The sequence below is a fragment of the Paroedura picta genome, chromosome 1 (genome assembly GCF_049243985.1).
Source record: "Paroedura picta isolate Pp20150507F chromosome 1, Ppicta_v3.0, whole genome shotgun sequence".
Classification (NCBI taxonomy): domain Eukaryota; kingdom Metazoa; phylum Chordata; class Lepidosauria; order Squamata; family Gekkonidae; genus Paroedura; species Paroedura picta.
Genome location: NC_135369.1, coordinates 36,227,639 through 36,792,743, shown reverse-complemented (window position 1 = coordinate 36,792,743; position 565,105 = coordinate 36,227,639). Strand labels below are relative to the sequence as shown.

The 565,105-nt window shown below is 43.4% G+C and overlaps 7 protein-coding genes and 2 long non-coding RNA genes across 50 annotated transcripts; 4 read left to right on the top strand and 5 right to left on the bottom strand.

The window, feature by feature from the left end:
- The first annotated feature begins 32,951 nt into the window (after nucleotides 1-32,951).
- Nucleotides 32,952-56,411, top strand: CFAP36 (cilia and flagella associated protein 36). Of its 2 annotated transcripts, none has more exons than XM_077333729.1 (10): nucleotides 32,952-33,219; nucleotides 35,862-35,926; nucleotides 36,355-36,456; nucleotides 39,787-39,901; nucleotides 41,135-41,222; nucleotides 41,757-41,808; nucleotides 45,269-45,377; nucleotides 46,310-46,473; nucleotides 49,715-49,867; nucleotides 56,009-56,411. In XM_077333729.1, exons 1-10 carry the CDS (start codon nucleotides 33,099-33,101, stop codon nucleotides 56,096-56,098), a joined length of 1,059 nt encoding a protein of 352 aa, XP_077189844.1. In that variant the 5' UTR covers nucleotides 32,952-33,098; the 3' UTR covers nucleotides 56,099-56,411. The 2 variants fall into 2 exon arrangements, with proteins under 2 accessions (XP_077189844.1, XP_077189853.1); XM_077333738.1 differs by having other exon boundaries at nucleotides 32,959-33,219; nucleotides 46,343-46,473.
- A 4,587-nt stretch (nucleotides 56,412-60,998) lies between these two features.
- Nucleotides 60,999-91,581, bottom strand: PPP4R3B (protein phosphatase 4 regulatory subunit 3B). Of its 4 annotated transcripts, none has more exons than XM_077333698.1 (16): nucleotides 91,165-91,581; nucleotides 89,052-89,107; nucleotides 87,649-87,747; nucleotides 86,354-86,977; nucleotides 80,410-80,487; nucleotides 78,746-78,862; nucleotides 76,188-76,304; nucleotides 74,114-74,263; nucleotides 72,269-72,371; nucleotides 71,103-71,138; nucleotides 68,888-69,046; nucleotides 68,247-68,416; nucleotides 66,359-66,498; nucleotides 66,062-66,246; nucleotides 65,158-65,360; nucleotides 60,999-63,433 (listed from the first exon to the last, which is right to left on the bottom strand). In XM_077333698.1, exons 1-16 carry the CDS (start codon nucleotides 91,304-91,306, stop codon nucleotides 63,338-63,340), a joined length of 2,475 nt encoding a protein of 824 aa, XP_077189813.1. In that variant the 5' UTR covers nucleotides 91,307-91,581; the 3' UTR covers nucleotides 60,999-63,337. The 4 variants fall into 4 exon arrangements, with proteins under 4 accessions (XP_077189813.1, XP_077189803.1, XP_077189830.1 ...); XM_077333688.1 differs by having other exon boundaries at nucleotides 71,103-71,144; nucleotides 91,165-91,578; XM_077333715.1 differs by having other exon boundaries at nucleotides 74,132-74,263; nucleotides 91,165-91,578.
- A 5,651-nt stretch (nucleotides 91,582-97,232) lies between these two features.
- Nucleotides 97,233-139,407, bottom strand: PNPT1 (polyribonucleotide nucleotidyltransferase 1). Of its 2 annotated transcripts, none has more exons than XM_077333481.1 (28): nucleotides 139,199-139,407; nucleotides 136,354-136,414; nucleotides 135,782-135,856; nucleotides 133,683-133,788; nucleotides 132,188-132,237; nucleotides 131,404-131,467; nucleotides 130,936-130,983; nucleotides 127,630-127,743; nucleotides 126,847-127,033; nucleotides 124,059-124,110; nucleotides 122,651-122,708; nucleotides 121,789-121,885; nucleotides 120,343-120,445; nucleotides 115,995-116,065; nucleotides 114,849-114,885; nucleotides 113,820-113,886; nucleotides 113,648-113,737; nucleotides 113,488-113,541; nucleotides 111,903-112,012; nucleotides 110,970-111,041; nucleotides 110,821-110,884; nucleotides 109,338-109,421; nucleotides 104,832-104,915; nucleotides 104,313-104,419; nucleotides 103,535-103,590; nucleotides 101,707-101,785; nucleotides 99,742-99,789; nucleotides 97,233-99,153 (listed from the first exon to the last, which is right to left on the bottom strand). In XM_077333481.1, exons 1-28 carry the CDS (start codon nucleotides 139,390-139,392, stop codon nucleotides 98,998-99,000), a joined length of 2,388 nt encoding a protein of 795 aa, XP_077189596.1. In that variant the 5' UTR covers nucleotides 139,393-139,407; the 3' UTR covers nucleotides 97,233-98,997. The 2 variants fall into 2 exon arrangements, with proteins under 2 accessions (XP_077189596.1, XP_077189606.1); XM_077333491.1 differs by having other exon boundaries at nucleotides 135,782-135,852; nucleotides 139,199-139,283.
- Nucleotides 139,408-139,466: 59 nt separating this feature from the next.
- LOC143835654 (uncharacterized) lies at nucleotides 139,467-216,461 on the top strand. 4 transcript variants are annotated; one of them, XR_013230302.1, is made up of 4 exons: nucleotides 139,467-139,616; nucleotides 168,202-168,360; nucleotides 170,009-170,135; nucleotides 212,007-216,461. It is a non-coding gene; the product is annotated as an uncharacterized LOC143835654 (long non-coding RNA). The 4 variants fall into 4 exon arrangements; XR_013230301.1 differs by having other exon boundaries at nucleotides 168,202-168,486; XR_013230300.1 differs by having other exon boundaries at nucleotides 168,202-168,492.
- Nucleotides 170,125-245,759, bottom strand: EFEMP1 (EGF-like fibulin extracellular matrix protein 1). 2 transcript variants are annotated; one of them, XM_077333505.1, is made up of 12 exons: nucleotides 245,621-245,759; nucleotides 234,374-234,462; nucleotides 233,370-233,460; nucleotides 222,385-222,433; nucleotides 221,368-221,622; nucleotides 191,840-191,962; nucleotides 188,223-188,342; nucleotides 179,125-179,244; nucleotides 177,542-177,661; nucleotides 174,961-175,084; nucleotides 174,653-174,848; nucleotides 170,125-172,975 (listed from the first exon to the last, which is right to left on the bottom strand). In XM_077333505.1, exons 3-12 carry the CDS (start codon nucleotides 233,454-233,456, stop codon nucleotides 172,817-172,819), a joined length of 1,353 nt encoding a protein of 450 aa, XP_077189620.1. In that variant the 5' UTR covers nucleotides 233,457-233,460; nucleotides 234,374-234,462; nucleotides 245,621-245,759; the 3' UTR covers nucleotides 170,125-172,816. The 2 variants fall into 2 exon arrangements, with proteins under 2 accessions (XP_077189620.1, XP_077189630.1); XM_077333515.1 differs by lacking the exon at nucleotides 245,621-245,759 and adding an exon at nucleotides 245,440-245,459.
- On the top strand, nucleotides 245,256-296,018 carry LOC143835599 (uncharacterized). 10 transcript variants are annotated; one of them, XR_013230275.1, is made up of 6 exons: nucleotides 245,794-245,927; nucleotides 264,117-264,196; nucleotides 266,823-266,939; nucleotides 271,565-271,789; nucleotides 274,972-275,005; nucleotides 294,881-296,018. XR_013230275.1 is itself a non-coding variant. In XM_077333529.1 (4 exons), exons 1-4 carry the CDS (start codon nucleotides 245,290-245,292, stop codon nucleotides 295,148-295,150), a joined length of 1,059 nt encoding a protein of 352 aa, XP_077189644.1. In that variant the 5' UTR covers nucleotides 245,261-245,289; the 3' UTR covers nucleotides 295,151-296,018. The 10 variants fall into 10 exon arrangements, 5 of the variants coding, with proteins under 5 accessions (XP_077189652.1, XP_077189644.1, XP_077189660.1 ...); XR_013230274.1 differs by lacking the exon at nucleotides 294,881-296,018 and adding an exon at nucleotides 277,666-278,186; XR_013230271.1 differs by lacking the exon at nucleotides 294,881-296,018 and adding an exon at nucleotides 277,666-278,186 and having other exon boundaries at nucleotides 271,565-273,987.
- On the bottom strand, nucleotides 261,478-342,591 carry LOC143835620 (uncharacterized). 15 transcript variants are annotated; one of them, XM_077333603.1, is made up of 9 exons: nucleotides 310,324-310,549; nucleotides 310,006-310,072; nucleotides 289,908-290,084; nucleotides 289,299-289,416; nucleotides 272,361-272,497; nucleotides 270,778-270,855; nucleotides 265,119-265,224; nucleotides 263,044-263,114; nucleotides 261,478-262,269 (listed from the first exon to the last, which is right to left on the bottom strand). In XM_077333603.1, the coding sequence occupies exons 4-8, from the start codon at nucleotides 289,325-289,327 to the stop codon at nucleotides 263,066-263,068; spliced, it is 399 nt and encodes a 132-aa protein (XP_077189718.1). In that variant the 5' UTR covers nucleotides 289,328-289,416; nucleotides 289,908-290,084; nucleotides 310,006-310,072; nucleotides 310,324-310,549; the 3' UTR covers nucleotides 261,478-262,269; nucleotides 263,044-263,065. The 15 variants fall into 15 exon arrangements, 4 of the variants coding, with proteins under 4 accessions (XP_077189718.1, XP_077189703.1, XP_077189725.1 ...); XM_077333588.1 differs by lacking the exon at nucleotides 263,044-263,114; XR_013230291.1 differs by lacking the exon at nucleotides 310,324-310,549 and adding exons at nucleotides 337,485-337,697; nucleotides 342,398-342,591 and having other exon boundaries at nucleotides 261,489-265,224; nucleotides 270,795-270,855.
- A 51,261-nt stretch (nucleotides 342,592-393,852) lies between these two features.
- CCDC85A (coiled-coil domain containing 85A) lies at nucleotides 393,853-563,380 on the top strand. 10 transcript variants are annotated; one of them, XM_077333386.1, is made up of 5 exons: nucleotides 393,853-394,113; nucleotides 403,841-404,771; nucleotides 521,960-522,036; nucleotides 547,721-547,843; nucleotides 558,896-563,380. In XM_077333386.1, the coding sequence occupies exons 1-5, from the start codon at nucleotides 393,853-393,855 to the stop codon at nucleotides 558,983-558,985; spliced, it is 1,482 nt and encodes a 493-aa protein (XP_077189501.1). In that variant the 3' UTR covers nucleotides 558,986-563,380. The 10 variants fall into 10 exon arrangements, 9 of the variants coding, with proteins under 9 accessions (XP_077189501.1, XP_077189509.1, XP_077189540.1 ...); XR_013230228.1 differs by lacking the exon at nucleotides 521,960-522,036 and having other exon boundaries at nucleotides 558,896-558,914; XM_077333394.1 differs by lacking the exon at nucleotides 547,721-547,843.
- LOC143835581 (uncharacterized) lies at nucleotides 426,530-430,622 on the bottom strand. Its single transcript, XR_013230234.1, has 3 exons — nucleotides 430,556-430,622; nucleotides 429,304-429,361; nucleotides 426,530-426,848 (listed from the first exon to the last, which is right to left on the bottom strand). It is a non-coding gene; the product is annotated as an uncharacterized LOC143835581 (long non-coding RNA).
- Nucleotides 563,381-565,105: the final 1,725 nt, after the last annotated feature.

The following is a 565,105-nucleotide window of genomic DNA, read 5'->3' as shown; positions in this document are numbered from 1 at the left end:
CTGGTCGAGGCCAGGCGTGCTTCCCTAGGGCCGGGAACGACCAACAGATTTTCTCCCGCAGAACGTAAGGCTCTGCGGGGGGCATAGGGCGATATAGTTATTTATTTATAATTATTATATTTATATGCCACCTCTCCTGGTATATACCTGCTTGTGGTGGTTTACTTCATTAAAATCAGTAATACATTACATTTTTAAGAATTTAAAAACAAGTTTTAATGTTTTAAAAATGCCTTCATAAGTACTTCCGTTTTTCACCTTCACGTCGCATGTAGAACCCACAACAGCTGTCAGGAAGTGCAGCATTCGGGAATTGTTGTAGACACCCTCAAAGGCAGGAGACTGTGGAGGTCCTTTGCCTGTGCTCTGACCCCTGGTGCCGCTTCCTCCAGGGGGGCCTCCCGCTCCGCTGCCGGGGGCGGCCACCGTCGCGGCTCTGCCCACTCCTCCTGCTGCTGCTGCTGCTCCTCCCGCGGCGCCGGGGCTGAGGCTGCCGTTGGGGCTGGCGGGGGCCGGGTTGGGCTTCCGCGAAGCAGCCGCAGCCACGGCCGGGGGAGGCGGCGTGGGCGCGGCGGGCGGCGTGGGGCCCGAGGCGGGCGAGCCGGGCTGAGGCGAGGGCGGCGGCAGCGGCTGTTTCAACATGGCGGTGGAAGCGAGGACGACAGGCCGTCTTTGCCCCCATGCTTCAGAGCAACCCTCGTATGATGACATCCGGCAGCCATCCCCAGGCCATTGTCTCGTCATCAACTCCCCAGTACCCTCCGGCAGAGCAGCCCACGCCCCAGACGCTCTACGCCACAGTGCATCAGTCGTATCCCCACCATGCCACGCAGCTGCATCCGCATCAGCCTCAGCCAGCGACCACGCCCACGGGCAACCAACAGCAAGCGCAACATGCTGCCCCCAGCCCTGTGCAGCACCAGGCTGGGCAGCCGCCCCACCTGGCCAGCGCCCAGCAGCAGCAGAACCTTTACCACACGGCCACCCTGACTGCTACGCCCCCCTCCATAACGCCAGGGCCGAGTGCTCAGTCTCCACAAAGCAGCTTCCCCCAGCCGGCTGTGTACGCCATCCATGCCCACCAGCAGCTACAGCATGGCTATACCAACATGGCCCATGTAACCCAGGCCCACGTCCAGACTGGAATTGCAGCTGCCCCGCCCCCTCATCCTGGAGCTCCCCAGGTCATGCTGCTGCACCCCTCACAGACCCATGGTGGGCCTCCCCAGGGAGGGGTGCCCCAGAGCGGTGTACCCACTCTCTCAGCCTCCACGCCCTCCCCATACACTTATATAGGGCACCACCAAGTTCAGTCTCATCCTTCCCAGCAGCTTCCATTCCACCCCCCTGGGAACTGATGTCCACACTTCTCCTTGTGACCTGAGATCCCCAGCCAGCCTTGGCTCAGTTGCTGGCCCCACGCCTGGGCCCAGCCCACATGCCCATGGCAGAGGCCCCTGGAGGGGTGCAGTCTGGCCCGGTCCAGACCCTCCCCCCTCGCCAAGCACCTTCCTTTCTGTTGGTTCAGTGAAGCCCATACGGGGCGCTGTCAGCCAGCGGGATGGAGCAGGGCCCCTTCCCCGTGCCCGGAGAAGGGCAGGGTTTCTTTTCTGTTATTTATGACTCCATTCAGGCTCTTAGAGCAAACGCCACTTTCCCACATTAACTCGACAAGGACATGACCAGACGGACAAACCTTGACTTTTTATTAAGTAAAAACAAGTTTTAAAAAATTGAACCACGTCATTAAAAAAAAAATTAGTTTCTGTATCCCCCCATCTCCAGGGCTGGGTTAATCTTGGGGAGGGCACATTGGATGGTATTGCTAATCGTTTACTGGCCCCAACCAAAAGCCTGCCTGAAGACCTCCATTTTGCAGGCCCTTCAGAACTGAGAAACCTAAAAACCTATGTACCTGTTTCAATTTTCCAAAACCTGAAGGCTACTTGAGATGCTTATTATGTTGTGAATATTGTCAATTAATGGTGGCTGTGTGCTGATCAGGACAATTACTGTTAATTGATTATTTTACTCTCAGAGGATTACTAGAAGAAGATTACTAGTTGGCTGGCAAATCTCTAGGTCAAAAGAAGGTGAAATTCTCTGTCTATCTCCAAAGAACTATTAAGCAATAGTATGACCAAGAAACTTGATTTGGACAGTGTGTCTGTTTCCCCAGATTCTTGGTACATGCATACGTTTTTTTTTAATAGTCCTTCATAAAAGATCTTTGAAGAAATATTTTTTATTTATTTAGATATTTCTACCCCATTTTCTCTCCATCCGGGGCCAAAAGTAGCTGACAAAATTGTTCTCCTTTCCTCCATTTTATCTCCACAACAACCCTATGTTCAGCTAAGAAAGGGTATCTAATACAAGGTCACTCCCAAAATTTCCATGGTAGACTTGAGTGTCCCAGATTCTAGCCCAGCACTCTAAACATTACCCTACACTGAACACATTATTGTTGTTGTTGTTGTCGTGTTTGTTGGGTGTTTTGCATTTTTTGACGAAGTGTAACTGCAGAAGCATATAATTTTATAGAACCTTGCATAAGACTTAGTATGAATTACACCTAATTTAAATAAGGAGTTAGCTATCAAACAGGATGGAGTAGAATTGTTTTATTTTTATATATAATTTAAAGGAGTATTTGATAATGTCACTTTTGAACTGTTGTCTCTGGTCCTCAGCCCTAATGTCAAAAATCAAAGGCAGGGATCCAAATGACTAGTTCCTTGACCCGAAGGGGTCTTTAAACTTGTTTTATTGACGCCCTGGCCCTGTCACCGTCACAAGACAAACAGCTTTTGAAACTTAAGAAAGCTTCATACAATAGTTAGTGACATGGGATTTAAATTAGCAGTTGAAAGAAAAAAGTTAAAAACCAGTTGCGCTATGCCAGTGCCTTGTTCAAACCTAAGCAGGTGTTGGAACACTGGCTAATATTATTTACCGTAAATAACTAAAACTTAAAACAATTTTCCCCCTTCAAGGATCGCTGCCTTGTTGTGGCAAGGGGGCTTGCGTAGTTCAGTGAAGCTATGAGCTATACCGTGCAGGGTCACCCAAGACAGACAGGTCATGGCTGAGAGCTCTGACAAAAGGTGATCCACTGGAGAAGGAAATGGCAAAACACTCCAGTATCTTTGCCATGAAAACTCTATGGACAGTTCCAATAGGCATAACGATATGACGCCGGAAGATGAGCCCCTCAGGTCGGAAGGTGTCCAATATGCTACTGGGGATGAGCAGACGGCTAGTACGAGTAGCGCCAGAATGAATGAAGCGACTGGGCCAAAGCCAAAAGGACGCTCAGTTGTGGAAGTAACTGGTGGCAAAAAGACAGTCCGATGCTGTAAAGATTTTTATTCCATAGGAACCTGGAACATCAGATCCATGAATCAAGGTAAGCTGGACGTGGTCAAACAAGAAATGACAAGACTGAACATCGACATTTTAGGAATCAGTGAACTAAAATGGACAGGAATGGGTGAATTTAATTCAGATGACCATCAGGTATACTACTGTGGACAAGAATCTCGCAGAAGAAATGGAGTAGCCTTCATAATCAATAAGAGAGTAGGAAAAGCAGTCTTGGGATACAATCCCCAAAATGACAGAATGATCTCAGTTCGAATCCAAGACAAACCATTCAACATCACAGTGATCCAGGTCTATGCCCCAACCACTGCTGCTGAAGAGGATGAAGTTGATCAGTTCTATGAAGCCCTACAACACCTTCTAGAAGCAACGCCAAAAAATGATGTGCTTATCATCATGGGGGATTGGAATACTAAAGTAGGAAGCCAAAAGATAACCGGGATAACAGGCAAGTTTGGCCTTGGAGTACAAAATGAAGCAGGGCACAGGCTGGTAGAATTTTGTCAAGAGAATACAATGGTCATAGCAAACACTCTTTTCCAACACCCCAAGAGACGACTCTACACATGGACATCACCAGACAGTCAACACAGAAATCAGATTGACTATGTGCTCTGCAGCCAAAGATGGAAAAGTTCTATCCAGTCAATAAAAACAAGACCAGGAGCTAATTGTGGTTCAGATCATGAGCTTCTTGTTGCAAAATTTAGGCTTAAATTGAAGAAAGTAGGGAAAAGCACTAGGCCACTCAGGTATGAACTAAATCATATCCCCGACGAATACACAGTAGAGGTGACAAATAGATTTAAGGAATTAGATCTGATAGACAGAGTGCCTGAAGAACTATGGATGGAGGTTCACAACATTGTACAAGAGGTAGCAACTAAAACCATCCCAAAGAAAAAGAAATGCAAGAAATCAAAATGGCTGTCTGAGGAAGCTTTACAAATAGCTAAGGAGAGAAGGGAAGTGAAAGGCAAGGGAGAAAGAGAAAGATACACCCAATTGAATGCAGAATTCCAGAGAAAAGTTAGAAGAGATAAGAATGCCTTCTTAAATGAACAGTGCAAACAAATAGAAGAAAACAATAGAATGGGGAGGGCCAGAGATCTTTTCAAGAAAATTGGAGATATGAAGAGAACGTTTCATGCAAAGTTGGGTATGATAAAGGACCAAAATGGTAGGGACCTCACAGAAGCAGAAGAGATTAAACAAAGGTGGCAAAATTATACAGAACAACTATACAAGAGCGATCTTAACATCCCTGATGACCACAGTGGGGTAGTTACTGACCTGGAGCCAGACATCCTGGAATGTGAAGTCAAATGGGCCTTAGGAAGTCTGAGCAACAATAAAGCTAGTGGTGGTGACAGCATTCCAGTTGAACTATTCAAAATCTTAAAGGACGATGCAGTAAAAGTGCTACACTCAATATGCCAGCAAATTTGGAAAACTCAACAATGGCCACAGGATTGGAAAAGGTCAGTTTACATTCCAATCCCAAAGAAGGGCAATGCCAAAGAATGTTCAAACTACCGCACCATTGCACTAATTTCTCATGCTAGCAAAGTTATGCTCAAAATCCTACAAGCTAGGCTCCAGCAATATGTGGACCGAGAACTTCCAGAAGTACAGGCAAGATTTCGAAGAGGCAGAGGAACTAGAGATCAAATTGCCAACATACGCTGGATCATGGAGAAAGCTAGGGAGTACCAGAAGAACGTCTACTTCTGCTTCATTGACTATGCTAAAGCCTTTGATTGTGTGGAGCACAACAAATTGTGGCAAGTTCTTAAAGAGATGGGAATACCAGAGCATCTTATTTGTCTCTTGAGAAATTTATATGCAGGTCAAGAAGCAACAGTGAGAACTGAACATGGAATCACTGACTGGTTCAAAATTGAGAAAGGAGTTCGGCAAGGCTGTATACTGTCGCCTTGCCTATTTAACTTGTATGCAGAGCACATCATGAGAAATGCGGGATTAGAGGAGTCACAAATTGGGATCAAGATTGCAGGGAGAAATATCAACAACCTCAGATATGCAGATGATACCACTCTAATGGCAGAAAGTGAAGAGGAACTAAAGAGCCTGTTGATGCGGGTGAAGGAGGAGAGTGCAAAAGTTGGCTTGAAACTCAACATCAAGAAAACAAAGATCATGGCATCCGGCCCTCTCAATTCCTGGCAAATAGATGGGGAAGAAATGGAGATAGTGACAGATTTTATTTTCCTGGGCTCTAAGATCACTGCAGATGGAGACTGCAGCAAAGAAATTAAAAGACGCTTGCTCCTGGGGAGGAAAGCTATGGCAAATCTAGACAGCATCCTAAAAAGCAGAGACATCACCCTGCCAACAAAAGTGCGTTTAGTCAAGGCTATGGTCTTCCCAGTTGCAATGCATGGCTGCGAAAGTTGGACCATAAGGAAGGCCGAGCGTCAAAGAATTGAGGCTTTTGAACTCTGGTGCTGGAGAAGACTCTTGCGAGTCCCTTGGACTGCAAGGCGAACAAACCGGTCAGTCCTAGAGGAGATCAAGCCTGACTGCTCTTTAGAAGGCCAGATCCTGAAGATGAAACTCAAATACTTTGGCCACCTCATGAGAAGGAAGGACTCCCTGGAGAAGAGCCTAATGCTGGGAGCGATCGAGGGCAAAAGAAGAAGGGGACGACAGAGAATGAGGTGGCTGGATGGAGTCACTGAAGCAGTAGGTGCAAACTTAAATGGACTCCAGGGAATGGTAGAGGACAGGAAGGCCTGGAGGATCATTGTCCATGGGGTCGCGATGGGTCAGAAACGACTTTGCACATAACAACAACAACAAAACAATTTTGGGCCATTGTTTTATAATTGACATAATTAAATAATTATGTAATTATATAGTGCATAGGAAGAAAAATACTTTATATAATTTTATAATCCTATACATTCTAAGAAAATTGTTTTCTATAATTACATGAAAATAATAGCTTAACATATAGGTGAAGAATTTAGATCCAAATAGATATTGATGCATGAACCAGAACCCACTTTGATCCATCCAGTCCACTGAGCTTAAGGTGCCATAAAATTCCTGTTAATTCCAATACAGATTCACTGGACATACTCTACAAAATGAACTATAGCAGGGCCAATGAGCTCTGTTGGATAAAAACAGAAACACATAATGAAGTTCTGCTTCACCAATAAAACCATTGGAACACAGGAAGACAATCAGAAGATGGGAAATATGAAACTCTCCAAAAATAATCTAATCTTCAGTATATTCTATATATTGGGTTGATTTGTAGATTACATATTTAAATTTTTAACAAAATTTATTTTCCATTTTAAAAAAATACTAAAATTACTGAAGACCAACATCTTGACTGTATGAGGCAATGTGTCAAAGAGTAAATGGAATGGCCATTCAAGTCATACTGTCAGTAATATGCCATTTTCACATGCCCCAGGTTCAATGCTGTTGGGAAGAATTCTCACCCCCCCTCCCACCCCCCCAGTTTGCCAACAACACCAAGGTATATTTTTGCACTTCCTAGGGCTTCCGGGATTTCCCCTGAACATACTTTTTTCCAAAGTTTTGGGAAAGAACACAGCAAATCCTGAATAACTGCTCTGTTAGCAAGAATTTTTGGGTGTTTCCAGTCCAGCCCACCCCAGTCATTTCCTCTCTTCGCTGCTGGGAGCTTGTTTGTTTTTGTTTTAATCAATATATATTTATAACAATATGTATGACAGGTTTTCTGAATTTGCAGCTTACTTAAAGCTGTGAATTCAGAGAACCTATTACACATTGTTAGAACATTATACTCATATTAAATTGCTGATTTTTAAAAAATCTGACAAAGCCCTGGTGGTGTGGGAAAGGGGGAGTGGCTACTGCCATGAGATTGGGAGAGGGGAACTATGGGAAACCTGCTACATATAAGCCCTCTTGCACTTCGCTGCATTGACAATGGCAGAAGGAAGGGAGGAAATGCACATGCTTGTCCCTGTATGGGGAACACCATAATGAGACCATGTCCTTTTGCACCAGTGCAGGGACCTGATCATAACCATGTTGGCATAGCAGCAGAAGCATTTTCTCCTTTACAACAGAAAGGGGGTTTAAGGACTTCCCTCAGCTATAGGAGCCAGTATCTACTCTACTGTAGAGTATCTAACTAGGATCAAGAAGATATAACTTTGAATCCCAACTCTGTCTTAGAAATTTGCTGTCTGACTCTGGGCTAGTCATATATATATTTATTCTAACCTACCTCACAGGACTATTTTGAGGATAAAATGGAGGAGATAACAGCATAAGCCATTTTAGGTGCCCACCGGAGAGAAAGATGGGGTATACTGCTTGCCAAAAGGGCATTTCCTCTTACTGTTGCTTCATCTGGTACTGCAACAACTCTTTTGACAGAAGGCAGAACTTCCTATTCAGTATTTAAACTGCTGCTAAATATCATGAGCGCAAGGAGCCATGGGGTTGACAAGGAGCGCAAGTGATAGAGTCCTAATATATAATTCATTTCAACCTCCTATCAGACTGTAAAGCAGACAGTGTAACACCTCTTCAAAAAAGGAACCAAGAAAGTGCAGACCAGTGATATCCCAAGTGAAAAGTCTGACTAAAAGTGTAGTCCTTCAGTGGATTTAGAAGGGTGTAACAGTGTTTAGGATTTATTATATGGCTGTAATTCTTAAACATATAGATTAACAAACCTTGATGAATAAAAATCAGCAATCTGGAAAGTCATGCCCCTCACTAATCTTTTAGATATTGATATCTGACAATATCAACAACTCTGCAGACAGGGATAAGATACAAGCACATTGCACTTGGAATTTATCTTTTGACAAAGTGCATTATGAAAATCTTCAAAGAAAAGAAACAGACATGAAAGGATAAGTTATCTTCTGGAATTATAAGGAAGGGAAACCTTTGGTGAGGATGGGCTACAATGTGAGTCAGCCAGGCCCTGGAGGGATAAAAAGAATAGCAGAAGGAGACAGTTAAGGGCAACTGGAGTGATCTGTCACCTGTCTCATCCCTTCCCCCAGACTGTAATTGGTGGTACTCCTGGAATTATATATGTGTTTCCCTAAAGTAATAAGTAATCTTTATGAGTCGATCCTCTTACCCTCAAGTTTAAAGTGTTGCAAACGTGCTTTAAAGTCTACATAGGTATTTGATTTCTCCTGTCCTTCCCTTCAACACATGCACAAAAATTATTTGTTACAATGGTTTTCTGCCTTTCTTTCATCACCGAAGCTTAGAACACCATCCACAGGGTTCCCTGGAGATCTCTATCCAGATACTGACCAGACCTAGACTGATTGAGCTTTCCAGAGTTGTGCCTTATGTACATTCACGTCGTACTTCATTGAACCAGGCACACTCTTTCTACTTTTTTGTAATATATTTTGTAATATAATAGTCCTCCCTTTCATATTAAATTTCATATTAAATAGTCCTCCCTTTCATATTTAAAAAAAATGCCCATAGGCTTTATTTTGCATATTATTTCTTTATATATTCAAGATTTTCCATATGAAACTGCAGAGGAAGAAACATAATTCTACACTGGGACACAAATATTGCTTTGAAATTATGCAGGTAGGCCTTTCTTTTGGGTTTTCCTGCCATGATCAACACTTTAAAGTTAACCTTGGCAGACAGAAAACCTCATGAAGTCACAGTGGAAAAAAGACAGCCGATCTCACCAGAAGCACACAGAAAGAGACTGTTTTTCTCTCTCCTGATATTTGTACAGTCAAATCGCCAGTGTCCAGCATACATTAAAGGGGGGGGGGTCATCAAATTTGTGAAGGGTTGTTCTGAGGGACAGAATAAAGAAATGTAACGATATTTTCCTCTATGTCTTATTAAATTGGTAGAATTTTTAAAAGACCAACAGCACAGCTCCATGAGTACAGATTTCCCCCCCCCCTCTCTCTGCAGGTCCAGGAGCAAAGGAAACTAAAAGACAAACAATTTCTCTTTCCCACACCGAGCAAGCAGATTGGGCACAAGAAAAGTGGTTGTGTTGGCCCGCTCCCAGAAGTATAATGGGAGGGAGAAGTCAGTACTTGCAAATGCCTTGACTGGATCCCTCTAATACTGAAAGTAAGCATGAAAAGGTAGGGGACAGCTATGGGTTCATTCTGACCATCAGTCATATTTTGTGTACTATTAAATCTGTGGGTTCAGTAAAGACACGGCCACTTCAGCTCCAAGCAACCAACGCTTTACTAAGCACAAGAACACTGAACAACAACAAGCAAAACTGGGGAACTTGTATACATGCTTGTGGCTCCCCCCAAGACACTTGTTTGGTCCTTAGTGGCAGCCTCTGATAGGGCCATTACAAACTTCAATAGATGATTAGGAATGGGGACTCGACAGACTCCATTTATGAGTTCAGGATCCTAGCCTTTTGTTTCAAGCTCCCTGCCTCTACATCAGTGGTCCCCAACCTCCAGTCCGGGGACCGGGACCGGTCCATGGATAAATCGGTAGTGGCTCCTCCTCATCCTCCTCCCCGGCTGCTGCCTCGGGGGCTGCCCTACCACTCTGCCGCCGGCTCAGCTTTGGTGCTCTCCGGTGGCCACCATGGCTGGGGCTTCCCCACGGCATGGCACTGCACAGCTGCTGCTGGCAGCGCCCTCCAGCGAGCGGCAGGAATACAGGGATGCCGGTGGGAAAGCAAGTGGAGCAGGGGCTCAGGCGGCAGCGGTGACATCCCTCGGCAAAAGACTACCCCCACCCCCCGGGCCTCAGTAAAATTGTCAAGCGTTGACCAGTCCCCGGTGATAAAAAGGTTGGAGACCACTGCTCTACATATACAACATGTACCCAGCCACAAGGCTGTGGTACAATCTACATACATCTCAGCATTTATCAGAAGATGTTCTTCCTTAATATTGCACTCTTTTCTTTGTTGTTTCTTCCTTTTTCACCTTTTTGTGGTGGATCAGAAAGTTAGGAAATGATCAGGAAATGAATGGGTCATCCCTGTTGCTGCATTAGTAATTGCAACTGATTTGCAGCATAGATGGTAGCAAGGCTAACAGAGTATCATGGAGACTTCATTGGAAAGATACTCTTAAGGAGATTCCACATATGTTTAAGCATAGGAAGTCCAACGTCAGTTTTTAAGCATGCTGATGGAGTTCCCTGAGGGAGTTTTGAATACTTGTTGGTACTTATTTGGTTGCGTCCTAAGCTCCTCCGGAAAATTAGTGTTGAAAAGTAATAGAGTGTTTTGAAAGTATGCAGTTGTTAGTTGGACAGGGTAAAAGCCGGAAGAAGCATTAAACAAATAAGGGTACCACAAAATACAGTGGGATGCATTACAGACACTTGAGAACAGTATTTTAGAAAGGAAAGGTGGAACTCCCGTACCTTTATTAACCCTTACCAGGCAAAAAAGCTTCTAGAACACTCCAAAACAGCTCATAACAAGCATTAAAGAAACAAAAGTAACATAAAAAGTGGGATGCATTACAGACAATTGAGATCAATATTTTAGAAAGGAAGGGTAACGACTCAATGAACAACAGTTACAGGGATGTGCAACCCTGTTTGTTGCAACCCTGTTAATTATGAGAGACTGAGTTTTCATTTGGGATTTTACATTCTGTTGCAAGCAGAGAACTTGTACAGGAAGGAATATCCTTTTCACATCTTGCTGGTTCTTGCTTTTCTTTGTGTCCTCCAGGCTCTCTTTCTTCCCTTTGTGACCCCTGAATCTTCTCCCTCACCTGCACAAGATAATTTTTTTAAAAACCACTTTTTTTTCCAGCTGTAAGATTTTTCTGCAAACAATTTCCAGCTATTAGATTTGTCTGTTTACAGAAACATTTCCCCTATCACTGGGTGATTCTATAATATGGATTTTTGATTTGCACGGTAATACCAAACAGAATTAGTTAAATGTTTGTACTGTTTGTTCAGAGATAAAATATTAGTGGGGCTTATTCCCTGATTGGCATGTATAGGATTGTTGATATAACATCTTTCCAAAAGCTTCATATTATCCTCTTCACTCAAATTCAATATCATCCAGCCTTTATTTGGCATCTTAGATCCTTCCTGAAATTGTAAGCCACTGTGAGCCAACCTCAGCTGAGAGCGGTCAGTAACAAATCAAAATATAAACAGACAGAAGGAGTAGAAATTCAATGGTTAGAGTATAACCAATTACTGTCTAGATTCAAAGCAGAGTTTCAGCAACCGTTAAATCTAGAGGCTCCAATACCAGAATGTGAAAACTTGGTAATCCAAGACAAGCCTCACTTGCAGGGTCAAATATATAAACTGCTATTAAGGTATGAGACAGAAACGGAAGGGGTTAAGCCATGTATGATTAAATGGATACCATATATTGAGACAAATGTGACAATGGAACAATGGGAATTAGTATGGTCTAGAATACCTAAGTATACTAATAGTCAAATACTTAAAGAAAATTGGTATAAAATGTTTTACAGGTGGTATGTGACACCAAAAGCGATCGCCAAAATTGCTAAAAACTGTGATAACAAATGCTGGAAATGTGATGATAAACTAGGTTCTTTCTTTCATATGTGGTAGAGATGTGAAAAAGTTTACAAGTTTTGGGCCAAAATACACACCATTATGCAGAAAATGTGGGGTCTTAGATTTCCTATGAAAGCTGAATCTATGTTACTAAGTATACCTCCGCAGTGCCTCCCAACTCACACACAAAGTTTATTCTTCTACGCGACGACGGCAGCAAGATTAGAATTGTCCAAGAAATGGAAAACGCAAGAACTATCTTCGATAGAAGACTGGTTGAACAAATTAGCTGACTTTGCCAAGATGGCTAAACTGACACAGATAGTCAATGGAAGAACAGAAAAGGTCTTTCAAGAACAATGGGGCCCTTATCTGAATTACTTAAAAAAATAATCTAAAAGGGGATTGAAACGGGGAATTAAGTGTATCAAATAAAGAGCATAACCTATTCTTTTCTGTATTAATAATGTAGATTATTTGTACTGTACCATCTTTATAAAATAAATATTTCGCTATAAAAATATATAAACAGACAAAAAAACAAATAAATATCATCAATAGAGCAAGCCTTTAGGGTATGCTTTCAGAAAAACTATTAAGATCTTAGCGGTGGAGAGAGAAAAATAGAAACTGCTAATGATTTAAACCTGTACATGTTTATTTGGAAACTAAAAATATTAAAGACCTTACAGTTGTTTCTAGGATCACGTTTGTGTGAATGTGGGCTAAATAAATATATCCCAAATTCAAAACTTTCTATTTTAGTCAGCTATTTAAGCTCATTCACTCTCACACTTCTTCAATTAAGTCTGATTGCATGCTCATGTTTACATACTAGAACTTGCCAGATATAGAGATAATCAAGCTACATTATCTATATGCTTATCTATCTAGTCGTCTGTTTTATAGCGATGCTGTTCCTTGTCATGAACGCAAAGGACAACACATTTAGGTATTGATATGAACACAAGTAGCAGATCACTGAGGACTTGTGGGACAAAGACAATCTAATTCTCCTTCTGCAAATCTCTTGCCCTAGAATGTGTGGGGGCAGCAGCTGGGTAATCATCAATAATTTTGTGCTAAAAGTGCATCTTTACAATTTTAACTTCATTGAACAATTATGCTTGTCTGGTTAGCCATAGCTTGGGAGCATGTAAGGCAACACAGAGTTGGCAGGGGTCCCCGGGTACCCTTCTCTCTATTTCCCACCCTCCATACTTCCATCAATGCCTATCTCACAGACCCCTTTCCTAGCCAGCTGTTTGCTCCACCTGCTCTTTCTCATCAGTACCCAAAGAGATTTTATTTTTCCTCCTGTCTCTTCTGCAAGCCAGTGTGGAGTAGTGGTTAAGAGCACCAAACTCTTATCTGGAGGCCTGGATTTGATCATGGCATCTGGGACTCTCAATTCCTGGCAAATAAATGGGGAAGAAATGGAGATAGTGACAGATTTTATTTTCCTGGGCTCCAAGATCACTGCAGATGGAGACTGCAGCAAAGAAATTAAAAAACGCTTGCTCCTGGGGAGGAAAGCTATGGCAAATCTAGACACCATCCTAAAAAGCAGAGACATCACCCTGCCAACAAAAGTGCGTTTAGTCAAGGCTATGGTATTCCCAGTTGCAATGTATGGCTGCGAAAGTTGGACCATAACGAAGGCCGAGCGTCAAAGAATTGAGGCTTTTGAACTCTGGTGCTGGAGAAGACTCTTGTGAGTCTCTTGGACTACAAGGTGAACAAACCGGTCAGTCCTAGAGATCAGCCCTGACTGCTCCTTAGAAGGCCAGATCCTGAAGATGAAACTTAAATACTTTGGCCACCTCATGAGAAGGAAGGACTCCCTGGAGAAGAGCCTAATGCTGGGAGCGATTGAGGGCAAAAGAAGAAGGGGACGACAGAGAATAAGGTGGCTGGATGGAGTAACTGAAGCAGTAGGTGCAAACTTAAATGGACTCAGGGGAATGGTAGAGAACAGGAAGGCCTGGAGGATAATTGTCCATGGGGTCGCAATGGGTTTCTTTTTGTTGTTGTTTTCACCATTATATGTGTATATGCTGATCTGCACATATTGCTGTTCTATGTTTGTTTGTTTTTTAAACTCTCAATTAGATTTTTTTTTATATTACGTGACCTGCCCCCTCCTTGGAGGTAAAGATTCCCAGGCAGTAGGTGGCAAGCCCAGCCAGGCAGCCCTGGTACCCAAGAGCACAGAGGACAGGCCCATAGGCCAGGTAGTCATAAACTTGGCCATGGCTGGCTGATTGTATCCACAGCCCTGAGGGAGAGGGCACACCCCTCAGTTTATGGCAGAGCGGGGAAGCTGCAAGACTAGAGAGGTAGGAAGGGCAAGTTTCCCAGAATGGATCTAGCTGCTAGGGTGGGCTTTAAACGTGGTGGTGCACAGGAACTGGGAGGAGCAGCCAGAAGAAGGAGGAGGAGTTGGTTCTTATATGCCGCTTTTCTCTACCCGAAGGAGTCTCAAAGCATCTTACAATCCCTCCCCTTTCCTCTCCCCACAACAGACACCCTGTGAGGTGGGTGAGGCTGAGAGAGCCCTGGTATTCCTGTTCGGTCAGAGCAGTTTTCTCAGTGCTATGGCAAGCCCATGGTCACCCAGCTGGCTGCATGTGGGGAAGTGCGGAATCAAACCCAACTCACCAGATTAGAAGTCTGCACTCCTAACCACTACACCAAGGGGAATGAACAAGCCAGTACTTGGAAGAGAAATGAAGTTCAACTTTCCCCATGGACTGCTGAGGCTACTTTGGCCTGGTGAGAAACAATAAATATTTGTTGCTGCATTTGCATCTAGAACATCTTTGTGCCAGCTACAGAAGACCATCCTTCCCCAAGTTTGCCCCAAGGTCCCATGCTGCAACCCACCAGCTGCCACTCTCTGACCACAGATTTTAAATATATATTTATTTTTGCAAACCTGGTTTTCCTGGGTATATATAAAAATCCTCCCCCACCCATATGTAGGCATTGTGTGCATTAGATCAGTGGTCCGCAACCTTTTTCAGGCTGCGGACCGGCAGTGGCAGGGAGGGCGATCGTCCGGCCGCGCATGCGTGGCACTCCCACGCATGCATGTCTGGGTCGTGCATGTCCGTTTGCGCCATGCAGGGCCGCAAACACGCATGCGCAGCATTCCTACATGGCGCAAATGCTGCCACGCATGGCGCAAATGCGCATGCCCGGCCCGGCCCTGCATGCCCATGCCCGGCCCGACACCGGGCTGTGGCCCTGTGGTTGGGGACCACCGCATTAGATGGATTATCCATACTCTGGAGCCATGCTTGGAATTAGGTATTAGGTATATAATATAAAACAGAGCCTCTTATGGCGCAGAGTGGTAAGGCAGCAGACATGCAGTCTGAAGCTCTGCCCATGAGGCTGGGAGTTCAATCCCAGCAGCTGGCTCAAGGTTGACTCAGCCTTCCATCCTTCTGAGGTCGGTAAAATGAGTACCCAGCTTGCTGGGGGGGTAAACGGTAATGATTGGGAAGGCAAACCACCCCGTATTGAGTCTGCCATGAAAACGCTAGAGGGCGTCACCCCAAGGGTGCTTGCACAGGGGATACCTTTACCTTTACCTTATATGATACAAAACTGCTTTGTACCAAGACAGAGGAACTAAGCCTCTGGCCTGTATAATTCAACATTGCCTACTCCAGCCTTTTTCAAATTTTGTACCATTGAGAAACTGCTGGAACATTCTTCAGGCTTCAAGAATCCCCAGAAGTCATGCAATTTTGGGAGGGGAGGGCAGGTCAACATGAGCATATATGGTCATATCAACTGATAAATGTTTAGTAATTTAAAAAATTTAAATAATTAACTCTTACCCATTTGGGAAACCCTGGTTGAGAAAGCCTGGCCTATTGTGATGGAAGCAGTTCTGTGGGGCCTCAGATAAAAAGCATTTTTTTCCGCTACCTGCAAATGTGAAGAGTTACTCTTCCAATGAGCAACAGCCTCCTCCCAGTGCAAATTTCAATCTAAACAGTTATGTTGGGAGCGAACTATTGAGCTGTTTCTCCCAGCCCTTGTCTGTTTAGGGAAATAGAATGCAACTCTTGCACAGTCATGAAAAAGGAAATGAATCACTTCAGCACATAGTGTTTGTATGCAAAAATCAGGCTGGTATTTTGATCCATTGTTCATATATAAAAGAACAGCTGTTTATCTGTGAGATAAACCACTGAAATCTTACAATTACCTACCCTTCCTCTCCCCACAACAGATACCCTATGAGGCAGGTGAGGCTGAGAGAGCTCTGAGAGAACTGTGACTGTCCCATGGTCACTTGGCATCATGTGGAGGAGTGGGGAATCAAAGTCCAGCAGTATCTTAGATACCAACAAGATTTTTCATAATCAAAATTCCCTTTTGAAAACCTTGAGCCTTTAGTTCCCCAGTCAGAAGGTTGGAGGGATGTTGCAAAGAAGGGAGCCAGGAAGCAAAAGTACAACACAGTGTGTAGTCAGGTTAATTATCCTATATACATTCACAAATTCAGAACAATGGGACCCCCACCCCAAAAGCTAAATAAGGATTTAGGATTATAATCTCACTAATATTAATTTTCTGCCTACAAGCATTACTCTGATGTTCTAATCCATCTGATTATACTATGCTTTGTATTTCAAAGAGCTTGGGGATCTCCATTCCTACTTGTATCTGCTGAAGGGAACAATGCCTCTCAAATTTTGTTGGTTTTTAAGGAGCTTTGGACTCAAATCTTGCTCTTCTGCTGCACTGTAGACCAAAATAGCTGCTCATCTGAAAAAACTCAAGAGTTCTATGTTAATGTGTAAATCAAATTATAAGCAATTCAGATTGGGGTCATATGGTGAAAAAGAGGACAAGCCTTCAGTTCATGCACAGTTTTGCTATTTGCATTTGCCCCCTCCTTTCACACTTTAACAGAAAAAGACAGATCCTGTAAAAATATGTTTTTTTTCTTTTTAAACTGCTAGCAATGGTGCTTCAATTAGCAAAACTCTATGGGACTTCTTTCTTCTGTGTTTAGCCTTGATGCAAACTGGATCCACATGTGCCTGTAACTGACTTTGAAAGGCAAATGATCTCTTTCTATTGTCTCTTTCCATTCTCATTCACTAACTGCAGTGCAGATGGTAGACAGCTGCAACATTTTTGTACCAATGGAATTGATTTGAAAGACCTCTCCCCCATATACTGTTTCTCTCCATTTTCAAACTCTGAAAAATACCAGTTGTGCATGTTTTTGTATCTGAAAGCTTCTGTAGTGCCCTCTGGGGGCAGGGAACATCCATGGAACAGATTTCCTCAGGAGGTGGTGGATTCTCCATCTTTAGAAACTTTAAAACAGAGGCTGCATAGCCATCTGACAGAGAGGCTGATTCTATGAAGGTTCAAGGAGGTGGCTGGTTACAGTGGATGAGCGATAGGGTTGTGAGTGTTCTGCATTTTGCAGGGGGTTGGACTAGATGATCCAGGAGATCCCTTCCAACTCTATTATTCTATGATTCTATGTATTTCTGTACATTTTCTATTGCACTCCTCATAATGAGATTTTAAAAAATGTATTTAGAATTTAGAAATTTTCCCTTTTTCATGCACAAAGGAATGCCTCTTCCTATATAGTGCCCTCTATTAGTACACACATTTGGGGTGAATTAGCAGTGTGAGAAGCAGTGTGAGAAGGGTGACCAGGATCTTTGCCTGTTTTTATACAGGAGTGAGGTTCCTTAGAGGAAACCCTGAAATAAGCCAAAATTGGTTCCAAAAATGATTTTATATTTTATTAAGAAACACAGAGAAAAACAGACACACACTAAGTTCTATGGGTGTATATGTGGGAATTTAGCTCTAGAAGATCTTCCCCATTATGTCTTGGCTCACCCCCTGTATTCAGAACCTAGGGATAAATTGCTTGCCAAGATAATACCTAATTCACATTTTACTTCCAAATCTGACAAATTTACCTATCTGTTATCAGATACCAATTCCTATGTTTCACATAGGTTGGCACTAAAGTATTTTCAAAAGAGCCATCATCTTGATATATCAATTCTATATATCTTATTGTGATATATTGTTTTATTCTCACAATTTTATTGTATGAACTAGAAATAAAGCCCGCTGTGAAGGGAAATATAGTGGGCGCTAGTGCGTTGGGAGGAAGAATGTCGCGAAGTTAGAAGAGGGGAGGAGGAGTGGAAGGGAGAAAGGAGGGGAAGAGGATTTTGCAGGGATGGATAGAAGGGAGAAGAACAGGAAGGGATCAAGGAATTAAGAGAGGAAGTAAGTGAGAGGGAGAGACAGAGAGAGAAGAAGGAGATGGAGAAAGGGAGGAAGGAAAGAAGGAAGGAAGGGAAGAAGGCAGGCAGGGAGGGAGGTAGATAGAATGGGATGGGAGAGGGGCATATGTGAAGGGGCGGGTTGGCAGGGGGGAAGTGGGAGGGAGATGGCAGTGTTTGTGTGTGCGCGCGTTTGTGTGGGTAAAAAGTGTTTGTGTGTGCGTGCATTTGTGTGGGTCCGGAAGGGAGGGTTAAGGGAGAGGTGAGGTAGGTTGGGCAGGGGGAAGAGCAGTGTGTGTGTGTGTTGGGTGGAGTTCTGCCGGGCCCTGGGGAATCCGGGGCCCGGCAGAAGCCTAAGAAGGTTGGTGGCTTGTTCTGGGGCCAGGCGCACCCTCGCGGCTGCGAGGGAGCGGCAGGGCCCGGCAGAAGCCTGGAAATGGCGGCGTAGGGCGGGCAAGGCTTCTGCCGGGCCCAGGCGGTCCTTCGCAGCCGCAAAGGAGCGCCTGGGCCCGGCTGAATCTGGAAAATGGCGGCGGAGGGAGGGCGAGGCTTCTGCCGGGCCCAGGCGCTCCTTCGTGGCCACAAAGGAGCGGCTGGACCCAGCCGAAGCCGGGAAAAGGGCGGCGGAGGGCAGGTGAGGCTTCTGCCGGGTCCAGCCACTCCTTCGCTGCAGCGATGGAGCGCCTGGGCACGGCAGAAGCCAGAAAATGGCGGCGGTGTGCGGGCGAGGCTTCTGCCGGGCCCAGGCGCTCCTTCGCGGCAGCAATGGAGTGGCTGGGCCCGGCAGAAGGCTCGTGAGGAAGGGTCCCGGGGCGGGAAAGGAGCAGGGACGCCACGTCTTCAACGTGGCGTCCCTGCTCCTTTCCCTAGTGGGAGGAGGGTGGCTGGAGGACTCACCGGGTAGGCAGCGTCTTCTGTCTGTGCGGTGACTCCCCAGCCAGGGCAAGCAAGGCTTAGGCAGGCGGCCAATGGGGAGCCGCGCTTTGGGCGGCTCCCCATTTGCCGCTTGGCTTTGGATGGTCACTTGGGGGGCCCAATCAGGAGCCGCTTTGAGCCCTGAGTTTTTATCCCGGACAGGGCCCGCCCTAACTCCTCCCCACTTGCCCTTACTCTTTTATTCCTCCTGCTCCTCTGGAGTGGGGGGGGGGTTTAAAGATGGGTGGATAAATACAGTTATATTTTTGTATTTCCTCAGCAAGCATTTTTTTTAGGAAGGGGGGTAGGAAAGGGATCTTATTATTGTACTGCCATGCTGTGACATTTTAAAGTCTTTTAATGGGAGTTTTAATGGGGTTTTTAAGACACTGTAACCCGCCACGAGCCATTTGGGAGTGGCGGGAAATAAATCTAAATAATAATAATAATAATAATAATAATAATAATAATTTATTATTTTAATTGTGCTTTGTAATTTAATGATGCTTTGGCCATATACAATAAATATCTATCTAGAATTGCTATGGGGAAAAGTTTAGCTAAACAGGGAAACAGAAAATATACTTCATCTGTCTTGGGTCCAAGAAAGCAAAGAAATTGAGTTGATGACATCAAGTGTGGAAAGTGACACTGGGTACGGAGAGATCAATACACACACACTGAGCAGAGCCCAAGTTCTGACAGATAAAGAGTTTGAAATTCCTGGGCTAGCCTACAGACTGGCTTGCAGGGTAGTACTGTGCGATGCAGGTAAATGGAGATTGGCCAGGAGGCCTAGGTGTACCTGATGTAAGCTATCTGGAGTATGATTCACAGTCAGGCAAAGTATATCTCAAAGATGGACAATACCTAGGCTTGTGGGAAGCTATTGGGATTAGCTCTCACCTTTGTCCACTCAGTGGCTCAGATGGGTAAAGTGATAAGGGTCCTTGGAGCAAGGGTAATGCTGCTGCACTGAACAATAGACAGTTTGGGGTAAGGAGACAGGACATGAAGAAGAGTTGGTTCTTATATGCCACTTTTCTCTCCCTGAAGGAGTCTCAAAGCAGCTTACATTCACCTTCCTTTTCCTCTCCCCACAACAGACACCCTGTGAGGTAGATGAGGCTGAGAGATCCGATATTACTGCTCGGTCAGAACAGCTTTATCGGTGCTGTGTTGAGCCCAAGGTCACCCAGCTGATTGCATGTCGGGGAATGCAGAATCAAATTTGGCTAACCAGATTAGAAGTCTGCACTCCTAACCTCTACACCAAGCTGGCTCTGAAGTGAACAAAAGAAAGTTCTGGGAGAGCCACTTCCTTCCCTGGACAGTCGGATGGTTTTGGCTGGGAGATGCAGTGGTCCTATTGTGCTCCCATAACTGCCCATTTAGCTTAAGTCTGTTGGAAAAGCCTAAATGAAATGGAGGAGAAGGGAATTTTTCTATCTTGTTCTAGCAACTCCAGACAAGATGGTGATTCTAGTCCAAGAAATAAAACCAATTACTTTCCATATTAAGCAATGGTCAGTTTGATCTCTATGTGTACCACATTGCAGTGCCAGATATGTGCCAGGCATGTGGAGTTGCCTCCTTGAAGACTGCCTTCTATTACCCTCTTGCCAGGGTAACACTATGACGTGGAAATGTAGACGCATATCGAGGGCCCCAGAGGGGCCAAGTAGCTTGGACATGTGAACAATTTGAAGTGGAGAAGTGACTGACAATAAAAGCACCCCCTTCTTCTCTTTCCTGTGCCAATCACCCCCTAAGAAAGATATTTCTCTATATAGAAATCAACTACTGTTTACATGCATATGTAACAAGTAACTTCGATCTTCCTCCCAGATAAGTTTATGTAGACTTGTTGGCTTTGATGTTTGTTTAATTTAGTGGGAGAATTGAGCATGTAATGCTATTGTAGAGATCCATGGGACTTTTTAAAAACATGATTAATTTTGACAGGATCATGTATTTCTTTTTCCCGCCTGAGAATGAAGAGATCACTGTTCACCAACAGCTGACCAAAACAGCCTTAGTGTCGCCTACATTACAGCTATAAAGTGTTCTTGGAAACATGCTCTTGGAAATGTGAGGTATTAGAAACCTCTTTTCTTTTCAACATGCTTTTATGGGGAAAAGACATTTGTAGCCAGACTGTGAGGAGAATTTTAAAAGGAATGCTGGAAATGAGTGAATTACCTTATTATTTAAAATTTGCTGAAGCATTCAACTGCTGCAGTTTCAATAAATGTTTTTGAAGCTGCAAGAACTGCAACTGTCTTGCAAACATGTATTGCCACAGGTCAGGACAAAAGAAGCATACAGTGTTTTTATAACTCTATCATCTACAGAAATAATATAAACTAGCTTCTAACTTTCCATCCTACCATCAATGTTTTGTCACATTCTATTGTGAACAAGTAACAGAACCCAGGGCACAGCTGGGCAGATAGACAGCTTCTTGGTTCTCAATGGTTCCCTTCAAGTTCTATGGGATAAAAATCTACGACACAGTTGAGATAGAACAACACCTGCTTCTCATTCCGAGCACTGGGAACTCTAGGGAAGCAAGCATTTTGGCCACCACCCGTTCATGTCCCTGAATGCACCCCTTTACTTTCTCTCATATAGGTGAACCATTGCCAGAAAATAGCAGCAGTGCACAGAGACACATTGTCTGTCCTCATCTCTGCAATATACAGGCCCCTTTTTCCACGTGCACTGCACTCATCATAATGATGAACACTTCAGTAGCTATATAAATAGGCAGAAGCCTGTTTCTGAGCTCTCATAGACAAAGAAGCAAAGCTGGCTTTTGCACAAAGCATTTCCTTTTAAAGGCAATCATTATTATTTAACAGCCAATAGCAATAGAGAGAAATGGTAACATACAATCTTTCAGTGCAATAACAGAAAATTTAAAGAATCACTAGGAGAAAATGTAGGATTTGCTTTTCATGTGCCTAAGGGTAGAACTTAATGTTACAAGACAAACCTGAGGTTCTTAATAGTACTGGTTTTAGCCCTGTAATGCTGGGGGTGGGGAGGTATTTGCTGGGGAGAATCAATAGAGGTACTTAGCCCTTCTCTTCTGAAAGCAACTCTCTTCCCTGGCCATTTTTCTCCATTTCTTTCCAGCTCCAAAAAATAAAAATAAATAAAACAAATGGTTTTATATCCTCTTTTTGCCCACTGATTGTTTCCCTGCAGATGTGCCTGTTTCCCTGTTACCATTTAAACATACAGAACTATTTAAACTAAATACCATTTAAACTAAACATACAGAAATACATTTTGCCAGCATAGTATATAATTGTTCTTTACTGTTCTTTCTGCGACTTTCTTCCTAAATGAGATTAAAATGAAATTGTATTGGATCCTTGGGATATGTTTTGAAATTGTTTAGCAAGTCATAGTTAAAGCATTATTGGTTAATTGGCTATTCATTAACTTTCTTATGAGAATGTCTGCAACTTTCTGGCTGGAAGACTGGACTGCTATACCACAGGGACATGCATTTCATTCCCTTCTCAGCCACTGTGCTCATTGTACTGTTGCCTCTTAGCCTTACCTATTCACAGTATCGCTGTAAGAATAAAATAAAATAAATCTTATTTCTACACCTTACAGGGAAGGCAAGATGGAAATATGATGAATAACTGGCAGATTTATGGTCTGTGACAGTGGCACTGCACCCCAGTGGTGCCAGTCTTGTCTTTCAGAAGGTGCTGAGAAATAACTGCTCAGTTCTGTGGCATTTGAGCTATTTTGTCCCACAGGCTGCATAATATGATTAATAAAGTTACTGGGAGATGTTATTCTGAAATTTCAAGTGTAGCCCTACTAGGGTTGTCAGGTTGCTTCTGGCAACTGGCGGGAGATGGGGATACTTACTGGAAGCATCAGGGAGGGCCATCCAACATGTGGTCTATGTCATTGACCATGTAATCTGCAAGTGTAATATCTTCCAAGATGTCAGGACAATTTGCTGGTATTTGGACAAAATCTCTATAGTAAAGTTGGCTTCTGTCATAGAGTTTTTGCCCAAATACTAGAGTGTCACCCAATGACCCAGACGTGATGGCATAATTTCTAGAGAGCAAGTTTGGTATAGTGGTTAGGAGTGCGGACTTCTAATCTGGCATGCTGGGTTCGATTCTGCACTCCCTCATGTGCAGCCAGCTGGGTGACCTTGAGCTCGCCATGGCACTGATAAAACTGTTCTGACTGAGCAGTGATATCAGCGCTCTCTCAACCTCACCCACCTCACAGGGTGTCTGCTGTGGGGAGAGGAATGGGAAGGCGACTGTAAGCCGTAAGACGTAATCAACAGCGACCAAGGGCCCCTGCTCCCCCCCCACCCCCCCTCAGAATTCAATAAATAAACCACCCCCCTCAGAATCCCAGCAATAAGCCCTGGACCTGTTTGTAGTACTATATTGTTATACCGTTATATTGTGCTGTTATTTTGGTTACAATTATTAGTTATCAGTTATACATGTTACAGACTGTTTTATGTATTGTTCTCTGTTATGATGTAAACCGCCCTGAGCCTCCGGGGAGGGCGGTATATAAGTATGATAAATAAATAAATAAATAAATAAGCCGCTTTGAGCCTCCTTCGGGTAGAGAAAAACAGCATATAAGAACCAACCTTCTTCTAGGTCATGTCGGCGGTGACTTAGACAGGTTTCCTCTGCCAGCCATCTGACTGGTAGCAGGGTGGTGGGGTCTGGCAGTGGGAGACCCCAGTGGGAGACTCCACTGGGTGGGGAGTCTGGCAGCCCTATGTTCCTCCTATATGTTCTTACCTAACTGCATATCTCCTTTTCATCTGGCTAACGGCCTACTATAAATTAAGTTTTTTTTCTTGTACAATCAGACACATATTGTAAGTTTCATGGAGAGAACTTGCTTCCCCGACACATGTAGGTATAGGTTTGGAAACCTTCAAGTAGTGACATAATTGATCTCAATATTACAGAGATAATTTCCTTGGAGCAAATGGCAGCTTTGGAGGGTGGGTTCTATGGCATCAGATCCCTTCTGAATTCCCTACCCAGTCTCTACCCACCCCACCCCCAATCTCCACAATTTCCCAACTCAGAGTTGAGCCCAGTTTGGACTGAGTATGTTATGTGGAGAGAGAGGATAAGCCTTCACCCTGTGCTATTTTCAGTACTTGAAATAGCTCCAGGAAGACATTATAGCCCCATTGGGAGAACCACATCTATGTGTTGTCACGAATGGGCAAAAGTCCTGCTGTTTTCTGTTGGTAATTTGTCTCTTGTATGTCTGTTTGATATTTAGGCAGAGCATATGCCAACCAGTCAGGGTCCATGGATGGCTGAAGAAGCCAAATGAGTGGAGAAAATGAGAGAGAAACAGCTGTTACACTGTCAGCTCAGCTCAGCTAGGGTTGGAGCCTATGGAAAGCAAGACTGGTGGGATCCTGTTTCAGAGTCTGTCTTGCGTATAAGCAGGCTAAACAGTGGTTGTTTGGAGAGAGGGTTCATACTTTTAGAGGGGCAGGTTGAAAATCCTTTATTGGGAACTAAATAGGCCTCAGAATCTATTTTGTGGGAAAGCAGGCTAGCCTAGTGAATGCTTCAGGAAGAGACTACAGTAAACTATTTTTGGAGAGAAAAATGACTTAAAATTTGTGGCTCTTAACAGTTCTTGTTCAACCAGGAGTTGACAACTGAAATTTTATATCTTAATAATCCAGCAAAAGATGTATGCTGGCTATAAATAGTTTTAATCCTATTTCCTGAACATCCTTATTTCTCCTATCCCTGGTAGTGAATAAAAGTATTTAAAAATCCTTTCCCCATCATTTCTTATATGAAATAACTGCATGAAATAACTGATTCCGTTTGTCAGTAAAAGAACTGGGTAGAGACCACTCTAGTTGAACTACACAGTGTGCTATCTCATCTTAAATGGCATTTAAAACTCAGACTTTCATGTGTTATCATGTAATTCTGACCTCCTTTTAAGGAGCTCAGAACAATATAAATGGTTCTCCCTCCTTTATTTTATCCTTACAAAAACCTCTATGAGGTAGATTAAGCTGTGAATGTGACTGGCCCGAGGCCACTCAGTGAGCTTCATGGCAAAGTTAGGATTTGAACCTAGATCTCTCAAATCCTAGACCAACATACTAATGACTAAATCACACTACCTTTTCAGGTTGTAATACTGGTTACCTGATAATTTTACTGATCAACCCAGCAAAATGCTATCATGATAGCAGTCCTTCCAAAGAAAGATATTTCATTTTATAAAATGTGAAGCATAAATATAAGATGGGAGATACCCAGCTTCATAGTACTATACATGAAAGGGACTTAGGAATTCTTGTGGACATGTGGAATATGAGCCAACAGTATGATATGGCATCTAAGAAGACTAATGCAATATTACGCTGCATTGCTAGAAGTTTAGAATCTAGAGCTAGGGGAGTTATACTACCACTCTATTCCACATAAGTTAGACTTCATATGGAATACTGTGTACAGTTCTGAGCACCACAGATCTAGAAGGATATGGACAAGTTGGAACATGTTCAGAGAATCCATGCCATATGAGAGTTTGAGAGAGTTGGGTATGTATAGCTTGGAGAAGAGGAGGGTAAGGGGTGATATGATAGCTGTATTTAAGTACTTAAAAGGTACTTAAAAGGTAGATGTTGAAGAGGGGGCCAACTAGAGACGACTAGGAGCAATGGATTCAAATTACAGGAAAGCAGATGATACCACTCTAATGGCAGAAAGTGAAGAGGAACTAAAGAGCCTGTTGATGCGGGTGAAAGTTGGCTTGAAACTCAACATCAAGAAAACAAAGATCATGGCATCCGGCCCTCTCAATTCCTGGCAAATAGATGGGGAAGAAATGGAGATAGTGACAGATTTTATTTTCCTGGGCTCCAAGATCACTGCAGATGGGGACTGCAGCAAAGAAATTAAAAGACGCTTGCTCCTGGGGAGGAAAGCTATGGCAAATCTAGACACCATCCTAAAAAGCAGAGACATCACCTTACCAACAAAAATGCGTTTAGTCAAGGCTATGGTATTCCCAGTTGCAATGTATGGCTGCGAAAGTTGGACCATAAGGAAGGCCGAGCGTCAAAGAATTGAGGCTTTTGAACTCTGGTGCTGGAGAAGACTCTTGCGAGTCCCTTGGACTGCAAGGCGAACAAACCGGTCAGTCCTAGAGGAGATCAGTCCTGCCTGCTCCTTAGAAGGCCAGATCCTGAAGATGAAACTCAAATACTTTGGCCACCTCATGAGAAGGAAGGACTCCCTGGAGAAGAGCCTAATGCTGGGAGCGATTGAGGGCAAAAGAAGAAGGGGACGACAGAGAATGAGGTGGCTGGATGGAATCACTGAAGCAGTAGGTGCAAGCTTAAATGGACTCCGGGGAATGGTAGAGGACAGGAAGGCCTGGAGGATCATTGTCCATGGGGTCGCGATGGGTCGGACACGACTTCGCACATAACAACAAGGTTCCACTTAAATACTAGAAAGCATTTTCTGATGGTGAGGGTTGTTCATAGATGAAATATACTGCCTCAAAGGTGAAATCTCCTTTGTTGGAAGTTTTTAGGAGGAGATTGGATGAGCACCTGTCAGGAGTGTGTGACTGGTTGGTGAGACTGGACTGTATGACCCTTTGTAGTCTCTTCCAGTTCTGTGTGATTCTGATTTAAGTAAATGCAAGAGCAAACAAAGGCAGAAATTGATCCTCCCCCACCCAAAAAAAACCTGCAGAATTCCAGAAAAAGATTTGCTCTACTTGCAGCACTGAGCTTAGAGTTTCCGAAATACTCTGTGGGAGCTACAGATAAAACACGTAATCCATTCTAATCACTGTGCAAATGTTAGCATTTAGCTATTTTTATTTGGCCTCTTTTTTGCCTGTTGCATTAAGAGCCATTTAAAATTGATAAATACCACATTTTAATTCCTTTATAGCAAGAATTGCAGCCTCAGACCTTGTGGAACCTGACATTTCTTAATTTTATGATTTATTTCAATTTTAGATTCTTTAGTGTCAGAAATATTAGCTACAACTGAGAATCTCCCTTACAACATATTTTGCAGGTTGTTTCTCTTGAAGATTCACATGTGCTTCATTAATAAAACTGCTTTGATGTAAATGCCTCTGCCATTGCAGTTGTCCAGTTTATATGTGGACTTTGTCCCACAAGGTGAAAATGTTTTTATACCTTGTTATTCTGTGGCTTTCTATTTTTGTTGCAAAGCTACTACAATTTCTTTAAAAGGATCCAAGCTGAAATGAAAACTTTGCCTGGCATTTATGAAATGTTTAAAAATATTCATCATGAGGGAAACACGTAGGGTGGTAATTACTAGGATCACAAGGGTTTTTTAAAAATATTTTTCTTTTACAGTTGTTGATTTATTTTTAGACTCCTCTGTTCACATGCTATTTTTTTCTGTTCAACATTATAAAACTTACCAAGACTTCTATAACAGAGGACAAATTAGTTCATTTCTTTGTCTGAGCATAATTAGACTGGCTGTCTCCTGCATGTAATTTGATTCTGAATTAGACCTGGCAACTTCTAAATGGCTCTGCAATAAATGGAACTGACTTCTTTTTACTTCTCTTGGTCAAGTACAGTAGATTTACATTTCAAAGTTGTATTTAATGGACTTCTTGTCAAAAATTATTGGTACATTATTATCTCGTGAGAGGTAAAGAAATGCATGTGTGTGCAGCCTCCTGTCTCAGGCTCACACTACACATTACCTGATATTGTTAATCTGCTGCATGTCTAGACTTCCCTCCCATCTAATTAGTAAAATCTGTGACTTGCCTCCTCCACATTATTGACCATTGCAGGGGATGGGACAAGATGGTTTACAATATAGTAGTATCACATAACATTAAGGTTGCTAATTGCAGGTTGGAAAATTCCTGGAGATTTAGAGGTGTATCCTGGGGAAGGCAGGGTTTGGGGAGTGACTTCAGCAGGCTATAGTATCATAAAGTCCACCCTCCAAAGCAACCTGGGGAGAGTGGCAACCTTGTGTGAAATGCTATCCTCATTAGACATTAAAGATCAAGTATGAAAAATTACTTACACAAGCAAACCTGCACTGAAAGAAGCATCTCATCTGAGCATAAGTAAAGTTTTGAATAGTGGTGTAATAGTATCAGCAAAGATTGAGCTAGAGTTATTTTATTGTTACATTTATATCCCGCTGTTAATAAAGGTCAGAGTGGCATACATGGTCTTCATTTGCTACACTTTATCTGCCATGTAAAACGGGTTAGGCTGAGAGAGAATAACTAGCCCAAGGTAAATCAGTGAGTTTCATGGAGAGGAGTCACGGGGGGGGGGGGTCCCTTCCCCCTTGGGCCAAAATGACAGGAAAGGCCAGGTGGGGGGAGGGAAGCCTCTCTTCTCCCCCATGGCCTTTCCTGTCATTTTAAAATGGTGCTGTGGCCGAGAGCAGGCATTGGGGGTCCGTTGTATATTTTCTGGAAACGTGTCCTATTGTTCCCATGTTTGGGCAACAGTGATGATAATAATCTTGTTTTTGTATTTGTATATTTATCATGTAGAGCACTTGGTATAGCCTCCGTTTGGCCATTCACCATTCCTGATCGATGAAGTGGCAACCATCCTCAGAGACAGTGTTGCTGTATACCTGTGTATTCATGTGTGTGTATATATTATATATATTATTATAGTCCTAAAAAGTGCAGGTGAAACACCTATCCTGTCTCTTGATTGATACACTAAGTACAGAACATTTCCTTTGTTCTCCTTAACTCCTTCTGAAGTTTCTGTTCATCCAAATAGTATTCTTGTATCCCCTACATGTTTCCATCTTGCTGGAATAATCATAGCTTGAATATGCAATGGCTTTTGTTTGAGGAGAGCCCACCCTTCACTTGCTCCTTTCTCTTCCAGCAATCTTGTCCATGGGATAATTATCATATCCCAGATGTTCATGTCAGACTATTGAAGGACAGACTTTAATAGTCTAACATGCACATCTGGTATGAATTTCCTTGGTCCCCAATTTCAAAAGGAATTATAGGAAGACGTGGTCACTTCCACCTAGGGTTCCCACCTCCTTCATCTTATCCATCAACTCATGCCTGCTAGTCAGTATTGAGTATGGCCAAGCTTCTAGGTTCTTCCTCCATTTGACAAATTAAATGCCCAGACACATCAGGGTATTTGAAGTCATCCATAATTACAAGGGCCTGTTGCCTGGAAATTCTATCAGACTGCTCAAGATGGGAAGAATCCACATCCTCACCCTGGTCAGGCAGTCTGTACCAGACACCAACCATTATACTCTGTTTTTCCCTCCCTTATCCTCACCCAGATACTTTCCACTGGACTGTCACTCTCCTCCTAATTTCTTGACAGGCAAGCCCTTTCCTCCCTCTCCATCTCTTTGATCTTTTGGGGTTTTTTTTTAACAGCTCATATCCATTCATTACTGCATGCCAGTCAAGGGTATCATTCCACCAAGTCTCTGTATTGCCTACTAAGTCATATCTTTCTGTCTGCATGAGAAGCTCAAGCTCTTTCTTCTTATTGCCCATGCTTTGGGTGTTGGTAGTCCATCATGTGCTAGTAGGCCTTCTTCTAGAAAACTTATCCTGTAGTCTCAGAATCCAAATCCTACCTGCCAACATCACCAATGCAGCCACTGTTCACTTCCATTATCTTCAGCTCTCTACTCATTCCTCTTCCTCTGACAGGCAGGATTGAAGAGAATATCAATTGTGCCCCCATTTGTTTCAGCTGCCTCCCAAGAACTTCATATTCAGCCTTAATATGTTCAATTGTGTTCACAGCCATCTCATTCATTCCCTTATGGATCATCATAAATGGGTAACAATTCATAGTTTTAATCACTTTCGGCATCTGGTTCGTAAAATGTAATCTTTTCCCTGGACTTGTCCCTTCATTCCTATGGAGGTTTGCAAAGCTCCTGTCAGTGAAATCTTCTTCCTTGATTTAATGCAGGGTTTTCTCTCGTCCAAGAGCCTCTTGTGGCGCAGAGTGGTAAGTCTGAAAGCTTTGCCCATGAGGCTGGGAGTTCAATCCCAGCAGCCGGCTCAAGGTTGACTTAGCCTTCCATCCTTCCGAGGTCGGTAAAATGAGTACCCAGCTTGCTGGGGGGTAAACGGTAATGACTGGGGAAGGCACTGGCAAACCACCCCGTATTGAGTCTGCCATGAAAACGCTAGAGGGCGTCACCCCAAGGGTCAGACATGACTCAGTGCTTGCACAGGGGATACCTTTACCTTTACCTTTTCTCTCATCCAGAACCCAAATCTCTTCCAAAAGCCCTATCAATTTACACTAATGGCAAGTGTAAATCTATCCTGTCTTCAGATGGGAACATAATTCATTCATGTTCCATGGAGTGTTCTGAAATGTTTTCTGTAAACCGCCCAGAGCCGTAGGGAATGGTGGTATAAAAATCTAAATAAATAAATAATTAATAAATAAGAATTATGAGTATTTAAACAAGCCATTAGAACCTCTTGTGGCGCAGAGTGGTAAGGCAGCAGACATGCAGTCTGAAGCTCTGCCCATGAGGCTGGGAGTTCAATCCCAGCAGCTGGTTCACGGTTGAGTCAGCCTTCCATCCGTCGGTAAAATGAGTACCCAGCTTGCTGGGGGGTAAACGGTAATGACTGGGGAAGGCACTGGCAAACCACCCCATATTGAGTCTGCCATGAAAACGCTAGAGGGCATCACCCCAAGGGTCAGACATGACTCGGTGCTTGTATAGGGGATACCTTTACCTTTAAACAAGCCATTAACAAGTATTAACAACATTCATCTGCGGTACAGAGGTTGCTAGACCAAGATTTGAATTCCCCACTCTGTTATGGAAGTTTGCTGGGTGACCTTGGGTCAGTTATACTTTCTCAATCTAACATATCTCATTGGATTTTTGTGAGAATAGACTGGAGAATGAAGCCAGCCAATTTAGGTCCCCAATATATATATATAAGACACTGCTGGCCAAAGTACTGATCACTAAAAAAATACACTTCCAAAGATGCTGAAGTCTCGTTTCACACTTTGCCAAGGGTCTTTGTGAAAGGACTTGCTTAGAGGTGGCACAGCCAGAGGTGCCTCGTTTTTGCTTCAGTCAGGTTTATAATGCAAATATAAAATCCTATATTAGCCACAAAGTACATTGATATTCAAAGTACCTCTTCTGTTTCCCCTTTCACATTGAGAAAATCATCAATTAATATAAATAGCACCAGAGAGTTTTTAAGATCCTGTGCAAAAAAACCCCAAAACTGAAATTTAAACCAATTGTGTTTAACAACATCTCCTGGCAATTTATTTTAAAGCCCACCTGGAGGTTGGCTGATCTGGAAATATTCCTTGAGATTTGGAAGTGGGGCCTAAAAGTGTCTATTGTCTCTGCAGCCACCTAAACAGCCACATGACCTATTTCAAGTCAAGAAAAGATTGCAGAGAAGAGGTAAGGTTGCCAGATGGGTCAGTATTTGGATGGGATACTGCCAATGGCAAACCATCTTTGAGCTCTTGCCTTGAAAACTCTACAGTGTGGCCATTAGTCAGCTTGACAGTCCCCCTTCCCCCCCCCAAAAAAGATAATAGCTCTAGGTAAAAAAAGGTGGAGAAGCTGAAAGAGAAACTACAGGTAATGCTATGGAGCAAGAGGGTTAGCCAACAAGGGGATGAAGGTTAATTTAGGCACAAGCAGCCAGACAGACAGGGGACTGGAAGAGTAGGTAATTGGAGTTAAAAGTGTGATGGGATTGAGAGTAGGTGGAAACATAGGAGAGGAAGATGGCAAGGTGGAACCAGTAGGAAATGGAATAAGATTTCTCCCTTGCAAGTCCTTTGTTACCAGCATTTAACAAACACGTTTTTATATTGTTTTTTTAAACCTCAATAGCACAATCTACAATACATTTCAGTAATATTCCTGAGGCCAGAGCAAGAAATGAAAGCAGCCAAGCATCCTGAAAGTTGTTTCACAGAATATGTCCTTCCATTTTATCTATATTTGTATTGTACTTTAAGTTGTAGGAAGCTGCTTTGGAAGGCATTTCTTTTTTGTGCTGAAAACCAAATCTAACACACACACAAATCTTTATCTCAAGTTATTTAGGATTACTCTTCCAGTGAGACAAATCTCGTTTTTATCTTGAGGATTTTTGTTTTGTGTATGTGGGTTTTGTAAATCTCTGATAACTGTATGAATATTGCCAGATCGTTATTCCCGAGTTCATCCTTTTACAATCGATAAACCTTGTTAATGTGGATAGTTCCATTGAGGCCATTAACGCAAACAGCATCCTTAAAGAAACAAAAACCCACTGGAGAAAAGGGGAAACTAATGGAGAGGAGAAGAATGCTATATAAATAACAGCTTCCCTTTTTTGTCCTCTGAGAGAGGAAGAAGCCGAAAAAGCCAATAGCAACACCTCTGGAGACTCGCCGTCAAACTAAGCTGGAAGGCCGCAGCATCAGTTGTTTTGGATGGCCGTCAGCCGACCACCTTTCCTCTCAGCAGCTGCAACAACGCCACATAACGGTGGCTACGGACGCCTTTTTCAGATGGCATCTTTTCAACCTTTCCTCGCTGCTCTACAGGAGCGCACGAGCGCGCGCTCTCCTTTCCTTGGAAAGAAAAGCAGGGCGGGAAGACGCGCGTGACCGGATTACGCGAAGAGTAAAGCGGCAGCCACGGATCGGTGCACGCGGTTATATGCTTGCGCGCGCACAGTTGAACGCCACGGTGTGGATTCCCCCCCCCCCTCTGTGACGACGGTGACTATGGTAACGGAGGTGAATCCCCCTCCCCTCCGCAACCGTCACCGGATTTTTTTTTCACAACGCGCCCCCTCCCTCTCGCGCTACGAACGACGCTCCGAGCGTGTCTGGGGAGGGAAAGAAGGAAGGGGAGGAGAGATGAGATGGCGGCCGAGGGGGAGGCGGAGGCAGAAGTGGAGTGGGTGGTAGACAGCATCGCCGGCTTCCTCCGCAGTCCCGCCTGGTCCATCCCCATCGTGGAGTTCGTGGAACAGAAGTGCGAGGGTGAGATGAAGGGCCGGGGGGGGGGAGGGGAGAGGAGGGAATCGTCCTGTACTGAGCTCGTGGCTCCTTCCCTCGTCGCATCTCTAGCGAAATCCTGGGCTCATCCCCCCAACCCCGGGTTGCTCCTTAAACACTGACTTTGTTAAATCGCCCCCCCCCCCTTACCCCGTGAATTGCTTTTGAGTGTAAACAAGTACAAGTTAAAGGATAGGAGAAGCTGCATAAATAAAATTATTGTTGGGCACCACGTATTAGTCCCTTAATATCCATGGATTGGAATATAGGCAAAGATATCATTTTCTTTAACACGCTGGAAGTTTGCTTTGCTGAATTTAATGAGCTTTATTTCCAAGTGAGTGTAAATATGATTGCGGCAATAAAATAAATAGTGCCTTCTGGACCTCAGAGGTGTTTAATTTTGCTTGATTGTGATGCTGCAGCTGCTGAGTAGTGATTTTCAAAGACAGGAAAGAGGTTCTAAGCTAGCTGTGATTGTAGCTGTTGGGGTACTGTGTTGAGCAAAACAATTCTCTGCATAATTTGGCACATCCCTGTGACACAGCACTTTTGGCAAACCATTTGTGGTGGTGCTTTTCCCAGCGTTGGAGAAATTACATTCTGTTGTTCATATAAAAGCTCATATAAATGTACTGAAATACATTTGAATCAGAGTCCAGTAGCACCTTTAAGACCAACAAAAATTTATTCAAGGCGTGAGCTTTCGAGTGCAAGCACCCTTCGTCAGACTATGATCTTCTTACATGACAGGGATTATATAGCAAAAATCAGTTCTGTTACATCTGTGTCACAACCAGATACAGCCAGATACAGATAAGCTTGCACTCGAAAGCTCACGCCTTGAATAAATTTTTGTTGGTCTCAAAAGTGCTACTGGACTCTGATTTTATTGTGCTACTTCAGACCAACACGGCTACTTATTTGAAATACATTTGCACATTGAAGATTCATATAAAACATGTCCATACTGATCCTATACTAGCTTAAAACGTGACAGATGTGCAGCCATTTTCCAAGTATAATTAGTATAAAAGTTTGAAGCTTTACCTAGCTTGTTGCACTATGAATCTGTTTCTGTTTTAGAAATATTAAAAACGTTCAGTAGCTGGAGAAAATAATATATATTCACTTGCTCTAGTTCTTGTATTGTAAACTGCTCTGTGCTGTATATTTATTTGTTTGTTTTAGATTTTTATACTGCCCTTCCATATGGCTCAGAGTGGTTTACATATAACATCATGCGGTAATTACACAGAACATTGCAACAAATATAACAATCATAACATGTCAACCAGAACAATATTTAAACAGGAACAGGAATATTGACACAGGTTTGAGTTGATCAGATTCTTTGGTCATGAGAGGGGGTATTTGGGTGGCAGTGGATGTTTTTGGGCTGGTTGGCCTCAAGCAAATGCCTGGTGGAGGAGGTCCTGTGGCTGGAAGGTCCGAACGAGGAAGCACACCTATCCAACCTGGATGGAGTGCAGCTGTCAGTGGCCCACTCCGCCAGGAACCTGGGGGTGATTCTTGATGCTTCTCTTTCAATGGAGGCTCGGATCATATTGGTAGCATGTCTGGCATTTTACCATCTTCACCAAGCCAAACTACTAGCGGCCTACTTGGCCCCGGAACGCCTAGCCACAGTGATCCATGTGACGGTCAGCTTTAGATTAGACTTCTGCAACTTGCTCTACGCTGGCCTGCCCTTATCCTCGATCCAGAAACTACCACTGGTCCAAAACAGAGCTTCCAGGGTCCTCACAGCAACACCTCAGAGGTCCCACATCTAGCCCATCCTCCAGCATCTGTGCTGGCTTCCAGTTGAATTCTGGATCAGGCTTAAGGTTTTGGTTATCACCTTTAAGGCCCCACACAGTCTGGGCCCAGTATACCTGAGACATTGCCTTTCTGCCTATACCCCTTAAAGAGCCTTGCGCTCCACCACCTCCAGCCTTCTGGTGGTCCCTGCCCCCAAGGAAGCCTGCTTGACCTCAGCCAGGGCCAGAGTTTTTTCCATCCTGGCCCCACCTGGTGGGATGAGCTCCCAGAGGAGATCAAAGCCCTGAGGGAACTCAGTCAGTTTCACAGGGCCTGCAAAAGGGAGCTCCTCCGCCAGGCATTTGGTTGAGGTTGACCTGAACCACCTCTTCCCATTGGCCCCCAATCCCCCCTCTGACGACAGTCACTACAGATCCGCCCAACCCACTGGGCCTTCAGTACAGATTGATTAATGATCTCCCCAGTATTCTACCATTTTACAGTGCTGTTTATTATCACTATATTGTTACTGTTATCGCCACATTATTACAAACTGAGTTACCTGTATCGTTCCTTTTTCATGTAAACCACCCTGATCTTTCAGGGAGGGCTGTATATAAATACAATAAATAAATAAATATTTGCAACTTAGGAAATGGCTGTTTTGTAGGCCATGCAGTTTTGTAGGTCATTACATTTTGCAATTAGATAAACTTCATATTAAGAATATAATTTCCAGATCTGTATAGATCCAGAGCATTTTAAAAATGACAGTGCAATTCTAGAAATACTTTCCTTGAAGTAAGCCTCCTATTCTCTGAAGATTTTTGAACTGTATATATTAAAGAAAGCTTGTTTTACAGTTTTTGATGATGAAGAAGAAAGCAAGTTGTCTTACACTGAGATTCATCAGGAGTATAAAGCTTTGGTGAGTAAAATGCACTCTCCCCAAATATTTCATAGAAAACTAGTAGGAAAGCCCATTTAAAAAATGGGCTGGAGGGCCTGGCAGCCCCTCCCAGCAGGTAGGAGGCCAGGGAGAGTAGCAAGGCCACTATGGAGGTCACTTGGTTGGCCTTCCCCCCCCACGGTGGCTTTTTTTTACCGTAGTAATATAAAGCACTACAAAAAGGTTGATGTGATAGCACTATGCTACAGATTTTCCAAGCCCTGCAAGCAACAATGGAGGGTGCTCAGCGACATATGGTGCAATCATGTATTTTGTACCATTGGACATTTACTGGAACAGGGAAGAAAGAGATATGATCTTGTCTTCAGCAACCACTAGGTTTTTTTACTTGTACTTGCATCAAAAATAGTTATTATTTGAATGTGCTGTACTATTTATTACTGTAGGTTGAAAAGTTGTTAGACAGTTACCTTAAGGAAGTTGGAATTAATGAAGAGAAATTTCAAGAAGCATGTATGTCTCCTCTTGCCAAGACTCGGACCTCACAGGTAAATGTTTTAACATAGTTAATTTCTTTCCTAGAAATATATTTATGTTGTTTATACGCTACTTTTCTCCCCAGTGAGAACCTAAAGCAGCTTACATTGTTCTCCTCTCTTCCATTTTAACCTCCCAACTTCACTGTGAAACAAAGTTTGAGTCCAGTGGCACCTTTAAGATCAGTAAAAAAATTTTCAAGGTAGAAGTTCTTGTGTGCATACATTTTTCTTCAGATACATTGAAATGTACATTCAGATACATAGCGGCAGAGGGTGATCCGCAGATTAGCATACAACATAATGCAGATGTTTAACAAATTCAAGGACTAAACAGAAATAACAAGCTTAGTTTATATGGTTACCATTTGTTTGGGTTTAATTCCTGGGGCTGGGAATGACCAAAAAGTTGATACCCACAGAGCGTAAAGCTCTGTGGGGGGCATAGGGCTATAGGCGGTCCCTCAGGTATATGGGTCACAGACTGCATAGGGCCTTGAAGTTGTACCCTAAGACCCTGCCATTATGCTCCATCTGTCTCAAGTGTGGAGATGATCTTTGTTCTGCTGGTTCAGACAACACAGCTACCCAACTGAATTTAACATCACTGTGAGGTAAGTGTTACTGGCCCAAGCCCACATAACAAGTATCTGTGGTAGATATTTGAACCTGGGTCACCCAGTTCCTGTTCTGCCTTTCTTAATACTATACTGTCTTTATAGATGAGATTCAGTTCATAATTCTATTTTTAGAATTATGGTATACAATAGAAGTTTGTGGTTTACAATAGAAGTTTGTAGATCACAGTTGATTGTGATGATGGTACAATTACAGAGAACACAGTTTTATATTTATAATATTTAAGATAATTTAGGGAATATATCAATTTCTACAAATTTTGTAAATGTATCTACAAAATACCTTCTTTATAAAAATGCAAAATGATCTATTTATATTTAGAATAATTTTATACACTTAAATTTCCCCAGTTCAGGGCCATTGACTATTACAAACTGATTTGGATACTTAAATTTTAAATATCAGATCTGAGCTCTTTGATCAGAGACTCCAGTAGAAGCTCTGCACAATTACATGATACTGTTGATCGATAACATGGTTAATCGGGGTTGTTCTGGGTGGAGCTTCTAGAGCAGATTTACAATTTGGGAGTAGACATTAAAAGAAGAAGAAAAAGAGTTGGTTCTTTTCTCTCCCTGAAGGAGTCTCAAAGCGGCTTACATTCGCCTTCCCTTTCCTCTCCCCACAACAGACACCCTGTGAGGTAGGTGAGGCTGAGAGAGCCCTGATATCACTGCTCGGTCAGAACAGCTTTATCGGTGCTGTGGCGAGCCCAAGGTCACCCAGCTGGTTGTGTGGGGGGGAGCGCGGAATCAAACCCGGCTCGCCAAATTAGAAGTCCACATTCCTAACCACCACACCAAGCTGGTTTCTTAGATCCATGCCTATGAATGGAGGATTAGGTCTTCTCTATGGTACGTAACCCCTTTTAGCAACTTCAGCTGGCTGCATAAGCTGTGGCTTCTCTTTGAGAAGCTTTGATATCCAAGCTAGAGTGCATTCCAATAATCAAGAAATTTGACAACTTCAGTTAATATAAAATGTGGCAACAAGATTATTGAATGTCATACAGATGACATAGGCTGCCAGTATTAAATTACACTGACTGCCAGTTTGTTCTGGGACAAGGTTCAAAGTGCTGGTTTGTACCTTCTGAAGCACTAAGCCTGATTCTAGGGTCCCTTCATATCATCCCATTTGCCAGTGATGTGTCATCTGAAGTACTGTTTAGCTTGGAAATTTGATTGCAGGAAATATGGTTCATAATTATTATGGAGAAAATGTTCAGTGTTGAAACAGAATCATTAAATGGTACATCTGAGAAATATATTCATTTTAATTGCTGCAGTTCTCCCCAGTAAAGACAGTTGAGTTTATCCCATCTTGACACATCTTTTTAAACTTCGTTCAGAGTATTTGCATAACTATTTTAAAATAATGTACAATTATTAACATACCCAAGTATTTGACCTTATCAATTTTAAAACCATTTTACCCATCAGTTTTATTTGGTCTTATGTGCTCATATTTTTACTTAAAATCTGTTTCTTTCTTTCTTTATTTTGAACCCACTATTGAACCACATTATTTCAACTTTGTCATTAATGTCTCTATTCCTCTCAAAGGGTCTTCTAATATCAATCAAAATCAAGTAATCTGCAAAGGCTTTCAATTTATAATTTTCTTTTCTAAATTTTACACTTCCAAATATCTTGTTTAATACTTTCTGTTCAAAATGTCTAAGGCCAGAACAAACAAAAGAGGTGACAAAGGACAATCTTGACTAATCCTTTTTGAATCTCACATGGTTTAGTTAAATCTCCATTTGATATTATTCTTGCTGTTTGTAAAGTGTAAATTAATTTCACCCAGGTTAGGAAGTTCTCTCCAAAGTTCATGTTTTCCAGAATCTTAAATAAGAAGAATCAATTGAGGTTGTCAAACACCTTTTCTGCATTCAAAAGGATCATTGCTGCTTGCTTCTCATTATGTTTTTTCCAAGTATTCCAATATATCAAGAAGTGTTTTGCCATTATCCTTTAACGTTTACGTTAATCCCCCCCCACACACACTTCTTCTAACACTTTGGCGAATAAAGAAGTTTATAATTTAGCATTCAACATTCGATAATTGGTAACTCAGCTTTTTTCTGCACTTTGATTTGGTTTTTTCTTTTGTTAGTGCAATGGGTGGGGGGAGGGGCCTCTGGGCTTTGGTTGGTGGTTAGTGGCTTGTTCACTTGTCTTGACTGAAAGACTGGTGGAAGAGCTCCCTTTTGCAGGCCCTGTGGAATTATTTTAGCTCTTGCAGGGCCTTGATGTCATCTGAGAGATTATTCCACCAGGTGGGGACCAAGAATGAGAAAGCCCTAGCTCTGGTCGATGACAGACGAGCTTCTTTGGGGCCAGAGATCACCAGTTTGTTGGTATTGTTGGAGTGTAGTGCTCTTTGGGGGGCATAGGTAGAGAGGTGTTCTATATTAGAGTTCTGCATAAACTCACTCCTTCATATTTTGTGACTGATGCTGTCTCCAGGCTCACGAAGGTTGTCCAGTTTTGCTTTAGATGATTTTGGGGGGGAGACCTCTGAACAAAAAGGGGCAAAATATCTATCCATTTTACCAGAAGCAGGTTTCAGGAGATGCTCAGGTGGGGAGCTGTTTGCACTGCCTCGGTTGGAAGACAGCTGTGCAGGAGGCAGAGCCATTGTTGAATTGTTTGGATGACTTAGTTGAATGTTGTTGTTGTTGTTGTTTACATACAGGCCATTTTACAGCCAGTATTGGCAGCAGAAGACTTCAGATTGTTTAAAGAAATGATGGTCCAGAAAAATATTGAAATGCAGTTGCAGGCCATAAGAATAATTCAAGAAAGAAATGGTAAGACATTGATAGTAAGAACTTTTCTTACCTCTTCGTTTACTGTGGCCAGACCTGGGTGCAATATTGAAAAGAAAAATACTGGCAAGGGGCCTATAGAGGTAACAGTGAGACATGGAAAGAGGAGGTTGTGATGGATTGGCTCTAGTTCTTCCCTTCTGGCATCCCCGTAAATCCCTGTCTACAGGAAGGGTAGTCATATACTAAGCACCATCAACCAGTGAAAGGCTATGGAATCTCTGGTGGGGGTGGGGGAAATTGAGTGGATGGAAAAGATGTCATTGCTTAATACAGGGCTTGGGGAAATAAAAGAAAAGAACTCAACATCTATGGTATACATATATAGAGTTCAGGGGCTGATAAAGAGGCAGGGATAGAGTGGGAATCCTGTGTTACCTTAGGGAAATAGTGGGTTAATTACTTTTTATTTTATTTATTCATTTGATTTATATATTGCCCCTCACTGTGACATTTCGGAGTGGGACTTGTATGGTACTGAGGGAAATATCCCAAGAGACAAGCTGAACCCTTTTTCAACGAGCTGAGGTACTTGAGCTTAAGAATGGGTTCTTCCCCCCACCCCAGTTTTTTCCCATTAACTGACAGAAACATGCTGTCAGTTCATTGAAGCTGTAGGTGTAAGGGTTTTAAAGCAGACTTCTGCTGTCCCTTGCTGTAATAACCAGTAACTTGTTACATTCATCAAACCACTAAGCATTGAGCCCTTCTAATGAAGAGACAATATACTTCATGTGTGTGTTGTGAAAGGAAGGCATTAGTGTGAATCACGCCAGGAGCAGGGGAGGGGGAAATTACCTCAGATTCCTATTTTACCTAGAAGGGCTTCTTCTGTAATAGGACAGAATACAGTTATTTATTAACATTGCCTTACTGGCAACCCATGCCATAATTAAAATCAGCTGAGTCAGTGTGCTGGAAGATGGGGTATGAAGCTGAGAAAGCACCAGGCCATCACAGAGGCAAAACACAGGGGTGCAAGGAGGTAGAAACAAAGGTTAACTCTCTCTGTTCGTACGTTGGGGATTTGGGTACCCGATACTCCTCTTACATTACATTAATTTGATTAGGGCCTGTAGCAAACACTGGAAATGAAGATGCTTCCAAAAGTGCTTAGAAATGTTGACCCAGGTTTGACAGGCATATTTTAAAATGGAGAACAGTCTCCACCTCATCTTTCGAAACTGTATGCCATCTGTTCCTTAATTTTAACAGGTGTGCTACCTGACTGCTTGACAGATGGGTCTGATGCATACACTGAAATTGAAGAAGAAGAAATGAAAATACTGAGGGAGGTTCTTAGGTAAGAAGACAGTTTCTGCCTATGGATTTTGCTCTAGATTCCTCCCATTATTATACTTACTGACATGATGGCAAGGACTTGGCAAAGCCCATAATTAACATTAGCAGGATTTCCCAGACTCCTGCTCACTGACATATGCCGGGGCATTATGAAACAGGCAGTGAATGTCACAAATATGGAATTGAATTCAGCCTTACATTTGAAATGGGCACTGTGGGTCTGTCATTTCACAGAGCAGTTGGTTTAACTCTGTGTGTGGAGGAGAGATTATTGAGCAATTCTCCTGAAGCAGGCAGTAGCCCACAGTTCAGGATCAGATGGCTGCTTATCTTCGTTCCTGGGAAGTTGGCAAGTTCAGCAAATAATTAACATTCTATTTTACTTAAAGGGGAACTGCTGACTATTTGACTGCTTCATCTAGGAATAGAAATTCAGAGTTTCCTTAGACATAATTGGAGGGTTTTTTGTGTAAACAGGTTGTTTAAGAAATGTGTCACATATGTGAACATTGCATTTTGCTTTGTTTTTCAACAGGAAATCAAAGGAAGAGTATGATCTAGAGCAAGAAAGAAAAAAAACTAAAGAGGTATGTTGAGATTCAGTTGAACATATCTATATTTATTTATTTCTCTTATACCTCACCTTTCCATCATTCTCCTCCGTGTTATCCTCACAACAACTTTGTGAGGTAGGTTAGGCATGGCAGTGTGTGACTGGCCCGAGGTTATCCAGTGATCTCTCCAGGCTTTGTGGGAATTTGATCCTGGGCTTCCCAGATTCTAGTCCAATATTCTGGCCATTGCACTACGTTGACACCATGCCACATCTACCGTGTTGTTGCTATTTTTAATAAGAATTATATTTTTTGAAAAAGAAATAAAGTATAGATTATAAATAAAAGTTGCATTATAGTATTGATTGTTACATTCTCTCTTTACTTCCATTCTTATCATTCTGATATAAATTTTACTTAAGATAGTATGCCTTTCCTCATACATCATATATCCAAATAAAAATATTTAACAGCAATTCTTCAGATTCGGCTATGATCTATACTTGATATTCTGTCATTCCCCATACATCATATATCCAAATAAAGAATATTTAACAGCATTAAATTTCACATGTTTAATTTTTTTAAAGATACATTTTTGTAGATATATTAACCCAAATATTACATATGACGTTAATAAAAATAAAAAATGCCATAGAAAAGAAACCATCAACCTTATACTAAGGAATCAGTTTCTACTTTTTTAACCCCTATTTGCTATATAGCGTTTTTAAAAAGCACAATAAAATAGTACATGTTACATTTATACTATTATTGCATTTATCTTTACTAAAAAGTGACTACTTTTTGCCTTTAATTTCCCTCCCATAATATAATTTTCATATAATATAATTTTTCCCCCTTGCATAAAATTTCACATACCTAGATTTTCTTATTTTTTAAAAGACAGTTTCATAAGGGAGAGAAAACATTAACAATACTCATTAAGTTGCCAGAGTTTAAGTCCCTATATAGACTTATTTTTCAAAAATAATACCTTAGGAATATTTTTCTCATCTTGAAAACCATCACCTATATTTATTATATCATCACTAAAAATAATTTTCTGATTTAATTTCTGTGAAAATTTAAATTGTTAAAATTCTTCCATTATTGCTTTCCCCTTTTCCAAGAATATTTTGACCTCATGAGTATAATATCCAAAATTGTTATATTCCAAATATTTTACTCCTAAATATTTCCCAATATTATTTCCTTTCCCCCCCACCAATTTTTCCTGTAAGTGTATGTTAATTTAATTTGTATATTTATAACATGAACCTTTAGGGGGCAGGTTTAAGGCAGTGGATGGGGGGTGGGAAGAAGAAATGTTCAGTTATGTGAATGATGATCAGTGTATCATTATGTGGATACAACCCGGTATATGTACATTCATGCAGACACTTGACCTGCCCTCTGTGTGGAGTGAATGGCATACACTAGCTTTTTTGAGACACTTGACAGAATTGGGAGGGGAGGGAGACTTAAAGAGCAAAGCTTTATGTTCTTCGCAAGTAGAATCATAATGTTGAAAAGGACTTCAAGGGTCATCTAGTCTATCTCCCTACACAATGCAGGAACTCACAACTACCTGCCCACTCACAGTGACCCCAATTTCATGGCGAAATGATCCCTCCACCAAAAATCTCCAGAATACAGCTTGGCCTGGAGGAAATTCACCTACCATTCCACAGTGGTGATCAGCAATTCTCTGTGTATGCAGAGGGCCACAGGAGACAAAAATTGGCACATCCCTTCTTGCCCACCCACTCACAATCTGCCAAAGTTCATAAAATCAACATTTCAGTCAGATGACTTACCTAGCCTCTGCTCAAAAACTTGCAAAGAGGGAGAACCCACCATCTCCCGAGGAAGACTGTTCCACTGAGGAACTGCTCTAACTGTCAGGAACTTCTTCCAGATGTTTAGCTAAAAATTCTTTTGAATTAATTTCAACTCTTTGATTCTGGTCTGACTCTCTGGGGCAACAGAAAACAACTCTGCTCCATCTTCTATATCAGTGGTCCCCAACCTTTTTATCACCGGGGACCACTCAACGCCTTTTACTGAGGCCCAGTGAGGGGGGGGGTAGTTTACTCCTCTACTCTCAACCACTGCCCTAACGCTCTCTGATCGCTATGGTAATGTTTAAACATCCCTTCAAAATAAGATACAGACACAACAATGAACATAAGGAACATTTTATTTTCATGGAAATTTTAACTCATGACAATGACAAATCAATGGGAACCCTGAGCTTGTTTCTCTGCAACGAGATAGTCCCATCTGGGAGTGATGGGAGACAATGACACCTGAAGTAAAGGGCCGGGGGGGGGGGAATGAAGTAAAGGGCGGGGGGGGGAAGGCGTCCTTTGCGGCCCACCTCCAATTAGTCGACGGACCACATGTGGTCCGCGGCCTACAGGTTGGGGACTGCTATTCTATATGATAGCCTTTCAAGTATTTGAAGATATAAACTAACAGCAAACTAGAGGAGAGAACTGATCTTAGTAAAATAGAAAACTATTCATCTTGAATGAATAATTTTCATTATATATTTCATACACTGTTAGCTACCTGTGGTCACCATCTGCAGATAACTAAATTCACGGATTGGGTCAACATGAAGTCTAAAGAGATTGTTTTACACACTGGGGGCACTCCCCGGGTTTGCAGAAAAATCTGAAAATTACAAACAATAAGAATGGGGTTGGAGTTTAAATCTCCACCCAAGTAGTGTTTTCACAAGCACCTGTTGCATTGGCAGCTGGCAGTGGGACAGGAGAGCTACGCTGGTTTTGGCAGTAGCAGTGTAACACAGGAGCCCTGTTGGCAGCCCAACCAAGCTGCTGTGGTGAAGGATATCAGCTGCTGTTCTGGATGTGGTAGGACTAGAGGAAGACCTGGCAACTCATCTGAAAATTACAAACAATAAGAATGGGGTTGGAGTTTAAATCTCCACCCAAGTAGTGTTTTCACAAGCACCTGTTGCATTGGCAGCTGGCAGTGGGACAGGAGAGCTATGCTGGTTTTGGCAGTAGCAGTGTAACACAGGAGCCCTGTTGGCAGCCCAACCAAGCTGCTGTGGTGAAGGATATCAGCTGCTGTTCTGGATGTGGTAGGACTAGAGGAAGACCTGGCAACTCATCCAGCCTGTCTGTGGTGAGTCCAGCTGCAATGGCAGAGGAGCTCCACCACCATGGCCAGACCTGGAGAGCATCCAACTCCTACAGGGCCCACTGCAGTCTAGCTGTAGCAGCTGCAGGTTTGCTTCTCTGCTGTTGCCAGGCCCAGAGCAGCAGCTAGCATCCTCTGAAGGGAACTGGCAGTGGAGGGGAGGGATTCTCCCCCAGATTGAGAGTGCCAGGAGTTCACACTTGTCAATGTGTATTTCCTGTCTAGTTGGTGTATGGTATGGTATGGTGTATGGTATGGTATGGTATGGTATCTTACTTTTATGCTCCTATTTGTCTCTTTACTCTTAAATGTCAAGTCACATGATAAAATGAGATCATCTGGTGGTGCACACAGATCTCCAGGACATCTAAGTGAAAGTGCTGGAGCCAATGAACCTGGTCAGCATGCTGCCAAACTGCTATCTGGTATGATTACCTTTAATTATCTAATATGTAGTTTTAATATACAGTATGATGCTTTTTGTGGTGGGACAAAAAACCAATTCTAATTGTTTAGTTGATAGAAAACACAAAGCATGGCTTGTATTAAAAATTCAGAGCAGGCAGAGAGAAAGAGGTCCTTTTGGTTATCTGCTGAGGTTGTTCAAACTGTAATAAAAGTCAGATTCTGAATATGAACAAAATCTACCTGCCTGCTCATCCAAAGAGAAATTTAATGGAATCTTTGTGCCACTGTAACTCCTGTCCCTGATTGTGGCTATTTTGGATGCAGTAGAAGTAGGAGAGAAGAAAGAACTGAGGGTCACATAGAGGTAGTGGAGACCTTTCTGATGCCCCCAACTCAGGTACTGGAAATCAGAAATCACAAATTATCCTTCTTGATTTTATCCAGATATTGTTACGTGCCCACTAAAAGATTTTTCCTCAAAACCATCCAAAGAAAACTGATTGTCAGTTTTCTGTAATAGATAGCTAAAGACTTTCTAAACTTGTTAGTTTCAAACTTGTAACTGTATTGGCCTGAGATCCAGAAGTTTTATGCCTTTCTCTGGGCATACAGCAGGGATCACTGAGGGAGTTGGTTGGGGGAGGTAATTGTGAATTTCATGTGTTTTGAAGGCGGATGGACTAGATGACAACGTTTCTTCCAGCTTTTTTCTACTTACAGCTGAAGTCCTAGCTGCTGTGATCTAAAGATTTTGGACTGGATCTTGGAAGAACTGAATTCAAGTTCTGTCTTTGCCATGAATTTAGGGTGTATAATTTAGAAAAAAATGAGTGTACCATTCATAACAGTATAATTGGAGAGGAACTGCAATGGGATGCTATGGGAGGAGGGAGACTGGACACTTATTTGAGTGCAGCTGAATTATCAATCCTTTAATTTATGCTTGTAGGATGTAATACCATTTCTGTCACTGAAAGTTTAGATCTTGCGGCAAAAAACAAAGATCTTTTGACCCGAGAAGTGCCCTCTGCCAAAAAGAAGGAAGAGAGTCAGAAAAAAGCAATTGGGAATGGTTCTGAATGTGTCACAAAGCAAGTGGGGAGCGAAGGACGAGTAAGTTGAGAATGCTCTTTGTTTTACAATGTCGACATATGTAATTTACAGTGCAATTCTGTACAGTTACTCCAGTCTAAGCCCATTGTGGTTTAGATTCCATGCTGTTCCTGAGAGTTGCTTGTCACCCAGTAGCAGCATTTCAGGGAGTTCAGGGCCAGCAGGAGGACACAGACAAATTCCACTCCACTGATGCAAGTATTTTCCATTAGCAGAAAATTCCCACTGGTTCTTATCTAGGATTGTACAATATTTTTTAAATTGGTATTCTTTGTTTATTATTATTATTATTATTATTATTATTATTATTATTATTATTATTATTATTATTATTATTATTAATTTAAATTTCCAGTTTTGGGTCAGTTGGACTAAACAATTTGGGGAATTGTTCAGAATAATTCTTTAAACTTTAACGGGACTTCAATAAAAACCCACGTTTTTTTATCCATTATTATTATAATTAATGAATATATCCAGGATTTGGAGGGGAGATTTTTTTGTTCGTTTTCCTGAGAAAACCTGGATATTTTTTGGGATGCTGAAATTTACCTGAAAAATACTGGCAAGGTATTTTTGGGATAGATATTTTGACTCACGTAGATTCAAATGCACACTCATAGCCCAACCCATTTATTTTCATAGCAGTATTAATATTAGGATGCTGTAGGTGCTAAGCATTGTGCATAAAATACCTCTTTGCACAGAGACCCCCAAAAAGGTAGATGGTGCAATATCAGGAAAATGCTAGAGAGAGGGATACATTTTTGTCAAATCTTTAAATGCATTAGTTGAAGTAGCCCAATGGGGGCCAGGAGGTAAAGGAATATAGAGAAAGAAGCTATAAAGCAACAAAAAGCTCAGGGAATTGAGGCTGTTGAGGTTTATGTAGGACAAGGGCACCAGAGGAACAAAGAGGAGTCATTGGAAAGGTGCAAGTGAACAAGATAAACTCTCTTAAAAAACTATTTTGCAACAAAATACTTTTAGAAAGTCTGTTGAAGAGAACTTACTGTGAGAGCCAGCTGTCATGTTGCTAAATGTATTGCTGAGTGCTAGACCATTCTCAGATTGTGAATTTGTTAAAAAGTGCATGGTCAAAGTAATGGAGGAAATGTGCCCGCAGAAGGTATCTTGTGTTAATTGTGTCAGTTTATCTGCATCTACAATCACCAGGCGTGTTGAAGAACTAGGAGAAGAGCTGCATATGACATTGGTGGTCAAGGCAAAAAGTTTTGAGTTTTTTTCTTTAGAGATGAGAGCAATGACAATATCGACACTGCTCAACTACTAATTTTTATCAGGGGGATAGATTCCAGCTTCAGAATTACAGAAGAGTTGCGTGCACTGCAGAGTTTGAAAGGCACCACAATTGCAGAAAACATATTCCTGAAGGTGTGTAAATCTTGGTCTGAGTTGGGATAAATTGAAAAGCATCACAACTGATGGTGCAAGAAATACGGTGGGAAATACCGTCTATATTATCTGTCTATATTGTCACTTCAGGTGTGTGTGTGGGGGTAGCTTTAAGTATGCTTAAAGTTGTATTTTTAGGACTGGCTATAGGCAGTGGATAGGTGATATGTTGTGGGCAGTGCCCATAAGCATGAAGATATGTGCAACAGTCAGTAGTTTTTTTGTATAAGGCACTAATAATGCTTGTCATGTAGCTGCATATTGGTCTACAAAAGGGACATCGTTGTGTGGATCTCTCAGGATCTTCATTTCTGTGGGTCCAGATAATGTTTATTTATTCTTGGATTTTTATCCCACTCCTCATGACTTTTGTTGCCTCGAGGCGGCTAACAATTAAAATCATAAATCAAAAAGGCCCTGGTCAAGGCCAAGCGGATTTCCCGGGGGCCCAGGACAACCAACAGATTCCTACCCACAGAGTGGAGGGCCCTGCGGGAGGCATAAGCAGACAAGCAGTCCCTCAGATAGGTAGGACCCAGGCCATGTATAGCCTTGAAGGTTAAAACCAAAACCTTGAACTTATCCAGAAGCAGACTGGTAGGCAGTGCAGTTGTTTCAATACTGGCTGAATGTGAGCCCTCCAACCTGGTGGCCGCATTCTGTTATTGTATCTCTAACAAAAGAGGTGCAACTAAAGAAGCACTGCTATGTACCACCCATGGTTATGTTGACATACTGTGGACCAATAGGAGTATTTAGAATACCTTAACGCATGGCTCTGCAAGGTACAAGTTGTTCCCTACCCTGAAGTAACTGTGAATGAGAAAGAAGTTGCAGCATGTAGGAGTCAGGTGTGCTGACCTGTACGTCATCTTTATGGAGGATGTTGGTGTTGTATAGAGCTCTGTTTTTCATAACTGCTGATATTACATTACATGTTAAGGCAGACATTTTAGGCGTGTGCTTCAAAGAAAATGTGAGCAGTTAATGTAATGAACATGTGTCATAGGCATGGGCAGAACCAATGAGGTGCAACAGATATTTAATGAAAAATTCCCCATATATTTTCTAATTCACCTTCAGGGGCATAGCATTACCTGGTGAGGCAATTACAATAAACAGAGTAGTTTAAAAAAAAAGAGTTGCCGGTTCTTTGGATAAATTTATCAAGGAACCAGAAGTGATTGTGCATCTAATTTAGGGGGTGAAGTGTTTAGAATCTTAGGGTAGTGATTGCCATCTGTTTGGTTTCTGATAAGGGCAGTTTTTATGGAATTATTGTTTTATACTTGTAAACCACCATGAGACTTTTCGAGAGCAGCGTTATAAAAATTGAAAAATTAATAAATAAATAATTCAACTGTATATGCAGTGGCAGATGTGGCTTTGTAGCTGCATGAAGTGTGAATAGTCCTTAGTCTGGAATTATATTGGAAATGGTGGTGATAGGGTAGCATTTTTTTAGTGGTGGGAATTTTCCTAAATTAAGCAGGCTTTAGAAAATGTCATATCACTGGATGGATAGATATGAATGCATCAGATTGTTTGGCCAAGGGTGTTTGTAACTCCCCAAACTATGACAATTGAATTGATACTGTCAGGGGAAAGGTGGCTAGGGCAAGTGTGTTTTGCTTCTACACAAAAATCTTGTTTTGTGCCCAGAATGACTTACACTGCATTATATCTCTCCTGTTTTGCTATGTTGCTTCTGGAAATGTTTAACAAAATGAGTAAAGCTAACAACTTTTAAGACTCCTCATATTCAATAAATTGTTAGCTATCTAACTGATAGAAAATGACAGACTGCCTTTTTCCTTCCCCCCAGAATTTATTAGAACTTGAAGCACATGAACTCAGGGAGCGAGAAGAATACCTTAAGCAAAAACGAGATGCACTGATGGCTTTGAAGAAAGATGCAAAAATTAATTTAGCACCCCAAACTACAGAACAGAAAGAAGAGTTGTTACCTTCCAAAGAGGTGAGGAATGACTATGTCACATGGTTAGTGTTAATGGGTCCTATTTAAGAAATCTGTTTCCATTGAAAATATTGGCCCTGAGTCTGGGGTACAGGTAAAGGTAAAGGTATCCCCTGTGCAAGCACTGGGTCATGTCTGACCCTTGGAGTGACGCCCTCTAGCGCTTTCATGGCAGACTCAATACGGAGTGGTTTGCCAGAGCCTTCCCCAGTCATTACCGTTTAACCCCCAGCAAGCTGGGTACTCATTTTACTGACCTCGGAAGGATGGAAGGCTGAGTCAACCTTGGGCCGGCTGCTGCGATCAAACTCCCTGCCTCATGGTCTAGTAGGCATCACAGAAACTTGGTGGAATGATTCTCATGACTGGAATGTAATGGTGGATGGATATGAACTGTTCAGAAAAAACAGAATAGATCGAAGAGGTGGAGGAGTGGCACTGTATGTGAGGAAAGGGCTTACCTGTCAGGAAATTCTAGTGAAGGAGAGTATATCTGCAGTGGAAAGCATCTGGGTGAAAATAAGCGAGGGGAAAACAAACAGTGTGGTGGTTGGTGTCTGCTACCGACCGCCTGACCAACGAGAGGATGTGGATGCTGCACTTTGTGAGCAGCTTGAGAAAATATCCAAACGGCAGGACCTTGTCATCATGGGTGACTTCAATTTCCCAGATGTGTGCTGGGAAACTAACTCTGCGAAGCGTCCTCAGTCATGCAAGTTTCTGACCTGCCTGGCTGACAATTTCATTTATCAAATGGTAGATGAACCCACAAGAGGTTCAGCCATACTGGACTTAATACTGACCAACAGGCAAGAGTTGGTGGATGAGGTGAAGGAGGTGGGGACCCTAGGGGGAAGTGACCATGTCCTCATAGAATTCCTTTTGAGATGGGGAGCCAAGGAAGCTTGTAGCCAGACGCGGATGTTGGATTTCCGTAGGGCAAACTTTAATAAACTCAGAGACATGATGAGTGTCATACCATGGACGAGAATGCTGGAAGGGAAGGGAGCATGTGAAGGGTGGGCGCTACTCAAAGAAGAGCTATTGCATGCTCAATCAATGACTATTCCAGAAAGACGAAAACACTGCAGGAGCTCTAAGAAGCCTATTTGGATGAACAGAGAACTTCAAGAGGAACTAAGAAAGAAAAGGAAAATGTTCAGGAAATGGAGGGAAGGACAGAGCTCTAAAGAAGAGTACCTACAGGTTACTAGGCACTGTAGATCAATCATCAGAAAGGCCAAAGCTGAGAGTGAGCTAAGATTGGCCAGGGAAGCCCATTGTAACAAGAAAAGATTTTTCAGTTATGTGAGGAGCAAACGTAAAGTCAAGGAGGCAATAGGCACACTGTTGGGTGCAGATGGACAAACTCTAACAAAAGATGCAGAGAAAGCAGAAAGGCTTAGTGCCTATTTTACATCAGTTTTTTCCCACAGGTCAAAGTGTTTAGGCACATCTAGAGATGGCTGTAGCCAAAGGATAGTGTCTGGGTGGCAGGTTAACATGGATAGAGAGGTTGTCGAGAGGCATTTAGCTGCACTGGATGAGTTCAAATCCCCTGGTCCAGATGAAATGCAACCGAGAGTACTCAAAGAACTTTCCAGAGAACTTGCACAGCCCTTGTCCATCATCTTCGGAACCTCTTTAAGGACTGGAGATGTCCCGGAGGACTGGAAAAGAGCAAACGTTATTCCGATCTTCAAAAAAGGGAGGAAGGATGACCCAGGAAACTACAGACCAGTGAGTCTGACCTCTGTTGTGGGGAAGATAATGGAGCAGATATTAAAGGGAGCGATCTGCAAACATCTGGAGGACAATTTGGTGATCCAAGGAAGTCAGCATGGATTTGTCTCCAACAGGTCCTGCCAGACCAACCTAGTTTCCTTTTTTGACCAAGTAACAGGTTTGCTGGATCGGGGAAATTCGGTTGATGTCATTTACTTGGATTTTAGTAAAGCTTTTGACAAGGTTCCCCATGATGTTCTGATGGATAAGTTGAAGGACTGCAATCTGGATTTTCAGATAGTTAGGTGGATAGGGAATTGGTTAGAGAACCGCACTCCAAGAGTTGTTGTCAATGGTGTTTCATCAGACTGGAGAGAGGTGAGTAGCGGGGTACCTCAGGGCTCGGTGCTCGGCCCGGTACTTTTTAACATATTTATTAATGATCTAGATGAGGGGGTAGAGGGACTACTCATCAAGTTTGCAGATGACACCAAATTGGGAGGACTGGCAAATACTCCGGAAGATAGAGACAGAGTTCAACGAGATCTGAACACAATGGAAAAATGGGCAAATGAGAACAAGATGCAATTTAATAAAGATAAGTGTAAAGTTCTGCATCTGGGTCAGAAAAATGAAAAGCATGCCTACTGGATGGGGGATACGCTTCTAGGTAGCACTGTGTGTGAACGAGACCTTGGGGTACTTGTGGATTGTAAACTAAACATGAGCAGGCAGTGTGATGCAGCGGTAAAAAAGGCAAATGCCATTTTGGGCTGTATCAACAGAGGCATCACATCAAAATCACAAGATGTCATAGTCCCATTGTATACAGCACTGGTCAGACCACACCTGGAGTACTGTGTGCAGTTCTGGAGGCCTCACTTCAAGAAGGACGTAGATAAAATTGAAAGGGTACAGAGGAGAGCGACGAAGATGATCTGGGGCCAAGGGACCAAGCCCTATGAAGATAGGTTGAGGGACTTGGGACTGTTCAGCCTGGAGAAAAGGAGGTTGAGAGGGGACATGATAGCCCTCTTTAAGTATTTGAAAGGTTGTCACTTGGAGGAGGGCAGGATGCTGTTTCTGCTGGCTGCAGAGGAGAGGACACGCAGTAATGGGTTTAAACTTCAAGTACAACGATATAGGCTAGATATCAGGAAAAAGTTTTTCACAGTCAGAGTAGTTCAGCAGTGGAATAGGCTGCCTAAGGAGGTGGTGAGCTCCCCCTCACTGGAAGTCTTCAAGCAAAGGTTGGATACACACTTTTCTTGGATGCTTTAGGATGCTTAGGGCTAATCCTGCGTTGAGCAGGGGGTTGGACTAGATGGCCTGTATGACCCCTTCCAGCTCTATGATTCTATGATTCTATGATTCTATGGGCAGAGCTTTCAGACTGCATGTCTGCTGCCTTACGACTCTGCGCCACAAGAGGCTCTAGGGGGTACAGATAGATTCCTGGTATTATGAACTATGCTGTTTGGCAAGAATCTGGAAATTTGGTTCCCAGTTCCCTGTTCTTTTTTCCAGGTTATCAGTATTCAAATTATTTAAGTGGCTGCCTGTACTTACAGCCCCAATCCATGTTCAGTTAGGGATTATTTGAGGAAGACTGCTACTGCCTGTATGACTCCTAACTGATCAAGGTGACTTATTTATTTTACTGCATTTATACCCCACCTTTCTCCCCAGTAGGGGACCCAGAGTGGCTTGCATCATTCACATCTTCTATTTTATACTTACAACAGTGCTGTAAAATAAAATCAGAGTCCAGTAGCACCTTTAAGACCAACAAAGATTTATTCAGGGCGTGAGCATTCGAGTGCAAGCACTCTATGTCAGACAGTGCTGTAAAGTAGGTTAGGCTGAGTGTGTGTGACTATCCCAAAGTCATTCAGCAAACTTCTATGACAGAGTGAGAATTAGAACCTGGGTCCCCCATGTAATGCTTTTCAGCAGCTAGTTTACACCTTCAGCACCTGTGGCATTCAGTAATCAAAGATCCATGTGTGAAATCCCTGTAAGCTGACTATATAGGCACAGAAGTCTTTTTCAAAATTCCTAGTATAATTTATCCTAGTACAACTATTATATACTTCTAAAAGAGCCAGCTTGGTGAAGTGGTTAGGAACAGTGGCTTCTAATCTGATAAGCTGGGTTTGATTCCTCACTCTTCCACATGCAGCCAGCTGGGCTAGTCACAGTCCTGATAGTACTGTTCTCACAGAACAGTCTTGACAGAGTTGCCTTAGCCCCACCTACCTCACAGGGTATCTGTTACGGGGAGAAGAAGAGAAGGTGATTGAAAGCCGTTTTGAGACACCTGCTGCTGGTGAAAAGCAGGAGAATAACAACCAATTCTTTTTCTAAACTATATATTCACATGTGCACATGATTCAGTACCTTCTGCATTCTCTGACGCTATTCTTTCCCTTAGTATGAGCCTCAGGTTTAACTTACTGCTTGGAAACATAAAAGATAGAAACTTTCTTGCACAAGATGCAGTTCGGTTTGCACAATTCACTGAAAAGTATATAGATCATGTTGTTAAAAGAAATGAACTATAATCATAGAGTTGGAAGAGGCCATACAGGACTAACTCCCTGATTAAATACTAAAATACTATGTAGCTTTTCCCATTCTTAGCAGTGATCAGGAGTCCCTCTCATTCATGTAGCATGGCCCTCCTGTATCTGTCAGCAAATAGAAATTAAAATTATCTCCGTGCATTCCTACTACATATTTATATAATCTTTTTAATTGTTACACCATAGTTTATAAGGGAGATAGAGGTTGAAATGATATGTCAAAGGTCACTGAGTGAGTTTCTGGCAGAGACAGTGTTCAGGCTGGGGCCTGTATGGTTGGTTGCCATGTTATACACATTAGTCCTCAAAATGGACATTGAACCTTGGTCCTTATCCTCATAAGGACAGGATCATTCAGCTAAATGAAAACAACCTTTAGAAAAAGTCCATTAGTACTCAAGATATTTTGAACCAATATATACTTTTTCTTGTATCAGAATATATAGACTATTTAAGTTTAATAACTTGCCATTGATTAAAATAAGCATGGTGAAACCTCACAACTTTCAAGGATATATGAGGGATTTTTGTCACACACAAGCACAAGAGCTTGGTCTGTTTAGCCTGGAGAGAAGACGACTAAGAGGTGATATGATAACCATCTTCAGATATTTGAAGGGCTGTCTTATAAAAGATGGATCAGAGTTGGTTTCTGTTTCGGACCAGAACCAATGGGTTGAAATTAATTCCAAAGAATTTTTGGCTAAACATCCAGAAGAAGTTCCTGAGAACTGGAGCAGTTCCTCAGTGGAACAGGCTTCCTTGGGAGGTGGTGGGTTCTCCTTTGGAAGTTTTTAAGCAGAGGCTAGATAGTCATCTTACTGAAATGCTGATTTTATGAACTTAGGCAGATTGTGAGTGTTTATCTCTTGTGGTCCTTCCTTGCATACCCAGGGAATTGCATACCCTTGCATACCCAGGGGATTGCCATTGTGGGATGGTAGGTGAATTTCCTCCAGGCCAGGCTGGATTTTGGAGATTTTTGGTGCAGGGACGGATCATTTGGGTATGAAATTGGGGTCACTGTGGGGAGGCAGGTAGTTTTACGTTCCTGCCTTGTGCAGGGGGTTGGACTAGATGACCTTGGAAGTCCCTTCCAATGCTATGATTTTATGATCCCTAGAATATAATTGATGTTTTGATTGAACCTGTACTGGCAAAAGGAGACATTGTGCCGGGAGTAGAAAACAACTTGGCCACAAGTATTAACTAGCATTCATTATTAAATTTATAACTCAGGCTCCCTTCATTAGATTTATTTTGAAATTGGCCTGATGGTATTCTGTACCCAGTTTCATAGTTGTGGAACATAATTCTTTATTTTTATTAAGTGAATTTTCATTCTGAATTTTTCATTCTCAATTAAGACAACTTAGCACTCAAAGTTCATTTACCACCAGGCACGTTCATGTGAAGACATTATTTCTCATGCAATTAATAGAAGCTGCAGAGCAATTTTAGTGTCAGATTTCTATTGTATCTCATCAGTAGAACAAATTCAAAACAATTGATTGACTATGCAAATCCAACAAGATGCTACACATTCCGTTTCTTGTTTCTTGTACCTGCCAAAAAACAACAACAGTACAGACATGTACAGATGTCAATATGTGGATGTTTCTTCCAATTACATGTACAGGTACATGCCTACCTCTGTAGGGTATGAAAATACTCACCCCAACCTAACAGTGCATTGACACGTCCACCTTAATCTGAAACTGTTGGTGTTGTACTACTGTGGCATTAATTTCTATAAAAGGAAGTGCATATTGGCGAACTTTGAAGTAGGATTCAGCATTGGATGTTTATGTTTTCTTTTTTTTTGTTCTAGGGGCTGTCTGAAGAAGAAGAGCAGAGAGCATTAAAGAAGAAAAGAGTCCTTGCAGCAAAGCTCAAAGAAGAAGTTATTAATAAGCGATAATCTCCAGAAGCTGCTGCTAAGAAGAGTTGGGGATAAGAATTACATATAGAATATATTTAACCATGAACTGAATTGTTTGCTTTCAAACATCCTCTACACTAATTTGATTTTATATATTGCAAAAGCGGTAATTTTCTTCATTAAGTTTTAAATTAGATTAAACATTACATTAAGCATCCTGTTTAGATTCTTGTGGTTTCAAATATGTATTCCTGAATGTGGTCATTATGGTATATGCTCTGTTCAATTTTTTTTTTAAGTAAGAACTTGTCGTAACTTGTATCAGCATAGCATTAAAATGGTTAAACTCAAATTTCAACTTTGGAAACTGTTATATAAACCCAACAGGTAAAGGGTGCTAGGGTTTTAAGGAATTCCATGTATGTCAGTTGGATCCAGTCCATGTTATGTATTTGTACACTAACGTCCACTTCTCCTCTATTCACTGTGTGTCTGACACATACTGCCATGAGCTACAGCTGGTCCTGGGCTCGCACACCATTGACATTTTTAGGAAATGTTTAAAAAGTCTTTTCCAAAACCAAAAAAGGAACACAACACAACCTTAACAAGTAGGAACTCAGAAGTTGAGCTGTACAATAAAATATTGTAAAACTGTTGATTATTATAGTGCACAATTAAAACCAATAAAAACTATACAGAACTAACAGCACATAAGACCAAAAGCATTTCGACCCTACTGGGTCTTCCTCAGTGGTCAGATTTTTTTTCTGACTCACATGAGATACTCTCAGCACAGAATTATATAATAGCGAAGAGTGGTGAGCCTAGGCATATGTCATAGGAGGTGGTCTCCAAAAAGTCTAAAATTTACATATATTGGTTGGAGCCATAATTGACAGATCCCATTCAACAGCTACACTTTATAATGAGTTTAGTATAAATATTTTATAGAGTGTATTGTTACAGTTCTGACCACTGAGGATGACCCAGTAGAGTCAAAACGCATTTGGTCTTATGTGCTGTTAGTTCTGTATAGTTTTATGTAATTTTTATTCTGTTTTTAATTGTGCACTATAATAAATAACATTTTTACATTTTTGTATTGTACAGCTCAGCTTCTGAGTTCCTAAAAAATCTTTTCCCCTTCCAGTAGAAGTAGACATATGCCAATACATACAAGCTCATACTATAATGAATTTTCAAAAGATTTCACAGATGGAGTCAAGTGGCTGTTGTGGAATTTCCAGGCTGTGTGACCGTGGTTTGGTCATTTTAGTCCTTGTCCTGTTTGGGAGTCTCCCAGGGGCTGGAGTGGAATTAGGTAGCTCCTTTCCTGTAATTATTTTTTATTTATTATTTATGGTCTGCCTTTCTCATTGAGGCTCAAGGCACGTTATAAGGATAAAAAAGCTTTTAGTTAATTAGTAAGCAGATTACAAGATAGTAAGTTAAAACAATGAAATTGGACTTCTTGTAGAATGGGGGAAACTCCCCCCACTTCTGTGTTGGGTAACAAGACAATATGTGAGGGAAAGATTTTTTCCTAATGGCAGCTACTTGCTGAGCTGAACTGTTAACTGCAGCATTGCTCCTGAACAACTGTTTTGCACATTTCTTTCTAGCATCTGGCAAATGTAGGAGTCTACACAAAGAATGCACATGGACATGCAGTTTGCAGGGTGGCACCTTCAGAAGGCTTCACTCAGATGACTAGAGCCTTTGCAGCAAAGGTAATCCTGCTGCTAAATGGGTTCAGTTAGTTTAGGGTCGATATCCCCAACCTTTTTGAACCTGTGGAGACTTTGGGATTCTGATAGTGTGATGGGCACAGCCACAAAATGGCTGCTGCATTTTACCTTCAGTTACACAGTGGAGATTGCTGTTGTGGCAGCTGCTGTCTAAACAGCAAATTTAAAAGCCTGCAGAGCCAATTAAAAGTTGCTGGGCAAAACCCCCGGGGGGGGGGCTTTTTGCAAGACCAATCCACCAGTGGAACCAGTGCCCAAAGCCAACAGGACTAAGGTAAAATCTGAGAATCTCTGAAATGGGGGGGGGGGGATATTTTTGCAAGGCCAGCAGATTTTGTGTCATCAAGGTACTGCTGCCCAGCAGCAGAACTCCGTGATCTTTTGTGACAAATGCCAACTGAGCAGGGCTGCAGCACAGAATTGCAATCCCCTGGAGGGAGCTTGCAAGGACAGCAGACCAACTGCAATACTGCCCAGCAGAACAAGTGCCACAATGGCCATGCCAAACCCAACAACTAAATTCACAGCTGAGAAGCTCTGAAGCAGGCTTTCTCAACCAGGGTTTCATGAATCCAATTAATTGTATATACATATTTAAAATTTGTTAAATGTTTATTGGGTGATACGACCATACATGGTCATGTTGACCTGTTCCCCCTCCCCAAGTGGCCAATGATGGGCCAAGGAAGGGGTAGGAAGGGACCTGGGGAGGGGCCAAGGTGAGCACGTACCCAGCTATGCTTCCCAACCATATTCTAAGTGAGTATGCTACTTCTGGGGTTTCTCGAAGCTTGAAGAACCTTTCAGGGGTTTCTCAATGGTAAAAAAGTTGGGGAAAGCTGGTCTAACATAAAAACTAATGGGAGGGGGCATTTCTGCAGTATTGTGCTTGTTCTGCTGTCCTTGCTGCAGAAATGCCCTCTTTCCCCTCAGTTCCTACTTCAATGATTCTCAGGTGCGAACATAGTCCTGTTGCTTTTGGCACTGCCACCGTCGCACTGGTCCTAGTCCTCTGTAGGCCTTGTAAAAATGCCCCCCTCTAGCTTTCAGTGCAGAGATTTTCTGGGACATTCTACTGGGCTTCCCCTGCTTTGGAAATAATGGGAGTATGGGGACATCTTTGGGAGCCCACATAATTGAATCCAATCTTTTTAAAACTGGGGGGTTCTTTTGAGGAGAGGCTCCTGCAGCTATGCTGAAAATGTGAACCTCTGCTTCAAACCCTGCTCCCACCAGACCACAGTACAGACTCTGACTAAATTTGCCATTTACTTTAATGACTCCATAGGGTATAATAGAGCAGAAAATATTCAGTATTCCTGAATATTTTGGGGTGTATTCAACATTGACTATATTGATTCAAAATACAGTACTAGTACCAGGAAGGGTATTTTCTGGTATTTTTTTTCAGGTGTACTAAACTGAATATACATGCCTATGTAGTAGCCAGGCTGTGGTGTTCCATATCCAGAAGTTCCAAGTTGTTTTCAAGAGTTGATCCATGTAAACAGCATCTCAATAGTCTAGCCTCAAGCTGGCCATAGCATAGATCCACGTGGTCACACCTAGGGTTGGGCGCTTCAGCCGCCGAGGCGGCCAAAGCGCCCAACCATACAAAGGACACATTTGTGTAAGCTGGGTTGGTTCACTAGATATTTTGCAGCTGCTATTTGGTTCTCCAGTAATAATGCTGGATCAAACACCACACAAGAAGTAACAACTACAAGTACCTACTTTACACAAATCATTAAATGCTGAAGTTCACGGCTAGATGATGTAGTGATAGCCACAGGCACAGATAGCTTTAAATGGGAATGAGACAGATTCATGGAGAATAGGTCTATCAGTGGCTACTAGCCATGGAGATTAGGAGAACCTCCAAATTCATAGGATCATAGTTGGAAGGGACCTCCAGGGTCATCTAGTTTAACCCCTGCAGAATGCAGGAAATTCACAACTACAGGCATTGAGCCTCTGAATCCCAGTAATAGAGGAAGATCTCTGCCCTGTTGTTGGACATCCTGAGGAACTGGTTGGTTAGGATGCTAGATCAGATGGACCACTGATCTTATCCAATAGGGCTCTTATTTCAAATGACTCATGGAAGTGGGGAAACCCCATGCTTTTGCCTTTTCTTCTTGTTTCCAGCTCTTCTTCTGAACCCCTGCTGCTACCACCACACACTACAGCATCGTTTAGTAGGGCTACCAGGCAACCCCAAAAAAGCAGGCGAAATCCTAATATAGAAGAAGAAGAAGAGTTGGTTCTTATATGTCGCTTTTCCCTACCCGAAGGAGGCTCAAAGCGGCTTACAGTCGCCTTCCCATTCCTCTCCCCACAACAGACACCCTGTGGGGTGGGTGAGGCTGAGAGAGCCCTGATATCACTGCCCGGTCAGAACAGTTTTATCAGTGCCGTGAGGAGCCCAAGGTCAAGGTCACCCAGCTGGTTGCATGTGGGAGAGCGCAGCATCGAACCTGGCATGCCAGATTAGAAGTGCGCACTCCTAACCGCTACACCAAACTGGCTCACCAAATAGCATCACCAAATCTCAATTTTAACTTTTAAAAAATATATTTTTACTTCTTAGATGATTTTGCTAAAGACTCACTGTCCAGTTTGTTCCACACTCCAGGTCACATTTTGAATTAGGCAGGTTTGTTAATAAATGAAAAAAGGCACCAGTATTCAAAGTTGTGCTGATTTCCACCCAAAGTCTTGGTGCTGGTATTCTGTACCAGTGAGTACAACTGTCACAAAAGATGCCATAGAATTAGGCCTATTGCATACATCTTATGTATTAAGACTAGCAACTTCAGAGAGTAGCTGTATTAGTCTGCAGTAAAACTGCCATACTAGAAGCCAAGAGGATTATTGGGATATGAACTTTTTCAAAAGTCAATGTGATGAAGGGAGCAGACTCAGGAAAGCTCTACCCTGAAAATTCTGCAGGTCTCCAAGGAGCTATTGGCCTCAAATCTATATGTAATAAGTGGATCACTAGCAACAAGATTATATTTGCCATTACCAAAAACAGCTTTATGTTGTTAGGCTCAGTGGCAGTTACAGCAAGGATATGATTATGGCTTACAGTTTACAGCTTTTAAAACATCACTACAATACCACTATTCCTGAGAAACCAAAAGGCTCTCTTGAAAGTTTTCAACTCAGTAAGGAAACAGTCAATCTACATTTCATGTAACTTTTTATTAAAATAGTATTTAACTGAGACATGTTGGCAGGTGTAATCTTAAAAAATCAGTTGAGGGGCCCCAGGCATTTGAAATGTGGGCTGTCCTGTGGCAAAACACAACTGGCATAATAAACTGGAGAGTTTGGAGAGGTAAAGCAAGGCAGATTGTAGGAGAAGCATTGTAATTCACAGCATTAAAGATTGGTTGACAGGTCACCTATTGCTTCTGTCAATTTTTTTTTAGAAACCCAGATTTTTGCTACAGATGTGACTCATGAGCTGATCCTTATGTGGTTTTAATGCTCCTAACAGTTTTTGTAACACAACAGAAGAATGAGCATCCAAATGTTCGGATATTCTGTTTGCAGTTACTTATTTTAAAAGTTAGGGAACAAACCAGGAGAATTTAACTCTGATGGGAAATAGTATATGCTGTGCCCCCTGGGCTTCCTCAGTGGTAACCAGAGTGCTTTGGAGGAAATACAGAGAGAGAGCAGTCTGTAGCAATAACACTGTTGAATCAGCTATGTAATTTCCCTGGTCACTTTCCCAAACAAGTAAATCTCATCTGAAAGAATGAGGAAGCCCCATCTATGGTTGCCTGGAGCCCCCAGAGGGCAAAAAGATATGTCCTTCAGGCCTTATTAATTGTCAGTCATCACAATTCACTGAATCAAGTCTAGGAGCATGCTCTGCTTAGCCAGATTTAGTTCAGTGGCATAGAATGATTAAATTGTACAAATAACTATCTCATTAAAATCCTCTAAAATGGCCACATTTCAAAATCTGAATTAACTTACCATTTACAACAAACCAAACAAAACCAATAATTATGGAATTACAGGGTCACATTTTAATTCCTGAATTTTACAGTTCAGCATTAATATCACCACATGTATACAAATGGTGTAAAACAAGTACAGTGGTTTTTTTTTTCCCAATACAAAATAAACTTCTGTTTTATGGAAAAACTATATTTCATATCTACACAGACAGCCCATCTTTTGCAAACAATAGCTAAAATTATAATTAACTACAAAAATCTCCAAAACAGGGAAACTGTCAGTAACTGCTCCAGGAGAAATGGACCCATAAACACATTACAAGAGTGACCTATAATGGTGGATTACCGCTGGTTTCATAGTCTGTATCACTCTTGACACAATTTGTAGTTTGGGGAATTTCTTCTCTCTTCTGCATGATCTCAGATCATATATGGCCAAACTAACATTAAAATATTTACAGTTCACTTGCTCTGAAAATAAAAATGCTTGCCTCCAATTTCACCTAATGTACTTTTGAATTTTGCTTAAATACATGGAATGTGTTGAGCAGCTGCCTCTGTACTATAACCAAGGTGCTGCATGTTGACGCTGCCTCCCAAATCACTGTTGGTCAAGCGATTACCACTAAATTTGTCAGTGTTCAGAGCCTTCTGACAGCCTTCCACAGCATTCTCTCTCTCATCACCAATGAGAAATGCAGGTGGGCTCAAGGAAAGTCTTTTCTGAAGCTAGCAGTGAGTGGTTCAGTTCTGCTGTGTTTCCATCAAACACTATTACTAGTTGCAGCTCAGATGCCATTGCAAGTACAAGGGTTTACTGATGGTCTCAAGAGTTTTTGTCTTGCCTTGGAAACAGAAGATCGTTGGTATTGGTTTTTCTGGGTAGCTTCTAATGATCCATTTTAAACCCAGTTTCTTGTCTCCTCCTAAAATATGGAGTTTTAATAACAATGGGAGGGGGAATCATTTTGCCACTCAACAAACACTATGAAGCAGAGTGTAACCCTCTCTAATTTGGCTGACTGTGCAAATAGTGGTCCCAATGTATAAATTCATTTTTTATGGAAAGAGAATCATTTAAAAGAGGCAATTGCTAAAAGAAACAAAACAAAACAAAAAAACCCACAATGGACAGCACCATTACGAAGTTATGTTACTAGATCTGCAACTGAAGCCTTACAGTTTTCTTCTAGCTTGGATACAAACTGGGGAGCTCCTGCAACATCAACAAGTTACTTTCCCCATCCCCAACCCCTCATAGAACCCAAGGTGTTCTTTTTTTTTTGCTGCAAGCTGTCCTCCAGATGCTGATTACTAACCCACCATTTCAGTTTAATTTTTAACTGCCTGAAAGGCAGACTCATTTACTAGAAAGAGATTAGGCTCTTTGGAAGTCTGGCATTCTCAGAACTAAACCCTCCTAGTAGAGTTTCTTTTGCTACTCCTTGTATTCTCTTGCATTTTCCAAGGAGAAAGCTTTCCGAGTCAGACTATTTAGCTCAAACAGTCACAGCGTTTAAGCACCCACAATTAAGAGTCTGTTTCAATTTTTAAGAGCCAAGACGAGGTCTTTTTCTTGGAGATGTTTCCTCTTCTTCATCTTCCTCCTCATCATCAGGGTAATCCACAAGACCAACTAAACTTCCCTGCCAAACATAAGGAAAAACTCACATTTGAAAAGAATTCCCAGAAACAACTGTTGTGAAGGTACCTTGTTCATCCTGAAAACTACTAGTTAGTAAAACTCAGAACATAGTGCCATGCTCTATGTTGGTAGAAGAAGAGTTGGTTCTTATATGCCGCTTTTCTCTACCGGAAGGAGGCTCAAAGCGGCTTACAGTCGCCTTGTCTTTCCTCTCCCCACAACACCCTGTGAGTTGGGTGAGGTTGAGAGAGCCCGGATATCACTGCTCGGTCAGAACAGCTTTATCAGTGCCATGGCAAGCCCAAGGTTACCCAGCTGGCCGCATCTGGGGGAGTACAGAATCAAAGCTGGTGTGTCAGATTAGAAGTCAGCACTTCTAACCACTACACCAAACTGGCTCTCAGTTGTGGTTTACAACTATATATAGTTGTATTCTGTAGTAGAAGCGGAGTAGGGCTGCATATTTACCCATCAAGAATTTCCAGATTTAAAGCATTTAAAGGTTCAAGTACTGTTGCTTTACCTGATAAAAAGACATCTTCCTCATAATTCAGAGACTAGTTTAGACATCATCTTACGTTCCCTATACCAAATGGTGTGTTATTTTACAGAAATAGATGATAGTCCTAGCCTTCACTAACCAACACCTATTGCACATTATAGCTATGTGGAACCCCTATGGCCTAAGGCAATGTGTTACTGAATATTGGTTGCTTTTTTATATAGGGAAAATTATGCTAGATCTCTATAAAATGTACACATACATCCCAGTTACTATAACTTTTGGAGACCTATGTGTGAAAAGGGTATTGAAAGCCAGCTTGGTGTAGTGGTTAAGAGCATCAGCTTCTAATCTGGTGAGCTGGGTTCGATTCTGCGCTCCCTCACATGCAGCCAGCTGGGTGACCTTGGCTTCATCACAGCCCTAATAGTGCTCACAGAACAGTATTATCAGGGCTCTCTCAGCGTCACCTACTTTACAGGGTGTCTTTTGCGGGCAGAGGAAAAGGTGATTGTAAGCTGCTTTGAGACTCGTCCTGTTAGAGAAAAGTGGGGTATAAAAAACAACTCTTTTTCTTCTATTGTTTAAACTGACTCAGGAATTGTTATGGAACAGACAAACCCGTAAAATTTTCTCTCATGGGTGAAGATAAGCTGTGCTCAAAGTGTACCTGAAGTAAACAAAATAACAAACATTAACCATAACAATTCCCGCTAGGAACATGAATGACTGGCTGGCTACTCATGTGTACACAGACCAGTTCTAATATATACTCACTGGTGAAGACTGGCAATTTAGCAGATGCTGTGATATCACCAATTATGGAATGCTCTCAGTATTCCTGTGACCTTTATGAAACAATCTAAACCACAACATTGAGGCCACTGTATTTCCTTAATAATGCTTTAAATGCTTTAAACTGTACAACCTCATTACAAATTCAAATGACTGACAAAATACAGTACTGAAAAAAAAAAATTCTAGTCAGCAAGACACCGTACACAATGGCCACCCTAGTAAGATAATGTCTGCTTTATGTTTTACACTTCCAAAAAGGTAAACTTGGGTTAATTTCAGATATAAACTCCATGAAGTTAACACTGAAAAAATGCCACATGTCAAACCCACCCCCCAGTGTCACCTCATCTGAAGAGTCTGGAAGAGTTTTCCTACCATATCCCCAACATACTACTGACTAGAAATCCATGCATCAGTTAGCTCACCTTTGTGGCCGTGACTGCTGCAGTCAAGTTGGCATTCTTTGAAGAGGAACCATTTGAGCTTGCTGGAGATGTTTGAGCTGCTACAGATTTACTGTTTGTACTATTGGCTCCATTGGTTGCACTGGCAGAATGGGAAAAGGTGAATTTGAAGCCGCCTGCTGATGTCCTTTTGGGGAGATTCTCTTTATCTTCACTCTCTTTTGCTAACAGAAATTTAAAAAGAATATTTAGTATAGTAATTGAGAATCTAAAGCCCCCAGGTCACACATAACATGGAGAATAACTAGAATTTTACCCTGTTTTTTTGCTTAACTGTCACATTGCCATGACATTGGAACCCTGTTGCAATTCAGACATGGCAACTCTACAAAACATATAGGCAGAACAAAGCATCTCAAGAGGCAGGCTCAGTTTAGATGACAGTCGGCACCACCACAGCCCCCTCCTGCCCAGTATGAACTAGCAGTTCCACACAGATGCAGCAGGACCTCTGCCACCTGTGCAGATGCCGTGTCTTGCAAAACTACCACCAGGATGACATAAGGCACAAATCTTGCTAGACAACTTTGCCCAATGTTTAATCTGGGATATTGGTTTTGGTCATGGAGCAGACAAGTCTCAAGCCTGGCACTGAGTGGAGCACAGGGATGAGGACCACAGAAAAAAACTGAGAACTGACCCAAGAGCACCAGGTGTTTTTTCCCTTACTAAGATATCATTTCTAGCTTGGCTGAATCTGTCACCAACGCTTTCTTGTTTCTCTCAGTAACTCAGATGGAAAGAAACTAATTTCTTGGGATCTTAATACTTTTTAAAAATTGTCCAATGACAATGGCTATGTTGATTCTCACATTTTGCAAATATGGAGGTGATCTTTATACATATATATATCTTAATAAAATACCTTTTTTTGTTTCCATAAACTTCTCATAGCTATCTGGAAAATCATCCTCAGACTTTGATTTCTCTACGGGGGGTATGACAGCTTCACTCTCCTCCTCCTCATCTTCATTGAACCACATTTCTTCGTCCTCTTCCAAGGCTCTTGCATCTCTGCGAAACCTGTTGCTACGCAATATTGACGGGACACTGCAAAACATGTCATTTTAAGATGAGAAACAGCCAAAACAATACAGAATCATTGTCAGAAACACTTGGCATTTTCAAACTCACACCTAGTTTCTTCAGTATAAGCACGTACCTGTTCAATTTCTGACTTTGTCGGTCTTTCTCTTGCTCATATTTTGTCTTCAGTCCTTTGAATGTCTGAACATATTCAATGGATTCAAGTGCCTTATAAAAGTTTTCAACTATATGTGCAGTAAGTGACTTGATATCTTCCTGCATCAATACAAAAGAATGTTTCTTGTTATCAAGCTGGAGAAGATGAGGGGTATTAGCATGAGTTCTTTGTTAAAGTTCAGTTAACTGCCACCCTTTTTGATTTGTCATGAAAAGGAGAAACTAGGCTTGGCACTTGTTTACACAATTTAGGAGCCCCCCCTACCCTGCCACTTTCCGTAGACTTGTGGCGGGTTACATAAAACTGATAAAAGCCCCAATAAAAACAATCCCCTTAAAAAAGGAGGAGTTATCTCATGGCTTCCTGTTAGGCTGAAACCTTCATTTCTTGCAGATATACAAAAAAGGCAACAATGTTGTAAAAGCCAATGAACTTACAGGATAGAGCGGGGCTTTACAAACTAACATAGCATCATTTCTATTAATTTTAATTTAACACAACTGGAAACATTAATTTATTAACTCTGATTTATCTATTGTAACTGAATGTCCTCTTTCCTTATTGAGGTGTTTGTTCAAGGGGCTACAGACATGGATACATCTGGACTATAAACAAGACACTTGTAGGCAAACAGCTGCTATGAGCACAATGTACTGAACATCACAAGCATTAGTGCAAAACAAGCTCATATTGAGTTTGATAATATATCCTGAAAAAAGCTCAAAATTCAAAGAGAAACCAGCTCTTTTCCTCCTGCACTGAACAGGCATTTTTTTCCTGTAGATATTAAACACATTTATACCCCACATTATCAGTATAAATACTTCTGCAAGTTAGCCATGATATCATAGGAAGGAGGAATCTATTCACAAAGACAACCAAAAACCATCTGGACTCTGGCTATAACCATGTGATCCTCAAAATATCCACACTATTTTGCTGTTGGAGAGATTGCTTTCTTGGGGTATCTAGCAGTGTTGAAATATAAATATACAACAGCAGACATGTCAAGATTTCAATGACTAACACAACTTTTTTTCCAGCAGATGAGAGAAATACTCTTTTTTATTCTAAATAGCTCAACCAGTCATATTCTAGGATAAATGTTATCACCAATATTTATTTTGTAAGCTTTATTTTTTGGCTTTCTGGCTAAGGTTTAAGGAATATTACAGAATATAAAACAAGCAGACATCAGAGAACTCTAGCTAACGCTGCAGTAGGATAAGGATTATACTGTTTAAGGCATGACATGCCAAAATACAGAAAAAATGATATAATACAGAAAGATAATATGGACAAAACAAACAAACCCTGTGAGGGTCTACGGACCTATCCCTTATAAAGTGACCTCCTGTGCTTTATCTAGACATCCTGCACAGAAAGAATACTAGACAAGACACTGAAAAAGATCTGATGGATACCACTTCCAAAATAGGGCATGAGAATTCAGCAAGACTGAATTCATATTCATCTCTTCCTGAGTAGAAAGCAACAACATTCATCTGGATTTAGAATTCCTTCTGAATCCACCCAATATCTGGCGATTCCCAGAAGGCAGGGAAGACAGAGAATGGGCACGTATAAACCTAATACACAGTCCCTTCCATACATTCTACTTAAATAAACTGTCCTAGGCAGGTTTTATGGAGAGGCAACCTAGACATTTTCTAAATAAATAATACCACCTTCAAACTGTTTCTCGATATGCTTCAATTTGGCTAAAATTTTATATGCTCCTAATGATCTGAAGATCATTATACATTATACATTTCGTCATAATACTTAAGCTCATGTATGCCTAAAAAGTGTTGCTAGGAGATAAAATTGGGAAAACATAACTTACCACTCTGATGAATTCAAATAGTTCAATGACTGCTGAATTCAGCAGATTGTACCTAGTCCCATTATCCAAAAGAGCATTTATGACTGGCTCAAACAAGTTTCCTTTGGTGATATAACGGTTATAAAATTCATCCTTTAGGCCAATTATCCTCCTCATGAAACGAAGAGCACCTACAATATTAACAAGCGTTTTTCAGGTCCTCTGAAATTCTCAAAGGCACATTTCGCATCTTGCACAGGTAGTCTGCATTCTGAACATGGATATGCGGAACTTGTGCTGGCAAAAGCAAAAGTGGAATACAAAATGCCTCGGAAGAGCCACACTGAAATTATAGGGAATTGACACCATATGTGCTGTGGTCCCACAGCAAATTCAATAGAGACTGAACTTGATCACGTATAACTCACACATTTTTGAGGGCAGGAAAAACATTTTTAAGGTTAAATGGAAGCACAGATGCAAAAGAACCTATATTCAGCATAGACTACTGTTCCCATCCCCTGCAGGCACTCTCAAAAACTTGAATGTATAAGAGTTCCAACTTGTTTGTTCATTATGGATAGAAACAACTTCAAGAGCACTACCACAAATTTTATTAGAAGGGGTGCGTGTTTGTGTATACTACTTATATAGCTACTTACACAGTGCCAAAAAGGTGTGTTTAGAGTTCATCAAGACCAAAACTCTTCTTAGCAAATCCTTGTTCATAATATAGTTCTTGATGTGATAGGTGTGATGTTCCACACAAAAAGTAAGTAGTTCCAAAATTAAGGCAAGCAGCTGTGCAGTTTGATAGTTGTCTGCAAAATAATACAGATCAAATCAGGTATGAAGAAGCCTCTTCTGCATTCATCACATCTGTTACACAGAACATTAGCCTACTGGGTCTTCCTTCTGTCAAGCATATGAAACTCATACAACCCTTTGCCTTGAAGAAGAAATTTCAAATATGAGCTGAGATCCCAGGTCTGATATAAGAATTTGTGAAAAGCATGTGCTTCTAAAAAGCTGGCCCCAACACAACTGATTCTACACAAACTGCTCTTTGTCCTATGTTCTGAAAAAGTTAAAAAGCTGCCTCTTCAGTGCTTTGGGATGTGTGAAATGCACATGTAAGGTGTCACCTCCTGTTTCAGAGTGCTACGAACACTTTGCTGAACATTGCCACTCATGCAATATCTCCATACGGAAATCTAACCTGGTCTACAAGATCTTCAGTTCCTTGAGTTACAACATGGATCTTACAAAGTCTTCTAATTTGGTCCTCTAAACTGGCACTCTGCTGTTGGAATCAAGTGTGGTATCTCCTGAGATGACCAGGGACCCAATTCTCCCCTCCCTATAGCAGCACTCCATTGCTTTGACCCAATTGTGGAACTGTTCCTGCATTATGTCAAATCCAGCTGGCACTTAGCTTCTCACCAAAGCTCATACACACACACACTCCGCAAAACTTTTTTGGTTGCCACTCTCACTACAGAATTCAGTGCCCTCTCGTCACCTGTGAAAATTAGGGGCACCTCCCTACCAAGGAGCAGCTATGGCTTGGTTGTAGAACATGTAGATGGCCATGGGTTCAATCCTTAGCACCTCCTGGTAAAAGGATTAGGTATTAAGTGACTAGAAAGATCTCTGCAAGGGTTGGGTGCTTTGGCTGCCAAAGCAGCCGTTCCAGCCTGAAGCAGCCAGTGCCAAAGCGCCCAACCCTAATTTTTCCCTGAGACCCAGGGAAGCCACTGGCAGTCTGAGCACAGAATACTGACCTTGATAGACCAATGGTGTGATTCACTATAAGGCAGCTTCAGGTATTGAATAGGATTCTGCATTAGGTGGTACAATGGTACATGCACCCATGGCTTGCATTAGGTGCAGCAGGAATAACTCAACAAGGAGCCTTAAGGCATACCCATGGCACAAACTTAAACACACACACTTTTAACAGTCATTGCGTTGCACAAAAGAACGCTAAGAAATATAGTTCTGTGAGGGCGACCAAAAATCTCCACCATGGAATTCTCAGCACCTCACTGTACTGCAGTACCCTTGATTCTGTAAGGCAGCGATCTGCAACTTTCCCGTGCCATGGGGTGGAGGGGAGAGAGCGACCTGGGACCCCGCGCACGCGCAGTAGCCCTGGCGCAAACGCTCATGCTTGGACTTGCCGTGCATGCGTGTTTGTGTCCGGCAGGGCGCAAACGGGCCCGCGCAGAACTGCTGCACATGCACGTTTGCGACTCCTGCATGCCAGCAGCTGCGGCTCCCTCTCCCCCCCCCAAAGCAAGAAGCTTGCCGGGCCGCAAGCTATTCAGCCGCTTCGGCGGCCGATTTGCTCGCGTCTTGGCGAGCTTCTCGCTGCGGGGGGGGGGCAGAGAGAGAGAGCCGCCGCCCGGTGCTGAGGCCGCCGTGGCCTGGCACCGGGCCGCAGCCCAGGGGTTGGGGACCACTGCTGTAAGGAAACTGACAAAATAAATGGCAAATATAATTTTGCAGTCTAGATGTTACCATGTATCAACTGAGAAGACTTAGACAACTTTTCACTACAACTAATACTGTTGAGCTAAAGTTAGTGCTTATGTGAGCAATAATATTTCTCAACAGAATAGTAAGAAGAGTTTCATTTACCCAATTTGAATAAAAAGGATGGACTTTTATTTAATTCCAGTTGAAGGCACACTACACAATTGTGTTGCTATATCAAATACTACTAGAACAACTTTTTGTGCAAGTGTGTGTGTAAGACTCAGCAGTACACAGATATCAATCTACGTTTTCAGAAAGGCTCTTATAACTACACACAGCATTTCAAACTAAGTTTTAAAAAACTGAATAGGAACTGTATAGAGGGTATCCACTTACCTGGGCAAATTGTATTATTCTTGTTGCTTCCAACTACTGTGTCTTACAAAAAACAAATAAATAAAACAGATGATTTAATCACCATAAGTCGCCAGTTTAATTACTGTAGCAAAATATTAGGGCTGGAAGAAGACACACATATTCTATTTCAAGGCTAACAATGCATGTACATGTCTGGATTAAACCTCATCTACCGTTTCTGGGCTACAGCATCAGGTGGCCAAATTTGCTTGAATTTCCAATCCAATTATGCACAGTCATTATATACATGTGAAAACAAGCCACATGACAGCAGATATACCAGTCAGCCCCATAATCAAGGATGTCAAATGTTATCGCCTCAAAAAGCTGCTGGGTGAATGAGCTCCATTTGCCAGCTGAGGACCCAATTCATTCAACTACAGGGATTCTTTTCCATGAAAAAAATCTTATATAGGAATTATGTCTTTAAATAAAAACCCTTCCCCCCCCCCAAAAAAAAATCCCCCGGCCCCCTGCCTATTCCTGGCATGTTAAGGGCTGGTCATGGCTACACATTCACAAGGAAACAGCACTCTGTTCATGCTCAGAGAGGTCCTGTCCTATTTAAATTATGAAGTCCAGCACAGAAATTTCTCCCCACTCCTCCACATGCAGCCAGCTGGATGACTTGGGCTGGTCATAAAGACACAGGTTTATTCCTGAAGAGAACCATAGCATGTGACCAAGTGAAAATTGACCTGGATGGTTCAAGGCAAGCCAGACTTCATCAGATCCCAGAAGCTAAGCAAGGGTGGCCATAGTTAGTATTTGAATGGAAGATCATCAAGAGTGTCCAGAGTTGCTGCACAGCGGTTGGCAATGGCAAACCATCTCTGAATGTTTCTTCCCATGAAAACCCCATGGCGGGGTCACATAAGGCATATGCCATTTGGCAGCGCTTTCCACCACCACCTATGTTGTGTAAATTCCTGACCAGATTTTTACAAGTAATCTGTTGCTGAGTACACATTTGCACTCTACATGCTTCAGCCTTTTTGATCAACGATCTGGGCATGAGAATGTCTGTGGTCTTGGCACTCATAAGCATGAATTCCAGCAGCACAATAAAATATATTACTCTAGCAAGTGAACACCTAAAGCATAGTAGACAAGCAAAAAAAAGCCTGCTTAGAGTTTAACCTTACCTTTATCACTCTTATCCTCAGACGTATTTGCCAGAAGTGGAGCTGTCAGAACATGCATACAATGGTTGTAGAAGAAATTGAGAAATTCACTTTTCTCGGTTTTCTGAAACAAAGAGATACTAAATATTGAAAGTCATGCAGCTTATTCTGAGAGATTTAAAAAATGAGTTTGTTTTCAATGCCTGCAAAATGTCTACTTAGAGATGAAAGGAACCATTCCTGCTGAAATAGCTACTGATTTAAATGGCTAGTAGGTTTTGCATGCATATGTGCCGGGTTTATTTACATTATCTCATGCACTACCACAAAGGGAAAATACAACATGTCCTTAATTTGTTCCAGTAGCCACTTGGTGAGGTTCTTAGCCTGAAATGTAGCAAACCCTAAATGCTATTCACTATGCCATACTGGAATGCAAAGTTTTAATGAGTCGTACCAGATGAACAGTAAACTCTGCTTCATTAGTGGAATGGAACTTTCCACCATGCTCCAGGAATCACAGGACCCCAGGAAGAGCCACATTTAAGGTACCAGCCAAAAAACAACACTTTCATCAGACACAATACGTTTTTACCTCTGCTGGTAAAAACTAAATGCTGAACACAATCCACTGTATTTTACCTGAAGCACTTTCACTGTCAGTATATCAACTCCCTTAGATTTCTGAGAGCAGCAAAAGTTCATGTACATAAGCTCATGGCCAAGGTTACCTGGCACTTACATCCAGAATCCATGGAAGCCCACATTTACATGATATTACAGAGAACGCCTCTCAATTCTGAGTGAGCATTCAAGATAAACCAAGCTGGAAAAATAATCCTAAAGTACCTTATTGGTTTTTTTGGGCTATTATTTACAACAAATACAGATCAGAGAATCTGAACCACTGCCAGCATAGCTGAGCCCAAATAAAGCTGAATTTTTCCAGCTTTTATTCAGGTATATTCAGCTATATCGAAGATCAGCTGGGGTGGCAGAACTGAGAGCTCTGTGCTGCCTCGCCTGGGGTCAGCTCCTCTTACAGCTCAGTTTAAACTGAGGATTGCCTGGGGTGGCAGTGCCTGAGAGCAATATGTCAGCTGTGGATGCCTCCTCTTGCAGCTTGATTTAAAGAGAAGCCCATCCAGCATTTGGCCAGGGTGGCAGGAGCTGAGAACTCCCAGCCAGGCCTATGTGCAGCAGGGAGACCTCTCTTGGCCACATGCAAATTCTGAGGCCCGTTTAAACTACACCACAAGAGTAGCCAAGTCAGCTTCAAAGTTGGGTTGGCAGCATTTTTTAATTGGTATTTTTCTATCAGGTCTATTGAATCCCTAAATATTCTGAATTTCCAAAATATCCTGATTTTAGGATCTGAGATTTTTCAGACATAACATTTTTTTCCAAATCAACTAGACATGAACTGAAAAATATACCCACCCACCCCCCTTTGCACACCCCTATTAAATTCTCTTGGCAGCAGACATTTCTAACAGTAGCTGTGGTTGCAGAATTCATCATTCAGACAATACATTTAGCATGTGTGGGAATAACAGGGTACCCACCGGAAGGCTAAATCAACCACTTGGTGGGCTAATCTGATGAAGATTACAGTTTGAAGGCAATGTTTGGATGCAGCATGAATTTACTATACTGCTACATATTTAAAAAAAATAACACAAATACATTAAACACATCTATATCATGCTATTTCATGGATGAGTGATGGATTTAAAGAGAAAAAAATCAAAGAGTCTTTGCCTATAATGCAAGAACACTGTGCATTATGCACAAAAGTTACAAAAGAGTTTCAAAAGACAGGTAGATTTTACTTAATGTGTTTCTTAGACAGTAAAGTTTCTTTACCCCTTTCCATTTTCTTACATTAGCTGTGGCCAACATGTTCTCAGGATCGATTAGTGTACGCAAGAGCCCCATTAACTGAACAGCACCACCAAGCTCGGGGTCAGTGTCACAGATCATTTGCTCAATTACTACATTTATGAGGAGAATATCCTGTAACAAAAGCAAGACAAATTAGGCCAGTGGTCCTCAACCATTAACCCTCTACCACCCACCAACTATGCAAAATTATCTTCAGACTCTCCTCCCCATGACACTGCTGTTAGCACCACAAACAGCACTCAGAAGAGACTACTTTATTTATACATCTATGTTTATATGTGTATACAACTCAGATTTCAGACATACAATTGATGTGAGACCCTTGCACAAGATGAGCTTAGAGTTGCATTTGATTTCTAATTGCCAAGTATCACTTTTTAAGGCCCTGGAAAAGATCTAGGATTTTATCCCCAGGTTAAAGTGAGCAGTATAAAAATGCTCCTCCATTAGTGGTCAGAAGCTCCCTTCCTATGGAGCCCACAATCCCTTTGGATCACTGAGGAGCTTAGGGTGATTAAAGAACTGGACAGAAAGAGCAGGGGGTGCAAATTGTGAATGTGACTGAACACAAGTGAGAGCCCATTACTGCAACTATTAAGTGGTGACAATGGCAGCAAAACTAATTTCTCCATCACCACTGAGCCACTGCAATGCCATTTGGTAGAGATTTTCTAGCGTGTGATGGAATGTCTACCTCAGGCCTCTGAGAATGTAGACAACAAATAACATCAAGGGGGAACAAAAACCCAACCCAGAAAATAGGTGAGAACCATGAAGGTTAGGGACAGAACCGTATGTAGATAAACAATTTGTTATTGGAACTTAAAATGTTTAATATAGGGCACGGATAAAGGATCTCAGCATGTATACCCTTAATGCCATCAGGTTCAGACTTAACACATCTCGACCATACTGAGGAAGATCAGAGGTCAATACACAGACACAGAGTTGTACATAATCCCCCCTCCCTCCCAAAAAATTCAACATGGGGTAAATACCACTTTAATCTGTTATGGCTGGTTCTAGTTCTGCAATATAATCGTATTGGTTATTATATGCTAGGCAGAATTCTCAGCCAGCAAATATTTCTTAAACATCTCTTGGGTATTGGAAAATCTTGCTTTGTGTTTCTCTGTGAAGAAGTCCAAAGTGAGACAGCTCTTTGTTGGTTTTTCTGTTATTATCCTACATCAGCCTGAAACATTCTTCAGGCTTCGAGAAACCCCAGAAGTGCCACCATCGTGCAGAATATGGTTGGGAAGCATAGCTGTGTACACGCCCAACTGGTGCCCCTCCCATTCCCCCACCCTTCAGGCCCATCATTGGCCACTTTGGGAGGGAGGGGTGGGTCAACATGACCATGTATATGGTCATATTACCCATTAAACATTTAATTAATTTAAAAATATATTAAATTAATTAGCTTCCCCATCTTCAGAAAACCCTTCCAGGGCCATCAAGAAGCCCCAAGGTTTCATGAAACCCTGATTGAGAAAACCTGCCCTAGATGAAGTAATAATTTTATTCCTGTTGTCACCATTAATGGCATGTCCTAGCAGAAAGCTAACACAAAGGTTCTAAAAGTAAAACCATAACTCCATCTTCATATAAGTACTTATTTATCATATAGCATGTACAAAATATAGCCAGGAGATCCTAAGATTGTCTAGCTGCTAGGCAAAAGATGTTTGGAGGTGGTTTGCCGTTGCCTGTCCCTGGATCATGACCCTGGTATTCCTCGATCACCCTTCCAAGGGCTAGCCTGTACCAACCCTGCTTAGCTTCTTAGATCTGACAGGATCAGGCTTGCCTGGCTATCCAGATCATATAAGTATGTGATCTGGACATTAGCAGCCCTGTTTTCCCTGCCAGTTACATTATCCTTACTGTAATACCAAACAATTTCTTATGACACTCCAAATCAGAATATATGTGTAAACATGTTCTCTCCAGAAAATGTCTTAGACATACTCTCATATCTACTGGAGAAAACGGCTCTTTCAAATGAAAACATATATCAGCATGTCTATCTTACGTCATCACTCTGTTGGGCTTCTTGCATCACAAATTCCCGGACCATGGATGGACTGAATTCTACCAGATAAGAAAATATATCTGTAGCAGCAGCTCTAACCTGCAAATCATCCATGCCCTGAAATGAAAATAAAATCAAGTTGGAGAAAATGAGAGATTTCAGATATAGCAGATACCAAATATAGGGGGGGGGGGGGAGAGAACACCAATGGTGCTGGATCTGCAGAACAGCTGGAATGTTGGTTCCTTTTCCGCTTCCTCTTTCCTGCTGCAGCCTATTGCAGTTAGAAGCCTATTGCGGCCTTTATAGAAGTCACTTTTGGGGACTTCAGAGGACCCCCTGTAATGCAGAGGAATGTGGCATGGCTGGCTGCTGCTGGATGGGGGGGGGGATGTATGCCACAAATTAGGAATGGTAGCTCCATATCTACAAGGATGCAGCATGGTTTTAACCAGCTAGGGAAACTATAAAATGAGACATGGCTTAGATTTAAAAATCTTGTGAAAACAAAGGTGAACAAGAAAGCAACACAGGCTCTGGCACGAGTTGATGATAAAGCAAGAAAAATGAGAATGAGGTGCATATTGCTAAAATAATAAGGTGAGAATCTATTTAAATACATCAGAAGCAGGAAACTGGCTCAGGGTGCTTGCAGGGCCCTTGAATAACAAAGGCATGAAAGAACTGCTTAAGGAAGACAAGGAGATTGCAAAGACATTGAATTAACTATATGCAACAGTTATTGCTGGGGAAAACATGAAGCAATTACCACACTGAGTTGCTGTTTTGGGGAAAGTTGTAAGAAGAACTGAGTCACAACAAAAAAGATGAAAGGTCAAGTTCTAGGGCTAATGCACAAATTAAAACCTAATGAATCACTGGGTACAGATGGCACATACCCAGGGATTCCTAAACAATTGATATGCAAAATACTCTTCCTTTCTTAACAAAAAATGTGCTATTTTACTTCCTTCCAGTAGGCTGTTAGGTCAAAAATATACCACTAACTTTAAAGCAGGGATCCTGATACATGTAGTTACAGAATGATTAACCAGTGTTTATTTCAAATAAATTGATGGAAACTGTTAATAAAAGTTTTTGACAAAGTCCCTCATGAACAACTCCTGATTAATCTTCACAGTCAAGGAAAAAGACGGTGAGTCCTCTCATGAATTAGGCACTTGTTAAACAGGAAACATGGACAGTAGTACATGGACAGCTGTCAAGATGGAAAGTTTAGGAAACACTGTGGATCCACAAGGAATGTTCAATATTGTAATACAAAGATATTTGAAACAATGTATTCAGTTCTGCTCACTGTATCTCAAAAAGGGGCAAGAAAAATGATCAAAGGGTAGGAATACCCTACCTACAAGGAAAAGCTAGAGTTTTGTGCTTTTAAGTTTAGTGAAAACGAACAGGCAAAGGCATGACAGAAGTCTCTAGAACTATATACATGGTAGAGGAAGTGGTTAGAAAAATTCATCCCTTCTCCCATAATACTATAACTCAATGACACCCAATAAAGCTGATGGGCAACTGAATCAAGACAGACAATGGGAAGTATGACTTCTCTCTTAATTCATGGAATTCACTGCAATGGCATATAGGGATGGTTACTAGTTCTACTGGCTTTAAGGGGGATTTAGAGAAATTCATGTTGGGTAAGAGCAACTGATGGCCTTTAGCTGCAATGAAACAGAACCTCCATGTTCAGAGGCTTCTGAATGCCAGTGCTGCTGGTGGGGAATAACAAGAGGCATTTGTACCTTCATGCCCTGGATATCGGATTACATGGCCCAGTGGTTCATTTTTTTTTAGAAAACTATGAAACTACTGCAAGCATATTGGGCCAATCCTGTGATGACAAAGCCAGAAGAAGGCTGAATCCTACAAACTACGAACTGTGAGGACTATTCTTTCCCTTGCTGCTGCCCTTGTCCCTGCGCTCAGTGTTTTGTCCACAATGCTCTATCAAGCCCCAAGCATTTCACGAGCTGCCAAGGTGGGGAAATGTCTAGCTCTGTGAGTTTACTGAAGCTTGTGGCTCACAGAATCAAATCTTTTAAATTTCTTCTCATTTGATGCAAGAGACAGGAAATGACACTTCCTGCTATTACAGTAAAAAAAAGCAATTTTAACTTCCTACCAGGCCTCTTATTTCTCATGCTATATATGCTCTAGATAATGCATTTCTGGATAACAATTCAAACAGCTGATGTACACATACCATAGCTCATATTAAAGGCTAAGATATATACACATTTATTATAATTATACACAGATTTGTTACAATTCTGCAAGTTTATTTTTCATTCTCAGATGGCTATACTTCCAGATGTACTGCTGTCTTTCAGAAATATGCATGTTTCTAGTTCTGATTTCTTTCAAAAACACCAGATAGTATGGAAGCTCACTGCAGCCAATATTTTAGATAAACATTCCCAATTATCAGAGGTTTACGGAAGGTTCTTTACAGTCATAAACATCTCACAAAACATTCAAACAAAGCAAAAATCCCACAGCTGCAATTCACATTTAGCTTACAGTTGACTTACCATTACAATTTCAAGAGCAGGAAGAATTCCTAACTTTGCCAAAGTTTTGAAAAAAGTATCTCTATTCTGAGGTTGCAGCGTCTGAGAAAATGCACAGAACTCCTTGAAGAAGTTAACCTGTAAGGTATGAAAAGTAACATAATAAGAAACAGGACACAGCTAAAAATCTTTATTTACAAAATTTATCCTGCCTTTCTGCCTGATCAGGACCACCATGACAGGTAGTTTTACTTGAAACAACCAATTTTTCAGGTGAGAGAGGCAGTACCACTGAAGATACCTTTATTTTCTCTTGTTTTCCCCCATTTTTCCACAAGAGGTAAGATGATGATAGGACTAACATTAATAGCTTCTGAAATACTACATCATGAACAATTTAAACATTTATACTCTTAATGTAGTGATATCCTATGAAGTGTAACAAATGTGGTAGAATGTAATTGTTCTAATAATTTGCGATATAAGATTTTGAGTGAATAAGGCTACAGTACTAACAGAGGATAGAAAAAACACTGAGATTAAAAAATATGGATCAGGAAAGCACACTCACTGGCTAGGAAAACAATGAAAATACAATATCTAAGCAGCTGCTAGTATTTTATTATTTTATATCCTGCCTTTCTGCCATCACAAGGGTCACCAAGGCAGTTAACAAACTAAAACATATGTGATATCGTTATATTTTAAAACCATTAAAGCCAACCAAAAAGAGCATCAAGACATCATTAAAACTAAAATATATTACAAAGACATAAAATGACCAAAGATATTGGGGAGGGATTGGGGTTAGGGCTCTGGGGGTTTATAGATTGTATTTTGTACTGTATGTTGTATTTTACTGTATGTTTTATTGTTAGTTGCTGCAAGATGGCAAGCTGGGAGCAGCGGTCTACAAATATAATAATAAATATTATTATTTATATATTATATAATATATATATATATATTATATTTATATATTATTAATAGAACACAGTACTATAAAACAATAAACCCCTTATTTAAAAGCTAGTACAAAACAGCATAGCGATAGTGATTTAATCACTAACAGTTCTCCTCCCTGACAGTCAACTCAGGATCCATGAACCTCCTCATCACAAAACCCCATGCTACAAAGTGGGATGATGGAAGATGAACTATGTCTAAGATGACCACAACTTCAAGAGAGGAGGGGGGACCCAAGGATCTCCCCCTGCCCTAGCCTCAACAAAATGCCTGGTGGAAGAGCTCTGTCTTGCAAGTCCTATGGAACTGTGATAACTCCAACAAGGCCTTCAGCTCATCTGGGAGCTCATTCCAGAAGGACCAAAAAGGGCCTGGCCCTGGTCGAGGCTAGGCACACTTCACATGGGCCAGGGTTCACCAATTTATTAGTACCCACAAAGCGCAGAACTCTGCAGGGGGCATAGGGAGAAAAGCGGTCCCTCAGATACTAGATTACTAGTTTATCTATTGAAGAACAGGCAAAGTTTTCTATACATATTAAACCATGCTTAAATTTGGGGTACTCTGGTTTAATTACATTGTGTAATCTAGCTTCACACACAGACCCTTTGAAATTGCTGTGCCAGCAAATGTTCCTTAAAAATGAACAGAAACAATACCAGAAGAGCTGGAGGGACACAGCATAGATTCTTTCACTGAATCCCCCAACCCAGACTTACCAGCTCGCGCCTTTTGTCATCGTCAGTAGCATCATCAGTTAGCTGTGCAAAAACTTCAGACAAGAACTTTTCATCTTCCTGTAGGATACAATAATTGTTACAGATTGTGTCATAACTAGGAAACCTATTCTCAAAGTCATTAGGGCACAGACAAACCTGGTTCTGTACTACGTTGGATACTTGGCCCATATATCCTGTTCTTTCAGAAAAGTAGTGCCTATGCTTTCACCTTTCTCTGAGAACAGAAATTCCACTTTTTACTGTGCCTTTCTCACATTTCACTTTTAAGAAACATGAGGAAAGGAGAAGGGGAAATGGTCAGAGTTGTCAAGTGGAAAGACCAGAGCTGCCCACAAGCAATCACTAGCTAGTCTCTATGGTACTGTTGATACTCTACATGTGCCAAGATAATCTACAATAACAGATCCTCTGGTTAAGCATCTTTGTATGGGCAAGTGACATGCTGAGATTACGGAAAGTTACCGATCTGAAGACATGACTCATACTAGACATGTACACCTCCCAGACATAAGAAATTCAATGACAGCACTCCCAATTTCAGTAATGAATTTCTGTTACATGTGTACATTCCAAACAACTTCCTTACATTAATACTCTGACAATGTTTTAAGAAAACTGATAATTGTAATTAGTATACGAGACAGACCTCTTCACCATTGTAAGAGTTACAGCACTGAAACATATGCTTGAGCATTTTTATACTGCCAACATCTAAAGAAAACTAAACATGTGATGGGGCGGAAAGAAGCCATCGTTCTCTTAAAACCACTGACAAACATTTTTAAAGCAACTCAAACAAGATTGCAAAATAAAACCACATGTGGAGAGCTTAAGTTAAAAAGAAAGTGAGTCCCAAGGACAATGCACAGAGGGCAGATAGTTCCAGGTGATGGCGCCAGCACTCTACCCACATATACAAATGTCTTACATATCAATCTGAAAAATGGGTTACATGCTATTCACCCTCCACTTTGAATAGCGTTAGCAATAAAATAGAATGTCACTCATTAATGCAGCTGAAAAATCTCCACCTATCTCCCACTGAAGAAATACATTTTTAACTTTAAGGAATTTAGGAACTCTTACTTTTAAACAGTTATCCATTTTAGTAATGAAAGATGAATTCTCAGCTGGCATAGTTTGATTTTAAAATTGCGGAACCATGTCATCTTAAATCTCTTGCTAGCTGTCCAGCATCAAGTACGAACCTTGCTAAGAGTCCAACCATGAACAGACACTACAAAACTGTCAGTTCTTTTTTGAGCATGTTGTAGGCACAGTGCAAGAGACCCATATCTTCTGTCTGTAATTCCTAAGATTTAACTATGACCGAGAAATGCAGCTGAGTCCCTCTAGTTCTTTCAATACCACATTTTGCCAACATTTTGAGTGATGAGTCATTAGTTCAACTTTGCAAAGAATTTATGCTACCGTTTACCAATGCCCCCAAAAACTGCAAAGTGTTCAACTACCCATAAGACAGTTTAGCTACACTAAGCCAAAGTGCAGGTGAAGCAGGCTTTGGAAACAGTTGACACATTAATTTGGCATAGATTCATTTCCTGCTTCCCACCTTTTCCCAAAATGGCCCACAGTCTCATGCTTTCCTACTCTGAGTTTGCATACCATTTAAACATTAGTCCAAGGTTTAGAAAAGCATCACTGCGGGAAACTGCCATAACTCACACATTAATGCCTTCCTAAGTACCCTTCCATACAAGAGTTCCTGTGTCATTTTGCTGCCACTCTCATAACATGCATTAGAAGGGCATATTCCACCATGAAGTCATTGTATAGACATTCAGCTCAATAACAGTTGAGGTTCTCTCCCACGTGGGACAACAGTACTGACATTACTGTTTTTCAAGGAGGCAATTTTCAAGGCATATGTTATTATTTTCATATGTTGACAAGTTACGATTACAGCTAGCTATATGTACAAACAAATGGGCTTCAGTGTAAAACGATAAAAAACGGTCATAGTTTCTATTCATTTTTCTACTGTTAGGGCACAAAAATTAGTTCTTTTCTCACTTCTCCACAGTGCCACCCAGTTTGCTATTTCTATGTTAGTCACCAATCACTCAAATCTCAAATCAATATTTTTTTCTGTAATGAAAAGAAGTGTTCATCTTTAAACAGTGGTTAATTTTAAAGTAAAAATAGGAAAAAATAGGAAAAGAAAAGTGGAAGTGCTTGAGCATGTAAGTACCCAAGAATTTACAAACCAAAATTGTGAAGATCTGAATATATTGCCACAATTTAAGGAGGTCAGAAGTATGATAACATAATAAAAAAGAATATAGTAACTTGTTTCTCATATTTGAGCAGTTCATGTAGCACTGGGGATTCATTGCATGAAAGAAAAGGGACCAGCACTAGTCCCAGCCAAATGATAAGTAGTGATTACTTAGTAGGTTGTTTCTGCATATACTTTAGTAAAACCTTTTTGCAAAAACTTTTGAGAGGGAGATCTGTTATTCAAAGGAGTAAAAACGCCCACTGGCATAAACAAGACCTTAGGTTCACTTCAAAATAGCTCTCTGGAGCAAGATCTTACTCATATGTATTATTGCTCTTTCTCACTTACTGCTACTCAGCTTCTAGTTGAATAAGAGAGATTTGCTCAATACCAATTTATCTGAAATGGGTCTATTTAGATCCCTGCAGGCAACCAAACACACAAATTTTATTGGGCCACAGCAGTAGCAAGAAAGATCAAAAGGTGAGTAAATAGTTCCCAAAGCACTGGTGTTGGGAAGTTTTGGATACATCTTCTCCATGTGTTTTGCTCCTGGAAGGCATGGGGTCAAGGAGAAGAATGGTGGAGGGTTTAAGGCCTAACTCTATCTTTCTAAGACTCATTATGTACACATTTTTAGCCTACTCTATTCCAATGAACCAGAATGAATTGGAACATATAATATCCGACTTTAAATATTGACACAAAACAGTTTATAACTTAAGCAAGACTACTATCTGTTCAAAACCTAATACCTATTTAGCCTCTACCATTAAAATGCCAACCCAAATATAACAGAATTATAGTAAGTCACAAGAGAACTTTCCCGGGAGCAAGATCCACTGAGTAGATGTACTCAGGAGGGCACCATTACAGAGCAAGGGAGAGAGCTCTATAACTCAGGAAACACCATCAAAGGTCTTTTCTCTACATCCTTATATATGAACTTGATATATAAAATAATACAGACAATTTACAAAGTTCTAACAGGATGTAGGTGGAACAAGTATTTTTATACTTGCAAGACTAATATTAAAATGATCTAAAGTTTTAATAAGATAGATGTATCATGTCTAGGAAGTAACCAGAAAGCAGTGCTGATTATACTTTGTATCACCCATTTATGTAAGGTGGTAAACTAACATGTTTCTCATTACCTGCACTTTAGCAGACAAAACCTGAGAAATCCCATGCTAAGGTGGCCTCAGTTTAATGGCACAAGTGAGGCTTGAACAGTCTAAAATGAAAGAGATTCTAGAAGTTTTTTCACCAATGGAACTGGTTTGGAGGAATTCCTGGCCATTACTACTACTCAAAGTTCAAGAGACAGAAGAAATAACCAGGAGACAAAAGAAGGCTTAGATTTATCAGTGATTGGTGTTTGAATCTCCACGTCAGAATGGTCAACAAGCATTATTACTTCAATCTCTCATTATGTGTTAAGACACAGAGAAGCAATGGAAAAACATAGTTCAATGTCATCAGCAAACTGATGACACTTTACTTCAAATCTCACACAACAGGATGCCAAAGAGACGATCCCAGGGAGGCGAGGAGCAATCATCCACCAATGCCAGGAGGGACCTTCTTGCCAAGTATGAACACTCCAGAGAAGTGTAACATGAATTAAGAATCTGACAGTTCAGAGTCACATCATCAACATTTCATCTGTGCTGTCAAACTAAAGGAGCTCAAAGGATTCCGCAAAGTATGCTTTCTGTGGCTCTCTAGGCTTTGTTTGCTGACAACTTCTCCTGGCTAAGTTCTTTGAACCAGGATGGGCATGGATCCAACAAACAACTTGAATTTGCAACCCTTTCTTGAATGAAGCTGCCTTGCACTACATCAGATCACTGCTCTCTCAAGGTCATTACTGTTTACTCTGACAGGCAGCTGCTCTCCAAGGTCTTAGGTGTAAAAGTTTCAATATCTAATTTCTTAAAGTGGAAATACCAGGGACTAAATGCAGGATCCTTCTACATGCAGAGCAGATTCTCTAACCACTGGGAAATAACCCCACTCCACTGTGGGCAACAATTGACCACCCCAATCTAGAAGAGCATTGCCATTTCAAGGGTCATTTCTGACCAAGGAGCAGCATTTAGTTTTCTTTGTAAATAAAAACTAATGAACAGAAAATTCACCACAATCACCTTAAGACTACAAGCTCAGATGTATCTGGCTCTTCATCATACATAACAGCTCCACTGGGCAACGCACTGTTTGCCACTTCAACAGCCACAAGGAGTCCTTCAAAGGTTACACTGCAGTAACTTGCCTTCAGCACAACTGAAATACCCCTTTGCTCTGGCATCTTCAGCCACCTTTGTTGATAAATCACTAGACCAATAATGCCATATAGTGGCAGCAGTTCTACCATAAAAAGCAGCCACAAGATTTACAGCTCAAAGATTCTGGAGCCCAGTGAAATCCTGACTTCTGCAGTCTGAAAATATTCTCTTCAAGCCAAGAATAGAGCCAGCCTGGTGTAGTCGTAATGTCAGATTAGCATCTGGAGGACCAAGATTCAAATCCTCACTTGTGCCATGGAAGCTCAAATGAGTGACCTTGAGCCAGTCACTCTCTCAGTTTAACCTACTTCACAGGATTGTTATGAGAATAAATGAGTGGATAGTGATGCAAGCTACTCTGGATAACCACTGGGAGAATGGAGGGGCACAAGCTAATACTTGGGACTGAAGTGTTTCCCTAAACACTGCCTGTTAGTGCAATAGCTTCAGGAGCAGACACACCAGAAAGCAAGCTCAGACTGTCCAAGCAAGTGACAGTTAAGCAAAGGCTTTCTTAAAGGCTCCCTCAGACCTCCTTGTCACTCCATTTTCTAAAGAATACACAAGAGTTTTTCTACACCTAGGTGCTTAGGAATTAAGTATTTGAGGTAAAATTGTGCCATGTAATGGGGAGGTTTACTTGCATAAGTTCAGGAAATAATCTTATCTTAATACAATATAAAATAGTGTATGCTTACAGAAGCGTTTAATAATGAAAAAGGCTATTCTATTTATTATTACTACTACTACTACCACCTTTTAACCTTTAGTATCTAGGAGGTTTCATGACTGCAATACATATTAAAAGAAATCTTCAGTAGACATAATGGTGTTTATCATCTGTGATTTCACTTCTGAACTGGATTTCTATATGATGACAATACTTTGCAGAAAATTTTAAATGATACCTGAACAGCCATGTCCTTCTCATATACATATTTTAACATACAATATTCAAACACATTCACATTGTTGTTTGTAGGTGCAAGAAAGCTAATGACAGCATTTGCTATAGTTACCATTTATATCACTTTGTTTGCTGTAGGATACATAACAGCTGCTTGTGAATAAAAACTGCTAGCTACCTGCAATAAGTAAGGTCACTGCTGAAAGCCACTCACCCTTGTGTGCAAGAGAGAGAGAGAGAGAGAGAGAGAGAAGAGATGGATATAACATGTGCATTCCTCTTGAACCAGACAATATTTGTGAAATATCCAAGATAATACAGCTAATAATAAAATCAGCCTGTACTGATCATTAGGGAAAAACATCAAAATGAAGTTAAAAAGTTTAGTGCCATATACAAATAAGCCACAAGAGGGAAAAACACATAATTGTTAATCTCAATAATTAATGGTAACTTCAGTTCTTTCAAAGTCTACTCACTTACCTGTAGCATACTGACAATCTCCACTTTATTAAAGAAAATGAAAGAAGTGAGAGTTGAAAGAAAATTCTCTTCAAACACAGATGGCGTTGGCAAGATGATGTCCTGAATGTACTGTACCCTGTAAGTCTGATGAATCTTTTGCCTTAGTTCAGAGTCTGTAATAGGTATGACCTCTTTAAACTTTGCTGTTTTGGTCAAGAATTCCCTGTGCCTTTTTGGCTGAGCTAACGCAGGGTCATATTCAAGGCATCCCACAACATCCATAATGCACTCATCTGAAAACATCACCTCAAAAAGAGTTGCTTTATTGAGAAACAAAATTCCTCGAATAATTTCATACAAATGATGTAAGCCTTCGGTATTTTCTAGGTTCTCACAAAGCTGGAAAAGCTGTAGCAATTTTTTAATGTAGCCTTCGTTTTCCAAAGCCAAGGCTAACTTTTCTCTACGGATGGGTGATGAGAGAACTGAGGTAACTAGATCAGCGATCTCTTCAAGTTTGTTGAGCTCACAAGTAGGCAGATCAATCAGATGACTCGTTTCAGGCATGTCCTCAAAGCGTTCTTCTTCAGATTCATCAATGAGGTCCTGTGTGACTTCCACTGAAGGATCTTTACCTTGAACCTAAAAATGGAAAGATGAACAATTGCTGACTCATCCTGAATTGTATACTGGTGACTGTGGGCGGTATATATATAAAGGATAAATATATAAATATAAAACCAGTTGTCTTATCAGCATGCACGCACATACATTTGATGATCTGAATAGACTTCTGGCACTCTGCAACCTAACCTGGATCAAAATGAGGTTGCATGGATTCAAATTCTACTTTCATGGTAAATATGGATACTATGGAAAAAGTGGAGAAAATTTCCCATTGCTCATGAAAGCTGTGTATATGAACAACTTCCCTGAACATGTAATTCAATCAGTGAATTACACAGGGCTGTCGCATACAGACTGTGGTGCATCTCACTCTAGACAAAAATGTACTTTGCTATACAACAAAACTATGGTACAGACATAGATGAAATTGAATCCATATAACAAGCAATTTGGTATGGGTGCAGATAAAACTCCTTTATCTATGTATAGAACTGTACCTTATGCACACATTGAATATCAAGCCATGAAGCAAAAGAATAAAGGAGTTCTTTAGTGTTCAGAAATTATGCACATTGCGTTGCTATAAACTGTTAATAAATGGACTACTAGTCTGTTTTTAAATTCCTAAAGTGGAATTTATACAATGTCTCATATGAACTGACACAGTGTAAGAATTTAAACCTTACCTGACAAATTTTTTCCCAGATCTCATCACAGCCAGCTTTTTCTTGAAAACTTAGAGCTAAGTCATAATTTTCTGCTTCGGACCAAACAATCAATGTATCCTATTTCAAAATGAAAGACTTTAATAATTATTTCATTTCAACCATATGATGATGGTATACAACTAGGTTGATGTCCAACAAAGTATTTTCTATTTTAATTTGTATGATTTGAACACATCAAAATGCTTTTTAAAAGCTGTTAGCTGCCAAGGAGTCGCTCAACCTGTAACTTTACAACACAGAATTAATTATTCCTGTGCACTGTCCCATGTTCAAATATATAAGCGAATACCAAAAGAGGCAACAAGTCAATCAAAACTGTGTACTTTGGCTTCATTCTCAAAAACTGCTACAATCTACTCCGGATATATTTATGTCAGTCCTGATCTTGTAATACAAGACAAGATTCTGGTGTCAGCCATAATGCTAATGAAATCAACTGAATTCCCCAATTCCCCAGTATAGATGCACATTCACCTCCTGCAAAACTGGTCACAAAACTGAAGCCCACAGCAGTCCCTAAATTACAGTATTCAGCCTTGCATTATAAACCAAAACTGATAGTTTGTAAATCTTCAGTTACATATTTTCTTCCAGGTCTCCCTGTATTTCCTAGTATAACACCGATTCCAAACCTCTACCACCTTCCTGAATACAAAAATGACCTTAATTTCCTGATATCTGAATGATGATCAAACTAAGGAATACTTTTTCCTAGTCTTGTTCATAGAATGATTTGATAGTGCTAGAAAAGTTGGGCCATGTTCCTCAAAATGTTTATCACTCTTACAGCGTTATTCTAAGCAGCACTTTCTAAGCCCACTGACCAATAGGATTAGAGGGGTCAAAGTGAAAACATTAAGTGGCCTCTCACTTAAAGAACACTGAATAAGTTGATCATTGATCATTCCTAGGAATATTACTGCAATAAAGCCATTGATAAGGTGCTTCTTTCCATTAGTGTGAAGACTACTATTCTTATTCTAGGAATTCCACTTGATCACAGTAGCTTTTATGAAGTGACAGATACATAAATGGGAAGATCTGAGATTCACTACAATGGAGAACATATCAGATCCAGAGTTTTTGACCTCTGAATATTAATAGATAAAGCAAAATAAACATATACCCTTAGGCTTAGGTTCCTTAAACTGCACACACATACCCCTCCATTACTTTAAATAAAAATCAAATGGATTAATAAGATGTTTAAAAGTGATTCGTTTCTATATGACAAATCTTTAAAAGCCTAAAAATAAAACATGACTCTAGTTGATATATTCGGCCACCAAGGAAAATGACAAGTTTCTGGTTCTTTGTTCAACTATGACAATACATAATCATAGCAAAAAGCTAGTACATGCCTGCTGCTTTTGATACGCAGTGTTTGGATTTATCTTCGATTCCAACAAGAGTGAACCTGAAAAGTTGACAAGAACTCCAGATTAGAAACTTTAGGGAAGCTGCAATGTTTAGAACATGCTGAATGCAACAGCAGTTATAGACTACCACAGTAAGTTATTAAAAAGTTAAACAATTAATGAGAAATCAAAGAGATCAATAAGAGAGATCAAAACATAAAAGCGCACCCACTTTTTCTGCAGCACTATTCTAAAATATTACAGTTGGAAGATGTTCAAAATAAAATACCAGATTACTATCTCTGATCAGTAGTGTTATATACATTAATTTATCCATGTAAGAGCTTTATATTTTTAGCTTCCTGTAGTAGCCAACAATACCTTTGCTGTGCTACTTTCCAAACACTGAACTCTGAAAACATAAACTCTGTACTATATGTGTGTCTAAGCAGTGCATGTAGCGAGGCAACCGCTCTTGAGTTAGCTTTTCTAGCCCTCACAAGGTTTATTTAGCACATTAACACCTGTTCATTAGCAGTGTTGCCAATACATTTTATTCTAAAAACAGCTTTCCTGATCTGTAAAGGTAACAAGATGACACAGGAAGGTTTAAACCCTTGCTACAAAAATACTGCAACAGAAAACCATTTAAATTAATTTTCCACCCCAAGAGAGAATTGACCTTCTCACCAATTCTAGTATTTTCCTACTTTCACAACCTGAGGACTTTTTAAAAACAGTGTTTCCTATAAAACACAAAATAGCAAGATTTTCTTACTTCTGTAACACTCAGCACAAGGAGTGATTCTTTAAAAAGAGAGAAGCAGAAATAATCTCATTCCTCACTACAGGTAATAGTTTTGCATATGAAAAAACGAACAGTGCAATTCTAAACAGCGACATTCTTATTATTCTGTTAAAGTCAATGTATTTAATAAATTTGCTTAGGATTCATTGTTAATTTAACCTAGAGGCTCAAAATGTGGCTTGTGATTATTTGGGAGGTGATCTGTAAGGGCATGAAAGAAAAATAACCTGTAAAAAGGTAACATAAGGAGACCCATAGAAAATGCAGGTTTGGCCAATGCATAAAATAGCCATGTTGCTCAGTAAGACTGCAGATTCAAAATAACAAAAAATAATATATAACTTTGTTGAACGTTAACAGATGTGAGATTCCTGCATATAATGCTGGGGAGAGGAAAAGTAACACAAAATTACTTTACAAGTGGGTGCTGAAAAGTACAGCAAGTTTGGAAATGGGTCTCACAACCGAAATCATTGGTTTAATCCAAGAAAACTGACCGATGCTGGGGAAAGCAATATGTTCCTGTAGTGATCTTTGGAACTTACAGAGTAGCATATAAAATATGTATTACATTTGCATTATTTCTGTCCTAAGCACAAACTGTAAATAAAATAAAAACTTTCTATAAGTGGAGGAATCAACAGGGAAATCCTCAAGATAAATTCGTATCTGGACAGAAGTGGGAAGGCTGGAAGCAAACTTCCTGGGAAAGAGAAAAGCACAGAATTACAGTGTCATAACAGGCTTCTAAAAAGCTACTCCCACCCAATCACCTATGGTAAGTAAATAATGCTTTCAGGTGACCAGATCAGGAAACTGTCTGAAATGTGGTTATCCCGCAGCTCCACCAACTAACGTGAGTGGCCAGATAGGCTAGTAACTTTAACAAATATACTGGAAGATAGATAGAACCATCTGATGATCTCACAAGCTCTTTGGGTAGGAAAGAAAAGCACAATGTACGAGGTTGCTGATGCTACTTTGGGAGAAGCTGTCTGAACTTCTGGGGGGGGGGGAGGAGAAAGGTTACCACCAACTCCTCAGGATTTTGCACCTTTTCTTGAGGGGGAAGAAGCACGTACGCGTGCGTGAGAGAAAGTGTCTAAACACATCCCTGGGGAAGCCTGTCTCCCTTCCCATCCGCTTAGGGGTGGGAGTCAGAGCGGGGGCCCGGGGCCCGACTCTGCCTGGGGAGACCCACGGGCTCGGAGACCATTTCCCCTCCCTTGCCGGGCTCTATTGTCCCAGCCAGCCAGGCAACAGCTGGTAGGCCTGCCTGGCCCCATGACCCACCCTTCCCCTCCTCACCGTCCGATTCGGCCCGGACGAGCAGAGACATCCCCTTGAGCCGTTCCACGTAGGTGGAGGAGACGTGCCCGGTGCCCCTGTCGTCCCATTGCCGCTCTTCGTTGAGTGTGTAGACCTTCACCCGCCGCCGGGTGTCCGACATGGTGGGGGCCCGGTCCGGCCGGGGAAAAGGGACTAGGGAAGTCTCTCAGGAGGCCTTTAACACGCCGCTTTTCATGGCGCCCGGGCCCGCCGCCGCCTTCTTCCCTTCCCGACGGGACCAGCAGCAACAGCGACTACCACCGCGGCGCGGCCGCCATCTTGTAATCCGACTCCTGTCCCGTCCCTGCCTTTCTCTTCCTCTCGGAGCAGCGGAGGGAGGGGGCAGAAGGCCTGCACGGGCTCCACTAGCAGGGGCTACGGCGGCCGGAACGGAACAGTGTGCGAGGCGCCTGGCAAAGCGCGAAGCTGCGAGGAAGGTCGGAGAGGAGGCTGCGCTTGCGCGCGGCGTCTCCTCCTCCTCCACCTCCGAGGGCGGGAAGGAAAGGCTGCGCTGTGGCGCTTGGACCTTGTGGCCGTGCTGCTGCTTAGGCGCGGCCGGCCGGTTGGTTCACAGAGCCTTCGAGCACCATAGACATGGATTCATGGCGTGAGGGGCAGAGGGTGTCCTCCGCTGCTTTCTCACGGCTTGGGAAGGAAATGTTGTGACAAAAGGAGGCGAGAAGGCTCAGCCATATGGCTGGTAGGTGTGTCGATTTACCGCACGGAGCGGCCAAAGGGAAAGAAGAGCGTCAGAAACAGTAAAAATAGGCGTGACTCACCTCCGGCTGGCAATGACTTGACAGCAGAGAACCTTACAAAAGCAGCTAAAGGGAACAATTATTTTCTGCATCTGAGGAAGTGTGCGCGCGCACTAATGTTCGTCCCTGGAATAAAACTTGGTCTTAAAGGTGCGGCTGGACTCAGGCTTTGTTCTGCTGCTTTAGGCCAACACGGCTGCCCACCTGAATCTTTCTGTGTTGAGCTGCCCATTCCCACTAACTTTTAGGTCCAAGGTTTGGTAGTACTTCTCGTGCGGCAGCTGGTGGCCAAGAGGGACCCGGCAACCCTGATTCTGAGAATTGGACCATGCTCCTATCAGTAGAAGGTAAAGCCTTTGGTATATGCTCACAGTACCTTCCTAAGTACAAACACATTCATCCAAACCCACTGAGTTCAATGGCTTCAGAAGGATTCAATTATTTAGGATAGTGGAGGAGCAGCCTGAGTGGCCTTGCCAGCCCGAGATAAGCAGAGTCAGTTGCAAATCACCTTTGCTCATATCTTGCCTTGAAAACCCCCTTCATGGGATTACCTCATGTCTCTTGTGATTTGATGGCATGTTGTTATACTGGCAGAATAATGACCCATGATTTTATATTTTCATTTTTCATCAGCTAAACTCTGAAAAACAATACTGTAATTAATTTCTAATTATGCTAGGAACACCAGTCCTTCACTATTTAGTTTTAAAATGTAAGCAAAAACAACATAATCCTTCCCCAATGTAAGGACAGTGGCAGATTAAACATTTATTACAGTTAATTTCTTGTAATACAAAGTCCATTTCCTGAGACACCATAAGATTTATTTTTTCTGCCGATTAACACAGCTACTCTAGCTGATGGATTATCCAGGTTTTTCATTATCCAAAATAGCAGATCATAAATTGCTATTTTGCTACCGCTCACAAGGAGAGGGAATTTTTGCATCCCCTGGATTCCATATGTACATACATGCATCATAGCTATACTCAAATGACACATGGTTTTTAGAAGTTTTGTGCTGGCTTGACTGTTGAGGCTTTCCCACACAGAGCCCTGGAAACTGCACATTGGTTACTGTGCCAGGAACACTTAGTAGTCCTAATGCTTCTAGGTGCTCCCCTTGTTCCCCCATATAGTTCCTACAGTTCTCTACATAAGGAATGGCTAAAGCTGTCTAAAATAGTTATGTGTATTTATTAATGATGTAATAGTCAAATAAATCTACATTTGTCACTGCAGTTAAAATTAAAACAAATGTGTAAATTAATAGTATTTCTGCTTATTATGTAGGCACTTGTCTGTGCATTATGATTCATGGAGGGCAAGGGGGAAAAATTAAAAATATGACATACGCAAAAGTTTTTCCTCCTCCTTCCAAGGGCTGCTTCTGGTTGGTACTCTCTACCCCACCGCAACATTCTTTCCCACTTTAACAGAACCCATATAATACATTTCCACCAACCAAAATGACACAAAATAATGTCCATCGGGTTTATCACCCTCAAAGTGGGACCTGGAGTTCTCTCTGAATTACAGCCTCATAAATCAATTCCTTGGAGAAAACAACAAATGGGTATGATGGACTCTGTGGTATTCCCTCCCCAAACAACTGCCTGCCCAAGCACTGCCCCAAATCTTCACAACTTTTCCAAGATGGAATTGGCAGCTCCAGTACTTTTAATCATGCTGGATACGTTGACTGTCAGTCTCATATCTAGATGGGTAGTAGCAATGGCCCCAATTCACATGCATATGCCAAGGTTAATAATTATGCCGCAAATAAGTCCCTTTGAATTTACCTGCTGTTTGCCACAAAGTATCTGCCTACTGACCAACAGATCTACTTTCCATCAAGACCCATAACTGCAATTCTCAATATCCAAAATAATGCATAACATTTTCCATAACATATCCAAAATGCATAACATATCCAAAATAATGCATAACATTTTCCATAACATATCCAAAATGCATAACATATCCAAAATAATGCATAACATTTTCCTACATTCCATATCTGGCCAATATTCTAACAGCTGCACTGGCTATCAGTGCTACCAGATCAGGCTTAAGGTTCTGGTATTCACCTTCAAGGCCATATGCAGTCTGGCCCCTGAGTATTTGAGAAACTGCCTCTCTACCTATGCCTACCAACACCAACAAACTGCTGATCCCTGGCCCCAGGGATGAACGCTTATTATCAACCAGAGGCTTTGGCCCCCACCTGGTGGAATGAGTTCCCAGATGACATCAGGGCCAGAGCTACAACAGTTCCGTAGGGCCTGCAAAAGGAAGCTCTTCCACCAGGGTTTCGACCAAGACAAGTGAAACAAACCATCAACTGGAGCCCAGGGGCCCTGCACCCAGTGCAGTAAAAACTGAGTTGTTGAGGATTGAATGTTAAATTATAAACTTTTATTCAATGCAAGTTCTCTTTAAAGATGTTATATATTTAAGTCAAGATGTTTACTGTTTACGAGAGTTCTCATGTAAACCACCCTGAGCCGAAAGGGTGGGTGGTATATAAATATAATAAATAAATATGCCACTTTGGGCAAGTTAAACTCTTAGGCTGGGCATTTATGCCTATGTGAACCATCCCATTTTCTGCAGCATCATTTGAACTGGCAACTAATCTAGAATATGTATCTCGGAGTACATCTCAACATTTTCATAAGCAAGCAGCAGTCCAGAAAACTGGGACCTTGCTTAAACAACTCCAATCGTTTAATTTAATCCTGGTGTCTCTTAGGCAGCTACTGGGAATCCTTTTACACAGTATCTACACATACTATATTGCTCTATGTACCTTCTTAAGTAGAAGCAACTGCTCTCTTTCACACAATTTCCAGGAGCATCTATCTTCTTAATTATATAATTGGGAACTAGTTTGCCTCTGTGGTTAGACAGAGCCTGACTACAATACACTGCACAACATACTTATCTTAAACGCAATGTCCTATAAATTGACATTACAAAGGTCACTAGATCAACAGTCTCCATAGCACCCTGAAGATCAACAAATTTATTGCAGCACAAGGTTTTATGAACCCATTTCCTTAGTTGCATGAAGCGTTAGCAGAGAGAGATATTACAACCGAAAGGAGGAAAAGTTACTTCAAAGGTCAGAAGACTGTTTTTCACAATATAAGATTGGTTATATTATATGGCAAAACACACATCAAAACAAAATCTACTACAAAAAGTGACCAATCTTATTAGAGGACCACTCCCAACTGCTGATTTAATAAAGCAGAATGAGACAGTAAGGAGGGTCAGTATGGTGTAGTAGTTAAAATGTTGTGCTCAGATCTGGGATTTGTTGTTGTTGTTAGGTGCAAAGTTGTGTCCAATCCATCGCGACCCCATGGACAATGATCCTCCAGGCCTTCCTGTCCTCTACCATTCCCCAGAGTCCATTTAAGTTTGCACCGACTGCTTCAGTGACTCCATCCAGCCACCTCATTCTCTGTCATCCCCTTCTTCTTTTGCCCTTGATCGCTCCCAGCATTAGGCTCTTCTCCAGAGAGTCCTTCCTTCTCATGAGGTGGCCAAAGTATTTGAGTTTCATCTTCAGGATCTGGCCTTCTAAGGTGCAGATCTGGGATACCCACATTCAAATTCCTAGTGGTGCCACAGAAGCTTGCTGAGTGACCTTGGACCAGTCACACACCTGAAAGCTGTTTTGAGATGCCATTGGTGCAAATGGCAGGATATAAATACATTTACATTCTGCAGTATGCACAGTTGCCAACAGGCTTGAAGAAAGCAGATCCATTTAACAGAGATGAAGCTTTATATGCCATGGAGGTAAATCACTTGCTAAACAACATCCTGTTAGAGCCTCCATTAAAGATATTCCCCTCTTTTGGTAGTTGGCAGCCCTAGTAAACTAACCATCTCTATCCTTATCCTTAGTAATAATAAGTCTGCAGATGGATTCCAACTGAGCAGTTTTACCTGGTGTTTCCCACTGAAACCTGCTGCCACCAGTATGAATAGACAACACTGAGGGTGAGTGACTAACTCTGATTCATTATAAGGGAGTTGTGTGTGTCATATACACTATTCAGACTGACCTCCACTCAAACTGGGTTGTTTACTCTTTGAACTGGATTGTTTTCATCTGTGCAACATAATGTAACATCTGTCATAAATTCCCCCAGTCTCTTCTGCCATCTGTAGCTAGAGTGTGCCATCATATCACACCTGACTCATGAGAAACCCATGAAGTCCCACCTCATAGGGCTAGCAATGAACAGGAGGCTAAACACAGAAGCTTGAATTATACCCAGATGCCTTTTGTATCTGCACTGACAGAGACAACCCCATGCATCCAAACAGGATCATTTATTAGGAATAATGAATCAATTTTCATATTGGTCCCCTTTGCTATCTTTGGATGACAGCCAATCAGCAACAGGGCAGCTGCCCTCAGTCTCATCTCCCCCCTCACCAGGACGGAAAAAAAGCAGAGACTTCTGCCATTGCTATTCACACTCTTCCCTTTCAGGGCTCAGGCTAACATTGACAATGGCAGCCATCCCTTGCTTGGCTTTGTGGATGACAGGTGAGGATGGCAGTGATTCTTGGCCCCCATGTTTTTGGACTGTGGGCCCAGGACTCCAGAATTATTCCGATTGCTCCTAATGACAGCAGACAGTGAAAGATGTCTCAGAGAGATTAGCTACAAGAATCTCTTTTCAATCTAAAGCTGTTTATTTGATGGGGGATCTTGACTTGTCATAATTTAAGTTCAAAGACTGCATCACCAGTCTTTGGGTTGGATCCAACCAGCATGTATCAATGAAAGAGGAAGGAGGGGTATCATTTGACCACCAAAATAGACTTTTCTAAGGATCATAACACCTGTATAGACAAAAGTCATGTGAAGAAGAGTTGGTTCTTATATGCCGCTTTTCTCTTCCCCAAGGAGGCTCAAAGCGGCTTACGGTCACCTTCCCTTTCCTCTGCCTACAACAGATACCCTGTGAGGTGGGTGAGGCTGAGAGAGCCCTGATATTACTGCTTGGTCAGAACAGTTTTATCAGTGCCATGGGTGAGCCCAAGGTCACCCAGCTGGCTGCATGTGGGGGAGTGCAGAATCGAACCCGGCATGCCAGATTAGAAGTCCGCACTCCTAACCACTACACCAAACTGGCTCATGTGGGAAGCCTCTGTAGTAAGGAGGGAAACTGGCCAAGACAGAGTCAGAAAGCAGGCTGAATCCAACCTTGTGAATTCATGCTTAAAATGTATTTTGGGGAAGGAAGAAAATGAAACTGGTATAGACAACATTTTAATAACAAGTAGCAAAAATATGGCTGTACAGGATAAATATTTTTCTTTATGCAGATTTTTAAAAAAGATTCCAGGACAGTACATTGAAATTTTGTAATGTAAACTGATAAACATCAGATACTATTGACGATCCCAGAAAAAAAAATCATGTCTTCTCTTGATGGAAATGGTTTGATTCTAGATTCAACAGGACTTAATTCTAAACAAGGAACTTCATTTACCAGATTCTACTCTTTATATTTGAGTCATTTATATTTTTATCCCTTTAAGCTACTACTGTGTGGCGCAGCTCTGCCAATATTACACAATAATTAAAAGCCAGGATCACTCCAGGGATTACACCATCATTTATGAAATGCAACAAGAAATCTCAAACATCCTGTAAGGTTCTGAATCATTTCATTGGTTTTAAGACAGTTTCAAAACTGTTTTGTGTACAACTTTCCATGAAGTAATGTAAATGTTACAATCCCATCTGCACATGATTCATCAGAGTGCACAACTTTATCCCAAAGGCAGTTGAGGATCATCTCACAAATAGTGCTAATTTCTATGTTCAGTATTAACGAATCTTTTCCCTAATATTTTAATGTTTATTGGCTTGTGTTTTATGCACTCATCAGCCCAGGCTATTCACAGTTTTCTTGATTGGAACTGATGGTTGAGACGGGGAAAGCCTGCATTCACTTATACCCCACTGCTTACACCTAGCTTCCCCCCCCCCCCCCCGAATGACATCCCGGAGTCCCTATTCCCTTGGTTCTGTCAGCCTCCGTGATAGATGGCCAGCCCAAGCAGGTGCTGGGTAGAGGCACTGTGGTTCCTCCACCCCTCAAGTCACATTGAATGCTCAAGTGCGCATGAGTTCAGAAGGCTCGTGCCTGGAAGCTAAGCAGCAAACAGTGTCAGCCCAAGTAAGGTCATAATCTAAACCCAGTGACTTCAATAAGCTTAAGCTTAAAAGGGTGTAAAACTCTCCTTAGGAGAGCACTGTCAAAGACAAAAGTTCTATGCTGTCATATCTGAAAGGGAAGATACCCTGTTTGGAAATTAAAAAGTGCTTATCCTGCCATTCCTTTATGTCGCCGTTAGTCTAGTCATCTGATAGTTCCAGTTCTGCTGAGAAATATTTATCTGCTAGGACTTATTTCCAAATCATGTTCAGTTTTATAGCGGACAGTTTTCCCCATTTGTTTCAAATGGGAAAGATGCATGTAAAGTTCTACTGAAAGTTAATGAAACTAAGTTTATTGTAGAGAGAAATAGTTTGAGATTTGCTTCCTGTTCTAGTTTAACAAAACATAATGATGTAATGTAAGAGAAATTAAAAAAATCTTCACAGGCAGAACAAACACTGAAAAAAGTGACGTGTGTGCGAATGTTTTTGTTACACCTCTGTTAAGTAACAAAGGTAGTCATAGTTTATTGACTGAAGATAACTGTTCCATTTGCCTGGAGCTAGCATACAAAACCAAGTTCTATATGATTTACATCAGTATTATTGTGAATGTATGCTTTTTTACAGGGAAGAAGGCGACAGCCATTACCAACTCTGTGGGGGGGTGTGTGTGTGCAATGAAACAAAAATCAACTTTCACTGAGTATTATTTATACAAAATTTAAAACATGTCTGCACAAACTACAAACCTGCTTGAAAGGAGCCTGCCATTTTAAATAGCTATTCAACCTCTGTCATAGAATCACATTACTGAGATGTCCCAAAGAGTTCTGAGGGTTTTAGAAGCTCCTATGATGATGAGCTAGCAGACTCTGGAATAGCACTTCCCATTACGATACTGTTTTTGTCACTTAGTGTTTTAACCACAGAGGTAGCTGGAGACTGAAGCACTTTCCGCGAAAGCCTCATCCTGCCATCGGTTGGGTCACGTCCAAAGTATTTTACCTGTCCATAAGCAGCAATAAGTTTGATATCAGTGCACGGAAAGACAGTGCAAGGATTCAATATAAGCATTAAAGGATAAGTTTGCCTTGAAATTAAGGTGCGGAAGAATTAAAGAGACACATTGCTTATAAAGGAAGCATAACAGATGCTCAGCTGATGTTAGAAATCGGAAACCTGGACACTTAAAAGCCCTGAAATGTGAAGGCTTTCTCCTTTCTTTCTACTAAGGCTGCACTCATAAGGTGAGGAGTCAACATTTCCTTGTCATCACTAGTGCAAATACAATCTCAATTCAACAATCAATGAGTTGGCTCTGTTTCCACAGCTCCCACATCCCCCTTGCTGTGGCTCACGGTGATCCCTGAAATCCTGCCCTAAGTTCAATGGACACCTAAGAAACAGTGCTAGAAGCAGTGTAGGGATCTGCAATGTGTGGGGGAATTGTGAAATCCTCCTAGTACCAATGGAAGAGCCTTTGCAATGGTGGAAAACAATGGTAGGATCTAGCCCACAATAACTCCCATGAACTGGTAAAAATTACCGAGTTTCCCCCCCATACATGATAAAAGTAAAGAAAAGAGAAGCTACCTGGATTTCTTGCCCGACCTCGAGTCCAAGAGCACTAGGATGCTTAATCTATAATGGAATGTCCACATCAGTAATTTTGTTTATACAGTTTTGGAATATTTTCACCTTGAATGATAAATGTATACAAGTATTTGCTAAAAAGACTTAAATCTGAATTAAAAGTGAATTCTTGCTTGAACTTTCCAGCCTTAGTCTTCCTGGTTTAAACATGCAAAGAGTCTATTACAGAAAGATCTGTCTTATATAAGTGTTGAATTAGGATCTGGGAGACCCAAGTCTGCATCCCCACTCTGCCACTGAAGTTTATTGGGTGATCTTGGGCCACTCGTACACTCTTATCCTAATCTAACTCTCATCGGGTTGTTGGAAAGATAAAATGGTAGAGAGGAGAACAATGTAAGCCACTGAGGACCTCCGGGGGAGAAAAGTAGGCTATAACTGAAGTTAGATCAAGATGGGCAGTTGTGTTGTCTGCAGCAGTACACAAGAGCAAGGAGTCCAGCAGCATCTTAAAGACTAGAAAAATTTGTGGCAGGATATGTACTTTCATGAGTCATTGCTCACTTCTTCAGAAGCAGTGACTCATGAAAACCCTGCCACAAATTCTGTTAGTCTTTTAAGTGCTACTGGACTGGAGTAAATAACTAGTTTTTGGCATCTTGACAATAGTAAAAACCGTTATTTAATCATTGCAGACAAGCATAGGTAAGAAATTCAATTCTGATGAACTATGTAACACTTGTCAGTGATAAAACAATGGCCATGATGAACTCACACAGAAGTCACAACCTAGATGACATAAAAGGAGCATCTATTCCCACATGAATCTTCCTCCTCCCACTCCTGTTTAAGATGGGAGACTTAGCATCCACCAAAAAATGGCCTTTTTAACGGCTGCTCAAGCACTATGGAATACTGTCTTCCATCATGTATTGCTTGTACTCTTTGCACATTTCATTCCAGAGGTAGGCAAAAAACATCCTTTTTTGACCTTTTTCTATTGTTTGATTTATCTTCGCAGCAAGGCTCTTGAATTCTGCTGCTTTATACTTCTTATTTTTCACTGCCTTTATTAGTGACTAGGCTTCAAAGCCTGCTCGTAAGAGTGGGCTTTGAAAGGGGGGCTGCAGTGGCGGCCCCTACACCCCTCCCGGACCCCCTTCCACGGGGGCCCCCCTCCCTGCCAACTCCACAGCTTCCCAGCTGGCCTCGGATCAGGGCCTCTGCATCCCTGATGCGGTGTGCCTGCTCCGAGGCCCGCAGGGAAGCCTCCCCTGGCCGCCCCCTTCCCCGCTGACTCCCCGGCCCAGTAACGGGCTTCACGCTCCCCCGCAGCGGCCCACTAGCCGGCTTCGCACTTGCAGCTCCTCCATGGCACAGCTCCTGCTCTAGTGCCCTGTGGCTGCCAGGCTGGAGGAAGCGGAGCCTGGCGAAAGCATGGCTGGCGACCAGCGAGGCGAACTCCAGCTAGTCGAGGGCCCCTCACCCGAGTGGCTAGAGCTCTTGTTGGTCCAGGTGAGGGGCTCCACACCTTCCGATTGGCCCCTCACCTGGACTCACCCTGCCCACTCTCTGCCCACATACCCCTTAGCCAAATATGAAGACACAGCGAACGCTGTGTCAAGATGGTTTGTGTTTTTATTTGAAGGTTTTTTGTAACATTAAGCTTTAGAATTTAAGACATTTTCCAAGTGATTTATAAAAGTTACAAGTGGTGTATATATTCATCAAAATAATGTTCATTAGGAAACACAATGGCATTATGTAGTTCATCTCTATTCCATTGTAACTTGCCTGCAACAAACATGGTGGAACAGGCAAAAAACAAATACAAGCTGCTACTGGCAAGCATGGAAGGAAGTTGAGGAGAACAGATTTTTAATAAACACCTCCCCAGTCATAAAAATTTAAAAACATAAAACAGGATTACTTTGCCACTGTTTAGCTGTGAGGAGAAATGTATACCTTTCTTTGATCCAGCTGAGAGTTGTGAAGGAGAACTGGAGTCATGTTTGAGTACAGTTTAACCATCACTCCAATCTCTCTGCATCACAAGAAAAAAAAGAAGAAACGTGTTATTTCATCCCATTCTGATCAGGGACCACACACAACTCACTGATTAAGCAAATGTCCTGTACGCTGAAGGTTCCAAATTTAATCCCTGGCATCTCTAGTAGTAGTAGTAGTAGTATTCTTTATTACGGTCATAGACCAGCAAAATCAAAACAATTTCACAGTTACATAAATAATATGGCTAAAACACAGTTTTACTCATAAAATAGCATTATGTTAAACACTTAGACTATGAGTCTGCTAAAATATAAATTAGAATTAAATGGAAATATAGGAAATTGTTCTAAATGCTCTCAGGGTCTGTTAAGTTTTAGTCAACTTCCACCGTCTTTTCATGGCTGCAGCACAAAACCTGGCAACACTATATGTGATGGAACAATTTGTGTCTGTGAGCAGCAGGGAGATATAAAATTGTCCTGAGCACCCAGGGACTCTATGTAACCATGGTGTGATAAATATGGAACGTATGTCATCATAAAACTGACAATACAAAAGGATATGTTCCAATGTTTCTATCTGACCAGAGCCACAGGGGCACTTCCTTTCACCATAGGGAGTTTTCTTGTATCTCCCTTCAAGTACAGCTGAGGGAAGGGCATTGCAACGAGCTAAAGTGAAGGCCCTCCGGCTGGCATCTCTAGTTATTAGGGGTGTGCAACCCTCCCCTCAGAGCCTCTTGTGGCGCAGAGTGATAAGGCAGCCGCCTGAAAGCTCTGCCCATGAGGCTGGAGTTCGATCCCAGCAGCCGGCTCAAGGTTGACTCAGCCTTCCATCCTTCCGAGGTCGGTAAATGAGTACCCAGCTTGCTGGGGGGTAAACGGTAATGACTGGGAAAGGCACTGGCAAACCACCCCATATTGAGTCTGCCACGAAAACGCTAGAGGGCGTCACCCAAGGGTCAGACATGACTCGGTGCTTGCACAGGGGATACCTTTACCTTTAACCCTCCCCTCCATAATAATGACAGCTAGTATTTGGGTGTATTGAACCTGAAAAATATTGGTATTTCTCAATATTCCCAAATCTCAATACTAGTATGGCATTCAGATTTGGTAAATATTCAGGAGTGACCATTATTTTTGGTTCCATGAGAGCCGTGATAGACAATGGTCCCCATAGGATATAATGGAACATAGATCTGGGGTACAGGGGGGGGGGCAGTTTTTTTAGGCAGAGACATCAAATGTGCAGCACAGCTGCTGGTTCCTGTCACCGCCCCCTCCCCCCCCCAAAAAAAATTGAAGACTGGACCAAAATAGATGCCCTCATTCCTCAAAGCTTTCAGCGGAAGGGAGGTGGGTGGAAAAGGCATTTAAAAAGGAATGCAGGGTTTTTTTTTAATATAAGTGCCTTTTGTGCTAGTGAACCCTGAAAGTGTTCACAGAGCTTGCAATCCCTTTAAGCACTTTCTCTAAGTTCACTCAGAAAGTGTTTAAAGGGACTGCAATTCTTTAAACATAGTTCAGCTATCTGGCATCTTGCTTAGCTATTTTGGATAACTAAAAAAATACCAAAATCTATATCCAGTTGAAATAATCTGGGCATTTTAAAATCTTAAATTAGGTGAATGATCACCCCTAGCACTTATAATATCTCAATCTGCAGGTGGTAGAACAGACCTTTCCCTGCATAAGACCTTGGATAGTCACTGCCCATCAGAATAGATGGGTCAGTTTGAAAAGACACAAAATATTGGTAAACGTAAAGGAGTTTTATTCACCTCAGTTCAGTTATCGTGGCTGTATAAATGGCTCCAAATTCCAACTGAAAGTCCTGCTACATAGGTAAACAGAAAACAGTGGAGACAGGTTGAGTACAGCTGCCATACTGATCAAGATCCCAACAACAAAACTGGTTCTGTTACAACAAAGGAATTTTGAGCTTCTCCATGTGAAATTGAAAGGCATTGCCAAAGGCCTCTGCGATGTGTGGAGGGGCCTGATGCTTAAAGTAAAAAAAATTGTGACAGCTAGACTCTCACAAGGTATGCAGAACACATACCTACTCTGGGCTCCTTGGGTCCTTCCCCCCTCCTCTCCCACCACACCACCCTGAAACTGCCCCAGGAGCCTCAGGCAGTGGTGGCTTTGGCCAGCCTGTTGCTGCGCCACACCGACTTGTGGCGCCTGCACGGCTGCCACCTTGGCCCACAAAGACTGCGTGGGTGGGACACTGGCAGCTTCACGGCTGCAATCTTGGCTGCCTACCACCTCCCCTGATTCTTCTGGTGTGCTCCTTGGTGCATCCATGGTAACATCCGTTTCACGGGGCATGTTAGAAGATGTATTCCACATCAAAAACCCACCCACAAGGCACATATACTTCCCTTGCACTGGTCCTCAATACCTGCCTGAATCTTGGTCACAGAAATCCTATCATCTTCCACTTCCAAAGGTTTTAAGGTAAGGCAAATCACCATAAAGTGAGAGATGGATTCCCCACCCCAGAAGAATATTACACCTAGTATTATGCCCATCACCACCAGAACACAGCCTTACATCATCCTTGCAGATTTCCGTAATAAATTCCTGGGCTTCATGCATAGCGGCTGGGGTCGGAGCAAACACAGAAAACGTCTCTTCATCTATCTGGCTAACAGTCACTCCTTCAAAATAAGGTGAATGCAGAATTTAGAATTAATACAACATATTTGCTTTCTTTACATAGTAACAGTTAAAAGAGGGTATTTATACTAACACTAATAAGACAGCAGGACAGTTAAACAAGCCACAACTAAAATCCCCATATCTTTTACCTAGCAGAAGATGGGGTACATCCATATAGAACTCTGCCTTTTGATTTTTTTCCTGCCTAAGTTAACTGGACAACTGTAGAGTTTCAGAAGATGTGTAGTCTTTTGCTACTGTATACTCTGTATGTGTTGACTGTGAGAAACTTATAAACTAGAGCAGAGACTCTTCTCTCTATTTTGGGGGAAGCTTCATGTGGATTTAAAAAACAACAATGGGCTCACCCTAAAAGTGATATTTAAATCCATGCAAAACAAAAAGACTTACCAGTTTCAGCTTGAAGTTTCTTTAAATTGTAACCTCCTGGGCCAACAAATCTTGCCCTTTTTGATAGTGGCACTTCAACAGTTTCTGAAATGCAGAGTGGTCACATCACAAGCACATTCTCGTAATATGATTTAAGTTTTTGCCAATTTTTAGTTTGTTTTTCAGGCATGTGATGCAAAAATATTGAAAGTGTCCTGGATACAAAACATATATTAAACTAGCTTCAAAGCCCGTTCCTAAGAACGGGCCTTGAAAGGGTCCCCTCCCCTGGCCCCCGGCCAGGCAGCTTAAGGTGGCTTTGGGCTGCAGCCGGATCAATTGGGGCGGGTGGGGGCTGGCCAGCTTGTTAGCAGGCCCGGGACAAAGCTCCTTAGCAGGCAATCAGCAGGCCTTGAGGCCCTGCTTAGTAAGCCAAGAGGCCCTCGTTAGCAGGCCCTCCATCATGACCCTTTGCTCAGGGCCCTCTCCCCATACCTGCTGCTGGCTCCAGGCACGAGGGGCGTCTGAGAGTAAAGAGGATAGAGTCCAGGGACAGAGGGTGGGAGCTGCAGGGGCAGGGCCAATCTGAGTACAGCCAGCTTTGCTGGCAATCAAGAATAAATGTTTCCAGCAAGTAGCTTCTCAGTCATTATGTGGAACACATTCCACATAATGGTTGCAAGCCACCTCCATGCCTCTTCAAGCCACCTCACCTCCCTCGGGTGAGACTATGGACACCACACTTGTAGCCATTTCCATTTCAGGGGGTGAGCCAGAAGATGTGTTCCACATCAAAAATACTTTTCTAGTGCCAGCACAATGTAGTACTTAAAGTGTTGGACTAAGATCTGTTGGGAAACTCAACAATGGCCACAGGATTGGAAAAGGTCAGTTTACATTCCAATCCCAAAGAAGGGCAATGCCAAAGAATGTTCAAACTACCGCACCATCGCACTAATTTCTCATGCTAGCAAAGTTATGCTCAAAATCCTACAAGCCAGGCTCCAGCAATATGTGGACCGAGAACTTCCAGAAATAGAGGCAGGATTTCGAAGAGGCAGAGGAACTAGAGATCAAATTGCCAACATACGCTGGATCATGAAGAAAGCTAGGGAGTTCCAGAAGAATGTCTACTTCTGCTTCATTGACTATGCTAAAGCCTTTGATTGTGTGGAGCACAACAAACTGTGGCAAGTTCTTAAAGAGATGGGAATACCAGAGCATCTTATTTGTCTCTTGAGAAACCTATATGCAGGTCAAGAAGCAACAGTGAGAACCGGGCATGGAATCACTGATTGGTTCAAAAATTGAGAAAGGAGTTCGGCAAGGCTGTATACTGTTGACTTGCCTATTTAACTTGTATGAGGAGCACATCATGAGAAAGACGGGGTTAGATGAGTCACAAATTGGGATCAAGATTGCAGGGAGAAATATCAACAACCTCAGATATGCAGATACCACTCTAATGGCAGAAAGTGAAGAGGAACTAAAGAGCCTGTTGATACGGGTGAAGGAGGAGGGTGCAAAAGTTGGCTTGAAACTCAAGATCAAGAAAACGAAGATCATGGCATCCAGCCCTCTCAATTCCTGGCAAATAGATGGGGAAGAAATGGAGATAGTGACAGATTTTATTTTCCTGGACTCCAAGATCACTGCAGATGGGGACTGCAGCAAAGAAATTAAAAGACGCTTGCTCTTGGGGAGGAAAGCTATGGCAAATCTAGACAGCATCCTAAAAAGCAGAGACATCACCCTGCCAACAAAAGTGCATTTAGTCAAGGCTATGGTATTCCCAGTTGCAATGTATGGGTGTGAAAGCTGGACTATAAGGAAGGCCGAGCATCAAAGTATTGAGGCTTTTGAACCTCAATGCCAGTGCCAGAAAGAAATGCAAGTTACTTTCAATAGCTAAAGCTACCCGAACCGTACATAGGGTATTTACCCGTACGATAATCTCTATTAATTTACCAGTATTTTCAAGGAAAAAAATGCTGGAGAAGTCTCTTGAGTCCCTTGGACTGCAAGGCGAACAAACCGATCAGTCCTAGCTCCTTAGAAGGTCAGATCCTGAAGATGAAACTCAAATACTTTGGCAACCTCATGAGAAGGAAGGACTCCCTGGAGAAGAGCCTAATGCTGGGAGCGATTGAGGGCAAAAGAAGAAGCGATGACAGAGAATGAGGTGGCTGGATGTAGTCACTGTAGCAGTAGGTGCAAACTTAAATGGATTCCGCGGGATGGTAGAGGACAGGAAGGCCTGGAGGATAATTGTCCATGGGGTCGCGATGGGTCGGACATGACTTCGCACCTAACAACAACAAGATCTGGGAGACTTGTGCTCAAATTCCCACTCTCCCATGGAAGCTTGCTGGGTGATCTCAGGCCAGTCACACACTCTCAGTCTAACCTACGTTAGTTGTGAGGATAAAATGGAGGAAGGGAGGAGGTAAGCAACTTTGGATGTCCATTGAGTGTTTTGAAACTGTATAGTTTGTATAGTTCATATTATTGAAAGGTTTGCAATGGCCTCTGGCTACATGCAATAAACGTAATTTGAACTTGAGTAGAAAAGTAGGGTATAGGTAAAAATAGAATGATGGGTCATTTTCAGGGGACCTTATAGAATTGGAAGGGACCTCTAGTCCAATCCCCTGCACAATGCAGGAACTCACAATTACCTGCCCACCCACAGTGACCCCAATTTCATGGCCAAGTGATCCCCCCCACCACAAAAACGTCACCAGAATACAGCCTGGCTTGAAGGAAATTCACCTACCATCCCACAGTGGTGACCAGCAATTTCCTGTGTATGCAAGGAAGGGTCACAAGAGACAAACACTGGCACATCCCTTCCTGCCCACGCACTCACAATCTGCCTCAGTTGATAAAATCAGCATATGTCAGATGACTATCTAGCCTCTGCTTAACAACTTCCAAAGGAGAACCCACCACCTGTTGAGGAAGCCTGTTCCACTAAGGAACCTCTCTGTCAGGAATTTTTTTCTGGATGTTTAGCTGAAAATTCTTTTGAATTAATTTCAACTCATCTTTTTTGGGATGAGTGAAGTGGTTAAGATGTTTTCTCCACTTGGATGTGCACAATGAAGAGTTTCAAGAAAGACAAACTACAGCACTAAAGAACAGCAGTTATCTCTTCTATAGAAGACATATAGAAAATATTTAATAAAAACATTTAATGTGACTAATTGTCTCCACAATTTATATCATGGCATGTGTGTGATAATGTATTATTAAATAATCAAATGTTACAAAATTTCATTCAATATCCAAATATGCTGCTAGGGAATTTTGTGTCCAAACACCACATGTTTTTGTTTACTACAAAATTTTGTTGGTCTTGAAGGTGGCACTGGACTTGACCTTTGTTCTACACAATTTGTGCTTTCCATTTTTTTCTCTACTTTTCCAGTGTCAAAGATGAAGAAGAGTTGGTTCTTATATGCCGCTTTTCCCTACCTGAAGGAGGCTCAAAGCGGCTTACAGTCGCCTTCCCTGTCCTCTCCCCACAACAGACACCCTGTGGGGTGGGTGAGGCTGAGAGAGCGCTGATATCACTGCCCGGTCAGAACAGTTTTATCAGTGCCGTGGCGAGCCAAAGGTCACCCAGCTGGCTGCATGTGGGGGAGCGCAGAATCGAACTTGGCATGCCAGATTAGAAGTCCGTACTCCTAACCACTACACCAAACTGGCTCTCTGAGATATTTGCTCAGGTACAATAGCGGGAAGCAGTTTGCAAGCTCTCACTCTTTATGAACAAGATGGATATGCAATTTTGCTTGCACAAAATTTAAAATGTCATAAATAAGTCAAACACTACAGTTACATATGCTACCTGTACAAATGAGTCACTTCGTGTAAAATAAGATTCGGCTTCATAAGAAAGATTTTTCAGTTGTTCGCAAGATTTGTACTCCTCCAGAAACTCACCCTCCCAGGGTTATTTTTATGGCTTTAGAATGTTGGCAAAATTTATTCTCTGTACTCTATTCTCTTTCCCATCAATAACAAACAAACAAAAACCTACTCCCCATCGCAGATGCCGTTCAATAAATGCACCCCTGTTCAGATCTAGTTTCACTTCTGATCATATGTGATTCAGTTCTGGTTCATATGCTGCCAGTTGATAATCAGTTACCTAAAGGACCTCATTAACCTGTTCTGACATCAGCATTATTTTTAAGATGCAACCAGCGGCTTACCTAACCTATTTAACATACATCTAAAAGACTTGGCAAGTCCTCTTTCACACTTCTCTTCCCCTGAAATAAGCTGAAGCAACACTTGTGTACTCCATGAGCTAATCAAGAGTCTACCAGGAAAGAACTTCAGGGAACAGACATAATCCAGAAAGTCATGATTACACAGATTTGCATTGCCTGCTACAGATTATAACTAGCGACCTTGTCACCATCTCCTATACTCCAGAAGCTCGTTTTGGAAGCCTGAAAAGAACTTGGTCTTCCAAACATTCCATACATGCAGTTAGGTACACGTGCTACATATTACCAACAAGCGGTCCGTTCTCTTTCCTGCTTGTTCGAGGTTTTGCAATGGTTTTGTTCATGATCTGTAAGATTTCTCTCTTTGCCACTGTGAGGAAAAAATATTTCCAGTTTAAATATAGCACACATATGTTAACATTTTAAAAAAACAACCCCAAATGTGTCACTTACAGGAAAAACTGCCTCACTTTTGTAAGGCTTCTAACATGACTCATCAAGCAAAACTTTTGTACTGCTGTGCCACAGCGAGGATTTCAGGCAGAGTTGGGCAGCCATATTGTTAAACAAAAAGCAGATTGTTCCCAGTCTTATGTTTCACAAGGATACTAACTAAGACAGGCATATTTTAGATCCACCTAAATGTTGTGCCCCAGCTATGCAATGCTATTTGCAATGCACTGAACCTCTCCCACCCTAGGAAAGGGATATTTTCAGGAAGTGTAGCTACTGTGAAGCAAAACGTAGTCAATGTCTCTTCTGTTTTCTTTTGTGTCTTTTGGCAGTAACTTATTATTGTGCATATATAGGTATGATTGTGGGGGGTTGATTCTTTATATTCAAGCATATTACCCAGTGAAGCTAATCCCCATTTCATCCCTTCACCTAAATCACAGGTTCTGCACACACAAGAACTCTGATGTATTTCAAAGAATTCCTTAAAAAACTGTGTTTTCTGCAGTTCATACGAATGAGGGAAATGCTCTTCACACTCCCAAAAGAGCACTGAGAAAGAACTATCATCCTGTTGTAGAAACAAAAAGTGTGCTGCCTGGCACACTTCACTGATCACAAAGAATGGTTTGCTTGGATGAAAAAACACGGCTAAGGCTGCGATCAGATTATCAAAGCAGATTACCCAAGCTTGAATTAACAATAGTGTTCGCATCGGAACCAGATCTGCATGTTTTAGTCAGTAGAACATCAAAATAAAGCTTAATTATGAGTGGCTATCTGGATGTAAATCATAAGCTTATCTTCAATGAACAGAGTCTATGTATTTTCTAACAACAGATTTCCTACATATAAAGTTAAGAATTCATATCTGCATAATCGAGCTTCACCCCTCTGACGAAGGTGTATGTGTGTGTGTGTGGGGGGGGGGAGAGATCGGAGACACTGATTTACTTTGTAAAATAATCTGGACTCCTGTGAAATTAACGTAGTGTATTACAGAAGCTTCCCATGAATATCACTTATTTATAAACCATGGCTTTAGGATGCTTAGGGCTGATCCTGCGTTGAGCAGGGGGTTGGACTAGATGGCCTGTATGGCCCCTTCCAACTCTATGATTCTATACGGTTTCCCTGCATATCGTGCTAGCCAAACTTTAGAGAGAGCTCAACTCAGAAAGGGACAAGGAAGTGGATCTGTATGTGGCTCTATAAACATTTTCGTTCTTGAGAAGGCTCATCACTCTTTGGTGGAACAGAAATCAAAATAGCACAGAAATTAGGCAATGAATTAATGACATGGATGGTACACTCACCTGTGGCTTGCTGAATAGCTTCCATTACAATTTTTAGGGGTATCCCTGGTAGTTTGATGTCAGCCTGATAATACACATTGGAAAAAATTAATATACTAGTAACATCTTTTTGGTGATTTTTTTTTGGGGAGGGAATTAAGAGAAGGTACCTGCAAAGCTGTTATTCCTTTATTTGTCCCAGCCATTTTGAAATCCATATCACCATGATAATCCTCTATTCCCTACAAAAGGAAAAAAAAACATATTCCAATCGTCTTCAAAGGCTGCAGAGGTCCTGTCTGCAGTTCTGAAAGACTTCACACTCCAGTCTTAGTAGATGGCCAGACATCCCGCTAGAATCAGAAGATTAACTTCCTTATATAAAAGCCATGACTTCCACAAGAATGCACAGGGGAGGTCTTCCCTCCCGCTCTTCACAGTGACCTCTCCAAATAACTTTCCTTCCACTATCCACGGAAAGAGACACAACTGTTAGCCTTAGCCGGATTGACAGACAAATACAAGAGGCAAGTACAACACAGGATGCGAATACAATTATGACGTTAACTGAAGATGACTTTAATGTAGTAAAGTTCAGCAGAACCGGGCCAGACATCGGTAACTCCCCTACAGAATCAGAACCTCCAGGACACCAGAGAAGGAGGCTGTCTTCTCCAGAAGAACTGGTGCCTGGAGATCAGTTGTTATTCCTGACGGTCTCCAAGCCCCCACCTAGAGGTTGGCAGCCCAGCTGGCTACACATGGAGGAGGAGTGGGGGATCAGTCTGGGCTCTTGAGATTAGAGTCTCCTACTGTTTAATCACCTCCAACACGCTGGATCTCAAGATCCAGCAGGGAACGGGGTGGTGGGAGGGTCAGCACCAGGAAAGCCACAGGGCAGGCAAGTGTGCTAGCGCCCATTGTATTCCTGGGTACAACGGGCTTTGCCCCTAGTTCAGTATAAAGAAACTACTTTATACTGAATTTATATTTATATATTATATTTTCAGAATTCATGTTCATTCAGTTTCAGAAATGCTGGTGCAGAATCTTAATACCCAAGAGCAGAGTACACATTTTAAAACAATACAGACAACACTCACCAGAAGATCTGTCAGCAAGCGATAATCTTCGATGTCTCTGTTGTTTTCGGGGTTAGGCTTCGTAATCAAGCCTACAGCAACACCTGCTACAGCAGATGATATTGGGACTCCTAACAACAAAGAAGAGAGAGCCTTTTTAATGAGGGTGGACAAGGAGAAAAAACAGCCCTGGAAAAATGCCTCACCTACCCCCAAAGGAGGAAGGGGGGGAGAAAGAACCAGGCAGTTTGCCTGGCCAGTCTGCACCACTGGGCTAAATCACCATGGGGGGGGGGGCGCGAGACGGAACAGGGAGGTTCAGTCATCATGCCCACAAACTGAGCCCATTTCTCTCAGCTGACTGTTCATGTATCATAGGGTTGGGGGAAACTGGGAAAAGAAGGAAGACTGATCCCTAGTCCTGGATGCATGTGAAGATGGGCAATTTAACAAGCCAAAAATGAAGGTTTTGATTTTTCCCTTCTCAATCCATTTCTAAGCTTTGGCAAATCTGGTTTGGGCTAATGAAACCTTGGAATGGCTGGCTTGGCTCCTCCATCAGCTACCAGTCAGGAGTGGCAATTTGCACAGGTGAGCTGTGTCCCTGGTGCCGCTACCGCAGCAGCAAAGGATCTGGGCTCCAATGGAGCTTCTTCGCAGATAGCAAAGAGAAGCTGGAGACCAACTCCAAACAGCCACAGGTGGGAAGGGGGTAGTCAACGCTTGCAGCTCAGCCAGCACAGCAGCAAAAATGGCTGCCACTTTGCGCATGGTGTAACCTCTTTGCTTGAGGCTTTGCTTCAAGGCACCTACTTTGACTGTGCCCATCATCAACCTGTCTTGCAATGCTCAGCTGAGGGGGCAGCTAAAAATAAATCTTCAGAAAGAGAGTACAGCAAGAGTCGTGGAGCTCAGCCGGGCACTTCGGTCCCTGGGTGGGCCTGGTCTCGGTGGAGGCACAACAGCAGCCCACCAGAATTTTCCCTGGTGGCCATAATGCTGGGCCTACTGCAAAAATCTTTTAAAGATCTGCAATCTAGGTTTTTACTTGAATCTTCTCATAATTTAAGATCAACTAGAGGGGCCCCACCATGCATGGCACAATCTAGCCAAATCTCATTAGATCTCAGAAGCTAAACAGAATCGCCATTGGTCAGTATGTAGATGGGAGACCACCAAGGAATACAAGAGTCACCAGACAGAAGCAGGCAATGATAAGCCATCTCTGAATGTCTCTTGCCTTGAAAGCCCTATGGAGGCGGGTAACAAATAATAATAATAATAATAATAATAATAATAATAATAATAATAATAATAATAATAATAAGTATTTTTACTTCCTGGTCCTTACTTGCCCTGCTTTATTTATTTGTAGAACATGATGATTTTTTTCTAGCTATATATTTTTGTTTTAGTATGTTTGGTTATTGTATTTAGTACATTCGGTTATTGCATTTATAGTTTGCTTTTCTCAATGGGGCTCCGTACAGATTGTATGCCACTTGGTATTTTAAAAATCAAGCTTTTAAATCCTGTCAATACAAAAAAAATACATTTCTAAAATGAGATGCCCTATGATGTACAAATTAATCTAAAACATGAATACCTGCATCCATCAGTGCTAAACTCCCACTGCATGCAGACGCCATGGATGATGATCCTAAAGTAGAAAAGTAATAAAGTCCACTTTAAGCAACCTTTACCTATGGATGATTTCTCAATAGTAAGAGTAAATTAAAAGGGGGGGGGGGCAGAAGAGGCAATACCATTTGATTCTAGTACTTCTGCCGTAACCCTTATCGTGAAAGGGAATTCCTGGGGAATCACTGGCTTCAAAGCCTTCTCTGCCAGTGCACCTATTTGGGAAAATATATAGTTAATATTAAAATAGCACTTGTGTTGACACGTACATTTTAACTTGTCTAAGATGGTACTTACCATGACCAAGTTCTCTTCGGTTTACACCAGTAATTCTGCCAATCTCATTAGTTGCATACGGAGGGAACTACCAGAGGCCAATATTTCCATATAGAGAGGAGGAAAAAAAAAAGAATCCGTATCAAGAGTTCTTGTGACTAACGAAGGATTCCTTTAAAGGCAAATGACCAAGAAAATCAACCCAAGGGATAAAAATAGGTAGATGGTAGAACACAATTAGTCATTTCTGCTGTCATGTTAATGTAATTTTGTAATTTAAAATGTCATCCTCATCTACTCAAGATAGCTGGTTCAAAACTTTTAGCCACATTTTTGAATGAGTCACCTCTGCTACCATCAAGAAGCTGACCTTTTATGAACACCCTCTCTCTCAAACCTGTACAGATTCAGGTGTGCCAAGGCTCAATTCAATCAATCAAACTCAGCATAACATTAGAAGCTGAACACTTACATGATAAGTGAAAACAAGAAATAGACAATGATCCACTGAAACATCTTTAAATAAAGTTTAAATACAAATGTCATGGCATCTTATACCCGGCAAATTTGAATTAGTCTATAACTGGAGTTTAGAAATTTCCAGGATTTTCCATCTACCCTGCAAAGATGAGATAGGTATCTCTGTCTATAGACGAAAACTGAGAAATCCAAAGAAGTTTTCTCAACCAGGGTTTCATGATGGCCTTGGAAGGGTTTCCTGAATGGGCAAGTATTAATTATTTAAATATATTTTTAAAATGTATTAAACATTTATTAGGTGGTAAGAACATATATGGTCATGCTGACCCCCTCCGAATGGCCAATGATGGGCCTGGAGAGGGGTGGGAAGGGGAGGGGCCCTGGGCAGGTGTGTGCACAGCTATGTTTCCCAACCATATTATGTACAATCGCACCACTTCTGGGGTTTCTCAATGCCTGAAGAATGTTTCAGAAGTTTCTCAATGGTAAAAAAGTAGAGAAAAACTGCTCTAAAGTAAGTATATGCCAAAAATCACAACAGAAGGAAACAAAAGACAAAGCAAATCATACCTCATAATGAAGCATGAAGTTTTTTTCTTTTATTCCACTGAAAGGAGGAATAAGTGTTACATAAAGCTCAACAAAAAACATATTTAACACTTTAATAATGCTCTAACATAACCTACCTATTCTCATAAATAAGCTAAGTATCTATTTTCTCTCTCATTTTAACATACCCAGAACAAAGCCTCAAAAAGACCTGAACAGATATATTAACTTTGAATCCCACTGCTAAAACACTGTCTTCATCTATTACATTTGTAGCCCTATTAAAATTGCAAGGCCATGGTAGTAATGGGAAATGCTGTCACATCGCAGCTGACTTATGGTGAGCCCTGGTAGGGTTTTCAAAGCAAGAGGCATTCCGAGGTGGTTTGCCATTGCCTGCCTCCACGTCATGACCCTGGTATTCCTTGGAGGTGTCCCACCTAAATACTAGGAAGGGCAGACCCTGCTTAACGTCTGAGATCTGACATATCTGGCTAGCCTGGGCAATCTACATCAGGACAGGACCTTGGCTTCTCTTAATAATGTTTTATGATGACTTCTTACACGTGATTAACTACAGAATTCTGAGAACTTGGACCCAATCACCATTTCTGTTAATGAAAGAAGGAGGGTATACTTTGACCACAAAAACTAGACTATAATGGGGATTCCAGAACTATATGTGTGTGATACAGACTGTACTAAGGAGTGATACTGTGCAACCCTGAGTGGGAAAGATGGCTGGATACACCCTGTGGGTTTTTCAATTTTTTTTTTGTATTTCTGTTTGAAGTGGCATGGGCAACTTAGAATCTTTATAAATAGGACCTGAAATTTAAATGTGTCATTAAGCCTATTTTCCAAGCACCAACTAACTACATTTCCTTTAAGACTGTAAACAAAATCCTCACGTTTATTCTTGATAGTATAGTATGTTCCATTAAACACAATGTGTTACTGAAGTTAGTAACACTTCAGTAGATGTACAAACACTATTCAGAAGCTATAGGATCATGGAATTCAAGGATTTTTAAATTAAAAATAAAACGTCATATACATCAGCTATAGATCTCAAACCCTAAAGAGTTACATGGTATAAATGTAACCAGAAACAAAATCAGAAGTTGGAGGTGGAATAAAGAGATGTCAAGGGATCATGGTATATACCTTATAGCTGTTGTGATAAGATCAGATTTCACACTCGATTCCAACGAATCAAAAGTAACTGTACACAGGACCTAGAAGAGATTAGCTGCTTTCATGGGTATTAAGTTTGTAAAATGTCAACAATTCAACAAATATACATTTAAAATGGATATATGGTGGCCTTTTCTATTGTTTAAAGCCTTGCAACCAAAATCAAAGGTGATTTATGTATCGTAATATGCATACAGGTCTTTATGCTAAACTTAATTTTATATAAAATGCATGCTGCCTTTCTTTCCAATTAAGCCCCTCAAGGAAGCAAATTAAAAGACATTCAAATGATTAAAAAAAAACTACATATATATAAAACTAATTAAAAACAAGCAAAGAGAATCAGTTAAGAGTATGCTAGATGAAACAGAGAAGTCATCACCCACTAGCAGAAAAATGATCACAGGGTACAGAAGAATCTCCCTGGGGAGGACATTCCATAAGTTACCATGGAGACAGTAAATTATCTATTAGAATTCACCACCTGAGCCAATGTTACTACATCGGTAAGTTTGCTCTCCTGTGTCTGTGACTGCTGTGGATGTGTACCAGGGGACAAAGGAAACCACTATGCAATAGTTCTGTTTCACAGGGCTACTTGCAACATACAGTACATTCAGAGGTGCAAATTCCAATCTTTGTGATAACATCTTCCTTGTGTTTTTCTTCTTCTCTTTTGTTTCCAACATTCTGTTATTGTTTACTTTTAACACTGCTCACTTACTCAACATTTGATAAGTTGCTGTTCTCCCAAAGTTATCCTGCAAGCTTAGAGGATGAATGAGGATTTGAAACTGGATCTGCCTAGTTAAGACTTTCTTGATGGCCCTGGAAGGGTTTCCTGAATGGATGGGAGTTAATTAATTTTTAATATATTTAAAATATTTGTTGAACATTTATCGTGATATGACCATATATAGTCATGTTGACTGGCCCACCCCTCCCAAAATGGCCAATGATGGGCCTGGAATGGTCCGGAAGGGGAAGGGCCTTGGGTGGGCATGTACACCATATTCTGCACCATTGTGCTGCTTCTGGGATTTCTCGATGCCTGAAGAATGTTTCAGGGGTTTCTCAATGGTAAAAAAGTCGAGAAAGGCTGACCTAGTTGAACAGCAACATTCTATCTTAAGGATGCTGTGTAAATTGTCTCTCAGCTGCAATACTGCCTCCTAAGCTAGCAACAACCAGATGGAGGGGAGGAATTTCCCTTTTTTGGCTGAGGCTGCCTCAAATGACTTATGTACATGTGCTGTCAAGTCACAATAGACTTATGGCAACACCAACAAAGGCTTTCAAGCCAAGTGAGACGCAGATGTGGTTTGCTATTACCTTCCTCTGCAGTGTTTTCCTTGATACCATCCAAGTACCAGCCCGGCTTAGCTACTATCAGGCTATAACCATGCCCATCTTCACTCTCCTCAAATGACTTAAACTGGTCCATATGCACAAGCTTTTATGGACTTACTAAGTTATGATGGAATGCCTCAGAGTTCAAAAGGGCAGAATTTACCCACTAAAAAAGTAAGGATATTTTCTTCTATGAAAAAACAACTGTACTGAAGGTGATGGGCAGATATGATGTTTAGGTTTGCTGGATCAGACCAAAGTCCTATCTATCTCAGCATCCTGTTTCCTGTTCTGGCCAGATGGATGCCTTCAGGAAGCCCACAAAGAGAGCTTGAGTGCAAGAGCCCTCCCACTCTGTTTGCCATCACTTCAGAGCCTGGTTCCATTTAAGCTAGTGCCTACTGATGCTTCTCACTCCTCTGCCCAAATATCACTTTTAGAGTTTGTAAGCTAGCAGCCAGTGCCACATCTTGGGTCAATTAATTCTAAATTAGAAGTAAAACTTAACCTCCCTTTTCATGCTAGGCACGTCACTGGTGTTGCTTACGGTGTTTTACATTTCAGTCAGAAGAAGTTACGGTAAAATGGGCATACACACAATTCTCCTTAAAACGGTCCTTGGAAACAAAAGCAAAATTTTAGGCAGCAGCAGGTCTGATTCATAAATGCTGCTATTTTAAGTAACCCACCCACATGAGTCTTTTCATTCACTGACATGCACATCCCACGCGCAGCACAGCTTTTAATAGCAATGCAGAACATATGTGCTCAAGTGCGCTCATACAGAAAAAGTTGGATACAATTCCATGTTTCCGCAGAGATGGACTGCATTTTATTTTTAAAGGATTCTGCAGTACTTCAGTGCCAAATCAAGGAAATACAACAATGATTCCAAGGCTCATCTACACATTTTGTTTTAACTGATGAATGAGTGCGTAGTGTGTCCTTCCTTCTCGTGAGGCGGCCAAAGTATTTGAGTTTCATCTTCAGGATCTGGCCTTCTAAGTATCAGTCAGGGCTGATCTCCTCTAGGACTGACCGGTTTGTTTGCCTTGCAGTCCAAGGGACTTGCAAGATTCTTCTCCAGCACTAGAGTTCAAAAGCCTCAATTCTTTGACGCTCAGCCTTCCTTATGGTCCAGCTTTCACAGCCGTACATTGCAACTGGGAAGACCATAATCTTGACTACATGCACTTGTGATGTCTCTGCTTTTGAGGATGCTGTCTAGATTTGCCATAGCTTTCCTCTCCAAGAGCAAGCGTCTTTTAATTTCTTTGCTGCAGTCCACCATCTGCAGTGATCTTGGAGCCCAGGAAAATAAAATTCCCAACGTTACAAGGCTCAAATTAGACAGTTATATGTTTTTCCCTGGTCCTTTTAGCACAATTGTTTCTTTCTTTTCCAAATGCAGTCACCAGGGTTGAGCGAGCAAGGTGGGTGGGGCGGTGTTGGGAGTTTTTTTTGCCGCCGAGGAGGGGTAACTGTTCTATGTGTTTTAGGGGGATTTTATTGTGGGGTTTTTACAATGTTACCTGCCACAAGCCACAGTTCTGAGAGTTATATTTACACCCACATTTCAGTGGCTTGATCCCTAAACTACAAAAGTTAAATACTTTATAGCAGTGGTCCGCAACTTTTTTAAGGCTGCGGACCGGTGGCGGTGGGGAGGGCGATCACTCAGCCTCGCATGTGCGTTTGCGCCATGCGTGGCCGCAAACTCGCATGCGCGGACCTGCTTCCCTCTCCCCCCTCCCACAAAAAGAAGCTTGCCGGGCCGCAAGCCAATTGGCCGCTTTTGCGGCCGATTTGCTTGCAGCCTGGGAAGTTTCTTACGGGGGAGGGGGAGAGGGAGCTGTGGCCCGGTGCCATGGCCTTTGCGGCCCAACACTGGGCTATGGCCTGGTGGTTGGGAACCACCGCTTTATAGAACAGATTCTGGTCCCGATATATCAAAGACGAAGAGAAACTTGATGACAGATATTCACACAAATATTTAGGGTGCTGCCATTTTCACCCATTTGGGCAAATATTTTTTTAAAATATTTATCTTGGGGAAAATAGTAAGTATTCTGCCTTGCAGGAACTCTCCAAAATCTTTCCTTGCCAAGATACCACAGACAATTTTAAATGGAGATGCTGGGGACTCCTCGGGACCTTATATATGGAAAGCACTGTTTAATCACAGATCTTTGTGCCTCCCTTAAAACCAGTAAGATCTAACATAACTGATAGGCGGAGGGAGAAATACATTACTAGAGTACAGCTTCCAGTTCTCAATGCCACAACTTAATAAGTGAGATGTAGGCAAATTGGAAAGGGAGGGAAGGTGATGTGGTACAGCTGAGCCTTGTCCAATCTTGAAAGCGAAGTAGGACTGGTACTTTGCTGGGAAACCAACAAGGAAGACTTTGCAGAGGAAGACAATTGCAAATCACTTCTGCTTCTCCCTTGCCTTGGGAGTCCCTTGCTGGGGTTGCCATAAATTGGCTGCAACTTGAAAGAACAAACATATGTAGGTAGAGAAATTGGAAGGGGTTCAGAGGAAGGTAGTGAAGATGATTAGGGATACAGTCATCAGTGAAGACTGTTTTAGAATTGAATTTCACGTGTGGAACATGGAGTTGCATTAGGTGGCCTACAGGGTCCACATTTAGGATCCAGTACACTAAATTAAATAGTACAGCAGCATCACAAATAATTATGGGAAGGTGAGACTGTGGCTCAGTGGTAGAACATTTGCTTGGCATGCAAAAGGCTCCAGGTTCAATCCCTAACATCTCCAGCTAAAAGAACCAGAGAGCAGGTGCTGTGAAAGACCTCTCTCTGTGACCCTGGAGAGCCGCTGCCAGACTGAGCAGACAATACTGACCTTGAACTAATGGTCTGATTCAGTATAAGGAAGCTTCATTGTAACATTATTTTAAAATGCATCATTTTAACATTTTTTGGAAAGAGAAAAAGAAAATACCTGAGTTTGACCTCTCTGAAATAATGCTGACCCATGAAGGGTTTTGAACATGTCCACTTCACAGCTGATATTTCTAAGTGAAGTCAGGTCTCGACCATCACACCTATTGGAATAAGCATTCAGAATGAAAGTAAGAGAGAAGGTTTTCCAAAATGTTTGTTCACTTTAATTCCACACTAGTAGCATTCTTGGACCTAGATCTTGGGAGTTAGAGAGACTGGGAGCTAGTGTAGAACAAGGCTAAAATAATAAGATGGAGAACAGGAAGTCCCCAATTCAAGTCTTGCCTCTGCCACTAACCAACTAGGTGGTCTTAGGTAAGCTAGTCTTAATCAACCTCACCCTCCATCTGTTCTACACTGTTGACAGGGCTGTTTATAGGGATTACTGAGATAATGTGTATGATGCACTTGGAACACTGAATATACTATATTATTTATTTATTTGATGATTTCTATACTGCTCCTCCCCACAGGCGGGCTTGAGTCCGTTTACAGTAGTAGTAGTAGTAGTAATAATAATAATAATAATAATAATAAAAACTAGGGTTGGGCGCTTTGACACCTGAAGTGGCCAGTCTTTCCCAGCGCAGCGGGGGGAGGGGGAGGCACAGATGTCAGTGCGCACAGATGCAGGTGCGGTGCTGACGCCCGCACCTCCCCCCCCCCACAGTGCGGCACTTGCTGCACTGGGAGAGACCGGCTGCTTCGGGTGCTGAAGTGCCCAACCCTAGTTAAAACCAGTACCCATTTCCTCTTCAATACCCTCCCTTCCACTGGGCTAACTGGATTGGGGATGATCTAAAGTAAGGGGGAAGGAAGGAGGCCCATATAATTCCCATGGCCTCAACCATAAGCCTGGTGGAAGTGCGCCGTTTTGCAGGCCCTGCAGAACTTTGGCTCCTCTGTAAGGGCAACTCTTTCCACAGGCCACTCATTCCACCAGGTTGGAGCCAGGGCTGAAAAAGGTCCTGGCTCATTTTGAGGCCAGACAAATGTGTTTAATTACTTATATATTACAATAAGTAATTTGTGGGGAAAGGCTACATGTAGTGGGGGAGTAACACTGCAGCCACCCATTCTGTCCTGCCTATCATACTCACATGGGGCATCAAGATCAAACAAGTATGTAAATTGCTCACCCCTGATCTGTGTACTGCAAATGGGGGGAATACGAATTGCCCAGACTTGACCAACTCAAATGCGGTTGATTAATCTTATTTGAAAGTCAGGCCCAATGTGTTTAGTCAGGCGGGAACAGACTGGTTACCATCTCACCTATTCATCATACACAAGGTCCCTCCACCACAAAAGGAAGCAAGTGCGTGTGGGCTTGTATACAAGGACACCGCGAACCAGCACACAGAAGACTTGTCTAGTCCCTTTTAACACATTTCCATCAATCAATCAGTTCCAACACAGCAAGATAGTAAAACCCCATTTTTACCTTCTGTACTCATTAAGAACAAGATTTCTGAAAATTTCCTTGGAAACGACATTAAACGATTCCATTATTTCATAAGGTTCTGCCTCTGGGAACTTTTCTAAAGATAAACACAGATCAGAAACACATGCTGAATACAGTGTTATTTCCCTAATTATGTGCCAAGAAAGGACATGAGAATCCATCCCCCCGCCCTCCTTGGTGATATCTGCCAACTGGAAGCTTTTGCCTTGTTTCCTTAGTCAGTGCCAGAGACCAGGTTCTCAGCACCAACGATAATGAAGAATTATAGTGCGAGAGAAGAGTTCTCAGTACCTTGTAGTATAGAAAGAAGGCAAATACTCCTTTACCATAGTCACAACACAAGAGCTACTAGACCAGCCTACTTTCTCATTGAGAAAGTAAATGTACGTCTAGGACACAGTATTTCTGGCAGCAGGGGGAGGCTCATATGTCTGAACATACTGACAGGTTCCCATATGCAGGGAATTTCTTTGTATGAAAGAACATCTGGCCCTCCAACTTTTTGCTTTATCTTGGCCAGCTCTCCTTATTAAACCTTCTGTCCCACATGGCTTGTCTCTGGAGATCCCATGATGCCCATTACAGCCTTTTTGGAGGTCAAAAGGAACCCCATCCTCCCATTCTTCACTAGTGCAAAGCTGATTGGGGCTCCAAGTGAGCCCCACATCTGTAACATGAAGCTATACACAAAACATTATTTTAGTAACAACTTGGCTACAGTAATTTCCTTGGAAAATATATTTCAGAAAACTGTCAGCAAGCCTAGAACTAAATGGCATACCGCAGGAAAGTGTATTATTTCAGGATATCTGTACTGTAACTGAAACAAAAGGTATCTTACCTTTCAGCTGTTCTTCTGTTTCAAGCCTTAGTTTGTTAATTGCTTCATCTCTTGAAATCTGGAATGCAAGGTATCTCTTAGCACTAAGTAAGCAAACGGAATTCAATTAATTTTAGAATCTCTAGCAGAGTATTTGCCTGAAGACAGATTTCAATGTTTCAACTGCACACAGAGACTTCTGCAATGCTTCCTTGAGGAGGCACTGGACTTATCACAGTGTCCCTGAACACGTGCAATTGCCTTCCCAACAACAGCTTCTACCAAGGGGAATCAATTATAGTGGCCTGCCTCCCTATTGGGACTGCAATGTTTGATGCTGGCCCTCCAAAAAATTTAAGACGTTCAAAACAACCAACAGGATGCTGTAACTTAGAACTTCCCACATTTGGGAAAACAGTTGGTCTACCTCTAGCGGTCTTCTACTTGCTATGTGCAGTTGGAGGGAAGCAAACTGCACACTCAGTTCATGTTGGGCACCAGAGCCACAACCACATGACACAATTATGCAGCTTAGAACATGTCCCAGCATACTTTGCGATTCAAGGTTTCTGGGGCAGATACCTGGGAACTTCTTAACTGACAAAACTGAGAGGGAGATACTCCCTGGAAGGTGCAACATTTGAAAGACACTGCTCCAAGTCACTGCAGGTTCCAACCCACAGACGGTCTGAAGACAATGATGAAAACCACAGGTGGAAGGGCAAAGTCAAGGGATACCTTAGTACAGATGTATGCAAATAAAAAACATATGTTCAAGAGACAGCTGCTATGAACTATGTGCAGATTTTCTGCATCAATCCCCACACATATAACCAACTAATTACACATCTAATTCCCAGCAAGTGCAAAACCTGCTTAAAATGCATTTTATATCTTTTCTAAAACATGCAATTTGTGAAAGGTTTTGAGCACCATCAAGCTGGTGAAATAGAAGCAGGTGTTTGCTCCTATGACAGCAATCAAAATACAGTACCTAGTTCTGTAGGTCAGGGGTAGTCAACCTGTGGTCCTCCAGATGTCCATGGAGTACAATTCCCATGAGCCCCTGCCAGCGCTTGCTGGCAGGGGCTCATGGGAACTGTAGTCCATGGACATCTGGAGGACCACAGGTTGACTACTCCTGCTGTAGGTTACTGGGCACCTAACACTCTTGACACCTGTGTGCACACATGGGGTGGGTTGGTGTGCATCTTGGCAGCCCTCCTTACTTTCTTTGGCTGATGCTTGAAGGACTCCTGGAAAAGTATTCCTCGCATGGTTGCCAGGGAGGGTACAGTACATTCATGGAGGTCTGAATAGCTAAACGGAAGCTGTGCTACATTTAGTTACACAAGGTGAAGATCATCAATGATGATCCAGTGAAATAATTTAAATGTAACATAGCAAAACGAGGGTCTGAAATACTTACTTTATCATGGCTGAAGTCTGAGAACACTGCAGTAATCTTTTCGGAGGCAATCCTTGCAGGGCAAGAAAGAACAAGGAGATTATTATTATTATTATTATTATTAGATTTATAGCAGATAAATGATAAGCAAATGATATTGGAATGCAATTCTAATTCATCTCAAAACTTTTTAAAAAGCAACTATACATGATAGATGAAATTTTCATGGGAGAAAACACCAGATGCTCACATAACTCCTTGTCAGATGGGGGCAAGGCTCATGTGATCCAGAGTAATGTGCATACAGAAGTATTCCCCCAGAAACCAGCAAAAACAGATCAGAAGTACAAGATTTATATCAGAAAGAATATACCCAGTTAAAGGTAAAGGTATTCCCTGTGCAAGCACCGAGTCATGTCTGACCCTTGGGGTGAAACCCTCTAGCGTTTTCATGGCAGACTCAATACGGGGTGGTTTGCCAGTGCCTTCCCCAGTCATGACCGTTTACCCCCCAGCAAGCTGGGTACTCATTTTACCGACCTCGGAAGGATGGAAGGCTGAGTCAACCTTGAGCCGGCTGCTGGGATTGAACTCCCAGCCTCATGGGCAAAGCTTTCAGACGGCTGCCTTACCACTCTGTGCCACAAGAGGCTCTTATACCGAGTTATGCACACCCAATTGAGATCTCTGTAACAAGAAAAGCCTTACGTTTTAATATCCAGTATTAAGGGACATTATGAGCTGCCTCTTCCTATGTTGTAGTGAAAACACAAGTGCAGGGCTGGACACAAAGCTGCTCATGCTGCACTATTATTATTAATTATTATTATTATTATTGTATTTTTATTGGCAAGACGGTAACGGGAGTACTGTTTTTATTATGCTTTTGTGAACCGCCATGAGCCGGCTGGTCTGGGACTTGGCGGTATAGAAATCCAATTATAAATTTTAAAATTTTCAGAATACTGTTATTACACCCCACACCTTGCAGAGATTGCAAGCCAGAGGAGCACATCCTCTAACCAGAGGCAGGGAATTTTCAGCACTGGCACCTTGCCTGTACAACAGCTTTCCCCAAGGCTTGCACTGTCCCTTATTCTACCATTTTTATTCAAAAAGAAATCAGCCCTACATGCAAGACAACCACCATATGTTATGCACACCTCATTAAAATAACCTGTATCCAGATGTAAGGTGACCACCCCCTTCTTATGGCATGCTGGGGTGGGAGGGAAGAGGAATATACTCTTTTATTTCCATAAATATGGTATATTCTTTAAGACATCATGCAAAAATGTCTCCTTTTAACTGTGCTTTTCCACACCTTGAACTTTTAATGTGTTTTTCATCTGTTTCTAGCCTGAGAACTGTTTTATTACAATCATCTTAAACAGCTCAGTGATTCACACTGTTCTTATGCTCTGACTGAGTTTTTAATTGTTAACAACTTGTACGATGTCTTATGTTATTAAGATTAATTTTGTACAGATTAACTGGAGGGCAGCACAGAAATTTTCTAAAGTAACATCAATCCACTGAAAGGGGGCAGAACAGGCAAAGAGGTGCAGTGGTTAAAGAGTGGTGGACTCCCGTCTGGTGAATCAGGTTTGATTTCCCCAATCCTCCACGTACTGGATGTTTTTGGGCTATTCACAGTTCTCTTAGAGCTCTCTCAGCCCCACCTACTCACAGGGTGTCTGTTGTGGGGAGAGGGAGGAAAGGGTGATTGTAAGCTGCTTTGAGCCTCCTTTGGGTAGTGAAAAACAAGGGATAAAAAACAGCTCTTCTCTCCTTCTTCTCAACGACAAAGAACAGATCTGAACAAAGATCGTTATTACTGTAGACATAATTAGAGAAGGGCAGTGTTCAGACATCATGACAACAGAGCACCTTGACTAGAACAAGGCAGGAAACTGTCAGGTTTGTGCTCCCCTCTCGCACAAAAATGAGAAACTTCTTCATTTAGTTTAGAACTACCCACAATTTGTTGCACTGTCTAAATTAAGACACTTTAACAAGAGGCCTGCAAACCAGTATTCTAAACTATGAATTAGAACAACTGTTAAAGCGTCTGCTTTACACCTCACAGCAAAATGCAGCTTGTTCCCAAGAGGAAAGATCCCAGAACTTCTCATTCCTCTTACAAAGAAACTGTAGTTTTGGATGATTGCTGAAAAAACATCTGATTTTCAGCAAAGGACGAGGACTATAAGATTAAACTAACAAAACCTCGTTTTCATGCAATTATTTTGGTTTTTGTGCATTTTAAAAGATGCGCTAGCTTAAGCCTTTGTGGAATACGTGGAAAAAATAATACAGTATAACATAAAGAAAAGCAGACAAATGTTTATCTACTTTCTTATGCCATTTTCTTGTCAGAGTACCAATGATGAAATTCATTTTTTTATATATTTGACTGCCTTCTTGACATTGACAAAACACTCAGATTGATGGGGCACTGGTAACTCCGCTGATGCACAGCCACAACAAAAGGGGAGGAAGAACATGAAAAAGAGCCTCACTGATGGCTGGAGGTGGGGGTACTAATCCCTACCCCAACTACAGCTGCTTATTTAAGTACCTTACAGCAGGGGTAGTCAACCTGTGGTCCTCCAGATGTCCATGGACTACAATTCCCAGGAGCCCCTGCCAGCAAACGCTGGCAGGGGCTCATGGGACTTGTAGTCCATGGGCATCTGGAGGACCACAGGTTGACTACCCCTGCCTTACAGGTTACTGGAGATTCTCCTCCCCCCCCCCCCATCATTACAACAGTTTTTGTGATACTGACAGTGTTTTGCATACTTACTGCTTTGCACATTCCACAATCTCCTCTGGAGCAGTAAAAAACTTCTGGACATCCCTCTTGGCAACGCCGTTCTCTTTCACCAGCTGTTGTATGCCTAGAATTATCTGCTGGGTATGCTTCATCCCCACTTTAATGGCATGGCAGAAATCCTGCTGCAACATGTTTTCTGCCGCAGCTTCCAACATAACTATTGATTTAAGCAAAATACAAAGAAATCAACTATTATAATGGTCAGCTGGCATGCTCAGATATCACACAATCTCAGATTGCAGAGCCAGCTTGGTGCAGTGGTTAGGAGCCAGCTTGGTGTAGTGGTAGGAGTGCAGACTTCTAATCTGGCGAGCTGGGTTTGATTCCCTGCTCCTCCCCCATATGCAGCCAGCTGGGTGACCTTGGGGCTCACCACAGCACTGATAAAGCTATTCTGATCAAGCAGTAATATCAGGATTCTCTAAGCCTCACATACCTCACAGGGTGTCTGTTGTGGAGAGAGGAAAGGGAAGGCGAGTGTAAGCCACTTTGAGACTCCTTCGGGTAGAGAAAAGCGGCATATAAGAACCATCTCTTCTTCTTCATTGTTATAAAGCAGAGGGGGCCAAACTGTGGCTCTCCAGATATCCATGAATGGCTCATGGTAATTGTGGTCCATGGACATCTAGAGAACCAGCTTGGCCACCCCTATTATATGAGGTCTGTTTAGTCTTAAAACAAAGTACAACCTCAAATGCCCAAATCATTCCCTGGGCATTTTACTAGTAAAATAATACTTTTTAAGCAACTTACCTACTTGGCTACAAGGAGCTCCAGTGACAACTAAGTCCAAAGTACTAGAAGACAGTTGTTTCCGAGTGGGATTAATTACAACTTCTCCATCGATCATTCCTACTCTCACAGCACCTAGGAAGACAGTCCACACATTAAAATACTGCATCAGTCAGCATTTTGCAATTGGGACAAAGGTTGCCAAAAGAGGGCATAAACATTTTTCAAAACCATGTAAGACTAGCAAAGTTTTGATATACAAAAGTACATTTGACAAACCAGCAAACTAAGATATTTTACTTTGCTGGCCATTCATATGTCTCCCAGGGGAGCCTTGAGTTATAGGCATGGTGAGATCCTCACAAATCTGCTTATGGATTTCACAATCAAAGATGATACGTTCTAGTCTCAGCATTCCCGTCACAACAGAGGCATAAGCGTTCTTCAACTGGAGTCTTTTTATTCAAGAACAGCAGAAGGGAGTGCATTGTGCCTCATCAAAGTGAAGGTTCTTCTCTAATTAGGGTTATCGAGATGTATAAGGTAGGGCATCATCGAATCCTTGGTTAGGGGAGTTGCATCAAAAATTACATTTTTAATTTTGTTTAAATCACATTGTCTTTCAACATCATGGATTCTTCGGCCACAACTTTGGCCTGCTTGTAAGACATGGACAGGAGCAGATTTTGCTAGAGGCTGTAATATTCTACTTTTTTCCTCACAGATCTCAGCCATGGGGGGACATAATTATCCTGTGAGATCAAGGGTGTAAGATCTTTTGGAAAAAAGACTAGTTTTAATCAATAAAGGAATGCAGCAGACCACACTTTAGCTTCCAACCATTGTTTTGTTTTTTTAAATAATTAGCCTCTAAGTAGTTTTCATGGCAATATTGTACAAGTGACTCCATCACTCATTTCAAACCAATAGGAGCCCTTGAAAAAAATACAGCATCATCCGCATAAAATAAGATTGAAATATTCTGTCTGCTATTTTGGGGGGGATGAAATTCAGGCTTGGCTATATCATTGATATAAAAGTTAAACAGCAGAGCTGACTTAAGTCTATAAAGGCTACATACAGAGGCAGTAGATCTAGAGGAATATTTTGAGATCAAATGATCTAATAACATACATTCATAGATTCATAGAGTAGGAAGGGTCCTCCTTGGTCATCTAGTCCAACCCCCTGCACTATGCAGGACACTGACAACCCTATTGCTCACCCACTGTAACCTGCCACCCCCTTGAGCCTTCACAGAATCAGCTTCTCTGTCAGATGGCTATCCAGCCTCTGTTTAAAAATGTCCAAAGATGGAGAACCCACTCACCACCTCCTGAGGAAGCCTGTTCCACTGAGGAACCACTCTGCCAATAACGTCTTCCGTTCTAACTGTCAAGAACTTCTTCGTTGATCTAGAGTTGAATGGCCCTCTCTAAATCCAGCTTGTATTTCAGCAAAGCAGCTCTCCTGTTCTAGCCAGTCTCTGTATTTCCATTGAAGATGTCTAGCATTCAACTTGCCAATAGTGCTTAGTAAACTAATTGGTCTGTAATAAGCAGGGCCTTCTTTGTAGCCCTTCTTATAGATGAGAACAATAATTGCTAACCCCCAATCATTGTGTATTTCCCCAGTCTTATCAAATGCTGCAAATAAAAATGCTAGTACAGGGACCCACCAGTCTATATTTGTTTTTAATAGTTAAGGTGGGAGTAAATCAATCCCTGGAGCTCTGCCAGGACTCAAAGTCTCAATATTCTCACTTCTGAGGGCTCCACAGGTGGCCAAGCCAGTAGATTTTCAGTATTACTATAGTGGGGATCACTCAATTCAGCACAGTCATAGAGGTCCCTGAAATAATTTCCCTATGTTTCTGGCAAAATGATGCTATAGGCCATCATTGGGAACCTACCCAGGCAATCTGAAACCAGACACCAAAATAAAGAAGAGTTTTTTCAGTCTGACTGCCTGACTAAGCTGTTCCCAGGCCTGAGCTGTTGCTTCCTGTTTTCTTTGATAGAGTTTGATACTGAAGTGTTAAGCTTTTCAGTTCTGTTTGCAAAACGGTATCAGGGTTATGTCTATACCTGGCATACACAGAAGTGAAGGCACCTTTTACTCTTCTGCATTCACTATCAAAACTGAGTTTTGACTAAGATCTACACTTGGGTTGGAGCTCTTCTTTGTTCACCTAGAAGAATATGCTGGAAATCACGGGGCATGCATGAATAAAAGCCAAACAGGAGATGCAGTAAGGACTGTGATACAGATTGAACAAACTGCTTGGAGTCAACCCTTAACTTGTTCCTGCTTGGCATGATCAGGAGTGGAAAAAGCAAGGCCCTGATCCTGATAGACTGGATGAGAGAAATGACAGGGCACTGACAGACAACAATACTGGCTCAAGTCCCCAAGTAACAATACATACAAACTCAAAAGTTTGAGTTGTGTTGAACAGTGTAGGCAAAATATATGTTTTCTACAGTCTGGTGTAGCGGTTAAAGAGTGACTAGCCAAAGGTTACCCAGCTGGCTGAATGTGGAGGAGCGGGGGAGTAATAATAGGCCTGCTGGAATAGCTTTGTCTTACAGGCCCTGCACAACTGGTTGATGTCCTGCAGGGCCCTGGTCTCCCTCAGGAGTGCATTACAACAGGCTGGGGCTGTTCTCCAGATGAGAGGCTTGTGCTTCACCATACTGGCTCTGCTAGCTGCCTTGGTGGCCCTGATTGGGTGGAAAGGCAGGATACAAATACTGCAATTAAATAACGGGACTTCATATGATTAAAGCTGTATTGCTGATGTATAGGACCATTCAGCTGTGTACAATCAAGGTGTAACAGCTAAACCAGCCCTTTTCAACCTTTTGATTGTGGAGAAACCCTTGAAATATTGTTCAGCCTTTGAGGAACCCCAAAGTTGATAACCTTCAAGGAAGTGGGCATGGAAGTAAGAAATTGGAGCCAGCCAATCAATCATTTACCATTTCCATGGTGGAAAAAGAGACTAGGGCTGTACAGCAACAGGGGAAGTGGGTACGAGTGATGTCTAGTAATATCAGTGGCTGTCCTAACTTTTGGGAAAGGCCGCATAACCCCAGGGTTTCCCAGAACCCTCGTTGGGAATCCCTGAGATAAACAATAATGAAGACTGACTGATACTGAGCTATCGTGCCATTTCAAGGAAGGTGCCTGACCACTTTTCTGGCAGCTGACCAAAACCCCACATTTTTATCATTTTACCCCTAAAGATACTGAAGTTTCTAACAGGTTATTGTTCTTAAACAGTGGTCGTGCATTTTAAAGCTAAATATTATTCTCTTTACTTACCAATTGGGCCGTTCCATGGAATATCTGATAATGCAAGGGCTGCAGAAGCTAAAGGAAATTAAGTACATTATTTGAAGCTGTTTAACTAAGGTCTCACTAAAGCCCAGTTTACACATTCACCCGAATGAAGTGGGATGATCCTGAAACGGTAGAACAGGCAGTCCTATTTCACACTGCACGTGGGAGGCTACATTTTGGAATACTCCCTAAAATAAAATATCCCTGCAAGAAGAAAACTAACAGTTCTAGAAGAATGAATCTAGCCTAGCCTGGTTTTTGCAGAGCTCTCTTTCTTTTTTCCAGGGAGATGTTTCAGCAGGGGAACACTCAAAAGTGCTATCCTAGTTCCTGTAATCTGTGGTTGCAGGGCCCAATTTCTACCCTCTTGGAACATTTTCCACCATCTTCTGCTACACATGCAGGGCAGGCCTAACAATGTTTGGAAGAATGCTTTACAAAAATTATTACCTCCGTTGATTGCCAGCACTTCAGGGTCATTGACACCATCGACAGCCAAAAGGTTACAAAGGATCTGTGGCAACAAAAGGGGAAGAAAAAGAAGGCCAATGAGTTATGATGGCAGGTGGCTCTGAATTTTACGATCTTCCAGGACGGGGCCTCTGTTCATTTTGACGGGCAGCCACCCCGGCAACAGCGGGAACCGTAATAATACCAACTAAGGCATTATTTACTAAAAGACCCCTCATGAGATTTTTAGCTGAAAAACAATACAAATATTTTGTTTAAATGCTATACCAAGTACAAGCTATGTACTTATGGAAGTGATAGAAACTTATTTCGCCAGAGAGTTTTCAACAAAAGTCAGATGAGTAGGGAAAGTTAGACACATTCATACCACAAGATAAGTACAAAATTTTTTGGAAAACAAAACTGAAATATACAGTAAAAAACACAGTGATACTGAAAACATTTTTGGCCTCCAGATTAATACTTGCACATGAAAAGTGCTGCGAGGAAGTAGGTCCCCCCCTCCCCAGCCACTTTTCTAGAGCATCTTGGTGCATTCCTGTCACTGCACCTAATCACCATGTGGTATAATAATTACACTGTTAGATGAGGATCAGGGAGTTTCTTGGCATGAAAGTTACTGGGAGAAGGCTTTTTCCCAATGTGTTTTTAATAGGTCAGATTTTGTAAGCTGCACTGAGCAATGAGGAAAAGTGGCATATGGATATAGTAAGTAATGGTTTGTTTCCCCCTGGTATTGGGGAAAAGTCACAAAGTCACTTGCCTGTGTATCGTAATAGTAGCCTGCTGGAAAAAGTGGTCTAATTGACCGATCTATGAAAAAGCATAAAGAATGTCAAAATGTTTATTGAAAATTCGTATTAAAATACATTGGGAGATTCATATACAGAGGCTAAGAATAATTACACACCAAGTAACCTGAAAATAAATTAAACAGAATGGAATGTCACAATAACATTGTGGGCCCACATTCAGCCGGTGCTTCGTCATCTGCACTGGCTACCAGTCTGTTTCCGAATCAGATTCAAGGTATTGGTATTGACCTTTAAGACTATACGCGGCCTGGGTCCCGTCTACCTGCGGGACCGCTTGGTTGCTTATGCCCCCCGCAGGGCACTCCGCTCTGCGGGTATGAATTTACTGGTTGTCCCGGGCCCACGGGATGTTTGCCTGGCCTCGATCCGGGCCAGGGCCTTTTCAGTCCTGGCCCCAACCTGGTGGAATGAGCTCCCAGAAGAGCTAAGGGCCCTGCGGGATCTACCAGCTTTCCGCAGGGCCTGCAAGACAGAGCTCTTCCGCCAGGCATATGGTTGAGGCCAGGGCAGCTCTCCCACTAATCCATCAAAGGATCCCCTCCAATATTGAGATCTCTAACATCGAGATCATTGTTAAATCTATTGTATTGGTGCCACCCTCTTCTGAATATTATTCTCCCCACCAGGCTGAACTTGGGGGAAGTCGGGTAACTAAGATCAGAATTGTGACCACCGCCCCTTATATGTTATATGTGACTTGTTGTTGATGTTAATTGGGGTTTTTATGGGGATTTTATTGGGTTTTAACTATTTATGTTGTAAACCGCCCTGAGACCTATTTGGAGAAGGGCGGTCTAAAAATTAAATAATAATAATAACAACAACAACAACTCTTTAGACAAACAGAATTTAGCAAAATCTGACCATGCAACAGCCAGGAATAGCCTAGTTGAAGTATATATAAAAATCCTGATTATAGGTAATAGAACATTTTGGAACACATCTTCACAATTTTAAAACAGCATATTGTTCATGGCATAGCATGCTAAATGAAATATCTCTAGATTTATATGTTTTTAAAATACATGACTTTTGGTTAAAGAAGAAGCTGAATGTAAATGAATGTCTTCAGGAAAGGATCAGCAGAAAATGCTCCCCCTTCTATGAGTGGGAGTAAATTGCATGAAAGGAATAGGAGTTCAGGAGCCAGCTTCCTGACTAAATACACTATTGGGGGGCTTCACTGTAATCATGCCTTCAAAGTTCTAATAGACAGTTCCTATTGAAACACCAACCATAAGCACTTTCCCTAGCAAATCCTACTGATTTCAGTGGAATGACATCCAAGTAAGCAGACTCAGGCTCAGACTGCAAGAGATTTTAGGATCAAAGAACAGATTCTTTCCTGAGTGTCTAGCAAAACTGCCCAACAGAAAACGATTGAGAAGTAAATCTTCTGCTTTCAAAGTATCAGGAATTACTGCAGTAATCATAAGTGGGTACCTATTACTCTGCTGGTAAGAATTTCTTTATCAGTGGAACCAAGTTCTCTTCTCAGATAATTGGTGGGAATCCTTCCCGCAGCAGCAGCTTTTTGTCGATAGTCAACCTTAGATAACAAAAGAAACTTCTCATGAGTAACACTGTCAACATAATTTTATTTCCTCACTTATTTACAAAATGTATACCCTGCCTGAAAAGGCAGCTAACAGATTAAAAACACATTTAAAATCCAGAGAAACCAAACAAAAATACATCATAGAAACAATTAAGACAAAGTTAAAATACTGATACATAAACATATAATACACTGCGATACTCTAAGCAAGATATAACCAGGGCATGCAGCACAGTGGCCAGATCTTTTCTGCACAGGAAAGGCTGCAGCTGGCTAACCAGTCAAACCAGCAGTGGGTCCCTTGGCATCCCCAGACTGCAAACACTTACCTTCATTAGAAGTGTGACTCCATGCATAACAGGTGTCAGATGGTCTGCTCACCAGTAGCATTTCAATCTTGTCAGGAAGGTAGTATTATTAAGGTGATATAGCATATTGAAAATAGATCAGGAATTAACATGCCAGTTCATCTGATCTGTCCAAACCTAGAAGTCACTATGCCAACTTCAGAAATGTTTGTGTCTTTTTTTGGTACACATTATTTGCATTACAACCAAGTAGCACAATTCAATGCACTTCTTATGTGCATTATGGTCCTTTATTCTGCATTAAGTTTTCAGCATGGGTTTCGCAAGAACAACTCATGTCAGACCAACTTTATCTTTTTTTTTGAGAAAGTGACTACCTTGCTGGATCAGGGGAATGCTGTGGACATAGTTTATCTGGATTTCAGTAAAGCATTTGATAAGGTTCCACATGATATTCTTGTTGACAAGTTGGTAAAATGCGGTATGGATCCTTATTCTGTCAGGTGGATCGATAACTAGTTGACAGATCGTAACCAGAGGGTACTTGTTAATGGTTCAGCATCCTCTTGGAGTGATGAGTGGAGTTCCCGAGGGATCTGTCCTGGGGCCTGTGTTGTTCAACATATTTATAAATGGTTTGGATGAGGGATTAGAGGGAATACTTATTAAATTTGCAGACGATGCTAAACTGGGAGGGGTAGCAAACACAATCGAAGACAGAACCAGAATGCAGGATGATCTTGCTAGGCTTGAGAAGTGGGCTAAACTGAATAAAATGAAGTTCAATAGGGACAAATGAAAAGTTCTGCATTTAGGTAGGAAAAACCAAATACACCAATATAGGATGGGGGAGACTTGTCTTAGCAGTAGCATGTGTGAAAAGGATCTAGGAGTCTTAGTAGACCATACATTGAACATGAGTCAACAATGTGACTCAGTGGCTAAAAAGGCAAATGGGATTTTGAGCCGTATCAAACGGAGTTTCGTGTCCAGATCACAGGAGATGATGGTACTGCTTTACTCTGCTCTGGTTCAGCCTCACTTGGAGTACTGTGTTCAGTTTTGGGCACCCCAGTTGAAGAGGGATGTAGACAAACTGGAGTGTGTCCAGAGGAGGGAAACAAAGATGGTGAGGGGTTGGAGACCAAGACATATGAAGAAAGGTTGGGGGAGCTTGCTCTACTTAGCCTAGAGAGGAGATGACTGAGAATGGATTTTATAACCATCTTCAGGTATTTAAAAGGCTGCCATATTGAGGATGGAACAGAGTTGTTCTCTCTTGCTCCGAAGGGACGGACCAGAACCAATGGGATGAAATTAATTCAAAAGAAATTCCGTCTAAACATCCGGAAGAAGTTCCTGACAGTTAGAGCAGTTTCTCAGTGGAACAGGTTTCCTCGGGAGGTGGTGGGTTCTCCATCTTTGGAAATTTGTAAAGAGAGGCTTATTCTGTGAAGGTTTAAGGGGGTGGCAGGTTACAGTGATGAGCGATACTATTCTATGATGATACCATGATTCTATAAAATATCTGTCATTTACACCTGAGATGCATACAATGGAATCCTGAACAGATTGAATGGGCTTAGGCTGCACTTATTCTGTTTAGGATTACACAGAGAGTCTTAGATCCAAAAAACAGTTCTTCATCCCTATGTGGCATTTATGGTAACACTTACCACCAAAGGCATAAACTGAGATGGAGATGGCTTCGTTTTACTGACTGCTGTCACCATCACCGCTGTATCACCTAGCTTAATGAAAAATAAACAAGGAACTTACATACGATAAAGCAAGGGTCTCCAACCTTTTCATGTCCAGTGATCCTTTTGGAATTTTGATGCAGTGCAGTAGGCACAGCCATACAAGGGATACCATGGGAGACAGAGTCAGACACAAAATGTTGAGTCTTTACTTGGGCTGGCAGCTGTTGCCAGAGTAACATAAAAAAAACAAACAAACTCCAAATGCCAATCACAAGTTTAGCTCGACAAAACCCCACCTGGCCCCACTCAATTCCTAACAACTTAGTGGGCACCATGTAAGATGGGGGGGGGGGGTCCATGGAGCCCACAGGCCCTCTGAAGAAAAAGCAACTTGATCATGATCATGAATCCACTAGTAAAAACAACTCCTATATTATTACTTAGGCTTTGTGAAGACAGACTACATTCCAAGAAAGGCTACAGCCCCTATCCCATGACTGAATTCTAAATAGTCTATTTAAACTGAAGTTAAAAGAAGTTCATACCTGTACTACAGCACACCCATCAGCAAATCTGGCTAGTTTTCCCGAGGAAATTTCCAACTTTCTAGAAGAAGGGAGGGGGAATAAAAGAGAGAGAAGTTACGCATCACTAATCTGAACAACTTCCATACTACTATATGAACTACAAACTAGTAAGAAAGGGAAACATAAGACAAAAGAATACAATTAATTCTTATCCAGAAGTCCCTGCTTGTGTAGGGGCTATCTTAAAACCCTAAAATAGATCATGAGTGACAACTGTACAGTATTTTGCAGTACATATACATGCACAGGAAGCAAAGTACACATTTGATCACCATGTACAATAATCATGCTTTTTTCCTACAAGAAAGTTTGTCTGTATAGGGCAAGCACAACGTGGGAAGTAGCTCTAACCCAAACTGAAGTTAAGCTAGTTCAATAGACTTTTAACTATATATTCCAATTAGATATACTTTTTATGCAAAGACATACAGTTCTTAAAAAAAAAACTAGTAAAATCTGTTTCTTTTGCTTTGGAGAAGCAACAAACCCAGAAGTAATGTGGCACAGTAGACAAAAGGTGGTTTTAGAGTTGCTCTCTTTATTTGGAAGGACACCAAGCATTAATCTGCTTGAGAAACTAAAGAGAAATCCAGAAGCTACAGAAAGACACACATACATGTATGCGTGTTATTCTTTAGTAATTATTGATCAGGCATCTCCCAGTACCATATTAGCACAGACTCTTGGAGAAAAGTAGCGGTGGCATGGCTCAGAGAACAAAGGCACAGATGTTTGGAAGCTGTAGCTGGGCGGTGCGAGCCGAGTCGCCTGAAACTCAACCCCTCCAAGATGGAGGTCCGTGGCTGGGCAAGAAGGCAGCGGATCAGGAAGCAACCCACCCACCTTGGCTGAGGTGCAACTTAACATCTCCCCCTTGGCCAGCATTCTGGGGGTGATTCTGGATGCCTCCCTTGCTACGGAGGCCCAAGGTCACAGGGGTAGCACACATGGCATTTTTCCATCCGTGCCAAGCGAAACTACTAGCACCCTACCTGACATCCAATTGCATGGCCATAGTCATCCACGCAACGGGCAAGGACTTCTGTAACTCGCTCTACATGGGCCTACCCTTTTCCCTAACCCAGAAATTAGTTGGTACAAAATGCAGCTGCTAGGGTCCTCATGGGAACACCTTGGAAGGCCCATATCTAGCCCGTGCTGAGGCAGCTGAATTGGTAGCCAGTTGTAGCCTGGATCAAGTTCAAGGTTAAGGCTATCCAAGAACTGGGCCCCTCATATTTATATCCTTATGCCCCCTGCAAGACACTGCGCTCTGCAGGTATGAATCTGTTGGCAGTCTCCGGCCCAAGGGAGGTGCATCTGGCCTCAATTAAGGCCAAGGCCTTTTGGATCCTATCTGGTGGAATGAGCTCCCAGGAGAGCTGAGGGCCCTAACAGAACTTTCTGAGTTCCACAGGGCTAGCAAGATGGAGCTCTTCCACCAAGTCTTTGGTTGAGGCCAGTGCTATTAGAGCTGAGCCCCTCGCTAGTCAGTCAGGCCCCCTTCATGGCACCTGAAGCACTGTTTTATTAAAGGTCTGTTGAGCTGGGGTAGATGGGAGTTTTTGCTGTTAAAGGAGGGTTTTATATAGGGATTTTATATTGTTTTAGCGGACTTTAATGTTGGGCCAACAATTGTTAACTGCCATGAGCTTTGCTTGGGAGTTGTGGGATACAAGTTGAAACATAAATACATACATTTATACACAAGCAGCATGAGAGACGATTATTTATATCTGGAGAGAGAAATCATAGTTCAAGACAGCTTACAAGCCAAACCCCAGTCTTGAAACCCTTTCCCTTAAACCTGCATGGAGAGAAGTAATCCTGTGTGATGAAGTCAAGACACACATTATTACCTCCTAAGATTATGATTGCTCAGGAATGGGATAAAGCCATATCATGCTCAGGAGTACCCTTTTAATTAGTACTTCACAAGGCTATAATGGTGAAAGTCAGTGAGACATATTAGTTGGGTAACTGGATCTAGACTGGGAAAACCCAAAGTTTAAAGTCGTAAGTAACTGGGCCAGTTGCTCTCAGCTTATTCTGCCTAAGCCAGGCTTTCTCAACAAGGGTGTTGTGAACCCTTGGGGTTTCCCAAATGGGTGGGAGTTAAATTAATCTCTAGTGTTCAATTTGTTAAACATTTAACCAGTGATACAACCATATACGGCCATGTCAATGCCTTCCAAAATGGCCAATAAAGAGCCTGGTGGGAGGGGACCCAGGTGGGCATGTACACAGCTCTTCTTTCCAACCATAGTCTGCATGATTGGACCAGTTCTGGAGTTCCTGGAAGCCTGAAGAATGTTTCAGGGGTTTCCCAAGGGTCAAAAAGTTGAGAAAGACTGGCCTAAGCTGTTGCATAGATTTGCTGAGATGTAAAATATCAACTCAGAATTTACTAGAGGAGGAAGAATATAAAACTGAAATAATACAGCTGCATTGTAATAAATGAAAAGTGCTCTGCATGCACGCAGACATGCTTTCCTTTCCTCTACTGGTGGAGGAAAGGGCACCACCGTCCACTTCAGCAAAGATGGAGAAGCATCACACATGTTCAACAGCACACTCCCTTCACAGCTTCGCAGCCACGAGGGGGAGGACACCCGCACTTCCATCCTCATTACTTGGCCAGGCTGGGGTTGCCCAGGCTCTCTGCACGTGCCGGGGAAGCCTTTTCTTTACGGCCAGCTGGGCACATTCCTCCACGCTTCGATCCCCCGCTCCAGCTGAAGCACGGCCAGCAGAAAGCAGGGGGCTTCTCTGCTGGCCGGGAACGAGCCCCCCCCCCCCTTACCTGCTCCCTAAATCCACGGACACCGCTTTACGGTCTCCAGCAAAGTCCCACCGGCTCCTGGCCAGGCCCGGCCGCGCCATCCGCAGGCAGCCCGCCCCCTTCAGGCAGAGCCCCATGGCCCCGGCTCCCCCGAAGGCCCCCCACGCCGCCTTCCACCGCAGCCGCAGACGACCACACGCGCCGGCGGCAGCCATGACGCCGGAGTCACCCGGCAAAAGGGGAACCCTGTCCCAAATCGCGAGCTGATTGGCTGCCCGCAACAAGCTCGGGACCCATTGGCTTCTCTGGCAAGCCCTCCCCTCAAGGGCGGAACGAATGATGGGGCAAGGAATGGGCGGAGCTCGACCCGGAGGACGCCGGCGGTGCGCTTTCGATTCCCGAAGGGAACACGGGGGGCGGCCGCGCTCGCCCTCTGCTGGTGAGTCCGGCTACGTCACTCGCTGGCCTTGGGAAGACTTCTGTGACCTGCTGGGCTGCGCCCGTAGAGAAGCCGCGGGGTTAAGGCTGCCGGGCCTGGGCTGGGCTGGGAAATCCCTGGGGACTTTGGGGATGGAGCCGGGAGTGGGAGGCATTTGGGGCAGGGAGGGACCTCGGTGGAGTATAATGCTATGGCAGTCATTCCCAACTGGAGTTACTAGGAACTGCAGGGTTACTCCAGGTTTTTTTTGGGGGGGGGGACTTAATTTATATATGTGTGAATATGTATATATATAACCTGGGGAGGAGTTAGAAGGACAGAGTGACTTTCTGCTTCTCTGTCTGGTCTGCAGCGGCCTTACAACGGAAAAGGAATGGGAGGGAAGAGCTGAATCAGCTGCACTCCCCCACTGGGTCCTCCCATTTCCCCACCCCCAGAATTTCTTCTTCTCAGAACCCCACCGTTGCTGTTGCAAATAAAGGGACTCAGATATTCAAGTAGGAGAGGACTGTGCCAGATGCCACAGTCTACCCTCCAAAGCAGTCCCTGGTAAACTTTATGACATGCTTCCTTGTTTTGTTCAGGCAATGTACTGTGCACACAAAAATAAAATGAACTTCTTATTTAATAAGCATTTTATTTTATTAGTTATGATGATGCCATGCACACTGTAAATGTGATTTCCAGGGGTGATACTGAAAGGAATGGACAGCTGACTAATGTTCATTGAAGATAGGACACAATATATCATAGCTTTTGTTTCCTGATACCCACAGCCATTTTACTAGTTTCAGGTACTATTGCTACTTTATAGTGTGAAATAATGAAACATCAGCAGCCTAAGATGTTGATATCTAGCAGAGAAAAGCTTTTGTCAGATTGCAGTTAAAGGAACAAGTGCAAGGTCAATTTTTTAACAAAAGATCTTGGCAACTCTTTCTAAATCATGTCCAAATGTTGCAAGGGGCAGTGAACAGAAGTGGTCAATGAGGTGCTATCTGAATCACTCCGTAATCAAAGACATTGAAGGTTCTTATACAGTGTGATATAAGAAGAAGAAGTTGGTTTTTATACCCCACTTTTCACTACCCAAAGGAGTCCCAAAACAGCTTCTTTCCCTTCCTCTCTCTACAGTAGACACCCTGTGAGGTAGGTGGGGTTGAAAGAGAGCTCTAACAGAACTGCTCTTCATGAGCAGCCTTAAGAGAACTGTGACTGGCCCAAGGTGACCCAGCTAGCTGCATATGGAAGAGTGGGGAATCAAGTCAAGTTCTCCAGGTTAGAGGCTGTTGCTTTTAACCAGTGCACCACGTCGTGTGTCAGAGTATCCGGCCCTTTGAGAATGCAAGCACAAATCCTTTGGACAGGTGACATGTTAGAAAATATTCTGAAAAGATCAGCAAGAGGTAATTAATTGATATTGAGAAAAGATGGCAATAAAAGAGAACTGTAAGAGAATATAGGTATTTATTGCTGACAGATGGTTTTTAAGGAGTAAAACCCAAGAGCAGTGGAGAGACAGTTTGTTCAGCATCTGATAGGAGGACGCCAGTCTAATAGGTCAAGCTGGTTTTTAATCAGAGTCCAAGCTCTGTCAAAACCTGTCTCAGACAAGCCAAAGAAGGAAAACAAAATCGGCACTGTGGACTTAACAAAGGAATCAGAATGTGCCCAAAGCAGGGGTAGTCAAACTGCGGCCCTCCAGATCTGGAGGGCCGCAGTTTGACTACCCCTGGCCCAAAGCAAAATGGGAGAAGGAGACTGAGAAAAGTGTAAGCACAGTCCACAATTCAGGGTAGCAAACCAAGCAGAGGTGGGGAACTTTCCAGAGGTTGCCAACTTCAAGGTGCAGAACTGATGAAGTCATGTATCTAGGAGTGCCAAACAATGCATGAAGGAAAGATGACTGGATGGCTTTCATGCTGCAACTGAAAGCCTGGGTCCATATCAGGATCATGGAATAAAGTATTGCTTTTCTCTTTGCAGCTGAAGCGATTGCTTCTCCATTGTTCCATTCCAGTTTATGGAATGGCAATTGTACAAAAGGGAAAAACGACATCAACAATCAATTGCTTTGACTGCAGGGAGAAAAGCAGTAACAAAAGTTTTTTTGATTATTTGTGTTCATATAGGGCAGTGGTTCTCAACCTTCCTAATGCCGCAACCCTTTAATACAGTTCTTCATGTTGTGGTGACCCCCAACCATAAAATTATGCAAGTGTTCTTTCACAAAAGTTCAATTGAAACAGACCAATGGCGTGAAGATCCATTGTTCATGATTGCATATAAATTGTTTTTTTCCCGGGGTTTCTCATTTCAGTTCTGCCTCTTGTCCCACTGCTCTTTTCTGCTGCTCCAGACAGACGCTGTATCTTGATCTACCCTGCAAGGCTGTTGTGTAGATGGCGCCTCCCCGGCCAAGCTGCTTACCCTGCCGCGACCCCCATGAAAGGGTTATTTGATCCCCAAAGGGGTCCTGACCCCCAGGTTGAGAACCACTGATATAGGGTATTATTGCCTTGGAATTCAAATACCTGTGTATCCAGACCCTTAGGACTGTTACTTTCAGTGGGGAATTTACTAGAGGCTCTGAGGCAGCTGTTTGTAAAGATAGTAGCACCAAACTTTCACAAAACATACTCATCCCTCTAAGATAAAGACCTCCCGCCCATTTTGCTCTTAGGGCCTGTTGAAGGTTTTTGAGGGTGGGGGTGGCGTGGCTGTTTTCCAACCAAATGTCACCCCAACTGCAGGGGAGTGAGGACTACCTGTCCACTCAAGACCATCCAATCTTCAAGCCATCCTCCTTGCAGAGAGGAAAATGAGGGAGAGAAGGAGAGTGTTGGCTCTTTGCAGCTTGTCTCCAAAGGAGATAGGCTGGGAGAGCTTTGTTCTCTTCCTTGATCTGATGAGAGGGGAGAAATGCCATTGTGCCAGCAACCTGTGGAATCAAGGGAAAAGGGAAGTACATGCTGTATTTCTCGTGAGCATCTGAACTTGGGAGGGAAAAAAGCACAGATTGTTTTGAGGAAGGGGTTTGGTTATGCTAACAACCCCAGATTTGTATTACACTTCTGAGAAATCACTGTACTGACCCAAACAAGTGACTTCTGTGTTCCTCTTCAGCACTGCATTTTGTTATGCATACTCCTAGTAAAGCACCCCAAGGTGAGAAGTAGAAGCTTCTCAGAAACAGCAAAAAGCAAAGATTAAAAGAAAGGTAGGCACTGAGCTGTGTTTTGTCAGTCCCTCACAGGATAGGTTGGTGCTTCCATGGCACAGGATGTAAAACATGTGAAAACATGTGAAATGGGAGATCGTGTTATTTTGGAATTCTAGGTGAAAATTCAGGAGCCTCTTGTGGTGCAGAGTGGTAAGGCAGCCGTCTGAAAGCTTTGCCCATGAGGCTGGGAGTTCGATCCCAGCAGCCGGCTCAAGGTTGACTCAGCCTTCCATCCTTCCGAGGTCGGTAAAATGAGTACCCAGCTTGCTGGGGGGTAAACGGCAATGACTGGGGAAGGCACTGGCAAACCACCCCGTATTGAGTCTGCCATGAAAACGCTAGAGGGCGTCACCCCAAGGGTCAGACATGACTCGGTGCTTGCACAGGGGATACCTTTACCTTTAGGTGAAAATTCAGAATAGGGCCCCAAAATCATTGCCCTCTCACTGAGACGGGTACCGCACAGGGGGGGGGGGGAAGGTCAGGCCAGTGCTTGTATGGCAGTGGGGCTAATCCCTACAGCCACATGATGTCAGTGCTGGCCCAGCCTCCTCCTGGCCCTGGCCTGCTTTAGGCCCTCTGTTACCCCACGGGACGGGAACATGGAAATATCTGCATTTCCTTCTTCCCCATGGGTGCCATTGGCAGCCAGGCCAGGCCAGGCCTATGTGGATGGGGAAGAGTTGGGACTTTCAGGCCCGGCTCTTCCCCTCCTATATCGTCTCAGCGTGGATATGAATTGACCCATATGGCTCCACTCAGCTTCGTGACGTTGCGGGGCCAAATAGGGCATTAAAAAATTGCAGAAAGATGGGATTGTGTTGTTATGCAATCCCACCTTCATGCAAATAACCCCCCTGTCACCGCTCCCCCACGCAGCGGAACCTTTCCACCTCGGCTGCGTTGTAGGGATGCAGCAATCCAGGGCGGACAGGGTCTGCTGCCAAAATAGGTCCCCCTTGGGGACCTAGGAAATGGCAGAGCATGGTGCTCCATCACAACGCACTGGTGGCAGCCCTGAGTGGTGCCACTGGTGCAGAATTGGCATGGGCCAAGCGAGGCGTGTCCCTCACACCATGTAAGGTGGGCAGGAATGTTGTTTGGTGTTCCGGAAAGCTGATGAGATGTCTAGGGCTTCTTAAGTGCATGCTTACATCTGAATCAGGCCTGATTGGGTTAACCAGGAACAGTGGTTCTAGGAGCACCTATGAAATTTCGAGAGATTTTAACTAGTAATCGCAAATGAGGACAAGGCATTGTGGGGCTGACTTTGCTGCCTGCGGGGAGCTGCTGCAGTTCTGTGAGGGGGGCTAGAATAGCAGAATTCTCAGGATCTTGTCCACAGCCAGACTCTTTGGGGAAAACCATAATGGGCCGTATTCTGACATCATAATAAACTCATGTGATGATCATGAGCACAGCTTGTTTGCCGCACTGCTTCCTTTAGCCTTCATGCTTACAGCGCAACTGAAAGCTTTTCAGTTCTGGAAGCTTACAGTCAAATTACAAGTTGTTGTCATGACTAGAGAGCCAGTTTGGTGTGGTGGTTAGGAGTGCGGACTTCTAATCTGGCATGCCAGGTTCGATTCTGCACTCCCCCACATGCAGCCAGCTGGGTGACCTTGGGCTCGCCACGGCACTGATAAAACTGTTCTGACCTAGCAGTGATATCAGGGCTCTCTCAGCCTCACCCACCCCACAGGGTGTCTGTTGTGGGGAGAGGAATGGGAAGGTGATTGTAAGCCGCTTTGAGACTCCTCCTTGGGGAAGCGGAAAGCGGCATGTAAGAACCAACACTTCTTCCTCTTCTTCTAGATGTATTCTTCAGTTCTCTGTGTGTATGTCTGTGTTTACATGTAAAGTGCTGTCAAGGCATATCTGATTGACAGCAGCCCCAGCAAGGGGCTTCCAAGACAAGTGATCAAGCAAAGGCAGTTTGCTATTGTCTTCTTCTGCCAAGTCTTCCTTGGTGGCCTCCCATCCAAGTACTGACCCTGCTTAGCTTCCAAAATCTGATGGGACTGGCCTCTACTGTGCCATCCTTCATCTCCCAAAGAATCTTTCAGGGTGAATAAACTCCAGTTTGCCTCAGCAGATATTCCCTAAACGAGGAAGCTTTTGTTAACTTCCTGGGAGAAGGGGAGAGGAGGTGTACACAGCAAAGAGGTTGTGTTCATGTCCATCAAATAGATAAGGTTATCGTGGTATCTGAATACAGCCTCACTTGAAAAGTATATACTTTTGTAATATATATACACGTTCTTTGTGTTTCTTCAGCAGCCTGTCAAAAATAAGAGAGGGCATCATCTGCATCCCTCAAGTAATAAAATTTCTCACATCTTCAGATGGGGAATTTAAATCATTTGTGTGTGTGTACCTATACCCTACAGCAGGGGTAGTCAAACTGCGGCCCTCCAGATGTCCATGGACTACAATTCCCATGAGCGTTTGCTGGCAGGGGCTCATGGGAATTGTAGCCCATGGACATCTGGAGGGCCGCAGTTTGACTACCCCTGCCCTACAGTATCATAATTTCTGAATGCACAGCTTCAGGGCGAAGTAGAATCTATAAACCAAATTCTGAGATCATATTATGGGGCAGAACTTTTGAATTCAAGACAGTGAACATCCACTACACCCAGTGTAAACAACATTTTTTGATCAATTACTCACATTTTGGTTAATAGAGAAGCTCCTTTAATTGCTCAGTGGTTTATGAATGATCAATAACGGCACATCAGTCTCATCTGTTGTGTTTTTGTTTAATTAAATGCAGTCCTGGGAAGGGGGAGAAATCCCTGTATATAGATAATCTCTCTGTTTATAACATTCATTCTAATGTCTTAATGGCTAATTGAGATTTAAAAAAGATTGTTTGACCACGGTGGGATCAGGTGAACTGATTCAAGTAAATCCTGTAGAAAATCAAGGTTTGATAGCTTGCAGATTTTGTGACCAATGAAAGGTAGGAATACCTGGAAGACGAAGAGTTGGTTTGTATATGCTGCTTTTCTCTACCAGAAGGAGTCTCAAAGCAGCTTACAATCACCTTCCCTTTCCTCTCCCCACAACAGACCCCCTGTGAGGTAGGCGAGGCTGTGAGAGCCATGATATTACTGCTCTGTGAGAACAGCACTATCAGGGCTGTAGTGAGCCCAAGGTCACCCAGCTGGCTGCATTTGGAGAAGGAGCGGGGAATCAAACCAGGCTAGCCAGATTAGAAGATGGTGCTCTTAACCAGTGGTCCCCAACCTTTTTTTGGCTGGGGACCGGCAGGGCGACGGCCACGCCCGCGCAGCACGCATGGATTCCAACCCCTCAGCTATCCTCATCACTCTTCTCTGAACATGTTCCAACTAGTCCATATCTTTTGGGAACTGTGGTGCCCAGAATTGGACATAATATTCCAAATGAGGTCCAACCAATGCAGAATAGACTGGTATTATAATTTCTCTTGTATGCTTCTAGCAATGCAGACTGAGGTGGTGGAGAATTTAGCCTTCACGCCATCACCTAGTTTCAGGAAGCCAACCAAGGAAGCAATAGGCCAGGGTGGATCAGGTGAGACTCCTGAACAAAATCTTATGGTCCAGCTTGCTTAAGTGAACAGCTTGCCTGTGACATGACATTTAGTTCATGGGAGCCAAGCCAGTCGTAGGCTGCTTCTGAATGCACAGGTGTGCCTTTCATAACATGAAACACTTGCAGGTCTGAGCATTTATTTATTTATACACTACTTTTCGTGCCCAAAGCAGCTTGTAACATCCTCCTTCTATTTTCCCTTTTCAACACATGAAAGCTGGGCCACAGGCTTCTGCTGAAACCTGTCAGGATCTGTTGTTTCCCAGTTGCTTTTTGCTACCAGCAGGTGGCATATGTTAGCCAGTTAAACCATGTGCTGACCTAATCTCTTGTTAATGCCTATTGTTTATTTTCACGAAAATGCTTAAAACTGCTGGTAAGGTCATAGGCTAGAGACTGTCCATCTGATATTTCTGAAGGTTAGTGAAAGTTGGCAAAAGCTTTAGTGCAAGAGGCATGTTCCCAAACAAATTTAATGAGCTTATGTACCATTGAGAGCTCATGTGATTTAGATGGTTGGAGTAGGATCTTGGGATAACTTCAGATCCTGCCATGGAAGCTCACTGGGTGACCCTGGGTCTATCACAAGCTCTTAGCTTGCCGTACCTGTAGAGTTTTTGCCCAAGTAGCAGAGCATCACCCACTGGCTTTCATGTAGTGGCTGCAATTGAACAGTAGCAGACAGAGGTGACTCAAAGAAATTGCATGGCAGTAAGTCACCATGTAGTTGCCTCCAGGCCCGGCCCCAGTGAACCCTTCATCGAATCCCAAAACAGCCCTGAAAAGGGTCCTGCTTTTTACTGATAGAAACCAAGGTTTCAACTAGCAATACTGTTGTGGTTTCTTAGCAACAACTACAGAGGCCATTTGCTTCTTAAAGCTACAGGTGTTGCTTCTGTTACTTTGGAGAGGTTTAAACATCATTTTTTTTTTTAAATCATTTTTCCTGCAAGCCTGGGTTTTTCCTCAGCATTGCAGAAAGATTTGTCTTTTGTGTATAGATTTAAGTATCCACAGATTTGGCCATGGTAATAATAAAATATATCGATTCTAAGCTCTGAATTTTTGGTTTCCAATAAAAGTATTTTGGGGAACCTCCATGTTCAGAGGCATTGAACTTCTGAATCCCAGGGCCAGGAGGCAACGTTGGCCTCTGTGGCCTCTGTGCCCTGTTGTTGGCCTTCAGTCTAGAGCAACTGGTTAGCCACAGTATGAGACAGGATACTGGACTAGGTGGACTGCCTGTCTGATCCAGGAGGGCTCTTCTTATGTACTTATGACTCTCCCATTAGTAAATATAGCTCTTTGACTTATGAAAACAATAATGCTCTCATAATCTTATTTTGTTTCATCAGAGCTGGAACAGAGACATGGGAAAAGGGTGAGCTTTTTGGTTCCAATATAAACCAAACAAAAGCCGCCACTTTCCGTAGGTTGCCAAATGCAAATGCCATTAGTAGACCTGCATGGAGTCCATAAATCCTCCCTGTCATGCAAAAATGCACATGTTCCGTTCCTCTGGGTTAAATCATGATTGAAAATGTGTTTCCCTTTTGAAACAAAAGTATCGAGCATGGCAACAGCCATTGTTGAAAACAAACAAAATAGCAAAGAAAGAACGGTCATACCTTTGTATGCGGATTCACACTGCAGACGTAGTTTTAACTATTATAGTTTGAGGAGTGGAAGAGGAATAATTTGAGCAATACATTATGAAACGGAGGAAAGTGATCCGGTTTGTTTCTCATATACATGGGGGAGCTACGTATAAATTAATGACATAACCACCTTTAGACTACCATGGACAGTTATGGACTTCCCAGCTCAAAAAGGAAATAAGACAATATGAAAGAAACAATGCATGTGTTTTAAGATTCGGTGGACCATCTTCTCTGGGAGGAAAGGATAAAATACTGGGAACTTTTTACTTTATAAGGAAGATGACTAAAAAGGGATAGTCTTGTTATGTGTTCTCTACTTCCAAACACTGAGGAGTTCCAGGGGAGACACTGTGGCTCAGTAGTAGAGCATCTGCTTGACACACAGGAGGCTCCATTCATGGCATCTTCTGCAGAAAGGGCCACATAGCAGATGATGTGGAAGACCTCCACCTGAGACCCTGCAGAGCAGCTGCTAGTCTGAGTAGACCATGATCGACCAATGGTCTGGTGCAGTATAAGGCAGTTTCCCTTGTCAGTGTGGCAAGGGTCTCTTTCCTTGGGATAAGAGAGTGTGCATCTGTAACTATTTACTTACAAACATACAAGCAGAGCATTGTAGAAGCAAGCAGGTTTCTAAAAACAGGGAAACGACTAAACTAGTTTAAATCAGTAGTGCAGAAGTAGTGAGTCAGCCGAGACAGGGCGGAATCAAAGTCTAAGTAATAAATGAGAATGCCCCAAGTTTCTGGAAAGTAGTAGTCTTGGGGGTTGGTGGCTGCTTTTGAGAGAGTCAGTGCTGCTTTAAAGAGCCAGCTTGGTGTAGTGGTTAAGAGCAGTGGCCTTTAATCTGGAGAACCAGGTGCCTCCACATGCAGCCTGCTGAGTGACCTTTGGCCAGTCACAGTTCTCTCAGAGCTCTCTCGGTCCCACCTACCTCACAGGGTGTCCATTGAGTAGAGAGGAAGGGTTGGCAGTTGTAAGCTGCTTTGAGATGGGTAGTAAAAAGTGGGGTCCTAAAAACCAGCTCTTCTCTTCTAAAGACATCAGATATTTATGGGGATTTTTACAGTACTACCTTTTGCATAAGTGGTATATTTGTAAGTAAATGGATACCCCAAAAGCTCTGTAAGTTTTCTCAGAAAGAAACATGCCTTTTCAAAGACTGCTTTCCCTTAGAACTTCCTGGCTCACTGTTCTGGCCTTGCTTCTTTCCAATCATCTACTGCTGGAGAAGGTTGTTTTTGTTGCATCTTTCCAGGTGTGATTGGAGCATTCAGTTGCATCCCAAGCAGAGGCTGAGCAGAATCATCTGCCCGGTGGGGAGGTCGCATCTCTTCATGAATCACTACTCTGGCCTTGCCTGTTTCCATCAGGAGGCATGGCTACCTGGTTTTGTTCTTCAAAATCTTAGATGGTTTAAGAGCAGGATAATAGGCACACTAGCCTGCTACGATGCTAGACTGCTTGCTCTGTTGCTCCGTATGCTAAAGTTGCCAGCTCCCCTGTGCTTGCTGGTGAGGGATTAGGGAGTAAAGTTGCTAGTTCAGGCTGGGAAACTCTTGGAGATTTGGAGATGGTGCCCGGGGAGGGCAGGGACCCCTGTGGGGTACAGTGCCATAATGTTCACCTTTATCTCTGTAGTATGGAGAGGAGCTCTAATTCTGGGGGATCCCACCTGGAGGATGACATTTCTGCTGGGTGCCCACATTAAGAAAGCTTTTTTCAGCCACAGCTCTTAGTCTGTTTTGAATTTCAGCATTAAGCACCAGAACCTCTAATGTCTGATGTCCTGAGTATAGTAACTTATGCATCTGCAGTGCTGACATTTTGAAAAGGAACCCTGAGCTGTAGATTATTTTCTAAAATGTTGCTTAATGAAGGCAATTCAAAGAATGAGCAACATATATCTTATGACCATGGAAGTTGCTGTATAAGTGCTTTTACCATATGCACGCATGACATCATGTGAATGTACAAAAGGCACCTCTCTGTAAGCTGATGGAAAAATCAGAAAGTCATTTTATATCATAATTTCTAAAGGCCGGGTGGTCCTTTGGAGGCTGAAAATTTGTCACTATCAGGAGCATTTGAGAGAGGCTTAACAGTCTGTAAATCTGAACTATCTGAAAAAAATCTTTTTGGTGTGCATGTGTTTTCCCCCTGCCTTGTTGTGGGGACATAATTGGGCTACTTGAGACAGCAACATTAAGCAGGCCTGAAAAACTGCCCAATTTTGGTTTTAGATTGAGCTTCACAGTATTTCCTTACTAAACTCAAATGTTTTTTTTCTAAATCCAAAAAGAAATAAAATAAATTTGAATTTGCAAGGGGAAAGGCAGAGAAGACAGCCACCATTTTTAAGTGCTTCCTTCTCCAGCTAAAAGGCAGCTAAAAGTATTTCTAACGCCTGTTTGGAGACATTTGTCACTGCTATTAACAAACGCTAGAGTCATCACATTAAGAGGCAGTCAGTCTCTGAATCCCAGAGCTAAGAGGCAACATCTGGGGAAGGCCTCAGCCTCTATGTTCTGTTGTTGGTTGTCCAAAGAAACTGCTTGATCGCTGTGGGAGACAGTGGACTAGATGGATCCAGCAGGGCTCTTCTTATGTTCTGAAAAAAAGCCAGCATGGTGTAGTGGCTAAGAATGGCGGTCTCTAATCTGGAGAGCCAGGTTTGATTCCCTGCTCCTCCACATGCATCCAGCTGGCTCTCATCATTATGCCTTTTCAAGAGGGGGGAAGGTGTGCTAAACAGGACATTGGCCTGCAAAATGGGATCAGCAGGAAGGTTCAAAAATGACATGTATGCATTTCTGAGTAAGCTGAGGCTATGGTGATGAATGACAATGCAACTCAGTCCAAAGCTAGGTTGCAGATAGGTTGCAAGAAACCCTGGGATTTCTTGGGGGCCCTGGAAGGGTTTCCTGAAAGGGTGAGAGTTAATTAATTTTAATATATTTTTAAATTTTGTTAAAAATTAACCAGGTGATATGACCATATATGGTCATGTCAACCTGCCCTCCTTCCCAAAATGGCCAATGATGGGTCTGGACGGAGTGGGAAGGGGAGTGGCCCGGGTGGGCGTGTACACAGCTATGCTTCCTAACTATGTTCTGCACAATTGCACCACTCCTGGGGTTTCAAGGTTTCAGGAGCTTCTCATTGGTAAAAAAGTTGAGAAACGCTGCTGCATACTATGGAACTATAAAGAGAAAGAAACCAATGGTGCAAAAGGAAAAGGCTCTTTAATAGTTGAATAACCCCTCCATTATCCCTGAGAAAGCTGAATGCGAAAGGCATAGGGGTTATTCAGCTGTCCATTTGCACCATAGGTTTCTGACTCTTTGTTTTGCCCTGGTGTCCCACGTTTCTTTTCATAGTATAAAACTAGCCATTTGCTAAATTAAATGTCAATTTTAGATTAGGTAACCTTGGGACTAAAATCTTTTTCGGTGTGCTGAATTTTGATACGGAAATTCTCTGAACTATCTTGTCCTCTTTTGTAATCAGAACTGTTACTAATCATATAATCTTTAAATACCAAACAATTGCAAAATCAGTTTCAGATGGGAGATTTTGCTTTTCTTCTGAAAGGCATTTCTTATTTAACTCTGTCAACAGTTGAGTCAGTTTCAACACTGTGGGTACAATCTAGCAAAATGTGAGTAATTTCCTGTTAATTTTAATGGAAGAGTTCAGCATGTGCTAAACATTTCCGCCTTTCAAGTCATGGGGATTTCAGTGTGCTTCACTTTAGTGGGATTAAATCCCCACTTTTCCTTGCTTGGTTCATTACTATTATATTGCTCTGTAAAAGATACCTGTTCAGCATGAACATTAGGCACATGGGTAGTCCTGGGTATTCCAGCAGAAAACCTTTCCATGTGAGACAGCATAGGGTTTTGCTGACCATGCAGGGAAAGCGGATATTAAGATATCCATTAAAACCAGGGCTAGGCTATTTTATTGACTTTTACCAGGACTCTGAAAAGGCAGGCTAGAAATATATTCTAAATAAATGAATGTTGTTTATTGGTATTGACATTTATTTAGTATGCTTTATCCTATCTTTCCTCAAAGGAACTCAGGGTGGCATATGGGGTTCTTTCCCCACCATTCCCCCCCCCCCCAGAACAACCCTGTAATGTAGGCCAGGCTGAGACAGTGATTGGACCAAAGTCACCCAATGAACTTTGTGTAAGAGTTGGTTTTTTAAGATGGATTTCCCATGTCCTAGGGCTAGACAGTTAGTGGATTACAGTGACTAAACGAGATATGACAGGGGGTATCCATATATATAAGAGCCTCTTGTGGCGCAGAGTGGTAAGGCAGCAGACATGCAGTCTGAAAGCTCTGCCCATGAGGCTGGGAGTTTGATCCCAGCAGCCAGCTCAAGGTTGACTCAGCCTTCCATCCTTCCGAGGTCGGTAAAATGAGTACCCAGCTTGCTGGGGGGTAAACAGTAATGACTGGGGAAGGCACTGGCAAACCACCCCGTATTGAGTCTGCCATGAAAACGCTGGAGGACGTCACCCCAAGGATCAGGCATGACTCGGTGCTTGCACAGGGGATACCTTTACCCTTTATCCATATATATATTTATTCACATGACAGGGAGTATCCCTATGTGTATTTACTCACAGGATAACTTAAGTGGAATATGTTTATCTTTGAAAATGGAGCGCACAGGTGAGGGGAGTGAAATCTTGCTTCTCCTCCTCTTTCCATGATCTATAATCTGAAGCATTTTTCTCCTGTCTTGATTCTGTTGGCTGGAAGTGGAGATGACTGTGAGGAAAGGTTTTTGAGATTATGGACAGTAAGGGAGAGGGCAGAAGTTAGCTCTCCTCACTTCCAAAAACAATTTTTTTAAAAAGGAAGAATAGCCTCCTCACATCCACTTTACATGTGAACAGACAGACATGTAACTAAATGAATCCGCCTACTACATCTAATATTGCTGTTTTATCAGAATACTGTGTGGAGTTACCTGAGTGAAAGCCCCCATGAGACTTGATTTTGTACTGAATTAGGCTGCCTGGTGGGTGAAAAAACTGGGTGATAAAATACCTTAACAGCCAGGAAGAAGGGATCTTTTGCATTGAGTCCATCAGAGCAGGAAGATCTCACCTGAAGTCAGGGGACAGGCAGCTACCGACCATGTGCCGGCCTGGATAGCAGAAATAAGGTTTAAGGTAATGGAGAGCCAGAAAAGATTTGCAATTTCTTCAATTAGAGGATACTGTCGCCTTGCCTATTTAACTTGTATGTGGAGCACATCATGAGAAAGGCGGGGTTAGATGAGTCACAAATTGGGATTAAGATTGCAGGGAGAAATATCAACAACCTCAGATATGCAGATGATACCACTCTAATGGCAGAGAGGGAAGAGGAACTAAAGAGCCTCCTGATGCTGATGAAGGAGGAGAGTGCAAAAGCTGGCTTGAAACTCAACATCAAGAAAATGAAGATAATGGCATCCAGCCCTCTCAATTCCTAGCAAATAGATGGGGAAGAAATGGAGGTAGTGACAGATTTTATTTTCCTGGGCTCGAAGATCACTGCAGATGGGGACTGCAGCAAAGAAATTAAAAGACGCTTGCTCCTGGGGAGGAAACCTATGGCATATCTAGACAGCATCCTAAAAAGCAAAGACATCGCCCTGCCAACAAAAGTGCATCTAGTCAAGGCTATGGTCTTCCCAGTTGCAATGTATGGCTGTGAAAGTTGGACCATAAGGAAGGCTGAGCGTCAAAGAATTGAGGCTTTTGAACTCTGGTGCTGGAGAAGACTCTTGCGAGTCCCTTGGACTGCAAGGCGAACAAACCAGTCAGTCCTAGAGGAGATCAGCCTGGTCTGCTCCTTGGAAGGCCAGATCCTGAAGATGAAACTCAAATACTTTGGCCACCTCATGAGAAGGATTCCCTGGAGAAGAGCCTAATGCTGGGAGCGATTGAGGGCAAAAGAAGAAGGGGACGACAGAGAATGAGGTGGCTGGATGGAGTCACTGAAGCAGTCGATGCAAACTTAAATGGACTCCGGGGAATGGTAGAGGACAGGAAGGCCTGGAGGATCATTGCCCATGGCATCGCGATGGGTTGGACACGACTTTGCACCTAACAACAACAACAAAGTTAGATGAACCTGTCCTGTATTTTAACATCAAATAGGGCATGTTTAGTGGAGGAACAGACAGAAGATTTGCATTTCTGCCCAATTTCTTTTGCTTCTTTGCTCAGTCTGGTGCAGTACTAACAGTATGCTTCAATTTCTTTTTAAGAAATGCTTTAAACTTTGGATGCTGGTAGTGGTTGTCTGTTCCTCATAGACCCCCATCATCTCAGAATTTTTTTGGGAGAAAGGGGGGGCTAGGAAGGGAGAGAGGCTGCCCATTGGCACATGGCCGGGGTGCATTCAAGGGTAAATTATTGCTGTGGAAGCCAGGTGCTGGGCAGCAGAAATCACAAAGCCTCAGTCCTCAGAAGGGAAGCTGGGAGTTCTGACCTTCTCAGCAGGCATTCCCATATCAAGGTTAGTGGTAGCATCATGAGAGAGAGAGAGAGAGAGAAACTCCATGGAGTGGGTAGGTTGGAATAGGGACTGCAGGCTGAAGCAGGTCTGTTCTGCCGCAGCCTCCACAGAAGATACCTGTTTCTGTGCCTTGAGGCATGTCCCTGGAGATTCATTCATATAAAATCAATATTAGTGAAATGCAGTACCCCAAGCTAAACCCACAAGTAATTAAAGCTGCTTCCAGTCAAACTTCCCCAACATGTCACTACAGGCAGAAAGTATCTTCTGAGTATAGTTCGTCTTGTGATTGTGTTTCTCCTCTTTCTCCCATGCACTTCCCATGTCCTTCTTTATCCCACCAACGAAAGAGTATGATCATATAAAAAATCAAACTTCTGAATATGTACATTATTCTTGAGCCACTGAATTCCTTTCTCCGCACACGTAGAACGAAGCTTGTGGGGCTTCCTTTCCGAAGGCAGCCTTAAATCCATGTCCTTCATCTTTAGAATGTCAGCAGTGCTGCAGCCCTTGTTCCTCTCTGTGTAGGCCTTTGCTGTGGTTGTTCCATGGTGAAGAAAAGGCGCTTTGCACCTTTTATTGTTGTTTGAAAACTTTGAAAGGTATAAATGGGGCTGTCTGGGCTCAGCGGTAGAGTGTTTGCTTTGTATGTAAAAGGTCCCAGGGCCAGTTCTCGGTATCCCCAGTTATAAGGATCCGGTAGTAGGTGATGTGAAAACCCCAGACAGAGAGCCACTGCTGGTCAGAAGAGATGTACTGATCTTAATAGACCAATGGCTTGACTGGGTCAATTTCCCTCACAGATTATTTGTCTCAGGGTTCAAAACTGATGGGAAGCAAGTTTGTTCCCTTTTCTTTCCAACAGCATCCCATGGCCTTTCTCCAATCTTTCCAAAACCTGCTTTTCTGCAAAATTTTGGGAAAGCTTGCAGTTAACCCTGCATGGCTGCTGTGTGAAAGGAAAAAATCTTCTAGAAGCCATCTCCAACAGTTGTAAGACATCTACGCTCAGAGATATTCTTTTCTTCATTCAGGGTTCATCTGGCTCAAACTAAACTCCTCCAAAATTAGCATGGCAGACCATGCAGATCTGATCCCCAAGCAAGCAATGAAAGGGGCACCACCACATCCATTTAACTTAATGGCAAGTTTGCCACTGTCCTTTAATGAGATGTGGACAGCATCACTATTGTTGGGATTGGATTCCAATTCCATTGCTAGCAACAATTGCAGAAGTGATGCACAGAGATCCCATGCAAAGGTTGTTGTTGTTGTTATGTGTGAAGTCGTGTCCGACCCATCGCGACCCCATGGACAATGAACCTCCAGGCCTTCCTGTCCTCTACCATTCCCCGGAGTCCATTTAAGTTCGCACCGACTGCTTCAGTGACTCCATCCAGCCACCTCATTCTCTGTCGTCCCCTTCTTCTTTTGCCCTCAATCACTCCCAGCATTAGGCTCTTCTCCAGGGAGTCCTTCCTTCTCATGAGGTGGCCAAAATATTTGAGTTTCATCTTCAGGATCTGGCCTTCTAAGGAGCAGTCAGGGCTGATCTCCTCTAGGACTGACTGGTTTGTTCGCCTTGCAGTCCAAGGGACTCGCAAGAGTCTTCTCCAGCACCAGAGTTCAAAAGCCTCAATTCTTTGACGCTCGGCCTTCCTTATGGTCCAACTTTCGCAGCCATACATTGCAACTGGGAAGACCATAGCCTTGACTAAACGCACTTTTGTTGGCAGGGTGATGTCTCTGCTTTTTAGGATGCTGTCTAGATTTGCCATAGCTTTCCTCCCCAGGAGCAAGCGTCTTTTAATTTCTTTGCTGCAGTCCCCATCTGCAGTGATCTTGGAGCCCAGGAAAATAAAATCTGTCACTATCTCCATTTCTTCCCCTTCTATTTGCCAGGAATTGAGAGGGCCGGATGCCATGATCTTTGTTTTCTTGATGTTGAGTTTCAAGCCAACTTTTGCACTCTCCTCCTTCACCCGCATCAACAGGCTCTTTAGTTCCTCTTCACTTTCTGCCATTAGAGTGGTATCATCTGCATATCTGAGGTTGTTGATATTTCTCCCTGCAATCTTGATCCCAATTTGTGACTCCTCTAATCCCGCATTTCTCATGATGTGCTCTGCATACAAATGCAAAGGTAGAATCATAGAATAATAGAGTTGGAAGGGGTCTCATGGGTCATCTAGTCTTACCCCCTGCACTATGCAGGACACTCACATCCCTATTGCTCATCCACTGTAAACTGCCACCTCCTTAAGCCTTCACCGAATCAGCCTCTCTGTCAGATGGCTATCTAGCCTCTGTTTAAAAATTTCCAAAGATGGAGAACTCACCACCTCCCGAGGAAGCCTGTTCCACTGAGAAACTGCTCTAACTGTCAGGAACTTCTTCTGGATGGTTAGACGGAATTTCTTTTGAATTAATTTCTTCCCATTTAGAATCACAGAATCATACAGTTGGAAGGGGCCATACAGGCCATCTAGTCCAACCCCCTGCTCAACGCAGGATCAGCCCAAAGCATCCTAAAGCATCCAAGAAAAGGGTGTATCCAACCTTTGCTTGAAGACTGCCAGTGAGGGGGAGCTCACCACCTCCTTAGGCAGCCTATTCCACTGCTGAACTACTCTGACTGTGAAAAACGTTTTCCTGATATCTAGCCTAAATCGTTGTACTTGAAGTTTAAACCCATCACTGCGTGTCCTCTCCTCTGCAGCCAACAGAAACAGCATCCTGCCCTCCTCCAAGTGACAACCTTTCAAATACTTAAAGAGGGCTATCATGTCCCCTCTCAACCTCCTTTTCTCCAGGCTGAACATTCCCAAGTCCCTCAACCTATCTTCATAGGGCTTGGTCCCTTGGCCCTAGATCATCCTCGTCGCTCTCCTCTGTACCCTTTCAATTTTATCTACGTCCTTCTTGAAGTGAGGCCTCCAGAACTGCACACAGTACTCCAGGTGTGGTCTGACCTGTGCCGTATACAATGGGAATATGACATCTTGTGATTTTGATGTGATGCCCCTGTTGATACAGCCCAAAATGGCATTCACCTTTTTTACCGCTGCATCACACTACCTGCTCATATTTAGCTTACAATCCACAAGTACTCCAAGGTCTCGTTCACACACAGTGGTACCTAGAAGTGTATCCCCCATCCAGTAGGCATGCTTTTCATTTTTCTGACCCAGATGCAGAACTTTAGACTTATCTTTATTAAATTGCATCTTCTTCTAATTCGCCCATTTTTCCATTGTGTTCAGATCTCATTGAACTCTGTCTCTATCTTCTGGAGTATTTGCCAGTCCTCCCAATTTGGTGTCATCTGAAAACTTGATGAGTAGTCCCTCCACCCTCTCATCAAGATAATTAATAAATATTTTAAAAAGTACCGGGCCGAGCACCGAGCCCTGAGGGTACCCCCCTATTCACCTCCCTCCAGTCTGATGAAACACCATTGACAGCAACTCTTTGAGTGCGGTTCTCTAACCAATTCCCTATCCACTTAACTATCTGAAAATCCATATTGCAGTCCTTCAATTTATCCATCAGAACATCGTGGGGAACCTTATCAAAAGCTTTACTAAAATCCAAGTAAACAACATCAAGCGAACTTCCACGATCCCGCAAACGTGTTACTTACTCAAAAAAGGAAACCAGGTTGGTCTGTCCCTCTGGGGCAAGAGAGAACAATTCTGCTCCATCCTCCATACTTGAAGATGGTTATCAGATCCCCTCTCAGTTGTTCCCTCTCTAGGCTAAACAGACCAAGCTCCCCCAATATTTCTTCATACGTCTTGGTCTCCAAACCCTTCACCATCTTTGTTGCCCTCCTCTGGACATATTCCAGTTTGTCAACATCCCTCTTCAACTGGGGTGTCCAAAACTGAATACAGTACTCCACGTGAGGCCAAACCAGAGCAGAGTAAAGTGGTACCATCACGTCCCGTGATCTGGACACGACACTCTGTTTGATACAGCCCCAAATCCCATTTGCCTTTTTAGCCACTGAGTCACACTGCTGACTCATGTTCAATGTATGGTCTACTAAGACTCCTAGATCCTTTTCACACATGCTACTGCCAAGACAAGTCTGCCCCATCTTATATTGGTGTATTTGGTTTTCCTACCTAAATGCAGAACTTTACATTTGTCCCTATTGAACTTCATTTTATTGTGTTTAGCCCACTTCTTGAGCCTATCAAGATCATCCTGTAATCTGATTCTGTCTTCGGTTGTGTTTGCTACCCCTCCCAGTTTAGTATCATCTGCAAATTTAATAAGTATCCCCTCTAATCCCTCATCCAAATCATGTATAAGTATGTTGAGCAACACAGCCCCAGGACAGATCCTTGGGGTACTCCACTTGTCACTCTTTTCCAAGAAGATGCTGAACCATTAACAAGTACCTTCTGGGTACGATTTGTCAACCAGTTATTGATCCAGCTGACAGAATTAAGATCCATACCGCATTTTACCAACTTGTGAACAAGAATATCATGTGGAACCTTATCAAAAGCTTTACTGAAATCCAGCTAAACTATGTCCACAGCATTCCCCTGATCCAGGTAGGGCTGGCCCAAGTTTTTTATCTGGCTTGCACCAAGCCCCTTGCCTACAGCTAATCTGACACTGAACAGCACCACTTTAGCCCTTGGAAGGATCTAGAATGCTCTGGGATGCTATTTTCTCATTTTTCTGTTTAATGTATCTTCTTTGCAACTGTGTCTGGGCTCATGCCAGAGGGTGGCAAGGAGGACACATTAACCATTTCTAGAAGTACCTCAAATATACCAGGCCCTGGTGTAGAAATGAAATCAGGCTGGCAACTTTCAAAAACACCATCACACCAAATGAGAGAAGAAGTAAGATTATATACCTCAGTTTTTACTACACGAAGGAATATCAAAAGCGGCTTACAATCGCCTTCCATTCCTCTTCTCACAACAGGGACTCTGTGAGGTAGGTTGGGCTGAGAAAGTTCTAAGAGAACTGGTGTGATTGGCCAAGGTCACCCAGCTTGCTGCATGTGAAGGAGGAGTGGGGATTCAAACCTGGTTCTTCAGATTAGAGTCTAGCACTCTTAATCATTACACCACACTGACTTGGGGGGGGGGGGCTTGGAGAGGAAAGATCAAAAGACTTTCACCCCTATATTCCGAGCCTCTCAGAATGATGGAATTGCCTTTCAGCCAACAAGCTGCTAAAATGCCTCTGTGCCCCTCCTCTTTCCAAGGTGCAGGGAGTGGTTCTACACTGGCATTAGCTTAGCTGGCTCCTGTGGAATTCGGGCAGACAAAATACTTTCCTGGTTTGCCCCTGCCGTCAAACTGGCCCTGCATAAACCTTGCTGTATTTTGGGCCAAAGGAAAGTGCTAGGACCTTTGTGGGTGGCATTATAAAATAACTCTAGTCCTGGTATACTCTTCCCCTTCTGTGATGCACTTTCTTGAATTCCATGAAATGTTAGTGCTTGATTAAAGAATCCAAAAGTATAATTTATGGCTTCCCCCTTTTTAAAGCTTACCAGGGCAAAGTCAGAACTCTTCCTTTCTCATTAAGGTTTCAAGTTACTGTTTTTTCATCCTCACAACTTTGCTTTTCAGTATATAAAACATCCTGCACCTCCCAGTGAGGACTTAGCATGTTGCTTCATGTTTTCCTACTCATTCTCTCCCTTTGCCAGGTTTTTAATATACTTTAAAAAAGATCTCAGGAGACAAAATAGCCTCATTAAACATCAGGATTAAAAAGATAAGGGCCCTGGGACACAAAAAAAATAGCGTGGGGTTTGGAAGGAGGCGATTGCTTGGCTGTTGTTTATAGAAACCATTTGGAAGTTATCTTGAAGAATAACTAGTGGGTGCTGAAAGTGGGTGGATTTAAAACAAAACAATAAACACCCCCCTCCTCAATTACCTTGGCCCAGGAAGCCATACCCTGGCGAGCCTGAACTCTGCACAAACTAGTCCTGGCTTTGTGACAAGTTAGATGATTTGGGGGCCACTTGAAACGTTTAATTAGAACATATAGGCCTAAATTGTTGATGTTTGCCCATGGGGTATCTGTGGGCTGCTGACTGTGAGGCCACACTACAAGCCAGCATGCCCTTCTGAGGTCCAGCATGGAATTTTTATTCTGATTGACAATTTTGGGGTAGGACATTTCCAGTGCAGGACTGAATTCTTCTCTCTCTGTGTGTTTGGGATCGTTATTTTCAATGGGGGAAGTATACAAGGGTCAAGGCAGCTGTTTATAAAGGTCATGTCAGCAATTTCCTCTCTCTAATCTAAAGACCTCGTAAGTTTCAAGTAGATTTAACAAAGGGGTTTGATCTTACGGATCCCCAAATTGGGTGCCTTTTGGCGCAGTTGCATTTCTCTCTACTGATTCCTATGGACGCGGGTGGGAAATGGTGAAATGCAGGACCCAAGGTATAACATTTCTTGCAACAGGGAAAAACCACTTTTTCTTTCTTTCTTAGAGAAACCAGGGAGCAATTTAACACCAAAAGCACCTAGGCATATTTACTCAAAAGCTTGTGCAATATTTTGTGCCAATTTGGTTGGCTCTAATAAAAGGCATTAAGTGGAATTGTGCTTTGTTTTGGATTTAGAAGTACTGATGTCATGGGGGGGGGGAATGCTCCCGAATCTAGTCATCATGCAAACTGGAAGCTCTAATTAGTTCCCTGGGAATTTTAATTCTGTGTAGCTAACAGTGCCATCCTAAGCAGAGTTATGCCCTTCTAAGTCCATTGAAGTCAATGGACTTAGAAGGTATATGCCCTCAGACACCAGAGCCAAACGTCCCATTTTATTCTTAAACTTCAACGTTTTGTTAGGATACTTTTTCTCCTTTCTTAGAAGTCATAAAAATGTAGCAACAAGTTATAAAATTTACCAGCAACAAAATAAAGATGTCACAATCCAGTAATATGAAGAAAAATTATAACCAGAAAAACAGGAAGCCTAATTAATAAAAGGAACAAAATCTGTATTTTTCAGAAGTGAAGTCTGACTGGAGATCTGTTGGTGGTGCCAAGAGATAGATTTGCCTGGTTTTGATGGTGCCTTGTTCTTTGGCAGAGTGATGGTTGGTGGACATGCAGTTCAGGATTTTTCAGCTTTGGTGTTGAGCCTTTGCTACTGTAAAGCCCAAGAAGCCTCTATGATTCCTTGTCTCATGACCTTGCAGATCATTTTGAAGACCTTTAAGTTTCTGAAGTCTGTTTGTTAGATTGTTTGACACTTTATTTACTGCCTGCTTATTTGGCTATTTTACTGTTGGTTATAGTGCTGGTGTCTGTTCTTAATAGTTCTTCCCAATTCCCTTGGTTTAGATTTTTATATTTGTCACTTAAAAAAATTATAATCTACCTTGAGAGCATCATGGCATATAAATATATAAGTAAATAAAATAAAGCATACATTTGACCACTATCAAAACATTAAACAGGAGGTCCTTATTTGTGTACAGATGAGAGTCAGACACAGTAAGGGATAGTAAGATAAGTTTGGGATCTTTTTCAAATGGACAGAAGAGGATATAGCCACAGTATTTATTTATAAACATAAAACATAGGAAGGAGGGGTCATTGAGGGAATGCCAAACAAAACTAAAAAATCTTCACCTACTGATGGAAGACAGCAAAAGAGGGGGACAGATGAATCTCCTTGGGGAGAGAGTTGCAGATCTTTGGTGACATGACCAAGAAGTTCCTCTCAGAAGGCAGGGGCACTCAAAGTAGGGCCTCTGAACCTGACCATAGTAGTTGGACAGGTTCTCAAGGGATTAGGTGGTTCTTCTCATATGTCAGTCCCAAACCACGTAGGGCTTTGAAGGTCAAGATCAGGGCTGTGAATTGTGCCTAGGAACCAACTGGAAGCCAGTATAGGTGAAACAAGACTGGAGTGATATGATCCCTACAACCCACTCTGGTCAACAACCTGGCTGCAGCAATTTGTACCAACTGCAGTTTCCAAATGCTTTTCAAGGCCAACCCCAAGTAGAGGGCATTGCAGTAATATAATCTAGACATAACTAGGGCATGCACCACAGCAGCCAGATCTTTTCTGTCCAGGAAAGGCCACAGCTGGCTAGCCTGTTGAAGCTGGCCAAAAGCATATGGCTGCCTCAGCTGCTGCCTGCTTATCCAGCAGTAGGCCTGGGTCTACAAGCACCTGCAGACTACAGACCTGTTTCTTCAAAGGGAGACTGACTCCATCCAGAATGGGTAACAGCCTAAATCCCCAGTCAGACTTTTGCCCAACCAGTAGCACTTCCATTTAGTCAGGATTAAGCCTGCATCCATGCCAAAACTGCTTCCAGGCCCTTGGAAGCCCAAGATAGAGACGAGTGTCATTCACATACTGGTGACACCTCAGCCCAGATCTTTGAATAACCTCACTTAGCAGTTTGATGTAGATGTTAAAGAGCATAAGGGGACAAGATGGAATTGTATTAATTAATTAATTATTGTATTTCTATTATTCTGTTCTTCCCTGTGGGTTCAGGGTGATTTATATATAATTAAAAACATACAATACTATAAATATGCCAGTTAAAATCTAAGTTGTTATAGGTTTTTAAATCCAGAATTAAAACTAAGACTAATTGACTGAGGGGAAGAGGGGAAGAGAAGGGGTGCCAGATAATAATTAATTAGATGTAATTAGGTGATTAGGGAGAGAGGTCAGTTGAATTAGATTAAGGTGACCAGATTTTAACATTGGTAAAGCGGGACACCATTGACCGGGGGGGGGGGGTTCTTGATTAAAAATTTGGTCGATATGGAGCAACAAAAAGTTTCATAGAACACATAGAATGCAAAAATAGTATTGTAATATATATATATATATTAATTACAAAATAAGTACAATTTGCCAGGTGCCCCCAGGTGCCCTCCAAAAGTGGGACAATCTGGTCACCTTAAATGTTAATTTATGGGGCCTCAACCAGAAGCCCAGCGGAATAGCCCTGGTCTTATGAACCCTGCAGAATTGTTTTCATAGGCCGAAGGGCAAGGGGCTGAACAGTAATCCCCCAGCACCAAACTACCCTCTAGGTAGGACCAGAATCACCACAGAATGGTGCTTCCTAACCCCAGTCCAGATAGGTAGTCCAGGTGGTACAAGTAATCTACCAATGTGAACAGGGCTGTTTGTCCTATAACAGGGCTGACACCAAATTAGAAGGAATCTAAACAATGTGCCTCATCCAGGAAGACTTGGAGTTGTCCAGTACCGCCTGTTCAATCATCTTGTTCAAGAATAGAACACTTGAGTGTGGTTGATAATTGCTGAAATCTCCTGGGTAAAGGGTAGGCTTCTTGAGGAATGGATGTACCGCAGCCTTTCACAACTAAGATGACATTCCCATCTTTTGAGGAACCATTAACTATTTCTCAAACCCAGTCATCCAGCCCTCCACCCAGAAGATTTAAGTAATCAGGAAGTGCAGGGGTCATACAAGCAGATGGTAGGCCTCAAACTTGCAAGAAACCTGTCCATATTCTCAGACTGAATAAACTGAAGAGTCCTAAACAATTGGACGATTCAGCATTCTGAGTCTATCCCATCCTGTCACTGCTAATGTAGAGTCAAAGTATGAACAGATACAAGAAATTTTATCTGCAAAGTACTGAGCAAAACAGTCACAGAGGGCCACTGTCACCCTCCTGCTCCTTCTGCAGGCCAGATCCCAACAGGCCACTGGCCACCCAGAATAGCTCTGCTGGCCTATACTATGCAGATGCAATGGTGGTGGTAAGGTTCCTTGTTGCCATCAGTGCCATGGAGTATGCTTTGAAATGAGTTTTTACCCTTGTGTTATCGAATTCAGCCTGTGTACAGTCACTCTCTGCTGACTTTTCATTGCTCACAGCCCTTCAAGGGGCTACCTGGACTCTTAACATCTGAGAACGTCTGGGAGTAATTGTGTCAATTGCCTAGGTCATTTTGTCATTCCAGAGCATTAACAGGAACACTAATCATATCAACAGGAAAAACCCCTAGAGCCATCACAGATCTGACTGCGGAGGTAGATCATCTTAATAAATCCCCCACCCCTCTAGTCTTGGTATTCCTGTATGTACAAACAAGTAGTTATCTGTCTATTACAATGGAACCATCACCAGTTCTTCCACCCTTAGATCATGTTCTTCCTGCTCATAACAAAATACCAGATCAAGAGTGTGACCAGCACAATGTGAGAGGTCCATGTTAGTCATGGAGGCCCTGAAAACCTGAGCTACTCAGCTTGAATGCTGAAGTCCACCAGAACAACCAGCCTTCGGGTCCTCAACAGCACCCTGAGACCTGCTCTACCAGCTCAGGAAATCAGTATTATGATACCCGTTAGAACTTTCTAGTATAAGGAAGTTCTGCTGTGGGTGAAAAAAGGGTGTTAACTGACCAAAGCCTTTCCAGAAGAGCTATAATGGTTATGAACCAAAGGCAACTGTGCAAGAGTCATGGGCCAACTATTTGAAATTATTTTCTTTAACCATCATACAGACTGATGATTTAAAACAGTGGTTTCCAAATTTTTTGGGGTTGCTGACCCTTGGCTCCCATGCCATATCCCTAATGCCCCCAACACACACATATGAAAATACATCTCTTTCCTGATGTTAGATCCACTGCAAATTCAAAACACACTATGCTTCTTTTTTTATTGTTGTGCTGCGGCCATATTTTATTCTGGGAAAAAAAATAAGTTCTTTGTAAAAAGTCATTTGTAAAAGCCATTTTGGTTCTCATTGGGGAAAAAGACAGATGGGAAAAGAGAGAGAGAGAGAGAGAGAGAAGCAAGCAATGGAAAATCCCATGGCCAGGAAGAAGGAGAGGCTTTTCCAGGCTTCCAAAGATGGAGACATTTCCAAATGGTTGCCAACCCTGGGTTAAGAAATTTCTGGAGATTTGGGGCAAAGCCTGGGAAGGACAGATTCTGAGGAGGGGAAGGAGCGCAGCAGGAATATGATTTCATCCCAGTCCACCTTCTGTTCTTTCCTTCAGGAAGCTAAGCAGAATTGGCCTTGGTCAGCACTGGGATGGGAGACTACCAAGGATGTCCAGGGTTGCTACTGCCCAGAGGCAGGCAAAGGCAAGCCACCTTGGAATGTTGCTAGGAAAATACAGCTGCTGCAGGAAGAGTCAGACTGCTGCCTCCATACTGCTCACAAATTTCTCACCACTCCCTGACTGCCCAACATTTCGCACTGCCCCCCTGCTGGCCCAAAATTCCTCACTACCCCCCTGTATCGTTCCACCACCCTTAGGGGGATGTACCACCAACTTTGGGAACCTCTAATTTAGAAGTTGTGTTCCGATATGTTTTACCTATCTTTCAAATTTTTCTCTCTTAGCTTTCAAGTTGCCAAATAGCTAGGGGGGAAAGTCATATCCATTTAGTAGAGATTTAATGTGCAAAAATTTGTAACTGAGGCTTCTCATGCCATGGAGCTAAATAACATCACCCGATAATTAGGGCATATCAAACTGATTAAAGGGGCAGCCAGAGGGCCCAGTTTAAAATTTGGCAAGCCTACTCAACAGGTTTGGTTCCTAAGCTCAAGCACAAGAAGGGATGTCATACGTATACAAGATGAATAAAATCTGGTAAAAATGCAACATTTCTCTCCCATGCTCCCACTGTGGTGAAAAGGAAAAATTGGGGGGGGGGAATCCCTGGGTTCAAAGAGGAGCAAGCTGGTCTGAATGTGCTGACTTAAAAAGATATGGACACTAAAAAAAAACAGGAGATAACAGTAAGAAAGAGATCAAGGTAATTCTACGGAGTACCTTTAAAATAGCCTTTTAAAGATTTGTCATCTCTGTGAAATAAAATATGCTAAAAGAGGAAATGCTAAAGATGCTATTGGTGAGAATCTGAGAACTCATTCCTCTAGCAATCTCAAAACTTTAAGGTAGAGGTTCTCATTGGGTGGTCCTTAGCACTTTTCAGTCTGTCTTTATGGGTAATAAAAACAGAGCATCAAAGTATATGTTTCCTACTGCATTCTTTTTAATTAGTATCCACTGGCAATGCTCATTGGGTCATAGCATGCTAACCATGACTTTAATGGAGCAACCACATAATATCATTCTAAGCTGGGGATAGTTCGAACTCCCATTTTATTAAAAGGCCCCGTTTCTTGGTAATGTATACACAAAATATGTACAAGATAAACAGCCCGTTTAACATCTGCTTTTGGCTAAATATAAAACCAGTTGACTTTTTACCCTCTTTTTCTCTTCAGTAATTTATTCCGCTGACCAGAAGAAATGATTGGTTCTTTTCCCCCAACCCCCCTGGCCAGATGCGGAGTGCTTTAGGTTTGTGTCATGCAGGTGTTCCCCCAGCTGGGAAGTGTGGAAATTTGCCATGCAGCAGAGATGATGGTTTGTGATAGAAATGCGAGGGCGTTAAAAAATAATTCAACCTAAGAGTGGGCTTTCGTCCCTGGGGGGGGGGGGGGCATATGCATAGCATATGATCAGAGAAGCAGCTGTTCTGTATTTTAGTTGAAGAGTTATAAAGTTAGAAACATGGTTGGCCTTTTCAAAACATAAGCAACTGTTTGCTGTCAAGGAAACCGATTTCAACAGTAAACTTCTGTTTTTTAAAGACTTCCAAACATAATAATCCCATTGGGCTCTTTTTCAGGTGGTCTTGAAGAAGTGAATGAACTTGGTTACTATTTCCATGAGAATCTTGTTTACTCAAGAGCTCTATATTTACTGACAGTGTCCATGTTTCTGGGAAGATACTACATTTTACAGTTAGGTCCTATTTTAAGCCTGTAAATTTGAAAATGGGACAATTGAATAGGGACAGATTAAAAGCTATTATGGCTCTGTATTGACCAATATCTAATATTTTTATGTATGCTAGGGCTCTAAAGGCAGTTTGCAACCTAACATAAATTGAGTATTAAAACAAAATGCCAACAATAAACACATAGATAGCCTAAAAATAAGGTGGCTGTTTTCCAATGTCTTAAAAAAAAATGGTCCCTCTTGCCCCATTGTACGCCATGTCCCAACATTCAACCTCCTCTGCTTCCAATCTGCAGTGGGGCAATGTTAACATCCTGCTGTTCCATGCCAAGACACACTGAGTCCGCCATGGCTGTTCACTGGGGTTCCATGGGAAACTTGATGGCATCTCTATCATGAGGAATGATGGGAAGGGATGTGTAAATAAGAAACAGCTTCTTTCCTGTTTAATTTGTACACATTCTCTATATGGTGAGATGTGGTGGAAATGGATACCAGTTTACTCCAGATCTCCCTTGTAATATCTCCCAGAATGGCAGAAGCCATTGCTCCTGGTCAGTTGGAGTAAAGCCAACTGATTTTTTTCCTTTGGACTTTTGGTTAATGATACTGATATCTACATCCAAGGATTGTGCTATCCTATGCGTTTGTTCTGTACAGAGCTTCACATCTTCATTTAGAGAGTTAGGTGTCACATTACCAACTTTTTGGAGAGGGTGAGGGGACTGAAGGGGCTTCTGAGCTGTACTTAGAACCAACCTCTTTGGCTTCCTTAGTGTGATCTGTTTCTGTTGCCTGTTTAGGAGAAGAGCAGTAGCTGATGCAGAAATCTGACGACAGGAAGGATCTGACCGCTACATATCGTGGATCAGTCAGGACTCAGCAAAGTTGAGAGCTTCTCAGAGGAGGAATGGTTCAGCATAGCCAGACCAGAGATGGAAGAAGCTGACAAACAAGAGGAGGTGCAAACAAGCCAAAATTCACAGCTGAATGCTCGTAGAGAGTCACTTCCATCCTCCACCTTTGATCTAGCAGATGAAATCCATCTGCCTGTTTCCAGCCCTCCAGGACCACCTGCACCATTAGAGGTGAAGGTACTGGCTTAGAGCAGAGCTGCAGGCTAAAAGGAGAAGTGTTCACCTTATGGCTAGACATCAGCTACTTGCTAAAAGTGATGATGAATGCTTGCAAGACTGAGTCTGAGCAGATGGTGTTTACCTGTAAAACATACTGGGCGGCATTGGGGGATGTGGACCCAATGTAAGCTATATGCTAAGTCAACACCTCCTGGGTTGACTACTGAAAACCTTGACTTCCTGGACAGGACTACCGTGCTTTCCTGATTTCTGAAATTCTGGACTGAAATGACTTTGCATCTTGTCTCCTCTCTTGGCTTTGAGTATTTGAAAGAATTACAAAGGTTGCTGCAATCTGATACCAGCACTTGACCAGTTTATTACACATGAAGCCATAATACTCTCCTTATTCAGGGAAATAAGTAGGAAACATGTAATATGGGTTATGGCTGCCATAGTACAGGTGAGAGACATGAAAGTTGGGAGCCATGAAACTGGTGCAGATAGATCTACCCGTATTTGCTGGCGTATAAGACGACCCCCCCAACATTTCCACTCAAGATATAGAGTTTGTTACATTACATTACAGTACTATGGGCCACTATGGGTAGTCTTATACGCCAGCAAATACTTTACCTCAAAGTTCCAAATTCCACAGGAAATACTAGTTCCCATTAAACTTCCCCTTCTGAAACTGAGTGTGTTAGAGAAACAGAATGAAATGTAGGCATCTCAGGTAGTATAACAAGTACCTCCTCCATGTCACAAACTGGTTTCGGCTTTTGAATAAAGTGAGAGCAATGGCACTTCAGATCTGACTTGGGTTTCCCCCTCTATGTTTAGTTTTGGCCTTAGCCTTCTTTAATGGTGTTTCTGATGCCCTTCTCAGACCAACATTGTTGGGAACTGAAAATGCTACTGCTGGGGCTTGAATCTCTGAATGAATGGAATAGATGTCAAAGACTGTGGTCTTGAACAGTATTCCGTCACAGCAGAAGATTTTGCTGGAGTACCAGGAGATGAGATAGCATTCTCCCATGATGCAGCCTTGAGCCTGGATGTAAATTGTAAATTATTCATTGGATGGATGATTTTATACCACTCCTCTCAGCAATTGCTGTCTTGGGGCAGTTGGCACACCTTACATGAGACAACTTTATATTCTTCATCCAAACATAACTGATAGCATTTACGTTCATTGGTGTGAATTATTTTGGTGCCCATTTCTTGAAAAGGGTTTTCTGAGGCATCTCAATAGGCATGAATAGGAGAGACGGTGGAAGGATCAGATGAGGAAGGTAAACTCTAAAGCCTGTTCAGCTCTCTCTTTTTGTCCATTCTTTGCCTTTGCCTTTCTCCTTTTCCCTAGTATTCAAAAAAAAACAAACAACTCCCCCCCAAAAAAACCAGGAGAAAATGCCTCAGAAACAGAAATTTAAATGGAAGTAAAAAAAACGTCAAACTGCAGACAAAATGCTAGATGAATCAACTCCAAAGGGAGCAATGAAAGAATCATTTAGGTTTGTTTTTGTAGTTTACAGACAGAATCATAGAATCATAGAGCTCAACGCAGGATCAGCCCAAAACATCCAAGAAAAGTGTGTATCCAACCTTTGCTTGAAGACTGAATAACTTGCTACATGAAACAAGTTCATTAAAAGGTAAGTCTATTTATTTGTTTAAAAATTTGTACATCAGAGAGTTCTATATTATGTCAGACAAGAGTTGAGAAGGTTTTACATATTACAAAAGGATGTCATTTGTTCCAAGTTCTACTGTGAATTTTATGAACACTGTACATTAGAACTGCAAATCTGAGTTATAAAACATACGTAGGATGAATAAGTCAATGCTGTATTGCAGAAAGCTTACAAAATGGAAGCCAGATCTTGGATCCCATATTATGAAAATATTCTAACCTAAGCCAAATGATTTTTTTTTAAAAAACAACTTACATGCAGCTGTTTTTAAAATTGTGGCATCTTAGTATACAAACATATATTATTTTTCCTGTGCTGAGGAACTAGGAAGATTGTTAGCTGAAACAAGCAACTATACTTATACAGAAATGTTTCTCAGAATTATGTTTTCCACTGGGAGCTTCACTCATTGTTGGCAAAGCTTTCTCCTTATGTCCCATTTTTCTCAGAAAAGATAAAATGGTAATGAGTGGTATGTTTAAATAGAAAAGATCTGTCCAGTATCTAGAACTCAGGAAACACCCAGTGCAAACCTTTCTCTCTTTATGATGTTCATTTATTCTAAATAACATTTAAAAAAACAATAAGAAGCAAATAGCTGTCTTGGAAACTGCTTCTTTAAAAACAAAAATAGACCACCATCCTTTCATATAACAACACTTAGTAAGTCCATTAGGATCTTAGAGACCAACAAGACTTTCAGGGTATGAGTTTCCTACAGTCAACGTTCTCAGAAGCTCATATCTCCCAAAATCTTGTTGGTCTCGAGGTACTAGTGGACTTAAATCTAGCTGCTCTCCTGCAGACCAACATGACTACCTCGTGAATAATATGATCATAGAGTTGGAAGGGGCTATAAAGGCCATCTAGTCCCCCTGCTCAATACAAGATTAGCCTAAAGCATCCATGAAATTATGAAATTATTGAAACTATCTTCCTTATAAGGCTGTTAAAAAGAAGTGACACGTGCAAATGTATTATATATGAGCACAATGCCCTTCAGTGAGGTGAGTGGGTGGGGTGGGCAGGTATGTAAAGAGGGCTTACATATTGCATGGATTGCTTGTGGGGAGCACAGCCCTGAGAATGCTCATTCTCATGTGCAGTACTTGGCTCCCAACCCCAATAGTGAATGGTAATGTTTGTATCCATGGGAAGCAGAATGACTTACTCCATATAGGAAAATATTAAGTTGCCATACTGAAGCAGACCAGTCATCCACCTAGCCCAGTATTATGGCAATCCTGATTTCTGAAATCCTCTTAAAATTTAACTAAATCTGGGATTTTTGTGCTTCCAAAGTATTCCACTGAACTATGGGAGCAAGATTTGAGTCCAAAGGCACATTAAAGACCAGCAAGATTTCCATGCTATAAGATTTAGAGAGTCAAAGCTCCTTAATGAAGGGAGCATTAACTCTCAAAAGCTTATATCCCTGAATTTTTGTTGGTCTTTAAGGAGCAACTGGACTCGAATCTTGCTCTTCCATCAAAGACCAACATGGCCACCGACCTGACACTGAGTCATGGGGGTTCTCTTGGAAAGAACAATGGTGTGTGGGCTTAATAAACTTAGAATCAGAGTTGGAAGGGGCCATACAGGCCATCTAGTCCAACCCCCTGCTCAACGCAGGATCAGCCCTAAGCATCCTAAAGCATCCAAGGAAAGTGTGTATCCAACCTTTGCTTGAAGATTGCCAGTGAGGGGGAGCTCACCACCTCCTTAGGCAGGCTATTCCACTGCTGAACTACTCTGACTGTGAAATTTTCACCCCTGATATCTAGCCTATATCGTTGTACTTGTAGTTTAAACCCATTACTGCGTGTCCTTTCCTCTGCAGCCAATGGGAACAGCATCCTGCCCTCCTCCAAATGACAACCTTTCATTTGGTAATGCCCAGAGATATCAGCCATTGAAAATCAGTCTGGCTCCATATAGTGGAAAAACACGAAAGGAGGAAATCTAGAAAGCTGATGAAGCCAATAATAAAGCATATTTAAGTCCCCTTTGGTTTCCCTCTCAGTAGGACTTATTGATGTCCCTCAATCCTCAGGGCATTTCAGCGTACATATGAATGTCTTGTAGGCGTTATACATGTTGGTTCTATGGTGCTGTCTATAATAGGCACATGGACCAGCTTCTTCTATTGAATTAAATGAAGCCACCCTCACAGGCAGGCTCTCATGTTCATTAGAAAGGCACTATTACATTTAAAATGAACCCAACACCCAGACTCTTACAATGGAAGAGCATTCATTTTTAAAAGGGTTTTTAAAAATCACAGCAGCTCTTTTTTGACAGTAATAACCAACCACACTAGGAAAAGGATCACATATTATATTATAAAATCATAAAAGCAAAGGTATTTTGTGATAGGTAGGTGCCTGACATAGGCATCATTATACAAGGAGGAAATGTAATCTTTATACAAAAAAGTGGCAATGCCCAGGTTATATTACGAAACACGTATCCTACTTCTGAACTATACGAGCAAAAGCATGATTACAAGTACTGATTTCCTTAATAAAGTTTTTTCCCCTTAAAAAAACCAAAAAACAAATGTAAAATCTATAAATAAAGTCATAAGTGCTTCATTTAAGAGGATAATTCTTTGGTGTGGGTGAAGGACTTTGTTGCAGTGCCTAAAATGAATATGGTCCTACAATGAGTGTTAACCTAAGGACTGAACTTGACCGATAATTCATATTGTTGACAGTCAGCATCTCCAGGTCAATGATATGTTCTCGTGGTCCTGATAATGGCTTTACCAAGACAAGCATTGCACTCACAGGGCTCGTTTGCTGAAAAACAAAAACACAAATACTTTTCAGCTAGGAATAGGCAATGTTTGTTTTCTGAGCAGTTTTCCAAGTTCAGTAGCACGCCCAGGTTCTTTTATTGCTGATTAGGATCGACATACATTTTGAAGATTTTTGTCAAGTTGCTCACATACTGAAGAGTTCCCTGCATAGAAGCTCCCCACCTGTAGAAAGGGGACAGACTGTAGCACAGCCTTCTCAACATGCTGGTTTTCTTAATGTGGGGAATTCTTAAAGGGGAGAAGGATTCAAGAGGGTAATCTCCCTACAGCATTCTAAACAGTTTCACCTCAGAGTGGGTGCCTTGTCTTTCCTTTTGACCATACTGATCAAATCTAAGAAATAAGTCAGGTTCCCCTTGCCTGTGCCTTCCATTTGTGTAAAAAATAAACATACATCTCTGCTTCTGCTTGGAGAAAGCAGGAAAACTGCTACATAAATGTGTAATTGTTAGAATGCGGGACTAGGATCTTGGATATGAAGATCAGGATCTTCACTCTGCCATGGAAGCTTGCAGGATGATGACCTTGCGTCAGTGACAAATTCCTCTTAACCTATCCCACAGAGCTGTTGTGAGGATAAAATGGAAAAGGAGAAAATATTGCAGAGAAAAGTGGGAGTATAAATAAAGTACCGTATTTGCCGGCGTATAAGACGACTGGGTGTATAAGACGACCTCCCTACATTTCCACTCAAAATATAGAGTTTGTCATCATTGTACGGCCGCAGCGTGACCGCAGCGCCTCTGGCCCACCCATGCATCTCCCTGTGACTGGCACTAGTGTGCAAGTGCTCATGTGTGAGCTCTGCGTAGACAAAGGGCAGGCTGGAGCGCCGCTACTTCCCTCTGAGCAGAACGGGCCGGTCACACCGAAAAGGCTGGCACCCCGTCACACTGCTGATGCTCGCCGCAGCCACGCTGATGACCCGCCGCGACTGCGCTGGTTACCGCACAATACTGGATGGTATGTAGAATGAGGTGGGTGGGCATCAGGAGGCCACTATGGGCACCAAGCAAGCATCGGGAGGCCGCTATGGACAGCTATGTCTATTCCAGCTGAAGTGCACCCGGCGTATAGGACGACCCCACCACTTGGAGGCATGTTTTTCAGGGGGGGGGGGGGAAGTAGTCTTATACGCCAGCAAATACTGTAAATATATATTTTTAAAGATTCAAATACAGCATACATAAAGTTTATGCCCCAGTTTTTACCCTGCCATGTAGATAGATCCCAGGGAATGACATAAGATGCAAACCTGCGGTTGAAACTTACCTTCTCTGGGCCCTCAGATTGCCTAGATTGGGGAGTGCTTCAAAACGTTAGGATTCAGAAGATGCCTCACTATCTGTGCCACTGTGGCAGATTGCTAGATGCAGGAACAGCCAGTCTAATCTCTGAGCTCTACTGTGCCACCTGCTTGGATGGTTAGAAGGTAGTACTGTAGCTACCAGATCAGCAGTTATCAGTGACACAAGGAGCCAATCGGGTAACCCTTAATTCCATACAAGTGCTGACACTGGCCTAGCATTTCAGTCTTAAGTGATTGTCATTCAGGAATGGAATTGCTTGTGGACTCCCCATGATTAGGTGACTGCCCTCTTGCCTCCAGAGCACCAAACCTGAAAAGTAACTTTAGGAGCACACTCAAAATACTCACTCTCAAAAAGAAGTCTCCGTTCTCATTTCCAGACTTGATCCGAAATGTATTAATAGTATTGGGGAAGATGGTGGTTGCCTGGATTTGGAAGATGTCAGATGGCACGGATCTATCTGAGCGGATGCTCATATATTTGTGTACAATGGAATATGGCAGGTCTCGACACAGGGGATTGGACATTGGACAGACACAGCGGCTGTAAAAGAAACCACAACGACTGAAAAACGGACTGCATCCATGTGCAAACTATGCAGTTTTTAACTTTGAAAACAATGCTTGCTAAGGGTTTGCTAGAGTATTTCCCTTACTTTTCTGATGCAAGGACATAAGGCTCTTGACAAGGATTCCTTGGATAACAGCGATATCCACCATGATAATTCCAACACATTTCATCCTCCCGGCATTCATTACCCACCTCACATTCATTTATATCTAAATTAGGAAAGAAAGGAAACAACAAAAGCAAGTTTTCAAACGCAGAGAGTGAAGAAATAACAAAATGTTTGATCTAACAAGGTTCCAATAAATGCTTCCTGTGGCAGCTACACTGGCTCACAGTCGAGTCCCTAATTCAGTTCACGGTTTTGGTACTAACATTCAAGGCCATTTGCGGTCTGTGACCTGTGTATCTAAGGACCACCTGTCTGAATATGTCCCCCGGAGAACGCTGTGGTCTTCCATGGTGAACTGACTGGTGGTCCCCAGCTCCAAGAGGTGCGACTGGCCCTGTCCTCCGCCTGGTGGAATAAACTCCCAGAGAACATCAGGGCCTTGATGGAACTTCCACAGTTCTGCAGGGCCTGCAAGATAGAGCTCTTCCGCCAGGCATATGATTGAGGCCTGCATGCCTGGGAGAACTGAACAGCATAAGGGCCTCCCCTGCTTGTTTGGTATCTCCTCCTACAATCCCCCTCCTTATGTGGAATTAACAGCAAGACTCAGTGTGGGAGATTTAATGTTAGATTTTTAGTAGTTTTAACTGTACTTTATATCTATGTATTTTATTCTATCATATTGTAGGCTGTCTTGAAATGACGGGCTCAAGACGGGTGGCCTATAAATTTAAATAATAAATAAATGAATATTAAATAACACATTAAAGGCTAATTTACACCTACATATTTGAATCAAAGATGGGTATTTGTGAAGAAGTTGTTTTTTATACCCTGCTTTTTACTGCCAGAAGCAGTCTCAAAGCAACTTACAATTACAGTATTTGCTGGCGTATAAGACTACTTTCCCCCCCTGAAAAACATGCCTCCAAGTGGGGGGGGGGGGTCGTCCTAAACGCCGGGTGCACTTCAGTTGGGATAGACATAGCTGCCCATAGTGGCCCATAGTACTGTAATGTAATGTAACAAACTCTATATTTTGAATGGAAATGTTGGGGGGGGGGTCGTCTTATACGCCCAGTCGTCTTATACGCCACCAAATATGGTACTTTCCCTTCCTCTCCTCACAATAGTCACTCTGAGGTAGGTGGGGCTTGAGAGAGCTCTGACAGGACTGCTGCCAAAGAACAGCTAACAGGACTGTGACTAGCCCAAAGTCACCCAGCTGGCTGCATGCAGAGGAGAAGTGGGGAATCAAACCCAATTCTCCCGATTAGAGGCTGCCACAATTAACCACTACACCAAACTGGCTGAATGGACCATCACAGACCTAACTCTGCAGATGTCACATGTCACCTCAAAAAACGATACTCAATGTAAGTTTACACATTCAGTGAAGAACAAGACTTCCACACCTTGGTTTTGCCTGCTAACCCTAATATAGAGGTTGGACATCCTTATCCATTGTTCCTCCTCTTAATATTTGTGAAACAGCCCTGGGGGTGGAGAGTGTCCTGGCTGTCTGAGTTGGATTAGGGCCAATCAGGGTGCAGCCAGCAAAGCAAAGCTGGCTGCATCCTGATTGGCCATGCACCTACAGCTCTATCCCTCCCTCCCTGGACGCTAGCCACTTTGTTCTCAGACGCTGCAGGAGCCAGCGTGTGAGAGACACAGAGAGCCTTGTCAAACCGCAAACCAGCCCTGATTACCTGCTAAGGCTCCTTCTGCTAGGGAGAGAGAGAGAGCCGCCAAAACGAGCCCTCATTCCCTGCTACAAACAGCCCTGATTACCTCCTATGGCTCCTGCTTCATAAAGAGAGAGAGAGAGAAAGAGAAATCTGCACCTGCCAGTGTCCTCTGGGTCCTAGCGCCCATTGCATTCCTGGTTGCAATAGGCTTTCTTGCTAGTAAGAATATAAGAAAAGACCTGCTGGATCAAATCAATGGTCCATCTAGTCCAGCATACTGTATCACAGTGCCAACCAAATCCTCCAAGGGGCCAACAACAGGGCATAGAGGCCAAGGCCTTCCCTGATGTTGACTCCTGGCTCTGGGATTCAGAGGTTTAGTGCCTCTGAATGTAAATGTCCTCCCCCCACAGTTAGCATGGCTAATAGTCACTGATAGACTTGTCCTCCATGAAGCTATCTAATCCCTTTTTAAAGATGTTCATTCCTATGATCATCACTACATCCTCTGGCAATGAATACCCCACACACAGAATCAATTGGCAAGCAGGTCTGGAGTGCATAACCTTCTACCACCAACTGATTATCACTTGCAACACTCCCTCTTGGCCTTATCAGTTCATCTGGTTCTGAGACTGGACCTAAAAGCCAAGGTAGCAGAGAGGCTGTAGAGGACAAAAGCTAAAACAGCCCTCTTCTACCTGCCTATTCTCCCTGGCTTAAGACCAAATTCTTTTTACATAAGTCAGATTTATACCAAACACAGGTGCCTTTGTGACAACTAAGAACTTTAGCTACCTGTGGTTTTTATGGCTTACATATTGCTGCTAATCTTGCAGACATAACAGTCTTAAGAGAAATATGCTCACCTTGACAATTTATCCCCCTGACCAACTGGTACCCATCTGGGCACACACAGGAGTACCGCCCTGGTTCATTGACACACTGATATTGGCACCTAAAGGTAGACATTCTGCATTCATCAACATCTGTAAAACAATGACACAGTTTGAATTGATGGCAAAAACAAAACAACCGTTCAGTACTAGAACAAATGATATCCAGACTTGGGGCCTACAATAAAATGTCCTTCCTAGCCTTGACACTGGAGGTTCATTAAGTGGAGATACTAGAACTGAACCTTATACAACACGTTCTATTAACAGAACAATGGGCCCTCCACAGAGAGCCCTCAGTTCACTGCAAAGTGAAGGATATCTTCATTTCAAATGGAAATAACGTTCGTTATTTATTCAAGGCATTTTTACTCTACACTCAAGCTAAATACTAATGAGGACCTTACACAAGTTAAAATAATATACAAAGAGCCCTAAACAAACAAAGGTAGTGAAACAAGAAAGCACCATAAAACAAGAAATAAAAAGTTGGTTTTTATGCCCTGCTTTTCACTATCTGGAGGAGTCTCATACAATTGCCTTCCCATCCGTTCCCCTATGGCCTGTGAGGTTGGGGGTCTGAGAGAACTCTAATAACTGGGACTAGCCCAAGACTGGCTGCACGTGGCGAAGTGGCCAATCAATCCTCGTCCTCCAGATTTGAGGCCACTTGTCTTAACCACTACACCAGCCTTTCTCACCCCTTTTATTATTAAGAAGCCCCTGAAATTTTCTTCAGGCTTCGAGAAACCCCTGAAGGGCCACAATTGTGCAGAATTTAGTTGGGAAACATAACTGTGTACACACCCACCTGAGGCCCCTCGCCATCCCACCCCCCAGGCCCATCATTGGCCATTTTGGGGGTGGGTGGGTTGACATGACCATATATGGTCATATCACCCAATAAATATTTAACAAATTTGAAATATATATAAAAATTAATTAACTCCTACCCATTCATGAAACCCTTCCAGGGCCCTCAAGAAGCCCCAGGGTTTCATGAAACCCTGGTTGAGAAAGCCTGACTTACACCAAGCTGGCTGAATGGACCATCACAGACTGAACTCTGCAGACCTAACCACACTGGTTCTCAACATAAAACTGTTAATACAGGCCGTGCAGAAACCCACAACACAATACAGAATACAGAAATATAGAAAACCATATCATAAAAAGTACTAGTAGTCAACAACCGTTACAATCACAACGCTGGTGTCAACCGTTTTCAAATCAGTCCCGATAGCTGGGAGCTTTTGGTGCCAGGCTGACAGCTGTGAGGAGGCAGCATGTGCTTAACTCTTCCGCTAAAATCAACAGGACTTCAAAGTGTTTAACTTCGGCTGGATCAGAAGGCAGTGAATATAGTTGCTAGGGAACTTGCTAATAAAAGCCCCCTCTAAACCTCGGCTTCGGATGAAAGATCAAGAACAACTTTAGAGCGTCTTTGGCCTTGTCTCCCCAGCACTGTGCAAGCTGAACTGAAGTCACTCCCTGCTGCCCTTCCCCCCACCTCCCACCTCCTTTGCAAATCACCGGTTTAGAAAACAGGAGCTCACCGTCACAGTTGATTCTGTCAGGGCTTAACTCAAAGCCCTGATTGCACTGGCAGAGGAAGGAGCCAACGATATTGTAGCACAGTTGTGCACATGGGTTGCTGGCGTCACATTCGTTTATGTCTAAAAAGGAAATGTAACAAAAATCTTTACCCACAGCTAGACCTTCTCTTGAGTGGTGCTTAGGCTCCTTCACCAGATGGTTCAGATATATTTGAAAAGCTGCCTTATATTGACAACTTGTAGGCGAAGGACAATTTCGGCAGCTGAATACTAGAATCCAACACTCAGCATCTCTAGAAGAGTTTCTGTGGCCCTGATTCTACAAGTCCCTTACAATTGGAAATTATTTTTCAAAGCATGCATTTCCGGGCTGCAAGCTTTATTTATGTACTTAAAACAGTTACGTGCCATCTCTTCTGAGACCTGCTGGAGGTGGCCCACAGAATAAAGCAAGATAAAAATCATACAAAACATAAACATCATATAAAATGAACAACTTTGAAAAGCCAATAAAAGCACACAAAAATCAAAAAGTACAAAGTACATAAACATCCAGAGCATTTACAGCTGTACAATTAATACAGGTCTATGAGGAATGCTAGGGACATTCAGCAGGAAAAAAAAAACCAGAACCCTAGAATTTAAGAGTCTATGTGATTTTTTGGCAGGAGGTATGCCCACCATGCCTTATTTCCCTATGAAACTTACTTAGGACCCAGCTATATGTGATACTGGCAGATTCATGTCGTTTTTAAAAAGGGAAATGAGACAAGAGGGGTGTGTGTTAAACAATCAGGATCATGACACTCTTTCCCTGCAAGCTATTTGTCTCAACCTTGGTTCCTGTTGTTCCTCCCCCCCAAAAAGTATCTGCTTGGTAATAAGGTTTTTTGATGATGTCATCAAGATGTATGCCAATTTTCCCTACCTTTTCTAATTTGATCTCAAACCCATGAATCAAGGGACCAATTTTTAAACGCAGCTAATAAATACCCTACAATTTCCTTATACTAACAATGCCCCTATCCATTGTTTCTCTCCTACAGTGCATATATCAAGGGAAAAGTCCATTTCCCCTATTTTTTTAAAATACAGTTGGCTGCATATGATATTTATCTAATTCATAATATCACTTACGGTACACTAAACAATTGTAGCTGATTTATTTGCCTTTCTAATGAGCCACAACATGAAGACATCCAGTTTGACATGTCATAGTCAGCCATATGAGAATATATCTGTATTTTATGTGATTTTTATCTACTGTAACTGGCTAAAAGATAACTTTGTGTTATGCAAAGAATCACCTTAGTACAGGTTTGCCTAGCTTTTTGAGCCTGAGGGCACCTTTGGAATTCTTATACAGGATGCTGTGTGTTGTGATAAAATGGCTGCTATGAGAGGCGGAGACAATGACAAAATGGCTGCTGCCAAAGGCAAATCTGTACATGTACCTAAATGAAGTCCAAGTGCAGGGACAAGAAAGGTAATTTAAAAAATACACGGGGAATGAAGAATGAGAGAAAGAATAAAATCAATACTAAGATGGCAGCTGCTGCCAAAGGAACATTATTTTAATTTGCATAGCTAATCCCATCTTCAGTGGTCTATTGGAAGCTGTGTTGGGCAATAGCTCCACCTGGCTCTCTCCACTTTCTGAAAACACTTGGTGGGCACCAGGTTAAGTGTCAGTGGGCACCATGGCAGGGACCCCTGTCTTAGTACATTTTAAAAGATGCAACCAAGAAAAACATCCATTATGCATTGTGACAAGAGCTTTCTGGAATCCTGCACATATTTCTTAATGATAAAGGAAACTGCTTCTGTACCCTGACAGTCTCTCAATGCCTGGACTTCCAAAGAATATCAGGTTCTGAAGAAATTTTTTTTGGTACCCCACTTTTTACTACCCAAAGAATTCTCAAAATGGCTTACAATCACCTTCCTTTTACCTTCTCCCCACAACAGACACCCTGTGAGGTATGTAGGGCTGAGAGAGCTCTGAGAGAACTGCAGTGAGCCCAAGGTCACCCAGTTGCCTGCATTTGGAGAAGTGGGGAATCAAACATGATTCTTCAGATTAGAGGCTGCTGCTCTTAACCACTACACATTTGACATCTGCATTCTTAAGCAAAGTAACTGAAACTGGAGCCACTTTTCAAATAAATTTATGCTAACAATCTAAAACTTAATCTGTACTGGTGGAGGGAAGATCTGATCTCAGAAATGGGTTATTTCCTGTTCTGGGAGGGGTTGCACACCCCTAAATGAGCAATTTTGTGATTTGGGGGTACTCCTGACCCAGCCCTTCTGTTGAATAAACAGGTGGGAACAGTGGTCAGGGGTGTCTCTTGCCAGCTTTGGCAGAGAAGTTCTTGCCACAATAGTGCATGCATTTGTAACATCTAGACTAGAATACTGCAATGCACTCTACATGTGGCTACCCTTGAAGACTGTCTGGAAGCCATCGTTGGTACGGAATGTGGCAGTCGGGTGTCTTGAAAGGGATGTGTTGTAGGGATCATATAATTCCAGTATTGTTCCATCTACACTGGCTCCCAGTTTGCATAAGGATCAAATCAAGTTGCTGATATTGACATTTTAAGCCTTATATGAGGCCTTCCCCCACATTAACCTACCCGTTCAGTTCAGTCACCTTCCATTGTCCTCACTATCTGAGGCTAGACAAATGCAACCTAAAAAAGGGCTCTCTTCATTGTGACACCATTATTTTGGAGTCCCCGTCCCCCCCAATTTATCTGCCTCCTCCTGTTGAGGTCTTCCACCAGTGTGTATAGATTTTTTTGGATTAATATAATACATAAATACATAATACATAAATAAATTAGTTTAGCATGCTCTCCATAAATCATTCCTGGTTTTGCTGTTATATGTGGAAGTATTTTTTTATTTATATTTATATACCGCCCTCCCGTGTGGTTCAGGATGGTTTATGCTGAAACTTTCATAATACAGTACAATACAACAGATTTTATCATTTTAAATACTGTTTTTAATATTCAACTGTTTTAATATTTTCACATTTGCCACCTTTGGGACTAATTAGGTGGAAATGTGGTATAAAATGTTTTAAAGAAATAAATAACACAATGTGCAAAATCTGCAGACTGTGTATACATGCTGAATTTGCATACTCTGTTCTGACCTTCTGTCTGCCTCCTGTAATCTGCCTTGAGTCACACAAAGGGAAACTCCAAATGAGTTAAATAAATTAGGACAAAGATCAGTATAGTGGGCATAGAAGAGCTATGAATGGGGGCCTGCAGGGGGAATGTTGTCACGCAAGGCACTTCAGCTGGTTGCCAGAACATTGCCTCATTTGCAAACTGGACAGTTTTTTGATATCTCTGAAACCATAAGGATTAGCAACTTGCTTTTTAAATAACAGAATTGGAATCCACAACATTCTACACCTATTTCTGTATTTCTATTTATTATGATTCAACTGATAACTGCTCTGCATATCCCAGGACAAACTGGGTCACTCAGGGTGGGTAGCCGTTGTGTCTACAGAGGTCTAAGCAGGGAAATATTTTAAAACAGTAGCTTTTGTGTTGTTGCTTTTTTCGCTAACAGCCTCACCTACCTGACAGGGTGTCTGTTGTGGAGAGAGGAAAGGGAAGGTGAATGTAAGCCACTTTGAGACTCCTTTGGGTAGAAAAAAGCAGCCTATAAGAACCAACTCTTCTTCTAACACAAGTGTATGTTGCTGGTCAGTAAAGTTACACCTTTTGTGGACATGCACAAGGCTGGTCTAGCAGTCAAAGGAAAACTGACTACTGTTGCAGGATCTTTACTGCCATTTTATTTGAGATGGGCAGGAAAGCTCACAACATAAAATCAGCATAGTCAGGCAAGCTGTGCATACACTTGGTGTCAGTACTGAGCTGCAGGAATCCCCTGAGCAAGAGTTCAGAGTTAGCTGTCACAAGCCAATGGAAATTGCTCTTGCCTAAACAAACTCTCATCCCTACCTGGAATCTTTTGCAGTCCTTTCAGGTGTGCGTGTTTACGGGAGAGTCTACAGGTGGCCTTGGTAGGGTGAGGAGACACCAGAACCAAGGAACTCTTCACAGACTCAAGGAAACTACATCCTGTGGCTTGCCATGGCTTACCAAATTGAACAATTCAAGTGGGTAGCTGTCTTGGTCCACAGTTATGATGGTTTTTCATTTAGTCTGAGGAAGAGTACACTTGAAAGCTCATGCCTTAAATAAATCTTTGTTGGTCTTAAAGGTGCTATTGGACTCTATTCAAATGGAACAATGGTACACAACACCAAGGGATCCTGATTTTAGCTCTGACACTCAAAGTGAAACAAAATGTGATACTATTTGTGTCTGAAAATCCTATGTATAATTTACTCTAAAAGAAAAAAAAGAGCCACAGGGAACCTGATATGAATGAGAGGAAAGGTACATGTGTCTCTCCCATGTGCTTTCTCCTTGATTGAAACTGACACCCCCACCCCCCAAAATGTTCTTAATACAGGAACATATCAGGTATCTTTTGGCCATCTTTCACTGTATTATTTTCTGTTCAAGAATGTCAGAAATGTCCCTTTGGCTGAGCCATGGAAAAGAGCAACAAGGCAATATACGGGCATAATTGACTAAAGAATGACTTTCAAGAACACACATCTCCCCCCACCCCCATCTACACTTTATGCCCATGAGGATTGTCCATTTATTCTAGAAAAAGAATTCCCAGCAGAAAAAAAAGTTATGTCAGGGAAAAAAGTCTCTTTTAATACAGAACAAACTTTTCCAGAAATGTTTCATGTGGCCATTAAATGCCACATTCCAGCACCCCCCATCCCCTGCTGTGGTTTTTATTTTTTACAGACCAGCCTAATTGCTGCAAGGAACACATACTGATAACGCTTCTCAGCATGCCACTAAGATTTATCAAAAGCCCTGGAGGTCTATTCATTTAAAAATCCACTACGTTTATGACACGTCTCAGAGTCTAGTAGATCAGTTTGCAGTGCTTAAGAGTTTCCAGTGCACACTGCGAAACAGTCATATTTATTTTTCCTAAATGCAATTTCTTCCCCCTCCCATTTTATAGCCATCTTAAGAGCATACATAATGGCCCAGCAATAGGAAAGCAAGAAGGAATTTCAAAAGTAAAGTTAGGCATATGAACCCACAGTGAACCCCGTTTTTGCATGTTTAACTTTTATTTTCTATCTTCTACAGAGATACTTTGGACAGATACAGATTTAACCCTGAATTTCTCTCCTGAATTACATGTTCAATAGGGACAAATGTAAAGTTCTGAATTTAGGTAGGAAAAACCAAATACACCAATATAAGATGGGCAGTAGCATGTGTGAAAAGAATCTAGGAGTCTTAGTAGACCATACATTGAACATGAGTCAGCAGTGTGACTCGGTAGCTAAGAAGGCAAATGGGATTTTGGGCTGTATCAAACGGAGTATCGTGTCCAGATCAAGGGAGGCGATGGTTCCGCTATACTCTGCTCTGGTTCGGCCTCACTTGGAGTACTGTGTTCAGTTTTGGGCGCCTCAATTGAAGAGGGATGTTGACAAACTGGAACGTGTCCAGAGGAAGGCAACAAAGATGGTGAGGGATTTGGAGAACAAGACGTATGAAGAAAGGTTGGGGGAGCTTGGTCTGTTTAGCCTAGAGAGGAAACGACTGAGAGGGTATTTGATAACCATCTTCAAGTATTTAAAAGGTTGCCATATGGAGGATGGAGCTGAATTGTTCTCTCTTGCCCCAGAGGGACAGACCAGAACCAATGGGATGAAATTAATTCAAAAGAAATTCCGTCTAAACATCAGGAAGAAGTTCTTGACAGAGAGGTTTCTCAGTGGAACAGGCACTTCCTCGGAAGTGGTGGGTTCTCCATCTTTGGAAATTTTTAAACCGAGGCTGGATAGCCATCTGACGGAGAGGCTGATTCTGTGAAGGCTTAAGGGGGTGGCAGGGATGTGAGTGTCTTACACAGTGCAGGGGGTTGGACTAGATGACCCATGAGGTCCCTTCCAACTCTATTATTCTATGATTCTATGCCCTCCAACATCTGAATAGCATGCCTGACATTTCATTTCAATGAAAATGAAAGGTTTGTTAGTATAATTAATAATCATTATTAGCACAGTGTCTAGCAGCTGGTAGGGACATTTACAGAAATGTGGTCATAGATAACCTGCAGCTGGTCAAGTCACTGATCTGATTCTTCTGTATCATTCAGAGAAACTAAAAGGAGCCTCCAGTTGAATAAGAAAGTGGTGACTGGAAGTGTCCTTGACCAGATGTGGCCTTTCCTGGGCTTAAAGAATGTCTGGCAACTACAATTGGTACAGAATGTGGCAGCCAGAACACTGATTAGTGTGGGTCTCAGAGACTGTATAACTCCATTCACACTGGCCCCAGTTAGCTTCTGGGCCCAATGGCTTGGGAGCAGTAGACTTTAATGACTGCCCACTCCCATATGAATCAGTCATCTCTGCAAACTATTTCAGGGGGTTTTGGCATCAATGGACAGTAACAGTCCGCTTAATTTTATGGAACTTAATGGGAGCCAATGGGATTGGTTCCAACCTGAAGTGTCATCCATCTGGCATTCCATTTCTTGGCCATACTACTGTGTGACCAAAATTGATCTCCAATATTCACAATATATCAGTGGTGTTGGAACCAGTATATTGGTACTCCTTCCTGTGCCACTGTGGTTCCTTCCCATGCCTTGTTAACCCTTGGGAATTTGGGTTAACACTGGTGAGGACTCCTCCCACATAGTCCTATGCTTCTTAGTCATTGATTTATTCATTTATTTATGGTCATTGACCAGCATCAAAACATAGGTAAAACCACAGTACAATTATTAAGTTAACAACCGAGTCACTTAACATCAACCAAAGATTTCTGCACTCTGTACTTCTTATACTAAAGTGGTGTGGTCTGGGGAGGGAACTAAAGGAGAAGACTGTGGTAGCCTGATGCAGAATTTCTGTGGGGGGTTGTTTATGGGTTAATAAGGCAACAGGTATGAAGATGGGAACAGGAGAAGGAGAAAAAGACGAATAATTCAAGTAGAGAAACTATTTGAAATTGATATGAAACCTGACAAGAAACCTAGGAAGAGATGGCAAGGAGATTGGTTTGCTTGACACACAGAATGCTTTGTGGACAGAAACAGGCCCGTGCCTGCAGGGCAGCTCTTCTAGGTATGCTAACTAACCTATGCCAGCCAACACTAGCTCAGACACCTGGCAAAGCACGTGTGGTCTTTGGGATTGTGCTGGCTGCCTCTTGTTCGGCCTTCTGTGAAGAGCAACTATCCTCCAGCTTTATCCCAGAGTTCTTTCTCTTCTTGGGCACAGCTGGGCGTTTGTGGAACCGTTTTCCCCACAAGCTAACATTGCAGGTTATCTAATGAAGTTGTTCACACCAACACCACTGCTCACCTGAACCTAGGTGGATGATGTTCTACTGTCCCTCTACATTTTTTGGCATCCCTTTTCCTGGCAACTTCTATTTGTCAGCTTGCCTTCTTGTTCACTAGCAGCAGAATTCCTGAATGATCCTTCATCAATCCTTTGCCTTTTCTCTTTGCAGCCAACTAGCTGCTTATTGTTTTATTTTTCATGATGATTGTAACTTCATACTCAAACAGTTATAAACATAGGAAATAATAATAACTAATCATTTTGGTTGCAGACAGAACAAGAACTGATTAAGGATTATTCAGGGAGGCCTCAGCCACTGCTACTTAATAGGCAGTAATTAATTAAGCAGGCACCTGCAAAGAGGGAAGGAAAATAATTTGAAGGGACATTTACCGGGAGAAGTAGGACTTTTGCTGAATGGGACTTGTTTATTTCATAAACATATTTGATGGCACATCTTTGCAAATGTTTTATGGGGAATATGGTCTCGTATTAAGTACCGCATGGAATTGCTGTTTTAAATCTGCTTCTGACTAATGGAAGGAAAAGAATGACTGAACAGTGCAAATGCATCCAGCACCTTCCGAAACAGAGGCATATCCTTTTAAACCTATTTAATTCAAATGGGCTTAGAAGGATATAGATCTGCTTAGGATGACACTACCAGTGTGGAAGCAATTCAGATGGTTTTCATTGGCAGGTTTTACATTTTTAGATAGTAATGGTGAGTATTTAAAATGTGCTTGTGACAGACAGGATAAGTTCCACCAAGAGTGGCCAATGAGATTGGAGAGGATGTTGAGAGTTGGGGTTGGAAAAACAGCAGGAGCTAGCAGCAGAAGTTGGCAGCTTAAGATCTGAGGGCAAAAAAGGAGGATTTCTGACTGGGTAGAACTGTGCAGAAAAACTGCTTAGAGCAGGCTGAAAATAGTAAATGTGTAACTAAAAGATTCCTGTTGTAGGGATGGGACACTTCAAAAATTCAATGGAAGTGAAATACTATTACTTATACTTTACTTTCCTCAGTGTTTTGTTCCTATTCTAAAAAATAGTTTTCTTGTTTTGATTGTCTGAGTGTCTAAGGGAAAGAAGCACACATACAAACACAATTTTATATCTGGGGATCTGCATATTTTATCATCAGATATGAATAAAAGTGAGTGATTGGAAACCCAATAGTTCTGTGTGAATGAGGGCTTATTATTATTGAGGGATGGGCTCCCCTGTCTGTGGATATCTCTGGGAGTGAGAGAGAGGACCTGAGGGGTGACACGGTCAGGGTTCCCTGTATATTTAAAGGGTAGCATGTGATGTCCTGACTAACCCTGAGCCTGAGAGAGACAGGGGTTTCCGAGGGTGATAAACACTGGGTGAGTGGAAAGTGGCGCCAGAGTGTTTTTATTAATTGTTTTGAATTTGCACATCGAGCTATTTTTTTTAATTTGGCATTTGTATGAGCAGGGGTTGCCTGGAAAGAAACAGCAGTTTCTGGATTATGCACAGGTTTTTAAAAAACCCTATAAATACATAAATGTCCAGTCAAATGTTCTGTTGCTTATAGAACCTTTTGTTGTGAAAAGCTACTTAGAAGGCAGTGGAAACGTCTCTAGATATGCCTTTCTGTCCATTTCTTTGGACTTATAAAAAAAATGCTTACCTGCACAAGTATGGTTGTCAGCTGTTAATTGAAAACCACTGTTACACTGGCAGTAATAGGAGCCAGGAATGTTCACACACCGCTGATGGCAAAATGGAGGGATTAGGCATTCATCTATGTCTGGGTTACCACAAAAAGGACAAAAGAAAAACAAATTATCATACCACACAAAAACTGCACAACATGCAGCTCTGATTGACCCTTATTGGGGGACATACCCCAAAAGGGTGACAGCAATCCCCGACTGAGGGCCAATCAGAGGTTCTTCCTCACCCCCTGCTCCTCCTCCTGCTCCTGTGTGCCAGTACTTGCCGTGAGGAGGAAGAGCAACCAGGAGATAAGCCTGGGAGCAGTGGATGGCTATCCAACCGCATTCTGCCATGGCTGTCCTGCACTCTCCATCCTCCTGGCCGTGGGGAGGGCTTGGGGGAGTTGGGAAGTCTGTCTGGCTGCGCTGTGGCTGTGTCACACCCCCAAGCCTCCTGGCAGCTGGGAGAGCTCAGAAGCACCCTCCAGCCCAGCTCGCTACCTGACCCTCCCTTCTCTTCAGTAGCAAGGGCGCAAGGATGCAAGGGTGAAGGGTGGCAGGGCTCCTGCAGAATACAGTGGCCCATTCAGCGAGTTCAGCTGCCCTGCTCTGTAGGGACCCTTCCACCCTTCTACGGCCTGTTTTTAAAATAGGCTTTGCAATTAGTCATTAAATAAATTAAGTTAATAAATTTCTGTTAGAAGGGGCCAAAATAAATGATTACTCCCCCCCCCAACATCTCTTTGTAGTCACTCTGAAGTTAATAAAGAAAACCATTAATCATAAAGGGAGGAGACTGAAGATGTTAGAGTCCCCATGCCTGTAATCGATGCCTCCCTAACTATGGTCCATTCTGCACAACTTAACTGTAGCTGAAGGCTTACAGTTTGTAAACGCTATTATTTTAGCATTCCACATGATGTCGTCAACAAACCTCAAAACTCCCGCCAAACTCCAGCAACATTTGGAATTTTATAGCGATTAGGGGGGAATCCAAAAAAGTGGATTTCCCCCAAAAGAAGCGCTTGACTTCTGAGCACAATCTGCAACACATCAGCAAAAGTCATGTGCATTCTCAAAATAGTGGTAGAACAAATGTCCCTCCCTAGCTCCCGCCCCCGAGCTTCCGGAGACGGGATCGCTATTCCCCCCCCCCATAAACCGCCGAAAGCAACGAATAAGCGAGCGTGAGGCTTCTTCGGCTGAGGTCCCTTCACAAGCAATTCAGAAGTACTTAATAGTAAAACAAAGCTCCCTTCTGCAATTGTCTTTAAACTTTCCGAGCACAATACAGCCCCCTGTTTGACATTGCCCATAATTTCGGTCAGAAATTGCACTCATTGCGGAAAATTTTTTTTTTTTTTACTTGAAGAGTGTGTAAACGATTAAGCGCAAGCTCCAATGCCAGCGAAAAAGATCTCTCTGAGACAATTAATGAACAACTGTTCATTGCTACTGGTGTTTTCGGGTTTTTAAAAAACAGTTTTTAAAGGGAAAGGGGCTTTTCGGGAGCACAAACACAACAGTTCATTGGCAATTCTGTTTGATTGACACCCAGGGGTGGGCAGAAACACAGAAAAAAATTGCCTCCTTTGTTGTGATTCCGGCAAGACCAGAAACCTGCGGGGAATAAATAGACTGCTACTGGGACTTCAATATTTCCCTAAAATTGCAGGTGTGCGGAATGACAAAATTCCACTATTAATTATAGCATTTCTGCATACTGCAAACATTTGGCAACATTGGTCGTTGTGCGGAATGGACCCATGTCATCTGTTCTTGTCTCTCCTACCTCCTCCCTCTTGACGTAGGATGGGAGGGGGGTTCTGCCATGTTGTGCTGTTATGTTGTTATTGTGTTGTGATTGTCCATTTTTAACTGGACTTTTGTAACCTGCCTCAAGCCTCTCGGGAGTTGCGGGTAAAAAAATCAAATAATAATAATAATAATAATAATAATAATAATAATAATAGTGATGTCACAAAATCAGAAGGGTCAGACTATATACAATGTAGGAAGTCAGTAATCAGCATGTCCTTTTAAATTAGCTCCTCCACATGGGTACGTGGAAGATGAGGGAACAGATGCTGAAGGAGGGAATGTTTGTCCCCCTGAAAGTCAGTGGGGTACAGCGGTTAGACTACTGAAGTAGGCCTGAGGAGACTTAGGCTCAAAGTCCTGCTTGTCATAAAACTCACAAGGAGATCTTGAAGCCTAGTCAAGCCTACTTTCCAGAGTTGTTTCAAGGATGAATTGAAGGAGCTTTTCTGAAGAACAGCATGATAAAATGTGACAATGAATACATTTAAATTGCTCCTTCACCCAACCAAAGGTGCAAGTCCAATGGAGGAAATGACAGACACAGCCTAAAGGCTGACTTCAAATCAGTGTAGGCCATAAAGCATCTCAATAAGCGTAGAGTCTCTTGGTACATGTCATAAGGAGCTGCCTTATACTGGTCTATCAAGGACAGGATTGTATGGTCTGATCAGCAACAGGGTCTCAGGCACACGTCTTTCATTGACTGTTCCACATAATTGGAGATAGTGCTGATTGAAACTGGAGCCTGCTGCTACTGAGCCACGGCCCCTCCCTTCTCATTTCGGCCACTGCAGTGCTCTCTGTCCTATTACTAGCTTGTCTTACTTGCCATCCTCTCTATTCCAGGCGATAGCTGAATAAATTGGAGGAAAGGGGAGCTGTAAAAGTATGCCTATGGCTGACCACCTACAGATCTAAGAAAAAGGTCAGATTGACCGTTTATGCACTGGGAACTTCACTGCCCCAGCTCCCGTGCAGCAGCACAAATCGGGGGTGGATGAGGCACACTGGGCCAAATGCTCCCCCGTGTGGGTGCAGGAAGAGGTGGAGCAACCTGCCATGACTAGAACTCCAGCCTACAGCCCGGCATGAAACCTCCAGTGTGTAAACAGTCATTGAGATGAAACTAAAACTTGAGGCTCTGAAGTGCCTATGACAAACTGAACACAGAGAGCAGGGCTGCTCAGTCTTTATGTTTCTGTGGTACAAGGCATTTTTGTATAACACCATGGAAACCTCCTTCATCTTAATACCAAAAATGTTCCTGGATTCCATACAGTAACTAGGCTTCATGATGCACCACAACAGCAGATGAGAGTCAGGACACTTCTCACACCTTCTGAATACATCTAGTTTATGCTACTTCCACTTGGGGAGCATGAATCCAGGACTTCCACCTAATGATCCCAGTTTAAAGCACTAAAGGTAAAGGTATCCCCTGTGCAAGCACCGAGTGATGTCTGACCCTTGGGGTGATGCCCTCTAGCATTTTCTTGGCAGACTCAATACAGGGTGGTTTGCCATTCCCTTCCCAGTCATTACCAGGGCCAAAAAAAAGGAGACTTATACAGATTTTGACACGAGGCATGAATTTGTTTGATCTTTCTAAAGATGTAGTTAGGGAAACGCATGTAACTTGCTCTGAATCCTTAGGGCAGAAAGAACTGAAATGTAAGCAAATAAAGAAACATAAAAGAATCTGATGTCAAAAGGTTTGCAAAATAATCTTGTCAGCCTTGGTATATCTTGTTTTCCATATCATACTCACCGATGCACTGGTCCCCTCGCTTCTGATACCCGGGAGAACACTGGCAGACAAACGACCCTCTTAAGTTCAGGCACAACTGATCTGATCGGCAGTTATGAGTGCCTGCTGTACACTCATCAATATCTTTTTAAAAACAAGCAAACAACAAAAAAAGCAGAGTTACCGACTTTGGAAAGAGAGCCCCCATCTTTCCACTCTTTGCCTTGCATTCACATTAAAGGTATGTAACAGAATCACAAAGTTTAGTTTTGATTCATATGTTAATCAAAATAGGCTAGTTGTGGCTTTCTGCAATTGGACCCCATGGTGCACCAGTATAGGTGTGACCCATGGGAGTTCAGTGTTCCCCTGCAGAAGCCAAAAAGAGTTTGAAAATGATCCATGTGTACACTCCCATATGTGTGCATAGACTGACCAATGTTAAAGTGACCAGGATATTCTCCTTTTGGTGTGTAAAGCAGGGTTTCCACATCCCTGCTGGCTGCTTAGGACATCAAGGTGGCTTACAACATCTGGAAAACATCAACTGGGATATGTGGCCAGCTTCAGGATAATAAAGCTATGGCTTTATGCTGAAAATACAATTCTTATTTCTGTTTCTCTTCATTTTGGCATTTTGCTTTGCAATCTAATTGTGCTCATGTGGCACCTGTGTGCCGCAGTGAGCCACTACTTCTGTTTTTTACATGGAAATAAAAATCAAGTGTGGCTTGCTTGAGAATATTTAGGATCAGGGCTTGAATCCAGGTAAAACACTGCATTAGCTTCTACTCATGAATGGCCCAGGCTAACCCAGTCTCATCAGATCTCAGAAGCTGTGCAGGGTTGGCCCAAATCAGTATCTGGGAGACCATCAAGGAATACCAGGATTGAGATGTGAAGGCAGACAATGGTGAACCATCTCCGAACATCTCTTGCCTTGAAAATACTATGGGGTCACCATAAATTGGCTGCCACTTAATGGCACATCCCACCCACCACCAGCATCTACTGGTTTCTGGAAGAAATTGACCCTCTTCTGCCAGTTTTTATTAGTTTTACTCTTATTGTTATTTTACAACATTTATAACTTTCATGTGAAACAAAGAACAAATCTTAAAAGGATTTTGCATGTAATATGTCATCTACTATTTGCATCACAAGCTCACCTGCCATGGCAAGCCAGTTCAAATGACTGGCGTCTGGAAGATTTGTATATCATCAAAAGACAAATGCTAGCTGGAACATTCCACACATCTGGAGCTCAGAGAGCAAAAGAACCACTTGAATACTGCATCCAGTATACAAAATTAGGGCTTCCAGATATTCCTGCCCAGTCAAATGAATTCTCTAATTGTCTCCTCATTCTAAATTTATGTCATGGCAATCCTGCAGAAATATTATTTATTTCCATACTTGTACATGGATATACCATTGATGGCCATTGGTGAGTCAGAAATCTCCTCCAGGCCATCTAGCAAGCAACCTTTCGCAAAATAAAGAGATTCAGTTCTTTTGCCTTATATCACCAAATGTGCCAGAAGTCATGAACAGGGCTATTTATACTACTTCTTGTGGGCTAGTAGCTTGTCTGGGATTATTTGCAAGGCAGACGTATGTATTTATTTGGTCTTTTACTACACACCTATATCCTCTATAAGAGTCAGGCTAAAACTAAGTCCAATCTTAAATTCTATACAAAACAACCTTTTTGAAAGACAACTAGATGTCAATGAGAAACCAGGAACCAAAGCAATCTGTACAAATACAGAATGAAGAACAATTACATGGCATGTGTGTTCCTTTCCCAACGGTGTTAATTCTTCTTCAGAAAGCCATGGGACTGGATCAACAAGAAAACATCCCCTCAGATTGCAGTGACTTGAATTTTTAATGGATTCAATATTTTAGTCATCTATGATTTAATCTTTAGAAAATGGCCCTGTAATTTCTTCCTGTTCCCATGAAAGGATTTCACACAATACAAACTTGTTCTGTTAACAACAAGAAGTTTGTACTGTGTTAAATCTTTTGTATGGTGTTTGTATGCAGTTCTCCAGTTTTATTCCTGCTATAATCCAATTCAGGGCAATTACAAGTTTTTCTTTTGGCATCTGGCACCACCTGAGAGCCTCCAAGCAAATAAACAAATTCCCTAAAACTAGTTTGCAAATCCCAGTTGAACTTTCCATATGTTTTCAGTAACTGGGGAACAGTGGCAGATTCCGGGTGGAGCCTTGGGGGAAAAAAAGGAGGAAAGGATGGATTCTTTCTCATACCAAATGAAAACAAAGTTGATCACAAGACTCAAAGCACAAATAGAACCATCAACTATTTTACTTTATTCTTTATGACTGTCCTCTGCCCTATCGCCATGCACACACTTTACATATCTAAATATTTCCAACAAGCTTCCTTCCTATCGGCCTTTGAGCAGATGACTGTAACCAATTCTTTAAAGTTGACTCACTATGAGAAAAGTATGCAGAAAACAATGTCAGGTGGAATGGAACATTCTTATTAAGGCAATATGTACATGTGTATATATTCATCAAGCATATGTGTGTGTGCAAGAGGGCTGTAAATTAAATACTGCATGTACCTGTAGAGTGCAGTTGTGTGTGCAATGCATTGCAGGATTCTAACCTGGCTTTCCAAGAGGGGAGTGGGAGAGCTGTTTTTACTCTTGCTGCAACGCTTGTCAGCATTTTAGTACACCGGCTGCTCACAGTGGTCTCATCCATTGATTAGGATTCTGTTACTTGACTCCTTAGCCAGTTGACGACCTGCAGCTCAATGCTTGCATCAACCAACCTTCTGTCTGGCTAGACCTAAGATCTAAGCAGCTCAGCCAATGGCAGCCATAGACTCTTTGGTTGGTCCTGCCTTCTCTATAACATTAGAGAAGTTCACCCAGTCACTAAGAAGAGATTTCATCACTCCTCCATGACATTCCTTAGTGAATAGTCTTGAGGATTGCTATAAAAACTAACAATGCAAGCCCAAGCAGAGTTACACCCTTGGAGGTCCATTGAAGGTTTAACTGCTTAGAATTGCCTTGTAAACACACAAACATGCACAACCCACACTTTAAAAACATTTCAGAAAAGCTGATTGTGAAAATGCTTCCCACTTTGCCTTGCTGCCCTTTCATATTTAGAGGAGAACGCAAAAATAGTGTGAGAACTTTTACAGGAGGAAGGCAACTCCCTACTCCAAGCCTTTGTGTCACTACAGAATGCAGATCAGCTTGAATTTCATAGTGCTCATTCCGATACGTTCGCTAATGGTTACACGCCATTGATTTCCCCACATTTGCCAAGAACGGACCCAGTGCTGTGTTGTGAAGTGATTTATACTGCTTTGTCCCTTCTGTTGCTGATTTTGGCAGTACGCTCTCTGTCCTGAGCCGAAATTCTGGGTGAGCTGCTCTGATCTATCGCAAGACCTTTGTCTGAAGCCAGCTGTTTCTTTTAAGTTTTGCTGGTTGGTCATTATCCTCGCTGGAACCTCCACTCTATAAGCACATTTGCTTGAAATGGGATTTCACTGAAACTTGCTCCAAAATAAGTGTGCTTAGGATATCTCCCCCAGCCCCCCTGTTCTAAGCTTTACATGCCTGGCTCAGTTCCCTCTGGCTGTGACTCATTCTTCCCCAAACCCCTGACTCATGCTGCTTGCTCCCTTATGTAACATTTTAATCTCTGCAGTTTGCTTCCTATAACCAGATAATCACAACAGCGCTTGGTATTTCAGTGCGGTTCCCACCGGCCGTTTACACTTCAGTGCAATTATTCCTTCAGCACAGTTCTTTTTATGTAATAAGCCACAGGTTGCCTGCTTGCCCTTTTAAACCTGTGTCAATCTGGAGCCCATGGTTACACAGCAATACATTCAACCAATCCAAGCATGTGCCGCATCTCATTACTCTTGATCACTGCCTGCAGAGCTGGAAAAAAATCCAAGCCCTTGTTGCCCAGGCACCTAACAAACCTGATGCTGGTGCTAAAACTATGTGCGACTGCAATGAGGGCACACAGCTTGTTGCTAAAGGACAACCAGGAGGCAGCCTCATAGAAGCAGAGAGCTTCAGTGCCTCAGAAATAGAAGCTGACCACACTGGCCAGAGGTGAGGCATCTGGAAGAAAGCACAACCCAGGCCCCTCAGGGAAGTAATCTCTGAACCTTGGGACTGTAATACTCAAGACAGGGTTCCATCTACACACTGTGCATGAACTCCGCTAGTGATTACTATCAAAGGCCAATTTATTACTAGGCCCCGCCCTGGTGGAATGAGCTCCCAAAAGAGCTGAGGGCCCTGACGGAGCTGTAACAGTTCTGCAGGGCCTGCAAAATGGAGCTCTTCAACTGGGCATTCGGTTGAGGCTGGGCTGGGGAAGATCTGGGTTCCCTCCTTAGGATGCCCTAAACATCTAGGGCAGGAGATGCCCCCCCTCTGAGGCCAGCCAGGTGATGTGTACAGGGGACAGGCCATTCTAGCCTGTGCTGGACTGGTCAATAAATCAAGTAATAAACAATCAAATAAAGAAATATAGGTTTGGTCTGGCATCACCCCCTGTGCAAAAATCAGACACGAGTTGTGGATTTTCTTCAGTTTTTGTGCACATGGTGCCCAATTCTCACTGAGAACATGATGCACAGGAAGGAGCTTCAACTTTCCCACTGTAGACTGGGGGGGGGGGGGACTACACACATGGGAAAAGAGAAACTGCAACTCGCATCTGACTCTTACACAGGGTGGGGGCCTCAGATCTGACCTGCAAACATAATAATGTGTTAACTGGCTCACTCATTCCCACATGCTGGAGCAGCCCTAGAAAGCAAATATGATGTTGGGAATGCAGCAATATCATAAGGAAATAGTAATTCTATGGAAGAAGAAATGTGGCATTTTAGTCACACCACTGGCAGGGGCCTTATAGTTCAACACCCTGCTCAGTGCAGGAAATCTAACAAGGGGATTCCCAAATGGTTGTCAGCCTCTGCTTCAAAACATTCAAGCCTCACAGTACTCATACTCTGAGTCTTTCCAGATAATTGATTTGGGACGTATGAAGCTCCCTAAGCTCACTCAGGACAATGGGCCAGTCCAGTATGTGCAACTTGAGAGCCTTTAAAGGGAGATGTGCCAAAAACTGAACCTTGGATCTTTTGCATGCAAAGCCACCCAAGTACGGAGCTTCCCATATTATTGCAGGCGGAGGCTTCTCCTTTATGTACCTCATATAAGGAAGTCGGCAGCCCAAAGGGATTGGCAAAGTACCTAGTCTTGGCAAACATTGGTTGTCTGAGTGAGACTACTCTACATACTTACATCACGTAAAACAGAAGTGCTAGACTGAATGGACCTAGAATAGTGGAACTCTGCTTGGGGGGCACTGTGAATATCCAGGTAAATGTTGGCTCAAGGACTACACTTTGAAGAGTTCTGAGAAATTATACTCTTTTTTTATAATGGTGGAAGAAAGATTTTGGAAGCACTAAAGAAAATTACTCGTGCTGTATCTTCTCCTTGCATTGTTCGCATTTGGGGTGATACCATGATACATCTTTTCCTTATTCTTCCCCATGAAATTTCTTATGGCAAAAGCCAAGCTCAAATCCTGAACGCCTGCCGGGTCCTCCCTTGATCCTTCCTTACACTTTAGAGCAACATTAGTAACCTTGCAAATCCTTTGGTTTCCTCCTCTGCATTAACAGGCTATCAGCGATCTCTGTCAAAAGCCTTTTTTTTCCTTTTTAAATTCCCTTGCTACTTCCTTCAATGTTTGGAATGTTGTGCATCTGGGCCTAGTGCCCAGACAACTTTTAACTCCTTGTTTTTGGGAGTCTGAAGAGTTCAATAAGAAAAAAAATGCTACCTGTCTTCAAATCAGGGAGTGTGACAGGCATATCTGCTCTCCCTGTGCCAATGTTTGTACAGGCTTCTGTCATGCTGCTCCCTGCCCTTTGGACAGCCTCTCTCCTTTATTCAGTACTCTTCTTCATTTTCATTCTTGCAATAAAACCTCAGTTCTTCAGTAAACCTGTTTTGGAACCATGATAGGACCACCTACTAGGGGATGGATCTGAGGCCTGAATAAGGAACCTCATACTGCAAAGCTGGGTTCTAGCCTAGTCAACAACACATAATATTCAGATTACAGAGCTCTCTTTGGACACAGAAGGGTATGCTACACTAGCCCTTGTGACTGGCTTGCAGTCTGAGGCCTCTCACTTGTCCAGGCCAGATAGAAATACTTGCAATCTGGTTTACCAGCCTTAATAGCCTGCCCAGTAGAAGGCAGCACTCCCAGTCTGACTGAAGGACTCAATCTTAACCCGCAAGAATCTTGCACTAGAGAACCCCCACTACCTCTGACTGCCACACCCATAGCTCCAGTCAAGCCCTGCCCTGGCCATCACGCTTCCTGAAAGATCCTCCTAAGAGGCAGACCAGCGAGATACACAAGCCAGTTCATTGCTTCTTCATATTAGAAATGATACAAATATAATCGGTCTATTGGGAACAGGAGGCATATCCTTGGGGAGAACCATTCCTTGCCCAAATTTCAATTTATTTATAATTGGATTCCTAGCCTGCCACTCCTACAAGCAGCTTGTGATGGGTAACAAGCAATTATCCCCAATAAAAACGCCATTAAAATCAGCACATAAAAATTGATCCAGCATACCCAGGGGACAATACTCCCCCCCATCCAATTCAGATAGCATACTTCCTCGGGGTATGAGGAGTAGCCTAATGTCCAGGCTTAGCTTGCGGAGGGACCCCTGATCTTACATGCCTTGGTCTCACCCAAAAACCTGATGGAAGAGGTCCGTTTACAGGTCCTGTGGAACTGTGACAGCTCTGTCACAGGGCCTGTAGCAAGCAGTCCCTCAGATAAGTGGGGGCTCAGACCACGGATGGTCTTAAAGTTTAATACCAAAATCTTGAACTTGATCCGGGCTGCAACTGGCAACCAGTGCAGCTGCCTCAGCACTGGCTGGATACAGGCCCTCCAAGATGTACTAATTAGCCATTCTTTATAATGTATTTATTTAGAACATTTATAAACTTATTTCTCTAGAGATGTACTCAAGGAACTTCACAAACTAACCCAATATAAATTCAAGTGGGTAGCCATTTTCGTCTGGACTCTAAATTTATTTAACCCAGTATAACAGAACCATAAAAACTGTGTCATAAAACATATAAATAATAATGACCAATAATAAAGTCTTAATAACAGCCCTTTAAAAACAACATTCAGGGACATAAAACAACATTCAGAGGTTTAAAATTACATCCATATTACTGTCACACATGCCATCATATTTGTTTATTTCTTGCATAGAACTTCAATGTCTTCCTTTTTAACAGAGTCACCAGCAGAATATTTTCATATCTGTACTACCTACCAGCTAGTATCTATGACATGTAACACAGCTCCTTCCTCCATGCCTGTGTCATGTTGTAACCCCTAATAACCAGACACAGGCGGCCAACCTTTTTTACAAGCATGTCACAAGTAAAAATCAAACTAAGAGACAAGGTGTAGTCTAGCTTATTACTTGTAATTACTCACACACAAACCATTTTGCCTCTTGACCACTGAACTGTGCAGCCCTACCGGGCCACGCCTATTTGGCCAGGTTGTTGAGCCGAGACAGGGGTGTGCAAGTCAGGAACCAGAGTCCAGTCCAGGAGTTGGGAGCCAGGAAGACAGTTCACACAGTAGGTGGGATGGGGCATGGAGTCAAGTTGAGCCAGGGTCAAGAGCCAGAGAAAGGGTCAAAGCCAAACCGTGATCAGAAGCAGGGGATGTAGTCAGAAGCCAAGCCGTAGGTCTAGAGCCAGGAGCATTGTTAGGAGTCATGCTGAGAGCAGGAAGAGCTTCGCCATGGTGAACCATAACAAGGAGTCATCTGGAGAGATGGGCAGATAAATGCAAGTGTTGCACTCACAAAGGATTTTGCCTCAAGGCCCTCCTGAAATACAGCTGAGCCAGGTGGGGTAGCCCTCAGCCAGAGGGCTTGCAGCTGGTCCTAGTCCTCATCAGAGGAAGGAGGTGTAGCTGGGCCCCATCTACCTGACAGTGAACTCACAGCCATGCTAATCTTCTGACAGCTGTCAAGGTAGATTTCCTCCACAGAAGCAGCATTTGGGGCTTTCTGGGGTCTTGGCCTGGGGCCATCAGTGCTGCTCCTCCAGCGAGTATTCAGGGCTGTTGGGTGTCTTGTCCCGGGGTTTCAAATAATAGGGCTGTTTCTCAGCCTGGCTGGTACCAGGCTGCCCATCCTCCAGGAGATCAGGCAGCTCCCAGTCCTCAACAGCTGGGTCTCCCGGTGCTTCTAGGAGATCCCCTGCCTCCGGAACACCCCCTGGCGCTAGAACTGAGGACGCGGGCATGACAGTACACTAGATGGCAGCAATACACTGACACAGTCCAAATAATGCACCATAGCCTGGCCACTCTCTTCCTGCCCAGGAACGCCACTGCTTTTTGCAGGTTGTACCACTCGTGGTATTTGCACTGCAGGTTTGCTGCTCATGTGCAAATGCTACTGCTCAGCTTTCAGGCAGGAGAAAAGCACTGGAACAACAACTGACTACTCCCACAGGGAGGTGTATTCTCTGTCTTTTACAGGTTCATCCTTGGTAATGAGCCTTCCAACTTGACCTAAAAACTTCAGTTTAGGGATTTGCAATGAAAGTCACAGGGTATAAACTTACAACACACTCAGATACCTCTAGTTGCAAACCTAGAGGCAAGAGAAGTATATTATAGCAATTGCTAGCCGTATTTTGGGGTAGGGAGGCAAGGTAGACTTGTGGCCCATTAATCTACAAGTTTGTTTTCTGTACAAACACTTTCTGACCAGGGCTTTAGTTAGCAGTGCTGTTAAACAATTAAAGTTCATATTCATTTGAATGGGGCAGCATATGCAGGAGAGCTTCATGTCTTGGCTCTCCAAAACTGAATTAAAAATGACTGTTCTCTCCTTTTTAATGTACTTCTTCTTCCAATCTGGACTATTTAATGCAATTTATCATCAAGATTCAGAATGATGCTTTGGACAGGCTTTTGACACCACAGTTGTCAAGACAGATACAAACTATATGGACTCTTCTGAAGTTGCTTCTTTAAATCCTTTTTTCTCGTTGATTTAGCAAGCATGAAATCAACCCAGCTTGAGTACAGCTCTAACCCACCCACGATGACCAATAAATGTTGGAGAATATTCAAAAAATGACTGTAGATAAAAGAGATTTTCCCCCTGTAGTATATCATCTTCAGAACTAATATGGAACATTTCCATGTATTCTGTTCAGAATCATTTTCTGCAGTGTTTCAAAAAATACATTCTTGAACATGAAGAGACTGCATGACAGTTAAATTAAATTAACGTAACCAAATTAACCTCCTAGATCATCACTGCGACTTAAAAAAAAGAAAACCCTGAATCAAGTCATTGTGAACGTTTTCTTTGTTTATTTAAGTTAATGGAGAAACTATTCCATGTTTAGATATGAACCTGCCATCCTTCCTTGAAAGTGAGCCAAAAGCATGATTATTATGATAGTGTCCAGAATTGTCTGAATTTTAAAAAATGATGTTGAATTTTTAGATTCCATTTTGCTATTTATTCTTATTTTGTTTTTCTTTCCTGGAAACTAAGTGAGCCAGCCTGAACTGACCTACTAGGCTGAATAAAGCCCACTAGGCATGGTTTATGGCCCTCAAGAACCTCACAACACTCCTTGTTTTTGTGGGTCCTGGCAGGCAGTAGAAACAGGAGGCCTTTTGAGTTTTTAGTGGGTCACATTTCGTGGTTAATAGGCAACATATAGCTATCAGTTGTATGTCCTTTAATAAGAATTTACTTCTCCTTCATGTTTCCTTTTCGTAAATACTGTAACCAGAGGTTTTCAAACTGCAGCAATCCAGAGATTCTCATTTTAATTTTTTTCACAAGTCCTCCCTTCCTCCCTCACCGATGCCTGCTGCATACAAGAGAGCAACATTTCCAAGTGTGTGGCAAACTGCCCCAGTCCTCTCTTATCTTCAAAATAATAGAATTTATTTATCTTTATCCATTGTTCCCTCTTAATATTTGTGAAACAGCCCTGGGGGTGGAGAGTGTCCTGGCTGTCCGAGATGGAATAAGGCCAATCAGGCTTTGCTGGCCGCATCCTGATTGGCCCTCCCCCTCCAACTCCCACCTCCCTCCTTGCCTGCTAGCAGTGTCGCCGCAGCTTCCAGACAGAGCTTTGAGGCTGAAGGGATGCTGCCGCGGGGTGGGAGCGGGGGGGGGGGGAGGTTTTCCAGCTTCCCAGCTTCCCTTCAGTCGCAAAGCCCTGTTGCCAGGCACCCTCTTTATCTTCTTTCCCTCTGTGCTGCTTGTGACTTCTGTGTAATTAGCTGCACAATAAACAGCAACCTTCCGAAAGCAGATCAGCAACAGGAGAGGGCAGGCTTACACAGACAAAAGCAACGGAAGTCAGATTAGCTCTGGGTCAGAGCTGCTCTTCTGGCCCTGCAGACACGCAGGAAATGCAGCACAGATGGCATTGCAGGATCCTCTTTCCTTCGGATCTCCTGCTGCATCTTGGCACCTTGCGGAGTTGGCAGCAGGCTTTCCACCCCGAAAGTACGCTGGCGCTGGGAAGGCGCCGGAGGAGGGGGCCTTTCCAGCATCCCTTCGGCCCGCTAAACCAGCTTTGTGGGCAGATGGGACACTGCCGCTGGGAGGGGGCAGCCGGGAGGGGACTTCCCCTGCCCCTTTCAAAGCCCATTTTTAAAACGGGCTTTGCTACTAGTTTATTAATAATTCCACTTTTATCCCGCCACTCCTATGATTGGCCCGTGGCAGCTAACAATCAGAATAAAATCTCATTAAAACCCATAATAAAACCCCTTACAACGTAAGCTCATACAGATAGATACACCTCCGGGGAGTGGGGGGGAGGGTTAAAGGAACCGCCTAGATCTTGATCAATCAAAAATAAGGAGAGAGAGCAGGGATCTTATGGCCCCGACTTCAACCAAATACCTGGTTGAAGAGCTCTGTTTGGCAGGCCCTGTGGAACTTCGAAAACTCTGTTAGGGCCCTCAGTTTATCAGCTAAACTTTGAAAGCATGTGATGCTTTTGTTGTATGAACACTACCTACCACAATGTCAGGTTTCAGGGTAGCTGATTCTATAGAATCACAACTCAAAAAGGCCCTGACTCAAACTGGACCCAAACAAGGGAAGTCCGCAGATACCACTGTGGCTCTCTGTAGGGGTACCCCAAAATAAAATTATGAAGAGAGTGAGTGATTGTAATCACAAACATATGGCTTTATTGTATACAAAATAAAATAAAAAGAGTAAAAATGTAAAGAACCTATACTAGACACCTAAGAATCAATACGTACACACCAACAAGAGGGCGGCACATTTACAAAAGGCAGAAGGGAAGAAACTGAGAAGTTGTAGGGAGGAGACATACAACTTTAAATCTGGGCTTTGAGGTCTGGAGAGGTCCAGAAGCAGAAGTCCAAGGAGCAGAGCATTGAGGAGTAGGAAAATAATCTGAAAAGTAGCTGCAGAGATATTCAGGTAATGGGAGAGCCTGGCACACTTTTGACCAACTTTGGATGATCTTTTTATGGGGAAGGGTCCCAAGTTAGACATGGAAACTCACTTTCCTGGGAACCTGACTGGTCCAAGATATGAAGCTTGGATGAGACTGGTCAATTCAAATGTACCCCCTTTCAAAATCTGGTGGAAAGATTAGTAGCAACATGCCTGAGCTTCCAAGGTGGGTGACCATTGGTTTTAGCATATTGACATAGAACTGGGCATGGAGAATGGTTTTAAACATACTCCAGGTGGCCAAGCCTGGCTAGAGTAGATGTTGCCTTTATCAAGGGCTGGAGTAGATTAAATGGTGCTCAGCTGTCTATAGCTGGAAATGGTTCACATTACCTTGATAAAGCATCCCATGTAGCAAAGCATATGGTTGCAATAAACCAGCCTTTCTCAACCTTTGTATTGTTGAGAAAGCCCTGAAACATTCTTCAGGCTTTGAGAAACCCCAGAAGTGGCGCAATCATGCAGAATACGGTTGGGAAGCATAGTTGTGTACAAACCAAGTCGGGCCCCCTCCCCACCCCCTCCAGGCCCATCACTGGCCATTCTGGGAGGCAGGTTGACATGACCATATATGGTCATATCACCCAATAAAATATTTTAAAAATGTAAAAAATATATTAAAAATTAATAAACTCCCAGCCATTTGGGAAACCCTTATGGGGTCATCAAGAAACCCTGTATTAGATATACCGTGGAGCTGGACAGACACCTCTGAGGTATGTCAGGAGATTGGGTGATATCTCCAGGGTTGAAAAGTCTTTTGTTATTGAGAATGTTATTACACTGAACTGGGGAAGATTGTACATGAACCGTTTTTAACTCCAGCACATCCTTCTTCTTCTTTCCTGGGATTTTCCAATGTCATGGCTGTACCCAGGTGCCCTTATGAGACCTCCAAAGTTTCAAACTCCCTTGGCATTTAGGCTGTATAACAACTATTATAAGTGCAAAATAACAGGGGACCCCTACTATCCAAATAGATCTTGGCTGGAGGAGGGGGTGGGGTCCATATACAAGTTCTAATCAACTTCACCGTCTTACTGGAATGAACTGTGTGCCAGAGACAACGGGAAGCATCCTTCTTAGCCACTAGTTTCTAGTAAGAAGCCAGAGCCATTCATGAACGAAAAGGCCAATGCCAAATGAAGCCTGAAATTCCGGGAATGAAATGAAACCTGATGTCATCTTTGGATGCAGCATGGCATCTTTCTATCTCTATGGTGAAATTCTCTGCACTGAGAAAGAAAGGAAATCAGTCCAGTTGTACATATATAGCTATGATGACTGCATTAGAACTAAATCTAATTGTTAGTACTCAGTCAACTAGAATTGCTAGGCAGGCCTTCAGAGTCTGTGTTTTGTGCTGGTGCTCTGAGGGGATCTTAGAAGCTAGGTCACTGAGTAGTGGCAGATTTACAAGACCCTGCCCTTGGAAAGAGGGAGAGGTCAAATCTGTCCCCAGAGGAGGACAGTATTTGTCTACCATTTCTAGAAAAAGAGAGAGGGCTCTATTTTTGCAGATGAGAATGAGAAGGGCTTGCTAAATGTTCTTTCAAAGGAGTTGTAGATCACCTGGAGAATCCTTGCAAACTCACGGGACTCCCTGCATGCCAGTCAGGGAATGCTGCCATAGAAAATCAAAACAATCTACTGCATTGTTTTGTAGGGCAAAGACCTGGCTTACACATACAGCAGAATGGGTGGCAGGGTGGAATATCACGCTTCAGACTGCAGATAAGGGATGCCATTTTTGTACTGTCTCCCATGTACAAGTTTAAAAAAACTAGCATGTTAAAGTCTCTGGTTCATATGCTACTTGTGGATAATTTCTACATGCATGGTTTTTTAAATACACTGTTTCACAAAAAAGTATGGTCCTTTCATCTGTAATCTGAAGTAGCAAAGTTATGATGTACTAGAAACTCTTATATAGCTCTGCGGAGAGTATGACTCAGGGATGTTCCTGGAGAGATTAAAAGAAGTCATGCTTAGGCCACATAAAAAAAACAACAAAGGCTGGATTCTTTTGACACAGCCAGTTACTGCCTAGTTTCACATTTAGTGTTTCTGGGTAAGGTGGATTGAATGGGTGGTTGGTTGCAGGACAGCTACAGGGGTTCTTGGAAGAAATGTTGGCCATTCCAGTCTGCTCTGAATCTCTGGCCCAAAAGAAATAAAACTGGCCTGGACCAAAGCCAGAGATTTTTTGGTCCTGGCTCCAACCTGGTAGAATACCTTCCCTGATGATATCAGGTCCCTCCAAGACCTTCAATAGTTCCAGAGGGCCTGCAAGACAGAGCTGTTCTGCCTAAGGTTAAGGCCAGGAAATTAACAGCAAGAAAATGCTGTTCTTCCTGTTCACAAAACAACAATGTGCTGTCCTCAAAACACCAACTGCACAGCAGAAATGGAGTTCCCCTTTATAAGCTTTAATGAAGGTAGTTTAATAATATAAATTTATAATATACTTTCATTTAACACATTTAATAACTGTTTATCAATGTAACTTTATTACTTGCCTGTGCCTTACCTGCCTTGAGCCAACTGGGAAGATGGCTATAAAAATAAAATTATTATTATTGTTGTTGTTGTCGTTTGTTATTTGCTTGTGGTAAAGTTTTATGATGTTTTTTATGATTTGTTATTATGAGGGTAGTTGTGGGCCAAATGCTTGTTAAAATATTGTAAATAAAGGTTATAATTTCTGTTCTTAATCATTATAACCTGTCCTGATAGTCCATTCCATGGATGGAAGAGTGAGATACAAGTTCAACAAAGAAATAAAAGAATGCAAGCATTCCGGGGAGGTTGGTATAGAAATATGATAAATAAATAAAATAAATAATAAATTCTCATTCTTCTTTGGACCAGGCAAGTATCAGTTGCCTTGGAGGCTGCTAAAATACACCGTTGAGCCATGCTGCAAAAACCTCTTCCCTGTGAATATCACGGTAGTTAACTCAGCTGCATGATAGTTTTTAGGTTCAGTGTATGACCACAGTGGGATCTGGCCTTTCTTTGAGGAGGTTTAGGCAGTTTATTCATTTATTTTATTTACACTCCACCTTTCTTCAGAATCACCCCTTCTCAGGGATTTAAAAAATACGCACTCCTGACAGGTGCTCATCTAATCCCCTCCTAAAAACTTCCACATTCTTGCAAAATACAAAGGCAGACATGGTAGATACAAGAACTGCTGTTCTTCCAAGATCTATTATTTTAGGCCTATTTGCACATACAGCAGAATGAGGCATTAAAGTAGACTATACCACTTTTCACTGAAGGTGAGGCTTCTGTAACTAAAAATATCTCTGAAAGTATAAAACAAAAACAAACAAAACTAACCTACTGGGGAAATTTTCTATCTTAGCCTGCTACCTATTATGCTGTTGTTGGCCATCCAGAGGAACTGGTTGACCACTGTGTGAGACCATTGGTCTGATCCAGCAGGGCTCTTCTTATGTTTCAGTAAGGAAACATAAGCAGAAAATAGCTCCTTTGGAAGGTGGATTTTATGGCACTATACCCTGGTGAGGTCCCTCCAACATTTGCAGAGCTCTTTTTGGACTTGGAATTTGCTAGGCCACAAGTGCAATTTTAAGTTCAAGCCAAGTTCAATGACAGCTATCAAAAGCAGAAGTCTTATCTCAATGAGGATATTGTTTTCCAGCTGTAGTCATGCTATCTGTTGGCAGCAGCTATTTTTTGAAATCTCTACAACTCCCTGAGTAAATAAGTAGATTCCTGATGCTGTTCCAGTTTCAAAATATGCCTTTGAAGGGCTTAGCCAGTGAGATGCAGCAATTTTCCCCCATCAAAATATTTGTATGATTCTCTATCACGTTCCTCAGAATAGGCAGGTACTCTGCACAGTAAGAAATGTTGAAGCAGACTAAGGCTACTTCCATATGGAGATTTTCCCTATGGGAACAGTTAGACCCCCCCCCCCTGCATTTTTAGGAGCTTTCACACATTTGGGAGTGCGTGTGCTCCCAGGACTTTCTCTTTTGTGCTGGAGTGGCAACAGGTAAAACCATCCATGTGGAGACTCCCCCCATAACTAATATGGAGAAGGTGCAGAGCTAAGCTCCATGTTCCTCATGATTCAGCCCTTTAATCGGCTCATTTTCACAGCTGAGTCACAGTGTTCTTTTAAGTGCAACTTAGCTGTCAAGGAGGTCAACAGGGGCTGCTAGGTCCCAGAAGGACCTGGTGCAATCGCTGGCATGCCAGCACAACTTTGGCACAGCAACAGAATGGTGGGGATGAGGTCAGTAGTGAGTGTCATGGGAACCGTGGGTTCAATATATTGTCCGTCTGTCCGTCCATCCATTTATCCATCATTTATACTCTGTCTTTTCCCAGTAAAGACCAAGTTAAGGTCTATTTCACACATTAGATGTTTCAAAACTTATTTATTTAGGTTGTTTGTTTGTTTGTTTTGCTTCTATGTCCCTCAAATTCCTGAGAAATACATGACCCACTGGGAATAACAGAGAGACTTCAAAGTTTATGTTAGTTACTTTTAACTATTCAGTATTAATAATACTTTGCATTCAGAGTGCTCAGTGATCCATCTAACTTTCCTGTAGAACAATACAATATACCATCCTACAATACAACTCGGAAGCACACAGCAAAACCAACTAAAACAAATAAGTGATAAGTGATAAGAAAGGATTTGGAGTTATTAGGTTTAAAAAAAAAGATATTTAATTAATTAATTGTGAGGTCAGAGCCACTAGAGAGATTTCATCTCATTTCTTATAACACTCAGGATGACCTAATAAAATAAATTAGCAACTATCTCAGGACAAACAAAGGAAAAAGGAATTGAACTATGGAATTCATCATCAAAAGATGTGGTAGCTACTAGCCTCAACACATTACTCAGAAAGGATTATAGTCCAATCCCAAACATGTTGACTCAGAAATAAATTCCACAGAATTTAACGAGGATTACTCCTGAAGAAATGTGACAAGATTGCAGATTCAAAGAGGTTAATGAAAAATAGGTGTATCAGCTACACGTGATATAAATGAAATCCGTATGTTTTGAGGCAGTGAACCTCTAATCACCAGATGCTAAGGATGGCTGACCTCTGCTGGAAACAGAATGTTAGTCTAGATGGGTTTGGTCTGATCTAGCAAGACCAAATTCTTATTCTGAATTTGTAAACTGTCTCAGTCTGAAAAGCACCTGTATCTTTTCTTGCATTCAGCAGCAGACAGGGGTCACTTACCGAAAACAAAGTAGAGAAAGATTTCTGCTAGATATCACTTTTGTCAAATGAAACCAAGAAAAAGACTTTGACCAAAAAAGCAACAGCAGCACCCCCCACACACACACCTCTCCCACAGATACTGGTTGCCAACAAAAACACTGGGAGTACATGCTATAGTGCACAAATCCCAAAGTCCTGTGATAGGCAGGTGAAATCAGTGGGAAAGAACATGAAGCAACTAAGAACTGGAAGAGTCTCAATGTTCTTTGATGAAATAGGCTGACGGAATCTTGTACTATATTTATTTATTTATTAGATTTTTATACCGCCCTCCCATATGGCTCAGGGCGGTTTACATTTAACGTCACGGGGTGATACATGGAACGACCTAAACATATAACATAGTCAAAAGTAACATCAACAATAATCCAACAGTGGTTCTAAATCAACATAATTTCAATGGTCTTGATCAACAACAATATAACAGGAATGGCAGCTTAGATAAGACCCCCAGAGAGGTCAGACTGGTTCAGGCCATGGAGGGGATGTCTGAGGGGGACTAGTGGATTTTATTGGGTTCGGTCGGTCTCAAGAAAATGTTTGGTGGGGGAGCTCCACAATCAACTATCTTTTTGCTGCAACAAATTAATACTTCTGTTCTGGCATGTGCATCTCTCTCCTTGTACTCTCCCTCATATACATCATACTTCCACTATGTGGACTATTTCCACAGGGACAAAGCACATATTTTGAATGGAGATCCCTAGTGTCTCCAATACAAAAGGATGCTACAGCTGGGAAAACATCTGAGACCTAAGAGAAGCAATGCTAGTCAGACTAGAAAATAGTAATTTAGATGATCAAATTTTATTGAGTATAAGACAGTTTCATATATTCATGTAAATCGTTGATAATGGGAAATATGTATGAATGAAATAACTGCATGAATAAGATTAGCCATGTGAGTCTTTATCTGTACAAACCACACTGCTGGATTTGCTATTTCAAGAAGGCTTTTCTTCATGTTCCATCTTCTCATTTGTTGAGAGTCAAGCCCTTTCAGTAGAAACACCCCTTTCAGTTCTTCTCCCCTTTTTTATGCTGTTTTAGGCAGCAGGGCACAGCAGTTTTACTTGGGGTTGACCTATAGGACTCTACAATTTACACTGTAAAAAATAAACTTTTCACTTGTTGCTTTCTTGTGCTCTGGGAAACCTGAGATTTCTTGGAAGCTTCTTAGATGTTCTGCATAAAGAAGCAGGCAATGGCTGCCAAGCTTCTACCACATTCAATTCAAATGAAGTTAAAGTGAAGTCCTACAACTCAGCATTGTGCTGAGTGAACACAGCATATTCACCATGCTCCAGAATTTCCTTCAGAGTTGCAGATTTGCATGTGTTCTTTGGCAGATGAGCTGGTGTGGAAATTGTTTCCCTAAAGGTAGAAATTTGAAATCCACTAATATACTGTATCAGCCTTTATAATAGCTTTCCTTAAAAATGCCAAATATGCATTACATTTTTTGTTTCATTTGGCATTCCCTCGGTGTTCCCTCCTTCCTGCCCATTTTAATTGTTATTTTAATATTTTTGCATGCATTTTAGCTCTGGTTTTAATTGTTTTAATGTGTTTCTTGTTGTCATTTTATTATTCAGATTCAGAGTACCTTTATAATTTATGATGTGATTTTATTATAATTTGTTAGCTGCCAGGGTAACACCTATGAGGGCAGAAGGGCAGGATATACAATCAATTTAAAAATTACGACCTAATGTCCTGCAAGCAGTATTTGACACTGATACAGTCTTTGCAGAAATAAATTATGAAAGCCAAATCAGAAATTATCACCTGCATGTCAAGTAACAGTTTCACGAAAACCTGGTTGAGAAAGCCTGCTCTAAGCAGTCATATCTAACTACAGCCTTTTAGCCACCCAGTGATTTTCTTTAACTAAATTACTGACAGCTTTGCAGCAAAGGCTCATACTACAAACCTTCCCTCATTTTTAGGCAGAATCACCACCGATTAATGCCAATTCACACTTGACATGAAAATGTTTTACCAGACATGCACTGGAATTTTGAGTGGCAAACGTTACATGAATGGTGAAACAGAATTTCTAAAAGTATAATTAATATAAGTTGTAGCCAACAGAGCCTTCCGATACATATCACTGCCTATGCTGGCTTGTTTATAAACAAGAATCTCTGTTCTGTACTATAGTATTTCTCCACATGATCACATGAAGTTACATTAAACCAAGACAGACTTATGTTTTGTCAAGGTCAGTTGTCTATTCTGACAGGCAATGGCACTCCAGGTTGTCCAATAAAGGTCTTTTACATCACCTGCTACCTGATCCTTCTAACTGAAAATGCTGGGAACTGAACCTGGCAAAGCAGATGCTCTACTACCAAGCTATGCCCCCTCCCTTGATATATGGAGCAACTGTTTGAACTGTAAACTGGCTCACCTCATTTCATTCTAATTTTCTTCTCAGCACTCTCAAAATGGCAACCTTTCTGGGCAAAGTGGTACTTGTATTTGCGCTCAGTAAAGCATGGAACTTGCTTCTTTGTGCCTATATTTCTCCAAGTGCAATGTAACAGAGGCCACTGTGTATGTTTTGTGTTGTTGTTGTTTTTAAGACAGAGAGGACTGAATTTGGAAAATCAGATGGCAATTTATGGCAAGCATGAACATTGTGCAACAGTTATTTAAATACCAGGACATTTGTGGTCCTGGTGCAGAGCATACGCTGAATTACAAGTGTTCACAAATGGAACCAACATCTTATAGGCACCTATAAATAAATATAGCCAAACAGAGCCCTGGAATGGGTGGTACCAGGAATATGCTGGGGGAGGGACTGAAATGGGACTGAAAAATGGGACTGAAAAACAAAACTTAATGGGACTAAAAAACAAAGAACACTTTCTGGGGATTTAAACCCCAGTGGACAGAATTCTGAGTGGACCCTCTTAGGTTTGCTCTCAATGTCTGCAGCCCACTGCAGCATACCTAATCTCTCTATAAAACCCAGCCAAGATACTACTGACACCTCAGAAGAGATGCTACGTAACAATGAGCTACATTTCTCTGACTTCGAACATCCATGGAGGTGAGATTGGGTGATGGAGACACTAGAGAAAGGGCACTTTTTACTAACAGAAAGCACTTCGTACTAACTGCACGTAAATTCTAAAACATAGGAGCTTGCAGGTGGAAGGGGGAAACTACCAGCAGAGGGCTTGAGTCCCTATGCTGTTTATTGCTATTGCTGAACATTACTGATTACTGTCCATGTGTCTCTTTAGATTCTTTTACAGGCAGTCCTTCAACAGGGCAGAGGTCAAGATGGATCCCATTCACAATGAACTGCCAAACACCTGCTTAAGCCTAGAAACTGACAGCTGGAGTGACCCGTGTCCTACTACTTTGGTTGTGAACTGGTATAGTCCTCAAATGACTCATGTCTGAATTGCCTGTGTGTGCCCAGGACTAGAATGGTATAAGGGTCAAATTTTAATAGGAATAGGGACTTTATTTTAGAACCTGCTATGAGCCTTTGAAATAGGTCGCTTACAAATTGAATGAACAAATATTGTTTTTTAAAATGCTAGATGGACAGCAATTGCGTCTGAAATGTTTTTTTATTGCTATCCTTAGTTTTTTTAATGATCCAGACTGAACAACTTATCCCAGTTGTGGCAGGTACTCACATGAAACACACTAATGAGCTATAAATTTCACCACTGAGTAATTTCTCTTGACAGATAAGAAATGCCAAGAATGCAATGTTTTTTTGTGAGAATAATGTTTTCCTGTCCAATTATGTACAAATATATGGAGGAATGGATTCAACTACTAACCACATTTGAAAAGAAGTCCAAAGTCTGGATCCTACAATACTGACGCATCTGTATAAGGGATACTTAAACCAAACACAGGAGACAGCAGCCCAGTCTATTGGCACCTTCTTTGTTTTTAGAATGGAAGTGCAGCCTTGGTGGGGATGGAGGGGGTGGGGGCAGAGGAGACTGGAAATATGATGTGTGCCTCAGCAGAATATGAGGGGCTGCTTCACCCAAATAAAAACTCTACCACCCAGATTTCTTTCCATGTGGACAGTGTGAATGTGTGGTTGTAAACACAAAGTTATATTTTTTCCCTCATCAGGAGAAAAGCAGCAAGGGGTGATTTTGATTGGAAAAACATCTATGGGAGAAGTATTCTCTGCCCACTCCAATCATTCACAACTCTTACAGCTACCCTGGAGTTTTTTTTAAGGAAAGCACCAAGAAAGTCAGGAGAGCAATCACACATCCCCGTTCCCAGTTTGGCCCCTTATTACTATTTTGAGGGTTAAGACCAACTGTAAGGTGCCACAGGACTCCTGTTTATTTTTTTGCTGTGAGCCTTGGTACTTGTCCAGAAAATAATACTTACAACAGCTTAAAAAGTTAGGTAAGAAATATTAACGGTATATGGCACTAGGACCCATTATGCACAGGGGGAATAACGCACATTCGGGGTGGAATGGCGGCGACTAAAATCACCGATAATGCACGGTGCCGGCTGCAACCGGCCGCAGCTTCGGTGCATGCCGCTGAAAAAGCCGCGTTAGTGAAATGCGGAAGAAAGCGCAGCTTCCAGGTGACTGGGGCGCAACCAGAGGCGGCGCCGGGATCGCCACGTGCATAATCGGTTACTCTGGGTTTTGCCGCCGTCGTGCCCCCTCCCGTGCATAACCAGTGTGCGTTGCGTCTTTCCCCTCCGCGTTTTCCATGTGACCCGAAATCGCCGTTTCGGCGGCCGTGCACAATGGGCCTAGAAAGGGCTGAGGCTGAAGGAATATTAATACTAAATTGGTAGATGCATAAATCTACTTTGCACAATGCATCAATGAATTACTGCAGATATTACTACTGTACTTGATATATAGGTCCAAAGCAAACCCTAGCAGTTCCTCACTTGCTTGTACACCCAAGGATCATATTTTCCCTTTGGATGATACAACAAAAATGCAGAATTAGAGGGACAAAACCACCTTCACCCGTGATTGCCCAAAGAAACTCATGTGGAAGGAGTAGGGATTGGTTCAGTTTAGGACATCTTAAAGGCACCATTTAAAGACCCATGAGTTTGGTTTAATCTCAAGGCAGGAACTCCTGGTAGAGGTGGAGAGAAATTCCTGTTATGAAAACATCCGTGGATCACATTTTTTCAGTCTGATCTTGACTTGAAGGATTTATTTACATTACAAACTTGCAGCTGTTTATTGCCAATGTCTTTGCTATGGCTTGCCACTCACAGAATTCCTCTGGGAAACAAAAGTTTCCCAGAAACAAAAGTTTCCCAGAACAAAGTGGCACCTTTAAGACTAACAAAGTTTAATTCTGGGCATGCGTGAAGAAGTGTGCATGTGCATAAATGCTTACGTCCAGAATTAAATTTTGTTGGTCTTAAAGGTGCCAGTGGACTCACATTTTGTTCTGTTGCTTCAGATCAACATGGCTACCTATCTTAAGGTTTTCCTATATAGAGGAAGTGATGATTATTTTAATTCACTAGGGCACTAATTTATCTGTACAGAAATTTTAGTACAACCCCGCCCCTCCTCAATTTCTTTAAGAGAACTTTGTGTTGCATTATGGGTAGAAAAACCTTGCAAGCACTTGGGAATATACTATCCTGTTAGTGCTATATCCTTTACAAAAATAGGTGTCTAACCCATGTTGTTTTCCCTAGTGTCTTTTTTGAGCTTCAAAGCTAAGCACTTTCCCGTCTAATTATACATAACAAAAATCGGATATCTCCCCACTATACTTACAACAAGTGAATCCACTTTGGAGGGTTTGAGATCAACAACACAGCAGCAAATAAAACACAAAAATGTTAATTAGTATTGAAGCTATTTTATAATCACCACATGGAGGCCAAACTACCCGATTGCTCTATAATTTTTGTATTTTTAGTTCAGTCGGAACACACACTGAAATAGGTAGAGTGAAACTCTTATGTGCTTAATGTACCTATTATGTATATCTGTAGTGTAGCGAAAACAAATCTTCATGGAGAGCTATGCCTCAGTGGTAGAACATACAGTTTGCATATAAGTCTGTACCCTATCATCTGTGAGCTTTCTGAGCCATTCGTTGAGTTCCATGATGTCATGGAGTGTCCAATTTTACAAGTGCTCAGGGTCAACATACAAGGAATACAAAATTGACAAACATACAGTGCAAGGGAACAGAAAGTTTGGATAGGAAAAAAATGTACATAAGACCCAAAGAAGGAAAAGTGAAAGGTGATAGCAAGGTAAGTTATGTAAATCAATCTTTTTTCTGCTCCCTCTTTTTCTACTCATAGCAAGTTATCACTGGTCTGAATTTTTAACAGCTATGAGCAGTGATTTGGCCTTGAAGAGAACAGGAAACCTGCTTGGATGTAGAACCCTCATAACAATATGCTCTTGACCCATGTGGGGGAGGCAGTGAAAGGCTGTTGGGTTTTATATAAGGTTAAATTTCCGAACAATCATCAAGGGTAGTTAAACACACAACATACTACAGTAGCCTAGCCTTGACCGATTTAGTGATAAAACTACCTTGGGAATAATATGGGATGTATTTCAGTTTATTTCAAAAGGATTAACTAAAGGACAGCCATGTCAACCCCATATATGTACATTGTACATAGTAAACTGCCTTTACGAGCTCCTCCATTCACATCAATGAAGAAAGCCCATCAAGATGCATGAAACACTGTACTTGTAAATGGGAAATCCAGGAAACCATTGTGGTGCCTGGAATCATACGGAATCACTTCATGAGAATAAATCTCATTGCTTGTTTTCTCCTGTGCATAGCTTCGACCTGTGGAATGCACTGTGTCAAAGAAAGAGGCTCAACATTATTAGTAGAACTGCAAGTCCTTTATAAGTCAACAGGATCTCTCAGAGGTATTCTGAGCATAAATCAGTTTTAAAGGGATAATATTTTAATCCCTCATCCTTAACACAGTTAAAAAACAGAATACAGCTTTCGGAGGATGTAGAATGAAAATATCATACATCTGTAGGCAATCAGAAGAAGCTGGATGACATGTTCAATTAAAAGAGTAAGAAAACATGCTCATATGTGAGTGTATGTATATGCTGGATAATCCCTGGACAGCCTGTTGCCGTTTATCCTGTAAACGATGTTCTTTTAACAGCAATTAAGCCAATACACAATGGGGTTGTAATGTATGACTATTTTCACAAACTATTTTCGCCACTGCAATACACTTAGTGCAGCAGTTCTGTACTTCTTGTTTCAGGTTGAAATGGCTTGGGACCTGAATACTCAAAGAGCATATTCTCCAGTATGAATCTGTTCAATCAGCTATCAGGTTGACATCAACTGGAATGAAGTTTTTTAAAAAAGTTGTGGTATCCTGGCTATGGAATTTCCGCAATCAGTTCAAGAAGGTACATATATTAAACTGAGACCGACCACAGGTCCCCCTCATATATCCCCTCCATGGCCTGAACCAGTCTGACCTCTCTAGGGGCCTTAGCTAAGTTTCTGTTCCTGTTATATTGTTGTTGTTTGGGATCACTGAAGTTGTTGGATTGTTGTTGTTGGAATTGACTGTTGTATGTTGATTTGTTCCATGTATCTCCCCATGATGTTGTATGTAAACCGCCCTGAGCCTTATGGAAGGGCAGTATAGAAATCAAATCAAATGAAATCAAATCCAATAAATAAATAAAACACAACACCAAACTTTTTTTCCCCCAAGGGATTTAATGATTGATTTTTGCTACTGACTGTTTATACTTTGCTGTTTCACTCTGTTTAGTATTATTTTTGCTTTATTTTTTATGATGATCTTTATTCATTTAACTTATATTCCGCTCTACCCAGTGAGCCAGCTCAGGGGGATGTACTTCACAGGCCCATTAAGCACGGAGTGGAAGGTCCGCATTCAGGGTGGAATGACGGCGGCTAAAATCACCCATTATGCACGCTGCAGGTGGCAACCGGGCGCAGAGTCAACGTATGCTGCCGAAAAAGCTGCGTTAGCGAGATGTGGAAGAAAGTGGAGCTTCCTGGGACCAGGGTACAACCAGAAGCGGCTCCGGAGTAGCCCCATGCATAATTGGATACTCTGGGTTTTGCCACCGTTGTGTTCTGTCCCATGCATAAGCGGTTTGCTTCTCTTCTTCCTCCTCCACGTTCTCCATGCTGCCGTTTCAGTGGCCGTGCATAATAGGCCATACTGACAATATCAACAATAATTAAAAGTTCACTAAATTAAAAGTTCACTAAATTAGTTAAAATATAAACTAGATTAAAAATTTAATATAGCATCTGGTGTTAAAAAGAAAATAGAGGCTTCATCACTCTAAATTTGTCTTCTCATCTTCCGGAGCTCGAGTATGGTCTGGGGGGCTCTTTGTGATAGGGAGGCCTGGTAGATGTTACTGCGTCACTGGCCCTAACCAAAAGCCCAGTGGATCTCTAATGGAATTCTCACCACCATTACAAACTACAATTCCAACTACTCTTTAGGGAAACACAGGACTCGTGGACTTGTGAAAGAAAACAAGAAGAAAAACTGCCTCATCTTTTTGCTTGGGTTGAACAAGATCTTGTTCAAGATCTTCTCTGACTCTCCTCACAAAATCAGCATAACCAATGAAGCTGCCTTGTACTGTCAAATAATTTCCATTTCTAGCCTAGAATAGTTTATTCGAATAGCTTGAAAACTAAAATGGTTGGGGGGGGGGGGTTTGAGGTCTTTCTCAGGCTTGCTAACTGAAGATTTAAAGGACCGCATATTGGATTTTCTGTGTGCAAAGTATATGCTCTCTCACTGAGCCATTGGACTTTCCTTAGTTCTTTGGATCTGACCCTTCAGATCTAGTTTGAAGTCTGACGTTATTTCAGAGAAAGCTAGTTAATGAACAACATTCACATGAGTGTATATCCACCACTCCCCCAGGCAAAAATTCCCAGGATATTAGCAATGTTTTTTCTTTAAATTTGCACAATCAGGAATAGGGCTTGCAACACTGTTGTAAACTCTTGAGGCTGTTTCCCATTTTATTGTTTGTATAAATAGTTTACTTTAACATCTGTTCCTTTAGTGTGTATCGTTTTTGTGAAAGAAAAGACTTTAAGCCAAATTCTTCTTTTGATTCATAAACACTTGTCTAAGACAAGCCAATGGGAGATCCAAGCACACGTCAGCAAACCAATCTTCCAAAACTTGGGCTTTTCATTATTTTCATTCTCTGGCTTCAACCAAAGAACCCTCCCCATCTAATTATATTAAATAGTGGTTAAGTGTCTATAATTAAGACAAGCTGTATTAAACAGCTGTAGTTCCTTTCCCAGTATTCATTGAGGCAGAGCCAGTTTCCTGTACTGACAAACAAGTCACTCTCTCAAATTAAGTTACCATCAATGGATGCTCTTCTGTCTATTGCATGAACCGGTATTTAAACACACTGCATAAAATCTTTACCCTAGAAATCAGCTGCCCAAATGCCCACTGATTTCCATGAGTCTGACTCTTTTGCCTTAAAGACTTGATTAACTATGCCAGAACTGAGAGCCAGAACTATGCTAGAACTGTAAACATGGGTTCACATACAGCATTTGATAATAAAGACATGATACAGGATAGACATCAAGACAGACACAGACAACTAACACATGAGCCAAAAGATTCCTCTCTTTGTTTACAAAGTGGAAACTATGGCTTGCAATTACACATTCCCTTGAACTATTGCGGAGAAAGGAAGCATCTCACAGCAAAGAAACCTGAAGCAGAAGCAGCTGCAGGGCATCTTGTTTCCCCACATAATGAGGAGGAAGGGGCAGCAGCAACGGAGCAGCAGCTTGTCACCACAAGTTTTGCTATTGAAACTCAAATAATTTGGCCACCTCATGAGAAGGAAGGACTCCCTGGAGAAGAGCCTAATGCTGGGAGCGATCGAGGGCAAAAGAAGAAGGGGACGACACAGAATGAGGTGGCTGGATAGAGTCACTGAAGCAGCCAGTGAGAGCTTAAATGGACTCCAGGGAATGGTAGAGGACAGGAAGGCCTGGAGGATCATTGTCCATGGGGTCGCGATGGGTCGGACACGACTTTGCACCTAACAAAACAACAGTCACACAGACAACCTTTCAAATACTTAAAGAGGGCTATCATGTCCCCTCTCAACCTCCTTTTCTCCAGGCTGAACATTCCCAAGTCCCTCAACCTATCTTCATAGGGCTTGGTCCCTTGGCCCCAGATCATCTTCGTCACTCTCCTCTGTACCCTTTCAATTTTATCTACGTCCTTCTTGAAGTGAGGCCTCCAGAACTGCACACAGTACTCCAGGTGTGGTCTGACCAGTGCCGTATACAATGGGACTATGACATCTTGTGATTTTGATGTGATGCCCCTGTTGATACAGCCCAAAATGGCATTCACCTTTTTTACCGCTGCATCACACTGCCTGCTCATGTTTAGTTTACAATCCACAAGTACCCCAAGGTCTCGTTCACACACAGTGTTATCTAGAAGCGTATCCTGGAGTATTTGCCAGTCCGGAGTATTTGCCAGTCCTCCCAATTTGGTGTCATCTGCAAACTTGATGAGCAGTCCCTCCACCCCATCTAGATCATTAATTAATATGTTTAAAAGTACCACGCCGAGCACCGAGCCCTGAGGTACCCCGCTACTCACCTCTCTCCAGTCTGATGAAACACCATTGACAACAACTCTTTGAGTGTGGTTCTCTAACCAATTCCCTATCCACCTAACTATCCGAAAATCCAGATTGCAGTCCTTCAACATATCCATCAGAACATCATGAGGAACCTTATCAAAAGCTTTACTAAAATCCAAGTAAACGACATCAACCGAATTTCCACGATCCAGCAAACCTGTTACTTGGTCAAAAAAGGAAACCAGGTTGGTCTGACAGGACCTGTTGGAGACAAATCCATGCTGACTTCCTTGGATCACCAAATTGTCCTCCAGATGTTTGCAGATCACTCCCTTTAATATCTGCTCCATTATCTTCCCCACAACAGAGGTCAGTCTCACTGGTCTGTAGTTTCCCGGGTCATCCTTCCTCCCTTTTTTGAAAATCGGAATAACATTTGCTCTCTTCCAGTCCTCTGGGACATCTCCAGTCCTTAAAGAGGTTCCGAAAATGATGGACAAGGGTTGTGCAAGTTCTCTGCAAAGTTCTTTGAGTACTCTCGGGTGCATTTCATCCGGACCAGGGGATTTGAACTCATCCAGTGCAGCTAAATGCCTCTCGACAACCTCTCTATCCATGTTAACCTGCCACCCAGACACTATCCTTTGGCTACTGCCATCTCTAGATGTGCCTAAACCCTGGGAAAAAACAGATGTAAAGTAGGCACTAAGCCTTTCTGCTTTCTCTGCATCTTCCGTTAGAGTTTGTCCATCTGCACCCAACAGTGGGCCTATTGCCTCCTTTACTTTACGTTTGCTCCTCACATAACTGAAAAATCTTTTCTTGTTACAATGGGCTTCCCTGGCCAATCTTAGCTCACTCTCAGCTTTGGCCTTCCTGATGATTGATCTACAGTGCCTAGTACCCTGTAGGTACTTCCCTCCATTTCCTGAACATTTTCCTTTTCTTTCTTAGTTCCTCTTGAAGTTCTCTGTTCATCCAAATAGGCTTCTTAGAGCTCCTGCAGTGTTTTCGTCTTTCTGGGATAGTCATTGATTGAGCATGCAATAGCTCTTGTTTGAGTAGCGCCCATCCTTCACATGCTCCCTTCCCTTCCAGCATTCTCATCCATGGTATGACACTCGTCATGTCTCTGAGTTTATTAAAGTTTGCCCTACGAAAATCCAACATCCGCGTCTGGCTACAAGCTTCTTTGGCTCCCCATATCAAAAGGAATTCTATGAGGACATGGTCACTTCCCCCTAGGGTCCCCACCTCCTTCACCTCATCCACCAACTCTTGCCTGTTGGTCAGTATTAAGCCCAGTATGGCTGAACCTCTTGTGGGTTCAGCCATACTGGACTTAATATAATGAAGGCATGAACCCAACAGTTCTCCGCTGTTCCCCCCTGCTGCCCCCATATGGTACTGAGAGGCACTTAGCCATTGACAGATACATCTTCCATGAATTTGAATTATCTTCTTTTAAAGCCATCTAAGCCAGGGGCAAACTCAACACCTCATGGCAACAAATTCCATAAAGTAGTTATACATTGTGTCATGAAATACTTTTTTTGGATTATCTTCAATCTACCGTCAAACAGTATTGTGTGACCACTGAAGTTCTAGGTTAGACCTCTCACGCCTTTATCCTTCTCAACTCTTTCTCCTTCTTGTGAAAAAATAGAAAACAACAAAGAAAGGAAGAAGTGGGGATGCTGCAACTCACCATATTCCACCCTAGCCATAACAGAAGTTACTGGCTGAAGGCTGTCTTTCTAGAATTAATGTCACGGAGAATATCCATGAGTGAGATGTACTGGGTACATTGCAACCTACCCACCTCTACCTGAAGCAATCACCATCATCACTTAGCTTTCAGTCACCCTTCTTCTTGTTCCCTAAGCTAACTGGTTTTATGGCCAAAACCATATTTTCAGTAATTTTATCAAAAGATTTAAACCAGCATAAGATGATTTCCTTACCTTGGCAAACATTATGATCACTTGCTTGATATCCCACTGCACACTGTATCTGGGTACCTTGCTGAACATCAGGAGGAGTCCGCCGAGTGATGGGATTGCCATTTCGGATGATAGTAGAATCAGGTGCAGGTTCTTGTTGGCCATTATTTACAATAATCTGAGCTGATCTGGGCAGGCAAAGGTACCCTCCATAGTGGTTAACACACTTCATCCCACCTTTACATGCATCAAGCACAATTTCACATTCGTCGATATCTGTGGTTAGTAACAAGACGGGTATCAGAAACAGATCATTCTAGACATGCTGCACACAGCTGTGATTTTGCTTCTGATTTGAAAATTACACTTTTGATATGACAAGCATGTTGGATAGTTTTATTCAAGGGACTAGTATCAGAGCCCATTGTAAAAATGGGCTTTGAAGGGGGCGGCAGGCAGGAGGGCATGAGAGGGTGGCCATGGGTCCCTTTGGCCCACAAAGGGCTAAAGGGCATGGATAGCCCCCCCCGCTGGCAGTGACAGGGCTTTGCAGCCCGCAGGGAAGCTGCAAACTCCCCCCCCCAGCAGGAGTGTACATGCAGGCTGCAAAGCCCTGTCATTGCCAATCTCCTTGTGGGCGACAATGGAGGCTGCAGCCACAAGGCTTCTAGCAGGCAGAGAGGGAGGGTGGGAGCTGGAGGGGGAGGACCAATCAGGGTGGACCTGGATGGACAGGGCCCTGGACACTCTCCTCCCTGGAGGCTGTTTCCCAAATATATAAGGGAGCGAAATAGTGTTAAGGATGAACTTTCATGTACCCGCACAGTTATTAAAATGCACATGAAAGTTTATACCATGTAGAACTCAAACTTTCTTTTGCTGCTTCAGACCAACACAGTTATGCACTTGAACCTATATTACAATATTATATTACTATTCAGTTCCAAATTTATATTATTATTAATGTAAGCCTGAGATTCTCAATATTTCTGGCTAGCTTGAGTACTGCAATGATCAACTTCCAACTGTTGACTTCACCTTTGCATCTCTGCATGATGGGATCCCATTCGTAGCCATCAGTGCATTGCTGCATGTAAAACAGAGACAAGCATGTAAAACAGTCAAAACACAGTGAATAAACCAGTGCAAATATAGAGTAATAGTAATTTATTTAGTGTTATAGCCACTGGCCATAACATCTTAAAATAAATGAGCAAAAATAACTGTAAAAGCAATGAAAAAATTACTAAAAGACAATTATAAAATACAAAGTTGAGTTAATAATAAATACAGACATTCCTGCTTTAGAGATTGGCATGTACAAATCAATTTCTTAACTTAATCGATAATAACATTAAAGGTAAAGGTAAAGGTATCCCCTGTGGGATACCCTTGGGGTGACGCCCTCTAGCATTTTCACGGCAGACTCAATACGGGGTGGTTTGCCAGTGCCTTCCCCTGTCATTACCGTTTACCCCGAGCAAACTGGGTACTCATTTTACCGACCTCGGAAGGATGGAACGCTGAGTCAACCTTGAGCCGGCTGCTGGGATTGAACTCCCAGCCTCATGGGCAGAGCTTCAGACTGCATGTCTGCTGCCGTACCACTCTGCGCCACAAGAGGCTCTATAAACATTAAAAAGGAGACCTTAAATGTTATAAATGAATTTGTATTTGCCAGTAAAAAGCTAATACTATCCTCTACTGTTCTGTTAGAGTGCGGGATGACCTAATATAATCTAGTGGACAGTAAATGAGAAATTGGGGGAAATCTTCAATGTGATTGGAGACACATGGACCTAAATGCTTATCTAAGGGAATTTTATTATACCAGCCCTGTAAACAGGTGGAGGGTATTTTTGAAAATGGGCAGTCGTGAATGTTCTCCTTAATGGGGCATCAGAGAGATCTGCTAGGTACCTTGAGAGGGATTTGGCTGTCTTAAAGTGAGGATACCATATAGAAAACCTGGAGTTTTGAATTAAGCAGATGGCATGGCTTGCCTCCTATTCACAGAATCATAGAATCACAGAGTTGGAAGGGGCCATACAGGCCATCTAGTCCAACCCCCTGCTCAACGCAGGATCAGCCCTAAGCATCCTAAAGCATCCAAGAAAAGTGTGTATCTAACTATCCATTCAATTACCCATTTACAGATTGTTTTAAGGTCTCAGATTTTAACAACCTCTAAGGGGGGTAAAGCATACAGTTGCAAGACTGGGGTCATGACTTTGACCCAATAGTTCTCCTTTGAGTAGAACTGGGGTCTATATTTAGCCAATTGGGTTTTAGACGCAAGGTGATGCCTAGATAATTTTAAAAATGGCATCATTCTGGCCAGACTGAAAAGGGGGGGGGGGACAGATCAAGAGAGTTAATAATTTGGACAATATCATTAATATATTTTCAAATACCACGTGCACTTGCCATTATGTAAATTGTCTTCCAGGTTTTGAAGGGCCCAGGGTAATATAGCATGCTTGAGAGCCAGTTTGGTGTAGTGGTTAGGAGTGCGGACTTCTAATCCGGGATGCTGGATTCGATTCTGCGCTCCCCCACATGCAGCCAGCTGGGTGACCTTGGGCTCGCCACGGCACTGATAAAACTGTTCTGACCGGGCAGTGATATCAGGGCTCTCTCAGCCTCTCCCAGGAGAGGAATGGGAAGGCGACTGTAAGCCGCTTTGAGCCTCCTTTGGGTAGAGAAAAGCGGCATATAAGAACCAACTCTTCTTCTTCTTCTTCTTCTCCCTCCAGTAAGACAATGTCACTCATTATTTCCACAGTTGTTAATCCACACTTCTGACTGCTAGCCCAATCTTGGTTTGTAAGCCTACCTGGTCATGCTACTTGGAACCTTCCGTTGCGTCTCCTGGACCGTTTATGCACTGGGAACTTCACTGCCTCAGCTCCTATGCAGGAGCACAAATCAGGGGCAGATGACATGCACCAGGCCAAATGCTCCCCCGTGTGGGTGTAGGAAGGGGCAACCTACCATGACTAAAACTCCAGCCTGCAGCCCGGCATGAAACCTCCAGTGTGTAAACAGTCCTGGAGAGCAGGATGATCCAACCTAACCTTCCTTTCCATGAAATAACATCTAGAATAATTTCAGTACTCTATAATATCTTCTCCTGCCTCTTAGTTTTCCCAACTGATGCCGGCGATTATTGAGACCAAATAAAGTTTAAACCAGTTTCAGGGTTGAGGAACTGTCACAGTATCACAGCAATGAGCTGAAATTTTACATGGTACAGCTACTCAATACAAAAACAAAATCTGTATGGTAGAGTATAGGTTCCTAGCCTAGTTTTCTGTTGGCCATACTAACATTCAGTGTGCAGGGATTCCCCCCTCCCCTCCTTTTAAGCAAGAGGGAGAATGCAAAAATTCTATTCCAGCCATCTGTGCAGTTGAGCAACAGACAACTTGCCAGTGCAGGATCAGTCCAGAATAATCCAAGTAAAACATCCCTGCCGTTAATACACAATGTTTCACTAAAAGACAGATAATACGCTTCCCATTTATGGTGTCCATAATCTGAAGCAACCTCATTGTAAGGCCAACTTTGCAGGGTGCTGTCGTGGTTCGGTCCTTGGTGGCTTGGGAACCGGACCGAACCCCGCCATCAGAGGCGCCCGCGATCACGGAGGTAGGGCATGGTGATCATAGGCAAGCCGGCAGCTGGGCGCCCCACCCGATCATTGAGGTGGCAATGGCCGCTAAAGAACCTCAATGTCCCCCTCCACCTTTTGACAAGGGCCCGGAGATGGCCCTTTGTTCCAGGAAAATGGGCCATCAGGAACCCCGGAAAACCTCGCATATGTGCATGAGTCATGATTGTATCAGCATGTTCCCTCCGCAAGTACTGGGTGGGGCAATACAGCCTAAGGAGGTGGGTTTTGTATAAAAGGGAGCTTCCACCTGGAGTTCGGTGGAAGCTCTTACTCCATACCAGCGGACTCCACGTTGCTGAAATAAAGCTTGTTCCTGTTGTATCGTTCACCAGGCCTGGCGTGACGTTTTCTTCAAAGGGGCACCCTGTTTTTTCAGTTAGCAAGCGGGTTCCCGACATCGTAAGAGCTTCCCACCGAACTCCAGGGTCGGCATCGCATCCGAGCGCTTATCGGGACGGATCCAGAGATGGCGTTTTCAAGCAACGGGGCGGTCTCGACCCCCACGAACCCCGGGAACATGAGTTTAATGTCCCCGGGAGATTTCCTCCGAAAATCGGGGGGCCAGGAGCAGCTGTCCGGGACCCCGAGACCCTCGGCAGCGGCGGCCAAGGGAAGGCGCCGGGCCATGGGGTTCCCAAGCACGGCGGGGAGCGCGCCGAGGTCTGGGGGGTTGGCCCCAACCTGGGACACCCAGCTGAGGCAGGCGCTTCGCCCGGTAGGACCTGAGGAATCCCTAGAGGACCTGCGGCGGGCCATGGCGGACTTGGCCAGGCGCTTGCAGGCAGCTGAAGCCCGTGAGCAAGCTCGGGCCGGGCCCGGAGGGACTGGTAATACAACGACGGAGGGGATCGCGTCGAGTGAGGACGTCTCCAGCGACGAGGACGAGCCCGGCACTGGTGAGCGGGCCCCGGACCCCGACCCGGAGCAGTTTTCAGTCCCGAGTAGGCGAGACGGCCAGCGGAGAGGCGAGACAGCAGAGGATCTCGGGGGAGCGGGTGAGCCGACGGGGCGGCGAGAGCCGGACCAACGCAGGAGCGACGTGCAAGGCAGGGAGCGGCACGGCGTCGTTGGGCAAGTTGGTAGCCGGTGGAGCGGAGCAGGACGAGACGGCGGACGCCGAGAATCCCGGATCCGGAGGGGGTCGGACTACTCTCCAAAACGTTCCCCCCCAGAGCTTAAGGCGCGTTTCGACGGGACGCCGGACGACCTCCCGCAGTTCCTCCTCCACGCGCTGACGCATGCCCGGAGGTATGGAGACCGGTATGAGGACTCCGAGGACTTGGTCTGGGGGGTGGCCTCGTGTCTCCAGGGCAAGGCGGGTCAGTGGTACCTAGGGTTGGCCGAGCGCGGCGACCCGGCAACTCGGGACCTGCAGGACTTCGTGGTCGCGCTCCGCCGACGATTCCAGGACCCCCAGGCTGAGGACAAGGCAAAGAGTCGGATCAAGGGACTTCGACAGGGTACTAGGGGGGTTATGGACTATATAGACATTTTCCGGAGGGAAGCAGGCAAGGTGTTCTCCTGGAACGAGGAGACCCAAATCGAGTACTTCCGGGAGGGCCTTAACCCGAAGCTCAGGGAATGGGCCGTGATCAAGGGGACGGAAGAAGATCTGTCTACACTGGAGGGGTGGTGTTTTGTGGTCGCCAAGCTGGAAGCCAGCCTGGGTTGGGCCGCCGCACCCCCCCGGGAGGCCAAAGGCGGGTCAGCCGAGGCGCCGAGACCGGGCCCCGACAACTCTCGCCCCAAACGACCCCCGAACCCCGAGCGGGAAAGGAGACGCCGGGAAGGTCTGTGCCTGAAATGCGGGGGGTCAGGACATTTCGCAGCAGCGTGCCAACGGCAAGGGGGGGAGGACCGCGGGCTCTCCCAGGGGGGAGGTGCGACACGCCCCCAGCAGGCACGCCGGGCGGAGGACCTCCGCAACGAACCGGGAAGCGCCCAGGCGACGGGAAACGGCCAGGACCTGCTGTAGACGGCGCCGGGCAGCAGGTCCCGCGGTGCGAGGGAAAACCCCTACAGCATGAGGCGCGACCTCCGAACGTGGTAATTTTAGAGCTCCGGAACCCGGAGAACGGACTAAGTTGGGTGGGGGAGGCTCTTTTGGACTCTGGATGCGACCACAGCATGGTCCACCCCCAGATAGCCCGGGCTTTGGGGCTACCGAAGCGCATTCGGAAGGTTCCCCTGGTTTTCGTCCAGATGGACGGCAGCCCGATTCAGGGGGGACCTTTCGGGGAGGAGGTGGGTCCTATCGCCATCCACATAGGGGACCACCAAGAGCTGCGGTGGCTGATCCAGGTCCCCGTAGCGGGATATCGGGCGGTGTTGGGCCTGGATTGGCTGAAGGAACACAACCCCGTGGTGGACTGGCGGGCGGGGACCCTGAAGTTCGACTTGACGGTGGGTGCACGGCATCGGGTCCCCCACGAGAATTCCAGCCACAAGAGGACGGCGGCGCGTCCCAGGGGAGCGGCGGCGGCGCAGCAGGAGATACCAGAGCCCGAGGTCCCGCCAGAGTACCGAGACCTCGCAGCCGTTTTCAGCGAGCGGGAAGCGGACGAGCTACCCCCACACCGCCGCACGGACTGCGCTATCAACATCCCAGAGGGGGCGGTACTACCCAAAGGGCGCATCTACAAGATGAGTGAGGGTGAGCTCAAGGACCTCCGGGAGTTTTTGGGTAAAAATCTGGCCCGAGGTTTCATCCGGCCCGCTTCCAGTCCCATGGGAGCTCCAGTCTTGTTCGTCCGGAAAAAGGATGGGTCCCGACGGCTGTGCCAGGACTACCGGGGCCTCAACGCCATCGCAGCGGGGAACGCTTACCCCCTCCCGCTGATCCCGGATTTGCTGGCCCGGCTGGGCAAAGGGACTCTGTTCACTAAGCTGGACCTAAGGGAGGCGTACTACCGGGTACGCATCCGGGAGGGGGATGAGTGGAAAACAGCGTTTAACTGTCAATTGGGACAATTCGAATTTAAAGTGATGCCGTTCGGTTTAAGCGGGGCACCTGGGGTTTTCATGAGTCTAATTAATGAGGTGTTGCAGGACCTTCTGTTTCAGGGGGTGGTTGTTTATTTGGATGACGTCCTGATCTACAGCCAAGATCCCCAAGAGCACGTGACCCTGGTGAGGGAGGTGTTAAAGCGCCTGCTGGCAAACCACCTATACGTGAAGCTGGCTAAGTGCGAATTCCACCGTCCCTCCCTGGACTATTTGGGCTACCGCATCTCAGCCCAGGGCATAGCTATGGACCCCGAGAAGGTGCAGGCGGTGCTGGCCTGGGAAAGGCCCCGCACCCGGAAACAGCTACAAAGCTTCCTGGGGTTTGCTAACTTTTTTAGAGGCTTCATCCCCAGATACTCCTCCGTAGTGGCTCCCCTCACGGACTTGCTAGGTACCAAGGGGAGAGGTCCTCGCGCCACGCGGCCCAGCGCAGCGCTCGGCTGGAATGAGAAATCGGAGGCAGCGTTCCTGGCCCTCAAGCAAGCTTTCGCGTCTGAGCCCACGCTACTGCACGTCGACCCAACCCAGCCGATGGTGGTACAAGTCGACGCCAGCGACGCAGCAGCCGGGGCGGTTCTCCTGCAGCGAGACAAGGCGGGACAGCTGAGGCCGGCGGCCTACCTCTCACGAAAATTCGCCGAAACGGAGCGGAACTGGTCTACCTGGGAGAAGGAGGCGTTTGCAATTAAGTTCGCCCTCACCGAATGGCGGCATTGGCTGGAGGAAACAGAGGAGCCGTTCGAGGTCTGGACAGATCACAAGAATCTGGAGGCGCTCCGGCAACCGCGATCCCTGAACGCCAAGCAGATGAGGTGGGCGGAGTTCTTTTCGCGGTACAATTTCAAGCTTGGTCACATCCCCGGCAAAGAGAATTTCCCCGCGGACGCCCTCTCCCGTCTGCCGCATTATGGGGAGGGGTACGCTCCCTGCACCAGGTCCGTGTTTGGTGAGGAGCAGCTGGGACGGGGGGTCGTCACTAGGCGTCGGGCCAGGGAGGAATGGGAGCCCGACCCGGCGACCGCCCCGCTCCGAGACCGCCTAGTGGCAGCCTACGGGACAGACGAGGAGCTGGCTGAGCTCCGGGACTCTTTGATTTTGGACTCCGGTCTCTGGCGGAGGGGGGAGGCTGTCTACGTCCCGGAAGGGCTACGACGGGAAGCCCTCAGCCTCTGCCACGATGCTAAGACCGCCGGGCACTTCGGTTTCGTAAAATCCTGGAAGTTGGCCCGGCGGCGGTTTTGGTGGCCCAGTCTGCGGCGGGACACAAAAGCTTACGTCAGTGGTTGTCCTGTCTGCCTGACCTGCAAGCCGGGGGTTGGCAAGCCGAAAGGTCTGCTGCACCCGCTCGAGGTCCCAACCCGGCCGTGGTCAGTGATCTCCATGGACTTTATAACAGACTTGCCTCCCAGCAAGGGGAAAACGGTGATCTGGGTGGTGGTAGATCTATTTTCCAAACAGGCCCATTTCATTCCTTGCGCCAGTGTCCCCAGTGCTTCACAGTTGGCTCGGATGTTCCTGGATCACGTGTTCCGACTGCACGGGCTGCCGGACAAGGTGATTTCCGATCGGGGCTCACAATTCGTGTCCCGGTTTTGGCAAGCTTTCCTGCGCCTGTTAGACATCGAGCAAGGGCTGAGCTCCGCTTACCACCCCCAGACGGACGGGCAGACCGAGCGGGTTAATCAAGTACTGGAGCAGTACTTGCGGTGTTTCGGTTCCTATCATCAAGACACCTGGGTGCCCCTGCTCCCCCTGGCCGAGTTCGCGTACAACAACGCAGACCACAGCAGCACGGAGATGTCGCCTTTTGCCGTCGTCTACGGGACAGACCTGAGACACTTCCCGGAGCTTGGAGAGGTCCCCGCCCGGGAATCGGCCGACCTTCGCGAGTGGGGGAAGCGTGCCGGGAGCTGCTGGAAGTCGCTGCAGGAGCAGCTCCACAAAGTCAAGGCAGCGCAGAAAGAGGACGCCGACTGGAAGAGACGACCAGCTGAAGAGATCCGACCGGGGGATCGAGTTTACCTTTCCACCCGGAACCTACGGTTGAATTTGCCCAGCAAGAAGCTAGGCCCTCGGTTTTTGGGGCCTTTCGAGGTCTTGGCCCCGATCAACGAAGTTTCGGTCAAGCTCAAGCTCCCCAAGAACCTCCGGCACATCCATCCCGTCTTTCACGTGAGCCTTCTAAAAAAAACTCCGGACGGTGACGTTTGGCACCCCGTGTTTTCCCCGCCAGCGCCCGAGGTCCTGCCGGGGGGGGAGCACCACGAGGTGGCGGATATCCTGGACTCTAGACTCCACAGGGGGAAGTTGCAGTACCTCGTGGAATGGAAGGACTTCGCTTTGGGGGACCGGGAATGGGTCTGGGCAGCGGACGTCCTTGCGCCCCGACTCACTGAACGTTTCCACAAGCGGTATCCTGGCCGTCCCGGGGGGTTGGAGAATGGACCTTTGGGGGGGCAGAATGTCGTGGTTCGGTCCTTGGTGGCTTGGGAACCGGACCGAACCCCGCCATCAGAGGCGCCCGCGATCACGGAGGTAGGGCATGGTGATCATAGGCAAGCCGGCAGCTGGGCGCCCCACCCGATCGTTGAGGTGGCAATGGCCGCTAAAGAACCTCAATGTCCCCCTCCACCTTTTGACAAGGGCCCGGAGATGGCCCTTTGTTCCAGGAAAATGGGCCATCAGGAACCCCGGAAAACCTCGCATATGTGCATGAGTCATGATTGTATCAGCATGTTCCCTCCGCAAGTACTGGGTGGGGCAATACAGCCTAAGGAGGTGGGTTTTGTATAAAAGGGAGCTTCCACCTGGAGTTCGGTGGAAGCTCTTACTCCATACCAGCGGACTCCACGTTGCTGAAATAAAGCTTGTTCCTGTTGTATCGTTCACCAGGCCTGGCGTGACGTTTTCTTCAAAGGGGCACCCTGTTTTTTCAGTTAGCAAGCGGGTTCCCGACAGGTGCCTATCAAGTGGATATTCAAACACTGGAAGGTTTGCAATCCCCTCCCCCTTGGCCCAGCATGAACCTCAACGATAAGCCAGTTGTTCACTTTGCCAAGGAACAGCATTTGGTACCCATTTAAAGCTCTGGTGAATTGAACTGACCCTACAACACAGGCACATGTGAATCTGCCGTGCTAAACACAACGTTCTCACAGCACTATGGGGGGGGGGGGGCGGGGAGGCTCAAGTTAATAAATCAGCTTGAGTCAAGTTCACCCCTGCTGTAACCTGGTAGGCATTTGCAGAGCTTGCACCAGTTCCGGATCTGTCCCAGCCTGTTGACAGCTGCATTGCTCAATCTACTGGGGCTACGGTTGTTTTTGAACAGCTTTGTTACTCATGCAGCTTAAATCAGCAGTAGAAACGAAAAACTGCCCCCCCCACCGCCCCATTTATTCACAGGTGATGCTCGCCATCTGCCAAATGCAGAAACAAGCTGGATGCAAACAGGCCTCCAGTGTAACGAGGGGGCAAGAGGACAGCTAATTACATTATAATTCCAGCTCTCTGAAGGAATGACAGCATTCTGAGTTGACACAACTGGAGTTACTGTAGCTACGAAAGGAAACCCCCAAGCCCAAAGGAACACAGTAAACTTACTGAATCTCCCCAATGGCCGCTTAATGCACAACAGAAGTCACACCCAATTAATGATACTTTGGGGGGGGGGCACAGTTCACAGATGACATATGCTAGAGAAAGCCCATTAACTTCAGTGTGCCTGCACTGCTGTGGATGATCAACAAAATGCCTGTCAATGAACCAGATCTTACTTTTGTTACAAAACCCCTGAGGAGGGAAAAAGAGCATTCATTGCAGTTTTAAACAGAACTGGAATTTGGCCCTAAAGGATTTTTATTTATTCTGTTATCCCCATCAACAAACGTGACAGTTTATGGTGTTACGTACACACTGACCCAATCTGATTACAACCCAAATGGTGATAATGGGGGAGATAAACAGGAAGGGGGGGGAATTAGACAAGGCTGATAGGGAAAAAATGTGAGGACGTTTCTTGTTTTTAGGCTTCTTTTAAGCCAGCAATGAAGATTAAGGAGTTGTGCCAAAGGGAGGCGTTGGGTGGGTCTCGGAAAGGATTTGATAGAACAGGTGGCACTATGAGGGGGTTTCCAGTGGGAGTTCTAGGTAAAGGGAGGCATTTGGGCAGCTGAAGAACTTATTTAAAGCATACGTCTTGTTCTCCCACCCAACAAAGGCATCCACAATTTTTGAAAAAGAATAACTATTAGAACACACATACATGAATGTAAGCCCTCTCCCCCCAAACCTAGTAAGCCAGCCAGAAGCCAAAAAAACCCCAACACAAGACAGGGCAGGTCATTTGGAGGAACAGCATCATTTCAAACAATTCTTCTAAGGCCTGGTCTATGTATGGAGCAGAATGAGGCAGAGGAGTTCTGAGCTGTATCACTTCCAGTAGCGGGTGTGGCCACATTGAAAAAGAAAATCTTCCTACAACTTAAAAGAAAATAGCACTTCAAGTTTAAGGAGTCCAGAGTAGCTTCTCACATGGTGTGGTAGCTTTTAATGTACAAGGGATCATTACTGTAGAGGCAATGCAAAAAGGAGTCTGAAGTGGTACAATCCATTCTAATTTATTTATTTAGTTGTTAGTTTGTTTATTTATATTTACATTTCTATACCGCCCTTCATGAGAAATCGCCTCAGGCCGGTTCACAACATAAAACCAATAAAATACAGCAAAAAACCCATAAAAAACCTTTAACTACACAATGGCTAAAAACAGAAGCCAAAAGACAAGGGGTGATATACCTTCTCCAACCCAATAACTGTTCCAGCCAGGTCAGCATCGACGATCCTATAATCACATCTGTCTGGGGGTGGATCATACGCATGGGGGGGGGGGGGGATCAACAGATGCCATCTCCGGTCACCTGGCATTTGGCTGCTTGTCCAGACCAGGCCTAAGAACTGTGAGAGCCTGAATCTGGCAGACCTCACTTGACAGGGTTACCAATCTCCAGGTGGTGCCCGGATATCTCTTGCTATTATACCGGATATCCAGATGAACAAGATCAGTTCCCCTGGAGAAACTGGGTCCTTTGGAGGGTGAATTCTATGGCATTATATCCATCTGAGGTCCCTCGCTGCCCCAAACCCTGCTCACTTCTGGCTCTACCCCCAAAGTTTGCAGGTATTTCCCTAGAGTTCCACATTCACAGAACTACCCTTTCAAGACTGCTAAATTCCATCAAAGGGGGCAGCTAATCACTTTTGGCTAGCTTACAAGATTGATATTTTAAAAAGAAACTCTTGCACATACAATATTGATCTCTCTTTTCATATTAAACTTTACCGTGTATGTGATTGTTTCTTCTGTTTCCTGTGAGTGTACTGTAGTGAGCATCAAAGCAGAAAGAAGAAATGTGAACACCATCATCATGAATCTTAAAAGGAAGAAGAAAAACACTTTATTTTTTAACACATGTGTTAAAAAAATACACAGCTATTCCACTAGAAGACATATTTTACCATTTAATTTGTTAGGTTTCTGCTAATTATCCACACACACACTATGCTTTCATTTGTCAGATAGATGCATGAATTTCTGTTCAGGCCTCCCATAGTTCTGGTCAGGGCAGGATTGACTGTAGGGCAGAACACCTAATCTTTTAGGATTTATTTATTTATTTTGAAAGTGTATACACCACTTCTCTGGAGGACCAGTTCAGCACTAAGTAAGATGCTGGGCACATACAACATTAAAAGGGAAGATGTTCATGTCCATCAAGATATCATTTAAATTGGGTCAAACAGAGGCCTGGTTCTCAAATAGGTGGTAAAAATCCAAGTCTGTGCTGAACCATGGCAGGTACGGGCTCACATGACTGAATGTTCTATACAGAAAAGTCCCTCCATGTAGATGGTTACATGTCAGTTCAAGTCCTCTCTCTTGCCTGCTGGCCTTTTTTGTGCTGGATTATTTTGTTTTAGTACAGTGGAGCAATTAGTTTGGAGAGGTACAGCTCAAAGGTTTACCAGCTCAGTGAGAATTTGGCTTTGTTCGTCATACATGAGTGACCGTAATTAGATGTAGTAGGTACGCATGGAACAGGCATATAAATCTTTTGGCATAAAAAAGAGGCAACTGTTCAGCTGACATTGATAATGTCTCTATGAAATATAAATAACCATATAACCAATGCACTTGGAAATATGCTTGTTTTTGCTTGCTTGCACATTAATCCCAAATATTCCCAAGAGCAGGCACATTAAACAGAACTGAAAGTCATGGCACACCCGCACATACACATCCAGGAATCTGGAATGGCAGAACCAAACAGATGCTGGGAAACGTACCTGAAGACCAAGGGCAGCCCTGGGATAGCCTGCAAGGATGGATTGGTGGTCTAGCAATGCAGTCAGTCGGTACTAGTATCTTTTCACAGCTGGAAAAAAAATACATTATTGAAATATAACCATTGAGAGTACCTGTTAAAAATGGTGCTTAAAATCCATTTACACCACTGCATGTTCTTTAGCCAATGAAGCATGATGAAAACACTGGAGTAGCATCTGGAATATCCAGGTTTAAGTCCCAACTCTTGCTTTTTTAAAAAATACAGCTTCCCAGAATTCATTTTTACTCTTCTGATTCTATCAATTACATTTTTAGACCAGCCTTTCTCCCCCAAATTATCCTCACAACCTTGTGAAATAGGTTAAGATTGAATGATTAGCCTAAGGTCACCTTGTGACCTTGACAGCTAAAAAAGAGGGGTTCAAACCTGGTTTCCTGAGCCCTTCTCTTACACTCTATTCATTATATGATGCTGCTGCTGCATCTAGACTATCCCCAAAGCTGTCACTGAAGGTGAAATGAAGGAACAGGCTGCTTTCTGAGTTTCATGCTCATTAAACACTTCCACAGCAGATGATGGCAGGACTTTTCATTCCCTATCAGTTGAAGACGACTGAATAGTTTGCACCTGGTTAAAGGATGAAGCTTCCCCTTTTGTTATTGAACCAGGAGAAAATTAAGAGAAGTCCTCATTGCTCTTGTATTTTTGGGTGTTCCCACATGGGTTGTTTGCTCTGAGTTCAGTGCTGTTGAGCAGTGGGAATTTTTCCTGCTTCCCCACAACACTGTGGTGTATTGGTGCTCCTCCCTGGGGCTTCCTTGCCTTTTCTCCGATTTTTCTCAAACTTGCTTTACTAGCGAATTCTGGGAAAGATTTCAGCAAAAGCTAGGTGGCTTCCTTGGTTGATTACATTGATATGGATGAGAACAAACATGTAACATAAACATAAGTACAGCCTTACTGTAGCCTTATACAATCAACACGCATGAACTGGCAGCTTGCCTGGGGGGCAATGAGGGTAGTCTTGAAGGAGCCAGAGGACTTCTGTTTTATTTAGGAGGCTATCTTGGTTCTCATACATTGACTAATGGAGGCATATATTTCTTTTCTGACATTATATAGTCAAATAGCTTTATTAAAATCTCTTCGAAACTCCCCCCCCCCAAAGATGATGGTAGTATATATGCACACCACTTCTGTTACATACTGTAACTGGAGATGGACACTGTTTTTAAAAGAGCTAAGTGTGGTGTGAAAGAAGTATCATCTCCCTGGTGTACATTTTTTTCTTTGTATCAATGTCAGCACTTGAGCAGCACTAGAGCTGTCTTTTTCAATGTTTCACCATGGAGGAGCCCCTGTGGAACCCTGCACATGATGTCAACTGGCCACGCCTCTCTGCCACACCCCCAGGAAGTGACATGTAAGTGGAAGTGACATCCCCACCTGAGTTAACAGGCAGGCTCAAGGAGGACTGAGGGGGGGGGCAGAGACAGGAGGGGATTTAAGGCGATAATAGGTATGCAGCCTCCTCTCCCTCCCAGGCACAGAAACCAAAAGGTAACTCAGTGGAAGTGGATGATTCCCTAGTTTGTGGCAGAGTCCATTAAAGCAGGAGGGCAAATACCATGGACCCCCCCCCCCCGAGCTCCCGTGGACCCCTGGTTCAGAATCTCTGATTATGAGGCAGAACACAGCATTGGGGTGGTAGCAGTACCTCAGTGGTAGAAAATCTTTTTGGCATGCAGAAAGGGGCCTCTCCAGTGAAAAGGATCAGATCAGGTAATATTTGATGTGAAAAACATCTACCTGAGACTCTGGAGAGCTAATGATAGTCTGAGTAGACTGAGTATATTGAGCTTGATGGACCAACGGCTTGATTCAGCAAAAGGCAGCATCCTGTGTTCATGTGTCCCCTTGTTCAATCTCTAGCATTGCTAGTTAAAGGATCTCAGTCAGAGAACACAGATACTGAACTAGATGGACCAAGAGTCCTGTTCAGTATGAGGAAGATTCATATATTCATCACAAAATTGGCAAAGAGATTTTTATTTTATTTTATACAGTGGGAAAGTGGTTGAGTGGACACATAATAAGCAGTTGGGCATCTCTTACCTCTTAAAAACAAAACTACTGCCTGTCTCTGTGAGCATCAAACTATTTTGTTCTTTGGTGAAAAGAGAAAAAAGAGAGAAATACTTTTCAAGAAACATATGCATACAGAGGGGAATTCCCCCCCCCCCACACACACTCATGGGGGCTTCAAAGTGTTTGACTCCATCTGAATTAAAGCTTGAGCCTCTGAATTGCTATAGAATTGGAGGGGAAACAGATGATCTCATCTGATCTCTGTACCAAGCCATCAAATGCAAAAAAAAAAAAAAAAAGAAAAGAAAAGAAATTGGAACCAAGACTAAAACTTTCAAACAAGAAAGATTGATAAAAAAAATGGGATCCACCCTCATGCTTCTTTTCCATCTACACATCATCACTGCTCATCCATGTGTCCTGGAACAGTCATAAAGCACAAATCTCTCTCCAAATGACTGGAAAACCAAGTTCTTTATATACAGTTGTCTTGGTGATACTACGGTGAAAGGCCTGGGGAAGGGCGGGCACTGGCCTCTAGTATAGTGCCTTTTCCTGTGCATCTTGGTCTTTTTCTACCATGCAAGCTGAGACACAAACAAAGGACCCCTTTAAATTCTCCACTTGCAAACATGAATGGAAACAGAGGCTTTGACAGATTTATTTGCATCTCATCTATGGACTCCCATATACAAAAATAAAGGAAACAGGGGTAGCTGAGAAGTTCAATTGAGCAAAGAACTCTTCCCAAAAGTTTGGGAGGCGGGGACTGAACAGCCCTGTGTCCATTGGTGGAGTATATGGGCGGAGCCAAAAAGACTAACCCTTCAGCAGTTCCAACTACAACTCCAGTAAAAAATTACTTGTTGGCAGAGGTTCTGCATAGAAAGCCATGGAAAAGTTTCACAAGAAAATGCCATCTTTAATCCCAAAAATAATCTGCAAATCCCTGCAGATTATCAACCAGCAATGATGTATGAAGACTTCCGCAATCCATGTAACAGCTTTGAGGTTCCCTTTACCCACACTCTGTGGGGCAAAACTGAATTCCCGATTGCGTCATCCGGTGGGATCCCTTATGACTGGCCCCACCAATACAACTTGAGTGTTTTATCACATAAGAAGAAGAGTTGGTTCTTATATGCCACTTTTCTCTAGTTGAAGACACTTTTCTCTAGCTTTGAGACTGTAAGTCTCAAAGCGACTTACAATCACCTTCCTGTTCCTCTCCCCATAACAGACACCCTGTGAGGGAGGTAGGGCTGATAGAGCCCTGATATCACCCCTTGGTCAGAACAGCTTTATCAGTGCTGTGGCGAGCCCAAGGTCACCCAGCTGGTTGCATGTGGGGGAGAGCAGAATCGAACCCGGCATGCCAGATAAATCCGCACTGCTAAACACTACACCAAACTGAACATAGATGCAGGTAAGTGAACAAATGCATCATGTAGTCTTCATGCCTTGGAAAAACTTCTCCAGGCATACTACCAGACTACAACACCTGATAGTGATGATTATGTTAATGCTGGCTTCATGTATTTGCTGGTTTTTAGTTGCAATTTTATTCTATTTCAGCCTTTCTCAACTTTTTTACTGCTGAGAAACCCCTGAAATGTCTCCCAGGCTCCGAGAAGTGGCGCAATCATGCAGAATATGGCTGAGAAGCATAGCTGTGTACACGCCCACCTGGGGCACCTCCCCTTCCCACCCCCTCCAAGCCCATCATTGGCCATTTTGGGAGGTGGGGCAGGTTGACATGACCATACATGGTCATGTCACTCAATAAATGTTTAACAATTAAAAAAAAATTAAAAGATTGATTAATTCCCACCTTATTCTGGAAACCCTTCCAGGGCTGTCAAGAAAGCCTGTTCTATTTTGATCGGTGACAAGGGAACATATAAATCAAGGATATAAAAGATTAATTGTAATTAACCACTGATCATTCCTTTTGGTTAAATATTGTGACTCTCAAAATCCTCCCTGAGATACAAACTATCCCTCCCCCACCCCCACAGTCTGGTAATACACTGGCTCAAGGTTTTCAGCCAGTCCTGAGGCTGGAAGGAGGAGGGGGGGGGACTTTTGCATTCTCTGCCCAGGGCTGTCAACCACAGATGAAAAGTATAGGAAGTACAAGGAAACACCCTATAATCATATCAAAAATGTCACCAGAGGCCACATAAGATTTCCCATCATCTAGTCAAGGAAATCCTGGGAATGAGAGAACTAAAGTGGGTTGGATTAGGACATTTTCAGCCAGAAAATTACACGGTGTTTGACTCAGGAAATGACAAAAACTGAAGAAACAAAGTTGTTCTAATAGTGAGGCATAGGGATACCAGCCTCCAGGTGGGAACTGGGGATCCCCCAGAATCATTACTCATTTCCAGACTACAGCAATCAGTTTTCTTAGAGAAAACGGCTGCATTGGAGGGTGCACTCAATGGCACTGTATTCCACTAAGGACCTCCCCAGGCTCCATCACTTGTTATTGCTATTGCTATTGTTATAATACTTCAGTTTATTACCCGCCACTCCCAAATGGCTCGTGGCAGGTTACAACAGTCTGGACAAAATCCCCAATAAAAATCCAGATATAAAAACCGCATAAATCCAATAATTACAATACAAAAAGAGATATACGGCAGAAAAACAATTCAGAAGCACTATCTATTTCCCTGATACAAATCGTATAGAAGGTGGTGGGAAGAGGGGGGGGGGCAGATGGAACCCGCAGCCGCCATACACATCGCTCTACCCTGGAGTTTCCCAACCTGGATCTAGCAATCCAACTTCCCTATGCCTTGCATGTGGCCAGGGAAGACCTGGCAACCATAGTGAGATGAGACATAGCACAAGTAATCACAGGCTATAGCGTAAAGTCTGATCAAATTATATCAATTCATGGAAAGCCTACCAGCTTAACCATTACTGAAGCTTATGGCCCAACAACAGATGCTGAAAGGGAAGAAATATAAGTTTTTTGTATAAAAGCTTGTTTAAAAGAGTCCAGGAAAAAACTAATCACACATCTAAACAAGATGCACTGTTAATCATAGGTGAATGGAACGGAAAAGCAGGGAATAAAGTAGAATCAAATATGGTCAGAAAGTTTTGGTTAGGAGCATGAAATGAATTAGGAGAATGAATCACAGAATTCTGTGAAATCATAGAATTCTGTGGAAACAACAAATTGTTCATTGTGAACATATGTTTGAGATAATGGAACAGACAACTATATACGTGGATATCACTGAATGACCAACACAGAAACCAAACAGATTGTATGATTGGAAGCAGATGATGGAGAAGCTACATTCTCTCTGCTAAAACAAGATCAGGTGCCGACTGTGGTACAAACCATGAACTGTTAATATAGAAAATTAGAATAAAACTGAAGAAAAATATTCACAGTGCCAAAAAACAATTAAACAACATCTCTGAAGTGTTTAAAAATCATGGTCATACCCACGCTCCTGCAACAGAAGTGCTGCCGCCGTTGCTCTCAGAGCATGCAGCTGAAGAAGAGGCGGGGTAGAGCAGCAAGGCTCTGAGGGACGATCAGGGCGATCAAAGCCCTGACTGGGATGCACAGCCAGGTCCCAGCCAGGCAGACACCTTGCCCTTTGTGTCTGCTTAAACCCTGTCAGCGGCAGCACCCCATCCCATCCCAGACAGCTTACCAGAACACCGGATGCAACACCAGTGGGGTGACTTGACAGCTTGCTGCAAGAGTGCCTCGCTCATGGTGCGCTGTCAAGCCATATGGGGCCCATGTAAGGTAGCTCCAACAGAGATTGAGTCTCCAGGTGCAGCTGCTTAACTTATTAACAAGGCTGCACTTAAGTAAATCGGAAATGACCTTTTGACTTGGGTGTAACCTGTGTATTAAGCCCTCCTGTTGCTTCAATTCTAGTATCTGACCTGCCCTCACTTCAGTGAAGCTCTGCTCGACTGATCTCCGGTTTCCTGACTCCTGCTTACAGCTTCTTGGACTACGGCTCTGGTATTTGGACTTGGCTTGTGGGCCAACAGTGTATTTATCAAGACTGCCATCAGGTGTGCCTGGGTAGGGCAACACAATCATGTAAAGAACAGATTTGCATTACTAAGTTCAATTGAACAAGCACTGAAAGAACTGGCAGTTGAAACCAGACATATTATCAAGGAAGAATGCACAAAGACTATTCATGTCGCCAAAAGAAATGAAAAGTCTTGATGGATGACTTAAAATTGCTAAAGATAGATGTAAAGCAAAAAATAAAAGGTGACAGAATCAGAAGTGGAAATGCAGCATTTCAGCAACTTGCAAGTAGAGACTAAGAGAAGTATTAACCAGTGTAAAGAAATAGAAGAGACCAACAAAAAAGGAAGGATAAGAAATCTGTTCCACGAGATCCAAGAAAGCAGTTAGGCAATCTGAAAGATCAGCAAGGAAACACATTAACTGAATAGGACAAATGAGAGAAAAGATGGACAATACACTGAAGAACAATGCAAGAGATGAAAAGATGACAGATTACTTTCAAGATGAATCTTTTGAAGAATAACTTGCAGTTTTAGAAGGAATTCCACGCCTGCGTGGTTGCGCCTGCTGTCACACCGCTGCTGGCACTGCCCTCCCCCCCCGTGGCGTGGTGTTGGCTGCGCCCGGCAGAAACGGCCGCTTCGGTGGCCGAATCGCACAACCGTACTCTAGCCTCTTTGCTCTCAGACGCCTCAGTGCCTGGAGCCAGCAACAGGTAAGGGGAGAGGACCCTGGACAAAGGGTCATAGTGGAGGGCTTGCTAACAAGGGCCTCTTGGCCTGCTAGGCTGGGCCTGCTGAAAAGGGCCTCCCGGCCTGCTAAGGAGCTCTGTCGGCCATGCTAATGAGCTGCCCAGCCCCCACACACCCCACTTGATCTGGCTGTGAGCTGCTGCCCAAAGCCACCTTAAGCTGCCTGGGGCCAGGGGAGGGGATCCTTTCAAGGCCTGTTCTTAGGAATGGGCTTTGAAGCTAGTAAATAAATTAATAAGAAGAGTTGGTTCTTATATACTGTTTTTCTCTACCAGGAGTCTCAAAATGGCTTATAATCGCTTTCCTTTTCCTCTCCCCACAACAGACACCCTGTGAAGTAGGTGAGGCTGAGAGACCCTTGATATTACTGCTCTGTCAGAACAGCTCTATCAAGGCTATGGCAAGCCCAATATCACCCAGCTGGTTGTATGTGTAGGAGAAGGGAATCAAACTCGACTTGCCAGATTAGAACTTGCCACTCCTAACCACTACAACATGCTGCCTCTCAAAATAAACCATAGGCAATTGGGCAGGCCCTGCAAAACTTTTACAGACCCGTCAGGGTCTGGATTTCAACTGGCAACTCTTTCCACTAGGTTGGAGCCATGGCCAAAAAGGCTTTAGTCAAGGCCACACAATATCTTTGGGATCACCAACAAGTCAGGCCAGTTTCTCCTGCAGCGCAGTTTGTACCATGCTGCAGGAGAAGCCAAAGTCCCAGGATCAGTCTGGCTTTCCCCCCAATCTGGTATTTTTTCTCTCTCGAATCTATTGGACCCCCCCAAAAAACAACAAACAAACATTTGAGATTTCCAAAAATTCTGGACTGCAATGCCACCCTGAAATAGTGGGGTTTTCCCAGAATTAACACCCTGACATGACTCCTGATGAAAGTTAATGCAGAAACTTCCAAAGAAGGACTACAGCTGAACATCAAGAAGACAATAGCAATGACCACCATAGAAATACATAACTTTAAGGTTAATGATAAAGAAACTGTTCAAGATTTGATTCCTTGTCTCCATCAACAACCGAAAGACAGAATGCAACCAAGAAATCAAAAGGAGACTAAGACCAAGAAGGGCAGCCACGGAGAAGCTAGAAAAGACCCCTAAGTGCAATGATGTAGCAATGTTAACTAAGATCAAGATAATTCATACTACAGTATTCACCAATGCTATGTGCATGTGCATGTGGGTGGGGAGTTGGACAATGACGAAAGTCGACAGGAAGAAACTGATTCATTGGAAATATGGTGTTAGAAGGGAGTATTATAGTTACCATGGATCTCCAGAAAGACAAATAGGTAGATTCTAGATCATATCAAGTCTGAACTTTCTCTAGAACAGCAGTTCTCAACCGCTGTAAGGCCGCTACCCCAACTGTGGCGGTGTGCGTGTGTGCAGGTGCGCACACAAGCACACAAAAATCTGGAGGCGGCTTGGAGGTGGCCAATGCCATGGCTCCGCTGCTGCCGGCCGCTGCCACCACCAATCTGTCCTGGTGACCCTGTGGAAGGGGGACCCCAAAGTTGAGAATGACTGCTCTAGAACAGTGGTCCCCAATCCCTGGTCTGGGGACCGGTCCTGGTCCGTAGTTCAATCGGTATTGGGCCGCTGCTCCTCCTCCCTGGCTATTGCCTCGGGGGCTGCCCTGCCATTCTGCTGCCACCTCACTTTTGGTGTTTTCCAGTGGCTGCCAAGGCTGGGGCTCCCCCTCTGCGTGGCACTGCGCAGCTGCTGCTGGCAGTGCCCCCCAGAGGGTGGTGGGAAGTCAGGGGCACCGGTGGGAAAGCAAGTGGAGCAGGGGCTCAGGTGGCAGTGATGTCCCACGGCAAAAGACTACCCCCCCCCCGGGCCTCAGTCAAATTGTCAAGCGTTGACCGGTCCCTGGTGATAAAAAGGTTGGGGACCACTGCTCTAGAAGCTAAAATAACTGAGGCTACTATAAACTGAGGCTACTATACTTTGGTCACATTATGAGAAGATAACCGTGACTGGAAAAGACAATCATACTTTGAAAAGATGAACCCAGCAGAAAAAGAGGACGATACCACATGAGATGGATTGACTCAGTCAAGGAAGCCATGGCCCTCAGTTTGCAAGACCTGAGCAAGGTTGTTAACGGTAGGATGTTTTGGAGGTCATTAATTCATGGAGTAGCCATAAGTTGGAAGCAACTTGACAGCACTTACAGACACAGGAAGGGAAAGGGAGGAGATCTGATTTATGCAATGCAGCCACCTGCTGTAGGATCTGGAATGAATTCCAGTTCTCATGACACATTTTCATTTTTAAAAACATGCACAGTTAAGGTTTATTGTATACATAGCACTATGTCAAGTTGGAATGCAGCTAAAATGTGCACCGTAAAGGTTCTGTCATGAGTTATGACTGACTTTTGCTCCATATAGCATGTATATGAGATGGCAAACTGAGGTTATAAGTTGTATAGTTTGAAATGGTCCCAACTATGATGATAAATTTCAGAGACCCACAACCATGATAACTGGTTCAACACTATTTTACTGCAAGCATTTTGATGTTCACAATGATAAGATCAAGGCCCATCTAAAGCATAATGGCTGTTTCTTCTTTCAGTCTGGGAAAACACCGTACCATGCTGCAAACGTAAGGTAGGTATCTCCTTGTTCCAGCATGACAAGTACTATTCTACAACAATATGCAGGAAAGATTGTGGCTTCACACAATACTGCAAAGAACAGTCAATAGTATGTCTGTGATTATTTATTTTTGCCTTGAATATAAAGCCACAAAAGTTGTTACCCTACAGAAGAGCCAAGTCATTGATCTGGCCACACATACCAATGTAAACATCAATGTGGGCATAGAATCATAGAATAGAATCATAGAATCATAGAGTTGGAAGGGGCCATACAGGCCATCTAGTCCAACCCCCTGCTCAACGCAGGATCAGCCCTAAGCATCCTAAAGCAGCCTGAAAGCATACAAATTACAGAAGCATCTTAACCTGGTCAACTGGTGAAAATCCTTAATCACCACAGGTAAGCAGCTGCATGACGTATTACAAGCCTGATACTGGATTTGGATGCAAAGAAGAATCCAGAGGGGGGACCTGGGCATGCACTTTGAACAGTCTGTCAGGTTGCACCACAACACAGATTTCAGAGCTCATCATCTGGTCCCCAATAATATCTTACTGACCCAATTCAGACTGCCATAGATTCTATGAAGCATTCTGTTTTACAAAAACACCACGCTAAGGAGGAAATGTAAAGTACCAGTTGGGCCCCATCCCTCAAAGTGCTCTGCAAGTAATCCCACAGCTAACAGCATGCTTTTCCTTCACCCCCCCTTCCCAGGCCTCTGGGTTTGCAACTAAAGGAGGGGCGGTGGAGTGACATTCAATTGCAGTGGTGGTAATGGAAGAAAGCACTGCCAAGGTGTAGCCCAATTTTTTCAGGGCAAGAGACCAGAGGTGCTTTGCCATTGCCTGACTCTGCACAGCAATCCTGGACTTCCTCGGTGGTCTCCCATCCAAGTACTACCCACAGCCAACCCTGCTTAGCCTCAAAGATCTGACGTCAGGCTAGTCTGACCCATCCAAGTCAGGGCATATTTCCATGTTGTCATCTTAATAATCTGCCTGATGAAGATTTCTGTGACACCTGAAAGCTTGCCTCCTAACTCAGACGTAGAATTCATGCAGAAAGTTCAAGGCTGAGCTCGGATTTTCCAGTTACCAGGATAGGCCTTTTTCTTTTTTGGTCTGAAACCTTGGAGAGCTGCTGGAATTCCTCAGCTTTGAAGCAGTCCACTCTGGTACCAAGGCAAATTTATCATTTAATTTACTTTGGTGAGAGCTTGCAGGGTGTTTAGGCACCGACATGGGCAGGGTCATGCCTGGGTATTGCTGAACTGCCCGCTTGTTTAAAATTCCTTTTTTGCCCAATCGCAACAGGCTGCCTCTCTTGGACATTTTGATATAGCTCCTTCCTCAGCCCCCACGACATACTAGGGGGTGGAAAAGAAAACTAACCCGTTTATTCGAATTTCCGGATGTATGCCAAGGTCTCCCCTCCAAAAACGTTCTGAGCAGAACCATCCCCCTGCCGCTCCCCTCTCATCCAAGTCATGCCAAGCAAACAGCCTGTCCCTCCGGGTTCCGTTTAAGGGCGACCACTGCAGCCCGCTCCATCCCAGCGGCACCCACCTTGGGGCAAGGGGGAAGGCGAGTCCATTGGCGCGACCAGCTCCAGTTTGCATCCAAAGCTCGGTGCGCCGGAAGCCGCCTCTTGCAAGAAAAGACAGCGCGCGCCCTTTCGCTTGGCCGGGGGCCGAATGTGATAAAAAGGGGAAAGCGACCCGCTCGATCGCTCGGGGGCATGCCTCACCTGCGGGCGGCGGAGCTCCGATGCCGCTCTCCACGGCTTCCTTTCCATGCAAAGCGGGCGGAGAGGAGAGGAGCGGGCGGAGGGAGCTTCTCGCCCTCCCCGTGCGTCTCAGCCGCAGGTTAACCGCGCGCCTTCGCCTCGCTCGGCTCCCGGAGAAAGGATCCCCCCCGCCCGAGCCCTTCGCCGGGTCTTGGACGCACTTTCGGAGTCCCGGCTACTGTTTGCATCAATTGCACGCCCCCTACCGATCTCCCGCGGCCTTAACCCTCTCTCCCCCAAAGCCCCTGTCGGAAAACACGACGGGTGGGTAAGTGGTCGGCACTTTGAAAGACTTGCGGGTGTGTGTGTGTGTGTGTGTGTGTGTGTGTGTGAGAGAGAAAGGTATTGAAGTGTTACGCGTTGAGGACGACATTTCCAAAGCTGAAGATCTGAATTTGATTCTTCCTCTCTTTTTGACATTGCAGGGTTAGTTTGGGTTTTTTTGGAACAGGAAAAACGAGGGTCGGGCCAAATGATGAGGTGGGGGGGGGGGAGTACATTACGCATCTACACTTATTGATCTGTTTTCCGCGCAAGAACTCAGAAGACGATCGGTTGCAAAGGTGCCCCGAATAGCGTGAGAGTTGTTGGTTCGTGCCCTGCTAGCTAACAGCGCGATCCTAAACGGAGGGGAGTAACGCCGTCTAGGATCGCCCCGTTAGTTTCTGCGCTTCCTCTGCAATATTGGGGGAGGGGGGATAAAACTAATCTGTTTATGGGATTGTTGGAAGGCAAAGTGGTTGATGCAACTGAGAGTGCTGTATAATAATTAGTAGTACTACAATTCTTATTCGTTTCCTTCAAGAAAAGGCGACGCATTTTGCCTGAGCTCTGTGTACTCCTGTAGAGCCCATCTACCCGAACAGCCATTTGAATTGATGGGAACTTGACGAACTTACTTCCAAGTCTATTTTATACAAGCTGGGGATTGGGAAATGCCTGAAGATTTAGGGGGTGTAGCCAGAGGAGGGCAAAGTTTGGGAAACAGGCATTTCCTTCAGGGGATTGGTTGTCATACCAGGAGATCCCCAGCTATCACCTGGAGGTTGGCAACCCTATAGACAACTTGAGTTACCAGGTCCCCGTGGCCACTAGTGGGGGGCAGGCGGAGGATAGGGTTGCCACCTCCAGGTTAGGAAATTCCTGGAGATTTGAGGGCAGACCCTGGGGAGGACATGGACCTAAGTAGGAAACATTCCCATCCTCCAAAGTATCCATTTTCTTCAGGGGAACTGATCTGGAAGCCCCACAGGCCCCACTTGGAGGCTGGCATCCCTAAGGCCTACAGGAATCAAGGTGGGCAAGGTAAACTATTTGGAAACACACCATCTTGGGATGCCAGTCACCAGGCAGTACCTGGGGGATTCTCTGGAATTGTAGCACATCTCCAGAGTAAAGGGATGAGTTCCCCTGGAGAAATGGCTGCTCTGGAGGGTGGATTTCATAACATTAAATTCAAGGGAGATCCCTCCCTGCCCCAAATTCCACCTACTCCTGGTTCTGCCCCCAAAGTCTCCAGGTATTTCCCAACTCCGAGCTGGCAACCCTAGCACCATCTCTCCTGTCTGGTTTCTTTAAGGTCTCAGTGGCTCAGAAGACCCATTTCCTCATTCTCTGTTCTTTAAAATACCTTCCAGTTGCATATAAAGGCATTCTTCCAGCCATTTGGGGAGCTTTTAATTCTCTGCTTTAATTCTCACAATTTTTAAAGCCCCCCCCCAGCATGTAGAAATACAAATTTATTTACACCTCATCCAATTTGGTTGCCTTCCTTAGAGGCCTCAAGCACTGGTTGATATGAAAAGGAATGGTGTAGGAAAAGCAGTGAATGAACTTTGTGGAAAATAATAAAATACAAATAAAAACCAATACAATAAACCCTGAACAGCTTTTCAGAAGATCTGAAAGATAGGGAGCACAATGCAACCAATATTTAGTTCCCCAAACCTCTCATGATATTCAGTGGTACATTATGGACATGATGGGGGCTTTTAGTGCCATGCTTAACTGGTGAAGATACTATATTCTGGCCACTCTGCATGATGTTGCCACTCTCCCGTGTCTGGCCAGCAAACTGCTTGCTATATCCGTCATTTTAAAGTACAAGCTGGTGAACCACAAAAAGTGGAATCTCCAACATAAAAAGCACTATCCCCTTCACCCGCCTTTCTCCATATTAATCTCCATATTAATCTGCAAGTTGAGAACCAAGATTCACAAACACATCCTGGCAACCCAACCCAGAGAGATAGCATGGTGTAGTGGTTATGAGCGGCAGCTTCCAATCTGGTGAGCTGGCTTTGATTCTCCACTCCTCCACATGCAGCCAGTTGGGTGACCTTGGGCTTGTCACAGCCCTGATAGTGCTGTTCTTACCGAGTAGTCCTGTCAGAGCTCTCCTATCCTCACCTACCTCACAGAATATGTTGTGAGGAAGGAATGGAAGGCGATTGTAAGCAGCTTTGAGACTCCTTTGGGCAGTGAAAAGCAGCGTATAAAAACCAACTCTTCTTCTTGTTCTTCCAACTTGCTTCGAATCTGCATTGTACATAAATATCTTTTCTTCTTCAGTGTTCTACTTGCTGCTTCTCTAACTGCATCTGTTTTTATCTGCATTGCTTGGCAGGAAACTGAGCCAGTGAGAATTATTCTGGCAGGAATTCCAGTGGTAGAATTAATTCTCCCAGCCTCTGAATTTGAGGCTTCGGCCTTCTGAGTTCCTGTTTATCAATCTTAGCTTTAAGTTATTTCTGCAGAGCAGGTGGGCAGTCACTGGACTCACCTTATAAATCCACATTCTGTGAGGGAATGCCAGAAGAACAACTTGTATTGCAACTGGCTTAAGATATAAAGCTATAATCCAGTTCTGAATGTTGCCAGCTAGTTGCATCTCCATTATTAATGATCTGAGAGGAAATTCTGATGTTCTGAGGAAGGAATTTAATGCACAGATCACTAAGAAGTCATTACTCAAGCATTACACAGGAGTTAACTAAGTTATGTGCAATCGCAAAAGAGCAATTCATCTTATGCTCGGTGAAATTAAACATATTGGAGCCAGTTGAAAAATGGCAGTGAAACACACAGGAGAACCAGAAGGATCCATATAATCCGTCTAAACATGTTTCCAGTTAAACATCCGGAAGAAGTTCCTGACACAGCAGTTCCTCAGTGGAACAGGTTTCCTCGGGAGATGGTGGGTTCTCCTTCCTTGGAAGTCTTTAAGCAGAGGCTAGATAGCCATCTAATAGAAATGCTGATTCTGTGAATTTAGGTAGATTGTAAGTGGCTGGGCAGAAGGGAGTGTGTCCATGCTTGGCCTTGTGGCCCTTTCTTTCATGCCCAGAGAAATGCCGATTGCCACTTTGGGGTCAGGAGGCAAATTCCCCCCAGGCCAGAGTGGCCAAAGATTCTGTTTTTTTTTTTTTTGGGGGTGGGGATCATCTCAGCATAGAATTGGGGTCACTGTGGTGGGCAGGTAGATGTGAATTTCCTGAATTCTGCAGGGGGTTGGACTAGATGATCCTGGAGGTCCCTTCCAACACTATGATTCTATATTGAATGGGCCATGTTGGAAGAACAGCAGGTTTTGTATCTGAAGTTTGTCAAAGTCTACTTGAAGAATTGTTCTATGTAGCCCCCAAACTTCCTGACACAATTGGTCCAAGAATAAAGGTACTGTGTGACTCCTTTCAGGGCTCTTATTTCTAACTACTGAGATATGAAATTCTGTATAGCCTGAACTCTGGTAGTCCAGTTTGACATGGGTTTTAGCCTCCTAAGGCAGTGTACATGTTCTTATCTCCTGCAAACATGCATGAAGCTGCCTTATACTGAATCGGACTGTCAATCCCTCAAGGTCAGTACTGTCATCTCAAAGTAGCAACAGCTCTCAAGGGCCTCAGGCAGAGGTCTTCCTGTCTAGTCCTTTTTAAAATGGACATGCTGAGGATTGAACCTGGGACCTTCTGCATGCAATGGAGAAGCTCTTCCACTGAGCCACAGCCTCTATTTTATGCTGCAGTGGCTTAGGCAAAGATAAAATAACTAGTCCTATATTACCTAGCAGTGTTCTTGGCAGCATGGGTTTCCCCCAAAATAAGACATACCCATAAAATAAGCCGTAGCAGGATTTCTAAGTGTTTGTACAATATACGTCACAGAAGTAAAGCTGTGGCTGCTGTCTCTCTCCCCCAGCGCCAAGCAGCTGCAGTCTGTGGTAGGGTTGCGGCCGCTTTGACGCCCAAGACGACCAACGGGGCGGAGGGGAGGCGCTGGAACCAGTTCACCAGCCGGCACTTGCACGCAGACGCAGAGCTCTGTGCCCGTGTGCGGGCTCTGGCTGGTGCGCTGCCAGCATCAGCAACCCTCTGTGCCATGGCACTGGCCGCCACAGTCTCTTTCAGTCCCCACAACCACCAGTAAAGCTGGTACTCCGCAGCACTGACCAGCAACAGTCTGTGGGTCTCTCTCACCCCACACAAACACCTTAGTTGATGACACCGACTTTTCTAAATGCCAATAAGACACCCCCTGAAAATAAGCCATGGTGTGTCTTCTTGAGGACAAATAAATATAAGACAGTGTCTTATTTTTGGGGAAACACGGTATAATCTAGTGTTCCATCCAGAACCAGAACCACTTGTTGTTGTTGTTATGTGCGAAGTCGTGTCCGACCCATCGCGACCCCATGGACAATGATCCTCCAGGCCTTCCTGTCCTCTACCATTCCCCGGAGTCCATTTAAGTTTGCACCTACTGCTTCAGTGACTCCATCCAGCCACCTCATTCTCTGTCGTCCCCTTCTTCTTTTGCCCTCGATCGCTCCCAGCATTAGGCTCTTCTCCAGGGAGTCCTTCCTTCTCATGAGGTGGCCAAAGTATTTGAGTTTCATCTTCAAGATCTGGCCTTCTAAAGAGCAGTCAGGGTTGATCTCCTCTAGGACTGACCGGTTTGTTCGCCTTGCAGTCCATGGGACTCGCAAGAGTCTTCTCCAGCACCAGAGTTCAAAAGCCTCAATTCTTTGACGCTCGGCCTTCCTTATGGTCCAACTTTCGCAGCCATACATTGCAACTGGGAATACCATAGCCTTGACTAAACGCACTTTTTTTGGCAGGGTGATGTCTCTGCTTTTTAGGATGCTGTCTAGATTTGCCATAGCTTTCCTCCCCAGGAGCAAGCGTCTTTTAATTTCTTTGCTGCAGTCCCCATCTGCAGTGATCTTGGAGCCCAGGAAAATAAAATCTGTCACTATCTCCATTTCTTCCCCATCTATTTGCCAGGAATTGAGAGGGCCGGATGCCATGATCTTTGTTTTCTTGATGTTGAGTTTCAAGCCAACTTTTGCACTCTCCTCCTTCACCCGCATCAACAGGCTCTTTAGTTCCTCTTCACTTTCTGCCATTAGAGTGGTATCATCTGCATATCTGAGGTTGTTGATATTTCTCCCTGCAATCTTGATCCCAATTTGTGACTCCTCTAATCCCGCATTTCTCATGATGTGCTCTGCATATAAGTTAAATAGGCAAGGCGACAGTATACAGCCTTGCCGAACTCCTTTCTCAATTTTGAACCAGTCAGTGGTTCCATGTTCAGTTCTCACTGTTGCTTCTTGACCTGCATATAAATTTCTCAAGAGACAAATAAGATGCTCTGGTATTCCCATCTCTTTAAGAACTTGCCACAATTTGTTGTGCTCCACACAATCAAAGGCTTTAGCATAGTCAATGAAGCAGAAGTAGACGTTCTTCTGGTACTCCCTAGCTTTCTCCATGATCCAGCGTATGTTGGCAATTTGATCTCTAGTTCCTCTGCCTCTTCGAAATCCTGCCTGTACTTCTGGAAGTTCTCGGTCCACATATTGCTGGAGCCTAGCTTGTAGGATTTTGAGCATAACTTTGCTAGCATGAGAAATTAGTGCAATGGTGCGGTAGTTTGAACATTCTTTGGCATTGCCCTTCTTTGGGATTGGAATGTAAACTGACCTTTTCCAATCCTGTGGCCATTGTTGAGTTTTCCAAATTTGCTGGCATATTGAGTGTAGCACTTTTACTGCATCGTCCTTTAAGATTTTGAATAGTTCAACTGGAATGCTGTCACCACCACTAGCTTTACCAGAACCACTAGACTACACTATATTGTCTCCAATGTTTGTTATGAGCATAAAATGAGAGACAATTATGTCCATGCTTTGCTTTCCTCTCTTCCAGACTATTGTACCCTCTTGTTTGTAGAGCTGCTCTGCTGTAACATAGCCCTCTCCCTCCATATAACTCAGAATACTTCGGCTGATATAATAGTCCCCCCAATTTGGAGCTATACCTATATAAAATGTGTAAGAGTGAGAGGAGGAGCTCAGCTCCAGTGTTTCTGTGTGAATTAATGTTCTGCTTGGGCAGGTACCCTACTGTATCCCAGGGTGGTGGTGGTTATACACTACTAGTGAATCTGAGGCTGGCTAGAAACAGGAAAAACCAGTAGTACTATGACTCAGTGATAAAATATTTTGTGTTCTGTAGCTCCTAGCATTGCTTCTTGGCATCTCCTGGTGCGGAGGTTCAAGTAGCAAGTGGAGATGGCTTTTCTTTGCCTGGGGACCTGGGCAAGTGCTGCCTATCCAAGCACACAGTATTGAACTAGATAGGTCACCGTTCTACTATAAGACAGTTTCATATGAATTGTCAGCCTCAAATAAAGAAAGGCCTTTAAAAGGATTCATTTGGTTTATGAGGACTGATTCTAAATTTCGTGAAATTAATGTAAGAAAGTGGGTGGAGGTAGATGCTGATTTCTTGGCCAACTATTGACCTGATTGCTTAAGCGGACATTCTCCCTAAATTTGCCATGAATTCATCAAATTTTGCAATACCTAGTGATTCTTTTAGGAATAGCCATAGGATTTGTTTATTGTTGGCTGATATTTTTGTGCAGGGCCTTTGAATCTGCAAATTCTCCATATGTTTTTTTTTGCCAGAGAAACTGTAGAAAAAATGAAAGTGAGAGGGAACCAACCAATTCCCATCCCCAAATGAGAGGAAAATCATTTGGATATGATTTGGAAGTGAATTTAGTGATTTTTAAAAAAAAGTCTTCCATGTTGATGAGGTTTTATTTATTTATTTTTTAAAAATTCATTGAAAAACATCCAGGTTAAGGAATTAACATTCTTTGTGTAATGGGGAATGTGTGGAATTAGAAACCAGCTAAGGTTTCTAAAAGGATCCTTATTAAAAAATTATCCTTCCCATATCTGATTGAATATCTGATTTAGGATTCAGAAGTGTTCAGAATATAAGGTAAAGCAAAAGCTAAGGTCATAAGAAGTGTCCTCTGGATCAGTCTAATGGTTCATTTGTTCAGTATCCCACTTTATGCCATGGCCAGCCAATTCATAGAATCACAGAATCATACCGTTGGAAGGGACCTCCAGGATCATCTAGTGACTCCAATTTCATGCCCCACAAAAACTTCAGCCTGGCCTGGAGAAAATTCACCTATAATCCCACAGTGGTGATCAGCAATTCCCTGGATATGCAAGGAAGGGCCAAAAGAGTCGAACACTGTCACATCCCTTCCTGCTCACCCACTCATAAAATCAGCATTTCTGTCAAATGACTATCTAGCCTCTGCTTAAAATCTACCAAAGAAAGAGAACTCATCACCTCTCGAAGAAGCCTGTTCCACTGTTAGGAACTTCTTCCAGATGTTTAGCCAAAAATTCTTTTGAATTAATTTCAACCCATTGGTTCTGGTCCAATCCTCTAGGGCAACAGAAAACAACTCTGCTCCATCTTCACAGTACTCCAAGTAAAGTCTTACCAGAGCGGAGTAAAACCATAACATCACCTCATGTGATCTGGACACCATACTATTATAATATAGCCCCAAATTCCATTTTGCTTTTTAGCTAATGAGTCACACCATTGACTCATGTTCGATGTCTACTGGTCTGCTAAGACCCCCAGATCCTTTTCACACGTACTATTGCCAAGACAAATCATGCCCATCCAATAGTGATGCATTTAATTTTTCCTACCTAAATGAAGAACTTTATATTTATCACTTTTTAAAACACTTTTTCAAACACTCTCCCTACATGCATTGGTTATTTCTTTATATTCCTCCTTGATTATAAGCTCCTCCTTTCATTTCTTAAATGAGTCTTTTTTATTACTCAGTTATTTTGAAAGCTACTTATGGAGCCACCCTAGTTTATTTAGGTTCCTCCCAGTTTTACTTCTCAAGGGAATTGTCTGTGATTGTTTCTTCAGTATTTCACTTCTGAAAAATTCTCGACGTCTTGGACTTACATCTCCTTAAGGTTTGCTGACCATGGAATTCTACCCAACATAACCTTCAGTTTGTTAATATTTGCTCTCCTGAAGACTAGCTTGTATGTGTGACTACTCATCGCTTTTCTCTTCCCCCAGATCATAAAATCCAGAATCACATGGTCACTACTACCAAGTGTGCCCACAACTTTTACCTCATCAACCAGTTCTTCCCTATTGGTGAAAATCAAGTTTAAAACAGCAGACCCCCTAGTTGCCCCTTCCGCTTTCTGGGAACTGAAGTTTGTCAGCAAAACAAGTCAATAATTTATTGGATTTTTCATTTTAGCAGAGTTGGTCTTCCAACAGATATCTGGGTAATTGAAATCTCCCATGACCACTAGGTCCCATCTCTCTGAGAACTTTGTAATTTGGTCTACGAGCATCTTATCCAAGTCCTCTGTCTGTTTTGGTGGACTATGGCAGACTCCCACCATAATACCACTATTATTTCCTACGCCTTTTATTTTTACCCAAAGATTCTCAGCTGAACTCTCATGCTCAGACACATGTATTTCCTCACTAGTATATACATTCTTAACATATAGTGCTACTCCTCCCCTCTTCTTTGTCTGTCCCTTTTAAATAAATTGTATGCCACAGTCCTATTATTCCATTAATGAGAGTTATCCCACCAAGTTTCTATAATGCAAATTAGATCATAGTCCCCTTCATTTATTAGGACTTCTAGTTCATCCTGCTTGTTTCCCATACTCTGTGGATTAGTGTAGAGACATTGTAATCCTTCATACGAGTACCCCAGGCATTTAATTTTTGAACTTTCCTGTACGTTAATCATTCCTTCCATATGTGCCATTCCCTTTAAATCTGCAGTGTTCGCACTTATAGTTATCATCATGCAAAGCTTTGAACATATGTCTCGCTCCCCCATTGGACTTAATTTAAAGCCCTCCTCACCAGGTCCGCAAGACTCTTTGCAAAGACATTTTTCCACCATTGTGGAAATGATTTCTGAGAATCAGAGGGGCAGACCTTCTTATTTTTCAACACCTCTGGGTAATGTTCTTCCATCCGCTGTCCTCTTGTATTGGGTTCTCCTCTAATTGGTGAGATACCATTCCCACATCTTCCAATTGCCCTCCAAAATGTGCTCCATGAGTTCCTTCCAAGAACTCTTCATTCTCCTTTTTAGAATAAAGTGTGGACAGGCATTTTTCTATCTTCTGTACCTTCTCCTCCAGGAGTGCCACTTGCACTTGGTACATGTGTATTTAAAATTACCCTGAGGTAAAAATACAAATATGCCACAGACAGTGCATGTCACAGCCTCAGGTTCATTGCCAGTTATGCCATTTTGATCAATTACAGGAAGAGCCAGACCCCTTCTGAAAACTCTGGAATACTTACAGAGTCCCCTGGCTCAATCTACAAGCCAAGAGTCCTTTAGCTCCAGCTCTTTGTTGCCCAGAGGGCCAACAAAGAAGGCACTGGGGCATTCTCTTGAAGTTGCTTCTTAGCTGTGCTGTTTGATGATGGTGGTTTCCTTTAGTCACTATGGTTGGTAGGCGTTGATGCCCCCACCCTCCTTAAATCTTTATAATCCACTTGAAGGGCTATCCAGACTTTTGGCCAGTTCTGTGTGTTTCCTTTTGTCTGTCCATCAACTTCATTGGGTGTCCCTGAATTCTAGTACAATGGGAACATGAGAAAAAACAAACCACTGTCCATCCACCATCTTTTCTCAATACATAGTTTTATAAATGTCTATCATGCCCCCTTCCCATAGCAGCCTTTTTTCTAACCTGAAAAGTCCTAAACTTTTTAGCCTTTTCCTAAAGGAAAGGTACCTTGAATCCGTAAACATCTTGGATGCCCTCTTCTGCACTTTGTTCTGTCATAGTCAACTGTAAAGCCTCAGGCATTGAGGAAGAAAGTGAGTCTCCCCCAGGAGCCTTTCTGTGGTTCTCTGTGTTCATTGATGAAAGACCATTCTTCACAACAGCTGAAAGTTTGAGAGAGCAAAGTCTGAGGAAATGTCTTCAATTTATAGTAAATTCACAGATGAGGTAGTGTAGATTATCACTTCTTTGGTCCACAAAGCAATTACTTTCTATTAATATGGCCTGCAAAAACCGCACAGAATTTACTTAACCAGATGGTTTAGATAGAAAGATAATTTTGATTTCCATCCACCAAATCTCCATGGCTATGGCCTAATGCAATGACATGATGCCACCTCAACACAAAATATAGTCCCTCTCCCTTCAGTGCTTTAATTCTAGAATGAACATGGATGATGTCATTCTACCTGGACTCCACGAGTGTGCCTGTGTGTATTGTGGGGGGACTGTTTCATGTTGACTGGCACCCATCACATCATTATCTCAGCTGGAGGATGACTTGAAGAAGAAAGTAAGCAAACAAACAATGCTTTCTGAGTCCAAGACTGCAGAAATAATTGCTCAAAGCTGCAGGGGTCTTTGATACTACAAGGGAATAGCAAAATCCATGCAGTGATTTGTTAGCAGGAAGTTCCTCTCTGGTGGATATTGGCTAAAATAGATCTGTGGTTTGCAAAGGGAAGTACAGTGGAATGTTGACCTTTAAAAACCTAAGATGGGGGTTGCTTTTTTGGAAAATTTGTCATAGGAGGGTGGAAGAAGTTTCTCGCATCCAGCCCCCAAAGAACTCCAGCACGATTCACGAGACCTAAGCTATCCCCCCAACAGATGTTTATCATCAGTGTAGTTTTGGAGATCTGGCCTCAATGAAGAGCATATTGCAGGAATGTGGGAACAGCCACAATGGATCAAACCCATCACTACTTCTTTCCATCTGGAGTTCCTTCTCCAGATGTACACCACTGGGTGAGCTTCAGAGAAAGGTGTAAAGTTCCCTTGCCATGTATTAGATGTTGGGTAGTCTGCTTCTACAGACCTCTCTTAAGAACAATTCATGCATTCAAACAGTCAAGGTTCCCCCCTGAATTATGCCTTTCTATCTGTAGGAGACTGTATATTTGAGTGTTCTCCTATTTAAAAGTTCCCTGTATGCTGAAAATTAGTATGTAAGGGAGAAAGGCTCATTCTAGCCTTAACTCACTGTTTTCTATGGGCAATATCTACCCTGTATTTTAGGGGCATATAAATATTTATTTATTATGTAGTATTAAAACATTGATATCCTTCCCTTCTCCATGGTTCAAGATGGCTTAATAAAGCAGTTCTCCATAATTTGTTCAGGCTTGCTGGTTGACTAGAATAAAACAGTATAGGCTGTTGTGGTCCATTTAATGCCAGTTTTTTAAAAAATTCGCAACAAGGAGATCTCCATTCTTACTTGGTTTTGGCTGATGTCTGGACATCTGGCTGCTGTTAAAAGCTACCGTGGCTAGCTGAATAGTTCGCAACCCAGCTTGTGACCCGGCAACTTAAACATAGCTGGCGGACTATGGGATGGACAATATTCAGCCCCCCTCCCAAAAAGTGGCAAATCACAATGTAAGGTTTGTGAAGAAAACTAGCATGCATTAGAAAGGGGACATCTTCCTGCCCTGCTATTCTTCAGCCTGCAGGGTGTTCTTTATGTTCTTCACGGGGAAAACATTTGAAAATACAGCATCCCTCCCAGAGATGGGGAATGCTACCCCATTGGTTTATTCCACATTGGCACTGGCAATCCCTGAGAGTAGGGAGTGAGGGGGTGGGGGTGGGGGTGGGGTGGAGCCAGGTTGGGATACTCTGAGTTTGGGGAGCGGAGCCCAAGGAAGACAGGGACCTCATTGGGGTACAATGTTGTATGGTCCACCCTCCAAAGCATCTGTTTTCTGCAGTGGAACTGAGCCTTCGGGGAGGGTGGTATATAAACAAACAAACAAACAAACAAACATCTAGTCTGAAGATGAGTTAGAATTCTGGGAGATCCCCAGATACCAACAATAAGAGCCTAGGTAGAAATAATATAATGGCATTCAAAACCCCAAGAAAGAATAAAACAGATTCAAAGTCTTTGGGAACAAATGCATATTTATTTTAATATATTTTCTCCTCAATCTGGACTCAAAGCACCAAATGGGGCATTCTTGCCACTCATTTTTTTTACCTCACACGAACCCTGTGAGCTAGGTTAGGCTGAGAGGGAGTGCAAGTGACTGTCCCAAGATCGCCCAGTGGACTTGAGTGGGGATTTGAACATGGGTTTCCCCCATGGAAGCTCAAGAAGTAAAGAAGACCAAATGCACTTTCTGGAGTGGGAGAGGGAGGAAGAAATCATCATCAGCAGCAGAAGAAGATGAAGTTGATGATGAAGAAGAGTTGGTTCTTATATGCCACTTTTCTCTACCCGAAGGAGGCTCAAAGCGGGTTATAGTCGCCTTCCCTTTCCTCTCCCCACAACAGACACCCTGTGAGGTGGATGAGGCTGAGAGAGCTCTGATATCACTGCTCAGTCAGAACAGTTTTATCAGTGCCCTGGCGAGCCCAAGGTCACCCAGCTGGCTGCAGCAGCTGAGAAGACCTTCCTGTCAGTGTCCAGCAACATAACTTCATGATGGGTTCCCATTACAAGCTTGCCCTCCCTGAGGATCCTAGGAACTTTGGATGGGTGGAGATGCTTCTTCAGGTACTCTTAAGGGCTTTAAAGGTCAATACCAGCACGTTGTGTTGGGCTGGGAAATTCACTGGGTTACAGTTGATACAAGGCTTGTTGCCTTGCCATATGCTTGTTGCCTTGCCTCTCATTTAACATGCCCGGCTGCCTTGTTTTCTACCATTTGAATTTTCTGGGCTGCCTGTAGAACTGCAGCTCTACATAGAATGCATTGCAATAGAGTCTAAATTTGGTATTTTAACAGTTATTCATGGTGACAGCTTATGTTCCAGTACTGTTCCTTCCTGTTTTGTAGTAGAGCTTACACAATACTGAAAGACCAGAACGTTAAGGGTTCCTTGTAGAGGTTCAACCCTGTGAGTGCTGGTGGGGTGGGGGATCCTGGTGAATGTTAAAATTGCCCTCATGTGGAGAAAGAGAGGAATTACTCTGCCAGTGTTCTTCAAATCTCCTGCAGAACCCTTTTCAGATGGTTTTTAAAAAGCCCCTAAGACCCTGACCTGGGTGGACCAGGCTAGCCTGATCTCATCAGATCTTGGAAGCCGTGCAGGTGCTTTTCCCTTAAGCTACAGCTCCACCCCACTTATGGCAAATACCAACATTGCCCTGATTTAAAGGACAGCTGTAATGTTTACTGTGATAACACAGGCAGATTTTTTATTCAAATTAAATAAATAAATAAATAGCCGATTGGAACAGGTGCAGGGAAAGTAGAGTAAGCAAAAGCCAAAACAGGCACATAGAGGGGCTGTGGTTTAGTGGCATACAGAAGGTCCCAGGTCCTGATCAAAACATCTCCAGTTAAAAGCATCAGGTTTAGATGATTGGAAAGACCTTCTTTTGAGAGCCCAGAGAGCTGCTGCCAGTCAGAGTTGACAGTACTAACAATACACCAAAGGACTAATTCAATATACGGCAACTGTGTATATCCACCAAGAACATTATACCATTGAATAGCTTGATTCCCTGTCATTACGATGGGTAGGACTGTCTTGCAGAGACTCTTGGTGTTTCAAGGGAGCAAAATACATAGAGATGCCCATTATCTCCTCTCTTTGGTTATTGCAAAGTGAACCATATGTTCCTGGGTGGATTTTATCATCACAGCAAGCTCACTTCCCAACAATAATGTTTGGAAGGGCAGCCATTCACTTGTATGGGAGAAAGTAAATGGGTGCCCTTAAGGGAAGGGAGAAGAAGAGGCTGAGAGGGGGCATGATTGTTGTCTAAATATTTGAAAGGTTGTCACTTGGAGGAGGGCAGGAAAAGGTTCTTGTTGGCAGCAGAGGATAGGACCTGCAATAATGGGTTTAAACTATGTGTAGAACGGTGCTGGCTAGATATCAGGTAAATTGTTTTTCAGTCAGAGTACGTCAGAGCTCCCCCTTACCGGCAGTCTTTAAGCAGCAGCTGGACATGGATGCTTTAGGCTGATCCTGCACTGAGCAGGGGGTTGAACTCGATGGCCTGTATGGCCACTTTCAACTCTATGATTCTATGATTGCCCTGTCTCCTTACATTATCATGCTGATACTGACTATAGCTTTTCTTGTCTTTTTGCTGTATCACAAAATTGCAGGCCATAGTATTAAATGCCCCATAGTATTAAAGGGAGATCAGGAACATCCAAAGGCAGCCTTCATCTGCAGAGATCCACCCCTTCATCTGTATACCCCTGTCCTCAGTTTTATGTCTTGGTGAAATGCCAAGATCTTGGGAAATAGTTTCAATGTCTATGGATTTCTAAGTGGGATTTTATTGCTTTTATTGGAGTCATTGTAAAATGTTGGAGGCCCACCCCCTGCCCTGGGGAGAGGAGGGCAGAGCAGAAATGAAAAGAAAATTTTAAAAAGTTCGTGAACCTCTTGTAAATTGGATCTAAATAAAACTTTACATTTTATATAAAGTTTTAACATAATAATAGATTGCCTAGAACTCTGTTATGTGTCAACCTGATGTTTTCTGAAGCTGTTCTAACACATTCTTTCTTCCTAAGATGTGATTTTTTTTTGCATTGCTGGGTTTGTTTGAGGAAGTTTGTTATGATAAGTGATATGAGAGAGAGAGAGAGAGAGAGAGAGAGAGAGAGAGAGAGAGAGAATCTGGATTCTCCCCAACTTGGCAACGTTTGAGTTTAGCAATTTGTCTTAAATTTCAGGTTCTGGGAATAACAAAATATTTCAGGATCTCTTAGAGCAAAGCAAGAGGGAATTTGGGAGTGGTAGAATAGGCTCACCGTGCTTTGCCGTGGCTTGGGAATTGATTTTGATGGCGATCAGCACAGAGAATCTTTCAGAGATATGACATCTCTTCTGCTCCCTCCCCCCTCCACACATGGAAAGGAGGTCAGCCATGAGTACCAAAATAAGGAGATAAATTAGTGACTCAGAAGAGTGAGAACATTTCATCTATTTGGAACAGGAGATAAAAGTTCAGTCAGTTTTAAGATCTCTGGCTTGTTGGAAGATGAAATATACGCTAGAGGTTTTGATCAAAACACCAGCCTTGAATTAAGTCCCACTGAAAACAGTGGTAAAGCCAACTTAAAAACTTTCTGCCTTCAGAGAACACAGGTTGGAAGTGTATCACATGGAATATTTGAAGCCTTTCCCTTTTGCCATGCAATGCCAAACCTGTGCGTTGTTACACACCTGGCTTCAAGAGACCTTATTGTTCAGACAAAAAGAGGTCATCGTCCTACATTCCATTTCTTTCAAGAGTGGCTCACCAGTCTTTTCCCAGAAGCGTACAGGCAGGGCATGAGGGTAACAACATTTTCCTGACATTGATATCTTTATACAGCTGTCACTGTATAAACATAAAAGGCTAAGGCCTAAGTGGGCAGAGTGTGGGCGGGGCCTATCCAGGTAGGGCCCAATCAGAAGGTGCGAAACATAGAATCATAGAATCATAGAATTGGAAGGGGCCATACAGGCCATCTAGTCCAACTTTGGGGCAATCACTCTAAGCCTAGCATACTTTGCAGGATTGTAGTGAAGAGAAAATGGAGGAGAGGAGACTGATGTTTTAAGCCCATTTGGGATTTTGGGATTTTTTGAGGCTTGGTCATTTCAGATAGCCAAAATTCAGCCTGATCTATATTCAACTGGAAAAATATCTGAAAAATACTGATACAGACATGCTGTAAGGAATATTGTTAGGTTCTCTAGGTGTTGAGACACCATTCATATGTCTCTCGTATAGCTCATAAAGGCAAGAAATGTGTGTGTATTATTAAATGAAAGCTTGGAATCTCACCATGCTGAACTCTGTACCAGGTCATATATTCCAAACTTGGACAGACTCCATATACCCCTGTTCTCAATCCTTGCCTTTGGGGGGGGGGGGATAGTAAGAAAGATTGTGAAACAGATGCATTGCTACATTCTGCAAACACTACACTTTATTTATCACTAGTCACTTCCTTGCTTTTACATTAGATGAAGCCATTTGAATGTCAAATATCTAAATGTGTCTTCTGGAATAATGCTCCGTTGAACGTATGGGCAGTCTTTTGGGTGGCTCTCCGTGCTCATATTTTTCCCATTAACTTAGTAGTAAAGTCAATTGGCAGTGATGAATCTTCTTCATTAATTTCTTTGTTGGCAAACTTACTCTTTCTTTCATAATTAGTGACTGGGCGGAATTTGCTGGAAGGAGCAGGATAGTTGGCCTCCTGTGGCTTGAAAACTGGAACTGATGTGCATGACGCTAAAAGTTAATTTTGACATTGTTAGTGATGAATAAGATTTTCCTTATGTTTTTACTTCTTAAAAAAACATGGAAAGTTAACTCCTACTTGATTGTTTTGTGTATTTTTGGGAGAGGGCTGCATGTTTTAACCAGCCAATGACTTACCTAAACCTTTAACTGAATCACAGGGGTCATGAACCCCACTGAGCTGGTAAGAGCAGATTCGACTTCAGTCATTTGTCCATTAAAATATTTACACCTTTTGTTAAACATCCAGTGAGGCTTCACATATTGCAAAAACCAGTGAAAAGATAATTTGAGAATAATTTGAGAAATTTACAGACCCATATGGAGAATGTGAAATTTTAGAAAACAAGAAAAAAATCCCATAATCAGAGACTCAGCATGCTGAATGCCCTCTGCTGTTTGTTACTGGAAAGTGTCAGCTTCATTGAGAAAACAGTTCCAAAGCTGTGATGCCACTGCTGAAAAGACCCTGTCTCGTTAGTGATAGTGATGGGAGCATAAAATCAGCCTTTAAGAAATATCTTGACGCTCTGAGTAGGTTCACATGGGAAAAGATGGGCTTTCTTCATTGTGATAAGATTCTTTTTGTGTACATGTGAGGTCATTCAGCATGAGGACTAATGTGATGTCATGGGTATACTGTTGGGGTTGGATGCAGACTAAATTTTCCAATAGCAAAATGGAAGGGCATTTCTGCACATGGGTAAAAATAGTGTCACGCCAGCTGACTGGTGTAACGCTACATATAATCGTGCCTCTCGGTACCTCCTCATCTTTTTTTGCTGTCTCACTCTTCTCTGCCGCCATTTCGTACTTCTCCTCCTCCACAAGTGCTGCTGGTAATGGCGAAAGAGAGCAACATGATTTACACGGGACTCTCTTCCACCTGTCACTCAAGCCAGGCAGCCAATCCCCTCTCTCCATTCTTTGAAGGTCCCGCGATGCCCACTAATATTTTTTAAAATCAGTAATTCTCCATTGAAACCACTTCTTTATTGCCACTGCTTATGGAAAGATGAGGATTGCTCCTTTAAAAAATAAATCTCCTTTCTAATTGGGAGGGTAAGCTTAGAGAGGTATGCTTTGTGTTACAACTGTGGGTTTTTTTTTTAACTTTGCCTATATGATTGAACGAATATTCATTGCTCCAGGCAGTTCACTTGAAAAAAACCCAAAACTTCATTCTGCTGCCGCTGCCTCTCCCTTGTGTGCACGTGCACATACACACACTCACACTGCCCGCTGAGGGCTCATTGCTGCTGCCTCCCCTCCCCTACACACATGCACACACAAACACATGCACACACACTCCATGGAGTTCCCTTGCTGCGGGTGGCAGGGGCCTCTGCCTGGGGGCTGGCTGGCTGGCTGCGTCTTGCCGTGGGCTTGTGGCAACTTGCCCTGCCTCTTGAGGAAGGGAGGAGAGAGTGCCCGGCTCCCCCATGTGATCCAACGGGAAGGCTTCTTCAAAGAAGAGACATTGGGGAAAAATTCTTTCTGCCATCGCCTGCATGCTTGTCCACTGGAAGAGGGGGGCGAAAGCAGGGGCGGGATGAGACAGGCGCCTTGCGCATTTGAGCCTCCATACCTTTCTTTGGCTGGTGGGCTGCTGGCTGCTCTCCACTAGGTAGCGCAACATTTGTTGGCGAATCCACTTTTTGGGATTCACCAACTAGCTCTTTAAAATGGAGGATGTAGCCAGTCAGTCGCTGCCCATACGCTGGAAGTTGGTGAGGTCAAGTGGAGGGGCCAAAATATAATGACTACTTAAGGTAAGCTTTACACTATATCTAAAGGGTGTGGAAATGCTCAAAGTGTTCTACCTCCCCCCACTGCAGCCCTCTGATGCCCACAAAATGATGCTTCTGTGGTACAGGGAATGCTGAGGAATAACAGGAGGAGGTCAGCTATAGGAAAGGTGAGTCAGCAGCAATTGCCAGCTTCATGTGTGTTCATGAGCTCTGCGTGGTACCAAATTCCCATTTACAGAATCCTAGAGTTGGAATGGGCCATACAGGCCATCTAGTCCAACCCCCTACTCAGTGCAAATCCTCTCACAGAATTTTCTCAAGTCAATGTAAATTTACGAACATTGGAAATCACATTTTGCTGGCCAACTGCTTTTGAGATTTGAGCAAGGGTCATTTTGAAGCATACCTTTTCAAATATAAGATCTATACACTTGCCTTCCCTAGTATGATACCACGGGAATTCTATGCCCAGAGTCATGTTCTGAGTCCCATCCCTTGCACTTCACAGGCCTACAGCATACACACAATCCTGTTTTAATTTTTATTCAAGACTATAAGAGCATGGTGGATTAGACTAAGCCCATCTAAGTCCAGCTTCCTATATCCAGCAGTGGCCAGCCAGGTACCTTTGGGAAGCCAGTGCTTGGAGTAAGGCAGCTTGTCGACACAGCCTTGGGTACTGAGAGGTAAACTGCCCAGATTTCACTCGCCTATCTTGTAGGTCTGTTGCAGTGGGAAAATATCTACTCATTTGCAGGACAGGGAATAATGATTTTGCCTTGACAGCCATATGAGAAACATTACGTGGTGTAAAGCCCTTGAGTGACAGCACACTCGGAGCACGCTCTATGAGTCATCATCAAGCTATGCATTTTAAGTAGATCAACTCCGGTTTAGGCAATAAGTTGTAGGCCCAGGGGGAACAGACATAAGAATGCTGTGTATCTGCTCAGCTTTGAGCCACCCTAGACCAAATGGGACAGAGCTTCTCGCAGAACCAGGGAGGTCTGCGTTACTCATCCACAGCCAACTCTGACAGGACATCCCACGAGCAAATGTCTTGGGTGTAACTTTATTTCATACTCTTACTGGAATATGGAGCGTGCATGCAAACTTTGCTTGTCAGATGGGCAGCCGGGAGGGAGGCTGACTGTGAGGTCAGAGGGCATCTTCCAACTTGTCCTAAAATCTGGGCCTGATAAACCAAAAGAACATGTTCTGAGGAGCACCCTTGAAAGAGGGAACACAAAATGGTTAAGAGACAAACATTGCCCCACCCAGAACTCCGACCCCCTTCCTCCCTTTTTAAACAGCTGTAAAGGGTGAAGTAAGCAGAAAGCAGAGGGTGGAAACAGAGCACATTAGACTAAAGAACGGATGACCCAGCAACAGCAAAAGCACCTTAAGGAGAAAGGCAAAGGAGAGAGCTTTAAAATTGTCCCACTGCTATTGATCCCTTTAATGGCTGTTTAAGCTGCAAGCAATTCTCAGGTGATGTTATTCAGCTCCATGCTGGGGTTCTGCTGCCTATTTCTGCCCATTAAACTAAGCCAGTTGGCAACCTTAACAAGAAGAACTTAATTGGCCTGGTTGTGACATGAGGGGAACCCTCCAGCACCACTTTGGTACTGCTCTGTTGTTTACTCCCACCTTCCCAGTCCTGCTTATGTTTTGCTCCATCTAAGAGCCTGGCCTAAGAGGTCACATAAGAGCGTTTTTTCTGCACAGCAGTCAGGAGGTGAGGTTTCAATGGCCTGCAGCTAAACATCCTCACCCATTCCTTCCAGCAGCTCCAAGGGACAGCTATCACGGCTGCTTCAAAAGTTAGCCACCCTAACAACACAATGCCACTGTGTATAGCATGCCCTGATGCCCTATTCAAAGGGAAAACAAGAGATTTGGGAAGAAGAACCTCACATTACGGTGAGCACAGGCTGGGTCTGGGTTCCCACCCGATATCAGATGCAACACAATCACATGTGACCTCATTTCCTGCACATGCAGTGCCAGCTAAGGAGCCAGAATGTGGTGCACATGGCGAAGAGGATTCATCCCTCCGTCCCCCAATGCCATTTTCCTAGCCTGAAAAGTCCAGGGGGATATTATTGGGTCTGTTGGCAAAATGCACATGCATCTCTGGGAATGAAAGTAGCCAGGTAGCCAGTGATAGCTTTTAGGGGTGGGGCAGGGTGGCATCACAGGACACAATGTCATGACATCACCTTCCAGGTTCCTAACAGTCTGATATAGAAAACATGGGGTTTTCCTCCTTAAATGGACTGGAGAACAGAAAAAAAGGAAAAGTGCTTCACTATCTGTAAGGCAGTCTCTCTGCTTCCAATTGATTCCCCTCCCAACACATGTCACCGTTTTTTAAATCTTGCAGTATGTTTGTGAGGATAAACACTTGGGTTGCCAATGTCTGTGTAGTGGCTGGAGATCTCTTGGTATTTCTGCTGATTTCAGCTGGTTTCCAGGCAACTCCTAACTGTGCCCTACTTTGGCTCCATCTCTAAAATCTCCAGATATTTTCAAACCCAGAAATGGCAACCCTCATAAACACGCAACTGGGGAAAAGAGCAGGTGGGGCAACTTGGAGTTTAAGAGCAGGCAAGGGGGAAAGGGTTAAGCACTCCATCCCTCCACCTACCATTTCTTTGCTTGAAGCCCCCTCCCCTTGGCCTGCAGCCACCTGTGTAACTTCCAGTGGAGCATCCACAAGATCTCATTAAGCAGAGAAATCTCACCCTGCTTCAACTGACTTGTAGCTTCCCTTCCCCATTTCTTTTCCAGGAAATCTGGAAAGATGCCATTGCAAAAAACAATGTCTGGTGTGCAAAGAAGAAGAGAAGACCCTGCAAGGGGCAGCAAGAAGACAGATAGGATCATGACGTCAACACCTTTGCTCCTGTTAAGTGTTGTTTCTTGTCTGTCTCCAGACTGCTACTCTTAGGGCAATTCCCCCCCTTCGGAGGTGCCATGCTCAGGTCCATTCTGCACATCTGCCAATGTTGCTGGATGTCCACGACAGCCCGAACAGCTACAATTTGTAGTGAAATTTTGACATTTCGCTCAGTGCAAATTGTAGTGCAATATTCATGCACCCATAGCACTATTTTGGTAACGCACGTGTTTCCGGTCTTGCAGGAATTGCAAACAAGGCGCTCTAAATCTGTGGTGCTTCTGCCTGCCTCAGCCCGCCAATCAAACGGATCACTCTTGTGGATCCAAAGTGCTCCTTTCCCTTTAAATTTTATTTTAAAAAAATCCAAAAACATGCGTGGCAACGAATATATGTTAATTCGTTGCTTCTTTGTTTCACACGGAACTGTATTTAGTTGTAATTCCCCCCCCCCAAATGGCCTTTTGCACGAGGCTAAACCAGGAGGGAGGTATTCATTGGAGATGAGCCCGCTGAGGGCTCATCCACGCTAATTAATACAGCCTGCTGGCGGACATGCATGTAATCATTGACATGCGTCTCCAAGAAAAAATAATAATAACATACAATGCATGTTAGTGCAGGCAGGGCAACATTTGGGCACATGGTGTGCAAAGGACTCTGTGATGTTACTTTGAAAGTTTAAAGTTTAAAACCTTCTGTCAAATGAAAAGTGTGTTTGTTCATTGCTTTATACAGTTTATAGGGGGAAAAAGGTATTCCCGTCCCCCGGATGCTTGGAGGCGAGAGTGGAGGAGGGACCTTCTTCCTGACGCTATTTTGAGAATGCACATGTCTTTTGCTGATGTGTTGCAGGTTGTTCTCAGGAGTCAAGCACTTTTAAAAGGGGGTATCCACTTTTTACGATTCCCCCCAAAGCGCTATAAAAAAGCGAATGTTGCGCGACTGTTGCTGGAGTGCTGAGGTTTGTGTATGACGTCGTGCATAATGTAAAAAATGTAGCATTTACAAAGTGTTCCAATTCAGCAACATTTAAGTTGTGCGGAATGGACCTCAGTCTTTCCCTCTCTCTAGGCTAGAGATGTAGATAGGAAGCTATCTCTGTGTCTTCTATTTCCTATCAATTTTAGTTCCTAAATCAACCTTTATCTACACAAATTGTGCATGTTGGTGTGTAAATTACTCTGTCAACAGAAACTGCCTGCACCTTTCCCCCCTTATATCTTGACAATAAAAAGGATAAGAAACTTTTTAAAAATTAAAAATGAAAAGACCAATCCAGAGTAGACCAAGGCAATACAACCCTCACTGGCAGTCTTCAAGCAAAGGTTGGATACACACTTTTCTTGGATGCTTTAGGATGCTTAGGGCTGATCCTGCATTGAGCAGGGGGTTGGACTAGATGGCCTGTATAGCCCCTTCCAACTCTATGATTCTATGATTGCCTTGACATGGTTGGGCTATAATGCAATAGAAGTTGCCAACATAAAGAAAAAACTCTACAGAAGGATGGCAGGCTTTTCTGTCTTAAAAAAAAAAAAAGCCACAGGGGCACTTTTATCTGCATTGGCATGGAGTATGCACTACAACAAAACTGTCTCTGCAATTTGATCTAGCAAGGCAAACAAGGCTGCATTATATAACCTGCCAGGTAGAAAACTGGCATTCAGCTTTTGCAAATCCAGACAAGCAGTAAAAGGAAGATGTTTATCAAGTCCCTGCTAGGCCTCTCTGCGTTGGCTGGTGAATGGTGATGGGTCAGTTTGGATTAGAATTGCAGCTATTCCATGGCTCTGGAGAAGACTGTGTGTTACACACACATATGAGTTGGCAAAGGCAACCTTTTTGGCCTGAGTTACCAACATTTAAAAAAAGACAACGTAGGTTGGTTTGCAAGTGGATGGGAAGGAGCTGTACTTCAGGGACATGCCTGGGACCCGATAAGTGGCTACCCACATTTGAGAGACAATGATGGGCATAAGCTATGCCCCCATTGCCTCCCCTCCCCTCCTCCCCTCCCCATTTATCTCATTTTCATTTGATATCGATTTATTTTCACTCATTCATTTGAATCAAAGGGACTTTGAGCCCTAAAAGCTCAAGATGTGGCTTGACTCAAATTGAGCTGCCATACCGGGACACTATTAATGGGATATTTTTGTGATTTGTAAGTCTTGATTGACATGGGGAAAAAGACCCACTAAATGTCTTGTATGCAAACATTTGTAGTTACCTATTCCCTTAGCTTTTTTTAAGAGCCTCTTGTGGCGCAGAGTGGTAAGGCAGCCGTCTGGAAGCTTTGCCCATGAGGCTGGGAGTTCAATCCCAGCAGCCGGCTCAAGGTTGACTCAGCCTTCCATCCTTCCGAGGTCGGTAAAATGAGTACCCAGCTTGTTGGGGGGTAAACGGTAATGACTGGGGAAGGCACTGGCAAACCACCCCACATTGAGTCTGCCATGAAAACGCTAGAGGGTGTCACCCCACGGGTCAGACATGACTCGGTGCTTGCATTTACCTTTACCTTTACCTTTTATTCCCTTAGTTTTACCATGCTCTTCCCCCGGTTGTGGTTTGCTGTTCATGATCTCCACTGTACAATCGGCATATACTGTCCTCTGAATCTCTAAATTTAGGGATACGTTTTTGAAATTTAAAGTGAGGCTTATGGTTGATCTGAAAGAGGACGGCTACAAGGCCCATGAGATGCTGTTCCCAGGCCCATCCCTAGGTCTACCCCATATTCAGCCGAGCAAATATCTGCTGGAAATTCCTGTTTCTTAGGCTCTTGGGGACAGATTCGTATAGGGCCATGACACTAGGAGACAGGGGAATTAAGGATCTCTCTCATGTAGTGATGCCAGTCTCCAGGTAGGCTGCAAGATATATGAACAGCTTGAGACAATAAATCTTGTAAAGAAAGCCTTTTGTCAGACACTATTCTTTACACCGTTGTAGTTAATGGTACATATAAACAAACTGTAAATCCTCTGGTGACAGTCGCTTTCAGTTAATAAGCCTTCATCAGGACTTTATGTCACACGTTTATATCCACATCTTGTGGCGTCTATGGATAAGATTTCTTCCCCTGGGCCTTGACAAAAGTCTTGATAAGCTTTATTGCCTCAAATGGTTCGTATATCTTACAACCTGCCCTGTTTGGCCAACTTGTTTTTTAACCTCCAGGTGTGGCCGGGAGATCTTCTGCTATAACGACTGATTTCCAGACAATAAAGATCAGTTCCCTGGAGAAAAAGGCTGCTTTGGAGGGCAACCACTGTGCCATTGTACCTTGTTGAGGTTTCTGTTTGAAATTTAAACAGGCCCCACCCCTCAAATCTTCGGGTATTTCCCACCCCACAGATGACAACCCTACTCTCATGCCATTTTTCTAATCTCAAATGGCTCCAAGGAGCTACTATTTGCTTCTTTGGGAAAACGTACTGTACTAATACACATGGGGAAAATTTACATATTGCCAATCAGGACCCCTCAGTCTCCCCAGTGAGGCAAATAGCTGTTCCCTGGAGGCAGTTCAGCAATGATACAGGAAATACTTAAGCCGACTCTCCCCATTTGCTGCAGTCCCAATCTGAATTGGCCCCCATGCAGCTGAGAATCTGAATTCCAATCAGGAGTACATGTCAGCATGACAGGTCTGGTGGTGGACCCAGGTACAAGAACCTGAGCACAGTGAATTGTGGAGTTGCACCCTATTATTTAACGTCAAAAAAGAGTGTGTGGGTGAAGGACATGTATGAACCCACATAAGATCCAAAAAAGAAAATAAAGGTATAACAAAATACAAGAATGCAACACTGTGTACAACGCTTTCCAGAATAAACACACCTCTGGAACTGCAATACCTAATATAAGGACTGGACACTTGGCTCCCTGTTGCCACCTGATCTTCTAGCTTCCAGTCCCCTATTTCAATAAAGATCATAGATCAGTACTTTGCAAGACCGTTCTGTGCCTAACATCCTGAGAACTGCAATGTGTGCTCCATCACAGAGCCCTGGCACATTCCAAGGCAGAAGGGACATACAAGGCTGCAGTCACAATCTGATTTATGTTTTCCACAGGCTGAGAGTATCTCAAAATTGTATTAATAACTAAATGAGCTGCAAAGACAGAAAGAAATGTTAGTACATCATAGCAGTGGAACCATTAACAACATCAGCTGGTTGAGTCCACAAGAAAAGTATCTGAAATCAAAACCCTGTGAAATGAAAGAATTAACAGGAATGGTCTGATTGGGAGAGGGGCGGGGCCTGGCAATGGGTGGAGTCACAATTAGCAACAGAAAAGAAGGGAAAACAAAAAACCCAACCTGAAAAACTGGTGAGAACCAAGGAGGCTGAGGGACACAAAAGTATCAAAATATATATTTAATGAACAATTTATTAAACATAGCTTGAGATAATTAAAAAAACATAAGGGAACACTTATTTTCCCTGTAGGTCCCACACATATGTCAGTATAAAACATGTACACCGTAAGTACAAAAACTTGGACCTAATGTGTTTGATTGTTTAAGATCTTCATCACTACAGTAACAGTTATAAATACAGTATAAATACAAAAAATTCTTTTTTCAACCAGGGGGTAACTTTTTTTTCTTTTTTTTTTTTAGGTAGAATGCCTTTACATTTCCTGGGTCAGCAGTTTGGTAGTACACCAGGATCATTTTTCACAATTACCAGACTACTGATTGTTTGATTCTATCACCATGACATGCCACAATTACCGAGGCAGAAAGTGAAGGAGAAAGTTCCAAAAGGCATAAATCAGATCTCACAGATTTAACACTGGCATTGAAGCTGCAAATATCTTTTTTGAATGGAAGAATGCCTGAAAAGTAATAAAATAGTCTAAAACAGTAGTTGTCAACTTTTTAAAAACTTGGACCTACCTTTAATTCTCAGGTGGCAGTATGGGACGCACTAAGTTGTAAGCATGAAGTAGAAAGTGATGTGACTGCACAGTCCCATGATGTTGAGGGTCACATGACAGGAAGAGGAGGAGCCTTGCCTTTGCTAAAAGAGAATCCTGACTACCTTGCTTTCCCATCCTCTTGTTCTTGCACTGGCATACAAAGACAGGCAGGGGAGCATAGTGTCCTCACTCTCTATTTGTGACTTAGATGAACTATAATGGGAGACATCTCGTTCCCATCCTCCAACTTCCTGCTGCGGCCCAGTGCAGCAATGGGAGAAAATGGGGGAGGAGGAAAGTGCCATCAGAGATTTGTGGGATTGCTAGAATGTTGTGACAACACTAGAAGTGACCTTGTGGCAGTGTTTGATGCCTAGCCTGGCCCCCAAAACTCCTTCCATTGACAGATCCAATATGACCACTAGCAGCAAATCCTTCTGAAAAGGTGGTTCTATAGGGCCTTATGACTAAGCAGATGAAGCTCTACAACCCACCTGAGGGTCTCGGCCTTGAAGTCCACTTGTCTCTAAATGGTCTTAAGACTTTTAAGCCACCTAGATAGGGATCCTCCTGGGAATCACATAGAACCTCATCAGAGGATGAAATAAGGAATATGCTGTGCCTGCAAATGCTGTGGGGACAAAAGGTTTTTAAACAGAATAAGTTTTATATAATGAAATTATATCTCCCAAAGATTCCCCGCTTGTGAAAATAACAGCAATAGAAAAAAAGTCTCACAATATATTAGTTCCTTGGATCAAAGGAGTATGAGGTCCATGGAATGCCTTGTTTCTGATTTTTTTTTTCTAAAGAAACCAGAGTGATAGAAACCTACTATAGCAGGATCTGTTAATGTAAATTTTGCTGAAGCTTGTTTAGATGCTGAAGGCAATGCATTAGGAACTGATGGTGCCTGATTATCATCCAATCAGTTCCTGATGCAGTATCTGCGACATCAAAAACTCTGCAGGCTACGCCTTTATGCATATGTATGTTTAAATAAATGCAGTGTACTATTTACTATTTGCAAATTCTTTTGCATTGATAAGAATGAGATAATTGCTTACCATTTGGAGAAGGTCCAATAGCATCTAAACCAGCCTTTTCCAACCTTTTGACCATAGAGGAACCCCTGAAATAATTTTTAAGGCTGTGAAAAGCCCCAGAAGTGATGCCAGCTGGCCATACCTCCCTGCCATGCCCCCAGAAGTCACATGTCCCCGGAAGTGACATCATCACCTGCATTAGCAGGCAGGTTCAAAGAGGATGGGAGGGAGAGACAGGAGGTGGGAGTTGGCATGCAGGCTCCACCCCCTCCCAGGCACATAAACCACAAGAGAGCTCACTCACACTTGGGAGGGGGAGCAATGAAGGCAGCTGGTTTCCTAGCTTCTGGCTGAGTCCATTAAGATAGGAGGTGGAGAGCTGCATACCCCCCTCCAGAGCTCCCCTGAACCCCAGGGGGTTCGCACACTGCTGATTGGGAATCTCTGGTCTAAACTGTAGGATACTGCAATTTCAGTCACTCTTTGCCTTTGCTATTAAAACTTACAGAAGCCATAACCTTTTAAACTTCATCTATTCATTCCAATCTGTGCAGGGACTTCTATTGAACTGCTTATCTCTGGACAACTTTGCACCACTTTCTTAACACAAACAGCATGATCTGTTAATGTAAATTTTGCGGAAGCTTGTTTAGATGCTGCAAGCAATGCAGTAGGAACTTTACACCACTTAAGTGTGCAGAGTACACAGGAGTTCTCTGGCTCCTGGAAGGGTCACGAATTCTGCCCTTTAAAGTTAAAACTCTACAATCAAAATGTTGCCAGAGTTTAAATATGCAAAAGTATAAAGCACAAGGTTGTTTAAAAGAATAAAATTGTTTTAGTATGAAGAGAAATCACTTTGCATAGAGTATGTTCCACAGTTCCACAGTCTGACTGACTAACTATTGTCTACAGTCTTCCTTCTATTTTGTTCTGGAGGCAAGCAGGGAGGAAGTGTGCTCAAATGAGCGCAGGAAGTCTCCAACTGAGCCCACCAGGACATTGGAGGAGTCTATTTGAAAAACATCAGGATCTAACTATGCTAAATACACATCTCCTCTGATGACCCCTGCAGGTCATTCTTCTTATACTTATACTTTTGAGTCATGCACACTACAGATCTTGCATATTTCAATGCAAAATATATTTAGTTAATTAACATATTTGCTGAACAGCTATCTTCTTGTACATGGTTTTTCTTGTACAATTTCATGTTATTATGGTTCTTCCCTTTTTCAGCTTTTGGAATATTTTCATTTCAGAGCTAGGAAAGAGACTTTAGGTCCAGAGGTCACTGAAGGCCATCTCAGTGGAGCCTCCTGGTCTCCTCTCAAGAAACAACCTACTGATGAGGCCTGAATTACATGGATCAGGCTGGGGTTCTCAGAGCGTGTTCAGTCCCACAATGGGGCAATAACACCCCTTGGGGGCAAAGGGAATGTTTTGTGGGGGTAGGAAGAGGCCCCTTCTTCCCTCATTCCATAGTTCTGATCCGAATTGGGTCCTGGCTCCTACAGCTTCTGTATGTGTGAAGGGAATAAGAGTTGGGTCTTGTGTAGCTTAGGACTCAGCCAGGCAAAGTTCTGTGGCTTTACTCTTTGCCTCTCAGGTGAGTTGACATCCAAAGTCCTAGTAGCAGCAGTACTGTGTGCATTGGGTGGCTCACAAGATCTTCTGGCAATCTCCCACGGTAGCAAGAAAAGTGGCTCCGGATCACTTTTCTCCGAATGCATAAATGAGAGCCAGGGGACAAGATCCCGCTGAAGGCTTCAGTGATTTCCTGCTCTTTCAAGGCATGGAGGTGAGCAAGCAGTGGTCCTGCTAGAGAACCAATAGGCTGTACTTGACTACAGCCAAACTGTGCCTTTCCTAGCTTGACCTTGGACCATTTTAAGGCCTACTGGCCACTGTCAGCTTTTCCAAAATTTCTTATTTTTGTTGTAACATGCATCCTCATCATCTAAGTCTACTTTATGTTTCCTAATGTGCTAGGATGTTGCTCACAAAAGTCCGTGTCATCATACAATATAAAACAATTTTCTTTTCTCTTTTTTTGCAGTAATATTTCTATCAGGAGTCACTGTCAGATCTTGGTAAGCTTTTATTATGTGTGTGTATGTGGGTAGAATAACTGAACAAGGACAAATGTCAGCAAATGTCCAGGGCTTGAAAAATGTTGTTACTGTTTGCCAGGAAATGATGTATGGTATCTGCAGGGTGTGTTTGCACATTCAAGGAATGCCTGAGATGTGACACTCCAGAAAAAAAAGATGTGGGCAGGTTTATAGATCTAAGAAGAATGATTTAAGAATTGATTTAAGATTTAGAGCTGGCATATGTATTATCTTGGACGTTTATTTAGATTCACAAATAAATACCTATTGAATACAGCAAATTTGGTTGGAGACAGGTTTTGCAGAGGAGCTGTGGCTAAGTGGTACAGCACATGCCTTGCACATAAGGTTGCCAACCTCCAGGTGAAAGCTGGAGCTATCCGGGGCTTACAACTCATCTTCCGGTGACAAATCACCTGCAGAAAATGGCTGCTTTGGAAGGTGGACTCTATGGTATTATGCCACACTGAAGTCCCTCCCCTCCTTTATTCCTGCCCTCTTCAGCCTCCCCACCCGGAGCTGGTAAATTATTTGCACACAGAAAGTTCCAGGTTCAAGGATCTCAAGAAGCAGGTGTTGGGAAAGACTTTGCACACTCTGGGCCCCTGGCAAGCTACTGCAACTCAGAACAAATGAAACTGAGCCTCAAGAGCCAATGAAGGTGGATGCTCCATGTGTCCTTGAGAGAGCGGAAAGTGGTTTGTGAGAGAATCAAGGCCCAGGTTGACTCTTTGTTGCTTGTTACTCATCAAACAGGTTTTGGAAGCCGTGCCAAATAAACTTGTGAACTGAGACAATAGTGGTATGAATGTGTGCATCTTAGGCACACAGGACTCATTACCACATTCAGCTCCCTGAAACAATTATTTCTCAGTTACAGCCAGTAAAATAAGCAGATATAGTTTGCAAACAAACACTAGCTTAAAAGAGAATCAATAGCCATATTTTGCTAAAAAATAAAAAATTAAGCAGCATGGGTGGTAATATCACGTATATCCTTAGCCCTTCTGAAGAATGATGAAGGATCACTCCATTTGGTGCCATGCTAGCTTTATCATTAGAAATGGGTTTAAAATTGTGATGAAAATACACCCACAGAGCCAGCATGTTCGAGTGGCTGGAGTATGGGATTAAGAAGTAGGAGATCCAGCTCTGCCAGGGAAGATTGCTGGGTGGTCTTTGGCCAGTCATATACACACTCAACCAAACTACCTCACAGGGTTGTTGTGAAGATAAAAGGGATATGATGATGGAAGGGATAAAGGAAGTAATTAAGTAAATAGGTAGGTGAGGTTCCCTCTCCCTTTTGTCATTCAGTCTTGTGAACTGTGATGGCTTCACATCCTTAGTTTGAAAATGTTCCTGGACATGCTGAGCCAGGATTTCCCTTGCTTTAGAACAGGAGTAGGCCTAACAGCTGGGGAAAAAAAAAACACCTTCATTCTGTGTGCCACCAAACCAAAATTGGGAGTTGGAGAGATGAGGGTTATACTTGGCCAAACAGGCTTGGAGCAAGCGAAGCCTCAGTGGTGCTGCCAACATTTCAGAGACTCACCTTGGAGCTGGCTGGTGGCTGAATGGGACTTGGAGGTAAGGATGGGCGTAAGCCATGCCTGATGCAGTCCTCTGTATGGCTGGACCCAGCATTACTGCCATGTGCTTAGTACTTGGGTGGAGATTTGGACCTGGGTGCCAAGCTAGGGTTGCCAGCTCTGGGTTGGGAAGTACCTGGAGGCTTTAGGGGTGGAGCCGGGAGTGGGTGGGATTTGGGGCAGGGAGGGACCACAAGGGAGTATATGGAGTCCACCCTCCAAAGCAGCCATGTTGGTACTCATGCTGGGTGTTGCCTATTCTGGCCCTACAAAGCCCAAGCCAGAGTACTTTATAGAACCCTCATTAACTTTCCATGTTCAGCTGGCTATGAAGGGTAAATGGGATCAATTTAATTGATGTTTAAAGAAATCAAACAAATACATTTAGCTGGGCATTTTAACTGTTTCTCTCTTTCTTTTTTTATCTAACTGTTGTTTACCTCAAGTCCTCAAATGAGAAGGAAATACGGGCAATTTCATAAATGTTCTAGGAACCCAAGCAACTTTGTATGTATAATCCAAGTTAAAGAGTCAACTGGCATTACAATATGGTTGTATGATCAATCAGCCTATGGCTCTGAAAAGTATAAAGCCACATAGTTGTACAGCCCCCAACCCGCTCCCTTTTTGTAGCAAATAATGGAATATATCACAAGATTTGCCCTGACCTTGAGGGCAGCCCTGGTTAGTACTTGTAGGGGAGACCTCCAAGGGAGATTCAGGGATGCTATGTAGAAGCAGGCTGAAGCAACCACAAGCCACCTCTATGCATTTCTTGTCTGCCCTTACAAGGTTGCCATCAGTTGGTGGGTCTTGACCACACTTTCCATCTCAGCCACAACAAGGCTGTCTGCAAACTTAAAAGCTCCCCTTTTCTACACTCCCATTCTAAGATACCTCTGTCAATGTGCCTGTCTTGAGGAAGGCAACCTAGTCACTTTCTTATGTCTCAAGAGGTTCTCTCTGTACTTTAGTATCTTATGTCTTTGAACTGGATAGGCCACAGTCTGAACCTGGCTAGACAAGAACTTGCTCATCTCTTTCTAGGATTGCACACATGTACTGAAGGCCTTGATTCATGACCACAGAGATGCCCAGATTGAAAAATGTTCATGGGGACAGAACAAGAAGGCTTCATGTAAATAATTTGTAGCCGGAGCACCAAGACCCTATCCACAATAGCCTTGCTGTCTGTACATATGTTCACACATTACATTTTTATGATGATCCGGTTGCAAGAATGGTCCCTTTTCTGGAAATACAGCATTATCATTTATTATTATTAAATTATTATCTCACTATCAATGCATATATTTTTGGCCACTGAGATCTAGGAGCAATACAATAACAAATATCTAGTGGAATGGATTGTCTGCAGTGGCTTTTTTATTGGTTGGTTTAGCAATATCTTGAATCCAGATATGAAGGTTCTTCTAGGATTAAGGCCTAATCACTCCTGTAAAATAACTTGGGTGCAGAATGTGGAGGTCCCTGAGACAAAAGACATTGCTGGAAGCTCATGGGCTTCATCTAAAATTCTATCTCATCTGCTGGATTCTGCTTTGCCTTGCTGCACCTATATACAGTGAAACGCAACAGGTTCAGGATGTCTCTGCATGTTGTGTTACACAAACTTCTTACACAATTACATTAGGCTGGCCTGGCCATGAAATCCATAAAAGTCAACAGAAATTTAAAGACTCCTAGGCTGATTCAGAATGGGTGGGAAAGGCCAAGAGAGCAGTCATATGAAAGCGGGGCAAATCCCCGCTTCCACATGACACAACTGCTGGGCAGGCCCCCTCCCTTCCAGGCCCAACTCCTCCCTGCCCTACAGTGACCCAGATAGGGCAAAGAATGCCCCTGTTGGCTTTGCGGTACTTTGACACACCATGGGATGAACCAGGGCATTCATTTTTATTCTGCAGGAAGGTGGGATTGCATGGAACACTATCCCCCCTCCTGCAAAACCCCACCCCATGATGGAACTATTCTGCTGCTGCATTGTCCCTCATGAAGGCACATTTTGGCACTGGAGTGGATCTGGAGCTGAAATGTGGCCCCCACGGGGACACAGTAAACTGCAGAGCTTTATGCTCCACAGCATTGCACCAGTGGCAGCCTGGAGTGGCTGCCGCTGTGCGGAATGGGCCCTATTCACACATATAAAGATTGAACCACTTGTGCTTCAATGAAAAGTTGGAGGGGGGGAGGTAAGAGAGAAAAGAACAAAGCTTCTATGCTTGGTTAGTTGGAAGAAAGTCTCACTAGCTACAAGACAGCAGTTACAAGCCTGTACTCATTCCAGTCTAGAATAACACAATGAACAGTGATTCCATTTCTATAGCTACTTCAGCTTATAGTACCGATGATGCTGTGCAATGTGAGACAAATGGGCAAAAAATATCAAGGATCTGTGAGGATGGGCATTCATATGGGATGAAATAGGAATCTGATGAGTAAGAGAAATATTCCACAAAGGTTTCAGGCCTCCAAAATGGTGAGCACTTTTCATGGTGGGATCCTATCTGAGGGATTTACCCATTCCTAGTTTTATTCTTTCATGATTTTACAAGTGTTGTAAGCTAAATTCTCATAAGCATTTACTGAATTAAGCGGCTCAGTGAAACAAATGACCAACTAGTCAAAGATACAATATCCAACAGATATGCAAATTTCACCCAATATTCTTTCACAGTGAGTTAGGCGATAAAGGTAAATTGCATCAAGACAGATTCAGACAGTTGTATTGATTTTTGCAGTTCCCAAGTGGAGTTACTTGTGACATTGGATTGTTAATTACTTTGGTTCTTACAACTTGACATTTTAAACTTAACAAAGGAGAATCTGTGCAAAATTTACCCAATCTCTGAAATCTGGTAGGGCTGACTTGCTAGGAAGCCAGGGAGAATTTAGATCCTCTTTACAGACTGCCTGTTGTCCATTCTTCTCCATGGCATTAAACACAAATCTTCAGGGTCCTTAAACCCTTTGAAGATGGGGCTATTATTCAGAAACATACCAAAAAATCCAGGTTCGATCAGTTTCCACACTGACAGCAAACAGCGATCTAACCATATGTCATGTCTTGAGAGGGATGAAAAAATGCATTTTAAAACAGGAACTGTGTATGTGTCAAAGGAATTAAGTAATGTAATTCCAGAATGCTGCTAAAAGGAGGCAGAGAATAGACTTATTATCTCTGGCAGTGGCCAAGTTTCGAGAGGATGCTTCACGATGAGCATGAGTCAATCAGATCAACTACTAATCATGCCCTCCTGTGAATGCCGAGTTTTACGCAAGGGATCCTCTTGGCGCTGTGATTTTGGTAGCCATACAGATGCATCCGTCCACAGAAGCAAAAGAAATTGCTGTGTTTAGCATAATCCCAGATACCACTGTGAGAGGATTTATGAACTGCTCACAGTTGCCAGCTGAGATTAAACCAATTCACAGCCAGATGTGGTAGACCTGGCAGTGGAGCTGCACAATCTGAATCTCTCCGTTGCACTCATACCCAGAAATCTTGCACTTAGTCATGTCGACTGCACTCTGGATATGATGAGATGGGATGAGGCCTAGTCAAAGGGGACAGGGAATCAGTGTTGCCATGGAAGTGTTTAAGCAGAGGCTAGATAGCCATCTGACAGAAATGCTGATTCTGTGAACTGAGGCAGATTGTGAGTGGGTGGGCAGAAGGGATTGTGCTGGTGCTTGGATCTTGTGGCCCTTTCTTGCACACCCAGGGAAATGCCAATCACCACTTTTGGGTCGGGAGACAAATCCCCAGAGGTTTCCCAGCCTGGATCAGACAACGCTACATGCTCATCCTCTGGTGAATGACCTGGCAACCCTAACCCCGGGGAAGGGGGGTTGGGGAGGGGCTGAATCTCAGCAGGGTACAATGCTTTAGACTCTGCCCACCAAAGCAGCCATTTTTTTCAGGGGAACACATTTTTGAAGTCTGGCGGTCAGTTGTAATTCCAGGAGATATCCAGGCCCCAACTGTCCGGTTGAGAATCCTATTTAAGCAATACAGTAACATGAGAGCCAGCTTGGTGTAGTGGCTAAGAGCTTCTATTCTGGAGAGCCAGGTTTGATTCCCCACTTGTCCATATTCAGCCACCTGGGTGACTTTGGGCTACTCATAGTCCTGTTAGAGATGTTCTCACAGAGCAGTTTCTCTCCGAGCCCTCTCGGCCTTACCTACCTCACAGGGTATCTGTTGTGGGAAGGGGAAGGGAAGTATTAGGCTGGGGTGAAAATGGCTGCTTTGGAGGGTGAATTCAATGGCATTATAACCAGCCTCTCCAACCCCCCCCCCCCGGCTCTACCCCCCAGACCTCAGGGAATTTCCCAAATTAGAGCTGGCAACTCCATAATCTGTGTATCTTGATGTGTACAAATGGTGACCCTTCCACAAAGGGTGAAGGGGGTGATGTAAATGGGAGGGGACATGCAGTGGCCAGGGAACTATGATTGACCATCAGCTCCATAGCATGTTCCAGCATTTCTGTACACATTTGTTACTCTCCTATCCTTTTTGGCACCCATTGCAGCAAGCACCACTGTAGGTGGCAACAAAGCATGAACTGACCCTGTCAACTAAGAACCTCACTGGGTGTCTTAGGACTTGGTCTCAACCTAAATGACTTCACACGTTTGTTTTTGAAGAAGCTGTTGTTTTTTACCCCACTTTTCACTGCCTGAAGAAGTTTCAAAGCAGTCTACAATCACCTTCCCTTCCTCTCCCCACAACACTCACCCTGTGAGGTAGGTGGAGGGATGACGACCCATCCCTGGGTCGCCATATTAGAAGCCACTACTCTTAACCACTATATCACGCTGGCTAAAATTGATTTATTTTGATATTTTGCCCCACTTTTCTCTGCAAGGGGGCTTATGCCATCGTTTTCCCACCCACCTACTCCCCCCTGTGAGGTAGGTTTGCCAAAGAGGTTGAATGGGCCAAATCCATACAATGAGCTTCCTTGGCAGAGGAGAGATCTGAATCTGCGTTTCCCAGATCCTATTTTAATACTTCTCTGCCATGCTGCTCTGAGTTATGTACGCAGCTAATATCGTTATGAGCAATTTCTGCACAGATGTTTCCTTGTTCTCTTATACAAACAGACCCTAAAGTGCTATGTTTAGAACCAGAAGACCAAACCTGGTGACCAAGACAACAGATATGAGTAATAGGAGTCCTCTGCAAGAAACACCTGACATTGGAATGATGCGTCGTTAAACTGCCCAGGTCTTCTGCGTCAGGCATCTCCCTTTGCAGTGTTAACATCTCCTGTCAGTGGTATTCCACTTATGCTGTTAAAAAGAATAATTTGTTCCCTCTAGTGCCTTGTTGAGTTCATCTTGGGCAATCAGGAATGCAAGGAAATGCACCGCTGAGGGAAATGTTGAACTGGTGATCTTGGAAGAGGTTTACACAACTGACAAGAAACAACAGCTGTAGTTCCTATTATATTTTACGGTACACTGACAAAATGTTACTTCTATTTTACAATGCAGAAGAAGTTTGGGAGGTGGGGGGAGGAGGAATGCAGAGATGAGGCCTGTCTTGAGATCTTATGGTGCCTGAGACAGAAACCCCCAATGTATCCTCTCACAACACACCCCAGTGCAACATTGAACAGTGAATTCAGCTACTCACTTTTTTTCTGCTATGGAATAGCAATCAAAATCTGCCACCTTTGCCCCAGGGCAGGGTTGGTGTTGATAACAAGGATCACAGTATATGATTAGTTGGAAGGGGTGTGGATAAGTGCGGAGCTCTTAAATTCACAAACTTGGAAAAAGTCAAATACATTAATAAGCCAGTTCACACTGTCACATTTCAAGTATCAACACCATGAAATACAGAGCAAGGTCTAAGTAGGTGAAGAGGCTGGTCTGTTTATATAGTGGCTCATTCAGTTATCAGTTGCTTGCACTGATTTCTATGGGACACAGAAAACAGAGATGGAACCATGAGGAGAGGGCAAAGGCAAGGGAAGTTCCCCATCTGATAGTGTACTCAAGTGACTCTCTCCTACTCATGAATAGCTGCCACTCATTCCTAGAAAGAAAATCAGTGCACGGTTCTTATCCAGTATAACTCATGCTTGTTTTTTAAAAACAGAAGAGAATCACCCACAGCTGAGCCTGCCTTTTAGGGGGGGGGGGGAGTACATTGTAAGGTGTTACTTATTTCTATGCAGTCCTACATTACCCATGTTCCTCAAAATTAAAAAAAAATTAAAACAGGATCAACAGCAAATCCTGAGAGTCACATGAGAACAAAGGATGCATGTGTGTGTTCTATGTACCTCAGGTATGAAGGGAAACTATTTCTAAAAAGGAGGGGGAACAGATTAGGAATCTCAGTATCAAGTGCAATTTTATACAGAATCACATCAGCAACAAGACTACCACCGATAGTCACTCTTGGTGTAGAAGTAGCCCTGGATTCCATATAAGTTATATAATGTTCAATGTAAGCCCCCCAGAGCTGCAAAGAAATGGGCGGTATAGAAATATAAATAAATAAATAAAATAATAAATTCCCACCCTAGTCATTCCCACCTTCTAAGCCCAGTCAGTCTCTCTCAGCCTAACTTGCCTGTCAGAACTGATGGAAGGATAAAGTGAAGCAAAGAGAACTACTACGTGGGCTGTTCAGGTCTCTTTGGGGGAAGCATGAGGTAAAAAGGCACAGTGAAAGGATAAACAATACAGATCTTATTGAGATAGTTGTCTGATTCAGTGTAGTTTCATGGCCTTGCTTTGGCTTTCAATGTGTCTTCTTGGTGCCTATCACTAGCAAACTAAAGATGAAATCTGTGTGTGGATGGACTTTATAAGCTATATAAGCTACAGCTGCAGGCCAAACTTAGTGCTGGCAGGAAAGAACCTCTCCAGCTGCTACCCTGAACTTCAACCAAGGGGGCAAGTAACATAAAAATAGGATTACTTTTTGGTTTAATGTGCTTAGTTTTACTACATCAACATACTTGGTTGCCAATTTTTTTTGTTATGCCTTTTTAGCAACCCTGCATAAAATAAAGGAAACTTATAGCATTAGTTTATTTATTTTTTTGAGATGCAAAGCTTATATTTCCCCTTTTTTTCTTGGATATTCAGGTTACAAAATCCTCACACCTTCAGATTCCATCCTATGTGCAGCCAAATTAATCATTTGGGTTACTTTTTATGGCAAGAGAAAGATGAAGGAGGTATCAAATTAAGGCACAGAACATACTGATTCACAGAAAAATAGTAGGTTTGCCAAGTTACTGCCAAAATTAAACATGGCAAGGGGGGAAAATACTTGAGGTAAATAAAAGTTGACTTATTTGAGACTTGTATAGCTTTTAGATTTTTTTTAAAAATCTCTGTTTTAAATTGATTTAAGTTCACAAGGAGCTGTACAGTGGAGTTATGATTCTTTGAAAGAACAAGACCCCAAGTCCTTGGTATCTCCAGTTAGATTAATGCAGGACCTAACTGTACTGCAATCTGCCTTGAGTCTCATGAGATAGTGTGGAAAATAAATGTAACTATAAAATTAAAATAAAATATAAAACTATGATCTGTCATGAGGCCTATGGTGTACGCAGTGAAGTGGACCCACATAGTAGGCCCAAATTCAAACAGTGAGGACTTGTAATTGCACTGGTCAGCACTCAGGATCTGTCCTCCTACTGGATCATTTAAATCAGGGGTAGTCAACCTGTGGTCCTCCAGACGTCCATGGACTACAATTCCCAAGAGCCCCTGCCAGCATTTTCTCCTGGGAACTGTAGTCCATGGACATCTGGAGGACCACAGGTTGACTACCCCGGTCCAATCAGTTTAAACCTGGGGAAATCACGTGGGGCCAAACATAGGCTTGGGTGGGACCCCTGCATATAAGTTCAGGTGGTGGGCTGTGGAGTTCCGTTGTCTGGTGTGATCTTAAAGAAAGAGCTGATGTAACCCTGCAGCTTATTTAACCCACTAGTCAATATTAGCAATGAAGGTGAGATGCTGAGCTGGTTATGCAGCCCCAGCTAGCATTGGCTGAATCACCACCTTCCGACCTTCTGAGGCAGAACTGCTGAAATCACCTCCTGTCTTCCGAGAGGGAATTGCGGAGGTCTCTTCATCCTGTCTTCCGAGGGGGATCTGTCCCCGCTGTCCGAGGGGGGATCCACACTACTCCGCTATTTGAGGTGCGCAGTATATTGGTTCCTGCTGCTGACAACCACAGGATATGCATTCTCCACTCCTCCACATGCAGCCAGCTGAGTGACTAGTCACAGTCCCATTAGAGCTGTTTTCACCGAGCAGTTCTCTCAGAGCTCTTTCATCCCCACCTACCTCACAGGGTATCTTTTGTAGGGAGAGGAAAGGAAGGTGATTGTAAGCCCCTTTGAGACTCTTTTTGTTGTTGTTGTTGTTAGGTGTGATGAGACTCCTTTGGGTAGTGAAAAGTGGGTATAAAAAACAACCCTTCTCCAAAGTTGCCATTTTCTCCAGGATAAATGTTTCAAACAAACAAATAAACAATAAATAAGCTACCTTTGTAGTCTAGAGATCACTTGTAATTCTGGGGATCTCCAGCCCCCACCTGGAGATTGGCCACCTCTGCCATTTCAGTAAGAAGCCACAAGTGCTAACAGACTGATACTCTACTGTGCGGGAGCAACAACAGGTCAGGGGACGACACGGCTAGCAGAGAGGTACCTACCACTGCCAAGGCAAATGACTCCTTCTTAGAGGAGAGATTTCCTGCTGGGAAAGCTGGAATAGAGCATGGGAGGCTTGCAATGGCCTTCATAAAATCCTAAGAGTCAGCCAATGAGGAAGCATTGCTTACTTGCTCCTAGGCTTATAGGAGGAGGGTCTGACAGCACCAAGAGAGGCACATGCCAGTCTCCAGTGCCTAAAGCCTCAGGCAGGAGAGGCCTGTCTCCAACTTGATGGGGGAGAGCAAAAAAGGCCAGGAGTAGCTGTTAGTAAGGCCCTGGGCTCCCACCATGAAGAAGAAGAAGAAAGAAGAAGAAGAAGATTTGGTTCTTATATGCCACTTTCCCCTACCTAAAGGAGGCTCAAAGCGGCTTTCAATTGCCTGTCCTTTCCTCTCCCCACAACAGACACCCTATGAGGGAGGTGAGGCTGGGAGAGCCCTGATATCACTGCTTGGTCAGAACAGCTTTATCAGCGCTGTGGCGAGTCCAAGGTCACCCAGCTGGTTGCTGCCTCACCATCATTGCTATGGCCCAATGTGCCCTGGGTGCCCCAAAAGGGGACGGCTTATCTTTATCTTTAGACCTTCCCTTCTTTTTGCTAGATCCAGAGCCCTGGATCTTCTTTAAAGGCTTCCCTTTCCAGTTCAGTAACTAGAATAATAGGCCTGTATAAGCAAGCAGAGGAACTGCACTCTGAATCTCCTACTGGAGCGGCAGGGCTATTGGAACTGGAGGGTCACTGTCTTTCTGACCCAATACAGTCTACATAAATTTGCACAGCCCTCCCTGGAGTGAAAGGAGGTGTGACCTAAACAGGTCTTACTTACCCAGAATCTTACTTACCCCTTTCTTCTCAACCAGACAGACAGACAGACAGCCTCTGTTGTGCTCTTAGCCTTTCTGCATTCTGCTAACGCACTGGAATTCATAATATTCCAACACTCTAAAGGAATGCTAAACGTTCTACATAATTAACATGGCAAAGTTATATTAATCCTTATTCACACAGCATAAGGTCAATTTGAAGGATGCAGTATGGTAACTGCGCAACTAGCATAGGACACCAGATTGTAGAACCTCTACGGGTAACTGTGAGATTTCTGTAGCAACATCACATTTGCCTGCAGAGATTTCCCAGTCTGTGACTTGAAACCAGTGAGAGATCTTGCCATTTGTTCTTCAGTTTACCCATATTGCCTTGTATGAATTTTACTGTCTCTTGAAACAGCCAAGTTGATTAAAATGAAAACATAGCTCTCAAGAATAATGCAGAGAAGAAAACCAGAGAACACATTACATATAGATTTTCTAAATAAAACACATAAGAACCAAAGAAGAACCCTGCTGGATCAGACCATTGGTTCATCTAGTTGAGGATCCTGTATCATACAGAGGCCCTGATGCTGCCTCCTGGTTCTGGGATTCAGAAGCTTAATGCCTCTGAATATGGAGGTTCCATATTCAGTCACCATGGCCAGTATGTATTGAAAGACTTATCCTCCATGAATCTATCTAATCCCCTTTTAAAGCTGTTTATGCCTCTTTGCATTATTCTCATTCTCTGTGTAAAGTACCCTGTCCTGAACCTACTGCCCATCAGTTTCACTGGATGCCTTCAAGAGAGAAAAAATTATCTTTGTCAACTCTCTCCAGGGGGTTGGACTAGATGGCTTGTTTGGCCCCTTCCAGTTCTACGATTCTATGATACTATCTTTTCTAAACTGAAAAGTCCCAGGCACTTTAGCCATTCATCAAAGGGAAGGTGCTTCAGCCCCCTAATAATCTTGGTTGTCCTCCTCTGTACTTTTTCCAAATCCGCAATGTCCTTTTTGAGATACAGTGACCAGAACTGTACCTAATATTCCAAATGAGGTTGCACCATGAAAATATCAACCCAATGCACTGCAGCAGTGAAATAGGCAAACTCTATGTCAAGATTATTAGGAAAGGGGTTGAGAATAAAACAGCCAATATTGTAAAGCTCTCAATTGAGCTATCCACTACAACCCCAAGATCTTTCCCCCTCTCATTCTCAGTAAGTTAAAATCCTGTTTGTATTCTTTGTCCCAATTTGGATTCTTTGCCCCAATGTGCATCAACTTACATTTACCAACACTGAACTTAATTTGGCACAGGATCCCCTACTCTCTCAGGTTGTGGAGGTCCTCTTGGATATCTTTATCCATTGTTGTTCCTCTATATATTTATGAAACAGCCTAGGGGGTGGGATGTGTCCGGCTGTCCAAGTTGGAATAGGGCCAATCAGGGTGCAGCCAGCTTTGCCCTGATTGGCCCTTCCCCTGCAGCTCCCGCCCTCTATCCCTCGACTCTAGCCTCTTTGCTCTCAGACGCCTCAGTGCCTGGAGCCAGCAGCAGGTAAGAGGAGAGGCCCTGGGCAAAGAATTGTGGTGGAGGGCCTCCTAACGAGGGCCTCTTGGCCTGCTAGGCTGGGCCTGCTGATGAGGGCCTCCTGACCTGCTGACTGCTCGTTAAGGACTGCTAAGGAGCTGATTAGCTGACTGCAAGAGCTCTGTCCCAACCCTGTTAATGAGCTACCCAGCCCCCACCCGCCTTACTTGATCTGGCTGCGAGCTGCCACCCAAGGCCATCTTAAGCTACCAGGCCAGGGGCCAGGGGAGGGGACTCTTTCAAGGCCTGTCCTTAGGAATGAGCTTTGAAACTAGTAAATAGATAATTGCAGTATTCACTGTATAGGGAAGACCCATGACTCAGAATCCCTTAGATTAGCGGTCCCCAACCTTTCTCAGGTCAGGGACCGCCTCCAGGGTGAGGGGAGAGCCGATGGCCCAGGTGCTGCGAAAACGCGCACGTGCAGTTGCCACGCATGCACGTTTTTGCCACCAGGTGGTGCTAACGCACATGCATGCAGTTGCCACACACACGCGTTTTTGCCACTAGGGGGCGCTAACAAACATGCACTTTTGCGTCACTGGCGTGCCGGTGGCTGCGCCTGCCTCTTCCCTTCCTTCTCGCTCCGGGTGGGGGGAGGCAGGCGAGACTGCCAGTGGCCTGGTACTGTGGCCTTTGTGGCCTGGCACCGGGCTGCAGACCAGGGGTTGATGACCCCCGCCTTAGATCATTTTTCAGAGATGTATAAATAGTATGAAACTCTTGAATGTTTCTTACATTTTATCCCTCCTAGAAACACAGAATTGTAAATATATGGCCCCCCACTTTATCCTTACATCATTCCTATGAGGTAAGGCAAGGCTGAGAGAGAGTGTGGAATTTGACCAAAGTCACCCAGTAGGATTCATTACAAACTGGAAATTTGAACTTAGGCCTTCCCCAACTGCTACACCAGTGCCTCTGAATGCCTGTTGTATGCAAAACACCAAAAACCAATTTGGATCCGAATATCTGTTTATAGAATAAAAACAAAATGGAAATCCTACTTGAGTTTAGTCCAGTGGTTTTTTCAAAATTCCTCTCAGGATCTTAAACCATTTTAATGGCTGCTGAGGAAGCCTTGCATGTCAACAATTTTATAGGAGCCATTTTATGGAGTGGCGGGGTATAAATCCAACAAACGGAAGGGAGGGATGAAGGAATGGAGCATGCGTGAAAAGAATCTGGAGAATGTGACTGGTCATAATCTTTGTTATACAGGCCTCAGCTGCACTGCACTGAGAGCACAGTGGTCTGCAGTCTATGGTTCTAGTGCCAAATGTGACTCAGTACAGAACCAAATATGGCTCTTCAAAAATAAAATAAAACAAAATCTTCAATTAAGGTATATTTGAGGGTAGGAGAGATGCTAGAACAACCAGTTTATGAAGGGAAGGGCAGGCAAAGATTTATTAATAGGGTTAAAGGGCTTCTTTGAGATGCTTTACTGTAAGGGAAGTAAGAATGGAGAATAGTCACCAGTGATCCAAGGGCCAGCCACATATGAGGGTCACTGTTGCTCAGCTGGCCAGTGTGAGGACTTACCCATAGAAAGAGAAAGGCCCAGGCCACATTGATGGTTTCCCAAGGGAAGCGATGTCATCATGCCAGTGACTTCTGGAAAAGGCAATGGCTTGTGTATAAAGAAGAAGAAAAGAAGACCCTGCAGGGAGCAGCAAGAAAACAATTAGATAGGTTAGTGAGGTCAGCACCTTCTTTCCTGTTAAGTGTCATCCTTTGTCTGTCTCCAGATTGCTACTCTTAGGACAATTTCCCCCTTCTTCGCAGACCTGCCACAATCAGTCTTAAACTCTCTCAGCTAGAGATGTAGTTAGGAACCTATCTCTGTCTCTCCTCTTTCTTTTTATTGATGATTTTTCCAAGATAATTCCTAAATAAATCTTTATCTACTCTTTAATCGGGCTGTTCATGGTTGCTGTGTTAATTACTCTGCTAACAAGGATTATGGGGACCCAGATTAAGGGCATTACTGATTAAAGGTAGAAAGAAGTAGCCTTACCAGGGGCTCTGGGCACAAGTAGCAAGAACAAAGGAACAGAGATGGAGACCTCCTGTGGTGCACAGCATGGTTACTTGATAGATACTCTCACAGAGAACAGTTATCTAATTTGAAGACAATGAATGAAGAGTTACCTTCTTGATACAGGATTATAGGCTATTATCCAGGATGCCCAACTAGGAGATGATGATCTGGCAAAGCAGAGAACCTGGGATGTCAACAATGAAAAGACGAGACGGTCCATAATCAAAGTTGTATGGTGTAAGTTGGAAAGTCTGCATGTGAATTCCTTGTTGAAGACCCAGCTTCATCTACAAAAGACATTGTTCAGTAATAAGATGAATGCTTAGGGCAATTTATATCATCATCTGTATGAGACTCTTGAATTGGCTGAGCAGTTGAGGAGTTCAAGAAAGGAAATTGTGGATCAAGATAATAATAGGCCAGCCAGAGTCATATGAAAATATGATGATTAGATGGCTTTGAATATAAATAATAAAGATGGGCTCATTTGTCACATCTATGGGAAGCCTGACCACATTAAGGGCAATTGCATTGCCTTTAAACAAAGAGATGCCTTTTCCATAGAAAGAAAAGGGAGAATTCCAAACAACCACCATTCAAGAAATGCTTTATAGTAACACAAGGAGCCACTAAAAGTCATATTTGGTATCTGGACAATACCTGTACAACTCAAATATGTGTTCATAAAGATTTCTTTAAAACGTTAGATGAAGAAAAGACAGAGACATTAAGTGATTTATATAAAGACTGCCTTTATGCCCCAGAAATGGCAAATAATTTTATTTCTATGAAAGTACTCATAAGAAAAGGCATGATTACATCTTTTGTAGGAAAATGGTTTATCTGACAGAGAGGGGGAGTTAATTGCATCTGGCAAAGTCCATCAGGATTCATATGCTCTTGAGACTTGCATGCAGAAAACTACCAAAAATTCTGATCGCAAGAAATGCTCCTGGCAATGCACACACAGTTGAGACACAGAGACAATTAAGTAATTAGTAACCATCTTGAATGCCAGAATTTAACTAAAGGCATGCAGCGGAGCAAATGTGCTGTTGAAGGAAAATATATGCATTACATTCAAGCAAAGGGGTGAGACCTAGCTTTAACAAAAAGCATCAGACAAGCCAGATGCAGCAATGCCTAGAGCTGACATATAATGATATTTGTGGACCAATGAAAACTCAAATCTCTATTGGGAATAAATATGTAATGGCTTTTATTGATGACTTTTCAAGATATACAGTGACCTACTTAATTAAAGAGAAAAGTGAAGTGCTGGAAAAATTTAAAGCATATGTGGCAGTGGTTGGGAACAGATTCCAAAGAAAGCCACTAACAATCCACACTAATAATGGAGGAAAATATGTGGGACATGAAATGAAGAATTATTTGGCTGAACAAGAAATAGAGAATCAGTTTACGGTCCCCTACACTCCAGAACAGAATGGTGTAGCTGAAATATGCGCGTGTATGTTCCTTGAAGCAGAGCTACTAGACAAGTTCTAAGGAGAAGCTATCAATGCTGCTACATACCTGCAAATCAGATTACTTCCTAAAGACTCCAGCAGTACACCGTTTGAACTGTATTATGACACAAACTCAGCCTCAATCATCTAAAGGTGTTTGGATCAAAGGCCTATACTTACATTCCTAAAATAAAGTGGTCAAAGATGGACCTGAGAGCAGAATAAGCCATTTTGTTGCACATTCCTTCTGTGACAGAGCCACCCTTGATGCAGAGGATACAGAATCCTCCACTCAGAAACATTCAATATCTGCAGTGTGGTCTACACTGATGAAAGGGAAATATGGAGAAAGTAGACATTAGTGAACTAACAGAGAAACATGAAGTACAGCAAATAGGAACAGGAACAGCTATGCATATGACACACCTGCAGAATCTAAGGAACCAGAGGAGGATGCAAAGCCAAGTGTCAGATAATCAATCAGATCAAACAAGGGAAAACCACCAAGAAGAGTGTGTTATCTAGGAAAGGCAAAAGCTATACCAAATGGGAATATGCAGCAAGGAAGCTTGCAGAAGAAACATGGAGAAAAGCCACTTCAGTAAGAATGCTCTTAAGCATAGTAGCAGCAAGGAACATGCATGTGGAGCATCTGGATATAAAGGCTGCCTTTCTGCATGGAGAAACAAAGGAAGATGTTTACATGGAACAGCCACCAGGATTTGAACAATCCAAAGTCATGCAACTCATGTGAAAACTGCACATTTAGTTGGACTAAAACAGTCTGCGAGATGTTGGAAAGTTAAAACTTCATCATATCCTAAACCAGGGTGGAATGATGCCTAAATTTACTTACTCAGGATCAGGATGTATATAGAGACAACAAATGGATTTACATTCTGTTTTATGTGGATGACCTTTTAAGTGTCATTCCGTTCCCCTTCTTCTCAGAAATGCCACTCAGTGTTATTCACTTTCTCAGCTAGAGATGTGGTTAGGAACCTATCTCTGTTTTTCCTCTTTCCTATCAAGTATGTTAATTCACAGGGTGTCTGTTGTGGGGAGAGGAAAGGGAAGGTGACTGTAAGCCACTTTGAGCCTCCTTTGGGTAGAGAAAAGCGGCATGTTAATTCCTAAATCAACTATCAGATTGTGCATGGTTGCTGTGCTACTTTGCCAACATGGGTGATACTTTGGTATTTGGGCAAAAACTCTGTGGTAAAAGCTGGTATGTAAAACAATAGAGTTTTTTCCTGAATACCAGAGCATTGCCTGGAAATTTCTGGCATGATCATGACACTTCCTGTGTGACACCACAAATTATTGTTGGCCTTTCTCTTTCTCCTGGTAAGTCCCTCCTGTCCTCTACTGGTTTAGGGTAATCTGTACCAAATTAATGGATTGTTCATTAAGGAATCTCCACTAACTTCTAGTGAACTGGGTGGAAGGTTCATCATTCTGTGGTTCTCTGCAACCCAAGTAGCTACCTGCAAAGATCAAGAAAGCTTAACATCTCATCCCTGTTTGCCCCCCCCCCCCAATTTCTGCAGTACTTACTCAGGATCAGGATGTGTACTCTATGGCTGAGGAAAAATAACAAACACTGAATGAAGACTTGGAAGAAGCAATCATCCTGTTGCTATGACAATAGTCTTGCAGCCCTGTCTGTTGAATAGGCCATCAGAAGAGCGCTGATTTCATGGTCAAGCAACAGATGTGCATTTCCCTAGTATCACCATCGTGAGGGATCAGAGGGGGAAGCAGAAAGTGGACACCAGCTGGGTGACATCATTTAGGGTCTGGAGGGAGCCAAATCAAAGGATTCTGCCAGCGCTCTGCAGGATGCTTGGGAGCAGAGCCCAGGGACACGGAGAAAGGTAGCCGCCAGGTCCTTCACTCTGAATCCTGGGCAGGATCGTCAACAGTGCTGCATTTTCTGCTATGTTCTTTTGTGAACCTCCATAGGGTTTGATGGAAATAAAGCAGAGATGACATGCAAGTGCCGCTGACAGAAAGGCATGCCATTAATTAATCTTTATCACAGCCTGGTAACAGTTTTACAGCTTATCTCCAGTTCCCCTGCTGCTTTGAAGGGTAGACTCCATAGCATTATACTCCTTTTCTGTATTTGTAGTTTTTTTTTTCTTCTAGCCAATGTAGACTGTGCCACAGATCTTTATAGTTTCAGTTCTTCAGTATCCCTTATATCCTAAGGCATATTTCATTGAGGTCCCGCCCTGCCCTAAATCCTGTCCACTCCCAGCTCCGCCCCCAGTCTCCAGGTATTACTTAACCCAGAGCTGGCAACCCTATTTCTACCACACCCACATAGATTTGATAAACATTAGAGGGGGCTCTCAAACACAAACGGAAAACTGCTTAATTTCAAGGCGGTGATTCTATTAAGTGGACATTAAAGCATGTACATGACAGTGAATAAAAGGGCTGTTTTCATAGTGTTTGCTTGAGAAGGGCCCCTTGGTTGAGGGGGGAATTCTCAAAACTAGCCGGGACTGGCTTGTGTGGCTGACCATTATTTCACAATGATCTACAACAATGGCTATTCAGCAACAGCTGGCACATGTCTCCTTTAGACAAAGCCGCTGTGGGGCTGAAGACCTCCTATGGATGAACCATAACTGTTGCCCTGGTAACGGTTAACCAGCACGTGTTTTATTGTTCCCAACTGTTTTCATGGGGTACTTGCAGGTGGTGGATGATGCTAGTCTTAAAGAGGGGTCACAACCTCATGAACTTTCAGATGTTGCAACAAATTGGGGGACAAAAACCATTTCCCCCCCTTCAAACAGCTTAAGTAAATCTTATTATATATCATTTAGGGGACAGATACAATCTGCAGTTTGATTGGGGGTGGGGGAAAAATGGAAACTGGGTGATTCTCCTGTATCAGCTCCCTTGAAATGAATTGTGTTGCTCAAGAGAATGCAGTTTGTTTTGAAAGAACTGGCTCAGGAGAACTTCTTGGTGAATTGTTCTCCTTTCATCCATGAACACAGGCCAATTTCAAACAGGTTATCTGTGCCAGGTTCAGTGTTGCTGGGAAATGTAATCCCCCCCCTCCCAAGCTTCCCTTCCCCAGGGTTCTGCAGCTTTTCTCCAGTCTTTCTTAAATCTGCTTTGCTGAGAAGTATTGATGAAGTTTGTAGTCAAGTTTGGATGGCTGCAGTAGGAGTGAGTATTTTCCCATCCATATTCCCAATTATGGCCATTTGCTCTCCCAATCACTGGTGAGCTGGCAATTTAATATCATATCAGTATAACATTATGAAGAAGAAGAAGAAAGAAGAGGAAGAGGAAGAGGAAGAAGAAGAGTTGGTTCTTATATGTCACATGTGGTGGTGTGCAGAATCGAACCTGGCTCGATTTCTAACCACTACACCAAACTGGTATATGATTAGCAGGTTTTCTGAATTTTCGACTTCTGTTTTAAAAAAACATTATAGAAATACAAGAGGAAGGCCATTTCTCCATAACATAAGAGGCTAGAGACTTTTAAGAAATGAAAACTGAAAATTCAGAGAACCTTACACGCATTGTTGTAATGTTACCTATATCACTTTAACAATATTCAACTGCTGGTTTTCTTTTTTAAGGAAACTACCATCTCAGAGTACCCATTGCTGCTGAACTATATCAAAAACTCGACACAAGCCGGACCCCATGTGGAAACAGACATTGAGTTTGATCCAGCACTCTGTCAGTGGAAGGCGGTGACAATCACGGATCTTCATGGTTTTTCCCGCCCACCATTGATACCTTCTGGCTTTGAGGAAATGGCTGCTGGGGGAAGGGAAAGCAAAGTAGATCTGCAATCTTTGTACCTGATCCAAACCTTAATGGCTATCAACACTTTGTTACTGTAACCATGGGATAAGATCATGCAGTCTACCCAATGGTGACCCAGTGTATTTTGACTCTGATAACATTCCATTTTCTTTTGTTCAGTTTTCCAGTTATTATTGCTGCACTTCCACATTACCCTTCAAAGAGATTTTGGGGCTGCACCCTGTGTGGCCTTCATGTGCCCAGTGCATGTGCAGAGCCATCCCCACATGTCAGCAGAGTTTTCCCTGAATAGATATATGCTGTTACACCATGAATGGATTAGATGGTTGCTATTAATTTTTATGCCTTTAAGATAGTTTTATTTTATTATTTCTTTTTTGTGAATCATTTAGGACAGACTTCTTGGCATACACATTTTCCAAATAGATAAGTAGGCATACCATGCAAATATTCCTGCCAGACTCTTCATTCCAAGGCTGACCTTGCTATAAGAACCAAGAAGCCTCATTCTTTTGCAAGCCACCATGCATGTTGGCTTTTCCTGGAGCAGACTGTGTGCCTGTAGAAGAAAAGGAAACTTGTGGATGAGTGCGAAAGAGGCATGGAAGGATCAGCCTGGAATGAATGGCTTGGCTGTGCAATGTTGTACATCTGGTGGCCCAGTTGGGATCTGCTCCTGACTTAGATGCCAGAGTGGCCTTAGTGATTCTGGGCAGGATTCCAGATGGGATCCAAGAAAGCACTGCTGCCTTCTTTCTGGGGCCAGGCAACAGGTGTCCCTTGCCCGCTATTTGACCCCCCAGACAGAAAGTGTGCAGTTGGCTGTTCTTGCATGTGGGTGGACCAAACTCTGAGTAGGCCACATAATAGTGGTGATGGCAGGATCCTGCTTTTTATTTTACCCCTATGTAAGGGGGGGGGGACAGGGCCTTTTGTCAAGTTAAATCCAGATGCTATTTTGCATGTGTGAACTGCAAATAGTCTTTCTTATTTTTCTTTTAAAATATATATTCTTGTCGTAGCCTTGCAAGCACATCATATATATATATAGATAGATAGATAGATCTATCTATATCTATATCTATATCTATATCTATATCTATATCTATATCTATATCTATATCTATATCTATATCTATATCTATATCTATATCTATATCTATCTATCTATCTATCTATCTATCTATCTATCTATCTATCTATCTATCTATCTATCTATCTATCTATCTATCTATCTATCTATCTATCTATCTATAGATATAGATATAGATAAAAAGCACATCATATATATATATATATATATATATATATATATATATATAGAGAGAGAGATAGATAGATAGATAGATAGATATAGATATAGATATAGATATAGATATAGATATAGATATAGATATATAGATATAGATATAGATATAGATATAGATATAGATATAGATATAGATAGATAGATAGATAGATAGATAGATAGATAGATAGATATAGATATAGATATAGATATAGATATAGATATAGATATAGATATAGATATAGATATAGATATAGATATAGATAAAAATGTAGTCCTTGGATGCTAAATTCCAGGACGGTAGCTGTATTAGTCTGTAGTAGCAAACCAAAAGAATAAAGCCTAGCAAAATTTATTATAGCATGCATTTATTCTTAAAGGTAAAGGTAAAGGTATCCCCTGTGCAAGCACCGGGTCATGTCTGACCCTTGGGGTGACGCCCTCTAGCGTTTTCATGGCAGACTCAATACGGGTTGGTTTGCCAGTGCCTTCCCCACACATTTATTCTTATGCTGGAATAAATTTTGTTATTCTTTAAGGTACCACAAGCTTCCTAGGGGTTCCTTCTCCCGTTAAAAGAGTAGTCCAAACATTCAGGGTGATTAAGGTAACTAATTATAATGTATGTAGCAAAAATGAGAAAGATGATCTCTCCAAAATGCTTTCAGGACAAAGAACACTGGATGGATCAAATAGTTCTAATCATAACTTGATTAAAGTTGTTATAAGTTGAAATGTAATTTACAGACTACAGCAGATTGTAAAATCTGCTTTTAGTAGGTTGAAACTAAATTGACACAAATGACTTTATAACATTGGGTGCCTTATACCCCATTAGATCATGAGGTCCAAGAATTGTCTACCTGGATGGGCAGCAGCTCACCTGGGTGCCAGGCAGCAGTTTTCCCTGGGATTGGCATTTGAGATCCTTTTGCTGAAAATTTAGCCTTGGATTTTTTATTATGCAAAAAAAGCATGAGCTATAGCCCCTCCCTGTGTTTAATATAGGTAACAGCAGCAGATCTATTTTTACATGCAAAAAATGAAACAAGGAGAGATCTAAAATACTGAGTTAAAGATTGATGATGATTTGCTATAACACTATAGTAATATGTCAATGACTGATTTTGTTTAAAAGGCACCCTCCCCATTAGTGCTGGTATATCGAGGCTGGCAGCTGCAGAAGATCAAGGCAAAGGAAAGAATGCTGATGTGGACTAGAATTATACAAAATGTCCACCTTCTCCCCCCACAGAGTATGCAAAGTTGCTTTGACTCTCTTTTCTAAAAGAGATCACAGCAAAGCAGGGAATGGCATTCCAAGAAAACATTCCAGTTCTGAAAGCTGAGTTTCTGAACAGCAGAATTCTCTAGTCTGGCTGCTTGAGGAGTAAGTTCAGGCTTAGACTTGTTACTTAGAAAAGAAATAGAAGTTCTTTATTGTAAGAAAACTCCGTATTAAATAGGAAAGACAGAGTAAAGGCTTCTATTTATGTAATCCAGGATGGAAAGAGATTATGGAAAGCACGCCCAGCCCTCAGGAAGAGAGACACGAGAGAAAAGGAAGGAACCCCTGACAGTAGCATGCTGGGTAACAAAGGGACAGCAGCAGGAGTGGACAAAAAATGGTGAGAGAGCTCCCTATCTACTCTGTACTAACTCTCGACTGCCCTTCCTTGGGACTCCATAGTCTGGGCTAGAATTGTGACGTTGCACACAGTTCATTGCTTCCAAGAAGATCAGATATGAAACTGGACCAAAACCTTCTAATGGAAGTAGGGCTATCAGGTCCCTTGTAGCTGCTGGCATGGGATGGAGCGTGCACCACTCACTCACTCACTCACTCACTCACTCACTCACTCACTCACTCACTCACTCACTCACTGCCGCTCCCAGAACCCAGCTGGCTTGTGATTTACAATAAGACCAGATAAAATGACAGTAAACAACATCCTCTTCTGTGTGGGAGGGCATAAGCAGACTGGCTTAGATATGCAGGGCCCAGACCATGGATGGACTTAAAAGTAAGTACAAGAACCTTGAACTTGACCCGGTAAACAATTGGCACCCAGTGCAGCTGCCTCAGCACTGGCACCCTAGCAGCTGCATTTTGTACCAATTGTAATTTACGGATCGAGGATAAGGGAAGGCCCATGTAGAGCGAGTTACAGAAATCTAGCCTGGAAGTGACCATTGCATGGATCACTGTGGCCAAGCACTCTGGCGACAGGTAGGGTACTAATGGCCTGGCTTGGCATGGATGGAAAAATGCCACCACCACAGATCTAATGATCTGTGCCTCCATAGACAGGGAGGGATCAAAGATCACCCCCAGATTCCTGGTGATAGTACAGCAGCAAGCTGCACCCCATCCAGAAAGGGAGACGTGCTTCCTGGTCCTGCCACCATCTGCCCAACCACAGGACCTCAGTCTTGGAGGGGCTGAGTTTCAGGTGACTCTGCCTGAGCCTTCCAGACACTGCTTCTAAGCATCTGGCAAATATTTCAGGGGGGGGGGGGAAGTCCATCTGTCCATACATCAGGAGATAGAGCTGAGTGTCATCCGCATATTGGTGACAACCCAGCCTGTAACTCCAAACCAGCTGTGTCAGAGGGCACATGTAGATGTTGAAGAGCATGGGGGAGAGTATCATCCCCTGTGGCACTCCAAAGGGAACATGAAGGGGCGCGCCAACTCATCCCCCACTGCCACTCACTCTGTCTGGTTCTGGAGAAAGTAGATCAGACCCTGTCCCCTGAATCCCTGTACCGGCGAGGCGGTGGGCTAACAACTTGTGGTCAACCACATCAAACGTGGCTGGCAGATCTAAAAGCACGAGGATAGCCGGCCTGCCCCAATCCAGCTGGAGCCAGAGATCACACATCAAGGCGACTAGCGTGGTCTCTGCCCCATGACCAGGATGGAAGCCCAACTGGTATGGGCCAAGCAAGCACCAACCTGGAAATATTGCAAGCACATCAGGAATGCTGGGGTGGGGGTGGGTGGGTGATGCTCTGCCTTTTAGGAAAAAATTGTTTGATTTAATTAGCTTCTGCCAAAGAGTGTTGCCCGCAACTAGAGCATCTCCCCAACATCACATACGTGTCTACGTCACTTTTGATCATAAAGGCACATCACATTAATTTCTGACGTTCTTTCCTGGGGGGGGGGTGAAATTGGGGAGAGGTGCAGCCTGAAAGAGGGAGACCCTTGTCCTGACGGGGGGGGGGGGGGGGTCTGGCAATCCTAAATGGAAGCTGCCAGAAGTTTAGGTCCAAATAGATGTTCACTGTTTTAAAGAGCTGGGTTCAAGTTCTCTGGATCTGAGTTGCTTGTAGTCACAGAGTAGCCACTAAATCCTCATATAGTATTCACTGTATGGTGGAATGTGTTTAATACGGAATTGCTCAAAGATCCAAGGCAAAATATTAACTGGATGCCATTAACCACCAAGGCCTTACCTTACCTCTGCTTGTACTTGTACCTGGCTCCTTCTGTATTCCTGAACTAAAGCCCAGCTGAAAGCAGGATTGCATAGGTGGTGTGAAGCAGCCACAGGCGCACACCCAAAATTGTACAAGACATTGCCATAGATAAGAACCTGGCCAAAAGCAACGGAGTAATATAAGTCTGTGCTAAGGCACTGCAGATGGAAGATAATCCACATGGCAGTTCTCCTTCCCTTCCACACAATGCCCCCTAATTAAAAGGACATTGCAGGGACTCCTTTCCCTGAGCAGACTAAAGGCCTTGGTGGATCTGGGATCAGATTCAGGGCTGGACAGCTGCTGGGCCTCAGGAGGGCTTGTCAGGACCCCGGACTTGCTGCCATGCAGCAGCAAGCTGTAGACATCACCTATGATATTTACATTCTTGATAGGCAACTAAAAACAGCCCTGGCATCTCAACTGGAAACAGCATCCATCTAGAAACAGGAATAAGCAGGTGCTTGTTTGTATGTACCATGTTTTTTAGCATTGAGGGTTGCAAAATGTTTAATAAGTGGGACCATTTTTAATATGCAGAGGGAGAAATGTGATAGATTCAGGTAGGCAGCTGTGTTGGTCTGAAGCAGCAGGACAAAGTTTGAGTTCAACGGCACCTTTAAGTCCAACAACGTTTTATTCAAGATATAAGCTTTCATGTGCATGCATAACTTGTTAGATACAGTGCACATGAAAGCTTATACCTTGAATAAAACTTCATTGGCCTTAAAGGTGCCAGTGGTCTAAAAAAATATAATGTTATACAATCTATGAATAAACGGAGAGCTCCTCCTACTGTCCATTTTGGAGAATAAACTTAAACTTTTGGGACATCTGACAAAGGAGATATGTTCAATATGTGTTTGGGTTTTTAAAAACTTTATACCTTACCTTTCTGCTAAAAACAGCACTGAATGCAACTTATACTAAAATTAAAGTTAAAACAGGATAAACCCACTATTATTTCTCTATGTGGTGGCTATCACTGCAAACAATTTCTTCTCTCTGTCTGTCTCTCTGTCTCTCTGTCTCTCTGTCTGTCTGTCACTCACTCACTCACTCACTCACTCACTCACTCACTCACTCACTCACTCACTCACTCACTCACTCACTCATTCCTTCCTTGTGTGAAAGAAAAACAAGCTCTGTACCCATGCCAAGCTCCCTTTTCTGTCCTGCTACTCTGTCCTTCCTTCTCTGTCCTCCTCTGTCCTGTACAGAGGACTGGTATGAGCTAATGCAACACTAAGGCCCATTCCGCACAAGTTAAATGTAGCAGGATTGTGGCAAATTGTAAACGCTACTAATTTGCAGTTATGCACGACGTCGCACACAATCTGCCACACTCCTGAAACAGACCTGCGAAAAGCGCTTCGTTGTAGCGCTTCCAGGGAAATCCCAAAAACTGGATTCACCCTCTGGAAAGCGCTGCACTCTTGCAAACAATCTGCAATACTAGCGACAAAGTTCTGTGCGTTAACATTGTTGCAGTTTCAGCAAAGTCCCTCCCCTTGGCTCTCTCCTTTGAACTTCCGGCAAAGCGATCGCCATTTTTTTTTTTGCGGAGTGAGCGGAGAGCAACGATCCGGCAAGCCTTCATTCACCCAGCGAGGCTTCTCCGGCTGCAGTCCCTCCACAGAGCTGCTTTAAAACTCCCCTCAAGTCACCAAGCACAACACAGCCCCGTTTGCTAGTTCCCTTTATTTTCAGCAGAAAATCGCGCCCGTGCACGGGGGGGGGGATTTTTTTTTAACTCGGGGGAGCGTGGCAACTATGAAATGGCAGCTCACACGCCAGCTGCCAGCTAGATGGGTCTCTACATTAGGAGGAAGCAAGGAATCAAGGCATATTCGTTGCAATGTGTGTTTTTCTTTTTTTTTTTAAACCTGTTCTTAAAGGGAAAGGGGCTTTTCCGGAGCATGGTAACAACCACCCATTGGCTGCTCGTTTGATTGACGGCCAGGGGCGGGACAAAGCACGGAAAAAATAGCTTCCTTTCTAGCGATTTTTGGCGAGACCGGAAACCTGTGGGAAATGATTGAAACGCAACTGGATTCCACGACAAAGGCAGGTATGCGTTACGCTGAATTCCACTATTTTAAATTCCGTTATTTCTTTCTGTAAGCAATTTGCCACATTGATCCTTGTGTGGAATGGGCCTAAGATTCCTATGCATTGAGGATCTTTCCAAATTTGCTTTTTGGGGTTCAGGAAGATATTGGTGATGGTCGTGGTGGAAAGTTCCATCAAGTCACAGCTGACTTATGATGACTTCTGGTTGGGTTTTCAAGGCAAGAGACCTTCAGAGTCTGCCATTGTCTGCCTCTGCATCACAACCCTAGTTTTTATTGGAGGTCTCTCATCCAAATACTAGCCAGTGAACTTGTGGTTCACTGCTGGTGGTCAGAGAAAAAAAAAGCTCCTCCAGATGATCTGACTTCATAAAAGACCATTTTTATGCATTTATAACCCTCTTATGCCAGGTGGAAACCTGTTTTTTTGAAAGAGGACCACAATGAGATTTCCCCTTTATACATGCCACCAAACCATTTCAATTTGCTTGCGGAACCACCACCATGAAGAGAGGGTTCCATGTGTGAACTGTAGTAGCCAACCAAGCAGATGTAAGTCTACAGATGCCCCTTCATTTTAGCAATAAACCTAATTAATTTGTAGGGATAAAAGGTATTTAGTCTTCTTTAACTGGACAAAAATGCTTCTAACTACATTTTTGGTGTGGCACAGTGGCTAGAGAGTATCGGATTAGGCTCTGGGAAACCCAGGTTCAAATCTCAACTCTGCTATGGAAGCTCACTGAGCAATCTTGGGCCAGTCACCATCTCAGACTAAACAAACCTGTTGTGAGGGGGGAAAGTGAGGAGGGGAGAATGTTGAAAGCTCCTTTGATTCTCCCCTAGGAGGAAAAGTGGGGTTCAAATAGCTAAGACAAAAACAAACCTGGTAGATCAAACACATACAACTTAAAATGGAGGGGCTTAAATTGTTTTAGCTTCTTTTGGAATCCCTGAGATATAGTGACGGAACCTTCTAAATTCACCTCAGATTTCTCTTTTGTTGAAATTCAGGAGCAACAGATATATGTTCCAAAAAAGCCTAGGAAATCTTGCCTCCCTTTTAAAAATGTTGTGCCTTTAAAATTCCTAAAGGGATGGATTCACGGCACGGCTATGAGGGTCCCACAATCCAAGAAATTAACTCTCTCAGGGTGGGAATTGGCTGCTGAGAGAAGGGGAAACAAGGAAAGACCTACCATCTTCTTCCAGTGAACAAGCCGCTTAAACTAGAGCAGGGGTAGTCAACCTGTGGTCCTCCAGATGTTAATGAACTACAATTCCCATGAGGCCCTGCCAGCAAATGCCATAAGGAAGGCTGAGCGTCAAAGAATTGAGGCTTTTGAACTCTGGTGCTGGAGAAGACTCTTGTGAGTCCCTTGGACTGCAAGGCGAACAAACCGGTCAGTCCTAGAGGAGATCAGCCCTGCCTGCTCCTTAGAAGGCCAGATCCTGAAGATGAAGCTCAAATACTTTGGCCACCTGATGAGAAGGAAGGACTCCCTGGAGAAGAGCCTAATGCTGGGAGCGATTGAGGGCAAAAGAAGAAGGGGCGACAGAGAACGAGGTGGCTGGATGGAGTCACTGAAGCAGCAGGTGCAAACTTAAATGAACTCCAGGGAATGGTAGAGGACAGGAAGGCCTGGAGGATCATCGTCCATGGAGTCGCAATGGGTCGGACACGACTTCGCACCTAACAACAACATAAGCTACTACTGCTGAGCATGACTGAAGGACCTTGAATGGATCCTTTGTGGGGGATAGGCTTTAATGATCCCCCTCCCTTTCACAACAATTAGGACTGCTCGTTACATTTTACATTAAAAACACACAAATGAACATAATTGTGCAGTTATAATATTATGAAGAATAATGAGTACAGTTTGCAGCAAGGAGAAATTCAGTAATTAAAACCCTCCCTTCCCTGACCTTCTTCTCCCCCTCATTCTGGAGGATATGTACTTAATCAGTTTCTCTAGGTAGGTCAGAAGATAATAGTTACTTTCTGCTCTCTTGTGATGGTCTCACCTACCTGAAGGAACTGATTAGGAAGACATCCTTCAGGGCAAAGGGGAAATGGAGGTTAGGGAGGGAAGAGTTTTAATTACTGCATTTCTTTTGGCTGCAGAATATGCTCATTTTTAAAGAAAAAGGCCTTGATAGTAATATTATAATTGCATGATTATAATCCTTTTATTTTTCCTTCAAAAGGATAAACTAACACCTTCCCCTTCCCTGCACATCACTGCAAGCAACCTAAGCAGTTAGGAAGTTATTGTAAAGGAAAAATTGTGGGGAGAAGCAGGAATTTGCCAAATAGGGTTTATTTTCAGGCAAGCATAATAGTAAGCCATGAAATAGTTCCAGTAGCAATTATCAAGTCCAAAGCCAGAGTAGGTTACAAATTTGTAAATTTTGTCCCATCCCATGTATACAAATTCATGAATATTGGACAAGTTAGTTATATTTTATAATACTTGCCAGATCCTGTGAAAGTGAACCTGTTTCTTTCAAACAATGCTTAGGCCCTTTCCCAAGACAATTCTGATTACACAGTAACCCTAAATGCTGATTCTGGGAGAGGGAATTTCTGGGGGGAAACATCTAACACAGCCTTTCTAAACTTTTTTGCTGTTGAGAAACCTCTGTAATATTCTTCAGGTTTCGAGAAACCCCAGAAGTGGCGCAATTGTGCAGAATATGGTCATGGGGGGGGGCAGGTTGACATATCCATATATGGTCATATCACTCAATAAATGTTTAACAGATTTATAAAATATATATTAAAAAACAATTAACTCCCACCCATTCAGGAAACCCGTCCTGGGCTGTCAAGAAACCCCAGGGTTTCATGAAATCCTGGCTGAGAAAGCCTGACCTAACCAGCTGAATAATGTCCCAGCAGTGCTTTTCTCTCATTCTTATAAGGATGCCAGTGCCAGGTGGAACCTGAGTATCCCCTTGACTCATAGCTCATCTTCAGACAAAAGAGATCAGTTCCCCCAGAGAAAACAGAGGGTGGACCCCACAACATTATACACCATTGAAGTGCCTTCCCACTCCAAATCCCCCCACGCCCAGTTCCGCCCCCAAAATCTTCAGGTATTTCCCATGGCAAAGCTGGCAACCCCACTCTTATGGTATCTGTAAAGTTTGGCTGGGGCCAGGAGCTCTCAGAGCACATGGAAGGGGAATTTGTTTGGGCTTTTTTGTTGAATTATTTGTAGTCTACGTTTTTGCTGTTGTATGAACAGCTTTAAGTCCTTTTTGGGAGGAAAGAGGGATAAAAATCACTACAAGTTTTTTAGAGATAGCCATTCCAGATGTGTGATTAGAGTTACTTCCAGAGCAGAATTAATCATAACACCAGCAGACATCAGCTTCTTAAACAGAGGTCTATCAGTTAGCATGTGAAGAGGTGACAACCATTTGCGGCACAGGATGGATGGGCAGGGAGTGATTAGAATCATAGAATCATAGAGTTGGAAGGGGCCATACAGGCCATCTAGTCCAACCCCCTGCTCAACACAGGATTAGCCCTAGCATGCTAAAGCATCCAAGAAAAGTGTGCATCCAACCTTTGCTTGAAGACTGCCAGTGAGGGGGAGCTCACCACCTCCTTAGGCAGCCTATTCCACTGCTGAACTGACTGTGAAAATCCCCCCCCCCCGATATCTAGCCTATATCATTGTACTTGTAGTTTAAACCCATTACTGTGCGTCCTTTCCCTTGCAGCCAACGGGAACAGCATCCTGCCCTCCTCTGACAACCTTTCAAATACCCCTCACCAATTCTACTTTGCAAATCTGGCCTCCTCCCCGGCAAATCATCCCGCAGCTAGAGCTTTTCTGGTTTTGGAGCCTGAATAGAGGAACATCAGTTTTTTCTTTCTTTTTGTTTTAACATAGCTAGGTGGTCTTTTTCAAAAGGACAGTTGTGGATGGGGGAAACCTTGAGCAGCCCCTCCTATCCATTTATTACACAAGCAAATTAGTGCTATAAGACTAGAAAGGAACAACCTTTCTTTGATAATTTGCCCTCAAGCTTAGTGTCTTTCTCTTTCATCTGAACATCTAATAGTTTTCAACGGTATTGTTGAAGGCTTTTACAGTTGGAGTCAACTAGTTGTGGGTTTCCCAGGTTGAGTGGCCGGACCACACAGCCTGGAAAACCCACAACAACCAGTTTTTCAAATGTCTTCTTTTAAAGTGCTTATTGGGATCAAGTCCTGAAGGGGGCACGAGAGCTGGCACAGTGCCCTTGCAGTCACCAAAGCAAGAACAGACTGCAGTCACAAAAGGGCAGGTGCAACAGACAGTGAGACTGGAGATTTTGCTTCTTGGATTGAAAAACACCTGCCAATAAGTTGTGCTTTCACTAAGATGTAGACGGGGCTGGGTACATTAGGAGGAGGGGGTAGGGAGGGGAGTCAAGGAAGAAGGAAAGAGATGTTAGTATCTACTTAGTGGGAAAAAAGGCCTCCCAGTTTTGGAGATCATTCTCAAGCTTGTGCTGGTCTCACAACACAAATGCAGGAGACAGCAGGATCTGGCAGAAAAGAGCCCGTGGGTGGGAGGGGTTCCTGAACCATTCCTCTGTCTACTGAACATTTGTCTCATCCCCTTAATACTGTTTCCTGAGCTGGATGTGGGAAAAGTCAGCCTAGCCCTAGATGATACTGGCATCATCTGAGCAGATATATTTGAAACATGCCTCCTAATTTTCTTTACAAATGAATCCCGGAGTTCTAACAAAATGCTTTCAGTTAGTGATATTCCCACTGAAGCCTACCCATGCTTTTGGATAATTTCAGATAATAGCCTTGTTGGTTTGCCATAGAAGATCTAGATTTGAATCCAGTAGCACCTTAGAGACCAACAGAATTTTTGTTAGGTGTCTGACAAAGAGAGTTTTGACTCTTGAGAGCTGATACCCGGATAGTTTTGTGGGTCTCTAAGGTGTTACTGGACTTGAATTGAACTATAAAATCAGACTGAGGAAGGGTGCTTGCACTCAAAAGCTCACACCTTGAATAAATCTTTGTTGGTCTTAAGGGTGCTACTGGATTCTAATTTTATTGTGCTACTTCAGACCTACATGGCTACTCATTTTAATTGAACTGGTATTCAGATAAAAGACAGATCCAGCAAAGCCTTTACAGTGGTGACACCTACCACATCCCCTGGAACATACACCTGGGGGAATTAAGAATGATTGCCTCACAGTATTCTTGCAGGTGAAGTTTTTCCTTACCCCTGCATGCATGATTCATTTTTGTTCATGTGGATTCTCTCTAGACTATTTGTTGTAATTATTTTTAGCTTTGATTTTAGTGTCGTTTTATCCTGTTTCATATATGCCAGTGTGAACATTTTTGGTTGGGAAAGTCACTCAATAAACATAAACAATAGACATAAGCAAACAAACACTTGGACATGAAATATGGGGTTACTTATGAATGATTTGGTGTTAGATTAATATTGTGGCTGTCCTTGTATTGATCTTCTATATGATTTTAATTTGAGATTGACAAAAACCATGATTTGTAGGGAACATTTTATCTCCTCTGATGCAATCTGCATTCACTTCTCTGGGCTCATTCAGGAGGAACTCCTGGTGGATCATGCCCACTAAATGAAAGAAATGTATGTAGGTGCATCAGACTGTAATCCTAAAAATGCTTCCCTTGGCTTTGCATTAGATTACAATCCTAGTTCTTCATAAAAATGCCCTCTGGAATTTTTCTATTATACTGCAATTCTAATCCTTATCCATAGTTCCTTATATATAAAAGGGAAACTGGCCCTGGGGTGGAGCCAGTCCGGCTGTCTGAGATAGAATAGGGCCAATTGTAGACGCGGCAAAAGGTCTTCCCGGGCCCGGGGGCAGCTCTCTGGTGCCGCTGCCGGTGGGGGGAGGGTTCTCCACTGCCCCTGGGCCCGAGAAGGGCTCCTGCCACAACGAGAGGCCTCCACGGACCCAGGGGTGGTTCTCCGCCAGTGCGCCCGGTGGGGAGGGGCCTCTCCACTGCCCCTGGGCTAACCGAGACCTCTTGCCGCTGCAAGAAGCCTCCATGGACCCAGGGGCAGCTCTCCGCCAGTGTGCCTGGTGGAGAGGGCCCTCTCCACTGCCCTTGGGCCTGCTAAGGCCTCTTGCGGTGGCGAGAAGCCTCTGTGGACCCAGTGGCACCTCTCTGCTGGTGCACCCGGTGGGGAGCAGCCACTCCACTGCCCCTGGGTCCGCCGTGGCTTCTCACCATGACGAGAAGCCTCTGCAGACCCAGGGGCAGTTCTCTGCTGGTGCACCTGGTGGGGAGGGGCCTCTCTGCTGCCCCTGGGCTCGCCGAGGCCTCTTGCCAAGGTGAGAATCCTCCGCAGACCCAGGGGCAGCTTTCCGCTGGTGTGCCCAGCGGGGAGGGGCCTCTCCACTGCCCCTGGGCTCGCCGAGTCCAGGAAGTCCACTAGCCATGCAGGGGCTCTCTGCAGCATCATTGAGAGGTTTTGGGGAAAAACAGTATAGAGCTAGGTAACAGCATACCGCTGGCAACCTGCAATGGTTGAACCATGGCAAAAGTGGAACCTGCATACAGAATGAAGCCTGCAGCCCCCAAACGAGCCTCTGCATCCAAAGATTCAGTGCAAAAAAGGCAAGTGTAAGGTACATCCTTTGTTATGCATATGGCCTGTTACAACCTGAGTAAGATCCTAACAGCCAAAGAAACTACAAAATTCAGAGCAGGCTCTTGTCTTCCATGTGGAGTAATCATAGTAATTTTTTTTAAAGCTACTGTGCACAAACCATTTTGTACTTGCCTATAAAGAAATTCTCTGGGTTGTAGCAATGCGTTTTCTGGACCATGACAAAATATGATGCGGTCAATCAAATCATTCTATAAATCCCTGGCCAAATTCTAAAATAAATCACAACACTCAATTCTGGGTTTGCATTTATGTGCAAGTTTGTATCCTCTTCCATTTGTTTTAGTATATCCAAAGCAACACAAAGGTCTACTGTTTTATTGCAATTGTACCCCATCAAGTAAACATGCCACTTGAAATATGCTATGGGGGAAAAACGTGCAAGACATTTTCTAACACTTTGCATATTGGAGATATTACAGTATGAGAAATAATATACAATATATTCTGTATCACACTGATGTACATATGCTGAATCATATGGCATAGAGCATATATACCATAATATAGCATATATATCATACAGTATATATCCCCCATATACTATACAGTATATCGCTTAGTATATGCAGTCTCATGAACAGTATAGAATTGACATGAGTATGTGCAGCATGGAAGCACTTTTCCCATGAACTAAAAATCCTCTCTTTCTTTTTTGCTCCATTCTGTATGCTTAAATCTTTTCATTTTAATGTAAAATAATGAGTCTGTCTAATAATGAATATATAGTGAATTAGCTTTGAAAAACCAAATGCTGATATGCCAACCTGGGGTTTGAAATGCATGACAATTTAAGTGACTATGTGCCTTGAATCATTATATTTGAGGGTTTTATTTGGTTCTTGACATCTCAGTTCTAAAACATGTCTACCTCGAAATAAACCACAGAGATTTCAGTGTATCCTTGACTTAATTCTCCATGCAAAAAAGGACTATGAGATGAAGATCTAGTGGCAATACTTCACAGGACATAATAACATACACAAATCTCTAAATTTTGAATGATAAGAGGCAGCTAGCAGTTTTCTGGCAGGCTGCTGTATGGCTGAACAAATAGTAACTTTAAAGAGGAGACCCATTCACATGTGAATATTGACAATCCTGGATTCTAGTGAATATCTAAGAATGCATATGTACCAGAGACCATCGACAAACATGTAAATATAATTAACAGCAACTAGGTGTCTCTGAAAATGGGAGAAATATTCTGTCATTTTAGGGCATTTCAACATTCCATATCCTCATTTACACATCATTGCTGACATCCACCAAATGTTGCACAACACACATTTGATAAGCAGTTTGACAGCCCAAGAAAACCAGCAGCACCACAACAATAACAGCTAATGCAATGATCCAACCCATCGGATAGAAAGCTTTAGGCTTACCAGAAAATGATTATTTCCCACATTCCCAATTTCAGTCGTGTTTCTGTTTAGCCAGCTGGGAGCATTTCTGGAGAGAGGAAAACAAAACAAAACCTCATATCGCCAACAGGTTTACCGCTGAAAAGTAACGAGCAACAACTGAGATAATCGGCATTTTATAGCCAAAGTCCACTCGACTTTTTTATTTTTTGCATGAGTTCCTAAGGCAAAGCCATTCCCCCCCCCAAAAAAGGGGGGGGGCGGAAGCTCTACAGCATCTATTGAACAGCCAACTCTTCTCTTTGAGCTGGAATCCTCTTTGAAGTCATCCAAACTCACCACTGGTGTTCGCTCAAGACTCAAACTTCATTCTATTCAGGCCTACCGCATTTCTCTCTGCCTCTTTGATTTCCATTTCCAAGTTATTTCTCAAGTAGCACAGCATCTGCCTGCAGCACAGGGCAGCCGAAAGCTTTGTCAAAGTTTTTTGAAGCCCCCTCCCCGCCAACCCCAAAGAAAGCGAAGAGTGACACGGACAACTCCGGGCTTTCTGTAGGAAACAGGCTGGCAGGCCACACTTTTGTTATTCACTTCATAGGCAAAAGTCTTTCTGACAGTCCCAAACCATAGGCCCTGCTGAGCTCAGCAGGAGCCCTACGCTGAGTACCATCTGTCAAAGCTCTAGGATTCCCCCTCACCCCTGTTTCTATTTTACAATCAGATAAAGTGGAGGGATTGAATTGGAAGTTATTTTATTGCATTGTTCACCAAAGTTAGGAGATTGACTTCAAGCTGAAGTGAGCATGTTACTCCCAAAACACCGTAAAGAGACAAAGAGACATAATTTTCTGAAGAGGGCTGGTCTTTTAACTCAGGGAGTCCATGCGAGAGATGGGAAGTTAAGACCATCTTGAATTTCCCATTCCTGGGGCTTTGAATCGAAAATCTCCATGTGCATTTTGTTTTTTTCTAGTACAAACTGAACACACAGTACGTATGAATGTGTGTGTAATTTTCTGTGTCCTCACATCAACGTTAAGTGTTTGTTGAAAAGTGCATACCCACCAAAACAAAAAACTAAAAGTAGGTTTTGTAGTATTTTAAAAGACAAATTCATTAGATTTCATAGGCTTATGGGTACCCCAACCAGAATTTTTCAACATTGGGCATCATCAAACAAAACTGCATGTAAAATTATTTAACATGTAACACACAACAGAAACAAGTCTATACATCCAGTAGAGAAAAATTGAATGTCAGAACTGTAAAAAATAGAAACAAATATAAAAATTTAATATTTAGAAAAGTCATATGCTGTCTCTCTAGAAAACCTGCAGTGGGTGGCTTACAAAATGAAACATGATAAAAACATTAAAATGTCAAAAATTGACTAAGAAACAAAACAAGTAATATCAATTCCTCTCTACAGATGAATCTCCCAGCTCCCTGTTAAATAAAAGGATTGTATTCAGTACAAGTTTTGATAAGAAACTGTTTATCATGAATGTGAACATATTTTTATTCAAGATGCAAAACCTTCAGCTGAAGAAATTGGCATCTCATCATTTACAGCTCTTCCAGAAAGGCAAGATTAATCTCTCACTACTTTATCAGATCATTAATACATTTGAAATTTTAATTGCTCACCCAGAACCTGAGTTTGAAAGATTCTCTTTTCTCACTTTTTACCCTGGCAAAATATAGACTGTCAGGCTTTTTTAACAATGTCATTTGGTAAAAATAAATTGGATCATAGGAGTACATCATCACTATACAACTGAGAGACAACAGATTGTGGATAAGTAAGATAGACTGTACTGGCCCTATCTTCTAGTTCTTCTATTCATCACATGTGAGCAATGCCTAAACACATGTAAGATGATGATGATGATTATATTTATTACCCACCACTCCCAGTCTAGTTGGTTTGTGGTGGATTACAGAATTAAAACCCCACAATATAAACAACAACAACAACACATTAAAACACATTAACCCCAACCTATCATGATGAAATGTACTTCAGCACACTACCCCCCTTCCCTCCCCTCAGCTTTATGACCCTCCCCCCATGCCTGCACCTTGGGGGAGATGTAGTGGGGAGTTAGCATGATGCTGTGGCCATTTCAGGGAGGTGGCTCCAGATCTTAAATGCCCTGGCCTCAACCGAATACCTGGTAGAAGAGCTGTGTCCTGCAGGCCCTGTGGAAGTTCTGGCAAGTCCATCAGCTATTCTGGGAGCTCATTTTTCCAGGATGGGTCCAGAACCGAAAAGGCTCTGGCCCTGGTCGTGGCCAGACACATTTATTGTAGGCCAGGAATTACTAACAAGTTTGCACTTGCAGAGCAAAGGGCCCTATGGGGGCATAAGGTGATAGGTGATCCCTCAGATATATGGGGCCCAGACCACAGATGGCCTTAAAGGTCAAAACCTTAAATTTGATCCAGGATGCAAAAGGCAACCACCAGTGCAGGTGCCACAGCACTGGCTGGATATGGGCTCTTGGATATGTTCCTGTGAAGATCCTAGCAGCTGCATTCTGTACCAGCTGCAATTTCTGGGTTAAGGATAAAGAAAGGCCCACCTTTCAAACCTAGAGGTGACCATCACATGGATCACTGTGGCCAGGTGCTCTGAGGACAGATAGAGTGCTAGTAGCTTTGCCTAGTATAGGTGGGAAAATGCCAGACTGGTGATCTGCACCTCCATTGATAAAGAGGCGCCAAGGATCACCCCCAGATTCCTGGCTGAGGGTGATATTAAGCTGTACCTTGGCCAAGCTGGGATGGAGTACTTTATGGTCTGGCCCCTTTCTACCCAGCCAAAGGACCTCTGACTTGGAGGGATTGAGTTTCAGAGGACTCTGTTCAAACCATCCAGCTATAGCTTCCAAACATCTGGGGAATACTTCTAGGGGGAGAGTCTAGGTGGCTGTCCATCAGGAGATAGAGCTGGGTGTCATCCGAATATTGGTGACAGCCCAGCCCAAAACTCCAGACCAACTGAGCCAGAGGGTGCATATAGATTTTGAAAAGTCTGGGGGAGCGATTTGCTCCCTGTGGGACACCACAAGGGAGTCAAAAGGGTGTGACAGCTCTTTCCCCACAGCCACTCTTTGTATCCAGTTCTGGATCAAGGAGATCAGTCACTGGAGGGCTGTCCCACATATCCCAGCTTGGGTGAGGTAGTGGGCTAACAACTTGTGGTTGACCACATCAAACACAGGTGACAGATCTAACAACACAAGGATAGCCAAACTGCACCAATCCAGCTGGCACCAGAGGTCAGCCATCATGGCAATTATCACCGTCTCCACCCCATGGCCAGGATGGAAGCCAGAATGGTATGGATCAAGTGCAAGAATGCCAGGAGCTGATCTGTGGCAGCCATTTCAACCACCTTTCCTTTAGTCACCTTTAGTCACCAGGCCAAAACATGGTATTTTAAAATAATTCTCTTCATTAAAAACTTGGGTAAAAAACACCATTTTAATGGTGCATTTCAGTGTGAAAACTGTTATTCAGTTTTATGTTGCTCAATGATCTATGTTATTTTGCTCTGGCTGTATTTTAAATTATCTTTTAATATTTTATCTTTTTATTAGATATTATTTTGAAAGCCACATCAGGTGGCATGATTTTTTTCTAAACAGATGAACCTAGGAAAAGGCACAGACAGACTGCTCAGTAGGATGGAGAGGGTGAGGCTAAAGTAAAGTAAAGTAAATTCTCATTCCTCCCCTATACATGTTTATTTATTTATTTCTTCAATTTGTATCCCACCACTCCCCAATGGGCTCATGGCGGGTAACATGGTCTTAAAACCCCATTAAAACACCCCCATTAAAAGACTTAAAAACCCATAACATGGCAGATGATCTCCCAACCTACTTCCACATCCCAACTAGAGATGTTGAGAGCCTTGTATGCTGATATAACATTTGTGCGAGATGCCAGTCCCCAAGTGAGATCAGGGGATTCCCTGGAATTATAGCTCATCTCCAGGCAACAGAGATCAGTTCATCTTGAGAAAATGGCTGCTTTCGAGGGTGGACTCAGTAGCATTACATATTGAGGTTCTTCCTTGTCACAAATCCCACCCACTCACAGCTCCACCCCCAAAGTCTCCAAATATTTCACAACCCAGAACTCACAGCTCTACTAACACCAGAGATCAATAATATCTGTCCTATCCTGTACAGTGCCCCCCTAGTTTCTGAATTGAGCATGGGAAAGAAAAATGTAAAAATATACTATTCACATTAGATATCTACAAAATATTGTAACCCTGTTAATATTTGTATTGCTTTAAAGCAGGGGTAGTCAAACTGCGGCCCTCCAGATGTCCATGGACTACAATTCCCAGGAGCCCCCTGCCTGCGTTCGTTGGCAGGGGGCTCCTGGGAATTGTAGTCCATGGACATCTGGAGGGCCGCAGTTTGACTACCCCTGCTTTAAAGCCTTCCCAATAGCAAGAGGCAGAATCCATCCTTTTCTTTATTAACAATAAATTCCATTGACCTGTGGTCAATATACTACATTCAAAACATGGATCACACCAGAAACATTTACAAATAATTAAAAAAACATCAATAATAAGATAGCATTAAGAGATATAAAACCTTCCAGATCTCATGGATATTATAAGAGGTAAACATTTTGCCACAGATGGTGTGACCTCAGCGTTAACATCAGCCAGCAGAAAAGATACTACTTGGGGCTCAATGGCAACATTATAATTGCTCAGAATGGGCAAGATTCAAATTTTTCATTAGGAGGGCAGACTTCATCCCCATTAAGTAACTTACAGCCAGATCTCCCCAACATATGCTTAGTGACATCAGTTATCAAAAGGTGGTAACCCTATCTTCACCCGTTTGAGGCTCATCTTTGGTTTTCTAATGAGAATTGTAACAATACTGGCAGTTGAGGCCTCCACCACATACAATGATCAAGTGTTATTTCACTTGCAGGGAGAACCCAGAAGTAAAACCCTAGCTTTTTTGGTGATTCCTAAAGCCGCATGGCTTCATTTCCAGGCTTTCCCCAGAAGTGAGGTAGTGCCATTATGGTGATGGCCCCATGCATGTCACCGACTCCCCCCCACCCCCAACTCCCATCAGTTGCTAGCTGGCAACCCTACCATAATTCCTCTTGCCCAAATGTACACATTTGCAGTATTGGCTGATGAGTCAGCAACCTGGTCTTTGGCCATATGTTTTGCCCATCTGTGCATTAGTGGTCTATAATACATTTCTTAGATTTAGAGGGTAGCTGCTAAATAAGTTGAAAAACCTACAAGCAGATGCCCTCAAACACATTTGACTAGACCCTAGGAAGTCCATTTGCATTTGGGAGACCTTTACTGGCAATTCGGACAGACGATCCATGTTTTGTAAATAACCGCATTACTGAACCCAAAAGGTCAGCTTTTTAACTATGGATATATTTCGTTGTGAACTAGATTGCAGATCACATGCAAATCTCATTGCCCTGTTAGATGCAATATCTCCTTGTAATTCTGAATTCATTTCACAAAAATTAGGAATAAGCCACTGTAATGATCAAGCACTCTGGTTTTGTTGTTTAGAATATTTGTATGAAAACGGTGTGCCTTCTTTCTTCCTTAATGGAGGATTCAGGATAGCTTACTTCAAAGCCAAATTTGGGAGGGTGGTATATAAATTTAATATCAATATTATTATTAATAATAAAATACTACCACAGTGATAGAAAAAGACCACAGGACAATTTATATAGTTACTATGTAAGGAAGGGAAAATATTGACAATAAAAGGTTTGAATAAACAAGACAGATCATACCCAGTATGATGGATTCAGACTCAATTTTCTGTTATTAGGAGAAGTCTAATTTCTGGCACTCCCCACTTTTGACTGCAGAATCTCAGTTTCTCCTCATATAATTCCTGGACTGTGATTTGTGGACTCTGTTCTATGAACCCCTGCTATCAGACCCTGTGGTTACTCGAACATGTCTCCCACCTGACCATGATAGAGGTTTTTAAAATTATGCATGGGATGGAGAGAGTTGCCAAAGAGAAAATTTTCTCCCTCTCCCAAAATATTAGAACTTGAGGGCATCCAATGAATCTGATGGGCAGTAGATTCAGGACAGACAAAAGGAAATACTACTTTACACAGAGAATGATTAAGATGTAGAGTTGCTGCCAGAGGACGTAATGATGGCCACAGGGGTAAACAAATCATGCATGAAGGGGTGGGAATCATTACTTTCAGCATAAAACAAGTATTGTCACTTGATTAGTACAATGGCGTTAGATTCACCCGAAACTATGGGGCTTTTTGCACGGCTTCAAAATCGCACAATGGTTGCTAATTGGAAACGCTATTGATTTGCCATAACGCACGACGTCGTAGACAATCTGCAACACTCCTGAAACCGATCAGCAAAAAGCGCTTCGTTGTAGCGCTTTCAGGGGAATCCCAAAAAGTGGATTCACCCTCCGGAAAGCGCTACACTCTTGCAAACAATCTGCAACACTAGCGATAAAGACCTGTGCGTTAACATTGTTGCGGTTTCTTCAAAGTCCCTCCTCCTGAGCCTGTCCTCCAAACTTCCGGTGAAGCGATCGCCATTTTTTTTTCTCCGAGCGAGCGGGGATAAACGCACCAGCGAGCCTCTTTCTGTTTAGAGGCTTCCCTGGCTTCAGTCCTTCACCTTTAGTCACTAAGCACAAACCACATAAAAGCCCGTTTGCTGAAATAAAGTCCCTTTATTTTTTACATATTAATTCAGCCGAAAATTGGGCCCGTAAGAGGGGGGGGGGATTTTTTTTTTATCACTCGAGGCAGCGTGGCAACGATCATATGATCAAACGACAGCTCACATTAGGCAGCTGGATGGGTCTCTCCGTTGCAACGAATCTACACAGATTCGTTACAATGGGTCTGTTTTTTTTTTTTAAACCTTTCTTAAAGGGAAAGGGGCTGTTTGGGAGCATGCTAACGGCTGCCCATTGGCTGCTTGACGGCCAGGGGCGGGACGAGCTTGGAAATAGCGCTTCCTTTTCTGCCGAGACCGGAAGCTGCGGGAAACGCTACAAAATGCAACTGGATTCCACTACAAAGGCAGGTATGCATAACGACGAATTCCACTATTTTAAATGGCGATTTTTCGTTCAGTGACCAATTTGCAACAAAGATCCCGGTGCGAAAAGCCCCTATAATTTGACCTCATCATTTGGGGTAAATCCTAAAACATCTCCTTGATGTGATATTACTTCTGCTTTTGCACCAGAAGTATCAGTGTGTTGACTGGACACTGTATCACCCAGCCTACCCCCTGAATTCTCCCAACAGGGTGCTAGCTGTTAGGCTATGTGAGATTTGCAGTGTGCATAACTGAGCAGAATGTAACGAGTGTCCTACAGGAGGCATCAGAGGAGATGTATATCTAGCATAGATAGGATAGGAACTTCTGGAGGATTTTTAAATTATCTCCTCCAGTGTCCTGATTGGCTCAACAGGCAACTTCCTGCTTTTCAAGCACACTTCTTTCCTGCTTGCCTCCAGAACAACAGTTGAACAAAGAATGACTGCAGACAACATTTAGTTAAGTCTCTCATATTCTCCTTCTATACAAAGTGGTTTCTCTTCTGAATAAAAACAATTGTATTATTTAAACACCCTGGCACTCCACTCTGTATGCATATTCTAACTCTGCCGACACCCTAGCAAAAGGGCTCAACTGAACACCTGTTTCAGCCTGGGGTAAAGAGTGAGTGTGTGCATTCCCCAGGTGCAGTCCTGGCAGAGTTTCTCTGGTTGTTATTCTGCAGGTGGGAGCACAAAGAACATGGTCTGAGAAGCTGATCTGGTGGGGAGGACATAGGGTTGCCAACTCTACCTTGGAAAATTCATGGAGATTGGGGAGTTGTGCTTGAGGAGGGCAACAGTGGGAATCTAACACCACAGAATCAGCCCTTCAGGGGAAATTATCTCTGTAGTCTGGAGGAGCTCATTTGGTAATTTCAGGAGAACTCCAGGCCCTCTCTGGAGATTGGCATTCCTAGCCAGACAGCACAGGAGGGGAGATATGATTCAAAATCACCTGATACAGAAACCCTGCTGATACTAAGGCAAGTCTGAATTTGGTCAGTACTTGGATGTTGCTTGGGGTCCATGCTGCTAAAAAGGTAGGATGTTGGAGAAAAAAATACAGACTTTGCTCCTAAACTGGCCTTGGTGTTATATACCTGCTGGCTAATTTTTGGTTGTTGAAAAGAGTTGCTAAGCAAACGTAGAATCTGAGCAGTAGTTTAAGGAGTTAAATACTAGCAGCAACAGGGCATTTAAAAATCAAACAAGAGAAGCAAACAATTAAGCATCTTCAGGTAGGTGGCTTCAGTTCATTCAAGAGTTTTCAGAAAACAGCAGCGGCCACCTATTCTCTTTACACTGCATGTGTCCCAGCTGTGCTAAGCCGGAGCACCTGTTTCCCCTACATTCCTGCTGCTCCGGGGCTGTTAGCAACTGCTGCCAGGGAGGCCCCGGGAGAGCTACAGAAGGTTCATAATGGATCAACGGAAGCTTAGAGGGCTCTGGCTGCTTAACTAACGGGTAGCTGTTCACTTTCACACCAGTTTTCTCTCCCCTTCTCTTACTTTTTCCTTGACCAGAATTTGAAGGTCAGGCTCTCTGGATATCTTGGGGGGGGGGGAGAGCTTTGCTTGTCAGGTTAATGCAAATATGTTAGAATCTATGTTGCAATTCAGGATCTACAGTTCAGAGGAAATATTTAATTTAATTAATTTATTTAGATTTATATACCGCCCTCCCTTGAGGCTCAGGGTGGTTTACAGAGAACATGAATTGCGTAATGGAATATAACATAAGTTCAGTAACTGTGTCAATAACCATGAGTTGTCGTCAACAATAATCATCACAGAACATAGGCAATAACAGAGTATTTGTTCATAGTAGCATTATGACCACAGCCCTGTAGAGCGCATATGGATGGGAAGGGTTCTGGGAGCCAAATAAATGTTGTTGTTGCTATTATTATTGTTATTATTTAATTAAATTTATATCCCGCCACTCCCAGTGGCCTGACTCATGGTGGGTAACAACATAAAAATCCACAACAATAAATTCCCATTAAAAACCTGAATAAAAACATTACAAAACATCACATGGCGGCAAAATCACTTGCTCCCCATACCAGTATATCTGCTCCTGGTGCAGCAGGGAGCTGTGTCAATGAAACCTCCCACACATATCCTGACAGACGGCATGCCCTGGGGGGTGGGCACCAGATCTTCCTGCACCGGCTCCAACCATAGACCTGGCGGAAGAGCTCCGTCTTACAGGCCCTACAGAAAGCTGACAGGGCCCACAGGGCCCACAATTCTTCCAGGAGCTCATTCCACCCGGTAGGGGCCAGGACCGAAAAGGCTCTGGCCCTGGTTGAGGTGAGATTCCCTGGGCCGTGAGTGACCAACACATTGGAACCCACATTGCACAAGGCCCTGCAGGAGGCATAGGGCAACAGGCGGTGCCTCAGATATGTGGGTCCCAGATCCGAGGGGCTTAAAGGTCAACGAAATCCAGTCTACAACCGGCAACCAATTCAGTTGCCTCAGCACAGCCTGGATATGAGCCTAGCCCAGACCTCACGTAACACCTCTCCTAAATTAATCTGTGTGCCCTCAAAGGTCTGTACAGAATTTCATGTCAACTCTTCTTTTCTCTCACCTTACCTCACCTCAGTTGTTGGGGCCTTTTCCTTTTCTTGCATCATCCTTGTGGAATCATCTTCCTGAAGCTCTCTGAGAAGCTCACACTCTCCTGTCCTTTTGAAGGACATTTCTTGAGGGGTCTCTTTGATTTTTTTTCTGTGTACTGTGCTTTAATATCTCCTCAGGAAATTTTTGTGCTGGGTTGAGTATACAGTTGATACCAGCTTAATGGGATATTAGTTACTAGCTGATATTATTTACCTCTATACCATGAAAAGTCTCAAATGCCCATTTGCACACATCAAGGCTCACTTAAAGAATCAGGGTGTTTTCTCTCTAGGAAAATGACAACCGAGATGTGTCCAGTTCCTAGTCTTTCAAGCATGTTTTTTATATGATAGAGTTGCAGATCATGGGTACAAGCCTGTGTACATTGGGGTGCAAAAGTCCTCAGACATTCAGGAACTCGAATACTGGACATGATGAAGAGAAAGGGCCAGTGGGCATAACTCCAGCTCCCTTTCCCATGTAATACAGTTTATGACTGGCTAGCAGGATCTTTATGAAAAGTTCTGCTGTCACAGTTAAATACTGAATTTCTGACATTTCTATAGCTTACAAAATGTATTCCAGCCATGCACTTCTAGTCTTCCAGGCTATGCACACATCCTTTTCCAGAGCATTTTAAGGAACTTTTAATTCTTCTCTAACAGACATGAGAAAGAACTCTGACACAATTACATTTGCACATCATTAATAGTACTATTTGCATGGAGATATGACTTTCAGTGATATGCCAATGGAGACATTCAATTTGGCATGGGAAAAATGGCTGACCTTTCAAGTGTTCATTGCTTGCCAATCAATATATACATCATTGTCTCTATTTGATCCCACATGTTTTGCTTAAGTGTATTTATACTCTCTACTCGAGGACGGAGTTCTTTTCTTGCCAAGTGAACTCCAAAATGGCCTTAGACAATTCATATATCAGGTGTGCATAGAACAGACGTGAAACTGTGTTTTATTGAGACATATTAGTGATTGTTTAAAGGCAGCCATTGATTACTTTGATGGGCAGCAGCTTGCCAGGGTTTCAGGGCAAGATCTTTTGTATCACCCACTTCCATATCTTTTTAACAGGTGATTCCAGGGACTGGACCTGGGACTTTCTCCATGCAAAGCAGTTGCTCTCCCAATGAGTCATGATCCCATCCAATCTGTATCTTGTAACCCTATCCTCTCATCACCCATGGGTGGCTGGGGACCTGGCACACTTAGTCAAGACAGATAAGTTTCCAGTCACTCACCCAGAGACTCTATGCACATTTCATATCTGCTCTGACTTTCAGACAATGTTTACAAATCTGGGCCCAGAGATGGCAGAAACAAACTACTCCTCCAGCTACCTGCTCACTCTTTGTGGAATTTTTGTGTCTGGAATGAGTCTCCATTTCAGGATCTAACCATGAAACACAGGCCATGTTCTACCAAGAACTGGTCTTAAAAAGGCCCCATTAAGAAGGAGAGGAAGAAGTTGCTGGTGGATTTGATGGACATAGCATTTGTATAATCCCCTTTCATTTCAATAGTGCTGATGCTGGAATATCATTTTGGGAATCAGGCTTTGGGGACGTCATACATTCCTGGACCTTCACCCTCAAACTACACACAAGCATGCCCAGTCTGGATAATCACCAACTTATCCTTAGTTCCTATGGCTCTGCTGACACATTGCCAGGTGTTCTGCAATTAGGTTGAGGCAAACTCTCCACCCCATTTCTTTCTCTTAAGCCTCCACAATTAAACTGTAATGAAACAATATTCCAAGCAGTTAACTCATTATCGTACTTCTTTTGATCGCTGTATCATAGACAATCCTGATATGCAAACAGAGGTTGACTTGTTCTCTACCATATAAGAGAGCTAAACGCTTACATATTCTAATTAAAAATGAACCAAATAGAGGCTCTGACCTTTTAACTGGATTCAAGCATGACTGAAGCCTTGATTTTTTAAAATTGGTTTAAACTTTTAAAAAAATGACTTTGGTATTTGGTTTGTTTACAAACTGATCCCCAAAAGACAAAGCCAATTTACTCGTATTTGCATAACATGAATACTTGATTCAGCATCTGAGCAACTTTTACAATGGAAGTGACATGATGGCATTGTATAATATTTCATAATGCCCCCAAAGTTCCTGGGGAAGAGGGGGCATGGTTCAATGGTAGAGCACCTCCTCTACATACAGATTGACCCTAGTTCCAATTCCCAGCATCTCCAGTTAAAAAGATAAGATAGTAGGTGATGTGAAAGACCTCAGCTTGAGGTTTGGGAGATCAGAGGAGGGTGTGGCACCCACCAACACCTTTCCTAGTGCCCAACAAGTGTTGTTAGGAAGTGGGTGGGGCCAGATGGGGCACTTGTCATTGGCCACTGGAGATCTGACTGGCTGGAGAGATAGAAATAAGGTTATTTTAGTAGCAGATTCAACGACAGTATGGATTTTTGTTGTTGATTCCACCTCCCATGGCAGCCATTTTGCAGTAGTGTCCACCACTCTGTACCAGAATTCTAAAGGTGTCCACAGGCTCAAAAGACCAAAGATTGCTTTCAGTGTAACACAGATTCATGTGTTCAAAAGTAAGTATTAAAATTCTTCATAAACATTCATATTTCCCCCATCCATAATTTTAATATAAGCAAATTATGATTGTATTGTTTCATGTCAGATCTTTATCAGTTGAATCTTAAGAGTGAAGTGAAAACTCGCCAATTTAACTTTCAGTTGCCCAGTATTGATTTAGATGGCACACTGTATATAATGTGAAGGCACAATGAAAAGGGAAAACCAATAGCATAGAATCATAGAAACATAGAATTCAAAGGGACCTCCTGGGTCATCTAGTTCAACCCCCTGCACTATGCAGGACACTCACAACCCTATTGCTCATCCACTCTAACCTGCCGCCCCCTTGAACCTTCCCAGAATCAGCCTCTCCGTCAGATGGCTATCCAGCCTCTGTTTAAAAATTTCCAAAGATGGAGAACCCACCACCTCCTGAGGAAGCCTGTTCTACTGAAGAACTTCTTCCAGATGTTTAGAAGGAATTTCTTTTGAATTAATTTCATGCCATTGGTTCTGGTCTGTCCCACTGGGGCAAGAGAGAACTACTCTGCTCTATCCTCTATATGGCAGCCTTTTAAGTACTTGAAGATGGCTATCAGATAACCTTTCAGTCATCTCTCCAGGCAAAACTGACCACGCTCCCCCAATCTTTCCTCATACGTCTTGGTCTCCAAACCCCCTCACCAGCTTTGTTGCCCTCCTCTGGACATGCTCCAGCTTGTCTACATCCCTTTTCAACTGTGGTGCCCAAAAATGAACATAGGACTCCAAGTGAGGCCAAACCAGAGCAGAGTAAAGTGGTACCATCACCTCCCGAGATCTGGACACGATCACACTCTCCTAAAGTTCACGGGTAAGACTAGGGACACTTCTTGTACATTTGCCACATATATCTGTTCTCACAGTGATGTCTCCTCCACCCCTATAAGATATTGCTGAAACCTGTCTTTTCCATATTTCATTTATCTATAGCTCTGCTTCCTTTCCCAAGCTTCTGAAGCAAGTAAATGAACTACAGCAAACAAACCATAACTATGTCCTTTGTCTTAAGGCACAGCAAGTATTTGTATAAATGGCAGCAAGTATAATATAATGTTTAACATCACAGGCCATTTGGTTATTCTTAAAGAGCAGTTGCAATCCTATTGAAAAATGGAAATAATGTGCTAGCTTTTTATACCTCTGTATGCATTTAAAGGCACATAAATGCACTAATAAATAAAATAATAAAATCCATGCATTTAATAATAAATTAATAATTAATAAAATCCACAAAAATTTACATCTCCCCATCAACTCTGAAATGTCTCTTCTAGATACCACTGAAAGGAATGAAAACTCAAGTGATAAATTTTCATAGAAGAATCTTAAACATTATTATTATTATTATTATTATTATTATTATTATTATTATTATTATTATTATTATTAGATTTAATTTCCCGCCTCTCCCTATAGACTCGAGGCGGGTCACACTAGTCTCTATCCCTCCTAATGATAATATAGGGACCATGATATTCTTGGATCTAGCCCAGGAAAAAGGTACTTCTGTTCCCAACGAATAGGGCCAAATGGCATGTATAAGATTTAGGCTTTGGCCTAAGCAATTCTTTTTAGTAGAGTTGAAAAGAGGAAAGTCAGAGTTACTTATTTACATTTAAATTGTCTTAACATTGACAAATATGTAATACTAATATGGTAGCAAAGTGTGATACAGTGGTACATTAATATACTTATTTCGTAGATCTGTTGTTAATTGCATGTCCAAATACACACACAATAAACTGTGCAGCGCACCTAAATAACCCCTGATCATTTTAAGAAGGGAAACAGTTCTCATATGTATCTAATAGAGAAACTCACATGAAGATCCAAATGGCATCTAAACATGCTAACTTGTCAGAAAGGATGAGTTTTCTATACTTATGAAAGGCAAAAGCACTCAAGATGCCAATCAGACCTTAAAGGAGGTTTGGCTAAGTTATCTGTTGAGATAAATGGAGTATGGTTTGATACTCACCTGCCTTTTCCACCACCGTCTCTAAATTTCTTATACATTTCTCTAAATCTTCTCTGCTTTAACTCCGGCTTCCACGTTAAACACTGTCTTGCTGTTAAAACTGCCTTGCTACCTGCTGTGTCACATGATAAACTGGAGCAAAAAAAATAATGTGAACAAGTTATTAACACTTCAAGGCTGACCCTTCCCTCTTTCCCAGAATGCTTCGTGCCTTCTTATTGATCGGTTGTATGTAGCGTTTTGTCACCTGGGAATTAACTATTTGATGTTTTATTTGACCATTTATCTCTTTAGCCAAACTGTTGCAATCTCTTTGACCTTTTAAAATGTTTATGACAAGGTGTTTGCCGTTAATTGCAACACATAAAAAAACCCTGAAACCCCTAATGCCGACAGCCCATTGCAGGAGAACCCTTTCTGCAGAGTATTTGTGATATTTATACAGAAATTTTGGGAGAGAGGTATTGGCTACTTTTATATATAGAAAGAAGCTAAATTTATTGCCATATATGGTTTATATATCATTTTATTATAATTATAATCCTGCTGCTCTTCTATGAAGCTCAAATCATCACACAGTGCATTGTGTGCTGCTACGCCATTTAATTGCACCTGGACTTAGGGTTGCCAACTTCTGGTCATGGCTGGGAATCTCCTTAAATTACAACTGATATCCATGTGATAGAGATCATTTCACGGCCACTTTGGAAGGTAGACTGTCTCTAAATCCTCCCCTCCTCAGGAGTCACCCCCCATAATCTCCAGGTATTTTCTAACCTGGAATTGGCAAGCCTGTCTGGATTGTACTACATTTTCTGCTTGCAAATTTCCCCAAACATATCTGCAGACATCAAGAACGCTCCAGCAGGAAGTTCTTGGTAGATAAAATGGAGGGGCTTACCTGTTCCCACAGCAACCTGTTCTTCCTTGCATAAACTTTCTCAGATATTTCCCTCTTTTTGTTCTCTGAAGTTGCCAGGGCTTTGGGATTTGCAGGAAAGAACTGGCAGGTGAGAAGAAGGAGTACTTAACCCTCTTTGCACCTTCATTTTGTACTCTAAATCCCATCCTTGCCTTAGCTAGTTCCATTTTTGGAGGGGGAATTCACAGGGGAGAATATGCAGGTGGAAGAAAGTTTAAGCACCTCCACCTCCTCGTAAATTTTCCTGGGGTAATGCCTTCCCAATATGTTAGCTTATAAATTGGGAATACTGCATTTGGTTACAGAATGTATGCTTCTACCCTCCCATGAATTAATCATAGATTAATAATCTCAAGCTTTGTCTAATTGATTGATGGGGGTCAGTTTCAATAGACAAGCTCAAATTTTAATCACATGGCTGCCGATTAAAGGCATTTTTTAAAAGGCTAGTTTGTTTTCAGTGCATAACTACAACAGGAAATTTTGAATAAAGGTTAAGCAAAGCCCTTTCTTCTACCAGTTACTGGTGCTTTTCATGCCTTAACTTGCAAGGGATCTTATAATTTTTGGTTTTAGTCATGAGGTTATGATAAAAAGCACATTCATTTTGATTGCCCATTAGGAGAGTTGGCACCTGAGCTAACGAAAAGGTTCTGTCCCTTTAATAGGCTTAATGAGAGGCTAATGTTTACCTCCATGGTCTGAAAAGTTCCAACTGCCCGTTTCCACATTTGTAACTTCTGTGACAGGGAACTCTTTTATACTGCTCACGGCAATATATTGGAATCTCCACAGTTCCTTAAAAAAGTAATGCACAGTGAGAGCTGATGGATTTGGGGGAAGGGGGTCTCACTGAATGTAGGCTTGAGATCTTTTTATTATATGCAAATATCATCAAGCTATTCATAAAGTTGACTTGACTAGACTAGACTGTGTTGTTAGGCACTAATTTTTACTTGCTTAGTTGGGAATAAGGTTTTAACATTTGCACATAATGGGTTGGATCCAACTAGCATTTCTACTGGTGAAAAAGGAAGGCAATATCCATATCACTTCACTATCTTTTAATAAGAGGCATTTCATGGGCCCATTATGCAGGGCTGCTGAAACGGCGATATCGGGTCACATGGAAAATGCGGAGGGGGAAGAAGCGAAGCAAACCGCTTATGCACGGGACGGAACGCAACGGCGGCAAAACCCAGAGTAACTGATTATGCACGCGGGGACCCCAGCGCCGCTTCTGGTTATGCCCCGGTCCCCTGGAAGCTGCGCTTTCTTCTGCGTTTCACTAATGCGGCTTTTTTGGCGGCATGCACCGAATCTGCAGCCAGTTTCAGCCGGCGGCATGCGTTATTGATGATTTTAGTCGCCGCTATTCCACCCCGAATGCGCGCTATCCCCCCGTGCATGCAAATCTCCCAAAGCTAAAACAGAAGAAGAATAGGAATTTATACCTTGTTTCTCTCTCTTACAGTGTCTTGAAGTGGCTTGCCAATACTTTCCCTTCTCCACTCCACAACAAGCACATTGTGAGGTAGGTGGGGCTGAGAGAACTGAGAGACAAAGCCACCGAGCAGGCTTCATATGGAGGAGTGGGGAATTAGACCCCATTCTCCAAATTGGAGTCTGCTACTCTTTACCACTACACCTCACTGGCTCTCAGGGAACCCTTTTAAAAAGTGGAAGGCCCTGATTGTGGATTGCCCATATATCCCCCACTTTGCTATGTTAGTTATGAAAAATTAAAGCAATCCTGCAGATTGATATATCAAAGGCACAAACCCAACTGCTTAAAAAGAAGGGTGAGTTTCTAAAAACACTCACAATGCCCATTCTTTAAACCTTCTAATGTAATTTAATCTGGAACAAGAGTGGGCAATGCTGCCATTTGTCTGCAGTCTCTTTGCCTCCCTGTACTGAAACCCAAAATGATATCCCCTCATTGGGATGTACAGCTTTATGTTCAGAAAGGAAGCATCAAATGTTACAAAAATGCATCCACGTGCAATTAAAACAAACAAACAAAGGGTTGGGGCACATAAAGGTTTCTTGTGCCTTATCAAATAGAGCTGCTCTTTGTAGCCTGCCCTGCTGTTTCTTTCCCACAGCTAACCGGCACATGCTCAGTATATTCACTCTGGTTATTTTTCAAGGTCCAGCTTTGAGTGATTAGGCCAGAGGCGCTCTGCTTTAGTCACATCTGCTGCTTTTCTGGAGGTCAATCACACAGTTCCCCATGCAGTGCCAGAAGTAACGGGGGCCATACAAAGGAAAACAATTATTCCAATTGAAGGTATATCGATCCACGTCCTGCAGTTGGTGTGGCAGTTTGGGGACTGCACGGCTGTTGGGGAAAGGGGGTGGGGTGGGAGATCAATTCCAAGGACTGCTGAATCAGTAGAGAAACCCAAATGCAAAGGTGCTGGGCCTGCAGTTGTGCAAACGCAGCTCAGGCTGCGGCTGGCAAAGACGAGGGCTAGCCCCAAGCAAGCGCAGGATAAGCTCAGGAGATTACATTCCTCGATTCTGTCTGAAGCGGATCAGAGTTCAAAAATCAATGTATTGGAAAGTTGGAGGGCATCTTATGCATCATCCAGTCAGAGTGCAGTTTGACTTCTGAAGTGAGAGGGGAAGGCTTTGCATAAGCCAAAAAAGTCATGCCCTCTGCTCTGGGCATGCTTCTGAAAATCAGATGTACGGCTGCGTTTGACAGGCATTTACTCAGCAACCACCTTGAACGACCTTTGGCAGACTACAGATAGTCTGTGAAGTTTGAAATTATTCAGAGAACATTGTTGACTATTTAACATCAAAACTTGCAGAGGCTACCTTTTGGGGAGGGGCGGAATTCTATTCTGGGGCTTATGCACCCACACCTGTGCTCCCAGTCTGAAGCTCTAGCAAACCCCCAATGCTATTAACAGGAAGGCAGCCTCTCAGAATTGAGACTTCTATTGTCATTGGGTAGGAAACCACTGTGGGCTGAGGCTCCCAGGAAAAGTGAATTTTGGAGGTGTATGGTTGCCAGCTCTGGTTAGGGGAATACATGGAGCCACACTAAGAGTTTTGGTATGGAGGCAAACCATGTTTTTCTAAGGGAAACAGCAACACTGTTATGTACACACAGATTTTTGCCTCACTATAACCAAACAGGCTTGGGATCTTTTAGTTTTGAAGTATTCCTCCTGCCTTGAAAAAAACTGTTATGCCAGAGAGAATGCAGCAGTGTGATCTTCTAATAAACCGCATTTCCAGCCTTAAAAATCCACTAATTGCCCAAGGCACCTCATTTGCCCTCTGAACTCATCTCAGGTAGGAGAAGATTGCCAAGGATTGGCCAGAAATCTGGACCTTGAGAGCTTCAACTAGAAGGCAGGAATCCGCAGTGCAACAAGCAGAAGGGAAACTGCGTTATATCAACCGCTAAGCCTTTAATATTATAATATGCCTTACCTGTCATGCTGTCTGTCAGTGCTATGGAATGAAGCAGAACAGCGCTATTTTCCCTGACATGCAAAATCATAACATGTTAAAAGGAGGTGGTACTTTAAGCATGGCAGCAAAGCGTGCTGTCAACTTGCAGTTGACGTACGGTGACTTCGTAGAGTTTTCAAGGCAAAGGAGTGTAGCAAATTCGGACTTTTTTGGTGGCCTCCTATCCAAATACTAACCAGAGCTAACTCCGCTTAGCTTTCAAGATCTGACCAGATCAGCACCATAGTAAAGGTTAAAATTTGTTTGTCTTGTAGGCCCTGTTTTCTGCAACAGACTAGCACAGGTATGTTTCTGGAATATACAGATAGTAATATACATTTAAGAGTGCAAAAGACAAGATATATCCCCCAACATCCCTATACAGAACATATCTAAATATATCCAGGTTTATGAATTTGCTAAAATCGAATACCTTGCTATTATCATGTATACAAGATATGTCTTAATATTCTGAACAAATCTCTTCTGAATAAATGCAGACAGAGGGATGGTCCAGTGATCCATTTTGGACGAGTCTGATTTATAAGAATTAGATGACAAGAAAAAGAACAGCTATTTGTCCCATCCTGTGAATCAATGACAATGTCCCCATGTTCTGGACCTTTAAACAGGAACTACCCTTGTAAACATTAATAATAGACATGTTTATTCATTTATAGATTCTATGAAACTGCTAATTTCTGCTGAGTATAGCCTGACATCACAATTTTCAAAGGATGGAGCTATAGCATATTAGTCCTATGATTATTTTATTTCAGTGACGATTTCTAACAGAATGCAACTGTAGGGTCTGAGATCCAGAGAGGGGAACCGCTTGGAGGGAAAGGATCATGAAAGTTAAGTAGACTCCCTTCTCTATGCTGGACTTCTCTTTTAAATTGCACCCTCCCAATTGCATTTTGCCCAAAAATGTTGCTTGGAAAAATGGGCCATTCCCTCTGAGACTCTAAATCAATGCAGAATGTTTCAAAGAACCTGGAAACATGCATGCACTGATAATAATTAATTCCATGGTTTATGAGACAAAACAGTGAAGACAGATGATTAGGCAAACATGCCTTACATGCCCTTGACACTGCACATCTTAAGGGTGCTGAATGACACGAACCTTGAAAGAATAAACTGGCAGTGACTGATGAGTATCATCTTATGAAGAGAGGAGTCATTCCTTATTTGGACAATAAGATCCAAGGAAAGAGAGTCATTATATTCTGCCCCAAAAGAGAGTTCAACCTCTCAGCTCTCTCATTACATAGCACACCCTAAATGGTTGTGGTGTACCTGCATGGATGAGTTCAGATGTGGACTGATACATTTTTCATATTTCAGTAGTGTGTATGTGTGTGTATACTTCTATAGCCATGGAAATGTCACAAGGTGCAGTTTTCCTGTGGTGTGATACTCCACTATGTGAGATATTCTCTTTTATGCATGATTTCTACATTGTTTTTTTTTTGCAAGGGGGCAGACATATGATCTTTCATTTGATGCTAAGAGCATGTTAATCTCTATCCAGTATAAAGTTGCTGGCTCTGGATTGTGAAATACTTGGAGATTTTTGGGATGAACATTAGGAAGGCAGGGTTTGGGGAGGGGGGGGATGCAATGGGATCTAATGCCATACAGTCCACCTTCCAAAGCCACCTTCTCCAGGTGAACTGTTGCTTGGAGATCAGTTGTAATAGCAGTAGATCTCTGGCTACCATCTAGAAGTTGTCATATCTGGGATAATTTGCTGAGAAAGAGAATGAGGAGATTGATCTGTGTCCGTCACTACTCCAAATCATATTTTGCCCCCCCCCCACTTCCATGTCTGATTCTTAATGTTAATGGAAATATTTGATGATTTTAATACTGTCTCCCACATGCTCTGCAGTGTGGTTACAACTCAGCCCTCTTACTTCTTAAGCCCTGGCTGCAAGGAGGGTTGAGAGAGGGCAGAGAAGGAAGGAGAAGATAAGGAGTCAGGTATGCCAGCAAGAACACAATCTCTCTTAATAGAAAGCATTCAGTTATCCATTGTTCCTTTCTTCAAACTGGTTCCTAAGAAACTGGCTGGCTCTTACATTTTCCAAAGACATTTACACCTTGGGTCAGAATATTACTAGAAAGGATGAGTGAGAATGAGGGCCAAAATAGCTCTGACAGGAAGTATCCTTTTATTATTTTTATTTACCTGTTTATGTATTGGATCTAAGTTAGGGGTAAAACAGGGGAGGGCACATGATTTCCTTTCCTCATCAAATAGTCTGTCGTCTGTTAAAAGATTGATACGGAGCACTGACTAGCTGGGGAAAGATGGACACATAAATAAAAACAGGGCCTGTCTATGGTGGCCCTCAGATAGGTTGTAAGTTCTTTGTCTAGAAGAGTTGGTTTTACACTCCGCTTTTCTCTACCTTAAGGAGTCTCAAAGTAGCTTATAATCACCTTCTCTTCCTTTCCCCACACAGGTACCTTGTGAGGCAGGTGGGGCTGAGAGAGCTGTGAGAGAGCTGTGACTGGAGTGGGGAATCAAACCTCGTACTCTAGATTAGAGTACACTGCTCTTAACCATGCTAGCTCTCAATCTTTGTGTGAATGGTACAGGACACTACTTTAAATTCTACCTTGGACACTTGAATGCTGAAGGCCAATCCTGCTTTGAAGATAAAAGTTCCTAAATAGCAACTGGCAGGCTGTTTACAGGATGTGTATATAGCAGATAGCTTAACTGAGGGACAAGGCCAAACAGCTGATAATTCTGTTCTGCATGTGGCCCTGTGCCCACCACCTTTCCTGACAGGGAAAATGCCAGAAAGGTTACTCAATAATTTACATGCAACACTCTATATATCCCAGTATATAAGCGATACATTATTCTTCCATCTAGAGCAAGTAAAATTGATTGTATACTATATCTTCCATTTGCTGCCTTTATCAGTATTTATAACTTCTGCTGAGTCCAAGGATCTGTTGAACAAAACGGTCCATCTGTCAGGGTGCTGAATTGTGGTTTCCTGATGTGTAAAAGCTATTTCAGTGGCCATCATTTGACCTTTACATCACCTGCACTTTTTGGCCAGCCCCATGGTTGTAAATATGAATTAGGGTTTGTAACCATAGCAGAGTCATAGTCAACCCATTGGTTCTGTGGGTGGCTCACCATATTCATGTATATATTACAAATGAAAGTATGTGAGGAGGTGTTTAATCATAGTGTTTGAAAAGCAGTGCCTGTATCTGTCAGGGACTTCAGGTCATGAATCATATACTGAGATCGTAAATTTCTCTGAACATAGTTGTCATGGACTGTATTTCTGTAAACACGTAAGGAGTCCTGCTGGACCAGACCAAGAATATAGAATTTTGCTTCCTACAGTTGGAAACCTTAGGCAATCCCACCCAAAGTGAACTAGTTTAAACCTGTCCTTCATGTTTGGTAGCCCTGAAAAGCTTATTAGAGTCAGCATGGTGTAGTGGTTACAGTATCAGTGTGGGACCTGGGAGATCCTGGTTCAAATCCCTATTGTACCACGAATTATTCTGGGTCCCATTTAACTAGTCACTTTCTCTCATCCTCATTGGGTTGCCATGGAGAAAAAAGGGAGGCTATATGCTGTCCTAAGATCCATAGAGGAAGAAGTAGGATAATAATGTTCTAAATAAGGCTCTCTCAACAGGGGTCATTTGAAATCCTGGAGTTTCCTGATGGCCCTGGAAGGGTTTCCCAATTGGGTGGGAGTTAATGGCAAATGTTTTACCCCCCAGCAAGCTGGGTACTCATTTTACCGACTTTGGAAGGATGGAAGGCTGAGTCAACCTTGAGCCGGCTGCTGGGATTGAACTCCCAGCCTCATGGTCAGAGCTTCAGACAGCATGTCAGCTGCCTTACCACCCTGCGTCACAAGAGCCTCTTGTGCACTAATTCTCCATTACATTATTGGGGGTGGGGAGGGGGCGGGAAGGGGAATTTATCCCCTTCCATTTTTTTTTAGCTTTCACATTTTTATGCAGAGATGGAGTTTCCCTCAGGTCTGTAGAAAAAAAATTTTTTTTGTACATGGCCCCAGTTTCTGGTTTTTAGGATTGGTAGCTGGGCCATGTTCTAGGAAAGGAAATTTGCAAGACTTTCACAAGGGATCTTGTCCTTTTCTGCTGCTTTACTGGGCCACCCATTTGTATCCAGCCCACCCATCTGCAGCACTGCCACCAGTGACTGCCTGGCAGGCAGACAAACGGACAAGCAGAGGGAGAGGAGCGACAGTCAGCTGCAGCTTCCCTCCTCTTGGCTTTTTTGGTGGTGCCTCTGGCTCCTTTCTCCTCCCCCTCCACTTGCCTGCCCGCTGGCTTGGCTTTAATGGTGGGAGCTCCTGCTCCCTTTCCTCTTATCTCAGGGGGCAGTGGCTCTGGTGCTTCCCTCCTCCCCTTTTTGTCTCAGGACCCTCTTGGCAAAGCTTTCAAGAAAAGAGGGCTCTGTTCCTTCCCCCAAAAGTTCCAGGGCTGAATAAAGCCAAAAGATCTTGACAGCTTCATTTTCTTTAACAAATAAACCACACTACAAGGGCAGCTCAGTTTGTGTGGGGACATTTTGAAGGTAAATCTTTTACCTCAGAATGTGTGGGGGTCCCTTATACCGCCCTGTTACTCCAGCCAACGCAGATCCAGGCATGCACAGCTGCTTACAGGCCAGGCTTTGGTGGTATCTGGAGTTGTTCCCAAATTCCTCCACCACTGTATCTGGAGCAACTCCCAGTCTCTGCTGCAGCTGGCCCCTGGGTTCTTTTGGAAGGTAAATCCATTGTCTGTGCATCAGCACTCTTTATTTTGGGAGGTGGTGGTGGTTAAACTCCTCAGTGTAATTTTGTGAGGTGTTCAGATTTTTCTACAAGCCTGGGAGATCAACTTTGCAGAAGTATGTATTTTATCAGAAGTATCTATTTTATGCCAGTGTGACCCCAATCCATGGAGCGGCAGGCTTGTAGATAGACTATTAGATAGAAGATGTTTAATTCGACATTTGTTGACATAATTTTAATTGCACTGTTTAGGGTTATTTTAAGTGATTTTCTTTTACATTCACCATTTTGTGCTCTTATGTTATAAGCACAATAATGTCCAGAACTAATTAAATGTCATTTTTAAAGAAAACATAGTGAAAAGATCACTTGCAAAATTTTGGCATATAGGGGTTGTATCAGAAAAAAGAGACCATCCCCGCTTTGGAAAGATCTTGCTGTTTCTCTCCTTGAAGTTTTGACCCCAAAAGCTCCTCATCCTATAGAAGAAACCCTTGAACTATGGGAGATATATAGCAGGATTCAGACACAGTGAAAAACTGCAGTTTGTTGTCAACATAAGCCAGTCTGTGGGATTCTTGGTCTAGTATGTTGAATCTTGTTTTGGAGGGGAGAGAGCAAATCTCAGTTTATGATTCAGATATGATGCCCAACGATTGTTTGCTGTAGCTGCAGAAATGTTTAATTATTGAGCTGCATATGTGGGGAGGGGGAAGTGGTTCAGGGTACATGTAAACCCAAGGGTTCTCTGGGTTCATTCATATAATGACAAATCATGGCTTGCCATTGTATATGAAACCTCTGACTAACAGATTAATGATAGAAATAAGCAAGAAAGGATTCAATTGAAAAATTCCAAAACTTCTCTCCCCCACCCCCTCCATATTTAATTGCACTTCAACCTTTTCCAGCTAGGGTTCACTCAATTGATTTTTTTTTCTTTGTAAGATTAGGTTAAGAGATGATTGCATATTGAAAAAGTGCACTGCAGCTGATTTACCTTGCATATAGATCACCATGCTCTTTATCCTTTCCACCACACTTATTGCTATTTGCTCTGCTTAAAAGAAAAGACTGAATGTTTTTTTAAAAAGAAAGAAAAAAGCTGAAGGTCATCCATACAGTTATCCCAATCACAATCTGTGCGACTTTAACCCTGTGGAGGAAAGTAATTACCCTTTGGCTTCTGGTGACCTCAACTAACCTTTGTTGAAGGACCAGAGAAAATAAAAAGCTGACCAATTGCCTGCCCTTTGCTGCCCCACGGTTAACCCTCTCCCAGAGTGAGACCCCCTACAACAATAGAATGTGGAAATGTTGCCATGGAAATATCGTTCAAAGAAGAAACAAAAATCCATTACAATTAATAGTGGTTTATTGTGTGATGTCTGTACAACCGTTTAATCCATAAAGTTGCTTTATCTTTCATATCAGGAGAGAGAAGGAGGAAGAGAAAATAATAGAGGGAGGAAGGAAAAAGAGCCCTCTATAAAATTCTTGGACTGTTGTGTTGACAGTGTCTCAGATAAACGGTCTAAGAGCACTTGGCCAGCCTATGACAAAATGAACAGCTACAGACTACCAGCAATTGCAGTAGACCTAAGTGATCGCTACTAGCTGCTTTTTATGATTTAGGAAATAAAAATGGATTAAAATAGTTTGTTTTGCAGAATACCTTATACACCTTACTCCACATTTAAATCTATAGTGAACACCAAACTGAGCAGGGTGGGGAGGACTGGAAATTGGAATTTTGGATGGTTGGTTGGATAGGGAACTGGTTAGAAACAGTAGTTGTTAATGGTGTTTCATTGGATTGGAGGGAGGTGAACAATGGGGTGCCACAGGGCTCAGTACTGGGGCTGATACTTTTCAACATTTTAACAGTGATCTGGATTAAGGGGGTGGAGGGACTACCCATTAAATCTGCAGATGACATCAAATTGTGGGGAGTAGCAAACACCCCAGAGAGTTCAATGAGATCTGAACATGCTGGAAATGTGGGCAATACATGAGAATAAGAGGCAATTCAGTAATTGCAGAATTCTGCATCTGGGTTACAACAATTAGAAGCATACATAGTGGATGGGAGATACACTTCTGGGTAGCCATGTGTATGAACCAGATCTTGGGGGAACTTATGAGCAGACAGTGTGATGTGGCAGTAAAGAAGGCAAATGCAGTCTGCATTATTTATTAAATTTCTGTACTTCCCTACCAATATGTATTTGAAGGGTTGTTAATTAGAGAAGGGCAGGGAGCGGTTCCTGTTGGCAGCAGAGGATAGAACCCACAGTAATGGCTTTAAACTATATGTAGAATGATTCTCAATTATCTTTTCCCCAGTCACAATAGTTCAGCAGGGGAATCAGCTGCATTAGGAGATAGTGAGCTCTCCCTCACTGGTGGTTTTTAACCAGCGACTGGACAGATCCTTATCATGGATTCTTTAGGCTGGTCCTGCATTGAACAGGCGGTTGGACAAGATGGCCTATATAGCTCCTTCCAACTCTATGATTCTATGAATTTGGGAACCCAGAATAGGAATGTCAGTCTCCAAATGGAACCTAGAAGCCCCCTGGAATTATGGTTTATCTTTAGACTACAAACATTAGTTTCCCAGGAGAAAATGGATGCACTGGAGGGTGGACTCAATGACATTGTACCCCACTGACTCCATCCCCAAATCTCCAGGAGTTTCCCAGCCTGGATGTGACAACCCTAAACCCAAACCCAACTGCTGCTCTCCCACTGCAATCCTCTGTGTGGGGTTCCAGAGAAAAGAGATCAGCCATTGCAAGGCTGTCCCTCATATTCTGGCCCTGGCAAGGTGGTGGGCTAACAACTAATGGTTGATGACATCGAATACTTTGGACAGGTCTAACAACATTAGGAGAGCTGGCCCACTGCCAGTGGCCAGTGGGGAACCTGGCAGTCCTAGCTCAGAGAGGCCCAAGTGGATCCTAGCTCAGAGAGGCCCAAGTATGGGCTGTAGCCCACTTACACTGTGCTTACATCATTTCAGTAATGAAACATAAACTTTTTCATGATTTATGAGATTTTATATATGGAATGAGAATGGAAAATGGAGAGATATAACAAGCTTATAGCAGGGTAAGATAAATTTTGCTTGGATCCTGCCAATGAATAATGGATATAATCTACCAGGAAGGTATTTGTACAATCAATTTTTTTAAATCCATGATTAAAACAATATGGCATAGTGGTTAAAGTGTTAGACTAGAATCAAGGAAACCAAGTTCATATCTGCGATCTGCCATGAAGTCCTCTGGCTGACCTTTAGTTAGTCAGGTAGTGACTGGAGATCTTCTGCTATTACAACTAATTTCCAGGTGATGGAAATCAGTTCGCGCAAAGAAAAAGGTTTCTTTGGAAAACGGGCTCTATGGCATTCTACCCCATTGAAGTCCCTCCCCTCCCCAAACTGCTGTGTTCATGGTCCACCCACCAATTATCTGGGTTTTTCCTGACCTGAAGCTGGCAACATCATTTATGATAATGTTTTGAAAGAACCTGGACCTGCAAAGAGCAGATCACCTCTCTCCTTCTCAAGCAGGCAGCAGAAACAACACTGTTATCATACATGAACAGCCAAGACATGGTTGGTGGAATGAGATTGATTAAAGGGGTCACTAGTTGTCCAGTCTGTGCCTAGGCCCAAGACTTAATGCTGCATTGTATAAAGGAATCCAGTGGTGGATCACGTCAGTTACAGATGTCATTTTACAGGTGGGACATGGGGATCCCTGGAATTAAAAGCTCCTCTCCAGACTACAGAGAACAATTTCAATGGAGAAAATGGTTGCTCTGGATGTGAGTGAACTCTACGGCATTACATCCCATTGACATTTCTACCTCCCCCCAAATATCCAGGAATTTCCAAACATGGATTTGGCAGCGCTACATAACTTACCTGCTTTGGTGGTATGGTCCAGGATGGTTTCATTTACTGTAGGGCAGCCTTGTTTTCATGCTTGGTTTTTGCTGTGGGTCTTAGGTTTCCTGTGTTTATCTGCTACATATATGTATATTTATATATCCATGGGCCAAGTGAATAGTTGCATGTTTGGAGCTTGAAACTGAAAATCATTTCCCAAAGTGCTAGATTTTCATTTTTTTCCAGTATCTGTATATTTGAAGAAGAAACAATAGAAAGAACAAATAAATGTTATTTGGCCGAATGGAATGATAAATAAGGTTGCTAACACTTGAGAGGAAACATATTCTTGGAACTGGGCAGGCCTCGGAGGTGGAGTTCTGTGATTCCAGGGATTAGGAGTGAATAACGGAGGTAGGGTGGAGCTCAGTAGTTCGTTGGTGGGTCCAGGAACAGAGCCAAGCCTCTCTAGATGGGTCTGGAATAGACGACAGCACATTTTGGCCAGCCTCAGGTGAGGGAGGAGGGCAGTAACTTTTAGTGAGTCCTGGCAAGGGTTGCTAACCTCCGGATGGTTAAACAGTCATGATTCTGTGTGAGGCAAAAGTGTAAACATGAAATGTTACTAGTGTGCAGCTTTTATGAAAGTACAAACAAAAACATTATTATTTAGGGAATAAAATCCTCCTTCGTTTGCAAACGATTTCTGGTAAATAAATTTGTTTTCACTGAAGTAAGGAGGATTTATTCCCTAAATAATAAGATTTTTATCGGACTTTAATGGCAGTTACACACTAGTAACATTTCTTGTTTACACTTTTGCCTCACGCGGACTCATTATTGTTTAACTCACCGTGTGGCCACGTTTAGCTTACTAACCTCTGGGTGGTAGCTGGAAATTTCCTGGGGTTACAACTGATTTCCAGGCAACAGAGATCAGCTCACCTGAAGAAAACGGCTGCTTTGAATGGTGGACTCTCTGACACTATACCCCACTGAAATCCCTTCCCCCAACCCTCACCCCCTTCAGGCTCCACCTCCAAAATCTCCAGATATTTCCCAACCTGGAGCTGGCATCCCTGTGCAGAGCCCAACACAAAATCTATCACTTGGCGATAGAGTGTATTTTGATTCCGTGTGGTGTAGTGGCTGGAGGTCAAATCCCCACAGTGCCAGGAAGCTCAATGGGGTACCTTGGGTTGAGGCTCCATTTTCAGCCCTAGTTTACAAGATATGGTTGTAGTGAGGGTAAAATGTGTGTGGGGGTGGAGGAGAGAAGCACATACGCTGCTTGTAGTTTTTCCACTCATACGAGTGGAAAAATGCAATTTGAAAACACAAGTAAGGAAACTACAGCTTTGCCTCTTGCTTTCCCGTCTCCTGGTCCCATAAGAAAAATCTTTCCAGACAATGTTTTTTTCCTGGTTGGTTTGCAACATTTTGCTCAGCTCTCTAGGGTGGATAAATAAAAGGAAAGAACCTGGACTCTACATTTATGTTGTAAGATAAGAGATTTAAAATGGTTTATTAACACTGGGAGTCACTGTGGAAATATTATTTATAACAAGAACTAGATTGAAGTCCAGTTGCACTTTAGAGGCCAAATTTTCTTTTTTTGGGGGGGGGGGGTGAATTATGAACTTTTAAGAGTCAGAACTCCCTTTTTTTTTAGATACCTTTGACTCTTGGAATCTCATACTCCCAGAATGCTGTTAATCTCTAAAATGCTACTGGGCTCCAATCTAACTCTTCCACTGCAGACCAACATGACTGATACGACTAACAAGTAACCAATTAATATGAGCACAGAGCAATACGTGTGACAATTTTGTTGTTTTAAAATTCTATTTATTTTCCCTGTCAAAGTGCCCTTTTCCTTTCAACCAGGGAATATACATCAACAAGTGTCACACAAATTATGCACACTAGAAATGATTTGCAATACAACCATCCTATTTTAGAAGTTCACAAAAGCATCTGTGCTCATGGATTTCTTCTCCCTTATGCTTCCCCCTTTAATAGAGACGGTTATTACCATGACTAATTGGTGTGGTTGAAATGTGATATGTAAAAAACTTTGTATTTTATGTATAGCCAGCATGTTGCCTTATGCAGTAGGGTTACCAGGCCCAGTCTGGCAGCTAGCAGGAGATTGGGGGGTGGCATGGGGGCAGCTGTTGATGATAGTTTACCCTGGACCCAGTCCTCTCTACTAATCACCCTAAACTCTCATGGTTTTATCTAAACATTCCTAAGGAGATGTGAGATCACTTCTGGGTTTTCTCCAGAAACAATATCATGCTATGAGCCTGATGGCCTTTATTTTTTTCCTCTTGCCACCGCTTGGAACGGTGGTGAAAAATAAGAGGCAGGGGATCTGCCTCTAGCAGATAGCTGGCAACCTAAAGAACCACAAAAGATATTGCATTGGATCCAGCTAGTTTTTCCATTTAGTTTCACCCAATTACCCTCCTAATAACTCAGTTTCCATCACACATGGCTTTTGTCCATGCAGGTCCTTTTATCCCTTGAAAAGTCTATTTTGTCAGGCAAAATAGCAGAAAATCTTTTCACTAGCAGAAAAGCTGATTGGATCCAATCCATTGTTCCATGAAGGAAGGCAAGAAGTCAGAAGCATCTGGTACTGAACAGAGACCAGTATGACGGGAAAAGACAGTGCCTGCATTGGGTCCTCTTCTTAAAAGAAACTGATAGATCTTGGCTGTGTTTGCAAATTTCCAGTTGGGGGGCATTGAGATAAATAATACCCAAACAAGTCGGACTGGTATACAAGGACAGCAGTGCCTTGGTTGTGTAGCAATGACTATCCAGGTACAGAAACCATTTCCAAATACACATTATTGCTTTTCTAACCAGGACACCATTCTTAGTTCGACAGTTTGTAGCCAAAAGGTGGTAAAGCATGGTGGCTATGAGTGGGAAAGTTTATGGTCCATATGAGCATATCAAGTTGCCTTCTACCAAGTCAGACCAACTGATCTACCTACTTATCTACTTGGATTTACATCTGCTGTCTGTGATCTCCTGTGGGGAAGGAGCTTGGATTTTAACTGGAGATGTCAGGTACTGAACCTGGGACCTTCTGCAGGTGTTCTGTCACTGAGTCACAGAACTTCAGGTCAGATGTCACTTCTAATATCAAATAAGTTTATTAGGCCATTATTCCCAAGGTGTACATAATGAACTTTGGGGATTTTATTTTAAAAGACAGATTATTAATTTCACAAACTGAGAATTCTCCAGTTCAAATTTCATTATAGCCAAGGTGGCCTTAAACAAGCCACTGTTCCTCTCCATTCCCTTGTCTGCAACTGTGATGAGTTTTATACTGTGATACAAGAATAAGAATGCTGGCATAATTTAATATGTGCTGTTATTAAGAGGAAGTCATTGGAACACTTGAAATGTGATAAATAAACAGTGAAGGTTAATGTTATATGTATCACAAAGATATTGTCTTATACAATATCACCAAACATTAATTACATGAAAGAAGTCAAGAATTCTAAGGCATTTCTTACAAGGCATAAACGTTATAGTTTAAAGTTTTAAACACATAAACATACACACACACACACACATACACACTCATTCTTCAATAAGCTATGGGTAGGGTATTTGAAAAGAGCACAGTCACGACTGTTGAGAAGTTTCATGGGGATACGTTTTCAGAAGATGACAGACAAAACACTTCTACACCTGGAATTGAGAAGACTGATTGAATGGACGTGCAGCAATGCCACTGAGATTTATGGAGATCCATTTGTTAATTTGTTTGCCAAAGATGGGAAGTAAGTAGAATATATTATGACCCAAAAGAAAGTAAACCAAGAAGTGTGAAAATACGAGGAAAAGAGAATAATTATATCCAGCACTTGTTCCTGTCCAGCATAGAATAATATGGCTCAAAAAGCATGCATCTTTATATCATATTTCATGCTTGGGCAGCATTTTCAACTACTTAATGAGCCTGTTAACATTTGGATATGAAAATGGGTAATTATTAATGTCACTCTTACAGTATGATAGTATTACACAGCTGAAATTCACCATTTTATTACAGTTTTAAGGTGCCGGTTTTAGACACAGACTCAGATGGGATGTACAATGCAAGCGAGGCACAGTTGAGCTCCATCTCTGGCCCTTCTCATTGTTCTATGGTCTCTTTCTCGACAATGCCCATCGACTGGCAATGTTAAAAGAATATTTGACAATATCTGTTTGTTAAAAATATTATAGCAAGAAGACGTCTCTGGGACTACTTGTTTGCAGATGCACAAATGTCACCCTAAGCTTCATTCTGTTTCCAACTACATGAAAAGACATCCTGAATATTCAGTTTTCAATGCTGTTGGTACAAATAAAGCATTACTGACAAATGGGCTTGCGCTTACTAAATTGTGAGCGATACAGAGCAAGAAATTTTGGCCTTATAAATGCACTTACAAAATACTCTCTTATGAAGTAAGTCACCGCCCTAATTCAAAGTCTTAGGCACTGATCCTAAGAAGACTTCCCCGGAAGTAAGTTCTATGGCAATCAACAGGACTTAGTCCCAAGCAAATGTGCTCTACCCAGGTATTATCGAAGAGTGAAACAGATTGACTAGATGACTACATCTTAACTAATCTTTCCCTCCCCACCAACTCCCGTAATTATAGCACCCCCTTGCTTCAAACTTAATGTAGTCATTCAATAATACCTCAAGATTCCTGCCTTCCCTGGTAATCTAGTAATCCAGTTCACCAAACTCTCTTTCTAGCAGGAAACTCCTCTGAGCAAGCAATACTTTTGCTTCTAAGCCTCTTCCTGCTTTTTCATGTCATGTTGAAATGATATACGTATTTTTTTAAAAATCAGTTGTTGAGCCTCTTTAATCTTAGTCATGCAGAACCTGCTGGGTAGGACAGACATTAAGGCGGACATACCTGAGAGACCAGAAGGACTCCGGAGCACGTTGCTGTCTTCTTTTCTGAACTGTACCTGTAGTCTGAGACATATCGTCATCCAGAGTCCAGGCAAGAAAAGCTGATCCCAGCTACATTCCACACGTTGCTGATCTTTCGCCTGCATCCTGCAGCGCTAGAGAAAAGGGGTTATTGCTGCAGGAAAAAAAACCCAAGCTGGCCATACAGTAGGAATAATCACTGCAGTCCGGTTCACCCCCACACCTCTCTCTCTCTCTCTCTCCTCTCTCTCTCCGTACAAGGCCCCAGATGATTCTGACTGCATCCTTCCATCCATAAATCATTCCCCTTATTCTATTGGTTACATGCTACATGGCAAGTATTGATTTTTCCCATTGCTTCATCACTAGAGAACCCTTTTTGTGTGTGTGTGTGTCTGAGGCTGTATGTATACAAACACACACACAGACATTCATGCATCTGTGTGATGTGCAGATATGCACACATCCTGCACATGCATGCATGTGTTACTAAAATCTTTTCAGTTAAAAAAGAAAACCATGTAAAAGTGCAGTCTATGTCATGCACATTCCTGAATGGCAAGATGCAAAAAAGCAGCTGAGTGTCTAGCCACGTGCTGTATGATCAAACAGTTCCCAAAATACAAAGCAGAAAGAAGTGGTAAGGTCTGACTTGGATGGCATGATGAGGAGGGGAAGCAGAGGCCCTGTGATCCTTCTGGTGGGGGTGGCAAAGGAGGGGCTCTGTAGCAGAGCCTTTGCTTTGGGTGGAGTATACTAGACATAAGGCTGCCAATGAAAATGGCAGACCTGCGGCTACTTTCTCTTATAGAATCATGGAATCATAAAATAATAGAATTGGAAGGGACTTCATGGGTCATCTAGCCCAACCTCCTGCACTATGCAGGACATCCACATCCCAATCGCTCATCTACTGTAACCTGCCACCCCTTTGCCTTCACAGAATCAGCCTCTTAACATTTCATGTGACACACCACATCCTGTGAAACAATCTTTCTGTGAGTTCCTCTGTCCTGGCAGCCATTGCTCATGATGTTTAGCATAGGCAAAGAAACCCACAGTTTGGTCGGGTAGAAGTAAATGCGAGGATTTTTTTACATCACTCTGTGTTTTCTGCTCCTGATCCCAGTTCTTGGTTTTTCCAACTGAATGATCACAGCTAGCTAATTGAAAGGTACCTGATGACAGTTGAAATAGACAGGATGGGGCTAGATGGGCAAGTGATTTGGCTTAGTGTAAAGGAGAATCCTATAGATCTTGCATGAATTGTGATGCTGGAGCTTCAGATGGAATCTGAAGTGCTTCTGAATTCTCTATTTGCAAAAACATTGACATCAGCTCTCATGGAAACCATGCATGTTAAATATTTCAGAAAAACAGATCAAACAAGAAGAAAATAATCCATTCAGGAAAACAATTGTTTATTTTGGGGGGGGGGGGAGAGATAGATTGCACCAGGCACCAAATCTCAAGAAGATTGGCTTCAGACAAACAAGCTACGAGAAAGACATTGCAGAGCTGAGGTGCCACCATGATGAAGGCCCTGTCTCTGGCAGCCTGACTACTGAAATTGAAAACACAAAAGGCCTCTGTGTGCCATACATAATTGAAGAGCATCTGTTAGCAACCAGTCTTTCAGCTACCTGGAATTTTCAGTTGTGCATGGAGGTGAAAGTGACAAGTCAGCAGCCCCAGTGACAGTATATAGCAGTGGTCCCCAACCCCCGGTCTGGGGACTGGTCTCAGTCCGTGGATCAGTTGGTACTGGGCTGTGGCTCCTCCTCGTCCTCCTCACTGGCTGCTGCCTCGGGGATTGCCCTGCCACTCTGCTGCCGACTCACCTTTTGTGCTCTCCAGCATCTTCCATGGCTGGGGCTCCCCCTCGGCTGAGCACTGGGCAGCTGTTGCTGGCAGTGCCCCCCAGCAGGTGGCAGGAAGTCAGGGGCGCCGGCGGGAAACCAAGTGGAGCATCGGCTCAGGCGGCGGCAACATCCCTCGGCAAAAGTCTACCCCCTGGGCCTCAGTAAAATTTCAAGCATTGCCGTTCCCTGGTGATAAAAAGTTTGGGGACCACTGGTAAATAGCACTAGTGTGACTAAAGCACAAAGAGAGCACAAATGGTTTTCTCCTCGAAAAGCACCCCAATGCTGCAGCGATTAAGTGATTAGTAGTGATTAATGATTGCTTGTAGTGATTAAGGAAGGGAGTAAAAGGGCCAATTCTGCACATAGTCCGAGATACCATTCTTTTAGTAATGAAATTACTACCAATAATCAACAATATAACTAGAACTAAAACAAATTTTTCCCAACCCCAATTCTCTTTAAACTTGTTTTTGATTTTTTATGTTGAATATTCTTCAGAGATATACCCATGATGACTTAACTGCAGCATTTGACTGTTTGAAAGATAACATGAAACGGCATGTAGGGCTCTAACTGCTAGCTGTTTTTGACAGTTTTCATACTGATGCCTGCCAGATTAATTAAGAGGTAACAGTAAGCATAAGGAACACAATTTTTGAAGTTAAATGTCACATTCCAAAATATAAATTTGAACCTGAAATTCCATACACAGAGTTTGTGGCATCCAAAGCCAAGTTACATCCTTGTACCAATGGTGACTTCAATGATCTTAGAAGGATGCAACTCTGCATAGGATGGCACGGTCAGGGACTGAAAACTGCTCTCTGTTTGCCATTAGCATCTGGTATAGTGCCTCTGAGCATGAAGGCTCCATTAGGTATCATGGCTGATAGATCTATTTACTATGAAATTGTTATCTTTTCTTGAAGAATTTTTAACCTAGTGGCTTCCACCACATTTTATGAGTGTTGTTAATGTTAGCAGAAATCATTGGGGAGCACGCTAAGTGCATGGCCATAATAGCAGGGACTCTTGTATTTTGGAAGCTGTGAATCCCTTTGAAAACTGGCATGTTTGACCTATGTGTCACACTTTAAAGACATTTTCGATTTCATGTTGTTATGGGGAGCAGAATTTCTTTTCCAGAAATTCACTTTTTCAAATATAGCAATTGATTCTTCTTATTCTGTTCTCTCTTTTATAATGGGGATTTCTCTTTCATTTCTCGTTAGAGGAATCAAACCACCCTTTTGTAAGTGCAGCCTTTGCAGTTATATACCACAGGGTGATGATCTAGCAGGAAGATAGGAAAGTTTGGGAAGACTTTTTGTGCCTCTGAGCCTCTACAGAGAGAAATTCTGGAAGTCTGCAGACCCTGCAGACCTCCCTGCCCCTTGTCTCTTCAGATCTGTCTTTGATCAAAACAGGAACGATTAGAAACTGCCTCCAAATTCCTAAAAAGAGGAAAATAAACTGATTGTGGAATTTTAGGGAGAAGCTGCATAAAGAGGGATTAACAACACTATTTTCATTCCATTTTGCCCCACTGTCATAGGTCGTCCTATTTTAACCAATACAAAAATCTATCTGATCTCTCTTTCTTAGCCCAGCCTATCCCCCAAGGCTGTTCAGATAAAATGGAGAATGATGTTGTAAGCTGCTTGGAGTCCTGATCTGGGACAAAAGTAGGGTATAAATATCTAACTATTAAACATGGATGTTTTCTGTGGATTTTCCTCACATTGCATTCTTTGCATATTAGCACAAAACTAGTATGAAAGCTTGTATGAGAATCTAAAAAATAAGGTATAATTTTCCAGGTTAAAGGTTATACATTAAACATATCCCCTCTTTATTTTTTTTACAATAAGTGTGCTTTAAATTTGTTTTTCATTCCCATCTATTTGAATGTGGAAAGCATTTCTGCTGTAGCCTCCTCTCCTACATCAAGTGAGATAAATTTCTATGGTGTTAGTACCTTCCTTTAAGAAAACTTCCCTGCCAAATTTGAAACAGATTGAAGAAGGTGTTCCTGGTTTTTAAATAGCAAATAAAAATTCTTGCTTGCAGAAAAAACAAGCAGGAAGAGTTTAGCAACTCAAAGCATGGCAAAGTGGATACAAACAATATAGAAATAATAACTAAATACTATTAGACACCCCCCTTTAGAAGAAACATCTCTGTGCTGGTTGTGCTGAGATTTTGTGAAGCCTTTAGCATGATCAGGGATATTTGGGACCCACCTAAGAGTTCTCACCTCTCTAAATACACAACCCGGCATTGGAACAATGGACAGCTCTGGAAATTTCCCACTGTTATTGTTGTTATTTCCCCCTCCCCCAATTTGGAATAGTTATAATAAATATACTAACAAACATGTCCTGTTTTATTCATATTTTGATAATTTGCCTTCTGAATATATATTCCTGACTTGCATCTCTCTTCCTCCTTGACATTTATATTAACTCAATAATATTGTTCTGTTTCATGCTATCAGAAGTTAAACATCAGGAAGAAGTTCTAAACATACGGAAGAAGTTCCTGACAGTTAGAGCAGTTTCTCAGTGGAACAGACTTCCTCGGGAAGTGGTGGGTTCTCCATCTTTGGAAATTTTTAAACAGAGGCTAGATAGCCATTTGACTGAGAGGATGATTCTGTGAAGGCTTAAGGGGGTGGCAGGTGACAGTGGATGAGTGATAGGGATGTGAGTGTCCTGCATAGTGCAGGGGGTTGGACTAGATGACCCATGAAGTCTCATCCAACTCTATGATTCTATGATTCTAAGATTGAGATGAGCTGTGAAACAATGCAGTGAGGGTGCAGAAAAATGGAGGTGTTAAACCAGCACTATCAGATCACCTGCAAATATGAGACATGCTTCAAGCTTCTGTCTTTAAGACAGGTGGGCACCTGAGGCCAGGAATTAAGAACTTATTGTACCTTTTCTGATCTCTGAAGTATTAAGACTATTAGACGGGCTGGGGGAAAGGAAATCAGGACACTAAGATTCAAAGCATTTTAAAAGCTCCATGGAATGGATCCTTGGAAAGTAAAGTGGCTGAGAAAGACAAAGAATTGCTCCACTGGCTTCTGGTGCTGAAATGAAACTCAGAGGGTAAGCTGATTGTCAGTAAATAAGGCTGCTTTGATTCTTGATCTGACCTAGCTGATTCTCACACATGGTGGCGGGGGGGGGGGACTTTGCACTGCCTCTGGTAATGTCCTATGCCTCCCTAAGGGGACTTGCCTCTCACATTAGGAACAGTTGTTCTGAACACCTGAAGGTCAGAACCCATTTCATTAAGTCATAAAATGGTGCAGTCAGGGCTCTCAATAACCACCAAGGGCCCCCAGACAAAGCTTCCTTATATCATCAACCTAGATTACATTGTAAAACTAATCACATGTGTTGTTCATTTCCATAGACTCTCAAGATGATCATGTTCTTTGGTGTGTGTGTCCCCGTCTCTGTGGACAAGAGTGTAAGGACTCAGTGGCAGAATCCCTACATCAAGTATTGCATTTCATTAAGCCACCACATCAGCTTTGTGCCCGAGTAGAGATTTGCTTCTTGGCCAAAGAAGTCCAGTATTTAGCAGCTATAGCAAAGATGGTCTTACAGTACCTCCTAGATAGGATCCTGTGGACTGGGAATTTTTATGGCCCAGTTTTTATGGCCCAAAGTTCAACTAAGGCATGGAAAAAAAATCTGGGCTCATCAAAGTTGTTTGAATAGGGTCGGGATACAGATTCCAAATTAGGGTTATTTCAGGTGAATGTAAAATTGTTGCAATAGGTCACTTTGATGGCTGTTCTTTTACTCATGTGATATTCCACATGATATTCTTGTTCACAAGTTGGTCAAATGCGGTATGGATCCTAATTCTGTCAGGTGGATCAATAACTGGTTGACAAATCGCGCCCAGAGGGTACTTGTTAATGGTTCAGCATCTTCTTGGAAAAGAGTGACAAGTGGAGTACCCCAAGGATCTGTCCTGGGGTCTGTGTTGTTCAACATATGTATAAATGATTTGGTTGAGCATTAGAGGGGATACTTATTAAATTTGCAGACAATACTAAACTGGGAGGGGTAGCAAACAAAACTGAAGACAGCAACAGAATACAGGATGATGTTGATAGCCTCGAGAAGTGGGCTAAACTGAATGAAATGAAGTTCAATAGGGACAAATGTCAAGTTCTGCATTTAGGTAGGAAAACCCAAATACACCAATATAATATGGAGGAGACTTGTCTTGGCAGTAGCATGTGTAAAAAGGATCTAGGAGTCTTAGTAGACCATACATTGAACAAGAGTCAGCAGTGTGACTCAGTGGCTAAAAAGGCAAATGGGATTTGGGGTATTGTGTCCAGATCACAGGAGGTGATGGTACCACTTTGCTCTGGTTTGGCTTCACTTGGAGTACTGTGTTCAGTTTTGGGCACCCCAGTTGAAGAGGCATATTGACAAACTGGAACGTGTCCAGAGGAGGGCAACAAAGATGGTGAGGGGTTTGAAGACCAAGACATATGAAGAAAGATTGGGGGAGCTTGGTCTGTTTAGCTTAGAGAGGAGACGACTGAGAGGGGATCTGATAACCATCTTCAAGTATTTAAAAGATTGCCATATAGAGGATGGAACAGAATTGTTCTCTCTTGCCCCAGAGGGACAGACCAGAATGAATGGGATGAAATTAATTCAAAAGAAATTCCATCTAAACATCCAGAAGAAGTTCCTGACAGTTAGAGCGGTTTCTCAGTGGAACAGGCTTCCTCGAGAGGTGGTGGGTTCTCCATCTTTGGAATTTTTTAAACAGAGGCTAGATAACCATCTGACGGAGAGGCTGATTCTGTGAAGGCAAAGGGGTGGCAGAATACAGTAGATGAGCAATTGGGATGTGAGTGTCCTGCATAGTGCAGGGGGTTGGACTAGATGACCCATGAGGTACCTTCCAACTCTATTATTCTATGATTCTATGAATAATTTAAACTGTTTTGTAAGAATTTCTTAGAACTGTGAATTGTTAAACTATAGCTACTGTCTACCCTGACAGACAGACTGTTTCTTCCCATGCTGCTTTCTGTTTGCCTTACATAAGATGGATGGTGAACAAAGACAGGGCTTTTTCAGTGGTGACACTTTGCCTTTGGAATTGCACTTTGAAGCTCACCTAGCTCCTGTGTTTTTCTTTTTCGTGCTAAGCCCAAATATTTATTTTGCCCTGACTTTTAACTGAGAGTTTCAACTTTTTTAATAGTCCGTTTCTAGCCTCAGAACTGTTTTATGAATAGCACATGAAAGCTTATACCAAGAATTAAACTTTGTTGGTCTTATAGGTGCCACTGGACTCAGAATTTGTTCTATTGCTTCAGACTAACATGGCTACCCACCTGAAATTATAGGGTTGTGTTGTTTTTGCACCCCTGGCTTGTTTTTATAGTTTTTTTAATTGATTGATAATTCTTAAGCTAGTGTGACTTTATTGTTCTTAGCTTTTGAGCTGCATCAAGCACCTCTGTGCCATATACATTTTCTAGATAAGTAATAAAATTAGCTTGCACTTTTATTCATTTGGAAAAGAAAAATATATTTCTAGATTCTGAGACATGGAGCTGACCTTTCCCTCTAATTTTGTAGCCTCTGCCATATCGAAAAGTGCTTGTCTGCATGCAGTTCTATTCATGAATCTGGGTGCTCCATCCCTTTCTGGCTAGATGGAGTCTGATCATTCACAGGGGCTTAATATGTACAGCAAAACATTCCTCCATCCCAAAGCTGTAGAGTCTGGAGACTCACGATGTGGGGACAGAAGTTGGCTCTTTTTATCTTGCATCACGTTGTCTGACTTTTGTCACACCTCTGATGGATTTGGCCTCTGAGCAGGTGTAGAAAAAGGAAAGGACTTTGCAAACTCTGCTGAGGTTAAGGTGAGAGTGGGACTCAAAATTTATGTGTTTGTGTATATTTGTGTGTGTGTATTAGGAGGGGGAGATAGCTGAAGGAGAGTGTTCATAGCTGTGGCAGTATGACCTCTAAAAAGCTGTCAAGATTGAAAGGAGCTTAGTAAGCGGTTGTCATCAAAGGCATCTGAGACATCTCTAAGTGCTGAATTTACCCTTGGCTTGAACAGTAGTACAGGAACAAACTTCTCAAGTCATTCTGCGTGTTTCATCATACTTCTTAGGTTGATTCTACATACCCTCGATTCTCATGCCGCCCTACAGATGAACTTCTCAGTTTATGAAGGATCCTTCTTCTGCAAGCCCTCTGTTTTCATAAAGGACTGTGAGACACAGACGTTTATGCCATTTTTTAAAAATTAATTTACATTTGTAACCTGCCCTCTCCACCAGAGAGTCAGATCATGGCACCAATCCTTTGGAATTTTTCTTTAGGAGATCCTAATCTGACTACTAAAGTGTCATGTCAAGCAGTGACAGCTGGGCAGAATTACAGGGGAGAAGCAGGAGGCTGACAGGGTGCTTGAACATTTCTTTCCACATTGTCCTGTTTCCTCTGCAGCCCTTCCTCCTCAGCATTTTCCCACTTGAACTGGAACCTGGCTGCAGGGAGGGAAAGGTTATGTTATGTGTGTGTGTGTGTGTGTGTGTGTGTGTGTGGGAGTTGTGGGGGGAGGACTGGAGCTCATACCTTTCCCTTCCACAGCAGCAAATGGAAGTAGTGGCCTGCTTCATATGTAGTCCTGCCAGAGGGTAGCAAAGCTCTCACAAAGTTGTTTTCACTGCCTCTTAAAATTCTTCCTGAGTACGAGGAAACGAATATCCTAGAGCCCTGCTTCTGGAGTCAATACTTGCGCTGAGATTGAAGTGGCTTTTTTACCTGAATTTATCACTTAGCAACCAAGATTTCTACCTTTCGAGGATGGCTGGGCTCTGAGTTACCAGGGAACAGCGACAATTGCTAAACAGCTGCTCCTCTAATCTACATAGCCTTTAACCCCAGCCTGCCGCAGGATGGGCCCGTGACAGTCAACAAACAATAGAAACACACCCTAATATTTTATTTAAGAGCACTGGCAAGCAGCAGCTGCAGGGATGATCCAACCAGCCAGATTGAACTGTTTCGACGCCTTGCTTTCAAGAAGAAAACTGGTCCCTAGTACAGCTGGAGACAATTGTGATAAATCACTGCAGAGTTCCTGATATCCCACCCACTCCCAGTCTTCCTCCAAGCTTTGCAGGGCTGATTAAACACGACCCATTGGAGGACAGAGAAGCACATGGCTGCATTTTAAAACTAGGATGCAAAGCATCTCTCTGCAAGAGAACAGATGACTTGCATGAAAAGGGATTATGTACAGTGTGGAAGACATGGGATTTGCCCTCCTGATTTCAAGAATGTTGGAGCCCTTTCCTCTAATTCTAATCTCTGTTTCAGATAAATGATTGAAATGGCAAAGTGTCCAGGAGGAGGCAGAAATTAGCCCTAGCAGTAAAAGATAAGCGGGGGACATATGCAAGATCTGTAGTGTGCATGATTCAAAATCCTATGGAGAATATCTTAATGGGGGCCCCAGAGGAGATGTGCATTTGGCATAATCAGATGAGGAACTTTCCAATGTTTTTCAAATAACCTCCTTCAGTGTCTTCGTGGGCTCAGTTAGAGACTGCTTGCTCCTCAGAGCATGCTTCCTCCTTGCTTGCCTCCACAACAGACAGAATGTATGTAGAACAGCAGTTAGACAGTTAGGCCGCTCTCTCCTCTTTCCATACAAAGTTTATTGCTCTTCATAATAAAAGTGTTTTGTTATTTTAAGCAGCTTGGTGTTTCATGCCAGAAAGATGCCATATAAACTGTGGGAAGGATACAAAACAAGCATGTGCCATTTGGAGGTGTTTGGGTCAAAAGCCTACCCCTTTGCTCCCCGGGAAAAACTAAGCAAGATGGACATGAAAACGTAGCAAGACATTCATCTAGGATATGCCTTAGGCAGTAAAGGATACAGGATCCTTAATTCTAAAACTGAAATTATAAACATCTGTAACACAGTCTTACATTTTTTAAATTGTCCTGAGCCCTCGGAGAAGGGCGACATAGAAATCTGAAAATAAATAAATAAATAAATACATTGACGAGAAGGAAAAACCTATAAATACAGAAAAATTAAGCATCAAAGAGTCCACACAAAGAATTTGCAGAGTTCATGGTGCTCTGTTGCAATGCTTCTGGCTGCTGAACTCTTGTTTTCTTCTAACAGGTAAAGCACCAGCAGAACTCCAAGAATCAGAAGGGAATGCAGAAGCTGAAGTCAGAAGATCAAGTAAAGCAAATAAGGGCGCACCACTGAGAAGAGTAACTAAATCAAAGACTGTTCCACTCAGTCTGAGAAAAGAACTAGAGGGAACATTGGTTGTAGGCAGTTTTGTTCCTTCCCATGTTAACCATATTCCACAAATGACCTCTGGCCATCCATGAGCTTTGTCTTGGAGGCCCTGTGGAACGGTGCCAGCTCCGATGGGGCTCAGATATATTCCAGGAGCTCATTCCATAGGGCAGGGACCAGGACATAAAATGTCCTGGCCTTGGTTGACGGTCCACCTCCAAAGTCTCCAGGTATTTCCCAACCCAGAGCTGGCAACCTTACTTGTAAGGTAGGCTAGGTAGATAGTAAAGTAAAATGGCCACTGAATGCATATCCGCATACTACCAGGACCCAGCCTGGCTTCCTGGGTCCCCTGGATCGAGTATCCATTTCTCTTCCCCTGCTTGGACCTGTGCTTCCCCTCTTGGCTGCTGGAGTCCTCTGCCTTCTCCTTCTTGCTTTAATGGAGCATGGAACTCCTTCTGCCTCCTCTCACAATTGCCCCTTGCCATTTGTGGGTACCACAGTGCTGGGTATCATAGCAAAGCAACCTGTATAGCATTCTTCCCCGCCACTTGCATGTGATGGCTCCATTGGGCCAGCCCTTCATAGAAACACAGGCACCTCTTATTTAATGGCTACATGGGGGAATGCTTTCCAACAACCCTGTCAGGTAGGTCTGTATTATCACCCTCCTAGTAAACACTGGGGATCACAACATCCCTGGTTTGCTTGAGGCAACCAAATGTATTTGTGACCAAGTTTCCATTTGAAGCCAAGCAGTCTTGGCTCAGATCTTATACTCCCCGCCTCCGTATTACACCTGCTGTCGCCACACGGAGAGAACTATTGAACAGCGCTGAACTCAGTCATTCGAGGAGAATGTCAATTTTGGCAGAAATCATGGCAGTTAGGAGCTCAGCAGCCTGACAGCTGCTGCCCAAGCAGTGAAGTTTTTCTGCAGATGGGTGTAGAGAGAGACCGTTTCCCCCAGCCCTGTTTTGTTTGAGAAAGCTTTCAAGGATTCAGCTGCCATTCATGAAATGACATTTATTTGAGTCTCAAGGTAATAACTGCAGAGGCACCCTATATAGATTCTCTCAAGATGACCTTATATTCTCCAGGCCCTACATTTATTATTGCTACTAGAATTCTCCAAGCTGCTCTGGTACTTTGTGGAGAAGGGAAGCAATAAATAAACTTAAAAAACAACAACATTCAGTCAAGTGGGGTATCTGCTTTGAATCTTTGTGTCTTCTTTGCCCCAGCTGTTTTAAAAAAAGAATATTCTGCAGGAATTTTTATTGTACATGATATACTCGCATAATGACACTTGACTTGATTTATTAAACTATAAATCAAATGTGAGATATTTATTTATTTTTTTTAATAATAATTTTATTGTTTATTATTATATAAAGCATTTACAGAGAAGTTGTATTGAGAAAGCGACCAGTTGATATGGTTTGCCATCTCTTTTAACATAGATATTTAGTTCTCATCACATATTATTCCTAGTCTAGAAGTTTTTACCACGTTTCTTAGCCAAGTGATTATTAATACATATGAGATCTGTTATAGGAGTACATTCTGTTATTATCTTAAATGATATTAGGTCAGTCTCCTTCATAAGTTGGCACTAACCCAAGAATTGCTACTGTTGTCTTGTTAATGCCTATAAAATATGGTTTGTCATCCTCTTTTGGCATACATATTAACATACATATTCAATTCCCAGCGCATATTAATCCTGATCTAGGGGTTATTACCATCTTTCTTAACAAAGTAGTTGTTGTTACATAGGAAGGTATAATCTGTTATAAGGATATATTCTATTATTGTCTTAAGTGATATAAGGTCAGTTCCCTTCATATATTAGACCTGTCCTAAAGGTTGCTACTGCTTTTTTTTTTTCTCACAAGAAGCCAGGAGAATACTCCATTGTTCAGCTCATCTTTCAGGTGGTCGCAGAAAATGAAATTGTATTTTTTTCCACAGTAGAGTGTTTCTGATTGTCCTTCTGTCAGGGCCAGAGAAATCTCTTGCTTGATTCTTGCTTGTAGTCGCCTTTGAGGGGGCTCTGAGTCCTTTGTCAATCTGGATCTCTTCCTCTGGTCGCACAGAAATATCTCCTGATAGCTTCCTAGTTGTTGTCGCTTTTGAGTAGACTCTTTTTATTTTGCTGATCCAAGTCATTTCCTGCTCTGAATAGACTTCCAGGTTTTTGGTATTTTCCTTCCATGAATCTGTTTTCCCGGGTTCTTTAAAGATACTTTGGGTTTTTACATCTCTGGCACTCTCTCCCTCCTGAAGTTTCACTTGATTTACTGTTAGCTGAACTGCGTCATCAGCTGGTCTCTCCGAATCTTGGGCTCCATCCAAAAACTCCCCCTTAGTCCCACGAATTTCCTTTTCCAGCTTATTGACTGCTTTCAGTATCTCTGAGTTTCCTTTGCATAACAAATGGAAAAGCTGTGCCTTTGTAAATTCTTCCATAGTTCTAGGCAGTCACAAACTATAAACAGAAAGTCTCGTGAGGTCTCGCGGGAGCACGAGCGATCCCAAATTATCAGTTTGTCGATCTCCGTATCAAGTCAAATTCTCCCACTGAACGTTCACCCATAAATCTTCAAAGCACTCTCTTTGTTTGGTTAATGGGTGTAATTAGCTGGGAGTCTCTCACTCGGGGAAAGAAGGAATTCGCTTGTAAGTTGGTTGGGGGGGGGGGAGGGAAGAGCTTGTGAGAGGAGAGAGAGAAAAGCCAGAAAGCTTTCAATTCTTACTGTTGTAGGTTCCAGCTTCTGTCAGCTTCTGCTCCTATCGATCTGGTAAATGATGGTCTGGGAAGAATGTGAGGTCGGCTGGTCGTTTCAAGCTTGTAAAGTTGTTTGCGACAAAGACGCCATCTTGACCTTGAGCTCAAGCCGCTATTAATCCAGGGAGGTCTTGCTTCTCCCTACAGATCTGTAGGACCCTCAGGTCACCGTTCCCGGTTCCTGGGGCGACCGGTGAGCAGATTTGCGTATCTGTTCAGGTCAGCCAGGTGCATAAGCCCCTGACCCTCGGCATGGCTTAAGAGCTGAACTAAAGTCCAGCTTTCTTATGGCGCCATCTTGAGGTCTAAATGTGAGATATTTATTATACCGAATATTCAGTCTGTAAATAGAAGGACATATATGTTCCCAGGTTATATTTGTGGCAAATATTGTAAACTTCCTACAGCCTTTAAAAAAGAAAAAGTGGAAAAAGCACTCAGTTATTTTTATTTAGGCATTGGTATCCTACTTTTCTCCTTTTAATGTCACTTGTTTTCTCCATTTTTGGATTATAAAAACTGTGTGAGAAAGTAACTGGCCCAAGGCTGACTGATTGGCTTCCATGGTATAACAACAACAACAACAACAACCATCTCTGTTGCCTGGAGATAAGCTATAAAATTTTCCAAGTCCCACCTGGGAACTGGCATCTCTAGGTAACTGGGGGTGGGCAGCCTCAGGTAGAACCTCCTTTTAACTTCCACAGTTCAGGATCATGATACTTCCTGCTTTTTCTGCCGATAGTTTCTCTTGCTGAAACTCATTTTTCTTTGCTCTAGGAAATATTCTCAATGACTTGTGAATGACATAATAAAAACGGAGACTTCAGATCATGATGAGTAAGCTAAAAAAAGCAACCACAGGCAAAGGAACCCAAGAACCTCTTATGGAAAGAAATTGCCTTGGGTATGTGTTTCTAATCTAGACTTCCCCAAAGAGGGTTTTGTGAAACCCTTGGGTTTCTTGATGACCCTGAAAGGGTTTCCCAAATCGGTGGGAGTTAATTAATTGTTAAAATATCAGGAGGTAGTGGGTTCTCCTTCTTTGGAAGTTTTTAAGCAGAGGCTAGATAGCCATCTGACAGAAATGCTGATTCTGTGAACTTAGGCAGATTGTTAAGTGGGTGAGCAGAAGGGATTATATTGGTGCTTGGCTCCTGTGGCCCTTTCTTGCATGTCCATGGAAATGCCAATCACCAATTTGGGAAGGAAAGGTGAATTTCCCCCAAGACAGACTAACTAATGATTCTGGTTTTTTTTTTTTTTTTGGTGGGGAGGATCATTTGAGCATGGAATTCGGGTCACTGTGGGTGGGCAGGTAGTTGTGAGTTTCCTGACTTCTGCAGGGGTTTGGACCAGATGACCCTGGAAATTTGTTAAACATTTATTGTGTCATGTTGACCCACCTACCCAGTAGCCAATGATGGAAGGGGAAGGGCCTGCGGGGGCATATACACAGCCATGCTTCCCAACCATCTTCTGCATGATCACAACACTTTTAGGTTTCTCAAAGCCTGAAGAATGTTTCAGGGGTTTCTTAGCAGCAAAAAAAAGTTGATAAAGGCTGTTCTAAGATAAGAGAGGAATCTTGTGTACAATTAGATTGCGACTAGATTGTCCAACTTTTGGAGGGACATCTGGGGGCACCTGGCAAATTGTATTTATGTTGAAATTAAAAAATATATATCACAATACTATTTTTGCATTCTATGCGTTCTATGAGACTTTTTGTTGCTCCATATAAACAAAAATTTTAATCAAGAACCCCCCCTCCCCCCCGGTCAATGGTGTCCTGCTTTACCAATGTTGAAATCTGGTCACCTTAGCTAAATGGGACCCAAGGCCTTAAAGGTGGTAAGAACCAGAACCTTGAACCTGATTGGCAACCAATGCAACTGCTTCAGCACAGGCTGGACATGAACCCTCCACGATCATTTTGTGAGTACTCTGGCAGCTACATTTTGCATCAGCTGTAATTTCTGGGTCAGAGACAAGGGAAGCCCAGTGTAGAGTGAGTTACAAAAGTCTAATCTGGAAGTGACCATTTCATCAATAACTGTGGCCTAAGTGGTCCGACAGGTAGGGCGCAAGTAGACTTGCCGGACACATAGGGTAAAAGACCACTTGAGCTTCTCTTGTGACCAGAGCCTCCATAGATAAAGAGGCATCAAAGATCACCCCCAAATTCCTTGCCTCAGGCACAGCCATAAGCTGCACCCCATCCAGGCAGGGAGTCACACTTCCTGCTCCTGTCCCCTTCTACCCAGCCAAAATACCTCAATCTGGGATGGGCTGAATTTCAGGTGACTCTTCCTGAGCCATCCAGATACAGCTTCCAAACAGCTGGCAAATGTTTCTGGGGGGAAATCCGGCCATCCATCCATCAGGAGATAGAAATGGGTGTCATCCACATATTGATGACAACCCAGTCCAAAGCCCCAGACCAGCTGTGCTAGAGGGCGCATATAGATGTTAAAAAGCATGGGTGAGAGTATCGCCCCACAAGGGAGCACGAAGGGGTCCAACAACTCCTCACCCACTGCAACCCTCTGTGTCTGGTTCTGGAGAAAGGAGATCAGCCATTGCAAGGCAGTCCCTCTAATCCCCATTCCTGCGAGGTGGTGGGCTAACAACTCAGCTCGACAACATATAATACTGCCGACAGATCTAAAAGCACGAGGATAGCTAAACTGTCTCAATCCAGCTGGTGCCAGAAATCATCCATTAGGACGATCAGCACATTCGCCACCCCGTGGTCAGAATGGAAGCCCGACTGGTATGGGTCAAGATCTGAAGTTTCTTCCAAGTATGCTTAGAGCTGGACCTCAGCAGCTCTCTCTACCACCTTTCCCAGAAGCGTAAGATGTGAGACCAGACTGTAGCTGGCAGGGTCCCAAAGATCCAGCAATGGTTTTATCAGAAGAGGGTGAACAACTGCCTCCTTAAGCCCTTCAGGAAACTCTCCCGATGTTATGGAGAGGTTGACAATATCTCTCAAGAGTCATCCTATCTGGTGGTCACCCAATTTGAGTAACCATGATGGACAGGGATCCAGGTGGCAGGTGGTCACCCTCACTGACCCCAGCAACTTGTCCACTTTGGTTAAAGAGAGCCACCTGAAGCCATCAAACAGCATCCCCTACGATGGCCACGGAGCTCCCAGTCAACATTCTGCAACAAACATGGCGGGAAGGTTGTGGCGGAGCGACAAGACTTTATCGGCAAAAAAAAACTTGGTAATGCCTCACTGCTCAATTCCAATTTACTACTATTTTGGTGCTCCTGCTTGATGGCAGTAAGAGATTGAACTAAATAATTGTGCTGGGTGAGAGCTTGCAGACACAATTTTGGTAGCAAAAAAAAATCACATTTTGCTGCCTTCACCGCCATCTCATATAACCTCATAAGCGTGTGATAAGATGTTCTTCCCACTTTGTCATGAGTTTTTTGCCACACTCGTTCTAGCCATCTCACTTCCAATCTTGTTGATAGCAGCCATCATGTGGGACTGCCAGTCCTCCACTAATGCCAACAATGAGTTGCCGGAGGGCATTGGGCCCCACAGGGCATTCAGGAATCTATCAGATTCCATATGTTTCCACAGGTGGGCTAAAATATGTCGCCTATCCGGGGAGGGGGTGGTACCTTCAACTGGGCCTTCAGGAAGCAGTGGTTTGACCATGGCACGAGATTACTTGCTACCAAATCCACCTCTACCCCGGTGCCAAAGGTCAAATCAAGGATATGGCCAGCTTAATGGGTGGGGCCAGCAACAGATTGCAAGATCCCCGGTGTCGCCGTGGCCAACACCAGGTCAGACCCAAACCTGGAGGGGGCACATCCACGTGTATGTGCATACAAAGTAAATGCTTTCCTCAGGCTGTGTGGCCTTTGACAACCAGGTCTGTATTTTCATATTTATTTATTTATTTATTTATTTAATTTATTTATTTATTTATTTATTTATTTATTTATTTATTTATTTATTTATTTATTTAGATTTAGATTTTTATATCGCCCTCGTGACAAATCGTCTTGAGGTGGTTCACAATATAAAATCAATAAAATATAATATAAAAACCCATACCACCCCTTAATTGTACAAATAGAAATAGAAAGTAAAAGCCCCCCAAAAAACCAGACGGTGGCATAATATATTGTCATTTTAACTCCTCCGTTACCTAGCCTTGTGGAGCTAATAGCTGTTTCGTGCATCATCCAAGATAAATGAGACAGACTTTAGTCCTTTGATAAAAGGCTTGATTTCTGCGTCCTATTCAAATCTCATTCTCTGCACTTAATAAGATTTATCACCTGCTCTCTTCTTTAGGAAACAATAAATATCTTCTCATAAGATCATGCTCATTTTACAATGACAAATTCATGATTCACAGAGCTTAACAAAGGAAGCGGGCATGAGACAACTAAATGGAAAGAACTGTGTCCATGATAAAGGAGCTACTGTATTTTTAAAACAGAAGCTTTGTTGAATATAAGCAAAAAAACCTGTCACATTTTTGATACCTGGAGATGAGGCCCACAGCCTTTAGTGGCTGAATGTATTTTAAACAGATCACTCTAAATTCAAAAAACTTGCATTGGATAAATTGATTTTAATTGTTAGTTGTTGGTTCCAAGCAAAGTTCAGCAGCAGCCGTGGCAGAAAAAAGTATGGAAAACAGCGTAGTAACCTCACCATCTGCTCCCCAGCTTTGGGTTTTGTTCCTGGAGTTCAACTTGAAATGAATTACTGGAAAATAAAGGACTAAGTCGCTGAAATTAGTGAGAACCTCTGCCGTCTTAATCCATAGGAACAGGCTGGTGCTTTCTGGGCTTCTCAACTTTGATGGGTCGTAGAGTAATTAAAGAAATTACTGAGGAAGTCTTCTGCTTCAGTCTGATTAATCCATCCTGAATCCATTCCTACCATCGCCTCAGAATCCAGTCCCATAACATTGCCAGGCTGAGTTTGCATTCATTAATAAAGGAGACACACTGAGAAAGTGAGGAAGGCCCATAAGCGCAGGTGTGATTCATGACCAACAGCCAGTATTCTGTCTCTTGCTCTGCCAGGGAGGGTGCTGGGCCGAAACATTTATATCAGTGCCTGTTTTCTAATTAAACACAGCAAATGGAATTTATGAAAACCTGGGGCTTCCTTTTGGGAAATAAATGAAATGTAAAGAGAAAAGAATGTCAGCAAAACATGCCGTGTATATAACACTTTTGCAAAATATACTGAACCGCACTCAAAGAGTTGTTGTCAATGGTGTTTCATCAGACTGGAGGGAGGTGAGTAGCGGGGTACCTCAGGGCTTGGTGCTCAGTCTGGTACTTTTTAACATATTTATTAATGATCTAGATGAGGGGGTGGAGGGACTACTCACCAAGTTTGCAGATGACACCAAATTGGGAGAACTGGCAAATACTCCGGAAGATAGAGACAGAGTTCAACGAGATCTGAACACAATGGAAAAATGGGCAAATGAGAACAAGATGCAATTTAATAAAGATAAGTGTAAAGTTCTGCATCTGGGTCAGAAAAATGAAAAGAATGCCTACTGGATGGGGGATACGCTTCTAGGTAACGTTGTATGTGAACGAGACCTTGGGGTACTTGTGGATTGTAAGCTAAACATGAGTAGGCAGTGTAAAAAGGCAGCGATAAAAAAGGCAAATGCCATTTTGGGCTGTATCAACAGGGGCATCACATCAAAATCACAAGATGCCATAGTCCCATTGTATACGGCACTGGTCAGACCACACCTGGAGTACTGTGTGCCGTTCTGGAGGCCTCACTTCAAGAAGGACGTAGATAAAATTGAAAGGGTACAGAGGAGAGCGACGAGGATGATCTGGGGCCAAGAGACCAAGCCCTATGAAGATATATTGAGGGACTTGGGAATGTTCAGCCTGCTTTGAGCCATGGCCCACCCCACCATTGAGCCATGGCCCACCCCCAGAATGAGCTTACTGACAGGAGTTTGAACCTAGGCCTCTCCAATCCTAGTTTGCCATACCAGTCACTCTTTATATCACACTGGCACTACTTAAAAACCCCATGCAACAACTAATGGAACACAATAATACACACTAAGTTGCCCTCAACTGAATCAGATAATCAGTCCATCAGGGTCAGTATTATCTATTCAGATTGTGAGTGGTTCTCCAGGGATTCAAGCAGAGGTCTTTCATGTCACTTACTGCTTGGTCCTTTTAACTGGAGATGCCAGGAATTGAACCTGGGACCTTTGGAATGCAAAGTAGAAGCTCTTCTGTGGAGCCATAGACCCTCCCCAATGAAAATGTAACATTGCAAAGTGGCTTTACAAGCTATTTCAAATATCAAAGATTAAGGTTAAATAATTGTGGAGATGGATAATCCTACTTCTAACCCCTGCAGAACTTCTAAATTTTCTTCCAAGACACTGGATAGTGACCACAGTCAGAGAAAGAATATGTAATCTGATCAGACATTTGATGGTACTTTAGATATAGTTGAATGAACAGATAAAACCATAAAGTTCTAGAGTTGAAATGTATCAAGAGGCAATCCAGTGGTATACCAACCCCCACAATTGCATCAGGGCCAGATTTTTGTAATTCTCCCTGAATTTCTGTAGTAAAGATGAAATATAAATTAAGTAAATAAATGAATCCAGAATAGATAGAAAATGGCCATGAGATATATAGAAACTCTGGGTGGTGGGCTGGAAGGGCATGCTATGGGCTACCAAATATGTCCATGCCTAAGGATTTGAACTACTCTCAGTGCTGGATGTAGCTAGAGTGATTGATGTGACGGTCACCTCTAGACTAGACTTCTGCAACTCATTCTACATAGGGTTGTCCTTGAGACTGCTCTGGAAACTCTAACTAGTCCAAAATGCAGTGGCTTGAGTACTTACAGGGACTCAGTGGAATGCAGGTCCTTTTTAGCCCTGGCTCCATTCTGGTGGAATGCACTCCCAAGGGAGATCAGGGCCTTGTGGGACCTTAATCAGTTCCGCAGGGCCTGCAAGATGAAGCTATTCCACCAGGCTTATGGTTGAGGCCCAAAATAGCATCTAGCAATACATACTGGCTGCATTGCCTGCTCCTTATACCAAATCTCCTGTCTGGATATTTTAGTTGGGGTCATTTGTTAGATTAATAATGTTTTTAACTTTTGTATGATGTTTAATAATGTTGTTACTCACACTAAGCAACACTGGAAGGTTGGGCTAAAACAACAACAACAACAACCTGGAGATTTTTAGAGTGGAACATGAGGAGGGTGGGGTTTGGGGGAGAGAGGGATTTTGCTGGGATGATAGGCCATAGAGGCTGTCTTCCAAAGTGGCCTGATCTCCCTTGGGTGCATTCCACCAGGCTGGGGCCAGGGCTGAAAAGGCCCTGCATTCCACCACGTGCATTCCACTGAGTTCCACTGAATCTTTATTGTCTGGTGTTCAGTTGTATTAGTGGGAGATTTCCAGCCATCACCTGGAGATTGGCAACCCTAAATGAGAGGAAGGAGGAAACAATGAAGGGAGAGAGAGAGAGGAGAAAGAGGGAAAGGCAAAAGCAACAAGGGAAGACCAGGAAAATGTACTAGGGTTTAACTGTGCCCAAGGACAATGAATTCAGCAAAGACTTCTCAGAAGATGTAGTCTTTGAAGGTGGGTTTGAAGGAAGTGAAAGAGAAGGGACACCATGCAAGTGTTGCAGGGAAATGTTCCAGCCATAAGGGGCCTCAAACCTAATGAACTCCAGTTACTCTCAGCTCAGCATCCTTCAAGCTTGATGAAATACCCAGGTCAAAGGCCAAGAGAGGTCAAAGGGCAATGGAAATGAAACGTATGCATAGAAACTATCAGTTCTCCCCTGGGGTGTCACAAAGACAAATGGCATTAAAAAAAATCTACCCCCCCTCCAAATGAACCTGCATTAATTTCTTGAGGTCTCCTTTCCTGATGTTTCTTAATGAGCTGAAGGCCTCATTGCCTGTAAGCCTGATAGTTTGAAACTAGCCCTGATCATCAGTGCAAGAGGGTGCGGAAATAGATTGACGTCCACATCGAGTGGACATGAGGAATTGGAGAAGGCTGTTTTTGTGTATTATTGCCACTGGGGACTCCCAAAGTCGGGCAAGGGAGTTCAAGTGGAAAATGCAGCAGAAAGGGATACTGTAGAAAGCAATTGAGAATCACCAGAAAGAGGAAGGAAAGTAACCAAAGACAATTAAAAAATAGGAATGATTATCTGCTTTCAGTTGCTTTTCTAATTATTGCTATCCATTTATATTTATTTATTTATTTATTTATTTTTGAATTTATAGAAAGCCCCTCTCTGCAAACAGGCTCAGGATGGTTTACAACATATCAAAACTCCAGTTAAAACATAATAAAAACAATTAAACTCCCATAATTCCCCACTTACTCACCATTTGAGTAAGATTCTTGCAGGACCCTGCAAGATGAAGACCTTTATTTGGGGGAAAGGTTCTATTGTCAGGCTAGGAAATGTTCATACAGGCATCTAAAACTGAGGCCACAATGTTGATAGTGGCAAATCCATGGTTCATAAGAATAATATTAGAGAAGGAGCTGTGTGAATGAACTGGATTACTTGTGGCAGCTGAGTCAGAAGGATGTTGGACAGACCCATCAATACCTCTGGACACAAATGTCACTTTGTCTAAGATTAATGACTCATGAGTATCTCATTAGAACTTCTACCACACAGCATCTTAGATTTTTTGTGTCACATGCAGGGTTGACAAACAGGGTCTTATGAAGTAACAAAGAGAGACTCTTGACTGGCCCAAAGGTCCATTTTGGACATCATTCTTTGAGGTTTGCCCCTGAAATACAGTAAATACATGTATTTATTAACTGAACCTGGAGATTGTTTATTTAACTTCATTAATGTTGTTAATATTGTTATTATTTTGAATTTGTTCCCTGCCACTCTCGGCATGCCAGCTCATGGTGGGTTACAGGCACTCCCCCCCCAGAAAAATACAATAAAACTCCCATTAAAATTAACACTAGAAACAAAACACATAAGCATTGTGGCAAAAACAAGCTCTCCCCCACTATGGAACAGCTCCCCTGCTGGGGTGACAGGGCAACATCTGCTGGCCACCACAGATAGAACACAGCATGGTGGAGTATCTTCCATAGGGGGGCCCATCAGATCTTGTCCCAGCACTGGCCTCACCCATAGACTTGGTGGAAGAGCTCCGTCTTGCAGGCCTGGCAGAATGCCAGAAGCTCCTGTAGGGCCCGTAGCTCTTCCGGGAGCTCATTCACCCAGGATTGAGAAGGCCCTGGCTCTAGTTGAGGCCAAGCGAGCTTCTCTGGGGCCAGGAATGATGAGTAAATTGGTACCCACAGAGCGCAAAACCCTGTGGGTGGGGGCATAGGGTGACATGCCGTCCCACAAATATTTGGGTCCCAGACTGTGTAGGGCCTTGAAGGTTAAAACCAGAACCTTGAACCTGATCCAGGCCACAATTGACAACCAATACAGCTGCCTCAGAACAGGCTGGATATGGGCCCTCCAAGGTATTCCTGCATTTTGCACGAGTTGCAGTTAAAGTGTCTAATCCGTATTTAAAACCATGGAAATGAATAGGCAACCCCATGTCATATGGCTTATATTTATTAGATATAATATGATGGAATATCTTTTGGGGCAATCCGTCTTGTGATTTTCATTGGGTAGCCCTGAGGTCTAGCACTGCAGAAGAAAAAGAAAGAGCCAGTTTGGTGTAGTGGTTAGGAGTGCAGACTTCTAATCTGGCATGCCGGGTTCAATTCTCCACTCTAATCTGGCATGCCGGGTTCGATTCTCCCACATGCATCCAGCTGGGTGACCTTGGGCTTTCCACAGCACTGATAAAGCTGTTCTGGCCGAGCAGTAATATCAGGGCTCTCTCAGCCTCACCCACCTCACAGGGTGTCTGTTGTGGGGAGAGGAAATGGAAGGCGACTGTAAACCGCTTTGAGACTCCTTTGGGTAGAGAAAAGCAGCATAGAAGAACTAACTTCTTTATTCTCTTTGTTTTTTGAGCTGACTTCATTTCCTTGAAATGAAGGATTGTTAATGCTGTATCCCAGTTTGTATTATAGGAAGACAAGGGGTAGAGAGGATCATGCAACAGTCCCTCTCCCAAAAGAAGGAAAAGAGAACCAGCATTGTGACAGAAAAGAAACAGGCTTAGTTGGAACAAGCAGCACATGAATGTATTGTAAAGTTGTGGTAGGGAGCCATCTGCTGGTCCTGGGGAGGGCTGATGTGAAAGTTTATCTGTGGCAGACTGGCCATTTACCTCACAGGGAAATTTCACTGTGGGCCACTGCCTTAGAGGGCTGCTGGTGGCTGGGGGAAGCAGAGCCAGGCTCCAACACCTCAGTTCGAGCCTCAGGGGCTGCTTGCTTCAGATCTGTCATTAGCGTTGGTATTTGGCATCAGCTCTATGAGTGTCTTGTCCCACACTGCTTCTAGTTTGAGGGGGAGTCTATGATTGGGCTAATGCTCATTTTCGGCCCCACTGAGAGCAGTGACCCTGCAATCTTAGCTTGTAATACTGCAGGTGTCTGCTAGTATGAGCTCCACCATGGATATTTTAACTTTAATCATAGAATTGGAAGGTACCTCCAGGGTCATCTAGTCCGGCCCCATGCAGAATGCAGGGAATTCATAACTACCTGCCCACCCACAGTGATCCCAGTTCTATGGCCAGATGATTCCCCCAAAAAAAAAATCCTCCCAGAATCCCTGGCCAGTCTGGCCTAGAAGAAATTCATCTCCTGACCCCAAAGTAGTGATCGGCATTTCCCTGGACTTTCAAGAAATGGCCACACGAGCAAGAGCCAAGCACCAATGCAGTCCTTTCTGTCAACTCACTCACAATCTGCCTAAGTTCACAGAACCAGCATTTCTGTCAGATGGCTATTTAGCCTCTGCTTAAAAGAAAGAAAGAAAAAGGAGAATCCACTACCTTCTGAGGAAGCTTGTTCCACTGAGCACCCACTCTATCAGGAACTTCTTCCAGATGCTTAGCCCAAAATTATTTTGAATTTATTTCATCCCATTGGTTCTTATCTGACCCTCTGTGGCAACATAAAACAACTCTGCTCCATCCTCTATGTTGGGGCAGTCAACCTGTGGTCCTCCAGATGTCCATGGGCTACAATTCCCATGAACCTCTGCCAGCGTTTGCTGGCAGGGGTTCATGGGAATTGTAGTCCATGGACATCTGGAGGACCACAGGTTGACTACCCCTGCTCTATGTGACAGCCCTTCATCTTCTCTCCAGACTAAACAGACCAAACTCCCTCAACTTTCCTCATATATCTTGGTCTCCAAACCCTTCACCACTTTTATTGCCCTCCTCTGGATGTGCTCTAGTATGCTTCCCAGTCTGCTCCTGGCCATAATATTTGGAAAAGTAGAAAGCCAACGAGTGTGTGGTCCACATGCATGAACCCAAAATGCAAGCTGCCCTGCAAAGCTAAGGGGAGACCAGCTGAACAACAACATTCTGCACATCAATGTTCTGGTGTGCACAAAGCATTATTCAGAGGTTCTATGTCAGAAGGGCAGAAATATGATTGAAACCATGCTGTAGAATCAGAAAATTCAGGGTGTTGTCTCTGAAAAACATAAGAAGACCCTGCTGGATCAGACCAATGGCCCATCTAGGCCAGCATCATCTCACACAGTGGACAGCAAGTTCCTCCGGATGGCTAGCAACAGGGCACAGAATCTGATGCCTTCCCCTGATGTTGCCTATTGGCTCTAGGATTCATAGGTTTCGTGCCTCTGAATATGGAGGTTCTACTCAGTCACCATGGCTAGTAGCCATTGATAGACTTATCCTCCATAAATCTATCTAATCCCATTTTAAAGCTGTTTATTTCTGAGGCCATCACTGCATCCTCTGGCAGCAAATTCCACATTTTAATCACTGTCAATATAAAGAAGTATTTCATTTTGTCTGTCTTGAATTTCCTGACCATTGGTTTCATTGGATGCCTTGAAGGTCTAGTATTGTGGGAGAAGGAGAAAACAGTGTCCTTGTCAACTCTCTCCACCCCATGCATAGTTTTATAGGTCTCTGTCATGTTCCCCCTTAGTCATCCCTTTTCTAAACTGAAAAGTCCCAGACTCCTTAGCCTTCTCTCATAGGGTGCTCCAACCGCCTTATCATCTTAGTTACCCTCCTCTGTACTTTTTCCTGCTCTGCAATGTCCTTTTTGAGATGCAGTAATCAGAACTGTACACAGTATTCCAAATGAGGCTGCACCACAGAGGTATGATCCTATACTGGGGCTTTATCCACAATCCCTTTCTTAATAATTCCTATAATAGAGTTTGCCTTTTTTACTACTGCAGCACACTGGGTTGACACTTTCATTGAACTGGCTGCTACAACACCAAGATAATTTCAGTTTTAGCCAATTACTGTTCCATTAGCCTATACTGGAAGTTTGGATTTTTTGTCCTGGTGTGCCTCACCATGCACATACCAATATTGAACGTTTGCCACTTTGTTGCTCACTTACCCAGTTTGTGGAGGTTCCCTTGAAGTTCTTCATAATTAGCTGTTATATTCACCATCACTATCACTAAACATAATAAAGCTCAAGTTGACAGCACATACCCTTCCTGGGGGCATGCTGCGGAGAGGGAGAGGGAGAGGGAGAGGGAGAGGGAGAGGGAGAGAGAGAGAGAGAGAGAGAGAGAGAGAGAGAGAGAGAGAGAGAGAGAGAGAGAGCACACTCTGCCAATGAGAGCCAATCAGTTCAAATTGCAATCTGCCAGTAAGGGCCAATGAGCTCAAATTATATGTAGACAACTCACTCCCTACCTGATTCCCCCTCCCTCCGGAAATAGTTTCGCAATATTAGATGGCCCTCAGCCAGGAATGGCTTGCCCTGGTAGTTTATCCCCAATCAGGAGGGAGACCTTGGCTAGGAAGAGCTATTAGAGATCATCTCTCCACCTCCAACTTCCTGCTGGTTTTAGAGGTTTGCTGGGTGAAAGAGAAGGCAATCTCAGATCATGCCCAGCTACCATTAAGTTGCCCTGGCCTTCTGGCCTCTTTCAATTCAGAGGACAGCCTCCGCATGCCTTGGGGGGGGGATTCAGGAGGCCCAGAAACATGCTTGTTCAACTCAGATAACATGGGGGGGGGGAGGGAGCTGCCTCTGGGGAAGGTGCTTTGGGAAGCTCAGAAACTGCCCTCTGCTGGCCCTATGGGACTCAAGGCAGTCAGGAAAGGCCTCTGCCCTGGGAATGTTTACTCATGAGTAAGCCATGTGAGGTTTCCAGTTTGCAATCTGAGACAGGAGGGATGCTTTGTGGATAACCATAACAGGCAATTGCAGCAGGGAAAATAATGCTGATGTGGGTGTAGACTTTCCCTTTCCATATGGATATCACCTTGGTCTTGCTGCAATCTTGACCATCACAGCAAAGCAGATTTGAGACCAATGGCATGGAAGATGGGGAAACTGTAGAGGGGGCACAGAAGCACCATGAGGCCATGGGGACATGTGGAAGGGGGGGGGGGACACTGTTTCCCAGTAGGAACTTCCCAGTAGAAAAAGAGTTGTTTTTTATACCCTGCTTTTCTCTACCCAAAGGAGTCTTAGAGTGGCTTATAATAGCCTTCCCTTCCTCTCCCCACAACAGACACCCTGTGAAGTAGGAAAAGCCAAGTCAGCTTTGAGAGAATCTGCTCTGTGAGAACAGTTGCTAGGCCAAGGTTACCCAGTTGGCCCAAGATCACCTAGCATGTGGAGGAGCAGGGAGTCAAATCCAGCTTGCTATATTAGAAGCTGCTGCTTTTAACCACTACACCAAGCTGTACAAATTGCCATTGCCTGAAAGAGATGTAGCTAGAGCACAGGCAAAAGAAGCTGTTGCAGGAGGATGGTGTAAGTCTTTCTTGACCTGCTCATTTAATGTTATGGGATTCTTTTCCTTTAATTTTGGACCTTTTGGCCAGTGGCGTCTCAGAGCAATCCAAGGAGGGAGATACTCAGGTATTCCTAGATGGAGAGGTGATTGTGTGGTTCATAAGGTTTTCAATTTGATTTACTTTGATATTGAATTGAACTGAACAACGTTTCAGTTCTTTACGCAAATTTTGCTATTAATGGAATGTCTGTCCCATAGGATACAATGGAAGGATGGGGCAACTTCTTTGGGAGCCCCTAGATGTGGACCCCTTGGACCAATCATTTTGAAATTTGGAAGGGAATCTGAGAAGAGCCTCCCAGAGCTACCCTGAAGGTTTGGAGCATGTACCTCAAACCCCCACCCCCCAGGCCCCACGAAAGGCAGGAATGCCGATATAGTCTATGGTGCCATTGACTTCCATGGGCGCTGAAGTCGAAGCGCCGAGTCCTTGGATAAATGAGTAATTTAATATCATTCTTGATTTTTTTGGGGGGGGGAGAAAACTTTTGAGTGGCACACTTTGTTGAATGAAATATTCTTTAATTTCTGGCATCGCCTACACATGTTTCTGCCTATTCATTGCTCCAGGAAGTTTGCCATTTAAAAAAAGTAATTCCTGTCCCCAGAAACAAGGGAGAGGGAGGGTGGGATGCTGCAGATGACTTTAGCACATTTGAGCCTCTATACCTTCTTCCGGTTGCCTGCTGGTTGCTATTCGTAGGTTGGTGAATCCACTTTATGCGATTCCCAAAGAAGTGCTTTAAAATAGAGGATGTAGTGAGCTGTCAACTGGATGTGGGCGATGTCATGTGAAGGGGCTGGAATATTCATCTTGCATTTGACTGGCATGACAAGGGTGTGGAAATCCCCCAACACTTCCCAGTTCTTCAATACCACCAATCATCTGTTTGAAAAGAAGGTGAGGAGAAAAAAATGAATGTAGGTTTCCCCTTGAGTTGGAATCCCTGTTTACATGTTACAGTGAATGCATGTTCTCTATGCCTGTACACATCAGTTTGTAAGAAAGCCAAGGCATGTTCACTTTACAATTGAAACTGGGCACCAGTACTTGGATATGTGTAGATTTTGTAGTAATTCTCAGATCAAAAATCCCAAAACTGATTCCCCTGCTATTTCACTATCTGCCTTTAAAATGTGGCCATAGGTGGCCTCTGGAAGGATATCAGCAAAAAGGTTTGTGTGAGAAAACACTTGATTGCACAGATTGGAGGCATCCAATTCTGCTCAAATGCATCGGAACAGTTGACTCCCTGCTCACACCAGGTGACTGAGACAGGAGCTGAACTGGTGAATGATCAGGCATGAGTAATTGTAATGTCAGTCACGGAACCAACAACAAGCTTACACATGTCAATTAATTTGCAAAACTGGCGTTTGTGTATACAATGTGAAATATAAAACTTAGGAGGACAAGAAAGTTCACTGTAAAGCCATACAATAGCAGTGATACAAGGATAATGAAAGCAACTGAAATGATGCAGAGAAATGTTTGCTGTCGCCTTCATTGTGTAGAGGTCCCTTATTGAACACTTTTTCTCATCTCAAGCAGACTATCAAGGAGCCAAGAGGGAAAAAGTCCTTATAAAAAAGTCCTTATAAGATGTTCATGCTGGGTTGTTGACATCTGCTCATAATGGAGGACAAGGAAAAGCTGGGACATAAAGTCCCAATGCATAAATATGCAGAAGAAAAATCCATTGTACTTTGCATAATTCTTCTGAAACAGGTGTGCCCAGCAGAAGGAGAGAAATGTACAACTCCCAGCAGGCTCAGAATGTGTAAATAAAACAAATACTCAATTGAGGAAAAAAAGGTAAAGGCTCAGAAATGGTGACCAAGAAGCTCTGTCCAAGCTCTGTCCAAGCATATGGCGAAAGAGATATGCAATGCAACCCTATGTAGAGTTGTACTCTTTGAAATCCATTCATTTCAATGGCCTCTACCATTGAGCAGTCATTTTCATGTGCACTCAGCAGAAATTGACAACACACACAAACTGTGAATTGTGTTTAGAAGTGTGGATTGTAGAGTAAATGTCTTTTATGCAGATAGCTCCAGTGAACCTGATTCATAGCATCTCCCGTTGAGAGAACAGAAGAGCTAAAGTTGATCTGTGCTTGAAGCCTTGGGAAGGACCATATTAGAGAGGGGTTTAATGACCTGGCTCAGGGTAAGACAGCTTTAAGTGGTAATATAGAGGTCACACGGACAGAATAGATGAAAATGAACACTGCTTTAGCCAAATGGAAGCACTGCCCTGAGCAAGGCTGGATCCCTGGCTACTCTGAAAGAAGGACATTCTGGACAAAGTTAGGTTTGAAGGTACTAGGCTGGCAAGGACAGCCTTGTCTATCACAACCTGTTGTTGAGCCCATGAACAGTCAAGACTTATCTGTAAACCGCTCTGCGGTTATTAAATAAAAGAGTAAGGGCAAGTTGGGAGGAGTTAGGGCGGGCTCTGTCTGAGATAAAAACTTGGAGGGGCGAATCAGGAGCCGCAAAGCAGCTCTTGATTTGCCCCTCCAAGTGTCAATCCTGGACCAAGGAGGCAATGGGGAGGCGCGCAAAGCGTGCCTCCACATTGCCTCCTTGGCCGCCATAGACTACACATTGCTGCGGGGAAAGGAGCAGGGACGCCGCGTCAAAGACGCGGTGGCCCTGCTCCTTTCCAGCCGCACAACCTCCCAACTTGCGGCTAAAGGGCCTGGGATACCACACCCCTTTGCCGCCGCCCCTCGCCGCTGCTGCCCACAGCTTACCCGGCCCCAACGCTGATTCCCGGCCGCTGCCGCTCCCAGACGCGGCTCCCCCAGCGTCGGCGTCCTTCCCCCACAAACCGCCGCCGCCAACGTCCCCCACAAACCACCGTTCCGAAGAATGGCCCGCCTCGGCCTGCGCCGCCGCAGCCCCACCGCCGCCCTCGTCGCGCCTGGAACAACGCTGCCCTCGCCGCCCCTCGAATGCCACCGCAAGCGGCCACACTTTGACAGCACGTGCCCGCCCGCCGAAGGACTGCCTGCCAAAATGGATCCCCGCTGCTCCCGGCCGCTGAGGCGCCGCCAGCGCCGAAGGCAGGTAGGCCGCTTCCAGCCCCGGCCCGGCTGAGGCCTTCGCCGATCCAGGGGGGGGAACCCTTCTGTTGCCCCATGGCCCCTGTAGCCTTTGGGAGTCGCCGGGGAGGGGGGGAACCATGCCCATCTAGCACGCATTTTAGGTACTAGGATGGCAAGGACAGCCTTGTCTATCACAACCTGTTGTTGAGCCCATGAACAGTCAAGACTTATCAATGATATTGTAACAGTATTTAATGTATCTATGTGAATGATCAGCCATGTTGTTCAGAAAAGGCCCGGTTCATGCATGTGGGACAATAAGATAGGAAGACAGTGCTTCAGTCTTTATTTATGCCCCTGACTTGCTTTTATATCCATAATTTATTGTGTTTTATGGTTGTATGGTGTTTTTACTTGTAACTCACCTTGAGCAAGACTTTGGAGAGGAGGAACATAACATTCCAAAATAAATGAATAAATAGACTGCTGAGAAGTATAATTTTACTTACTTCCTTACTTCATTTACACCTGGCTTTTCTTTCTAATGGTGACCCAATGTGGCTCACACTGTTTCCCAGTGGACTACCATTTCATATCGCAGGTGGAGGATCATATTTTGGACCCCCCTCCACTTGGGAATGGCTCCCTTCTGTCAGCAGCTCCTGGCAAATAAAAACCATGGTTACAAGATAGAACCTCTGTTCCTGCTAGCCTACTTTTCTGTTTGCATACATTTTTTAGTTTAAAAGAATATTGAAATCTGAAATCTCCTGAGCATATGTGAACCTGGTCTTTGTGGATATATTTCTCTGCCCCATTTTATCTCTGCACAAGACTTTCCCCTGCTCTGAATCACAGCTCTTCAGTGACCCGTTGTTCTTGAAATAAGTCTGCCTTTTTCCTGGGGCTGATCAAACCTCCTTTGTAATGTAGGAGTTCATTTCAGATGCAGTCCTCTTTGGAACAACATTGTGGCTACGAATGGAGCTGTCCCGGGTGCTGCAACAGCTGACATTTGACTAAAACACTACCAAACACTACCAAGATATTGATACTGTTTAAACAGGCTGTGTCAACCTGGCTAAGCCTGATTTGTGTACTTTATGTATAGTTAGTTACCCCTCTGGCTGAGTACTTTGGGGGTCAGAACAGAAAGAAATCCATGCACGGATCTTCCCAGCACCTTTTCAAACTCAGTTGCTTCTGCACAGGAGCTTGATTTTGATCAGAGCCATGCAGAGAGCACAAAGGGGATTTAACCCATTACCTCCTTACACACCTTTGCAAATCAAAACTACACAGCTCTTCAAACAAAGAAGCCAGTACTCAGTCTAAATCATAGCTCCACGTGGCTGTGATTTTCTTTTTAAAAGATGGATGGAAATCCATGATTTCCACAATGTTTATTTTGTCCTTTAGTGATATCAGGGCTCCCATATCCACTGGCAAATGATGTAACTGACCTAGGGAAAAAGAGCTATCTGCAGAGACCGAAATTTGATATAAATTTTAATTGATATAAATTTTAATTGCAGCAAAATGATTGGAAGGCATTTCAGCAAAAGCTGTAGAAAGAAAAGGAGGCTAGCTGAGTCACCAATTCTCATCATATGCTGAGTTCATGCCCTGATTTTTAAGCTCTTTCTCTCTATTAATTAGTTAATTCCCATAAAGAGCTTTGAGGATAGAATGCTAAGTCCTCATGGCACTATCATTATCCACTGGGTTTAATTAGTCCTCTTCTACTGTAATTGGATTAAGAAGATGTGATCTGAAAGATAGCAGGGGTGGACCAAATTCTGTCCTCTGAAGTGCAATGAAATGAGCAAGCTCAGCCTCCATGCCCAACAGAAGGAGGAGCCAGTGCACAGATAGATCATGGAATCTGCTAGGGATAGAGTCAACCCTGCTTGTAATGAGCTCTGCTTCCAATAAGAAAGGTGGGCATCATCATCGTTTTCATACAAATGAAGGGATCGGATGCATCTTATGCTGAGACAGACTATTGGTCCTGTTAATTCCAGAGGAATAGCCATGTGCTAGCCTGCATGTGCTAGCCTGCTGTCCTGGCCCCCACCTGGTGGAATGAGCTCCCAGGAGGGATCAGGGCCCTGATGGAGCTTAAACAGTTCCACAGGGCCTGCAAAAAGGAGCCGCCAGGCATTTGGTTGAGACCAGGCACAACCAACAACGAATGAAGGGCCCCCGCTCTCCCCCCCTTCCTCCCAGAACTCCACCAGAGTGCTCTGGACCTGTTGTGCCATTTGCACAGTTGCATTGTTATACTGTTATATTATTATTATTGTTATACTGTTTACTATACTGTTTTCTGTTACAACCAGTTATTATTATTATTATTATTATTATTGTATGATTATTAATGAAGACTGTTCCATGTATTGTTCATAAGTTTAATGCAAACCACCCTGTGCCTCCGGGGAGGGCGGTATAGAAATATAATAAATAAATAAATAAATAAATAAAATAGCACTTAACAACATTTATTTAAGCATGACCCTTTAAGCATCCAATTTGCCCTGTACTATTTACCCAGCTAGGAGCCTCTTGTGGCACAAGGTGGCAAGGCAGCAGACATGCTGTCTGAAGCTCTGACCATGAGGCTGGGAGTTCGATCCCAGCAGTTGGCTCATGGTTGCCTTCCATCCTTCCGAGGTCAGTAAAATGAGTACCCAGTTTGCTGGGGGGTAAAATGGTAATGACTGGGGAAAGGAATGGCAGTCTGCCAAGAAAACGCTAGAGGGCATCACCCCAAGGGTCAGACATGACTCGGTGCTTGCACAGGGGATACATTTACCTTTTATCTACCCCAGCTAGCAAGCAGCTTTCTAAGGTTTCAAGCAAGGGTGTTTCCAAGAACTTATACCAAACATTTAATTGGGGTGATCCTAGATTGAACAAGAAATCTTCTATGCCAAGTAGTTTCTGTCTAAAACAGCTGTAGAGATTTGGACCTAGAGTTTTTGAGACTTAGAATTGTAGGGTGGAAGGCATAAGCAGGTCACATGACAAATTCTTCTCCATCTTAATAGATTTGCAGAAGTGGCCTGAGGGGGTCTTCAACATAAATACTGAGATTGATTTTTCAGTCCTAGCTCAGGACTTCATAGACCTTCTCAACAACTGGCTTCACACCAATTATAAGACAGGTGCTCAATTTTTTGTGTGGGACTGGAATCAGATAATCCAGTTCTTATTTGTGTCCAAGTCTATGGGCATGGTTAGATTAGTATTTTCTGAGGACACAGATCCCAACCCTCCTCTCTCTTCCTTAGGGTAGTGGGTCACTTTGGTTGGTTTAGTTCCCAGCAGGTTTCAGAATTCTTGGATGTGTGTTTCCAGTAACTCAATGTAACATCAATAACTGATGGCTCGTAGCCATTGATTCATGTCATGTCATCCACACAAATCTTAATGGTTTCCAGAGGACCTGAGGCAGAGGAAGCAGGAAGAGAAACTATTAGAGGACAGTTGGCTTATGACTTCTCAACCATTCTTGATTGTCTTTAAAAGATTATGCCATAGGACTCTTTTACAAGAGATACATCATTCTTAAGCATTTCTCAGGCTGTCTTTTAATGGTCTCAAGTAAGCAGGTATCAGGTAATTCTATTTTCCAAATTACATGCGTTTATTTATAGTCTGCTTTCCCAGTACAATTATTTGAAAGCACTGTACAGAATTAAAAGTTTGAATTGGGAATAACCTCTTTTTATTATTTCTTGAACTGTTGCTGAAAGGCTGGAACCATGGGAAGAGGTGGGAGAGAAATGGAAGTAAACATGATGTGCATAGAATAAAAGGGCTGCAACAGATTCCAGGCTGCCTGGGACTGCAATTCAGGCAGGCAGACAAAATGTTCTAAGTGGATAAATAATTAATATCCCCCCTACATCTTAGTGGGCTGAATTATCATGTGGCGTTATTGTAGATAAGCCCTATATCATCCTTTGGGTACACGGAATGTATGAAGTAATAATAAAGCTGAACGTACCTATGAGCATGAGTAGGGTACATTTTCTCCTCCTGTGTACCCATAAAATGTATCTGGTATTAGGAAATGATGCTTCTAAGTTTGCTATGTGGCTTCTACCCAGGCTTCAGTTCCACAACCTCTTCGTAAAAACTAATGACTGAGAAACAAACACAATCTGTATATACTGTTCTTTTGCAGGGTGCATCAACAATATGCTATTGCCTACCCTCTAAACTGCAGAGTATTAACTAGATCCTCCACAGGGTCCAAAACATCTGGGTCAATGTAACAGATATCAGTTCTGATGGCTGTCAAAGCTACCTACAGAGAGACACTTTCCAACCCACTATGTCCTCAGCTGCTCACTTAGTTTTTCCCGATTGTAAAACAGAGAAAAACGGAAGTGACAATACCAACTTTCTTATGTGAAGGGAGATCAATGGTAGGGCTGAGAACGGCATTGAGGGGCATTCTCAGAGGGTGTCTGCAGCAGCTGTCAGAAGCAGTAGCTGCTACGATCACATTGAGGCTTCCGTCAACGTGGAAATTCTAATCAAGGCTTCTGGGCGAACAGGCCCTCTGATTCAAGGCACGCAGTAGCTTTATAATAAGATAAATATGATAAAGGATTCCGTTGCCATGAACTGGCATGGGTTAAGCATTCCATTTTCCATTGACATTAAGGGCATGCTTCTACTTAATTTCTTAAACCTCTGAGGAATGACCCCTAACCATCTTGGGTTGCAGATAACTTGAAGGTCGAAACCCTGCAATTGCAATGTCAGCCTGGAGAATCAGACTTCTGGATGGGATCCACTTTTTATTTTCCATAGTGCTGCTGTAGCAAGAATCCCCAATCTGGAGGTCGTGCTTTGTGTGCATTATTTATGATAGTCTGCTACAGACACAGCAAATATCGGTCCCCCTCAGAGCTTATTTTTCTTTGCTCTTAGATGTTTTCTTGGGTGGAACAGTTGTTTTTACTGTTCAGGCTTCATTTCTCTCTCCTCCAACAGCTAGCCATTGGTGATCCTGTTTAAGATGTGGACACAACAGAACACAATGGCAAAGGCTGATGATTCTCAATTTCCTAACATTAGAGAAAGACAAGAAGGGCATTTTCAAAGTGCTCGAGAGGTGTGAGACATATGTAGTTGGGGCAATTTGGGAAGGGATCTATCATCAGGATTGTATATAACTCTTAAAAAATACCTTGCATAGCTCTGGCTGTCCCCATGTTGATCAGACTGTACATGCATTTTCATTGCATTGGTTTTCTCCCCATCTGGGATTCAAAGCTGCATTGAACGTTGTTTTCCCTCCACTGTTTTCTCCGTGTGAGGCTGGCTTGGCTGAGAGTTGGTGACAAGCCTAAGGTCACCCGGTGGGCTTCTGCAGTAGAAATGAGCATCCATTCATCAACATCCTAGTCTGCCATTCTACCCACTAGGCCAGGGGTAGTCAACCTGTGGTCCTCCAGATGTTCATGGTCTACAATTCCCAGCGTTTGCTGGCAGGGGCTCATGGGAATTGTAGTCCATGAACATCTGGAGGATCACAGGTTGACTACCCCTGCACTAGGCCACATGGACTGTTGGTGCAGCTGCAGGGATGCAGCCCCTTTTGTTCTGGGCTGCACATGAAAAACGAATGGCCAAGGCCATTCTTTTAAGACTACTCGCAATCCTGAAACCCTTTACCTGCAGTCATCAGGCCTGTCAGTTTTGCACTATTTATGTCTCTGATCTTTTGAAACACATCCAGGAACTTTAACTCTGTGTTCAGTTGTTGGTTTTTTTGGTAACCATAGAGCTCCCCTCCCCCGCCCCCATTCACCTTAATCCCTGTGAGGCCATATTTTTCCCTCTCAACAATGCCCTTGTTACTGAAGACAGCATGCTCTCTTTCCTCTGCCACTTAACATCGCTAAAGCTCCCCATGAATCCTCTGATCTCCAGCATGGGTTCCTTTTAAATGTTATCAGCATCTCCCTCATTATCTTGGCGGCAGCTGGAAGGCCCAGTGGCCACCACAGTCCCTGCCGTTCCCTGATCGCCCCCCCACCCATATTGGCAATGGCAGGAAGAGCTGGACTTATTTCTACAAACAGGGGCCTGCTGAAGAATTCCCCTTTTATGCCATTGGGAAGCCTGTAACTCTTTGAAATTAGAGATGCTGCTGAAATTCACCTCAGTCAATTTTCTCCTGGGATTTTTGGAGTTTGTAATAAGCTGGCCTGTTTTCAGGACTGAGTGAGATGTATTGGCAGCCCCACAGTTCATTTATATTTCCATATATTCTATAGAGCTCTGGTCATGTGTTCCTTCACTTAATTTCTCTCCCCCCCCCATATAAACAGATTCCTAAAAGGAAATTCTCCCCTTCCCTGTTTCATCCTCACAAAAATCCTGTAATATGGGTCAGGCAATATGAGTGAATGTGACTGAGTGCAAGCTCACAGATATCACTCTTTCCGCACTGGGAACTTACTGCCCTGGCTCCTGTGTGGGAACACAAATCTGAGGCAGATGAGGTGCACCAGTCTGAATGCTCCCCCATGTGGGATCAGGAAGAGGCGGGGCAATCTGCCCCAACTCAAACTCCAGCCTGCAACCCAGCATGAAGCCTTCAGTGTGGAAATGGTCTATAATCTAAGATAAGGTGACCAGGTTGTACCACTTTTGGAGGGACATCTGGGGGCACCTGGCAAATGGTACTTATGTCGGAATTAAAAATATATATATTACAATACTATTTTTGTGTTCTATGCGTTCTATGAAAGTTTTTGTTGCTCATATAGACCAAGTTTTTAATCAAGACCCCCGGTCAATGGTGTCCTGCTTTACCAATGTTAAAATCTGGTCACCTTAATCTAAGATCAGGTGCAGCTCTGGAAAGTTCTCCAGAGAGCAAACTCTGTCGGTGCCATTTCCTGAATAGAGCTTCCTGTTCCAACGGGAGCACTTAGCATAGCTTGTTTATTGCGTCTACACAACTTCCCATGGAGCAAATCAATGATCAGTCTGAATCAGGAGAGAATTTCTCTCCCTCTAATCTGTGTGCCTCTTGTATACCCTCCAAAGTGGATGATTTGAGGCACCTGTTGCCAAGGGATCTTCCCAAGAGGCTGAACTCAAAATGGGCAATCACTCTGGCTGCCTCAAAGCGGTGCCCTTCAGGTGAACTTCTACCCCGGATGTCTGCTTACTGCAGTCTGGCAGATGATGATAAACAAGGACATTAGCATTTCGGGTTGGCATTTACAGGAAGGCAGAGTTTACTTGCACAAATTCTCTGAGGAAATATGGCTTGTTGTTAGCTGAGGAGAAGTAGGGCTTGGTGGTTCTTAGCTGAGTGGTAATGTAGGCTGTTTTATTTCAGCCCTCTTTCTAGTGAGAGCACTCATAATGAATGTTACAAGGATCATCTCTGCCATTTTCATTTCTTTCGCTTTCTTTAATGAACCACTGTGGAGTATTGGTTGACGTGTCTGATAGTGATGGTTGCCAGGCCCCCTAGTGGAGGCAGGGATCCCCTCCTACCAGACCCTGCCGCCCAGCCACCAGTAGAAAGAAGGCCTAGGCCATACCACTAGTGTCGCTCAGAAAGTGGGGTCATCACACCAGTGAATTCCAAGTAACACTGGCATGCAGTCAAAAACTCTGTGGTGGAAGCTGGTTTTACCATAGAGTTTTTGCCCAAATAACAGAGCATTGCCTGAAAGTCATTGAAGTGATGACATCATTTCCTGTGTGACAACAATGGCATGGACTAGGCTTTCTTCTTTATACTGATAAGTTCCCCCATCTCCCACTGGTTGCCAGGAGGGACCTGGCAATGCTAGCACCTGACTAGGACTGGAAAAACCAATATCTTATTTCCACTCTGTCACAAATCTAGTAGGAGACCTCAGGCCTAAACTCCCTCACAAGCTTGTTATGAGAATAAAACAGAGTTGGGGGTGGGCCCTGCATACTGCCCTGAGTTCCATGGAGGAAAATAATGGATGAATCATGGCACAGCTATCAGTCAAATGTGCTTGTTGATGAATCTTTCTGTCCCTGCCCTTGATTATACTTATCCTTTCCTCTAAGTGAAAGTTGTGAAAGTGGCTGTGAAAGTTGGACGATGAAGAAATTGGACAGGAGTGGTAAAAGGAAACCAGACCAACAAAGAACACAGTAGTTGGATACATTGAAAATGGACACTGGGCAGAGCATTATACAACTAAAAGAAGTGGTGCCAGATCAAAAAACGTGGTGACAGTTGACCCATAGGAGTCAGACATGACTGAATGGCTAACATCATCATCATCATCATCATCATCATCATCCCCCCTCCAAGTTCATAAGGGTGCAATCTATATAAATTCTTCTGGCAGCCTGATTGAGCCATATGAATAAGACTTGTTGGAAGCTGTGCTGGAATTAACCTGCCTAATTAACTAGATATAAAGAAAGCTGGGCTAGAAGAAAAGGGGAACTGAGATGGGGACATTATGGCATACTCATAGAATCATAGAATCATAGAGTTGGAAGGGGCCATACAGGCCATCTAGTCGAACCCCCTGTTCAATGCAGGATCAGCCCAAAGCTGGACCTTACACAAGCTACTTTTCTGATGACTTCTGGAGGAAGTGAAAGTAAGCTGAAAATGATCAGGGCCTGGGAGCACCAGTGACAGAAAGAGTCACAGAAGTGGTCAGAGTAATACCTGAAGGGACAGGCTTCAGTGCACTAGTAGCCACAATGACAAGATGACACTCAAATCCCTGTCAGTTGTGAATGCTCAAATGGAAGTCTTAGTTGTAAAACTGCAAGCGCTGTAAGTGGGAGCCATTGATTTCCTGCTCGTCCTCCACATGCAGCCAACTGTGTGACCTTGGACTCGCCACAGCACTGATAAAGCGGTTCTGACTGAGCAGTGATATGAGGGCTCTCTCAGCCTCACCTCCCTCACAGGGTGTCTATTGTGGGGCGAGGAAAGGTGATTGTAAGCCACTTTGAGACTCCTTTTGGTAGAGAAAAGTGGCATATAAGAACCAACTTTCTTCTCCTCCTCCTCCTCCATAGCTAACACTCCCTTAACTCTTTCACTGCAATGCTCAACTTCTCTGCTGTGCTCAACTTTAATCTCTATTATTTAAAAAGTTTTCTTATTTCAGCACTTATTGAATCTTGTCTTCTCCATTTAGCAATGGAGAGGCCATGGGGCTACATTGTTAGGCTATCTTTAGGGCATCTGTTGGCCTTATTCTGACACTTTTTTGAACCCTTGACCAAACACAAAAACATGCCCCTATTCTGTAGCTTTTTGACTTAGTTGATTCAAACAGAAACCTTTCATGGTCAGCAGCAAGATTTGGAGTGCGATTCTGTATGCCACTCAGTTATACCCTATTGATTTCAGTGGTTTCTACAAAATTTACTGCCAGTGAAATATTAATTGGATTGCAACCATCCACTTGGAAGCGACTAAGGGTTTCCATAGATGGAGTTCCCCTTGGGGAGACCAACTTCCATGCCTCCTCTTCCCAGGGCAGTCCCAAATACCTCTTGAAAGTTTGCTTCTGAGGGAAAGGGAGCAGCATTTTGAGGACATTTTGGATTGGAGGGAGAGGATTACAAAATGAAAGGTTTTTGTACATTTTAAAATTAAAAAACAACAACACTCTAGTCCATGATGTCACCCATTGACTGAACCCAAGAAGAGCAGCTATGGATTCCTTGCCAAGAACAGGTGCTGCTACTTCTCCTAAGCCACTTTAAGTGTAGAGTACGATCACAACAAATGCATAATTGCAGCTATCTACATCCTACAGGAGCACTTGTTGGGGGTCCCTGATTGGAAGAAATTCACTTCTCAGTGTACACTTATCCACAACTGCCACAACACAGGATGAAATGCATCCATAACTTGGTTATCACTTAAAACCAATGTGCCAGCCTCTTTCTGTGGATTCAAATAATGTAATGGCTATTTTAGCGAGAAAGTAAGCAGAAGAGACTGAGATACGAGTATTTATAGTGAAAATCAATGCATTCATTTCAGGATTCATGTTATCACAATCAATGGGAATAATGAGAGGTCAATGCCAGGTAAATGCTCCATTTTGTAGAAAGCACCCACAGGGCCTAGAGAAAACACCTTGAAGACAGCCAAAAGAGATATCCATCATTATTTAGTCTCCTCCTGATCAGGGTATGAACTTGTATATGGAAAGAACAGTGGTCTTTTATGCTTTTCTTATTAGATTACTTCTTGTTTTTGTAGTGTCTTCTCTTATTGGAAGTCCATCAATGGTAAGCTGCTTAAAAATTTGGTGGTGTTACAACTCCAAATTAGACAGCAAGGAAAAGCCTGCAGGTCCTTTGTGTTTCTTTGGCATTCATGAAACTCAAGTGGGACTCAAAAACTCTTTCAGGCATTTCCTAAACTGGCACAAAGCCTTCTGTGATGGAACAGTTGTCTGGGGCTGTCTTGGTGTTTGTGTGGGGAATGCTGGCTGGTGTACCTTTCCCAGCACTTGCTGGCTTTTTGGCACCACACCTTTGGGTAGGAGAGAGCTGCAGAGCAGTGACATGTGGTGCAAGAGTTAAGCACTACTGATCCATCCCTTATGGCTTCCCCATTCCACATCAGAAACATGCAGCTCAGCCTGGGTCACCCTTACATGGAAGTGGAACATCCAATGGATTACTTGTTTGTACCTGAGTCATTGAAATGTGTCTGTGGCAAAAGACAACTCGGCATACAGAATTGCATGCTGCTTTCTCACAACTGCTCCTGCCTACTTCTTTCAGAGTAATCCTCTTCAGTATCCCTGCCACCCCATTGGTGGTTTCCAGGAGGAATTTTAAAATGTATTGGTTCATGTTCTTTTGCATTGAATGATAGTTGGCTACTCAGGTGAATTTAGACAAATATACATGGCCCATGACATTTTACAGTTCGTTTTTGTAATCCTAACAGACATCTCAGATTACACAGCTCTCTGAGTGGACAATGAATTCCTAGTCCACAGGTGCAAATATGGGGCAAAATGCAAGTGATCTGAGCAAATCTGCATACAGAGTAAAATGATCTAACAAAGTATGACTGAAGTATGACGTAGCACAAGCAGCTTGGTCTTTTGGTTGTTAGCTTGAGGATCACAGTCTAGAGCAGAGGTTCCCAACCAAGGGTCCATGGACCCCTGGGGATCTGTGAGAGATCCATGAGGGTGGAGGGGTGGTATTTGTGATATTTTCCCACCTATCTAAATGGACTTGGCCACAAGCTAGGGAGTTGGCTTGGTGGGCAAGCTGTGGGTATAAAAATCAAAGGGGGTGGAGTGATGTGGCATGGTGTTGGGGGTCCAGTCTGTCTTCTCAGCCACTGCCCTTCTTTCTGGCCTACATGAGGCAAAGCCACTATAGTAGTAGTAAAGGTGTGGGGAGGGACTGAAAGAAGGGCAAAGGGTGTGGATGGTTATGCCATTTCCAGGGGTGTGGCAGCTAGTTGAGTTACCTTGGGCCAGTTACAGTTCTCCCAGAGCTCTCTCAATCTCACCTACTTCATAGAATATTTATTGTGGGGGGAGGAAGGGGTAAGTTGCTTTGAGACTTCTTTGGGTAAAGAAAAGTGGGGTATGACAATCTCCTCCGTCTTTTCTCCTCCTCCTCTGCCTCTGTTAAGGTCATCTTGAAGGCAGCTTCCCTTTACTCCCACACAGCACAACTAACCTCTCTACCTCTGTCCAGAGTCTACAATTTATGGACTATTACCTAGAGGGAAGGTTTGGAAGACAGAATGGCTTGTTCCCCCTCAAGTGCAAGATCTCTCCCTCAGGTGCGGCGAAAACATCCTGATTGAAGGAATCTAGACTGATTTTCTTCCTCTTGCTACTTGAGTGTCTAGCTTGTTCTAGTGCTGACCAGCTTTACCAACAAAGGGAATGTTACACTTGAAGAAAAGGAATGTCCTGGAACCATTTTCTAACATACCTTCTTAATATGCCAGTACAAAGGGGTGGAGCCTGTGGAGGGTGGGGTTTGTGATGCTGAAGAACCTCAGCAGCCTACAATCCCATTAAGTAGCCATTTTCCCCAGGGGGAATATTGTCTGGAGAACAGATGTCATTCTGGGAGATCTGCAGGCCACACCTGGAGGTTGGCAACCCAAGTACACCTATGTGTAAGTGAGAGGGAATGGTAGAATGGGAATGAAAATGAAAATGGGGGTGTTAGAAGTACCCAGTGGGTGAAACAGGTGATATAAGAATAGCTGCAATATGAGCTCCTGCAACTCTGAGCAGGCATTTTGAACTCCTTTTAAGCAGGATGACAAATTGAGATCTCGACAGCCATAAAAAGAAAGGTGCAGTCATTACTTGTAGCCCAATAAAAAATTTATGCTCCCCTGTTTAATGCAGCCTGGCAAAAAAAGAGAGAATAAAATAGATATTTGCTTATTCACACAAATAAATTGCGCAGAAAACATGATTTTTAAAGACTTGTCTTCCTTCTATCCACAAATCCCTGTTTCTTTTGCTGGATTATGTTGACTAATCTTCCAGAGGGCAAAGGAGACTGCTGCTAAAGGAGAACATCCAGTTTGTTCTTGGAGGGCCACAGGAAGAGCCTGGATGCCACCCCAGGATTTCCAGAAGGCTCTTCCTGATCCCTTCCTTTCTCCCATGGAAGATGCAACTCTCCATTCCTCAGGTGATTCTTGCAACAACAATGTTGCAATGGACAGGCTGAGGGAGGGGAGGGGGGGAGATCACCCTGGTGGTTTCACAGCAGAATGGGGATTGGAATGGGAGGCTCCAAGAACCTCATTCAACATCTGAGTAACTACCACACACTTCAAGAGTCCATGAAGGAACTCAAACATGTAGCTCAGCTCTCAGTCTGAAACCGTGCCTGATGTCCTGCTACCCGAATGAGGCTGGTGGCAAAGAATCTGGTTGTTTCAGGCCCCATGTCCCTCAGCTCATCCCATCCATCAAGAAAGTTGGATGGGGATTGGCAGCTATTAGGGGGTGGCCCACGCCAATACCCATGTTGGAGGGAAGGCTGCAGGGGTTTGTGCCAGGTGGCCATCAGCCATTGCACTGTTGCATGTGGCCACTGTGCCCAGCCTTGTCAATGGCATCCAGGACCTGGGCCAGTATGCATGCTGCTGAGGCAGGTGTTAGGGGTGCAGGCCAGTCAGGGCTTGACAGAGCCCAGTGCACTCATCAAGTATGCACCATTGTCTTCTTTGTATTTCTCTCCCAGACCCAGAAATATTTTTTATCCATTGTGCTTGAATGTGAATCACACTTTGTAGATAAACAAACAGAAAATGTGGTACAGGGGGGTTGTGAAGCTGACCACTTACCCTCCTCACAGGTTCAGTGCTTCTGCTGGCAGGATATCCAAAGACATGTCAGATTCCTGGTGTTCAATGATGTTATACTGCAGAATCATTCATAAACCTTCTTCCATTTACTGTCAGAGGATATTTGCTGTCGGGACTATTTAAGCCTCCAGTAGTCCTGCAATCAGCCCTCGAGGAGAATCTCATCACAAGGAAGAAGAGTTGGTTCTTATATGCCACTTTTCTCTACCAGAAGGAGTCTCAAAGCAGTTTACAATCACCTTCCCTTTCCTCTCTCCACAACAGACACCCTGTGGGGTGCGTGAGGCTGAGAGAACAGCTTTATCAGCGCCGTAGTGAACCCAAGGTCACCCAGCTGGTTGCATGTGGGGGAGTGCAGAATCGAGCCCGGCTGGCCAGATTGGAAGCTGCCACTCCTAACCAATACAGCAAGCTGGCTCAAGGCAACAGGCTCTTTCTTCTGTGTGTCTCTGAACACAAGGCTCCATGGCTAGATATGCTCATCTGTCTTCTATACACCTTTGCAGAATCTAGTCTGAATGAATCAACACCTTTGTCTTGGCAACCAAAACAGATCAAATGCCAGGGTCTAGTATTATATATACCAGCTAAAGACATCCACATCTGCATACACCAGATGGACAGCATAATACCCTACACAGAAATCCCCTTTAAAAAGTTTGCCTGGCATCACACAGACATATTGCATTGGTCCAGGGCTAGGAGCAATCGGCATGCCATGTCAGGAGATCAGCAAGATTCCCCAATGCATCGCTTAGCTCCAGAAAGCAGCTGTGGATGGTGTTGGTATGGCAACATGGACGGAGGCTGGGAGAAAGCAGGACTCCCCCTCCTGTGCCATGTCCCCAATCAAAAACGCATCCAAAGGGTTTAACTCGAATAGAGGAAAAGGGACACGTGCAATTTGGATGCCTGTCTCCCCCCCACCGGGCCCTAAAACAATTGGGGAGGGGCACTTCTGATCAGGAAAATGGTATGATAAGAGAGGGTTCAGTCTGGGTCGGGAAACACCTGGAGATTTGGGGTGTGGAGCCTGAGGAGGGGGGTTTGGGGAGGGGGCACTTCTATGGGATAGAGTGCACCTTCCTCTAGGTGCGCTGATCTCTGACACTTGGCGAGAGCTGTCGCAATCCCAGCCACCTGGAGGTGGCCAAGCCCATAGAGAGATACACCCTAGTCATCTGTCACTAAACTGGTAAGCCTGTATCTGGGCTAGGCCCCTTCCAACTGCAGGGGGGGGGGGAGAAGTACATCACTAAATCCTCCTTCAGGCAAAAACAAAATAAGCAAAAGAATGAAAATCCAATCCAGTCTTGTAGAGTCAGGAAATTAGCATGGCAGCCTTTCTGCTAGCCTAGAACTGTTCTGCCTGACAGGTGGCTTTCCCTATGTGTGGCTTTCCACAGAAAAGAGATTTTGGAACAGACTTGCCATTTACAAATGAACATGCATTCAAGTTCTAACCTGTGGTGGCCAGATTGGCAAGTGCAAATACAGATAAGTGCTTCGTACTATTATTGCGGAAACTGCCTTTGGATATTTGTGCTACACCAGTGTGGTGTAGTGGCTAAAGAGTGGTGGAATCTATTATGGAGAGCTGGGTTTGATTCCTCACTCCTCCATTAGAACCAGCTGGGTGGCCTTGGGCCAGTCACAGTTCTCAAAGAGCTGTTCTCACAAAGCAGTTCTGTCAGAGCTCTCTCAGCCCCACCTACCTCACAGGGTGTCAGCTGTAAGGAGAGGAAGGGAAAGGTGTTTGTAAGCTGCTTTGGGACTCCTTCGAGTAGTGAAAAGCTGGGTATAAAAACCAGGGCAGAGTCTGCACTGGCTTTGTTTATTCCATTGTCAATCCTGTTGAATTCAGATCACTTTGAACTCGATTCTTCCTCTCCCCCCCTCCCCATTGAAACAGGAAAGTCTTCTGCACGTGGTTAGGGAGGCTCAGAAGGTGGGGGGGGGGAGCCAAGCCTCTTTCTTTCTTTTCTTGAAGGGGGGGGGGAGAGGAGCCAGATAGGGAGCCTCTTTCTTTTCTTGGTGGGGAGGGGGAGAGGATCGAAAAAGGCAGAGGAGGGAGGAAAAATCCAGGAGAGAAATTAGGGGCTTCTCCTTTAAGGCGTGTTGCATGACCAGGTGTAGCCTATCAGAGGTTCTCTACCACGGAGCTTTGGATATTGAGCATTAAAAGCAGTCTGAGATATCGCACAATAAAGGTAGGGTCACTCCGGATCAATCCTTCTTGCTGCAGAAGGAAAATTTAAATCGCCCAAAATCCAAATGGAAATCGCATTCTGTGTAGAGGGCAGGGACTGAATCGATCTGGGATTGGAATAAAAGCTCCGTGCAGTTTACACCCAGGTCTTCTTTCAAGACAAGTGTCGGTACTTCTGGTTTGCTAACAGGTCAAATACTTCATGTGGAGAAGTGTGGAATTCAAACTCAGCTCTTCAGATTAGAGTCCACCACTCTTAACCACTACTCCATGCTGGAGACCGATGTAGGCTGCTTTGAGTCCCCATTGGGTGAGAAAGATGGGTGTATAAGTGAAGCTAATAATTTAAACCAAACCAAAACAGTTCTGCCTGACATTCTGCAGAACAATATGTGTATGAATAACACATTTGTACGATCCGCAGTTATTTGCATGATCCTATCAAAGGTGCTTTCTTGAAGGTGTGGCAAACTATTCACACTTCAGTTCTGGAATTAATTTCAGACATTGTCCCGATCAAAGCAGAATAAAGGGCTGTCATAGATGGGGAAGCCCAAACAGCTCTAGCAAGAGACATCTTAAGGATGCTGCCTTCCGTTACGGAGGGCCCAATGGAACCAAGGAAGGAGGGCCTCTTGATTGGCGGTGGTGGGAGAAGACCATTGTTTCCAACCCAACTTGGCCAAAGCACTGTCAAGAGAGGAAGGGGGCCTGCAGCTTCACAGGTTTTTGAACCCGCAGCTGTCTGGGACATGATTGGCCTGTGTGGTTACTGGAAAGACATGCTTCTTCCTCAGCCTTTCCCTGGAGGCACTTTGACCCTGACGGTCATGCAGGCATGCTTCTCTGTCTTTTGGCCAAATAGAAAAAACAGGGTGGTTCCCATTCCCTTCCAATTGACTCTTGTGGCTGTACTGGGTGAGGGCAGTGGCCCTCCTGACTGGCCGTCCTCCTGCCTTGGCTCCATCAGCTGCAGCCAGAGGGGTCCACATTGCTGTCTACACTGGCTAGGGAGGGGAGGCTGTGCAGCTAGCCAGCTGGCTACTACCTTCCTACCTCAGATCCTGGCTCCATCATGTCTAAACAGGTATAAGTGAAAGCAGTGGCTCTTTCCCTGCTACTATGTGGGCTGGGGAGAGCTAGTGGCAGGGTAGGGTAAATAGTACATAGTAAAAATCAGTTTTAGATGATATGGGGAAAATCAATTTCAGATCTTATGTTGAGACTTACTACTTAGATATCTCAGTGTGCCTACAGGGCTTACCCATCAATCCAGTTAATCTAGTTATTGCCATAATGTCTTAAATAAATGCTACTGACTGTGGATACAAAATGCAGGCCAGGAAATTAGATGTCCGTCATTTTACAGATGCTTCCAGCTGTGCAAGTTCAAAAAGGGGACAGACTGCAAGTGAGTCTCTGGGCACTTTCACATATGCTACCTGATGCAGTGCCCGTCCACTTCAGTGAATATTTGCCAGTGGATTTGCCATTTCACACAGTAAAATCCAGTTACAAAGTGCACTGAAATCAGATTGTGCGTTATTTAGTGTGTGGAAGCAACCTGTGTTTTATACCGGTCTTTCCTTTTAATGATCTGAACTACCATGACCCTGTTTCTTCTAAATGAGATTTAGTTTTGGGGCTAATCAAAAGCAGCCTGAAGGTGCAATGACCAAGAGGCTACCATGTAGGGCCAAAGACCAGGTACTCTGAGACCATGCAATCACAAGTATGTCTCATGGGGAATCAAGGGACTTGAAACAAGGTATGTTTCCCAGGTGAGTATTTTCACTGTGAAACTCTTAGCTTGGAGAGCTCTATGCAGAAATGTGATGAGGAATGACAGCTTGGAAAAGGGAAAGAAATTAGTGACAATTCTCTCTGTTTTAAATAGCTCTTTAGAAAGATACCGAGCAAATAAAGCAGTAAACATCAACAGCTATTAAATTGTTAAAGGAGCATCAACAAGGCCAGGAAAGGAAGAATTTACTGGCAAGAAAATGTTTACAACTGTTTTGTTTTTACTGGCAGTCAGTAAATTTGCAGACAATTGGCAGCTCTGCCTATGATGGTGCTATGATGATGGGAAAAAAAGCAGAGCCAAAACAAGTTATATTTTTTTTCATATTTGCAAGTCAAATGGCTCCACTGGATAAAATACTCAAATCTGATTATTATTGCAATTTTTTTTTTGGCCGGCCTCAGTCTTTTGATTGCTTTAGGGTACATCCATTTCTGCCCTGATTTGCATTAGATGAAGTGTGATTTTGCAAATATCCCTTGATTATGCTGACAGCAAAGCAGATAATAATATAAGTAGTATGTATAATTCACAATAGGCCATAGATCTTGATATCTAAATTAAAAATTGCAAAAGCATTAGTGGCAGAGTCCCAAATCAAGCAAAGCAAAATTACAAACTAACTTAACATTGTACTTCCTTTACAAATTTCAGAAAGATGAGAGATTAGTTGAAATCTAAATCTCCATGACCTGTTGAAGTATTACAGTTATTTATGCTTCAGTTTCTATACCGCCACTCTCGACAATAGCCGTCTTCTGGCGGTTTACAAAATATAAAATCAATAGAATCACAATACAACCCATAAAACCCCATAACAAACAATTACAATAATACGGTGGCATAACTTCTCTAATTCTCCCAATTTCACTTCTGCTGTTCCAGCCTTAGGACCTATGCAGGTGGTCCTAGATGATATAAACCTGGGTGATCTGATCATAAGGCATATAATACGGCAGGACCCACAGTTAGTAACTCCGGTCACCCCCCTGGCTTCAACCAAACGCCTGGCAGAAAAGCTCTGTCTTACAGGCTCTGCAGAACCTACATAGCTCAATCAGGGCCCTCAGCTCTTCTGGGAGCTCGTTCCACCAGGCTGGGGCCAGGTGAGTGTCCCAGGGGCCTGGAACAACCAGCAAATTCATGCCCATAGAGTGAAGAGCCCTGCTGTGAGCATAAGCACATAAGCGGTCTGATAGGTAGGACCCAGGCCACGTATAGTCTTAAAGGTCAAAACCAAAACCTTGAACTTGATCCGGAAGCAAACTGGTAACCAGTGCAGCTGCCACAGCACCGGCTAGATATGGGCCCTCCAAGATGATCGAGTGAGAACCCTTGCAGCCACATTTTGTACCAGTTGCAATTTCTGGGTCAAAGACATGGGTAGGCCCACATAAAGTGAGTTACAGAAGTCTAGTCTGGAAGTGACTGTTGCATGGATCACTGTGGCTAAGTGTTCTGAGGACAGGTAGGGCGCTAGTAGCCGTACTTGGCGCAGGTGGAAAAACGCTGTTTGGGCTACTTTCATGATCTGAAAGGTGGAGCTGTCACACAGACCCCAGGCTAATTCTTGAACAAAAAAAAATTGGCACCTTTAAGACCAACAAAGTTTTATTCAAGGTGTGCATGCACACAAAAGCTCACACCTTGAATAACGCAAGCTCACACCTTCTCACACCTTGAATAATGTTTTGTCGGTGTTAAAGGTGCCACTGGGCTCAAGTTTTGTTCTACTTCAGACCAACATGAATCTTGCCTCATTCTTGGTCACAAAGGTTCCCAACAACCCCTCCCCTGCTTCATGCTTGGAGAAGGTTGCACTTTAAAAATGAACTTTTTTGGGGGAGGGGGGAGTAACACTGTGGTCACCAGTAAATGGAGTACCCTAAGCACTGTCAAGTCGCAGCAGACTCATGGCAACCCAGCAGGGTTTTCAAGGCCAGAGACGTTCTGGGGTGGTTCTTCATTGCCTGCCTCTGGGAGTGACCCTGGCCCACCTTCCGGGGTCCCTCCTCCACATAGAGCCCTGCGGATCTGGTCGCCCTGCTTCGTGGTACAGGGCCGAAGGGACCCTCTGCCAGGGAGGCCTGCCAAGGCCAGAAAATAACCACACCAGCCTGTCAACAATCTCGGCGCTGTGCAAACACCGAGAGTTCAATCAGGCAGCGTCTTCGGCCACCGGGAGCTCCGGTGATTAATGGGGCCCCCGCAAATCGACGGTGGGCAGCAGACCTCCTGGCGAGCCCTTCCTTTCGAGAGGGACGAGGAAGCCGACGAGAAGGCTGCGGGCCGCGGCCGGGAGGTGGCGCCTGCGAGCCGCATGGAGCCGCCGCCTGCCTCCGCTCCCTCCCTTTGGGCTCGCACGTGGCCGCCGCCGCCGCCTCCTCCTGGGCGAAGAAAAGCCGCCAGCCGTGGCGGGCCGGCCTCACTCGGCTTCGCAAAGTAGACAGCATCGCGGGCGCCGCGCCTGCCGCGGGCGCCGGAGCCCCAATGCACGCCCTTGGTCGTTCGCGGGAGCAGCAGCAGCGAGGCTCCAGGCGCCCGCCGCAAGGCCCCCTTGGCACGGGCTGAGGCCAGCTCAGGAGCCAGCCAGCGGGCACGGTCCCCTCCCGGGACGGAGGCGGGATGGCAGCGAGGGATGAGCCCAGTTAATGAGAGGCGTGGAGCGGAGGGGGCGCTTGCCCGTGGCTGAGGCTCGTGGGGGGCGGTGGCGGATCGCAGCAGCCCCGCCAGCTGCACGCGCCGCCGGAGCTGCGGCCGAGAGGGTCAGCCTGTCCGGGCGGAGGGGCGTTGGCCTCGCCCGACCTGCCCGCTCCTTCCCCGCGGGGGAGCTGCGGCTCTGCTGGGCGTGGGAATCCCAGCGGGCTGGGGTCTCCGCGCCGAACCCTGCCCAGTCTCAGGAGGGCGCCCGCCGCGTCCTCCTCTCCTTCTCCTCCTCCTGGTGCGCCGCGGGAGGCGAGAGTTGCGCCCCAGCAGAGCTTCGCGTGCGCCTCGGGGTCCGCGGCGGGAGAGCAGCCCCGCCTCCAAGGGGGCGCTGGCTGGCGTCGCCCCCTCCCCGTGGCTCTGCCGTCTGAGCGAAGCGAGGCGCGGCGCGGCGGCGTCTCCTTTGGCCGCAAGACGAAGACCTCGCCTCGGGGAGCCGCTCCGCGGCAGCGTCCCCTAAGGAGGGCGGCAGGGAGGAGGCAGAGGGATTTGCAGCCCCGCCTGGACCTGGCGAAGCCCACGCGCGGAAAGTTCCCGTGAGGGAAAGGACAAAGGGGAGCCGAAAAGAAGCGGAGTCCAGCGACAACTTTCCGGAGTGGCCACATCGAGTCCGGCGTTTGGAAGGAGCCGCTGGGCATTTGGCCGTCGCCTGAACGCCGGAGGACACGCCCGCCGCCCGCCGGTTCGCCACCCGGCCGCCTCCTGGCGATGGGCTTCATTTTTGCCGTGTAGAAAAGTGTTGCGGGCGGGCTCGGAGGGGCGCTGTGTGGGTCGCCTCGCCGTCGCGTCGCTCTCCCGGCCAGGAGGGCGCGAGGAAACCCCCGTCCCTTGGAGGATTTCTCGGACGACCCGGCCCCCGAAGTCTCCCAGGCGGCGGGGTCTTCTTCGGGCCGCCTGGATCTCCTCCTCCTCCTCCTCCCGGCTTGTGTTGCCCGGGGTCCCGCTCTCGAAGCCGGGGAGGAGAAGGCGGCCGCCCCGGGAGCTCGACGCTCCCCTCCCTCCCTGCCCCAGAATGTCTCTCTCCGCCAAGGGAGCGCCTTCCTCCCCCTGAACAAGCTGCAGCCCAGCATCAAAGTTCTTCTTGTCGAGGGGAAAAGTTCGCGCCCCCGCCCTGCAAAGCTCTCCTGGCGAAGCGGCGAGGTCCCTGCCGTTGCTTGCGGAGCTCAGAGCAGGGCAGGTGGCGTGGCTGTAGAGGACGGATTGCAACGGGGGCGCCGAGACCGGCCCTTCGCCCCCAGGCCAGGGAGAAGTCAAACGCCCTCCCCTTCCTCAGAGATCTCCCGGAGGACCTCCCGCCGCCGGCATGTCGAAAGTGGCGGCGGCCGGAGCTGCAGCCGCGGCGGCGGCGGCGGCGGCCGGAGCGGAAAGTGGCGGGGCGGCGGCGGCCGAAGACCTCTCCAAGGTGTCGGACGAGGAGCTGCTGAAGTGGACCAAAGAAGAGCTCATCCGCAGCTTGCGCAAGGCCGAGGCGGAGAAGATGAGCGCCATGCTGGACCACAGCAACCTCATCCGCGAGGTCAACCGGCGCCTCCAGCTGCACCTGGGCGAGATCCGGGGGCTCAAGGTAAGCCGAGGGCGGCGCCTTCTTGGAGCCAGGGACGGGCGGGAGGGAGCTATGCAGCTCCTCTAAAACTCTGGAGGAAGGAGTGGAAAATCCAGCTGGGGGGGGGGGGGGAGCTCCTTCTTGCTACCTAACAGGGAGTTCGATCCAGCTGAGGGGGGGGGGAGGTTTCCTGTACTGGAACTGGATTGAAATGAATGATACCAGAACTCAGCCCTCCATTCGCTAGTGTGGGATTTTTGCTGCAGAACTTCTCGGAAGGTTGTGCCTTATTGGTAAGATGGCACTCTGCCTCTCCTGTCTCTACCTGCACCCCGAAATCCACTGGCCGAGGCAGTTGCTTGCCTCTAAGCAGACTGGGGCCTTCCACCACTTTAGGTGTTATTTCTTCATCTGGTTGCAGCATTCCAGGAAGTTTCCCCCCATGCCTAAGCCATGAAAAATCCATGAATGGCTTGTGGGGTATGCTCATGTTTTTCACTGCTTGTGCATAGGGATATGCCACCCAGAAAGCCCCACACTGCTCTGGGTTTCCAGTGCGTGCTCATATGCTGGTGCATCACAGTGCAATGTTTTTGTACATTTTCAGTCCTTTGTGAATTTCCAGTTAAAAGGTCTTGAGTAGCAGGGCTTGGAAGGAACACCTTTGCATGATCAGGAACAGGGAAGTTTTGTAAATGGAGATTCCAGTTCTGTTCTGCATCCGTGATCCGTTTTTTTTTCCGGGGGAGGGGGTCTGTGGTTCAGTGGCAGAGCACTTGCTTTGCATGAAGAAGGGTCAGCCTCTGGTTGAAAGGGGGATGTGAAAGACCTCTGCCTGAGAGCCAGGATAGGCAGTATGAAAGTTGATAGACCAGTAGGCTGAGTCAGTGGAAGGTGTGTGCTCTTGAGAAGGTGGAGAATAGTTGCTGGTTGGAGCAGACAGTACTGAGTTGGCAGAGATTCTGTTTTACGCTCAGGCTTCAGTTTCATCTACCTTCATCCTTGTCCCAAACCAAATGAAGCCTGAGTGATTTGGTGACCTTTTCCTATTGTCCTTTCTCTGCTGGTCATATTTCATCTGTGGGTTCTTTGAGGCAGAGATCTGCCATAAAGAAGCCCCAAACTTGCATTGCTCTGCAGCTATATGTTGAGCGCTGTCAATAGATGTTGACAACCAAAATATGCCTGGAAATGGAGACCTTAAGTTGGGCAAGTTTCCTTCCAGTGAAAGAAAAGCAAAAGTGAATTTAGGAGTCTCGTCTTGCCTTCTGGGTGGGAAGAGTCCTGCAAGAAGTCCTGGGATTGCATTGCACTGAATCCGCATTATGTGGCCTGGCCTCAGGTCATTATCTGCTCCCCACCGCCAAGGGAGCCCTGCAAGGGATCACCTCTTCATTGGTTAAAAGCCAGTGTGGTGTCGTGGTCAGAGTGTGAGATACAGATTTGAAGCCCTGTTCTGCCATGGATGACCTTGGACCAGTTCCACGCCCTCAGCTTCCTACCTCACAACATAGTACAATATGGAGAGGCAGCGTGGTGTTCAGAGCGCCGATTTCTAATCTGGAGAGCCGGGTTTGATTCCCCATTCCTCCTCCACATGCAGCCAGCTTGGGCCATCATCTGTTCTCTGAGCCTCACCTACCTTACAGGGTGTCTATTGTGGGGAGAGGAAGAGAAGGCGGTTTTAAGCTGCTTTGAGACGGAAGGTAGTAAAAAACAGGGCACAAAAACCTAGTTGTGGGGATAAAATGGAGAAGAGACTAAGGCTCTTCGATCCCCTGTTTGGAAGAGGTGAACAATTCATGCGAGAGTGGCAGGGCTTTGTGGAACTCAGTGGCATGTGTGAATTCTTGCTGCTCTGCTGTCCAGAATTGAGGCCACAGCACTGAGTCTTGTATCACTTGTTTTGTTTTACTTCATAGTACAGTATTAGGGAACAAACCACATATGGAAGCCTAATGTTGGCATGTTTAGTACACACTGATTTTGGGAAGCATTGCCTGCGTACAGGAGGCTGGACTTTTCCATCTGCTCACAGAGCTTTCCTGAAAAATCCCAGTGGATTTTACAGTGCAGCATAATCTTTTTTTGAAGAAAGAAAACCCTGAATAGAGCAAAGATGCTCTGTCAGAATAGGGTACCTGGCAGGCGGAGAAGAGAAAGAACAGATGGGGAGAATCAAGAGTCAGTCGGAAGAAGGGCTTTGCAAGAAAATCGCTGGATGGTACGAAGACTTAGAGCTAAAACAGGGACTTTCCTAACAACTGGGAATGTTATTATATAATTAACATATATCCTCTTCCCAGTGGGGATTCAGAGAGGCTTACATCATTTCCCCTTTTGCTATTTTACAACACTCTAGAGGAGAAGCCCTAGCCCTGTAGCCCTGTTCAACAGTTACCTTGACTGCACTCACAATCCATGTGCAGTGTGGAATAATTTTTATGCTCCTCGAATAATTCTCATAATATATTCCATCCATGTCCAGTTGAAAGTGTGATGGATCCAAGTTCTGGTCCATGTTTTTAGTTGCGAAATGAATGTGCTTGGCTCATTCTTACAAACTTATCATTAGGCAAGCAGGATGATGAAGAAGAGCTGTTTTTTTTGTAGCCCACTTTTCACTACCTGAAGGAGTCTCAAAGCAGTTTACAATCAACTACCCATCATCTCCCCACAGCAGACATCCTGTGAGAACTCTCTTAAACTTTGACTCACCCAGTTGGCTACATGTGGAGGAGGAGCAATGAATCAAACCTGGCTCTCCCAACTAGAGAACACTGTTCTTTACCACTACACCAAGCTGGCTCTCCAGCTGAATGTATGTGTGTTCACTGTAACTTAGGAACAAGGCTTGCATTGTAGGTATATCAGGCGTTACAGCAAGGCCAGAGAGAGAGAGCAGCCATTGCTGTTGAATTGCTATAAGGAGAAATTGGCATGGGAATGATCTGCTTTTGACTCATGATGGATAACCATGGTGGTAGAAAGTGTTGTCCAGTCACAGCTGACTTGTGGCAGCCCTGCAGAGTTTTCAAAGTAAGTGATGGTGAGAGATGGTTTGCCATTTGCCTTCCTCCGCACAGACTCTGGACTTCCTTGGTGGTCTCCTTTCTAAATAATGACCCTGCTTAGCTCCAGAGGGCTGACAATATGGGACTATCCAGGTCAAGGCCTAACCATAGAACACTAAACAGAGTGAAAAAAAACCTTTCAGAGGGCTGGGGGCAATTCGTTTTTGTAGAGCACCCACTGCTCCCAGAAGGCCTTGAGTGGCTTCTTTAGGGTCCAGGCAGATGACAGAGCTTGACTTGCATAGCACTAGCAGGGGAATGTTTTGTGTCCTTCCAGTCACTCTGCAGAACACCCACTGATCATTTTGTGTCCATGGCTCCTACTCACCTGGATGTGTCTTCCCTTCCTTCTCCTTGGCAGAGTGAGGCTTAATTCTGCACACAGTAGTGCAAGTAGGGTGGTCAGAAGAGGGGGAGGGGCTCACTCAGCCTTGCAAATACATTTACAGTGGTTGCTAGGCCAACAACAAATTTTGCATTGCCCACCTTGCATGAGGAGGGCCGCTGTGGTATAGCAGTTAAAGTGGCAGACTTGCATCTGGGAGACTTGGGCTGAAACCCTTTCCCTGCCATGAAGGTACCTGGATGATCCTGGGCCTGTTGAAGCTTGTTGAAGAAGATGAAGAGTTGGTTTTTATACCATACTTTCCACTGCTCAAAGGAGTCCCAAAGCGGCTTATAATCTTCCCTTCCTCTCCCCACAACAGACACCATGTGAGGTAAGTGAGGATGAGAGCTGTGACAGGACTGCTCGGTCAGAACAGCATGATCAGGGCTGTGACGAGCCCAAAGTTACCCAGCTGGCTGCATGTGGAGGAACAGAGAATCAAACCCAGCTCACCAGATTAGAAATCACCACTCTTAACCACTGCACCAAGCGGTCTCTCTGTTGTGAGAATAAGGTTGGTGATGGGAGAGCCATATATGGGACCCTGAGTTTCTTGGAGAGAGGGTAGACTAGACATACATGGGATAGCTAGACTCATTTCCATCTTTTGTGGACTGAATGTGTTACCAGTGGTCTATTTTTGTAAAGAGTCAATGTTGGATAGTGCCATAAAGGCCATCTTGTCCAACCCCCTGCTCAATGCAGGATCAGCCTAAAGCATCCATCAGTATCTGCTTAAAGACTGTCTGTGAGGGGGAGTTCACCACCTCCTTAGGCAGCCAATTTCACAGCTGAACTACTCTATGGAAATCCCCCCCCCCCATATCTTGCCAGTACTGTCCACATGTAGGTTACAATCGTTACTGTGGATCCTCTGATGCCAACAAGAACTGTTCCCTGCCCTCCTCCAAGTGACAACTCTTTCAGATACTTAAAGAGGGCTATCATGTCCCCTCTCAACCTCTTCTTCTCCAGGCTGAATATTCCCAAGTCCCTCAGCCTTTCCTCGTAGGGCTTGTTCCCCAGGCCCCGGATCAATCTCGTCACTCCCTGAACCCTCTCAATTTTGTCCACATCCTTTTTGAAGTGAGGTCTCCAGAACTGCACACAGTACAGTGTGTGGGGTCTGACTAGTGCAGTATGCAGCGGGACTATGGCATCTTGTGATTTTGATGTGATGCCTCTGTTGATATAGCCCAAGACTGCGCTCACCATTTTTACAGCTGCATCACACTGACCGTTTATGCACTGGAGGTTTCATGCCGGGCTGCAGGTTGGAGTTTTAGTTGTGGCAGGTTGCCCCACCTCTTCCTGCACCCACATGGGGGAGAATTTGGCCTGGTGTACCTCATCCATCCCAGATTGGTGCTCCTGCATGGGAGCTGGGGCAGAGAAGTTCCCAGTGCATAATTGGTCACTGTAAAGCTTTCCTATCAAGTTGCTTGAAGTAAATTCAAAACTGCACTGAGAAAACATAGCCATCTTACCTATGAAGATTTTTTAAAAGCAGAATGGGATTGACTCCTTGCTTTACCTGTTGGGCTTCGTGTCCTAGCCTCTTTTTGTCAATTAACTTTGACAAAAGTTTTCAGCTTTTGTCCTTTTATTATTTCCCAAGGGGTAGCCAGTTTTGAACAAGCTATTGCAGTAAGGTGACCAGATTTTAACATTGGTAAAACGGGACACCATTGACCGGGGTGGGGTTCTTGATTAAAAATTTGGTCTATATGGAGCAACAAAAAGATTCATAGAATGCATAGAATGCAAAAATAGTATTGTAATATATATATTTTAATTTCAACATAAGTACAATTTGCCAGGTATCCCCAGATGTCCCTCCAAAAGTGGGACAATCTGGTCACCTTATATTGCAGTGAAATAAAACAGGAGTCCTGTGGTTATTTAAGGACTAACTATGTTTATTCCAGCATGCACTTTAAAGAGGTGGACCTCTTTTGCATCAGATGTGTGGGGCCTCTGATTCCCATATTTTCTCCCAGTACACATCTGATGATGCAGATCTGACGATCTCTGTGTGCATGAGTAAACTCATCATTCTTAAGCTTTCCTATCTTTCCTATCTTTAAGCTTCCCTATCTTTCAGCTTTCCTATCCTTCCTATCTTTAAGCTTTCCTTTGGGCTGATCCTGCGTTGAGCAGGGGGTTGGACTAGATGGCCTATATGGCCCCTTCCAACTCTATGATTCTAAGCTGCTGCTAAACTTCTTTAAAAATGTGGTTCACGTTGCCACCTCTGTTGCCAGTTGATGCTTTTGTTCCAGACAATGTTAATTACTCCCAACATTCCACAACTGGGGGTACATCTATCCATTAGACTCCAATCGTGACTATTTATTTCCTTCACTATGTCCTGTCTCCTTCGCCGTGCTGAATCCAAACAAATAATAACCACCTTATACATGTAGCCTGTTATTCCTGTTCATCCTTGAATGTGTTAAACATCTTCATTCCGCTGTGTACTAATTTGTTGCTCACCTGCTATCTATACATGTGTGGACCAGTAACTCCCATTTAATTGTGCCTGAAGAATGGCGCATGTGCACAAAAGCTTACCCCTTGAATAAAACTTTGTTGGTATTAAAAGTAATATTGGACTCAAGCTTTGTTCTGCTGTTGTTGTTTTTTGCAGTTTCTATTTATGTTCAAGGCTGTATGGGGCAAAAAGTTCCTTTGATTACAGTGTAAACAGGTTGCAGATTGATTGATTGGGCTGTTAATTGCCATCTCTCTCTCTCTTTGTAGATATGCCCCTGCACTGTGCTCTGATGTCACCTGTAGAGAGGGAAAGGAGAGAAGACAGGGTTAAAAACCTGCCATCTAGTCTTTCTGGGTGCTTATATTTAGTGGGTTGCACTGGCCAGCTATTGATCTGCTTGGAGGAGGAAGGATATAAAACTCTGAAATGATGCACTCAATTGACCTAGTGATAGGAAGGTAGATAACGAAGGCTCCAGCGACATGCCTTTGTGGGGCTCTATGGTTTGTTCCTCTTCGTTTTTCTTTTACAAACTAAAGTAGGGCAGGTGAAGAAAGGTTGTTTTTATACTTTCTTCCCCTTCTGTCACTTTCCTCCTCCACTCAAATTTACCCTTTCAGACTTTTTAAGCCTTGTAGGGAAGGTATGAGAAACATGGGGGCTCCATATATTCTCCCTCTCCAACAAGCTAGGGAGGGAGATTATGGTAAGAAAAAAGGGAACTGTTAAGAAAGGCTTAAGCACACCCTGTATACTGCTGTTCTCCATCCCAGCTATTTGCTCTGGGTTGAAAAATGATAATGCTCCAGAAGAAGGCTTCATAAACCATCATGTAACCATGCGTCATTTGAGCCAGAGCCTTGGGAACATTGTTGTAGAGACAGAGATGGACCGGGGCCATTCAGACAGGTCTCTGTGCAATTTACTCCTAGTTTTCTTTTATGCTGGAGGGATGACATGGTTTGGCCCTATTTGGAAGAAGAATGAAGGAGTTTAGCCCAAGCTTTTCTTTCTGGCTCTCTTTCCCCCTGAATTCTGGAGCGAGAGAGAGGGAAATAGTGGAAGATTGATTTAACCCCCATGGCTGGAAGGGCATGACTCCAGCTCTTCCTCGATCTACTTTGTGATTGAGATAAAAAAGCCTTCATAAGGCTTTTATTTTCCTTCTTAAGGACAGACTGTTGAGTTAACCTCATACTTGTCACCTTGCCTGAGATTATTTCTCCCAAGTTTCTGCAAAAAGGATTCACTCTAGGGTTAGGCTTTTCAGAACCCTTGATTAGACAAAATTTGCGCTGGCAGGTATAGCTGCAATCCAGGCCATTCTGTTGCAAATCAGGATAGCCTACTCTGTCTTCTGAATTAATTGGATGCATTGCCGTCTCCCCTGGGTGGTGTTTCTGCAAGTAGATTTGCCTGCATCCTGGTACTTCTTCAAACTGGCACGTTGATGGGGAAAATGGTTTTGGTGACAAGTGTTCAGACCTCTGAGGAGTGTTGTGGGAAGCAGAAAGGTTTTTGAGAAGATATTTTTAATATGGAAGTGGAGTTGTTCTGGGATGCGGCTCAGGATGAACTGTGGACTTTTGCCAGATTTCCAGAATTCAGGAAACTGAAGTCCTGACTTGGTGATCCAGGGGTCAGGGCTGATGCTTAGGGGTGTAGGATATGCCTGCCAAGTCTCCCCTTTCTAAGCCAATGCACTTGGATGGCATGAGAAGGGTGTAACTGTATTTAGGATTGTACTATATGACTTACATGCTGTGCAGGCAAGCCAGGCATGAAAGAAATGAAAGAATTACGTGACCCTTGTATAGGTAGAGGTTGTGGTTGCATCTGTTGGTCATGATGGGCTGCTGATGTACACAGAGGCACACCACACATGGAGCCACCTCCACATGGGCTAGGCCACTCAAAGGCAGGTGGCTGGTAGGGTTAGTTCCGACTGCAATGATTTCCTCTAGTTCAGGATGGTATTTTCCCCTCTGTGTAAATGGAAGCTGTCATTAGAGTAGGAGGTAAGCTTTGCTGTATCCTAGGTTGTAGCCCATTCATTCTTTCTCTAGAACTTCATGAATGGTGTTGAGAAAAGAGCTCCCTGTTGTTCTGCGAGATATTCTCTCATATTCCCCAAAGGTGACTAAGATCTAATGAGCAAAACTTGCTCCGAATCCCAGGCACCAAAGAGATTAAAGTGGCCTCAGTCTGGTAGAACATTCTGCCTGAAGACATTAGGACCCTGTGGGATCTCTTATCACTATGTTACGGTTATAATACTATGATGATGATAATGATTATGTGGAGTATTTTATTGTTTTTATATGTTTCCCCATTGGACCCCTTGGATGATGATGATGATGAAGATGATGATGATGAAGATAATAATAATTTTGGCTGGCCTTGGTAGCCAGGCAAAGTGTGATTGCCAGCACCCTGCCTCTCCCCTGACAGGGAAAGGTTTTATCTCTGATGTCAGGAAGGGCCTCTGGGGCGCTCACAGTGCAGTGCATCAGTGGGGTCAGGGCCCCTCCCGCCTCTTAATGTGAACAGCTCTGCCCCACATTCTGTTCATTGGCATGGCATTACAAATTCAGTCCTTAGCGTAGTTACTCCCTTCAGAGTCCAGTGACTTCAGTGATCTTAGACATTTTGGACTGCACTGCAGGAGCATGGTGTAGTCCAGGCAACCTGTTCCTATTCCATACTAAGCTGTTCATGGCCTTGGCCCCTCTTGTGGGACCACCTCTCTTTCCCTATGCTCTGCCACAGCAGCTTTGACCAAATTAGCAGGGGCTTCTGCAGGTGCCAACTCCAAAATGGGCAAAAACAACAGCTGTCTGTACACATGCTTTCACCATTATGAAGAAGACAAGTTGGCTTTTATACCCTGCTTTTCTCTACCTGAAAGAATCTCAAAGAGGCTTACAATTGCCTTCCCTTTCCTTTCGCCACAACAGACACCCAGTGAGGTGGATGAGATTGAGAGAGCCCTGATATCACTGCTTGGTCAGAACAGCTTTATCAGTGCTGTGACGAGCTCAAGGTCACCCAGCTGGCTGCATAGGGGGGAGGAGGAGGGGGGAATCAAACCCGCTAACCATATTAGCAGCCGCCTCTCCAAACCATTACACTAAGCTCCCACCTTCTGGAATAGGAAAACGCAAAACAGACCCATTCAGGAGGTCTTTTCTGCACAGGTAGTAGGATTGCATTGCACAAAAGGTTTTTTACAAACTTGCTTGGATAAATGATTAGGGAGTCTGGTCTGCACTGCTGCATTTAGCTTATTGTAGTTTATGTAATTTCTGGGCCTATTAATGTTTCCTGTGAATGCTTCTGCCACGCTCCTGTTCTTTTGGTGGTTCAAGACTTCTGAGGCCCTAATGCTTGGGGTACTGAATGTCCAATTTTGTGGATTGCACTGGCTCACCATCTGTAATCTGCCTGGAGTCCCTGTAAATAGATGAACTATAAGTCAAGTAAATAAAAAATAAATGTATGTATATTCTTTATAAATCTAAATATGGCCATAAAAATAATTCCAGTGATTTATGCCAGGGCTCATATTTTTCATTCACAGTCCCCGGCCATCCAGAATTGGCCTTGTTCTTGTGCAGCGTTGTTCATCCTAAATTACAGTGGTAATTCCAGGGCAAGAGGAGATGGTAGATGAAAGGCCTTTGGGCCTTTGCGGTCATAATGGGTGCCTGTTCAAAGAATGCTTATTAGACCACTGTCTTTCCTTAATGATGTATTTGTTGTCTCTCCCTTTGCCTCTCTCTCTTGAAGGACATCAATCAGAAACTGCAGGAAGACAACCAGGAGCTGCGAGACCTTTGCTGTTTCTTGGACGATGACCGGCAGAAAGGCAAAAAGGTTTCCCGAGAATGGCAGAGGCTTGGCCGCTACAGTGCCGGTGTCATGCATAAAGAGGTCGCCTTGTACCTGCAGAAGCTGAAGGAGCTGGAAGTGAGGCAAGAAGAGGTTGTGAAGGAAAACCTGGAGCTGAAGGAGCTTTGCGTTCTGCTGGATGAAGAGAAGGGGGGTGTTGCGGGGTGCCGGAACTCAGTCGATAGCCAGGCCAGTCTCTGCCAGCTCAGTGCCACCAATACATTCATCAGGGATGTTGGGGATGGAAGCAGCACCTCAAGCACTGGAAGCACAGATAGTCCTGATCATCATAAGCACCACCTGAACTCAAGTCCGGAACACCTCCAAAAAACAAGGAGCGAAGGGAGCCCTGAGCATCAGAAGCACAGGAGCGCTAGCCCAGACCACCTCCACAAACCCAGGAGTTCTGCAAGTCCGGATCCCCAGAAGCATCTGAAAGGACCGAGCCCGGAGCATCACAAAACAATTGGCAAAGTTGCCCCCGAGCAGCAAAAGCACAGCTGTAGCAGTCCGGAAACCCTGCCCAAGCACATGGTGAGTGGGAGTCCCGAACATTTCCAGAAGCATAGGCCCGGGAGCAGCCCAGAGCACCAAAAGCACAGCAGTAGCAGCAACAGCCCAGAGCATCTTCAGAAGCACACTCTGAGCGGAAGCATGGAGCATCTCCCCAAAGTGAGAGGCACTAGCCCTGAGCATCTCAAACAGCATTACGGGGGAAGTCCGGAGCATCACAAGCACTTGAGTGGAGGCAGCAGAGAAGGCACTTTAAGGAGGCAAGTCACGGATGACCTGTCCCCCCATCACAGGAGCCTCTACAATGGCATGAACGGTGAGCCTTTCTGTGGGTTACCTTTAATGATGATGGTTTTAGAGGTAGTTGGCACCACGCTGCCATATTTGTGGTGGTCACGTTCAAGTCGATTTCATGTCCACAGTGCGATGCTTCAGTTCCAGAGTGAAGCGGAAGTCACTGCTGTGGCCACAGTTGTCCCCAGTGATCTTTTAGGAGAATAAGGACGGATGAAGCAGAAGGGGGTGCTGTGAGCGTGGAGTGGCATAACAGGCTTCATGACAGTTGTTTCTCATGGGGTTTATGGGGAAGTGGAAACAAGGAGGGATGAAAAGTGGGTATCCCTTGAGGATGAAGTTAGCTTTAGGTGCACAGAGCACAAGTGGATAGGGAAGACAGAGGTCAGGGGATGGGTGAAGGAGAGTTACTCTTGCACAATTCAGAGTAAAACTTGCTGGGGAGGATCTGCTACTGCTGTCGTCAGGCTGAAGGGTGTCTTGCAGACCTCTCTCGATTGGATAGATGTATAGAGTAAAACCTCCAAATGATGAATGGAGAAGGAACATTTACTGAACTTCTCCCTGCTGTGTACAGTTCTCAAATGTGTAGGAGATTTTGGGGCCCTTTCTGAGGCCCAGATGGTGCACCATATTTTGCTGGGGTTTGGGCAGGATTCACCTGACTTGCATCTTCAGAAGCTGTAAGAACTTGACTTCCTAACCGCTGCAGGGCCTGATTTGGATCTGGGTAGTGGTATGGGGGGGAGGGATAAGCGATGCCCTTTTCACAGCCCGAAAGGGAGCAGGGAAAGAGATAAAACAGGACCATTTTGACATGACTCATAGTAAAATGTATCACATTACTTCAGCCTAGAAATTTCTTACTGGTATGTTTCTTACTGTCAGGGATATGACAGGATGGGGAGGATGGATTCATACGCAGTTTCATTGTACCTGAGAACCAATTGGTGGCTCCAGTATGGAGGGGGGTTTCTTAAGGGTGACGTCCAGTGAGTCTTGCTTTTACTGTGAGTAACTGAAGTGACTGTTCAATGGCACATCTTGATGTGAGAAGGGAAGAGCAAGCTTCTCAAGAGAGACAGCTCAGCACAAACTCCCATAGGGTCTCACATAGCTTCTGTGGTGTTCATTCAGAGTGGTAATTTACTGATGTTTTCCTAACATCTTTGAGAAATAAAGTCCTTGACTTCTAGCCCCTGGGATGCACCATGCAAGAATCAATTGTTTCTCAAATGTGTAGTGGTGTAGTGGTTAGGAGTGCGGACTTCTAATCTGGCAAGCCGGGTTTGATTCCCTGTTCCCCCACATGCAGCCAGCTGGGTGACCCTGGGTTTGCCTCAATACTGATAAAACTGTTCTGACCGAGCAGTGATATCAGGGCTTTCTCAGCCTCACCCACCCCACAGGGTGTCTGTTGTGGGGAGATGAAAGGGAAGGCGACTGTAATCCGCTTTGAGCCTCCTTTGGGTAGAGAAAAGCAGCATATAAGAACCAACTCTTCTTCTAGTTGTTCTCGTTCTCTCTCTCTCTCTCTCTCTCTCTCTCTGTAAAATGCTGTCAAGTTGCAGCTGATTAATGGCGACCCCAGTGGCATTCAGAGCAAGTGAGAAGCAGTGGTGGTTTGCCATTGCCTTCTCATGCAGAGTCTTCCTTGGTGGTCTCCCTTCCAAAGACTAACCCTGCTTAGCTTTTCAGACCTTATGATACAGGGCTATACCATGCTGCCTTCCCTCCTTTATTTATTCCTTAAAGGTAAAGGTATCCCCTGTGCAAGCACCGAGTCATGTCTGACCCTTGGGGTGACGCCCTCTAGCGTTTTCATGGCAGACTCAATACGGGGTGGTTTGCCAGTGCCTTCCCCAGTCATGACCGTTTACCCCCCAGCAGCAAGCTGGGTACTCATTTTACCGACCTCGGAAGGATGGAAGGCTGAGTCAACCTTGAGCCGGCTGCTGGGATTGAACTCCCAACCTCATGGGCAAAGCTTTCAGGCGGCTGCCTTACCACTCTGCGCCACAAGAGGCTCTTATTTATTCCTTACCAGCAGCTTAAAAACGATATTCTAGAGAGTTGCACAATAAAAAGGATTTTGTAGGATTGGGACCTGGCCTGATCTGTACACGTAGCAAAAGGAAGGGATTGAATGGGCTGTACTACTTCAGGCTGCAGATGTGTCTTTTAAATTTTCCTACACATAAGAAAAAAATCCTTGGGTGTGGGGGAGTCTGATTCAACCATCACATTGCTATATTAGTTTACTGTTGCATGAGGGTTTTTTTTAAAGTTAATTTTTAATGTGGGAGAGCATCCTTCCCTTGTGACCGAGAAAAGGAAAAAAACAAGGGCAGATGAGTTACTTGGGGTTGTGCTCAGGTTCAAGCTCATGACCCAGAAAGGAAGTTAGTTTTCTGACTGCAATATGTTCATCCAAGAGAGAGGAAAGGAGGCTGACAAAACTGAATCACAGAGTATAGGGACTTGCATGCAAGCCCTGGAGACCAGGGGTGAACTTCTTGATAGTCTCTTGTTCAAGAAGAATCAGATAGCTTCTTGAGAACTTTGTATTGACTTCTTAAAATCACTTTGGCTCTAAACGTTTGTAAATTACCTACCTTTAATCATATTGCTTTGTGATTCAGTAATCGGTGAGTTGAAAGAGCAATAGCAGTAATAGCTGTGTGTGCTCAATGAACGATTTGGGAGATTGCATAAGCCTGTGCCAGGAGTGGTTGAGCAGGAATTCTTGTGGATTGGTGGGAATAGTTATTTAGCATGTAGCAATATCAGGGACTTGTTGTAAACTTTGTTTCTCCATTTCTCAAACTTTAGTAAATAGATCTCCAAACACATCAAGGTATCAGTTGTAATAGGGAACAAGTACATAAACCCTGTTTGTCCTGGGCTTTCTTTTGAGTAGCTAGTTTTTCTTTCTTCTCTTTTCACATCAAAAGTGGCTGTAGAACAGTCACTTCAGTTAGGGTTGTGCAATTCAGTTCAGCATATCAAACAAACAAAAACTGAATCAATGCTGATTCCCCCCCCCCCCCCCCGGCAACTCATAAAATGAACTGTGATTTTTTCACTGATTTGGGAGCTGAATTGTTAAACCCTGAATCCATTCGTCTTTCGATTCTGTTGATTCAGGTTTTCTGAATCAGCGCTTCCCCATTCCAGCTATCTTTTTTGATTCCCTCTTTTAGGAAGGCAAAGGAAGTGAAAGGGAGCTGTAAAATGTTTGCTGGTCATTTAAAATTAACAACTTGATAGGTTCGCATATCCGCAGTAAGGTTTGAATGGCTGGCAGCCATTTAAACCCTCCCTTCCAAAGGGAGGGAAGCAAAAAGGACTGCTGGCTGCCAGCTGTCAGGCTTGGGGCTGGCTTTGGGATTTTTCTTTCTGTGGGTTTGGGTTTTTTCTTCCAGTTTGAAATGCCCCACCCAGCCCAACAAACACTTGACCTGAAGAGAGGCTTCTCCGTGGGATCAGCACTTTGTCATGCTCTGGATTCATTTAAATGGATCTAGGTCCCCTTAAAATGTCTCAGAGCTGAAAAAATTGTGCTTTGCTGAATCATGCCAAACCCAAATTTTTTACTGATACTGGGATTTGGGTGATTTGGGGTACACTGAATCGGGTTCGAGCTCAATCAATCCAAACCCAAAATAAACTGAATTATATGCGTGTGTACAGATCCCTTCCCGCATTGCAAGCAGATAAACTTGAGTTATTTTTCACTCTATTAACAGGTGTCCATATCCAGAATTTGACCCCTGTAATGGGAGTGGGGGGAGAAATAATTGTGTTTAGCCTCCGTTTGTACCTCAATGTTAACCAGAATCATTGCTTAATCACAATTGTTGGTAGAAAATGGTGAGGAGTGAGACGTGCCCTCAAACTTGGTTCACGCTTACTTGTCCTTAAATGTGTATGCAGATAGTGTCTGAATGCAGCTTAGCTTTTTAGTGGTTTGCACCTGGAGGCAGGCTTGTAATTTCCCTGGTGTTGATGTATCTGTTGCTACAGAACAACCACAACTGGTCTTCTGCATGGCAGGGTTTCTGGAAATTTCCTGGCTCCAGGGCCTGGCATCTTGCCATCCGCTATTTTTTCTGTTTTTTAAGATACCAACTGAATATTTTTTTTATCAGTGTAACGTTATATAAATCTGTGCATGAAGTTCATTGAGTAAGTCTATAAACACTTTCTTTATGGAGTTATGCCTTTCTGCTTTCCACAATGAAAGGGGATTTCTTCTTCCTTCTCCTTTTCTTCCTCTCCCTCTTCCAGCATCCCTCCACACCTTGTAGTGGTGTGGGGTTGGAGAGGACATGGACAAGGGCAGGTGAAATGGCTGCTCTGTGGAATAGGAAAATCTTAACTTTCCCATCGGCATGGAAGGCATGCTTTGCCAAGGTATTTCCCAAAACCTTTTAGTAGAGAATGGTTTAGAAAAGATTGAAGAAGAGCTGAGGAAATCCTGGGCTGATTCTGCACTTACTTTGTTTATTCCGTTGTGGATCCTTGGGTCTTCCTCTGTTTGAACTCTGGTCCTCCTCTATCCCCCCCCCTATTGAAACAGAAAAGCGTTCTGCAAGTGATTAGGGAAGCTCAGAAGGTGTGTGTGTGTGGGGGAGCCAAGTGCAGCAGGAGCATCTTTCTTTTCTTGAACGATGGTGGTGGTGGTGGGGGAGAGGATTGGAGACAGCAGAGGCAGAGGAATATATCCAAGAGGCAAATTGTTGCAGAGAAAAGTTAGGGCTTCTGGAGCTTCTGCAGAGAGAACTTAGGGCTTCCCCTTTAATGGAAGCCTTACAACATGGGAATGAGGAAGCCTTTGAACTGATGCCCTGGCCAATTAGGGCTTTTCTACAGTGTTGGAGGTTCCGCAGCAAGTTATTTTAGGGAAAGCAGACAGCTGCGCGCTTACTCATGCCTATTTTTCAGATATCTAGGGTTATATCCACTCCAGAATATTGTGGGGGAAAGGTAGGGCCACTCTGGATCAATCATGGTTGTAGAGGGGAAATTCAAATTGCCCAAAATCAAAATGGAAATCACATTCAGTGTAGATGGGAGGGATTGAATCGACCTGGGATTGGAATAAAAGCTTCATGTAGATTCAGCCCTAGGAGGTGCACAAATCCACCATTATGTGGGGTGGGACAAAACAACCCTGCTTCCCAAGTATATTGAACCAGGGGCAAATAAACCATGTAGAAATGGCCTTTGGTATATCCTTTACCTGGGTACTTCATCATAGATTATAAATCTTGGTTAGGCTGGCTCTGAGGGTTAGAGACCCAAATAGAAATTACTTTGAAAAATGGTTTATGCCCTCCAGCAAATTAATTTTAAACTTTCCTGGAGTTTGAAAAGCTTGTACAAGAGGGAAATTGCTTTGTGGCAGCACCTTTTGTGCCCAAGCATGGATGCCAACATCTTTTTACAAAGCTGCTTGTGGACAGGAACTCTGACATTCCCTGCACATGCTGTAGTGTGTTAAAAGTTGTATGAGAATTAGTTCTACAGAAAAGAAGGAAGAATGTAGAATGAGCATGACCTGCACATCAGCGTATGCCAGAGCACTGCCAAGTTTGGAACTAGACAAACTCCCCAAACTGATGCTTGTGGCCAGAAATGGCAGTTTGGTGTCTGCCTCTTTAACACGCAGCAACAGAATTCTATTACGCATCACTCTAGTGCATTTTCCTAACCCCACTCCTCCACATTGGTTGCCATTGGAAGGGGGTAGTAGCATGGAAAAACCAGAGCCTATCTTGAGGCTGCCTTTGGGGCAATGTCTCATTCTGTCCTTGGAGTTACTCACATAGGTGTCCAAGAGTCTCATTATGTAGTTCACACTACTGTGCACCTGTGCTTATTAACATGGACAAATGGATAGGGTGTGTGTGTGTGTGATCCTAAGAGTGTTACTGTAAATATCTTCTCTATTTTAATACATATTTTGTTTTACTGGGAATTCTGCTTAATTGTCTCTCCTTTCCTTTTTTGCTTCTGAAGAAAATATCAGTGGCTGTTGGCTCTGCTTCTTACTCCCTGTTGAGGTTATTAATGAGCCGGAGCAAAACTGCTGACTAATATTCTCTGGCACAAACTGCTGGAGGGGTGATGGATTAAGAAAGAAACAAGTGCTTGAGAGGACCAGTTTTCATTTCAATTGTGTGTGTGTGTGTGTATAAGAATATGTGTACATGTGAGTGAAATGGGAACATTGTCAACAGTGGCAACTCAAGAGTATGTTATCTAAGAAAGAAATTGTGCTAATATGTTCTGGGGATTTTGGAGAATTGCAGGATGCCAATGGAATATGGGACATATCCTTCACCCCACTGAGTACTAGCCCACATACTTCCTTTGCTCCTGGTTGGCTGTCTTTTCCCTGCTCTGCATAAGCTCATGTTTTAGGCTGATCCTGCATTGAGCAGGGGGTGTATGGTCCCTGCTTCTATGATACCAGAGAACAGAAGGATTGCTTTGCTGGGTCTGATCAAGGGCCAGCATTCTGCTTCCCTTCATAGAGAGGTTGATACTCACAAGCTAAGATTTAACCACAATCATTCCCTATCACTATAGGATAGGGCCTGGGCAAATGCAGGTTAGTGATAATGCAAGGGAAGAGGGCTTTTGCAGAGGAAGAATAAGCAGGCAGGCTCTCCTTCCCTCTCTCTAGCTGTGAGACTTTGCCAGACTTTTAGGTCATTGTTGTACCTGCCGTATTGATCCTCTTGTTGGTTTTCCTGCTTTTCTGCTTGTTTGGTATTTTCTGCTTATTTGGTCATATTGCTCCTTTGTGCTGCTATCTTCACTGGATTCCTTTCTCTTCACTTCACTTTAAGCTTCTGGTACTTAATCTCTAGTGTCTCCATAGCCTGGCTCCTCCTTATTTCTGTCACCAGGGACCAAATTTCTAGTTAACTATGAAATGAGTTTTTCTGTTGCCTGCCTGTACAGCACCTAATCCCAGAATACCCTTTCACCTCTGACTGTCTTCCTCTGTCTTCACATCTACCCATCTCCTTCCTTAAGACATATCTAGTCACCCTGGCTTTCCCCATGTGATCCCTCCTTCCATTTTGCTTTATTTTCTTGCCTTTTTGCTTTAAATGGTAAGTTTGTGAATATAGTCTGTTTTATTTGAATTTTTATTCAGGTTCTGATGGTTGTAGGTGCTCCATAAATTGTTGTTGCCCTTGCCCATTGATTCTTCTCTGCAACCATTCATGTCCAAGCCTTTCTACAAAATTGGGTTTATTTTCAGTCCTGACTGGAGGAGACAGATTAGAAAAGAATGGCTAGGAAGTAAGGGTTGCAAAGGGAGAATAGGGATGGGAAAGGTTAAATAATTCACCTCTACTCTTCTTCTTCCTTGCAAAACGCCCTTTTTATCTTAAATGTATGCAGTAAATCCAGGTCTGGAAATCTGATGTCTTAAGCAGTCCAGATTTACAAGATAGTCTCATGGCATCTTAAAAATACCCTGATTTGGATCGTCCAATCTTGTCAAATCTCTTGTCAGATCTGTCAAGATAAGCAAGGTTGGCCATGGTGAGTACTTGGATGAAGTCCAAGGAAGTGCAGGGCTGCTATGGAGAAGCTGGAAATGGCAAACTACCTCTGTTCCTCTTGTGGCAAGAAAAACCCTTCAGGATTTCTACATCGGCTACAACTTGACGGCATTTTCCACCACCATCTTAAGCATCAATGACTTTATTGTGGCATGAGCTATCATGAGATAAAACACCACTTTGTCAGGTCCATGAAGTGTGACATTCAGTTGGCAGAGAGATACCCAAATCTGCTTGATGAGAAGTTATTTCTGTCCTCTCTGTCAGGCACAGCTGCCTCTGAACATGGCGACTGGCTGCCTGGTAGACCTATGTATTTGTCTGCCCATTAAAAAATTCCTCCTAAGCTAAAGTGGCCATTATCTCTTTTTGTGGTTGTGTATTCAAATTTCAACTGTAATGCAGAAAATATTACTTAGATTTCTCCTGAGTCATCACATATATCTGCTGTGTATACATTCATATTGTAATATTTTCTGCCTTCTAGTCTTTTAGACTGTGAGTGGCTTCTTTCCAGAAAGAAAATACAAACATTTCACTCTTGGACATGGTTACAGAATGCTTGTTCAGAGCTGCATTGCTTCACAAGGCAGCATTCACATATTTCACCTACATATGCAGTCAGTTATCTCTGAGACACAACTGGGCATTGTGTGTGACTATTACAGTCATATAATGAAGACACATGTGCTACTCTTTTGAGATAAATAGGTACAAAAGTTCCACATGATACATGGCTATGATTTCCACAAATCACAGCAGGGTACCCTTTGCATCATTCTGTGTGAAAAAGACCCAAGTAATACTATAGATCGATATCTATGTATGTGTATATATGTAAATATTTTCCCTTCCAAGTCTTTCATATGGTGAATCCCATTGGCAGCCTGATCCGCGTGGAAATATTTATTTTTGTTGCAATGACTCACATCTTGCATTTCCATTGTTTAGATCTGCTCGGCCACTAGCAACATCAGGAGGCAATTGGATGCAATTGCCTTTCACCTTTAATGATGAATGTAATGTCTTAGAGGGAAAGTGGCAGAGCAAAAGGCAAGCCCTTCCCAGGAGGACCCACTCCAGTTCAGGAGTAGAACAGATGACGAGTTCTAGAGTAGAAGCCCAGTTCTGTTCCTGTCACACAGGTCTTTCAGGTTCAGTAGACCTCAGTCTGACTTACTAGCATACAGAACTAGGACTGTAGTAGTGCTGGAAATATTGTGGACCAAGGCTGTACAAGAAATGATAGATCTGTGCACTGATGCTGTCTCGATATGTTCTTTGTGTGTAGTGAGAGCCAGCCATTAATCTTAGACATTTCTGCTCCAAAATAAATCCCTCTGTGTTCAGTCCCAAATAGCACGCACTTCTGAGTAATGTCCAATATCACCTTTAAGACCAACAAGATTTATTCAAGGTGTGAGCTTTTAGAGTGCATGCACTCTTCCACAGACTACACATGTACTACTGCATGCACTTGAAAGCTCATGCCTTGAATAAATCTTTGTTGGTCTTAAAGGTGCTACTCTATTTTTGTTGTACTACTTCAGGCAAACACAGCTACCCACTTGAATCTACCACTTCTGAGTAACATTTCTCTAAAATCTGTTGCTCTCTGTGTGTCCTGGCATTGCTGGAAGAACAGCACGTGGCAGGAGCAACTGGATGGCTTTTGCACGAGCCAGTTTGGCTGGTGCCCCTCTCAAGGACCATGAGGCAAATTCTCATCTGGCAAGAAGCAGGAACAACATATGAATAAGTTCCAGGTGAGAAGCTGCTGGGTTTAAATGAGTTTGAATGGAAATGCTGTTGAGGAGTGAATAGAGTTATTCTTAGATGGGCAGTAGGCTGGTAATTAGAGAATGCTTGACTCAAGTTTCTTAATGTAATAAAAGCTTCTTTTGCAAAATTCAGGGAGACCCTGATCTAGGATGGTTGCATCAGAGGCAGAAATCACATACTTTAATAACAGATGAGTGGGCTATCAGGTTGGGTTAGAATGTCGTTGTCCATTGTTCTTCACAAGTCCACCATGAACTTGGGGTCATACTCCAGTCCAACATCTTCAGTAAAGACTCCGGAGACTGGTTTCTGGAAGTTAGGGAGGCCGTCTTGTTCCAAAGGCTGTGCTTATTTGGAGATCATAAACGATGTGAGGTTGGATCTAGTGACCCATCAGCAGAAGGTGTTAACGGCTGTGAATCTTTCTTGTGCTCCCCCTTCCAACCTTGTCTTTCTTGCGTCCTTCAACATAGAGCTCCACTGATGGGAAGAGGGAATAATTTCTCCACCTTCATTGCAGTGCACCAACCTGCTTAGCTAGTATTCCATGTGGACTATGCATGTCCAAGGACCAGTATTTCTAGGTATGATATTAATGGGGAGGAAGGGAAAGATAGGGAAGAAGAAGACGAAGAAGACGAAGAAGAAGACGATGACAGAGACGACGACGGAGACGACAACGGAGACGACGACGATGAAGAAGACGACGAAGAAGATGAAGAAGAAGAAGACGAAGAAGAGTTGGTTCTTATATGCCGCTTTTCCCTACCCGAAGGAGGCTCAAAGCAGCTTACAGTCACCTTCCCTGTCCTCTCCCCACAACAGACATCCTGTGGGGTGGGTGAGGCTGAGAGAGTGCTGATATCACTGCTCGGTCAGAACAATTTTATCAGTGCCATGGCGAGCCCAAGGTCACCCAGCTGGTTGCATGTGGGGGAGCGCAGAATCGAACCCGGCATGCCAGATTAGAAGTCCGCACTCCTAACCACTACACCTAACTGGCTGGAAGACCCCACAATTGTTGTGAGAGAATTGGTGGTTCCACCCCATTGTGTGAAGTTTCTCCCCTTAGGAAACACTCATTTCTAGATCGCAAAAGGCAAAGTAGATGAGCAGTAAAACCAATCCTGTATTTTGTTGCAGAATTAACAGTAGCCCAATGCAGAGTGCAGCATTTCTGCATTTATCCTTTGTTTTATACCAAATTTGATTTGATATTCGGTTAACTGTTTTACTTTTGGTCTTGAGAAAATGCCAATAGAGGTAGGCCAAATCCCTTCAACTGAGCAAAACCATTTGAAAGATAGACAACGCATCTTCTCTTCAAAAATATGAAGCTGCTTTCTGGCAATGGAGCTTGCCAGCTACTGAAACCCTGGAGTATTTTCCATTGTGGCCAGCAACATGTCATACGGTGCTTTGAAATCTCCTGAAAAGCAAGCTTTCCAAGGACACGAAGATTAGCAGAGGATGCATAATAAGCCGCACTTCCAGTGCTTGACCCCACCAAGCTACACAAATAAGTGTTTTTGCAACTGGCCTGCAAAGAGCTGTCTCTTTAGCCTCTTTAGATAGTCACATTAATTTTCCCCTCTCATCACCCAAGTTCCATATTCTACATAATAGTTTAATTCAAAGGGTTGCCTTGGATACATGAATGGACAGAATTTTGTGTTTGCGGTACTCAGCACCATGTTCTTAAACACATCATTGAACATGCCTGGGAAATCTGTACCCCACCAAGTGGAATTCAGCCTTCCAGAAATACATGGGACTGATCTAGGCTAAATTGGCAATTTCCACCAGTTTCTACTGCCAATGCCCCTCATGTTGTTTCTCAGAGTTCCCTATCCCTCAGTAGCAGCATTTCATGGAGGCCAGCAAGAGTGGGCAGGCAGGAGAGTTCCACTGTACTATTAGAAAATTTGTTGTGGATCCAGCTCATGGTGCCCCAGCTTGGGTTCAGACATGTCCTGTTTTGCTGCTTGGCTACAAAGCGAAGAAGCAAAAGTGGGCATTCTTGGTTGTGGCACCAAAACTTTGGAACTCTCTCCTCAGGGGGACTCCTGCCAGTGGATATAGACTTTTGTCTGGCATTCCTACAGTGATCCCTCCTTCCCACAGTATGTTTTAACTGTTGTTTTTATATTTTGTATGTGCATTTTAGCTTTGGTTTTAATTGCTTTAATAATGCTTTTAGTTTGATCCTGCACTGAGCAGGGTGTTGGACTAGATGGCCTGCATGGCCCTTCCCAACCCTATGGTTCTACATGTTTGGGTCCTATTAGGGCTGCCAGGTCTGTTGGTTCATGTGGGAGTTCCTCAGTCTCCAGATGAACCTTACTTCCCTAAACCCCCCCCCCCCCCCCCAAGTTCCCCACAACTTTTTAATGTGAAGTGCTAACGTCACTCTAGGGGCCCCGGGGGAAACGTAATGCTCTGTTTTTTGGACAGAACTCTATGGTTTGAAGCAGATTCTCCCATAGAGTTCTGCCCAAAAGCCATCCAGGTGTCTCTGACATGCCAATGCCACTCCTGAGCGATGCTGGCATTTCGGAAAGCTCCCAGAAAGCCCCCACATTCCCTGCTGGCAGCGTGGTAGACTTGGCAGCCCTCGGTCCTTTACACTAATTTCTCCTATTCTGTCTTTTCCCATTTTAGTCTATTTTTCCTTTTAAATTGATAGTTTAGCCCGCTCTAATTCCCTGAATGTCTGGACTTTACAGTTGATTTTATAGCCAGAAAATTTTGCGTGTACATTATGGCCTTACTATTGCCATCTGCTTTCTGGCCTTCAAACCTGCTGGTTAACCTTCTTCTGTCCAGTTCAGAAAGCAGCAGATAAATCATGAGAATATTGCAAGCAGATAGGGAATGTGGCATTTTAATGCTTAGGGTGGCAGTGTTCAAATTGGGAAGGTGCCTTTTGCATTTCACTGTAATCATGAAAATAAAATATAAGATACCCTGAGGCTCCTGGCCCTGAACAAATTTACTCCTCAAAAGTGCAAAAACAACACAAAAGCCAATGGGACCAGCGTACTCTCATCCATGCTTACTTTCTTTGTAGTGTTCCCACTGTAATGATATCTGGTATAGCAGCATATAGATCTAGAATACCACCATTTGTACTTCTCCTTGATTAAAGAAGTTTTAAAATCATGCCCTTTGTAGTAGGTTAGGCTCCAAGGCTGTGGGCCGGTTCATATACTATACTAGTCATAGATTCTGTTCATATTACCATGTATGTAACGAGGCATCATGTATCAAGAATTTTTTAAGCATACATTTGTGTGTGAAGAGATCCTTCATAAACTGATCAGGGTAAAATTCCTAGAGTGTCACCTGAAAGTAACATCACATCCTCCCCAAACTACATCCCCTCGGCACCATTCTTATCCCCCAAAAGATAAGAGCAGCAGTAGCAAATATCAACAGCACCCTCTTTCTCCCTTCCCTCCAGTCTGTCGGGGTTGGGATAGTTATTTATTGTTTTCTGCCATATCTTTTTTCTGTGTTGTTGTATTATGTATGGTATTTTATAGGGGTTTTTATTGGGGTTATTGGGGTTATGTTGTGACTCGCCTCAAGCCTACGGGGAGAGGCATGTAACAAATACAATAATAATAATAATTCTCAAAATATGTTGGCATTTGCTGAAGTGGTGCTGGCTACCATATATACCTTGTCCCTGAGGGTCTCCAAAGCAGCAGTGCCAGCAGGCCTGGAGAAATATGTCCTGTACCTTTAAGAGAGGCTTAACTGGGTGTTGATCCTACTTCTATGATGAAAAGTGTCGCTTCCTTGTTTTTACACTTTAAGATTTATTTAACAGATGAGTATCTAGAGGAGGAGATTGCCATGCCATTGCCATAATGTGTATGCAATATTGATTTGGTAAGAAATACATTTTAACACAGGAATAATATATATGGAGTTTCTAACATGGCATCAGACCCCCAATGTTAACCAACATTAGCTCCCTCCCCTACTTGTATCTTACAAAATAAAACCTTATTGTGGCCCAAAGCCAGAAAACTTCATTTTTTTTCTTTTTGTAGAGGCTAAATAGTCTTCTGAACCTCCGTTCTGCAAGTAGGCAGTGACACTGTCCTGCTCAGACACATTGGAGCTCTTTCTCACATTACAGGCTGGTTATTGTGTGTTTCCTGGTCTACACATTCAGCAGTTTCCCACATGGAGGGACTTATTAAGGTAGTAGAACTTCCTTCGGCTGCAGTCTGTTCTGGTTCCTCAGCTCAGTCAATTCATTACCATGGGTAGTCCAGGCTTTAGGACCTACTCTGGTTTAGAACTGGGTAGAAGGGAGCAGACACTCACAAGGATTGGTGAATGTGTTGTGCTTACCTTGCCTCGTGCTGAAGGAGAGGAGGAAGGGAAACAGCCACTTTTCACAGTGCCCCATCCATGTTTTGGAAGACATTGACTGATGTCTAGGTTTGTAATAAGAATCTGAGATAGGTTGTCACAGGAATAGAGGCTGCTTTTGCCTACTAGGGAAGAGCAGCCAATGAAGGCATAGTGGTTTCTTTAAAAATAGCTAGTTGGCCAAGTTGAGGGTAGGCAATATGTGCAGTGGCAGGGGATCTTACTTGGCACGGGACAAAGCAAGAGCAAGAAGTTAGTCCCTGTGCGTTGTTGGAAAATACAAGATCGGCAGTGTGCATAACTGAACAAAATATAAAGAGTGTCCTGCAGGGGGCATCAGAAGAGATGTATATTTAGCATAGATAGGAACAGAGCTTCCTTGTGATTTTCAAATTATCTCCTGATTGGTTCAACAGGGCCCTCCTGCTTTTGAGCACACTTCCTTCCTGCTTGCCACCAGAACAGCAACAAGTTTAAGACCCAATAAAAAATATTTTGAATCAATTGTTTTTTGACAGCCCCAGCTGCTTGAATGCAGGAGAACTCACGCCTGAGCAGAGATGCTCACCAATAGGATTTAGAGCCTGAAGTCCAAATTTGTGAGGCTGGGCAAACAGCACACATGTCCACGAGAACAGACCCACATGTGTTTCAAGAACAGATGTGATGTGGAATTTTTTTGTACAAAAGCGCAAAGGGAACAAAGCAATGATGCTGTTTTGCTTCTCCAAATGTGTAAGGGCCATTCTAGATGTGATAGTTTCCATGTGGCCACCATGAGGATACTGTGCTGATTATTTTGGCTGGCTCTAAGAGTCTATTTCATTGAGCTGGTTGGCTTCATGAAGGTTGTGTATCTGAGCAGCCTCAAAGCTCTTGCCTTAGGGATGGTAAACATTGTCAAACATAGGGATCAACTTGTAAAAGCTCATACCCTGGAAAATGTTTTTGGTCTTTAAGCTCCTACTGAATTAAAATTTTGTTCTGCCACTATAGACTAACAGAGTTATCTTCTTGAACCTGTCAGACTTGTGAGTTGGCACGGGTATAGAGCAGTGGTTCCCAAACTTATCTGGCCTACCGCCCCCTTTCCAGAAAAAATATTACTCAGCGCCCCCTGGAAATTAATTTTTTTAAATCTTCTCTTCTTTCTTTTATGCTTTCACCGCTCCCTTACAATTATTCATCGCCCCCAAATGCACCTGTGGCCCATCACCGCCCCCCTGGATCGCTGCAGCACCCACCAGGGGGCGGTAGCACCCACTTTGGGGATCACTGGTATAGAGGAAAAAAATATGAACAGTTTGGTTTAACAAAGGCAATGAAATGCAAGAGAGCGTGGCATTTTTGTGTAAAACTGAAATTTATTTCAAGATAAGCATGGTGACCATTTACTGTAGCAGTAATTGGTGATAAAACAATAAAGACTGTGTTATAACCAATGATTACTCTTTTTGTAAATGGTCACTCTGCTTATCTTGCATGCATTCGAGCTTTGCATAATGCCACAAGTTGTATGCCTTGTATTTTGTTGCCCTTTTACCTCACTGTTTACATTCTTTTCCTCTGTGCCTATATATATCTGCTTGAATATGCATCTGATCAAATGGGCTCTAATCCATGAAAACTAATGCCACAATCAATCTGTTAAGATACACCAAAACTGTTTGGTTTTTGTTATAGCACACAAATTCAGTTGCTTCTCTGGGACATATCAGACGTTCCCCCAGTCTTCTCCAAGGTTTGGATTTGTCAATAGTACCATCATGTAAACCTGTCTGAAAAACCAACTTCTGAAGTTAACCCCTGATCTTTGTGAGAAGAATGTTAGTTGAGAGGTAGAGTTATAACAGTGATGTCAGTGCCCTATTAATGTACTGCAACCAGTGAGGTGGTCTGTCTAGCCTGTACTGTGAAGGTTCCTCTGGGAAGATGTGTGTCCCAAGTACGATGGTGTTTCTTTACCACTTTATTTATTTATTTATTTATTTAGTTAGTTAGTGTCCTGTAAATGTCTCTTATCTTATCCCATTGGCTCTGACCTGAATAGCCCAGACAAGCCCGATCCTGTCAGATTTCAGAAGCTAAGTTGGGTGACTTGCTAGTATTTGTATGGGAGACCTCCAAGGATTTGAATGGAGTTCTTCCAAGGAATACTAGGGGTCACAATGCAAAGGCAAACCACCTCCCAACATCCCTTGCTAGCTGCTGCTGTTTCTTCTTTGAGGCCGCCCACGCTCTCCATCTACTGGCATGGACCCTTGGGTGGGACTACTGTCCATAGTTACATCCGTTTGAGGGGCCGCACCAGTAGATGTTTCCACATCAATAATCTGCTCAAGAAAGCATTTCCCAGGTAAGTTGCAGACTTAGATGCTTGAATAGTCCAGAGTATTCTAAACTTGTCTCAGAAGCTAGCAAGGTCAGCCATGATCAGTATTTGGCTGGGAGACTACCAAAGAAGATTAGAGTTTCTACAAAGAGGAAGGCAATGGCATATCACCTCTGCTCATCTCTTGCCTTTATTATTTACATATTATTACTTTTATATATATGTCCCCTTTCAGGATTTCCAACTTGGGGTGATTCACAACCATATACACATTACTATTAAATCCAGATAAAACAGTTAAAATCCTTAATTACCCCAGCTAAGGGGCCTTGGTTTCTACATCTCCCACTCAAGGGGTGGGTTACTGTCTGTCTAATAAAGGTATATCCCGTTAGTCCATTAAGTAGGTGGCAACCCTGAACTGTGAATATTTTCTTTCCAGCATTATGGTGGTTTTTACTTAAGGTTTTGTCTAGTTGGATCTTATGTAACGAACCCCTTTCAAAATAGCTTTCTCTCCCTGCTTGGTACAGTTAATGAAGTATAAAGCATGATGTTGGCAGGGTTTTCTTGGAAATATAGCAGCGATTAGAAAGCCTGACTGAGCGACGCTGATTTTAATGCCTAACTACATTAATATAATTTTTCATAACTGCTGCTTGCTTAACCTCTTCACTCCTTTAGGATTTATAGGGTGCATTAATCAAAGGGCTTCTTTCCAACTTTCCATGGGACCTAGGCTGAAATGGAAAGGTTTCAAAGCAGGGTTTTCCCAAAAGAAGAAAAGATGCCAACTTGCTTTATTGGTTCTTGCTCTTGTCCTTTTGTCAGCAGCTTGACACTTAAAACGAACTTTGTGGAGGTTTTTACAGACATGAGAGATGAAACGTCTTATTCACTGCTTTTTAAAAGGCAGGGATAGGCCGTTAAAATGTGGCAGTACCATTTATTACAACCCCATTCAATGGGATGTCTGTAACACAAGGATTTGCTGGTTAAGGCTATAAATAGGCTGCCTGCCAGCCTGTACCTGGTGTGGGGTCATGGCTACAAGTCAGGAAGTCACTGTTGAAGCCTTGCTTCTGCCATTAAGCTAAGTAGTCTTATGCAAAAACAGTCTCTGAGCCTCCTGTCTGCAATACAGGAACAATAATACTGAATACCCTACAAGGCCGTTGTGAGGCTAACAGAAGGTGATATATGTAATGGTGTTGTTGAATGTCAATATACTGTGTTTTGAATTTTAATGTAAACTAGGTTTTACATGTTATTTTATATTGTGTGGAATTTTTAAAATGATGTGATTCACCCTGAGTCATTTGAGACAGGATGGAAGCAAAAATTGAACAAATAAATAAATAAAGGTGGGTGGATGGGTTCATCATGCAAACTCCCAGAACATAAAAAAAGCCTCATCCTACTTTGACTTAGAGCCCAGATCCTTAAACCGGGGCCCATCCCCTCTAGCGAGTACCGTATTTGGCTACGTCTCTGTTACCTTTCAGAGCTTGCTAGTCAAAGCGTATAGATTTGTGGGGCCCTCTCCTTGTTGCTTCATGCCAATGGTTATGGGTTTTGTAGGATTTTTTAAAACAAAGGCAGAGAGAAATGCAACTTCCAGTCTGCTTGGCAAGAAATGACAAGTAGGGAAGATGGGATTGTAACTGACAGAAGACTTGGTCCCACAGGCAACTTCAGGGAATGGGGATTGGCTGCATAGTGTGGAAGTTGATGCTTTGAGTTGTTTTTGAGTGCTAGTACCAAGTGCTTGCAATAACTTTTGGATTTTTTTTTGATTGCTCAGTGGGTATGCTTGGGGTAGGGAGAAGATGTATTTCAAGGTGGGCCTGAGGGGAGGATGGGTTTTGCCCTTCATTGTAGAGCTTAGAAGCTTTAAAACACCATATAAACGCTAAGAGTTGTTTTGAAGCACTTGTAGTAAGTAAATTGTTTTGTGGAAACCTAAATGCAAAGTGTAGCTCTTTTGATTTGTTGCTCTGCTAAAAATGGAAATCACTGCACACAATAATAGCTTCTAAGGATCATTAGGTATTCAGTGTCCTGATTTCCAACTTTATCATTGAAACCTAAAAATAAAATAGTGTTATTAGATACTTGTAATTATATGATAATGAATGCCTGTATGTTTTCACTGCTTTGTTCACTTGCTAATGCACAGTAGGCTGGATTGTCCATAATTTGCTGAGAACAAGGTGAGGCAACAGCTCAGTGTGATCCACTGCAGAAAAGGAGAGTTTAAAGGAAGAAAAAAGAGAGTGGAAAAATTTAGAGCATGGTTTTAGAGAGCCTGAAGTCTTGGTTGTTAGGCACTGTGACTGGACTTGTAGGGCTTTAGCCTGTATGAAAGGCTGAATGCATGGGATGGCATGGAGTAGGAGCCAAGACTATCTTTCCCCTAAGCATGCTCTCTGCATGCATAGAATGAAGCAGACACAGGGACTTGTGATACAACTGAACATGCCGTTATATCAAGTTTGTTCTTTTAACATTTACTCTTTTTGTATATTAGCATCATTAGCATGAAGATGAACTGAAGGTACTGAAAACTGAACAAACAGTGTGTCTTAAAATATGGCACTGAAAAGAGAGGAACATAACTGGCTGCATTAGTCTACCTAAAAGTGGAATCCCTGCTTATCAGGGATGGCTGTTGAATGAGTTACCTATACAGATTGTGGGGCTAAATGGTCAGTATAGTACATATGCCGTGCAAGGACTGGCAGTGCTTCTCCCCCTCCTACTGTAAGAACATGCAATGCAGATGGTTATTTTGCTATTACATTGTGCATAGGGATTTCAAAGCATAGATCTCTTTAGTGATTGGTGATAAAATGACATGTGCCTCACTTTCATTGCTGGATGGGTTTTACTTATTGGTTTTAGAGCTAGGAAGCTTTGCTTTAATTACAGCTCAAGTGGAATTTAGTTCTTCATGTACCACATCCAAATATGATCTCCTCTTTATTATGACAACAGAGAGGCATTTATGTTCAATTAGTAGAATCGAAATAAACATCGACCAGGTGGTGTTATTTGAATGGTTACTCAGAAGTCTCTACTGAGAGTGCATCAGATTGAGACACCAGCTTTCCTGTAGGTGGTCTAGAGAGATACCAATATCCATGCTTATAGTAGTGACAGTGGCCTGCCTTTGGGTGGGGTGCATGTGTCAATGATATAGATCTAGGTTGATGGGCACTTTCTTCCATGGGAAGATTATCTCTGTGTGTGTGTTGGGTGACAACCACTATGATCACGTTATTTTTCTAGAGTCATTTAGAACCATCTGTACTTTTGGCCTCTTATTGGAATATATTGTATTTAACTCTCACATCTTGCAGAGAGCTATGAACAGGATGAGGAAGGTTGGGCTGCAAAGGTGCAGTTAGCAGAGAAATGTTCTAATATTATGGATGGGAGGGCGTAAGTCTGGGAGGATACAGAAGGCTGTAAGCATTTCAGAGTCCTGCAAAGCACCAGTATGGTCAGCAGTGATAACCTTGCTGGTTTATTTTATAGGATTTGGGGGTGTTTTTTGGATTGGGGGTTATTCTCAGGTTGTGAGAACTGCATGAATAACTGAGATTGGCATATGACCAGTGAAGCAAACAAACTCTTGTCAACTGGCCTGTCAAATATTTTCAAATAAGATTAAATACTTTGAAGCATTAAGGTATTTGAACAGTAAAAAACAGGCAATTGGATTGACTACACAAATCATGGCCTTCTAGAAGATTCCACAATTCATTGTTTCCTAGAAGGTTTGTGGAACATCATGACAAATGACACAGAGTCATTGTTCATAGTTTCTGAATGCCAGTGATAATGCATCTCAGATGACAAGCGTGGGTGGATTTTGGGTCCAGGGAGTATTAAGAAGGGGGTCTTACAAAGTGACACAAAACATAAAACACAACATTTTAGAATAAAAACTGGCCACAGCTTTTATTGATTACAGACCAAAGAACATTGGCAAAGCATGGGGAACATCAGTGAAGCATCTCTGAAAATTGAGCAGCCTGCTGTTTGATAATCATTCTGTAGCCAATTTGAGGGGGGAAAATGAATGCCAAATAGGAGTGGTATCACAGGGGCGGTTACCACTGAGTGGTATTATTTGACACCTGGGGTGAGCCTGGGCACAGCTCTCGAACTGGGCATACCTAAGGATGGCCCCCCATGACCCCATATAGGAGGTCCCTCAAAGAACCTCAGCATGTTTGCATGGTCTTGTCTGCTGCAAGGTACATGGAGCCCTCACTTCTACTGTTGCTATTGGATTGACCGGTGTAGCTTATTTAGAGAGAGGCTGCCACTTGCAGACGGACATGGCTAACTTCATGGAGTATTTGAGAGTATTTGAGTTCAGCCAAACGATATACAGTCAGTTGATGGGCTAGTTAACCATATTTCATCTATCAACTGACTGTCATCCTCACTCTCTGTAGTCTTACATAAGTCCTTAAAAAACATGCATCGTCAATGTATAACATTCCAATGCAGTTTTTTTTCCTAACCAGATCGCCTGTCTCCAGGATCAAAGGTGCTGCAGTCTTAACTAAAAGGAGGAAGATAACTGAATCGGTGCCTCCATCAGGTACAGATTCTTGGTATCTCTTACTCTATTCTTCAGTTGTGGGACTTCCAGTGAGAGAGCAACCATGTGTCCTGCGGTCAGAAATGCTTACTGCTTTGCTGCTCTTTGCAGGAGCAGGTGCCTGCTTTGGTGAATTAGGTGGGAAAGAAATTTGGGAGTGGAATCACCCCCAAATTCTGCATGCCTACCCTTCCTTTGCTTCCACCAAGATGACTTACAGTTTAGAAACCATTTGGGGACTAAAGTAGCTGACTGCAGGGTAATCCATGGTGTTTCAGAGGTATAGTGGAATTTTGAAACCGATTTCTCCTTTGGAAATGTTGTGGCAAGAAGTTGAATGATTTGCTGGTAGCTTATGGATTTTGGTAATCACTTTTGTTCACAGTGCTGGGTCCAAGAGAAGGCCACAAGGACAGCCTCTATACCAGGGGTAGTCAACCTGTGGTCCTCCAGATGTCCATGGACTACAATTCCCATGAGCCCCTGCCAGCATTTGCTGGCAGGGGCTCATGGGAATTGTAGTCCATGGACATCTGGAGGACCACAGGTTGACTTTCCCTGCTCTATACTTCAAAATGGACATTTCTGTCCAAAGGATTCAATGTGATCATGCCATGGGACCCAAATGGTATGGTGAATACGGTGTTTGATCTGAACTAGGAAGATACCATTTCAACCTCCCTGTGAAGCTCATTGGATAACTTTCTCTGAGAAAGAAACTAGACTGTTGCTATCTTTACAACAACAACATTTTCATTTTCAGATTTCAATAAAAAATGTCTTTGTAGCTGAATGTACTGATAACTGCTGCGAGGAAGTGAAGTTGACTGGAAACTACCCAAGATGAAAACTGTTTTGGATTCTTTAACTCTGTTTATGTCAGTGGACAGGTTACTTTGGGGTAACTCTCTTGACTCACTGTAACCTCTTCACTTGTTATGTTCAATGGATGAATCAGAGAGCTGATGTCACTTGGAAAAATCAGGGCCTCTCAACTTGCCTATTTTTCATTTGAAGCTTCACAGAAATAATAGCCAGTTTTTGAACCCCACAGAACAAAGATACGTCTGAATGTTTATTGAATGTGAAACCACTGTGGCCATCCATGCTGACTTGTTTAGATGTCCTTCTGTTTCCCACTTGTTTTACATTTCACTTCATTTCTTTCTGCCCCATCAGTCAACAAGACAATTCTGCTGCGGGTTTCTGTACAGAGTGATCCTTAGTACAGAATGCAGCATTTAAAGTTCAGTCAGTTAAAGCATTGCAATTTTGTATCAAGTCTGAGTAATAACACAAGCTCCTTGAAATTCTCAAAGCAGGAAGCTTTGTTTAATCTTTCTCATGTTACCTGCTTAATGGCACCCATTGTTAGAAGTCTTCAGGCTCCTTGGAGACAAAAAAAAAGACAAGACAAAACAGAATTACTCAAAATTCCCAGTTCCTTTACAAAAAAATCCATTTTAATTAATTAAGCCAAAAATTGTGATGTGTAGAAAATTGAAGAAACTGTTTACTATATGCCATGTACATGTGTGCAAGTAATTTTGGACATTCCAGAGGCTTTCAGAATACCGTATTTCAATTATGCCACTATTGCACTTTCATTTAAGGCTTTTTAAATACATGCCCATCTGGCAAATAAATCCCCACTAAATAATGGTCATCAGACTTAATCACATTAATAGATCTTCTAGAAATCCGTAAGGTACATAACGTAGCCCTTCTGACACCATTGCACATTCTGTGACCTGAAATTCACTTCTGGATGTATAAGGTTGTGATCTGCAAACTATTTGCCCAAAGGTAATTGTCATTAGGCCCTTGTCTGGTAGAGTCATTCGTTTTCAGTGTCCAAACTTCCATAGCATATTTGGGACTTTGCACTAAAGGGGAAAGTGATGCAGCACCAGGCTGGAAGGAAAGGAGTATGGGTAACAGCCATGCATATTTGTAATGCCATTGCTTTTATGTAGAGCCAACATGCATGAGATCACTGGGAATCTGTGATAAGATCCCTCGATATATCATTTAGCTTCAAAAAGCATTTGAGGAGGATCAAAGCTGTGATGCAAGTGAAGGACTGGCTCTACTCTTCAGCCCTGATCAGCTCCACCCCCTGCTTTAACCTGGCAGAGAAAAAAGACAATCATGATTTATTTATTTAGATTGTTTATACCCCAGTTTTCTCCCCAATTTAAGGCAGATTAGTCTGAGAGTATGAGATTGGCCCAAGGACACTCAACAGGTCTTCATGATAGGGTGGGGATTCAGGCTTGGATGCCAAAATCCTTGTCCAACACTCTAATCCACTATACTACACTGGCTCCTCTGATATGGGTACTTGTCTGTTTTTCCTGCATGCTGGAGACTTTTTCAATTGGAGAATTAGTGCTGGCTATCATATCAAACTTCTCCAGGGATGTTTATTGGAACTGAATTAATACATTAATGGATACAATCAAGGTCCCCGAACACTATGTGTAGTTTGGCCTTTAGATCAGTGGTCCCCAACCTGCGGCCCGCGGCCTGGAAGGCCATGACTCTGGGCCGCAGTTCCCTCTCCCCGCCCCCCGCAGTAAAAAACTTCCCAGGCCGCAAGCTTGCATCCCGGAAAGCTTCTTACTGCGGGAGGGGGGGAGAGGGAACCAGGGCCACGCCCGCGAATCGCGTATGTGCGGCCGGGCCGAAATCGCTCATGCGCGGCACTTCCGCGATGCGCGGGCGGGGCAGTTGCCCTGCCGGTCCCCAGCCTAAAAAAGGTTGGGGACCACAGCTTTAGATGGAGATGAAAACCAAAAGGCTTCATGGAAAATGTGAAGAATTGAAGGATAGAGCTGTTGGGAAGATGCAGTCAACAGAAAGAATGGGCACATTATTTTAACCGACTTTGTAAGCTGTAGATTTGAAAGTATAGAGAACATGGATATGGTAGAAAATAAGGGCAAAGAGTTGGAGAGAAAGCACCTAGGAAAGCTTTAAAAGTAATCAGAAGGTTTTTTCTTTTTTGCTGGATCCCAAAATAGGCAGGCCCATTCTGCACAGGTTTATTGTAGCAGGAGTGTGGCAAATTGTAATCGCTACTAAAATGCAGTTATGCACAACGTCGTACACAATCTGCCACACTCCTGAAACCGATCAGCAAAAAGCGCTTTGTTGTAGCGCTTCCAGGGAAATCCCAAAAAGTGGATTCACCCTCTGGAAAGCACTACACTCTTGCAACCAATCTGCAACACTAGCGAAAAAGTTCTGTGCGTTACCATTGTTGCAATTTCAGCAAAGTCCCTCCCCCTGGCGATCACCATTTTTTTTCTCGGAGCGAGCGGAGAGCAATGAACTGGTGAGCCTTCATTCACCCAGCGAGGCTTCTCCGGCTGCAGTCCCTCCACAGAACTGCTTTAAGCACAACACAGCCCCGTTTGCAAGTTCCCTTTATTTTCGGCCGAAAATCGTGCCTGTGCACGGGGGGATTTTTTTTTTCACTCGGGGGAGCATGGCAATGATGAATCGCCAGCTCATACACCACCTGCCAGCTACATGGGTCTCTCCATTGCAACGAATCAATGCAGATTCGTTGCAATGTGTGTTTTTCTTTTTTTTTAAAAAAAACCCTGTTCTTAAAGGGAAAGGGGCTTTTCGGGAGCATGATAACGGCCACCTGTTGGCTGTTCGTTTGATTGATGGCCAGGGGCGGGACAAAGCACGGAAAAAATCGCTTCCTTTCTAGCGAATTTTGGCGAGACCGGAAACCTGTGGGAAACGATTGCAACGCTACTGAATTCAACTACAAAGGCAGGTATGCATAACGCCCAATTCCACTATTTTAAATTCTGGAATTGCTTACTGTAAACAATTGGCCACATTGATTCTTGTGTGGAATGGGCCCCAGACTTCACAGATCCCTTGGAAGACAAAAACGAAGTTAGTTGAGCCAAAATATAGTCACGTGAAATTGCTTTATAGTAAATCAGACATTTGGACCATTAAAGTATTGTAAATGTATTGTCAAGTCAGTATTGCAAATGTAACTATAAATAAATACTGTCTACTCAGACTGGTTGTAATTCTCCAGGGCTGTAGGCAGAGGTCTTCCACATCACTTACAACAAAAATTTCATTTCAACAAAAATGGTGGGGATTAAACCTGGGGTCTTCTATATGCCAAGCAGGTGCTCTACCACCCTTCTAAATTATTAGATTAGCAAAGATGGAAGTTACTTATAAAAATTCAGTGTGTACCGATTCAGTTTGTGCCTCGGGGAATGATAGTCCTTGCAAGTCATGCCCTCCAATCTTATTGGAAGGAGCTGGATCTAAACTTCACCATTTTGCCTGTATTCAGCCACATTTCAGTCTTGGATCCTACCTGATGTTGGAGTGATTGTAGAAGCTGGATTTCAGAGAAATTATGGTTGGAATCATAAAACCCCTTTAGTTGGGAGTAAGTTCTGTTAAGATCAGTGTGACATACTTCCATGTTAATGGAGTTAGAATTCTGTGTGAAAGATGCCTCATTTTTGTAATATTAAAAGAAGGTAATACATTTATAACAATGAGAAAATGCAATTGGAAAGGGAAGCATATGTGCCAAGGTTTTTTTTTTTTAATCCTGTTGTTAGTGACCTATTTTTATGGTCTAGTGAAGCAACTGTTCCACTTAACTGTTCATAAACACATGGTAAAATGAGAACGATAAAAATGCTGAAATTTTTATCCCACATCTCTCCTGTGATCTTCCACATCATTCACTACAAAAAATTAATTTCAGCAAAAATGGTGGGGATTAAACCTGGGGCCTTCTATATGCCAAGCAGATGCTCTACCACTGGGCCATGGATTAGCAAAGATGGAAGTTATGGCTGAATATAATAGATTCCCAGAAGGTCTCCCAACCAGGCAGTCACAGTTACTGCTTACTTTCACCCACTTTGCTATGTTGTGTGTCTTCAGGTTGTCATATGTATAAAGTGCTGTCACGTCACAGCAAACCTATGGTGACCTCATGATTTTCAAGGCAAGACAGAGGTGGTTTGCCATTGCCTACCTCTGCGAAGCAGCCACAGAATTCCTTGGTGGTCTCCCATCCAAATACTAACCAGGACTGACCATGCTTCACTTCCGAGATCTGAAGATATTAGGAGAGCCTGGACCATTCAATTGAGGTTGTACTAGGGCATGGTATAAGCAGTGTGAGTGGGGTGGCAGTAAACTCAGGGCATGAAGCCATGTGATGTCACAATGTCAAAGTATGTGGGCAGGCTTTGACACTAAAATGGATGAGAAAAGCAGGGACCAGCTGCAAAACAACTTCACAGTCTTTGGTTGGGATGTTGGGTTGTTATCAGTGGACAGTATTCATTTGTTCTTATCATTATTTATGTATTTATTATTTGATTTCTGTAACTGCCCCTCCCAGCATAGCCAGCTTGGGGCTGTTTACAGCATTTAAAACTGTTTGCGTTATACATATTAGTTTGCGTTATACATAATAAAACAATAAAACAAAATTCAGTATAAAACCCAGTCAAACCAGTTAATTTTATTGTTTCTGGCATCCAACCCATTAGTTGCTTCTTGCATTCAAAGGGGCCAATAGGTGTTATGTATTCATTGGCCCCATCTTGCAAGCCAGTTCCAACAGGGCTCTAAGCTCTTATGGGAGCTCATTCCATCAGGTGGGGGCCTGAACAGAGAAGGCCCTGGCCATATCTCTCTAGGGATAGGGACCACCAGCCTGTTGGTATTGGTGGTATGCTCTTTTGGGGGGTATAGTCAGGTGATCCCTCAAATATGCCAGGCCCATATCGCACCTTAAGGTTAATACCAAAACCTTAGGCCTATGGATAAAAATCTGGAATTCAACTGGGGACCAGTATAGCTGCCAAAGGACTGACCAGATATGGGTTCTCCAAGGAGTTCTAGTGAGGACCCAAGCCATTGCTTTCTGGACCAGTTGCAGTTTCTGGATCAGAGTCAAGGGCAGGCCCGCATAGGGCAAGTTACAGTACTCTAGACTGGAGATGACTGTCATGTGGATCACTGTGACTAGGTACTAGGTAAGGCACTAGTAGCCTGGCTTGGCAAGGGTGGAAAAATGGCAGCTTAGTGACCTGATCCTCCATTGAGAGGGAGGCATCAAATATCACACCAAAGTTCTTAGCAGATTGTGCAGCAGTCAGCTGCACACCATCTAGGCAGGGTGAACATGCTTCCTCACCTGGTCCTTTGCTACCCAGACACAGGAGCTCTGTGTTGGAGGGGTTGAGTTTCACGTGACTTTGCTTGAGCCAGACTGTCACTGCTTCCAAATTTCCCTGGGGGCGATTCTGAGCAGCTGTCCATCAGGAAATATAATTAGGAGTTACCTGAATATTGGTGACACCCAACCCCCTGGACCAACTGGGCTAGAGGGTGCATGAAGATATTAAATAATATAGAGGACAGTACCATGCCCTGTGGAACTCCACAGGGGAGCTGGCAGCATCACGATTAGTTGTCCTTCACAGGTGGACACAGAGGTGTGTGACCCTGGATGAAGGAGATCAGCCATTGCAAGGCTGTCCCTCATATTCCAATGTGGGTGAATGTGGTTAGTTTAGAAGAGGACTGTTTCAAAATATCTCCATTGTTATATAAGCCATTTGAATTAATGGCCGGTTGGGATGAATATGCAGAGTATACGTGAAGTGCTGAAGCAGGATGGGTGCCTCTCTCATGTATGCTCCTACCTTCCTCTGTGTCTGTTGGATGTAACATTTGGATAGAGATAGTAGACAAAGAGTTGGATCTGGCAATCTATGAATCAAAGCCACTGATGGATCTGACCTTCATTCGCCTCCCCAAGCATTACTTTCCACCATCAGGAATGTTGACTCCTGGGGTTGTGGGACACACATGAACTGATCGCTGTGTAGACTGGGAGATATTATGGGGAAGGGCGAAAATCACTCTCTCCTGCCTCATCTGAGCAGAGCCCCACTTAAGACTAAAGGACGATTCTTTTCCCTCCACAGTGAAGTCTGTAACCTCCATGTGGGCTTCATGGACTAGAGAATAAACTTCCCCAGGGATGGAAAGGATTGTTGGAGGGAAGGGAATGCAGGAAAGCTCCAGAATCCTGGTGCTTGTAGATTTCTGAATGCAGCCACAAAGTCCAGTTCTTGAGGGTTTGTGTGCTGGTCATTTACCAGGGTTTATGAAGGTTAGGGACCGTGTTGCTGAGTGTCAAATTGTGAAATATCCAGTAAGCTTAGTGATGGGATAGGTTTTTTATGAGAGGGGGTCACCTCTGTTTCCACCCCAGCATAACACAGAGGCTTTAATAAAAATATATAAGAGAAAATAATAATATATAAGGCTGCACATTATACAGCCATTTCATTTCACTAATCAGCCACACTTAGCCTGATTTTTAGAGAGGGGAGGTTTATAAATTGAACAAATAATCATAATGGTATCCAGTTCTTTACATACCTACTATTTTGATCTTTCTTTCCCTCTTGCAATTTAATATTAGCTTTGTTAATAGTGCTGACTTCTAAACTCATTTATATCATATCATCAAGGGCGAGGTTACAGACCATATTGCAGCAAAATAGCTTGCAGCTGTGACTAGTTCTATAGCATCAGTTCCCAAACACTTTTAAGAGAGTTAAATAGTAACACTTAGGGTCTCTTAATATGATGGAGCGTGTTCCATCTCTGATCTAGGTTCGGACGTGGTCCCATGAAGTAATTATTGATGGACTGCCCCAGAATATTGCGTAATATACCTGCTTTTGAAACCTGACACTGCCAGCATTTTGCTGTGGCTAATCCATAAATATTTTTAACCTTAAAGGCATTAAATGCCAGCAGAATTGTACATACACAGGCTGTATAGTCTTACGTCTTTTGTCTGAGCTCAATTATGTGTTTGCTGTGGCATACATCTGTGTTTTAATTGCCCAGCCTGACAGTTTGTTTAAAGACTGCTTTAGACTGCACTTAGACTGTTGTAGATTGAAGCAGATTGTGGATTTTACAAAACCCTTGGCAATCTCAAAGATTGACTGACATATGGCTTTTGGGAAAGACTTCACTTAGATTTTACCTTGCAGACTCTGTGCCCTGCATATTAAATGTGGAAACATAAGGCAGGCTGTCACAGTCGTGGGCAAAGTAACTTCAGTAGCCAAGGTTCTGCAAACAGATCCCTTATTTCCACCTTTAAAAAGCAGAGTCTGATAAGGTGGGCTAAAATGGCAGTGTTAACTGGGAAATACAAAGCAAGTGTCATTCAAAACAGAACCTTTGTAAGATACAAGTTCTAGGGTAAAAATTCTAAACCCTGTGCCCTGTTGCTACAAAGTGTTTGAATAATGATCCTCTCCTAGAAATTTGAAGGTCTAAAAGACATGAAATATGTCTTGAACACATGAACACATGAAAGCTACCTTATAATGCATCAGACACTTGGTCCCTCACGTTCAGTACTGTCTACTCCAGGGGTAGTCAAACTGTGGCCCTCCAGATGTCCATGGACTACAAGTCCCAGGAGCCCCTGCCAGCATTTGGAGGGCCGCAGTTTGACTACCCCAGGTCTACTCTATCCAGACTGGCAGCTGCTTTCCAGATCCTTTACATCACCTCCTACCTGATCCTTTCAACTGGAATTGCTGGGGATTGAACCTGGGACCTTCTGCATGCCAAGCAGATGCTTTGCCATTGAGCCACTGCTTTCAAATAACTCACTAGTCTGCGGTGGAATTACTTTGTATCCTAACGCAAATTCCAGTTCCCCACCATTCCTTTTTAAGAGATAAAAATGTAATAGATGGTAGAGATGCTACACAATCCAAATGAGAAAAATATTTTTGAGGCAACAGTACCTCTACCTCTTCCACTGCATAATGGCTGAAGAGGAAGGGGTGCCATTTCTGTCAGGTGATGGGAGGCAGTCATGGAGTGTAGGGGACAAAGCTACAGTAGGGTGTAGATGTGCAGCTCCTGAGTGGGTAATGGAATCCAGAATGAGCTCAAGATGGTAACATCATTTGCTGATGCCTGCTTATAAGCTGGGCACCTGCATGGTGCTGCAGTGTTAGCTCCTGGCAGCTCTGCAGTCACCCTTTGGTAAGGCTTCCCCTTTCTGCAGTGCACAGTGGTGGACGCTGAGAAATTCCCTGTGCCCCATCCCACAAGTCACTGTTGTTTAGTAAACTACTGGAGGGAAAGCAGGTATGCTGGCAAATTTCCCTGGTGGTTCAAAGTTACCACAGGTGTATTCCAACAGAGCTCCTGTTGTGTTCTTGTATTTGAGTAAAGCCATTTATTAATGTTGTATCAAGGAATTTTTAGGACTAGTCATTGTTCTGGGCAAATAGGTGTATCTTCTTCCCTCCATTACAGCTTTCATTGCCCACAGGGCCCTTATAGGAAGAGTCACACTTAGGGATGCCAGCCTCCAGGTGGGACCTGGGGAGTCCATGGAATTACATCTCATCTCTGGACCACAGAGATCAATTCCCTTGGAGAAGATTGACGCTTTAGAGGGTGGACTCTGTGGCACTGGAGACTACTGACATCCCTGTCCTTCCCAGGCTCTATCCCCAAATTTCCAGGAGTTTTCTAACCTGGATCTGGCAACTCTACCTCCCCATCCCCTGCCGATGGCCAGAGGGGGCCTGGCACGCTTAGTCATAATGCTTTCTACAGATCTGCATCACATGTGGCTACTAAGCTACATGCAAACCACCAGTTGTGCATGAGGGCCTCAGTAAACCCCTTGATTTTGCTGTCTGTCTGGGATTGCAATGGGAATTTTTAATCAACTGGCAGCCAGGAAAATGGCTCAGGACGTGTATATAATTTGGTGGTTGTACTGCCTCTATCCATCAAGCTCCATGGTGGGGGCAGTCAGGGAGATACCTGGCTCAGTTTCTGTGATGTAGGGCTGTCCAGAGGCCTCTTGCTGCCCTTACAACAGGATTGAAACCACATAGGCCAGAAGAAGCAAGTGCAATCCAATTTCCTCTGTTATTGCAAATCAGGATTGTTGCTGTTCCCCCTTCCTTCACCTCTTAGCATTAGTAGCTGGTAGCTCGCTAACTCTCTTCTCTCCTACCCCCTTCGTTGTTGCTTGGTGCAAATGATGAGATGGCACCAGTTGGTATCACTTGGGGCCCCTGAGTTGCTACAGCAGCGTCTTAATCATACATGGTTATTTCCAAGGAAATTCTAGTATTAACTTCCACTATTCTCTTATGATTTCATAGTTTCCAGGCTTTCAAAGAAGCAGAAATGTTTTTTAATCCATGTTGTCTGACCCCTGCATATAGAAATGCCAGAGAGACAATTATAGTTGCACCCTGCGCTTTTGTTCTTCAAGCAAGCTTTAAGCAGCTGCTCCAGATCTGGAGGAATGTCTGATTTTAAATAGCTCAAGTGATAGTCTTTCTGCTTGAGAAGGCAGCGAGCATCCAGGTGTAAGCATCAGGGGCAGAGAGAGAGAAAGAGAGAGTCTTAAATAAGAGACTGGGCAAGGAGAGACTGATTGAGCATACACAAGCAGTTTTGCAAGTCTTAAGTTTAAAGATAGTAGCTTCATATGTGAGTTGGAGAAAAATGAAGTGGCTAAAGTATGGGGGGGGGAAGGCACACAATTCCCTTGCAGATCCCTTATCATGATAAGAAAGCTGAGGAACTGAGGGATTCACAGGGTAACTGGTGCTTGAGCCTAGTTCATTCACACAGCAAATGTGATAGGAAAACTGTTCGTGGACAGTACTCCTGTGTGAAGGAGAATGGGATAGCATAACTTAAAGATATTATATATTTAAATAAACTTTTGTATGGAGAAAACTAGAAGTCTTGGAGATCATGCTGAAGATGCTGGTTTTGTCTGTGTAAAGAATTTTGCTCTCCTTTAGCCATCTGGTTCCTTTTACCAGTAATCTGAAAAAAGGTACAGTCCAGGATATACAGTTCCAAATTACAGATGGATGAAGCAAGCCATCCTCACTCCAAACTGTGCAGGCAAATTGCCTTGTAGGCTTACTAAAATTTCTGGCAAAAATGGGCTTTTTGTCTCCAGCAGTTCTTGGGCAAGGCTTGAAGATACTTCCCAGCTTTATAGAGAGAGTGTTGCAGTTCCTGAGCAGGTTCTACCCATTATTAACTATTGTTACAAACAATTAAATGAATCCAAGCCCATTGACGGGCTGTGGCCAGAAGAATCTTGGAATTCCAGTTTCCACCACTGTTCCCTGCTTGGATGGACAAGAGCCCAGATAATGGTCCAGAAGCAGCAACTTCTGAGACCTGGTTCACAGATGAATGTTTTATAGGCACATGTGTACGAGGCCCGAATAGGGATCCATAAACAAACAGAGCCCTGTACTCTTGCTGTTCTTGCAAGCTATGAAACTCTAGTGCTAAAGGAAGTTCTCAAGAGGCCTTCAGAAGAGGCATGAGCTGAGTGGATCTATTAATACCTGGCTCACTTTAAAATAAATCCATCTCAGGATACGCTAAGTGATCTGCTTCCTTTGGAAATTATTGATTTTTGCGACTCTACAAAAGTGCATGTGGGCTAAGCAGCATCTGCGTCCTGGAGCCCAGCTATTCTTGGAGCAAGAAACACAGTCTGCTAAAGCAGCAGCTGGGGGAGTTGCCTGTCTGATCAAGTATGTTTCTGCTGTTAGAAAGAAAGAAAGAGGAACAAGAAAGATGTGAGATTCAGTGTGTTGAGAACATGGCATGAAGGTGTCTTCATTGTGTACTATGAGTGTCTGCAAGGTGTCATTATTAAAAATTCCCAAGGTCTTTCATAGAAACTAAAAGCCCTTAGCCCCGGTCTAGCTGCTTATTTCAAACCAGTATGTAAACGTCAGCATTCTTTAGCCCCACAGCTTATACAGAATGCAACTTTCTTCTTTCAGTTCTCTCTGCAATTCTTTAGTGCAGAGGGTAAAAAACCCTATCTACGGCTGTCTAGAATATTTAATCTTTGAGAATTTCCAACCCTTCTGCCTTCCCCAAACTGCTGTCACTAAAATTCTCACACGCCTTTTAGAATTCTTGCACATCTGGCAATGCTAGTGAGGAGCAGGGTTTTTTCCTATCTTGCTTTCAGCTGAACTGCTGTAAGAATTTGGAGCAGCATACGATCTTCTCCCCTCCTTTCAGAGCATGGAGGAAGCAAAAGAGCTGCATGGGGTGGGGGCGGGGTGAGCAGGGAAGTTCTACTCTTCTCAGCATCCAGATGAAGGACATGTGCTGTTCCTGATTGTGATTGATCCAATGGTGTTCTTGTTCCTTTGGTTTAGTACCCACTTCAGCCTGGGGGTGGGGAGCATGCCAAATGACACAGCTGCTTCAGGTTGGGTGCTCATAGTGGAGTATGTGCAATGGCAGTCACATGACTGCTGCTTGCGTCACGCAAAGCTCTGCCTTGTTCAGCTCGTCTGACTGCTGTTACCAGGAGTTCAGAAAGCTTTGTCTGCAGTATCAGGCAGAATAAAGAATAACCCATAGGATGGTTCTGTGCACGTGACTAGCAGTTGCATGGTCACCTCAGCACAAGATGCTGGCAGGTGCACTTTATCCCCCTCCCCTTCCTGAGACAAGCCTGTGCCAAGGCAGCTGTTCTCCTTGAAACTCAAGAGCCTTCACATGATCTCTGCTTGGAAAGGCAAGAAAGTGCTAAGAAGTAAAACTTTGCCCTTTCCCAATCGGAAAACTGACCTTAGCTGCATGTATCAAGCGCAGTAAGTTAGAATTTGTTTAGCAGAACAGCAAATTAAGTAGGGCTGCAACCTCTTGACCTTATTAGCATGAGTGTTAATGCCATTGGGGGATGTTCCTTATTGGAGCAAAGTAATTGGGAACAAGCTGTTCCCATGGGCAGGCTGGGTGATTAAAGAAATATATTAATTTTTAGAGCCTACACTCTGGATGGAAGAGGCGCTCCCGTTTCTGAAACTTTTTCAAACGGCAGCCTATCGAACTGTTATTAATAATTAACAACTCATTCATCATGCATGATTCTGATTATTTGGCTTAGCTTAACAGTGCAGTTGACCTTTCTCATCCTCTGTGCACAACTGGATTGTAATTTTTAGCAAAAAATGTGGAAACGTCTTTGCCATCGGTTCTTGTACTGTTCTAAATGCGTTGATTTCTGTTGCAAAATGCCAAAGGTGGTTTTCTTTTAAAAATTAGCTTCATCAGTTGTCCCTAGTCGCTAATATGTTTTGTTCAGGTATCTGCTGCTTTAAAAAACTGTGCATGTGTTTACGACCAGACGCAGGTATACCTAATTTTGAAGAAGAAATGCCTGGTCTCTTGCACGTTCATCAATGTGCTGTAAAGTGCAGGCTGACATTTTAAAAAGGCTATCAGCTTGAAGATTTTGCTGTTTGATAAACACGGCTTTCTAGCCCTGTTCCAGGTCCAAGTATCCAACCCGTTTTTCTTTCTCAGTCTTCAGCTGTGCTATTTTAAAGAAATGGTGGGATTCTTATTTAAATATTTTAATAATTTTTTAAATGCTGCTCTTTCTCCAGCATGGTGTATGGTCTTCCCTTCCTCATTTGGCCCTAAGGTTACCAATTCCAACTGATCTCCAAGCTACAGAGATCATTATTCCTGGAGGAAATGGCAACCTTGGTGGCTGGACTCTATGGCGTTATACCCTGGCCTATCCGCGGACCACTCCCAAATCACCAGGATTTTCCCAACCTGGTGTAGGCAACTTTATTTAGCCTTCACAACAAGGTGTGTGTGTTATGTGTGTGTGCAATTATCAGTACTTTTTGGATCTAGTCTGTTGGAACCTAAAATATCAGGATTCCTGAAAAAACCTGGATCCCAATACCAGTAAAGCAGGGGTCCTCAAAAGGCCATGGTACCGGGCCGCCAGCGGCCGCGCCTCCCCCCCCTCTCGCTGCGGGGGGGGAAGAAGCAGGCACGGCCGCTGGCACGCCAGCGACGCAAACGTGCATACGCGGAGCTGCCACGCATGCGTGTTTGCACCCCCTGCTGGCGAAAACGCGCACGTGCGCAGCTCTGCACATGCATGTTAGCGCCACCTAGTGGCAAAGACGTGCATGCGTGACAACTTCGCGTGCGCGTTTGCGAGCGGCGGCGGCGGCCAGGCTGCCGGCTCTCTCCAACCCTCGGAGGTGGTCCCCGACTACTAGAAGGTTGGGGACCGCTGCAGTAAAGTATTTGGATCCAGGATTTTTCAGAAATCCCATGTTTTATTTTGTTTTTGTTTGTTTTTTGATCCAGTAGACCAAAACTGAAAAATATAGAGGGGTGAAAAAAGCAGTGGCAAACCTGCAAAAAAGAACTGAGAGGTGGTTCACCTGTAGCTATTTGGGATGGTCCTTTAAATTTACTGCCCAAAGGGGCTCATCAAGCAGCTGATCCTGCTGGGAGAACCCTGACTGTCAAGTTTGATTGAGCAGTCCAAACCAGCCCCAGCTGAGCTAGTGCAGAGAGTGCCTCCCCTCCGCTATTTTGCAAGTGTAGAAGAAAGCCGCCAAACAGCTGAGTGGTAAGAGCATCTACTCCAGCCCCTCAGCTGTTGTTCAGGTTTGTCAGTAATTCCCAAATATATTGGGGATTTTGGGGGGTATTTTTTCCCTGATTCTCAAAAAAAAAAAATCCCAGATATGTTGAAATACCCCCCCCCCATAACAATAAGGTGTTTTCTGGGTATATTTTCAGTTAGAATGGAGTTAAATGCACACCCTATTGCAACACTGTGCTATAGGTTAGATATCTTAACTACAAAGATCAGTTGCCCCTTGGGGTTGCCAGCTCCAGGTTGGGAAATTCCTGAAGATTTGGATGTAGAGCCTTGAGAGGGTGAGGTTTTGGGAAAGGAAGCAACCCCCTGAGGTCCCTCACTTCCTTAAACTCCACTCCAGTTAGCCAGAGAGGGGCTAACTTCCCCTAAGAGTTCTGAGGGGATTTCTCCCATGCATGCTGTGAGTCCCCCACTTGTGCAACACTTGTGCAATATCTGTAAAATAATCTTACATTTATAGTTACTAATCCCTATTTGATCAACTCAAATGTATGGAAGTATGTGAAAAAATACTGTACATGTTCTGCATATGTGGCATTGGCTTAGGTTCTGTTGAATACTTTCTCTAGAGGAAGAGGGAGTAATTTTAGCTGACCTCCCCATGCTGTTCTTGGGACTCCTGTCCCACAGGTGATTAAAATTTAACAGAATTGATAAGCTTTCAAAACCCAGCAAACTTGTAAAATAAAAAGATGGTAGACATCAAGAAGCATTTTTTAAAACTTAAATGGAATCCCCTTCTTCTCTTCTCTGGAGAATAAAAGGAGAGTTAAACACCCATAATTGTATTTGCTTGATCCAAAATGTAGCTTAAAATAAATTCTGTGATGAATAAGTAAACTTTGTGTAGTGATAGGGCCTATTTCTCATTTTGTTTGTTCTACTTCATTGTTTGCTTTTCCCCACTGATCTGTCTTTTCCTCTCAGCTTTATGTTGACACAGACTTCTTCTAGGAAGAAGTTTTGATCCAATTTGTCATTCAAACTGGAACACTTTTTTTTGGGGGGGAAGCATCCACAGCCCCCAATCACCCATTTCCCATGTTTTCCCATTGTTTGCTTTAGTATTTCCCAAACGTGGCTTGGGATGATCTTTTTGAAAAGATGACAGTCATGAAGCAAATATATGCCATATGGGATAGTGCTCATTTTTGTGGAGCCTATATTAGAATCATACTCCTTGCCACAACCCTGCCCTCCTGATACCATTTGATATTTTCTTTAATAAATAAAAATATCTTCTTTAGTGCTAGATTAAAACAATAAAAATCCCTCAATGTAACCAAGAAACAAAACCCCAACTAAAATACTCTTATTGCCTCCCCGAAATTCCACATCGGGGGGGGGGGAGGCGTTTGGGGAATTCAGCAGGGACATGATACCATAAAGTTCACCCTCCCAAGCTGCCATTTCCTTGAGGGAAGTGGGCCTCTGTAGTTGGGAGATCAGTTGTAATTTGACAAAACTATTGGGGCATTTCTGCAGATCTGTGAAAATAGCGTTAAGCCAGCCGAATGGTGTGACACTAAATATAATCGTGCCTCATGCCCCCTCCTCACCTTTTTCCTGTCTTGCTCTTCTCTGCCACCTTTTTGCACTTCTCACCCTCCACAAGCGCTGTTTGAAATGGTGGAAGAGAGCAACACACTTTACACGTGACTCTCTTCTGCCTGTCAATCAAGCCAGGCAACCAATCCCCATTTTCAACGTTTTAAAGGGTCCACGATGGCCGCTAATTTTTAAAATTCAATTCTTCTCCATTGAAACACCTATGCATCAAATCATAGATGCACAGTGCTTTTTTAATGCTACCCATTACGGAATCACAAATCTTGATACTTAAAAAAATATATTTTGTTCCTGTTTTTTTGGGGGAGGGGACTTTAAGGAGGCATGCTTTGTGTTACAACTTTGGGGGAAAATTATTTTTGGCTTTCCCTGCACGCTTGTATGCCTATTCATTGCTCCAGGCAATTTGCTTAAAAAAAACCCAGCTCCATCCTTTGGAGAAGGGAGAGGGAGGCAGGTGCGAGGGTGGGGCATTGGAGGTTGAGATAGTGCTACTTCGCCTCAATACCCTTCGTTGGCTGGTGGGCTGCTGGTTGCTCTCCATTAGATAGTGCTACATAGGTTGGTGAATCCACTTTTTGGGATTCACCAATTAGCACTTTAAAATGGAGGATGTAGCCGGCCGTTTACTGCCCTGACGCTGCATGTTGGCAACGTCATATGGAGGGGCCGGAATATAACGACAATGAAAGGTAAGCATTTCACTATTTTTAATGGGTGTGGAAATGTCCTAGGCTTTATATTGAAGTTGGTAACGCCAGTCAACAGATGTGACAGAAACTCTCTATGCTTCCAGTACTTTCTCCTGACAAGAGAACTGATTCTGTTTACCTTCCATTCTGAAAATCCTTTCCTCTTGAGGGAAGTGGGGAATATGAAAAACCTATACAGAAGGCATTTTAATTGGTAATGTTTTGTAGTCTCTTGCATGAGTGAACAACTTTGCCTGAATCTGGATTCCTAGAGAGACCAGACTAATGTCTCTGTGTATAGTATCATTTGTGAGATCAGTGTTGAAGTGTTGCCTGGATTCATTGGCTGAAAAACCACTGGAATACGAAAGTGCTTAGTCTTAAGCTGCTTATGTATTTAAGAGCTAGAGGCTGCAATATTAATTGAAAATTCCATCCAGCACCCTCAGGAAAATACTCAGTGGCCTCTTCAGGCACTTCAGACAGCACTGGCACCCTGGTCTGCAGACTCTATTGAGCTTGGATCCAGCAAAACTGGAACAAAATTTTGAGAATTCAGAAGCAGACCGGAGACTAAACAGGCCAACCCCTTTCCTTCACTGAACCCTTTTCTTTTGGGGAAAAAGAGGGAAAGTCTGCTGTAGATAACTAGTGGGTAGCCATGTTAGTCTGAAGTAGTACAACAAAATACGAGTCCAATAGCACCTTTAAGACTGACAAAGATTTATTCAAAGCGTGAGTTTTCGAGTGCTAGCACTGTGTGTATTGTCTGAGGAAGAAATTGCAGACAGGACCCAGAGTCATCTGAACCAGGGGTCCTCAACCCCCGGTCTGCGGCCCAGTACCGGGCCGCAAAGGCCATGGTACCGGGCCGCCAGCGGCTGCGCCTTCCTCCCCCCCCCGCAGTGAGGGGGTGAAGAAGTAGGCACGGCCGCCGGCACACTGGCAACACAAACGCGCACGCGCGGAGTTGCCTCGCGTGCGTGTTTGCGCCCCCTGCTGGCAAAAATGCACACGCGCGGCAGCTCTGCACATGTGCGTTAGCGCCACCTAGTGGCGAAAACGCGCAGGTGCGACAACTGTGCATTTGCGAGCAGCGGCGGCCGGGCCGCCGGTTCTCTCCAACCATCGGAGGCGGTCCCCGACTACTAGAAGGTTGGGGACCGCTGATCTGAACCAAGCCAATATGAGGATGAAGTTGTTTGAAACATTTCCTGTCAGGACTGCATATACTTCATCCACTGCCCCCTCTAGCACACCAGTTTTGCCTCTAGAAAAGCAAAAAATCTATGCCTGGATGCCCTCTTGTAACCTCAAATTTGAAACTGGTAGTCCTGAGTTTGCTAAATGGTGTCGAGAGAGACGTTTTGGCTCCGTTCCAGCCATGTTGGGACCCAGCAGTGCTACAGAAGAATATGTTTGAGTGGACAATCCAGATGGCTGGTATGGCATTGTTCTCTCAGCATTGTGTAGCTGCTTAAAAGCTTAGGAGAGTGCATCTAAGCATAATCGGAATGAGCCATCAGGCTGAAGACGACAATGCACGTTTGACTTTTGTCCACGGTATCTTTGCAGATACCTATTAGTTACAGTTCACTTTGCTTTACATGAAAGTGACATTGAAAGCTGTTGGGCAGGGAATCCAAAGCACAATGTAACTGAAGAAAAAGGAAAAGCTGTTTGGTGACACAGTCAGAATGTTGGGGGGAAATCAGTTAAAAGCAGCTACTGTAAATAGGAATCAAATTGTTGCTGCCATGTTTGAGGCCACAATGGCTGGAAGTGGGGAGCTGGTGACTGGAGGGCAGAAGGAGAAAGTTATTGCTGTGTTGACCAGACAAAGGAAAAATGTCAGTCTTCTATTTATGGGGGAAAAAACCAACTGGTGCTTGTAGAGAAAGATTTTTTAATATTTGTGAAACCCCAGTGTGTTTCATATCAAGCTTCTTGAGGGGTTATATCACTGTAATTGGCAAGGCTTCTATTTATACCAGAGTAGGCCTGTCAGTTGTGTTGGGGAGGGGGGAAACTGTAGACTTTTTTTCTTATGCTTGAACAAAGCTTTGAGGTCTAAACATGCTGATTGCTAGGGAATCTCACCAGATAGGATTCTTGCTGCAGCCCATGTGGATACTTGTTGAAGGCATGACTGAAGGACCCTCTGGAAACCTTCTGATTCTTGCCATTTTGTTCAGCTGGGGACTTGGTAAAGAGTTGCAGGGGTTATGCTGGATCCAGTACTGCTTCTGGAGAAGCAAGCTGATGCACTTTCTTCTATCTTGGGCCCATTCTGAACATGTTGGATAATGCACTTTAGAAGCAGATTTTCCTGTTCTGTACAGGAAGATTCAGCTGCAAAAGTGCACTGAAAGTGCATGATCCAGTGTGTGCAGAATGGGCCCTGATCTAGCCCAAAGATGCCCCCCCTTCTTTTATATGGATGATCTGGCCACCTTAATCATCTCCACAGTAACTTCAAGACTAGACTCCAGCTGGTACAGAATGCCACAGCTCGTTTATTATCAGAAGCAAGGTAGAGTATGGATATTACTCCCTTCTTGTAATCACTTCACTATCTGCCTGTCAGCAACTGGGCTCAATTCCAGATACTGGCTATCACATACAAAGCACTTAATAGGTTTGGCATTTTTGTGTGGCATTGCCACACCCCCTAGGCTTCACCTTGATAGCTTTGCTCATTGGAATGGGGTCTTCTTCAGGCCTTCAAGTGGGTAAAATCAACAACTTTTCCTGCATGATCCCTGTTGTGGCCTCCATCTTAGGGAATGGCCTATCCGATGAAATCAGGAAGGCTCCACCCTCATGACTTTTTGCAAACAAAGCAAAACTGAATTATTCAGGAATGATGATGTTTCACTCAGGTGATATGACTATAGTGTAAATAAATGTTTTTAGAATGATGCTTTGGTGAACAGATAGGGATTGTGGGCTGTGCCAGGATGTCTAGTACATACTCTTTGTTACTGTAAGTATGATTCTACTCTGTAATTTCTACACCATTTAAGGGGTCACCCTTATTCTTTGTTTCTGCTTGGCTTAATCTCTGTTTTCAGATTTCTGCAATCCAAAACTCTTACATTGTTTATTGGATGTTCCGTTCTTGTTCTATACTGTGTAATCTGCCTTGAGTCTCAGTGGGAAGGAGAGGGCTAAAATAACATAAATCCTTACCACAGTTCCTCTTTATATTTCCAAAACAGCCATCTGAGTGGTCCTGTCCAGGTCAGCAGGGTGCTGTCCGGGACAGGAAACTGCAGGCTGGACACCACTTCCGCTGCTCCAGTGGGCCAAACTGGATGCGCCCAGCAAACCTGGGCATGTCTGGATTGGGGTGGCCCGTAGAGCACCCACCTCCACGAGCCGAGCATGAGCCACATGTACAACCTCACTGCCAGACGCTTCCTAGGCAGTGGGGAGGGCGCTCCCGCGGCTCGTGGCCTTCCCCGAGCCTGCACTGGCCCACCAGCAGCCAGCTCAGCCCACATGCTGCACGACCTGTCAGCCCATGGCACGGCGGCCCTCCTGCCTCAAACAATCCACCGCCGCTACACCCACTCCCTCGACCTGGGCCGCAAGCAAGCTGCTCACCCTGCATCTATGCCACAGCCTGCCGGGCTGACAAGGATGCTTCTCCAGCTGCTCCCTTTGGGGCCGATGCTGGGGATGCCGGCTACTGGCCTGCGCGCCTTGCGCACGGCCCCAGCCGCTGAGGGAATGGTGGCAGAGAAATGGTGGTGATATTGCATCTAAGGATTTGTCACATGCCTGATTCTGGTTTTTCTTTTAGAAGAATGGCAAGGCTTTGCCTACCTTTTGATTTATTATTTATTAATGGGGTTTATTATCTGCCGCTCTCAATAAATGTCCCGCGGCGGGTTACAGTAACAATCTCCAATACATAACCATTAAAAATCCAACAGTCCATATTAAAATAGTACCCCGGCTGCGAGAAAAATATAAAGAATCCCCCCTCCAGCTATCTTCCTCCATTCTTACCCCCCCCCCCCAGCACCTCAGGGGGAAGAAACTCTCCAAGGGTGTCAGTCGATCTGGCTCTACATTTCCTATTCAGTATAGAGCATGACGTTGTAGAGTGGCCCCTCAATCTTCCGTGCCCTGGCTTCAACCAAAGACCCTGTGGAAGAGCTCCTTTTTACAGGCCCTGCTGTCAGAATCCCGGGAATTCTGCCATATTGATTGTGATTGATTATTAGCGCTGTCAGATATTGCCAGGCCTGTGATGCTTCCCAGTTCCTGTTTCTGCTTTTCACCTCAAGGCTGAATTCCTTAGTCTGTGTTTTTATGACTTTAGGTTCTCACAACAAAGCTTTACCAGGCTGTCTCCCCCTATTGACTCCCCGTGACTCCCTGTGCTTTTTACTTAGATTGTAGAATTGTTTGGTCTCCTTTTGAAACCTGAGTCATTGAAACCTTGAAATCCGAGGGAGGGAAGGTAATGTGCTTGTGTTTTATATATGCAAACCCTTACACACAAGAAACTTCAGTTCTGCCTATGGTTTTGTTGGATTTCTACACTTCTGAATAAGGAGATTTTCTAAAATAGAAGTTTACTTGTCTGGAAGTTGAGCACTCTGACACCTGCAGAACTGTGAAAGCTCCTACAGGGCCCTCAGCTTTGCCAGGAGCTCATTCCTTCAGGTTGGGGCCAGGGCCGAAAACCCCCTGGCCTGGGTCAAGGCCAGGAGAACCTCCAGTGGGCCAGGAATCACCAGTAAGTTAGCACCCACAGAAAGAAAGGCCCTGTGGGGTGGCATAAGGTGATAGCCAGTCCCTCAGATATGTGGGTCCGGGACTGCAAAGGGCCTTAAAGATTAATACCAAAACCTTGAAATGGATCCGGGCTGCAACTTGCAACCAGTACAGCTACCTCAGCACTAGGGTTGGGCGCTTCAGCCGTCAAAGCAGAGCTCTACACCTGCATTCATGTACCGACTGGCGCACTGGTGCCCGCGCCGCCCGTCCCCCCTCATGCCGCGATGCTGGTTGCTTCGGGTGCAAATGGCTGCTTCGGTGGCCGAAGCAACCAACCCTACTCAACACTGGTTGGATATGGGCCCTCCAAGTTGTTCCTGTGAGGACACTTGCAGCTGCATTTTGCACCAGCTGCATTTTCCATGGGTTAACAAATTATGGTGTAATATTACTGTGTTGTAGTGTACAGTATTTTAAAGTGTGTTCTATTCTGTTGGTTCCAGTGGGATTTTAAAAAAATTGCTTACACCAAGTCTTCAGGATCTGGTGTGTTGAGATATATAGATATAACGAGGCAGCTGAGGGAGAGTAGCAAAAGATAATCAGAAAAGGCTGAAATTAAAGAAACAAGGCAGTGTCTTTTATTTGTTCCTTTCTGCCCTTTTCAAATAAGTAAAATTTTATCTGAAAATGAGTTCCATCCAGTGTCTAAATGAGGCTTTTAGGTGGCAAATTCAGGAATGCTTTTTCTGATACGTTAGAATGCACTGTTGAATGGGAGCTTGGCAAATGCAGAGAGCATTTCCGCACGGAGGGATAAAACTCAAGTAGCTTCCTGCTTGCAAACACGGGTTAGTAAATCTCGCATTTGCAGCCCTCCGCATAGGGAGACCCATCCCAGATGATTGGAGCAAGAAATGGAGAGGGGAGGGCGGGTGCGAGGGCAGGACAAAGCTACAGAGACTATTGCGCCTTTCCCCCTTTATACGGGCTGGCTTCTCTTTGGTGTAAAGCCAGTTTGGTGTAGTGGTTAGGAATGCAGACTTCTAATCTGGCATGCGGGGTTTGATTCTGCACTCCCCCTTATGCAGCCAGCTGGGTGACCTTGGGCTCACTACAGCACTGATAAAACTGTTCTGACCGAGCAGTGATATCAGGGCTCTCTCAGCCTCACCCATCTCACAGGGTGTTTGTTGTGGGGAGAGGAAAAGGAAGGCGACTGTAAGCCACTTTGAGCCTCCTTCGGGTAGAGAAAAGTGGCATATAAGAACCAACTCTTCTTCTTCTTCTTCTTCTTCTTCTTCTTCTTCTTCTTCTTCTTCTTCTTCTTCTTCTTCTTCTTCTTCTTCTTCTTCTTTGCTCACTGGTTGCACACCGATGAGATGCGAGATAAAAGTGGCAAATCCACTTTTTGCGATTTCCCTCATTGCGAGGCAAATCAAGCTAAAACTCGTGCCAACCCCCGCAACATCTTGGGGTTGCAGGTTGAGATCATGTGGAGGCGGCTCTAAAAGCTGCCAGCAACCGGAGACTATCACGGGGCTGATTTCTTGTGTGGAAATGGCCAGAGAGTGGTGGCCTTTGGAATTATGGAATTATATTTTAAATTGTAGTCTCCAAACCAGACATTTTTCATATTACATAGATTACTTGGATCAGCACCATACAGACTTTCTTTACTACCCAGCACACACTGAAATTTACTGTATTAGTGCATTTTAAAATAACGACCCCTGAGAAAGACCCTTTGGTTCAAGACACGTTTGGTCTCTGTCCTGTGCTTTATTGTGAAATGATATACGGTATACTATTGTGATTTATCAATGTGTTTAATTTTTAACTTGTGCACTTTATTGTAATAAATATTTTCATTTCAAAATAATGCTTGTTACCTCAGCCTTCAGGTTCCTAACATTCAGGAATGAATCATGGAGAAGCAAGAGACGGGCCATTCACACACTACAGTTTTCATACGGAGTGAACTCTTAACACAATTGCCATTACATCACATTTGGATTTTGCAGTTTGTTCTAGGAGTTCATTGAGTTGTACATGAGGTTTCCTTCTATCCATATTATCCTCACAGCATCCCTGGAAGGTGGGCTAGATTGAAAAAGAGCAGCTGCCACAAAATCCAATGAGCTTCATGACTGAGTGTGGATGCAGGTCCCCAAAGTTTAGCCACTATACAACTCTCAGTGAGCTGCAGATATATGCAGATTGTAAACAAGTCATTTCCCTGCATTCCAATTATCTCTTTGCAGGAAAATTGCATTATGTCCCAGGGTTGTTCCTGAATACTTTTGTATAGTTGTCAAAGGGATTTCTCTGCTTTTCAACCAAGTAATCACAGATCAAGCCAAGTCTGAAAAAAGCCCCCAAAGCCATTTTTTTTAAGCTCAAGGGAGCTGTGAAGCCCTGGAGCTTAACTCGTCAGGCATGGTGGATAGTTTCAAGATCTGGTATTCCGGAGGCCAGCAGGTCTAGAGAAAAATGTCATGGAGGCATTATGTGTGAAAGTGGGCACCTGAAGCATTTCATGGCATCAAGGTAAATAACATCACTTGGCAAATAACATATCATTAGGCCTCTTTTGAAGAGACAGGATATATATATATATATATTTCTCCAGGAATTGACAGACCTACCTGTCAGTAGTGGAGCCGTGTGACCTCTGATCTTGTTTGACCCTAATGAGCTAAAAGCTGAAGCAGAGTTTTAAAGATACATTCTCAACCTTGGATGGCAATTATAAAAGGAGGTATTTTGCAGCAATTATGAGGGAGGAAATTAAACAACATTTTGACCTCAGCACTGTGTGGTTGAAGACTGGCACCTTATGTATCGTATCACGCCAGATCTCAGAATCTGTATTAAAAACACCTTCTCCAAGTTCCACGACATCGAGGATTCGGTCTCTCTGTGCTTCCTGGAACATAATCCGATGATCTTCCGTCAAGGTTTGCAAATTTTAAGAAACAGACCCCTCAGAGTATGGAAGAAATAGTCCTTCCATTCCAGTTCCTGTTCCTGTTCTACCCTCCCATTTCCCACCGACATTTATGTACTGTTGTTGTTCTTATGTAAACCACCCTGAGCCCCGGGGAGGGCGGTATATAAATATAATAAATAAATAAATAAATAAATAAGGGGTGTGTGTGTTGCAATTTGATTCCAAATCTGATAGAATTTTGCAGTCATCTCTAATGGAAAGATTCATTTAAGTTAAGATGCTCATCAGATGAGCTCTTGATACTCTGCATTTGTTCTGCTTGCTTATCAAAATGGCCCTTGAATTATGCTAAAAGTTAATGGGCTTTAACTGGGTTTTTAAATGAAGGGCTATTATTGTAACATTATATTGTAGAGCTCCTGCGTTGAGTAGAGATCCTAATGTCTGCGTCCCACATCTAAACTGATAACCTCACCTTTGGACCACATTGCTGCAAAGTGAGCAAAAAGTACCCATTTCTTTTCCCTTTAGCAAAATAGGGGGACTTTTAAAGTAGCTAGAAAAACAAAATGCCTTTCCAAATTGCTTCCAAAAGATGGCTGTTTCCTCTCTGGTTCTATTTTACATGTTTTGATCCCTTTAATAGTGCAACCACATAACTGCTGGTGTTTTCATTCCTATGTACACCTCATTCTCAACTATATATATATTAGTCATGATATTAATCGGTAGTTCTCAACCTTGGGGTCAGGACCCAAATTGGGGTTGCCTGGCCCCTTCCGCGGGGTTGCTAAGTTTGTGGCCACCATGGCGGTGGTGGCGGCGGGAGACTGCAGCGGGCTGAGATGGGTGGTGGCGGCAGGTGAAGGTGGGCGGCCAACAGATGGTGCAGACGCAGCAGCTGCTTCTGGGAGAAGGTCTCTGTGTAGCAGGACTCCGGGAATGAGTAGGCAGCGGAGTTAGACTGGCTGACTCCTGTGGCGGGAGGTGCACAGGGCTCTGTGGCAGCTCTGGTGGGCTGGGGCAGTGCGGGGCCACCAAGGCTGTTCTCGAAGCGCACCAGCAGGCTCTGTTGATGGTGTGCATGCCCGAGGAGGATGACCTGCCGCTGCTGCCCGAGTCCTCCTGCAGGGGCTTCTGCTGGCGCCTGCCCACCTCTCGAGGGCCTGATAAGGGCGCCATCCTTCCCCCCAGTTTCCGCCACCTCCACACCGCCTTGAAAATTGGTGTGTGCACACACTCACATGCCCACTCACGCACGGGGTGCGCTCGCCACCCCCTCCGCCCCCGCCATTGGGGTTGTAGCGTTTCGACAGTTGAGAACCACTGATATAAATGTATTCTGATGCAACCTAAATTCTACAGCTAGGGAGGATATTGTCCTCCTACTGGAAGAGGACAGATTGGGGGGGGGGTGTTCCTTGACATTAAGTATTTGCTTCAGATGTACATAAATCCAGTGTGTTCTGGTCCTGAGTGGGAGTCTTTGAGGTTGCTGTAGGCCTTCTGTCCAGAAATGCCCATTTACTGTGGTGTTATCACATCACATCATCATGTGTGAAGACTCCTGCTTTGCATTCCAGAAACCTAGCCAGTATTTTTGTGAACCAAAATCAGTTTAATCTGTGGTTCTCCATAGTGTTTGGAGCAGAACACAGCGGCTCTGCCTGTATATGTTGGTAACTAGAATCAGGGCTGCAAACTGAATATGTTTTTGCAAATTTGCATGTTCTACTCCATTCACCTATTTCTGTTTTTATTGTATGCATGGTAATCTCTTGGCATATGGCATATATGTAATTGCTTTCGGAACACAGGTTTTCCAGCCTTCAAAGGGCCATTAAAAAGCTAGTTGGGAAATTCCCGTTTTTTTCGTGTCAGTGCAATGTAATATATTTGTTTCAAGTTGCTGTTTATGCATGTATTTTGGAAATATCCACTCACGTTAGCAGATCTGCATGAAGAAAATCCAGAAACAGCAAATTTTGAAAATAATGGATGTCCCTCATTACACAGTAGGTTCAAAAGCTGCAGCCCCTGAACAAATTTAGGTCTGTTTCAGTCTGAAAAGCTCAGTTCAGGAAAAAGAGGGAGACTTTCTGTCCATTAAAAATGTTTGTTTGAAAATTATGAAGAAACTAACTAAATATGTTCAAGCCAATCAACTGTTATGCTTTCTTGAATGAAATGTAATTTATTATGGAAGAGGAGGGAAAAGTGGGAGAAAGGGCCAAAGCAATTTTGATTCATTTCTTATCTTTCAATTTGTTGAAACTGTAAGTAAAGAAAAGCACCAAGATGCAATGTGAGGGTTGTTGCTTAGAAATTTGTGGGGAGTGGGGAGAGAAGGAAAGTGAGTTGAGGACTCTGACCCTGTAGGCCAGTGGTTCTCAACCCTGGGGTCCTGACTCCATTTGGGTTCGTCTGGCCCCATCCCTGGGGTTGTCAGTTTGGTGGCCGCCGTGGCAGTGGTGGTGGCAGTGGGTGGAGGTGGTGCTGGCCGGAGGCGGGCAGAGGCGGCGGAGCCATGGCACTGGCTGCCTCCACGCCTCTTCCCGATACTTGTGTGCCTGCGCACGCATTTGGTGTGGCTGCTGGGCTGTCGGTAACGTGATTAAAATGTCTTTTTCATTCTAATACTTTAAATGCTTCAATGCTTTAAAAATATGTAACCATTATTTATCAATTATTTATCAATATTTGATCAGTTGACCAGATATTTTCAGGCCAGCCACATGCTCAACCATTCTGGGAACAAGGAATTCAAAAGGAGAATGTACTATTCTTCCAGAGTTTTGGTATCATCCTGCTTTCCTTCTAACTTTTCAGTGCTATTTTGGTGTGTGTGACAATTGTTTCAAGAAAGTAAAAGGAAAGGGATAGTAATTTTGAGGCTAGTTTATTAAAGCTAGCCATTGCATCAAGCGAACAAACAGCTGCCGCTGAGGCAGATCAACAGATTATCCCTTGGCTTAGTTCCCACCCAAATAATCATACTTAGGGTGGAATAGGTATTATGAGAAACACAAGGATGTCACTGAAAATGGTAAACTTCAGTTGAGTTTACCCTTTTTCCCTTGTCACATATAACAATACTTGATGTTGGCACATTGTTCGCATCCCCCCCCCCATTCTACACTATGGTTTATTGGAGTATAGTCAGTGTACAGCAAGCTTTCTCAATCAGGGTTTCATGAAATCTTGAGATTTCTTGATGGCCCTGGAAGAGTTTCCCAAATGAGTGGGAGTTAATTAATTTTTAATATATTTTTTAAATTTGTTAAACATTTCTTGGGTGATATTACCATATATGGGCATGTTGACCCCCCTCAAATAACCAATGACAGGGCTGGAGTGGGTGGGAAGGGGAGGTGTCCCGGGTGGGCACGTACAAAGTTGTGTTTTCCAACAATAGTCCTCACGATCGTGCGACTTTTGAGGTTTCTTGAATCCTGAAGAATGTTTCAGGGGTTTCTCAGTGGTAAAAAAAGGCTGATGTACAGACAATACACTTCCTTTTTTACTTCCAATATCTAAGTTGGGAATTGAGGGTTTGATTCCAGTTTTCAGATTATGCCAAATTTCCCCAAAAGATCCATGTAGGTGGATGCTAGTCAAGTTGGTACTCCTGTCTGTGAGGATTTATCTAACATTGCTTTCCATATACTATGTCAGCCCTCCCAAGTTGGAATGAACAAAATGGAGCCACAGTAAGACAGAGATGAAGATGGTTTCTTACAATGATCTTTAACTTTTACACACTTGGAATTCATTGTAAAGTTCTAGGTGGCAGGAGGAACCCACCAGCCTGGAAGTATGTGACACAAGAATCACATGATAGGAAGGGGAGGAGACTTATTCTCTGAATCTGCTTGTGGAAAAAGGAACATTTTACACTACTGAGTGACCTTGCCTTGTTGCCCCACTGTTCTTTTCCATATGTATGTAAAGTGAGGAAGAGGGCAGAGAACTCTTGCTTTCTGTTCAATCAGCAACAACAATATTGGTTCTGTATTTGGGACCCCTCATTGTTGAGGCAAGTGAAGAAAACTAATCTAGAAGTTTTGTAAAGGAGTCAGAGTGTGCCACATGATACCCTCTGGTCTGCTGCTGATAGAATTGTCCTTGTTGGCACAGCCTGTTAGTCATACCAGATCCATTTCTGACTTCCACCTTATCCTACCAGCAGGAGCTGCTATTAACTTGAGGTACAAACCTCATCTCAGTTACTAAAGTGTTGGTGAATTAGTTGACCCCAAATCTATAGACTGAGTAAGTTAATGAATGACCTGTCAGTTAAATTGCCAGAATGAGGCATAAAATGCACTGAGATGACATCAAACCCATACATTTCTGTGGCTTCCATCAAGAGACATTCATTTGCTTTCTGCTTTTTGAAACCCACAAAACCTCTTTCTGCTGTTAGTCACTTTCTCATCTTTCGTCTTCAGCGTGTCTGTTTTCTGAAATTTCTTTTTGCCAGGGGGTACACAAATGCTAAGATGCTTGTGATGTTGTTGTGTTGATTTGGGGTCATCAAAATGCTATTTTATTCAGTGGTAGTTGGTAGAAAAAGAGGTGTGTAGTAGAAAGGGGCATTTCCTCAAATGATTTTTTAGAAGAAGAGAAGAGAAGAAGAGTTGGTTCTTATATGCCGCTTTTCCCTACCCGAAGGAGGCTCAAAGCGGCTTACAATCGCCTTCCCATTCCTCTCCCCACAACAGACACCCTGTGGGGTGGGTGAGGCTGAGAGAGCGCTGATATCACTGCCTGGTCAGAACAGTTTTATCAGCGCCGTGGCGAGCCCCAGGTCACCCAGCTGGCTGCATGTGGGGGAGTGCAGAATCGAACCTAGCATGCCAGATTAGAAGTCCGCACTCCTAACCACTACACCAAACTGGCCAGTTTTTACCAGTATTTACATGCTGTGTAGACGGCATCCCGGGGAGAAATAGAAATCTGGTGTAGCTTGCTTGCTTTGATGATGGAGTGGTATTTTGGGAGAACAATAGAAGCTAAGCTTCTTTAATGCATCTCCAAATGGCACACTAAAGTTGCTCATAAAAATGCAAACAGGTTTGTTTCACCTTGAGGATCCTTTACTGTTGAGGCTGCCCTGAAGTAGCCTTAAATTTATAACGTAAAAGATGGTATTTTAGCTCCAGTTTAATTATGTTCAGACAAGCAATGTAACCTGTGACAATTTTGACTGGATGAAAGGATGAAAAGCTGTCTTTTGCTATGGGGTGCATGAATGCTAAGAAGCTTGAGCTGATTTTCACATAGCCTTTATCACTGTCATCATCCCCAGTCTTGGTACTGATATTCAATACACTTTAAAAGTCCCTTTCATAAGACAGAACCATAGAGTTGGAAGGGGCCATACAGGCCATCTTGTCCAACCCGCTGCTCAATGCAGAATCAGCCTAAAGCATTCAGGATAAGTATCTGTCCAGCTGCTTCTTGAATGTCAGTGAGGGGGAGCTCACCACCTCCTTAGGCAGTCAATTCCACTGCTGAACTACTCTGCCTGTGAATCCCCCCCTCGATATCTAACCAATATCTTTCTCCATGTAGTTGAATCCATTACTGCAGGCTCTATCCTCTGCTGCAGTGGTCCCCAACCTTTTTTTGGCTAAGGACCGGCAGGGCGATGGCCACGCCCGTGCATGTGTGGCGCGCATGTGTGGCTGCGCCTGCGCATCACGCCCGTCACTCTCTGAGCCGTCTCATTTTTGTCCATGTCCCTTTTGAAATGAGGCTCCAGAACTACACATACTCCAGGTGGGGTCTGACCAATGAGATATACAGTGGGATTATGAGACCTTGTGATTTTCATGTGATAACTCCGTTGATACAGCCCAAGACTGCATTTACCTCATTTACCAGGCATTTACCTGCATTTATCAGGCTCAATAAGTGGGCTAAACTGAATAAAATTAAGTTCAATAGGAACAAATGTAAAGTTCTGCATTTAGGTAGGAAAAAACAAATACACCAATATAGGCAGTAGCATGTGCAAAAAGGATCTAGGAGTCTTAGTAGACCACACATTGAACATGAGTCAACAGTGTGACTCAGTGGTTAAAAAGGCAAATGGGATTTTGGGCTGTATCAAACAGAGTATCGTGTCCAGATCACGGGAGGTGATGGTACCACTTTACTCTGCTCTGATTCAGCCTCACTTGGAGTACTGTGTTCAGTTTTGGGCACCCCAGTTGAAGAGGGATGTAGACAAACTGGAGCATGTCAAGAGGAGGGTGAGGGGTTTGGAGACCAAGATATATGAGGACAGGTTGGGGAAGCTTGGTCTGTTGACCCTGGAGAAGAGATGACTAAGGGGGGATCTGATAGCCATCTTCAAGTATTTAAAAGGATAGAGGATGGAACAGAGTTGTTCTCTCTTGCCCTGGAGGAATGGGCCAAAACCAATGCGATGAAATTAATTCCGTCTAAAGATCAGTAAATAGTTCCTGACAGTGTGGTTTCTCAGTGGAACAGGCTTCCTCGGGAGGTGGTGGGTTCTCCATCTTGGGAAATTTTTAAACAGATGCTGGATAGCCATCTTACAGAGAGGCTGATTCTGTGAAGGTTCAAGGGGGTGGCAGGATAGAGTGGATGAGTGATAGGGTTGTGAGTGTCCTGCTTAGTGCAGGGGGTTGGACTAGATGACCCAGGAGGTCCTTTCCAACTCTTTGATTCTATGATTTACCAATACATCATACTGTCTGCTCATATTTAGCTTACAGTTCACAAGTACCCCAGGATCACATTCACACCCGCTGCTACCCAGAAAGGTATCTCCGATCCAGTACGCACGTTTCTCATTTTTTTGGTCCAGATATAAAACTTTGCATTTATCCTTATTGAAGTGCTTCTTGTTCTCATTTGCCCACTTTTCCAGCATGTTGAACTATATCTTCTGTGGTGTTCACTACTCCTCCCAATTTGGTGTCACTTGCAAATGTAATGAGGAGTCTTCTTATCCCCTTGTCCATCCAGATCATTGATACAAATTTGGAAAAGTACCAGATACATTATTGAGCCCTGTGGCACTCTGCTGCTCACCTCCCTCCAATCTGATGAAATGCCACTGACAACCACTCTTTGGGTGTGGTTATATAGCCAGTTCCCTATCCACCTAACCATCCAAAAAGCCAGTCTACAGTCTTTCAGTTTACCCGTCAGAACATCATGGGGAATCTTGTCAAAAGCCTTACTGAAATCCAGGTAAACCGCATTCACTGAGTTTTCACAATCTAATAAGCCCATCACTCGGTCAAAGAAGGAAACCAGGTTGGTCTGGCAGGACCTGCGGGAGACAAATCTGTGCTGACTTCCCTGGATCAACAAATTGTTCTTCAGATGATTGTAAGGTAAAGGTAAAGGTTTCCCCTGTGCAAGCACCGAGTCATGTCTGACCCTTGGGGTGATGCCCTCTAGCGTTTTCATGGCAGACTCAATACGGGGTGGTTTGCCAGTGCCTTCCCCAGTCATTACCGTTTACCCCCCAGCAAGCTGGGTACTCATTTTACCGACCTCAGAAGGATGGAAGGCTGAGTCAACCTTGAGCCGGCTGCTGGGATTGAACTCCCAGCCTCATGGGCAAAGCTTTCAGACGGCTGCCTTACCACTCTGCGCCACAAGAGGTTCTTAGATGATTGTAGATTGCCCCCTTAAAATTTGCTCTATTATCTTCTCTGCAATTGAGGTAAAACTCACTGCCCTGTAGTGTCCTGGGTCATATCTCCTCCCTTTTTTGAAGACTGGGATAACATTTGCTCTCTCCAGTCTTTTGGCATCTCTCCAGTCATCCAAGAGGTCCTAAAGATGGTGTACAAGGGTTCCGCAAGCTCTCCAGAAAGTTTTTTGAGCACTCTGATGTACATCATCTGGCCCAGGGAATTTGAACTCATTCAGTGCACTCATTCGACAACCTGTCTGTCCATGTCAACCTGCCACCCGGATGCTATACCTTGCCTACTACCATCCCTAAAGGTAAAGGTAAAGGTATCCCCTGTGCAAGCACCGAGTCATGTCTGACCCTTGGGGTGACGCCCTCCAGCGTTTTCATGGCAGACTCAATACGGGGTGGTTTGCCAGTGCCTTCCCCAGTCATTACCGTTTACCCCCCAGCAAGCTGGGTACTCATTTTACCGACCTCGGAAGGATGGAAGGCTGAGTCAACCTTGAGCCGGCTGCTGGGATCGAACTCCCAACCTCATGAGCAAAGCTTTCAGGCGGCTGCCTTACCACTCTGCGCCACAAGAGGCTCTAACCATCCCTAGATGTGTCCATATATTTGGAAAACACAGATGCAAAATAGGTACTGAGCCTTTCTGCTTTCTCTGTCCTGTCAAAATTTCTCCATCTTCACCCAATAGCGGATCTGTTGCCTTGTTTACCTTACATTTGCTCCTCACATATCTAAAAAAGCTTTTCTTGTTATAGTGGGTTTCCACGGCCAGTCTCTGCTCACTCCCAGCTTTGGCCTCTCTGATGGCTGACCTACAGTGCCTAGTAACCTGCAGATATTCTTCGGAGGTCTGTCCTTCTCTCCATTTCTTGAACATTTCCTTTTTCTTCCTTAGGTCCTCCTGAAGTTCTCTGTTCATCCAAATAGGTTTCTTGGATCCCTTAGCATGTTTCTGTCTTGCTGGAATAGTCATTGTTCTTTATCGGAGCTCTTTTGGATAGCCTTTAAAAATGGGAAATTATTTTGTTCCATGACATCATTAACTAATAAGTTCTGTAGTACTTTGCAGAGTCTAAGATACTTTATATTTTTTACCTGTTTGCCATCTGCATCTTGTCAAAAAAGTGAAAACTATCTCAATGCTATCATTGCTGGACACTCAAGGTTAGCCTGATCTTGGCAGATCTTGGAAGCTAAGCATCATTATTCCTTGCTAGTATCTGAAGAGGAGATCATCTAATAATACATGGGTTGTGGTACAGAGGCAGGCAGGGACCTCTATTATTATTATTATTATTATTATATTTATATTTATACCCCGCCTCCCCCCGAAGGCTCGAGGCGGCTTACATAAACCCGTCCCCTAAAACCATAAAATGACAATAAAAACCAATGATTTACAATAATTGTAACAGCGATGGCGTAGCCTACTCATTTGCTCTCCGCATCCTCATCTACGGTGGGGGGTGACGCTCTCTACCACCAGTTTGTGAGGGGGGGGCTGATCTTCTTTCCGCCCGGCCTCAGTTATAAGCCTGGCGGAAGAGCTCCATCTTACAGGCCCTGCGGAATGCTGGTAATTCCCGCAGGGCCCTCAGCTCTTCCGGGAGCTCATTCCACCAGGTTGGGGCCAGGACCGAAAAGGCCCTGGCCCTAGTCGAGGCCAGGCGGGCTTCCTTGGGGCCGGGAACGACCAGTAGGTTAGCCCCCGCAGAGCGTAAAGCCCTGCGGGGGATATAGGGCAAAAGGCGGTCCCTCATATATGCTGGGCCTAGACCACGGATGGCCTTGAAGGTCAAAACCAAAACCTTGAACCTGATCCGGAAGGCGACCGGTAACCAATGCAGCTGCCTCAGAACTGGCTGGATGTGAGCCCTCCATGGTGTAGCTGTGAGGACTCTAGCAGCCGCATTTTGGACGAGTTGCAGTTTCCGGATCAAGCCCAGAGGCAGGCCGGTGTAGAGCGAGTTACAGAAATCTAGTCTAGAGGTGACCGTCGCATGGATCACTGTGGCCAGGTGTTCAGAGGACAGATAGGGCGCTAGTAGCCGAGCCTGGCGAAGATGGAAAAATGCTCGGCTAGCTACCTGTTTAACCTGTGCCTCGAGTGTTAGTGAGGCATCGATGGTCACCCCTAAATTCCTGGCCTGAGATGCGATATTAAGTTGCGTCCCGGCCAGAAAGGGTAAGCGCGCTTCCTGATCTGCCCCCCTACGGCCCAACCACAGAACCTCCGTCTTGGAGGGGTTGAGTTTCAGGCGACTCTGCTCGAGCCATCCAGCTACGGCTTCCAAACATCTGGCAAATGGATCTGGGGGGGAGTCCGGGTGGCCATCCATGAGGAGAAAGAGCTGGGTGTCATCAGCGTACTGGTGGCAACCCAGCCCATAGCTCCGTACCAGTTGAGCCAGAGGGTGCATAAAGATGTTAAATAATGTAGGAGAGAGCACCGAGCCCTGTGGGACCCCACAAGGGAGCCGGTAAGGGCCCGATACTTCCTCTCCCACGGCTACCCTCTGTGTCCGGTTTTGGAGGAAGGAGCGTATCCAGCGTAATGCTGTACCCCTTATCCCCGTACCGGCAAGGCGGCTCGCTAGCAGCTCGTGATCGACCACGTCAAACGCGGCCGACAGATCTAAAAGAACTAGCACAGCAGAGCCACCTCGGTCAAGCTGGCGACGAAGGTCATCCAACAAGGAGACCAACACAGTCTCCACCCCATGACCAGGGCGGAAGCCAGACTGGTATGGATCGAGTGCCGAAGTATCTTCCAGGAACGCTAGGAGCTGGTCCGCCGCAGCCCTTTCCACCACCTTACCCAGGAACGCTAGATGCGCTACTGGGCGGTAGCTTGCAGGGTCATGTGGGTCCAGGGATGGCTTCTTGAGGAGAGGGCACACCATCGCCTCCTTCAGCACCTCAGGAAACTCCCCCAACTGGAGAGAGCAGTTAACAATATCCCTGAGCTGCTCACTTTCCTTGAAAACCCTATATGTGGTTGCCATAGGTCAGCTGTGACTTGACCCTCAAGTGTTTGTGCAAGACAATGAGCATTCAACTCTTATGCCAGGATCTAAGAAGCTACTTAGCTTCTGTGGAGGATTTTTTGCAGGTTTTTTTTTAGCAGAAATTCCTCCCCAGACATTCACATTTATTGTAAACCGCCACGAGCGCCAGTATATAAATAAAGATAGATAAATATACCAGAGGGGGCTTTTGAAGGTGGAAACAGTTCTCATCAGCTCTCAGAAGCTAAGCAGGGTTAGCCCTAGTTGGTGCTTGGATGAGAGACCCCCAAGGAAGTTGCAGGTTGCTGCACTGAGGCAAAAAATAGCAAACCACTTGTAAATGTCTCTTGTCTTGAAAACCCTCTGAGGTTGCCATAAGTCAGCTGCAACTTGACAGTGGACAAAGCAAGCACAGACATGCTAAAGCTCACTCCACAAGAGCTGATCCTGCATCCAGTTTCCATCTATGTGTAAAGCAAGTTTTGAAGACATGCAGTAGAGGTGGAAAACACCCCACTAAGAATCTTACACCTGAGGCTTCCCTGCGTTTCAAACACTTGCCTGTAGAGGAGGCAGTAATCTGCTGTTTTTGAACTGGCCTGGTGTGCTTGAGTTTGAGCTTGAGGCTTGCTTGCAGTCCCAGTTTATGGTTTCATTAGGGCTTGGGCAAAAGATCTCCCTGAGGCATTGTGCTCATGGCTTACCCTCAGGTAAACCCTGTATTACACTGGAGTTCTAATTTAAGGCTGACACAACTGTTAATGCAGGTTTGAAGCTTTAGGATTTTTCAGTCTTGTTTAAGTGAAATAGTCCCCCTCCCCCCACACTTCCCACTCAAAGAAGGCGATTGCACGTGAATCTGGGGGTGGTTTTGATTTATTTTCAGCTTGGAGGTTAAAAAAACCTGCAGTAGTACAGAGGCTGCAATCAGTGGAATAAAAGATTCGACTAAATTTACAATGATAAAGGGTTGCTTCATGCATGAAATAGATGGGCCCATACCAGCAGTTTGTCTAGCTTTTAGATACATTGCCTACTGGGGATGTGGAGTAGAGCTGTTTATTTATTGATTAACATAATTTATATCCTGTTCTTCAGCCACAGGCTTTCCAGGTGGCTTTTGAAAACTAAAATGCAGGCAAAGTTTGAAGGCTTATAACCAGAATTAAACTTTGTTGGCCTTAAAGGTGCTATTTGACTTAAACTTTGTTTGATAGCTGTTAAGACAGATGTGTTCCTTGGAGACATTGTATCTGGTCCTTGGAGACAGTAGTGGTGGAAAGTACTGTCAAGTCTCAGCCGACTTGGCAGCATAGGGTTTTCTAGACAAGAGATGAACAGAGGTGGTCCTTTGCCTACATTTGCATAGTGACCCTGGACTTCCTTGGTGGTCTCCCATACAAATATTAACCAGAGCCAAACCTGCTTACCTGATTTGATGAGATTGGGCTAGCATGAGCCATCCAGGTCAGAGAACTACCCAATTTTAATACAGACGTGATGACAGGAAAGGGCTTTTCTTCCTGGAATGAATGGCTTAGTTGGCTTTGTCTTCTTACTACTCTGGTTTTAATTAACTTTAGTTTTAATTAAAGCAGGTTGTATGAGATTATTAAATGGAGAACAGGGAACTTCTTGATAGCTGATGGTTGTAATTTGATCGCTGCTTGAACTGGTTGTAACAGAAGAGTGGGATGGGATAAAAAAAGTCAGCATTTGTCTCCAACCTTTGAACTGCCATTCTTGGGAAGGCTCATTAGAACTCATCCCTTTTGACTTTATGGTGCATGGTATAAAAAAGGCCTTGGAAAAAAATGGAGAATTAGATTGCTGGCTGCTGCTCTTAGCCACTATTCCCTCATCTGCTTTTGCCTTTCAGATTTGTTTATTCTACCATGCCTTTTAATGATTTATTGTTTTAGTGTTTGCTTTGTAAAAGTTGTCTCTTGACTATCTGCAATGCCATCCTAGGAACAATTTCCACTGAATAGACCTGATTAGGTATCTGAGTAGGGTTGCTTAGGCTGGCACTGTTGCAACCTAAGGGAGTTACACCTTTCTGGTATCTTTTGAAGTCAATGGACTTAAAAGGGTGGGACTCTTAATCAAGTCAGATGTTACAAAATTATAGAGGATGAGAAAAGGCAGATTTCTCAGGTTCAAGATCTTAAGACTTGGTCATGCCAGAACTCAGTGTGAAATGCTGTGTAGGCTTGTCATTTTGAATTACTGTTGGTGTCAGATGACAGGGAAACTTAGGAAACAACTATAGGAGAGAGGCTAGGAAGGTCTGACTGAATACTTGACTGAGAAAATTGTACATCTGTATTAGTCAATATAGAATCCCTGAGAATGAGCTTCCCTGAGATGGAGAGGTAAAGTGATCCCATGCCTGTAATAAAGTTATGCTTATCATCTGCTTGGTTCCTTCAGGAGGATACATTCAAGATCAGACCTTAACACCATTCCATGAAAAGCCTGTTTTCCACCTTCCTATCTTTTAAAATGTTGTGACTTACAGCCCGATGAAGAATTCTGGTGAGCTGAAAGCTTGCATTATGTTTTGTGTCAGTTTGGTTGCTCTGAATAAAAGGGGGCTGTAGCTGTTAAAAATATTCAGTGTTGTGGCATGTCAGACTATTCAGGTGTAGCTAATTTTAGTTCTCATTTAAGTTCTGTTTTAATTTTCTGTTTTAGTTCTAATTTTATTTCAGCTGTAGCTGTTTAAGCCACTGAAGTGCAGCTAATTTTAGTTCTAAACAGGCTCAGCAGTTCTTGGCTAGTTTTATTGCAGTGCGGGAAGGGTTAAACAGAAGGTCAAACAAAGGACAAATGATTAAAACTGAGAGCACAGTGCTAGTTTAAGCTATAATATAAATTTGAAACTTTATTACATTTATATATTAAAGTTTTAATATTGACTAGGGATTATGAGTTCACAGGTACCTCAAAGAAGATATTATTTCACTAAAAAGAGGCACCTAAAATGGTTAAGGGTATGGAGTACCTCCCCTATGAAGAAATGTTAAAGAAGTTAGGGTTGCTCAGCCCCGAGGAACAATAATCTAGGGGGTGACATGATAGAGGTTTGCAAAATTGTGCATGGGCTAGAAAAGGTATAGAGATAAATATTTTTCTCCCTTTCTCACAGTATCCATGAGCACTTCATAGAATCAATGAGCAGTAAGCTGAGAACAGAAAAGAATTAACTGGTTTTCATCCCACTTTTCACTACCAGGAGTCTCAAAGCAGTTTACAATCACCTTCCCTTCCTCTCCCACAACAGACGCCTCCCATAACAGACAGAGATAGCCCTGACTGAACTGCTCTGTAAGAACAGTTCTAACATGACTATGCCTAGCCCAAGGTGACCCCGCTGGCTACATGTGGAGGAGTGGAGAATCAAACCCAACTAGCCAGATTAAAATCCACTGATCTTAACCACTACTTCTTAACCTAAAAAGTAAATAACACATGGAATTAAAAGTGGTGGCATCTTCAAGCATCGGCAGCCTCAAGAGCGGGTTGGATAAATATATGGAACAGAGGTCCATGAGTGGCTATTTACAAGATATAGATAGAACACTGTGTCTGGGCCAGCAATGTTCTGTAGGTTTGGTGCTGGAGGACATACTGATGGCACATTGGTTTTGGCCATTGTGTGACACAGAACATTGGACTTGATGTGCCATTGGCCTGATAAAACATGGTTTCTCTTAAGTATTACATTGATGTTGTTCTTTCCAGTAGCACCTTAAAGAATAACAGTTTTCTAGGGTATAAGTTTTTAAGCTACCTTCATCAGATACCAAGTCTCACTGGACACCTGAAGGGAGCTTCAACTCTTAAAAACTTTTACCCTTGTTGGTTTTTAATGTGCTACTGGACTTGATCTTCTACTGTAGACCAATATGGCTACCAACTAGATGCTGATTTTGTTCTTGTTTTTGAATTCTCAGCACCCCTTCCAAGTTACAGTTCCCAGGATTCTAATTAAGACCAGTTCAAAACCAGTATTAGTTTATAAAATACATGTTCCCAGAAAAGTAAGGAAGTAGAATGCCGGAGACCTAAAGCTTGGTAGAATTCTTAAATCATCATTTCCCCCAAAGTAGCAAACAGCAGAGTAGCCTTTCACTGCCCATTCATCGAAGATATCTTTTGTCACCCATAAGTAAGAAACAAATCTCATTTGTTTGAAATCTCTGATGTCCTCTTTCTCCCTCCAGTCTTCCTATTTTTTGCTCAGTCAAGATGGATTTAGCTGACTGATCAGTCTTTGGGCTGTCATGCTTTACATCTGCCTTGCTCGTTTGATGAACAGCTGTATGTATGTACACAAGAGACAGATTTTCTTAACAAGCCTTGGGCAGTCCTGCCTTTATCCTTGACAGAGTTGAGAAAAATCTGATGCACATTGGCAGCACTAGATATTCAGTTGCATGCTAAAGGACTAGCCATGGAATTGCAAATGTAATTTTGGATGACTGACATTCTCCGTGTTTGAGGGCACACTAAGAAGATCTAGATACCCAGTATAACTTCAGGTGTACAGCTTTGTTCCCAACTGTACACATAATAGCATGAAGTACTGATTTTTCATTCAATCTGTCTGAAGAAAATGCATGGATGCTCTTATGTTCTGGGATACAGGACTGTTCAATAGAGCACAATGCAGGAAATAAAGGTTTAAAATTATGTAGTTAACTGTTGGGATCCCAGGGTACAATATATCACATCAACTCTCCATCCCAGCACTGAGGTCACCTGACAGGATGTTCCTGCAAACCTGTTTATTACAGCTTGAGTTTACAGGATGGAGGGTTATGTCCCTCTAGCACACCTACTGGGAAGAAGTGGTGCCCAACTTTGTCTGCAGCCACAATCAATTTGGATTGACCTCTCTACCCTATGCCATGTGCATTGCCACCTGCCTCCTCTGCTGTTGGAGGGTGAGTGTTGACTCTGTATCATGGCTGGGTTAGGCATCCAGATCTTCAGCTCCCCCATGCTGCCACGTGAGCAGGTCATGCACCCAGTAGGGCATGTAGCCCAGTTTGGCCCCTCACAGTATCATGCAAATACAACTGCTTCTGGAGTGAACATTCTAGACTGCTTCAGATATAGTACCAATCCATGCTCTAGTGCTATAATGGCAAACCAAGTTCAGTTCTTTCCCCCCTCTTTGTGATCTTTCAGTCAGTTAGCAGCTTCTAGGTAGTGTGAACCAAGCTTGCTGACAAACGATGCTTTGAATTTACCCACTAAAGTCTAAAGGTGATTTGAAATGTTGGCTGGGAGGGGAAGCACAAACACTAATTTGTTTATTTATTTATTTTCCTTTACTGTTCTCTCCAGTGGCAACCCAAAGTATAGTGCTCTCCTATTCTCTTCCTGTGAGATAGCTTAAACTGAGGCTGGCCCACCTTTACATAGTAAGTTTGGCAGAATCAGGATTTGAACCCACTGTACCCAGATTGTAGCTCATCGCTTGTAGCTCAACACTGGCTTCCTTTTCTTCAGCATTCTTGGTTATCTTCTCCTTCAATTTGTATTTCTCCTAATTCTCCTAACCTTGTAATGCATATATTTATTCTACCTGTGTCTAGATTATCATGTGCCATATTTAAGATTTGTATAGTAAATAGTTTATGGTGGAGCAAATGATAGTTTTGCTCATTTAGATCTTTGGTATATTCTTTTGCATAAGCCCAACTGTATCTGTAGGGAAGTACAGATGCTTTATATCTGCTGCTTTATGGGATAATTTCAGAACATTGACAGGCAAGCCCAGAAACTGATGTTCATTTGCATGCCTCTATCTGGATGTCAGAATTGCTGGGAGCTGCAGTGTGTCATCTTGAAGAATGTTTCTACTTCCTCATTCTTGCATGAGAACAACAAACAGGAGGAAGGAAGCTCTGGAGCATCATCCTTGGTCCTTATTAGGGTGGAAAGGAATATTCAGCATGGGAGAACCCAAGCAAAAGGTAAAGGTTAACCATAGCTTGTTTGCTGGAATAAGAAAACAAGATAAGAATTGTCTTGCTGGAAAAGAGCACAATCTGTCTAGTCCAAATTACTGCTTCCTGAAGCAACCTGGGCATATTCCCCTGGATATTCAGAAGTGATGGATGAAGGGGATAGTGTCTTCGTAGCATCTGATATTCAGTGGTGCATAAAATCCCTGGTTTAGATCTCACTTTTGCGGTTGAAGTGGTTTTTAGACAGGTCTCCATTGCTCAGGTTTGACTCATCACCCGTAGTACAAGAATAATAATAATGTTCTTCTACTTTACAGGAGTTGTAGAGATTACCAGGTTGATGTATGTGAACAGACTGTGATACCCTAATAATATTTTGGTATAACTACAACTGTTTAAGAAGATATCATGGTGACTGAAGGATAAATGCTCCATGAACCTGGTACTTTGGCTTAGCAATAAAAAGGATGGGTAGTAGGCATTTAGGATTCACAGAGGTGCTGTTGCTGCAAGTGTATAGCTGCTCTCTAGGAACTTTATCTAAAACAAATATATGAACGCAAGATGATTTCTGATCCCAGAATAGGCTAAAGGTGTATCTCCCTGTATCTTTCAGTGGCCAAACACATGTCATTGGATTGCTGTCAAAGCGGGGTATAAAGATGTCCACTGTGGCTACTCGTCAGTTGATTAGTGGCTGTTTGCCTCTGAACATCAATTTTGCTGAACCATCACGGTTAATAGCCATTGATATAACTATCCTCTAAGAATGTGTCTAATCCATTTTACTAAGAATACTGTGGAAGGGCAAATTTCTGCAAGAAGGCTGACTTTCCTTGGGTATGTCTGAAGAGAATGCATGGAATGCTCTTATGGTCTGGGGAACAGGACTGCTCAATAGAGCACACCATGACAGTTCATGTTTGCTGAAACACATAGAGATTCCCAGTGTTATAAATAAAAGTGTAATGGGCTTTATTCAGAGGATTTCAGAGGAAGATGGTGACTAGGTAATTTCTTATGCACATTTATGATATCAGAAAATCACTTTTTCTTGGTTACACAGTGGTTGGTATCATAGGTAATTAAATGAGTAACAGGCAACTATATTTTGAATTGCCGGTCACAGAAAGGGTTCAGTGACACCTGTTGACTTGTGACAGCCCTGTCAGTACATCTCAACTCAAGAATTCCAACTCCAAATTGCTCAATTTAGAAGTAGGTAAAGTAAATAAGAACGTCAGCTATTAAAACTGAAGGCATAGATAGGGAGTGAGCCGACTTGCATCCTACCTTTTAGCAGCTCAGCCGGAAGTCCCCAACTCCAAATTCCTAAATTCAAGACTCTTATATACCTAGCTTGTTTTGGTCTGAAGGGAGCTGTTAAGCAATGTTAAGCAAAGATGTGGTTGGCAGTGGGTGACCTTATTTCTACTTATTTTACTTCCTTTAACCCTGGGTCCCCCCTTCAAGGATCGCTGCCTTGTTGTGGCAAGGGGGCTTGCGTAGTTCAGTGAAGCTATGAGCTATGCCGTGCAGGGCCACCCAAGACGGACAGGTCATAGCTGAGAGCTCTGACAAAAGGTGATCCACTGGAGAAGGAAATGGCAAACCACTCCAGTATCTTTGCCATGAAAACTCTATGGACAGTTCCAATAGGCATAACGATATGACGCTGGAAGATGAGCCCCTCAGGTCGGAAGGTGTCCAATATGCTACTGGGGATGAGCAGACGGCTAGTACGAGTAGCGCCAGAATGAATGAAGCGGCTGGGCCAAAGCCGAAAGGACGCTCAGTTGTGGAAGTAACTGGTGGCGAAAAGACAGTCCGATGCTGTAAAGATTTTTATTCCATAGGAACCTGGAACGTCAGATCCATGAATCAAGGCAAGCTGGACGTGGTTAAACAAGAAATGAGAAGACTGAACATCGACATTTTAGGAATCAGTGAACTAAAATGGACAGGAATGGGTGAATTTAATTCAGATGACCATCAGGTATACTACTGTGGACAAGAATCTCGCAGAAGAAATGGAGTAGCCTTCATAATCAATAAGAGAGTAGGAAAAGCAGTCTTGGGATACAATCCCCAAAATGACAGAATGATCTCAGTTCGAATCCAAGGCAAACCATTCAACATCACAGTGATCCAGGTCTACGCCCCAACCACTGCTGCTGAAGAGGATGAAGTTGATCAGTTCTATGAAGCCCTACAACACCTTCTAGAAGCAACGCCCAAAAATGATGTGCTTATCATCATGGGGGATTGGAATGCTAAAGTAGGAAGCCAAAAGATAACCGGGATAACAGGCAAGTTTGGCCTTGGAGTACAAAATGAAGCAGGGCACAGGCTGGTAGAATTTTGTCAAGAGAATACAATGGTCATAGCAAACACTCTTTTCCAGCAACCCAAGAGACGACTCTACACATGGACATCACCAGACGGTCAACACAGAAATCAGATTGACTATGTGCTCTGCAGCCAAAGATGGAAAAGTTCTATCCAGTCAATAAAAACAAGACCAGGAGCTGATTGTGGTTCAGATCATGAGCTTCTTGTTGCAAAATTTAGGCTTAAATTGAAGAAAGTAGGGAAAAGCACTAGGCCACTCAGGTATGAACTAAATGATATCCCCGACGAATACACAGTGGAGGTGACAAATAGATTTAAGGAATTAGATCTGATAGACAGAGTGCCTGAAGAACTATGGACGGAGGTTCGCAACATTGTACAAGAGGTAGCAACTAAAACCATCCCAAAGAAAAAGAAATGCAAGAAATCAAAATGGTTGTCTGAGGAAGCTTTACAAATAGCTAAGGAGAGAAGGGAAGTGAAAGGCAAGGGAGAAAGAGAAAGATACACCCAATTGAATGCAGAATTCCAGAGAAAAGCTAGAAGAGATAAGAATGCCTTCTTAAATGAACAGTGCAAACAAATAGAAGAAAACAATAGAATGGGGAGGACCAGAGATCTTTTCAAGAAAATTGGAGATATGAAGAGAACGTTTCATGCAAAGATGGGTATGATAAGGGACCAAAATGGTAGGGACCTCACAGAAGCAGAAGAGATTAAACAAAGGTGGCAAAATTATACAGAAGAACTATACAAGAGCGAGCTTAACATCCCTGATGACCACAATGGGGTAGTTACTGACCTGGAGCCAGACATCCTGGAATGTGAAGTCAAATGGGCCTTAGAAAGTCTGAGCAACAATAAAGCTAGTGGTAGTGACAGCATTCCAGTTGAACTATTCAAAATCTTAAAGGACGATGCAGTAAAAGTGCTACACTCAATATGCCAGCAAATTTGGAAAACTCAACAATGGCCACAGGATTGGAAAAGGTCAGTTTACATTCCAATCCCAAAGAAGGGCAATGCCAAAGAATGTTCAAACTACCGCACCATTGCACTAATTTCTCATGCTAGCAAAGTTATGCTCAAAATCCTACAAGCTAGGCTCCAGCAATATGTGGACCGAGAACTTCCAGAAGTACAGGCAGGATTTCGAAGAGGCAGAGGAACTAGAGATCAAATTGCCAACATACGCTGGATCATGGAGAAAGCTAGGGAGTACCAGAAGAACGTCTACTTCTGCTTCATTGACTATGCAAAAGCCTTTGATTGTGTGGAGCACAACAAATTGTGGCAAGTTCTTAAAGAGATGGGAATACCAGAGCATCTTATTTGTCTCTTGAGAAATTTATATGCAGGTCAAGAAGCAACAGTGAGAACTGAACATGGAATCACTGACTGGTTCAAAATTGAGAAAGGAGTTCGGCAAGGCTGTATACTGTCGCCTTGCCTATTTAACTTGTATGCAGAGCACATCATGAGAAATGCGGGATTAGAGGAGTCACAAATTGGGATCAAGATTGCAGGGAGAAATATCAACAACCTCAGATATGCAGATGATACCACTCTAATGGCAGAAAGTGAAGAGGAACTAAAGAGCCTGTTGATGCGGGTGAAGGAGGAGAGTGCAAAAGTTGGCTTGAAACTCAACATCAAGAAAACAAAGATCATGGCATCCGGCCCTCTCAATTCCTGGCAAATAGAAGGGGAAGAAATGGAGATAGTGACAGATTTTATTTTCCTGGGCTCCAAGATCACTGCAGATGGGGACTGCAGCAAAGAAATTAAAAGACGCTTGCTGCTGGGGAGGAAAGCTATGGCAAATCTAGACAGCATCCTAAAAAGCAGAGACATCACCCTGTCAACAAAAGTGCGTTTAGTCAAGGCTATGGTCTTCCCAGTTGCAATGTATGGCTGCGAAAGTTGGACCATAAGGAAGGCCGAGCGTCAAAGAATTGAGGCTTTTGAACTTTGGTGCTGGAGAAGACTCTTGCGAGTCCCTTGGACTGCAAGGCGAACAAACCGGTCAGTCCTAGAGGAGATCAGCCCTGACTGCTCTTTAGAAGGCCAGATCCTGAAGATGAAACTCAAATATTTTGGCCACCTCATGAGAAGGAAGGACTCCCTGGAGAAGAGCCTAATGCTGGGAGCGATCGAGGGCAAAAGAAGAAGGGGACGACAGAAAATGAGGTGGCTGGATGGAGTCACTGAAGCAGTAGGTGCAAACTTAAATGGACTCCGGGGAATGGTAGAGGACAGGAAGGCCTGGAGGATCATTGTCCATGGGGTCGCGATGGGTCGGACACGACTTCGCACATAACAACAACAACAACCCTGGGTCTTTATCAAGAAGATTCAAGGCAGACTGTAAATACGTGGGGCTGATTTTAAACACGGGTCCATATGTGACATATAACATATTTGTTCCTCACATCAGTAGTGCCCTGCTTGGAGACTTGGCAGTTTAGCACTACAGTTCTCTAGAGTCACACCTTTCTAAGTGCACTGCAGTAGATGGGTTCAGATGGGTATAACTGCTTATGATTTCACTGTGGAATTCAGTGTGGAACATAAGCACATGAACGCACATGCAGCTACATTATACTCCCATTGAGCCACCAAAGTCTGTATTGTGTCCATGGACTGGCAGCAGGGTCTCGAGTTGGGCGTTTGGCATCCGAAGTGGCCGTTTCCAAAGCAGCCAGCACCACGGCGCGGGGGGAGGGAGGGGAGGCACTGGCGCTGGCGCACATGCGCAGGCTCAGATCTCTGTGCTTGCGCATGTACGTCAATCAGCACGCTAGCGTCCATGCCTCCCCTCACCTGCAGCGCTGGCTGCTTTGGGTGGGAACAGCTGCTTCGGATGCCGAAGCGCCCAACCCTAGCAGGGTCTCAGGCACCGGTCTTCCACATCACTTGCGTACTGGTCCTTTTAACTGAAGAACTGAACCTTTTACATGCACAGCAGTGGCCTTTCCACTGAGCCACAGCCCTTCCTCAGCATGTCATATACCTGTTTTGTATCGTCTCCCCTAATGGTGTGGAAAACAGCTATCTGGGGAATGCAACTCTGCTGCTAAAGGAGTGGGGAATGAAATGAAATATCTGGCCAGCATCCATGTTTGTTGATTGAAGCGGGGATATCTGCTCTGCCTTTCCACTAAGACTGCACTGAAGACTAAGACTACGGTGCCAGAAGGAATGGATTTGGAGACAGCTCAGTTTCCTTTTTGTGCCTCTTACTCTAAAAACCACTGTGGGATTGAAAGAGACAATTTAAACAAATAGGTTTGCATCTTTCACATCTTGTTTGTCCCCTAAAATCAAACAACAGATGTTTTAAGAGCAGCTATCATTCAGCAAATTAACTGGGTTTTGGGGGCTTTTTTTGGAGTTACTGATTTGATTTCAATGTATTGTGGCACCTGTAGGAATCCGGGTTCCTCAAATTTTGATTTGTCTCATTTCAAAGAAGCTCTCACTGCCCTTCCATGCTGTCTCTGGTATGTGGACAGTTTTTGGAGAAATCTTCAAATGGGAATAGGATTCAGGAGAAAGCATAAAGCAAACCCACAGTGCTGCTTGGACAGTGACCCCTGCTGCATAATGAGGAGGTTTTGGATAATCCAAATGTGAGAAAGGATGGGTACCTGTGTTCCACAGGCCGGCATTCCAAAGACTGCTAAAGGACCAGCCTTTTAGAAACAGTGTTGAGAAAGAAGTGAGTCCTTAAAAGCTAAGGGTGAGGGACTTATTGAACCAGACTCCTGTTCTCCTTCCGTTCCTCACTATGCAGTAGAGACAACAGTCAGAACTATTAGCTGCACAGATTTGCTGAAGTGACACTATCGGCTTTCCTGGGTTTGCTTTTGTACTTCTGGAAAATGCTGGGGCTTCCACATTCCGGGAACTTCCATTTTCTGCTGTTTGATTGACACATCAGAACTTTTGCCCTTGATCTAGAATTCTGATTACAAATAAAATATGCAAACACTTGAGTTTACTTTAGAGTATGTTCTTGTTCCTTGGGAGGTTAGCAGATGCCATTGTATGCCTGGCTTCAGCTGGATGCCCTGCCGCCTTCAGGCATATCTGATCATTGCCATAGTGGGTTATTTTGTGAAGGGGCACTTAGAGGAGAGGGCTGAGAGCCATCCCCTCTTTCCAAAGCAGGTGCCATCAATTTCTTTTGCTAAATCCACCTTTCTTGCCTCTATTCTTTATCATAGAATCATAGAATCATAGAATCATAGAGTTGGAAGGGGCCATACAGGCCATCTAGTCCAACCCCCTGCTCAACGCAGGATTAGCCCTAAGCATCCTAAAGCATCCAAGAAAAGTGTGTATCCAACCTTTGCTTGAAGACTGCCAGTGAGGGGGAGCTCACCACCTCCTTAGGCAGCCTATTCCACTGCTGAACTACTCTGACTGAGAAAAACTTTTTCCTGATATCTAGCCTATATCGTTGTACTTGAAGTTTAAACCCATTACTGCGTGTCCTTTCCTCTGCAGCCAGCAGAAACAGCATCCTGCCCTCCTCCAAGTGACAACCTTTCAAATACTTAAAGAGGGCTATCATGTCCCCTCTCAACCTCCTTTTCTCCAGGCTGAACATTCCCAAGTCCCTCAACCTATCTTCATAGGGCTTGGTCCCTTGGCCCCAGATCATCTTCGTCGCTCTCCTCTGTACCCTTTCAATTTTATCGATGTCCTTCTTGAAGTGAGGCCTCCAGAACTGCACACAGTACTCCAGGTGTGGTCTGACCAGTGCCGTATACAATGGGACTATGACATCTTGTGATTTTGATGTGATGGCTCTGTTGATACAGCCCAAAATGGCATTTGCCTTTTTTACCGCTGCATCACACTGCCTGCTCATGTTTAGTTTACAATCCACAAGTACCCCAAGGTCTCGTTCACACACAGTGCTACCTAGAAGCGTATCCCCCATCCAGTAGGCATGCTTTTCATTTTTCTGACCCAGATGCAGAACTTTACACTTATCTTTATTAAATTGCATCTTGTTCTCATTTGCCCATTTTTCCATTGTGTTCAGATCTCGTTGAATTCTGTCTCTATCTTCCAGAGTATTTGCCAGTCCTCCCAATTTGGTGTCATCTGCAAACTTGATGAGTAGTCCCTCCACCCCCTCATCTAGATCATTAATAAATATGTTAAAAAGTACCGGGCCGAGCACCGAACCCTGAGGTACCCCGCTACTCACCTCTCTCCAGTCTGATGAAACACCATTGACAACAACTCTTTGAGTGCGGTTCTCTAACCAATTCCCTATCCACCCTATCCACCTAATCATGTGACAGAGTAACATGCAGGGAGCATATAAACTATGTAGCCAATTAGGCACAACAGTTATGCTGACAGATTGGGACCTGGCCGTGGAGCCTCCAGGGGCTTGACTTCTACATACACATCACAGATAATACCAGACTGCGTTTTGTGTCCCACTGTATTTGTCCAAGGAGTAAAGGTGCTACAGGTTTTGCTATGGACTTACTTGGACTTGCCACACTCAAATGCATTGATCATATGCAAGCCAAGCACCCATTCTGATCAGTTTGGCACTGAGTGACTCAAGTCTTCTGATTGCAGCTAGGGTCGCTAGCCCTGGGTGGGGAAATACCTGGAGATTATGAGAGTGGAGTCTGGGGAAGATGGGGTTGGGGGAGGGGAGGGATTTCATCATGGCAGAATACCACAGAATCCATCCTCCAAAGCATCCTTTTTCTCCTGGGAAATTTATATTGGTCAGCTGGAAATTAGTTGTGAAAGTGGGAGATCCCCAGGCCCCAATTGGAGGTTGGCAGTCCTAGGCGCAGCACTCAGCCAAGGTTTGTGAGAAGGGACCTGCTGAACACCATGAATGGTGTCCATCAGAAAGCCATCTCCCTGTTTGCTACTGTCCTAGGCTGCTTGGATAGAGTGTCTCTGATCCTGTCTCAATACGTACAGAAGGTTTTCAGCAGGTCTGGGTGTCATGCCCCTGATGTGGGTGATGATGGGACATAAATGGCCTGGGCAGTCAGTATTGCTTGTTTGTGAGCAGGAATGACATAATTGTGGGGAAAACACAGGCATTTCTGAAGGACTCTGTGTGTGTGGATGTATCCACAGTGCTGAAATGGTCAGGCTTTGCCCATAAGCTAAGCTCCAGCAGGGCACATTCCATGTTCAAAGGGGAAAGGACTCTCTGGAAGATGTACAGAGCAATCTGTGCTAGTTCCTCTGGCAGCTGCAGAGATTAAAGTAATAACACTCAAGATGGCTGTTAATCAGGGCTGAAGTGGGCAGTGGCTTTGAGTGCTGTGAAGCCTGGAAGCAAAAGACCAATTGGGGATTGAGTAGCTGCTTAGCCTACTGTCATCCCAGATGTTGGTACAGTCTGAAGACTTGGAGGCTGTGTTAAGATGGATGCCGGTGGGATGGAATAGGAAGTTATAAAGCAGATGTATTCTAAGAAAGAAGAACTTTAAACTGATAGGGCTTCATAAAGTGTGGGTGTGGAGATTGCCTTTCAGTGCCTTGAAAAACCACCAGAGTCCCACTCTGTTCATGTCTGAGGTGACAGACTTCTGATATTGCCAGAGTGGTGTGGTGGTTATAAGCAGTGGATTCTATCTGGAGAACAGGGATTCATTCCTCACTCCTCCACATGCAGCAAGCTGGGTGGCCTTGGGCTAGTCACAGTTCTCTGTGAGCCATTCTCACAGAGCAGTTTTCTTAAAACTCTCTCAGCCCCACCTATCTCACAGGGTGTCTGTTGTGGGGAGAGGAAGGGAAAGGTGTTTGTAAGCCGCTTTAGAACAGAGCACTAAAGGTGAGCCAGTGGCAGAGTGGCAGGACAGCCCCCGAGGCAGAAGCCGGGGAAGAGGACGAGGAAGATCCGTGACCCGGTACTGACTGAACCACGGTCCGGTACCAGGCTCCAAACCAGGGGTTGGGGACAGCTGGTTTAGAACTCCTTTGGGTAGTGGAAAGCTGGGTATAAAATATCACTTCTCCTCTTCCTTGCAAAAGAAAAACCAACAGATCAAGGAGAATGGTTCTGGTTTATCCTTTTGCATGCTGTGCTAGTTTCTCACTGACCGACAGGGAATTATTACTATAGGGAAACTTGGAAATATGTAATCTATTATTTGCAGTCTGAAATGGTACGGCCCATTTCCTCATTCTGGCATCTCATTGCCATCTCATTCTTCACCTGTAGATTAGGCCATATATAAAGCTAAGATAAAGGCCTGACCACGGTAAGCTATCAGTGTTCAAAATGAACCCCATCACAGCTACATTGTACCAAATGGTGTGGCATGAGTAAGACAGATCATGATAGAGGTCTATATAATTTGTGAACATCATGGAGAAAGCGGGAAGAAGTAATTTCCCCCCTCTCATAATTCTACAACTTGGAATTAACCTGTAGTTTAAGGAGCTGTTCCTTCATACATGCATCATTTAACATAGAATCCACTGTCTTAAAATGTGACACTGGTTGAATCCCAACTCTGTTATGGAAGCCAGCTGAGTGACTGTGAGCCAGTCAGTCTCTCTCAGCCTAACCAACCTCATGATTGTTGTGGGTAAAATGAGGAAGAGATACTTGTTGATGCCATTCTGTTCCTTTGAAAAAGGGCAGGAGGAAGCTGTATTAGACATGTAAACAACAGGGGCTGGTCATTGTCTTTATATCTGATTTATGTACTTCCAGAAGCTCTTTTTCTTTGGAAAGGAAATGCAGGACCAGATGGACCTGTGGTCCGATCCACTGTAGCTATTTTTATGTTTCTACCTTCTAACACAGACTAAATAGATATATAGACAAGAGCCTCTTGTGGCGCAGAGTGGTAAAGCAGCAGACTTGCAGTCTGAAAGCTCTGCCCATGAAGCTGGGAGTTCAATCCCAGCAGCCGGCTCAAGGTTGACTCAACCTTCCTTTCTTCCGAGGTCGGTAAAATGAGTACCCAGCTTGCTGGGGGGTAAACGGTAATGACTGGGGAAGGCACTGGCAAGCCACCCCGTATTGAGTCTGCCATGAAAACGCTAGAGGGCATCACCCCAAGGGTCAGACATGACTCGGTGCTTGCACAGGGGATACATTTACCTTTATAGATATAGATATAGATTTTGTTAAACATTTATCTGGTGATATGCCCATATATGGAAAAAATCCCATGATCCCCCCACTTGAAATCATAAGATGCTTTTTAAGACAATGTTTTCTTTAGAATATACAGCAGGAAAGTCTGAGTCCCCCCCCCCCCCCGCCCCGCCCCCAATTTTTTGTTGGAAGGCCTGGAAAATCTTCCTATAGATTCTGTTCATTTCTTTTGGAATGTGTGAAATGTGCTTCTTTTGGAGAAAGATACATTTGAAGTGCTTAAATATTGAATATATTTGCAATTAGCTTGTAGAAAACTGAGTTATTTATACAATTAAATTTCATAAATATGCTCCATAACACAAATTTTATATACTAAGTCATAAATGATGGATTTTATATTGGCAAAGTAGCTTAAAAGGTTTAAGTTTGATAGGAAAGTATGTATTACATATACACAAATTTCAATTTTCACAGAGTTTCCTTTTCCTTCCTAGAAGAAAATGTTTTTCTTGTGGCTTCAAAATATATGCAAATTTTAGATCTCTATGCCCATGTTATTGTAAGTTCATGTCAGAACTTTGTAGTGGCATCAAGAAAACAGTGGGAATAGAACGGCTGCACAAGACTTTCTTCCTTACCTTTCTTCTTCCCTCCTGACCGGGTCTTTTGCTGTGGTTGATGTAGGAGTTTCGACAGATCCCTTGTGATTCCAAGGGTAAGTCAAAACAAAATGTCCAGTTATATTAGCAAAGTTGGGGATTTCAGAGCAGGATGATTATTCATCATCTGCCAGGAGAGTAATAAACTCTGAGAATGGGTTGTGATAATTGCTGTTCCTGGAGAGATAAGATTGGAATAGACAATAGCAGCCAGTCCTCTTAGCTGAAAATGTACAAGTCTATATATGTAAACCTTTGGGGATACAAGAAGGCTTATGATCTTCCACTGCCTTCTGCTTCCCTCAGCAGTTTGCAGCAGCCTCCCTTCCCTACAGACCCCAGTGGACAAAAAAGCTAACAGGCTCAGGAGTAGCAGTGAGGAAGAGGAGGACTAGGGTCATCTTGCCACTCCTGCTACTAGGATGTAGGATCTCACTAGGTAACCTTCAATTTAGCCTAACCCAAACCACCCTGTATTGAATCTGCCATGAAAATGCTAGAGGGCGTCACCCGTAGGGTCAGACATGACCCGGTGCTTGCACAGGGGGATACCTTTACCTTTATCTCCCCAGACTGTTGTGAGGATAAAATGGAGGAAGGGGGAATAATCTTGTAAATTGCTTCAGGTGCCTTCTGGGGACAAAAGTGGGATATAAAACACTGGAATAAATAGAAATAAATATATCATGCAAGAATATCTGCTGTAAGATAAGAAGTGAAAGGGAATTTTTGCCTCATTCCCTTCTTCACTGACCCATCCCCCCATGCCACATTGGCTTTTGTCTTTGTCTTTGAGGATCTTCCAACCTGAATCAGCGTCTGCCATGCAGCTTCTGTTAGCATTTCCCAATGCTGTGAAGATCTGATCATAAAATTCCCTGTCATTTCTATGTAAGCATATAATTGCCATCAAGCTACAACTGATTTATGGTGGCCCCAGCAAGGGACTTTCTGGGCAAGGGAGAAGCAGAAGTCGCTTTCTTCTGCAGACTTCCTTGGTGGTCTTACCTTCCAGGTACCAACCCTCTTAGCTTTCAAGAAGTGACAAGATCAAGCTGTACCATGTGTGTCTTTTACTGTGAGTGACCCATAGACCAAGTGTCTTGACTCCAGAAAACCAAATGGTATCAACAGTACTGGCAGGCATAGGTTGATTTTCTCTTTTTGACACTGACAAATTACATGAGTCTAACCTCTTGGTGACTTCTCTACAGCACATGATACAAGGAGGCAGTTTTTGTGCTATTAGCTAAAACGTGCTTGAGCGTAAGCTGCAGTTTTCATTGGGTCCATCAGCGGATATTTCAGAATGAACTTAGGCCTCCTGTATTTCTAAGTCAGGCTTGTTTTGTTGTTGTTATGTGCGAAGTCGTGTCCGACCCATCGCGACCCCATGGACAATGATCCTCCAGGCCTTCCTGTCCTCTACCATTCCCCGGAGTCCATTTAAGTTTGCACCTACTGCTTCAGTGACTCCATCCATCCACCTCATTCTCTGTCGTCCCCTTCTTCTTTTGCCCTCGATCTCTCCCAGCATTAGGCTCTTCTCCAGGGAGTCCTTCCTTCTCATGAGGTGGCCAAAATATTTGAGTTTCATCTTCAGGATCTGGCCTTCTAAGGAGCAGTCAGGGCTGATCTCCTCTAGGACTGACTGGTTTGTTCGCCTTGCAGTCCAAGGGACTCGCAAGAGTCTTCTCCAGCACCAGAGTTCAAAAGCCTCAATTCTTTGACGCTCGGCCTTCCTTATGGTCCAACTTTCGCAGCCATACATTGCAACTGGGAAGACCATAGCCTTGACTAAACGCACTTTTGTTGGCAGGGTGATGTCTCTGCTTTTTAGGATGCTGTCTAGATTTGCCATAGCTTTCCTCCCCAGGAGCAAGCGTCTTTTAATTTCTTTGCTGCAGTCCCCATCTGCAGTGATCTTGGAGCCCAGGAAAATAAAATCTGTCACTATCTCCATTTCTTCCCCTTCTATTTGCCAGGAATTGAGAGGGCCGGATGCCATGATCTTTGTTTTCTTGATGTTGAGTTTCAAGCCAACTTTGGCACTCTCCTCCTTCACCCGCATCAACAGGCTCTTTAGTTCCTCTTCACTTTCTGCCATTAGAGTGGTATCATCTGCATATCTGAGGTTGTTGATATTTCTCCCTGCAATCTTGATCCCAATTTGTGACTCCTCTAATCCCGCATTTCTCATGATGTGCTCTGCATACAAGTTAAATAGGCAAGGCGACAGTATACAGCCTTGCCGAACTCCTTTCTCAATTTTGAACCAGTCAGTGATTCCATGTTCAATTCTCACTGTTGCTTCTTGACCTGCATATAAATTTCTCAAGAGACAAATAAGATGCTCTGGTATTCCCATCTCTTTAAGAACTTGCCACAATTTGTTGTGCTCCACACAATCAAAGGCTTTAGCATAGTCAATGAAGCAGAAGTAGACGTTCTTCTGGTACTCCCTAGCTTTCTCCATGATCCAGCGTATGTTTGCAATTTGATCTCTAGTTCCTCTGCCTCTCCGAAATCCTGCCTGTACTTCTGGAAGTTCTCGGTCCACATATTGCTGGAGCCTAGCTTGTAGGATTTTGAGCATAACTTTGCTAGCATGAGAAATTAGTGCGATGGTGCGGTAGTTTGAACATTCCTTGGCATTGCCCTTCTTTGGGATTGGAATGTAAACTGATCTTTTCCAATCCTGTGGCCATTGTTGAGTTTTCCAAATTTGCTGGCATATTGAGTGTAGCACTTTTACTGCATCGTCCTTTAAGATTTTGAATAGTTCAACTGGAATGCTGTCACTACCACTAGCTTTATTGTTGCTCAGACTTCCTAAGGCCCATTTGACTTCACATTCCAGGATGTCTGGCTCCAGGTCAGTAACTACCCCATTGTGGTCATCAGGGATGTTAAGCTCGCTCTTGTATAGTTCTTCTGTATAATTTTGCCACCTTTGTTTGATCTCTTCTGCTTCTGTGAGGTCCCTACCATTTTGGTCCCTTATCATACCCATCTTTGCATGAAACGTTCTCTTCATATCTCCAATTTTCTTGAAAAGATCTCTGGTCCTCCCCATTCTATTGTTTTCTTCTATTTGTTTGCACTGTTCATTTAAGAAGGCATTCTTATCTCTTCTAGCTTTTCTCTGGAATTCTGCATTCAATTGGGTGTATCTTTCTCTTTCTCCCTTGCCTTTCACTTCCCTTCTCTCCTTAGCTATTTGTAAAGCTTCCTCAGACAGCCATTTTGATTTCTTGCATTTCTTTTTCTTTGGGATGGTTTTAGTTGCTACCTCTTGTACAATGTTGCGAACCTCCGTCCATAGTTCTTCAGGCACTCTGTCTATCAGATCTAATTCCTTAAATCTATTTGTCACCTCCACTGTGTATTCGTCAGGGATATGATTTAGTTCATACCTGAGTGGCCTAGTGCTTTTCCCTACTTTCTTCAATTTAAGCCTAAATTTTGCAACAAGAAGCTCATGATCTGAACCACAATCAGCTCCTGGTCTTGTTTTTATTGACTGGATAGAACTTTTCCATCTTTGGCTGCAGAGCACATAGTCAATCTGATTTCTGTGTTGACCGTCTGGTGATGTCCATGTGTAGAGTCGTCTCTTGGGTTGCTGGAAAAGAGTGTTTGCTATGACCATTGTATTCTCTTGACAAAATTCTACCAGCCTGTGCCCTGCTTCATTTTGTACTCCAAGGCCAAACTTGCCTGTTATCCCGGTTATCTTTTGGCTTCCTACTTTAGCATTCCAATCCCCCATGATGATAAGCACATCATTTTTGGGCGTTGCTTCTAGAAGGTGTTGTAGGGCTTCATAGAACTGATCAACTTCATCCTCTTCAGCAGCAGTGGTTGGGGCATAGACCTGGATCACTGTGATGTTGAATGGTTTGCCTTGGATTTGAACTGAGATCATTCTGTCATTTTGGGGATTGTATCCCAAGACTGCTTTTCCTACTCTCTTATTGATTATGAATGCTACTCCATTTCTTCTGCGAGATTCTTGTCCACAGTAGTATACCTGATGGTCATCTGAATTAAATTCACCCATTCCTGTCCATTTTAGTTCACTGATTCCTAAAATGTCGATGTTCAGTCTTCTCATTTCTTGTTTAACCACGTCCAGCTTGCCTTGATTCATGGATCTGACGTTCCAGGTTCCTATGGAATAAAAATCTTTACAGCATCGGACTGTCTTTTCGCCACCAGTTACTTCCACAACTGAGCGTCCTTTCGGCTTTGGCCCAGCCGCTTCATTCATTCTGGCACTACTCGTACTAGCCGTCTGCTCATCCCCAGTAGCATATTGGACACCTTCCGACCTGAGGGGCTCATCTTCCAGCGTCATATCGTTATGCCTATTGGAACTGTCCATAGAGTTTTCATGGCAAAGATACTGGAGTGGTTTGCCATTGCCTTCTCCAGTGGATCACCTTTTGTCAGAGCTCTCAGCTATGACCTGTCCGTCTTGGGTGGCCCTGCACGGCATAGCTCATAGCTTCACTGAACTACGCAAGCCCCCTTGCCACAACAAGGCAGCGATCCTTGAAGGGGGCAGGCTTGTTTATGAGTTTTTAATTAGAATAAGAAATCTCTGTGCCTGTTGAAGTCTCTGTAATGGATGCTGTGCCTTGAGTCTCTTAGTATCTTTTGCCAGAGCAAAAAGGATTACAAGAATAAAGGGCTAAGTGTTCCATAAAGACTGCTTGGACATGCCTCTGGATGCGTGGGAACATCACCTTTTTGTTTAATAAAATCAGAGTCCAGCAGCACCTTTAAGACCAACACAGATTTATTCAGGGCGTGAGCTTGGAATAGACAATAGCAGCCAAGTCCTCTTAGCTGAAAATGTACAAGGGCGTGCTACTGGACTCTGATTTTATTGTGCTACTTCAGACCAACACGGCTACCCATTTGAATCTACCTTTTTGTTTAGTTTAGGTAAAAAGGATGCTTTGAGCTCCTATCCCCCCACTGCCCATGCGTTAACTGTCTCAGCAGTGAAAGCATGAAACAAAATGCATTCACACTTTTATTCCAGTTCCTGGGAGTTGGTAGCCAAAAGCTTTGTTGAGACCAAAGGGTTAGTCGCTGCTAAACTTTACAGAGCCTCTTGTGTTCAATAAGAATTCAATTGTACAGGTACTATGCATTGGAAAGATGAGAAGGCAGGTAAGGTTTGAATGGGAGGTAATGGGGAGCTTCCACACACACTCAGTAATGCAGTTTTGATCCACTTTCAGTTCACTTTGCACCCCTTGCAAACAGTTACTGAAGTGGATTGAAATGGCATTATTTAGTATGCATGAAAGTGCCCCATGTCTTTAAGCTTGCCTGATTAGGATTCCTCATTGCTTGCTCATGAAAGAAACTCTCTGAAAGGCTTGTGTATGGGGGGGGGGGGGGGCTCTGAAAGATGCTTCCAGCAATAGTTGACCTTAGAATAACTGGATGGGGTACTTTATGTACATTGCACCACAGTTGCACAGCATCCTATCCCAGGTTCCTTGCAACATGCAGCACATCCTCCCACAAACCTTGCTTACCTTTATGACGCTCATTTTACTGTTGTTGGTGGCAATTTCTTTCTTTCTTTTTTAAAGTGTTGTAACAGCTAGAAAAGCCCTTAACAAGCTAATGGAAGATAGTTGCTGTTGGAGTGGATTCTAGGTCACAAATAAACTTCAGTTCTGAAAAGTTAAATTTAGAAGCTCATTAAAATATTGTCCTTGTGGGGTAGACACAGTTAAAGCATCTGCAAAATGCTCTCTGGGAGAATTGGTGGATTTTTATTGACACAGCTAAGGGCAGGCTTGAGGATTGAAACCGAAGCCTGGAGAAGTCAGTGGGGAGAACTCCCACTGAACTGAAAGGGATTTGCTTGAGTCAAGCTTTTTCACCTCAGCTGTTTCTTAATTTGCATACCAGTGGCTGCTGAAATGGAGCTCTGACACTGGCCCAATGAGGCTAGAAACGATATTTTTGCTAACAAGTTTGGGCAGCTTGATTGGAGAGAGCTAGACTGAAATCCTTGCTCTGCCGTAAGGTTTACTGGGTGACCTTGAGCTGGTTACTACCTCTGAGTTTGACCTGCCTCACAGGATTAAAGACAGGTGTTTTGCTGGCCTGTAATAAAACTGCTGTCACAACAGTAATATTTATTATTTATATAATGTGTCTAAACTATCTAATCATGCTACAATGATAACATTTGACGGCACCCTTCCTGCAGGCTTAAGAGAGTTGATGTGATGCAATGGACTCTGCATAGACATTCCAGCTTCTCAGGAAATGTCAGCTGACAGACTGTGTCTGCTGTGGGGGAGGCATAAATTGGTTTGGGGTTAGAGAAACTTAGGGGGAAAGAGGCTCTGTTTGCAAAAAAAAAAAAAAAAAGGGTTTCTAGGGGAGTGGGATGGCATGCCAGTGTTCTGTCCAGGTTCTGAATGTCAGAACATTTTGCTATGGGTACCTCTACTTCTTAAAATAATTGCATTGCCATTTAATTTTGTACAAAACTGAGACTTCTCTTTGCTTTGACATTGCCAAAGGCAAAGAACAGCCCCCCCCAATTATCGCTAGTTTTTAAAGTTTTCAATAAATGGGAAGATTTTGGATGACAATTCTCATATACTGTGTTCCATATACTGTTGCTTTACTCAGGGTGTTTGTCAGCACAACCCTTTGGTCTGTGGGGGCTTAATATGCCAAATAATCTAAATTAATTTTTCATCCTCACACAGGGGTTTGCAACCTATGGCATGAAAGCCAAATGTGGCTTACTATGGGACCAAATGTAGTTCTTTGAAAAAGAAAAAAGAAATCTTTCTGTCTATCTTCTGTCTGTCTGTCTGTCTAATCTATCAATCATGGCATTTATATCCCACCACTCCCAAATGGCTCATGGTAGGTAATAATATCAATAATAAACACCCAATAAAACCCCATTACAACCCAATAAAACCTAAAGGTAAAGGTATCCCCTGTGCAAGCACCGAGTCATGTCTGACCCTTGGGGTGACGCCCTCTAGCGTTTTCATGGCAGACTCAATATGGGGTGGTTTGCCAGTGCCTTCCCCAGTCATTACCATTTACCCCCCAGCAGCAAGCTGGGTACTCATTTTACCGACCTCGGAAGGATGGAAGGCTGAGTCAACCTTGAGCTGGCTGCTGGGATTGAACTCCCAGCCTCATGGGCAAAGCTTTCAGACAGCTGCCTTACCACTCTGCGCCACAAGAGGCTCTTCAATAAAACATAATCTATACATAAACAGATGGCAGCAAGACTCTTCCCAGCCTCCACCTGGCTGTGTTGTTGTTGTTGTTGTTGTTGTTATTGTTTTTGTTATTATTAGATTTATTTCCCGCCACTCCCTAATAGGCTTGTGGTGGGTAACCATAGTCTTAAAACCCCATTAACCCCCCCCCCCCATTAAGAATTTAAAAATCCCCAACCTGGCAGAGAAAAAGAATCCTGCAGCAATCCCCTACCAACCAGAGGCGACGGAGAAGATGGGGAGGAGCCGTGTACACTTCGAACCCCAGGGGGGCAATGATCTACCAGTCCAAAACGCTGTACCAGCTGGGCCAGAGGGCGCATAAAGATGCTGAACAAAGTGAGGGAGAGATGCCTCAGGGATAGGAGCAGACCAGATTTTAAGGTCAGCATAGGGAGGGGCCCCAAGATCTTCCTAGCCCTGGCCTCAACCAAAGACCCAGCAGAAGAGCTCTTGTTTTACAGGCCCTGCAGAATTGTGAGAGCTCCATCAGGGCCCTGAGATCCACCTGCAGCTCATTCCACCAGGTTGGGACCAGGATCAAAAAGGCTCTGCTAAGGCCAGCTACCCGTCTCTTGGGCTGGGGAATTCCAATAGATTTGTACCCACAGAGGGCCCTGTGAAGGGGCATAAGGAGGCAAGCGGTCTCTCAAGTTAAACTATCCTGGGTGGGATGCTAAAATAACTGGTATGTGAATGGAAGATTTTTATGGGACTGAAAGGCTTCTTATTGATAGTTGACCAAAAGAGATTTGTCTGTATTTCCAAGTGTGACCATGCCTGCAGATTTATTCCTGTGCTAGGTGTTTTTGTGTACTATCACTTATTGAAAGACCTTGTGTGTGCCACTTTCTAATGGAGGACTTGTAAGAATTGAGGCTTTTGAACTCTGGTGCTGGAGAAGACTCTTGCGAGTCCCTTGGACTGCAAGGCGAACAAACCGGTCAGTCCTAGAGGAGATCAGCCCTGACTGCTCTTTAGAAGGCCAGATCCTGAAGATGAAACTCAAATACTTTGGCCACCTCATGAGAAGGAAGGACTCCCTGGAGAAGAGCCTAATGCTGGGAGTGATCGAGGGCAAAAGAAGAAGGGGACGACAGAGAATGAGGTGGATGGATGGAGTCACTGAAGCAGTAGGTGCAAATTTAAAAGGACTCTGGGGAATGGTAGAGGACAGGAAGGCCTGGAGGATCATTGTCCATGGGGTCGCGATGGGTCGGACATGACTTTGCACATAACAACATAACAACAACAACCTGTCTTTGGGCTATAAAAACTTGACAAATTAGTAGTCTATGTGGCCGTTATCAGCAATGTTAATTTGCATATTTTCAGTTAGGCAGATGTTCTTTCTTCTCCTGGCTATTAGTTGAAGTAGTTTGGCTCTTTCATTATAGAAGTTTGCAGACACCTGCCCTAACCCCCTATAATGGTCACGTCTCCATTCCCCAATCACGCTTTGACATGACCCTGTATTTTCTGGGGGCTCCTGAAAGTTGCAGGCAGGAAAAAGATTTCATTTATGCGTCATTCTTTCCTTTCAATGTGTCTTCAGTCACTTACTAATAGGGATGGGCATGATCTGCTCCACAACCTTAAATTCATCAGGAATTTGGCTGGTTCAGATCCCCTGAAAAACTTAGCCCAGACATTTTGTCCAGGTCAGGGTTCAGCCCATTTAAACCCTCTGTTGTACTCCTCCCTCCAAATGGAGAGATGTAAAATGGAGATTTTAAATGACTGCCTGCCATTTCAGCCTCACAATGGACAGGCATGTGCCTGCTGCTGACTCCTTCCCCCCTACATGGCCCTGCCCATTAGACAAAGGAGAATCAGACCTTGTATGATTCCCCAGTTGGAGAAGTTGTCATTCCCCATAATAATTTCAAATGGCACGGGGCAGGTTTCAGGACTCTACACACTTTATTTTTAGAGGGGGGAAAATGTTAGGATTACCATTCTTAGACCTTCCCACTTCAAATCTGATCCCCTGCTGCTGGTTATCTGCAAGCAACAATCTCATTTTCAATAGAGGACATCCTCAGTAGTTTGATTTTCAACTTTAGAGACTAGATTGTGACATTATGGGGCTAGCTCTGCTCACAAAGGGGGGAGGGTAATGCTTTAGAGAGAAGAGTGCTGCTTGACAGGTGAAGCTATATTCTAAACACTACCAGCCACTGCAGTTACTACTGACAAGCCTTCCTGAAATGTGTGAAAAGTTTAATGCCAGAGGCCATTTAGTATTTTCATCTCCTGAAGCTATTTTATTTTGCAGATTCTCTTGCTGGCTGCTGATTTTATGGCTGTGAGCTTTTGATCTCTGCTCCTTTGGGAAGTTTTATTGATGGTGTTATTATTGGTTTTGTTCTGTGGCTGACGGCTGTTTTTATGATTTTATAATGTTTTCATGTCTTGTTATGAGCCACTTTTTGTGCCATTTGTATTATAGAATTGGCCAAATTGTATTTTTTAGTGGGGTAGGAGGACAAACCTTCTAAATAAAAATTTGAAAACCCACTGATGCAATGAAATAATGAAGTGGAGGGAGAGTCGTTTCCATTCCACTCCAAGCAGCTGACACTCGTTGATGAAACTACAGAGATTTTGCTCAGGTCCCTAACCACATATGTGCATACTTTGGCAAGGTTACCTGTAAAAAAAAGGATGGGCATGAATGTTGCAGGGTGGAGAATGGTTTTAGAATAAGGCTTTAATTCACGCTATCAAGAACAATGTTGTTGGCTAACGGTTAGAGTTAGTACTGGACAACACTTTGCAGTAGAGGTCTGTTTTATCCTAGTCTTATAAGTGCTAAACATAACAAGAGCAGATTCAGCGCCAGTATCCACCTATAAAGGAATGGGCCAAGAGCATCAGGAATAGGACCACTAAGCCAGAATCAGCATGGAAATAAGCACTGTCAGGCTCAGAGCAAAGAGAAAGTAGAAATGGGTCCAAGTTGACCAAAAATAGCCATGATTGAGTCCAGAGTATCAAGATAGACATTCAGGAGACAAATAAACAAGAGTTTGGGCCATCTAGCAGGGCAAGGTGGGCTCCAAGGACCAAAGCTGTGTGGTAAGTACAGAATAGCTCCAAGACAGAACTGTTTATCATTGTGACAATAGCTAGGGCTAGCTGGAACAGTGGAAGTTACATTAGGATAGGAACATCACATTACAACTGAACCCTGTAATCAATTGGTACAGATTTTGCAGCTTATTTCCAGATTTGGGTGGGGTACAGGTTTGATAAAAGAGCTCTGCACAGCTAAAACTGGGATGTTAAGGAAGATATGCTCTTCTTCCTAAGCTGTTGATTTTGTTTGTGCAGGAAATTATATGAGGTATAATAATAAAATTCAAAGGGTTTAGTTATATATATATCCACTGTTATGAATGCGTACTGTATCCAAGTGACCAGCCAAGTGTTTGCACACAAAGTTTTGAGAGGAAGACCTCTTTGCCACTGATGAAAGTGCAAGTGAAAACGACTGTTACATCTGGACATCATTCTGGCAGACAATGAAGTAAAAGAAAAAAATAGAAAAACAGAAAAAGGAACAGTGAAATAGTTTATCTTTCAGTGAGGAGTGTTATTTGCCTTTGTTCAGATTATGGTGTGAATTGCTTAGGCTTCAAAATATAGCTTGATGTACCTTATTAGTGGCAACTAGAAAGCTCCATTAAAACTGAGGAATGCCCATCTGTCAGAAGGGGAGGGAGGTAGATAGCAAAATCTGGTCATGTCATCAGTATCTCAACTTTATTATCATAAAGAAATGTAATCTTTCAGCGTCTTGAAAGGAAAGAGCCTGCCAGGGTAAAAAGTTCCTTCCAAAATAATTGCGAAAATGCTTAAGCAATTAACATTTGTTGGCTATAAAATTGTCTCGGTTAAAACTGATATATGAATGTTGACAGCACTGAAGTCCATTGATGCTGAAGGGGAAAAAGTGGTGAAGTAGCAAGGCTCAAGATATTAATTGATTGATGGGTCATCTGAGTGATTTAATTATAAAATTAAAATGTTCACTATGAATTGCTTTCAGAGATTTTCCTTGGAGTCAATGGACAGAGAGATGGCATTGAATTCTCCTCTGTCAGGGACCCATTTAGTGACCTTTGGCAAATCATACTAACTTCAATTCCCTACCAGTGATCTACTTTGCAGGGTTGTTTTGAGGGCAAAATTAATAAAGACTGTAAAATACTTTTCAACTTCAATATTCTGTATTTTATAGGTCGTTTCTGGGTTGTCTCATTCTTATGCTCTATTTCAGGCATGGAAAACTTGTGACTAGAGATCCTTCTAAAATTCTCCCTATCCAGATTTCTCCTCCGGTTGTGCACTTCTAAACTATTTGGACTTTTTCCCAAAGAGGAACTGATATGTTAGGTGGCCTCTGTCATTCTGCTCCTTTGTTCTGAATTTTATTTGGATCATTGTGCTCACATTCAGCTCTTTCCATTAATTAACGGCTCTCCATACATTAATGATCATGGGTTTTCTAATAACACTGTCCCAAAATGAAGTCTTAATGTGATCATGCCTGCAATTGCACTAAAATTCTTTTGGCATGGCATTTTGCTTATCCTCATGGAGTATTTTTGTTTGTTTGTTTTAAAGTGAGGAAAGTTGAACATAGGGATTTTCCTACCTGAGGTGTTTGGTGGCATATGATTTCTCTGAAAGTGTGGCTCGGAGGCAGCTGTCTCTGTTTTGGAGTATGATGAATTATGGAGGACAGGTTTAACACGGCATTCCTTAGGACCCAGCAATACCCAAAACAGTACTATTCACTTTATTACTTTAATAAGAGAAAGTTATTTTTACAACACTTAACAACCAGCAATGTTTCAAATGAGTGGCCGTGTTGGTCTGAAGTGGCGCAATGGATCACTGAATCAGTGTCTCATGAATTACTTTTGAGTCTCTCTTTTTGTTGGGCTTGTAAATCCTTTGTTCCCTTCTGTGTTTCGGTTTCCATTTTTCATCTAGCAGCTCTATCTTGATTCCTCTCTCTTCAAGTAATCAGATTTTAATGTGGGCTTTGCTTTATAGAACGTGGAACCAGTTGTAAAGATTGGAAGAATATGACATTTCAAGCAAGCATCACCTTTTTAATAGTCTATGAACAAAAGTGCAGCAACAAACATGGCAGAAGATGTATTGTGAAGGGGATCACAGCTGAGAAAACATGACATTCAGCAAAGTGAAGCTTTTGTGTAAAAAGCACAGATAATTTCCTCTTGGAATGATGAAGTTAATGTGAAGGTTTACAAGGGCTTTCACGGATGCAAGTACTTATTTGTTTTTCAGGGGAAGAGAATGGTTGCACATATTACTTATTCTGGAAGCAAAATCATATTCTCGTGGTAAGAATGACAAATCCAATCTCATCCATTCAGACTGGCAACAACTTTCTAGGGTCAGGCAGAAAAAGTTCTTCCTTATCACCTAATACCTGATAATTTTGTATCTACTAGTCATAGTGACTGAGGGGAAATAATATCAGGGGAAAGCTTCAGCCTCTATGCCTTCTTGTTGACCATCCAGAGGATAAAGATGATGGACTAGATGGACCATTGGTCTCATCTAGCAAGCCTCTACTGGGTGTCAGGGATTGAACCAAGGTGCCTAATTATACATTTCTTCCTTGGGTGTTTCTTTGGTTTGGATCACAAACGTATTCTGGAAACTCCCTGTATATGAGGGTTCTATTTAGACTGGGATCATGGTACATGAGGAGAAGGAGAGTAGACTTTTCTTCTGTATTATTTCCTGACATAAAGGGCTGCATAAAGGGAACAGTTTTTTTTTTGTTTCATTGGGAAATTGACATCTCAGTACATTTGCAGCCCCCAACAGGATAAATAGTTGACCACCCTCGATTGCCAAATCCAAATCATTAATGAAAATGTTTAACAGAACCAATCCAAGCACAGAACCTGCAGGACACTGCTGGTTACGTCCTTCCAAAATGAAGCTTAACCATTGATGAGTATTGTTTGGGTTAGTCAGTCAGCTTTTTTGTCTATTTGATTGTGATCTTATCCATCCCAGTATTTACTAACTTTCTCAAGAATATTGTGGGGAACTTTATCAAAGGCCTTACTAAAATCAAGATATATGATATCTACCGCATTTGCTGCATACACTAAACTAGTCACTTTATCAAAAAAAGAAAGAAAGAAAAGAAAAGAAAAAAAGGGTAAAAAAGAAAAAAAAAGATTAGTCTGGCAGGATTTATCCCTGAGAAATCCAAGTTGCCTTTTATTAAGCACTACATTATCCTACTTACAGACTGCCTGTTTAATGATCTGATCCAAAACCTGGTATTACGCAAACCGGGTGGTAGTTGTTATGGACTTCTTTCCCCCCTTTTAAAAAATAGGGATCACATTTGCATTCCTCCAGTTCATTGGAATGTCCCCTAGGACTCTAGGATTTCTCAAAGATAATTGTTAATTTTTTCAACACTCTTGGCCTTGGGGATTTAAGCAAATCTAAGCAAATCCATGGAGTCGTGATGGGTCGGACACGACTTTGCACCTAACAACAAAGGAAATCTAAGAGCAACCATTGTGGAGATGGGGAATAAGGCCAGTAGTTGCACTTTTATTTGCTTTGTGCCCAGTATCCCTTGGGTAGAAGGTCTGATAACAAATTTCTGAAAATTGGATGAATTTCAGATTTGTACTTCAGAAAACTGTGGTGCACCTTAAACCATTTTGGAGATTTCCAAAGAGAAGAGCAGCAGTTACGGACAAGTTTCCCTGAAGAACAGCTTACACGCCACTAATTGTCATTCCTGGAAATTCTCTGTCTTAAAGGGAATGTTGGATGTGCACATGAAGGAATACTGAGGGCCATTTCGCACGGCTTCAAAATAGCACAATGGTTGCTAATTGGAAACGCTACTAATTTGCCATAACCCACGATGTCGTAGACAATCTGCAACAATCCTGAAACCGACCCGCAAAAAGCGCTTCGTTGTGGCGCTTTCAGGGGAATCCAGAAAAGTGGATTCACCCTCCGGATAGCGATACACTCCTGCAACCAATCTGCAACAGTAGCGCTAAAGACCTGTGCGTTACAATTGTTGCTGGTTCTTCAAAGTCCCTCCCTCTGGCTCTCTCCTCCAAACTTCCGGCGAAGCGATCGCCATTTTTTTTTCTCCGAGCGAGCGGGGATAAACGCACCGGCGAGCCTCTTTCTGTTTAGAGGCTTCCCTGGCTTCAGTCCTTCACCTTTAGTCACTAAGCACAAACCACTTAAAAGCCCGTTTGCTGAAATAAAGTCCCTTTATTTTTTACACATAAATTCAGCCGAAAATCGAGCCCGTGAGAGGGGGGGGGGAATTTTTTTTTATCACTCGAGGCAGCGTGCAAACGATCATACAATCAAACGACAGCTCACATTAGGCAGCTGGATGGGTCTCTCCGTAGCAATCTACCTAGATTCGTTGCTATGGGTCGTTTTTTTTTTTTTTTAAACCTTTCTTAAAGGGAAAGGGGCTGTTTGGGAACATGCTAATGGCTGCCCATTGGCTGCTTGACGGCCAGGGGCGGGACGAGCTTGGCAATAGCGCTTCCTTTCTAGCGATTTCTGCCGAGACCGGAAGCCTGTGGGAAACGCTAAAAAACGCAACTGATTCCACTACAAAGGCAGGTATGCATAACGACGAATTCCACTATTTTAAATGGCGATTTTTCATTCCGCAAACAATTTGCAACAAAGATCCCCGTGCGAAAAGGCCCTGAGGTACAACAAGTCTGGTCTGCATCTTTACTGATAGCACTCCCAGAATTCTTTAGAATAGAGACAGGGCAAATGTGGTAGGCATGAAGGGGACTCTTTGGCAGACAGTTCAAGGTGAAACAGCTTCTCTAAAGCCAGAAAGTTTAGAAATCACTGCTTTAAATAAATGTGATAGTTTGCTTTGGAACAAAGCTTGGAAGAAATTGACATCTAAACTTATAATTAATAATTGGCAACACTGAACAGAAGCCATTTGTTCCAGATTCTGCCAGCAATCTAGACATTGAAGAATAATTAGAGAGTTTTGGCTCTTACAGGCTGCTAATTAGGTTGCATCTATGCTGTGTCAGATCTTTCTTTTTAAAAATGCCTTGACCTACTAGGGAATAAAATGAGTCAGGGTAAATCTTATACTTTAGGAGGTACAAGAGTAAATAAATTGGTTGGAAGGGTAAAGAAGGAAGAGGAAAGTGATTTTATACCTGTTGTGAAAATACAGTAAGAATACTGCATGAACGTTTTATAGGACGCTTACGAGAGCCTATGAGATGGCAGTGAAGACGATGTCCCTCGATATCACAGCACCATTTGACATAGTAGACCATGAACTTCTTCCTTGCCACCCAGTTGATGTGGAGATTTGGGGGACTGCCCTCTAGTGGCTGACCTCCTTTCTCCACTACAAAGATGGAGGTCCTGTGGATGGGGAAGAAAGGACCAGATCAGGAAGCATGCCTTCCCAGGCTGGATGGAATCCAACTTACTTCTATGCAATCGGCTATGAATCTGAGAATGATATTTGATGACTCCTTAACTGAAGATTGAACTATGAAGGCCCAAGTGACAAAGGCAGAACAGCCGGTGTTTTCCTGCCTATGCCAAGCAAAGCTACCAGTACCCTATCTGCCCTGGAACACCTAGCCACAGTGATCCATGTGAAGGTTACCTCCTGGCTTGATTACTGCAACTCGCTCTACACAGGCCTTTCTTTGATCCTGCTCCGGAAACTGCAGCTGGTCTGGAATGCAGGCGTCAGGATTCTCATACAAAGATCATGGATATCCCATATAAGGCCAGTCCTATGGCAGCTGCACTGACTCCCAGTTGAATTACAATTTTTTCAGGGTTCTGGTACTAACATTAAAGGCCATATTAACTGAATACATCCCCTGGAGAGCACTAATGTCAGCCAATGACAATTGGCTGACAATCCCCGGACACAAACTGGTACTCTTGGCTTCAAGCTTCCTATCGAGATCAGGGCCCCGACAAAGCTTATTAAGTTCCACAGCACTTGCAAGGCAGAGCTCTTCTGCCAGGCTTTTGGTTGAGGCCAGCGGACAAACATCTAAGACATCTAACTGGGCCTCCCTACCACTGCCCCTCACTTTCAGAAGACCAGAACTCAATACCAATTGATACTATCTTGTTTTTCTCTAGTTTTAGCTTGCTAATTTAAATTATTCTATATTGTAGATTTTATTGTTTCAACACTTATGTAAATAATGTCAATGAAATTCATGTTGTACTCTACCTCAAAATGGCATTTTACTGAATCCTCAAGATTAAATGATATGGTAAAGATCCCTTTGTTATTGGTTAGCAAGCATGATTTGAGCATGAATCCTGTCTAATATGGCATGTTCCCAGTGCTCCATTGCCTATATGAAGTTTTAATGGTGTGTTGTAATGTTAGTAGTCCATCACCAGGTGCTGTTGTAGAATTGTTGACTTTGTCATGCAGAAACAATTTTGGTTTATTTTGTATAGAAAGCACTATAAGAGTGTTATAGTGACATCTAATAATAATTTGAAGGATTACATCATAACCTTGGTTCTTTGGCTTCCTATCTCCTTGCCAAGGAAATCAAATTGAAAACATTTTGTGACAAACAGCCATAATCCCCACCTAAAGAATCTTGCAAGAGTGCTGAATTCAGTAGGGCAGTTGTTCCTGATATGGTGCCTACCAAAGTATTTCTTTTTATGTGCTGGCTTTTTTCCCCCAAAGCATCTTGACTTTCCTTTACTTTAGGGGTCCCAAGCTATTTTTGAGCTTATGGGCACCTTTGGAGCTCTTACATAGTCTGGTGGACACAGTCACAAAATGTCTACATTAAGAGGCAGAGTCATCCACAACATGTTATGAAGTGAGGTCAAACATAAATATTAACTTTCAGATAGAAGCTCTGCTTAACAGATGCCTTTAAAAATGAACATATTGTTTTGAAACAATTTCTTGTATACACACAAGTTGTTTTTAGCCACACAGGGAAAATCTTTGTACTATGGTAGCACATGCTGCCAAACAATTTTTGAAAAAAATCTGTTTTTTTTGGTTTTTTGTTTTGCTTTTTAAAAGATTTCAGTCAGACACATTACAACGCTCAGTTGTGTCTTCTGATCTAAAATTAACAGAATACCATCTACAAGATTTGGAAAGAGGAATTAACTTGCCCACATATATCTCAAATCCCCATCCTTTTAAATCAACACACAAGAGTGTTCACAGTTCCTACCCATCCTTATACATGTTGCACTTCAGAATTTTCTGGTGACTTTAACTAATTAGAAACAACTGTATTACCAGTTTGTAAAGGTGTTTAGTAAGTGCATAAAGCCAAGATAACTTGCTGAGTCAACTGCTGTTTTTGAGAAAAGCTCAGAAAATGTGAAGTAAACACTGATATACATAGATTGCTAGCTTCAGTGAGGCCGGCCACTTGTCCCTTTGACCCCTGTCCCTCATGGCTCCTGAAAAGGGTTGGTGAGAGGGTTGGGAGGCCCATCCAAGATATAAAAAATATGTCCCTGTCCTCAGGGACTTTCCCAGGGAGGCTGAAGGAGGAAGTGGGCCAACCTCTATTGAAGAATCCATCATTGGACCAGCTACTGCCCTGACTCACATCGGGCATTTCTGAGGAAGGAGCTTGAGCAGGCAGCTGAGGACCAATTAAAGGCACACCCTATCCATCCATCCATCCATCCATCCATCCATCCATCCATCCATCCATCCATCCATCCATCCATCCATCCATCCATCCCTTTTTTCCCTACAGCTCTGGGCAGTTTACATAAAACATTTTTGAACATTCACATAGAACATCGGTACTGAAACAATTCCACTTCTGTTTCTGACTTTGCCATGAGGTGGAAATGGCTCTGGTCACCATAACAGATGGTCTCCGAAGACACCTGGATTGAGGTGGGTTGGTGCTGCTTGTGTTATTAGTCCTCACAGCAGTGTTCGACATAGCAGACCATGAGCTTTTACCTCACCTCATCACCAATGCAGGGATATGGGGGTCAGGCTTGCAGTGGCTGATCTTCAACAAAGGGTCACCATCGGAGAAGAATAATTGTGCCGCTCCAAACTCCAGTGTGGAGTGCTGCAAGGCACAATTCTTTCCCCAGTTCTATTCAGCTATGCACCCTGTAGCTCAGTTTGTCCAGAGATATGGGCTAGGGTGTCACCAATGCATGGATGACACCCTGCTCTATCTGTTAATGAGTGGCCAGCTGAATACCTCACCCAAATCCTTGGCCAGGTGTCTGGGAGCAATGGTAGAATGGCTCCAGCAAAGCTGACTGAATATTAAACCCCTTAATATTGGGGTTTCTTGAAGCCTCAATGGCTGACTTAGGAAGAAACAGGGGCCCATTCCGAACCGGGATCAATGTGGCAAATTGATCACAGAAAGAAAAAACGCAATTTAAAATAGTGGAATTCATCGTTATGCATACCTGCCTTTGTAGTGGAATCTAGTTGCGTTTCAATAGTTTCCCACAGGTTTCCGGTCTCGGCAAAAATCGCTATCCAGGAAGCGATATTTGCCGAGCTTTGTCCCGCCCCTGGCTGTCAATCAAATGAGCAGCCAATGGGCGGCTGTTATCATGCTCCCGAAAAAACCCTTTCTCTTTAAGGCAGGTTAAAAAAAAAAACACACGCTGCAACGAATCTGCATTGATTCGTTGCAATGGAGAGACCCATCTAGCTGGCAGGTGGCATGTGAGCTGCCGTTTCATCGTTGCCATGCTCCCCCCGAGTGAAACCCCCCCCGTGCACGGGCGAGATTTTCAGCCGAAAATAAAGGGAACCAGCAAATGGGGCTGTGTGGTGCTTGGTGCCTTAAAACAGCTCTGTGGAGGGACTGCAGCCGGGGAAGCCTCGCTGGGTGAATGAAGGCTCACCGGTTCTCATTCCGAGAAAAAAAAAATGGCGATCGCTTCGCCGGAAGATCAGAGGAGACAGCCAGGGGGAGGGACTTTGCTGAAACCGCAACAATGGTAACGTACAGAACTTTTTTGCTAGTGTTGCAGATTGGATGCAAGAGTGTAGCGCTTTCCAGAATCCACTTTTGGGGATTTCCCTGGAAGCGCTACAACGAAGCACTTCTAGCGGGACTGTTTCAGGAGTGTGGCAGATTGTGTACGACGTTGTGCATAACTGCATTTTAGTAGCGATTACAATTTGCCACACTCCTGCTACAATGAATCTGTGCGGAATGGGCCAGGGAGTTATCAACTTAATTTCTGCAAGGAACTTCCATTTGGGTATAGCTGCCTCCATCATAGAAGATTATTTGGCTTGGAACATTCTGGCATTTTGTAGAGCCTACCAACATTTTGTAACTGGCCCCAGCTCCCATAGCATACTGTTGCCGTGGCACCTGCTACTTGTTCTCAGAATTCACTTCCTCGAACCTTTAAAGGGAGGGGTAGTTTATAAAACTCATAAATAAATAAAAATTTCCCCATGAGATCAACCATATTTGATGTCCCTGGTTCTAAAGGGTGAAGAGCCAGGATAGCCACTTGGTGCCTACTGGCGCATGTGGGAAACAAGGGCAAGAGAAAAGGTCTTTTTCTAACTAAAAAAAGTAAAAAGGATAGGCAACATAAGTCTAAGCTACAAAGATATATAATGAAACATTTATTATCTTTTCATGGAAAAGAATACTTCTAAAAGTGTAGTTGAGTGCAGTCCAATCGAAGTTAAGCACTCAACTGTGTCATTACGACTCATTGACCATTCCACTGAATTTGATGGGACTTAGAGATGCCTAATTTTGGCTAGATCATGCCCACTGTTTTTAATATTACATGCACACACATTTATTTATGTCTTGTGTAGTGTAGCCAAGAGATTTGAGGATTGTCTGGCAGCCAGGCAAGGAACATTCAGAGGTAGTTTGCCATTTCTTGTGTGTTCCTTGGAGGAGCTACCACCCAAATCCTTGGAGGTCTCCCACCCAAATACTAGCCAGGGTCAGCACTGCTTAGCTTATGACATCAGAAGTGATCGGGCTTGCCTGGGCTATCCAGGTCAGGGCACACACATACCAATAATCATACAATTGGGACAGGTTCTCTGGAATAGCCTGACTCTGTCAAACTCATCTTATCTGGCTTCCTGCTCTCTGCAGATTCTCCTTTTCCTCTGTTTCATGGCAGCTACAGGGAAATCTGTGCAGTGATCAGTGTTTCTACTTTCTCCAGTGTTAGACCAGTGTTGGTTCTCTTTATGCAGGCATATGTCTCCATTGGGGGCTATCTAGCCACATTAAATTAATTTTTACATCATGTCAGGAAACACCGTGCAAAGTGAAATTAACCAAGCAAAGAATCTATCAATAAACACCTTGGCTGAGTGCCATAATTTGAGAAGAGTTTGGAAACCTCCAGAGCTACCAGAGGCCCTTCTGTTAAAACAGAACCTGCAAAATCTTTTCTTTGAAAATGCACACCTCCACACACACACTGCCTCCTGTGCTTCCAGGCATTTATCTTGTTGAGAAATGGGAAAGACTCCAGTTGGATTTCAGCAGGTGCCTGACCATGCTGATCTCTGATATGGCTATACAGGCTTCCTGGGTCATTAGATTCCAAAAGGATAGCCCTATTATGCTGCCAACAGAAAACATTAAGAAATAGTCCTGGTAACAAATTTATCACAGTATCAGCTTTTGTCAGTATTTATCTTACGAACCTTGGTGGACCTATCCATACGTCATTAACACTGCGTTGAGACAGACTGTATAGAGGACAGTTGTTTGCAAGGTATTGTGGCATATCACGATAAGATTACAACACGAAAAAAGGAAGGTTCACAGTGGCCTATTAATATTATTAAAACACTAATATAAGGAAATACTGTAGGATTTTTCCACATTGACTAACTTTCACTGTTGTTACAAAAATCTTATATTGGAGGACTCAACCACTGAAGAAGATATTGAAAATGGAAATTATTAATGCAACGTATTGTATTAAACTTACATATATATTGTTAGAACAATAATGTTTCCTTGGATAGGTTCCTTGTTTTTCTGTAGGTATTGTGCCATAGCAATAAAGCAGCCATTCTCAACCTTTCTACCATTGAGAAACCCATGAAACATTCTTCAGGCTTCGAGAAACCCCAGAAATAGCATGATCATGCAGAATAGCTGTGTAAACACCCACCTGGTGCTCCTCCCATTCCCACCCTCCCCAGGCCCATCATTGGCCATTTTTGGAGGAGAGGGTGGGTCAATATGGGAGTTTTTATATATATAAGGGAAGCCCTTCCAGGGCCGTCAAGAGAAAGGCTGCCATAAGGTATGAATTCAGTCATAATGGCAATGAAAACTTTCTATCACAGGGTAACTGTCCATGTAGTGTTTCACACTGGTACAAAACAATCCCAATTTGAAGTACATTATACTGGGGATCTGAACTTGCTGAAACTGAGGGAAAAAGCGATGTTGGGTTGGTGGTGGATCGCTTAATGAAAATGTCAACCCATGGTGCTGGAGCAGTGAAAAGGCAAACTCTATTCTGGGGAATGTTATGAGTCAGCCAGTGCTATAGTACTTCATAGATCTATGATGTGGTCTCATTTGGAACACTGCAATTCTGGTCACTGTATCACAAAAAAGACATTACAGAGCTGGAAGAAGCATAGGGGAGGGCAGCCAAAACGATTAAGGGATTTAAGAAACTTTCCTATGAGAAAAGGCCTAAGAGTCCAGCACTATTCAGTTTAGAAAAAAGATGACATGGGGGGCCGTCATAATAGATGTTTATAACATTATTGATTGGGTAGAGAAAATGGACAAAGAGAACGCAGGGACATCCAATAAGGTAGGCAAGAGGTACAGGGCTGATAAAAGGAAATTCTTCTTTACACAACAAGTGATTAAAATGTGGAATTTGCTGCTAGAGGGTGTAGTGCTGGTCAAAAGCATAGACTGCTTTTAAAGGGATTAGGTAGATTCCTGGAGGAGAGGCCTACCAGTGATTACTAGCTATGGTGATTGAAAAGAACCTCCACATTTAGAGGCAGTCAGCCTCTGAATGCCAGTGTCAGAACATAACTAGTTGGCCTTTTAGAGTAACCAGTTAGTTATTGTGTGATATAGGATGCTGGACTAGATGGGCTGCTGGTCTGATCCAGCAAGGCTGTTATATTCACACAATGCAGAAATACTAAATACTCTGCAAGAACTTAGCATAAAATGTGTCACAAAAGATCAGAAGTTTCTGGTTCAGATGTTGCAAAAATAATTACAATGTGACAGTAAAGCTGAGAGCTGTATGTTCATCTCAACAAAAGCAGTATTGTAAATAAAGATTTTTTTTTTTGTAATGGGATCTGATGTTAAAATTATAATACGGAGTGGTTGTTCTTTGGCATTAAAAAGGTCATTAATTTTTACAGTATTGCAGGAATTATTTTAAGAATTAACGTCAGAGTTCTGGCATATAATAAATTCAAAATGGCTATGTTTTAAAAGGGTTTTTAAAATCCCAATTGCTTTGATGCATAGAAAGGATCATGTTGTCAGTTGTTATGATTGTACTGCAAGTGCATATAAATAAAATGCTGCTTTGAGAGGAAGAGAGGAGATTATAGGCAATTCTTTGCCAGTCAAGATGTAATAAGTGTTCTGCTGAACGATAACAAGAAGATGGCTTAAATCCGACATATAAGATGCTGCTGCTACTTGTTTATTTTTTCCTTCACTTTTCTAACCATGCCGATATTCTTCCTTCAGGAACTGATTTATTTCACTTGTAGTTTGAAACTGAGGTCAGGTTTCCTGATCTCCAAGTTTAGAAATCAAAGGCAGCTGATTCTTCAATCCTTTCCCAGCCAAACCATTTAGGGATAACAGATAAAACCTCTTAGAGGCCTGAGATATGTCCTGAAAATTGACCATAAGGTACAAATTGGATATAAGAACCAAATAACCATTGATAGGACCAATCCTGTACCTTAAACAGTGGGCCACCACACTGACAATTAGTGAGGATGGAGATGCAATTTAAAGGGTCCCAGGGAGAGAGGATGCTGAACTCATGTCTATGTCTGCCACTTTTACCCAGTCTTGGATTTGAAATAATGATTACTTTCCAGATGTAATAACAAATTAATAAAATAAAGAACCTGCCATGCCAGGTTCTATTCTGCACTCCCCCACATGCAGCCAGCTGGGTGGCCTTGGGCTCACCATAGCACTGATAAAACTGTTCTGACCGAGCAGTGGTATCAGGGCTCTCTCAGCCTCACCCACCTCACAGGGTGTCTGTTGTGGGGAGAGGAAAGGGAAGGCGACTGTAAGCCGCTTTGAGCCTCCTTCGGGTAGAGAAAAGCGGCATATAAGAACCAACTCTTCTTCTTCTTCTTCTTCATTCAGGATTACAACCGGTGCTAGATTAGGGGAGTGGAGTGGCAGAACTCTGCAGACTGCCTCCCCATCCCAGGACATGGAAAGGCTGCAGGCAGCTGTTACCGAACTCACCGGCAGAGGCAGGGGCAGGGATTTGCAGCCTCCAAGCTTCAGAGGGAAGTGGGTGTTCAGCGCTGAATGGCACTTAACCCTTGAGACACGCTCCTCCTCCAAGGCCTTACCAGAACTATTAAGTGGAACAGATTTTGAAACAACTTTGGGTAGAGAACAGCAGAGTATAATAACAACTCTTCTCCTACTACTACACGTTAAGTGATTGTTGTCTGAGATTGCACATTCTTTTTATTACTGATTTGAAATGTTTTAAATCCTTTTATATTTTCCTTTTGTATTGTAATGGCCTATGGCTACATGCAATAAAATCTGACTTGACTACTACTACTACACCTCCTGCTCCAAGTAGGAACACACCCACAAGGAAGATGCTGTCGCTCAATGGCAGAGTGCCTGCCTACAAAGGATGCCAGATAGAATCTTCTGTTAAAGACTCTCAGATAGTAGGGGTTGGAAGAGACCTTTTTTTGCCTCTAAGTCCTTGGAAAGACACTGCCTGTACTGAACTGTCTAGGCTAGTGGTCTGATGCAAGACATCACTCTCCATGTAGCTATTTCCAGGATGGTAGCTGCATTGGGCTGTAGTAAAAGTGTTAGATTCGAGTTCTACAGCAGGGGGAGTCAACCTGTGGTCCTCCAGATGCTCATGGACTACAATTCCCATGATCCCCTGCCAGAAAACGCAGGTTGACTACCACAGATTGACTACCCCTGTTCTACAGTACTTCTGGAGTTAGATCTATCTCTTTCTGTATAGGAAGACAAAGAAAGCCCCATACTTATGCCTCTGCATGATTCTGTTCAGGAAAAAGGCATGTCCAGAATAGTGGCTCATTTTGAGACCTAAAAGATTGCAACACTTGTGGAGTATATGAATTACATGGAGCTCTGTGTGAATGTGTGAGAGAGATGCTCTGCAAACATTGGTCTAGCTTATTCTTGGTAGCTCTTTGACGAACTAGGAAGCGGCTTTTCAGCATCAGTTCTGCCTGATCATCCGGCTCTTGTTGTTATTATTATAGAGTCTTGTTGAGTTTTGTTTATGCTACAGAAACAGGGGAAAAAAGAGAATTGTAATTTTCTTCACAAGTTGGTGTCATTTCAGGGAGGAAAGTGTATGCATCTCAGCTGTCTCTCAGATCCAGTGCTGAGTAATTGCTACTATTAGAGTGGGATTGAGAAAGGAGGTACTTTAAAGTTGTTCCTTGCCTCATTCAGAAAGCTTTACTTTCTCTGCTGTGCCTTTATTCACAATGGATCAGCCTTCAGCTGATCTTTCAGTAAGGAAACTAACTCCTTCCTTCCCTTCTTCCTATTGTTATGTACTGTGCTAACAGCACTGATGTCTGATTAATCAAAGAGAGCTGTAAGTTGTAGTCTAGGATTCCCCCTAATCGGCTGTTGTGATTAAAATCCTGATTCACAAAGGCTATGTATCCATGTCAATTTATCAAGTTATTGTACTCTGAGGCTTGTGTTGTAGTATGCATTTCTTTTCTTTGTTAATTAGTTAATTAAAATACTTCTGCCTTGCCTGTCAAATGAAGTAGTTCACAGGGCAGCTAACAAATAGTATATAATAATTAGAGCCAATAATCTGCAATATTAAAAAGTATTGATAAAATAGGGCTTACATAATCAAATAGGTGAAGAATTCATTTACTCTGTATGTCTCCATAGGTCACCTGCCATCTTATGGTTGCTACCATATCATCTGGTTGTTAGTGTCTCTACAAGATCCTTTGCATCTTGTATTGCGGTTTCCACCTTCTAAAATGGACTCCCTGAGGAGGTGAGGAGAGCTATCATAAGAAGCTTTTAGGAGGGCACTATAAGGATGGTTTATTTGTGAGGAATTGTGGTGTAACTGTCAAGAACAGTGGACTCTAACCTGGATAACTGGGTTTGATTCCCCACCACTTGCAGCCAACTGGGTGCCCTTGGGCTAGTCACAGTTCTCTTAGAGCTATTCTCTTGGGGCAGCTCTGTCAGAGCTCACTCAACCTTACCTACCTCACAGGGTGTCTGTTGCAGAGAGAAAAGCAGGATATTAAAAAAAAAACAGTTCTTCTCATTTCTCTAATTAGTAATGAATAGAGAAATAAATGTTGTTGAAATTGTATCATCTTTTATTGTATGTATGTATGTTTGTTTGTTTGTTTGTTTGTATGTATGTGCTGCCCTTCCTGAAGGCTCAGGGCGGTTCACATAAAACAGAACAGAAACCATACAGATGACTTAGATTAACAATAATGAAAGAAGTGAAACAACAAGCAACATGGAACAGTAGAAAAAATGTGGGAAACATTAAATTAACTCATACTGATAGCCCAGTGGCTTGGGCGGAGTTATGGTGGGTGCCACAGGAGGGGGCTAAGGAGGAGGGCCCTTGGGAAGTGATGGCACCTGTCAATCTCAACCAAATGCCTGGTGGAGGAGCTCCCTTTTGCAGGCCCTGCGGAACTGTTTGTCCTGACATCCTCCAATGTGTGTAGTGCTGCAAAACTTTGAACTCCCCTCTGATATTTTACCTTCATAGAACTCTGTGAAGTAAATAGGGCTGAGAGAGAAGGGCTGGCCCAAGATTACCCTGTAGGCCTACTGCAGGTTTGGACTGGAGTCTCTACAGTCCTACAACCTATCCACTCAGTTGCAACATATGCACATCATGTTGTATCATACCAGCTTTGCCTGCTGCTGTACAATGAATCAACTCAGAAGGGGTTGGGCAAAGAACCAGATGGCTGTGGCTGTCCAGAAACAATTGGAAGTTGTGTGGGGCACAGTAATTTCCCTTCAGTTCCATTGAATGAAACAGGACTTGCTTCAAAGTAGATCTGCTTAGGATGGTCTTTCTTTTGTTGCTTTCTGCCTCAACAATCATCAAAGAAAGTGGATGTCTGCTTTTTCTTCTATCTTGGCAAGATGCTATATTGTAAGACTGTTTTAATCGCAGGGATTGTTGGTTCCTGCTTTGTGGCCCTATGTAGGAGATGTCTGGGGTAGAAGCCTTATCACATCCTTCTGTTTGTGCTCTTTATTCAGGAACTAAACAGAAGTGCCTCTTGATGTTGCACTGTTCAAATCTTGCTTATGACAGCGGGGAGGTAACTGGCTTAACGTCCTCTCCCAGACAAGGAACCAGGCAATTGAATGGTACAGTAAGTGTTACCCCTCCAGGCCTAAGCAGATGATTGTTCTTCTCTTCCTCTATGCCATCAAATGTTTGCTTCTAGTGTGGCCCATGGTTTGTTGCCTAGCAACTGTCATTTGCTTTCTGCCTGTCTTTTCTCCCTCCCATGTAAGAGGCTCCAAGTCAGCCACCAAATAGTCTGGTCCAGACAGTTGATCAAATTAAAATCTTATTAAAGACCCATATTTTATTAAAGACTTACATTTTAAATCTGAAAATCTGTAATTAAATCACCAATGATTACCCGTACTGATGGATCTATAAATGCTTTTGGCGCTGCTTGCTTTTCAGTGAATTATCACAGAAAACTAATGCTGAGATAAAGTTGGTTTAAATATAATTTGTCATATTTCAGTGCTGAGGGGTTACCTTTGAAGATTCCTCCCCCTCCCACACACACAATTCATCATGAAGCTCTTTCATTTTATTGTTCTGGTTGTCTATTTCTGCACACAATCCTTATAATACTTTCCTGAGAATAGCCTTCATTGAATAATATGAGGCTTATATCTAATTAGACCTGCTTAGAATTCTTTGCTTAAATGTGGATTCAGTGTCAAAAGGCCACCTTTTGCTACCTTCCTCATATCAACACAAACCTTAACATTAATTCCTGTTAACAGACAGCCATCTGTCAATGCCGCCAGATTTTCTGGCCATATGCCTGGAGGCTGTGTTATACTTACTCAGGCATAGTCAACTAAAGTTGAATCCAGCCAAGATGGAGATCCTCTGCCTGGGTAGGTATGCAAAGAGACAGTTGGCACATCTTCTGGCTTTTGATACTAACACTGGTGTCTTCTGTCAGGAGTCTGGGCATGAGTCTGGTGCCTCCCTTTCAATGGACACCTAGATCATAAACATTGCTTGGCCAGCATTTTCCATCTATACAACAACTTTTACCCTACCTCTCAGCATCAAACTTAGCCAGAGTGATCCATGCAACAGTCACCTCTAGACTTGACTTCTGCAACTTGGTCTATTCAGGGCTTCCCTGGAGACCGCACTGCAAACTCCAACTGGTTCAAAATGCAGCAGTATGGGTACTCATGGGGACCCAGTGGAAGGCACATATGACACCAGTACTCTTCCAGCTTCATTGGCTCCACATTGGAGGTAGGATCAGGTTTAAGGTTTTGCTATTAACATTTAAATCCCTAAGTTACCTGGGACTGCATATCTATGAGACCACATATTCCAGTGTGTCCCCAAGAGGTATTAAGATCTTCTGAGCAAAACAAGTTTAGGATCCCTGGACTAAAGGAGGTAAGACTGGCCTTAACCAGGGCCAATCATTTTGAAATTTGTAGGGGAGTCAATGAAGAGCCTCCTGGAGCTACCCTGAAATTCAGAGGCTGTAATTTAACCCCCCCCCCCCCCCGGTTCCTTCCCTTTCCAAGGAAATGTGCTTCCTTTAATAATAAATAATAATCTTTATTTTCATAACCTGCCCTTCCTACGCTCAGTGCGGGTAATAACAGAATAAACAGTAAAATCTTAGTATCAATATAAATATAATCAAACCATTCTGCTTATGTAGCCTTCAACTAATTCAGGTTTTGATTGGGGAGGTCCAATGTTTAAAACAATCCACTCTCAATTCATGGCAGTGAGGTCAGTGTTTCTTGGAGGTATGTCAGGGCCCTGACCATTTGCCTGGTGGAACAGCTCTGTCTTGCAGGCCCTGCAGAACTGGTTAAGGTTCCACAGGGCCCTGATCTCTCTTGACAGAGCATTCCACCAGCCAGGGCTAAGGTTGGAAAAGCCTTGGCTAAGGGCACTTTCAATTCCTTTGGGCCAGGGATCCTCAACAGGTTTTGGTCCAATGATCCTTGGAGGGCATAGTGAAAAGGTGGTCCTGTAGATACACTGGTCCCAGATCACTTAGGGCTTTGAAGATTAGTACCAAAACCATGGACTTTATCTGGTTTCTAATCTATAGCCTTCTGGCAAATAGATGGGGAAGAAATGGAGGTAGTCATAGATTTTATTTTCCTGGGCTCCAAGATCACAGAAGATGAGGACTGCAGCAAAGAAATTAAAAGACAAGTCAGCTTCTTTCTCCTATAATAACTAGGCTGAAGCTTCTGCCCCCACCCTCCTGTATATGTGTGTCTTGTGCTTAGTTTTTAATTCCACTGAATTTGTAAGCAGACAGACTGAAACATTTTGGGGAAATGGGCAGGCGATCACAAAGACAACTCATTTGGGTTCCATACAGAATCAAGTTTTCTTCTGAGGCCTGTAGGAAGTGTGATATAAGGGCTTCTTAAATGTCTTGGTCTGAGGTCAGGTAGTTTCTGTGGCCATGCCGCTCTTATTGCAGTTGAAAAGAAATACTTAAAAGGGTTTCTGAAACCTCCTTTCTAAGCTGTCTCTCAAGTGAGAACTAAAGTTAAGCATCTTATGAGTTTCTTGAGAATGGGAATATCTGCTGCTGTTATGTAGCCAACATCACTGGCACAGAGGTCAGACCCTGTCAGATTGTGGTAGACAAAGTGGAAGTAAGCTGTCATGGGCAACGAGACTTCAGAGTCCCTGTGCTTTACAGATCAGTGTGAGAACCTGACCTGGGAAGTTTTATCAGTTTTACGGTTTGACCTGCTCTGGCCTACTGCTGTGAAGAAATGATTGGAAAATAAAATATTATCAGGTGTAGCATTTTCTGCCACATTATATAGCATGATGGCCCTGCTTTAGATGATCAGATAAATTCATTCACAGCTCTGGAATGCCTGTCACGAATGCTTCATGCATGTTCCGAAGCAGTAGCACTCTGAGTGCCAAAACGTTAGGAGTCAAAGAACTGGGACAGAATTATTGCCTCCATGCTCATCTTCAGGCCGGTGTTGGAAATGGGGTACAAAACTGGGTGGTCCAAACAGCTGGCCTCTTGTTTAACCCTTAAGAAGTTTCCTTTTTGATCCCTCTGGTTTCACAAATGCTAGTCAACACTCCAGGTTGACAGGGCCACCAAGAGACGAGGGAATGAGGGGACAAAAATATTTTTTTCGGGGGTGGTAGCTAGAAGATAGCGTCATGCTTCAGCCAACTGAACGTCTTTCCAGTTATTTTAATGCAATTCTGGCTGTAGCCAACAGGGGAACAAGCAAGTCAGACTTCCTTTTCTATAAGATTGATGAAGTAATCCATTCGAACCCTTTCAGAATTTGACATTCTTTACTTGTAGACTGAGAATATTTGGTGGTGGTGACTAGTAATTCCATTCTAGTAGTACCCTGACTTTTCTTTCCAAAGGAAGCACAACAATTTAGATAAAGAATAGATGGCATTCTCTTCTTTATCTAAATTGTTACGCTTCCTTTGGAAAGAAAAGTCAGTTGAATTATCCAGGCATCACAAAAGTGGTGTCCCTGAGCTTTTTTTCAGACCACTGTTTACTCCAATGTGGTGCATGAAAAGCCACACTAAGCTTTTTGCTTTGGGGAAGAGATGATTTACGAAGAGGCAAATAGGTGCATGGAAACACATTGACCATTTACGCACTGGAAGTTTCATGCCAAGCTGCAGGCTGGAGTTTTATTCATGGCAGGCTGCCCCACCTCTTCCTGCACTCACACGGGGGAACATTTGGCCTGGTGCACCTCATCTGCCCCCGATTTGTACTCCTATACGGGAGCTGGGGCAGTGAAGTTCCCAGTGCATAAACTGTCATTGGCACACATCACTGGTGCAATCTGTGTTTCAGTAGAGTAGTCATGTTGGTTTGTAATAAAAAGAGCTACTCTGATAAAGAGAGCTTTGACTTTCAAAAGCTTGTTGGTTTGTAAAGTGCTACTGAACTCAAGTCTAACTCTGATCCAATCTGTATTTGATCAGCTCACTATTAGAGTTGCCAGGTCCTGTGATGCTGCTGGTGGGAGCATTCCAGGAGTGGGGAGGAGAGCTGCAATGTTCTGAAGTCCCCTAGAAGTAAAGTGAGCTCTGGTTTTTGGACAAAACTATGGTAACATTTGTTTCAAACCATAGAGTTTTGCCCCTAAATGAGAACATCCCTCCAGTGTCCCTGGCTTGCCAATGGCACTTCTGTGTGAAGTCAACATGTTATTTTCTTGTGGGTTTGGGGGAGTTTGGAGGGTGAGTTCAAGCAAGGAGGTGTGCCTGGAAAGGGGGGGGGACCCCCACCTGGACCAGAAGCCCTGGCAACCCTATCACTGATTGTTCACACTGATTCACAGCTATGAAAGGCCTAATCCCTTTGTTTAAAAAAGGAGGTGCAACTTTAGCTTAGATAACGTTTACTGAATTTATTATGTGGCATTTAAAAAGTAACAAAATTCTTGCAATACATTAAAAAAAGAAGAAGGTTGGGCATTGCTGAGGATTTTGCTCTTCCTGATCTGAATGGTAGCCTTAAAGTTTAGATTAGTTGATTTGGGATATCCAGGTCTTCCTCTGTCTGGAAACTGACCAGGCTCCTATGGATTTAGTTTTTGACAAGGTAACCAGCATCATGTGTCCTCTAGACTTTCTCAGGTCTGATAAGCAAAGAAAATTATGTTGGCAAAAGAGGATTTCCTGGTCAGTTCTGAGCCAGTGGATATCCTGAAAAAGAAATGAAAGAAAATGAGTAAATTTGGAATGAGTCAATTTGTTCTACAACAAACCAGCAGACCTGTGGTCTTAATAAAGGTGGTGTGAGGTGTATTTTTCCCAGCACACTCTAGTCATTTTGAAGGGATTCAGCTCAGAATAAAAGAAGCAAGGTTAAAAGAGAGAAAGAGAGGTGGACATAGCAAGGGAGCCAGTGGGAATTGCACCACGTCTGCCAGCCCTTGAATCAAAGCAAATTGTGAATCAGAGGTGTAAATGCAGAAATTGCTCTCTGCCTTAGCAACAAATATGCAGTTGTCATGAAGAGATTTTACTGTAATCTCCTACATTTGTCCTTGGTTTTTCCAAGTTGTTTTCCAGGTAACTTTATCCATTTTTTAAAATATTTAATTTGCCATAACCTACAAAGAGCTTCAAAACCCCATTTGTTCCAGAGATTTATCTGTGAGACAGTTAATTAAGTCAAGAGCAGGGCTAACATTTAAAAAAATTATTGTTCGGAGTTTTTGAAAGTTTTGAAATGGTACAATAATTTAGGCAGTACAGGTCTTTTAACAGGTTTTTAACATATCACACTTTTTGTTTAAATTTGCATCTCCGTTTATGCTGAGCACTGCCTTACCTTGACGGGCTTCATCCTAGTCTTACTCAAATTGGTAGTAAAATTTCCTAATTAAAGGGAGATGTATAATTACCAACCATGCCTTGAAAGCATGCACATCCCAAGGAGGAGTAAATGGCACCTATTGGCTGGGGTCTAATATCCCTACTTTGTGTCATGACCCCGTGATGCATTTCCAATGAGATATATAAAACGACCTTAGGCAGTCTTTAATAGAAAGTCCATAAGAAGTTTTGTTCTAATCTAAGAGAGCAAGAACAGGCAAATAATCACAACAGGCAATAATTGCTTAAGACAGGTTACAATAGTAGAGTTAGGATGCACATATACTCAACACCCACCCCCTCACTTAGGCTTTTTTTTGTGCCAAAAGATGTTCCCATGGGGAAAAAAAACCCTTTCATCCCTTAAAGTGAAAGCAACCCAGGATTTGACACCTGCTTGAGATGTTTGACTCCCTTTAGGACACTACACAGGCACTCTCAAGATAACAGATATAAAAAATCCAAGGGAGGGGGGGTGAGAAAAAACAGGCACAGCATGGAAAAATACCAGGAGACCCCTGAGGCCCTGGGAGGATGGCATGGCACCAATAAGGTGGCACACCTTTTTGACTTGGATCATGATAATCAGAGTAGAGGGATGGGGAATAATGTAATTTGGTTAGCAAAGGATAAAGCTTATGAATGCCAGTGAATTCATTTAGCAATAATCACAGCCCACATACTTGGCACTGCTCTCCATCGAATTAACCATGTGCAAAAATTGTACATTTTGTTCCAGTAAGAAATGAGAAAATCAGATAGCCCCAGACCTGTAATTATCGACAAGAGAAAGAAGCGGGTTATGTTGTGGCCAAAGTTGAAGCAGACCAGGTACATCTCAGAAATCCTGTTCCAGGAGGGACCAACTAATTCATCATTGAAAGCAGCATTGAAAATGCGTCATCTGTTGCAAATCTACATATTTCCATTCATACAGAAAACCCACCGTACTTAAGATGCATAAAACTTTCTTGAACATGAAGGATGTGTCACACTTTAGGTTCTCTGGATTTACTGTTAGGATAACAGATGTGTCCATTCATGACAGAATTTGAAGGTGATGATAAATTGGTGGCATTCTCAACTAATATTTAACTAAAATAACTACAGTGTTTGCTCCCAAATACTTGTTCTTATGTATTTATACCTAATTAGGCATGTAAATCTGTGTAACTGCATTAACTTCCATGCATCTCTCATTTCCCTTTCGTCCCTCCCCTCTCTTTTCTGTCTATATGACTTGAGATATAAGCTCCCGGGACCATAGCATTTGCCATTTAATTAATGTGCATCATTAAGATGTATCTGTCTATTGTAAGAATACATGGAGGCCTGGAATATGTATGACAGTCTGTGAAGACAGTGCCACATGACTCAGTGTTGGGGGCAGTAGGCAGATTTTTGCACCACAGATTATCAGCCACTGTCACAACCAGTATCTCAAAAAGTATCCATTCTTGGGTGAACAGGAAATCCACCCCTAGAGACAGAAATATCCTAGGTCAATTCCTCATTTTACATGGGTGAAGCTCAACACATCAATCCGAAGCACTGTTCGGAAGCATCTATTTAATTATTATTATTTTCTGCCTGGTGGAGAACCAAAGTACATCACACTACCAAACAGAAAATACATTAAAATAAAATAACATTAAAATAACCTGGGTGAAGGAAGGCTTCTGAGGTTAGAGTAGGTCTTCCTGTCTCTTCTGATTGATCTTGCTGTGAGCCTCAGTCTAGGAGCTGAAGGACAAGAATCCTTTGGATCTTGCCCTTTGGCTCACAACTGGTGGCTTATGCCTCTGGGTGTGCAGAACTTAAATACCTGTGAAGCAGGAGGAGAACAAAGTCAACTATATTTTATTCAGATGCTGCTAGTCAACTGGCAGGCTCTTCCCTATTTCCTCTCCTGGCAGAAAATGCCTCTGGGCAGACCTGTGGAGCAGGAGGAGAATAAAATCATCTAGATGTTATTCAGTTACTTCTAGCCAGCTAGCAGATTCTTCTCCATTTCCTCCTGTGGCTGAATCCACTGTCGCGTGTTCTGAGTCTGTGATTTAATAAGAAGCATGATACATTTTATGCCGCAGTAACTTATAATAAAACTCTGCTGGCCCTTTCCCCTTGCAGAATGCCTTGGGGAGGTAGGCACTTTGTGCTTGAGACGAAGTGAGGGAAAGGGACTGCTTATTGCTTGCTGCGCCAGAGATCCCCCCCCCCCCGCAGTGAGTTGCCCAAATTCAGTAAAGGAGCTTCATTGCAGAGCAGGGACTTGGACCCAGATTTCCTTGTTTATACCAAACCACACCAGTTCTCTTATAAACAGTCCTGTTAAGGCAAATTATGAGCTGTAGTCTACTGACTCAGCCATGGTAATTTATAATTGTAAGAAGACAAAAACCAAGAGCTGCTAGTGACCGTAAAATACTTCATGAGCAGGAATTTAAATGTATGACAGAAATTGGAGATTGGATGTTAAATGCTGGACAAGGTGGTGCTATGGGCTTATGGCTTGTTCTAATTCCTACCAAAATGTCTTGAAATCCTCTTTATGTCTTGAGCAAAGCTGAGTTGGTTGATGTAATCCTTGTCCTTGTTTGACCCTCATGATGATGGATAGGGTTTTTTTGCTCCAAGCAGAGATAGAGTTTATTACCCAGCATTGTTAAAATAGTATCTCTTGGGTTATGAAAGAAGGTGTTCCTTCCTTTTTTCATTCATTGTTACATACTGCCCAGTCTCAAGGACTTGGGGCAAGTAAATGAAATTTAATATGAAATATATGTGGCCATGGCATAGTGGTATAGATATATATTCCAGGCAAGCCTCCTGTTCAATTTTTCTGTCTCTTGCAGTAGGGCAAGGAAAGAGCATCATAGACCTTCTAAAATCATAGAAGCCATACAAGTCATCTAGGGGCATACAGGTCATCTAGTCCAACCCCTGCTCTATACAGAATCATCTTAAAACATTCCTGACAGTGTTCGTCCAGCTACTGCTTGAAGACTGCCAGTGAGGGGTGGGGCTCACCACCACCTCTTTAGGTAGCCAAGTTCACCACAGAATTAATGGGGGTTTTATGTACACTGTTGTAACCCGTCACAAGTTGTTGCCGAGAGTGGCAGGCTAAAAATTAAATAATAAATATATGAATTAAAATATAATTACTCTTACTGTAATTAGCTTGTGGAACTAATGACTGTTGGTTTGGGAGTCATTGAAACAAGGATTGTACATATTCATAGAGGATAATTCTAGGTGGTCTTGACTTGCGTAGCCTAGATTAGCCTGATCTTGTTAGAGCTCAGAAACTAAGCAGAGTTAGCCCTGGTCAGTGTTTGGTTGGGAAACCACCCAGAAAGTCCAGAGCTGTAACACAGAGGCAAGCAATGGCAAACCCCACCTCTGAATGTCTCTCACCTTGAAAACTCCATTGCGTTGCCATGTGTGACTTGAGAGCAAATTAAAAGAATATGCTAGGTTTGGACTAGATTCTTGGATACCTGGGTGCAAATGTTCCCTCTGCCATTGAAACTCTTAGTTATGGTGTTATCTTGTTTTGGCTTAACTTATCTCACAAGGTTATTGGAAGGATGAAATGAAGATGGTATTACCCTGTATGTGGCTTCAAGCACCTTGGAGGAAACATGGGAGAAAAATATGCAAGATATAGAAGTCTATCCCAGGCTAGTATCTCAAAGGACAAAGGTGATATATATTTGAGCACTAGATGCTGGAGATTGTCCATAGGGCAAGCTATGCTGCCCTCAGTACATTTCCCTTTCCTCCAAAGAATGCTGGAAGCTGCCCTGAGCCAATATGCTGGGAGGGACAGGGTACAAATTGAAAAATAGATTAAAAAATAAATTAAATTAATCAGGCAGGCCACTGTGGGAACTAGAATGCTGTTAGTCCATTACTGATTTTGGTAAGTAAGTTCTTAGTCCTTTATTGCCTCTTCATCTTCCTTGGAAGTCTTATAACATCCAAGAGAAAATTCTAAAAAATACTGAACAGCAGCACTAAAGCTGCAACAGCACACCAATAAAGTCATCATGGCACTGCCAAAGGCCATGAAAATCTTGTAGGAAGGAGCCTTCCCTGTGGTTGCCAGCTAATGGCTGCCAACTGGCAGGACTCCAGGATGGTGGGGACATAGGGGAGGGCAGAGGCAGGCAACTTCCTACCTAAATTGAACATGCCCCTAAGAATCACAAGAAACTTTACAGTAAAACATGGAAGTGGAATAAGGACATTGCCTGATAACAATTTTAAGTTTTTTTTAAAACTCCCACTGGTGTACTGACAGGAAATAGGAGCTGGATAAATTCTAAGCCCAGCCTTCCTGTTTCCCCCAAAGATTGGTGGTAGAAAGTGACCCCATAGAGTTTCCAAGACAAAAAGATGGTTTTCCATTGCCTGCCTCTGCAAAGCAACCCTGGACTTCTTCGGTGATCTCCTATCCAAGTAGTTACCAGGGTTAAGTCTGCTTACTTATTTATTTATTTTATTTATAGTTGGATTTATATACCGCCGTTCGACAAAAGGTCTCACGGCGGTTCACAATAGCTTCCAAGAGCTGACGAGATGGGACTAGCTTGGTACATCCTTGTCAGCCCCAAAGCTAATAGGGATCCATGTCAGCCCCAAAGCTAACCCCATAACCACTGAGCAGCTGTGAAGAAGTCTCTGCCCTTTTTTAGATCTGCCCTGATCACTGTTGTTGGCAGGACTTTAAGTAGGGCTTCTACTAAAAAACTTAACAACTAGAAGGATGATCTTAAAGAGATGTAAGCTGCAGTTTTTAAAGAATTTTAAAAGTCAAAACTACCTATCAAATGAGCCTCAAAGCTATCTGGAAGCTTAGAACCTTAACTTGAACTTGGAAGGTAATCTGTCGTTGGTTATTTTTTCGGCTAATCTGAAATGAACCTCCCATTCCCTGCATTCAAACCGTCTGAATCAGTGTGGCAAAGTTGCGATTTGGTGATTCGACCTGTTTAAATGCATCCGCCCTTTCTCAGTCAATGCCTGAGAAGGCGGTGGGAGAGGAAGGAGGAGTACACACCGAACAGCTGATAAAAACAGGCATGCGGCCCATTCCCTTTAAACACCTCCCCAATCTGGAAAGGAATTTTAAGGGAGTGGCCCCAGGTGCCTGTCATTATCAGCTGTTAGATGGACAGTCTCCCCCCCCCCCCATTCTCAGGCAGTGGAGATACTCTCTTCTGCCTGGGAAGGGGGGAGGGGAACCATGCACAAAAACACTCCAAAATTGTTCAGATTTGGCTGAATCATTTGTGCGATCAGATTCAGCCTGAATTATTCCCAGCCAAATCCAAAATGATATGGGTTTTTGTGTGTGCACATCCCTAAAACCTCAAATGAAACTTGGAAGGTAATGTAGTTGCTGCAATGGAATATGTAGCTAAATGCTACTGCCACAGCTTCTCAAGGAGATAAATTGCTGCTTCCTACACAAAGTTCACATTTTCCACTGTAATGTGTAAACTGGTCCTAGGTCAGCATGATTCAGTATAGGTATCAGGCCTGATTTTGTGATCTTGTTGCTCAAATCCCCACTCAGCTACGGACTTGGTATGTAGATTTGAGTGAATCAGAATTTCTCAACCTTCATTTTCTTTCAGTAAAATGGGTGTAACATTAGTTTAGTGTGCAGGGCTGTTATAAGGCCGATTGAGAGTTCTTTGTAGAGTTCTTTATAGAGTTCTTTGTAGAATGTGAAGAACTTAGCCTTAGAGAGTTTAGCCTTATCAGTTGAAAGCCTATCAAAGTTATGCTGTTCAGTATTTCTGCCATTGTTGCTGTTGCCCAACCCCCCTTCAGTGGAGAACAAAATGCTTAGGTGGAGGGAGTTGCAATTAAATATTTGAGCCAGAAAAGATGAGGTCTCCAGTTCTTGGAAAGAGGAACAGTTAAAAGCCTCGGATGCAGCCAGCAATCTCTTGTAATATTCCTGAACTGTTTTCTCTTTCCAGTCTTCTACTTTCTTTTTCTAGCCCAATTTGATAAACATGCTCCGGAGGTTTTTTTTCTCTTTTGTTTTCATACTAACTTTGCATTAGGTCACCAGTCTGACCTGTAAGAGAACTGCATCATCCGTGGCACAGGATGAGAGCATTATGGCTGCTGAACTTTGACTCAAGTGAAATTAGAAACAAACTGAGAGAATCTTGCTCAGGCAAACTATCTACAGGAATTTCAAGTGAGATTAGAAGAATTTGGATAAGACTTGCAAAATTCTATGGGTAGGAAAAATGCAGTTTCAGGGGGGAAAACCAATATTGAGAGAAGTTAAGATTTTAAACACAAGATAATCAGATTTCCATAGGTGGTGGTTGCATTTAAGTACTTATACTTTATTGGGAGATTAATGACCATAAATTGTAACTTAGTTTGTTTTAAAAGGGGAGGGATAAGGACATTTATGGGGAAGAGATCCATCAATTACTATTTAACATACTACTTAAATAGAGCATCCATCTTCAGCGCCATTGCATCTCTGAATATCAGATGCTGAAAAGACCTGTGTGCTTTGTTTTTTAGGCTTCCCAGAAGCATTTGGTTAGTCACTGTGTAAAACGGAATGCTGGACTAGGTGACCCTGATGCTTACATTCTTATGGGAAATTTAGCTGTCATGAGTGTTCCCCTTTGTTTTCCCCTTTGATTTTCACCAGGTATATTAATGACACTCTAACAGAAACCATAAAGGACTGGTTTACAGTTATCTAGCCTAGAGGATTCAGAAGAACAGCTCATGTAGTTCCCAACTTTAAAGCCATCCAGAAAGCGGTGTTACTTTAGCAAAACTTCACAGATTGTGTGCTAATTTCTGAAGCGTCACAGGTTCATCCATCACTTGCTATGACAATTTTTTGCATAGCAGCGCACACAGTACCTTGAATCACCTCTTCCCCTGTTGCCCCACAGTCCTATTTTTAGTTCAGTATCACACTGTATTTTAATCACTTCCGACAAACCGCTGTAGATTGCCATCTTATGTTTTGCAATTCACACGCACTCCCATTGTGAGCGCCTATTTAAATCACCAGTGAGCTTCAGAATGGGAAGAAGGGAAGCCTCATCTGCTGCCATTCATTTTTATTTTATAGGCTGCCTGGCGGGTGAGGTGATCTGGATATAATTGAGCAGCCAGCTCAGCAGCAAAATTAAGACCTACTGAGGTCTGTTGAGCTCACGGCTTTGCTGCCCACAGGCCTGCTTTTTAAGCACAACAGTTGCCCTTTTGGTGTAAGATCCCAATTATTCTGTTGCAAGACCAAACTGGAACTGATGGTTCAAAAATGAAGTGTGAATAGCATAGGCAAAATGGCTCCCTTCCCCAATTCTAGCATTCTTAAGGAACACCACATCTTGGGAGGTAAGGTGGGATATGAAATATTTATATGTGTCATCCAAGATATTCTTTATTGCATGCACCTTCAAATTCTGTTCTCCAGGAGCCTCAGCCAGTCGTCTTCAAATGGTGGATTGGAATGTCACCCCCTCCCCCCCCCCCAAAAAAAAAAAAGTGTGTGAGAGAGAATGAGTTTGGCAGTTTAACTGCTGGTCAGTAGACAGAATTGGGGGTTTCTGGTGGGAGAAGACTTAGGTGGTCTGCTTTGTAGGTAGGGAGTCCATTAGGGACTTCAGGTATTTAATGATGGGCAGATTTTGGGTGCTGTTTCAAGTCTCCATGACATGAGTTTGAATCAGTCAAACGGGAAACCTGCTTTGTGACTGTTGTGCTTTCACAGATCCCAGCTCTCCAGTAACTCTGCTACTGTAATACTGAGACAGCTAGAAAAAAGGAAAACAAAAGAACTACCATACCTGTGAAATAAAACTGTTTCTTAGTTGAACAGAGTTTAATTCCAGAGATCATAGAATCATAGAGTTGGAAGGGGCCATACAGGCCATCTAGTCCAACCCCCTGCTCAACACAGGATTAGCCCTAGCATCCTAAAGCATCCAAGAAAAGTGTGTATCCAACCTTTGCTTGAAGACTGCCAGTGAGGGTGGGCTCACCACCTCCTTAGGCAGCCTATTCCACTGCTGAACTACTCTGACTGTGAAAAACTTTTTCCTGATATCTAGCCTATATCGTTGTACTTGTAGTTTAAACCCATTACTGCGTGTCCTCTCCTCTGCAGCCAACGGAAACAGCATCCTGCCCTCTTCCAAGTGACAACCTTTCAAATACTTAAAGAGGGCTACCATGTCCCATCTCAACCTCCTTTTCTCCAGGCTGAACATTCCCAAGTCCCTCAACCTATCTTCATAGGGCTTGGTCCCTTGGGATACTTTTAAGGCCTACAAAGTTTTATTCAAGGCATAAGCTTTCATGTGCAGACACACCTCTTCAGACGAAGGCTTATACCTTGAATAAAACTTTGTTGGTCTTCAAGGTGCCGCTGGACTCAAACTTCGTTCTGCTGCTTCAAATCAACATGGCTGCCCACCTGAATCTGTTTCTTTGCTGTTCTCATCAAGCCTACTGTGTGATTCCTTTGAGCCTGTAACTCCCTCATTATAGGTAGGGTGAATCCTGGGGGACACCCTGAGTTCAGGCATTGCTGTCACTGAGGGCTGGAAGAGGAATCAGTTCCCAAAGCCTCCATTATAAAAACAAAAGTATGTTGTTGTTGTTAGTTGCGAAGTTGTGTCGGACCCATCGCGACCCCATGGACAATGATCCGCCAGGCCTTCCTGTCCTGTATAAACAACAAAAGTATAAACAACAACAAAAGAAATTTGTGGGGTGTGAAGTGAAAGCCCTACATTACTTGATCTGTAGGTGGAGTGCCCTCTGCTGCAGAAGCCTCTGATGGAGTAGGCACAACCGGTAGCTGAGCTGGTTGTCCAATCCCAATTCCTTCTTCCTCCCCTTCATCCTAGTGAATGGGGCTTTGACTAGTCAGGACTTCAAACAGCATGGGGCTCAAGGCAACTGCCCTGTTGCCTGCTGGCTTTGCCCACTATGCTGAGTTGGAATTGATAGCTACTTTTGTTGATCAGGCTGCAGTCTCCTGACTATCTGTTGTATGAGAGGAGTGAGTAGGCAGGGTTGATGTCTTGTTGCCACTCCCTTCCCCTACACTAACTGAGCTCCTTTCCAGTTCCTCTTTTCTAAAGTTTTTTAAAAAGGGGGATCAGAATGTATAGCAGCTTCTTCTTCTTCTTCTTCTTCTTCTTCTTCTTCTTCTTCTTCTTCTTCTTCTTCTTCTTCTTCTTCTTCTTATTATTATTATTATTATTATTATTATTATTATTATTATTATTATTATTATTATTACTATTTTATTTCCTGCCACTTCAGAGATCCGGCTTGTGGCGAGTTACAATATTAGTCCATAGACACTAAAAGCCCCATTAAAACATTAAATACAAGGATGTAAAAATACAGAGAACATAAGAAATAGAACATAGCAGTGTAACTCATCTACCCTTTACCCTTCTCCCCAACACAATTCCCAACAGGGGAGGCGAGAGGGAGCCATAACTTACACCATTAGATGTTCAATGGTCGTATCTGCTTCTTAAAAAGGGGGAGGGGGGCACTGATCTTCTCTCTGCCCTGGCCTCAACCATAAACCTGGTGGAAGAGCGCTGACTTACAGGTACCATGGAATGGTGAAAGCTCCTGTAGGGCCTGTAGCTCTTCGGGGGGGGGGGGGCTCATTCCACCAGGTGGAGGCCAGGACTGAAAAGGCCTAGTCAAGGCCAGGCAAGCTTCTCTAGGGCTGGGAATGACCAGCAAGTTGGTCCCCGCAGAGTGCAAAACTCTGTGGGGGCATAGGGGGACAGGCAGTCCTTCAGGTATGTGGGTCCCAGTCCATGAAAGGCCTTAAGTTCAAAACCAAAACCTTGAACCAGATCCTGGCTGCAACCGGATACAGAATCCAGGCCGCAACCAGATATAGAATATACAGAATACTTCACAGTACTTTCATCATAAAATATTAAAAAATCAAATCTGTGTCCATCTCACTTTTTTGGGTGTGTCACTGTTGTGTATTAAGTAGAGAGCTTCGGCTAACATTCTTTGCCTAATGAGTGGATCTCTGTTATATGTTGTTTGCAAATGTGTCTGCCACATTCACACTCTAATTTGTCTGCTGTGTGCTGAAAACAACTCAGATGTGCCCTTAGCTAGTGTAATGTGAGAAGAGGCCTTGATTCAATCTTTCAGCCCCTCTGTATGAAAAGTAATTTTTATTCCCAATTAAGACAAAGGAAGCGATGATGATGATGCCTTTTATCTAAGAAAGGTTTTCAGCCCAGCCTCTCAGATTTGGAACTAACACATGCAGTTATTATTACAATAATAACAAAAGCATGCAATTCTGAGTATATATGCAGAATGCCTTCCTTTGCTGCCAAGTAAGCAGATCCTACCCCTCTGATATTTAGAACTGGGGATGGACTTTTAGGTTTGCCATCACGGCTCTCAGGTCACCTACCTATTTGTTCAGGGATAGGCAAGTGCACCTGAGCCTCCCAGTATTTTGAGATAGACGGCATAAGTGCTTCCAAAGTCCACAAGCAGGTATCATAGTATGGAAATGAACTATGTGGAGACATTCAGGCCTGAAGCAGCAGAACGAAGTTTGAATCCACTTTGTTGATGTTAAAGGTGCCACTGGACTCAAACTTGGTTATGCGGAGACATGTTTGCCTTCTAGAGCAGGGATAGTCAACCTGTGGTCCTCCAGATGTTCATAGACTACAAGTCCCATGAGCCCCTTCCAGCAAACGCTGGCAGGGGCTCATGGGAATTGTAGTCCATGGACATCTGGAGGACCCCAGGTTGACTACCCTTGTTCTAGAGCATACTTAAACGCACAGCCACTCCAACTTCAGTTTTCTTCCCATGGAAAGAATAATACTCGGATCCTGTGCAGAACCAGGGCCATTGATTCCCCAATTTTTAATGGAATTTACGAGTGTGTTACCCTACCAACAGCGATAGTTGCCCCATTCTCTATGCATGGGGCCCCCAACTGCCCATGGCTGTGTTCATTCAAGAGGGAGGGTGAGAAGGGAAGTAGATTTCTGCCACCATTTGCACCAGCCTTGTCTGGAGCTCAGTCAGCTGGCATCCATTGGCAGCACTGACTCCTGCCTTGCACAGGCTGAGGGACATCCCTTTCTTGGCCTCATAGGGGCAGCAGGGGTGGGATAGGCAGTGATTGAGGGTCACGTCCTGGACTTTATCTGAGAGCTGCCACTGCAAGGATTTTTCTAACTTAAAGAAATTTTCTCTGAATGTTGCACTCTTCTTGACTGTGCAAAGTTACCTACAGACATAGAAAACAGAATTTGTGAGGTATAAACTTGTATAACTAGGGTGAAAGTTCCAAATTAAGCTGCTCAGATTCCCTAATTAAGATTCGCTACAAAGAGCTGTAGTGCTCAGACCAGTGCTTAAATTCTTGGATGGCTCTGTACTACCTTGGTGGAATGCTTAAGAGCTGTGGCCTCTAATCTGGAGAACTGGGTTTGATTCCCCATTCCTCTGCATGCAGCCAGCTGGGTGACCTTGGACCAGGAACAGTTCTCTCAGTGCTCTCTCAGCCTCACTTACTTGCAGGTCTGTTATGGGGAGAGGAAGGATAGGCAATTGTTAGCCGCTTTGAGACTCCTTACGGCCTCAAAACCAAAATCCTTCAGCTCTCTCACCTGGAGAGCAATAAAACAGAATATTTGAAACCTATATAATATACTTAGCAGCTTCTGCTGTCAATACGCCCAGTCAGAAACTGCCTTCTGGAGATTCTGGCCTTGGGTGTGCCCAAGCAGATGTGTGTGTGTATGTGTAATATGAGTTCTTTTCTTTTGTCTTTTTTAATTTTAGAACCAACCTTGTCCTATGTTAGGCAGCTGGAAGCAAGAGTAAGACAGCTGGAGGAGGAAAATCGCATGCTGCCCCAGGTGGGTGACTTCTATTGTGAGGTACACTAGCTTGTAGCTCAGGCCCATAGTTAGAACTGCAGTGCAGGCCCATTCTTGGAATTGGCCTCACTCTGTTGAATATGAAATCCTTTCAACCAGTGGTTGAGCATCAATAACACTGGAGTGCCTTTTGTGAAATAGGTAAGGAATTGGACTATTGGCACAGTTTGTGTGGGAGAGGGCATCAGCATCCCCCAAGTGATAACAGGACTGACACGCCAGAAACCAGGCAGGAGTAGTCGTCAGCAAAAGGCAAGGAGTTTTGAGTAGGTGAAAAATCAGGACCCAGAGTTTAGTTGAGGCAGGGCAATGTGTTTGGCAGAGTATTCTCACTAGGAGATGGCTAAGAGGGAGAAGGGAACTTATAGTTGGGATGAGCCTGCACAGATGACTTCTCTGAAGATTTTCTCTTATGGTTAATACAACTTTTTATTTATTGAAAGCATCTTGCACTGCAACAGTAGAGTTACTGTATAGGACATCCCCAAAAATTAAACAAAAGGTCTCCAAATATATAAAAAGGAATTATACATCCTGCCCCAATCACTAAAGTTCATGTAATATGGAAGTTACTTATCAATGCTATATTCCTTTAGCAAAATGCCCACCAGAGGATATGTGCATAGAATTAGTGGCATTAACTATTGCTCATTGATGTGTGCCCACATTCATTCATGGTAGCTGCAGCACCGCCTCTCCCAATCTATTTCTGTACAGCAGCTCTTCTGATCAAGCCCTGCTTTAAAGTACCAGTAGGTAGGCAGATTGAGTCATCAGACTGGACCAGGGCATTCTGTGCTGAGGCCCCTGTATAGTGAAACTGCTTTTCTGAATTTGTCACAAAGGCCTTCTTGTATTCTGCTAATATTCTGATGCCGCTGCAAGGTGGAGTTGTTCAGAAGAGACTTTCCAAATTGCTAGTTGTTGATGAATATTTGGTATTTTATAAACCCTGATGGTCTGAACTAGTTTTACTGTTGCATTGGTATGTATTTTAATGGACATAGTAAGTTATCTTGAGCCCTCTGAAGAGACAGGTTGATTGCCTTAATATATAAATAGGAAAACCTGTCACAGGTGAAAGTTCTCATGTTTTTCCAAAAAGTTTATCACTGTCCCCTCCATCTGAGTTTTCTGGAGATAAATACGTCTTTCATCTATATTGACAAAGAGCCTCAGGTGGATGGCAGAGATAGAGTCAAAGATATGTGAAACATTACTGTGTATATTTCTTATTTTTACAGGGAGTGTGCCCTGCAGACTCATGTTATTGACTATAGAATGCAGCATCTTAAGGCTTTGTGTCTTACGGTGCCTGTCATGCAGGCTACTATCATTAGCAGAGATAATGGAATTTATGGTTTTCTGAGTGCCCGGTGTCCATGCCAAAGATTCAGGTGCTCCAGTGGAGAATCATTCCTCTTAATGCCAGAGGCACTCCTGCTGCAGTGTCATGGATTCCAGAAAGGAGTGAAAGTTTTGCAGAAAGGCCTTCACACCTTCCAATATGTTTCTGGGGACGTGAAGGAGGTACAGCAGAACTTTGTGGTCCCCAGAGTGGAGACTAGGGAAACTTGCTGGGTCTAGTTGCACTACAAATGCTGTCATCAGAGAAGGATGACTGGATCTGAACAGTACATGCTCCCCTCTTATTTATTCATTTAGTGCATTTATAGTCCATTTCTGCCAGTGGGCGAATTACACAGACTAAGTCAATGCCATCAACAGGATGGGGCATCCAGGGAACAAGACAGTAGGATTTGGATTGCAGAAATCTGAACAGGGTTGAAACAAAAGCACAACCAATTAATATGAGCTATTAAATGATGCACAGTTCTATACACAGTTCTGCGTGGTCCCTAGCCCTTTATCGAAGCACCCACTGGAGGCTGCTGAAATACTGCTCCCATGGCTTGATAGGGCTGTAGAAATGTTTGGAAGTGGGGAGGAGGTCTACAGTGTGAAGAAAGAGTTGACAGAAATCTTGGGCAAGTGAATGTGTGTGCCTTTGCACAACTGGAAGGAGCATCGGGATTAAGACTGCTGAATCCCCCCCCCCGCGCCATGTTTTCAGGACATTCCCCCCATTTGTATTTCTGAGCCTATTCTGAATTGAGCCAAGGAAGTTCACTTACTGCTCATTGTATTCATTAAACATTTTATTTAGTTATTTATTAAGACATTTATACCTTGCTTTTTTATTTTGACTTAAGGTGGCTGATATCTTTGTCCTGATAAAAACATCTCTGTCTTGGAATCAGCAATATATAAACTAGGGCTTAGCTGCCTGCTCCTTGTAACCTGTGCTTCCTCAGAACTTTAGCCCAGGCCAGTAAATGTGTAAAATCTTCTCCTCACCTGACTGCCTCAAATATTATGATGAGTGATCATGCAGGTGTTTTGGGTAATATAAGTGTGTGTGTGTGTATGTTGTGCTGGGCAGAAGAGTTTTCAGGAAAGTAGAACTAAATGCCATTTAAAGCTTGGTGCTTATTAAACCCTCCCAGTCCAGCAATCAAATATTCCTATCTCCTTGTGTTTTAATTTCTCTTTAATGAGCCTTGACTAACACTTGAGTGGGGGTTAAGATTCAATTCTCTCTCACGCTTTATCCCCCCCCCCCCCATCCTCTGAAGCTATCAAAACCTCACTGGAACTCAGTTGTGCTAGAAAAAGAAAAATTGATAAAGAAAGTTACAGATAGCCACCTTCAAAGATTCAGCAGATTTGTTTCATACTTTCATACGTTTTGTCTTAAGTTGGCAACCTTCTACATAGAAATCACATAGCTGTACTCCCAAGTTACAGCCCTTTCACATCATCATATGTTTTAGATAATGTGTGTACGGGTACCTCTGATATTTGAAATGGAAGAGTCCCTGTAATTGTGTGTGTACAAATGCTGTACGCCTTGGATCACATGTTACATTATACATGCAGTAAAGAGGGACACACACACACACACACATGCTGTTGGGAATTGCAGTATGTGAACTAGCCAAGAATATTACATCATTCTGTGAGCCTGAAGGTATCCTGCAGCTTACATTGGCTGGGTTGTGATGAATGATTGCTTATGTTTCCAGCTGGTAGAAGACTGGATAATATCCAAGCTCCTTCTCTCTGTGGCCATAGATGGAAAGATTTGGAACAAGACAACCGGCTCTTCCCCAGGATCACAGTAGCCACCAGATCACTCTTCCAGAGATCATGTCTGAGTTAATGGGCTGACCACGTTGAGGCTTATGCATTATCATTTTATAGCAGCACTTACCCACTGCTAAACGATGTGAGCCTGTTGCATCTCAAGACATACTCATACATAGAAATAGCATCATCTGAATATCATATAATCAGAGAAGCTTGAAACAACTTGGTATAACCTGTCTTGCAAATGGTACCATCTTGAAAATGTCTTGTGTGATGAACTGAGGTTTCTTCGGAAGATTCATTCTCCTTGTCAGGTTACCCGCCTTCTAATTTGATGGGGCAACCTCATCACAAGATGATTTTTTAACTTCAGTTTGACATCTCTTCTTCTGTGTCTGCATCAAAAATTCTTAGTAGACTCATATAAAAAGGTACAGCCTGGGTGTTAATCTACACTTTATTGTGGTTGTGAAGTGAAGCTTTTGTCACGATTGTCTGCGCTAATGTGATGGCAGAATACAGAACTTTCAGGAACATTCCATCTTTTCAGAATGTTTGCAGTTAATTTCAAGTATCACACATGCACTAGGGACATAATTAGTTTTGTGGGTCTTGGGAACAGGGAAAAGGAACCTAGAACTAGATAATGTCATATTTTGAATAAACGAGCCGGTGCCTTAGGTTGCAGGCTATTAGTCTTATTGACATTTTTAGCTGCCTTTTTTCCTTTTAAATTGCCTATTTCTAATTCTCGTGTTGCATATTATATTGGCAATCATTTCCATATCATGCAACATTCTGACTTATGTTTAGAATCATAAATGATTCACCCAATAAAGATTTTGTCATCAGGATTTCCACTTAGATTGCTAAGCATACTGCCTCCTTTCATCACTGCCAGTACTTGACTAGAGCAAAGATTGACTTTTTTTTTAAAGTCCAAGCTGAGGGACCAAGCTGCCAGATAGACAGAAGCCATTCAATGGACCAGGTTCCTAGGGATACTTTCCTAAACAGGAAATCCCTAGGAACTGAATGGAATAAATAGTGTGAACTGTTTCATCTATCACATATTTACACACACACTTGTTTGTTTATTTGTTTTAAACCTCAAGATAGATGGGTAACATTCATTTGCGGGATCAGATCAGTGCTCTGTCTAGCTTAGCATCCTGCCTGGCCAACCATTCACAAAAAAATTCTCAGGAAGATCACAATTTCTAATGGCAAAATGGCTGACCATGGGCTTTTCTGTTGTTTGTGTGCCTCTACTGTGTCTTGCCACCCCCTTTCCACATGGTTTTCCTCCCTCTAGTAGTTGCTTAGGTATTTTGTGACTGTATCTGTCTTTTTTTACAAGCACATTAAATGTGCTCATAAATACACCAGAGATACAGTGATGAAGTATTGAAGCAACCGCTAGAGGGAGCAAAATGTGTGGACAAGGCAGAAGTGATTACATACTTGCTGGAATCCCCAGCCATGCAGAAAAGTAAGGGGGAGCCCCAAAACATTTCTGATGAAGATTGAAAATGCTCCAGAAAGTATGGCATGTTGAGAGCAGCTCAGAGTTACAAATGAGGAAAAAGTATGTGTGTGTTTTTTTGGGGGGGGATCAAGCCCCTCTGAGTTCATAGAGTCTTGTAGGGAAAGATTTGGAGATGTGTGGTAAGATTTCCAGATCTCTTTCCCCCTGCCCATTCTTATTGTTGATTGCTAACCCACAATTTCTGCTTAATAGAAGAAAATTGTCTCTGAAAAGTGAGGTAGTACTTTTTGCTTTTTGACACTGATAGAATTAAGCTCATAACTTTTTACATTTCTGTGATATAGTAGACATTCCAGCACCCGTGTGCCCACCAATTCTGTAGATGGCTTGTGCATTATATTTCTTGTATATTCACTGGTTATCTCTTTTAGAGTATGGCCCTAATTTTCTTTGTACTGTGAGAACACTATGTTGACTGAGTACTACTAGGCCTTAATGAGGAGCTAATTATGTATATCTGAACTAATTGTATTTTGGATTATATTTGAAGCAATAGAATTTAGGAGACTACAGGTTCATGCGAGGAGAATGGCAAGCAGAAGGTATTTATTGTTCCCTGATCCATTTTAGAGGGATGTTATCAGTGTTCCAAAATGAACTTTCTGTGAAACCAATTCTATTTTTAGATCCTCCCCTCCCCTTTTAGGCAGCTTGCAGTGGGAAGGTTGAGACAAAACCTAGTTTTTAAAAAAATATAGTAATATAATTGGCCCTAAAGGCCCACCATCTAATAGAACAATAAGCCAGTAAAAAGAATATTGCCAAGACAACAGTATCTGAAAGAAACAGAAGGATTCCACCTTTGTTACCAGAAGAATACAAGCAAATGCACAGGAGCTGGAGGAATTGAATTCTCAACTTCCATGGCAACGCAGCAGAAGTTGGACAAAGCAAAGGTAGTAGTAGAATATGCTTATACAGAGGTTAGCCCATGAATCAGAAGGGGGGGGGGAGAAAATCTTTGGGGAGAATATATTCAGCAGTTATGTAGACGAGAACAGAAATATAATTAATTCTGGATAGTGCAAATTATAGCAATTCCTACTCATCTTTTTCTTTCATCTCTGAGAGCCAGTTTGGTGTAGTGGTTAGGAGTACGGACTTCTAATTTGGCATGCCGGTTTCGATTTTGAACTCCCCCACATGCAGCCAGCTGGGTGTCCTTTGGCTCGCCACGGCACTGATAAAACTGTTCAGACCGAGCAGTGATATCCGGGCTCTCTCAGCCTCACCTACCTCACAGAGTGTCTGTTGTGGGGAGAGGAAAGGGAAGGCAATTGTAGTCTGCCTTGATTCTCCTTCGGGTAGAGAAAAGCGGCATATAAGAACCAACTCTTCTTCTTATTCTTCTTTTATTGATTTTGGAATAAAAAGTAGTTCCCTTCTGAGTTTTGGGGAAGAAAGAATGCAAACTAAGTGAGGGGAGACTTTTTGTTGGCAAAAGGAAAGGTTTTGAGCAACAGAGAACTCTTCTTCAGGTACAACAGAAAGGCAGCTCATTCCATATCAAAGGTTTGTCTTCAGCTAGTAACTATGATCGCCAAATGGAACTGCCATGTTCAGAGGGTATTTGCTTGCTGAGGAACAAACAGGGGAGGGCAGTTTCCACCATCTCTTTATTTTAGGTTCCCATAAGTATCCCAGAAGACACACTCAATGGATCTTTGGCTTAATCCAGTGGGGCTCCCCTTCCCCCCGCTCTACATACAACCAGTACAGTGCAGTGAATGAAGTACCTGGCCTGCTGGATCAGAGCAAAGGGCATAACCCCACATTGCTTCCAATATCCACGTTCCTCTAGGAAGCTCATGACTAGGACAGGTAGGTCATCAGAATTCGGTGGCAGGCAAGGGTGAGAGACAGTGAGTGCCTGAGGTAGCCTTCTGGGCTTCAGGGTCTGAGTGGGTAGAGGTGGTTGGAATTAGTTTTTTGTTTATATGTATACTAGAAACTAAACCCGCTGCTGTTTAAATGCAGCGGGCACTAGGGAGGCAATGAAGTTCAGCAGGGTGGTGGTGTGAGCTCAGGTCGGGGAGGCGGCGCACCGGAGGCCGGGGATGGGGCGGCCTGTGTCGTTCCCCCGGCGTGTGCGGGCTCCTGCATCAAAGGGCGAGGCGCAGGATGTACCGGAGGTGTAGGAGGGCTCCGGTAGGCTTGCAACGGCGTCCAGGAGAGGAGACGGGGTGCCGGGGCAGCAGCGGCGTCACTGGGGCCGCGTGTGGCGCAAGCAGCGTGTGTGTGCAGCATTGGCACGGGGGCCGCTGGAAGGTGTCCCGTGGCCGTTGGTGGGGGGAGCGGGTGGGAGGTGGTCTCAGGTGTGCGGGCCAGCAGGGATGTCGCGTCCTCGAAGGCAGGGCATGCGCAGGCATCCGTGGTGGCGGCGCGGTTGGCGGCGAGGTGGAAGCCGCGGGGTAAGAGTTGGGCGTAGTTGGCGGGGTGGCGGCGGGATCGCGGGAGCCATTTCGTGTGTCTCAGAGGAGGCGTGCTCGCGGCTGGAGCGGCGGCGGGTGCTCCTGGGGGCACGGGCCGTAATGGACCTTTTGTGTCGGGGGCTCGGAAGGTAATGGCGGGCGGCCGCATGGTTCGGAGTTGGGGGGGCGGATCGGGAGGCGCTTTGCGCCTCCCAATTCGTGAGTCCGGCAGCAAGGGACCAATTGTGAGGCGCGCTGTGCGCAGCTTGCAATTGGTCCTTTGGCGGTGGACTGACAATCAGAGGGGCCATTCGGCAGGCGCTTTGCGCCTGCCGGTTGGGCCCTCCGATTGTCAGTCTGGGGGAAGGGGCCTATCGGCACCCTTCCTCATCACGGACAGGGCCCACCTCGGGTGGCCTTAACCGATTATTTAATCCACTCCGCAGGAGCGGTTAAAGATACTTTTGACTATAATTAATATGCTATAATATTAGTGTCTAGTATTTTCATTCAAGCAGGCAGCCATGTTGGTCTGAAACAGCAGAACAGATTTAGAAGCCAGTGGCACCTTTCAGACCTTAAAGTCTTAAAGGTACCACTAGATTCTAAATTTGTTCAGTGTTTTCATTATTGTGAAGTTTAGCTTAATAGCTACATGTACTTGCAGTCCTATCTACTCTTATGCCACAAGAATCTCTGTCCATTTAAGTTTTCTTATATTTACTGCAAAATTTAGTTCCTAACTTCAGTTTTTTATTTTTTTCCTGTCCCTCAAAATGGTAATAATTAAAGTATTGTGTGCACGCGCTGAATAGTACAATTTTATATACTAATTATATTCTTATTATACATTTTAAGTGATGTACTTTGTGTTGTTTAAAATTAGTAGAAAAGATTAGGTTTCATAGGAACGTATGTACTGCATAGATTTCAACCCCTTCTTTAGATTTTCCGGGGGAAGAGAATGCTTTTTTCCCTTGTGGCTTCAAAATTTCCAGTTTTACATTTCTGGCCTTGATACTGAGTTACATTTCTAACCAAGTTTGAGTCCAGTGGTATCTTTAAAACCAACAGAGGTTTACTTAAGGGATAAACGTTCATATGCAAGCATACTTTTGCAGATACATGATAATCTAACACAAACCTCATCTCCCTTTCTCTTTTTGTTTTTTTTTTTTTGTTGAGGGTCATTTCTTAAGTTGCAGGTCTGCTTTCCCATGGCTTTATTCCATAGCCTTCTAGTAGTATTTGGATATTGTCAGAGCTTCATGGAAAAGAGGCAAAGTGTGTGTAACATCAAAATGCCATGCATTTAATGTTAGTAGGGTAAGAAAACTTCCAGGAAATTATGCTTCATGCCATTAAGAGCTGAACATTTTTAACCCAGTTGTATCTTGCTGTCTGCAGTATCAGACCTTTAACTCTGTGACAGGTGATTCATTGATAGTGCTTTACTCCAGCAAGCTCTACCTTCTTTCCTCCTTTGTTCAGAGACTTGCTCTTTCTTCTTGCTTCTCTGACCCTTTCCTGGTACTTTTCTTTTTGTTTGGCTTTGCTTTCATTTCATGTTTTGGAGCTGGCGATGTTTTTTGCCAGTGTGTTTTGTCTTTGTTGTATAGCTGCTTAGATGCCCTTTTCCACTCTTGGAACATGGAGGTACAAGTTAGCATGGCTGACTCTCAGACACACATTATTTTATCTTTCAACACCCCAGCACTTTCCATTTCTCACTTTCCTTCCATTAGTTTATCACCTCCAATTTCACCTTCTGTTTCCTTGGACTTCAGCCTCTCAGCATACTTTCCCACCCATTTGTGAAACCCCTCCAGGTCGTCAAGAAACCCCAGAGTTTCATGAAACCCTGGTTGAGAAAGCCTGCGATAAACAGTCTGATATGTTTAAATTGAAAGTTTATTTATTTAGTCAACATATAGCTTATTTCTCGTACAGTTAAGTGACATTTGCAATAAAATAGCACTAGAAATTAGTCATCTAAACCCAAGAACTGGTAATAAAAACCTGTAGTAAAATCAGCAACGCAGGATTACTTGTTATTAAGTAACTGGACAGAGCACTGCCTGGATATTTCTGCTTATGTCACTGGGATGACAGAGCTGGAAACTGAGTGTATGAGATTTGCAGAGGGCCTCAGAGAAACAGTAAAAGATTCTTTATCTGGTTCCAGCTTCTAAATTGCATTGCCTAAGGTTGAGTCCAACATGTGTGGTTCCTGTTTTAATTACCCATCCCTTCTCGTTGAATAAACCTGGATTTCAATTTATACTTCTGAAGGGTAAAAGATGATTACAGAGTCCGAGGAGTTGTCTTGAAATAAAATTTCCTTTGTTTTGCCTACATGTGCAGTATCTCTTGGTTAGGAGTAGGGCTGGAAACTTTCCTATTTCTTCCAATAATCATCCCAAATCCTATAATTTCTTCCCTCAGCTAGGATTGTTGGTTGAAACTGGGGTTATAAACAATGCTTATCATTTCAGGGAAAGATCTTTAGAATATTTCAGAGCCTAGTCTTGTTCACTGGCCAACCTTGACCCACATTGTATGATGCCTTCTTTTCATAGAACTAGAATATTAGAATAGGAAGTCTTCAGTACATTGTAAATGAGAAGGCCAATCTAGAATGCCAATACAATACCCTGTTTCTTTTGAAGTAGTCACCGTGTTCCCATTGTTTTAATCATGTGTACAAGTTCAAGATGGATAATGGTCAATTAGCCCTCACACTGTGCTTTGTTGTAACAGTGGCTAGATTTGTGGAGTACTTTCTTTTCTGCTTTACAGAGAAGTGGAGGCTCACAACTTCATCACTTAGTGCCAGAGCACCACTTAGAAGCTGATTGAATAGTTGTTTCTTGCAATATGGCTGCTTGCCGGCACAGCTTGGGTGATGGCCAGCCTATTCAGGCACATCACTTGTATATAAGAAAGATTGTGTAGGCTGTCTGTAATCCTAAATGCAGAGTGAGTCCAGTGCCAGCTGGGCTGAGGATTTATGTCTGGGGGAGGCAGCAAAAAGCAGAGTATGGAAGCAGAAATCAAGTTAAAGTACAGCCGGTGTTCTGGTCAATTGACCCGTCAGATATTGTCAATTAACCACCTGTTATTTGACTGTGGTTAAATATTCTCTGAAGCCAAGAATGCTGCTGTGTAGAAGGCAGCTTACTTTCCTTGTGTTTCATGATGTGATGTGTTAACAAGGGCTGAGGATTTATATCAAAAGGGCTGTTTATCCCCGGGCTCTGCAGCAACCAAAGACATAACTAAGTTGCATGGCAAACCTTCTCTTCCTGGCTACTGATATATATTTTATTTATTTATAGTTCAGTTTATAAGATGGCCCCTCTCAACCCAGCCATCTTGGAATCCTGTACATTATCCTTATCCATGGTTTCTTTATATATTTGTGCAACAGCCTGGGGGGCGGGGGGACGTGTCCGGCTGTCCAAGTTGGAATAGGGGTGACCACTGAAAATGATGACTAGGATCCTGGGCAGATATGGGCACTGCAGGACTTCAGAGATGGCAACTGAAAGAAAAGAAAATATCTAACGGAGGAGCTACGTGTCTCTAGATATTATGCTCTAACGATAATAAGGAGATATGCTGCATATTCAGATAACGAAATAACTTTTCTCTTTAGCAAGGGAAAGTACTGCAGCTTAAACAGGGAACCACTGGAGCAAGCCTAAGTAGATTTATTCAGAAGTACATCTTTTTTATTTGAATGGGCATACCCTCAGGAAAGTGGGAGGATTGCAGAGCAAGTCCCTGCTGTACGAATGGTTCCTTTACCCATACCTCTCATTTGAATCCAGAGTGAGATGCGCCAACTGGATGATACTTAATTTATGTACATCTCAAATTTGCATCTGTTTGTGATTTATTGGCCCACCTTCCATGATTAGGTCAGAATGGAAAAGGCTGCAATTCTCTCTCACAGCAGGTTTTCATACTGACATGGTGATGAATATAACTTTTTGTGAGTTTCATTACAAAGATAATTTAGACTTGTCATTGCTTCACTGCTTGTGTTACTGACAATGATATGAGATTTCACTGCTGAACAATGGATTTCCTTGGAAATCCCCTCTCTCAAACTATCATAGTTATTTTATGAACTTTTCTCATTTGGGAGCAGAAATGCGTATAGTCCATAGATGGAAACTTGTTGCTTGCCTGCTCCCAAACAGCAGAATTCTGAGTCTAGTTTCATAAATGTTCTTTTACTCCAGTCAAAGGCATCAGGCTAACAGGCCAGAGAGATTGGAGTGTGGGTGCCTTTGTGCTAGGGCTGCCAATCTCCAAATAGGCCTGAAGAGCTGGAATTACAACTGATCTCCAGACAACAGAGCTCAATTTCCCTGGAGAAAATGGCAGCTTCAGAGAGTAGACTTTATGACATCACATCCCTGAGCTCCTGCAGACACTGCCTTCCCCAGGCTCCCCCTCCCCCATCTCCAAGATATTCAGGTGTCAGATAACAAAGCTTTTATTGTAAAATCAAAAGGAGATAAGAGATAAGTAAACAGTCAATATATAGGTAGTATGAACAATCCTAATATTGGTGGCTCTAATATTTGTGAAAAACCCCTATAGGCGGAGTGCTGTCCAGGACATGTACGGATGTCCGACCTGTGCTTTCGCCTGCACGGGCCAATCCGGGCATGCCCAGCAGAGGCATTTAGCCAGCCTCGAGTGTCACATGCCAGGCCGGCCGGCTGCAGAGCCGTCAGTCCAGCCGCAAGAGGGAGCAGCAGGTAGGGCAGCAGCGGAGCCCTCAGGGGGTCCCAATGCTAGCGCCTGTTACATTCCTGGATGCAACGGGCTTTCAGACTAGTATATGTATAATAAAAGAACAGTGACATAAAGTCATAACACAGATGTTTCACTTACAACATGTATACAGATCAATGATGAATTGCAGTTAACAGCAAAAAGTGTAAACATTTCATCTCAAACATATCCATTCAATTTGTATAATTTTGCTATTTGCCAGTCTTTATATAGCAAAGATGTAATGTTTAAGCATTTAGTGCTTTTCCAATTTATAGCAATGATTTTTGGACAGCTGTAAAGTGAAAGCAAAGAACCCCCCCCCCCAAAAAAAAAATACTTCTATGAATAGGTGGTAAGTGGTCAGAACAAATTTAGAGTCCAGTTGGACCTTTAAGACCAACAAAGTTTTATTCAAGGTATGAGCTTTCATGTGCATCCACACTTCCTCAGATACAATGTAAGTGGTCAGTTAGCCAATATTTGTTTGTTTGTTTGTTTATAATCTGATTTAGATCCCACCTCTCTTGACTAAGTTGTCTCAAATCAGCTTACAACAATAAAACAGCATACCCCATAAAATTCTATAAAAACATTAAAACTTACATTCCATTCCTATAAAACCATCTTTACCCTGCTCCAGGAGTGGTACAAATAAAGCAGTAAGGAGTGGGGGGATGGCTCCCTGGAAGTGAGTCTGCTGCGGGGTGGGGGGGACAACCAACCCTTCCCGGGATACTGGCAAACACAAGGCGGCATCTGCGCTTGACAGGCTCCCGGGAAGTGAGTCTGCTGCAGGGGGAGGGGGGCAACCAGCCCTTCCTGGGAGCCTGGCAACGCATCTGTGCTTGACAGGCTCCTAGGAAGAGAGTCTGCTGTGGGGGGGGGGGGAATCACAAAGTCCATTTATTATAACCTAGTAAATACATACATTCTATAAAAACCATAAATTGAATCCCATCAGGCTCAGATCTATCACACCAGATGTAATGTGCTCAGTGTTGGGTGGAACCCAAGTGTTTGATTCCAGGCATTACCCCGACCTGGCAGAAGAGCTCTGTTTTACAGGCCCTGCGAAACCTTGACAGCCCTGTCAGGGCCCTTAGCTCTTCCAGGAACGCATTCCACCAGATTGGGCCAGGGCCGAAAAGGTCGAGGCCAGGCAAATATCCCGGGGGCCCAGGACCACCAGCAGATTCATACCCACAGAGCGAAGAGCCCTGTGGGGGAGCGGGATAAGCAGATAAGTGGGACTGAAGCCACATATAGCCTTAAAGGCCAAAACCAAAATCTTGAATTTGATCCAAAAGCAAACCTGCAACCAGTGCAATTGTTCCAGCACAGGCTGGATATGGTCTTCGGAGATGTCCTACTGAGGACCCTCACAGCCATGTTCTGTACCAGTTGCAATTCCTGGGTCAAGGACAAGGGTAGGCCAGTGTAGAGCAAGTTACAGAAGTCTAATCTGGGAGTGAAAGTTACATGGATCACTGTGGGTAAGTGTTCCGAGGACAGGTAGGGCGCTAGCAGCTGTGCTTGGCGTTGTTGGAAGAATGCTGTCTGGGCTACATTCATGATCTGAGTCTTCATTGAAAGGGAGGGATCAAAGACCACCCCCGATTTCCTGGCTACTGGTGCAGGTGTTAATTGCATCCCATCCAGGCATGGGAGATGCACTGCCTGATGCTGTCCCTTCCCACCCAGCCACAGGACCTCCTTCTTGGAGAGGTTGAATTTCAGACGACTCTGCCTGAATAAATATGTCTAGGATTGCACAGGCATAGGCAGTTGGCTAAGAAGAGTATATAGTGTACTCCCTGAAGTGGTATACTGACTGGGAGTGGCGGGCAATAAATCTAAATAATAATAATAATAATAATAATAATAATAACCCTATTATTATTATTATTATTCAGTTTCAGATTGATACATTTTACAGCTATGTTGATGTTGTTAGTTGCAAAGTCGTGTCTGGCCCATTGCGACTCCATGGACAATGATCCTCCAGGCTCCTCCTCTACCATTTACAACTATAGAAACTGATTAGTACACACTTTAATTGAGAAAGTGTCTAGCTAATAAATAGAATATTATGTTTTTTAAATCATTGAAGTAACTCTTTTTTTCTTGGTGAAAAAAAACCACCTTGTTTTAAATCCATCCACCCTGTTTCTTACATAAAGGCTTTTTAGAGGGGTCTTCCATTAGCAGTTGTTATTCTCAGGTCGCATCAAGGTCAGGATTATAGTTTTGGCAGCAGGCCTCTAAGGTCTCAGGTAGAAAGAAGTCTTTCATTTCACGTACTCTTTGACCCTTTTAATTGGAGATGACAGGGATAGAACCTGGGGCGTCTTGCATGCCAAGCAGATGCTCTGCCACTGAGTCATGGTCCCTGACCTAATGCTGTGTTAGGCACTCCGCATACTAACAATTAAAAGAAAAGCTCTCGCCCCAGCACATTTGTGATCTGAAATTTGACACAGTTTCAGTGTCAGTTCTGCTTTGTCACAAATGGTCAAAGGATATAGCCAACAAACAAAATTGCATCATCATCATCATCATCATCATCATCATCATCATCATCATTGTTATTGTTGTTGTTATTAGTATTAGTATTATTATGATGTTGCTCTGTCTGACCCAGCATGGGTGCACAAATTGACCCCCCCCCCCAATTTTGGCTCTTTGCTATCAAGTCTACAGGCACATAACCTGTTTTTGCTGATCTAAAGGTTAAGTTAGCTGTGGGGGGAGGGTGATAGAGAAGGGGACATGGATTGGGACCAAAGAGTGCTTGTGAAGGGATGCCAAGTTGCCCAGCGGTAAACAATATGCCTCCTTGGCTTGCCATTCAGAGTTGTGATTAGGGATTTGGGTAGCAAAAGCCTTTTTGTTCCCCCGTGGGCTGCTTGCTGTACTTCCTCTTCTGCCAAATAAGCAATTGCTGCAGGACCTAGCGGCTGAGCTGAGCGTGTCTTTTGGGAAGCTTTCTACAGAGAGCGAATGGCTTGTCCTGGAGATATGGATGTACTCCTCTGTCTGTTTGGTTCTTGGCTGTTCTTGCATGTCACTGGAAAAATGCTCGGGGAGACGGCAGCTGGCCAGACTTCTTCTTTCTGACAAAGGCTGAATGACAAATGGAATAGTCTCCCAGACTGTGTACCAGGCAAATACATGGGTGCCAACACTTTTTCTTTTTTGAAAGGCCATACTGCAAACATTTAAAGGCAAAAGTGAGGTTTTTAATCTTGAAAGAAAACATGCCACAAAAGCCTGAGGCCAATAACATCCCTATCTCTAGACCTCAGAGAACTACTGATGGACTACTGAAATGAGTTAATTGAATAGCTAAACTCCCCTGAGAGCTTGGAGCATACTTTTCTAGTGGAGGGTTCCTGTTGCATCTCAGCGTGACTCACTGGTGCAGTCCAGCCTCATTCCAGCTAGACCCAGCTGGGAGCAGGTATTTCTGCTTCATCTCTGTGTTTGGTGTTCTTGGATACAGAACAATACCTCAGAGGAGGCTTTCTGTTGTGACGCTGTCTGAGTTGTTGCCATGCTTTTGCCTCCTTGCCATTGGGAGGTGTGCTCAGGCATGGTCATGAAAAATGGGCCTTGAGGACAGATATTTCTTATTTTGAAGACAAAATCATCTTGAAATGTACTATGGCTGTCAGATGTCTGGGAAACTCTATTTTGGCCTATCACTTTTTGAGCATATGTAAAAGCACTGTTTTTGATTGAGATTGAGGACAAAAGAAGAAGGGGACAACAGAGAATGAGGTGGCTAGATGGAGTCACTGAAGCAGTGGGTGTGAACTTAAATGAACTTCGGGGAATGGTAGAGGACAGGAAGGCCTGGAGGATCATTGTCCATGGGATTGTGATGGGTCGGACACGACATCGCACCTAACAACAACAACAAAAAGCACTGTACAATATAGTACAGTTGCATATAAAGATTTGAGTTTTTAAGAGACAACCTTACTTAGGTAAAGATCTGATTTTCTATAGTGCTAGGAAGACTGCTGTTTCTTCAGGCAAATTTTCTGTTTCCAATTTCCTGTTCACTAAAATTATGCTCTCTGAGTGGAAATTTTTATGCTCTCAGAAATGTTAGTCTGTATCCATGCCACAGTTTTCTTACACTTTTTACAAGGTATTCTTTATTTTTGAGTGTGTCAGCTGGCAGCCTTACCAGTATGTGGAACATCTGTTCTACAGACAAATCAAACTTCTCAAGAGAAGTCTCAGTATCACATGCCAGGGACCTGTAGGTGGGTCATTGGCGCCTTCTGTTCAACTGTATTACAGGTTGTAGAGAAGTTTAACAGGATCACCTAGATGCATTTGCTCCTGTAGCTCCTATTGATCTCTGATTACCATTGATCAAAGCTACATAGCTAAATGCATGGAGTAGGCTGTGCAATAAAGTATTCAAACATTGATTGAAATACAACTTCAAACAATTATCTTATTCACATCTGGTTTGTAAATTGAAAATTCAATTTAATTGTTCATATAAAATATATGCAAACAAGGATCTGATGCAATGTGTGCATATTTTAAGATATGAAAAAAAGCCAGTGTGCCCTTCATGTTTGATTGTTGTACACAGTTACCCTTGGAGAAGTCACTCTACATTTTGCTTTTGAGATTTTATTTTTATCATTTTTGTGTTCTACACCACTTTGAACATTGAAAAAAGCATTGGAAATACATTAAATGAAATAGATATATTTAGAATGGGACTTTGAAATTGACAATGATGGCCCCATTTGCTACCATGCCCCATAACTGAGACAAGCAATAGCCTCTGTAGGAGTATAGAGACTGGTTTACTCTAAGAAAGAGGCTATTTGCCTTAGGGTAAAGATTGCAATTCATAATGCATGATTTTGCTCCTATTTTGAAAGAGGTCTTTTTTGGTTTGCTTAAAGGAAAGAATTTACTTTGTGAATTCATTTCTGTTCTGGATTTTCTTTTTTTCTTTTTTTTTGCAGAGTGGGTAAAAGGGGCTTTTGATATATGCCTATCAAAACATATCTGCACTGAAACTGAACAGATGTTCCAGATTAATAAATAAAGGATTAATAAAAGAGGAAAGAACACGACAAGAAATAACTGTACCTGTGATATTCCCCCCCCCCCCCAGCCTATGCAACTATGTTGGATTCCCTGTCCTTTTTGTTAATATATGAATTTCTTTTCGCAAAAGACAATTTGGAAAATTTCAAGGAATTGCTGTGCGGTGGAGGGGAGGGGGTAGGAGAGCTTCAGGGCTTGCCAGTTAGCTTCCTATGCATTTAGCCCTGAACTACAGATGTTTACCACTGTAGTGCAATTGCCCTCAAACTCTGGGCCAAACAGCACATTATGGTTTTCCTTAGGCTGTGTCTGAGTTCTCTAACCTGACTTTTAATCAGTCACATCTCACCTGTGCTCTTCATCCTGGAAATTCAGTTCCCAAGAACACAAGGGCTCAATTTAGCTAATTACCACGGCACATGGGGGGAAGGGTTTCTTGTTCCCAAATATAGATTCATGTGGGTCACCATGTTGGTGTGAAGCAGCAGAACAAAGCTTGAGTTCAGTAGCAACTTTAAGACAAAGTTTTATTCATGGTACTAGCAAGAAAGCCCATTGCAACCAGGAATACAGTGGGTGCTAGGACTCAGGGGACATCAGAAGGTGCAGATCTCTCTCTCTCTCTTTGTCTCTCTCTCTCCCTCTCTCTGTGTGTCTCTCTCAGTGTGCCTCGCAGCAGGAGGCATAGCAGGTAATTAGGTCTGGTTTGTAGGAGGGAAGCAGGGCTGGTGTGCAATTTGGGGCAGCTCTCTGTCTCTCTCCGTCGCAGCAGGAGCCATAGCAGGTAATTAGGGCCCCTTCTTAGGAGGGAAGCAGGGCTGGTCAGCAGCTTGGGGCAACTCTCTCTGTGTCTCTCTCTACCTCCCTCACAGCAGGAGCGATAGGAGGGAATGAGGGCTCACGTTTGGTCTGTGTGTCTCTCTCTGTGTCTCTGGCACGTCTGAGAGGAATGTGGCTAGCGTCCAGGGAGGGAGGGCAGGAGCTGTAGAGGCAGGGCCTATCAGGGTGCAGCCAGTGTTGCTGGCTTCACCCTGATTGGCCCTATTCCAACTTGGACAGCCAGACACGTTCCACCCCCCAGGCTGTTTCACAAATATATAGAGGAACCATGGATGGATGGATAAGGATAAGCTTTTGTATGCACACACACTTTTTAAGATACAATGAAATAGGAATTACCAGTCCATACACATGAGCAGTATGCTGTATGCTAATTGGTAATTTGATAAATTTCCTTTCATAATAATCTCTAACATAGAGCTTGCCCTTTTCACTACTGTATCACACTGGGTTGACAGTTCCACAGAGCTGGCACAAAATGTTTCTCCCTCTCAGTCTCAGCAAGTTTAGATCCCATTAGTTGATACTTGAAGTTGGATCCCACTCCCTCAGTGTGCATTACCTTATGCTTAACGACATTGAACTTCATTTGCCACATTATTGCCCATTCATTCAGTTTACAGAGATCCTCTTGGAACTTTTCAGTCACCCTTGGCTTTTACCATCTTGAATAATTCTGTGTCATCTGCAAACTTGGCCCCTACACTATTCACCCCTAGGTTCAGATCATTTACAAATAAATTAAATATTACTGGTCCAGATACCGATTCAAATACTACTGCTTAATGCTCTCCATTATGAGAACTATCCATTGATTCCTACTGTTTGCTTCCTGTTATTGAACCAATTTTTAATTTGTAAGAGCCAGCTTGGTGTAGTGGTTCGGAGTGCGGACTTCTAATCTGGCGAGCCAGGTTTGATTCCGCACCCCCCCCCCCCAGCCAGCCGGGTGACCTTGGGCTCACCACAGCACTGATAAAACTGTTCTGACTGAGCGGTAATATCAGGGCTCTCTCAGCCTCACCTACCTCACAGGGTGTCTGTGGTGGGGAAAGGAAAAGGAAGACGAATGTAAGCTGCTTTGAGACTCCTTCAGGGAGAGAAAAGCCGCATATAATAATCAACTCTTCTTATTATTATTCATAATCAGGGCCATTTATGTCTGTATCAACATTTGACAAGTTTGGATTTTTTAAAAATAAAACACTGGCAGTGAGGGCCATGTGATGTCAAGGACCTATGATTAGAATCTCTCATGTATAATTTAGCCACAGAAATCAACTGTAGGAACAGAGTATGGGGTAAAAAAGACAAATCAGAGCTGTAGTGCTAGGAAGGATGGCAACTCTTCTTTCCTCAAATAGGTCCCGGGTAACTGTTGCGGGGGGGGGGGGCAGTGTTTCCAATTAGAAAACTCATCTAGAGGGGACCCTTCCTGAGCTTCATGGCCCAGGCTCATATCTCTGTCCTCCCGTAAAAGATGCTCTTTTCAGCTAAATTATGTGTCAAGAATCTGATCGATGGTTGCCAATTCTAGGTTGGGTATCTGCAGATTTAGGGGTGGAGGCTGAGGAGGGAGGGGTTTAAGGAAGGACCTCAGTGGGATATAATGCCATATAATCCACCCTCCAAAACAGTCATTATCTTCAGGGGAAATGATCTCTGTTGTTTGGAAATTAGATATAGTTCCAGATCTCCAGGCCTCACCTGGCAATTAGCAACCTTACATTCCCCAGTATAACAAGTAGTTGGGCCCAAAGGATGAGATTACTCAACAGCCTAAAGTAGCGGCAGCCAGTATTTATTCACCTTTGTAGTTTGTTTATTTAAAGGCATAGCTAACCTCCCAGCCCTTTTGTTTCAAATCATCTTTTTTGTTTCATTAAATAAGTATCCCACATTTTGACAAACGGTCCTCAAGTTACCTCAAAAAAAAAAAAAAGGTCTCATTTGTATGATATTCTCCCCTGAATTTCTCTTTGCCCATGGTGTAGGATCCTGTCTTCCCCCGCCACCTGTCTTACTAAGCAGTTATGTATGGGTGTTATATTTTACTAGCATTTGTGCCCAAAATAAATCAAATGTACACAAACATAACAATATTTTAGAAGAAATCTAGGATCTGAGAAAGCAATCATATATCCACATGGTCTATGTACCTAGACAAATATTTTAAAATGTTTTGACATTTCCTCTAAATCTGGACTGGGCTGCTACCTGAAGATGAACCTTAGCCTAGCTTCTTTACATTCAGAGATGCCAAAGGACATGATGGGATACCAAGCATTGACTAACCCCTGTTCACCTTCTGAACCAACTTGGACATCATACGAAAACAAATCGCCTGATCCGCCTGATTCATGGTGTCCTGGGGGCCAGTGCCTCTTGTTACCTGCCCCCCCCAACTTGGCAGCCCTATTTATAATAATAATATCCTATAAACCCAATACAAAATACAGGCAGGATTCTGCTCACATGTTCAGATATCTTCCTGTTTTCTGGCCAATGAATGATAAGATTCTGAGATGATTAAAAGCAATTGATGCTTATTTTTGTATGTTTATGGTTGCAGTCCTAAAAACACTTCCTTGAGAGTCAGCCCCCATGAAAACAATCGGACTTACTTCCAAGTAGATATAGCATTGTTCCTTTTACATATCATTTTGGAAATTATTAAAATAAAACTTCATTTTACTTGCATTATTTTGCTAAATAACAGCTTACAAATATTTTCATTTTTACGATTTTGCACGGATTTATAAGGGCCCTCCCTCCACAAAAAATGTTTTCTATTGGCTTTGGAAGTGTGCCTTATTATAATTAATGTTTGCAAACAGACTCTGGCAATCCAGATGGAAATTATTTTTCAGCTCTGGCTAATTGTTTAAAGCTATCCCTTAAAAAGAGAGAGTTGACTTACAAACAATGATTTTTACCCCTTTCGAAAATTATTTAAACTGTGGAGGACAAAAGCAGAGATGTCTTATTCTGAGGGGGGAGGTATAAAGCAAGTCTGACTGAAAAGGTCACCAGCATCTTCCCAGTATGTGATGTGGCTGTCAGTGTTTGGACTTATTCTGTGAAGCTGTAGCGAGGGTATTTTTAGCTTTTTGCCAAAGCTGGCAGCTGGATTAGGTTGCCCCAGCAACTGCTGCATCACCTTGGACTCCCTCAAACACTGCAGGAAACATCTTGAGCCTTATTTTCAAAGAGGCTTGCAATAAATTGGTAAAAAACACCAAGGCAGTTGGGAGGTTGAAACCCCATTAATGAAGAATTTATACATTGTTCACTTTTTACATTGAAGGGCAGTTTCTTGGAGTGGGGGGGATTGCCCAGGGTGAGTGTTTGAAACAAGCCTGTTTCAGTTGGAACATGTCTGAAGATCTCACACAGCCTTTTTGGTATGGTGATCCAAAAGTCTAAATTTGCTTGGTGTGATGGACCACTTAAAAGAAAATAGGGCATATACAAATCAATAAAACTTCAAAAGTCAATAAAACCCACTTCATAGGCTTCATCAACCACTTTTGGGGTGAAGACCTACATTTTAGGAAATGTTGGTATAGACTCGTGGTGGCAAACCTATGCCATGCATGCCAGAGATGGCATTCAGAGCCCTCTCTGTGGGCATGTGTGCTGTCACCCCAGCACAGAGTTCACTGAATCAGCCTGCATGAGGTCCAGCTTCCCAGTGCCAAAAGGATGGGGAGGACTCTTCCCACATGTTCCCTAGCCTGGGAAGTGATTGACTGGCTCTGGTCGTTCTGCTTGGCTGGCATCCGCAAGTGCTGGTGGGAGCAGGAAGGCTGCACCAAACAGAGACTGGGGAGAGCAGAGCCAGGCCAGACCCCACCAGAGATACTACACACTGCTGACTGCCCACACATCCAGCCTCGCCACCTCCCCTCAACGGAGCAAAGGTGAAGAAGGCAGGGAGGGAAGGGAAAGGTGCGGGGGGGGGGGGGGAACAAAACCTAAAAATTAACCACCAAACAACAAAGGACTCTGTTATTGTGTTTTTCTTTGAAGACAAAAGATGTTAATGAATGAGTTGTTGTTGTTTTTAACTAAAACCTCAGTACTCAGGTTAAATTGCCATATTAGCACTTTGCAATAAATAAGAGGGTTTTGGGTTGCAGTTTGGGCACTCAGTCTCTCAAGGGTTTACCACAGACCACTGAATCATAGAATCATAGAATCATAGAGTTGGAAGGGGCCATACAGGCCATCTAGTCCAACCCCCTGCTCAACGCAGGATCAACCCAAAGCATCCTAAAGCAACAATTGAGTAACATCTTGTTTTCTTACAGGTGAGGCTGAGGAGCAAATGAAATGTTATGTTTCCATCCTCCCTCTGTCCCCAGTGCAGTCTGTAGTTACCTCTCCACTTCTCCATGCTTCTTGTACCATTGGTGTGCTTCTGACGAGGCCAGGGGGATCCATTCATGGGCCTGTCGACCTCCAGTGGCTAACTCCTAATGTAGGCCAGTCCTGTGGTGGGCAGCATCCTTGCTATATTAACCCAAATTCTAGGATGCTTCTCATGCTAGCCCACAACCACAGACTAACCCACTCATCTGAGATTAAGACACAAACTGTGGAAAATAATTTTTCAAGAAGAAAAGAGGACTGTGTATAGTGCCTCAGGGTTAGAAATTCTCACATAATCCAATTATCTGCAACTAGAAGCTTTGGTTACTTGTAATAAATTGGTACGTGAAGCAGAGAACCTTACCTCTCTGAATTTATTACTACCATCAACTCTGTCACTGTCAGGAAAATGGCACAGAGGGGAAGCATTAATCCCCTGTCCCCTCTGATCCAAATGAGGGCCCCTCTCTTCTGTGGGTTCTTAATGAAACATCCTCTAGAGAGCCATTCCCAGCATCTTGATTAATGTAGCCCTAAGGCTGCTTCTCACTGCAGTAGTAAACCTGTGTGGTTGTTCTATATATTGCTTACAAGCCCACATGAGAGTCACTGAAAGCAAGAGTCTAACTTAACTTTCTCTCTGGCATTTTCTTACTTTTCAGTATGTTTTTGTATTGAGGCCCACTTACGAAGTGAGCCTCCACCTGTTACCTGAAGGCAACAATCCAAAAAGGTTTTTAAAAATATGAATGTGTGGTCTAATATTATGAATGCAATGCATGAAAAATGTTCAGATTTATAAAACTACATACATTTATTACAAAGAAAGCTCTACATGGGCCTATCCTTGTCTTTGACCCAGAAATTACAGCTAGTGCAAAATGCAGCTGCTAGGGTCCTTACTGGTGCATCTTGGAGGGCCCATATCCAGACTGTGCTGAGGCAGCTGCATTGGTTGCCAGTTGTGGCCTGGATCAGATACAAGGTTTCAGTGTTAACCTTTAAGGCCACCCACGGCATGGGTCCTGCCTCTCTGAGGGACCACTTGTTTCCTTATCCCCCCTGCAGGGCTCTTCGATCTGTGGGTGATAATCTGCTTGTGGTCCCTGGCCCCAGAGAAGCATGCCTGGCCTCGACCCAGGCTAGGGCCCTTTCATTCCTGGCTCAGACCTGGTGGAATAAGCTCCCGGAAGAGCTGAGGGCCCTGATGTTGTTATCTCAGCTCCACAGGGCTTGTAAAACAGAGGTCTTCCGCCAGGTGTTTGGTTGAAAAGAAGAAGAGTTGGTTCGTATATGCCACTTTTCTCTACCTGAAGGAGTCTCAAAGCAGCTTACAATCACCTTCCCCTTCCTCTCCCCACAACAGACACCCTGTGAGGTGGGTGAGGCTAAGAAAGTCCTAATATCACTGCTCGGTCAGAACAGTGCTGTGACTAACCCAAGGTCACCCAGCTGGTTGCATGTGGGGGAGCGCAGAAGTCCGCACTCCTAACCACTACACCAAGCCGGGACCAGGAACAACTGAGGCCTCTCCTCCAGCCAAATGGTGTTCTATTTTGCGAATTCCCTCCCTGTGGTTGTTTGCTGTGGATAGGGAGGTTGGGATTATGCCGTTTCCTGTGCTCTATGTTATTTGGGGGCTGGGGGCATATTGGTTTTATTGGGGATTTTATATTATGTGACCTGCCACAAGTCCATGGAGAGTGGTGGGATATAAATTGAAACACTAAATAAAGTTAAAAAAAATCAGGCCTCAGTAATAACCTCACATATAAAATCAGTTCACAAAATATCAAACAAGGACCAAATGACCTAGACCAGACTACTCTACTGGGTCTTTTCTATTTGGATAATACTTGCTTTATGTCTGGAGCTATTGTATTTTACAATCTATGCATGCCTATGCATGCCTGACCACTGAAGAAGGCTAGCACAATGAAACATGTTTGGCCTAGATCATTTGGTCCTTGTTTGATATTTTGCATTGCATTCATAATATTAGGCTGTACAGTTACTTCTTCAACCTTTTTGGGTTATTGATTCAATTGGGGGGATGTCTTAGGGGATAGAACCAGAAAGCTCCATGAGAACTAGGCCTATGTACACATTTAAATGCACTGTTTGCTACATGTAGGCTCTTTGTTAGGTGCTCGGTGTGGTTTTTGTGAAATTGAACAGATACTGGCTAGCTTGTGATGGGTAATCTTTTGTAAGTGTGGGGCATGTCCTGCATCTAGTTCAGCCTCAGCTGGTCTGGATCTCTTCCCCAGGCTCAAGATGGATTCTGGAGCCAAAAGGAATGACTCTTTCCCCCTGGCTGGCTGATTCCTGTGTTGACAAACCCTTCAGCTGCCTTCCTCCCTGGTTGTCTGGGAAGTGTCCTCCTTGCTCCACTCCCTTTCTCCATGCCCTCCAATGGGTTTCCCTGATGCTGCTCCTTCTCCCCTTCCACCTGGGTGAGACCTGCCCACAGTCCTTGTCTCTCCCCCTCATGCTTGTCCCATCACCATTCTGCCTACCCCAGGATGCTCCCATGGCCATGCCCAAAAGTACTGAGGCTCCATACTCTTCCCTTTCTTCTCCCTCAATCAGTGCTGCCTTGTCAAGGCTCAAGCTGGAACACGTAGCAGCGATGGGTGGGATTGGCCCTTGTTGGCATTCTCAGTATGCCGCTTTTCCCACCAGGCTGCATTTCTACCAAACTTGGCTGAGCTCACCCTTTCCTCAGGCACACTGACAGCTTTCTGATGCTCCCTCCCTGGCTCCTTCCCAGATTAGGAGGACAAATGCACAAGGAGACCCAGGATAGTAATCCTGTCTTGGTTTCTCTCATAATCATTACAGCCTGTTCTTAAATGTTGACTCTGATTCACATGTTAGGTTAGCATGTCTCTTTGGCTGTCATAAAAATACAACCCTGGACCTCAATCCAGAGAACTGAAATTTCAATGAAAATTGAAACGACACAGTTGCTGCACAACTAAGTTGCAATGAATTCTGTGGGACACAGTTTCCTAGACTGAGGTCCTGTCTTCCCAAGGTGAAACTCTTTAATTTATCATCATCCTATTAAGACTTAGAACATTTTGGAACCTTATGTATAGAGACAGTTTACTGGAAGGCCTGTTGCTCTGTATGCTTTGCCCAAGTTTGATATACTGTATCTTCAGATTAAAAATTTCTAGGAAATAAGGTTGGTTAAAGAACTTTGAAAAAAACTTTGATATACCACTTTAGACTGATCTCAGCATGCCGGGCTAAAGGTCTGAATCAGTACAAAGCAACTTTATATGTTTCTTGAGAAGAAAATAATATATGGGCACAAGATTCAGGAATGTGATATATTCAGAAAGGAATTGAAATTGAAGTAGACTGGGAGGACATTGATGGTGGGTCATTGTTCTGCTTGATTAGAATGGTACTCATTCCACTATTAAATAGTTTTTGATTTTCCACTAAGGGTCCCGTTAGGATGCCATCAGGGGCAGATGGGACTTTCTGCTCTCCAAGGCCTCCAGCTAGCTTCAGTGACAAGGCCTCTTCACCTTCTCAGCAGCCTGAAGTGATGGTTAATGCCCTCAAGGTAACATATGCCTTGCTGTGTGGCCATGTATGTGCCAGATCTCCCATTTGTGTTCTGTGACCATCCATGATCCATCGCGCCTGAAACATCAACATATTTCAGAAGGAAAGAAGAAAAGACCTACTACCAATGCTATTGTCATCTTGCACATGTTTCTCCACGTGTGTCAGCTATCATATTTCACCCATCTTGACTGGCCAGTCCGTGCAGTATACCCATGATGCACTTGCATAAATTCCCTCTTCTGAGATGCAGAAGAGCCTTGTCTTTCTTTATATCTGACCACTGTGTGCCAGCTTCTTCATTCACACAGCTATGTTTAGATGGATGGAATGTGGGAGAGTGGTCACTCTAGAAAATAGCAGCCTAGGAAATTGGCCAGCCACTGGGTCTGACATTAACAGTAGCCAGCCAAATGTCTCCAGGAAACTCACAAACAGGACATGAAAACTTCCTGTGATTCATCCCCAGTATCTAGTTTTCAGAGCTATAGTTTTCTTTTGAATTTGGAGTTCTAGCTAGCCATAGACCTATCTGCTATGGACTGTACTAATATATATATTTTAGAAAATCAGTGTTACAGGTCATGATCATGTCTTGTGATTGTTAACTAACTCCACGAGTTTAAACTGCATTTATTTTGTCTGCCCTGAAATTGCAGCTAATCCACTTCATTCCGTATCCCTGAATCCTACTGGAAATCCTGTTACATATTTATCCTCATTTTCAAGGAGCTCAGGTCAGTGTACATGAGTCTCCCTTGCCTAGTTCATCCTTCCCAGAAACTTGTGAGCTAGATCATGTTGAGAGAGACTGACCCAGGGTTGCTCAGTAGGACTCAGAGGAGCAGGTCTGACTTTCCTCCAAAGGGTGCCTTCCCACTTCGTTGTCAGCCAAAAATGTCCCCCAGTCCTGTTCCTGGGAATCCCTTGTCTCCAATGAACAGGATTTGGGGGTAGGGCATTTTGGAGGTGCATGCACCCTTGGAAACATTAATCTGGATCACTAGCAACCTCTTGTTTTTTTTTCTTGTTTGTTGTTGTTGTTTGAGTTGTTTTTTTTCCACCTGCTGTGATGTTACTTAGTGCCTTCTAAGGATGTCTGGTTATTGCATAGTGAAGCAAACAGAAGCAAACAACTGGCCATTGTGGTCCTGCAAAATGGCCTTTTATTCACTGAAGAACAATAGGACTCCATTGATGGGTGGGGCAGCTTCTCCTCTCTTGCAAGAAATGTAATGGGTTGTTCTTCTGAAGGGGTGGTGTTTGGGGAAAAATTGTCCTTTTGGAGGTACAATATCTCTAACTATGTTTTCCGGTGAAACAGACAAGGGACATTTCTGGGGAGAAGTCAATCTACAATATATTCTGTAAACGTTTTAAATATTTCATAGTCTAATAAAATATTTAACACTACAATAAAAAAGGAAGCTCTCTGCACACATCCGCAGCATCCTTCCTGGGTTCCCAACCTTTTTGTTTCCTTTCCCAAGATTCTTGCCCCACACATACAAATGCCACTTTCTGTTTAGTGATTTATATGTCAAAACAAAGATAGTTCATATATATTATCTCAGGGGAGATAATCAGTGACTGCATCTGCTGAAATGTGATTTGACCTCAGAAAGAAGCAGGAGGACCTCCTCATTTGGGATGGATCCCAGATAGTGGGACAGATAGGCTAGCCAGTGCTGTTTCTGCCTGATATCTATGCTACCCCCTCCACACCAGCCAAACTGCTATTACTCCTGGCTAGAAGAAGAACTGGTTCAATACCAGGAACCTGACTTTTTCCTGCCCTTGCCAAAACTAATAGAATGCTGAAAGGGTATTTCTAGTAGATAAATGCCTGGAATGCAGTAAAAGAGTTACTTCTCTACCTAAGCATCATGCCTCAATCCAAACCTACTCTTCCACAGTTGCTTTTAAGATTAAATCATACGTGAGAAAATTTGATCACAAATTTCTCAGAAAAAAAGAGAGGAAGTATCTGTTCTGCACGGGGGATTTGGCCTGGACTGGTGCTCGGCCGGTTGTGGGGCTAATGCCTGCTTCCAGATGACATTGGGCTGGGACTGTCTTGGCCTGGCCTGACTCAGGCCCACGTTTGCCTCACGGCAAGGGAACATGGACCTCTTTTCTGCCCCAGGTGCCAATGGGCCTATGCTGGACATTGGCCATCCAGTCCCAGCTCCTCCCTGACTAAGGCATCCTGGAAGGGACAAAAAATGCCCCAGATGACTCAGTGGCACTGCACAGCACAGTGTAACCACCTGGGCATTTAAAAAAAATTTAACCACCTTCTTAAAAGTAAAAATGAATGCCCCTGGTGGCAGAATTTGCGGCCCCAGCTGCCTCATCCAGAGGTACAAATCTGGGGCAGACTGGTTCCAGCAAGGAAAATTCTATCCTGTCTGGACACAGGAATAGGTGGAGAAATCTGCCCCAGCTCAAACTCCAGGCTGTCAGCTGAAGCAACAATGTCGGTGCAGTAAAGGTCTCTGTGTTCCTTTGAAATAACTCTGGAAGGTAGCATGGAGGACTTGAGTTGCAGTGAGGAGTTTGAAGATCTGCATCTACCTGCTGCTATCCAGTGAGTCCATGGCAGTGATTAGACTTGAATAAGAGATGTCATTCCTCAGTGCTCAGTAGGGTGTCAACTTCCAGTTGTGACCTGAAGTTCTCCTGGAAGTACAGCTGATCTCTAGATGACAAAAATAATCCCCCCTGGAGAAAACGGCTGTTTTAGAGAATGGACTCAGTGGCATTGTATCCTACCGAGGTCCTCCTTCTCAAACTCCACCCTGCCGAGCTTTGATCCCTAAATCTTCAAGATTTTTCCAGTTATCAGCTGAAAACCCTATTGCTTGGTCTCTGAAACACTGTGCTACACCACCAGTTCAGAGGGCATAATGAGGGCATCATGATTACATTCTGAAGAGAGTGGTTTGGGGATAGTAAAATCATGTCTCACCTGGAGTATCCAAGTTGTGCCTAGCAACCTCTTGGAGAAATTGTAGGTTTGAACTAGGGTATTTTGGTGATTTGGTATACCGATCCCAGAAAATATTGGTATGTCCTGATATTTGGAAGTAATTGGGAATGCCAAAAAAATTTTTGCCTCCATGAGTCCGAGGCTTTTAAAAAGAATGAGATCCCTTTAACTGCCTTGAAGTCAGAGTTCCCTCCAAACCAGGAAGTTGTATGTCTTGGAATTAACAGTCTCTGAGACAGTTAAGGGGATCAGTCCTTAACTGCCTGGAACTCAGATGATCTTGGGCTGGCCTCTCCTGTAAACTGAGCTGCAACAGAAGGAGCCAGCCCAGGCTAAGGTGAGGTGGCGTGAAGCTGGCAGCTCCCACAGCCCTGGCCGATCCTGGGCTTGGCCCTCTTTACAGCTGAGCAACAACGGAAACTGGCCCCAGCTCCTCTGTAAGGTTGGAATGGCTGCAGGTCATTTCAGCGGTCCATTCGCTGCCCTGCTTTTGGAAGGGGGGGTGCCAAATGGAGGGATTACCCATCAAGCTGTTAGCCATTTCAGTGATCATTTTACTTTCCCTCATTTGGAGAAAGGATGGAGCAAAATGGGCAGCTGACTGGTATAGCTGAAATTGCTTGAATTAAGGGTCAAAAAATTTGGCCTTTATTCGCATCATCTATATTGGTAACCAAAACAGATTCGAGAATCTATATTTGGCTTAAAAATACTGAAAAATACTGCTAAGGGCCCTAGAGCAGTGGCATTGTTCTGGTACACCTATGTCCTTTGTGGCATCTATGAGCTTATAAAACTTCTGTCAGAAGTTGCATGGCTGGAGGGGGGGTGTTGGTTGGGTTTGTTTATTTTATTTTTTTCTGCTGGGAGTCCAACAATAAGTCCAATAATGAAGGAAGGAAGGAAGGAAGGAAGGAAGGAAGGAAGGAAGGAAGGAAGGAAGGAAGGAAGGAAGGAAGGAAGGAAGGCAGGCAGGCATGGGATCTGTGAACTTATAAAACTTCTATGATTTTACCACAGAGTTTCTGTAAAATGCTAGAGAAGTCATGCATAAATATGCTGGCAATCCCACCCTCCATTTCTTCCTGCTGGGGAAATGGGCAGAGTCAGGTTGTCAGGAGAAGACCAGCATCTCTATTCCCACCTCAGCCTAGGTTTTCCTTGGAAGTGTTGCATAGCAAAGCATTGAACACCTCAATGTTTACACATTTGTTTTTGTTACTTGCATTAATTTCTGTAAAGCAGGCTCCCATTAACTGCCATGTAGAGAAAGTAGCTAGGATGCATATGCTATGCGACAGACTGCTTCTAACGATCTTGTGTTTTGAGACATCAGAAATTACTATTACACAAAAGAAGATGGGTATACCAATGGACATGCCTTCTCTTCCTCTGCAAGATCCAAAAGCCCTATATCACATTAACTTCTTTACTGTTGAGAAACTCCTGAATATGGTTGGGAAGCATTACTATGTACACACCCACCTCGGGCCCCTCCCCTTCCCATCCTCTCCTAGCCAATCATTGGCCATTTTGGGAGCGGGGGGCTGGACCAAAATGACCGTATATAATCATTTCACCTGATAAATGTTTAACAAATCTGAAAAATATAAAAATTAATACAAAATTGTAAAAAATATTTAAAAATTAATTAGCTCCCACTCATTTAGGAAACCCTTCCAGAGCTGTCAAGAAAGACTTCTATGAATAGAACATGAGCATCAGTTTATGGATGTGAAATCCAGCCAATGTCCAGGTTTCTACCATAGTCATAGATAGAAAGTTCATAATTTAATTCTGGCTAGTTTGAGATGTTGGAGAAGCCCTGAGCTTGTCTAATCTTCCTTTAGTAGTTATGGTTTTCTTTCTTCATTTTGAGCTCAGGACAAATGTGGATTTGCAACAAATGCTCATTTCGTTTTGCTTCCACAGCTGAAATTAAATTTGCAGCTGACAGAACTAGCTATATGTTTCTGAAAAGTTAACATGGAGTTGCAAATATAGAAAGAGAAGTGACAACATGTAAAGAAGAGCATGCGTAGTTAAGTCCATTCAAAGGGGATCAAGCACTAGTACACGACACTCAGCAAGCTTGTAGAATAACAGGCAAATTGGTAATTGAAATGGAAACAAGGGAAGGAGGGCTTTTCAGGTTGGGAAAACATGTCTGAGAAGAAGGTTAAATCCTGTGCATTGTGATCTTGATCTCAGTCAAGATCGTGCACAAGGGGGGTGGGAAGTTGTTGGGTGCAAAACTCCCAGTGTTTTGCCTTTTTTTGCCCCTTACCTATGTGAATGATGTGTGTCCTTTTGTGGATAAATTCCCTAAATACGATAGGCCATGGGAATATCTGTGAAAAACAGGGGGTTTCTATGCCTTCGCTAATGAAACAGAATGCTGGAGAGTTCTCATGTGGTCTTGCTGTGTTACAGTAATTCTGCAAATGCAGGTGGTGATGGTTTTGTTGGGTTTGTATATAGGGGGCAGGATTTTTTTATGCAAATCAGGCCATTTATATATTTTCCCTACATGAGTTGGCGTTGCTTTCTTCCAAAAAAAGTCTTATAATGCTCACAAAATGTCAAGTAGCTTACGAACACTCACTTTTGTGAATAATTTGTGGAATATCAACAGTATAATCGGGGGGGGGGGAGTGTGTGTAGGGCAATGAGCTGCTGGAGTTATGCTCATTCAGTGCCTGACTTTCAGACATTAACAGTGGCAGCAGTGAGCTAGGAGGGGACTGTACCATTCCTCCGTCGACCCAGTGGTTTTGGGGCTCCATTCTCCAGTTTTGCCCAGAAATCCAGAATCACTGAGATTGCTGCTGTGTGTAGCTTCGTGGTCATTTGTCTTTGCACTTTGGGTTCCATTTCATACATTTTCTAGCCCTGCAATAGCTTCCATGTCGGTGAAAGATCCTTGTACAATATCTCATGTGAGCATCGTCTTCCATACCACTGCTCAGTGGTCAAGGTCACATGTTTCATCCACTATGAAGGCAGAAATAAACTGTTTCACATCACCTTTAGTTGTGCCTTCTTTCTCAAAATTCTAAATGGAGAATACAAAATTACTCAGTTCCCAAAAGTAACTGCTTAGCTGTTCTTTATTCACAGTTTATATATTCTTCAATTTAATGTCTTTTTTTAATGGATCGAATTCCTCCACCCTTCCATCTCAAAGACAATAGCTTGGATGTATTTCCATGTATCAAAGAGGTTTGTGTCCTCAGAGTGCAGTTTCTGTGTTGTGTTTCAGACTAAAACCCCACTCAAATGCTACTGCTGGGGAAAGGGGACTCTCAGGAATTGAGATCTAGAGGAGGAGGGGCTGTCAACAGAAATCATCCCCTAGTTTCATCCACTGAAATCCTCTGTGGGATCTGTCAGAGTGAACAAGATGCTGCACAAGTACCCTCAGTTTATGCAATTCCCCATCTCTTATTAAAAAGGAAGAATAATTTAAAATATGAAAAAAGCAAATCTGTAAAACAGGATTTTCCCAGCCAGTTTAATGAAAACCTATCTCAGGATTCCAGTAGATCTACCAGCCACTGTCTATTACAGCAGCTAGGTGATCCTGAGTTCTGAGAATGTCCTTGGGGAAAATAGCCCGACATTATGTTTCTCTCAGTAACCTGCTGTATCTCTTTGCAAGCATCTGAACAGGGGGATAGCCCTGCTTGATCAGATCAAAGATACAACATTCAGTTTTCAGCAGGAGCTAGCCAGATGCCTCCAGGAACCTTACAAGTTAGGCATGAAAGAAACTGCTTTGTATTGTTGTTTGCCACCAGCATTAAATATTTGGAGGTATAATGGCTCTAGATGTAGAAGGTTCTATTAACTCCCATGGTCAAAAGTGATTTAGAGTCCTATCCACCATGTATATAATGATTTGTCTGTTGGATTGTAGCTGGAGAAATTTGGTCATCGTAGCCTTAGTAATTATGGGGCCTCAGACAAAAGCCCAGGAGGGGGCTCCAGAATCACGGCCTTCCCTCCACACACCCCTCCAATGGCACCAATCAAGGTTATGAGAGCTGCAACTGCCACCCCAAGCATGCTGCTCAAGCCCCATATTGGGCAGGCATGAGGGTAGAAGGTATCTGTTCTTTTCCTTTTTTCTTCCTCTTCTTCAGGGGGCACAACTGTAGGTGGTCAGAGCACTTCCCAGCATGGGGTAGATGCCCCTGTGGTCCATTGGCTAAGACTCTCCTTTTACCAAGTGTCATTTTTTAAAACTTGTGAAGCATTTTGGGGTTCATGTGTAATTGTTCCTGTGCAAATGGTTACTGGAAGCATAAAGGGAAAATGTGTGATTGACTCATAGCAGAGGTAGCTGTCTTTCAGTCTGTGCATTCAGATTTTATGCAGCACATCCCTTCCCATCAGCTAAAGGACATCACTTCTCCTGGAAAACAAGGCAATTGAAAGTGTCAACTCTCACTTTCTTGCCGCATCAGCATTATCTCCTTAGTAAATATTTTCTATTGCTCACTGAGCAGAAAACTGGTGGTTGGGAGATGTGCTTGAATAATGAACAGTTTTGTCAAAGCCACTTGTCACAGCGTCAGTACCCCTAGCAACACATCGCAAGGATGCTGTTTGCTATTTTGGCAAATGGGAACAGTGAAGACACGTTCTACAAAAGAGCAGATAAGAGGAAGAAGAAATAGTCTCAAACTTCAGTAAATATGCCTGTTGCATGTAGAGGGAAAGACAAGGATAGCTAGCTGAGCAGCTATCAGCCAGGTAGCAGAACAGGCCACCTACAGATACAGATGGGGCTTCATTATATCAGGAGACTTCTCAGGTATGCAGAAAAGAAATGGGCTTTTGAAGAAGAAAACCAGACTGACTCGATAAGGACTGAGTATTCTGTATAAGGCTCAGAATATTGATGGCAGTCGAGTGTCAGTGTAGTTGGGCCTAGCTCAGTGGGGAGCATAAAGGCTGTGGGGGACAGCAGGCGAGAGTGGCTTACCATCCATGGCTTCTGTCAGTTGCCTGCATGCATACCTGGCAAACGAAAGAAGGCATCTGAGGTTGCTGAAACACAACCACTTCTCTTCCATGTGTCACAGTTACAAAACAGTGTTGGGCTAGGCTGGGAAGCGGTTTCCCCACTCCTTGCTTTCCTGTAGTGCCCCAACTATTCCCGCATAGTGACAGTAAATGTAATGACCATCATTACTTACTGCTTGTGGAAATCACTGTAGCCAGTACACTCACCACAAATAACTGTTTACATGAGGACCCTGCTAGCATGGGTATGTAATATCAGACAAGTGCTCTTGTCAATGAACACTGAGATTTTCCTGTTAACAAAAGGGAAGCAGACTCTTGTGTGACTCAGTTCTTTCGACAGCACATTGCTGCAGTTAGCCAGGGGCAATAACATCTATATTGGTTTCTATAGATTTTTCAGTTTGGAAAATGGAAGTCAATAGAAGCTTTCTTTGTATGTCTATATGTGTAGGCAACCTGCTTTCACTCCTGAAGGATGGAGTAGTTGCTAACTGGCACACTGAATGGGTTTAAGGAATTTCCTCACACTGACCGTTTATGCACTGGGAACTTCACTGCCCCAGCTCCCATGCAGGAGCACATATCGGGGGCAGATGAGGTGCACCAGGCCAAATGCTCCCCATGTGGGTGCAGGAAGAGGTGGGGCAACCTGCCATGACTAAAACTCCAGCCTGCAGCCTGGCATGAAACCTCCAGTATCATTTAAAGTAATAAACCAGCTTCTTTAGCCAATCTACCCAGAGAAAGGGGCTGTGGCTCAGTGGCATAACATGTACCTCACATGCAAAAGATCCTCATTCATTCACTTTCACCTCCAGTTAAAGGATCTCATATAGGTTCAGGGGAATTCCTTTCTTATGAAGGGAGCATGGTTCAGTGGCAGAACTACTGCTTTGCGTTCAAAATGTGTCAAATCTAATCACTGGTGTTACCAGGTTATCTTTGGTGACAAGCATTGGGAGACCCCTTTCATTGTTTGAGACCCTGGGAGAACCACTGCCAGACAGAGTAGAAAATACTAACCATGATGGACCAGTGACTGGATTCTGTTTTACGAAGATAAAGCAGCTATTCAGTGAGATTCTTTGAACTGGTGCTTTGCTCCATACTGTTTGCTTGATCATAGAATCATAGAGTTGAAAGGGACCTCATGGGTCATCTAGTCCAATCCCAGCACTATGCAGCACACTCACAACCCTAGTGCTCATCCACTGAAACCTGCCACCCCCTTGAGCTTTCACAGAATCAGCCTCTCCGTCAGATGGCTATCCAGCCTTTGTTTGAAAATTTCCTCTCCATCAGATGGAGAACCCAACACCTCCCTAGGAAGCCTATTCCATTGAGAAACCGCTCTGTCAGGAACTTCTTCCGGATGTTTAGATGGAATTTCTTTTGAATTAATTTCATCCAATTGGTTCTGGTCCTCAGGTTTTCACTGCTTAACCCAGTAATGGACAAACAGCTGAGATGAATTACACCAATTTTCAAGATGGTCCTTTTATTCTTACTGGTAAATGTAGGTGAACTGCATGTTGCTGCTTACTTTCATCATAGGTAGCAACTGATAAGGTGAGACTGTCCCAATGGGTCTTCTTTTGGCAAGGAGTTGAGGGCTCTGAAACTTCATAGAAACTTCCTGGAAATTGTGACAAATATGTTTTGATCCAGGAAGTGGTAAATCATGTTCTTATCATGGATCTGTAACATGTCAGAACGTTATGGAGATTATGATTGTCCTTGTTATTCAGATAACTTTCTGCTACATGTCAGAAAAAGAATCAAACACAGCATGTTCTTGCCAGGATTGCTTATGGTCTACTAGATACAGTTATTGAATAAGTCACTCCCAATGAATTTCAGTTGTCATCATCAGGAGAATTGATTCAGCAGTTAGCTAGCCACATATTGCGTCTTCTTGCAAAGAAATTTGTCTAGTTGAACTGAACCTTCCAACCAGGTTCCAGACATGTTTCCAAACATGGTGACAGTCATGTTTGGAGATACAGGTCTTCTACAGCTGTTGTACTGGAAAGAAAAGTGTCGAGCTAACTGCTGAATAAATCCCTTTGATAAGGACAACCAAATTATTTCAGGATTGACTTATGGTACTAAATATTAGCTGGCCTCATCACTTGTGTTTTTCCTGTTATAATTGTGATCCTTTCTTTAGTTTATGTGGTTGAAAAGAGAAAAACACCCAAGAAGACCTGAAGAGGAAACCATTCATACACACACAGACACACGCTATATGGGTAGCATAACCATTTATCAGGTTACAGTAGGCCTCATTCATTCTGATGAACACATTATCATAGCCATTAGTGATCATGTTGAAAATAATTGTCTAGGGTAGCTTTGCCATTGATGCCATCCTCTTGGAGCTGGTTTCTTAGTGTATTTGTGTGCTACATGTCTATCCTGTTTTCTTACCACCACAGAACTCAAGGTGATATATGTGGGGTTCCCAGGAGGTCTTACATTGAGACACTGATTTGACTCACAGATGCTTGACATCAGAAAGGTTGCTGTGGCATGTGCTCTCCATACAGTATAACCTAGTGTAATCAAAAGGATGTCACGAGTAACTGTATCACCCAGGGAAATGTATTTTTTTCATGTACACCGCCTAGTATATGAGGAAGCAACATCATGTGCATATCCATGCTGCCCAAAATAAATGGCAATTGCGAGTGTGGACAGAACTACTATACATATAGTGGTGATGTGTCACTTTGTAAGAGTTTGCAGATGTTGTAGGATGTGGGTGGAATTATCTCCATGACAGTTTAATGAGTTCTTCATTCTTTGGCTTGCAGTGCATTGATTGCAGTGGCTTTGGAAGTATTTACCTGTGTTTAGGATTGTCTTGTAAATCATCCCTATTTATGATTGTCTTGTAAATCATTTCCATGTACAATTTGTGCTTAATTCGTACAGTGTAAACCCACAGGAAAGTGTATCCTTGTGTACCTAGTTATATCTTTTTAGAAAAATAACTGATACACGTTTCCTGTTCTTTTACAGGTTGTGTGGAGGAAACTTGGAGATGCTGCAGGCTCGTGTCCTGGAATTAGACAACACATGTCTGGAAACCAGTATAAAGGGCCAATGTAAATGGATACTAGAACAAGGAAGAGTTTCAAGTGCTGGTGGATTTGACCTGCTCACTGGAACCTCTTCGCTAACAATGTGATCACTCCATGCACTCTCTAGATTGATTTGGAAACTGGTACAACTTTTTTCACAAAGACTTTGCGGTACAGTGTTCAACTCTCCTGGCATTCAATATATATAGAATCTGACTCTGCTTCCTTTAATCCTGCCAGTAGCATTTCAGGATAGATGCTGAAGAGAATACCGCTTATATCTTCAAGGCTTGCACAAAATCTAACCTGGAAAACCAGAAGGAGAACCCACAGAGGAAATGCTTATTTTTTGATGGCTGCAGTGGACTTCTAGTAAGATTTTCCCAGGAGCTTTTCACCAGATTGGAGAGAAGCCAATGGACCGTGCCTTTGGTCTTCACAGTTGGAGAGAATCTATTACCCCTGGTAGTCCTACACTTGAGCGTGACAAATGTTAGGTAATGTTGCATAGGCAAACAGCAGCAGAAACATTTCCTTTTCCAGTTTGTAAAAACTTACATTCTGAGGTGCTAAATGACCTTCAAATCTCTTAACCAGCAAAGAAAACTACAGCAGTAAAATACAGAGCCCTCCCCCAACAAAAGGGAAGAATCTTTTTAATTTTCATTCATTTCAGTGAATGCCTTCCGAAGCCAAGGTTCATGCCCTTCAGCAAATGCAGTGTTTATAGCCCAATCCTAAAGTGACCTCAATGATGGAGCCGAAGGACTTGTGCTGGTGTAATAGGCAAGACCTTTTGTGTGCTGAAGACAGGATAGCTCCATGCTGATGTCAAGAGCCAGGCTAACAGTAGTTCTAATGCAGGTTGTACACAAACTGCAGTGGAATCCATTGTCAAGCATAGCTGGGGATTAGGCATGCCCTTTGAATTGCACAGGAAGAAACTGATGAGGCATTCTTTAAAAAAAAAGGTGATGGGCATGCAAGGGAGGACATCAGGGTTGGGTGAGCCAGGAAAAAAGGAGTACCTCTAGTGTTCTGACAGCTGCATTTATGGTATGACCTATTTAAAAAGTTATGAATGGACTTCCATGCACTCAGTAGAAGGCAACTGGAACCAGTCATGTGGCGAGATGTGCTGAAAAACAACACCAATAGAGGAGATGGGTCAGATTCTTGGGGAGCTTCCACACAGGGTGAGAAATTGTGTCTCCTCTATGGCAGTGGCAGCAGCAATTGCCACAGGCCTGGGCAGGAACAATGTCCACACCCTCTGCTTTTGCAGCTTCCTCTCCGCCATTTCGCTGTCATGTCTGTACAAAAACACAGAGATTATCAATATAAGGTCTCTCCCCATCCCAGCAACACTCTGTTTTTGAAATAACTTTCATTAAAGATTTTAAAGCATACCTTAAAAACTACATAAGTGTATAAGAATAAAAAAGACAATACAAAAGAAAATAAAATATATAAAGAAAAGGCTTCTGATTTTATCTTTAATGAAAATATAACAAATTACATATTAGTTTTAGTATGATTATATAAAGGAAATGAAGTCCCTCTTTTTCCCATAAACTCATATTCTCCTCCTTAATCCTCAAAACCATATAATATCAGTTCATTTCCCCTCACATCACATAAAAATCTATAAGAGGTTTCCAATTAGCCACAAATATAGATGCTGTCCTTTCAAGTGAGGTTGGTCATCTCTGCCCATTCCAGTAATGTTGTTTCTCCTTCCTCTGTATTGTACAACTACAGTACAACTTAGATGAGAAAAGAGGGGGAAAGCCTATTAAAGGTCCAGAAGGCGTGTGGTGGGAATGCGGAGGGTAGCTCTGCTGTTTTGAAGACAGAACTTGGCTCCAACCCTCCTATAGTAGCTGCAGATGTAGCATACACATAGACTCTCTGGCTGCAACTGCTTTCCCCTCTCCCATTCTGTGTGACTCATGCTCAGAATAAGTATGCTAGGCTATCCCACTTCTCCATGAGGGAAAAAATCACCATGTAGAAAAAGCCTTGGCAGACTTTTCATGTTGGGCAGCTGAAAAAGGCCTTTGCTTCCAGATCTCATTAACTCTAATCTGGCCAAGTCATGAGTGGAACCACTTCCCCATATATACCCAGAAACAATGAGTAGTATCTAGATTGGGTCACTTGGTCCTGACACACATTGATGACTATCATTGCTGCATTCTAGAACTTGGAGACTGATCTCTCCACCTCTCCTTCCAGGGTGGAAAGGAGGACTCCATTTGTGAAATAAAAGAGTTTGTTGTTTATTATGGATAGGTAAATATCAGGGAAGCTATAGTTTTCACAAAATGTAAATGTTTTGAAACATTAATAACTTCTCAGAAACCTGAGGGTCCTTGACTGCAATATTTGCTGCCTTCTATAAATAATGTGGAAATATGGCAATATGTAGGGTTTGATTTATGAACTGCAGGACACAAAATTCACCAAGGTATACTAGATCATGTGTGATGTGCCTCAGGTGAGTAACAAGTGCCATGGTGCCAACTGCGCTGAGTACATCACATGCATGAGTGTCCAGGGTCAAAGCTCCTAGTACAACCTTTGGACCATCACTGGAGCACTCCCTACAATGTTGGGTAAATAGTACAAAATGAGAACATACTTTAGAGCCTGAAGACTGCAGTATGGATATGGTCTCCAGACCTGGTAGCCTCAAAGAGGTCTGATCTGGACCTATGTTGTGTCAAATCCTTAATTACCTTGATTCACAAAATGCAGACAATGAAAATCATCTGTCTCTATTCCCCCTTTATCCCACTCCAGCATACCACCTTCAATATCTAAGGAGAACTTTAACTAATGAAAGCTTATATCATGGAAAATTTTGTTGGTTGGATTCAAATTTTGTAAACCTTCACTTGCTCCTTCTATGATAGCAGACATAGATAGATAGATAGTTTGACAAATATTTGGGATGGTGCCTAGACTTACCAAACCAATTCCCGTGCTCCCATTTTTGTGTCATGTAATAACTGTATACATCAACACAACTCAAATGGGCAATGGCAGCTGTTCCTGGTTTCATAGCACTGACTCCTACTTTTGTTCTGTTACAGATCTTTCAACTGGATCATGGTATCAGTGAATGGGGCCATGGTGATGCACTGGTCAATGCAACTCTGTCTAAATATGTATTTGCTGGTGAAGAGGGCTTTAGGATTGGGCTGCTATAGACACTAAACCCAAACCCCAGCAGATGTCCTTTCCAAATATCAAGGTGTAATTTCTTCCATTTAGTTTTCCACTTGAGGTTTTACTATCACAAGAGTCTATAGGAGCCTAAAAGACAGCACTGCATTTTTGAAAAAGTTTCCTTGTTGACAGTCTCATCCTTTCCAAGGAAACTCTAAATATTCTAGAAAGCATGACCTTCATTCATCCAAGGCTTAAAACTGTTATTGAGATTTTGGTCCTGGATGAGCTTACTTTGACACTAACCCCACCCCCCTTCCCTCAAGCATATCCCATTAGATCATGTGTATTGAAATGCTCTGATAGCTATTTTGTGTATATATCAAAATGCAGCACCAGTTTCTTGTATGAATGTGCAACAGGCTTGTGAGTAAATGCTGTTGCTTTGACTTTTTAACCATAGCTGACTATTTAAAAAAAAAAATAGGAATGCAACAATTCCCAGGTTTTGGGTTTTTTCTTGATTAATGAGATTTGTTTCCAAGCTAATAGTCTCCTGGGGTTTCAGTTCTTTTCTTTTTGTGGGCTTTGTTACATGTTGTATTATTGGTCTGTGGGTCGTGGAATGTAGCAGCACTGTAGCAGTAAAACCTCTTTATCCTATGATAGCACGATGTACAATTGGCCAACCATTTTGCAGGGGGGAGACTCACAGTGGGGCTGATTCGCTGCAGTGACTTAGTGACTTTCTTTGATTATTTTTATGCCATGCTAACCAAGATCATTGCTTTCATTACTCATCTAAATTGTTGTATTCCTATAACTATAAGAGGAACAGAATGTGAAAACAGAAACCCTCAAAGAATTTGTTTCTGCAGTCAAAGGTCAGGGTCCAAAGAACTGTGTGAAATGTGCCCAATGGGTTTTAACCTCTTTTTCATTGAGCAGTAGGTACCAGTGTTGTATCTCCCCCTCCCCCCCCATTCTTATGACGAGAATGTTATGTGGTTGAACAGACTTCTGTCTACGGAGCAGAATCCCAGAACCTACCCCTAATTTAAAAGTTCTTTGGATCCAGGCTAAGCTCTGTAGGGGTGAATTTGAGAGATGCTGGTCTTTTGACATGAAAAGTCTGTAAATTTTGATACTGTATTAAAACTATTTTTTTACAATTCACCATATAATGGGGGGTAACCAAGCATATGTGTTCATCTTAGCAGCAATGATAATAAATTATTTAATCTCATGATTATTTGCTTGTTTGATGTTGCCTAATGTTACAGCACATTCCCAAGGCAAGTAATGACCATTTCTCTGCCTCTTCCTAGTCACAGCTGATGTCAAACTGTCAGACCCTAGTCTGGTATTCTATTTCTGGCCTGGCCAGATAAAGTCCAGGCCTATACTTGGCCTGTCAAAAGCTAGATCAAGATTAAAGGCCCGGAGATCCACGTAGTTACTGCATAGCAAAGGAATTGTCAACTGCAAATAGCATAAACATGGTGTAACTTTCAAGCACCCATCAAAGATGCTTACAATTTTCATGGGTGCCCTGAGAAAGAGTGAATAATTATACCGGTCTAAGCTGACTTAAGTCACTCCTCTGCATGGAATGACGGTGTTGGTATATCACCCCGTCCTCCCAAAGATGGATGTGATAGGAATGTTTTGAACAGTTACTTAGACAAGCACTATATCTTATATGGTCTGGACCTCAGCTTGGATTCATTTCCATTACTGTTCTTGAGGTCTCGAGGGCAGTCGTGTAGTATCCACAGATGGATAGATCAAGTGAGGGTGGCCCGTGTCTCACAGTTTTATCACTTCTCTTTCTCCAAACCCCTCACCATCTTTGTTGCCCTCCTCTGGACACGCTCCAGCTTGGAAACTCCCAAGAGCAAATGACATGCTAAAGGAATGGTGGACTCTTGAGTCTCCTTTCTTTAAGGGGGGGCTGAGAAGAAGGGGTTTGATTTTAAAACATTCTACTCTGAAGTTTCCAAGGGCCTTGTCCTATGGGCTGCAAGCAAGTAAGGATATTGGCTGCCTTATGGATACCATAGAGGCTGGGCTCTAATGATATTATTGACAGGAAGAGCTAGTCCTCGTTTGGACATATTTTCCAGCATTGTTCACAATGAGAGATCAATGTACTGATTGTACAGATAGCATTGCCTCCTTCCCTCCCCTCCCCTCCCCAGCAGCCACTTGGGGTAGACTGCTGAGGTGCTACGTAAGCACAATAAGGATTCTCAGGCCCACCCCCTCTCAAGCCACAGGGGAGACGTGCATAAATGAAATTGAAATGTTACCATGGGAACAAGACTGACTTGAGTTCCCCAAAGAAATGGGCCAAAGCTATAAATATAATAACAGATTACTTCATTACTGGGGGAAAAACACCCAATGAGAAGCTACATTGGAGCCCAAGGGAAACGAGCACAAAGAAGCAACCCGCTAAATTAATGAACCATTGGAAGGCTCTTGAATGTGAACTCCCACCCACACTGTATGCAATAAAATACATTTTTAAAAGAAAGGAATACATGTTCAGCCAATAAAAGCCCACACGGAGCACATTTGGCATCAGTAAGAGCTAGTGCTTCTGTTTGTATGGTTCCAACTTTTGTTCTGATCCCCAAATTGCTCGACAAATTTGGCATTCCCCCCACCTTTAGATTTATCCATTTGATAGGCTGAGCATTGATAGGTTTTGAACCTCAAATCAATTGCATTCAGGAGTAAATTGGAATAAACACCTTTTAAAACAGAAAGGAAATTAAGACATTCCCCGCCCCCCACCCCCCGATTATGTCCACACTGAAATTATTAAAGCCTCCAAAACTGATTGTGATGCAGGGAGAACCTGGTTTGTTATTGACCCTTTGATATTTCCAAGAGTCTACACCTGAACGCATGAAGCTGCCATATCCTGAATCAGGCTACTGGCTTATTAGTATTGACTAGGCTTTCT

Bases quoted from the DNA above. Each gene is read 5' to 3' on its own strand.
- CFAP36 (XM_077333729.1), top strand. From the start codon at position 33,099: ATGGCGGCCGAGGGGGAGGCGGAGGCAGAAGTGGAGTGGGTGGTAGAC. The intron at 33,220-35,861 runs GTGAGATGAAGG...CTTGTTTTACAG, and splicing joins CGTGGAACAGAAGTGCGAGG to TTTTTGATGATGAAGAAGAA. The intron at 39,902-41,134 runs GTAAGACATTGA...TAATTTTAACAG, and splicing joins AATAATTCAAGAAAGAAATG to GTGTGCTACCTGACTGCTTG.
- PPP4R3B (XM_077333688.1), bottom strand. From the start codon at position 91,306: ATGTCGGACACCCGGCGGCGGGTGAAGGTCTACACACTCAACGAAGAG. The intron at 87,748-89,051 runs GCATGTACTAGC...ATTTTGAAATAG, and splicing joins CTGCGTATCAAAAGCAGCAG to GATACATTGATTGTTTGGTC. The intron at 86,978-87,648 runs GTAAGGTTTAAA...TTCCATTTTTAG, and splicing joins TCTGGGAAAAAATTTGTCAG to GTTCAAGGTAAAGATCCTTC.
- PNPT1 (XM_077333481.1), bottom strand. From the start codon at position 139,392: ATGGCTGCCGCCGGCGCGTGTGGTCGTCTGCGGCTGCGGTGGAAGGCG. The intron at 133,789-135,781 runs GTAAGTGTTACC...TTGTTATCTAAG, and splicing joins CTCAGTTTATGCCTTTGGTG to GTTGACTATCGACAAAAAGC. The intron at 103,591-104,312 runs GTAAGGCTGTGT...TTACCTATGTAG, and splicing joins CGGAAATCTGCAAGGATGAT to CAGGACTTTCAGTTGGAATT.
- EFEMP1 (XM_077333505.1), bottom strand. From the start codon at position 233,456: ATGATGATGGTGTTCACATTTCTTCTTTCTGCTTTGATGCTCACTACA. The intron at 188,343-191,839 runs GTGAGTATGATA...GTGGTAACCCAG, and splicing joins GCGAGGGGACCAGTGCATCG to ACATAGATGAATGCCTAATC. The intron at 174,849-174,960 runs GTAAGGGAAATA...TTTCTTTTACAG, and splicing joins TATGTCCTTGCATCAGAAAA to CCGCTGTGTCTGTCCAATGT.
- LOC143835599 (XM_077333529.1), top strand. From the start codon at position 245,290: ATGCCAAGGTCTCCCCTCCAAAAACGTTCTGAGCAGAACCATCCCCCT. The intron at 245,928-266,822 runs GTAAGTGGTCGG...TTTCTTTTCCAG, and splicing joins TCGGAAAACACGACGGGTGG to GAAATCTGGAAAGATGCCAT. The intron at 275,006-294,880 runs GTAAGCTTTTAT...TTCTTTTTTAAG, and splicing joins GGAGTCACTGTCAGATCTTG to GAAACTACCATCTCAGAGTA.
- LOC143835620 (XM_077333588.1), bottom strand. From the start codon at position 289,327: ATGTGGCCTGGGCCTTTCTCTTTCTATGG. The intron at 272,498-289,298 runs GTAAGTCCTCAC...TTGTCCCCACAG, and splicing joins GGGCCTTTCTCTTTCTATGG to CATTTGCAGGCACAGCATAT. The intron at 270,856-272,360 runs GTGGGTTGTAGA...TTATTGAAATAG, and splicing joins TTCAAGGCCGAGACCCTCAG to GGGACTGGAAGCTAGAAGAT.
- CCDC85A (XM_077333386.1), top strand. From the start codon at position 393,853: ATGTCGAAAGTGGCGGCGGCCGGAGCTGCAGCCGCGGCGGCGGCGGCG. The intron at 522,037-547,720 runs GTGGGTGACTTC...TTTTCCACTAAG, and splicing joins AAAATCGCATGCTGCCCCAG to GGTCCCGTTAGGATGCCATC. The intron at 547,844-558,895 runs GTAACATATGCC...GTTCTTTTACAG, and splicing joins TGATGGTTAATGCCCTCAAG to GTTGTGTGGAGGAAACTTGG.